The 576716-nt window shown below is 40.9% G+C and overlaps 6 protein-coding genes across 11 annotated transcripts; 2 read left to right on the forward strand and 4 right to left on the reverse strand.

Annotated features, from left to right (window-relative positions):
• Positions 1 to 23879: 23879 nt before the first annotated feature.
• On the reverse strand, positions 23880 to 273069 carry galt (galactose-1-phosphate uridylyltransferase). Its single transcript, XM_039759657.1, has 11 exons — positions 272909 to 273069; positions 263667 to 263836; positions 260668 to 260743; positions 252243 to 252291; positions 211399 to 211528; positions 209967 to 210023; positions 167971 to 168093; positions 106729 to 106861; positions 82124 to 82207; positions 46783 to 46937; positions 23880 to 24082 (listed from the first exon to the last, which is right to left on the reverse strand). The coding sequence occupies exons 1-11, from the start codon at positions 272946 to 272948 to the stop codon at positions 24014 to 24016; spliced, it is 1086 nt and encodes a 361-aa protein (XP_039615591.1). The 5' UTR covers positions 272949 to 273069; the 3' UTR covers positions 23880 to 24013.
• Positions 273070 to 295698: 22629 nt separating this feature from the next.
• Positions 295699 to 306663, forward strand: sigmar1 (sigma non-opioid intracellular receptor 1). The gene is made up of 4 exons (XM_039759658.1): positions 295699 to 295950; positions 297145 to 297345; positions 302368 to 302460; positions 304726 to 306663. Exons 1-4 carry the CDS (start codon positions 295806 to 295808, stop codon positions 304953 to 304955), a joined length of 669 nt encoding a protein of 222 aa, XP_039615592.1. The 5' UTR covers positions 295699 to 295805; the 3' UTR covers positions 304956 to 306663.
• Positions 306664 to 318176: 11513 nt separating this feature from the next.
• Positions 318177 to 377670, forward strand: katnal2 (katanin p60 subunit A-like 2). Of its 2 annotated transcripts, XM_039759659.1 has the most exons (16): positions 318177 to 318442; positions 319904 to 319974; positions 326552 to 326718; positions 333655 to 333694; positions 336209 to 336335; positions 338481 to 338579; positions 345634 to 345732; positions 346060 to 346137; positions 347951 to 348049; positions 352654 to 352717; positions 357894 to 358012; positions 364560 to 364651; positions 369900 to 370010; positions 372120 to 372282; positions 373875 to 373977; positions 376738 to 377670. In XM_039759659.1, exons 1-16 carry the CDS (start codon positions 318386 to 318388, stop codon positions 376872 to 376874), a joined length of 1626 nt encoding a protein of 541 aa, XP_039615593.1. In that variant the 5' UTR covers positions 318177 to 318385; the 3' UTR covers positions 376875 to 377670. The 2 variants fall into 2 exon arrangements, with proteins under 2 accessions (XP_039615593.1, XP_039615594.1); XM_039759660.1 differs by lacking the exon at positions 345634 to 345732.
• A 5328-nt stretch (positions 377671 to 382998) lies between these two features.
• hdhd2 (haloacid dehalogenase-like hydrolase domain containing 2) lies at positions 382999 to 402605 on the reverse strand. Its single transcript, XM_039759666.1, has 7 exons — positions 402464 to 402605; positions 398838 to 398965; positions 398223 to 398431; positions 394636 to 394720; positions 392659 to 392875; positions 388819 to 388882; positions 382999 to 383198 (listed from the first exon to the last, which is right to left on the reverse strand). Exons 2-7 carry the CDS (start codon positions 398936 to 398938, stop codon positions 383095 to 383097), a joined length of 780 nt encoding a protein of 259 aa, XP_039615600.1. The 5' UTR covers positions 398939 to 398965; positions 402464 to 402605; the 3' UTR covers positions 382999 to 383094.
• Positions 402606 to 418075: 15470 nt separating this feature from the next.
• Positions 418076 to 438240, reverse strand: ier3ip1 (immediate early response 3 interacting protein 1). The gene is made up of 3 exons (XM_039759667.1): positions 438086 to 438240; positions 432545 to 432646; positions 418076 to 420483 (listed from the first exon to the last, which is right to left on the reverse strand). The coding sequence occupies exons 1-3, from the start codon at positions 438174 to 438176 to the stop codon at positions 420428 to 420430; spliced, it is 249 nt and encodes an 82-aa protein (XP_039615601.1). The 5' UTR covers positions 438177 to 438240; the 3' UTR covers positions 418076 to 420427.
• Positions 438241 to 447737: 9497 nt separating this feature from the next.
• skor2 (SKI family transcriptional corepressor 2) lies at positions 447738 to 492275 on the reverse strand. Of its 5 annotated transcripts, none has more exons than XM_039759663.1 (9): positions 492216 to 492275; positions 472546 to 474340; positions 471349 to 471412; positions 470528 to 470605; positions 468698 to 468763; positions 468088 to 468186; positions 459622 to 459689; positions 451825 to 451887; positions 447738 to 448629 (listed from the first exon to the last, which is right to left on the reverse strand). In XM_039759663.1, exons 2-8 carry the CDS (start codon positions 474298 to 474300, stop codon positions 451828 to 451830), a joined length of 2190 nt encoding a protein of 729 aa, XP_039615597.1. In that variant the 5' UTR covers positions 474301 to 474340; positions 492216 to 492275; the 3' UTR covers positions 447738 to 448629; positions 451825 to 451827. The 5 variants fall into 5 exon arrangements, with proteins under 5 accessions (XP_039615597.1, XP_039615599.1, XP_039615598.1 ...); XM_039759665.1 differs by lacking the exon at positions 492216 to 492275 and adding an exon at positions 477084 to 477485 and having other exon boundaries at positions 470528 to 470569; XM_039759664.1 differs by lacking the exon at positions 492216 to 492275 and adding an exon at positions 477084 to 477485 and having other exon boundaries at positions 470528 to 470602.
• Positions 492276 to 576716: the final 84441 nt, after the last annotated feature.

The raw sequence follows: 576716 nt of genomic DNA on the forward strand, positions 1-576716 counted from the left end.
GCATCCACTGAACAGGATCATCTCCTGACAGAGGAGCAGCTTCAGCGACAGACTGCTGTCACCGTCCTGCTCCACTGACAGACTGAGGAGACCCCACACTATGTGACTCTTCAATTCCACCCTGGGGGGTAAACGTTAACATTATACAAAGTTATTGTCTGTTTTACCTGCATTTTTATCACTCTTTAATTTAATATTTTTTTTTTAGTATGCTGCTGCTGCTAATTTGGCATCATCTGCAAATGTAACCAGCTTGTTACACTTAATAATAATATATATTATGATATATATATATATATATATATATATATATATATATATATATATATATATTGCCATAAGAATGAGTCATAGACATCATAAAGGTTTGGGGCAGCCACCCATATATTGTTTTCTGGCTGCAAAAAGTTGATTTGAAATAAGCACGATGTACAAAGAACAAAGCAGTCCAAAATAGAACTGACTGGCCTTGAGAAAAAAAATTGCCGTTTAAGCAAGAGTTGGCGAAATGACATTACTGGTGTTGGAACCGGAAGTGACGTCTTCATGACCAGAACTGACGTCATTGTTGGCTCCACGGCCGGAAGTGATGTCATCAGTGGTGCCGGAATCAAGGCGGGATTTCCAGGGAATGGTCTGCAAGAGACTGAGAGAGACAGATAGCACACTCCGCTGCCCCCTTTCTGGCGTAGAATTACTATTATTTAGGCCCTTTCGCTGTTTCCCATGCGCACTATATATATACTGTATATATTGTCACACACGTGCGCATGGGAGGCAGCTAGAGGGCTTGACTAAGGACAATTCCGAATCTGACCGGAATGTGGCAGAGTGCACGGACTCTTTTTCTACCTTTCCTGCAGACCATTCATGGGAGACTCCACCTGGCCCTCTTGATGTCACTTCCGGGTCTGATTCTATAGAAGAAGGCCTTGCCGGCTCTGGCCCCTGTGATGTCACATCCAGGCTCAAGCCTATGGTTGAAGACCCTCAGGAGCCCAACCCCTTTGACCTCACTTCCTGTCTTCCCCTTTAAAAGCCTCCAACTTTTACCTATTTCCACAGTTCTGTTTTTGGAATTGGTTTTGTATACAGCAGTGCTATCTTTTAAACGTCAATTTGCAGCCGGGAAACCAAATATATGGGTGGCTGCCCCAAACCTTGCTATGGCTCTTTGTGGAGTTTGTGACAATATATATAAAAATGGTGATATGTGAGTCGCTGTCTTGTACCCAAAGGACGGTTGCTGAGTCTAAGAATTTTAGGAAAATCAGTTTTATTTGAAATAGGAACAGCAAGGTCATTTATTGCAGCAGGAGCTACCACTCTACTACACACAGACACAGCAAATCAGGTCAGGGCCAGGTCAGTGGCCAAGTTATAATGTTCCCCACATCACCCAGGCAGACACATTGCACCAGGAGGTGGGGCGGTGGGCCTACTGCTGCCTCTGAGGCGCTGCAAACCTGCGGTTGCCTCAGCAATGGAAAAGCAGCCCTCAACAGACATGTCAATCGTGTTTTGATGCGTCATCCCATTGGGGAGGGTCTCAAAAGAGTTCACAAATCTCACTATATATATACTGTATATAAATATATTGTGATGGACGGCTAGCAGTTCATCCCGGTCGACACATCCAGGATGCTAGATGGCGTCCTCCCTGCAGCCTAGAAGTGACACGGAATCCCGCAGGGCATCATGTAAAATAGAGTTTGGCTTCACAGCCCTGCTGGGTACCGTGGGTGCCACCAGGGGATGCTGCAGGGAGACACAGAAACTTTTATTTCTATTATAGCTCGGAGGTACTTCCAAGTCACGGGGATGGAAGAACTGAAGTACTTCCGGACTGAAGAAAAAGAAGAGTTTTCATCTGACCCAGAAGTGCTATGGAAGCACATGGACTGAACGACAAAAGCACTTCCGGGTCAAGGAATATAAAAAAGGACTGTTGGAAACCCAGCAGACTGAGCTGGAGTTGGGAGGGAGTGTGACAGAGATGCTGGGAGGAGAGGAGAATAATTGGATTGTGATTATTGATTTTTGTGTATTGTGGTGGAGTAGGTGCTTTGTGCACTTTAAAGAAGAAATTAAAATACTTCTGGGTGCTTTTAAACAGTGTCTGTATCTGTCTGTTGGGTGTCCAAGCGTCCATTAACTTACTATATACATATATATATATATATATATATATATATATATATATATATATATATATATATATATATATATATATACATACATGCACATAGCACTGACCCCTACTGGACACCAATCTTCATCATTCAACATCAGCCAATTCTGATAAGATTCCTCGCACCATAATCCTCTGCTTCCAGTGTTTTAGCCAATTCTGCTCCCATCCGCACACAATACCCTGAACTCCCACTTCTTTTAGTTTGATGCCTAACTTATCGTGGCACCTTGTCAAAAGTTTTCTGAAAGTCAGGATAAATGACATCATATGCACAACCCTGGTTGTATCCTTTTGCTGCTTCCTCATAGACAACATTATGAACAGTATATGAAGCCAATCACAACATATTGTAACGGCGCTGAGAAATTACATGAGTCACCCAAGTATGAGCTGGCATTACATCACCAGTGGCAGGGGTGCCTATAGAAATGTCGAGCCTGCAAAGTCACCTGCTTTTCCAACTAGTGTGGCTAAAGGTGAGCAGTACTTTAAAGGATAGTGAGCCACTGCAAAGAGCCATGTAAAGAGCAGAGAATCCATCCATTGCAGTGCTCAACACAGATGTTACAATATACAGTAGCCTAAAAGAACACATTAGTCACACATACTCAATATTTTAATATTTCTAAATAAGGGAGTCCTGTATACAGAATTTCAAAATAATGGGTACAGCATATAATACATTACACATGGGCTAATGGTGTTCTTTATTCACGGAAAAGGATGTATTTTTATGTTTTCAAAATGAGTTAATCCGTCACGATTTACATCTGTTTCTGAAACAAAATCAAAGGAAGGTTTTTATTCAATGTGATAAATGTGAAATCTTAGCAGCCCAAACAAACCAAATGCATATGAGGCATCTGGTGTAATTTTGTCTTGTAAGGTTATTGAGAGGTTACCTACAAGTACCTCTTGGCTTGTTTAGATAGGAGAATACAAAACTATGATGTACTGAAATTTTTTACTTCCTACAGAGCCATCTATGTGACCTAAAGCTGTCAGTTCAATTCCTCGCATCGACGTATTGTGCGTTCCTGAACACTGCCAATTCCACAAATGTTAAAAAATGGAAGCAATTTCACAGCACTTTTCAAAAGCTTTCTGATTGAATTGACTATAAAATATGCTAGAAATTACCGATAGACTTGCATAATATGTGGTCATTTGAACCATTTGACTTGGGAAGGGAAAGTGACAAACTTCTATCAGCCTGTTGTCATGTTTCAGTTGTGGAAATAACAAGTTGGACTTACTTCATTCAAATGTTAAACATTACTTTAAGTGTAAACCTGTGCCACTGTTGGGCAGATTTGACCACAATATGATCCATCATATACTTACCTACAAGCCTGTTATTAAATGACAACAGATTTTTGTTGATCCTCAATTCCGATATGTCTTCAATGCCATGTAGTTTGAAGATGTTCTAGTGGGGCTGGGGGAATTCATACGGTTGGCATTCCAAGATGTTGCTGAGAATTTCATTGGCGACTACTGAGCACCAAACTACATCCAGCTGGGTGACAACAGTCCTCATGCATACAAAACCACGAGGTGGAACATGTCAATAAAGATTCATTTTCTGCATTCACACTTGCACTTCTTAACTACTAAACTTGGTGTAGTTGATGATGAAAATGGGGAAAGGATTCATCAGGACATTGCAATGATGGAAAAGTGAACTCAGGCCAAGTGAAATTCCTTAATGCTGGCCGACTATTGTCAATAGCTAAAACATTTTTAGCTCAAATGAATGAACGCAATGTGTCAGCATCATTAAGTGATTAAACACACTAAAGTCAGCCATCCATCCATTTCCAAGAACTCACTTAATAGCAGTTCTTTTCACCTACTTTAAATGGATGTGATGGCACACCATTGTGTCCATCCTTCTATTATTTATTTAAACCAGCTAATCCAGGGCAAAGTCTGCAAGGCAGCTGGAGCCTACCACAACAAGCATTGGGGCACAAGAAAGGAAGAATCCCAGACAGGATGCCAGGCGATCACAGGGTGAACACACATGCGTCAACACACAAAGTGGCTAGTTTAGCATTGCCAATCCATCTACTCTAACCTTCATTGAGGTTAACAGAACTATTGGTGGAAACCCATGTGGACATGGGGAGAACGTGCAAACTTCACCTGGGACCTGAACTCCAGTGTCCTTGTTGGGAGGCAGCAGCAGCACCACTTGCCATGATCTAGGGAATTCCGAAAACACATGTACCAAAAACAACAACATTTATTTATATAGCACATTTTCATACAAACAGTAGCTCAAAGTGCTTTACATAATGAAGAATAGAAAAATAAAAGACAAATAAAATAAGTCAACATTAATTAACATAGAATAAGAGTAAGGTCTGATGGCCAGGGTGGACAAAAAACTCCAGACAGCTGGAGAAAAAAATAAAATCTGCATGGATTCCAGACCATGAGACCACCCAGTCCCCTCTGGGCATTCTACCTAACATAAATGAAACAGTCCTTTTTCGATTTAGGGTTCTCACGGAAGGACTTGATGATGATGATGGTCACAGAGACTTCTGGCTTTTAATCGATCCATCATTGTTGGTGCATCATGAAGCTTTGAGTAGGTGGAGGTGGCGCAGGCTGCCACCACAAAGAAACCGGAAAAAGAAACAGAAGAGAGAGTAGGAGGTCAGTACGGATTTTAGAGCCACCATGAATAGTTATTATGAATAATTGAACATACAGAGTATCAGTATTAAGTTAAAGTGAAGTTATAAAAAGGCCATGTTAAAGTAATGTGTTTTCAGCAGTGTTTTAAACTGCTCCACTGTATTTGCCTGGCGAATTCCTATTGGCAGGCTATTCCAGATTTTAGGTGCATAACAGCAGAAGGCCGCCTGACCACTTCTTTTAAGTTTAGCTTTTGGAATTGTAAGGAGACACTCATTTCAGGATCTAAGGTTACGATTTGGTGTCAGGTCATTAGGGTGTCAGACATTCCGATATATAAGATGGAGTGAGATTATTTAAGGATTTATAAACCATAAGCAGAATTTTAAAGTCAATCCTGAATGACACAGGTAACCAGTGTAGTGACATTAAAACTGGAGAAATGTGTTTGGATTTTCTTTTCCTAGTTAGGATTCTAGCAGCTGCATTCTGCACTCATTGCAAACGATTTGTGTCTTTTTTGGGTGGTCCTGAGAGGAGTGCATTACAGTAATCTAGTCGACTGAACACAAACGTGTGAACTAATTTCTCAGCATCTTTCAATGATATAAGAAGTCTAACTTTTGCTATGTGCTAAAACACTTCCAAAGTTGCCCACTAGAGGGGAGAAACACTGTCAATACCCCGACTAGAAACCCAAAGGGCAAATCTTGATAAAAATAAAAGATTTATTTTCACCAAAAGGCTGTGTAACTCCCAAAGATCCGAACAGCACAAGAAGATGCCCACATCAGTAAACAGTATGGAATCCAAAAATCGTAGTCGAAAAAAGAGCAGAGGTTCACATATTTCAATAAGCACGGTAGTAAAAACAGAATCCAAGAGGCACAGTCAAAAGCAGAGCACAGGGTCGAAATTCCAGAAAACACTAAGCAGAGCAATGGCACATAAATTAACCAAAAACATTCCCCGCTCCTAGTGCATTTAACAGACTATGGGAGGCCCTCCCTTAAAGGGCATTCCTGGCAGTGATGGGCTGGTGACCCTGTTGTGGAGAAATCTCACAAAAAACAAGCAGTCTTCAGAAAGGCACTCAGAATTTAAGACTTTATTGCACAGCATAGAAAACAGTTGCAGAGCACATAAAACTTGTCTCAATTCATGAAGTGAGCCCCGAGTGTCCAGACAGCCCTAAATATATTACAAATCTTATCTCCAAATGCCCCCCTTTCCAGACTAGTTTCCCAATGTCTACTGTATAGAGTTCACCATGATGTTGTCCCGACTCAGCACCTTCTCATAACAATATTTTTGCAGGCAGGACATATTTGTCATCTGGCGATAAGCATCATCTGATTACCCCTCCCTTCATTCTCACAGCCCAATCCTGAGCTGTTAAGATCAATGGCCTTTCAGTTGTTAATCAATTCTTAACAATTCAATACTTAACAATTAAATTGAGATCAGAAGGGCCCATGTATTTAAACTGGATTGCCTAATTTTAATTCAATAAATGATTACTTGGGGCGGCACGGTGGCGCAGTGGTAGCGCTGCTGCCTCACAGTTAGGAGACCCGGGTTCACTTCCCGGGTCCTCCCTGCGTGGAGTTTGCATGAGTGCTCCGGTTTCCTCCCACAGTTAGGTGCATTGGCGATCCTAAATTGTCCCTAGTGTGTGCTTGGTGTGTGTGTGCCCTGCGGTAGGTTGGAGCTCTTCTTGGGGATTTGTTTCCTGCCTCGCAACCTGTGCTGGCTGGGATTTGCTCCAGCAGACCCCCTTGACCCTGTAGTTAGGATATAGCAGGATGGATAATGGATGGATGGAAAACAAAACATGACCAGCTAACCTGAAAATAAAGAAAGGCGAAGATCTCGGTCATGTTGGTCTGTTCAGGTCTTAGAAAAAAAAATTAGCAGTCTATTGTGGCAGAATGAGAGCAGCAACAAGTCGTGATATTTAGTAATTGTTAGTGTTAATTAACATCAAGAATTGGCTTCTCATTAAGAAAATGGTTGGAGTAGCTGGAGTTTGACGTTCATCTGTCAGCTCATTTCATGTCTCATTTCTATTTGGCTGCCATTTAATGAAAAAAATGAATCAATTCAGGGGACTGAATCCTTAAAAACAGGAATATTAAAATGAAGGGAAAAGGAGTTAATTAGCAGCGAAAACTGATTAGAAAAAGGGTTAGAATGAAAACCTGCAGCCACTACGGCCCTTAAGGACCGGAGTTGGACATCCCTGGTTTAGACCTTAGAGGGTTAAACAAATGTGTCTCCTGCGTGGAGTTTGCATGTTCTCCCCATTTCTGCGTGGGTTTCCTCCCACAGTCCAAAGACATGCAGGTTAGGTGCTTTGGCGATTTTAAATTGTCCCGTGTGTGTGTTTGGTGTGTGCATGTGTGTGTGTAAAATAAATAGTGTCCTGATAGATAGATAGATAGATAGATAGATAGATAGATAGATAGATAGATAGATAGATAGATAGATAGATAGATAGATACCATTAGAACATTAGAACAATCTAGGCGAGAACAGGCCATTCAGCCCAACAAAGCTCGCCAGTCCTATCCACTTGCTTCCTCCAAGAAAACATCAAGTCGAGTTTTGAAAGTCCCTAACGTCTTACTGTCTACCACACTACTCGGTAGCTTATTCCAAGTGTCTATCGTTCTTTGTGTAAAGAAAAACTTCCTAATGTTTGTGCGAAATTTACCGTGTTCTTGATGAGCTCATTTTAAAGTCACAGTCTCGTTCCACTGTACTAATTCCCTTCATAATTTTAAACACTTCAATCATGTCACCTCTTAATCTTCTTTTGCTTAAACTGTAAAGGCTCAGCTCTTTTAATCTTTCCTCACAATTCAACCCCTGTAGACCTGGTATCAGCCTAGTCGCTCTTGTCTGGACCTTTTCTAGCACTGCTATGTCCTTTTTGTAGCATGGAGACCAAAACTGCACACAGTACTCAAGATGAGGCCTCACCAGTGTGTTATAAAGGTTTAGCATAACCTCCTGTGACTTGTACTCCACAGATCGAGCTATATAACCTAACATTCTGTTAGCCTTCTTAATGGCTTCTGAACACTGTTGGGAAGTTGATAGCTTTGAGTCCACTATGACTCCTAAATAGATAGATAGATAGATAGATAGATAGATAGATAGATAGATAGATAGATAGATAGATAGATAGATAGATAGATAGATAGATAGATAGATAGATAGATAGATAGATAGATAGATAGATAGATACTTTATTAATCCCAAGGGAAAATTCACATACTCTAGCAGCAGCATACTGATAAAAATCAATATTAAATTAAAGAGTGATAACAATGCAGGTATAACAGACAATAACTTTGTATAATGTTAACGTTTACCCCCCCGGGTGGAATTGAACAGTCGCATAGTGTGGGGTCTCCTCAGTCTGTCAGTGGAGCAGGACAATGACAGTAGTCTGTCGCTGAAGCTGCTCCTCTGTCAGGAGATGATCCTGTTCAGTGGATGCAGTGGATTCTCCATGACTGACAGCAGCCTGCTCAGTGTCCATCGCTCTGCCACGGATGTCAAACTGTCCAGCTCTGTGCCTACAATAGAGCCTGCCTTCCTCACCAGTTTGTCCAGGTGTGAGGCGTCCCTCTTCTTTATGCTGCCTCCCCAGCACACCACCGCGTAGAAGAGGGCGCTCGCCACAACCGTCTGATATGAAATTCTGCAGCATCTTATTGCAGATGTTGAAGAACGCCAGCCTTCTAAAGGAAATACAGTCAGCTCTGTCCTTTCTTACACAGAGCATCAGTATTGGCAGACCAGTCCAATTTATCATCCAGCTGCACTCCCAGTTATTTATAGGTCTGCACCCTCTGCACAGTCTCCTCTGATGATCACGGTGTCCATGAGGGGCCTGGGCCTCCTAAAATCCACCACCAGTTCCTTGGTTTTGCTGGTGTTCAGGTGTAGGTGGTTGGGGTCGCACCACTTAACAAAGTCCTTGATTAGGTTCCTATACTCCTCCTCCTGCCCTCTCCTGATGCAGCCCATAGCAGTGTTGTCAACAAACTTTTACACGTGGCAGGACTCTGAGTTGTATTGGATGTCCGATGAATGTTGGCTTAACAGGACCGTAGAAAGTACAGTCCCCTGTGGTGCTCCTGTGCTGCTGACCACGATGTCAGACCTGCAGTTCCCGAGACGCACATACTGAGGTCTGTCTGTAAGATAGTCCACGATCCATGCCACCAGGTGTGAGTCTACTCCCATCTCTGTCAGCTTGTCCCTAAGGAGCAGAGGTTGGATGGTGTTGAAGGCACTAGAGAAGTCCAGAAACATAATTCTTACAGCACCACTGCCTCTGTCCAAGTGGGAGAGGGATCGGTGTAGCATATAGATGATGGCATCCTCCGCTCCCACCTTCTCCTGGTATGCGAACTGCAGAGGGTCGAGGGCGTGGCGGACCTGTGGCCTCAGGTGGTGAAGCAGCAGCCGCTCCATGGTCTTCATCACATGTGACATCAGAGAGACAGGCCTGAAGTCATTCAGCTCACTAGGACGTGATATCTTTGGGACTGGGGTGATGCAAGATGTTTAAAGTTGTTTCAGGCCTAGACTTTTCATAGCTAAGAGCACAAAAACTAATATTGCAGCACATTGACCCTTGATCAAAATTCTCAACAACTCCGCCCCTTGTGGGACCGCCCACAAAGCACAAGGGACATAACTAAGGCCCTTCCCCTTTCCTAACATACGAAGGACGTTCAAAAAGTTTCTGCACTTTTGTATTTTCGTTGGAAACGGTGAAGGTGGGAGCAGTGTAATTGGGCATTAAAAAGTTGGTACGACGCTGGGAAAATTGCATTGCAAACTAAGGTGCATATGTAGAAAAGTGATGTCATTTGTTTTTGAAATTCTTGATATAGTAAAAAAAAAAAAACCTTTTGAACATCCCTCGTATAAACAGAAAAACTTACATAATAAATAAACTAAGCATAAATACAAATAACTGACATAAAATTAAACAAAATAGACCTAAAATATGAATTTATACCTCGGCCAGGGGGAAAATGCTGGCTGAAACAATACACCACCACTGCACCAACAAGTCACCCTATGCTAACTTCATTCAGTCAGTCAGTCATTTTCCAACCCGCTATATCCTAACACAGAGTCACGGGGGTCTGCTGGAGCCGATCCCAGCCAACACAGGGCAAAAGGCAGGAACAAACCCCAAGCAGGGCGCCATCCCACCGCAGGACACACACACCAAGCACACACCAGGGACAATTTAGGATCACCAATGCACCTAACCTGCATGTCTTTGGAGTGTGGGAGGAAACCCAGGCAGACACGGGGAGAACATGCAAACTCCACACAGGGAGGACCCGGCAAGCGAACCCAGGTCTCCTTACTCTGAGGCAGCAGCGATACCACCGTGCCACCATGCCACCATGCTAAATTCAATAAAAAGATAATTTTACATTTCTCCAAATGCCTAAGTTTGTGTTCAGCGTGAAGCTATCAATCAAAGTCACCAAAAACTTTTCAGGAAGCGAAACATTTGAAAAATTGCATTGTACAATGCTCCATAAGGTTACTTACTGTGTGATCCTGAGCAAGACTCTTGGAAATCCTAATATAAAAGGGGTTGTGATCCATTTTGGGTCACGCAGAGCCGTGATGCACAATAGTGCTTTATAGGAAAGGGTCGCATATGGTTTGCGTAGTGTCAGTTTGCGATTTCTCGCCACATGCAGTTCATACCATTGCTCCACTACAACCTGAATCAGCGATTCTCAAAGGGGAAACCCCCTCCCAGATGACTGCAGGTGTCAATTCTCCAAAGGGACATCCACCACCATGGATGACTACCGGTTGTGACTGACCAAAGGGGGATATCGGGGTTACCTGGGAGAATTCTGGGTGTCGAAAGTGGAAAAATGGCAAAACTGGGTCACAGGAAAGTTTAAGAACCACTGATTTAACTAATTGGAGCTCTAGAGCATGTCGAGGTAATATTTACTACAGAAAGGCACTACTGTATATAAAATAAAGACTGGTTGTCATTTTGGGACAACCCTTTTATTTTAAAGAGCAAAATGTGAGTGGTGGCTTCAATTATGACTATAATCTCAATACTGATTCAAATAAGATTTTAACAATATTTTACAGAAATAGCAGAGAGGTGCTGTTGTGATGTGGGTGGCTTGGAAGACATGTAAAATTCTGCCCCAAACACTGCAGACAATTACTAAATTGTGTACATTTATTACACGTTTTTTTTAAGTAGCATTCAGTATTTGGCATAGGCCACCCACGAGTTTCTCCCGACATTAAAGCTGTGAGCCTGCACTATAATAGCAGTGAAGATAAGGCCGGATTTTGAGAAGAAAAATTGAAATCTGTAGTGTGCACAATGAAAGAGAAACATTAGCCTAATTCCTTTTGCCATTCAAATGTGCACTAATAGGTGGAAGTGTCTCATGGCTCAATGGTAGGATAACTTCCCACATCTGAATCGACTAAACACAAGTTGCTCATTGTAGGGGGGGGGGCTCAGAACTGCAGAATGGATCTGTAGTCTCACCAACAAAAGGGCAGCAAGAATTTACGCAGCACAAAGTAAAAACTGCCACTATGGTCCTGCAAAAACATCCAAACAAAAATCCCATATCCAAACATAGCTCACAGGCCACTGGAATGTCTCATTAATGAAACGGATCTCGGCAAAAGAGAGAAAGGAACAAAGCCACACAGGGAAACACCACAAAACAGTTCGAAAAAAGGAGAAAAAGAAAAACTTATAATGGTCAAAAGGTCTACTTCACGATATGCAGTACTGAAACTGTGAAACTATGTCTGGATCTCAGGCTGTTTAGCTTAATTAGTTTTTATTGTATATAGCGCCATCTGTTCAAGTTCAGTTTTTTGACATGTGGACACACCCCAATGACATTCTTACTTGCATGTCTCACACAGACCTATGACAGTTGTATAATACTTACTTACCTATCCAGTAAAACTCCTGCATTGTTTTGATACTCCTGCTTACTTACCTATCCTGTAAACTCTTACAATGTTTAACAAAGAAGGACCGGGAATATTTACTTATATACTTATTTACCTACCCTGTCAATTCTCATTCTGATTGACATGGGAGGACTGGAAATACTTACTTACTTACACACTCTGGACCCCCTGCAGTATGCCTACCGGCCCAACAGGTCCACCTCAGATGCCGTCGCGGCCGCCCTACATTATTCCCTCTCCCATATGGAGAACAAAGACTCCTACTCCTACTCCAGCAGACCCCCGTGACCCTATTCGGATTCAGCGGGTTAGAAAATGGATGGATGGATGAAGACTCCTACATCAGGATGCTCTTTGTTGACTACAGCTCCGCCTTTAACACGATTATCCCCCATAAACTCACCCATAAACTGGCTACACTTGGCCTGCACCCCACCCTCTGTGACTGGCTCCTAGACCATCTGACTGACAGGCCCCAGTCAGTCAGAACTGGTAATAGGACTTCAAGTCAAGTCAAGTTGAGGAGCATGCACTGGTACAGTGTGTTGCCGCAACCACCACACAACGAAACAACTTGGGATCCCGGATTAAAACCCCCCAGGCAGACACGCAGTCCAGTCCCACCCTCTGGAAATGACAAACAGCCATACTTCAGACCAATGGGGGGACAGAATACCTTCACACCTGCTCTTCAAACCAGGTGTTAAGGTAAAGCTTGGCAGTTAGGCAGTTTGGCTTTCCTGTGGGGGCAGACTGAGAGACTTCAGCAGAAAAATATTAGCTAAACTTGTTTGAGGTACTTCACCCTAACGCTATCATACAATTCACTATCCTGACTTAGCCCTAGGGAGTAAACATGAATGTGTCTTACTAATGTAACACTAATATTACATAATCTTTGCCTAAATTACAAATAAAGACATAGAAAATATTTATCAACTTGTATGCAAAAATTTCACATCGCAACACATTGCAATGAGCAGGTCAAACCATTTTCACTTCTCATTGACAGATTTTTGGCATCAGGTTGTCATAGGGACTTCACATACAATACATCCATCCATCCATCCATTATCCAATCCGCTATATCCTAACTACAGGGTCACGGGGGTCTGCCGGAGCCAATCCCAGCCAACACAGGGCACAAGGCAGGAAACAAATCCCCAGGCAGGGCGCCAGCCCTCCGCAGGGCCAATACAATACAATACAATACGATACAATTTATTTTTGTATAGCCCAAAATCACACAAGGAGGGCCGCAATGAGCTTTAACGGGCCCTGCTTCTTGACAGCCCCCCAGCCTTGACTCTCTAAGAAGACAAGGAAAAACTCCCCAAAAAAACCCTTGTAGTGAAAACATGTAAGAAACCTTGGGAAAGGCGGTTCAAAAAGAGACCCCTGTCCATGTGCAGTGGGTGTCAAAAAGAAGGGGGTCGATACAGTACAATACACAGAGCAGAACATGCATCCAGTTTAGAGTGCCACCAAACAGTCCTAAACCTTGAAATACAAAAAACAAGTCACTGATTCTGTTAGTTTCCTCCATTTCAGTTGGACCCTCAGGTGGCATACAGGATGTGGATGTCTTATGAAAAAGGCTTAATCATACAAGTAATGAGGTCTACTAAGACATGAAGACGTGGAGTGCATGCCTACTTGAATTATCTCCATAGGAGTGTAGAGGGAGCTGAACAGTTATTCAATCACACTACCTACAGTATCCTTCCATTTATAATTGATGTCTGCTGAATGCAGTACAGGGGTCATAGAGGATCATTGGAAAGTAATCCAGGAACCAAACCCTCATAGTGCAGGAGTCACAGGGATTACTGAAGTATACATGGGGCCAATTTAAATTCATCAGTTAACCTGAAACATGACTTTAGGAGGAAAACTTGAGTAACAACACACAAACATAGAGACACGGGCAGTGATCAGGCCAGGATTTGAACATCGGACTCTAAAGCTGTTAGACAGAGTGTTACCCTCACTCACATCGCTGTTACTTAAAAACCTGGAGACTTCTCCAACTGTTGGATGCTTTTTCCAATGAAGTAAACATGTAAGTTTCGGCTTCAGGCTTCACGCTAAGCTGTTACGTTACTTTGTTTGGAACAGATCTGTTCTTTTTCTGCAGATGGTATGAAGACGCATTAAAAATGTTACACATGAAAAATGATTAACATATGCACGATGACATAAAATTAATGATACACTCTACAAAACACACTCTTTCCATATGGGTGGCAGCATTTACCGCGCTGCAGGGTGGAGTAAAACCGCACTAAGATTCCACATGTCTGCCAAAACGAACAGGCTGGCAAGAAACCTTTTGTGGGATTAAGGAAGGAATTAATTTTGGGATCCAAATGAGCTAAAAAACACTGCTATTCAGCAATCGGCTCATTTGTTCAGCCTCATGTAAGCGACATGTTTTAGTACAGGTTACTTTTATGTTTCGGTTTACAGCATCAGCCATGGAATCCCAGCCTGGGTTTCTGCCCTCATGCTAAATAACCACATTAGACGGTTTCTTTTTTTTTTTTTTAATTTGCCTTGCAAGTTTCATGGCTTACAGGAAACAGACTATGAGGAAAACTGTTCATGAGTTAGAAAAAAGGCTGCTTTATCTTATATTGTAGAGTACCATCATTTCAAAGCCCCATCCACCACCATTAGAAGGTCTTAGCTGCAGCAGCAACCAGCCCTGGATGGGAAGCCAGACTACTACATGGTGTATTCACGCACACTGGCACACACACACACACACATACTGTACATTTAGACTCATTCATTCTGAGTCAGTGTCACCCATGCATGTCTGATGATCTCCTCACAGGCTCTGTCAAGGTATGGTAATGACCCGCTGGACCACGAGAGGGCGCTGCTGTTAACACTATTTTCTCCTTCTCTTCCCACAGCACTGAGAATCCACCCAGTGAGGGCACGTAGCCACGCCCCTTCCTGTCCCACGAGAAGAAAGCCACTAGACTCCCGGAAGGAGTGCTCACTTGTGAAAGGAACGTGTTGCTAGATGGACCTCCCAGAGTGCAAGTCATTTACTTCTAATTACTAGTCTGTTTTAAATTCTCCCAAGTCTGATATTAGAACAAAGTACCACCAGGATGGGCATTGTTTTTATTTTTACCTTATCATTAAATGGGATGACCCGGTTAGTACCACCAAATTATTTTGAGATCATCTGCCATTCCTGTACCCGGCCACACCAGTCAGCCATGTGAGAAATGTGGAAACTCCACACAGTTCCTGGGCCATGATTTGCGCCTTCATCCTTAAAGTAACGATGCAGAATTGCTATCAGCTGTGTCACACTGGTCATAATTAGTTATGCATGGCATTGTGCAGGACTGCTCCCACCCATCCAATGTCTCTTTGTCCCATTTCCATCTGGCAATGTGCCATGGCTTTATACTGTTTTCTTCATGTGCAGAGCCCCCTTAGGCGAACATGCAATTCCAAACAAGGCAACGATGCTTAAACAAGGATACCATTCCATGCTGACTTAATGGATAGAAATAGCACACAGTTACAGCATCTCACAGTACGACTGAATGCTGTCCATTTGTCCCAATCCATCTTATGTCATACTGCTTGCCTGGCAGTTCTGTGTGAACCCCTGTGCTTAATCTGGCTATGTGTCAGCTGTGCATGTGAACAGAAAAAAATCAGATTTATAAAATATATTTTCACAGTAACACATTAAACTTATGCCTACAGCGCCACCAGGAGCGTTGAATGGATTAATGGTCCCTACTGGATGGGGCTTCTGCCTAACCCAGAAGTGCTTCTGATGGATAGTCACTCCCGACAGTGTTCAGATGCCATTTAGAAGGCTAACAGAATGCTAGGTTATATAGCGCCTTGATGTGTGGAGTAGAAGGCACAGGAGGTTCTGCTCAGGCTTTATAACACACCGGTGAGGCCTCATCTGGAGTCCGGTGTGCAGTTTTCATCTCCAGGCTACAAAAAGGACATAACAGCACTAGAAAAGGTCCAGAGAAGAGCGACTAGGCTGAGTCCAGGGCTACAGGGGATGAATTATGAGGAAAGATTAAAAGAGCTGAGCCTTTACAGTTAAAGAAAAAGAAGATTAAGAGGTGACATGAATGAAGTGTTTAAAATTATGAAGGGAATTAGTACAGTGGATTGAGATTGGGACTTTAAAATGAGTTCATCAAGAACACGGGGACACAACTTGTTAAGGGGAAATTTCACACAAACATTACAAATGTTTTCTTTACACAAAGAACGATAGACACTTGGAATAAACGACCAAGTAGTGTGATAGACAGTAAGATGTTAGGGACTTTCAGAACTCAACTAGATGACTTTTTGGAAGAAATAAGTAGACAGGACTGGCGAGCTTTGTTGGGCTGAATGGCCTGCTCTCGTCTAGTGTGTTCTAATGTTCTAAAAGGTCCTACATAAAGGAAGCAGCTCCGCTTCAGTACAGGTGAACTGGAGTCATGAGAGGAACTGAACAACATCTGCCTGAAGGAAGGAAGGAAGGGGTCTGCGCTTGCAATTTTAAATGACCTGTGCAGGTGCAGGTAGTGTATTTTACACGATAAATCATTTGTATGAACCCAAGCAAGTCTCCCCCCTTCCATCCTCACCATGTTCTACAGAGGCTTCATTGAGAGTGTTCTGACCCACTGCATCATGGTCTGGTATGGCAAATGCAACATATCCGACCAAAAGTGCCTTCAAAGGATAGTGAAGACAGCAGACAACATTATTGGGGTGCCTCTCCCTTCACTATTGGACATATTTTATAAACAACAGTGTCCGCAAGGCCTACACCATTGTGTAGGACCCCTTACACACCTCACATGGACTTTTCACACTTCTGCCATCCAAGAGAAGATACTGCAGCATCAGAGCCAGATCTGCCAGGTTGCAGGAGAGTTTCTACCCCCAAGCTGTCAGACTCCTTAACACCAGGCTACCCGATGGGATCTTCCACTCTGCCTCAATCACCTCTAAAAACAGAACCTTTATACATGCCAGCCACTTTCCTGCAAAGACGAGTGTGCATGTAGAAAAGAACTGAAAATCTCATACTGACCTTTGAGGATTTTGACATTCTTGAGATCCTTCTGCTGTGAAACATTCTGACCTGTCATTGTTTACACGTCTTAAACAACTATTATCATACACTGATAATTTCTGTATTATCTATATCTTTTATTTATTTATGATATTACATATCTATTGACTATATCTATGTATCTAGATTGCAAATACCATACATTGCATCAATGTTCATATTGCTTACTTCACATCAATTTTGCTGTTACTTCTTTGTCTTATCTTTGCACAATGTCTTCTCTTGTTTGTGTTTTAATTTTAAATTTTAATTTATTATTTGCACTTCATGTTGTTACACTGTGGACCCTGAGCTTCGCAATTTCATCTATCTGTATACTTGTACAGTATATGGTTGAGATGACAATAAAGCTTGCTTTGATTTGTGTTTGTGAGATTGGGTATGGTGTTTGGGGTGCTGAAATGCCCCCCTACTGGTCACAATATGCTTACTTAAATTAAGAGAGGAAATCAGAAAAACAGACGACTGCAATAAAATGGTACATGATAGGAAAGGGTAAGGGTGATCAGCATTCTCCAAAAGTGTTCAGGAAGTAAAATCTTAATTTTCCCATGTAATTAATTGCTGGTTAGCATTACAAGTTGTTTGTCTGGTTGGAATTGGAAGGAAGTCCAGCGGTTTCTCATTTTACTACACTGTAAATGTTGTGTGTTTCTGCATTTTAAGTAGCTCAGTATGACCAATTTCTTGAGCACAACGCAAATGAAATATGAAATGTTTTTCTACTCACTACAAGCACACTGTCTGCAATTATCTCAAGTGTGTGCTCCACAGCAGATCGCAAATTTATGAAATTCATTCCCAGTCGAGGAAATGTGGCGGGTTTGAGGTTTTCTGTTTAAATCAAATTCTGGCAAAGTGAAACTTCTTGTAAGAGCCAAATCCTTTTTATTTAATGTTAATAGCAAAGTTTCCTAGTCTGCCTGGCTTGAACTTGAATACAATAACAGAACATAGAAAACAGAACATTCATAATCGTAACTCTGTGTGATGGTAGAATAGCCCTTAAATTGAAGTTAGACAGCTAGGAAGAGACAGAAACGGTCAGATAGATAGGCATTAAGGGCACAGAGTCTTCTGACCGTTGCATAGAATGACATATACAGGGTGGACGTTTTTTACAAAATCACAAAATTGTGAATTTTTTCTTACAAAGAAGTTTATTGAAAGATTTGCGTTCATATTGAAATAGCATTTGACAATTTGCAGGGATGGAAATGCAGGTTTAAATGCAAAATACGCCTTACCGAATGATTACTGAGGCCAAGTTCAGAACAATGCTTCAGAGCAGATCGACTTGGATGGTGTAGCAGAGCTAGTCGTACGCTTTCCACATTTTCAGGGAGTGCGTGCGTTCTTGTAGCCCCGCGTCTTTTGTTCATTAGTCTACCTCGTGTACGAAGTGCTTTAACCCAACGTAGGATAGTGTTACGAGCGGGAACAGCTTTATTTCTGTGGATAATGAAATGGCAACAAAACTCACACTGAACTGCGGTAATAGATTGGTTGTTCTTGACAAAACAGTCGTACGCAAAAGCAGCGGCGTTCTATCGTCCACGGCTCCATGGCTTCAACTAAAAAGAAAATAAAAAAATGCTACGACTTCGCAAACCTAACGCCACCTACCGCACATCTGTTACTCCACCTAGTAGTGAGTTCTAGCCATTTCAAAGACGTCCGTCCTTTCTGCCTCACCCTGTAGAAACCCAAAGAAATGTAAACACCTAGATATTTAAGCAGAATATCATGAGTTTCCCTTTTTTTGCGTGTATTATTAACTTTATTCTATTTCTTGTGTGAACTGTTTGAATTGAATTTCACTAAAATCTTTAAAAATGAAGACACTTGAACTGTGGATTTTTTTTTTGTATACTAATGCCGGAATGACTGTCTAATAGCTGCATTTGAACGATTTTGAACCATTTGGAAGCGCTCGTCAAACGCACCTCTGCTTCTCATTTAGTTAAACTTTTAACTGTGTGTGATTATTTTCAGTAATAAACACTAGTGTCCCAGTGCCACTGGCAGCCATCACACTGCCTGACTCCACCGTGTTTTACAGATGATGTGCTATGCTTTGGATGATGAGCTGTTCCACGCCTTCTCCATACTTTTTTCTTGCCATCATTCTGGTAGAGGTTGATCTTGGTTTCATCTGTCCAAAGAATGTTTTTCCAGAACTGTGCTGGCTTTTTTAGATGTTCTTTAGCAAAGTCCAATCTAGCTTTTCTATTCTTGAGGCTTATGAGTGGTTTGTACCTTGCAGTGCACCCTCTGTATTTACTGTCATGCAGTCTTCTCTTTATGGTAGACTTGGATATCGATATGCTGACCAAGCCCTGGAGAGTGTTGTTCACTTGGTGGGCTGTTGTGAAGGGGTTTCTCTTCACCATGGAAATGATTCTGCGATCATCCACCACTGTTGTCTTCCGTGGACGTCCAGGGCGTCCTTTTTGCTGTTGCTGAGTTCACCAGTGCTTGCTTTCTTTCTCAGGATGTACCAAACTCGTAATATTGTAGCAATTTCTCGGATGGGTTTTTTCTGTTTTGCAGCTTAAGGATGGCTTCTTTCACCTGCATGGAGAGCTCCTTTGACCGCATGTTGTCTGTTCACAGCAAACTCTTCCACATGCAAGCACCACACCTCAAATCAACTGCAGGCCTTTTATCTGCTTAAGTGATAAGACATAACGACGGACTTGAACACACCTGCCCATGAAATAGCCTTTCAGTCAATTGTCCAATTACTTTTGAGCCCCTGAAATGAAGGGATTGTGTTCAAAAATGCTTTAATTGCCTCACATTTTTATGCAATCGTTTTGTTCACCCCACTGAATTAAAGCTGAAAGTCTGCACTTCAACTGCATCTGAGTTGTTTCATTTAAAATTCATTGTGGTGATGTACAGAACCAAAATGAGAAAAAAGTGGTCTCTGTCCAAATATTTATGGGCCTAACTGTATGTGAAGCAGAAAACACATCTTGATTGCAATTCAAGTGTTTGAAAATAGCATGGCTAATAATTCAAGCAAAAATTGACCACAATGCTATCACGGAGATGAAGCAGATTCAAAATGAATATCAGGAGTCCTATGGGGTCCATAGCATTTGATAAACACCGGAATAAAGAACAGTGAAAACTAACACATCTCTGATATTTGAATGGTGAATTCCACCGCAAAGTATAAAATGACAATCTGCACCAGATGGGGAATTTTTTGTTTCATTATTGTTGGACTCCGGACTGGGTGTGTGATGCCCGGGTTGGCTGCAGCTGGCATACACCCTTGAACCCTGGACATCGATAGTTATGATCCAAGAATGGCCTTGACAAAAAGTATACACACACACAGAACAAGAGATGGTGCAAATGGGCAAAATGCTTATATTACTCCAGCAAAAAAAATAAAGCGCAGAGCAGTCAATCAAATAAATATTCTTAAAGAAGCAGTGTCCATGGAGGCTAAAAGCTCATAAATAAATAAATAATTCATAACCTGTGAAGATCCTCATGTAAGAACAATCACAAGTCATAGTGTGTCCTTCTAAAACCGCCATGTCATCTGCTCACCCCGTAAATGTCTCAGCAACAAGAGGATAGTCCACCAGCAGGCATAGTCATCTTTCTAATCTCCCACATTTTCCTGCAACTGTCCATTGGCCTTCAGAAAGGAACGCCACAAGCCCTTCTGCTTTTTCTCTTCAATGGGATCCCACTTGGAATCTTTAATCACACCTGCTCCTTGGGCACCCAGGATGAGTGACATTGTCCAGTGAGCGCCGTCAGGTTTCTCTTCTTTGGGCCACTTTTTCAGCACTTGCCTCCAATGCTGACTCACTGGCTTTGCCAAAGTCCTGTTACTGCATTAATTTTCCTGCTTTCCCTCTTGATTTAATCTCCAGTCTTTTTTTTTCTTCTTCAATCTCCCTTTCTTGATCTCCCCCCTCTGTCCTACTCGGGCTCCTTTTATGGTTGGAAGTCTCAAGTATATTCTTTGCTGCTGTTCAAGATCTGTCTTGAGTCTGATGTTGTGAGACATGAAACCTTCATGGACTCCAGGAAACATCACTGATGATGTGTTCAGGTGTATCGTAATATGGATGTTTAAACAATATAGTAGTAAATCAGTGTAAGCTCCCTCACCCTGTTTTCTGACCCTAGAAATGTATAATAATAAACTGAAATGACCTATTTACTCACCTTGTCCAGGAAACTGCTGTTGTTCTTCTTGCACCTTCTAGATGCACAGCATTTTAAACGTCACTGATAGTGTCACACATGGGTGCATGGGGGGCAATCTAAGGACTTAATGTCAGGGGTTGATGAACTACACTAATGCCTTTTCTCCCTCTTCTGCAGACCACCAGAAGGGAAGCCCAGCTAGAGCTTCACCCATTTCCATTTCCAGACCTAGACCTAGCTCTCCTACTGACATCACCCATCTACACTGTGCACAATTATTAGGCAAGTGAGTATTTTGACCATATCATCATTTTTAATGCGTATATTCCAACTCCAAGCTGTATTAACTTGAATGCTTATTGGATTTAAGCACGTCAGGTGATGTGTATTTGTGTAATGAGGGAGGGTGTGGCCTAAGGAGATCAACACCCTATATCAAGGTGTGCAGAATTATTAGGCAGCTAGTTTTCCTCAGGCAAAATGGGCCAAAAAGAGATTGAACTGACTCTGAAAAGTCAAAAATTGTAAAAAGTCTTTCAGAGGGATGCAGCACTTTTGGAATTGCTAAGATATTGGTGTGTGATCACAGAACCATCAAACATTTTGTTGCAAATAGTCAACAGGGTCGCAAGAAACGTGTTGAGAACAAAAGACAAATTAGCTGCCAAAGATTTGAGAAGAATCAAACGTGAAGCTACCAGGAACCCATTATCCTCCAGTACTTTCATATTCCAGAGCTGCAACCTACCTGGAGTGCCCAGAAGTACAAGGTGTTCAGTGCTCAAAGACATGGCCAAGGTAAGGAGGGCTGAAACCCAACCACCACTGAACAAGAAACATAAGTTGAAACGTCAAAACTGGGCCAAGAAATATCTGAAGACAGATTTTTTCAAAGGTTTTATGGACCGATGAGATGAGAGTGACTCTTGATGGACCAGATGGATGGACCTGTGGATCAGTAATGGGCACAGAGCTCCACTCCAACGTGGAGGTGGGGTACTGGTATGAGCTGGTATTTTTAAAGATGAGCTAGTTGGACCTTTTGCATTGAAGATGAACTCAAAATCAACTCCCAAACCTACTGCCAGTTTTTGAAGACACTTTCTTCAAACAGTGATACAGGAAAAGACCATGATTTTTATGCAGGCCAATGCTCCATCACTTGCATCGAAGTTCTCCACTGTGTGGCCAGCCAGTAAAGGCCTTAAAGATGAAGGAATAATGACATGGCCCCTTCCTCATCTGACCTAAACCCTATCGAGAACTTGTGGGCACTTCTTAAACGCTAGATTTACGGGGGAGAAAAACAATACACCTCTCTGAAGAGTGTCTGGGAGGCTGTAGTCACTGCTCCACAAAAAGCTGATCGTCAACAGATCAAGAAACTGACAGACTCCATGAATGGAAAGGCTTATGACTGTTATTGGAAAGAAGGGTGGCTATATTGGTCATTGATTGATTGATTGATATTTTTTGAAATGTCAGAGATGTTTATTTGTAAATTTTGAGGTGTTTGTTTATTATTCTCACTATAACAGATGAAAATAAACAAGTGAGATGGGAAAATTTTCATTTTCCTTTAGTTGCATAATAAATCTGCACACTAATAGTTGCCTAATAATTATGCACATATGTATTCCCCTGATGATGTTCACACTCACATTTCCGTTGTGAAACATTCAGGTTTCAGGTTTATTAACATTTTGGATTGACTGATAGCACTGTGTTTGTTCCATATTAAAATTAATCCTCAAAAATACAACTTGCCTAATAATTGTGCACACAGTGTATTCATGCCCAGCACCTATAAGACCCAAGCACTCCACTCTCCAGCTTAGTTAGTGTTTTGATTCAGTCCTTGTGTTTACTCGAACCTAATCATTTGCTGTATTGTGATAATATACGGGGTGGACCCCCCAAAACCTTTCTATTTGTTCTTGTGTCTTTTACAGTAGATAGATAGAATATGGAAGGCTATATAATAGATAGATAGATAGATAGATAGATAGATAGATAGATAGATAGATAGATAGATAGATAGAAATGAAAGGCACTATATAATAGATAGATAGATAGATAGATAGATAGATAGATAGATAGATAGATAGATAGATAGATAGATAGATAGATAGATAGATCTGAAAGGCACTATATAATAGATAGATAGATAGATAGATAGATAGATAGATAGATATGGAAGGCACTATAGATAAAAAGATAGATAGATGTGAAAGGCCTAACTGCGAAGCAGCAGCGCTACCCACTGCACCACCGTGCAGCCCCTTGTGTATACCATCCAGCCATCCATCCATTTTCCAACCCAATAAATCCAAACACAGGGTCACGGGGGTCTGCTGGAGCCAATCCCAGCCAACACAGGGCACAAGGCAGGAACCCACCACAGGCCAGACACATACACACCCACACACCAAGCACACATTAGGGCCAATTTAGAATCGCCAATCCACCTAACCTTCATGTCTTTGGACTGTGGGAGGAAACTGGAGCGCCCGGAGGAAACCCACGCAGACATGGGGAGAACATGCAAACTCCATGCAGGGAGGACCCGGGAAGCGAACCCGGGTCCCCTGTGTATACTTGCAATACGTAAAAAAAAAAATTCATGGTGTGTACTTACTTTCTCACATGACTGTATAACTGTGTATGCTTGCACTTAATAACCATATAATGAAGAAGGAACAGAAAACGCCACTGCAGTTTTATTGGTAGTAGCAGTATTGCTCGTTTATATAGTGATCCCACAAAGGTAAGATCAATTTCCAGGAGTTACAATTCTTGCCTGGGTCCTACTTGAAGGATGCCTGTATTTCATTTCAAGTTTCTTTTTCCTGCTTTTTCATGGCATAGTGCTCCTCAGATAGATTCCGTAGTCTCTCCGCAGCCTTAAAAAAAAAGAAAAAATAGAGGGTGAAAACAACTAAAGACACTGGTTAAAGTCAGACAGAGCAACGAAATGCTTTGAAGAAAATCAGAAAAAATACTTCATGGTCTTTAGTTTTCAATGTTAAAAAAATGCATTAAATGAAATTTTTAAAATAAATGTTATATTGTCATATATCAAAAGCTATATTTGTAGTATAAATGAAAAGAAATGGTGCCTTCTGTGCGGCGTATGCCCGCGTCCATGTGGGTTTTCTGCAGGCACGCTGCACACCTCCTACAGGGTAAGTGAGGTGCGTTTATGGCCGTGTTTATGTGCATCCTGGCACGGCGTCATTTTGCCATGTACAGTTTTATTTTTGGAGTAACAATAAAATATTTACTCAAGGCCATCAGCGCTATTACCCAAACCAACCATAAGCTTAGAGACACGGGGACGGTGACATAGTTTATGACACAGCTCTACAACTTCATGATATTCCTTCAGGATTTCATCCTAGAGCTATATCTTTTTAAAGTAATGAAGAACAGGCCTCTGCAAAAACTTGAATTTAATAAAAATTGCTATTTTCAGCTTTCTGTAACCGCACGATATTAGTCATCCTCAAGTGCTGAAACTGCTGTAGGTGACACACTGGCATGAGTGCTGTTACCTCTTTATCTCCATTTTCAAGGTTAATTTGTGACTCTAAACTGGCCTAGTATGAGTGTGTGTTTGGTTTGTGTGTAAGTGTGTTCTGGGATGGACCAATGCTCCAAAATTGCGTCCCACCTTCCAGAATGGGCATTGGTTTCTCAGGATCCTATCTATACTAATAAAAGGCAAAGCCCTCACTGACTGACTGACTGACTGACTGACTGACTCACTCACTCACTCACTCACTCATCACTAATTCTCCAACTTCCCGTGTAGGTAGAAGGCTGAAATTTGGCAGGCTCATTCCTTACAGCTTACTTACAAAAGTTAGGCAGGTTTCATTTCGAAATTCTACGCGTAATGGTCATAACTGGAACCTATTTTCGTCCATATACTGTAATAGACTGCAGCTCGATGGCCGTGGGAGTCGGAGTTGCGTCTCGCATCATCACGCCTCCAACGTAATTGAGTGACTGCCCATATAAGGTAAATATTCGCGGATCAAGGACTGTGCTTAGCATCTTCATAAGTAAAAATATCTGAATCACAAACTGATATTAATTATATTTTGTCCATGAATACTTATTAAATAATTCCAAATAGTCTGTCCGCTTCCTTTCATAGCTTTTCTGATGGTTGTGCTGCTTCCAGGCATGTATTTTCGTATTAAAGCATTTAACCAATCACATTTCAGCCATCATTTGTTGCCAGGCAGAGAGGCCTTCACAATCCGTTGTGCAGGCACTCTAACACAGAATAAATGTCAATTAACCTGTTGCTTCAACCAATCAGATTTTGAGTTGGTATTCAGACCCATTGATTGGATAGAAGCCGATATGAGGAACTCTACGAGGCCACTGAACACACCGCAAGCGCTCCGAGTGCAAGATCCTCGCACGCACTACGGCCAACTCCATGGCAGGATTCTGGACAATATTATTCGCCAGACACAGACCACATTTCAAGACAACGAAAACCTGATGTTTGTCACGCTCCTCGAGCCCCAGAAGTTTCAGGAATACAAGACAAATTTCCCGCATGCAGCCTTCTCCAGTTTAACACAAGAGCCACGGAGCGGTTTTTGATCTGTCTCGGTTAAAAACAGAACTGACTGTAATGTATGCCATGGATGATTTTGCAGGAAAATCTCCCACAGATCTCCTTGACTTCCTTCATCAGAAAAATCTGAATGAGAACATGGGGCAGCTGTTCACATTGGTATATTTGGTGGTGACCATTCCCGTGTACACTGCTTCTGTCAAGCGGACATTTTCAGCCCTAAAGCGAATTAAAACTTATGCCAGAAATACGACAGGGTAGGTTCGACTTTCAGCATTAGCTTTGATGGCGATAGAAAGGGACTTTTTGATGGAACTGAAGCGCACAGATAATCCGTACGACAGAGTAATTGAACTGTTTTTGAGGAAAGAGAGGAGGATGGATTTTGTTTACAAATAATCCAAATTTTTAGTAAGTAAAATGTTGCGATTTTCCTAAATAATATTGCAAGTTTATGAGTTATTATTGATGTTTTTTATGTGTGTCGCGGCTGTGGCTGCAGTAGAAAGGAACTTGTTCACCCCTGGTTTGTCTATTCAATAAAGGCATTTATTGTGGCTACAGGAGTTATCTATCTGTGATGCAGCGGCTCTTTATTACTGTATTTCTGCATATTAAGATGTTTTTTATAACCATAAATTAGTTTTTGAGGGGTGGGTTGATTCAGACGGAGCACTACTGAAGGCCTAGGTGTGAGATGCACGGTCCGCCAATGGACCAGATGATACGTAAATTTGATGAATATTTCAACCCGAAAATAAACAAAACTGTAGAGAGGTTCACATTATACTTCTCCCAGTGCGTCTCTCTAAATCCTCCGTGCGAGAACATTATCATAAGGCTTAACAATCTTATCGTTACACCTTCTACGTGCACCGAACTGTCCTTATTACAAAGAACAGGTCATCCACCTGAAGTTAAGCAAGTTCTTGAATGGAAGACCAACCAGGAAAAGCTTTGGTTGCTGTTGGAAGAGATCTTGGTGAAGCAAGCAGGGAGTGCCTACCCTATGGTCTGAATGTGGACCCCAATGCCCCAGTGCAGTGATGGGGACACTGTGCTGTGAAAATAGTGTTGTCCTACGGATGAGATATAAAACCGAGGTCCTGACTCTCTGTGGTCATTAAAGATCCCTGGGCATCCTTCATAAAGAGTAGGGTGTATCCTGATGCCTTGACCAAATTGTCCACCACTGCCTGGTCATTCTGACTACCTGACTCTAATTGTCTATCTCTCTCTCTCACCCCTTCACCACCTAACTGTTGATGTGTTAAGTAAAGCACCCACACAAGCAGCGTATAAAGATAGATTGGACTTGCTCCGGAGCACAGAGTTGCTATATAAGAAAGGGCAAAACAGGCTCTTTTTCTTTAGGAGACCGCATTCCTTTAATGTGTGTACTGACATCCTTCACATCTTCTACAAGTCTGTGATGACCAGTGTGATTTTCTGTGCTGTGCTGGGCTGTTAACATCATTTGAAGAGAGGCCCACCAAATCAACAAGCTAATTAAAGTGCAGGCTCAGTTATTGGACGCACTCTGGACCACCTGGAAGAAGCAGCTAAGGAGAGAATTAAAAGAAAACTTGAGTGCCATTATGAACAATGCTGCACATCTTCTGTCTGACACAGCGACACAGAGGATTTTCAGCCAAAGAATTATTCAAAAGAAGTGTGTTTGTGGTAAGCATAATGCCGCAAAATGGCTGCTGTCACATCATCAAGGAGGATGCTGCACATTAGTGGTGATTGAATCGGCTGCCCACTCACTATGTAAAGTGCTTTGAGTAGTGAGAAAAGTGCTACAGTTGTGTTTGAAAGTTCGTGAACCCTTTAGAATTTTCTATATTTCTGCATAAATATGACCTAAAACATCATCAGATTTTCACTCAAGTCCTAAAAGAATATAAAGAGAAACCAGTTAAACAAATGAGACAAAAACTATTATACTTGGTCATTTATTTATTGAGGACAATGATTGAATATTACATATTTGTGAGTGGCAAAAGTATGTGAACCTCTAGGATTAGCAGTTAGTTTGAAGGTGAAATTCGAGCCGGGTGTTTTCAATCAATCAGGTGTGAGTGGGCACCCTGTGTTATTTAAAGAACAAGGATCTATCAAAGTCTGCTCTTCACAACACGTTTGTGGAAGTGTATCATGGCACAAACAAAGGAGATTTCTGAGGACCTCACAAAAAGAGTTGTTGATGCTCATCAGGCTGGCAAAGATTACAAAACCATCTCTAAAGAGTTTGGACTCCACCAATCCACAGTCAGACAGATTGTGTACAAATGGAGACAATTCAAGACCATTGTTACCCTCCCCAGGAGTGGTCGACCAACAAAGATCACTCCAAGAGCAAGGCGTGTAATAGTCAGTGAGGTCACAAAGGACCCCAGGGTAACTTCTAAGCAACTGAAGGCCTCTCTCACATTGGCTAATGTTCATGTTCATGAGTCCACCATCAGGAGAACACTGAACAACAATGGTGTGCATGGCAGAGTTGCAAGGAGAAAGCCACTGCTCTCCAAAAAAAACATTGCTGCTCGTCTGCAGTTTGCTAAAGATCACGTGGACAAACCAGAAGGCTATTGGAAGAATGTTTTGTGGACGGATGAGACCAAAATAGAACTTTTTGGTTTAAATGAAAAGCGTTATGTTTGGAGAAAGGAAAACACTGCATTCCAGCATAAGAACCTTATCCCATCTGTGAAACATGGTGGTGGTAGTATCATGGTTTGGGCCTGTTTTGCTGCATCTGGGCCAGGACAGCTTGCCTTCATTGATGGAACAATGAATTCTGAATTATATCAGAGAATTCTAAAGGAAAATGTCAGGACATCTGTCCATGAACTGAATCTCAAGAGAAGGTGGGTCATGCAGCAAGACAACGACCCTAAGCACACCAAAGAATGGTTAAAGAAGAATAAAGTTAATGTTTTGGACTGGCCAGTCCTGACCTTAATCCATCGAAATGTTGTGGAAGGACCTGAAGCAAGCAGTTAATGTGAGGAAACCCACCAACATCCCAGAGTTGAAGCTGTTTTGTACGGAGGAATGGGCTAAAATTCCTCCAAGCGGTGTGCAGGAATGATCAAAAGTTACTGGAAACATTTAGTTGCAGTTATTGGGGGGTCACACCAGATACTGAAAGCAAAGGTTCACATACTTTTGCCACTCACAAATATGTAATATTCAATCATTTTCCTTAATAAATAAATGACCAAGTATAATATTTTTGTCTCATTTGTTTAACTGGTTTCTCTTTATCTACTTTAAGGACTTGAGTGAAAATCTGATGATGTTTTAGGTCATATTTATGCAGAAATATAGAAAATTCTAAAGGGTTCACAAACTTTCAAGCACAACTGTAAATAAATGTAATGAATTATTATTATTATTATTATTAGTTTCCCAAGACCACAGTGGCCTCCATAATTCTTAAATGGAAGAAGTTTGGAACAATCGTTATTCTTCTTGAGGAGAAGAGAAGAGGAGAAGGGTGATTAAGAACCCTATGGTCACTCTGGCTAAGATCTGGAGAACCTGTGTGGAGATGGGACAAATTTCCAAACTTCCAAAAGGACAACCACCATAGCAACACTGCACTAATATGGGCTTTATGGCAGAGGGGTGAGAAAACACATGAAACACCACTCAGAGTTTGCAAAAAAGGCACTTAAGGGATTCTCAGGTTATGAGAAACAAGATGGTCTCATGAAACCAAGATCAAGCTGTTTGACCAAAATTCTAAGTGTCCAGTGTGAAGAAAACCGGGCACTGCCCATCACCTGTGCAATACCCTTCCATTGGCAGATCATGGGGGTGGCAACATCATGTATGTTTTTCAAAAGCAGGGACTGGTAGATTAGACAGGATTGAGGGGAAGCTGAACAGAGTAAAGTACAGAGATATTCTTAATAAAAATTAGCTTCAAAGCGCTCTGAACCTCACACTGGGTTGAAGATGCACCTTCCAACAGGACAAAGCAAAGACAACTCTGGAAATGCCCTTGAGTGGCCCAGTCAGAGCCCAATTTATTACCTCTAGGGAGACCTGGAAGTAGCTGTCCACCGACAGTCTCCATCCAACCTGACAGAACTTGAGAGGATCTGCAAAGACAATCCAAAAATCTCCAAATACTTGTTGTTTCAGACCCAAGAAAATCCCAGGCTGCAATGGCTGGGAAAGGGGCTTCAAAAAAGTGTGGAGTGAAGGTTCTGAATACTCCCTCACTCCCCACACCACTGCTATCCTTGTTCATAGCCTTGTCACTTCTCGTCTGGATTATTGCAATTGCCTTTTCTTTGGTCTTTCTCATGAATCTCTTTATAAGCTTCAACTGGTCCAGAATTCAGCTGCCCGCATCATTACTAGAAGCCCCTCTATTCACCATATCACTCCCGTTTTGCAGCAGCTTCATTGGCTTCCAGTTAAGTTCTGCATTCAATTCAAAATTCTCCTACTAACTTTTAAGGCTATCCACACCTTGCCCCTACATATCTGTCCAACCTCCTCCATGTTGCCATTCCCTCCTGTACCCTTAGATCCTCTTCCTCCATCCACTTGACTGTCCCCTTCGTCCATCTTACCACTATGGGGAGCACAGCATTCAGTTGCTCTGCTCGCCAGCTTTGGAATTCACTACCATCTGAGCTTAGAAATATTGAATCATTTTCACTTTTCAACTCTAAACTTAAAACTCATTTGTTTAAGACTGCTTTTTCTCTTGATTACAATTGCTCTGTCTGATTTTAACTTCTGTATTTTACTTTTGTTTATAGTCTGTGCTTTGTCTATTGTTTGGTGTCCTTGAGTGTTTAAAAACCCTACAAATAAATAAAATGTATTATTATTATGTTAATGGGGCATTTCAGTTTTTTATTTTTGATAAATTTGCAGAAATTTCTAAAATCTCGTTTTCGCTTTGTCATTCTGGGGTATTGAGTGTGGCATGATGAGAGAAAAAATAAATGTAAATGACTGTAGCAAAAGACTAAAACATGACAAGATGTGAGGGGCCTGAATACTTTCTAAAGACATGTATGCCTTTATTCATATTGTATGCCTTTATTCATATTGTATGCCTTATTCATATTTCTATGAGAAAGTGATTGTTTTTGTTTTATCTGTTTGTAAGGTGTAGCTGAGGTATGCTTAGAAGCTTTTTTGGCAAGACTTAAGCCATTGCAGGCAATACTCCAGGACTGCTGCTGTTACAAATTCTGACTCTGGACCTCCATTTGCATTTGAACGCAGTAATGGAGGCTCACAATGATATTAATGATCAAAGGATGAGGAAGCCAAATGAGCACCTGTGTAACCTCATTTCATTTATTTTATCCTTTGCTTTAAGTGTTTCACTGTGTCTGTCTGTTTTCTAGTGAGATTCCAATCCATCCATTATCCAACCCACTACATCCTAACTACTGGGCCACAGGGGTCTGCAGGGGCCAATCCCAGCCAACACAGGGCACAAGCAGGAAACAGCCCACTACAGGGCACACACACACCAAGCACACACATTAGGGACAATTTTGGATCGCCAATGTACCTAACCTGCATGTCACTGGACTGTTGGAGGAAACCCACGCAGACACGGGGAGAACGTGCAAACTCCACGCAGGTAGGACCCAGGAAGCGAACCCAGGTCTCCTTACTGCGTGGCAGCAGTGCTACCACTGTGCCACCATGCCACCCCTAGTGAGATTAAATAGTAGTTTAAGTAAAATAAGACAGTATTCCACTCTGCACTTTCTGAACTCAGTTTATGTACTCCAGCGACAGGAGGAGCTGAAGCTTATCCAAACCACAATGGGAAGAAGACACAAACTAGAAACACACCTCTTCATCTTAGGATATCCTCTTTCTTACATCATGCCAATTTTATTCAGTGATTTCTGGCACTCTTACTCATCCTAGGACAATTTACAATAGACACGCTGGACAAATTTAAGGGTCCAAGGGAGAAGATGGAGAGGATACTAGAGAATCTGCAAAAACCCCACACATACACGAGAAAGTGTGAACTTCACACAGATAATTCTCAGGATGCTGCTTAAAAATCGGGGTCTTGTGGCTCTGATATAGCAGCATTAACCACTGTGTCACACAAGTGAAATTAAAATTGTTAAATACCCTAAGATGCGTATCTTAGGAATATGAGAGGAAACCGGACTGGAGAACACTGTTGTATAGGAAACAGTTTAACTGTTTCAGCTGACAGATCTCTGGTGACAGTCATTAGCCTGGAAGTCAAGCTGAACAAGAGTGCACCGTATACTGAGGAAATGAGAAGACAAAGCAGACATTTAGAACATTTTGCTTGATAAGACTGTGCAGCTATTGATTCCTATGGGAAAGTAACCTTGAGCGTAATGATAATGATGTCTGTAACATTTTCTGTGTGTTTTGAGAAACTGTAAAAATGTTGAGGCACTCTGCTAATGGAGATTAAAAAAACAAGAAAGCTTGGGGTTTTGTGTATGCAAGAAGGAAGGAGAAGAGTGGCAGCTCTTTACGAGACATTTTTAAATAAAGAACTTTCTTTCAGTTGCTGCTTTTCTGACACGTTTGCAAAAATCTCAGTTCATTTGCTGCTGGGTAAAAAAAAAAAATGGCTGTTTCATGGAGTTCTCTCTCACTGGTATGAAATCTTTTTCTTTTCTTTTAATTTTTGATTCAGAATATTTCTATACATGCAAACCAAAGGAGTGGTTTAGTGACTTTGAGCAGGCGAGAAAGACAGAGAAGGATGCTGGTTCTACACAGTCTTTAAAGACTCCAGTTTTCGTTTCTCTAGATCACAGAAAGAATTTTTGGATGAACTATGATGTCAATTGTACCCCTCAATGTAAAACTCTGCCCTACTATTTGTACCAACATATCGCTGTAAGTCTGCATTAATTTAAACCCTTTTTACTGAAGAGGACAGACCTCAGTATCTATCAGGCTTAGAAACCAGTGTTTTGGGGACTACAGTCCTATGCTTTGCTGTCTCCTTATTTTTCCTTTTAATTTTGTTCCTTATCTAAACAAAGCTTCTGCTTTGGCATCCGAAAACCCTGAGCTCTTTGGTCTTTTGCCTTACAATATATCATTTGTAACGAAACAAATGGGCCATCTGGGAAGGTTTCAACTTTATCCTTGCCATTCGTAATTGGACTGAATGAAGACTTTGGGAACCCAACCAGGACGTATGATTCTTTGTATTGCTTTATATTTGCTGCTTTTGGTTTTGATGGAAATAAATACAATAACATTTTTAGGTGAAAGCTTAAAGCCAGTGTGTATGTTTGACTGCTACTAGGGTTGCCAAGAGGCTTAGATTGTCATTCTTTGCCTAATTATGGCCCTTAAGGGACGAGATGAAGCTTTGTGAAGTTCTCTATTGTTAGTATACCACCAGTAAGAAAGCAGTCTGTCTTAGGGGTCCCTAGGATTTGATAGAGCATGAACAGTGAGACAGGTAGGAGGTGATAGGTAACAGTTCTATAGTTGGTTTTGAAATTTCTTCCTACCACACATTTAGAAAAGAACCTAAGAAATTAGTTGATACTTTTTGTGTAAGGTGCATGTAATAAGTGATGTTATCCACCTTAGTGTCTGTGTGTGCGTCTGGTGTTATGTCTGCTGTATACCATTTGGTACGGGATTCATAAAAGCAGTGTTAATGTTCTTAATGCTGCACCTGTTGGAATGAAAAATGCAATGCATTTATAAAATACATTTCAACAGATGGTGCTCTGCAAATATTATTGGTGAACTAGCAAAATACCCCCGCTTCGCAGCGGAGAAGTAGTGTGTTAAAGAAGCAATGAAAAGAAAAGGAAACATTTTGAAAATAACGTAACCTGATTGTCAATGTAATTGTTTTGTCACTGTTGTGAGTGATGAGTGTTGTTGTCATATATATATATATATATATATATATATATATATATATATATATATATATATATATATATACACACACACATAAACATATATATATATATACATATCTATACATATACACATATATACATACATATATATCTACATATATACACACATATACATACATACACACACATATATACACACAAATACATATATATATATATATATATATATACATACATACACACACAGCTATTTCAGTATCAGTGCAATACGCTGTTTGTTAAAACGGTTGACTCCGCTCTTACGTGCAATAACAAATCAAATCATTCAGTTGTCTTTGCTCATATGTCATTTTAGAGCTGGACGCCTGGCATCTTTTTTGTTCTTCAAAGTCACCAAAGCGCCGTGCAAACTCAGTGCGCAATAACTGTAGTAAGCGGTAAGTGTCGGCAAGGCAGCTGAAGCGCTGCATTATGGGATCTGTAGTTTATTGTGTTACCAGCGCTTCATATACCCGGCTTTAATAACAATAATACAGTATATAAAATGATCTCGGGCGGATATAATTACACGCGGGCGGATGTGGCCCGCGCCCTTGAGTTTGACACATATGGACTAAATAGAACTTGAAAAGATATATTTTTCAAATGTGATCGCTAATTCAGATAGAGTTGACGCCAAGACTACAGCCTGCATGCCTCAATGAGTCATCCTCCCTCGCTCTTACTTTTTACCGCTCATCTAATGAATACACTGAGTATGGCTTTACCAAAACAATCATTGATGGCTAATAAAGTATCCATTATTCGAGTATGTAGAGCGGGATATATATACATACATACATATATATATATATATACACGCGTATCGCAGCGGAGAAGTAGTGTGTTAAAAAAGGTAGAAAAGAAAAGGGAACATTTTAAAAATAACGTAACATGACTGTCAATATACAGTATTTGTTTTGTGAGTGTTACTGAGTGTTGCTGTCATCAAGGATTTGATTATCATTATTTCTTTCAATCAGGTTCGTATTTGTAGGATGTGTTGTGTTCAAGTTACATTCCGTGTTTGTCAATCGTTGTAAAGATGACAGGTTTCATTCATCGATTTGTTTCTTACTGCATCAATAAACAGCTCGTCTTCTTCTTTATCTGAGACCTGACACACTGCATGCACGGGTTTTTTTTACACCGTCTTCCTTTAGCGGACATTGACTTTTTCCACCGTGTGCTTTGTTTCCACAGTAGCTGCATTTATGAATATGCTTATCAGACGCTTCATATTTTTTGCTGCCTTTTCAATTGTGTAATTCGGTTTTTGTTCAGCGCTCTTTGGAACTGTTGCTTTTTTCTGTGCACTCGCGCCAGTTCACGTGAGCCACTCGGTGTACTTGCATCGAAGGTTCCCAGCTGTGCTGGTGCCATCTCGTGCTATGTCCATAGCTTTATTTAATGTTACCTTAGTCCTGGCACTTAAAACTTTCTCTCGCAGTTTCTCTGAGTTTGTGTCAAACACCACCCTGACCATCTCATCTTCCTCTCCATAAGCACAGTCCTTCACCCGTGAATATTTACCCGTGGCAGTTTGCTATTGGATTGCCGCTGACGGACGGCCTTATATGGGCAGGCACTAAATTACAAACGCCAGCGGCAGCCTGTCTATGAACTTAATTTAAAGTGTAGGTTTACATCGTGCTTTGTTTCCGAAGTAGCAGAACTCATGAATATGGTTGTATATGTCACTCGCTCGCTTCTTATTGTTTCGCTGCCTTCTCAATTATATAATGCATGTTTTCTTGAGCGCTTTTTTGAGGTCTTCCTGGTTTTTTATGTACTGCGTGATTATGTGGGAGGCGTGATGATGTCACACGAAACTCCCCCACGGCGTTGAAGCTCATCTCCATTACAGTAAATGGAGAAAAACTGCTTCCAGTTATGACCATTACGCGTAGAATTTCGATATAAAACCTGCCCAACTTTTGTAAGGAAGCTGTAAGGAATGAACCTGCCAAATTTCAGCCTTCCACCCACACGGGAAGTTGGAGAATTAGTGATGAGTCAGTGAGTGAGTCAGTGAGTCAGTGAGTCAGTGAGTGAGTCAGTGAGTGAGTGAGTGAGTGAGGGCTTTGCCTTTTATTAGTATAGATACATCCAACAGAGAGGAACAGAAGTCAGCGTATTTGATTTCAACCCATCTTAAATGAATCAAGTGACATAATAAAACTCATGAGAAAAAATATTATGGATAGGAAAACTCTATAACAACCATCCTAAAGCTAGGATTCAGACTCATGGGAATTAGAGCTAAAAAATAGCAGCAACGTGCCACTCTGTAACACAGCGTGTCTGGGGTACGTGCATTTTAAATAAATTGATAATACACTTTCATTTTCAGATGGTAGTGTGGCAGAGTCGCTCAGAAGGCAGATGTGTGGGCAGATGATGCTGCAATCACTTGTGGATTCACTTGTTCCCTTATCAGCACTGGAGCCATGATTGCCGCATCTGCATCCCATAGGGTTTTAAAAGGAAACCGAAACACGAGAGAGGGAGAGAGAGAAATAAAGAGAAACGAGAGCCAGGAGTGAAAGTGCAGCATTGGATGAGGGTTGGTAGCCCAGAGGAGCGAGTGACCTGTGCTCCATGGGATGGATCATTCCTTGCTGAACTTCCAGAAGACCAGGTACAATGGTGGTGTCCTTCTTAGAGATCCCAAGGATGCTAAGAGTGCGTAGGGGAAGACGGGAGGACAGCTGGAGCAAAACGGTCTGGCAGTCAAGATTGGAGAGGGAAGGGAGGGCCGCAGCAGCTGGTGTCTCTGCCAACTGAGCAATCTTTTGGGTGAGGTGGGAAGACAAAGGATTGGAGGACATGTTGGGCTCAGAAAGAAGGGGGAAGAAAAGAGAGGTCTCGATTACTGTCTGGTTTTATTCCAATCTTATTATTGATTTATTTATTGGATTTCAACTCATGGTTTATCACAGATTTTACAGATTATTTATTAATTGATTGAAGATTCCTGCACTGCACTTTTGAACACTACTTTTTGTTTTAAGCAAAAGCACTACTGTAGACACTTTGCACCAAAACCTTGCTGACTGTGAGTGTCCTCATTTGCCTGGCTCATCCTTGAATACGTTAGTTCTGGGTTCAAGAGGCCCCTGGAAGCAATCAAGGAGAGTGGAGCTAAGGACTGTCACACCCTCACCAGGGGAGTTTAAAGCTTCTCTATACACTACCCATCCTGGGTATGATGTTAATCTGCATACATCCCAGCGTGTAGGCCCTCCAACCTGCAGGGAAAACCTTGGTGGCAATATTGGCACTCCAGCCACCATAAAAACTCTCATACTGTTCCACTCCATCTTAACTATTGTGGTGCTGAGGTGTCACCATTGCATGGCTGCACTCGGGTCCTCATCTGGAACCTGAGTTGGTTTGTCGTGTGGTGGGAGCAGCAATGCGCTCTATCAGCGTGTGCTCCAAACCTCTATACACTGACATTCACATTATTCGCTTAGAAGAAACTGCCCATCTTAAAAAATAACAATAACATAGAGAGAATTACATAAACTGCATATATAGTATATAACCCTAACTCTAAGCCTAACCCTATCTGCAAACTGCAGACAGTGACCAGTCCAGGATTCCAATCCTAAAGATGTGAGGCAGCACCACAATCTATTTTGTCACCATGCTCCCTAATGACACCATTTAACACAGGATACACTCACTGTTTGACATGGAACTAAAAATAGCGGGCAGTGCTTACCATTAAATCATTGTGCCACACATTGGGTAAATTTAAATTTGTAAAACAATTATGGCTTAGTACAAAGCAGAGAACATTTAATGAGACTGCTCAGGAGATAAGACAAGGGCAGAATGGAACAAAAGGTCAGATACTGGCAGATTGTTACCACAGATGGCTAAACCTAGATGTTAAACAAAAATCAAAATCAAAAAATCAAAAATCGAGATCAAAACCAGACACACAATAGGATTTTTTAGAAAAAGCTAAATACACGCATTAGTAGGATTTATCCACAAACTCGGAAAAGGAAATACCCTAAAGGGCGACAGTTTAAACTGTGTGATAGAAGCACAGACCAGACATCGTGAAAAGGTTTGGGGCAGCCACTCGTATAATATCTCTGGCTGCAAAAGGCTTTTTAAAATAACAGAGTTGTTCACAAGACTTCAAAACAGAAATGATTCCTTGGTGGTAAGATGGCGGCTTTAAAGGTCCGTATCGGAAGTGACATCATCGAAGGGGCCGGAACCGGAAGAGACATCTTCTGTACCGGAAGTGACCCCATCTAAGGGGCCGGAAGTGACATCCTCTAAGGGGCCGGAACAGGAGGTGACATCGTCTGACCTGGACATGATGTCATTAAAGGGCCCGGAACCGGAAGTGAGGTCTTTGGAGGCGGCGGAACTTGGCAGGATTCCACAGAAAAGGTCTGCAGGGAACTGAGAAAGACAGTCAGTGCACCCCAGTGCCCCCCAGTCGGATGTGGTATTACCATTACTTAAGCCCTTTAGCTGCCTCCTACTCGAACATGTGTGACAACTGTTTTAACCGGTACTAGAAGGCCACGATTTCTGACAACACGCCCCTTCCAACATGGAGGATATGTAAACTGAATACCGGCAATCACCAGGCTGAAACTGAAATCTACTTTCCTGGAACTGCAAGGCAGCAGTATTAATACTTTTACCCCTGCTACTCTGCCCCAGGGACACACTTACTTTATAGCCTGAAGCTGTGCCACCAAAAAGCCAATTTAAAGTTACTAATTAGGAATGGAGAAGGAAAAACAAGCTGGAGGACCTACAAAAACATACAGATTTGAAGAGACCCCTCACAGTAGGTCCCCAGATCAAGAATCAAAACCCAAGTCCTTGGAGCAGTGAGGTGGGAATACTTAAAGGTGTCATAAGAAAGAATAAACTTCTGCCTTGGTTAGAATTTGGGAAAAGAATTGATTTTTTTTTTATTTAGAATGTGTCGAAATCAATATTGGATGCCTTTTTTCTCCCGTATTCTCTTAACACAGTGCAGAAGTGAGCTAGCGAGCTCACAAAAGACTATGCGTGCTTATGTAAAGTGCATCCAGGCAATATAAATAATACTTGTTGACAGACTGCCTAATGTAATGCTCCAAATGCACAATAGGACATCCTAGGAATCAGGCTGTCGTCTTGGACTGCTAGCACATTGGCGCTTTCATGTAACGTTTTAAAGTTTTTTACTTAGCCATCTCTTTTCTTTTGTGGTAAACATGGCTGTTTAATGTGTATTCAATTTCTTGCACAGCATGTTGCACTTCCTTTTTGAACTTGGTGCCAGCTTTATGACAGACCAAAGTTACAAGCTCTGGTATTTAACCTGTCACTCACAATTTTGCCTACTGATTCTTATTTTCTGAAAAACCAGACAAAAGCCTCCAAAATACTCAGAAGTGCGATGTGGAATTCTAAGTGGATCAAGCTACTCATGGGGTCATGTTCTCTGCAGCACGCTTACCAGCCGTACCGTCTGAAAGGAAGTGTTCATTTAATGGTACTGCAGTTAAGGGTTTATCAGAATTGTGGGTTTCAAGAAGAGAACATGTGGGCCATATTTTCATAGTATCACACAAGCACACTTTTAAAGTCCATCCATCTTTTTTGAATCTGCTTGATCATGGCCACATTAGCTTCAAGGCAGGAACCCGCCATGAATGATGCAGCAGTCCATTACTGGGCACATTCATACACACATCCATAGAGGGTCAGTTTTGGGCTGCCATATACAACCCCAATTCCAATCCAAGTTGGGACGTTGTGTAAAACGTAAATAAAAACAGAATACCATGATTTGCAAATCCTTTTCAACCTATATTCAATTGAATACACTACGAAGACAAGATATCGAATGTTTAAACTGATAAACTTTATTGTTGTTTTGCAAATTTTTACTCATTCTGAATTTGGTGCCTACAACACGTTCCAAAAAAGCTGCGACAGGGGCATGTTTACCACTGTGTTATATCACCTTTCGTTTTAACAACACTCAATAAGCATTTGGGAACTGAGGACACTAATCGTTGAAGCTATGTAGGTGGAATTCTTTCCCATTCTTGCTTGATGTACAACTTCAGTTGCTCAACAGCCCGGGGTCTCCGTTGTCGTATTTTGCGCTTCATAATGTGCCACACATTTTTAATGGGAGACAAGTCTGGACTGCAGGCAGGCCAGTCTAGTACCCGCACTCTTTTACTACGAAGCCACGCTGTTGTAACACATGCAGAATGTGGCTTCGCATTGTCTTGCTGAAATAAGCAGGGACGTCCCTGAAAAAGACGTCGCTTGGATGGCAGCATATGTTGCTCCAAAACCTGTATGTACCTTTCAGCATTAACGGTGCCTTCACAGATGTGCAAGTTACCCATGCCATGGGCACTAACACACCCCCATACCATCACAGATGCTGGCTTTTGAACTTTGCGCTGATAACAATCCGGATGGTCCTTTTCCTCTTTGGCCTGGAGGACACGACGTCCATGATTTCCAAAAACAATTTGAAATGTAGCGGCACGGTGGCGCAGTGGTAGCGCTGCTGCCTCGCAGTTAGGAGGCCCGGGTTCGCTTCCTGGGTCCTCCCTGCGTGGAGTTTGCATGTTCTCCCGTGTCGCGTGGGTTTCCTCCGGGCGCTCCGGTTTCCTCCCACAATCCAAAGACATGCAAGTTAGGTGAATTGACGATTCTAAATTGGCCCTAGTGTGTGTCCTGCGGTGGGTTGGCACCCTGCCCGGGATTGGTTCCTGCCTTGTGCCCTGTGTTGGCTGGGATTGGCTCCAGCAGTCCCCCGTGACCCTGTATTCGGATTCAGCGGGTTAGAAAATGGATGGATGGATGGAAGGAATTTGAAATGTGGACTCGTCAGACCACAGCACACTTTTCCACTTTGCGTCAGTCCATCTCAGATGAGCTCGGGCTCAGAGAAGCCGGCGGCTTCTGGGTGTTGTTGATATATGGCTTTCGCTTTGCATGGTAGAGTTTTAACTTGCGCTTGTAGATGTAGTGCCGAACTGTGTTAACTGACAATGGTTTTTTGAAGTATTCCTGAGACCACGTGGTAACCCTAACCCTAACCCTTTACAGAATGATGTCGGTTTTTAATGCAGTGCCGCCTGAGGGTCATGAGAAAATACAATTGACCCTCAGGGATTAACAAAGTATATCAAAATGTAAAAAGATGGTACAGTCTTCCAAACGAATGCAACTGCAGGACAGCAGTTGTCAAACTCTCATACTGTGGGTACATAATTAGAGAGATTATGATATTTTCTTCTCCCACCTGGCAAATAGGGATTTCACTGTTCAGCCCCCAAATGTCTTTTTTATATAAGAATTGGTCCTAATTTAAAAAAAAAAAAGTTTGCTAACAGAGGTAAACTAGATTAAAGGTAAATGGGGCTTTTGCCATCTTTTGGGAGAAGTCAGCGGGAACCAAGTAATGCTGCCGAAAAAGTTGTTGAGAGTGTTAGCAATTAAAAGATCAGTGTTTCTAATTCAGGGAAGGTTTAAAGGCACTGTCAAAGAAGAATCAATGGCGGATTAGAGCAGCCAGTCAGAATAACAAGTGGATTAAGAGGATGTTGCTTCACTTTCCTATGGGTGTACAGTTCAGGGCAGAATATCCCTTCAGTTTATCAAGGCTCCACAACTAATGTCTTCCCATTTCCGTTCTGGATGTTTCTAATAAGATTATCCAAAATCAGACTAGACAAACAATCTAAGAATGTACTGCTGGTATCAGTTTTTCAAATGACAGATTCGTTCACATAGCATATTCCTGTTAGAGCGGACCACAAAATGCTCCATGATTGTATTTTATTTTGTATGTCTAGCATATGATTACTGATTATATTTATCACATCTAATGGCTCTATCTTGTATATTTTCATCTTTCCCAGTCCCTTGTGTTAAAACCTGAATGTCTGGCCAAGCAGCTCTTTTCTTAGCTATAGGAAACATCTTAACGTGAAAATGAAAGAAGCCGTGAAATTACAAATTATCCTTTAGAGATAGACCTGTTCTGTCACTTCATGTTATTGTGGTAAAAACCTCTGTTTGTAAATCCTCTGAAAGAAGCAGGCAGGTAATAATAACAATAATAATCATAAAAAAAAATTCTTTAAATTTATATAGCATTTTTCTCACTACTCAAAGTGGTTCAGTGAGTGGGGAGCCACTTCAATCACCACTAATGTGCAGCCTCCACCTGGATGATGTGATGGCAGCCATTTTTGTGCCAGAACATTCACCGCACATGAGCTGTTAGGTGGTGAAGTGGTAAGAGTGATAGCCAATTAGAGGCAGCGGATGATTAGGGGACCAGAATGACTGGGCCATGGTGGGCAAGTTAGCCAGGACATCAGGATACGCTCTAGTCTTTACAAAGGATGCTCAGGGATCTTTTATTATCCCAGAGAGTCAGGTCCTCGGTTTTATGTCTCATCTGAAGGACAGCACCATTTTTACAGCACAGTGTCCCCGTCACTTCACTGGGGACATTGGGATCCATATTCAGGCCACTGGGTAAGTGCAAACTGCTGGCCTCACCAACACCTCTTCCAGCAGCAACCCAAGCTTTTCCTAGATGGCCTCCAATTCAAGTATTGGCTGGGCCCAAAGTTGCTTAGCTTCAGGTGGATGACCTGAATGTTTTGACATTTTATTGTTACACACCCCTAAATTCAGGCAATTTTTCAATCCCCTTTTCACTGAGTTGTTTGGAGTTCCTTTGTCTTCATGGTGTAGGTCAGGCCCACAAAAGCATTTAGACTACAATCAACTGAAACCCCTGACAGGTAATCTCCACTGACCTAATTCTGTGAATTCTAAAACCAGCGGGCTACACCAGTTATGATTTAGAGGCATCAAGTCTAAACCTCTTTAACGTTACATTTTTTCTCCAAAAAAAAAAAAACATTGCATTTTTTGGTTTGAAAAATGGCTCTCTCTCTATTATAAGAAAAATTTCTGGGAGGGAGACTAGAGAGATGAGACGTGATCTTCTCAGAAGACAATTTGATGTCCCACGAGAGAAACTGACAATCTGACATCCCGTGAAAGACACTTTAACCCCACAGAGGGGACTGGGCAGTCTGGGCAGTCTAATGGTCTGGAATCCCTACAGTTTTAATTTTTTTCTCCAGTCGTCTGAAGTTTTTTTTTGTTTTTTCTGTCCACCCTGGCCATTGGACCTTACTCTTATTCTATGTTAATTAATGTTGACTTATTTTATTTTCTTATTGTGTCTTTTATTTTTCTATTCTTCATTATGTAAAGCACTTTGAGCTACTTTTTGTATGAAAATGTGCTATATAAATAAATGTTGTTGTGTTGTTGTAATGTCACGCGAGACAAGGCAGTGAGACAACATTTAAAACAAGTTCACGGACATCTAACCAAGCAGTAGTTGGAATGCTTTTGGTAGACGGACATCATGTGCTCCCAGCTCTTAAAACAATGACAAGCAACAAGCAGAACACGCAGCTTGCCAGCAGCAGCAAGCCAACAGATGATCCGATAACTTTTCATTAGCATGTGTTCAGCAAAACAACCCCCCGACCCTCACAGACGCGAAGTGGCAAAAGGACAGCAGCTGTACAGGCTTCGAAATGATCGACGTGCAGCATGACAAAAAGAACATGCAGCTCACCAGCAGCAGCAGCAGCAGAAAGACAGCAGATGATCTGACGGCATCTCCTTAGCATGCGTTCAGCTGTCCCCTCCTTCACAACACGTGCAGCGTTATACGTCCTGCGAGAAAGATTTAACCACGCAAGGGGGCGAAAATAAAGGACAAGTATTGTTTTAAAGTAAAAGTGAAAATAATGCATATGTAAAAATTCCCATGAAACTAATCTCTTTAAATTGTATATCCGGTAAACAAAACCCAGCAGTGGGCAAGCGAAGTGGGCATGGTGCGGAGCCCCCTAGTCTTATTAAATTTTATCTTTCTACTGTAAAACATGTAAAACACTAAATGTACAAAGTCAGAAGTGTAGAAAGTATAATAATAATAATACAGCAACAACAACAATAATAATAATAATAAGAAGAAGAAGAAGAAGAAGAACATAATAAGAGTGCCATTAACGTCATTTGTGGATTCACCAGAATCACTTTCGGCTTCACGATCCCTTTTGTGGAAGAAATTCAATTCTCAGGCCATCACAATATTTTCTTCTCCTGGTTGAAATAATTTGTCTCATTATTTCAAGAATGACTAAATTTATGTTGATGAGCTCAATGTACAGCGAGAAGCTCAGCAGCACAAACTCGGGAGCAGTGTTGAGTAACATGTTAAAAGTATTGTGTGCTACATAGTTCGATCATTGAGTGTTGACGTATGTCTTATTTGAGCTGTTTTTTGTTATGATTTCTGGTCTATTGGAATCTTCACTTATATTCTTCATTTTGCTATTTGGATTACATCTTGGATTTGTTTGCCCAGAATTGCATTTTTAGGCATATCCATCTGACTTATATTTTTGCGTTTTGCTATTTTGTTGTTCTTTTTTGATATATTTCTAATAAATGATTTATAAAGATCCTGGACTGGACTTGTCTTATCAAGCCAGAGGTTTACATTTACTCTCTCTTCAATTGCCATTAATTTCAAAAAATGAATATATGAATGAAACATAGGATTACCCATTAATTTATGGCAACAGACGGTTATATAGTAGGCTGTAATTCTTTGCCTGTACTTTGTTTTCATTATTTTAGGTCCACACATGTGGCCAAATAAAATTTGTATGTTTTTGTAAATGTCTGGAACATTTGAGGCAACTCAGGCCCTTTCTTCAGGTAGATGTAGAAGAAGGGGCCTGTGTTGCCTCGAAAGCTTGCATATTGTAATCTTTTTAGTTAGCCAATAAAATGTGTCATTTTGCTTGACTTCTCACTATATACATAACACGGTACAACACCCTAGTACTGGAACATTTGAGATATGTTTAAAACTTTTAAAGGCTAGCTCCCCATTTTATGCCTTTGCACACTGAAGCCTTCTTGTGGAGGTTGGGGGCTGGCTGCCTAGGGTAAGGCCAAATCTGGGAAGGCTACTCAAAGTCCTGTGTTTTAGGACTTTTCGGAAGCCTAACATCCTTTTACCATATTTTTGTCGTCTAATCACAACAGCACTCTGGTAAGCAATGCTGCCTCATGAATAGAGCGCCCTAGGTTTGGACTTGTCTGCAACTCTCCACTGGCAGTAGTATTGGCATGCGTCACCGTAGCCACTGTAGGTGATTCAAAATGCAGTGGCATGTCTGAAGTTCAGATAGCCGGAGTGGGCACTTGGCACTCCTCTTTTCATAGCAGAGTAGTCAATGGGTCAGCACCTATGTATCTACTCTACTAACTCTTCCCTGCAGCTCTGCTTGTGTAGTAGTGAAACAGGACAAACTTTAAAAACCAACAAATAAACAGGTATCGCTAGCTAAACAGAGGCATGGCACGCTTCAAAACGTGGCCAGAGGTTGAGCGATTCGAACAGAGGCTGGCATGTGAGTGAGGAAGGCCGCGCCCAGCTTCCCACTCTTGACGTCACTCTTCCTCCTCCCCTCAGCCCGCAACCTCAGTCTCGGATTAGCACAAATAAATCACTCCTGCAAGTGAACAATGATACTAGCGTGATGACAGAACTCGCAAAATCAACCAGAATATTCAAACAATTTAGAGAAAAAAAACCTGATCTAAATCCATTAAGTAGTTCTCTCGTTTGCTAGCCAAGCGGAGGCAAGGTATGCTCTGAGGCTGAAGCGTGAATGAGGAGGGCTCCTCCTGGCTCCCCACTCCTGATGCCACACTTTCCCCTCACCTCAGCTTGTAGTCTGTGTCTCAGATTAGCGCAAAAAAAAATCCTTCCTGCAAGCGAAAGATGATACTCAGTGCGATGACAGAAGTCGCAAAATCAACTGGAATGTTCAAGCAAATGATATAAAAAAACTCGATCTAAATCTGTTAAGCAGTTCTCTTGTGAAAAGCAGACAGACAGACGTTGGATTTTATATAGAGAGAGATATGGAGACACTTGTGAGCTCTGCTGATGAATGACAGCTAGTGACGCCATGTTTCTCAATCCACACTCTTTTCATGTGTCACTGCTAGACGGTGGAATAAGCTACTCATCTTAATTCCAAATTTGGACTCCCTCATTGTATTTAAGAGGCATTTAGAAAATCTTTTGTTTGGTGAACTCCTTTCCAATTGATATTAGACTTTAGGTTTTTGTAAATAATGAAGTGTAACTTGCTTGTATTTTATTTTGAGCTCTTCATTGTGATGATCAGTTTTGCAACCTCTCCTGTAGCCCTTATTTCCTAAACAGTCTCCCAAACTGATGTTTATTTGATTATGATGAGCTCTTTTGATCATCGCTTTAAATAAAAGGGTCTGCTAAGCAAATAAATGCTATAAAAGCTATACACCTGGTCATTTTCTATGTGGAGTGGACACTTTCCATCCCATGTAATTTTATTGACTCCATTTTCCTCAGAGACAGATTTTAGGATGAATTGGTTACTCTGAACAGGCCTTCTGTGGATGTGTATAGATGTGGACCTTCTGATCCACCAAGGCTGGTTTCTCTCTTATGACCCAAAACTGCTGGGACAGATTGGGCCCCCCATGACCCATTACTGTATTAAGTGGGCTTAAGAATGTTGACGTTACGTTATGTTTGAACATTGGGATTTTGGAGCAGTTCTCTTGTTTGGCATGTAGTAATTTTAGCATGTAAAATGTACTGAAATGTTTGTTTTGATGTATTGACATATGTATTGGAAAATATTTTATTATTGTTATTATTAGTACTTATTATGATTACTTATTCAGCTGATACTGTCTTACAACACTTAGAGATAATGTTGGGTTCACTTATTTTTATTTTTTTTTTTTCATTTGGAGCACAGATGGGTAAAGAGGCTTGCTTATGGTCACACACTGTCAATAGCAAAAGCTTTAGCATTTAGTTGCTGCTTTAAAGGCCACAGGAAAATATAAACTATAATAAAGACATATGAAGTACTCTTTATGAATGCTTCTTATTCCTTACCTGCTCTGGAGTGAGGTCTCGCTGTTCCTGTGCTAGCATCTCATATCCAACCATGAACTTTCTAATCGTAGCTGAACGCAGTAGTGGAGGATAATAGTGAGCATGAAGTTGCCAGTGGTTCATATCCTCTTTCAGGTGAATGCCTGTCGGAGCGCCTGTAAGAATAAAAAGCATTTCATATAAACATCAAAATGTTTTTGTTCGGTAAAAGAATAATAAATAAGGAAAACATAAGGAACAGCGGGCTCATATTGCAAGCCATATCCGCTTTGCTCCTCAAAAGAAGAATCCAGAGGAAGGTGAAGGCATGAATATGATATTATGGGAATTGCTTCCTTCCTAAGTACCCCAGTAGCAAACAGGCAATTCTACACCATATATAATAATAAATCATAGCAGCACAGCAGGGTCCTTCAAGGTTCTTTTCTTATTAACATTTTATACTTAATAATAAAAAAGTATACTTTTGTAGTTTAAGGCCACAACCCAAAAGATATTAAAAAAAAAAGCTCTGGAATGAAAGCAAACCATTTTTAAAAGGATGTAAATAATAAGACTTTGGTTTTGCTGTTGACCAAGACTACATTAAAAGCCTTAAAGGTTTAGCAGGATGAAAGACTGAAGATAAATTTAGAAAACCTGTACACTAGACAAATTTGATATAGACAAAATACAATAATAAAAAGAATTAACACATGCCACACTAAATAAATAAAGACAGACATTTACATTTTACACAGAAGATACATTCCTGAAATAGCTGCATAACACCAATTAAACATATGTCATATTTAGATAGATAGATAGATACATACATACATACATACATACCTACATACATACTATATAATTTTTAGTTAATATATAACAATTTATTACAATAGATAGATAGATAGATAGATAGATAGATAGATAGATAGATAGATAGATAGATAGATAGATACATACATACTATATAATTTTTAGTTAATATATAACAATTTATTACAATAGATAGATAGATAGATAGATAGATAGATAGATAGATAGATAGATAGATAGATAGATAGATAGATAGATAGATAGATATTTAAATACATACATACTCTATAATTTTTAGTTAATATATAACAATTTATTACAAGTATATACTGTATATGAACCCATAACTGAATGAATTATTAAAACACAACGAGAAGGATTGAGTGTAACTCAAAGGTTAACTAAATGTAACTTATAGCTGAAAGAAGTGGTCTCTGTCCTGTCTCAGAGATACTAACAACTATACTTTCCAAGGTCAGAATGACGTAAATGAGTAATGAACACCCTTTCAGAAAGTGGGGACAAACTGATGAGAATGCCCATATACTCCTACTATGAAGCAGTGCTAAGATCAATAGGACACTCCGCAAAAACACCCCTCTTAACGAAGCGGTGTTCAGAACAATGGAAAAAACTGACATGAGTCAGAAATTACCAGTGACGTTAGTTGATTGGAGAAGATAATAAAGTTCTGCATATTAGGAGTTAAATGACATGATTTATTAGATAAGGCGATGTAATCAGAAAAAAAGTCTAAAAACAGATACATTTAATTGATTGCTCACTCCATGGACTGCGACATTTGTGCATAACTCTATGCAAACAAAGAAAAATCTTAAATTCTCATCTGGGCTCAGTAAGGAAAGCTTTATCCAGACAAACAGACAGACAGACAGACAGACAGACAGACAGACAGACAGATAGACAGATAGATAGATAGATAGATAGATAGATAGATAGATAGATAGATAGATAGATAGAAATGTATTTGTCCCCAGAGCAAATTTGGCTTTTTACAGTAGCTCTTTAAATAAATACTTTACATATGTGGACCAAAAATAATGAGAACCAAGTACAGGCATTAGAAGAATTACTTTCTACTACATAACTACTGTATCTGTTGCCAAAAATAAATGGTAAATCTCATGTTTAATTCATTATTTTTTTTTCTTTGCGGCCTACCCTACTATAACCTTTCATTTGTGGGGGATAAGTGAAAGGTTTAGATTCGTCAAAAATTTAAATGTCTGGGTTTTCGACGGATCTCAACGTTTAAGGGTCCCCTGATACTGAAACCATTGATATCTCAACGATGGGTGTGTGTCTGTGTGTCACAACTTCTTGAGGATGGTCTACTGTAGAGCTAAAATGGCTTGAAAGAAAAATACCAAACTTGAAACTTAAGTCTGTTATGAGATGACTGATTAGTTTTTGAGCCAAACTGTGCAAGAGAAAGAAGCACTCAAATACCATAATTCTGCAATTAATTATAGCCACATCCTGATTAGACACTTAATGGTCCACTACTCTGCGGTGGGTTGGTGCCCTGCCTGGGATTGGTTCCTGCCTTGCACCCTGTGTTGGCTGGGATGGGCTCCAGCAGACCCCCATGACCCTGTGTTCGGATTCAGCGGGTTGGAAACTGGATGGATGGATGGTCCACTACTGTGCTCCCACCGTGGACAGTCTAATGAGCTGTCAGTACTCCAGCTGCCAGTTTACAAGCAGAAACTGAAAACAGATGAGCCACTAGGAAGAAGACAAGACCTCTTTGACTGCATAAACTGGGACACTTTATAGACTCCTTATTTGATTGTAACTTACTTACTTAAAAAGTCAGACCTAGACCCACACATATAAAATAACTATAGGCCTATTTCAAATTTACCATTTCTCTCTAAAATACTAGAAAAAGTAGTCGCCAGTCAGCTTCAGTCACACCTTACGCATTACAATTTATTTGAGAAATTCCAATCTGGCTTTCGCACTGGTCATAGTACAGAAACGGCACTAACACGGGTTGTAAATGACATTCTGATATCCTCTGATGAAGGAAACTCCACTGTAATTATGTTGTTGGACTTAAGTGCAGCATTTGACACCATTGACCATTCTATTTTACTGCACAGGCTAGAAAACAATGTTGGGCTTACAGGCCCCGTGCTCGCTTGGTTCAGTTCTTATTTATCAAATCGATTCCAGTATGTACAGAAATGTGCAGACAGTACTCCATCATTATACACAGAAGTTCAATATGGTGTCCCGCAGGGCTCAGTACTGGGACCTTTACTGTTTTCACTTTACATGCTTCCACTGGGATCTCTCATTAGGAAACATAATGTTAATTTTCACTCGTATGCAGATGACACCCAGTTATACCTTTCATTTAAATCAAATGAAGTTTCTCCGATGTTGTCTTTAATTAGTTGTGTTAGTGAATTAAAGGAATGGATGAATGAGAACTACTTGTCTTTAAATACAGATAAAACAGAGATGTTAATTGTTCGAGGGAATGACGCTGATCACAGCAATATTTTGTCGTCATTTAACTCAGTTGGAATCCCAATTAATTTTACTGAATCAGCCCGCAATCTAGGTGTTATCTTTGACTCTAGCATGTCATTTAAAGCACATATTACAAAGTCGTCAAAACATGTTTTTCCATCTTAAAAATGTTAGGAAATTAAGGCGCTTTCTAAATAAACAGGATTGTGAGAAATTAATTCATGCATTTATCTCTAGTAGGATTGACTACTGCAATGCGGTGTTCACTGGCTGTTCAAACTGTTCTCTATACAGCCTCCAGTTAATCCAAAATGCGCTGCAAGAATTATTACAAGAACAAGAAAATATGAACACATAACTCCAGTTCTTAAATCTTTACACTGGCTCCCAGTTAAGTTCAGGGCAGATTTCAAAATCCTCCTTTTAACATATAAAGCATTAAATGGCCAAGGTCCGGCTTACTTGTCTGAACTTATCATGACTTACAAACCTGAGCACATTAAGATCTCAAGATGCTGGTCTGCTTAGGATTCCAAGGATTAATAAAATAACAGTGGGAGGTTGAGCTTTTAGTTACAGGGCCCCTAAACTGTGGAATGGTCTTCCTGCTTCCATAAGAGATGCCCCCTCGGTCTCAGCCTTTAAATCTCGGCTGAAGACTCACTACTTCAGTTTAGCATATCCTGACTAGAGCTGCTGATTAACTGTACAGACTGCATCTCTGTTGTTAGTCATTAGCACTAAAACATAAGTAACATGATAATTATATTTGAATACTAACCCTCACCTATTCTGTTTCTTTTCTCGGTACCCAAATGTGGCAATTGGTGCCACGGCCCACCTGCCAAGTTGTTTGCCTGCCTATGGTAAAGTCATCCCTGATGGAGGATCACAGGAATCATGGGAAAGAGGGTCCTTTCATCGGAGCAACGTTTCAGCCGTGGCATGGCCAAATGGGGAGGCAGCTAGATGGATGAGGTCTCCAGGACTCTAAAAATATCCAAACCTAATTATGTCATATCATCTACTGTTAAACCGTACTTCTAAAATTTTTATTATTATGCTGTATTAAGGAATTGTTCTGTTCTGTATATTGTATTGTATTGACCCCCTTCCTTTTGACACCCACTGCACGCACAACCTACCTGGAAAGGGGTCTCTCTGAACTGCCTTTCCGAGGTTTCTTCCATTTTTCCCTACAGGGTTTTTATTGGGAGTTTTTCCTTGTCTTCTCAGAGAGTCAAGGCTGGGGGGCTGTCAAAAGGCAGGGCCTGTTAAAGCCCATTGCGGCACTTCCTGTGTGATTTTGGGCTATACAAAAATAAACTGTATTGTATTGTATTGTATTGTAAGTGGTCAAGAATATGACCATTTGGGTGAAGTTAAGGGGGAAATAAATTAGAGAGAACACAACAAGTGTTTGTAGGAGAAACCTGTTAAGTCACATGTCTGTCAGTTTCTGCCACAGGCCATCTCATAAAAGATCATAATCAATGCTTCAAACCCAGCCTTGGATTGCATGGGAGTAAAGCAGGTGCTGTTCATCACCTGTACAATAATGTTCCAATGTTGAAAAATGGAGGCGGCAGCAGTAGGGACTCAAGACACCAGTGAGGGCCAAGAGAAAGGTGCAGCAAAGCCAAGTACAGAGAATACCTTTAATGAACATCTGCTCTGCAGTTCTCTGGAACTCAGACTGGGCCAAAGGTTCATCTTCTAACAGGACAAAGCAAAGACAACACTAGAGTGGCTTAGGGGTGACTTAGGGAATGTTCTTGACTGGCCCAGCCTAGACTTGAACCCATTCTCTGGAAAAACCTGAAAATAGCTGTCCACTGATGGTCTTCATCCGCCCTGACAGAACCTGAGTGGATCTGCATAGAAGAATCCCCAAATCAAGCTGTAAAAAGTTTGTTGTGTCAAACACAAAAACATTCCAGGTTGGAAATGCTTCCAAAGGTGCTTCAACTAAGTATTGAGTAAAGAGGTATGAATACTTATCAACTGGATATTTCGTTTTTTTTTTTATTTTTAATAAATTTGCAAACATTTCTAAAATCCTGTTTTCAATTTGAGCGGCACGGTGACGCAGTGGGTAGTGCTGCTGCCTCGCAGTTAGGAGACCCAGGTTCACTTCCCAGGTCCTCCCTGCATGGAGTTTGCATGTTCTCCCCATGTCTGCGTGGGTTTCCTCCCACAGTCCAAAGACATGCAGGATAGGTGCATTGACGATCCTAAATTGTCCCTAGTGTGTGCTTGGTGTGTGGGTGTGTGTGCCCTGCGGTGGGCTGGCACCCTCCCCGGGGTTTGTTTCCTGCCTTGAGCCCTATGCTAGCTGGGATTGGCTCCAGCAGACCCCTGTGACCCTGTAGTTAGGATATAGCGGGTTGCTTGAAGAGGGAAAAAATGAATTGAAATGATTTTAGCAAAAGGCTAGAACATACTGCACCAAAATGTTACTTTATTTATATTATTTATTGGACTACCCGCTTGCTATCTGGGGTTTGCTGCCCTATTCTGTTTAAGTTGAGCCTTTGAAGATCAAAGGTATGTGGGATTTCCAGATGGTGCTCTACAGTAGGCAAATGGCTCCAGGGCTTCTAAATGACATCTGAGACCCCAGAAGTAATTCATAGGATGTACCCAGGAGTTCCTGACTGGGGCTTAAAAGTTCCTTCATAACAGATCTGGGCAGAGCTTGTAGAAACCTAATTTCCAAAAATAAGTTGAGACAGTATGTAAAATTCTAATAAAAAATAGACAGCTGTGATTTTTTAAATCTTCTTTTGACCTTTGTTAAATTAAAAACAGTAAAATTACAAGAGATTGAATATTTTCCCATAAGACCTTTACTGTTTTTTTTTTGTAAATGCATGTTCATTCTGATGCTTACAACACTTATTTGAAGCAACACTTTCCAGGAAAGTTGGGACGCGGCTTGTTTACCTCTGCGTTACGTCACCTTTCCTTTTATTAACACTTTGTCATCGTTTTGGGAACCGAAGGACACAATTATTTTTGAGTTCGGCAAGCAAACATTGCGCCTTGCCATTGTTTCATTGAAATAAGCAGGAGGATCCTTAGACAGGCATCATTTAGAGGGCAGCATTTGTCCTTCCAAAATGTGCATGTACCGTTTATTCTTCAACTTTAACTGGGCATTCACAGATGCAGAGTTACCCACGACATGGGCACTAGGAGATCATCCCTCCCCCACACTATACGACTCTTCAGTTCCACCTGGGTAAACGTTAACACTATACAAAGTTATTGTCTGTTATACCTGCATTTCTATCACTCTTTATTGTTTTTTATCAGTATGCTGCTGCTGAAGTATGTGAATTTCCCCTTGGGATTAATAAAGTATCTATCTATCTATCTATCTATCTATCTATCTATCTATCTATCTATCTATCTATCTATCTATCTATCTATCTATCTATCTATATACTGTAGTGCCTTTTCTATCTATCTATCTATATAGTGCCTTTTCTATCTATCTATCTATCTATCTATCTATCTATCTATCTATCTATCTATCTATCTATCTATCTATATAGTGCCTTTTCTATCTATCTATCTATCTATCTATCTATCTATCTATATAGTGCCTTTTCTATCTACCTATCTGTCTATCTATCTATCTGTCTATCTATCTATATAGTGCCTTTTCTATCTATCTATCTATCTATCTATCTATCTATCTATATAGTGCCTTTTCTATCTACCTATCTATCTATCTATCTATCTATCTATCTATCTATATAGTGCCTTTTCTATCTATCTATCTATCTATCTATCTATCTATATAGTGCCTTTTCTATCTACCTATCTGTCTATCTATCTATCTGTCTATCTATCTATATAGTGCCTTTTCTATCTATCTATCTATCTATCTATCTATCTATCTATCTATATAGTGCCTTTTCTATCTACCTATCTGTCTATCTATCTATCTATATATCTATCTATCTATCTATCTATCTATCTATCTATCTATCTATCTATCTCTTAATCATACCCCACCTACCTGAAAGACGCTGGCTTTTCAAATGTTCTTGGCTAAAAGTCCCAGTGGCCACCAGGCTTGCTTGGAGAACAAAACATCTGCCATTTTCATAACCAATTTGAAAGGCTGACTTGTCAGACCACAGCGTACGCTTTCAGTGTACTTCAGTCCATTTCAGATGAGTTTGAGCCCACAGGAGTTGTTGGTGCTTCTGGACGTTGTTCACATATGGTTTCCTGTTCTTACAGGATAAATTTGGTATTTTTCAAGTCAAAGATATTCGATAGATAGATAGATAGATAGATAGATAGATAGATAGATAGATAGATAGATAGATAGACAGAAAAGGCACTATATAGATAGATAGATAGATAGATAGATAGATAGATAGATAGATAGATAGATAGATAGATAGACAGAAAAGGCACTATATAGATAGATAGATAGATAGATAGATAGATAGATAGATAGATAGATAGATAGATAGATAGATAGATAGATAGATAGATAGATAGATAGATAGATAGATAGATAGATACTTTATTAATCCCAAGGGGAAATTCACATAATCCAGCAGCAGTATACTGATAAAAAACAATATTAAATTAAATAGTAATAAAAACGCTTGCAAAAGCAGATAATAACTTTGAGCAATGTAAGCATTTACTCCTCCAGGTGGAATTGAAGAGTCGCATAGTTTCGGGGAGGAAGGAACATGTTTCTTTCACAAACATGGTATATAGTGCTGTCCATAACATTTGGGACAAAGATCTATTTTTTCCTAAATGTCCCCCTCTGCTCCACAGTTTAAAATTACAAATCAAACCTGTGATTAAAGTGCTCACTGCAGACTTTCATTGAAGGGGATGTGCAAACATTTTGGTCACACCATACAGAAATGACAACACTGCTTCTAAACAAATCCCACAATTTTAGGGGACCATAATGTTTGGAACAATTGACGTCACAAGTGTTTGTGATTCCTGAGGTGGGTTTCATTGCTTCAGAAGACACTTGGGCTTGCTTTTTCCCTTTGTAGTTTGTAGCTGCCGTTGTTCAACCTGTGCCAGTGAAACTTAAAGAAACAATTATGAGGATGGAAAACAATAATAAAGCCATTCGAGACCTCGGTGAAACCATAGGATGACCTAAATCAACTGCCTGGAATATCATGAAGAAGAAAGAACACACTGGTGAGCTCAGTAATCACAAAGGGACTGGTAGGCCAAGGAAGACATCCACTGCTGATGACAGAAGAATCCTCACAGTGGTAAAGAAATGGCCCCAAATACCTGTGCATCATTTCAAAAACAGTCTACAGGAGGCAGAGGTGTGTGTGTCAGAGACGACTATAAACAGAAGACTTCATGAACGGCAACACAGAGGCTACACTGCAAGATGCAGACAACTAGTTTGAAACAAAAAGAGGATGGTCTGATTACAATTTGTGAGAAAGGACTACAAAGAGCCTGCAGGTCTTGTGGAGAGACGAGAAAGGCTGAACCTCATTAGAGTAATGGCAGGAGCAAAGTGTGGAGATGAAAAGGGACTGTCTGAGATTCAAAACAGACCACCTGATATGTTAAACTTGGTGGTGCCGGGGGTGTTAGGGCTTGTATGGTTGGCACAACTCTTGGCACACTTCTCTTCATTGATGATGGAACTGCTGACATCAGTGGCACAGTGAATACTGAGGTGTAGAGAAACATCTGATCGGCTCAAGTTCCAGTCAGTGCCTCCAAACCTCAGTGGACGGCACTTCATCCTACAACAAAATGATGATCCAAACATATAGCTGAGGAAATACAGGAGTTTATCAAAGCTAAAAATGAAAAATTCTTGGAATGGCCAAGCAAGTCACCTGATTTCAATCCAACTGAGCAGGCTTTCCATATGTTGAAGAGAAAACGTAAGGGAACAAGCCCCTGAAACAAGCAGGACCTGAAGATGGCTGCATTAGAGGCTTGGCGGAGCATCACCAGAGCAGACCCCCAGTACCCGGCGATGTCTGTGAATCACAGACTTCAAGCAGTCATTGCATGTGAGGGATATGCGACAAAGTCCTAAATGTGACAACAGCTTTAATAGACCTGCCATTACTTCATCCCAAACATTATGGTGCCTGAAAATGGAGGCACTATGTAGAAAAAGTGCTGTCATTTCTACATGCTGTGACCAGAATGTCTGCAAATCCCCTTAAATGAAAGTCTGCAGTATGCACTTTAATCACAATGTCTGAATTGTTTGATTTGAAATTTCAAACTATGCAGCAGAGGGGTAAATCAAGGAAAAATATGTCTTTGTATATGCATTCGCCACTCGAAATTCTGTTGTACAACTAAGCGCTTTCTATAAATTTAACTGGACTGGTGCTCTACAATGAAGGGTATGGGAAACAGAGGACAAGATTAAAAACTAAGAAATTCATCCATTTTTCAAGCTTTTTTTGTTTTAGGGAAGAAGTGTGGCATTTGGCAGAAAGTACAAATGGATTGTTATAATATGGGCCCCCTGCCTCTCATAGACGTCACGAAACACCACGTGGATGGGTAAAGCTTAGGGATGCATCAAGAGTGCCCCCTACTGTTTGGCAATGTACCCACATGTAGACATACAGTGGTGTGAAAAACTATTTGCCCCCTTCCTGATTTCTTATTCTTTTGCATGTTTGTCACACAAAATGTTTCTGATCATCAAACACATTTAACCATTAGTCAAATATAACACAAGTAAACACAAAATGCAGTTTTAAATGATGGTTTTATTATTTAGGAGAAAAAATCCAAACCTACATGGCCCTGTGTGAAAAAGTAATTGCCCCTTTGTTAAAAAATCACCTAACTGTGGTGTATCACACCTGAGTTCAATTTCCGTAGCCATCCCCAGGCCTGATTACTGCCACACCTGTTTCAATCAAGAAATCACTTAAATAGGAGCTGCCTGACACAGAGAAGTAGACCAAAAGCACCTCAAAAGCTAGACATCATGCCAAGATCCAAAGAAATTCAGGAACAAATGAGAACAGAAGTAATTGAGATCTATCAGTCTGGTAAAGGTTATAAAGCCATTTCTAAAGCTTTGGGACTCCAGCGAACCACAGTGAGAGCCATTATCCACAAATGGCAAAAACATGGAACAGTGGTGAACCTTCCCAGGAGTGGCCGGCCGACCAAAATTACCCCAAGAGCGCAGAGACGACTCATCCGAGAGGTCACAAAGACCCTAGGACAACGTCTAAAGAACTGCAGGCCTCACTTGCCTCAATTAAGGTCAGTGTTCACGACTCCACCATAAGAAAGAGACTGGGCAAAACGGCCTGCATGGCAGATTTCCAAGACGCAAACCACTGTTAAGCAAAAGAACATTAGGGCTCGTCTCAATTTTGCTAAGAAACATCTCAATGATTGCCAAGACTTTTGGGAAAATACCTTGTGGACTGATGAGACAAAAGTTGAACTTTTGGAAGGCAAATGTCCCGTTACATCTGGCGTAAAAGGAACACAGCATTTCAGAAAAAGAACATCATACCAACAGTAAAATATGGTGGTGGTAGTGTGATGGTCTGGGGTTGTTTTGCTGCTTCAGGACCTGGAAGGCTTGCTGTGATAGATGGAACCATGAATTCTACTGTCTACCAAAAATCCTGAAGGAGAATGTCCGCCATCTGTTCGTCAACTCAAGCTGAAGCGATCTTGGGTGCTGCAACAGGACAATGACCCAAAACACACCAGCAAATCCACCTCTGAATGGCTGAAGAAAAAAATGAAGACTTTGGAGTGGCCTAGTCAAAGTCCTGACCTGAATCCAATTGAGATGCTATGGCATGACCTTAAAAAGGCGGTTCATGCTAGAAAACCCTCAAATAAAGCTGAATTACAACAATTCTGCAAAGATGAGTGGGCCAAAATTCCTCCAGAGCGCTGTAAAAGACTCATTGCAAGTTATCGCAAACGCTTGATTGCAGTTATTGCTGCTAAGGGTGGCCCAACCAGTTATTAGGTTCAGGGGGCAATTACTTTTTCACACAGGGCCATGTAGGTTTGGATTTTTTTTTCTCCCTAAATAATAAAAACCATCATTTAAAAACTGCATTTTGTGTTTACTTGTGTTATATTTGACTAATGGTTAAATGTGTTTGATGATCAGAAACATTTTGTGTGACAAACATGCAAAAGAATAAGAAATCAGGAAGGGGGCAAATAGTTTTTCACATCACTGTAAGCATAATGGTTTCATGATATTATTTATGGGCTCCTGCTTGCTGTATGGAGTTTACTGTCCCATTCTTACTTTAGGTTTTGGAGAGCAGAAGTACATGGAGTTTCCTGAAGCAGCTTGAGGCAAATTGCTCCAAGGCTTCTAAATGACATCTGAGACCCCCAAAGTAATTCACAGAATGTTCCTGGCTGGGGCTTACATTTTTTTTTTATAACAGACTTGGGCTAAGCTTGTACAGTACAGTAAAAAGCTCAATACTGTGCTAAGGTTTAAGTAACATTTCAGTTGTATTTGTTTATAGCTCAATCCCACCTTTGAGATAAATACAGCCCCCATGACTTGTTTCTTTTCCTTGTGTATCATCAGCATCCATATACAATATATTTAGAACACAAAAAAATTACTAACAGCTGGAGACCATTTAGTCCATCAAGCTCATTTGATAAGCTAATTGCTAAGTTGTCTCAAAATCTCATCCAGACAGTTCTTAAAAGCCATTGCGGTGTTCACTGCAACTACATCACTCAAGCAGTTTGAAAAGATCACGCTAGCATTAATGGGTGGCTGAGATAATGTCATCAATCAAGCACGCTAATGCTCTGCATAGGAATGGTGCTGCACCATTACAGGTGAATGTGTTTATGTCACATTACTGTATACTAGAAAACTGTAGAACTAATCGTATGAAGACTTTAAATTCACTTCCATGTATCAGTTGTCCCTCTAGATATTTACGCTCAGTCAGTGCACCAAGGTGTTCTTCTTTTTTGCAACACACACATTGGAATCGAAACACAGAAGTAAATAAAAGCCCCTTGGTTGTCAGCAACAAGGTTCACATAGACCTTTACATCCTTTAGACACCTGAGGAAAGTCTCCAGTTTCACTGACATGTGATGTTTTGAAGCTGGTTGTCGCAATGTGTGGCCTAGCCATCCCCAATTTCTCCTTAGGATTTCCTCTTCCATGGGATGCTGCAGTGTCCTTTGCCACACATCAGCATTTCTGATGGTGTTGAATGAATGTAAAGAATCCTTCACAGGCACTGGTTCACAAACGTCAGGATCCTTCTCATGGTGGTCTTGGCGGTTCCCCATGTCTTGGTAGGGCTGTCAATCTACTTGGAGCTCCAGATGTTCTTTAGCTCATCAATACTGCTCTTGCCTCGTTGATCCTTGTTTTGACTGGGGTGGGATATGATTCATTAACCAGTCGGGAGGCCAACATAATTAAGGAACAGGGGGAGATATTGTATTCATAAAGTGGCTTCCCTAATATGCTAGATGGCAGCACACCCAGACCAGGATTAACACACGGATACCCACAGGGCATAATGGGAGTTGTAGTCCCATGGGGCAGCCTGGTTGGGTTCCGTGGGAGCCACCTGGGAGGAGCTGGTGGCACTGGCAATCCCTACTTTTCAAGACTTCCGATTGACCCAGAAGTACTTTCATCAGGCTATGCCCTGGCACCGGAAGGTAAAAGAAGCCGTTCTGCCACATCTTGGCAAGTCGGAGCTGGGAGTGGAGTCAAGACGACGGAGTTGAAGAGGGTGAGAAACATTTTATTGTGAAGAGTTTCGCACAACAAAATCCTCTGTTCTTTGGAAAACTTGTGTCTGTGTGATTGTGACGGGAGTTTGGGGAGCTGCAGCTGCTGTTCCCACATGCCTTCAGTTTTACCTATAAAAAGTAATCAAATGTAAATTTAATTTTTCCTTATTAACTTTTGCATGAAGAAAAAATACATTAGGTGTCCATGAGGGTTGTGATATATTCTGGATCAGTGGAGCTCTTTTATGTGCTTTTAAGGCACCTATTGTGGTAGCCCATGTCAGTATGTCACTCTGTCTGTCTGTCCATATGAAACAACAGTTTTGTTGAAATGTGGCCCACTTATTCTTTAAATAAATTTGCTAGTTTTATTGAGATATCTTGAGCAGGTCAGGCTGTACAAAGCTTTGATTTTTCAAAATATCCAAATGAAAAGCATAATTGAATTTCCAAAGTCATCCTTCTTAAAATGGAGAAAAGTTCTGTGTGATGTTAACTGTGAATTACTTTACCGTTTCAGTGTTTCCCTGAGAGCGGTTGTTTGTACTTGTATATTTTGTATATTTTGTACATTTTGTGTCTTTTCCTCTTTTACTTGTTTGACAGCCACTTGGATGCCCAATACCAGTGAGTCAGTTGGTGGGCAGAGCAGGGACACAAACAGCTCACACAACAACACCCTCTCCTGCTGCTTTAGGGAAATTACCTATTACAGTACAAAAAAGACACTTCTCTAAAAATTAAATGGAAAGGGAAAGCAATGATGTAAGCATAAGACTGAATTGACTGAAACATATTATCTGCAGATTATGTCCATATCCTCCTTGCCTCCTCCTTGAGGAAAAACAGATAACTCAGCCCATTCACAAGTCGCTATGCGTTACATGGAAGAAACAAGCTTTCTCCTTTGACTGGCAGGTGAGTCAGAAATTAGGCTTATTTATGAGTATTATTAGACAAAGAAGCTCAGTCTTACCTCAGACTCAAGTTAAAAATGGTCACTCTTTTATAAGTAATTAGCTTGGTTGGACTACACACCCAAAAAAGGGCATACAGGCTTTGTATCGATAGCACAGCTCAAATAATATAATGAATGATAAAAGTTTGGTGACTTAAGCGTCATCATGCCCTGAACATAAGGTTGGTTCATAAGGAGAGGTAAATTTCACCTTTGAGTCACACTTAATTGTACGTCAGACACTAAAGACCATAATTCAGTTTCTGAGAATTACATATTAAGAAACAATGCTGTCATGATCAAACAAAAAATTTTCACATTTCATCAAGCAGTTGAATGCTTTGATGACCTTCAATCTCAACTTAATGATACCTTATAAAAGTTAGCCTGGCATGGTCTTGTCAAAAATTTACTAATGTAAAAAGAAAAAAAGAATCTGTAAACGTAACTGCATGAACTACTGTACACTCCAGTCCCAGCTATGGACAAGTCCTATTTTAGTTGTGCCCCTTTTGCTCTCAAGTACACGTCAGTCTACTTAGTTTTCAGAAAATCTTTCATATTATCTTTTGTTGCTTTGTTTTTACATATGTAAGCGTAAGTTTAATATGTCACTGTGCTCTGTGCAAATATCTTTTTATTATTTCGCTTGTGCCCGTCCGTGCTCGATATAAACAACGGTTGTCACAACTATTATATCCCTCCACAACAATAGCGAGGAATCCATGCCTTTGTATTTTAAATATTCATACAAAAGATACAATATAAATATACACTTTGTATTGCAAATATTCCTACTGTTGTAAGTGACTATAATAACATCCCATACTAATCATGGGACTATTCTAATGTTGAGTCCTCTCACAAGTCACTGCTCATTAAAATAATCTCCTTCCTTACTGTACCGTGTGATGTTCTTCTCTCCCTCATCATCATTTCATTAACGCTCTTATTCTTTTGCGAATAAGCAAGATTTGCTAGTATCTTATAAATCTGCTTTTTTCTGCTCACATGCACAGCTGACACATAGCCAGATTAAGCGCAGGGGTTCACATAGAACTGCCAGGTAAGCAGTATAACAAAAGAAGGAATTGGGACAAATGGACAGCAAGTAGTAGTAGACTGTGAAATGCTGTAACTAACTGTGTGTTATTTCTATCTGTTAAGTCAGCCTTCTTTGGAATTGCATGCTCATCTAAAGGGGGCCCTGCATGTTAAAAAGAAGAGTATAAATCCTTGGAACATCACACGGCATGCCTTTGAAGCCAACAAATGGAGGGAAGACATCACCACCTGTTCCTGAGAATCCTTTCTGCATCTGCAATGACAACACCGACAGACTCCACTCCACAGGCCCCCGACTTCCAGACTGGGTCTTGTCACTGGCTACATTCGTCTTTGTACTATCTGAAGTGTAAGCCGACATTACACAAAGCTAAGTTATTTGTTCTGCATAATTTCTTACCGCTGTATCACTAGGGAAGGGTATCGTCTTTTATGTTATAAACTGTATCTATATAGATTCGGGTTAAGTAACATGCCACAATCACAAACAAACTCATTCCCAGGGAGTGAGCACCCCCTGCTGGACACAACATAATAAACCATTTTCAAACACGTTGGATTGCCGGAGCTTTTTAGCCTTCCTTCTCACTGATATGACAAGACCAAAGGAAAGGAAGCGCATCATCTCATGCAGGAGGAGGAGTGAGCAGGTGTTTATGGAAGTGCGAAACTGCCACACAAGCAGCAAGAAGCAAGGACCAGGTGGACTAGTGATCTAGAGAAGAAGATTTCCAAGGCATACATTAGGCCGGCAAAACACCAGCACATCAGGTTCATAACCCAATCAGTCCATGACATTCTACTATACTTAACAAACCTCTTCGACTAGGGCAAGAGGGATGCACAATCTTGCCCTCTTTGTCGTAGAAAAAGAACCCTGAAGCACATCCTCAGCAACTGCTCAAAAGCCCTGACAGAAGGGTGCTACTGAAGGTGGCGGCACAAGTATTAAAGGTGCTAACAGAAGCTACCTTTATGGCTATCAATAAGACCAAAAGCCTCCATCCCAGCAAGTTACTAGTCCCCTTCTTCAGGGCAGGAGACCATCTGTAGCCACATTGGAGAATGTCAGGAGGCCTACTTGTGACAAAGATGACCTGGAGAGGCTACTTGAGATCCTAGACACCATAGTGACAACAGCACTGAGGCCAGATAGGGTGCTACTGTCAGACGTGTCATGATAAAACTAACACCCTGGGAAGACCCAACAGAGGAAGCCAATGAGAGGAAAAGGAGCAAGTACGGGGAGCACAGTGTGAACCAATCAAAGATGGAGAATACGGTGTGACCCCATTTATTTATTCAGCACATTTTCATACAAATGGTGTAGCTCAAAGTGCTTTACAAAATGAAGAAATGAAACAAAAATAAGATTAAGCAATATTAAGTAACAAATAATAAAGCAAGGTCAGGTGACCAGGAGGATGTAAAAACAAACAAATAAAAAAACTCCAGATGGACCAGTGGAAAAAAAAAATCTGCAGGGGTCCCAAGGCCAACAGACCATTCAGGCCTCACTGGGCATTCTACCTAACATAAATGATCTACCATATATATTCACAGATAAATTCTCCCACGGATAAGTCGGGAGTTGATTTTATCGTATAATTTCTGGCATTTTATAATGTCAGTCGTATAAGTCGGTTGCGATATGCTAAAGCCCACCTGAGAGTAACCACAGAGCACACTGTTTTTTTTTTTTCTATGTGGGTGTGGCAATGAGCTGTATCAGCGTGTGCTCCTAACCTGTCTCTATTGTGCCTATGTGACCACACAGTGATACCCAAACTATTCTGAAGCAACGTTTGCACTGCACACCCTCGTGCACCTTTATCGTAAGAGCATCCCTTATCTACGATGGAGCGTTCGATCAGAAGAAAATATGAAGCTGGTTTTAAAGTAAAAGTCATTGAAGTGGCAAAAGAAATTGGTAACTGCGCTGCAGCAACAAAATTCGATGTGTCTGAGAAACTGATGTGAGATTGGAGGAGGCAAGAAGATGTAAAAAAAAAATAAAATAAGTGTCGCATTTTTGAACGGGCGTATAAGTTGGGGTCTGATTTTATGATCAATTTTTACTTATACATGAGCATAAAGGGAAAAAAGTCCTTATGGGTTTCAGGCTTCACATGAAAGAATTTGATGATGATGGTTATGTGGACATCTGGGTCAACTGCATGGTGCCTTTATCAGGCGGTGGTGGAGCAAATCGCCACCACAAAAAAAGCGGAAAAAGAGAATAGTCAGGATTAGTACAAATTGTGGAGCCTTGATGGAAAAGATAATTCAATGCACATACAGTTTAACAGGGATACACTAAATGTAGCTATGAGAAAGCCACGTTAAAATAGCAGTTTTTTAAAGTGCTCCACCGTATTAGCCTGGGAAATTTCTAGCGGTCAGCTATTCCAGATTTTAGGTGCATAAGAGCAGAAGGCCGCCTCACCACTTTATTTAAGTTTAGCTCTTGGAATTATAAGCAGACACTCATTTGAAGATCTAAGCTGACGACTTGGAGTGTAAGGTGACAGGCATTCCACAATATAGGACGGGAAGAGAATATTTAAGGCTTTTAAGCAGTATTTTAAGGTCAATTCTGAATGGCATGGGTAACCAATGTAGTGACATCAAAACTGGAGAGATGTGCACAGATTTTCTTTTCCTAGATAAGATTCTGGCAGCTACAGAGGAGTCCTTGGTCACTCACACTGCAAAACATAAACTTTGCTTGGCATCACAGTGGTAATAAGGAGAAGAGCCCTCAGAGCAGTCACAGAGGTTTGCAAAGAAAGCCTCCAGATGGCTCTGGATGAGGAGAAATGACCTGTAGACTAAGTCTGCTTGGACTCAAGTCAGTGCCTGATCAAGCTAAGCTGGAATGACTAGGCAAGGGTGATGTGGAAAGGCACGAAATACCTGATGACCCCGGGTAATGTCAATGATGATGGGCCGCAGCATTCGCTAGATGTATGTTAAAACAACGATGGAAATAAACTAACACAATTATGCGGTTCTTGTGTTCACTGTAAAAAAGTGTTTTATAAAATGAATAAGAAATAAACAGTCGATTGATTGACCCTTACAAAGACGGGACCACAACAGGGACTCCAACCAGAATCTAATAAATACATCACTGACTGACCTATAGGCAGAATTTTAAAACCTAGCTAAAAGCATGGAGAAATGTTATATAAAGAGAATGTCAGGAACTTCAGACGTGATTCATATACATCAATTCAAAGCTTCTTACAATTCAGGACAGGTAGATCTGACTCCAAAGTGAATAAGCTAGCCCAGGAATTGATTTTATTTATTTTTTTGTTACTTTAAGAGGCAAATGTTTCACCCAAAATATGGACTCCATTATGAATTCCACAGGAAGATTAAACAAAACTCAGCGAAATACCATCCGTTTCAAATTGGACACCAGCATTTTTCCTTATTTAATTACACAGTTGACAAAAACAATTTCATGTGGCACTAAGTCTGTGTTTTAGTGTGATGGGGAACTTGGGAGAGTGAATGATAGAAGTGATGTGATCTCTTATAATCACAGGCCCTGTGCTTGGGACTTTAATGGATATGGGAGGGGAGGTAGACTGATGAATGACAGGTTAGACATTTAAGTCAAGCAAAGCAAATATAAGTATTTCTTGTATTCTGCCTGAAAAATCAAGTGATCAGAAAACACGGAATGGTACAAAATGTGATCCACTTAAAAACTCTGAATAAAGGACCAATATGCAACACTAAGTAAAAAATACACTATCTTTTAATTCTCTGTTAATAGATTCTATTTTTTTCCTCCACATGATGTACATGTTAGGTCAACTGAAAATTCTTAAATGCCTTGCAGTGTCTGAGAGTGATGTTAGCTACTGCAATATGTTATTCACCGGCTGTTCAAATTGTTCTTTTTGCAGCTTTCAGATAATTAAAACTGTTGCTGCAACAGTCATTACAAGAACTAGAAAGTATAACCACATAACCCCAGTTCTCAAGTCCTTGCACTGGCTCCCAGCTAACTTTAGGGCTGATTTTAAAATCCCCTTACATATAAACCTTTAAATAGCCAAGGTGCTGCTTACCTTTTGAACTTATAATTACTTACAAACTAGAGCGAGTAATAAGATCTCAAGATACTGGCCAAGTTAAGATTCCAAGGATTAATAACAAAAATATCTATTGATCTGTTTGTTATATAGTGCCTTTCATATCATCTATCTTATCTAGCTATCTCTTATATATTTCCTTTCATATCTATCTCTCTAACTATCTGTTATATAGTGCCTTTCATATCTATCTATGTAGCTATCTGTTATATAGTGCATTTCATATGTTATCTAGCTGTCTGTTATATAGTGTCTTTTATATCTATCTATCTATTATATAGTGCCTTTCATATCTATCTGTCTATCTGTTATATAGTACCTTTCATATCTGTCTATGTACCTATCTATTATATAGAGTCTTTCATATCTATCTATCTATCTATCTATTATATATTGCCTTTCTAATCTATCTATCCATCTATCTAGTCTGCAACTGGCTAGGATAAAATCAAACAGGTTTGATTTTCTCATTATTCGAAGGGGGCGGGCTCTTTTGTGTCAGATTTGAGAACCAATGAGCATTCAGCAATGCACAGAATGTAGCGACTAGGAATAGGAACACGTGTGTTTTGAACCTAACAAGCAGAAGAGGAGCTTGTATGTCTGATATCTCATATTTTACATACCATAAGAAAATGGGGTAAAAAGGGTAGAGGTTACTGCTGAACATGCTGCAGCTCAAACAGGCAGCATGCTTTTGGATGTCAATAAAAGGAGCCAGTATGACTGTGCTGGGAAATTGGTGCACAGTTGGTAAATGTGGCATGCGACTTTCAGTCATGTAATTTGACATGGTGCAGCAACAAAATCAGCAACTACAATCGGCAAATCTGACATATCTCGTAACACCTCATAAATATTTTAACAATATGTTAAATTATTTAAAAAAAAGTGCTTTATTATTTTATTAATTTTTGCCAACAACAGCATGAAATGAGCGAGAGAGAGAGAGAGAGAGTGCAGAGCGAGTGGCCAATACCAGTAAAGAACAGAAGAGCATTAGCATAAAATGTGGAGTAAATGGTGGAGATTTGGTGTCATTCTAGCAGGTACAGTGCGGTCCAAGCGATCTTCCAGTACATTGAAAGAAATTGCCAACAATAAGACAAACATTACATTTGCTTATTTTGAGTTACCTGACATTAATAAATTCAGATTTCTGTGCAAACGTCTACTTGATTCAGATTCTTCATATTTACAATATTTACCAGACTTTTTTGGATTTTATCATCCTTACTTTGAGTCTGGCAAGGGATTTAAAAAGATTGCCAACTTGCTTCAAATCAATAAAAAAAAACTCTACAAGTGGCATAGATTACTAACAAGCAGTCACAAGAATCTTTGTGGAATTTGGGTATACAGTGGATTTAGAAAGTATTTGGAATGTTTCTGCACACTCTGATTTGCTGTAGACTTCATTTTAACTGGATACATCTGACATATTTTCCCATTAATCTACACTCAACAACCCAAAGGAATAACATGTTTCAGAGACATTTGTAGATTTGTTAAAATCAGAAGCTGAAATATTTTGCACCTTATGTTGCAGAATAAACTCTGCCGATAAAAGGCAATATGTGGAAATGGAAAATAAATGGATAAAAGCAATACTTACTGCTGTTTTAAGCTTAATCGGGGTATAGAAGTTGACACAAATTAAATGAATATTATACATTTCTCTGTTTCGCAAAATAAACATAACATTTGCAAACCCACTTAATTCAATTCAGAATCACGGCTGACTGGAGCCTATTCTGGCAGCACTGGGTGCAAAACATGAACCAACACCCGGACAGGGTGAGCTCACACGGCAGCAAATTTACAACGGCTTAGACAAATTAACACACGTGTTTTGGGATGTGAGTGGAAAACCGAAATACAAAAGCAAATCTAGTCCAGACACAAGGAAAACATGACAACTCCAACACTGAAAATGACAATGCAAAGGTCAATTGACCATCACTTTAACCAGTTCTGTAAAGTTAGTGCTTACTATTTGGCTGATGTCTTTATTAAATGTGGCTTACAATATTTGAGAGATACAATTGGTTTAATTTCTTTTTTTTTTCTTTTACAATTTGAACACAGGCAGGTGAAGTGACTTGCTCATGGTCACACAGTGTCACTAGCAAGATTTCAGCCCACAACCTAGGTGTTTGAAGTCCAAAGGCTTAATTAACCACTATGCTGAAAATCTGAAAAATAAATCCTGTAAAATAGCAGAAGAATTGTTTTAGTAAAAATTCCTTCTTCTTCTTCAGTTTTTTTTTTCTTGCCTGGCACCTCCTGACTCACTGGTATACGAAAACCCCCACATGAGGCATACCTTTCCACCCAGTCTTGATGTCTAGGTATGCAAGACATTAACCTTTTTGTGTGTCCCCCCCTACTTTTGGCCCAAAAGACATGAAAAACCCGAATATTTAGGATATTTTCTGAAGCATATATATTGGGCAGGAAATGACACCCTTATGACAAATGGTAGACCAACAGGTGTCTTCAGCAAAAATGATCAAAAGGACCTTAGGTTGTGCGTGCTACATCAAGTGACCCCAGGGGTTCACCCCCTACTAAAATATAAGGGGTCAAAGTTACATATTTTCACAAAACTTTGGAAAAATGTGGATCGGTAAAACAGGCACATGGAGTGTCATTTAATGCTTTTTTGACTTTGCTTATCACAAATATGGTAACATTTTTGATATCTGATTCCTTACTGGTCGTCCTAGCCCGTTATGAGACACTCCCGGAAGGTTACAAATGACACATCATACTATTGAGGGTTCTGTGGCATTTGCCAAGCCTGTTACTACCGTAGGTAGATCAACACACATACAGAGACACACACACACACACACACACACAGAGCGATCCTACAAGTCTCAGGTGAAAGCCTAATTGTCAGTCACCCAAACTTCTACAACGGACATTCAAAAAGTTTCCGCACTATTTTTTAAACTCTGTTTATTAAGAATTTCAAAAACAAATTACATCACTTTTCTGCAAAGTCACCTTCGTTTGCGATGCAATTTTCCCTGTGTCGTACCAAATTACTACTCCTCCCGGCTTCACCACTTCCAACGAAAATATAAAATTGTGGAAACGTTTTGAACATCCCTCGTACAGTGAACCGAAGTAATTTCCCCCATAGGATTCTGTGTAAATACAATTAATCCGTTCCAGACTGTATGAACTGTATGTAAATATATATATTTTTAAGCACAAAAATAGTTAATCATACCATAGAATGCACAGCATAATAGTAAACTAAATGTAAAAACATGAATAACACTGAGAAAACCTTGAACAACAGAGAAAACTAACACTGCAAGAGTTTGCGCTATAGCGCTACAAACCACTCGCTTAAAACACTTTTAATTGAGTTTTAAGCACAGGGAAAAAATGAACATCTGAAAAATCCGTAATTTAATAAACCACGAAGAAAAGTAACATTGCAACAATGCACGCTACGAACCGATCGCTGTAAACAGAAGTGAAGTGGAGGTTAAAATCCAATAGAAAAATGTCTTCATTAAATAGGAGGTTAAAACAATGCTCGAATCTGTCTCTTTATAAACAAGCCCGGTGCATTCTTTAAGTGCCTTCTCGGCCTTATGCGTCCAGCCCTCCCTCTCGTGTGTGTGTGTGTGTGTCGCGCACTCTCGCATGTGTGTGTCTCTCTCACACTCTTGCTCTCTCTCTCTCTCTGCACAGGGAGAGACTTAACACGTGCAGAAATCATCGGCACGCACAAACCGAAAGGGAAACTGGCTTGTTCGTATACCGAGTGTGTGGTCATGAACAGATGCAAAAGTTTGGCAAACTTTTTGGTCGTAAACCGATTTGTACGTGTTCTGAGACGTTCGTGAACCGAGGTTCCATTGTACTTTAATATACATTAATACACAAATATCCTAATTTAGACAATGGTACTGTCTACATACATCACACAGTATTCTATAGGAGTCACTACCTAGGAATTTACTATCACCAGCACTGACGAACATGTGCAACTCTTTTGGTTATGCACCACTTACCAACAAAACAATCTGCTCTCCTTTTACCACAGTTGTATTTCTTTTGAGGAGCAACCACTTAGCCTTGATAACCTTGTGAGCAAGTAAAGCAGCAAACTCCTCACGGAGGCATCTTAATTTTCAATTTATTATTTCAATCACTCCAGATACAAGAACAAAGTATAGAAAATGTAAAAGCTACATGGTGTTTATTAACAAATAACAACACCAAATAATACAAGATCTTCTTATATAATACTCTACCGTGGCTGTATCGTTTGTCTAACCAGGATTTAAAAAAACGTTTCACCTGAAATTTGGTACACATATACTACGTGAAGTCTACTATCTGCTTTTGGGGTTATGATTGACCTCCAAGGTTATTCCTCTTTTTATTTTTATTTTATTTTATTGTAGAATGAATTCTCGGCAGTGGGCAACAGGGCAGCCGTGCGGTGCATGCGTACGGGCACCTTTCTCATTCCCTACCACCTTCGCCGTCCCTTCCCCTACCTCTTCATATCTTAAATCATAATCTTGAGGCAGATTGAAGATTTAAGTGCCAACTTAAGTAAAAAATTAAAGAAAACGAACTAAGTAATTGCAACACAAATGCTGACTTAATCAGTTTTAACGTGAAAAGATGCTGACGAAAGAAGAGAGGAAGCGGGCTGCTAGGGTGGAGAAAAGAAGAGCTGCTCAGGAAGCGGCAAGCGCATCAACCTCTGAGCAAACGAATGCTAAACGTACAGATAAAGAGTAGCAAAACTAGGAAAGCTCAAGGGTATTCACTGCATGTCATCGTGCAGTGTGCTGTTACTGGTATACTATAATAGAAAATGAGACTGACAGTAAGAGTCTGGATATAGTCTTTAGAAAAAGATTATGGAAAATATCAAGGACTGGATGCTGTCCTGGGCTGGTTTTTGACCCAGAGATCGCTGTTATTCATAAGATGCTTTCGACTGCACACGTCTCGGTCTCCTCTTCTGACGTTGCCTTTGCCCTCTCCTTCTTGGTTCTTCGGACCAGCTATATTTATGCTAAAATTCCACATGGGGCTTCGTGACCTGTGATTTGGGGTTTCATGACATGTGATATTACACACCTTTGATTGGTTGGCTGTCAAAGTTTCTGATCTTTTTACACATCTCTGCTCTCAAGTGATAAAATAATCAAAACGGCTCGAGACAAACCGTTGACACAAATGTTTGATAGCGTACTGGTACAATTCAGGAAGAGAAGATGCTTTGATGTTATTTGCTCCTGTAAGTTTACTTCACATTATTTGTCTGAGCAAAACATCAAAACATCATACAAATATAAAATTATAAAAATCTATTATCGCAAAAAATGTAGATCTGCCACTCCAGGACAGTGTATGGTTTTAGACTACTTCAAGGTTACTGGTTATGAATATGATGTTATGTTTGATTTTTGATCCTTTACTGATCAGAGGGTGCAAAATGACAAAGTTCTATTACAACCGAGAATACTGAGACCTTAAACATTATAATTGAAGTACACATTTTAATATTTTGAATAGGTTTATTTATTGAGTACTTCTACCTAAGGAGGTAAATCATTAAATTTCTTATCGACACCCCCAAATTAGGGCAGCTTACACTAATTCAGACATTTTTTAGTAGAAGTAACAGTACCGTCAACCCTTAAGAATACAATGAAATTCCTACTTGCAGATCCAACCAACATGCAACAGTTCGCCTCTCTCTGGGGTTTATGATAAATAAGAATACTTGTTTACAACAAGAGTTTATTGAAAGGGTGACACCAGTAATGTAAAAAAGAAAGAAAATATTAAAATTGTGCCTCTGCGAGTGAAGATGAATATATTAAGAATTCACTTTGAAGATAAATGTAATGGTGCTGAAAACACTCACATTTTCAATAACTACTCAACACCTAATCTGAAGAAAACACTGCAGTTAATCACAAATACATAACACGTGCTGCAGTGCCACCTATTGGACATTGAAAGCATGGTCGCTCAAAAAGACAGATAAGAAACAGCAGAAACATTGGTTAATACTGTGTGTCAAGCTCCAGGTCTTGATAACGACACTCATTTTCTGGTGTACACACCAATTTAATTTAATCCAAATGATTATTTATTTCTGTAGTGAGGTTATTAATGTATTGCGTTTAGCAACAATTAACTCCACATTTCTTTCTCTTAAATGTGCTAAATCTGTCCATACAATAAACACAAAATCAAATTAAACTAGAGATTAGTTTGAATGTGGAAAGAAGACAGAATATCAGGAAATGCATTTTCACCAGTCGTTACTTGAAAAATAACTGTCGACCCATCCATCCATCTTCTAAACACTGGGTCTCAAAGAATCTACAATTGCGAGATATAATAAAAAGCATGTACAGTTATGTGAAAAAGTAAGTACTCGTCATGGAAATTGTTGATTATTTCAACATATTTGAACAGGCAAACGGTAGATGTTTATGCCAACATAGGTGTTGTGCTGTGGAGAAACAGACTAAAGGGGATTGGAAGGCAGAGGATGACTTGGTGAAGAATTATGCCAAGATGGAGGTGAAGGAGATGAAGCTCACTGAGAGGCCAAAGAAGACATGACTGGTGATGGTGTCAGATGATATGCAAAGAAGGCTCAGCACAATGGAGATAGCAGAAAAGAAACACTGGGTGTGGAACCGGCTGGCTTGGGTAAACCTGGAGTATCAGAACATTAGAACAATCTAGATGAGAACAGGCCATTCAGCGCAACAAAGCTCGCCAGTCCTCTCCACTTATTTCTTCCAAAAAAACATCAAGTCCAGTTCTGCAGGTCCCTAAAAGTCTTACTGTCTACCACACTACTTGGTCGCTTATTCCAAGTGTCTATTGTTCTTTGTGTAATGAAACACTTCCTAATGTTTGTGTGAAATTTACCCTTAACAAGTTTCCAACTGTGTCCCCATGTTCTTGATGAACTCATTCTAAAGTCACAGTCTCGATCCACTGTAATGATTCCCTTCATAATTTTGAACACTTCAATCATGTCACCTCTTAATCTTCTTTTGCTTAAACTGTAAAGGCTTTAAACCTTTCCTCTTAATTCAACCTCCCTCTAGACCTTTTCTAGTGCTGCTGTGTCCTTTTTGTAGTCTGGAGACCAAAACTACAGCATAACCTCCTATGACATGTACTCCACACACTGTGCTATATAACCCGACATTCTGTTAGTCTTCTTAATGGCTTCTGAACACTGTCGGGAAGTCGATAGCTTAGAGTCCACTATGACTTCTAAATCCTTCTCATAAGGTGGACTCTCAATTTTCTGACCGCCCATTGTGTATTCAAACCTAACTTCCTATGTGTAATTCTTTACATTTACTGACATTAAATTTCATCTGCCACAAAACTGCCCAAGTCTATCTGCTATCCAAGTCCTTCTGTGATGATATAACGGATTCCAAATTATCTGCTAATCCACCTATTTCGGTATCATCAGCAAACTTAACCAGCTTGGTACTTATATTCCTATCTAAATCATTTATATATGTTAAAAATACCAGCGGCCTTAGCATTGACCCCTGCTGGGCACCACTCTTAACATCACCCAATTCTGATGAGGTTCCTCGCACCCCATCCTCTGCTTCCTGTGTCTGAGTCAATTCTGCACCCATCTAAATACATCATTCTGAACTTCCACTTCTTTTTTTTGATGCGCAACCTCTCATGTGGCACCTCATCAAATGCTTTCTGAAAGTAAAGATAAATCATCTCATCTGCTCCACTTTGGTCATATCCTTTTTTTGCCTTCTCATAGTATTCCAGCATGTTAGTAAGAAACAACCTCCCTCATCTGAACCCACACTGACTGTTCCTAATAACTCCTGTCCTTGCCGTGTGTTGCTCAATCTTATCCTTAATAATTCCTTCCATTAATTTTCCTGTAATGCATGTTAAGCTTACTGGCCTATAGTTGCTAGGATCTGCCCTGTCACCCTTTTTATATAATGGGCTGATATTTGCCATTTTACAGTCCTTCGGAATCTCTCCAGTGCACAATAACTTCCTAAAAATATGGCAGTTAAGACCTTAGATGAAGTCCACATCCCATACATACTCACATACAGTGGATTCAGAATGTATTCAGATTCCTTCACTTTTTTCACATTTCAGTCCTGTGCTAAAATCATTTGGCTCGTTTTTTTCCTCACATTCAGCATTCTCAACACCACAGAATGACTAAGCATAAACTGGAAATTTTTAAAATGTATTAAAGTGATAAAACTGAAATATCACACTGACACGAGTATTCAGATCCTTCTCGTTGGCTCCCATTCTATTGTTCATCATTCAGAAATTTCTACCGTTTGTTTGGAGTCCACCTGTGGCCAATTGAAATGATTGGCTGTGCCAAGGAGTGGCACACAACTGTCTATAGAAGGTCCTACCAGGTGAGCACAAACCAAGCCATGAGGTCGAAGGAATTGCCAGCAGAGTCTAGAGACAGGATTGTGTCAAGGTGCAGAGTTGGGGAAGGCTATGAAATATTCCTGCAGCATTGAAAGTTGCCAAGAGCACAGTGGCCTCCACAATGCTTAAATGGTAGATTTTTGAAACTACCATGGCACTCTTCTTGGAGTTGGCTACCTGGCCAAACTGAGCAATTGTGGGAGAAGGACCTTGATAAGAGAGGTAAGAAAGAATTTGATGGTCACTCTGACTGCACTGTGCCTGAACAGAGATGAGAGAAACTTCCAGAATGAGACCCTCTACAACACTCCACTAATCTGGACTTTATATAACAGAGGCTAGAAGACACATGAAAGCACACTTGGATGTTTGCAAAGAAAGCACCTAAAGGACTCTCCAACTATGAGAAACAAAATTCTCTGGTCTGATGAAACCATGACTGAACTGTCTGGCCTCTGATCTAAGTGTTATATCTGGAGGAATCCAGGAGCCACTCCTCAATTACACGATCCAAACCAACAGCAAAGCATTGGGGTGGCAGCATCATTCTTTTCAACTGCAGGGATTGGGGGAACGGATAAGGTTGAGTGGAATCTAAATGGAGCTTAGCAAAAACAACCCCTTAATGAAAACCTGCTCCAGAGCACACTGGACCTCATACTGGGCTAAACGTTGACCTTCCAACAGGACAAAGGGGCCTAAGTATAAAGCAAAGACAACACAGGAGTGGCTGACAGTCAACTCTGTGAAAGTTCTTGAGTGACTCAATCAGAGTTCAGACTTGAACCTGATCAAGAGACGTGAAAACATCTGTTCTCTGATGGTGTCCAGCCAACCTGACAGAGCTTGAGAGTATCTGCTGGGAAGAACGGGACAAAATCCCCAAATCCAGGTGTGCAAAGCTTGTCGCGTCAGACCCAAGAAGACTGCAAGCTGGCATCGCTGCCATAGAGGCTTCAAACAAGTACTGAGTGAAGGGTCTGAATACCTGTGCCAATGGTAAGTTTCAGTGTTTCATGTTTTAATAAATTTGCAACAATTTCCAAAAGTCTTGTTTTTGCTTTGTCTTTCTGGTGTGTTGAGTGTTGTGTGATGAATGAAACATCCATCCATCCATCCATCCATTATCCATCCCGCTATATCCTAACTACAGGGTCACGGGGGGCTGCTGGAGCCAGTCCCAGCCAACACAGGGTGCAAGGCAGGAAACAAACCCCAGGCAGGGCGCCAGCTGAATGAAACAATAAATTTAAATAATTTTAGTACAGGGCTGCAACATAACAAAATATGAAGAAAGTGAATCCTCTGTACATACACATACAAGGAATGGTTTTATCATAATATCAAAATTGTAGACTTGGAGTTGTCATGGCTGGATTTTCACAATTTAAGCATCCCTGAGCACGAATGGATCACTTCTGAGGTGATGCCTGTTGTTTATTCTATTTTTTTGTTCACCTTGAAATGGTTTTGTATGTTTTAAGAATACATTCAGTTAAAGATCACCAGGTTTGCAATCAACAGGCAAAAGATTGTGCGGCCTGCAGGGGGAGCACAAGCTCCCCAAACCTGACCCAGACAGATGCAGATACACGTTCAGCCACACACGGCTTTTTTTCAGCTGTGGGAAACTCTTTCCTGTTGTTTCCCACCTGCAAAGCTCTATACACAAGCAGAATAAGCATCGTTATAAAGTAGAAAGCAGCACTCCTGTAACACCATGTCTTCTTTATCCATCTTTGTCTTTCCCCTGCTGCCTCCACTTCTCCTCCAGTAAGCTTTGTACCTCTTTGTCCTGACTCAGGCTCTTGGAGTAGTGGTGGGAAGCTCCTCTTAAGTAATCCACATGAGTACTTCTGCTGTCCTGAAGGCTTGAGCCAGAAACACTTCCTGGCAAGGCTGGAGCCCCACAAAGTAGGGCTCCCCAGTCCCCACATCACCCCCTTGTGGCAACCACGGAACAGGGCAGAGCCTAAGAACTTAAATACCTATGATGCCCTGTGGGAAACTGTGTAAATGCTCCAACCTAAGGGGGCTGTCTCTGGCTTTCCGGGGGAGGCAGTACCCTAAAGAAGCTGCCATCCCCCATCCTTAAAACTCATGGGTGTCTTGGTTGGGTAAGGCTGCTGGCCATCCCTTACAATTCGTACATGCCAATTCTTCACAGGGCGGCATGGTGGCACAGTGGGTAGCGCTGCTACCTCGCAGTAAGGAGACTCGGGTTCGCTTCCTGGGTCCTCCCTGCGTGGAGTTTGCATGTTCTCCCCGTGTCTGCGTGGGTTTCCTCCCACAGTTCAAAGACACGCAGGTTAGGTGCATTGGTGATTCTAAATTGTCCCTAGAGTGTGCTTGGTGATGTGTGTGTGTGTGTGTGTCCTGTGGTGAGCTGGTGCCCAGCCTGGTATTTGTGCTGGCTAGGATTGGCTCCAGCAGATCCTCGTGACCCTGTGTTAGGATATAGCGGGTTGGACAATGACTGACTAACTGACGGAGAGTTCTTCACATACCCCATATACACAACAGGTATTAAATTGATGTGGGTGAGTTTTATTTTATATCAACGTTAAGAAACAACAAAAACATCATTTTTCAAGATAATCTCCCTGCTTTTCAATGCACTTTGTCTATCTGTCAACAAGCTTTCGAATTCCTTCATTAAAAAATGTTTCGGCTGAGCAGCGAGCCACAAATGCACTGCTGTCTTCAGTTCTTTATCAGATGTGAATCTTTGTCCTCGTAGGGCTTCTTTCGAAACCCAAGTCTGTCGTGGATTATTGCATAGGCAGAGCCATGGCAGATTTACAGATGATTTGCCACATCATTTCCTGTCACTCGCCTATTCAACAGAATCATTTCACTTCAACGCTCAATGTTGTCATCACTCGTGGACGTGGACGGGTGTCCAGCTCCTTTCTTCATGGCTGACACTTGTGCGACCTTCTTTGAACTTCTCTATTCATTCATACACACTTCTGCGACAAAAACACTTTCTCCATACTGTGCACAAAGTCTTTTATAAACATCGGCACCAGGCACAACCTCAGACCACAAAAAAACAAATCACCGAAAGTTGCTCTTCTTTCGTGTAAATCACAAGTGGGGCGGCCATTGTTTCTCGCACCACAGTTAGAAATGATCTGCCGTAACACATTTACACCTGCACAGCAGTGACCTTGTACGGAAAGCGCTGACAAGATAGTGCTGCCAACCGACATTTTAATATAACCGGAGTGCGGATCATTTTTGAGTAACTCTCGTATACTAAGAAAGTATTATGAGAGGGTCAAAATTTTGTCTTTGAGTTTTACACAGATTTTCAGCTTTTACACTGTGTGCACAATTATTAGGCAAGTTGTATTTTTGAGGATTAATTTTAATATGGAACAAACACAGTGCTATCAGTCAATCCAAAATGTTAATAAACCTGAAACCTGAATGTTTCACAACGGAAATGTGAGTGTGAACATCATCAGGGGAATACATATGTGCGCACAATTATTAGGCAACTATTAGTGTGCAGATTTATTATGCAACTAAAGGAAAAATGAAAATTTTCCCATCTCACTTGTTTATTTTCATCTGTTATAGTGAGAATAATAAACAAACACCTCAAAATTTACAAATAAACATCTCTGACATTTCAAAAAATCAATCAATCAATCAATGACCAATATAGCCACCCTTCTTTCCAATAACAGTCATAAGCCTTTCCATTCATGGAGTCTGTCAGTTTCTTGATCTGTTGACGATCAGCTTTTTGTGGAGCAGTGACTACAGCCTCCCAGACACTCTTCAGAGAGGTGTATTGTTTTTCTCCCCCGTAAATCTAGCGTTTAAGAAGTGCCCACAAGTTCTCGATAGGGTTTAGGTCAGATGAGGAAGGGGCCATGTCATTATTCCTTCATCTTTAAGGCCTTTACTGGCTGGCCACGCAGTGGAGAACTTCGATGCAAGTGATGGAGCATTGGCCAGCATAAAAATCATGGTCTTTTCCTGTATCACTGTTTGAAGAAAGTGTCTTCGAAAAACTGGCAGTAGGTTTGGGAGTTGATTTTGAGTTCATCTTCAATGCAAAAGGTCCAACTAGCTCATCTTTAAAAATACCAGCTCATACCAGTACCCCACCTCCACGTTGGAGTGGAGCTCTGTGCCCATTACTGATCCACAGGTCCATCCATCTGGTCCATCAAGAGTCACTCTCATCTCATCGGTCCATAAAACCTTTGAAAAAATCTGTCTTCAGATATTTCTTGGCCCAGTTTTGACGTTTCAACTTATGTTTCTTGTTCAGTGGTGGTTGGGTTTCAGCCCTCCTTACCTTGGCCATGTCTTTGAGCACTGAACACCTTGTACTTCTGGGCACTCCAGGTAGGTTGCAGCTCTGGAATATGAAAGTACTGGAGGATAATGGGTTCCTGGTAGCTTCACGTTTGATTCTTCTCAAATCTTTGGCAGCTAATTTGCATCTTTTGTTCTCAACACGTTTCTTGCAACCCTGTTGACTATTTGCAACAAAATGTTTGATGGTTCTGTGATCACACACCAATATCTTAGCAATTCCAAAAGTGCTGCATCCCTCTGAAAGACTTTTTACAATTTTTGACTTTTCAGAGTCAGTTAAATCTCTTTTTTGGCCCATTTTGCCTGAGGAAAACTAGCTGCCTAATAATTCTGCACACCTTGATATAGGGTGTTGATCTCCTTAGGCCACACCCTCCCTCATTACACAAATACACATCACCTGACGTGCTTAAATCCAATAAGCATTCAAGTTAATACAGCTTGGAGTTGGAATATACGCATAAAAATGATGATATGGTCAAAATACTCACTTGCCTAATAATTGTGCGCACAGTGTAGTTGGACATCAGAGAACATGATTGGACCCATTAAGGAGTAATATCTGTGCGTCTGTGTGTATGTGTGTCAAGTTGTATATACTGTATGCAGACATGGCAACACAAAAATAAATCATTCAGTTCAAATTAAATTTGCTACAGTTATCAATGGTGTAAAAATACTGTACTGCCTTTAAGTAAAATTGCTTCAGTGCAATTTAATCTACAGAGATAATAATTGTATATTGTTTTCTATGTTTTTGCATCTCAACTGCAGAAAGAGAGTACAGGGTTGTCCTCGGGTTACGACACAGTTCTGTTCCTACAACAGTGATGTAACCTGAATTTTGGTGTAATTCAAAACACACCCTAGCCTAAGTCACTTATCTATCCTAACACATTTGCAAACTCATAATCTAGAACATAAAAACACAACTAAGCCACAGAAAAAGGAAAAGGACATAAATATATCACACTGTACATTGTACTGTAGTAACAGAAAAAATTACAAAAAATGAATGATCCTTCTGATCTCTTTACAATGTCTAATTTCACTTCTATCGTGATGGCTTTCCTCTTCTTTGAAGCACTACCATCTGAAGACTCTGACTTTCGTTTAGGATCCATGATAAGGACCACAAAGTCACCAGACAAAGCCACACAAACGGAACACTTGCGCCGTGCGCAACAAAACTAGTTTGCCCACGTAGTCTGTAAGTACGACGCTAACGGTGTAAGCCAAAACACTCATGTCTCAATTTTTTACATTTTTTTATGGGAGTGAGCGTTGGAAACTCGAAACGTTGTATGTCGAAACGTTGTAACCTGAGGACTCCCTGTACACATTTTTTATAACATATGTCACACACGTGTTGTTGGGAGAAAACTTTGTGGCTCACATAAATGTAATTACACTACCAACCAGGGGTTGGCACTATTGCCTAATGCTTCATCTCTTCCTCCCTCTGCAGAAGCAGTGACTGACAGTCACGACGCCAATGACGTCACTTCCAAGTCCCGATCACCTGAACCCGCCTCTTCCTGTGGTCTAAAGTGAAAACTGGCTTTGATGCAGGATTCGATAGAAGATCCGTGTCCGAAAAGACAATTTCTTGTTTTCTTTTTGAAATTCTAATCTGCCAGGCATATGGGGCCCATTATGGTGCCCTAACTCTTTATTTGTTTTCTGTGTTATATTTTACACATCAAAGGATAATTTTCTTTCCTTTCAATATAAGATACTAGCTGTTTAAGCCCATGCTGTAAAAAGCCTGGGCTTCTAGGAACTATTGAAATAGTCAGAAAAAAAAATTGAAATGCAGAGTTGGAGGCTTCGTTTTTGCCGATGTGCTCACCCATCTTGTCTATCAGTGGCTAAGTGAGTTTCTCTCTCGTTTGTCTTTCCTTGGCGGTTTCACTTTGGCGACGGAGTCGCTTTCTTTCAGCTTCATGCTGTAGCCTCGTACTTCTGTCTTCTTCCGACTGGTTAACTTGGGGCCGCCTTGCCGACTCTTTGAGCTTCCTGCTGTAGCCTCGCACTTCCGGGTTGGACAGACAGACAGACACACTTCCACATATAGACGTTTATATATAAGACTAGCTGTGTAAGCCCGTGCTGTAAAAAGCCCGGGGTCCTAGAAACTATTGAAATTGTCAGAAGAAAAATTGAAATGTAGAGATGTCAGGTAATTGTAAGGAACTACTCTGGGCATCTCTCTCCTAGGAGGATTTGTTTTGCCGACGCTTGTGTATTAGCAGCCGGAGGAAAGTAAAATGGATACCATTTCGCCACTTTGTCTTTCTTCAGAGGTTTCATTTTGCTGACATGCTGGCCTTGCTTGTGTTATTAGTGGCTAAGCGAGTTTTCTGTTTCTTTGGAGGTGGAGCCCTTACCCAAACTCCACCTCTCACTTCCGGGACAGACAGACACACGCACTTCCACCTGTAGATGTTTATATACAGTATAAGACTAGTTCTGGTATCTGTCGAAGACAGGTCATGGAATAATATAAAAATATTTGCTGTCTACTGCCCTAAGCGTCCTTCCAGCTCCTTTCTTCTGTATTCTCATGTGTGTTAATGTCACATGTGCGTGTTCCCATAAAGCCAGACCCTCATACTCTCTCATTATGTTTTATACCTTTCTCACCTCCAGACCGTTTTTTTACTTTCCATGTTAGAAGGCAACTCTCTCAAGCAGTCAATAGACAAAATGTACTCAATCACGTTGAGCGCTTTTGGAAGTCATTTTGGATAAAAGTGTCTGCTAAGCAAATAAATGTAAGTGTATTCAGAAAATACAGTAAATGTCACTGTCAAGCAATTTGAAGATGTGGTAAGCAGAGGCAAACTATTCATATTTACGGAAAAGAAAGGTGTGAAGGAGGGAATAAAAATAAGAGTAGAGAAGTTCTGATTTGATATACTTTGTTAATCCCCCTTTTCACACGAGCACAGGGTCAACCTTTGTATGGCACCCCGGAGCAATTTTCAGGTTAAGATCCTTGTTCAAGGGCCCGACAGAGTAGGATCCCTTCTGGCAGTAAGAGGAAGGCTTACTTGCTACCTGTTCTGAAGTTCTGAGAATCTAAAATATGATTTATAAATAAATAATCTCACTCTTTTTCACTGCAAGGCTATCACGACTACAATTCGTGCAAGTATCCAGCAGACGATTCACTTGTTCACAACGGGCATCATTTCAAGCAGGTCCTATCATTTCCACTCTCACAAGTACACTTTGAAAATAAAAAGTCTAATAATCAAAATGACTTTCTTTGATATTTGTTGCATAGTTTGTTTCTTACCGTGCCACCCCATTGAGTATGGAAATGCTATCTCAAACAGATTGTCATATTTTGTTAGCAGTCTTTTCATTATTGAGGCCAAACCTGAAAGAAAATAAGAAAAGCATGTCAGAAAGTCAGTGCTGGCTTTAATGTTCAATTACTGTATGAAAAGGTGCATTTTGGCTAATTTTTCCATGTGTATTATTACATCAAATTATTGATAATTGCCTTCCTTTGATGAGCAGACATACCCAAACTGGGGCACAACATTAGAGTGCTGTGTTTATAAAGAAAGTGGTCACAGTCACATCTGACAAATAATGGGAGAGCAAAAGAAAGCTGTTTCGAGGCATGGCGGGAGGGTACAGTACTTGGCGGCATTTAATTGTCTTAGAAGTAATCAAAGACATTAACAAAAGAGACTCCATTATTCCATGAGTATTTAATTCAAAATTTCACTTATTGGCTGCTTATAGTTCAAAACAGATTTGCTGTGGCCATTACACCAATCAGGAACTGAATGTGCTTCGTACACATTTTCAAAAATTATTTATAAAACTGGCAGTGCGTTGATGTGCTGTTGTCTCACAGCACAAAAGTTCTGGGTTCAAAACTTGGTGAGTGCGCAGCTGACTCCCTCTGCCATGTCTGTTTGAGTTTTCTTTCAGGTACTTGGTTTTATTTCCGACATCCTAAAGGTGTGCTAGGTTAACTAATCACCCAAATCTGTGCCCATGTGGGTGCCCTCCAATAGATTGGTGCCCAGTGCAGATCTGGTTAATGCCTGCCAGTATAGGATCCAGCTCCCGCAACTCCAAACTGCATTAAGCTGTTCTGAACAAGGATGGATGGATAAAAATCTATGAATGCATGTTTGTTCAGCTTACTCTTAACTTTATATAATGTGTTATAACTCCTTTGATGTGAACAGTGTGACAGATAGGGGGTGCTATCGCTTCCTTGAACCCTTGTCCAAGACGCCAGACACCAGATAAAAGTCCAATAGTTGACTTTATTTATCTTCCACAGTGCACAAAGCACCCTCTCCTCCACTATATTTATAAACCACAATACAATAACAATAAACCAATCCACCACTCCCAGATGCGTTGCCACCGTTCCACCCAACTCAGCTCGCCATCTGGGAGCTCCCACAGTCCTTTTATACACCCTGAACCTGAAGTGTTCCCAATCCCCAGTCCATGTGATTCTTTATCACTTCCGGGTCAGGAACAAGTCCTTTTCTTCACTCCGGAAGTACGTCACTTCTGCCATCGCTCTAAATACAAAGAGGACTGTCTGACTTATGTTAGGTAGATTGCCCAGAGGGGACTGGGCGGTCTCGTGGTCTGGAACCCCTACAGATTTTATTTTTTTTCTCCAGCATTTGGAGTTTTTTGTTTTTTCTGTCCACCCTGGCCATCGGACCTTACTTATTCTATGTTAATTAATGTTGACTTATGTTTATTTTTTATTGTGTCTTCTATTTTTCTATTCATTTTGTAAAGCACTTTGAGCTACATTTTTTTGTATAAATATGTGCTATATAAATAAATGTTGATTGATTGATTGATCGCTCTGCCTATGACGCACTTCCGGGTTATAGGGCACATATGACTCTTCGGTCCTCCCTGCAGCTCCCTTTTGCAGCCCCTGTGGTATCCAGCAGGGCTGTGTATAAATACTACATTGTCCATGATTCCCTGCTGGTCTTCGGGGCACCTCCATGCAGCAGGGGGGGCTCCATCTGGCGGCCTGGGGGTATTGGCCGGGATGACAAACCGGCCAAAGACCACAACAGATAATGCCTTTCATTCTTTTCCATGTCCTTAATATTACAGTGGGTGTGAATCCTCTTAAACAGAGTCCTAACACAACTAAACTTAGATAGATAGATAGATAGATAGATAGATAGATAGATAGATAGATAGATAGATAGATAGATAGATAGATAGATAGATAGATAGATAGATAGATACTTTATTAATCCCAAGGGGAAATTCACAAATGCCAGGGGTGTCCAAACTTTTCTCACAGAGAAATATATGAAGGGCTGGGCCACCCACTAGAGGTAAGGTAATGTACATTGCCTCATCTCCTGTGTATTAAGCTAGCAAAATCAATCAAATATATGTAAATTATGCTTCATAATTGAATATGCTTTAAGAAATAACAGCATCACAGCTCTCCATTAATTGGTTTTCATTTCATACCACTGAAATAAGTACGTACATCGGTTTTGGTTAGCGCAGGGAAGCCACCTACCAAATTTCGTGACGATGAAGTCAGCCTTCTACCTAAATGGGAAGTTGGAAAATTAGTGACATTGAAAAGTTCAATATGACGGCCGACAGTGGCGTCATACCATCGAAATAAGTACAGTAATCCCTCGCTATATCGCGCTTCGACTTTCGCGGCTTCACTCTATCGCGGATTTTAAATGTAAGCACATCTAAATATATATCACGGATTTTTCGCTGGTTCGCCACTTTCTGCGGACAATGGGTCTTTTAATTTAGGTTACATGCTTCCTCAGTTTGATTGCCCAGTTGATTTCATACAAGGGACGCTATTGGCGGATGGCTTAGAAGCTACCCAATCAGAGCATGTATTACATATTAACTAAAACTCCTCAATGCTAAAAGATATGCTTCCATGCACTGGTGAGGCTTGTTTTGTTTGCTTCTCTCCGTCCTCTCTCTGCCCTGCGGAGGGTGTGAGCAGAGGGGCTGTTTACACAGTGGCTCTTTGCCTAGAAGATAGGACGTTAGGGCTCCTCTACAAAATGCCGCTTTATCTAGATTGTGCTTCTGTATACTTAAAAGTACGTATTGAGGCTTTTTGATTGTTTGCTTTTCTTAGCGTATTGATTTTTGATTGTTTGCTCTCTCTGACATTATCTGCTCTTCACGGTGCTCCTTTGAAGATAAGATATGTTTGCATTCTTTTAATTGTGAGAAAGAACTGCCATCTCTGTCTTGTCATGAAGCACAGTTTAAACGTTTGACTAAAGGGTGTTATTTCATGTCTAGATAATGTTATTATTATTAGATAATGTTAACAGTGTGGGAGAGTTTATAAGGGCTTAAAATATATAAAAATAACCATACAAACATATGGTTTCTACTTCGCGGAAATTCATTTATCGCGGCAGAGTCTGGAACGGATTAACCGCGATAAACGAGGGTTGACTGTACGTACATCGGTTTCGGTTAGTGCAAGGAAGCCGCCTACCAAATTTCGTGAAGATGGGGCCATGGATAAGAAAGTTCAACATGGTGGACGTTGTCGACCATTATCGACCGTTATGACTGTTACGTGTAGAATTTCGAAATGAAACCTCCTTAACTTTTGTAAGTAAGCTGTAAGGAATAAGCCTGCCAAATTTCAGCCTTCTGCCTACTCGGGAAGTTGGAGAATTAGTGATGAGTCAGTGAGTGAGTGAATGAGTCAGTGAGGGCTTTGCCTTTTATTAGTATAGATAAAGTGCTCTCATCACATGCAATCGAGTAAAAATCAAAAGCACGAGCTTTATCTGACCCTTGATGTTTTAAGTTAGCTGACAAATCTTCAACTCGTCACACAACTGCGTTTCTGGACAAGCGAACGTTGTTGAATTCCTGTATTTTCTCCGGGCACATTATTCCTGCGACTTTAGTGAGGCACTGTTGTATGAAGTCACCATCTGAGAAAGGTTTCCCGTGACGGCCAGTGAGTTGCGCTACCTCGTAACTGGCTAATGTGGCATTTTCTTGTGTTTTATTAGCAAAGAAAAAATACTATTGTTAAGCTAGCAGACTAGCTGCCATTTGCTTAACTTTCTGTTCTCCCTCGGCACCAGTGTAGGACGTGTAGGTTGGATGTTTGGTTTGGTAGTGTCGACACACATTATACTCTTTCATCACTGCAATAGTTTCATTGCAAATCAAATAGACACACTTGCCCTTGACAGCTCTACACCCTGACCAGGATCCTGGAGGGGGCATGGGAGTTTGCCCAACCAGTCCACATGTGTTTTGTGGATTTGGAGAAGGCATTCGACCGTGTCCCTCGAAGCATCCTGTGGGGTGTGCTCCAAGAGTACGGGGTACAAGGCTCATTGTTACAAGCCATTCAGTCCCTGTACAGGAGGAGCAGGAGCTTGGTCTGCATTGCCAGTAATAAGTCAAACTCGTTTCCTGTTGAGGCTGAACTCCGCCAGCGCTGCCCTTTGTGATTCTTTATCACAGAATTTGTCACCGATTCTGTTCAAAAGTTTTATGGACAGAATTTCTTTATGCAGCCAAGGAGCGGAGAGGTTTTTGCGGATTTGCGAATGATGTGGTTCTGTTGGCTTCATCGGACAGTGACCTCCATCCCTCACTGGAGTGGTTCGCAGCCGAGTGTGAAGCGGCAGGGTTGAGAGTCAGCACCTCTAAATCTGAGGCCAAGTTTCTCAGCCGGAAAAGGGTGGAATGCTCTCTCCGGGTTGGGAACACATTACTGCCTCAAGTGTAGAAGTTCAAGTATCTCGGGGTCTTGTTCACAAGTGAGGGAAGAATGGAGCGGGAGGTTGACAAACGGATCGGTGCGGTATCCACAGTAATGCGGGCTCTGCAACGGTCCATCGTGGTGAAGAGAGAGCTGAGCCAAAAGGCGAGGCTGTCGATTTACCAGTCGATCTACGTTCCTACCCACACCTATGGCCACAGGCTTTGGGTAGTGACTGAAAGAGCAAGATCGCAGATACAAGCGGCCGAAATAAGTTTTCTCCCCAGGGTGGCTGGACTTTCCCTTAGAGATAGGGTGAGGAGTTCAGTTATCCAGGAGAGACTCGGAGTGGAGTTGCTGCTCCTCCGCAGCTGAGGTGGTTTGGGCATCTGGTCAGTATGCCCCCTGGACGCCTCCCTGGGGGGGTGTTCCGGGCATGTCCCACTGGGAAAAGGCCACAGGGCAGACCCAGGACACGCTGGAGGGATTATATCTCCCGGCTGGCCTGAGAACACCTCGGGGTCCTCCCAAAGGAGCTGGGGAGAGGGAGGTCTGGGCATCCCTGCTTAGGCTGCTGCCCCCGCGACCCAACCTCGGATAAGCGGTGGATAATGGATGGATGCATGGCCCTTGACTTCTAGGAAGAAATATTCATTTTCCCCACCGTGTCTGAAATTTTCTACACTCACTTGCTATTGTGCGTTCCTTTGGTTCTGCCATTTTTGATCACTTGTAGCAAAATTGTTCTTTGGTTGTGCTTGTTTGTGAAGACGCTGCCTTGATCAAAACAGTAGCTCTGCCTTGTGTTTAACCTAAGAAGTACAATACAGTTAAGAACAAGTTTCGTGTGTGTGCCATATTTCATTATATTTTTAGAATTTGCTGTGGGCCAATTAAAAAAGGACCACAGCCCGCAGTTGGCCCACGGGCTGGAGTTTGGACACCCCTGGCTTATGCGATGAGGGGCAGTTGCTAGAAGTGTGTCATATTTGGTCCACATGACATTCCTTGTGATAAACACTTGTAATCAAAGTGGGGTTGCAAAGAATGTTAGGCAGACAAAATATGACACCTTTCTAGCAATTTTCTAGTAATTCAGAAGGATTTACACCCACTGTAATACAAAGGAAACGAGAAAGAATGAAAGATAATATCTTTTCCATCTGTTCACATCAAATGGCTATCCCAAGAGATTTATCAAACAATGCCTACATAGGAGACACCCCAGATCTCCGCAAACTTGATCACAGGCTTATCTATTGCAGTGATATATCTGAATGTACAGCGCACATCCTCTCCAGATCAGGCATCAAAATAACACAGAAACCGGCAAACACTGGACGAAGGTCTCTTGAGCACGGCCATCAGCAGTGTATCTATTTGCGGAGAGAGTGTCAACTTCATCGAGAGATTTACTTACCTCGGCAGTGACATTCATGTCTCTGGTGACTCTTCCCATGAAGTCAGTAGACAGATTGGGAGAGCACGGGGGGTCATGAGGTCGCTGGAAAGGGGTGTGTGGCGCTCCCGATATCTCTACAAAAGGACGGAAGTCCAAGTCTTTAGAGTCCTGGTGCTTCTTGTCTTGCTATATGGTGGTGAGACATGGATGCTATCCAGTGACCTGAGACAAAGACTGGACTCCTTTGGTACTGTGTCTCTCCGGAAAATCCTTGGGTACTTTTGTTTGGACTTTGTGTCAAATGAGAGGTTGCTCATGGAGTCCTGAATGAGGCACATCACCTGCATTGTGAGGGCGCGTCAGTTACGGCACTTAGGCCATGTTGGCTTGTTTCCCCGAGGGTGATCCGGCTCATAAGATCCTCATTGTTGGGGACCCAGGTGGCAGGACCAGGCCAAGGGGTCGCCCACGTAACACCTGGCTGCAGCAGATTGAGGGTCATTTCCGGAGGGTGGGACTAGACCGCGTGTCTGCCTGGGGGGGTTGCCAACCGGGATCCCAAGCTGTTTCGTCATGCAGTGGGTGCAGCAACGAACTGTACCAGCGCATGCTCCCCAACTTGACTTGACTCGTGTCCATCTCTCACACGATTACAAGTGAACCACTGGGGCTAGACTCTTGATCAAAACCTTATAACATGATAATTTGCTGGTCAAGGAAAAAATTGGGTAGCGGCAACCTCCGCAAAGTTATTGGGATTTGTGCCTTAATTACGGCAAACTGCCAGAGAGGGTGACATGACAGAAAGAAAAAAGAACAGTGGCAACATCTGCTGAACATGTAGCACACTGCTAAGGCCACTCTTAGAAAGAAGAAGAAGAAGAACAGCAACTCCGTCAGCTGAATGTCAAGTACAGGATACAGAATTCACTTGCGATAAACATCGACAACACACTGAAGAACATACCATAAAGCCAGAGGTAAGCCTGAATATCGAGCCATGGCGCAGCTGGACAATACTATGGCTCACGACTAAAAGAGACAAATATATGTCGACAAATGAGGAGAGATTGTCAAATACTTACACACATTTAATGCGAGTTGTAAAAGGGCTTAGGCGTTTTTACTGAAATATATCTGACATTCCACAAATAAGAGTATAATATAAATCAAAAGTTGTTAGGAGCACTCATCCTCAAGGACTACTGTGATAGTCTGGGGTCTATCACATTACCAACTTGGCAGCTAATCTCACTCATTTTGGAGAGTCCCGTGTGACTGCAGCCGTTCCACTTCACAATGTTTAACAAACTTTTAAGTCGAACTCACATTTTATGCAAATAGATTCCATCTGGCTAGTCTACAAAACACGTCAGTCTTTCTTGGGTACACCAATATGTCTATTATCAAATCCTCAGAATCCAGCTCAGAGTCATGGGATGTCCAGAGCAAATGATTGCAACATCAGCGTGCTTATATAACATACACACCCCGATGTACTCATAAAGGTGAGTTTAAAGTTGCGCCCAGTAATTGAATATGCATATCTTTGAGATTTAAGGGAACCTGGACTGTCCAGAGAAAAAAAAAAACCCACACAGACATGGGGAAGAACAAGCAAACTCCATGCAGACAATGACCCGACACAGATTTCAAATCCAAGAGCCGGGACGAGTGAGGTACCAGTGCTAACTACTGCACCACCATATCAACTCTCATGCGACAATATTGTCCCGACTTGTAAACTGTTTGCTTTCACATACAAAATGTCTGACTTTAAAACACTACCTCCTGTTTCCACTGTAATAATAAAATGGCTTGGATTTAAAATGGACATTCGAAACCTTAAGGGAATGCTATAAATATTTTAACATGCCAATTATCACAATGAAATAAAGGTTTGCTTCCCAAAACAGTAATTTAATTCTAGTTCTATTTCATCATTATGGCTATTCGCTAAACCAAACACAAAGTATGATGGATTTGCATAAATCTATAACAAACAACGGATTGTTTAAACCAATATGAAGAACATCAATGGCTAAATAAATTGAATCCCTTTCTTGAATAAACAGCCCACAAGTTCAAACAAAACGAGTACACATTTCATTGTGTTTTCGATTTCAACGGTCGATCAATTTTTAATTCCGGCTTTCCATCTTTACCCTGATCACATATTAAAAACTGAGTAACACTGATGGTAGGAGAGCAGTAGAACTGTCACAATTTATGATGTGTGCCACATATCTCTTAAAAAATACATTTATAGCCGGCTGACAAAAAGAGTACAGGGGCATTCTGGTCTAGCGGATAAGGAGTTGAACTGTAAAGCGTAGGGTCAAAGGGTCAGTTCTCACAATTGAATGGCCAGCTCTGTGTCTCCGGGTGATTCACTTAATTTATCTGGTCTCTTACCGAACAAATATGGGCCTCTGAAAAGTGCCTTATAAATTTATTTAGAAAATACAATGTCTAATCATTTCAGTTTGCCCCAGGCGGATTCCAATCACGTTCTGGACACATCCCAAGAAGAATAAAAGTAATGTGGAAGAAAAATGAGACTTAGGGGTCACATAGTCCTTTAAGGGTAAAATGTTTCTTGTGCATAATGTGTTTTGCCTTCCACATTACAAACATAACATCTATCTTAGAAGTAGTATAAAGGGTTAATAAGAATAATCTAAGCAAGTCAGGAGATCTAATAATGGTCAAGAGAACAACAAAGAACAAGAAGGTTCTGGGAGATGGTTCAAGAAGTTGGCCGACTATCATGTACCCACATGTCACACACACAAAAACTCAAGAAGTATTGGAAAGTATTGTAAGGACCACGAATACAGTAAAACGAGAGGGTATGGAAGCTGGTTGTGCTCTCTGCTGGAAACATCTCATGTCTCTTGATCCAATCAGAGTGCATGCAAGCTAGTGAACCAATCAGAGTAAGCAATAATTCAGCACTGTTATGCAATTTCATTTATCTGTTAAGAATGACCCCCCTGACTCTGTTCTGTGACCATTTTGCTGACAACCCTCACCCAGGGCACTCTCCCCTAGTAGATGGCTGTTAGCAGGATTCTGAAGAGAAAATTAAAGACGCAATGGACAAGCTTCCTCCTGTCTGGCTTCTGTCTCGTGTGGCGGACAGCTGAGACCCATGCCCGGCCAGGACGCCCCTTTGACACTAGATCTGGGGGAGCAGCCATGGGATCCATGCTATGTCCTCCAGAACACTTGGTGGTAGACCCCTCCTGGGTTGCATTGGGGCCACTATCCTGAAACACTGGAGCTCATCCCTGTTCGCTGGGCTCCGTGGCCACTGGCAGGGGGAGCTGCAAGGCTTACAGAGCCCGTGTGGGTGGTAACGCAGCCACACCCGGAAGTGCAGCCAAATTTAGGTTAATTGCCACCTGAAGCACTTCCGGGTGGGCTATGAAGGGAGCCTGCGGCCACTACTCAGTGCGCCAGAGTTGGGAGGAGGAGGACGAAGCTGCCTGGGAGGAGTGGAGGAAAGAAGAGTGTGTTGGTGTTTTTGTTTGGTGTGTTTTGGGACTGTGTTGTGTCTGTGGGTACGGGGAAGATGTAGCCCACAAATGAAGGAAAATAAAAAGTTTATTTTCATTTTCATCTGTGCCTTCGGTGTCAACCTGTGTCGGGTCGGCGCCAACCCAGCGCTTCTGCCACACTCAAAAAGGTCCTAGTTGAGGAGAAGACTTCGTTCTTTAGTATATTTCTAACTTAATTTTTATTACAGCAAACGCACTACTATTTGTGAAAAATGCTCATGCTTTTTTGGAAAGAAGATCAACGTTATTAGGTCATCGGCCATACTGTCTGCTCAGGATCCATCTTTTCCAGTAGTGTGTTCTGCTGCCTTTGACCACTTTAGAGGCCATGTCATGGTGTTTGTTATCTGATTTGGTGCAATGCCTCCATCCTATTAATCACCCCTTGAATAGCATCACCTCTCGATTGCTCAACCCTAAGCTAACCGCCATCTATCCTCAGCTTGATTCACTACAAGTACCGTGTCGCAATGGTTTCCCTCCAGTGTACCCCCCCTCAGGCAATTTTATGAGTGAATGCCCAGTCGCCAGTTCCATATGGTGCATTCGGTACGCCGCATGGGTACGTACATGTGAATGACAATGATTAGATGTTCTTCTTGCAAAGACATTCTGGTGTGTGACCAGACCATAGTGTGTGTATCTATATATTTATGTATTTATTTACTTATTTAAAGAGCTTCTATTAAAAGACACATTTCCCCTCTTTCTTTGTTTCCTATTATATATATATATCCATTCATCCATTATTTAACCCGCTATATCCTAACTACAGGGTCAAGAGGGTCTGCTGGAGCCAATCTCAGCCAACACAGGGTGCAAGGTAGGAAACAAACCCTGGGCAGGGCACCAGCCCACCACAGGGCGTGTGCACACGCACACACACCAAGCACACATTAGGGACAATTTAAGATCGCCAATGCCCGGGAAGCGAACCAGGGTCTCCTAACTGCGAGGCAGCAGCGTTACCCACTGCGCCACCATGACGCCCATGAGATCAGAAAGAAATCAAATGCAGACACTTTCTTTTGCCTCCTCTTTCCCCCGTGAAACAAATACCCCAGTGCCCTCACAAGAGTCTTCCTCTTCAGCAAAGTCGCATAATGGGCTCAGATTTTCCAAGTAGTGTGCTGGCAATATTTTTTTTCTAATATGAAAGATGTTCATTGTGGGCTCATTAATCGATGGTGAAATGTATGGACATTTGTTTGTGGAAGTAAAACACTTTACGTTGATTATAAAACTGTAGTCCTTGTTTCAGAATAATATGATTAGTTACTCAAATGTATATTGCTGCGCTCATTCTGGAAGAAAGGGCTTGCAGTGTGGCATTGTGGGTAAAACGTTGGACTTCAAACCCTGAGACTGTGGGATTAAATCTGGTTACTGACACTACGTGACCACAACAAAGTCACTTCACCTGCCTGTGCTCCAAGTGAAGAAAACAAAAGAAATGGAACCAATCGTATCTTGTACGTCACCTCAGATAAAGGCACCAGGCCAATAATAGGTCAAAAAAACATGAAGTCTTGAAGACTAGCAGAATGAGATCTCACATCATGTCACACGCTTTTCAAACCAAATTCCCAGCTTTGACTCCTTTTACCTCAGTTGTGTCTCATGTCACCTTTTTGTTTAAAGCTATTTATTTTATTCTAGGAGAAACATCTGTGACCGAGTTGATTCTTGAATGAACCCTAAATGAGAAGCTCTTTGAAGCCTCATGAGCCATCAAAGATTAACCTTTGAGCAGTAACATTTCTCCTACGGGGGCAACACAATAAAGTGTGGAGAAAGTGAAAGGGTTTGAATACTTTCTGAATCCACTGTACATGTTAAATATTCTTAAACTAAAATGACGAGCAACTGTCAGTTTTAAGAAAAACGTAAAGGTTTCTGTATTTTAATGTACTTACAGTCTATTGCTTATCCTGAATTTGACTACAGTCTAACAGGTTAAGGAACTCCCTCAGGGTCAAACCGCAAGCCCGTGCTGAGCATTGATCCAGGATAACGGTGCTTTGCAGTCAATCATCTCAGCTTCCCTGCCCAACTGCCAACACAACGCACACACTTTTTTACTTTGCCGCCGCAGCAGCCTTTTCTGAATGCTCTCTCCAATAAATAGTTCAAGATCTGGAAAGACATATTTTTTTTATATGTCAAAAAGATGGCAATCAATAGCGCAAATGAACCCGATGCATGCTGAATGTGACACGATAAATTCATTTACAAGCAGATGGCACCCAAGTATGCAGGGTCAGGGATCTAATTTTGCATTTTAATCTCCAGTCCTTTTCCGAATGCAATCTCCAGTAGTATGAAAGCACAGGGACCTCTCAAAAAATCCAATCATTTTTCTTTGCCTTTCCTATCTCTATGCAAATAAAGGAGTAGGGTCTGCTGTTTCATCTTTAGTTTGTCCATAAATACTTTTATTTGAGGCATATTTGGGCTACAAATGTATTAATACATAAATATAACCTGTTTGAGTTTGTTCACTTGAGGCGTTTTACTTCATATAAAAAAAATAATAATAATAATTCATTTAAAGCCGAATCACTGATTCACCTTTGCGAGATCCATAAAAGAATTCAGACAAACGACATTCAATTTATATAACACCCTGATATACTGAATGTTTTGCAAATACGGATCAATTATACAATTATTTAGTGTGATATAGTATTTCTGCAGCTCTAAACGTTTGGACAGTTTTTAAATAAATAATCGCCACACTTGCGGCTTTAAGGAGGGGGCGTGAGAGTGTGGCAGAAGCGGTTCCTGGGTGCGATGCGGGTGTTTCTGCACTGGGGTGTGGGATCGCCCGTGTCTGTAATTGATGCCAGGAGCTGCTAATCACCACCCCTGTGGAAAAAGGAGACGTGCGAGTGCGAAAGGGGGAGAGAGAGCAGAGGTTAGAAGAGGAGGAGGAGAAGGATAAGGAGAAGGAAAAGATGAGGTGAAGAGTCACAGGTAGAAGACACTATCGTGAAAACTCCGAAGCTGGGATCAAGTGCAGGTGCTTTTTTATTGTGATCTGGCTCAGGAGTGCCACCTGCTGTCTGCACAGTCTATGGAGGTTTGCTTGATTGAGGTATGCTGTTCTCAGGTCCCTCCCAAGGTTTTGAAGGAAGACGACTTTAAGGTCTCTGTCAAGTTGGCCAGGTATGATGTCTGGGCCCTGTTGGACTCTGGCATGACCTCTGTGTGGTCCGCCAAGATTCCCTGCATGACCACAGAATGGGTGAATATTCGTTGAAGAAGAAGAAGAAGAAGCCACCATTACTCAGGGAGCCAGAGTCAGGAGGAGGTGGATAAAGCTTGCAGAGAGAGGAGTGGAGGTGGAGAAAGAAGGAAGAGGAATGGCTTTTGTGCAGGACTGTATTTGGTGCTTTAAGTACTGTGATGTTGGCTCGCCACTGACAAGGATTGTTAGAAAGAAAGTCGGCTTGGAGATTGAACCTGATTTGTCCATTAAAGATGGGGACAATGCCTCAATTGAGTTTCTGGGACAGCTGGAGTGTTCTTTGCAACAGATGCTGGCACCTTCAACCTCATTAGATGAGGCTTCTGCGGGGAGCTTGGGCGAAACATTGGCTGGGGAAGAGGGGGCTACTTCCCCGTCTATGACATACAGACAGAGTTTGCACACTTGCAATGAGCTGAACGGTTTTAGTGTGCAGCGCAGTTGGGAGGGTTGTCAATCGCCCATTGGGGGGTGCTGAGGTCCCACTATATATATATATATATATATATATATATATATATATATATATATATATATATATATATATTGTGAACACTGGCCCGGACACAGACAGACGGACATCGTAAGTTCACCCAACACACTTTTATTTACAATATTTACAATTATATTTTCAGTGCACTACCCAGTGCCTTCTGCACCGTTCCCCCAAAAGTCCAGGCCTCACAGTCCTTGTGCCGTTCTCCTGGCCGCCTCCAGTCCTCTCTCCAGCTCTGTCTACTACCGCCCGACATCCACCAATGACTGGAGGGAGGCGGCCCTTCTTATAGGAACCCAGATGGGCTACAGCTGCTTCCCGGCAATCAGTCTTAGCCACACCCCAGTGTGGCGGAAGTGCCGGCTGCGCACCCGGAAGCCGTCTTGGTGTTCCCCGTCGTCTTCCCCCCAGCACTTCCTGGTGTGGCGGAAGTGCTGGGCTCCAGGGTTCCTCAGGCACCTGGGCGCCGCCTGGCGGCGGCCACAGGCCCCTACAGGGTTGGGCTTCCAAGCCCTCTACCCGTGGCCCCCAACATAACCAGGACGGACGGCCCCTCGCGGTCTGGAGGAGGCACAAGCGTCCCGGCCGGGGACCACTATATATATATATATATATATATATATATATATATATATATATATATATATATATATATATACATACAGTACCTCGGTATACGTCTGCTTTGGAATAAGTCCAACTTGGTATACGTCCTGTTTGGACACACAAAATTTTGATTGGTATACGACCTTTGTTTGGAATACGACTCGCGTGCTAACCTTGTTTACCTCTCTCGAGACAAAGACACGACTGCCCACGAGCGTTAGTGCGCCAGTTGCTAGCATTCAGTGAACAACCCGCGCTATAACTCTCTTTGAACTTTCATGTGTGTGATATAGCGGGTCCACAGCTCCTGTCAAAGTCCAGCTTTAAAATAAATAATCACCGCGCTCGCAGCTTGGTGAGGGGGCATGGTGGTTATGTGGCTGAAGGTTGTCAGGACGATTAGCAATATGGGGGCGTCTCTCACCAAAGTGCACTTGTGAGGGACCGTCCGCATTAATGATTGTTCCGGGGGCTGCTTATCTTGATAAACAGAAGCGAGTCAGCTAGAAGGGGAGTAAAAAGAAAAAAGACGGAGGTTGAGTGAGTGAGAGAGAGGGCTGCTTATCTTGATAAACAGAAGCGAGTTGGCTTGAAGGGAGTAAAAGAAAGAACGAGAGGGTGAGTGAGAGAGAGAGAGAGAACAGAAGCACGAGTTGGCTTGAAGGGGAGTAAAAGAAAGAGAGCGGCGAGCACATGGAATAAGTGGCTGAAGCAGGCAGTGCGAAGGTCAGCTGCAAGTAGCGCGACTCCCCAGTTGGGAAGCAGGCACCGGGCTTCTTGTTTTTATTTTAAAGAATGCTTCCTGCTTTTAACTTCGTTGTTTTTAAGAAGACTTTTTCTATTGTTTTTAACCTCCACATTTCACTTCTGATTTTATGGATTATTTATTGGAACTTTGGAGACTGCACTTTAATTTGAACACCTTGTTTTGTTAATTGTTTTAATAAAAGCACTTTGCACTTTTTCACCATCGCCTTGCTTTGTTGTTACCGATGAGGTTAGCAGCGAGGCACATTACCGACGGTGTAGGATTCAAGGGCTCCCCGGCAGCAAATGGGAGCGTACAGCAAACCTGCATCGTCACAACGTGATTTTGTGTTTTTTTCATGTAAATTTGAATCGATTGTTGAAAAGTATGAAGGTGGCATGCGTATCCGGGACATGGCTGTTGCATACCGTTTGCCGAGAACGACGGTATCTACGATTGTGAAAAACAAAGATGTCATTAAAAAGTAAAGTGAGGTAAAATTTTCATTTATTTCACCTAATTGCTTTTGTATTTATGTATTTTAGTATTAAGTAGTGTTTAAATTATTTTATATAACCCCATCAATGTTTGATATGCCAATAGCAATAGGATTTTTTTTCATGGGAACGGATTAATCATTTTCCCATTATTTCTTATAGGAAAAATTTGTTTGGTATATGTCCTGTTTGGTATAAGTCAAAGGGTCTGGAACGGATTAAGGACGTATACCGAGGTTCCACTGTGTGTATATATATATATATATATATATATATATATATATATATATATATATATTCTACAGACAAAGAAATTTTTTGAAACGAGACAAGACTTTTTGCCATGGATTTTTCATATTACGCCCTCCTGTCAACCATTTTCAACCACTCACATGTTAATCTCACCTCTCATTCGTGTGAATGCTTTTGACAGACACAGTTTCTGCTCTCTCAGCTCATATAAATTTTACAATTTTCCTCACTTTAAGTTCCTAATTAAAGAAGACGTATTATGTCCAAATCTTATTGAAGAATTTCATCACAAATGATGAAGTCAAATGAATTAACGCCAAAAATGACAATCGGTTACATGGCAAATTAGTGAAATGCGTATCAATAGACTATGCTGAAACAGTTGGTGGTGATCATGCGGAAGATAATATCATCAACTTACAATATCACAAAGAATATCTACAACCGTTAACACCATCTGGTCCTCCTCTGCATGAATTACTGTAGAAAGAAGGATGTATCCAAGAAAGGTAATGTAGTATATCTTCCGCGGATAACATTAAACACCAAAGGAGATCTTGATATGCCATTTGTATTAAAATGTTAACAGTTTCCTGTTAGAATAGCTTTTGCAAAAATAATTGACAAATCTCAGAGCCAAACATTCAAAAAAGTCATTTTATTTTTATTTATTTATTTATAGAGATAAAGAAATGAAGTTTAATGACGGGTAGTCGAAAGTTGCGTTGTCACGATGAAAGTCTACACACAGAATCAAAATTCAATGCGATATTGACGAACATTTAATTAAAAAATGTGTTTTTTTACTGAAGTTTTACAGTAAAAGTGTATGTTTAAAAAGTATGTGCGTGTTCATTTCAAAGCCAAGCAGAACAAAATTGTATTACGCAACGAATAACTCTAACGCAACATGAAACATAATTTACTTTCAAATTATTACATTTTACACTTTTTATAATATGGTTAATTGTTCGCTGTAATGTAAAATAGTATGCATATGTAACAATTCCCGTGAAAATTAAAATCTGTTTAAATTGCACAACCGCATCCCCATACGCGAGTGACAGAACTGCAAAGAGGCTAGCGTGTAGTGCAGGCACGGGGGTTACTGAGCAAAGTGAGCAGGCTTAAATGGTTCATGTTGCACATTGTCTAGTTTTATGAAGAGTGATTGAAATCTTTGTGTTCAGTCGGTTTAATTCTTTCAAGATTCCTGAATACATTTGACTTCATTCCTGGCAATGATTGACGTCTTTCATTTTAGCTTTAGTGTTGTCAGAGAATTACTGGCTTTCCACTCCACCAAACCACCCCCCACTCCATTACCCCGTTTTATTTACTTTGATTTCTTGTTCATGTCTTTTGGCTTGCTGTTTGGTATACTTTCTATCTGATTTTTAATTTAAAAATCAATGACTTCTTTCTTTAAGCACAGTCATTACAGGGCTGAGTCTGAAATTTCACAAATGTGCTAAAACAAGTGTAAGAATAATAACCAAATACACAACAAGCAAGGACAAACACGTCATCTTTTCGAAAGTGCACTGCTTTGATCCTGCTTACTACAGTAAATGCAAATTATGCCAAGGTCATATTGACAGAATATTCAATTTGTTAAGTTTTGAAATGTGTGACTAGCTGAGATATTGATAAAGAGTCTATGTTTAACCATCTTCTCAGTTTTATTCAGTTTACCCCATGCTCTATTACTCAATATATTGTACTAAGATAAATTACCCAATATCATAATCAGCAAGAAATGGCCTCCTAGGCAGTTTTAAGCATATAGGAAGTCAGTCTAGTTGCATTTATTTAGAAAATGGTTAAAATATTCCTGCTGCTACTTGACAACATTTGTTCGACTTCATTGAATTATAATTTACAGTATCTGTTGTCAGTCCCCCTGGTGCAGAAACATCAAAAGTGTAACAATGGTACACTACGGGGTACAATGACAAAGCTGACATAGGTCACTCAAAAAGCAATGGCAAAAAGCAATCACAGTAAATATCCAATTATATCAAATTAAAAATTAAACTAATTTAGTCATGAATTTGTATCAGAAAGAATAAGCAACAACCACAGAATACAAGTGACTGAGCCGCAGAATGGTCACAGGTCAAACTGCATGGTGTAAAACGAAGACAGAAACATTTTATGACAGGAAGAGGAAAAGGATCAGGAGAAAAAACATCAGTAAGCAAGCAAAGTTCATAATTGAGATTTCAAAAATAAGAGTGTCAAAACCATTAGATGAGAGCCAAACACAAAGTCAAAATGGTGTGCCAAATCTTTGTTACAAAAGTACAAAAACAAATTAAAATAATTGAATGAATGATGTTATCCGCAGTCTTAGACAGAGACATCACGTTAACAATGACCTTTCATCTTGTCACCTCAATGAGGTCACAGGATATGCACATTTTGGGTTGTAACCATGGTTACCTGTGAACAAATGGCAAACATACTATAGGTAAGCAAAATGACAACAAAAACAATAAAAAAATAAAAAAATGTTATAAAAGGGTCAAAACAAAAATCAATGTAAAATCTAATCCATATATTAAAAAATCCAAATAGGTAAGGAAAAACCTAGACAAACTGTGTGGAAAAAACAAAATATATTAAACTAGCCATTAAGCCCATTACAATAACGGGCGCTAGAACAGTAGTGCATAAACATTAGTATGAACAGTCTATATTAAATGGCAAGGGACCTTGTATGCTGCTGTAATATGCGTCACTGTATTGTGTGCCTTTAATTTTCTCTCTCAGTAATACTGGTTTGTATTTCCGTAAAATGCCTGTAATTTTGTATGACAGTAATACAGTGGAACCTCAGCTCACGACCATAATTCGTTCCAAAACTCTGGTTGTAACCCGATTTGGTCGTGAACCGAAGTAATTTCCCCCATAGGATTGTATGTAAATACAATTATTCCATTCCAGACCGTATGAACTGTATGTAAATATATATTTCTTTACGTTTTTAAGCACAAATATAGTTAATTATACCATAGAAAGCACAGCGTAATAGTAAACTAAATGTAAAAACATTGAATAACACTAAGAAAACCTTGAACAACTGAGAAAACTAAGACTGGAAGAGTTTGCGCTATAGCCTTACGATCCGCTCTCTTAAATCACCTTTTTTAATGAGTTTTAAGCACAGGGGAAAAAATGAACAGTTGAAAAATTAATAAACAACCAAGAAACAGTAACACTGCAACAATGCACACGCACACCTGTGTGTGTGTGAGTGTCCCGCGTGCGCCTGTGTGTGTGCGTGTGTGTGTGTGTGTCTGTGTGTGCGTGTGTGTGTGCGTGCACGTGCCTGTGTGTGCGTGTCTGTCTCTCATGCCCCTATGTGTGTGTCTGCACAGCGAATGCACAGGAAGAGACTGAACACGTGCCGTGTAACCCCGCGCATGCGCATTTCACCAGAAGACACACACACACGGACACCTGGACGCACACAGGGCTTTTATTAAAGAGGATAAGAGGTGGTGAGTGTGGCAGATGTTGATACGGAAATGGCTTTTGTGTTGCTTTAGAAGATCAATCTGTTGGGAAACCCAGTGAGGTGCACATATTATTTTTTTTTCTATTTCTTTAATTGACATGTTGTCGTCTCCTTTTACGTAGCCCTTTTAAGCCATTACAAGCAAAATACCTGTGCTTCGCAGCAGAGAAGTAGTGTGTTAAAGAAGTTATCAAAAAGAAAAGGAAACATTTTAAAAATAACGTAACATGACTGTCAATGTAATTGTTTTGTGACTGTTATGAGTGTTGCTGTCATCAAGGATTTGATTATCATTATTTCTTTCAATCAGGTTCATATTTGGAGTATGTGTTGTTCAAGTTACATTCCGTGCCTGTCAACCGTTGTAAAGATAACAGGTTTCATTCATCAAAGTGATCACTATCCAAATCGGTACTCGTGAATCTAAGATGTTTAACAGGCATTCCCGGTATTAAGTTGTGGATTTGCCTGCGAATATTTAGCGGCAGCGTGTCTATGAACGTAATTTAAACTTAAGCTTTTACACCTTGATTTCCTATTGATATGTCTACAAAGTCTTGTTCAGCGTCAGAGGGTTGTTCCTGTCCTACTGCATCAATAAACAGCTCGTCTTCCTCTTTATCTGAGACATCACACACTGCATGCACGGGTTTACCTTTCCCAGTCCTGCAAAGTCAGTTCACGTGAGCCGCTCAGAGTACATGCATCGAAGGTTCTCAGCTGTGCTTGTGCTATCTCGTGTGATCTTGCGATGTTCACCGCTTTATTTAATGTTAGCTCAGGCCCGGCACTTAAAAGTTTCTCTCGTACTTTTGCTGTGTTTGTGCCAAACACTATTCTATCCCTAACCATCTCATCTTCATTTGCATAAGCACAGTCCTTCACCAGCAATTTTAACTCCGTTACAAAGTGAGAAAAAGTCTCGTTTATACCCTGTGTCTTCTCATTAAACTTGCATCTCGCGAATATCGTATTTGTCGTAGGCATGACAAACGCCAGCGGCAGCCTATGAACTTAGTTTAAGCTTAAGGTTTACACTGTGCTTTGTTTCCGCAGTAGCTGCACTTGTGAATATGCTTGTATGCGTCACTCGCTTCGTATTCCTTTGCTGCCTTCTCAATTGTGTAATGCATTTTTTGAACTGGTTTCATTCATCGAAGTGTTCACTACCCAAATCGGTACTCGTGAATCTAAGATGTTTAACAGGCATTCCCGGTATTAAGTTGTGGATTTGCCTGCAAATATTTAGCGGCAGCGCCTCTATGAACGTAATTTAAACTTAAGCTTTTACACCTTGCTTTCCTATTGATATGTCTACAAAGGCTTGTTCAGATTCAGAGGGTTGTTCCTTTCTTACTGCATCAATAAACAGCTCGTCTTCCTCTTTATCTGAGACATCACACACTGCATGCACGGGTTTACCTTTCCCAGTCCTGCAAAGTCAGTTCACGTGAGCCGCTCAGAGTACATGCATCGAAGGTTCTCAGCTGTGCTTGTGTTATCTCATGCGATCTTGCGATGTCCAGGGCTTTATTTAATGTTAGCTCAGACCCGGCACTTAAAAGTTTCTCTTGCACGTTTGCTGAGTTTGTGCCAAACACTATTCTATCCCTGACCATCTCATCTTTGTTTGCATAAGCACAATCCTTCACCAGCGAATATTTTGTGGCAGCGTGTCTATTGGATAGCTGCTGACGGACGGCCTTATATGGGCAGGCACTTAATTATGTGGGAGGCGTGACGATGAGGGACGCAACTCCGCCTCACACGGCGACCGAGCTGCAGGCTATGGCCGTATATACAGTATGTACGTAAGTAGGTTCCAGTTATGACCGTTACACGTAGAATTTCAAAATGAAACCTGCCTAACTTTTGTAAGTAAGCTGTAAGGAATGATCCTGCCAAATTTCAGCCTTCTACCTACACGGGAAGTTGGAGAATTAGTGAGTGAGTCAGTCAGTCAGTCAGTCAATCACTGAGGGCTTTGCCTTTTATTAGTATAGATTTAAGTTTTAGTTTTATTCACTCGGGCTGTAAAAAGAGTGCTAAAAGCGTTAGCCCTGAATGTCACTTGGGCAACAATGCAGATGCGCCTCGTGTAATACCCAAGGATTACTTGAGCTGTAAAAGTGCCAACAGCGTTAGTGCTGAGAGTTAATTGGGCAACAGTATAGGCATGTCTTGCAAAAGTGTCAGGCTCGAGCGTTACCTGGGAAATGGTATAGATGCATCTTGCATAAGGCCAGAGGACTACCTGGGCTGTAAAAGTGCCAACAGCATTAGTGGCGAGTGTTACTTAGGCAATGGTATAGGCGTGTGTTGTGTATGCATCAGGCCAGAGTGATTCTCCTAGTCTTATAATGGCGTCTAAGAAACGTCTCTCATCAGCAGTGATGACAAAGTGAATCTGTTGGGGGTCTTCCCAGACTGTCTTAAGACTGCTGTTGTTAAACCCCTGCTCAAGAAAAATAATCTCAACTGCTCTGCTTTTGAAAATTTTATACCTATTTCTAACCTGCCTTTCTTAAGTAAAATCCTAGAAAAGTCAGTCAATACGCAGCTAAATAATCACCTGAATAAACATACTGTTCTTGACAAGTTTCAGTCAGGTTTTAGAACAAATCACAGTACAGAAACTGAACTTGTTAAAGTAGTAAATAACTTGTGGGTACACGCAGACAGAGGCTGTTTATCTGCTCTCATCCTGATCTGAGTGCTGCATTTGATACCATTGATCACAATATTCTCATAATTTTGCCTTAGTCAATGGGTGGGCCTCTCTGGCAGTGTCTTAAATTGCTTTGAGTCTTCTTTGTTTGTTGTGATAATTATACTTCAAAGACGTGTGATATTCTATATGGTGTTCCTCAAGGCTCTATCCTGGGTCTGCCACCCTTTATGATCTCCATGCTTCCATGAGGTCAGATTATCTCGGGACATAACGTGAGCGATCACAGCTCTGCTGAAGACACACAACTGTATTTATCAATAGCGCCTGATGACCCTGACTCACTTGATTTACTGACCCCCAATGTCTTACTCTTGTTTCTAAATGGATGATTAGTAATTTTCTCAAACTAAATAAGGAGAAAACAGTAATCTTAGTGATTGGTAAAAATGGATATAATGAGGTTATTAGAAATAAATTCAATCCATTAGGTTTGAAAGTCAAGACAGAGGTAAAGAATTTAGAGGTAATTATTGACTCTGACCTGAATTTTAAATCGCATATTAATCAGATTACTAAGACAGCATTTTTTCACTTAAGAAATATAGGAAAAATTAGATCCCTTATAACTTTGCAAGATGTTGAAAAATTAATTCACGCTTTTGTTTTCAGTCGACTAGATTACTGTAATGCACTCCTCTCAGGACCACCCAATAAAGACATCAATTGGTTACAATGAGTGCAGAATGCAGCTGCCAGAATCTTAACTAGGAAAAGAAAATCTGAGCACATCACACCATTCTTAGTGTCGTTACACTGGTTACCTGTGCCATTTAGAATTGACTTTAAAATACTGCTAATGGTTTACAAAGCCTTAAATAATTTCGCTCCACCCTATATTTCAGAATGTCTTTCACCTTACACTCCAAATTGTAACCTTAGATTTTCAAATGAGTGTCTGCTTATAATTCCAAGAGCTAAAAACTTAAAAGAAGTGGTGAGGTGGCCTTCTTCTGTTATGCACCTAAAATCTGGAATAGCTTACCGAAAGAAATTCGCCAGGGCAATATCATTGAGCACATTAAAAAACTGCTAAAAACTCATTATTTTAATATGGCTTTCTCATTGCTTCATTTTAGCTTAACCCTGATATTCTGTTTATGCATTGAATTATCTTTTTTTTTCATGGCTCCATAATCAGTACTAACCCATTTTTTCTCTGTTGTTCTTTCCCAGTTTTCTATGGTGGCGATCTGCACCACCGCCACCTGATCAGGGCACCATACACTCCTTACATTAATGGATGGAAGGCCAGATGTTGGCATGACCATCATCATCAATTTCTTTCACGTGAAGCCTGAAAACCATGAGGACTGACTGAGATCATTTATGTCAGGTACAATGCCCAGTGGGGTGCTGGGTGGTCTTGTGGCCTCGGAACCCCTGCAGATTTTTTTTTTTTTCTTCAGCCATCTGGAGTATTTTTTTTAAGGCCATCGGACCTTACTTTTATACTATGTTAATTAGTACTAGATAGCCGACGCCCACCGTAGCATACGGCAGTGTAAGAATAGGAACGGAAAATGGTGCATTGCCATCGTGAACCGTTTGTGTCAAGAAATAACCCAATTATAGGAACAGACAGTGACATTGTACAAAAACCCGTCGACAGAGAAGATACTGTTGTTCATTTTATAACAAAGGCTTAGGAAACAACCGCTGCAGTATAACAAAAATAGCAAGGTGTATGGGAGGCCGCAGGCAGCGTGAGGAAGGGTTTAGAAGAGGACGAATAAGAATCGAGAAATGCCGTGTTAGGCTGCGTGTGGGCGGGACCGGTTTTGAAGAGGAAGGAATGCAGTAGTCCGAAAGAGGAATAGGAATCGAGAAAAGCGGCATGGGGTGTATAGGAGGCCGCAGACAGCGTGGGGAAAGGTTTGGAAGAGGACGAATAGGAATCGAGAAATGCTGTGTCGGCTGTGTGTGGGCTGGAACAGTTTTGAAGTGGAAGCAGGACGAACCAGAACAGAAATATATATAAGAGATTGCCTAATGTTATTTTTATATTTTTTCTTTCTTCGTCTTTGAGCTATATACATCATTATGAAACTGTGCTATACAAAGAAATATTGTTGCTGTTTTCTTGAGGCAGTGAAACTGAAAATGATTCTGAAAGTGACACTCGCAGTACTCGCACATGTGCAGTGTGCTGTTCATATTATTATTACTGTATTTACGCGTGTACCACGCACACATTTTTTCTTGAAAAATAGCATTAGAAAATCAGGTGCGCGTCATACACGAGGAAATGCAATTCTGTAATGTTTACTTCTTCTGCTTGGGCTCGCCCGCTTTCTGGCTCGCTTGCTCACTCACTCTCTCTCTCTCTCTCTCTCTCTCTCTCTCTCGCTTGCTCGCGCAGTCGCACTCTCTCTCTCGCTCGCACAGTCGCACTCTCTCTCTCGCTTGCTTACACACTCACGCTCTCTCTCTCTCTCTCTCGCTTGCTTGCTCATGCAGTCGCACTCTCTTTCTCGCACACTCGCACTCTCTCTCTCTCTCTCTCACTTGCTCGCGCACTCATGCTCTCTCTCTTTCTAAATGCTTCCTATACAATCACAACGCGTGTTGTACACGGGGCAAAATGATTTTCGCGATTTTCATTGTAAAAATTAGGGTGAGCGTCTTACACGAGAGCGCATGGTACACGAGTAAATACGGTATTATTGCTATTATTTGTATCATTATTATACTTTTTACACTTCTGACTTTGTACTTTTAGTGCTTTGCACCTTTTACAGTAGAAATATATAAAAATGTCATTTTTTCCAGCCAAAAGAAAGCAATGCCTTTTGTTAACAAAAAATGTAACACTAAAAAGGTTAATGGCTAATGAAGAAAAAAACAATCAAACATTTATACTTACTCTACAAACACTTTTATCTCAGGTGACCCATAAATAACCTATATAGAGGCTCATATAATTATCTATACATTGGAGCAGCTGAATCTGCCTGAAAATCTGTAAGAAAATAGTAACCAAGAAAACTGATGCCCTGCATTAAAACACTAAAAATATGGGTTGACTGTTAATAGTTTCCACTGCACATATTTTAGTATGAAATCATATTTCATTTGTAAAACTTACTTTCTTTCTCTTTTCCTGTGAGGTCAGTCAAACGCAACACATGCCTTCTGGGTAGCAGTAATGTTTGGAAAGGCCACGTTGCCCAGTAAGGAACAACAACGATCCAGTCTTCATTCTCCACTACCATTCGTACCTGATAAAGGAATAAAGAAAAATCTAAAGTTTGGAAATACATGCAGTGCTTATTCCACATTTTTACCAGAGGATTAGCCCACCACACAAGCAGCCCATGTAGGAAACAGATATTTGTTATAAAAAAAATACATGCAATCCTGTTACCCTGGGTCCATTCAATATTATAATACAGATGATTATCATCTAAATCTCTATTAAACACAACTGCTTACTTAGGATTACATAAGAAGCCAGAGATTTTCCATCTACCATTTTTTGCACGCCCCTAAACTGCATAATACTGTATTGGTTTTCTGTTTGTCCTGCAAAATGACTGAACTCACAGCCTGAGGAACTCAGAGGAACTCATTAACTCAGACGTCAATGTCAGCAAAACCAAGGAGCTGCTCATAGACATCTGGTGGCAGAAGGCAGAACACACGGCCGTCTACATCAGAGAGGATTCTACAGAAAGTTTTGGAATTGCCATCTCCCATGAAATGAAGTGGGGACAACACATTTTGGCCATCATAAAAAGGCCCACCACTGCCTCATATGGTCTGAGAACAGCTTAAATTTATCCATCTGTCCTCATGAACTTCTAGAGATGTGCAGTAGAGTCCATCCTCACTGGCCGCAACACATCTTGGAAAAGCACCTGCTGGGCTTGAGAACGTAAAGCACTGCAGAGGGTGGTGAAGGTGGTGCAGAATATTACAGATAATGCTGGAGTGATATTGGCACAAGTCTCTGACCACTCTTGAGAGGCCCAGCCAAAGCACAGACTTAAACCCCATAGAACATCAGTAAAGAGACCTGAAGAGGGCAGCTTACAGGCACTTCCCATTTAATCTCATGGAGTTTGAGAGGATCTGCCAGGAAGAATAGGATGTCACATACGAGTGCATGGGGGGCAGTTTACAGGCTCAAATAATGCTATTCATCAGCCAGACCAGGGGTTAGCACTCTCACCTGATCCTCTCTCCTCTTGTTCCTCTGCACTTCTGGCAAACCCTAATGACATCACTTCCGGTGCCCAGAATTCACCTTCCTGCCACTTCAGTTCCTGTTCCGGCCACCCTGACTCCACCATACTTATAGAGCAGACTCACCCTGTTAGATCAGTTCAGTTGTGAACTCTGATCTGTAAAGACGTGCTTTTTTTATTTTGCAGATTTTTTCAGTATATGGGGTGGCCATCCCCAAACCTTTTATCTTGTCTGTTGCTTTATTTTTTATACCTCAAAGATAAACTGCTTAAATCCAGTTGTGCAAAGCTGGTAGAGTCTTACCCAAGAAGACTTGAAGCTGGAATTGCCACCAAAGGGGCTTCTACAAAGTACTGAATTAAGGGTCTGAATACTTCTATGAAGGAGGGATTTCAGATTTTGATTTTTAATAAAATTGCAAACCTTTCCTAAAAACATGTACTCATTTTGTCATCATGGGTTATTGAGTGCAGACAAAAATGGCACATTTTTCCATTTAAAATTAAATTTATAAAACAATAAAATGTGCAGAAAGCGAAGGGGTCTGAATAGCCTCTGAATCTACCGTACATTACAAGTCTGTTAAATGTGGGAAGAAATCTATCCAGCCATGGGAATAAAAAAGCAGACTTGGCCATAAATCAAATCCAGTGACCACAGTGAGCTTGCCAGGAATCAAACCGAAGCCCCGAGAGCTGTGAGACCACAGTGCTTGAACAGTCATCTACTGCCTACTACTGTCACAATACTAAAATCTCAAACTTGGATACGATACTAAGAAAAGTATTGAAATTCATTACCATTTTGGATAATCAACATAGTAAGTAACTTAAGTCAATAAAAAATGCTATTTAACTAAATTGTAATTCTGCATATATTAAAGTCTTTACAGTGACAAAAATAATAGAAATTTTAGTCATTAAATGCACTCTTTTCTAAAAGTTAACAGTAAAGTTCTGTAAAGAATAAAAAGTTTAAATCCATCCATCCATTATCCAACCTGCTATATCCTAACTACAGGGTCACGTGAAGTCTGCTGGAGCCAATCCCAGTCAACACAGGGCACAAGGCAGGAAACAAACTTGCTGACATTGTGGTCAGCAACACAGGAGCGCCACAGAGGACTGTACTTTCTCCGGTCCTGTTCAATCTACAGTATATACATCAGACTTCCAATACGACCCAGAGTCCTGCCACGTGCAAAAGTTTGATGATGACACTGCTATTGTGGGCTGCATCAGGAGCGGGCAGGAGGAGGAGTACAGGAACTAATCAAAGACTTTGTTAAATGGTGCGACTCAAACCACTTACACCTGAACACCAGCAAGACCAAGGAGCTGGTGGTGGATTTTAGGAGGCCCAGGCCCCTCATGGACCCTGTGATCATCAGAGGTGACTGTACAGAGGGTGCAGACCTAGAAATACCTGGGAGAGCAGCTGGATGACAAATTGGACTGGACTGCCAATACTGATGCTCTATGTAAGAAAGGTCAGAGCAGACTATACTTTCTTAGAAGGCGGGCGTCCTTCAACATCTGCAATAAGATGCTGCAGATGTTATACCAGACAGTTGCGTAGAGTACCCTCTTCTACGTGGTGGTGTGCTGGGGAGGCAGCATAAAGATGAAAGATGCCTCACATCTGGACAAACTTGTTAAAAAGGCAGGCTGTATTGTAGGAGTAAAGTTGGACAGTTTAACATCTGTGGCAGAGCGACGGGCACTAAGCAAACTCCTGTCAATCATGAAGAATCCACTGCATCCACTGAACAGTGTCATCTCCAGACAGAGGAGTAGCTTCAGTGACAGACTGCTGTCACCGTCCTGCTCCACTGACAGACTGAGGAGATCGCTCCTCTCTCACACTATGTGACTCTTCAATTCCACCCGGGGGAGTAAATGCTAACATTACTCAAAGTTATTGTCTGCTTTTACATGCATTTTTATTACTATTTAATTTAATATTGTTTTTTTGTATCAGTATGCTGCTGCTGGATTATGTGAATTTCCTCTTGGGATTTATAAAGTATCTATCTATCTATCTATCTATCTATCTATCTATCTATCTATCTATCTATCAAACCCTGGGCAGGGTGCCAGCCCACCGCAGGACGCGCACACTCACCCATACACCAAGCACACACTAGGGGCAATTTAGAATTGCCAATGCACCTAACCTGCATGTCTTTGGACTGTGGGAGGAAACTGGAGCACCAGGAGAAAACCCACACAGACACGAGGAGAACATGCAAACTCCACACAGGGAGGATCCTGGAAGCCAACCCAGGTCTCCCACTGTGCCGCCCTCTTGTGAATTCACTTAAATTGAATTTCTTTTTTAAGATTTCTTCATTGTTCCTCTGAATTGCTTCATTTCTTTCCTTAAATAACAGCCAAACAGAAATTAAATGTGAAGTGAGAGAGCCAACAGAAGGCCAACTAAGTCAGGGCCTCAAACTCCAAGCAGTTGCCTAATTAAACGCCATTTCTTGTTGTTAATTAAACCCATTCTTTAATTACATGGCTTGTTGCTGCTCTCTCCAACCCGTTATATCCTAACTACAGGGTCACGGGTAGTCTGCTGGAGCCAATCCTAGCCAACACAGGGCGCAAGGCAGGAAACATACCCCAGGCAGGGCGCCAGCCCACCGCAGGGCAAAAGTTTAAATCCGGTGAATTTTTTTTTTACATCGATGAAGACATATATAGTTACTGAGGTTAGTGACAATCGCAGCACACAGGTGAATTTTTAAATGCTGTACTAACAGACGAGAAAGACGAGACATGGTGTAAGATTTGAATTCTCCAAGTTGATGATTAAGCTGACTCTTCCTGCTTCACATTCAAGGATTGAGGTCATAGCTTGCAGCGTAGGTTTAGTTGTGGCCAATAGTACTGCATCGCCGGAACACACCAGTCACCTTAACGATCCGACATTTCAAGTCCCTTTTCACGTCACCATCACTTGATATGACACTGCGAAGATATGTGAATTCATCAGCCTTGTTGATTACATGCTGTCTGATAGTTATTTGCACCTTGAATTTAAAGTTAACCAGTATGACCATTGATTTGTCTGAGCTATTGATTAAGCTGACTCTCCCTGCCTCACATTCAAGGTTCTCGGTCAGAGCTTGTAGTGCAGGTTTAAGGTTTCTTTATTTAGTCGTGTTTACACAAGAAAACATGAAATTTGCCTTCTCAGTTGCATCTAATAACAGACAGAATGAGATAAAACAGACAAATAGAAACAAGGAAGGTTAAGGTAAGGCAGTTAGATAATACATATTTACTCCAAAAAAAAAAAAGAGGTTACAGGATATATATCAAAAACCTTAATCATTATCTCCGATATTTCTTATTGAAGATTTAGATGTAGCCAATAGTACTATGTCATTGCCGAAATCAAGATCTGTGAGTCACAAGTCATTATATAGTAAACTACCTGTCCCCTGTGGCTCTGCCAATGTAGTAGTGAAATGGGACAAACTTTAAAAATCAATATAAAAAAAATATAAAAAATGTAATTCAGGTGAAGTGGAAGGTAGGCACACGCCAACATCAAAAGTTGGCACTGTATCTGGTCGTGCTCAGCTTTAATGGGAAAATGTGCCCCATATGGGAAGAAAAGCATGTGGCAATCAGCAGCTACCCTCTAAAACAGGGGTCGCCAACCCCGGTCCTGCAGGACCACTGTGACTGCAGGTTTTCATTCTAACCCTTTTCTCAATGAGTGACCTGTTTTTGCTGCTAATTAACTTCATTTGAATTAATTTTAATGTATTTGTTCTTGAAGACTCAGAACCCTTAATTGTTTCTTTTTCCTTAATTAGCAGCCAAACAATAATGAGATTTAAATGAGCCAAAACAACTGGTGTTCTTCATACAATATCTGAAAATAAAGAAAGGTGAAGCTCTCAGGAATGTTGGTCTGCGAAGGTCTTCAAAACATTTCAACGGTGCTCTTAAAAAAGAGAAAATCAGCAATTAGGGTTAGGGTACATCGGAAATGTCTGCTATTGCACAACAAGAGCAGCAACAAGCCATGAAATTAAAGAATGGGTTTAATTAACAACAAGAAATGGAGTTTAATTAGGCAACTGGTTGGAGTGAAAACTGGTTGGAGTTTGAGGCCCTGACTTAGTTGGTCTTCTTTTGGCTCCCTCACTTCACATTTAATTTCTGTTTGGGTGCCATTTAAGGAAAGAAATGAAGCAATTCATAGGAACAATGAAGAAATCTTTAAAAAGCAATTCAATTTAAGTGAATTCACAAGAGGACGGCACGGTGGCACAGTGGATAGCGCTGCTGCCTCACAGTAAAGACACCTGGGTTTGCTTCCCGGGTCCTCCCTGTGTGGAGTTTGTATGTTCTCCCCGTGTCTGTGTGGGTTTCCTCCAGGTACTCTGGTTTACTCCCACAGTCCAAAGACATGCAGGTTAGGTGCATTGGCGATTCTAGTGTGTGCTTGGTGTGTGGGCGTGTGTGTGCCCTGCGGTGGGCTGGCGCTCTGTTTCCTGCCTTGCGCCCTGTGTTGGCTGGGATTGGCTCCAGCAGACTACCCGTGACCCTGTAGCTAGGATATAGCAGGTTGGATAATGGATGGATGAATTCACAAGAAGTTAATTAGCAGCACAAACAGGACACTCACTAAAAAAAAAGGGTTAGAATGAAAACCTGCAGCCACGGTAGTCCTCCAGGACTGAAGTTTGAGACCAGTGCTCTAAAACACACGTAGCTCCGATCTCTCTCTCAAAAACGTCAAACGTTACTCCTTAATAATTTGTAGGTGATAATGTCTGCTGAACAAACAGGTATCGCTAGCTAAGCGGAGGCGAGGTGCACTCCAACACGTGACGAGAGGTAGAGTGACTCGAACAGAGGCTGGTGCGAGAGTGAGGAGGGCCACGCAGCCTGTCTCTCAGCTTTGTGCAAATAAATCTGTACCTCACGCAAACTATGATACTTAGTGCCATGAGAGAGGTCGCAAAATCAACCGGATTGTTCAAGCAAATTATAGAAAAACACCCGATCTACATCTGTTATGTAGGCAATAATGGCCTCTGCATTTTCCCAGTTCCACATGCCATATCGATTTATCCCTGATAATTTCTGACACGTTTGAAATTTTTCAAATGAAGCCAATAAAGTTGTACTCCACATCCATCGTATCCTTTGTAGGTGTCACACGGTGTCTACACAACACTAATATGTCAGTTCACATGGTTTATGTTATCTGAATTGGTCTCTGTGAAGGGACCTCCAACCAGAAAACTTTTTCCTTTTTAAAAGAGTCTGGCTGGCTTTCGACTGCTTATGGTCATTCTTTTTCTGGAAAATAAATTTCTACCCCAATCCTAATACCCAACAGTGTGATCAACTAATATGCTCACAAGGACGACCAAAACCATTCACAAAGATTCTATTTTCAGTTACTCCCGCGCATTTGCCTTCTGGCAGATGTCTTAGCGTCTACTTTGGAATAAAGCTTACGCCTCTGACACAACCTAAATCACAAAGACTAAAAGCTTTGTCAACCATATGTGTCCAAAATGCATTATGCACTATATTGTGTAATGGACATTTCACATTTCCTTTGGCTGAAAAGGCTTTCTTAAACCCATTTTTCAATAAGGGCCACATTTTTGTGACAATCTTGCAATTGTCCTTCTTGAAACTTGTTAAGCTCATCAGCCAGATTGTTTGGAGTTCACCTGCTGTTTTTCAGAGAACTGATTTTCTGAAGGCTCTTTCAGCAAGACCTTTTACTTTATCTCCCGCAGCGCTGTAAGATTAATTTCCGTATATCTGCCCAGACCGTACACATTGAGCCCTTAAGGTTCCCTGTAATCTTTTTTTCAGACACCATTCAAAATCCTATAAAGCTTCAGATGTAACTAAGATTAAATTACCATATTTGTCCATTTGCGTTGTGACTAAACAGGCATCTCTGCACTACTGAAGCTATTCTGTACTTGCCTATTAAGTCTTTTTTTTTATTATATTAGGGTTGTTCCAAAATCAATTCCTCCAGTTTAATTTTTGATTTAGAAGTCTAGACATACTATGACGCTAACACTGAAAGAAAGGCATGTTATATTTGAACTTGCTCTCAGAGTTCTACAAACTTATCCCAGATGGTAAAATTGGAACCAACATAACCTTAAATCGAATAAGTGAGTTAGAAACTACACAAATCTACTCAAGAGGCCAGCGAGGCGGTTCAGTCCAGGGACGGCTCAAGTGGGTGCAGGATTTTACTCTGACAAAGACTTATTTTGAATTGTAACTCCTCTTTTAATTAAGCATAGACATATTTACGAAATTAGAATGACAAAATAATAATGGATAGATAGATAGATAGATAGATAGATAGATAGATAGATAGATAGATAGATAGATAGATAGATAGATAGATAGATAGATAGATACAGTAGATACTTTATTAATCCCAAGGGGAAATTCACATAATCCAGCAGCAGTATACTGATACAAAGAAACAATATTAAATTAAATAGTAATAAAAATGAAAAGAATTAAAATAAAATTAATGTTCGCATTTACTCCCCCGGGTGGAATTGAAGAGTCGCATAGTGTAGGGTAGGAACGATCTCCTCAGTCTGTCAGTGGAACAGGACAGTGACATAAGTCTGTCACTGAAGCTACTCCTCTGCCTGGAGATGACACTGTTAAATGGATGCAGTGGATTCTTCATGATTGACAGGAGTTTGCTTAGTGCCCGTCGCTCTGCCACAGATGTTAAACTGTCCAACTTTAATCCTACAATAGAGCCTGCCTTCTTAACAAGTTTGTCCAGGCGTGAGGCGTCTTTCATCTTTATGCTGCCACCCCAGCACACCACCGCGTAGAAGAGGGCACTCGCCACAACCGTCTAGTAGAACATCTGCAGCATCTTACTGCAGATGTTGAAGGATGCCAACCTTCTCAGAAAGTATAGTCTGCTCTGACCTTTCTTACATAGAGCATCAGTATTGGCAGTCCAGTCCAATTTATCATCCAGCTGCACTCCCAGATATTTATAGGTCTGCACCCTATAAATCAAAAATTAAACTGGAGGAATTGATTTTGGAACAACCCTAATATAATAAAAAAAAAGACTTAATAGGCAAGTACAGAATAGCTTCACTAGTGCAGAGATGCCTGTTTAGTCACAACGCAAATGGACAAATATGGTAATTTAATCTTAGTTGTTAGATTTTGAAGTGACGTTGTTGTTTAGGCAGCTACCTTCTAGTGCTTTCACAGGTAGAAATAAAGAAAAATAAATAATAATAATAATAATAATAATAAATTGTATTCATATAGCTCCTTTCCCATGCTCAAGGCAAAATGTTATAGAAATACAGTTAGGCCCATAAATATTTGGACAGAGACCACTTTTTTCTCATTTTGGTTCTGTACATTACCACAATGAATTTTAAATGAAACAACTCCGATGCAGTTGAAGTGCAGACGTTCAGCTTTAATTCAGTGGGTTGAACAAAACGATTGCATAAAATGTGAGGCAACTAAAGCATTTTTAACACAATCCCTTCATTTCAGGGGCTCAAAAGTAATTGGACAATTGACTCAAAGGCTATTTCATGGGCAGGTGTGTTCAAGTCCGTCGTTATGTCTTATCAATTAAGCAGATAAAAGGCCTGGAGTTGATTTGAGGTGTGGTGCTTGCATGTGGAAGATTTTGCTGTGAACAGACAACATGCGGTCAAAGGAGCTCTCCATGCAGGTGAAAGAAGCCATCCTTAAGCTGCGAAACAGAAAAAAACCATCCGAGAAATTGCTACAATATTACAGTGGCAAAATCTACAGTTTGGTACATCCTGAGAAAGAAAGCAAGCACTGGTGAACTCAGCAACGCAAAAGACCTGGACGCCCACGGAAGACAACAGTGGTGGATGATCGCAGAATCATTTCCATGGTGAAGAGAAACCCCTTCACAACAGCCCACCAAGTGAACAACACTCTCCAGGGGTGGCGATCGATATCCAAGTCTACCATAAAGAGAAGACTGCATGAAAGTAAATACAGAGGGTGCACTGCAAGGTGCAAGCCACTCATAAGCCTCAAGAATAGAAAGGCTAGATTGGACTTTGCTAAAGAACATCTAAAAAAGCCAGCACAGTTCTGGAAAAACATTCTTTGGACAGATGAAACCAAGATCAACCTCTACCAGAATGATGGCAAGAAAAAAGTATGGAGAAGGCGTGGAACAGCTCATTATCCAAAGCATAGCACATCATCTGTAAAACACGGTGGAGTCAGGCAGTGTGATGGCTGCCAGTGGCACTGGGACACTAGTGTTTATTGATGATGTGACACAGGACAGAAGCAGCCGAATGAATTCTGAGGTGTTCAGAGACATACTGTCTGCTCAAATCCAGCTAAATGCAGTCAAATTGATTGGGCGGCGTTTCATGATACAGATGGACAATGACCCAAAACATACAGCCAAAGCAACCCAGGAGTTTATTAAAGCAAAGAAGTGGAAAATTCTTGAATGGCCAAGTCAGTCACCTGATCTTAACCCAATTGAGCAGGCATTTCACTTGTTGAAGACTAAACTTCAGACAGAAAGGCCCACAAACAAACAGCAACTGAAAGTAAAGCTGCTGCAGTAAAGGCCTGGCAGAGCCTTAAATGGGAGGAACCCAGCATCTGGTGATGTCCATGACTTCAAGACTTCAGGCTGGCATTGCCAGCAAAGGGTTTTCAACCAAGTATTAGAAATGAACATTTTATTTCCAGTTATTTAATTTGTCCAATTACTTTTGAGCCCCTGAAAGAAGAAGGGACTGTGTTAAAAAAATGCTTTAGTTGCCTCACATTTTTATGCAATCTTTTGTTCAACCCACTGAATTAAAGCTGAAAGTCTGCACTTCAACTGCATCTGAGTTGTTTCATTTAAAATTCATTGTGGTAATGTACAGAACCAAAATTAGAAAAAAGTTGTCTCTGTCCAAATATTTATGGACCTAACTGTAGCTGCTTCTCTTTAGCACTTGGTGCCTGTGTCCACACTTCTTCCGTTATCATTATTATTTTTGACAATTTTGAGTTAAACGTCTATGAAAAAAGAAATGAAATAAAAAGAACATATTTCACATTTGGATAAGAAAAGGACAAAGCAGGTTAACTGTATGAGGAATTTAATTAGAAACATTTTTTAAATAGTATCAGTTTACAAAGAACAGACATGGGTGCAAATGACAGGAGCAGCAACTTCACTGTCACCTTTGTTTTTAGGATCATTAGCAAACAGGTAATTTAAGAAAAAGACTTTTTAAAAGAAGTACAGTAATCCCTCGCTATATCGTGCTTCGACTTTCGCGGCTTCACTCTTTCGTGGATTTTATATGTAAGCATATTGCAGAAGACAGCCTGGCTACAGACAGAAACACATACCCAGAATGTCCAGAACACACAAGTTTATTTCTTTAAACTGTCCCGCACACAACACAGTGCTCCAATAAGCAAACTTTCTTTCCTTTCGCCGCCACTACTCCTCTCTTCCCAAGCTTCATCCTCCTCCTCCCGACTCTGGCTTCTGAATGGAGTGAGGTGTTCTCCTTTATAGTACACCTGGAAGTGCTCCAGGTGCCTCATGATTAACCTCCAGCAGCACTTCCGGGTGTGGCGGAAGCGCTGCATAGGAACCCCGCTCCTCTTCTGACAGCACTTCCGGGTGTGGCGGAACTGCTATATGTCCAGACTCTGGAGCTGTCCAGGTGCCCCCTGGAGATGACCACGGCCACCCAGCAGGTTGAGCTTCTGAGCTCCAAATCCGTGGCCCTGATGTAAACCCACGGGGCTGCCCTCTCATGTCCCAGGGGAGGTACTCCTGGTAATACGCCCATTCCCCCGGTCTTTTCTTATAAAGGGCATCCCATCTGGGCAGCATCCCCGGCCATCCATCACAATATATAAAAACTGTATATATCGTGGATTTTTCTCTGGTTCACAGATTTCTGTGGACAATGGGTCTTTTTATTTCTGGTACATGCTTCCTCAGTTGGTTTGCCCGGGTTGATTTCATACAAGGGACGCTATTGGTGGATGGCTAGGAAGCTACCCAATTAGAGCACGCGTTTAAGTTCCTGGGTGCTGATTGGCTCAGTGACGGAGAGCAGCAATCGATCCCACTCTGCGTTAGCCAGCATCTTGTCTTGCTCATTCAGCATCAACGTGTTTCGCTGTGTAAAGAGTTAACTTTTGTGCTCTTTTGTGTTTATCTTTGTGTGTAGTCAAGCTCTTCATTATGTCTCCAAAACGATCTGCTCCTGCTACTGTTTTTACTTCGTGGATTTTCACCTTTCGTGGGGGGTTCTGGAACGCAAACCCCGTGATCGAGGACGGATCACTGTAAAACCATTAAATCGTAAAAGAAGAAAAATGTAGTTAAACGTGTAATATTTCTTTAAACTATAAACTAACCCTGCTGTTCTGGACTGACAAAATAAAGGTTGAAAAGGAGCAAATTACTGGCATGCTTAATTAATATAAAAATTCAGTTAATATCAAGAATTGGTTGGAACAAAAACCTGCACCCACTTTGGCCCTTCATGGATTGAATTGGATAGTTAAAACAACTCAAAATTTTACAGTTAGAATAGTGCCTTAAATCTATATATATAATTCACTAAGGCAAGACGACCATGGAAAGCACGCCGGAAGGGGCGTGAATTCAGTAAGCCGCCGACAAGTTAGACACCTATGGCGCACGCAGGAAGGAGCCACGCCCACCAACTCCAAGACCATTGGATACGACGACAACTCGCACAGCCACGCCCACCAACTCAGACGCGACGACACAGAAAAAATAGCGTCATTTATATTCGTCTGTCGTAGAGGCAACATGCAGCTCCACCCCACGCTGACTGTTAATAGAGGCATGTTTCTCGCGGAGGTGAATCGCCATATGCAGTGTGTAAAACGGTTTGCGAGGGGTATCCCATGGGATCCTTAAAACATTCCTTTACAACTGAGGTTAAAACACAATAAAGTAAGCAGTCTTTAAAAAACGAGTTTTCGGTTACGACGCACGACCGCGTGCACCCTGGCAAACTGTTTTACACGCTACATACAGCAATTCGCATCCGCGACAAACATGCGTCTTCTTATATGCTCCTGCACTTTGTACACACCCCCCTCCCACCTCGCTGCTACCGTGGTCGGGTGTCTTGGTGGATTATATATAGAAAGGCAGCCAAAACCGCACAGAGCAATGAAAAGTCTATGTGAGTCACAGGTGCATCTGGACTGTACAAAGACGAAAACGACTCGAGTGACGAGTTGGAGGTGGGCACATGAGCAAGCAGTGCATACTGAACGAGAAATCAGCAGACTAGCATGACGGAGGGAGCGGAGTGGATGTCCTTCTCCTCTCCTCCCGTTCCACCCTCCACGCCACACGGACGATTGTGTGTTGGTTCGTTCCGCGCATTGCTTAAAACCCAATGAAGGAAGCAGTCTTTAAAAACCAATAAGCCCTGTGCCTCTGTTTCATTACTGTCTCACCTGCTTCACCAATGCAGGCCCCGCAACAGGGCAGCCAACCGGGTAACCAAAGTCTTTGGGTTCAGGGGGGAGTATGGTTACAAAGCTGAAACTTAAAGGAATTGACGGAAGGGCACCACCAGGTGTGAAGACTTTCGCTTCATTTGACTCAACACAGGAAACCTCACCCGCCCGGACACGGACAGGATTGACAGATTGATAGCTCTTTCTCGATTCTGTGTGTGGTGGTGCATGGCAGTTCTTAGTTGGTGGAGCGATTTGGCTGGTTATGTCCGAAAACGAACGAGACTCCCACCTGCCAAATAGTTACATGACCCAACAGCGGTCGGCGTCCAAATTCTTAAAGGGATAAGTGGCTTTCAGCCACGTGAGATTGAGCATTAACAGGTCTGTGATGCACTTGTATGTCCGGTACTGCACGCGCGCTACACTGAATGGATCAACGTGTGTCTACCTGACGCGGGGAGCTGTGCGTAAGCCGTTAAACCCCATTCGTGATGGAGACCTTGGCTTGCAATTGTTACCCACGAACGAGAAATTCCCAGTACGTGAGGGTCATACGCTCGCACTGATTACGTCCCTACCCTCTGTAAACCCCATGGTCGGGTGACTTGGTGGATTATATATAAAAAAGCAGCCGGAACCGCAAAGAACAATGAAAAATCAACGTGGAAACCGACTGAGGCAGTGTTTGGAAAATTAACAGCCAACGTGACTCACAGGTGCGTGTGGACTGTACACAGACGAAAGCGACTCAGGTAGGGAGTTGGGGGCGGGCACATAAGCGGGCAGTGCGTACTGAACGAGTGCCGTTCAACCCCGTCCTTCACTTTGGAAGGAGAAGGCGCGACGGCGCTCCTCCGGTTTTCAGTCACGGACAATTGTATGTTGGTTCGTAGCGTGCATTGTTGCAATGTTACTTTTCTAGGGCAGCAGTAGCTCAGTCGGTAGAGCGGGTTGTCCCGCAATCGGAGGGTCGCAGGTTCGATCCTGGCTCCCGGCATGAGAATGCAGCTGTTGTGTCCTTGGGCAAGACACTTAACCTACCTTGCCGCCTGGTGGTGGTCGGAAGGATTGGTGGCGCCAGTGTTCGGCAGCCTCTCCTCTGTCAGTGCGCCCCAGGGCAGCTGTGGCTACAAAGTAGCTTATCATCACCAGCGTGTGAATGACTGTTGTGTTGTGAAGCGCCTAGGGGGGTTCTTGAACTCTAGTAGGCGCTATATCAAATACAGGCCATTTCTTGGTGGTTTATTAAATTACAGATTTTTCAAATGTTTATTTTTTCCTCTGTGCTTAAAAATCATTTAAAAAGCGGCCTGATTATGCGGCGTGTTGGCTAGTAAGAAATATTTTTAGTCATTAGACAACCTAGGAAAACTTTTGCAAATACAATTCACATTAAACAAAAATAACTTTGTACTTAAGACCTCGATTTTTCATTTACCCTTTAAACACCTTTCAGTTACTCTGTCCCTGATGGGATGCGTCAGCAAAAAGTTATAATTGGATATCTGATCTGTGTTTAACGATTTAATCATCCAAAAACAAAAAAATAATGTCAACTTGTGGGATACTTAATTGCTCTACAAATGAAAAAGATGTAACTGTTGTAACTTTTATTTGAACCAAATCAGGTGACTTTGATTGCTTATGCTTCCTAACTGGATACATTGATATTCCTGAAGCTTACTTGACTTGGTGTTGTACTGAGATGGCTAAGTGTTCCTTTAATTGAATTGTTGCTGCGGAGCCGTACTTTGTAGGGCTTCCACCTTATGTGCAAGTGCTTCTGGACCACACTGTTGGCTCACCGGAAGTATGCCGGTCTCTCCTTCACTAACTTCCTCTCTCAATCCTCTACAGACTATTCACAGGAAATCCTGCTTGCTTCCGGTGCCTTTGAAGATGTCACTACAGATACTGGTGATACTGATGATGTCACTTCCAGTACCAATGATGATGTCACTTCCAGTCCCGATAGATAGATAGATAGATAGATAGATAGATAGATAGATAGATAGATAGATAGATAGATAGATAGATAGATAGATAGATAGATACTTTAATCCCAAAGGGAAATTCACATACTCCAGCAGTAGCATACTGATAAAAAAACAATATTAAATTAAAGAGTGATAAAAATGCAGGTATAACGGACAATAACTTTGTATAATGTTAACGTTTACCTTCCTGGGCGGAATTGAAGAGTTGCATAGTGTGGGGGAGGAACGATCTCCTCAGTCTGTCAATGGAGCAGGATGGTGACAGCAGCCTGTCGCTGAAGCTGCTCCTCTGTCTGGAGATGATCCTGTTCAGTGGATGCAGTGGATTCTCTATGATTGACAGGAGCCTGCTCAGCGCCCGTCCCCCTGCCACGGATGTTAAACGCAGGACTCTCACCTGTTCCAGGGTCAGGTTGAAGATGCGCTGTAGAAGACTTCCCAGCTCCAATGCACAGGCCTTCAGCAGTCATGGCGATACTCCATCTGGACCCACTGCTTTGCTGGCACGAAGTCTCCTCAGCTATCTGCTTACCTGGGCTGCTGTAATCGTGGGTGGGGATGTCTCTCCTATGCTGGTATCAGCAGAATGATGGGTGGAGGATGCAGTACTCCGAGGTGACAGTGGGTTAGGGTGGTCAAACCTGTTAAAGAAGTTGTTCATCTGGTTTGCCCTCTCCATGTCTCTCTCAATGGTGGCACCCTACTTCAAGCTGCAGCCAGTGATGATCTTCAACCCATTCCACACTTCCTTAATGCTGTTATTCTACAACTCCTGCTCCAGCTTTCTCCTGTACTGCTCTTTCGTCGCACTGAGCTGGACTCAGAGTTCCTTCTGCATGTGTTTGAGCTCATGCTGATCACCTCCTTTAAAATCCCTTTTCTTCTGGTTCAAAAGGCCCTTGATGTCACTTGTAATCCATGGCTTGTTGCTAGCATAGCAGCGAACTGTTCTTACCGGAACTACAATGTCCATACAGAAGTTCATGTAGTCCGTAGTGCAGTCAACAACCTCCTCAATGTTCTCACTATGTGACCCCTGCAGGATATCCCAGTCTGTAGTTCCAAAGCAGTCTCTCAGAGCCTGCTCTGCCTGACCACTTCCTGAATAACTCTTGGTTTGTAGTGAGGCTGAAGCAGAACCAGGTTATGATCGGCTTTCTCAAGCACAGGCAGCAGTGTGGCGCTGTATGCGTCTTTAACGTTTGCATACAGTAGGTTGATAGTCCTGTTTCCCGGGTGAGGCAATCCACATACTGGGAGAAGGCAGGTAATGTTTTGTCCAGCGTCATGTGGTTAAAGTCTCCAGTGATTAGCACAAGCGCCTTGGGGTGCTGCGTTTGTAGTTTAGCAACAGCAGAATGGATGATGTCACCCGCTATCTCCACGTCCACCTGAGGAGGGATGTAAATAATAACAACAATGACGTGTCCAAACTCTCTGGGCAAGTAATAGGTTTGCAGACTTATGGCCAACAGTTTGATGTCCCTGCAGCAAGTCGAAATTTTCACGTTTACATGTCCAGAGTTGCACCACCTTGTACTCACATAGAGAGCGAGTCCTCCTCCTTTCCACTTCCCGCAGATATTTGCGTATCTGTCCGGTTCTGGTCCCAATGATGTCACTTCCTGTCTCGGCTTTTAAAGCCACCATATTTTGATCCTAAAATCAGTTCTGTTTTGGACTCTGTTCTGTGAACAACTCAACCATTTACCCATTTTCAACCAGGGTATAATATACGGGTGGCTGCCCCAAACTTTTTTTGATGTCTCTGGCTCATTTTTATGACACTCTACATATAAAATCGATCATCACAAGTGAGCAGCTCAGAAAATAAAATACAAGGTAGTTACAGTTCCCAAGTTACAAAACCTACCAGCAAATACCAGTTAGTTAGACATTCACCAAACAAAAGTGTCTTCATATGTTTCTTAAAAAACAATGAGGGATTCAGCAGTTAAGATGGAGGTGGGCACCTCATTCTACCAGTCAGGAGCTACATATGAAAAGAATCTAGGCTGAGATTTGATACCCCGCAGAGAAGGCATCACCAGCTGCTGTTCAACATCAGACCGAGACATGGAGTTGAAGCAGAAACCTTGACAACCTTTACGAAGTATCTAGTCGAGATATTGGGACAGCTTAGCTATTAGCTGAACAAACAAGCCTGATCAACTAAATGATCTCTTCTTGTTTGTCAAATTTAATTTATTCTTAGGTTCTTATTTTTCGATGGAGTATTCTTTTAAAAATTGTCATAAAGAGAGAAGAAATAAAGATTTGACTAAACTGGTAAAACACAAACAGGTCATGTTATTACAGAGTTTGGGTAGAAAAGTACACACAAAAAAATAAAAAAAATAAATAAAAAACCAACATATTGACAATAAAGAAAGAAGCCCCAGGGGTTCCGGTATCATTGCTTTCCAATTTGAATCTGAAGGTTGTCAACAGACATTTTCACCATTTTTGGGGGCCATTACCTTTTTCAAGGAACTCATCAGGAGGAAAAATGGACCTTAGCAATCAGCAAAATGCAATATTCAATTCCTCTTTCACTGACATCTGGCCATTAGAAAGTAGTTGAAAAAATTATTGCACACAGAGAATTACTTTTCATTTTTCCCAAATGCCAACTATTACCCTCTTTTGCACAGCTAAATAAATGAGAATGAGGGAATTAACTGTCAGCCATGGAAACGAGCCAAGGAGCAGCAGCTACAAAATTCTAAGAAACCAAAGAACACTTTAGCATGTAATTAAAAGCATTAGCATAATATTTTATTTTTTCTGTTTTTTCTTAGCTGCACTGAACAACCCTTCGAGGCCACCTGGAAGACCTCTTTTTACGTGTGCATGCTAAACTTTTTCTGTGTATTTTCGGCATACATTTTAGAAATGCCAATTACCACAGACTGGTTTAATGCATTCAGAACTTCAAATACCAGACGAGCAGCTTAGGCTAACAGTACATTAAAGCTGAAAATAAAATTAGACATACTGTATATAAATGAAAGACTTATGTGTGTGTGTATGGAGCAGTCTGCACTGCTTACGCTCAACCACAGCCACTAGATGGCACATGCGTCCACATTAAAAAATTTTTGGGGGGTCGCTAGGAAAGACCTGTGCGCAGCAAATGGCACAGCCCAACAACGTCGTTTTAATGACGCAGATGAAGAGACACAATGTTGTAGCGAACCAAATGTGCATGTGCAAGTGAAACTCCTCAGCAATGAAGTGCAAGGCTTGAAGTTTTCACTAAAACATTGTCTATCTAGAGGTATTTTCTCATGACAAAGATTAATAGGACTCGTATGCCAGCGATACGGCTAAGATATGGTATCGCCAGTGTCTTCTTACGAAAAGCAGTGGAGCCGCAAGCACAGGTGGGTCCATGACCTCTGCACCGGGTAATTCTTAAGGGTTAGCTGAAGCCTCTACAAGTTCACGAAAATAATAAAAATGCTAGGTCAGGTTTTTTTTTACTCCCAAAGACCAAATACAGCTAGTATATTATCTCTGTAGTATATTAAAAATGTTTTCCGTCGTGTCCGCATTATTCTCTACCTTGACCACTGCCCTCCACACTGCTCGGTCAATCATTACTCCTACTGCGCACATCTTCTATACGTAACACCCCACGACACTCTCAGTGCTGCTAACTCGTCCTTCAACACAGTCGGTTATAATGGCAAGGCAGACAAGCAAATTATCTATTCAAGAACGTCAAAATTTTAGATGGCGATAGAAAAAGAGCGGCAAGAGCTGATAATGAATTGCTGCATATAATAAAATCAAGAACAAGGAGAATTGTCCAATAAACAGGGTAGAACCGCAAAAAAGCAACATTTATAGAATGTTAGAGGATAAAGAAATTCACAATATTGTTTTTGATGAGGTGTTAATGTTATTTAATTTTGTATTTACTTAAAATTATGTTTTACTTTTTTACTATGTCTTATTATTCATTGATATTTAAAATAGACAGCTGTAGTGAAATATTCAAGTAAATGATTTTCTATTTTCCTCCGGGTACTCCGGTTTCCTCCCACAGACCAAAGACATGCAGGTTAGGTGCATTGGCAATTCTGAATTGTCCCTAGTGTGTGCTTGGTGTGTGTGTGTGTGTGTGTGTGTGTGCGCGCACCCTGTGGTCGGCTGGTGCCCTTCCCGGGGTTTGTTTCCTGCCTTGTGCCCTGTGTTGGCTGGCACTAGCTCCAGCAGACCCCCGTGACCCTGTAGTTAGAATATAGCGGGTTGGATAATGGATGGATGCATATATATATATATACTCAGCAAAAAAAGAAACGTCCCTTTTTCAGGACTGTGTATTTCAACAATAATGTTTTAAAAATCCAAATAACTTTACAGATCTTCATTGTAAAGGGTTTAAACAATGTTTTCCATGCATGTTCAATTAACCATAATCAATTAATTAACATGCACCTGTGGAATGGTCGTTAAGACCTTAACAGCTTACAGAAAGTAGGCATTTAAGGTCACAGTCCTAAAAACGCAGGACACTAAAGAGACTTGTCTACCGACTGTGAAAAACACCCAAAGAAAGATGCCCAGGGTCCCTGCTCATCTGCGTGAACGTGCATTAGGCATGCTGCAGGGAGGCATGAGGACTGCTGATGTGGCTAGGACAATAAATTGCCATGTCCGCATTGTGAGATGCCTAAGACAGCGCTACAGGGAGACAGGAAGGACAGCTGATCATCCTCGCAGTGGAAGACCACGTGTAACAACACCTGCACAGGATCGGTACATCCGAATATCACACCTGCGTGACAGGTACAGGATGGCCACAACAACTACCCGAGTCACACCAGGAACACACAATCCCTCCATCAGTGCTCAGACTGTCCGCAATAGGCTGAGAGAGGCTGGACTGAGGGCTTGTAGGCCTGTTGTAAGGCAGGTCCTTACCAGACATCACTAGCAACAACGCCGCCTATGGGCACAAACCCACCTTCGCTGGACCAGACAGGAGTGGCAAAAAGTGCTCTTCACTGATGAGTCACGGTTTTGTCTCACCAGGGGTGATGGACGGATTCGTGTTTATCGTCGAAGGAATTGAGCACGTCTGGGACCTGTTGGATCGCAGGGTGAGGGTTAGGGCCATTCTCCCCAGAAATGTCCAGGAACTTGCAGGTGCCTTGGTGGAAGAGAGTGGGGTAACATCTCACAGCAAGAACTGACAAATCTGGTCCAGTCCATGAGGAGGAGATGCATTGCAGTACTTCAAGCAGCTGGTGGCCACACCAGATACTGACTGGTACTTTTGATTTTGAGCCTCCCTTCATTCAGGGACACATTGTGAAACATTTTTAGTTGATGTCTTATGGTGTTGACTCTTTTAGTGTTCATACAAATATTTACACATTAAGTTTACTGAAAGTAAAAACAGTTGAAAGTCAGAGGACGTTTCTTTTTTTGCTGAGTATATATATAACAGGAAACAAAGAAAGAGGGGAAATGTGCCTTCTTATAGAAGCGCTTTAAATAAGTAAATAGATACATAAATATATAGATACTGTACACACACTATGGTCTGGTCATACACCAGAATGACTAAAAAGCAAGAAAAATTTTTAAACAAAAAAAAAGAAAACTTCTGATCTGGCAGTCCCAGTGAGGCATTATACCAATGTAATGCTGTTGGTATAAAGGAGTACCCGTACCTGTAGTGTTTCTTCACAAAATTCTGCTTAATGATTCAATGGCTGAAAGTCCTCAATGTTCGTGTGTCACAAATCCTTGTGTGTGTGCGTGTGTGTGTGCCCTGTGGTGGGCAAGTGCCCTGCCCAGGGTTTGTTTCCTGCCTTGCGCCCTGTGTTGGCTGGGATTGGCTCCAGCTAACCCCTGTGACCCTGTAGTTAAGATATAGCGGGTTGGATAATGGATGGATGGATGATTTTCTATCAGTAATAACTAAGGACCAAACCGTCTTCCTCTCGTGCCCCTCATAGTCTTCTATACACCACCTAAGTACAATTGCTTTCTCTAATGGAGGGGCACCTTGATGTCCTGCGAGTGGCTTAGCCGTGAGATAGCGGTCACCCAGTGCCCATCCCTGGGGGACGGCAAGAAAAGCGAGCAGGGGGCAGACCCCCCCATAGTAATATACTGTATAAAATATAATATTATAAATAATACTATAAAATATGTACAAAATCAATAATATTAAATGACAGTTTGGTTAAAGTTTTTGAAATTTAAAAAGCACCTAATATGTTTTAACTGTGAACACCATTTTTACTTACACCTTGCAATCCTATTGACCTCAAGACAAGGTTGCTTGCATGTTTAATAATAGAAACTAACATTCTAGGCCATTTATGCTATTTTTTAAAATAATTTCTAAGTCCTTGACCACCATGTAAGGTAGCTATTATTGGATTCAGAAAGTATTTAGACCCCAACACTTTGTGTTGTGTTGCAGATTGAATTTAAAATGGATACATTTGACATTTTTGCTCATTAATTAACACTCAATTACCCACAATAACAAAGTGAAAATATGTGCTCAGGAAGGTTTGTAAATTCATTAAAAATCAAAAAGTGAAATCTTTCATTTATATGAGAGGGAGTCAAGCTAAAGTTAGAAAATTGAATTTATTAGAAAATGGAACGAACCTTAACAAAACTGATAATTTCAGTTCTCTGTGTAGTGTGCACCCTTCTCAATGCATTTGCGCCACCTGCCTGGCAGTGCCTGGATTCCAGCAGAATAAAAGGTTTTGTCTTGTCCTTGCAACCACTCGTGCACTGCTTCCTTCATGTCGTCATCTGTCTTGAATCGACGACCACCCAGATGTTTTTTAGCGTTCCAAACAGGTGGAAATCCCACAGAGGCAAATCCTTGGTGTTCTTAGCAGTGTGTCACTGTCTTGCAGCAAAAGGACTCCTCGAGACAGCAGTCCCCGCCGCTTGGATCAAATAGCAGGCTTCACATTGGTCTCTAGTGACTGTAGTACCCCTCGGCATGTCGTTTTCGACAATAACTTGGGGGCACGAGTGGTTGCGAGGACAAGACAAAACCTTTTATTCTGCTGGAATTCAGGCACTGCCAGGCAGGTGGCACAAGTTCATAGGAAACGGTGGAGACTACATCAAGAAATGACATTATCAGTTTTGTTATGGTTCATTGTAGTTTCTAATAAACTCCACTTTCTAACTTTAGCTTGACTCCCCCTCACATAAATAAGTATCTGGCCCCTTTGCTATAGACTCCAAACTGTGGTCAGGTGCATCCTGTTTTCTCCTTGAGATGTTTCTAGAACTCAAATGGAGTCTACTTGTGCCAAACTGAATTGATTGGATGCGATTTAGAAAGGCCCATGTGTACCTGGGTATAGAAGGTCCCACAATTCAAACAGCATGTCAGAACAAAAACAATGGCATGAAGTCCAAGAAACTCTCTTTAGACCTCTGTGATCAAATTGTGGTGAGGGACTAAAGCTTTGAAGGTTCCCAGGAGAACAGTTGTCTCAATAAACATGAAACGGAAGAAGTTTGGAATTAACAGCACTCTTCGTTCAGTTGGTCGTCCGACCAAAATGAGTAACTGGGCAAGAAGGGCCTTGGTCAGGTAGATAAGCAAAAACCCAATGGTCACTCTAACAAAATTCAGAAGTCCTCAACTGATAATTGAGAACTGGTGAGAAGGATGGATATCTCAACAGTGCTCTATCAATCAGGTGTTTATGGCAGAGTGAATAGATGGAAGCCAGTCCTGAGTAAAAGTCACATGACAGTTTAAAGGACTATGAGAGCAGGAGGAAGAAATTTGTCTGTTCTGATGAGACAAAATTTGAACTCTCTCAACAGAACTCCAAGCATTATGTCTGTCAAAGACCAGGTACTGCTCATCACCTGCCTAATACCACCCCTACAGTGGTGACAGCATCATGCTATGTGGGTACTTCTCAGTGGCAGGGACAGGGAGACGTCTAAGAATTGTGGGACGGATGAACACAGCCAAATACAGAGAGGAGTAGAAGAACATTTGCTTCAGAGTGCACACCATCATAGACTGGGATGACAGCACACTGCTACAACAAAAACAGTGTGGCTTTGGGACACATCTCTGAGAGTCCTTGAGTGGCCCAGTCAAAGGTCAGACTCTCTCAACAGAATTCCATGAATTATGTCTGTCAAAGACCAGGTACTGCTCATCACCTGCCTAATACCACCCCTACAGTGGTGACAGCATCATGCTATGTGGGTGCTTCTCAGTGGCAGGGACAGGGAAACGTTTCAGAATTTTGGGAAGGATGAACACGGCCAAATACAGATAGGAGTCTGAAGAACATCTTCTTCAGAGCACACGCCATCATAGACTGGGATGACAGCACACTGCTAAGACAACAACAGAGTGACTTCAGGGTAAGTCTCTGAGAGTCCTTGAGTGGCCCAGTCAAAGTCCAGAGTTAAACCCCATAGAACATCTACGGAGACACCTGAAAATGGCAGTTTACAGAGGCTTCTCATCCAATCTAATGCAGCTGAGAGGATTTGCCAAGAAGATTGGGATAAACTGCCCAAATCCAAGGGTGCAAAGATTGCAGAGACTTACCCAGAAGACTGCTGTGAAAGGAGCTTCTACAAGGTACTGAAATAAGAGTCCGAATACTTGAGAAAATTCAGTTTTTGAGTTTTGATAAATACGCACACCTTTTTGAAAACATGTTTTCAGTTTGTCGTTATGGGTTACTTAGTGTAGAGTGATGGGCAAAAATGGCAAATTTATCCATTTAAAATGAACCTAATAAAGTGTGCAGATGTGTCACGACAGAGCATGGTCTTCCAGGCTCACCATAGGTATACAGTACCACTCCACGATGGATGGGGGTGTTGTCACTAATTGTCACATTTTCCTTCACAGTGCTGAGAAAATGCACAGATTATCAGGGAGACTGAGCCAAAAAAGCCCCGCCCCTTCCAGTCCAAACAGTATAAAAGCGGATGTCTGTGGAAGGTGGCATCTCATTTTGAACAGGAGCAGCCAAGATACTGGAGCTCGATCAAAGTCATACACATTTTGCTTTAAGATGCCATAGGAAGACAAATACCAAAGTGATTACCAATCTTTTGTGTGGTAGTGCCAGCATTAAATATGTTGGCCCAGTTGCCACACAATCTTATTTTTGGACTCATTCCAAGTTTGTCACTTGGATCACAATAATATAATTCACGATATTCAGATTTGCATATGGAGACTATATGATAAAGAATCCACAAGAAGGTGCATTACAGATGTCACAGCTACATTCTAGCAACATTCAGTGCAAGGCAGGAAACAAACCTGATGGTAGATCTTCACTGAGCACTCACTCACTTTTGGGTCAATTTGGATCGCTGCTTAACTCATTCTGCATATCATATTTGGGAATGTGGAAGGAAGACCCAAGTATGTATAGCAAACTCATGCAGACATGTGGAGAACATGTAAACTCTACATGGACAATGTCCAAGAATGAGATTCAAAGCCAGAACACAGGATCTGTAAAGGTGACAATTTTATCCACTGCTCCACTGTGGTTACACATATCAAATTCTACACTTTCTAAACTAAAAAAAAAAAAACAAATTAACAATTAAAATACAAGGCAATTCATGAAATATAATAAATAGAACAAAGGGAACCATAGACAAAACATGCAGTCAACTCGTAACCCCCAGGGCTTTGATGGTAACTGCTGAAACTTCCTATCCATCGCAGTTCATACTTGACCACACTTCTTCAATAGTGTCATGATCAGGGCCTTTTCTACAGTAGATGCCATTTTAAGCAACTGTCATTAGGGTCACATCCCACATTTCTGGGGGTGTGGACTCTGGGGTCATGACCTTGAGTTCATCGGCAAGAGGGGATAAAAGGTGGCACCAAACTTAATCCAATCTGAGGATTCTGTATATCCTTTAAACTCTTATAGCAATTCTCTCTGCTATAGATTTTTGTGTCTTGCCTGGTTTTCAACTTCTTGTCTGAATTTTCACTGTGACTCTAGCCTTTTGTCTCGGTCGCTTAGTTTATATTTTATTTGTTTTGTTTTGCCATTTGCACGCATCACCCAGTTCAGCTGAAAAAAATGAGTTATGAGTTTCCTGCCGAGCCAAGACAAGCAGATGCCTCACAAACAGTGGCCAAGTTAAAAACCCATTGAAGAACATGTCATATTATCACAGTTTGACAAGTTTGCCAAGATTAGATGAGCATTCTTTTAATTTAACTGCTATTTGCTGGAAACCCTCTATGAAAAGCATTGCTAGTATAGAACTTTGCTGAAGACGTGGTTAGGGGTAGTGTAGGGGGTGAATGTGCTGGGATGGCAGCCATAAAAGAGATTGCATTTTAAAGCCTTTGGAGCAGGTGTGATGATTTTAGTATCTATACGGTCAACCCATAAATGCCAGAAGTGACTCTGCTCCGTTGGGCCCTTAATCTGCAATTGCTCCGTCCTGGGTATGACGTTAATCTGCATCCAGCCCTGCAAGATGGCTCTCCAATTTACAGGGAAAACTTGTGGGTTCGTGACAGGATTGGCACTGCAGCCACCATAAAAATCTCACAGTGTTCAGTGAGGTGCTGAGGTGTCACCCGTTGCACGGCTGAACGAGTTGTTCGTCGTGTGGTGGATGCGACAGCACGCTGTAATCAACCTGACTGATTGATGCGGTCAACAATCGAATAGCCTTTTCACAATCAACATGAAGTCTCTCTCTTAGAAAGAACAAGATTAGGTATTTGCTTTCTATGGCCTACCACTTGTCTCATTGTTTTCTCTAAGTAGACTCTTACTGGGGAGCCATATTGATACTGCGTACTAAATCAACGACCCCCCTCTGGAGCCCATGACCTCTCTCTGTCTCACTAAGTTATAATTTGAGAATTCCTTCATTTTGTACCAGGTATTTAAATGAGTAGCGCAAACACCTGTGCTTGCCATCTTGTCCCAATTATGCTATGATTGCCTACAGTATATGCTATGGTGGCAATTAACAGAACCAATCAAGACATCGTATTCATTGTAGATTTTTAGGGCTCAAATAGGCAGTACAATTACTTCAAGTGGTGTTTTTGATTTAAGCCGAGCGGAAATTTCAGTTACATTTTGAGCTTTATAAAACATCTGGAATGGCAATTAGGAATACCCAACTATACTTAATGTAATCATTATATACCACTTGACCCGGTTTTCCACATAAACCTGGATATTTCTAATCTTCCTGTCATGAATGAAGCGATGATGTTTTATTTTTTATTTGTAATTTTAATTTTTTAGTTTTTCATCTTCACGGGGTCTGCATATTGCTATGCATGTGGAGTCAAGACAGTCAGCTATTTAAGCCTCAATGAATTACTGCTCAGACTTTGTGTAAATAAAGAAATAGCTCAGTGAAAAGAATTCTTCCATTCTATAAAAGCTTCTGAATCAATCTCATTATTTGGTTTGATTCAAACACAAGAAAAAAACTCAACAGATAAGAGAGCACACTGGAGAGCATAGCCATCCGTCTGTTATCCATATTGATGAATCCAGTTTAGTATTACAGGGTAGCACCAGCAATAAGTAAGGTGACCCGACCTAAACGGGGTACCAGTCCAGCAGAATACAGCTAAGTGTTATGGATTAACATGTCTTTTATTGTTTTTGTTGTCTCTGAATTTTTATTTTTCACATTTTTTGTATTTATTCTCGGCTAATTTTGTGCTGCCTCTTTAAGTTTGCCTGTGTTCCTTGTTCTTTGTGGGTGGAGCCCCAGGAGGAGGGGCTACCCTGATGTCATCACTCTTGAGCCATCCCATTGGCTATTTATGTCAGCTATGAAGGCTTAGAAGTTAGAAATCATTGTGTTTGTGTGGAGTGTTTTGAAAGTACTGCCAATGTTAGAACAATATTAACAATTCTAAAAATTAGTAAAATAATCATTTGTGCTGGATTCACTAGTTTTTGGTTACTTTCTGTTCTTATTTTTGGTTTTGTTGTTTGGGACTTGTTCACTTAGTATTGCTTTTTAGGTAGCCCCTTTTTTGTTCTTATGGGCATTTGGCAATATTTCCTATTTTCTAAAATACATCCTTTATTTAAAATGATCCTTTCCTTGCTATTTTATGCACAAGATGCAGGTTTTACAGTTATCCTCCTTGTTCTGGGAATTTGTACTAAATTTTAGAAATTTTGTTAGTTTTATTAACTATTACGTCCGTTTTCCCAGGTTGATGCCTATGGGTAGATTTCTGGGGCAAGCTGGTCAGGACCCTAAATCTTTTCTGGGTTGACCAGTCAAGATCCTGGTCTGCTTTATAGTTATTTTTGGAGGCCATTTTCATTACATTTGTGATTCCTAATCATAATAACTAAGGATCAGTTTCTAAAAGCATAAAATTAAAGGAATAATCCACCCAAAAAGTATATTTTATCATACAGTATGTTACTTAACCCATATACTTAGTAGTGATGGCCAAGAAAAATGTTTAATCTCATGTTTCCGTGCAGAATGGAGAGAAAAATGTTGATTGTATAATACAAGCCAACAGTGACCAATGCTGTACAATGGCAGACAATGTGAAAAACATTGAAAAAAGAAAAATAAAATCTCAGGTTACTTGTATTGCATAACTGGATTTTCAATTATCCAGTTGTATTCAAAAAACATGCAAAACGCATGTTTGTGATAAAACAATTGTTAAATATATGCTTATAGAATTATCAGTACTCATCATAAACAGGAAACCTAAAGCCTCATGGGAGTCACTTTTTGAATTGAAGACAGGGCTCTTGACTAACAAATGAGGGGAGTCTTCAGTTCAACAAGCCAATCCCATGAGGCTTTGGCTCCCTGTTTATGGTGTGCGCTGATTATTCTAACAATAATTTAGCAACAAAATGTGTGCATTTTGCATGTTTGAGCATGCAACTGGATAACAGACATGTGGACTACAGTCATATGAAAAAGTTTGGGAACCCCTCCTAATTCTTTGGATTTCTGTTTATCATTGGCTGAGCTTTCAAAGTAGCAACTTCCTTGTAATAGATGACATGCCTTATGGAAACATTAGTATCTCAGCAGTGACATTAAATTTATTGGATTAACAGAAAATTTGCAATATGCATCATAACAAAATTAGACAGGTGCATAAATTTGGGCACCCCAACAGAGATATGACATCAATACTTAGTTGAGCCTCCTTTTGCAAATCTAACAGCCTCTAGATGCTGTCCTCCTATAGCCTTTGATGAGTGTCTGGATTATACTTCTCCCTCTGCATGAATGCCTTTGAAGATTTCAAACTTTGTTTCGGGTCATTGTCTTGTTGGAATATCCAACCCCTGCGTAACTTCAACTTTGTGGCTGATGCTTGAACAATACTGATGCTCTATGTAAGAAAGCTCAGAGCAGACTATACTTTCTGAGAAGGTTGGCATCCTTCAACATCTGCAGTAAGATGCTGCAGATGTTCTACCAGACGGTTGTGGCGAGTGCCCTCTTCTACGCGGTGGTGTGCTGGGGTGGCAGCATAAAGATGAAAGACGCCTCACGCCTGGACAAACTTGTTAAGAAGGCAGGTTCCATTGTAGGATTAAAGTTGGACAGTTTAACATCTGTGGCAGAGCGACGGGCACTAAGCAAACTCCTGTCAATCATGAAGAATCCACTGCATCCACTTAACAGGATCATCTCCAGGCAGAGGAGTAGCTTCAGTGACTGACTTTTGTCACCGTCCTGCTCCACTGACAGACTGAGGAGATCGTTCCTCCCCACACTATGCGACTCTTCAATTCCACCCGGGGGAGTAAATGCGAACATTAATTTTATTTTAATTCTTTTCATTTTTATTACTATTTAATTTAATATTGTTTCTTTGTATCAGTATACTGCTGCTGGATTATGTGAATTTCCCCTTGGGATTAATAAAGTATCTATCTATCTATCTATCTATCTATCTATCTATCTATCTATCTGAACATTATCCTGAAGAATTTGTTGATGTTGAGTTGAATTCATCCGACCCTTGACTTTAACAAGGGCCCCAGTCCCTCAACTAGCCACACAGCCCCACATGATGGAACCTCCACCACATTTGACAGGAGGTAGCAGGTGTTTATCTTGGAATGTGGTGTTCTTCTTCCACCATGCAAAGCACTTTTTGTTCTGACCAAATAACTCAATTTTTGTCTCATCAGTCCAAAGCACTTTGTTCCAAAATGAATCTGGCTTGTCTAAATGAGCATTTGCATACAACAAGCGACTCTGTTTGTGGCGTGAGTGCAGAAAGGGCTTCTTTCTCATCACCCTGCCATACAGATGTTCTTTGTGCAAATTGCGCTGAATTGTACAACGATGTACAGATACACCATCTGCAGCGAGATGTTCTTGTAGGTCTTTGGAGTTGATCTGTGGGTTGTCTGTAATCATTCTCACAACCCTACGCATATGCTGCTGCTGTGTTTTTCTTGGCCTGCCAGACCTGCTGGGTTGGTTTAACAGCAACTGTGCCTGTGGCCTTCCATTTTCTGATTCCATTCCTTACAGTTGAAACTGACAGTTTAAACTTCTGAGGTAGCTTTTTGTAGCCTTCCCCTAAACCAGGAGACTCAACAATCTTTGTTTTCAGATCTTTGGAGAGTTGCTTTGAGGATCCCATGCTGTCTGTCACTCTTCAGAGGAGAGTCAAAGGGAAGGAAGCACAACTTACAATTGACCACCTTAAATACCTTTTACCAGTCATGATTGGACACTCCTGTCTATGAAGGCTTATCGAGCTCATCCAACCAATTTGGTGTTGCAGGTAATCAGCATTGAGCAGTGACAGGCATTCAAACCAGCAAAATTTACAAGGGGACCCACATTTTTTCACAGATAGTTTTTCTCATTTGATTTAATTTCATACAACTAAATACTGCTTCACCAAAAATCTTTGTTCAGAAAACATACCAGTGCTCTGATGTTCCTAGGAAATGAAAGACATACCACTGTTATCTTTTTTGTTGAAAGGAGAGTCAATTATTATGCAGGCTGAGAGGGGTTCCCAAACTTTTTCATATGTGACGTGAGTGATGTGAGACTTTTTATTCATGGATGCTTTTCACATTTCTTGCTGTTGTACAGCATTGGTCACCATTGGTTTCTATTATATCATAATGCATGAAAACATGAGAATAAAATTTGTTTCCTCTCTTCATTTCAAACTAAGTAACATATAAAAATATAGATATAATTTTTGAGTGGAGTATTCTTTTAAACCAGCATGATATAATGTGCAAAATGTCTTCCTTTTGATATAATGCAAATATTACAGAATTTTTAAAGCTACACTCTTCTGTAAAATAAAGGAGACTCTTTAAATCCTGCTTTTCATAGCAGAAAATTACAAATCAGGTTAATGTGAATTATACAAAAAATAGGCAAAAACAGCACCCCATGGTCGTCTTCTTTTTTTTGCATTTTAATTGCATTGTAGAAAAGGGCATCAAAGAGGTATTTAATCAAAAATTAAGCTTTTAGGTAAATCTGCATAAAATGCTAAAGCAAATAATGTTGATTATTATGTCTGTCTGTTTGCCCACACAACGTGGCTCCCAGTTATAGAAGGATATTTTAGAGAAAATAAAATAAATAAATATGCAACAAAATCACTGTGAAAAGGTTACCATAAATAAATAATAACAAAATTATACGTGAGAACACATAATTAAATGTGACATAAAATATGCTGTTCGTTGCCTGTTTATTTAGTTATATATTTAATTATTTCTTCATTTATTTATTTCAATGACTCTGCATGGAACATGAAATATGCCTTTGAAATGAAAACTGTCAGTGCCCCCCATCAAAGCTGAGATGGTGGGCTGTAGTGAGCACTGATTTTTTGATTGGTAAATAATCAGTGAAGTGCACACTCAAAGCTGTGGCTGTGCGTGTTGTTAGAGAAAATCTTTTAGCAACCCTTTAGCAACTTGGACTCGTAGGCTACCAACTGTTTTTCCTAACTGTGTTAAACAAGAGGTGAAAGAAGGGTGAAGTGACATCTTTTATTGGCTAACTAAATAGATTACAATTGCAAGCTTTCGAGGCAGCTAAGGCCCCTTCATCAGGCGAGGTGAAACAAGGAAACTGAAAAATACTCTCGCTTCTATTATTGTAAAGCACTTTGGGCACAGCACTCCTATGTTGTTTTAAATGTGCTGTATAAATAAATTGACATTGACATTATATTGGGACAGCAAAGTGATTTTTTTCTTTCATCTTAACAAACTTTTGTTCAGATCTTAGCAAAATTAATAAACCTTAGATGAATTAACCCTGAAAGAAGAGAACAATGAACTAATAAAATGTAGAGATAAGATCACCATCACTAGAGAAAGTCCTGTAAGGTGTTTTTTGAAGTGCATTATCTGTAAGATTGGCCTCTGATGTAGTCAGCTGGTCAGTCAGTCTGTTAGTCCACATATCTGGTCATTAAACTCTTGTTTCTGTTCAGACCATTTTGTAGAGTGTTGAATTGAAGCACACGTTTGTATTCCCATTCTCTCCGCTCCTGTTGGGTCTTGAAATTGCCCAAAAGCACAGTGACCCTCAGGCCCTTTATGCTGTGGCCATTACTGTTAAAGTGTGCAGCCACCAGAAGATCAACACTGTTCTGATTGAAATGAAATCTATGTCAGTTCATTCGCTGGCACAGTGTCTCACCAGTTTCCCTATATACAGTCCAGTTTTGGGGCACCTTATGCACTTGATTAGGTAGACCACATTAGCAGATTTGCATGTGAACGAACCCTTTATTTTATGCTCCTGCTGGCAATGTGGTATAACCACCTGATCTGTCGTGTAGATATGTGGACAGGTGCCACACCAGTTCTGTAGGCAGGGAGATATGCCATTTGCTGCTGAGCCACACATAGAGTTTCAGACAGTCAGTTGTTTGAGGTTTGGTGGTTATGTTAAATAAGCACATTGTGTTCTAAGAGATGCACGGTAGCTGTGTTGAATTTTTGCTTTAAGGGATGCCATATGATTACCAGCACAACAAACGTGATTGGAGTAACTCATGCATATCTACTTTAAAGTATGCAGACACGTCTCTAAGAAGCAGCCTCTGACTTTGTGTCTCAGCACCATGAATACAGGGTGTCCATAAAGTCTGTGTGCAATTTAAAATAGTTGTAACTTTGTAAGTATATGTGATAGAAAGAATTTGTAAAAAGGATCAGAAAGCTTGATGTGTCTCGCATTTTTGCCTTTAGAAGGTTTATTTTTGCCGTATTTGGGGAACTGAAAATCCACATGAGTCTGTTGAACATGAAAGAGATTCTCCCAAAGTTAATGTGTGGTGTGCTTTGGGGATAAAATCATAGGGCCATTCTTTTTTGAAGGGCATGTTGTTAATGGTGATAGCAATTTAGAAATGCCGCAAAATTACTTTATTCTTCAACTTGAACAAGTAGGACTGGTAGAGAATACAGTGTTTCAATAAGATGGCACTCTTTGTCACTTTATATTTTGCATGTTAGACAGTTTCTAGGGCGGTACAGTGGCAAAGTGGTAGCCTCGCAGTAAGGAGACCTGGGTTCGCTTCCCGGGTCCTCCCTGCGTGGAGTTTGCATGTTCTTCCCGTGTCTGAGTAGGTTTCCTCCTACAGTCCAAAGACATGCAGGTTAGGTGCATTGGCGATCCTAAATTGTCCCTAGTGTGTGCTTGGTGTGTGGGTGTGTGTGTGTGTGTGTGCCCTGCGATTGTGTGGTACCCTGCCCGGGGTTTGTTTTCTGCCTTGGCCATGCACGGCTGTGCTTGGGTCCTAATCTTGGATCCTGAGGTGGCTCATCATGTGGTGGGTGCGGCAATGCGCTGTATCAGTGCATACTCCAAACATCAGTCTAATTTCTTTTCCTATTTTAGCATGTGTCACGAGAGTGCGCATGCAATACAGCTTGAAGGTTTGGGTGATGGTAATTCCTTGCCGAGACAGGAGGTGGCACTGTGTACCAACCCATCTGAAATCACCTCTGGTGATCATTCACCTGGACTTCCTCCCAGAGCACCTTAAATACAGATGAGCCGCTATCCTAACTAGTCAACCTTAGACAGAAGTTGGGACAACTTGATTTAGTGTTATAACACACATTTTCTTTATATTTTCTATTCAGAATGATACAGGGTTGGACATAAGGTGCCCCAAAAGTCTAACCTTGTCTTGTGGTTGCTTTTACACAAGTTATAATCTTTATAGGTTTATGTTTAGTTTTCGGGTTTATTGTTAATTTACCATTAATAAGATGTAATTTGTTTATCATAATGTATTTCTGGTCTTCCTTTGCTCTTATTCTCTGGAATAAAATTCATTTTTGTTGAATAGGTGATAAATTATTCAAAGCTAATTTGTGCTTTATAATTAGGCACTTCATCACTATGAATAGGCATTCGCTCTCATTCATTGGTCAAGAGTCCTGTCTTTAAATCAAAAGTTGTGAAGAAGCTTCCTGTTTACCAGAATTATTTATTCAATAATATTTTAGCAAAATATTCTCTGCGTTTTACAGGTTGTGAATAACTGGATGACATGATGCTTAGATTATGTGACACTAGTGACATGAGAATTTTTTCATGGACATTTTTGATATTGTGTGCTGATCTCTAGTGCTGGTCACCATTGGGTCCCATTCTAGTTTGTCATGTCCATTGGGGCAAAAGGTCCTCAGCCAGGATGCCCCTGTAATGGAAGGACTGGGGGAGAGGGCATGTACAGGGCAATACCTCCCCTCGAAACCCAACAGGGCAACCCACATGGCTCACAGTGAAACCACGGGTTCAACCTTGCTGGTGCCTGTGGCCACTGCCAGGGAGTGCCTGGACAGTTTCTGAGCCCTGGGTTGCAGCACTTCCGCCACACCCAGAAGAAGATCTGGGAGCATCTGCAGCACTTCTGGGTGCCCTATAAAAGGGGCCGCCTTAATCCATTCAAGGAGCCAGAGTCGGGAGGATGAAGATGAAGCTTGCTGGGAGAGATGTAGATGCGGCAGACTGAAAGAGAGAGAAGAAAGGACTGTAATTGTGTTTGTGTACTATGCTCTGTAGTGGGGAATGGAGGGAAAGTGTTGCCCCATTAAAAATAAAATGTGTGTACTGGACAATATTTGTGTCTGCCTGTCTGTGTCAGGGATAAGTTGGGCTGCACGCACCTCGGGTGCCACACCATGAATTGGAATTGAACAGAACTGAACCTTGAACCATGGAACTGTGAAACAGCTAACCACTGCACCATCATTCCACCCAACAGCTACAACAAATTAGTATAAATGCAACTTTGTATACCTTACAGATTATACATCCATCCATCCATTATCCAACCAGCTATATCCTAACTACAGGGTCACGGGGGTCTGCTGGAGCCAATCCCAGCCAACACAGGGCGCAAGGCAGGAAACAAACCCTGGGAAGGGCGGCACACACACACACCATACACACACTAGGGACAATTTAGAATCGCCAATGCACCTAACCTGCATGTCTTTGGACTGTGGGAGGAAACCGGAGTACCCCTTACAGATTATAATGTATGTAATAGTACTAGGTTGTTGTACCGTGTTAGCCATTATGAATGTAGAGAAAAGCCAAGCAAAATGACACCTTTTATTGGCTAACTAAAAAGATTACAATATGCAAGCTTTCGAGGCAACTCAGGCCCCTTCTTCAGGCAAGATGTAATCTTATGTAATGTATGTAATGTTAAAGTAAAGGCAAAGTGGTATATGGTAAGTTGAGAGCTACACTATAAAATTTGTTCATTGTTAGACTGACTTGTTCTTATCAGCATGGCATACTACTACATACATTGCTCTAGAAAGTATTCACAGCACATCACTTTTTCCACATTTTGTTATGTTACAGCCTTATTCCAAAATGGATTAAATTCATTTTATTCCTCAGAATTCTACACACAACACCCCATAATGACAACGTGAAAAAAGTTTACTTGAGGTTTTTGCAAATTTATTAAAAAATAAGAGGTGTCCTGAAGCCACTCCTTTGATATCTTGGCTGTGTGCTTAGGGTCGTTGTCCTGCTGAAAGATGAACCGTCGCCCCAGTCTGAGGTCAAGAGCGCTCTGGAGCAGCTTTTCATCCAGGATGTCTCTGTACATTGCTGCAGTCATCTTTCCCTTTATCCTGACTAGTCTACCAGTTCCTGCCGCTAAAAAACATCCCCACAGCATGATGCTGTCACCACCATGCTTCACTGTAGGGATGGTATTGGCCTGGTGATGAGCGGTGCCTGGTTTCCTCCAAATGTGACGCCCGGCATTCACACCAAGGAGTTCAATCTTTGTCTCATCAGACCAGAGAATTTTGTTTCTCATGGTCTGAGAGTCCTTCAGGTGCCTTTTGGCAAACTCCAGGCGGGCTGCCATGTGCCTTTTACTAAGGAGTAGCTTCCGTCTGGCCACTCTACTACACTCTACAGGCCTGATTGGTGGATTGCTGCAGAGATGGCTGTCCTTCTGGAAGGTTCGCCTCTCTCTATAGAGGACCTCTGGAGCTCTGACAGAGTGACCATCAGGTTCTTGGTCACCTCCCTGACTAAGGCCCTTCTCCCCCGATCGCTCAGTTTAGATGGCTGGCCAGCTCTAGGAAGAGTCCTGGTGGTTTCGAACTTCTTCCACTTACGGATGATGGAGGCCACTGTGCTCATTGGGACCTTCAAAGCAGCAGAAATTCTTCTATAACCTTCCCCAGATTTGTGCCTCGAGACAATCCTGTCTCGAAGGTCTACAGACAATTCCTTTGACTTCATGCTTGGTTTGTGCTCTGACATGAACTGTCAACTGTGGGACCTTCTATAGACAGGTGTGTGCCTTTCCAAATCATGTCCAGTCAACTGAATTTACCACAGGTGGACTCCAATAAAGCTGCAGAAACATCTCAAGGATGATCAGGGGAAACAGGATGGACCTGAGCTCAATTTGGAGCTTCATGGCAAAGGCTGTGAATACTTATGTACATGTGCTTTTTCAATTTTTTTGTTTTAATAAATTTGCAAAAAACTCAAGTAAACTTTTTTCACGTTGTCATTATGGGGCGTTGCGTGTAGAAATCTGAGGAAAAAAATGAATTTGATCCATTTTGGAATAAGGCTGTAACGTAACAAAATGTGGAAATATTGATGTACTGTGAATACTTTCCGGATGCACTGTATATGGTACTGTATATATTAAAAAAAAATCACTATACTATATAAAACATTCTAGAGATTAAGGGAACTTCAATTTTCTGATAAGGTTTATATCCTAAGATTCAATAGATAGAGACAATCCTCTGTGATTAAAGAAGTAAGAAATAATAGAGTGGCAACTCTACAGTAAACTGCATTTGTTGTGAGCGAGTGAGGCTCTGAGCGTGTTGTGGCAAACAATGGACTGCTGCTCCGTTCACAGTTGGCTAGAGAATTCCAGGACAGAAATCAAGCTCCCTGTGACCTTAAAGGGAATAAATAAGGTCATAGGAATGATCAAAGGGGGAACTATTTAGGGGGAACACAAAGGTGTGCAAAGTCACAGTGATCTGTCTCTGTTTTCACCTATGGAAAGAACAATATAACGCTTAAACACAACACCACCAAGGGGTGTCACACATCCAGTGACCTGAGAGTCTATGGGCCTTCGAAACAAACCCAGCAGAGAGAAGGTGAAATGGTGAGGATCTACACGTTCAAAGCACTTCCTCAGTGTTCCACATATCAGCATTTTCCATTACCTTCTACCTGAGATTAACAATGCTACGGAAGTAAAACACACCATCTAATTAAACATATCATATACAAATGAGAGCATGTATGTTAATACAAATTCTTTTGATTGAATTATTTAGTCTTTATGTACCAATATGAGACACATTTAATGCTTCTCTGCCATTCCCATGCTAAAAAGGTTCGATAAATCAAAAGGCTGTCTATTATTTAGTTGATTCTTTAAACAAAATCAATTACTTTATTTATAGATTTATTCCTGGCAATAAATTTGTGTCAAGCATACCCATTTGATGTTGTTGACATTTTGGCACAATTTTATTCATGACTTATGATTTTGAAACACCCAGAGGATATGTGACATAATAATAAAAGTAAATGAAGGTGATATCTTCAGACTGTTATACATTAATAATACAGATAGAAAAAGAAAACGGCTCCATGAGTAGAACCCCTGAGGTTTTCTATTTGTGATAAAACCTGATTGAAGACTAAAGCCATCTGTTTTGACACAGTGCAGCACTGGAGGAGACCATTTTACAAACAAGTCACGGTGACGAAACTGAACCCAAACTCATCACCTATTAGTCAAAAGAAGTGGTTAGTATTTGACTACTGAATTGAAAAACCCGTTGTCATATCTTTCCTTCACAATTATTTAAATGGCTTTTATCCTTGCCTGCTAGAATGAAATATACAAAATGTATTTTATTTTATACTTTACTATATTAACAGGTGTGAATAAACAATAATAAGCATTTTATTGAGGGATATGCATTGTTTTATAAGCTGGTAACAAGAACCTTGGTGGGGACATGGTAGTACAATATATTAATTAGAGTAGAACTTTAGATAATTAGAACCAATTTGATAAAAACAGGCCATTCGGGCCTACAAAGACTCACCAATCTGATCCACTTGCTATGCTGGACTGGTGCCCTATCTAGACTTCCAGGATGGGCTCTGGCCCATCATATCCCCTCATTTGGATTAAACGGGTTTGAGAACAAGATGAGATCACACACTGCCATGCATGTCTTTGACTAGTGGAAAGACAATCAACGCACATGAAGGAAATCTATATAAATACAGTGGAACCTTGGATTGCTAGCATAATTCGTTCTGGAAATGCGCTTGTAATCTAAGAGCACTCGTATATCAAAGCGAATTTTCCATTAAGAAATAATGAAAACTCAGATGATTCATTCCACAACCCAAAACTATTCATATATAAAAATATTAATACAAAATATAAAGTAAAAATATGTAAAACAAATTAACCTGCACTTTACCTTTGAAAAGAATCATGGCTGGTGTGAGGGAGATGAGAGAGGAGGAGGAGGGTTATTGTGTAGGACGACTTTCACTCTAACTAACAGAATCCCTGCTATCTGTTGGCTCACTGGAATCTTATTCTGTTATTGCGACTTTAACAAGGATCCTCTCCAATGACAGTTGCTTTTGCCTGAAGAGTCACTACACTTGGACACAAAATTAAAAAAATGCTTTACGCACTGTAAGGTTTCTAAACTCTTTTGGGATTTCCCCCCAATGGGACGACAGGCAGAAGAGCGTCCCGAAGCAACTGCAAGTCTCCCAGCACTGTAGCAGTTCACGGTAAAAGCGAATCCGAGTCGATCGCGGACATGCTATAAGCACCCGCCGTGGATGGGTGATACAAGGAACATTATATGCACAGGGCAGAGGATTACTTGGGCACTAACCTGGCCATGACCCTGCCTGACTGCTGTGTCTCTGTATAGGAGAGCTGCAGATCACACGCTACAATAACCATGCTATTCCTGTTTCAACCTGAATAAAGATGGTGTCGCTAAAGTACTGAGACTCAGCTTCTTGTTTTGGGGTGCAAGACAGGGACTCACACGTTACAACACACACACACGTGGTCACCATGCTATAGTAAACAGTATACGCTCGTACGGATGTTGACTATATGAGTGAGGCACGCCGACTGAGACCGAAAATAGGAGACGATTACCCACAATCCCACAGTGAGAGAGCTCAGTTGTGATCACATGATGCTCGGCAGGCAAAGCGTACACAGACTACTCGTATTGCAAGACCTTGCTCATTTATCAAGTTAAAATTTATTAAAAACACTTGCAAAACACTCGCAGACCAAGTTACTCGCAATCCAAGGTTTTACTGTATATGAAAAATCCAAATTCTACACAGAGGGCACCTCAGTGCTGGGTCAAGTCCCCGTGGTTGGTGTTCATAGCTGTATTTCGTGTTTGTACTGTTTGTGTATTATTTATTAGTATTCATGTTTTTTTTTTTGGTTTATAATGTACCTTTTAATGTACGTGTGTGTTGGGCAAGGGGTGTGGCCTAGGTAATGTCCCTTGTGTTTTGTGAGTGGCTCCCTAAGGGGCGGGGCCACCTGCCAATCATCACCAGGAATGCCCCACCACCCTATTTTATGTGGGGGCCTCCTATAGTGCCTGGCAGTTCATTGGGCGTGCTGGTAGTGGAGTGTTTGTTTGTGTTTCTATGCTTTTCTGGATTACATATCAGGACTGTGTCTATCGGTATTTTTAAACCACTGCTCTGTTGTTTGACCACTATTTTTGGATTCTGTTTTGGGGCTTTGTTTACTGTGTTTTTCCCTGCCTTTCAGCCAATTCTTTGTGCTCTTCAGAGGTTTGTGCTGCACAGGCGTCTGGGCAAATAAATCTTTTTATTTTATGAAGATGTCTCTTGGCCCTTTGGGTTTCTATTTGGGGTTTTTGATGGTGTAACCCCCCTCTAGTGGACACCTTTGGAAAGTGTTTTTGGTACTTATGCCTTCGGGACTCCCCAGACCATGACAGCTGTGAGCTGATGACACAAAGTACTGTGCTACCTTGTCCCCATTAAGCAAAAGTCATTAGGGATGAATTGGTAATTTGTTATACAGTCGTGTGAAAAAGTGAGTACGCCCCGTCTAATGCATTTTTCTTTTATAACAAATGTGGATGTTTCAAGATCTGATCTTCTTTTAAACATTGAGTTTAAATAAAGGTGACATTATGAAAATATGATATTGCAATAATGTGTGAAACATTCATGATTCATTTCCGGTGCCGCATCCGAGTGGCAGCCTTTCCAGCAGCTCCGTATACGACTTTATCTTTTTACCTTTTTATCTATATTTTTCTCTATCTCACTGATCACTTCTACCACTTTCTTTTATGTGGAATTGCTCCCTGGACACTTTTTACACATTTTTACTATTTTACTATTGTGAATTTCCCCTTGGGATTAATAAAGTATCTATCTATCTATCTGTCTATCTATCAATCTATCTATCTATCTATCTATCTGAAACAAAAAATGAATAGATATGTAATTTCTGTCTGTGCAATAAGTCCACCCTTGGCTCTAATAGCTGGTATTGTCCCCTTAAATCCCTTTAACCCAAAGACGTTTCCTTTGACATGAAAAGGAAGAAAGTTTCTCCCACTTCTTGATGCAGAGTTCTTTCAGCTATGTGGTGTTTGAGGGGCATCTTGTATGCACAGACTGCCTGAAAATTTCACAGAACTTTCCATTTCTTTCTTTTCAACCATTTCTTGGTCAATTTCTTGGTATGTTTATGGTCATTATCATGTCACAAGGTCCACTTTTGGTTGAGCTTCAATCTTTTGACAAATGGTCTCACATTATCGTCAAACACCCTCTGGTACAATGGAAAATTCCTAGCTGATTCTATGATGATGAGCTGTCCAGGTTCTGATAGAGAAAAGTAGCCCCAAATCAGAACCTTTCCGGTGGCATCAGGTTCTTCTGGGCAAATGAAGCCCTCAGAGAGCTTGTGTTTTGCCAAACATGTCTTCTGGTACTGTGTCTAGAAGTCCTGGTCTTTGCTGTCCAGAAAGAACATCAGAGTAAAACTAAAGATTGCCCATGTACACCTAGGCAATCTTTAGTCTTACCCTGATGTTCTTTCTGGACAGCAAAGTTTTCCTCCTGGCACAACTGCCTTGTGGATCTAATTTGCGTAGGTTCCTTCTAATGGTAAACCCATATGCTTTGACATCAACAGTGACAAGACCTACTTCTTTCAGTATCTTGCATTCCATTCTTGAACTGAAATTACTGGGAGGTGCTGCATTGGACAAGTTGGCAGTTATTTGAAGTCTTCTCCACTTATAGAAGATCTTCTTGAGACTGGAATGTTGATTTCCAATTGTCCTGGAGATCCTTCAATATCCCTTCCCATACTCATAGGCATTGTCACACACATGCAAGTAGGAGGACGTTGTATGGACCAAGTGAGGGTAATTCCACACAAGGCCAGTGGGTGGTGGGGAATGCTAAACTGTCTTCTGTTGTCTCTACAGACCAGATGTGGAAAAACCTGTCTGACTCATCCCTGAAGATGTGACTTTCCAGTGCCTAGAAGAATGTCACTTCCAGTTCTGCTGCCTAGGATGATGCCACTTCTGGTTGTGACGTCAGAAGAAGGTCACTTCCGGTTCTCATATGCCACTTCCAGTCTTGACATTTAAAGCCAAAGTTTTTACAACCTGATTTCAGTTCACATTTGGATTCCTTTTCAAGACACGTCTGTCTTATCCACAAACCCATTGCAGCCAGGGATAATATACAGGTGGCTGCCCCAAACCTTTTTAAGTGTGTCGAGTCTGATCTTTTCACAGCATCTACTGCATAACCTCCTTTCTGAAGCCCTCAGAGAGCACTTTCAATCTCAGCATAGCGGTTACACACACTTCAGCAACAAACAACAAACCAATCGAAATGTCTCAGGTTTACACAAGATCCTCTGATGTTCTGATCTGGTGCACCAGATTCTAATTTTAGGTATTTGAGGTTGGGGTGTACTAACTTTTTCCATGTGCAAGATATATATTTATGTTAATTTAAATTGTACAGTGGACTACAAAATGTAAATGAGGCATAATGTTTGTTATATTATACCACCTTCAACTAAAGATACTGTTTAAATTAAGATTGTACCTTGATAAGTCCACATATATTAAGAAAACAAAATATTTAATTGGGGGTGCTTGTTTTTTCCCATGACTATATTTCATAATAATCACATACTACTGCCATTTAGCTAACACAAACACCATTACCTGTTAACATATTATTATTATTTTCATTTAGATTTGTATTTTATTATTATTATTTCCTGTTCAAGGCTAGAAATTCTGTTCCAAATGTCTTGCTGTGAGAGCCATAATAATTTATAATGCCCACTGCCCCAATAGGAAACAATTCAGATTAAAAGCAACATATACAGCTGCTCATCTCTTACAGCAGCACCTGTCTGTGGCATTAATGGATTCGAGGGAATTAGAAATTATAAAGGTCACAAAATATGATGGCTGTAAGTGCTGACATGATTAGACTCAATCTTTCTAACAGCTAGAACACTAAGCTCATGGGTTACTGATCTCACATTTTAAGTTGTAAACAGCTCACCGCAGGATCTGAAAATGAAACATGCATGAGTCATTATATTTCTGTCTATGACAGCCCAACGGTTACAAGGACAACTAGTGAGACATGTCAGATAACATTTTCAGCTGAAACACGTTATTCTTTAGAGATGTCTATCTGAAAACACATTAACTGTTACCTATATGGAGTGTTAAGACATGAGCAGACACACATGGAAAGGATGTGCAGATATTAAAATGAAATCAGCCTTTGAACACGCAGAAGTTCAGTCAGAACATTGGCACAAGCCCAGCCTAATTCCCAGATGGGCACGTCTGTGATACTAATGCAAGCTATTAAAATGAATTCACCCCACACTGACATTTTTTTATTTTTTTGCTTTGACTGCATCTGTCGCTCAGATTTTTCAGGTGTTATACAAGTGGGTGATCAAAAAGTTTATAGCCTGACATAATACGGCAAAAAGCAAGTTCAATTCGTTTTCACATAAACCCCATAGACTTGTTAGAAAGTTCAGGAAGCTTTTTCTATGTCACTCAAAATAAATGTTTTATCTTGTTTTTATTTTCCTTCTGTAGCTGACTTGATATTTTCAATCTTGGGAACTGCATATCCCACGAAAGAAGCCCTCCAGACTGAAAAATAGGTGGTAGTCGACACAGGAACATGCCTGAAGAATGAGGTGGGTGAGCCATCCCAAAAACGGTCTAAATAAATTAATAATTAATTAATTTATCTTCACTTGTTTTCTGTGGTGGGCTGGCGCCTTGCCCGGGGATTTGTTCCTGCCTTGTGCCCTGTGTTGGCTGGGATTGGCTCCAGCAGACCCCCGTGACCTTGTGCTAGGATGTAGCGGGTTGGAAAATGACTGACTGACTGACTGGCTCCACTTGTTTTAGCCTTACTCTCAATAGACTAAACAGCTTCAGTGCACTTACTGTGTGCTTTCAGCAGCACTGTGGAGAAATAAAAATAGAGTCCACTGTACCAGGTATCAGTCGGTTACATCTTAATTCCATAACATGACCAGCTGAAATTACACTTGCCTTTCTTCTATTGTGCTAAATAGCTCACCTACTTCTCCCACGTGTAGCTTTCATCCCTCTCTTTTACTTATTTTTATGTCACTGTTCTGGATGCTCAACAAATCACCACCAACAGATGCCCACTGTGGGGCTTCTGCTGGTGAAGAGAGATTCACTGATCTTGACTTTGCTGACGATGCTGTGATCTTCGCGGAGTCAATGGAGGCTCTGATCGAGGCGCTCGAGAGACTGAGTGAGGAGTCTGAGTGTCTGGACTTGCGAGTGTCCTGATAAAAACCAAGAACAAGGCCTTTAATGACCTCTTGGGCACGGCCATCAGCAGTGTGTCTGTCTGCGGAGAGATTGTCGATCTCATCGAGAGGTTTACTTACCTCAGCAGTGACATTCATGACTCTGATGACTCTTCCTATGAAGTCAGTAGATAGAATGGGAGAGCATGGGGAGTCATGAGGTCCTGATATCTATAGAAAAGGACGAAGGTCCAAGTCTTTAGAGTCTTGGTGCTTCTTGTCTTGCTAACTGGTTGTGAGACATGGACACCATCCAGTGACCTGACACAAAGACTAAACTCCTTCAGTAACTGTGTCCCTTCGGAGAATCCTTGGGTACCGTTGGTTTGACTTTGTGCTGCTCATGGAGTCCCGAATGAGGCACATTACCTGAATTGTGAGGGAGCGTCAGTTACGGCATTACGGCCATGTGACACGATTCCCTGAGGGTGATCTGGCTCACAGGATCTTCATTGTTGAGGGCCCAAGCGGCTGAACCAGGCCAAGGGGATGACCACATAACACCTGGCTGAGGCAAATAGATGGTCATTTCCAGAGGGTGGGACTGGACCACGTGTCTGCCTGGGGGTTTGCCAACCAGGATCCCGAGCTGTTTCGTCGCGTGGTGGGTGCAGCATGCGCTGTACCAGTGCATGCTCCCCAACCTGACCTAACTTGACCTGACCTGTTCTAGAGTTGTGCCATAATGTTTTCTAACGATATTGCCATTAGAATAATAGTGTCGAGAACAGGCCATTCAGCCCAACAGTCTCATCCACCCAATTTATCTGTTCAAAATAACACAGAGATTTTTAGGTCCCATGTCCGCACTACTATGTTTTCGTTTAAAAACACAGATATTAGCCTCTGCTTTTACCTTTCATTCTTACTACTCTGGCATTTTAAACCTCTGAAAAGAGAGACTTTTAAAAAAATGCTCTCCATAGCTTTATATTTCTGAAAACCCTGCATTGTGGATGGGTGAAAATGCAGACTCGATTGGTGCTCTGATTACTTTTTATTTATTGTATTGCCCTCCCCTGATTGGATCTAACTCATTATAATGTCCCATTCTCTGATTGGTCACCCTTCACAGAAGAAAACCACATTGCAACATGGTGGACACAGAGGAATTGCTTTCCATGGCACTTATGTTACATACCTGTAGGCATCAAAATTGCTTTAAGTAGAGTCTGAATGCTGCTTTCATGTGCAAAAAGCAATAAATGCACCCGTTGCTACAGTTTTGCAATAAATCCCACAGCTGGCAGCTGGATCCTCTCTTCCATTTCCTGTTGTTTTATCTGCCAACGTGCATATGAACAGTATAGACCAGTGGTGGCGAACCTATGGCACGCGTGCCAGAGGGGGCACTCAGAGCACTCTCTGTGGGCACGTGCGCCGGCAACCAAGCACAGAGTTCGTTACTGGAAAGCCAGAGAGAGGCAGGGCCGGGCTGCTCCCCTCCCCCTCTCCACGCTCACCTGAGGACATTTCTCACATCCTTCATATGAGCATGAGGGTGCTGCGCGGACGGCAGCCTGTTGAGTCTGTAGCGAAGGTGATTCCCGTGGTGGGTTTGGAGAGGAGCTAGGTTGGAGGGGATGTGGTATAGCGGGTCTACAGCTCAAAACTGAAAAGGCTAGTTTGAATAGATAATCGCCGCACTCGCAGCTTAGAGGGGGCGTGGTAGTGTGGCCGGAGCGGTTCCCGCAAGCTTCGTGATGTGGGAGGTCCTCGCTTAAGTGTATAGGTGAGGAGTCGTCCGCATCTGTAATTGTTGCTGGGAGCAATTAATCTCCGTAATAGTTTAACAGAAGCGCGAGGCGGATGGAAAGGGGAAAAAAAAGAGAGAACGGGAACGGTGGTTAATGGGGAGACCTGCGTGAAACACTTGAGAAGCTGGAAGGGATGACAAAGGACAGCAAACTTAGTTCTGAAAATGAAATCTTTAAAGTGTGCAATTTTCCGCTAAATAATTTTAAGTCATTGAAAGCAATCGGGATTGCTTTCCTTTGTTTGGATCATCTTATGCTTGTGAGCTGCTGTTTTCAGCTTTGAATTATATCAAACCAGTAAACCACCGATTCTTTACAGAATTGCAAATCCAAGAATGGTAATCACTTTCTGTTCCCTCCGGTCTTTGGAGGGATGAAAAATGATGGAGGGGGTGCGTCCTGGGAAAGTTTTCATTTAATTAAATAAATATATTTGGTTAATTTTAGTACAATGTATTAAAACAAAAAGTGAAATGTAATTGTTATATCATTTAAGTCCAAAATGTATTTGAGTTACTGCACTTATAAGTAAAACAAATATCGGAGTGCAATGGTTTAAATGAAGTAAATCTGAAACAAAAAATTCATAAAATGGTAAATTAAAATAGTTAATCAAAAATTTCCTTATAAACAACATTTTTGGTAAAGATGGTTTCCTGTCCTTGAATTAGGTCTCCCTGATATGGAGTAATTAAAACATTCACTTTAACGTCACACGAACGCCGGACTCTTGAAAAGGCAACATAAAATTGTCCATGTCCTAATACAGGATCAGATAGGTAAATACCTACCGTACTTTGTTCATGGTTTGTCCTTGGGATTTGTTGATCGTCATGGCAAATGCAGCCTTAATGGGATATTGGTGTCATTTAAGTTTTAAAAGGTAATTGTGTCCCAACTTTAAGGTTAAGATTGTGTTGTGTTAATCTGACCAGGCTAATAGTGTTTAAATACTCTAATGGGAAATTAAGATGCTCAGTTTCGTGTTCAGAATCAACACTGTCAGTACTTAGAAAGACGTGGCTTTCTCCAGGAAGCAATCAAATCACTTGGTTATTTATCTGGTCAACGTCAGTAGGTTGTATATGCGGTGGTGTTCACATTCGGGAGGCAGTTGTATTATGCACGGCTTGTTTCTGGCCTACGTCATCCTTGCATATATACAAATATTACTAAACGAAGGTTGTATATGCAGTGGTGTTCAATCATAAACTAATTTATTTGGAATTCTAAACATCTACACATCCAAAGGGAGACACTAAAACAATCTAAAGCAGAAAGAGGCGCGGCACCACCTAACTTTCAATTTTATTACTGGGCGGCAAATATACAGGCCATAAGGATCTGGACATCAACATAAATCAATGAATGTACATAAGCCTGATCTGCAATAGCATTGAATTCTTGCAGTACTTCTTTATATTCCCTGTTTTGTGTCCCAGTAAATACAAATTATCATCAATACACTAATAATCCAATTGCCCTTCATTCATTTAGAATATGAAACTAATTTAGGAAGCACTTTAAGACAGAGAAGCTCGTATCTGTTGCACCTCTACATGACAACCACTTTTTTTCCACCCTCTCAAATATACGCAATATTTCATGTTTGGAAAATATGTTGGACTAAAACATCAAAATTGCTGAAACCTCACTACTAGCACATAGACTTATCTTGCTCAATGGGAAGAATTCCACCCCACCACTTTTAAGTCAGTGGGTAACTGATATCCTATACTATCTGAAGTTGGAAAAAATCTAAATCTCTCACTCAGAGTATCTGTTCAAAACGTTATAAAAATATGGGATGACCTAATTAATAACATTGAAGAATAATCTCTCTATTATAAAAGGAAATCTTGAGACAAGACTTTTGCCAAGAGATTTTTGTCAAGTCCCACCCTCCTCTCAACCATTTTCAAACACGCCTACGATCCACTTAACTCTCATTCGTGTGAATGCTTTTGTCAGACACAGTTCCTGCGCTCTCAGCTCATTTAAAGTCATTTATGAAAAGTCCTCAGTTTCTTCCTTTAAAGAAGCTTTTCTGGACAGTATTTTTAGACATACAATCTATTCGTTTCCTTCGATGTACTTCTTTTATGGACAATAATTATACATGTTCTAGATGAAATGTTAACGACTAAGCGAAGAAGAAAGGGCAGCGCATCGAAAATAGGCCCAAAAGTGTTGGAGAGAAAAGAATTCTAAAAAGAACAATAATAACCTAAGTGCAAATTCAGAAATTAAGGAAAGTAATAATCAGCCTGGACCAAGTGGAATTGAAAACTTAGCAGGTCCAAGCGGGGTCGGAAATAAAAATCAAAGTGTAGAAGACAAAGTACAACATCGTAAAGAGGTTCAAAAAACGTTGGCGCGATACACATGCAAAGCAGGTTAGAGATTATAAAAGTACTAAAATTTGAAAGTCTCAAAAAATTGATTTTAAAGATTGTATTAGCGCTAACAAATGGAAATTATTACTCTGAAATAATGGAACAACGAAAAGAGATCAAATATATGGACATAGGTGATATGACAGAAGTATGTAGATATTGTTCGGCTTTGAAGTTTAAGTTAGAGACTTGTAGATCGTCTAATTCGTGTTGCCATCTGGGAAAAGTAGTGTTTCTTCCCAATGTAGGGGCGTATCCCAGAGAATTAAAAGATTTGTTGTTTGGTGAAAGTGAAATCCACAAACACTACAGTTAAAATGTCCGAATCTACAATAATCTGCTCTTGTGCATAACATTCAATGCTGAAAACTTAGATTTACACAATTCAGGACCATACACTCAGAGAATCTGTGGTCCTGCGTCAATTAAAGCTACTACACGTTTAATTTCGAAGAAACCCCAATTTGGTCAGATTTATATTTATGATCACGGAGAAGCGATGCAACACAGAATTGAAAGAGTTAAACGATCAGACGTATTAGAAATTCTACAGCCAATAATGGATACAAATCTATACGTCCAAAAGTATCACACTTTACACGAAATTTATCTAAAAAACTCAGACAATTTCTGAAACTGGATTTCTATATGAATCTGAAAGATCACGGTCGCATTTATAATAAACCAGCATGTGACGTATTGTCAGCGATAATAGTTTTGAAAGACAGAAGTTTAAAAAGTATTTGTGTGTTAATTTCAAAGCCAAACAGAATGAAAATGTATAACTCAATAAATACATCTAACGCAACATGAAACATAATTTTATTTCAATTTATTACGTGTCATTATTTTTAACTATGGTTAATTACTCACTGTAATGTAAAATAGTTAGCTCTATTATGCATATGTAACGGTTCTAATGAAAATAACAATCTGCTTAAATTGTACATTCGCTTACCCATACACAAGCAGCAGAGACGCAAAGTGGGCGGCGCACATTGCCCGCCCAGGGGTTGGCAAGTGAAGCGAGCAGGGGGCAGAGACCCCTAGTCTTCTATATCAAGGAAAAGGATACTGTTCCTTACTTGCTGCTTTCAAAGATTTGCTTTGTTGGCTGACTCTCCTCTCTTTCTTTTGGGTGGGAGTTGAATTTTGGCTTTGTTAAATTTGATTTGATTGTATGGATTGTTATTTACTTTTAAGTAAAATTAATAATAAAAAAGAAATAGCATATAGGGACTGTGTGAGCAACAAAAAGATAGAATGTTCTAGGTGGTGATGAAAGAAAGTGGCAACTGCAAGACTTGCTAGTTGTCACGTTTACAAAAATTCTATAAATGGTGTGATAGACGGCCAGGGACCTGGCCCCACCGGGAGGCCTGGAGAAGCAGGGGACCGGGAGAGGGGCAATTCCTTCCCCAGGACGCAAGAGGGCAGCCAGCCTGTGTGGCAGCCACGGAACTAGAAGGCTCAACCCTGTGGGGATCCGTGGCCACTGCCAGGGGGCGCCCGAAGGACTAAGGAGCCTTGGGCAGCAGCACTTCTGCCACACCAGGAAGTGCTGTTGAACCAGGAAGCAGGTACACCCGGAGTGTTTCCGGGTGCCCATGCAGCACTTCCGCCACACCAGCAAGTGCTGCAGGGAGATCGTCAGGGAGCACCTGGCGCACATTCGGGTGCATTATAAAAGGGCCCGCTTCACTCTATTCAGAGAGTCGGAGTCAGGTGGAAGAGGACAGAGCTGCGAGGAGTGGAGTAGAGGTGGCAGAAGAAAGAAAGAAAAGGACTGTGAATCTTTGGGCACTGTGTTTGTGCTGTGTTGTGTGTAGGAAAAGAGAAATATACCGTGTGTGTTGTGGACATCTGGTGTTGTGTCTATCTGTCTCCGGGCTATCTTTTACAATGTATAAGAGAAGAACTTAAGAAATATTGAGAAGGACAAGAACGTAGCGGAATGAGAGCTTTTTTTAGGTGTGTAAGCTGGTGAACCAATCAGAAGAAAAGTCAGATGCTGTGTAGCATCTCATAGGCAATGTGGTGTGCTGGTTAAGGCTTTGGACTTCAAATCCCTGAGGTTGTGGGTTCAAATGTCACTATTGATACTGTGTGACGCTTGGGAAGTCACTTGACCTGCCTGTTCTCTAAATAGATAACCAAAAGAAATGTCACCAATTGTATCCTAAATGTTGTTAAGTCACCTTGGATTAAGGCATCAGTCAAATAAGTAAATGTAAAATGTAAACTCAGTTGCCTATAAATATGGGATTTCTTTGGGACCATCCCCTTAACAGACTGCTGTGACGGGAAGCTCCATCTTCATGAGGAGAAATTAAAGATGCATTAACAAGCTTCCTCTTGTCTGATATTTGAGTCAAAGGTGTTCAGTATGGATGTGTATTTGGTGTGTTTTATGTGTTACTGTCCTCTATGTCCAAAACCAGTCTCAGTGCATCCGAAACTAGTTCTCCAATTAGCTCACTACTTCTGAACTAAACATGAGGGTTCAGGGCTGACCACTGGCAATTCACCACAGCGCAAATCCTCGAAAACAAATCTTTCCACAGACATGCATATGACAAAAAGTACTTATGAAGCTACTTTCACCATAAGTGTTATAGTTTCCAAGGTAGAATGTTCTATTTATTTATCTGTTCAGATTTTAGAGAGAATGATCTCATCTGTATTCCTACTGTTCTTTTAAACTAGTATGTCTCTCTGGCCCAGAATTTTGCATTTTATAAATAATAGCAACAAGAGATTCCTCCATGAACTGAATGCCAAAACAACCCAAAAAAAATCTGCAAGGTCACAAAACATTTTATGTATAGAGAAAACTGTACACACACACACACACAAAAAAAAAACAGCTCGTAAAGGTCTTAAGCTAAAAACACAAAGTGTATTAGTATCGACAGTTTCAAGGGCTTTCACTCCATTGTGGTTGCTACTTTGTTTTATCCCAGCTAACTGGTTGATCATATAAAAACCTGATTTTCATTTTAACCTTTTGTTTAAATAAATAGCTCTATCTTTTTGTAAGTATTGATTGTCAGTGGCTGTTTTAGTTTTGTAAGAAATGAACATCACTTTGATAGAGGGTCCAGTCAGGACTGCAGGCTGTTTCCTAAGGTACAGAACAAGAAAAGAGCTGCATAAAGCCCAGGTTGAATGTGCACCAGCAAAAGCCACTATGTCCCATAGGTTCATCTGGCCTCTATGTCCCATATTTATAAAGGGTGCCCATCCTGTTCTCCCAGGATTCTACACTGCTGCCCACATAGTGGACTGACGGACTGACCATCTACAAATGGAAAAATCGCTTACCAAGGAGCAGTAAGGAAAGCCCCATGTTCTGTTTCATGGCCCAATCATGTGACAAAGAAACTAAAAGAACAGAGTAGGGGATGACAGATGACAGAACTGAAGTCCTCCTGTCTAAAAGGTAGCAGCTGGGAGGCCAGTTAATTTAAACTTGGTCTCCTCTTAGCCATTACATTTAGCCGCCAAGCTAGTGGTTGTGTGACCCTTTAATTAGAAACTGAGGATCTGAAGCACCCCATATTCATGCACGGTACCCATTGAAAGTGGTCTCTTCCACCAGGATTCTAGACATTTATTAATGTAGTAAGCCTGCTGACCATCAGTCAATGGAAAATCACTTACCAGGGAGCAGTAAGAAAAGCCCTGTGTTCTGTTTCATGGCCAATCATGTGACAAAGAAACGAAAGGGACAGAGTAGGGGATGACAGATGACAGAACTGTAGTCCCCCTGTCTGAAAGGTAGCAGCTGAGAGGCCAGTTAATTTAATCATGGTCTCCTCTTAGCCATTACATTTAGCTGGTGACCTGGTGGTTGCCTGATTCTCTAATTAGAAACTATAAGGACATCTGGGGTCCCAATGGTGGTTTGTGGAGTGTGTTCTAGAATAAAATCCTTAGGGATCTGTGTACAGTGTGTATGTGTGTGTACAGTATATACAGTACCTTTAGAAAAATACAGTGCTCCGGAAAGTATTCACAGCGCATCACTTTTTCCACATTTTGTTATGTTACAGCCTTATTCCAAAATGGATTGAATTCGTTTTTTTCCTCAGAATTCTACACACAGCACCCCATACTGACAATGTGAAAAAAGTTTACTTGAGGTTTTTGCAAATTTATTAAAAATAAAATAAACTGAGAAAGCACATGTACATAAGTATTCACAGCCTTTGCTCAAAACTTTGTCGATGCACCTTTGGCAGCAATTCCAGCCTCAAGTCTTTTTGAATATGATGCCACAAGCTTGGCACACCTATCCTTGGCCAGTTTCACCCATTTCTCTTTGCAGCACCTCTCAAGGTTGGATGGGAAGCGTCGGTGCACAGCCATTTTAAGATCTCTCCAGAGATGTTCAATCGGATTCATGTCTGGGCTCTGGCTGGGCCACTCAAGGACATTCACAGAGTTGTCCTGAAGCCACTCCTTTGATATCTTGGCTGTGTGCTTAGGGTCGTTGTCCTGCTGAAAGATGAACCGTCGCCCCAGTCTGAGGTCAAGAGCGCTCTGGAGCAGGTTTTCATCCAGGATGTCTCTGTACTTTGCTGCAGTCATCTTTCCCTTTATCCTAACTAGTCTCCCATTTCCTGCCGCTGAAAAACATCCCCACAGCATGATGCTGCCACCACCATGCTTCACTGTAGGGATGGTATTGGCCTGGTGATGAGCGGTGCCTGGTTTTCTCCAAATGTGACACCTGGCATTCACACCAAAGAGTTCAATTTTTGTCTCATCAGACCAGAGAATTTTGTTTCTCATGGTCTGAGAGTCCTTCAGGTGCCTTTTGGCAAACTCCAGGTGGGCTGCCATGTGCCTTTTACTAAGTAGTGGCTTCCGTCTGGCCACTCTACCATACAGGCCTGATTGGTGGATTGCTGCAGAGATGGCTGTCCTTCTGGAAGGTTCTCCTCTCTCCACAGAGGACCTCTGGAGCTCTGACAGAGTGACCATCGGGTTCTTGGTCACCTCCCTGACTAAGGCCCTTCTCCCCCGATCGCTCAGTTTAGATGGCCGGCCAGCTCTAGGAAGAGTCCTGGTGGTTTGAACTTCTTCCACTTACGGATGATGGAGGCCACTGTGCTCATTGGGACCTTCAAAGCAGCAGAAATTTTTCTGTAACCTTCCCCAGATTTGTGCCTCGAGACAATCCTGTCTCGGAGGTCTACAGACAATTCCTTTGACTTCATGCTTGGTTTGTGCTCTGACATGAACTGTCAACTGTGGGACCTTCTATAGACAGGTGTGTGCCTTTCCAAATCATGTCCAGTCAACTGAATTTACCACAGGTGGACTCCAATGAAGCTGCAGAAACATCTCAAGGATGATCAGGGGAAACAGGATGCACCTGAGATGAATCTGGAGCTTCTTGGCAAAGGCTGTGAATACTTATGTACATGTGCTTTCTCAGTTTTTTTTATTTTTAATAAATTTGCAAAAATCTCAAGTAAACTTTTTTCATGTTGTCTTTATGGGGTGTTGTGTGTAGAATTCTGAGGAAAAAAATGAATTGAATCCATTTTGGAATAAGGCTGTAACATAACAAAATGTGGAAAAAGTGATGCGCTGTGAATACTTTCTAGATGCACTGTATATGAAAAAGTATTCAGACCCCTGCACTTTTTGCTATGTCGCAGCCTTTTGCTGATATCATTTAAATTCATTTTTTCCCCATCAAACACAAATCAATACCCCAGAACGACAAGTAAAAATGTACACATTTTTTCAAAATAAACTGATACATCACATTGACACAAGTATCCAGACCCTTTACTCAGTACTCCATGAAGCTTCTTTGGCAGCAATTAGAAAACGACTCTCACTACGGCACAAAGTTCAGCAAAAGTGCAACCCCATAGAGGTTCATCCATGTTAGTTTGACCTTGGCGTGAAACAGACTAAGGGCAGGGTGCTGTGCTGTGTGTTTTTAAATTACGCATAAGCCTTCGCAAATGTGTTGTATTGCGTCAGCCTCTCTCTGTTACTGCGTAAAACTTTAAATTGCCTTTACTTTTTGATTTACTCTCATAAAATGAGTATCTTGCAGATGTGAAAGAGAATAGTGTTGTGTATAGAAAAAAAATCTATGTACATTTACAAGAAGAATGCAAAAACTACGCTCAAGCAATGCCCAAGAGAGAATTCAAACCTGGGACACTAGTGTGGTGTTGTAGCTTCAGTATCCACTGCACAAATGTATTACTGAAAACTTTCATCCAAAGTGACATGCAAATCACAAGTACAATCATGCATTTGTTCCACCAACTACTTGAAAACTTAAAAACCAAAGAGTTTATCTGTTTCCTTTGTGGAGTTTTCCCCCCCGGACACAGACAGACAGACGGACTCAGAATGTCCCCAAAATTTTATCATTTTATTTTCTTCTTCCTGCCACACAATGCAAACACAAATCTCCTCAATACCTCAGTCCTTATCTTTTTGTCTCTCTTTTCTTTTCTTTTCCACTCCTCTCCTGCAAGCTCTGTCCTCTTCCACCTGACTCTGGCTCCCAGAGTGGAGTGAGGCGACTCCTTTTATACCACACCCGGAAGTACTTTAGGTGTTCCTCAATGAAGTCTCGGCAGTACGTTTTAAATCCGGCTCCTCTTCTGGCTGCACTTCCGGTTGAGGCAGAAGTGTTGCAGACCATGGCTCCAGAATTATCCCAGCGGCCCCTGGTGGTGGCCACATAACCCAACAGGTTTGAGCGTTACAGCCCCATGCTCATGGCCACAATGTAACCCAGAGTGGCTGTCCTTTCATGTCCCGTGGAATGGCTTGCCCTTTTCTTGGTCCCCTGCTCTCCCAGGCTTCCCAACAGGGCACGATCCCCGCCCATCTATCGCACCTTGTAAGTGCCCAAAAGAATGGGCAGGCATCCTGGGCCAGGATCGTAGGTAATTTCCTGCCCAGAATGGAGGCAAAGATGGAGGGACGGATGATGCATTATCAGACTGCCTTACCTTAACCTATCTTGTCTCTATATGCTTTGTTTAATTTCTTTCTGTCTTGTTTTTAGATGCAACTGAGAAGGCAAACTTAACTTAATGCACTAGGATTAAAAGTTAAGATGGAAGTAAAAAATTTAGGGGTAACCGTTGACTGTAATCTGAATTTTAAATCGCATATTCATCAAACCACTAGGACAGCATTTTTTCACTTAAGAAACATAGCAAAAGTTAGACCTCTTATATCATTGAAAGATGCTGAGAAATTAATTCACGCATTTGTTTTCAGTCGACTAGATTACTGTAACGCACTCCTCTCAGGACTACCCAAAAAAGACATAAATCACTTGCAACGAGTGCAGAATGCAGCTGCTAGAATCCTAACTGGGAAAAGAAAATCCAAGCACATTTCTCCAGTTTTGATGTCACTACACTGGTTGCCTGTGTCATTCAGGATTGACTTTAAAATTCTGCTTATGGTTTATAAAGCCTTAAATAATCTCGCTCCATCTTATATATCGGAATGCCTGACACCTTATATTCCAAATCGTAACCTTAGATCTTCAAATAAGTGTCTCCTTATAATTCCAAAAGCTAAACTTAAAAGAAGTAGTGAGCCGGCCTTCTGCTGTTATGCACCTAAAATCTGGAATAGCCTGCCAATAGGAATTCACCAGGCTGATACAGTAAAGCAGTTTAAAACACTGCTGAAAACACATTACTTTAACATGGCCTTTTTATAACTTCACTTTAACATAATCCTGATACTCTGTATGTTCAATTCTTCATAATAACTATTCATGGTGGCTCCAAAATCCGTACTGACCCCTACACTCTCTTCTGTTTCTTTTTCCGGTTTCTTTGTGGTGGCGGCCTGCGCCACCTCCACCTACTCAAAGCATCATGATGCTCCAACATTGATGGACTGAAAGCCAGAAGTCTACGTGACCATCATCATCAGGTCCTTCCATGAAAACCCTAAATACAAAGAGGACTGTTTCATTTATGTTAGGTAGATTGCCCAGAGGGGACTGGGTGGTCTCTTGGTCTGGAACCCCTACAGATTTTATTTTTTTCTCCAGCCTTTGGAGTTTTTTTTTTTTTCTGTCCACCCTGGCCATCGGACCTTACTCTTATTCTATGTTAATTAATGTTGACTTATGTTTATCTTTTATTGTGTCTTCTATTTTCTATTCATTTTGTAAAGCACTTTGAGCTACATTTTTTTTGTATGAATATGTGCTATATAAATAAATGTTGATTGATTGATTGATTGAACTTCATGTTTTCTTGTGTAAACACGACTAAATAAAGCAACCTTGAACCTTGAGACTGGCTGGCTGGACAAGGAAACATCTTCATGCCTGGCTGGCACGACATATCGTGTGGACCAACAGAAGCCAGTAGAAGCCGAAAGCAGTTCCATCCCCTATATGACAGGTGGCAGTGGTCCTCTTAAGGCATCCCATTTTGAACACTCACAGGGATGCTTGCCTGTCAGAGTCCCTGGGTGCCAGTAGAGGGTGCCAGGAGAGGACCTCCCTGTTTTCCATATGACCTGGAAGTGCTTCCAAAATTCAGGAGAGGACCTCCCTGCTTTCCATATGACCTGGAAGTGCTTCCAAAATGACAACACTTGGAAGCATTCCCAGCTTCACAACAGAGAGTCAGAGTCGGGAAGCAACGGGCGAAACTCAACTGAAGGCAGAAGGCGGAAGGAAGAAGAAATTCACTTGTTTGGAGTGTTTTGGCTACCATTTGTATCTGATAGTGTTGGTGAAAAATAAAACATATTTTATTTGAACCTAGACTTGTGTGAGGTAGCATTGCATCTAAGGTTTGGGGCTCAGTGGCTCCCCCTTTGGTCACACCATATTTTAGTAACATGAGTGCTGGCACCCTGACAGACAGTCAATGGTAGAGCTGAAATGGCGGCCTTAGAGTCGGCAGTCCACCGACATAACCATTACGCCACATTGACGGTTAGCTACACGTTTCAATTAAAAAGAAGCAACTTGTAAAAATTAAAATTAAGATGGTAACATTTCAGAACTTAAAAAGGTAATACAACTTCACAAAATCTAATACAAGTCAACTATGGTCTGAGCATTCTGTCTGCATTCATTTATTTCTACAAACTTTGGAGCCAACATAAAGCAAAGCACTTGTGTTGCTGAGGAATGCACTTGTTTCAGATGTTCTTCAGTGAAGCACGATTCCTTTTACAGAGAACCTGCCTGTGGTATTTCCTCAAGTTACCATTTAAACAGCTTGCTATCCAAAGGCTTTTGTTCCAATGTGAATTCCATAGTAATCCGTGGGAACTTGGCCGCCAAAGCAAATTCTACATTTCTATCTGTATTTACTGAACAGCGGGAGACCACTGGCCTTGACAATACTGGATAAGAAATCATACAGAGTGTAAAAGATTTATACACCCGGAACCCCAAGTCGTAAGGCATAGCTTTTAGGCTCTGATATCAAAAAGATTTTACTTATCTGTTCCACAGTAGGCACAAAATCACAGTGTATCAAAGTATAAATGGAGCTTGTAAACAATTCTAGCAACAGGCTCTAAGGAAAAAAAATGCTTTGTTTGTTCTATTTCAGATATCCCAGAGATAACTGCACCTGCCATACTGCAGATAACTATGCAGAAAGCAGCAAGTAAAGACATTCAGCATGAAGGATATCATGATGCAATATTATGCCAGGGGTTGCCTTCTTGCTGGAAAACAAATCTTCTCCCAAGGCACAGCTTTCGTGTGTACTGCATCAGATCTTCCTCCAAGGTGTCCCCATATTTAGCTGCATGTATTTTATCCTGAGAAGCATGTCAGGGCTAACTGCAGAGAAAACAGCTACCCAGCATGATGCTGCCAACACCAAGCTTCCCGGCAGGGTTGGTGTGTTTTTGATAATGTGCAGTGTTCAGATATGGTGATTAGCCTGCTGGTCAAAAAGCTCAATTTTGGTCTCCTCAGATCATACAGCCTTCTTCCAGTTGACTTTACACTCTTCCAGATGCATTCTGGGAAACTCTACTGGAGAAATCTCGTGCCATTTTTCACTCTGCTTCTGTCCTATTAAGCTGTGACTGGTGAAGCACCCAGGCACCAGTTGTTGTCTGCACAGTCTGTTCAGAGCTTGTGATTCCTTTGGAGTTTCCATAGGTCTTGTGAAAGCCTTCCTCATTAGTCTTCTGCTTGCATGATCACTCAGTGCTTTTATGGGCAGCCTGCTCTTGGCAGATTTACAGTGGTGCCACACTTTTCATCCAGGCCTTCAATGACCTCTTGGGCATAGTCATCAGCAGTGTGTCTGTTTGCTTAGAGAGTGTCAACTGCGTTGAGTGGAGTAGTCTCTGGTGACTCTTCCTATAAAGTCAGTAGACGGATTGGGAGAGCAATGGTAGGGGGTCATGAGGTCGCCGGAATGGGGCGAGTGGCACACTGGTATCTCTGCAAAAGGACGAAGGTCTAAGTCTTTAGAGTCCTGGTGCTTCCTGTTTTGGTATATGGTTGTGAGACATGGACACTATCCAGTGACCTGAGATAAAGACTGGTCTCCTTCGGTGCTGTGTCTCTTTGGAGAACCCTTGGGTATGACTAGTTTGACTTTGTGATGAACAAGTGGTTGCTCACGGAGTCCTGAATGAGGCACATTACCTGCACTGTCAGGGAGCGACAGTTACAGCACTACGACCATGTGGAGCGTTTTCCCCGAGGGTGATCCGGCTCGCAGGGTCCTCATTGTTGAGGACCACAGTGGCTGGACCAGGCCAAGGGAATGCCCATGTTAAACCTGGCTGTGGCAGATAGAAGGTCATTTCCAGAGGGTGGGACTGGACTGTGTGTCTGCCTCGGGAGTTGTCAACCAGTATTCTGTGCTGTTTCATTGCGTGGTGGGTGTGGCAACTCGTTGTACCAGTGCATGCTGCCCTACCTGACTTGATTTCTTCCACAATCTTTAAAGAACATGGCACTTTCAGACTGAAATACTGCCTGTTATAATGGCAGTCACCAAAGCTATTGAAAGGATTTATGCATGGAATAGAAAAATGGAACCATTATAAAAACAGTTAAGCTGATGGTTAAGTAAGTAAGTACATACATATTTCACTACCATAGCAGTAGAAGTTGCAGGCATTTTAATTTGGTGAAGCTCATACAAACAGAACATCAATATAAACATACAACAAGGACAAAGGTAGTCATCATGACACTACAGTCCATGACCATCTGGTTTGGTAGAAATACAGCCTTGGCCAAAAGTTTTGAGATTGACACAAATATTAATTTTTACAAAGTTTGCTGCCTCAGTTTTTTATGATGGCCATTTGCATCTACTCCAGAAGGTTCTGAAGAGTGATCACATGAATTGCAATTAATTGCAAAGTCCTTCTTTGCCATGGCAATGAACGTCATCCCAAAAATTCCATTTCCACTGCATGTCAGCCCTGCTACCAAAGGATCTGCTGACATCATTTCAGTGATCCTCTCGTTAACACTGGTGAGTGTCGACGAGGATGAGGACAAGGCAGGAGATCACTCTGTCATGCTGATTGAATTCGAATAGAGAGGTTCAATTGTTGTGAAGAAGGCTTCAGGGCACCCAAGAGAGTCTAGCAAGCACCAGGACTGATTCATGGTTTGGGATCGGGGCACCACCAGGGCAGAGCTTGCTCAGGAATGGCAGCAGGCAGGTGGGAGTCCATCTGCACGCACAGTGAGGGAGGCGAGGACTTCTGGAGGATGGCCTGATGTCAAGAAGGGCAGCAAAGAAGTCAAGAAAAACATCAGGGACAGACTGATATTCTGCAAAAGGTACAGGGATTGGACTGCTGAGGACTGTTGGGGGAAAGTCATTGTCTCTGATGAATCCCCTTTCTGATTGTTTGGGGCATCCGGAAAAAAGACAAGGTGAGCGGTGCTACCATCAGTCGTCTGTCACACCAGCAGTAAAGCATCCTGAGACAGACCCTTCAAGTCACCTGGGGTTGCTTCTCAGCCAAGGCAGTGGGCTCACTCAAACTTTTGCGGAAGAACATAGCCATGAATGAAAAATGGGACCAAAACATCCTCTGAGAGAAACTTCTTCCAACCATCCAAGAACAGTTTGGTGACCAACAATGCCTTTTCCAGCATGATGGAGCACCGGGCCATAAGGCAAAAGTGACAACTAAGTAAGTGGCTTGGGGAACAAAACATCAAAATTTTGGGTCTATGGCCAAGAAACTCCCCAGACCTTAATTCCATTGAGAATCCTCAAGAGACGGGTGGCAGAGGCAGCCTTTGGGGGTGGCAACTAGGGCAATCACCCCAGGCCCCGCACCTGAGGGGTGCCCTGTGATAGGAGATTCTTTTTGTCACTGTCAGCTCATCATACAAATATGCGGGGCCTCTGCAAGACATTCAAATCCATTATAGACTGAAATACAGTACGTGGTGGATTTCTTCGGAAACCACTCATAAACGAGGACTTGTTACTTTAGAAGCCTTTCCCGGTATCTACACCAATAACCAAGAAAGCTCTTAGCACAACATTTTTGGTTTCAAAATACCGTAATAATTACGCCCTTCAGTTTCGGATTTACACTGGGTCAGCAAAGAAGGCGACACTAATACCATGCAGGTGTCTCCAAATGGCCTTATCTCGACTCTTCTTTCTTGTCGAAATATAGAGTGAGACATCATGTTTCTTGCTTTTGGGTGAAAAGAGTGGTCCTCAGAAAGGCGTCCGTGAGTCATCGCCTCCAAGAAATAGCTCCTATCGCACAACTTGTGCTTGTAGCACCTCAGTTTGGCTTCGGAATTCGGACCTTGCATAGTGAGACATGGATACGTAATATTATGATTAGTGCATGAGTGTCTTCCAATTTCTTTGCTTCTATTTTTCATTTATAAGTTGGTTAAAGGCCACTAAACCAATATAAGAACAATTACAATACGTAATGTAATCAAACGGCCAATGGTACCTACATAAGGCACCATGTTTTTTAACAATAATAAGGTGGACAGCATTAGAGGCGGACAAGCCTGTGAGCGTGGTGGTACGGTATATAGCCTACACTTATGGCTCTTGGCCCCACATATGACACTCGCCCAAGGCCCCGCGTACTCCTAAGGACGTCTCTGTGGGTGGACAAACAAAAGCCCACCAATTCTGACAAACTCCAAGCATTGATGATGCAAGAATGGGCTGCCATCAATCAGGATTTGGCCCAGAAGTTGATTGACAGCCTGCCAGGGCGAATTGCAAAGGTCTTGAACAAGAAAGAAGGGCCAACACTTCAAATATTGACTCTTTGCATAAACTTTATGTAATTGTCAGTCACATTATGAAATGTGTGTAATTGTACTTCAGTATACCATAGAAACATCTGACAAAAAGATCTAAAAACAGTGAGGCAGCAAACTTTGTGAAAACCAACACTTGGGTTATTCTCAAAACTTGTAGCCACGACTGTACACTTAAGATATACTCGTCAAATAATGGACAATGACTGTATGTTAAATTCACACATCTCAAAGCTTGTAGATGATTACAAAAATCAGGTACTTGGATCAGTGAGAGGCTGAAATGAGCTCATGGCTGAGTTTTTCAGAGACATGATAACTTTTAAAAGATGAAACGCTTTACAGCAGCTTATGTCTTGCTGTGACATTAAGCAGCCACTAAGCCATGTAATTTACCCAGCATAGCAGCTAATCATACAGCAGGAACAAGGTGACTGTAATTAACTCCCCAGCAGCTATTTTCAACTGAAGTTATCATATCAGGGCCACAAACCTCATTTAACCTAATTTCGGTAGTGCCACTAAGTTTATGGATTTCTCAGCAAACCACCTTTCAGTCAGACATACAGTATGCACTACTAGAACATCTACTGTCATTCTGAATAGATATCTGCAGTAGAAGAAAAGACAATTGGAAGTACAAACCTTTCTCTGAGATTCTTGGTTGGCATAATCCAGCAACATTGGTACGCCATTCTTTTTGTAATAGTCTCGCTGGCATCGATCGGCTAAACTTGGCTCATTGGGAAGGAAATTACTGGCCCAAACCTGCAAAATAAAAATGTGCAGGTTGACATTCAAAAATCTGTCAACCACCGGACCTGAGGATTGCCGGATTTTGGATGGTTATATATGCTGTATATATTTAACAGAAAATGACTACTTCTACAGTCCTTTAAAAGAAAGATAATTAAACTCTAAATGAAAAGCAAATGAAATTTTAATGTTCACCAAGTAAATAAAACAGTTCTACTGAATTTTAGTTAGCCCTAGCCTCAGGAACAAAACATTTTTGAAACCAATCCAATGTAATATCAGTGGTAACCCACCCCTTCTTGTTGGCACGGTCAGGACAGGACAGGAAACTGTGTCACACTCTTGGAGGCCCCAATAACGAGCAACAAACATCTATGGGTACCCACAGCATTAGAGCAGCACATTTCCGTGACGCGATCCTTCGAAGCTTTAAACCCTGATGGCAATTCTGCATCCTCAGTTGTTAAGAGTTCTTTTTGGCGTACATCTCCAAAACAAGGTAGTCTCGTCAGCATTGTACACTTGTTCAGGACTTAAATGTTCATCACTAACTAACTTTGCAAATTCATCCATGTATGCACTAGCCACGTCTTTGTCTGCTGAACATTTTTCCCCACACACAGCACGAAACTGTCGCGGCTTGAAACGATGCAGCCAACCTTCTGAATATTCACACTTATGTTTCAATCCCAGCTCTTCATGAACCGCTTTGGCTTGTTCCTTTAATAAATCACCAAAAATTTCCACACTTTCATTTACACGAAGATTAAACCAGGTTATGAGAACTTGGTCCAGTTCCAAACTTTTTCCTTCCGTCATGGACTTCCTTACAAACCATTTGCTTTTTTGATCCACTGTCAGAAAAGAACTTTAACAGTTTTTCTTTCTGTTTTTTAAAATCATACACTGCTGAAGAGCTAATGTCGTATGTTTCACAAATGGTTCACACAGACATGCCGCTATCAAGTTTTTTTTTAGCACGTACACTTTCTCTGTGATCGACAACGCATGATGTTTAAATTTTACGCCACCTCTTTTTGTTGCTGAATCCATAATGGAGGCTATACAGCAGCAAATAAATAATAAAATGAGAAGGAATGCCTGTTAGTAGGTTCAAGCAAGACCCAATAACTGATTATCGACTACAGCGCCATCAAAACATAAACGGCGCCTCCAGAAAACAGTGGCATGCCAATGCAGTAAATTTGAAAATGCGATCCGAAATCCATGCCGGAAATCTGAAGGAATCCGATTATCGATGGCCTGATTTTTCTCAACCTGTAATTGTTATAAAATGCATATATTGTGCCAAGACACTGTCTACAGGAAATAGACCACCTAATGGACTTTTTCATTCAAAGGATACCTACGAGTGTAAGTCAATACTCACCTGTACTTTGTGATAATTTCGATTGGGTTGGCTGTACAGCTTTTTATCTCCACACACACATGCAGACACATGGTGAGTCTGTGGTTATAAATTACAAAGACACTGTCTACAGCGGGGGTCACCAACCTCTTTGAAACTGAGTAATACGAAGGGCTACTTGTTTGATACAAACTTCTTGAATAACATAAACTTGCACGGTTCGCCTTTAATATTATTAATATATTAATATTTATTTAATATATTATTATTATTAATATATTGGAAATTTTCCTTAGCTTTTCTGCCATGTTTTTCTTTATTTTTAGGGGGTAAAAACTGTGTCTAGCTCTCCATCGTAGCTCTACCCGTTTGCTTGTCTAAGTGAAGAGTGAGATGGAGGTTTGTCTTGCGCACGATATTGAACTTTGACCACAGACTACCTCCCAATCTCCATCAATGCAAGTGCTATTGATTCAAAAAGAACAGCAAAACAATCAAATACAATGTTTAGATGGAGCTCGATGGTGTCTAGTGCTATTTTTAGAATGTGCCCTGCGGGCAACTCACGTGGTTCCCACAGGCCCCGTGTTGGCTAACTCTGGTCTACAGGAAATGGATCACCTAATGGACCTTTTTATTTAGAATATACCTACGAGTGTAAGTCAGTACTAGCTGTTTCCCCACGACTCCACCCATGTAGTAGTGAAACTGAACAAACTTTAAAAATCAATTAAAAAAATGTAATACGGCCTCTTGATATACAATATTTCTGGTTTTGCTATCAGGGACAAGAATGTAGCTGTGATTTCTTTGCCAAAAATGTTAAAAGAAGGCAAAGTACCTCTGGCAAAGCGGAAGGTAGGTATGCTGCAATGTCAAATGTTGGCACCGTATCTGATAGCGTTCAGCTCTGACGGAAGAATGTCCCCCCACATGGGGAGAAGAGCACGTGGTCCTGATATCTCTACCAATACAATCTAAAACACATGTAGCTGTCATCTCTCTCTCAAAAACATCAAATGTTACTCCTTAAAAATCTGTAGGTGATAATGTCTCCTGAACAAATAGGTATCGTTAGCTAAGTGGGGGCAAGGTACGCTCCAACACGTGGTGAGAGGTAGAGTAACTCGAACAGATGCTGATGTGTGAGTGAGGAGGGCCCTGCTCGGCTCCCTACTCCTAAGGTCCCGCCTCCCCCTTCCCTTGGCCCCCTGCGTGTCTCTCAGATTTGCGCAAATAAATCGGTGCCTCAACCAAACTGTAATACTTACCGTGATGAGAAAAGTTGCAAAATCAACTGGAATTTTCAAGCAAATTATAGACAAAAACCCGATCTCGTAAAAAGCGGACAGACATACAAACAGACGTTGGATTTTAAATATATAGAGTGTCGCAGTAGAGGGCACTAGTGCTCCCTTGAACCCTCAGGTACCACGCCAAACACCTGGTAAAAGTGCTACAATTATTCTTTTTATTATAATAATGCACACTAAGCACCCTCCACTACACACTATACATAAATCAATAAACAATAATACCAACAATCAATAATTACAATCCTCCACTCCCAGACACGTTGCCCTCCTACCACCCAGCTCAGCTTGCCGTCTGGGAGCTCCCACAATCCTTTTATAGTTCCTGACCCGGAAGTGTTTCTCATCCTTCAGTCCATAATTCCCTATCACTTCCGGGTCAGATAAAAGTCCTTTTTTTTTAACATCATCCCTTCCGCTCATGTGACTTGGAAATACTTCCGGGGCATATGTCAAAAAGAAGTCTTCGGCCATCACTGCAGCTCCCTCTTGCGGCCCCTGTGCTATCCCGCAGGGATGAGGATAAAAACTACAACGTCCATGACTCCCTGCTGGTCTTCGGGGCACCTCCATACTGCAGGGAGGGCTCCATCTAGCGGCTTGGGGGACATGGCTGGGATAAACTTCTGGGCACATTCCACAAGAGATAAATATATATATAGAGAGATAATACCACCTCATGGTGGTATTAAGAGTTTGTTAAGATTATGTTTTGATATCATTGTCTGACTTTTTACGCTAAATTAATTGACATATACTGTGATACCTCTAAAATTAAGATTCCCAATTAAAATCAAACTATTAAAGATTAAACTATTCAGATCACTAGTGGGATTATATCAAGGACTGGATCTAAACCCTCTTTTGCTTGCAGTAATGAAGAACAGGTTGACAGATGAGGTCAGACAGAAGTCTCTGTGGACTGTGATGTTCACGGACAACATTTTAATCTGCAGTGAGAGTAGACAGCAGATTGAGACAAACCTGGAGAGGTGGTGGTCCTCACTGGAGACGTGGGGAATGAGAGTCAGTAGGAGTAAGATGGAGTACATGTGTGCTAAAGAGAGGGAAGGTGGTGGCCGGGTGTGACTGCAAGGAGCAGAGGTGATGAAGGTAGACAAATTTAAATACTTGGGTTTAACAGTCTAAAGCAGGGGTCCTCAATCACAGTCCTGGAGGGCCGCAGTAGCTGCAGGTTTTTGCTCCAACCCAGTTGCTTAATAAGAAGCACTTATTGCTCAAGTAACACCTCTGCTGGGAGAATCGAGAAAGTTCAAACCCTGTGAAATTCGCAACTGAACTTTTTTCTAAAATAATCGGGGGCGACTTTAAAGCAGAATCTGAGATAGCAGCGGCTTACCGCGTACGCGGATCAAACACCGTCAGACCCCGACCAAGATCTTTTATAGTTCGTTTTGAACGATTATCATTTAAGTTAGAGGTGATGGCACTCCTCAGAAAAAAGGAAGATATTATATATGAAAATAGCCACATTCGTGTCTTCCCTGACTTCTCTCCAGCAACAGCTATTAAACGCAGCCTTCTATAATATTAAACAGCGGCTACGGCAAGCCAGTGTCAAATACGGCCTCCTGTATCCGGCAAAACTGAAAGTGGAATGGCAGGGTCATTTCTATGTTTTCGCTAGCAAGGAGGAAGCAGAAAATGAATTAAGAAAGCTGATCCCGGGACTATTCTGATACATAATTGTGAGTCATGGCGGTAAATGATAATGCTAGGATTAATAATCTACTGTCTGATCTATTTGTTTTAAAATACGGGTTTTTTATCAGCATATATTCTCATATTCTTATTATTACTTACTTATTACTTATTATTACTTAGTATTACTAGGGCGCTAAATGTTTATGTTTTATTGTGCTTAATTACGTTTTCCTCCTCTTTTTTTTTTTCTCTTTTTCTTTTCTAATTATTTCATGTGTACCCTAAATGAGACTGTTCAATATCATACCCTTGGTTTACTGTTATTGCTATTACTGCATTAAGACTTGTTATGCTTATTTTGGACACATCTTTAACACCATCACCTGGGTTTATTATCTGGGGGTATCATCTTAATGCACTAAAATTGCTGAAGATTATATATATATATATTAAGTGCAAAATTCTTTTTTTTTTTTTCTTTTCCTCTTTTAAAGACTATATTGGTAACAGATATCTCTATCTTTTAACCTTAAAGCGCCACTGCATGGGGGCTTGATGTGCTTTGGACGTGCTCTGTCTCTGGGTATGTCAGAGGACTGGGACTGCATGAAGTGGGTTTTAGCCTCACCTGGGGAGGCAAAAGGGAGGGTGGGGGTTAAGGGGGGAAGAGAAAGAGAGCAGGCTTGATCTATACCTAATCTATCATCTCAATCTTTATAATTATAACTATCAACGTAATAATAAGCTGCATGGCAACAACTCTTGGGGAATAGGAAATTAAGACCTAAACTATTTCACTTCCAGTTAAGACTATAAAATGACATCAAAAACTCAGAATCAGTGTCTCCATGATGGGACAGTTAACTTCGTAAGCTGGAATGTTAAAGGCCTGAATCACGAATTAAAGAGAAAGAAAGTACTTTCTCACCTAACAGGTCTAAATGCTAAAATAGTATTTTTACAGGAAACCCACTTACTAAGTAAGGATCAGTTCCGCTGCAAAAGACTGGACTGGCCAAATGTTCCATTCTAGTTTTACAAAGAAAACTAGAGGGTGGGAATTCTCATACATAGAACAGTACCATTTGTAGCATCAGATGTAGTATTGGATCCTGAAGGGAGATATGTGATGGTCATGGGAGACTTATCTAACTGTAAAATGATTTTGATAAATGTTTATGCACCTAATGTTGATGATAAGGAATTTATACAAAATTTATTTGCATCCATTCCCAATCTGAACACTCATAAACTTATAATGGCTGGGGACTTTAATTGTGTTCTAAATCCACTTTTAGATAAGACTTCCTCCACAGGGGAACGCAACTAACACCGCAAAGATAATTACAAAGTTTATAACTGATCACAACTTATCAGATCCCTGGAGGTTTTAAACCCAAATTCAAGAACATATTCTTTCTACTCACCAGTACATCATTGCTACTCAAGGATTGATTACTTCTTTATAGATAATAACTTCTTGCCTAAGATTAAATCTTGTAAATACGATGCTATTGTTATTTCAGACCATGCTCCGATGATCTTGGAGCTGAAATTACTAAGCCCCATACACTCACCCGCAGATGGCCTCAACCGCTTCTATTAGCTGACGAGAATTGTACTGAATTTATATCCAAACAAATTGAATTCTTTCTAGAGACAAATACATCCCCTGAGATCTCTGCAGGAATACTCTGGGAAACTCTTAAGGCCTTCTTAAGAGGACAGATTATCTCATATCTTTCCCACAGAAATAAATCCGCAAGAAAGTAGCAGAGATAAAAGCGAAATTACTAAAATAGATGAAGAACATGCCAGACTACCAAGCGAGACTCTACATAAGAGGAGGCAGGCTCTACATTCAGAATTAAACCTCTTGACAACTAAAGAAACTGAACATCTAATTTACAAATCCAGACATCATTATTATGAACATGGAGAAAGCTAATAAGCTTTTAGCGCAACAAATTCACAAGCAAGATGCATAGCGCAATCTCGGTAATCACTAACACGAACGGAGATAAAATCATCGAACACAAAAATATAATGTACACTTTTAGAGACTACTATAAATCCCTATATACTACTGAGTTTAAAGAAGACAATATACAATCTAATGCATTTCTGGATACATTACAGATACCACAAATTGACGCTTTTAGTGTGGAGGAACTCGATAAACCTCTGTCATTATCAGAATTACTGGATGCTATAAAGTCACTCCAAGGTGGAAAAGCAGCAGGCCCTGACGGCTACCCTGCAGAGTTTTACAAGAAATTCTCCGCTCAGCTAGCTCCCTCCTATTAGCAACATTTACAGAAGCCAGAGATAACCAATCTCTTCCACAAACCTTTCGCCAAGCACTAATCACTGTCTTTCCAAAACAAAATAAGGACTTATTACAATGTGCATCATACAGACCAATTTCACTTCTGAATAACGACGTTAAAATACTCTCTAAAATCATAGCTAGAAGGATGGAGAAAGTGCTCCCTCAGTAATATCACAAGACCAAACTGGATTTATTAGGGGCCGACACTTATCTTCAAATCTTGACGCCTGTTTAATGTAATATACTCACCAACTAAATCAAACACCCCAGAAATATTATTATCATTGGATGCAGAAAAAGCATTCGACATGATTGAATGGAAATACCTTTTACTATTTTGGAGAAGTTTGGGTTTGGCCCAACATTTGTGCATGGATTAAATTACTGTATACTAACCCAGAAGCTTCAGTTTGCATCAATAACATTTGCTCAGACTACTTTAAACTAGAGCGTGGCACAAGACAAGGATGCCCTTTGTCACCACTGCTGTTTGCAATTGCCATTGAACCACTGGCAATACATTGTCGAAATACTGATCAGATAAAGGGGATTAGCAGAGAAGGACTGGAACAGAAAATCTCATTATATGCAGATGACATGGTACTGTATATATCGGACCCAGAAAATTCTGTGCCTGCAGTCTTAGCAGCACTCACAGAATTTCAAAAGCTCTCTGGTCTCAGAATTAATCTGAATAAAAGTGTACTCTTTCCGTGAATTCTCAAGCATATAATATTAGATTAGACACCCTTCCTTTTATCATTGCAGAACAGTTTAAATACCTCGGGGTAAACATCACAAGTAAACATAAAGCTCTTATCAACAAAATTTCGCGTCTGCATGGAAAAAATTAAACAAGACTTGCATAGATGGTCAACCCTTCATCTCACACTAGCTGGAAGAATTAACACTGTTAAGATGAATATTCTTCCTAAGCTCCTTTTTTTATTTCAAAACATACCAATATACATTAATAAATCGTTCTTTAAGCAATTAGATTCAACAATAACCTCATTTATTTGGAATTCTAAACATCCACGCATCAAAAGAGCGACCCTACAAAGACAAAAGGCAGAAGGCGGCATGGCTCTACCTAACTTCCAGTTTTATTACTGGGGCAAATATACAGTCGATAAGAACCTGGACACAAATAGAAGAACATACACAGGCATGGACCGCAATAGAAGTAAAATCCTGCAGTACTTCTTTGTATTCCTTGCTCTGTGCTCCAATAAACACACGTTATCGGCAATACACTAATAACCCAATTGTGCTCCACTCACTTAGAATCTGGAACCAATGTAGAAAGCATTTTAAGACGGAGAAGCTTCTTTCTGTGGCACCTGTGCAAGAGAACCACCTCTTTCAACCTTCACAAACATATGCAGTTTTAATATCTGGAAAAATTTGGAATTAACTTGCTTAGAGATCTTTATATAGACAACGTCTTTGCATCCTATGAACAATTACATTCCAAATTTAACATTCCAGCTACAAATTTCTTTCACTATCTTCAAATCAGGAACTTTGTTAAACAGAACCTTCCAGATTTTCCTCATCTTGCACCCTCATCCACGCTGGAAAAATATTGCTCAATTTCAAGGAGTTAGACTCCATCTCTACAATATATAAAATCATTTTACAATCCCTTCCTTTCAAAGATCCAAGAGGACACTGGGAAAATGACCTCTCAATTAATATATCAGAAAAGGAGTGGAAAGTAGCAATGCAGAGAATTCACTCGAGCTCCATATGCGCAAAGCATACAATTATACAACTCAAAATTATATATCGAGCACATCTGTCTCGACTAAAACTCTCCAAAATGTTTCCAGGGCATGATCCAACCTGCGAACGTTGCAACCAAGCCCCAGCCTCACTGGTCACATGTTCTGGGCCTGCACCAAATTAACATTATTCTGGACAAAAATTTTTAATTACCTCTCAGACAGCCTTGGACTCACAATCCCTCCTAACCCATTAACAGCTGTGTTTGGGGTTCTTCCAGAGGGTCTTAAAGTGGAGAAAGACAAACAAATTGTGATTGCATTCACTACACTGTTGGCACGCAGACTTATTCTGATAAACTGGAAGAACCCAAACTCTCCTCTTTTAAGTCAGTGGGAAAATGATGTGTTATATTATTTGAAATTGGAAAAAATCAAATACTCAGTTAGAGGATCTGTACAGACTTTTTTCAAAACATGGCAGGATCTAATCAGTAATATTTTAAAATAAGTTTATAAAGCACAGAGAATTTATTAATTTAGGTATTTTTACAAGCCTTAAATTTTACACGTTTGGCTTGCTCTCTCTCTCAGGGTGGGGATCGATCTGTTCTTAACATAATTCTTTTTTTGTAAAAACTTGATTGCTATGTATTGATTGTAATAAAATTAATAAATAAAAAAAAAAAAAAAAAGTAACACCTCTGCTTCACTTAAGTTGTCTCGCTCGTTAAGATTTTGAACCCTTATGGCTTATTTTAGTCTTAAACAGCTGTAGTCTTGGTTTTTTATTGCTCCAAATTAGCAATAACATGCAAATGACAAGAGAGACCAGCATTTCTCCAATTTAAGCTTGTTACCTTTTACACATCTGTGTGTATTTATCATGCACTGTTGGGTTTAATTAAGTGAAGAGAAAAAAGGGAAGGACTGAGAATTATTCATCCATTTTAGCCTTTAAATCATTTGGATGATATCCTTAGAAAGGGGAAGAAAATCTTGGATATGAGAATGACCTGACATAGCAGAGTTAAAACACCAACAAGCCATAAAATTACAATACTGACAAGAATTACTTTCTAATTAAGCAACCAGTTTAGAACAAAAACCTGCAGCCTCTGCGGCCCTTCGAGAACTGGGATTGAGGACCCCTGGTCTAAAGCAACGAAGAGTGCGACAGAGAGATGAAGAAGAGAGTACAGCGTGGACTGGAGTGGAGAAGAGTGGCAGGAGTGATTTGTGATAGAAGAGTACCCGAAAGAGTTATAAGGAAGGGTCTATAAATTGGTAGTGAGACCAGCTCATTCATCCATCCATTGTCTTCCGCTTATCCGAGGTCGGGTCGCAGGGGCAGCAGCTTGAGCAGAGAGGCCCAGACTTCCCTCTCCCCGGCCACTTCTTCCAGCTCTTCCGGGAGAATCCCAAGGCGTTCCCAGGCCAGCCGGGAGACATAGTCCCTCCAGCGTGTCCTGGGTCTTCCCTGGGGCCTCCTCCTGGTTGGATGTGCCCGGAATACCTCACCAGGGAGGCGTCCAGGAGGCATCCTGATCAGATGCCCGTGCCACCTCATCTGACTCCTTTCGATGCGGAGGAGTAGCGGCTCTACTCTGAACAAACTCCCGGATGACTGAGCTTCTCGCCCTATCTTTAAGGGAAAGCCCAGACACCCTGCAGAGGAAACGCATTTCAGCCACTTGTATTCACAATCTCGTTCTTTTGGTCACTACCCATAGCTCATGACCATAGGTGAGGGTAGGAACGCAGATCAACTGGTAAATTGAGAGCTTTGCCTTATGGCTCAGCTATTTTTTCACAACGACAGATCGATGTAGAGCCCACATCACTGCGGATGCCGCACCGATCCACCTGTCGATCTCACGGTCCATTCTTCCCTCACTCGTGAACAAGACCCTGAGATACTTGAACTTGAATGTTGTCTGGGGCTTTATGCCCCTGGTAGAGCCACCCAAGGCAAACTGGTCCTAGGTGAGGGATGAGACAAAGAGTGGTTCAACAAACCTCCAATGATGAGCAAAAACTCTGGACAACGTTTTTCCTTGCCCGGACGTGGGTCACCGGGGCCCCCCTTTGGAGCCAGGCCTGGAGGTGGGGCTCGATGGCGAGCGCCTGGTGGCCGGGCCTGCACCCATGGGGCTCGGCCAGGCACAGCCTGAAGAGGTAACGTGGGTCCTCCTTCCCATGGGCTCACCACCTATGGGAGGGGCCAAGGAGGTTGGGTGCAGTATGAGTTGGGTGGTGACTGAAGGCGGGGACCTTGGCGGTCTGATCCTCGGCTACAGAAACTGGCTCTTGGGACGTGGAATGTCACCTCTCTGAAGGAAGGAGTGAGACCAGCTATGTTGTATAATTTGGAGGCGGTGGCACTAACAAAAAAGACAGGAGGCAGAGCTGGAAGTGGAGGAGTTGAAGATGCTATGACTTTCGCTCAAAGTAATGAGAGTAGACAGGATTAGGAATGAGGATATTAGAGGAACAACACGGGTACAACAGTTTAGTGACCAACTGAGAGAGGCCCGATTGAGATGGTTTAAGCACGTGCAGAGGAGAGATGAGGGGTACATCGGGAAAAATATGTTGAGGGTGGGACCACCAGGCAAGAGGAAAACAAGAAGGTCAAAGAGGAGGTTTATGGATGTGCTGAGGGAGGACATGAAGGTAGTTGGTGTGGCAGAAAATTATATAAAAGACAGGGAGAGATGGAGACGGCTGATCTGCTATGGCGACACCTAATGGGAGCAGCTGGAAGAAGAAGAAGAATCCTGTAAGCTACTGTATACTGTAATTATAACATACTATTTATGTTTCTACAATTGTTTGGCTTATCGCACACTATATACCAGTTGGTCTCAAATGTGCTTCTAGGAGATCTCCATGGCATTTTGATCTCTTTATCAATGTTCAATCCTTTTATTTCAGCATCTTTATTAAATTAGATGGTTAAGATCTTTTCTCTTGTGACATAGCCTGGAAAACATTAGTGTGCTCTTTATTTTAGAATAAAATGTCACCAAGGGGTGTTATGTTGTCATATTTTGTGACACAATGGAGTGTATTGCTCACTTTATTTTATTACAGCTACTGTTGATTTGATTTTGTTCAGCTTAATTCAATTGCTGAAGACTTATGTTCCCACTTTCTTGTTTTGGAGTATTTTTAAAACAGCCTGTGAGCAATAAGCACAGGTATTGTATTTGTGAGAGGTCATCATTAAATGTAAGTCTTCAAAAATGTGGACTATATTTGGATGAAATATTAAAATGATGTGTACAACATTGGCATACACAAAAAAGTTGTCATTACTGGGCATTTATCATATAAATAGTGTGAATCCTACCCTGACAGAGATATCTACAACACGAAGAAAATTAAAAGAATGTGTGCCTTGAACTTATGTCCCACGTCTGTCTGTGTTGGGTTTGGGCGGCGGTGCACCCTAAGGTGGTCCACAGTTGATTGTTCTTCATGTCTGGCTACAAACACATCAGTTAACATCCAATTATTACGGAGCTGAATGGAACAAAAAGAAGCAGCGTTCTGCTAAGTATTCAGAAATAACTGCAGCATCCGAACTAACTTAACAAAACCACTTCTCCAATCTAACATTTGTTGCGGCTTGAAGTATTCAACTGTAACTTCAACATCTTGTAAAATAACTCATGGAAGCACAGAAAAGCACAGAGGTTCATGCGCAGCCATTAAATCTATCATATATTAGCTGGGAAACTAAAGGAAAATTTTCTCACATTTCATACTTTCAGATACAATAACGATCAGTTAAAAAGATAAGATGTTCCTCACTAGGTGGTGAAAAGAAAGTGCGCTATTGTGGTTTGAGAATGGAAAGATTAGGAGTGGAATATTGTAGAACAGTACAGGAACAGTGCAGGAGATTAATTTTGCCACCCTGCCTGCAGGATGTTGACCTTCTGTATGAAGCCAGCTATTCTCAAAGTCATTTTGGCAGGCTCCCCTGGAAATCCCTAAAGCTGTACCACATGCTGGCTGATCTCAGGATTCTACAGTACAACTCCTACAGAATATTAAATCCACTTAAAGCAGTGTATGCAGCAGCATTGTATTCCACTTCCATTGCTATACTCTTTACCAAGAGTGTTACTGAGCTGAATACCATAAATGTAAATTATAATATATTATAAAAGGTGTTATATCGAACAATGTGAATTCAAACTATTGCAGTAGGATTTCAATCTTTAGTAATTTTAGTAAAGTAAAATAAGAGTGGTCAGAAAATTAGGCACAGTATCAATAAATTACCTCAGAATATTGTAGATAGATAGATAGATAGATAGATAGATAGATAGATAGATAGATAGATAGATAGATAGATAGATAGATAGATAGATAGATAGATAGATAGATAGATAGATAGATAGAGGACACTATAAGACAGACAGACAGATATGAAAGGAACAATATAACAGATAGATAGATAGATAGATAGATAGATAGATAGATAGATAGATAGATAGATAGATAGATAGATAGACAGACAGATAGATAGATAGATAGATAGATAGATAGATAGAGGGCACTATATAAGAAAGACAGACAGATATGAAAGGCACAATATAACAGACAGAGAGATAGATAGATAGATAGATAGATAGATAGATAGATAGATAGATAGATAGATAGATAGATAGATAGATAGATAGAGTCATATGAAAAAGTTTGGGACCCCCTCTAAGCCTACATAACAATTGACTCTCCTTTCAACCAAAAAGATAACAGTGGTATGTCTTTCATTTTCTAGGATCATCTCAGTACTGGGGTGTTTTCCGAACAAACATTTTTAGTGAAGCAGTATTTAGTTGTATGAAATTAAATCAACTGTGAAAAACTGGTTGTGCAAAAGTTTGGGTCCCCTTGTCATTTTGCTGATTTGAATGCCTGTCACTACTCAATGCTGATTACTTGCAACACCAAATTGGTTGGATTAGCTCGTTAATCCTTGAACCTCATAGACAGGTGTGTCCATTCATGAGAAAAGGTATTTAAGGTGGTCAGTTGAAGGTTGTGCTTTCCTTTGACTCTCCTCTGAAGAGTGACAGACAGCATGGGATTCTCAAAGCAACTCTCAAAAGATCTGAAAACAAAGATTGTTCAGTCTCATGGTTTAGGGGAAGGCACTGTCAGTTTCAACTGTAAGGAATGGAATCAGGAAATGGAAGGCCACAGGCACAGTTGCTGTTAAACCAACCCAGCAGGTCTGGCAGGCCAAGAAAAATACAGGAGCGGCATATGACAAGATTGTGAGAACGGTTACAGACAACCCACAGATCACCTCCAAAGACCTGCAAGAACATCTTGCTGCAGATGGTGTATCTGTACATCATTCTATAATTTAATGCAATTTGCACAAAGAACATCTGTATGGCAGGGTGATGAGAAAGAAGCACTTACAAACGCTCATTTAGACAAGCCAGGTTCAATTTGGAACAAAGTGCTTTGAACTGATGAGAAAAAAATTAAGTTATTTGGTCATAAAAAAAAGCGCTTTGCATGGTGGAAGAAGAACACCGCATTTCAAGAAATACACCTGCTACCTTCTGTCAAATTTGGTGGAGGTTCCATCATGCTGTGGGGCTGTGTGGCTAGCTCAGAGACTGGGGCCCTTGTTAAAGTCAAGGTGTCGGGTGAATTCAATTCAATATCAACACAATCTTCAGGATGATGTTCAAGCATCAGTCACAAAGTTGAAGTTACGCAGGGGTTGGATATTCCAACAAGACAATGACCCAAAACACAGTTCAAAATCTACAAAGGCATTCATGCAGAAGGAGAAGTACAATGTTCTGGAATGGCCGTCACAGTCTTCTGACTTGAATATCATTGAAAATCTATGGGATGATTTGAAGCAGACTGTCTATCAAATTTAACTGAACTGGAGAGATGTTGTATGGAAGAATGATCAACAATACCTCCATCCAGAATCCAGACACTCATCAAAGGCTATAGGAGGACAGCGTCTAGAGGCTGTTAGATTAGCAAAACGAGGCTCAACTAAGCATTGATGTCATATCTCTGTTGGGGTGCCTAAATTTATGCACCTGTCTAATTCTGTTATGATGCATATTGCATATTTTCTGTTAATCCAATAAATTTAATGTCACTGCTGAGATACTAATGTTTCTATAAGGCATGTTGTATATTAAAAGGAAGTTGCTACTTTGAAAGCTCAGCCAATGATAAACAAAAATCCAAAGAATTAAGAGGGGTTCCCAAACGTTTTCATATGACTGTAGATAGATAGATAGATAGATAGTGTGATATGGCGCTATATAGTGCCCGACCCGGCACAGACTACGCAGAGGCACATATTCACACTCAAGACTTTTTTTATTTTTTCCTCTTCAGCCGTGGGCACACGTCTTCCCCGTGTCCCACCGGCCCAACACAGTCCCAAGCACAAAAACCCACACAAAACCCACACTTTCCTGCTCCACCACTCCTCCCAGGCAACCTCGTCCTCTTTCTCCCGATTCTGGCCTCGAGTGGAGGTGGCTGGCCCTTTTTATACCCCACCTGGAAGAGTTCCAGGTGGTTGACCACCTGGTCCTAATTGCCCTTCCGGGTGGGGCTGAGAAATCAAGCAGCCAGGCTGCGGAGTCCATGCAGCTCCCCCTAGCGGCCACCCAAGCACCCAACCAGGCTGTGGAGGACTCCATCTCCCATGTAGCCCTTCGGGTGGTTGGGGAATCACCGTCTGCCATGGAGGCTGCCACCAAGCATCCCGGGGGAGGTACTGAACTGTCCATGGTGGCTCCCCTGGAATATACGCAGCAGGGGCGTCCCGGTCGGGCATGGGACCAGGCTGTCCGTCACGATAGATAGATAGATAGATAGATAGATAGATAGATATGAATCATTTGGAAATAACTGCATGTATGTACTGTATATACAGTATTTGCCTTAAAATATGGTCTGATTTTCACCAAAGTTACAATAATGGACAGTCTGGTCTAACTAATAATGTACAAATTATTGTATTGTTCTTGTACATTTTGAGTACATCATTCATATATTGTCAGTGTAGTTTCAAAAAATTATGCAAACCCTTTGGAAATAACTGCATTTATGTATAAATGTGTCATATATTATGATCTGATCTTCATCTAACTTACAATAATGAACAAATACAATCCATTTTAACTAATAACACACAAACTGCTGTGTTTTTATTATACATATTGAACACATCATTCAAACATTGCGTCTCTGTCTTTGAACCTCTAGGCTAACGACTTTAAAAAAAGCTAATTGGACTCAGGAGTTAGCAAACCTCGAGTCCAACCAATGAAGTGAGACTGGAGGTCTGGTTTAGAGCAACTTTGACTGATAAACAAAAGACTTACATTTCTGAGCTGGCCATTCACAAGATGCATCTGCTGATGTGAAACACACCTTGCAAAAAAGAGCTACAGTCAAGAGTAATTCATCTGCATGAAGCTGGAAGGGGTTTCACAGTAAGTTCAAAGAGTTTAGATATTTGTCAATCCACAGCTGGACAAATTGAATATAAATGGAGATGATTTAGTACTGTGGCTACTCTCCCTAATAGTGGGCATACAGCCAAGATGACTGGAAAGGCAGAGCACAGAATGCTCAGCGAGTTAAAAAAGAACCCTAGGGCAACTGCTAAAGGCTTAAAGGAATCAGATGAGCATCTCTCTTTGTGATTCTACTATACATAGAATACATACATAGGCAGTACCTGTTCTAAACATTATCAATAGTTCATTATTGCATGGCACTAAAAGTGTCAGTCATTAAACCGTTACTTAAAAAGTCAGACCTAGATCTACACATACTAAATAATTATAGGCCTATTTCAAATTTACCCTTTCTCTCAAAAATACTAGAAAAAGTAGTTGCCAAGCAGCTTCAGTCAAAACTTACGCATTACAATTTATTTGAGACATTCCAGTCTGGTTTCCACACTGGTCATAGTACAGAAACGGCACTAACACCGGTTGTAAACAACATTCTGATATCCTCTGATGAAGGAAACTCCACTGTAATTATGTTGTTAGACTTAAGTGCAGCATTTGACACCATTGACCGTTCTATTTTACTACACAGGCTAGAAAATGATGCTGGGCTTACAGGCACCGCGCTCTCTTGGTTTAGTTCTTATTTATCAAATCGATTCCAATATGTATAGAAATGTGCTGACAGTACTCCATCATTATATAAAGAAGTGATATATGGTGTCTCGCAGGGCTCAGTACAGGGACCTTTACTGTTTTCACTTTACATGCTTCCACTGGCATCTCTCATTAGGAAACATAATGTTCATTTTCACTCGTTTGCAGAGGACACCCAGTTATACCTTTCATTTAGATCAAATGAAGTTTCTCTGATGTTGTCTTTAATTAGTTGTGTTAGTGAATTAAAGGAGTGGATGGATGAGAACTACTTGTCTTTAAACACAAATAAAACAGAGATGTTAATTGTTGGAGGGAATGACGCTAATCATAATAATATTCTGTCATCATTTAACTTAGTTGGAATCACCATTAATTTTACTGAATCAGCCCGCAATCTTGGAGTTCTCTTTGACTCTAGCATGTCACTTAAAGCGCATATTACAAAGTTGTCCAAATCAGGTTTCTTCCATCTTAAAAATGTTAGGGAAAGAAGGCACTGTCTAAATAAACAGGATTCTGAGAAATTAATTCATGCATTTATTTCTAGTAGGATTGACTACTGCAATGCGGTGTTCACTGGATGTTCAAACTGTTCTTTATACAGCCTCCAGTTAATCCAAAATGCTGCTGCAAGAATTATTACAAGAACAAGAAAATATGAACACATAACCCCAGTTCTTAAATCCTTACACTGGCTCCCAGTTAAGTTTAGGGCAGATTTCAAAATCCTCCTTTTAACATACAAAGCATTAAATGGCCAAGGTCCGGCTTACTTGTCTGAACTTATCATGACTTACAAACCAGAGCACACATTAAGATCTCAAGATGCTGGTCTGCTTATGAGTCCAAGAATTAATAAAATTACAGTGGGAGGTCGAGCTTTTAGTTACAGGGCCCATAAACTGTGGAGTGGTCTGCCTGCTGCTATAAGAGATGCCCCTTCGGTCTCAGCTTTTAAATCCCGGCTGAAGATTCACTACTTCAGTTTAGCACACCCTGACTAGAGCTGCTGATTAACTGTATAGACTGCATCTCTGCTGTTAGTCATTAACACATAAGTAACATGATAGTTATAATTGGATACTAACCTTCACCTATTCTTTTTCTCTTCTTGATACTCAAATGTGGCACTTGGTGCCACAACCCACCTGCCAAGTTGCTTTGCCTGCCTAAGGTAAAGTTATACAAAAATAAAGTGTATTGTATTATATAAAGCTTTTAACAGGTATGGTGTCAATGGAAAGACACCAAGGAAAATGTTACTGCTCTTTAAAACAAAAAAAGACAGACAGACAGACACATAGATAGATAGATAGATAGATAGATAGATAGATAGATAGATAGATAGATAGATAGATAGATAGATAGATAGATAGATAGATAGATAGATAGATAGATAGATAGATAGATAGATAGATAGATAGATAGATCACTCAACGACTGAAGTTTTTTTTTCCAAAGACCTCCTTGACACTCCACAACACTCTTGGGAAAATGTTTTGTAGTCTGATAAAACTATTGCAGTTGAATTGTTCAGGAAGAATACTTTGTAATATGTATAGTGTAGGTGGCATGGTGGCACAGTGTTAGCACTGCTGCCTCGCAGTTAGGAGACCCGGGTTCGCTTCCCGGGTCCTCCCTGCGTGGAGTTCGCATGTTCTCCCCGTGTCTGTGTGGGTTTCCTCCGGGCGCTCCGGTTTCCTCCCACAATCCAAAGACATGCAGGTTAGGTGGATTGGCGATTCTAAATTGGCCCTAGTGTGTGCTTGGTGTATGGGTGTGTCCTGCGGTGGGTTGGCACCCTGTCCGGGATTGGTTCCTGCCTTGTGCCCTGTGTTGGCTGGGATTGGCTCCAGCAGACCCCCGTGACCCTGTGTTCGGATTCAGCGCGCTGGAAAATGAATGGATGGATGTATAGTGTTAGTAAGTAAAATTTATTTATAAAGCACCTTTCACGAGCATGTCATCACAAAGAGCTGTACAACAATAAAATACATAAAAGTGCCATCCATACTTAGCAAAACAAGAAAAATAAAAAGAAGCAATAAAATAACAAAACAGGAAGGTCAGGTTGGGCAGCATTCATTGGTATAGCACATTGCCACACCCACCACACGAGGAAATGGCTCGGGATCCTGGTTGGCAACCCCCCAAGGCAGAGATGCAGTCCAATCCCACCCTCCGGAAATGACCATCTATCTGCCAGCCACTCGGGTCCTCAACAATGAAGATCCTGCGAGGCGGACCACCCTCAGGGAATCGCGCCACATGGCCGTAGTGCCATAACTGGATGAAAACAAAAATAAACTAAATGTCCAAACAGAGAGCCTAAACAAAAATGTCTTAATTTGCTTACTAAAATATTCAAATGACTCAGCTGTGTGCAACACTAACAGAAGACCAGTCCAAAGCCTTGGTGCAATGGACTGAAAAGCAAAATCATCACATAGCTTAAGCTGGGTACGAGGGATGGCTAAGAAGCCCTCTTGCCCAGACCTAAGTGCCCTACAGTCTGTATGGCAGTGCAGGAGGCCAGTAATATACTTAGGGGGTCTTGTCCACAGACAGCCCCATAGGTAAGCACCAAAGTTTTAAAACAAAATTCTATAATAAACCGGATGCCATTGCAATTCGTACAAGATGCACCCTCCAACTAGATTGAGTTAAAAGCCTAGCAGCTCTATTTTGGACTAACTGTAGCCAAGAAAGGGAGCAATTATTCAGACCAGCATACAGGGCATTATAGTAGTCAAGACACGAGGAGATAAAAGCATGTATAAGTATTTCCAATTCTGGCCTTGAGACTACAGTCCCCAATTTATAAAGATTTCTTAAATGAGAGAAACAAGAGCAAAAAACAGACAAGTGTATGGATTTAATGAGGGCACTGCATATCAACATGATAATATCATTCCAATGGCCAAGTATGGTACATGGAACATCATGAATTGAAGCTGATTTGCTGCTTTGAGGCCTGGACGGCCTGTAATTATTGATGGACAAATGAATTCCAAAAAAGACAGGGAAAGGTAGAGATATGCTCTAGAGAGGAGAGAACTGAAGGTCTGAAAAACCACCAAGATAGAATACATGTTTGTGAATGAGAGGGAGGACAGTGGAATGGTGAGGATGCAGGGAGTAGAGTTGGCGAAGGTGGATGAGTTTAAATATTTGGGATCAACAGTAAAGAGTAATGGGGATTGTGGAAGAAAAGTGAAGAAGAGAGTGCAGGCAGGGTGGAATGGGTGGAGAAGAGTGCTAGGAGTGATTTGTGACAGACGGGTATCAGCAAGAGTGAAAAGGAAGGAATACAGGACGGTAGTGAGACCAGCTGTGTTATATGGGTTGGAGACGGTGGCACTGACCAGAAAGCAGGAGACAGAGCCAGATTTGCATTGGGTGTGATAAGCATGGACAGGATTAGAAATGAGGACATTAGAGAGTCAGCTCAAGTCGGACGGTTGGGAGACAAAGTCAGAGAGGCGAGATTGCGTTGGTTTGGACTTGTGCAGAGGAGAGATGCTGGGTATATTGGGAGAAGGATGCTAAGGATAGAGCTGCCAGGGAAGAGGAAAAGAAGAAGGGCTAAGAGAAGGTTTATGGATGTGGTGAGAGAGGACATGCAGGTGATGGGGGTAACAGAGCAAGAAGTAGAGGACAGGAAGATATGGAAAAAAATGATCCGCTGTGACAATCCCTAACAGGAGCAGCCGAAAGAAGAAGAAGAAATTGGAGTTACATGACAATCATGACAGTAACAGCTGACAGAAGAGATCATCAGTATGCTTGTACAAAAGTGCCACCTACTAAATAATTAAATACACTTTGGAGATTCAAAATGTAAGAAAGTAAAGGTGGGTTGAATGTATTGATTTGTTAGATCTGACTGACACCACCACGGGAAAAAGTGGAATGAGCATTTAAGTTGTGTAATGGAGTTCTGGGACTTTGAGGAGGCTGGTAGCACAAAATCTCATCTTTGTAGCGCATATAGAAGGACCAAAATGCACTCGGGAGTAAGAAAAAGAGCAAACAGGCTTATATAGGTTTAGTTTACTTATTTATGTGAGTTCAGTGATTTGACTTTCTGCAACAAATGCTTACGATGGGCTGGTACCCTGACTAGTGGTTCCAGGTTTGGCTCCAGCTGCTGGTAACAAAATGGACTGATGTTGGGATGTAAAATAAATGATGTAATTTTAAATTATCCATTAAAGTGGATGATCTGCAAACCGCTTATTTATAACTGTATCTGTGTCATTCCTTAAAACATCATTTTTTTTTAACTTTAACTTTTTTTAAATACACTTGAACATGCCATCTCTAACCAAGTCTCTTCCTTTACAGAACAGATTGATTCTAATATGTCAAGCAATACTCACTGTCCTTGGCACACTGCGTTGGGCTAGAGCTACCAACATGTCACCTGTCATCATCCTTACAGATTTCTCCTCTATTTTGGACACAGTAAACCATCAGATCTTTTGTTCCACCCTCTCTGACCTTGGTATCACTGGTATCAAGTGCTTTGAATTCTGCCTCTTAGGGAAATCCTAACATGTGTTCCTATGAGGAGAGATGTCAAGGTTGCTTCAGGTAAGCACGGATGTGCCCCAAGAATCGGTGCTGGGTCCTCTCCTTTCCCTATACACCACCTCACTACACCACATCATCAAGCCCCATGGTTTCTCATATCAGAGCTATGCCAATGTACCCATCATTTCCTCTTGAGGATCACTCAGTATCGGTATCACTCGGTGCATAGGTGATTAGAATCTTTTCATGTCTCATTGATATTGCCACCTGGACGAATGAGCACCATCTCCAACTCATCCTGGCAAAGATGGACCCTTCTTGTTACCACAGCTCATCCTCACCATCTCTGTTCAGCTTGACTCACTATCGCTAACACCCTGCCAATTCAGTATGCAACCTTGGGGTGGTGACTGATGATTAGCTGTCTTTCACTGACCAAGTTGCAACAGAATCTCGGTCTGAAAGATTCACTCTATACAACATCCTCAAGATCAGGCCATATGCTGCACATCTCCTGGTCCAAGCTTTGGTCTTGTCACGTCTGGACTACTGCAACTCTCTCCTGGAAGGAGTACCAGAATGTGTTACCAAGTCGCTGCCGATGATTCAAAATTCAGTGATGCATCTGGTGTTCAACCAGCTGAGGTGAGCATATGTCACTCCTCTCTTCACATCGCTACATTGGCCTCCTGTAGCAGCACATATTAAGTTCAAATCCTTGATGCCTGACAATGTAGTAGTCAGTGGGTCAGCATCTATATAAATGGAGACACTTGTGAGGTCCCGTGCTCCTTCTCGACCACTCAGATCTGCTGATGAACGGCACCTGATGATGCCAGTTCTCCCTATCAAAGACTCTTTCATATATAGCTCCTAGCTAGTGGAATGAGCTGCTCACCTACCATTTAAAATTCTGACTCCTTCAATTTGTTTAACAAGTGTTTGAAGATTCTCTTGTTCTGTGAATTTCTATCTAATTGATAATGGCATTGATAGGTTCTTGTAGCCAAAGAAGTGTAACTAGCTTGTAGCAGTACTACTTCAAATATACATCTCCCAGTGGCCCCAGCAGGATAACGCTATAGGAGCAGATTCAGAGGGCTCAATGACTGCTGGGTGATGATTGAGTAGGCGAGATCTTTAATAAGAACACTAAACGATGCCTGGAGGATTGTAATCATCCGTCTGTTTGTTATTACCCATCACACACAAAACAGGATTAGGACTCAACCCCATGGATTACAGTTTCTATCTGGATGTACAGTAAGCACTTGTCCATGTGAGTTCAGCACAATTGGATACGTCTTCATCTACGGAACGCTCCCAATTACACCAAATCTTTATGCCACAATTGGAACCTGGTAGGACAAAACTTAACACTGCTTTCAGAGGGCTGTTCGCATGAATTTCATTTCACACATTCATCATCACCTGCTTCTGCTTCACTGGACAGTGTTGGACATTGTTGTTAGTGTTTATTGTTCGCTATGCAGTGCTGTAATTTATTACCACTGTTAAGGGTCTGGGGATGGCTTTGGAGTACGCGTTTTTGTGCAATAATCCAAAATTATTTGATTAATATATTCATTACTAGCCGTCCCCTGCGGCTCCGCCCGTGTAGTAGTGAAACAAGACAGTGAGGAGGGCCCTGCCTGGCTCCCCACTCCTGACGTCACGCTTCCCCCGCCCCTCAACCCAGCTGCCTGTGTCTCGGATTAGTGTGAATATATAGCTCCTGAAAGTAAACTATGATTCTTAGCATGATGAGAAAAGTCACAAAATCAACCAGAATGTTCAAGCAACAGTGCATCCGGAAAGTATTCACAGCGCATCACTTTTTCCACATTTTGTTATGTTACAGCCTTATTCCAAAATGGATTAAATTCATTTTTTTCCTCAGAATTCTACACACAACACCCCATAATGTTAACGTGAAAAAAGTTTACTTGAGATTTTTGCAAATTTATTAAAAAATAAAAAAATTGAGAAAGCACATGTACATAAGTATTCACAGCCTTTGCCATGAAGCTCAACATTGAGCTCAGGTGCATCCTGTTTCCCCTGATCATCCTTGAGATGTTTCTGCAGCTTAATTGGAGTCCATCTGTGGTAAATTCAGTTGATTGGACATGATTTGGAAAGGCACACACCTGTCTATAGAAGGTCCCTCAGTTGACAGTTCATGTCAGAGCACAAACCAAGCATGAAGTCAAAGGAATTGTCTGTAGACCTCTGAGACAGGATTGTCTTGAGGCACAAATCTGGGGAAGGTTACAGAAAAATTTCTGCTGCTTTGAAGGTCCCAATGAGCACAGTGGCCTCCATCATCCATAAGTGGAAGAAGTTTGAAACCACCAGGACTCTTCCTAGAGCTGGCCGGCCATCTAAACTGAGCGATCGGGGGAGAAGGGCCTTAGTCAGGGAGGTGACCAAGAACCCGATGGTCACTCTGTCAGAGCTCCAGAGGTCCTCTGTGGAGAGAGGAGAACATTCCAGAAGAACAACCATCTCTGCAGCAATCCACCAATCAGGCCTGTATAGTAGAATGGCCAGACGGAAGCCACTCCTTAGTAAAAGGTACATGGCAGCCCGCCTGGAGTTTGACAAAAGGCACCTGAAGGACTCTCAGTCCATGAGAAACAAAATTCTCTGGTCTGATGAGACAAAGATTGAACTCTCTGGTGTGAATGCCAGGCGTCACATTTGGAGGAAACCAGGCACCGCTCATCACCAGGCCAATACCATCCCTACAGTGAAGCATGGTGGTGGCAGCATCAAGCTGTGGGGATGTTTTTCAGTGGCAGGAACTGGGAGACTAGTCAGGATAAAGGGAAAGATGACTGCAGCAATGTACAGAGACATCCTGGATGAAAACCTGCTCCAGAGCACTCTTGACCTCAGACTGGGGGGACGGTTCATCTTTCAGCAGGACAACGACCCTAAGCACACAGCCAAGATATCAAAGGAGTCGCTTCAGGAAAACTCTGTGAATGTCCTTGAGTGGCCCAGCCAGAGCAGAGCCAGACTTGAATCTGATTGAACATCTCTGGAGAGATCTTAAAATGGCTGTGCACTGACGCTTCCCATCTAACCTGATGGAGCTTGAGAGGTGCTGCAAAGAGGAATGGGCAAAACGTAGCCAAGGATACGTGTGCCAAGCTTGTGGCATCATATTCAAAAAGACTTGAGGCTGGAATTGCTGCCAAAGGTGCATCGCCAAAGTATTGAGCAAAGGCTGTGAATACTTATGTAAGTTTTTTTTATTAATAAATTTGCACAAACCTCAAGTAAACTTTTTTCACATTGTCATTATGGGGTGTTGTGTGTAGAATTCTGAGGAAAAAAATGAATTTAATCCATTTTGGAATAAGGCTGTAACATAACAAAATGTGGAGAAAGTGATGCGCTGTGAATACTTTCCGGATGCACTGTAAATCTGTTAAGCTGTTCTCTCATTCGGTAGCTAAGCGGAGGTAAGGTACGCTCCGAGGCTGGCACATGAGTGAGGAGGGCCCTGTCCCTCTCCCCTCAGCCTGCTGCGTGTCTCTCGGATTCACGCAAATAAATCTGTACTGCAAGCAAACAATGATACATAGAACATTGAGATAAGTCACAAAATCAACAAGAATGTTCAAGCAAATTATGGAAAAAAAAAACCCTCTAAATCCGTCAAGTAGTTCTCTCATGAAAAACAGACAGACAGACTTATGTGTGTACCCATGTCCTCTACAAGCTTGCATTTTGTTTTGACGTTGTCACTTGTGATGATCGATTTTGTAATGTTGTCCTGTAACACTTGTTCCCAAACCGTTTCTCAATTGTCAGCTTCTTCTGTAAGTTGCTTTGGATAAAATTGTCTGCTAAGAAAAACAAATGTGAATGTTATTATTATTATTTTTTAATTATGATGATACTTTCTTGTTGTGCATCCCAGAGGTCTAAACCTGAGCAATTATGTCAGCCATCCCTCCCATATGAAAAACACCGTCTCCTCTAAAAAATGTGCTGGTTATCCCTGGTTCTCTATGTCCCTGTTTCCCAAAACAAACCCTTTATAAAATCAGATATGTGGCACTGAAAGCCAAAATATGTAAAATTGCAGCTCACCATCAAAGTCAATTACTATCTTCCTTAAAATACTTCACATATGCATAAAGCATTCTCAGAGTGTTAGATATGCTACAAAGAAATATTAATTAAATGCTAGAGGTTTTTCAATATAAAAACAGATATCCATCTGTCTTCCTGTGGCTGCAGTGCCAAATTAAATTTGTTAATTCATTCCCTTTTCAGAGGTGAAACAGAACTTGGAAGAGTAAAACAAAAGATAACAGCTGACAATACAGTCTTGAGAACAATTTGATGAAAACTGATTATTTCAATAGCACGCCATCGCAATTTCTGTTTTCTACGTTGGCTTTGCATATCCTCTATTTTTAAAGCAGGATGCAGTGCAGAGTTTTTAGTTCTTAAGTGTTTTTTATGCTAGTCACTCCACAAGAACACCCTGCTTTTCTAGTGTTTGAGTGTATTCATGTTTTTGAGCCTGGTTATCTCATTGAATTGGGAGTGAAACCCTACACTGGCAAGAAAATTCGGTGCAAGGCAAGCGCCAATCTGGGTTGTGAAGCATATCATGAAAAACTTTAGGATGTGTCAGGAAACTAAGAGCCCGGATATACTTGATGTTCAGAACTATTCCACGCACACATCATGGCGGCTACGTGTTCCCAGAGCTCTTTTGATGTATCCTCTGAGCACGTTGTCAGAAAGTAACACAACGCGTGCGTGAGTTGCAATATCAGCAGAAATTTGGGTGGCAAGTGTGTTCAGGTTTTGGTGCGTGACATCAACATCGCTGTTTACTATCAACATGGCTGAACGCTTCAAGGAATAGCTGATAGAGCAGGATTAAAACATCGCCATCTTTATAATGTGACAACGTTTAATGAATGGTTCGATATGAAATTATCTGCGGTGATTTTCTTCATCATGCACATCTTTGGAAATGTGGCAAGAAAACCCACAGAGAAATGGAGAAAACATACAGACTTCACACAGGTAATAAGTGTGGAACTGAAATTCTGAATACTGCTGTCATTTTCACCATCTATAATTGTGATGATTGTGACTGCTGTGTTAGTATCTCAGCTTCAACAGTGAATAGCGGTGGCAAAACACCAACTGGACAGCGTTGTACGATGTACAGCATAGCTTAAATGGTGCCAGGTAACTAGAGTTTTCTGTAGCTGCAAGATGCCAAGATACCACAAGATGAAGATTTACAAGACAGTTGTCAGACCACTTGCCCTGTATGGTATGGTGAGTTGACCAGCGCCAATGAAACACAACTAAGCTCTCCACATTATGGAAATGCAAATGTACCACCTGGCCTGACCTGGCTCTACAACGTGATGAATGAAGATGTACAGAGAATCTTGGGAGTAGCGCTGATTACCAAGAAGACGGGCAAAGCATGTGCTCTGCAGTAATGACAAGGAAAAGACTACCCTCTGATTTAGCCTGAAAGAAATACGACCACAAGGACAGCCAAAGAAACACTGGCTCAAACAATTATAAGAAGATATGTGACAAATAAACACCCTCGACCACAGCAAGTGGAGAATGACATACTAAAAAGAAAATCATGTGCAGTGAGACAAATGCTAAGAAAGAAAGATAGTACAGAACATGACATGACTTCAGAATCTTGATGCATCTGAGACAGAGAGAGAGGTTGCGAACATGCGCCGATTACAGCGTGTTGCTGCACCAACCACACGATGAACCACCCAGATTGGGATCCGACTGCTGCGGGGATATCAGATTATCTGACAAGGAATCATAAGGGGTTGACTAAACACACGATTCCCTCACAATTTCTCATCATAGTTCTAAATCTTGTTATTGTGCCACAAACGTTAACATAAGGTCACCAGAATCTGGCAACTACCTAACGTGAAACTTACCAGAATAAGGTGAGAAGTGCAGAACGGAAAGTAGATAAGTAATATCGAACAGGCGTCCATCTTGTCACTGTTAATGTCTGATACACCTGTCCTCAATTTACACAACCCAAAACACTTCCTTCAAAAAGGATACAGCAGCACTAGAAGCTTCACAGAGACAAACCAACAAATGCATCCTGGGACTAAAGGCCATGTACTGGCCTGAAACACTCAAAAGAAGTACAGTGGATTAAGAGAGTGATGAGACCTCATCACTTTCTGCAGAATCTATTGCTCTGTAACTTTGTAACCCTGGATTTGGGCAGTTTATCCCATTCTTCCTGACAGATCCTCTCAAGGTTCATTAGACTTGATGAGAAGAATCAGTAAACTGCCATCCTCAGGTCTCTCCATTCATCTTCTGTGGGGTTTAAGAAAGACACTCCAATGTTGTCTCTGCCGTTTGCTTCCGGCCATTGTTGTGCTGAAAGGTGAACCATCTGAAGCTGCAAGCACTCTGAAGCAGACCTTTTTTTAGGACCACTCTGTATTTTTCCGCATATATCCTTCCCTCAGTTCTGTTCAGTTTACATGTCCCTGCTGTTGAGAAGCACTTTCATAGCATGATGCTGCCACCACCATGCTTCACGAGCTTGAATTTCTCTTTTGTCTCACCACACCAGAGTCCTTTAAATGCTCCTTGACAAACTCCAAGTAGGCTGTCGTATGTTTCCGCTTAAGAGTAGCTTCTGTCTAATCAATCTACAATAACTATGTGATTAATGGAGTGCTGCTGTGATGGTCATCCTCCCAACAGGATCTCCCATCTCAGCAGAGGACTTCCGAATCTCTGTTAGGCTGACCATTGGGTTTAGGCTTTCTGCACTTCTAACGGGTCCTTCTAACAGGATCTCCCATCTCAGCAGAGGACTTCTGAAGCTCAGTTAGGCTGACCATTGGGTCCTCGGTCACCTCTCTGACCGAGGCACTTCTTGCCTAGTTACTCAGTTTGGCTCTAAGTTCAGTCCTGGTGGTTACACTTTTACACACTATATATGCAAGCTTGCCCGTTCCCGGTTTCCCGGGAATTACAGCAGTTTCATTCCCGGGAATGCAGGAATTAAAAATGTCCAGGAATCGGGTGCCCAGGAAAGGATTCCCCAATTACGACCATAGGAAGCAAAACCCGTGAAATGGTGACTTTTGCACGTCACGCTCTACTTACAAACAATTTAAAACAAGTTCACAGACATCTAACCTAGCAGTTGTTGGATTGCTTTTGGCAGACACACTTCATGTGCTCCCAGCTCTTAAAACAATGACAAGTGACAAGCAGAACATGCAGCTCGCCAGCAGCAGCAAGCCAGCAGATGATCCGAGCGCATCTCCTTAGCGTGCGTTCATCCCACAGCCCCCCTTCACAACGCGAGCGGCAGAAACACAAAGTGGCAAAAAGACAGCTGCTGTACAGGCTTTTAAATGATCGACGCAAAGCGCAACAAGCAGAACACGCAGCTGGGTAGCAGCAGCAGAAAGACAGCAGCTGATCTGACGGCATCTCCTTAGCATGTTGTAGCGGGGCTACATAGTAGTAATAGTGTTTGTGTTCGTACCACGTGCGTCTTGTTTCCATCGTCCCGTTTACTGTTTGTGTATCTCAGTGAATGCGATGATGGAAGGAGATCACAGCCCCAAACCTGGAAAACACCGGTTTTCAATTAATCAATTACATTCGCCACAGGACTATAAAAACAATCAAGAGAAGAAGAAGAGCAGGAGAGAAGGAGATTTTCGATATACGACCACGAACCACCTGTACCTGCTATATTTCACATCGCGCTTTTCCATCCAGTTTGTTTTTCATTCCGCCGGACTCACTCCAACACCCTCATCATCGAGACCCCGGGTCGGATCATTTTCCACCACCGCCGAGGATACACGGTGAGGCTGTTCCATTTTTGTTTCCGGGAATTACAAACACTCCATATATCGGTTAACCAGTCATCTGCATTCAGGACAATTGTTACTCGGATTCACGACCATTCATTTCCGTATTTCATTCATTCTTTTTTGGTATTTGTGTTGTTTGTTATATGTTACAAGGGCAAGGGAGGGGCAGTTATATTCATCTAGAGATTTGTCACGGTGTTGCTTTGGTGGAGGGATATTTATAATTTATTTAGCTTTTCTGTTTCATTTAATACATTTTATCAGTTTAAGTTTACATATCTGTTTTGCTTTTGTGCTTATTTCCAACGTCGATTGTGGGGGGAAAGGTTTAATTTGTTAAAGGTACGGCTTGATTAGATTCAACCTCAGCAATTAATCCAGGCCACAGGTCTTGGAGGTGTAGCTGCCGGCCGGGTAAGGGGCAGCCGTTACAATGTGTTTCACAACGCGATCAGCGTTATACGTCCAGCGAGAAAGAGGTTTAACCACGCCTGAGGCCAGAAATAAAGGACAAGAATTGTTTTTACACAGGTTTTAAAGTAAAAGTGAAAATAAAGCATATGTAACAATTCACATGAAAATAACAATCTCTTTAAATTGTATATCTGGTAAACCAAACTCCGGGGAGGGCGAGCAAAGCCCCCTAGTAATTTTAAATGGATAAATGTGTCATTGCTGCCTACCAATCTACACTCAATAACAAAGTCTTTTCAGAAAGGTTTGCAAATTTATTAAAAGTTAAACACTGAAATCTCTTATTTATTCAAAATGTTCACTGGTAAAGTTTATTATATTCATAAGGAGCCAGGTCTTGTTGGGGAAACATCTGGCACAAGGCATGGACACAGTCACTCTAGGAAATTTAAAAATATCACTAATTGAAACATCTCACTCCATAGGGGAAACCATAAAATCCTAAGAAAGATGTCATAAACTCCAAAGAGACAGTGGACAGACTGGAGATTGAAACTGAGCCCCTGAAATGAGAAAGAAGCTGCACTAATAACAGAGGCACCTTAGCACTCTTTTGAAATAAAACCATCACTAAATATCGTTACTGAACTGTACAGTTTTCAAAATGTGCCGTGTGTTAGAAAAAACTGAAAGCAGATGCAAAATATTTCCTTGGACGTTGCTTAGAAAATCACTAGGAGTGTGACGCCAAGACTAAAATCTGTTCCTGAACATGCTAGAGTTTAGTAGAGATTTTTAAACTTTTTAAAGATTAAACACGGACATTGAGAACAGCAAGAAAGACATCTTTAAACATTAAACTATATTTTTGTATTAGGAAATGAAATCTTGCCACCCAGTGGAATTCACTAAAATTACAACATAAAAAAAGCTTTAAATTCCCACTAACTGAGCGTTTATAACAGCATGAATCTGTAAAGATCATTTAATTACCACTGTAATACGTCTGATCAGCGAGGACAATGAGACAACCTACAGGGAGAAGGTCAGACTCCTGCCAGATTGGTGTCAGGACAACAATCTCACCCTCAACGTTAGCAAAACTAAAGCAACAGAGCACAACCCCATCTACATCGGAGGTGAGGCTATGGAGCAGGTCAGCAGCTTTAGGTTCCTCAGAGTCACCCTCACTGATGACCTTAAATGTGCAAGTCACACTGTGGCAGTGGTCAAGAAAGTCTCTACTTTCTCAGGAGACTGTCCCCCACAACCCTGTGCAGATTCTACAGGTGTACTGTGGAGTCCATCCTGACAGGATGCATCACATCCTGGTACAGCAACTGCTCAGTTCAGGACTGCAGAGCTCTGCAGCAAGCATGTGGTGAATACAGCACAGCAGATCACGGGCACACAGCTCCCTGCGATCCATGACATCCACACTACACGCTGTCTCAAGAAAGTGAACCGTATCAGGCGGGACCCCAGCCAGCCACCCTGCACTGTCACTTTTCACCTTTGTCCCATCTGGGAATCGACTAAAGTCCATTCGGAGGCACACCTCCAGGTTCAGCAACAGTTTCTACCCAACTGCAATCAGACTCAGGAATAATTGGCCACTGTCTCTATTTACTCCTAAGATTCTGGTTTTATTTATTTACTTATTTCTATTCATTTATTTATTGTTTGTTTCTTTTTCTTTTTTTGTCTATGTTCACTGTCTGCGGGGGCACATGCAAGCAAGCATTTCATTTTACATAGTACTTGTACTTGTACACATGACAATAAAGAATTGAATTATTCCAATTTAAGAGTCATGGGGAACTGGAGCCATTCCTAGCCACATAGATTACAAAGTGGGGATTGACTCTGGACGAGATGTCAATCCACTGCAGGCTACACTCACCTACAATAATAATAATAATAATAATACATTTTATTTATATAGCGCCTTTCCCATGCTCAAAGCACTTACAGAATATAAGAAAGAACGGCAGGGGATATAGCATTGTACAAACCAAATAAATAAATAAAGAAGACTAACACAGTAAATTCAGAGAAAGCATTGATTGTCTAGCACACACATACAGGTTACATGAGCATCTTTAAAGAGAGATAAACTGAGAGAAGGGTAATAAAGTTAAGAAGAGGTAAAAGCCTTCCTGAACAGATGAATTTTGAGTTGTTTAGTCACCAGTTAAGCCAGCATACACAGTTGAAGAACATGGAAGAAAGTCGGATTACTTTGAGAAAACCCACAGAGTGACAGAGAGTAAATGTGGTAATACCACACACAAGGTGACTGAGACAAGACTGAAACCACAGTGCTTAACCACCGTGCCACCATGCTGCCCTATTTCAACCGTTGAAACTCATTACTGTGCATGGACTGTAATACAATGAATGTGATTTGGGAAATAACTTTTTAAATTAATTTATTGAGAAAAATGTTGCTTATTAGTATATAGAAAACAGCCATCACATAGCTAATGATAAATATGAATGACCAACAGACTAATTTGTGTGGAAGTGTACATCATACAAACTTTTAAAACAGGTGACAGTTTACAGTATTTTCTTTAGTAAATTCAACATACTATTATTTACACTCACTGAGCAAATTTTAAGGAAGACCTGTGCACCTGCTTCGCCATGCAATTATTTAATAAGCCATTCATATGGCAGCAGCAGAGTGCATACAATCCTGCCGATCCAGGTCAGGAGCTTCAGTTAATGTTCACATCAAACACCAGAATGGGGAACAAATGTGATTGCAACCATGGCATGATTATTGGCACCAGATGAACTGGTTTAAATATTTCTGTAACTGCCGGGGAATCCGGGGGATTCCACCCGGCGGTCTACTTCCTGAACCCGCCCCTTCCGGTCTGTTATTATACACCAGTAACGGTGCACGGCACAAATACACTTGACTTGAGCATTCCAAGTTTTCATCCTCTTTTTCTGTACGTTTATCATTCGTTTGCTCAGAGGTTGATGCGCTTGCTGCTTTCTGAGCAGCTCTTCTTTTCTCCACCCTAACGGCCCGCTTCTTCTCTTCTTTTGTCGGCATCTTTTCGTGTTAAAACTGATTAAGTTAGTTTTTGCGTTGCAATTACTTAGTATGTTTTCTTTCATTTTTCCCTTAAGCTGGCAGTTAAGTCTTCAATCTGCCTCAAGAATGATTAGCGAAGGTGGCAGGGAATAAGAATGGCACCCATACGCATGCGCCGCACGGCCACTGTGCACTGCTGAGAGTTGATTCTACAAACAAAATAAAAAGAGTAATAAAAATCATCACCCCGAAAGCGGATAGTAGACGTCACGTAGAATATGTGTACCAAATTTCAAGTCAATAGGTAAAACAGTTTGCGAGCTACAAGTGATTTAAAATACTGAACAGACAAATGGACGGTACGTACGGCACGGTAGCGTATTATATAAGATACATATACAGTACATCAGCCATGATGTAACCTTAGTCAGTTCTGTCTGGAGCTCATGTCTGTAAAGACCTTGACTTGCATTTGCCTTTTCTTCAGTATACGGAGTGGACCCCCAAACCTTTATCGTTGTTGCTGTGTTTATTTTACACAAGATTTAGTCTTTTGTTTCATTTATGTTAGGTAGAATGCCCAGAGGGGACTTGGCGGTCTCATGGTCTGGAATCCCTACAGATTTTATTTTTCTCCAGCCGCCTGGAGTTTTTGTTTTTTCTGTCCCCTGGCCATTGAACCTTACTCTTATTCGATGTTAATTAATGTTGATTTATTTTGTTTTATAATTGTGTCTTTCATTTTTCTATTCTTTAATATGTAAAGCACTTTGAGCTACTGTTTGTATGAAAATGTGCTATATAAATAAATGTTGTTGTTGTTTAAAAAAATGCATTGAACATTTTACATTATACTGCTTATATGTGTCATCTCATCTTACTCATTTGTACAAACATTATTCCATCCTCTATAATTCTTTAAGGAAAACAATATCTTACTTTATTTAAAATTAGAAAAGATTACATTTTCTCTGTGTGAGGAATGGCCCAAAGGTTTTAAAAATGTATCAATGATGTATTGAGATAAACAAAAGGGACTCTGTTACGCGCTTCAAGTTGCAGCCTCTCCCTAAGCTTTTTTGCTCGCATAGCTCTCCATAAGGGATGGGTGTCGATATTGAATCAATGGAGAAAGAGTTCCTGCCTTTATGTTTCTGAGTATGCATGTTGCAGAAGGTCTATAAACACCACACTGGCAATCAAGAAGGCACAGCCGAGACTCTAATTCCTGAAGATACTCAGAAAAAACAACCTGAAGGAGAAGCTGCTGGTGTCCTTTTATCGCTGCTCTATTGTGATTGTGTTGTCACACTGCATTTCTACGTGGTATGCCAGCAGCTCATTGGCAGACATGAGAGCCCTTCAGAGGATCATAAACTGTGCCCAGAAAATTCTTGGCTGCACCCTGCCCTCTTTGGAGGAACTCTTCAGCTCTTGCTGCCACAACGGGGCATCCAAGATAATAAAACATCCTTCTCACCCTGGACATCATTGCCTGTTTGAGTTGCTGCCCTCTGATAGGCGGTTCAGGTCCACCAAATCACAGAAAAACACATTTAAGAACAGTTTCTACCCCAAAGCTATATGAGAACTTCCATCCATCCATTATCCAACCTGTTATATCCTAACCACAGGGCCATGGGGGTCCGCTGGAGCCAATCTCAGCCAACAACAAGGCAGGAAACAAACCCCGGCCCACGGCAGGGTATACACACACACCCACACACCAAGCACACACTAGGGACAACTTAGGATCGCCAATACACCTAACCTGCATGTCTTTGGACTGTGCGAGGAAACCCACGCAGACATGGGGAGAACATGCAAACTCCACACAGGAAGGAACCCGGAAAGCGAACAACCCAGGTCTCCTAACTGCAAGGCAGCAGTGCTACCCACTACGCCACTGTGCCGCCCCATACCTACCCACTACGCCACTGTGCCGCCCCATACGAGAACTTAAAACTACTAAACACTTATAATGATTGACAATGACCAAAGTAACAACAGTCACTATTTCACTACAAGTACATGTTTACATTCTATGCAAGTTATATTATTTATTTATTTCTGTTATTGCACTCAATTCATATGTGCATTATACCCAAGTGGAATATTGAGTTATTCTATTGTCAGTTAGTCATTGTCCTACCTGTTATATCCTAACACAGGGTGACGGGGGTCTGCTGGAGCCAATCCGAGCCAACACTGGGCGCAAAGCAGGAACAAATCCCAGGAAGGGCGCCAGCCCACTGCAGGGTTCACACACACCAAGCACACACCAGGGACAATTTAGGATCGCCAATGCACCTAACCTGCATGTTTTTGGACTGTGGGAGGAAACCCACGCAGACACGGGGAGAACATGCAAACTCCACGCAGGGAGAACCCGGGAAGTGAACCACAGGTCTCCTTACTGCGAGGCAGCAGTGCTACCACGGTGCCGCCATGCCCTCCTTTATTCTATTGTATTGTATTATATTGTATTTTATTATAATTTAATTATATGTGAATGTAGCTTTAGGACTGCTGCAACTTCATTGTACTAAGTGCAATGACAATAAAAAGAATCTGAATCTAGAACATAGTTGAATGGTATTAGGATTGACTGAGTTTTTTTTTTGTTCGTTGGGTATCTCCAAGAGTGAAAGTGAAAGTCTACAGGACGGTAGTGACAGCAGCTATGTTATTATGGGTTGGAGACGGTGGCACTGACAAAAAAACAGGAGACAGTGCAGGAAGGTGGGAGAATTAAAGATGCTAAGATTTGCATTGGGTGTGACGAGGATGGACAGGATTAGAAATGAGGACATTGGAGGGTCAGCTCAAGTTGGGCGGTTGGGAGACAAAGTCAGAGAGGCGAGATTGCATTGGTTTGGACATGTGCAGAGGAGAGATGCTGGGTATATTGGGAGAAGGGTGCTAAGGATAGACCTGACAGGGAAGAGGAGAAGAAGAAGGCCTGAGAGAAGGTTTATGGATGTGGTGAGAGGGGACATGCAGGTGATGGGTGTGACAGAACAAGGTGACGAGGACAGGAAGATATGGAAGAAGATGAACCGCTGTGTCAACCCCTAATGGGAGCAGCCAAAAGAAGAAGAAGAAGAAGAGATTTTTGTTTGTTCTGAGTGTAGATTGCTGGTGTTATAATGGAAGGAACGTTTCTAAGAATAAACTGAATTTAACTGCTTTTAATTTTTTAAAGAACTTTCTTGTTTCTACATTTGGGTTCTGTTTACCTCTAATGGTGGCAAGCAAACTTTGACAGGCAGTGTGGCTTACGGAGCTTTTGAACACATGGCTGCCTATTCAGTTCCCACTTCTGACTCACCGTGTGATCCCAAGTATTTAACTTAAACTGCCCATGCTCCATGTTAAAAAAAAAAGATGTAAAGATATATCTGAAAAATACCATGGGATGTTGTTCAATGTAGAAAAGTAGCTCTGTAAAATAAAAGTAATTTGTTGGATGCAAAAGGTGGCACAGGATATGCCACTGACTGTGCAAACTACTAAGCTGCGGAGAGCTGCTCACGCCTTGGTTCATTCGTGCAGAGTCAGAGGATAGACTCAAATAAGGTGCAGTAATGACAAGGTCCAAAATCTACTCATCTATTTGTCATGAAACCAGCTCAAAGCACAGGCCAGGTCTTGGGGGACAGAATCTACCCCAGCAGTTGCAGGACTCATGAGAAGGACAATGTCACTCTGTGGTTCATTCTTTCTGGTTTTTGACAAAATGGCTTACTGAGTATACATGCAGTGACTAGAAACCCTTTGGCTTTAGCAGTCTTATCTAACTTCGGAGTGTGGTATAACAGCTTTATTAGTTATGGTTCTTTAAACACTTGCCCCGGTCACCTTAATCGATCAATTAACCAATTTTATTTAAAGTGCAAAAGCACCATGCAGCATGGTCTCAATACGCTGTACGAGTTAGAACAATATATGGGAGAAGACGTAAAGTAACAACATCAATGTTGAAGGAAAAAGAAAATGACATTAAAATATTAAAAGTTAAGGTATCTCAACAAGTAACTAATAATAAGATGTAGATGCCACACTGTTATTCCCCCAGCACGCTAGATAGCAGCAGTCCTGGATATCCCCACCCAGTGGGAAGCCAGCAGGGCATGCTGGGAAATGTAGTCTGGCAGGGCAGCCCTGCTGGGGTCATGGGATGCCGCAAGAAGGCATGTTCCAGGGAAACAAGCTCCCTATTCAAATAATGGACTTCCATATGACCCAGAAGTACTTCCATCGGGCAATCGAACTGGCACCAGAAGTATTCCCGGGTCTGTAATAAAAGGGACCACACTCCCTTATTCAGGGGAGTCGGAGCTGGTTGGTAGAGAGGCAACACTTGACTGGAGGAGGGCAGTGCAATGGTGAGAGAACATATTGTGGAGAGAAAAAGACCAGTGTTTTGGGTGTATTGGTAATACTTTTGGAGGTATTTAAGTAAAACCTTTGTTTATTTTTGATAAAGGACTGTGTTTTTATGATCATGTTGGGGTTTGATGCCCTGGGTTTATCACAAAAAACAGGAACAAGAAACAAATGCATAGACAGCAACCAAAGCATTAGGTGAATAAGATGTAGACCAACAACTGACCAACAAATTGCTGAAAACAAATGGGCTAAAATCCGAAACAGAGGGCTTTATTATCGCTGCCCAAGACCAGACTATCAAGACCAACTACTACTGGACCAAAATCCTCAAAGATGGCACAGACCCAGCATGCAGAATATGTGGTCAATTCTAGGAAGCCATTGACCATATCAAAGCAAGATGCCCTGAACTGGCCGAAACTGAATACCTTCATAGACACAATAAGGTTGACACATAACTGCACTGGAACATCTGTGAAGAATTCAACATCAACACAAAAGAAAAATGCTATGAGCATGAGCCCCAAGCAGTAACAGAAAACGATAACATCACAATCCTGTGGGACGTGCCAATGCAAACAGATTGTGAGATAAAGGCCAACAGACCAGGCATCGTTATTAAGAACAAAAAAGAAAAAAGCTGCCTACTCATCTATATGTCCATCCCGACTGAATCACAGACCTCAGTTAAAGTAACCAGAAAACAGGCAAAATATAAAGACCTCGAAAATGAGATTGAACAAATGTGGGGAATGAAAGCCACAAAAATACCAGTAGCGATAGCAGCCCTCGGACTTATAAAGAAAGGAATGGAGAAATATACCCAACAGATCACTGGTAACCTCAAAATACAAGAATTACAGAAGATCACACTGCTTGGAACACGTCACATCCTAAGAAAGGCGCTGACCATTACCCCATTACGTAGACTTCTACCTCATTCTAACCCTAGGCTGCAAGGAATGGACCAAGTTATTATATTGTATTATGGCATGACCTCAGATGGATTAATGCTAATAATAACAAAAATAATTAAAACAGTTAAAAAATTTTCAAATATAATAGACCTGACTGAATTCTAAGGCTCATGTAATGAAAGAGTAAAGGTAGGTTTTTGGTCTTGATTTAAAAATATCTATTACACATAATGGAATGCCATTTAAAGAGAACAAATGCTCTGTGACTGACTGATTTTTTTCTTACCTGAAGGAATGACCAAAAGACCAAGATTAAGAGAGCAAAGAGGACGTACCACAGTTTATGGTGCAATTAGCTCAGCTAAGTAAAGAGGTGCAAGTCCATGCAACGTCTTCCACGTTAAAAGAAGAACTTTACAGTCAGCTCTTGCTTGCACTGGTAACCAATGAAGAGAAGCTAGAATGGGTGTTATATGCTCAATTTGTTTTTTTGCTTTTGTCAAGATTCTAGCTGCAGCATTCTGAACAAGCTGAAGACCTCTAGTAACAACAACAACAACAACATTTATTTATATAGCACATTTTTATACAAAAAAGTAGCTCAAAGGGCTTTACATAATGAAGAAAAATAAAAAGACAAAATAAGAAATTAAAATAAGACACCATTAGTTAACATAGAAAAAGAGTAAGGTCCGATGGCCAGGGAGGACTGAAAAAACAAAAAAACTCCAGACGGCTGGAGAAAATAATAAAATCTGCAGGGGTTCCAGGCCACGAGACCGCCCAGTCCCCTCTACCTAACATAAATGAAATAGTCCTCTTTGTATTTAGGGTTCTCACGGACGCTCTTGATGATGATGGTCATGCAGACTTCTGGCTTTTAATCCATCACTGTTGGAACATCACGGTGCTTTGAGTAAAAAGACACCGGAAAAAGAAACTGAAGATAGAGTAGGGGATAGGAGCATAAATAGTACCATAAATAGCAAGACTCGAGAAAACAGCATTACGATAATCAAGTCTAGCTAAAACAAATGAATGTATTAAAGATTCAGCATCATGAAAAGATAGAATAGATTAGATTCTTGCAGTACTACTAAGATGAATAAATACTACCTTGGTAAAGGCCTTGATATGAGACAGAAATAGAACAGAAATTAATATTAACACTCCAGCTCTCACATTATCTTCTTCTTTCGGCTGCTCCCGATAGGGGTTGCCACAGCGGATTATCTTCTTCCATATCTTTCTGTCCTCTGCATCTTGCTATGTTACCTAACCTTCGCTTAGGTCGTCCTCTTTTCTCTTCCCTGTCAGCTCTATCCTTAGCATCCTTCTCCCAATATACCCAGCATCTCTCCTCTGCACATGTCCAAACCAACACAATTTCGCCTCTATGACTTTGTCTCCCAGGTCCTGTAGATCTTCCCTTTCACTTTTGCTGATACCCGTCTGTCACAAATCACTCCTGACACTCTTCTCCACCCACTCCACCCTGCCTGCTCTCTCTTCTTCCTCTCTCTTCCACGCTCCCTGTTGCTCTGTACTGTTTATCTCAAGTATTTAAACTCATCCACCTTCGCCAACTCTACTCCCTCATCCTCACCATTCCACTGACCTCTCTCTTTCACTCACATGTATTCTGTCTTGTTCCTACTGATCTTCATTCCTCTCCCCTCTAGAGCACATCTCCACCTCTCCAGGGTCTCCTCAACCTGCTCCCTACTCTCGCTACAGATCACAGTGTCATCAGCAAACATCACAGTCCACGGGGACTCCTGTCTAATCTCCTCTGTCAACCTGTCCATCACCATTGCAAATAAGAAAGGGCTCAGAGACGATCCCCGATGTAATCTCACCTCCAATTTGAATGCATCCGTCACTCCTACTGCAGACCTCACCACAGTCACACTTCCCTCGTACATATCCTGTACAACTCCTATGTACTTCTCTGCCACTCCCGACTTCCTCATACAATAGCACAGCTCCTCTCGAGGCACCCTGTCATATGCTTTCTCCAGGTCCACAAAGAAGAAATGCAACTCCTTCTGGCCTTCTGTACACTTCTCCTCTTCTCCAACATCCTCAGAGCAAACATTTCATCTGTGGTGCTCTTTCTTGGCATTAAACCATCCTGCTGCACACTAATCATCACCTTACTTCTTAACCGAGCCTCCACTACTCTTTCCCATATGTGCTGTGGCTCATCAGTTTTATTCCCCTGTAGTTACTGCACAGCCCCCTTATTCTTAAATATCAGCACCAGTACACTTCTTCTCCACTCCTCAGGCATCCTCTCACTTTACAAGATCCCATTAAACAATCTGGTTAAAAACTCCACTGCCATCTCTCCTAAATACCTCCATGCTTCCATAGGTATGTCATCTGGACCAATGGCCTTTCCATTTTTCATCCTCTTCATAGCTGTCCTTACTTCCTCCTTGCTAATCCGTTGCACTTCCTGATTCACTATCACATAATTGTCCGTATGTGGATGGCCTAACAACCAATAACTTTGTTTTATCAGCATTTAAGAGCAGAAAGTTCATACTTATCCATTTTCTTAATTTCTGACAGACATAATTCCTCTAAATTTAGGAGTTGAGAAAGGTTGTGATATGAGGCTGAAATGTGAGACGAGGGTTGAAGATCACACTGTAAAATTTTAGATGGTCGAGCGTTCGGAAATAGAACAGCAATTAATATATACAGTCCAGCTCTCACACAATTGTCCATATTCAGATGGCATAACAACCAATAACTTTGTTTTATTGGCATTTAAGAGCAGAAAGTTTATACTCATCCATTTTTTAATTTCTGACAGACATAATGCCTCTAAATTTAGGAGCTGAGAAAGGCCATATTGCTTTACAGGTATATAGTTACAAATGACGGTGGATGATTAAACACTTTGGAGCAGACCTCACCACTTTCTTAATTACCAAGATAGGATGGACACAAGTCATAGATGGTTATAGTTTGCAGGGCTGTAGGTGAAATTGTGGTGTTTGATGAATAAATGACCAGTTACCACTGTTGGTTCATGTTACAAAAGATTTTAGAAGGTATTCCTCACAGCTCCTTCCTCAGAGTACTTATACTTATTTGGTGGTCCTTTCCTGACTCAAAAATACCCTCTGCCACCAGGACCAGGAGCACATATGGCGCTTTTCCACTGCATAGTACGGCACGACACGGTTCAGTTCAGCTCACTTTTGGGGGGTTTTCCACTGGGAACAGTACCTGGTCCTTTTTTTAGTACCACCTCAGTCGAGGTTCCAAGCGCCGAACCGTTACCAAAACGCGGACGTGTAAACTCTGCTGGTCACTGATTGGCCGGAGAAAATCGTCATTACTGCATCACTGGCTATTCTTTTCTTTAAAGGTACACACACGCGGAAGTTTGTGTCCCGTCTCTCCATCGCTGGACGCAGTTTGTTGCATAAGTGGATGAATGTTTCTTCAGACATTCGAAAGTTCTCCAGCCACTGAGTGTTTGTAAAACCAGGAACAATTACATCCCACCACTGTGAAGCACGGTTAAATGTCCAAACAGATGGTCTGTTGCGGCGACTTTTTTGCAAAATGTCGAAGATCTGTAATATACAGAATCAGCATTTTAATGTTACACTGGCAGTTAAGTTCATTTTATGCTTTGCAACAGTGATAAAAGTTAGCTAGTGATGTGCTTTTTTTAGATGCTTACCCTTGCGCATCGTCGAGCTAAAGTGTTGTCGTTGTCTGCGTGTTGTTGTAAAAGTTCCACGGTGTCACGGCAGTAGAGGCGGCGCAACTATAACGACATGTGAATAATCCCGCCCACTCTAAAGCGGTACTAAACTGCAGTCGAAACGCAAACCGAGCTGAACTGAGCCGAACCAAGGTGAGCTGTACTGAACCGTGCTGTGCCGTACTATGCAGTGGAAAAGCGCCTATAGATCACTGGAGTAGTGTGAAAGGTACCAGAAAAAGGCACCATATCATGCATGCTGACCTAAAAGCAATTATAACAATACCAAAGCAAAAACAATAATAATAATAGTTTGATAATTCCAATATATTGTAAAATATTGCATACCTGGCAATGTGGATGAGGATTTGAACAGCCCATCATTGACCCTTTGTTCTCAAAAATCTGAAAAATAGCACATGGTGACATTAAAAACAGTAGATAAATCGTACTCTCTTATCATTTTCTACTCAGCTTCCTTCACTAGTTTTGTATTGAGATATTACATTATTTATCTATAACTCTAATGCTAGAGAAAGACAGAAAGCTATTTTTTAATGCAAGTAATTCATCACAGTCACTTTCCTGGGTAAACAATGTTTATTTAATCGCAGGTTCTGGAAGAGCAGAAATATGTGACCTAGAGATAGCCCCTCTTAAGAACATGGAACCAGCTGAAATTGAATTTTGGGTATAACACTGAAACCGTTAGTTGAGCAGAATTGAAAACTAAATACATTTCTGGTGAGCATTTGTATGCCATAATATAATCTAAACATTAACATCAGGAATCAGTGTAATTACTATGCTTAAAAATTTTTCTTATACAGTATATTACAATCAATTCTAATTATTCTGATATAGCACAGCAGACTTGTTTATCCATCCAAGTTTCAAAATAATCTGACCCAACATCTTAAAACGGCTTAATCCAATGTCCCCGCAGCATCAGGTGCAAGGCAGGGAAGGACATTGTAGAGTCCGCTCATTCACTGTGACTGCTGGGATAAGCAACACCAGAAGGAAAACTCTGATCTGGACGTTGGTTCTTACAGTCTGATTTTTTCCTTTTTCTGTTTTGTAATTTTGAATTATTATGTTTTTTCTATTTATTACTTGTTTATTACTGTGGATTCAGAAAGTATTCAAATCCTTTGTCTTTTTTTAACACTTTATTGTGCTGCAGGCTTACTTTTCAATAGACAAAATTCACCATTTATCCCAGCTGCCGTACCACCTGCACTTCAGAACGGATAATTCACCTGAAGCTAAGCATGTTTGGGACTGGCCAGTAACTGAACCAGGGAGACCATCTAGGAATGCTTGATATTTTCTGAAACACAAGCTTTTGAGGCCAGCTGGGGGAGCTTATCCAGTGGTCTGTAAATGGATCTCAATGCCCCAGTGCAGTGACGGGGACACTGTGCTGAGAAAATGGTGCCAACCTTTGGATGGGATATAAAACCGAGGTCCGGACTCTGTGTGGTCATAAAATATCCCTGGGTATCTTTTAGACAGAGTAATGTGTATGCCAATGTCCTGGTTAAATTACCCAAATGGACCTCATCTAATGTGGCCCCCTAATCATGCACGGTCTCCAACTGGCTATCACTGACCTACACTGCTTAATACTGTTCCTACCATGAAAAGTTTCAAACACTAAAATATATGACTTATATTACAGAAAACAAACCTACAGTATAGCCAATGGTAAAGGACTTAATCCTTTTCCTTAATCTGGTAAAGTCTAAAACTTAAATGTAAGTTCTAATGTATTTACCTGTACCCATGGGTATTTTTCTCCCAGTTCCCAGATTAATTCCATCCATTTTTCAATTACATTTTTAATTTCAGAGATTTGCATCAGTGGAAGTGTGATATCCGACCAAGGATGGAAGCACATCACTTTACTGGAAAAAAAAAATGCAACAAATGTGAGTTTCTCAAAAAAATATGTTACACTAAATACATTCCAGTTTATATCCAGAGAGGACCACCGAATCAACAAGCTAATTAAAATGGAAGGCACGGTTATGGGACGCACTCTGGAACCCCTGAAGGTGGTACCAAAGGCCAGAATTAAAACCAAACAACACTAACACTAAGATCTTTCAGCAGCAAACTTTTCAGCAGAAGTGTATCAAGAAAACGGGGGCTTCTTTACACCAACAGCAATTCGCCTGTATAGTGCAAAACTGTGTCTGAGGCTGTCAAGTCAGAAGTTGTCTTTCTTTTGGTGTGTGTTCAGATGATAGTGTGAGTGTATATATATATTTATTTTTATATCTATTTTTGTATTGAATTATTTAAAGAGTTTCTCTAAAAAGCTAAATTCACCCCTGGAGACAAATAAAGTTCTATTTATCTGTCTGTCTGTCTAATATCATTAAACCACATGTAAAAAATAACATAACATTCTCAGGCCTGGTTAATTCAATTCAGAGCATTGGTGGGGCTGGAGCCTATCTAACCACCATCATAAGCAACCTTGGATGTGGAGTTAGTCCACTGCAGAAACTGTCCGTCTGTCTGACTGTCTGATATAGTTCTATCTATCTATATTTCAAATATATAGTGCATTATCTATCTATCTATCTATCTATCTATCTATCTATCTATCTATCTATCTATCTATCCATCTGTTATTTAGATCCTTTCACATCTATATAATAGCATTAAACCACAAGTAAAACATAATAATAATAATATAAAGACAACATCCATGCATCCATTATCCAACCCGCTACATCCTAACTACAGGGTCATGGGGGTCTGCTGGAGCCAATCACAGCCAAAACAGGGCGCAAGGCAGGAAACAAACCCCGGGCAGGGTGCCAGCCCACCGTAGAGCACACACACACACACCAAGCACACACTTGGGACAATTTAAGATCACCAATGCACCTAACCTGCATGTCTTTGGACTGTGGGAGGAAACCGGAGCACCCGGAGGAAATCCAAGCAGACACAGGGAGAACATGCAAACTCCACGCAGGGAGGACCCGGGAAGCGAACCCAGGTCTCCTAACTGTGAGGCAGCAGCGCTACCCATTGCGCCACCGTGCCGCCTAAAGACAACATAACATATCATTCTCAAACCTGTCTGTCTATCTATCTATGTTATATAGTGCCTTTCATATCTATCTATCTATCTATCAAATATCACAGGTAAAACACAATAATAATAAGATAAAGTAACATGACGTAGCATTGTCAAACCTGGTTAATTCAATTCAGAGCTGTGTGGGGAGCTGGAGCCTATCCAACCACCACCAGAAGCAACCCTGGATGGGGAGTTAGTCCACTGCAGAGACTGTCTAATCTGTCTGTCCATCTGTTATTTAGTGCCTTTCATATTTATCTATCTATCTGTTATATAGTGCCTTTCATATCTATATAATATCATTAAACCACAAGTAAAGCATAATAATAATAATAATAATAATAATAATAATAATAATAATGATATAAAGACAACATAACATATCACTCTCAAACCTATCTATCTATCTATCTATCTGTGTTATACATTGTCTTTCAAATTTGTCTGTCTACCTATGTTATATAGCGCCTTTCATATCTATCTAAGATAGATAGATAGATAGATAGATAGATAGATAGATAGATAGATAGATAGTGCCTTTCATATATATCTCTCTATCAAATATTATTAAACCACAGGTAAAACATGATAATAATATAATGATAATGTAACATGACATAACATTGTCAAACCTGGTTAATTCAATTCAGAACTGCGGGGGGCCTGAGCCTCTCCAACCGCCATCAGAAGCAACCCTGGATGTGGAGTTAGTCCACTGCAGAAACTGTTTGTCTGTCTTATATAGTTCTATCTATCTATATATCAAATATATAGTGCATTATCTATCTATCTATCTGTTATACAGTGCCTTTCATATCTATACAGTATACTGTAATATCATTAAACCACAAGTAAAACATAATAATAATAATAATAATAATAATAATACTGTATAAAGACAACATAACATATCATTCTGAAACCTGTCTATCTATCTATCTATCTATCTATCTATATGTGTTATATAGTGCCTTTCAAATCTATCCATCTATCAAATATTATTAAACCACAGGAAAAATATAATAATAATATAAAGATAAAATGACATAGCATTGTCAAACTTGGTTAATTCAATTCAGACCTGTGGGGGGCCTGAGCCTATCCAACCGCCATCAGAAGCAACCCTGGATGGGGAGTCATTCCATTGCAGAGACCACTCGTACACATAGGGTCAGTATAAAATTGACAATTAAACTAAAATGAGAGGCAAAAACTCGGGCATGGGAGGAGTTTGGAGAGGCCATGGAGAACGACTTTCGGACGGCTTCGAGGAGATTCTGGTCCACCGTCCGGCGTCTCAGGAGGGGGAAGCAGTGCAGTGTCAACACCGTATATGGTGGGGATGGTGCGCTGCTGACCTCAACTCGGACGCGTGGGTGGGGTGGGAGGAGTACTTCAAGACCTCCTCAATCCCACTAACATGCCTTCCAATGAGGAAGCAGAGCCTGGGGACTCTGAGGTGGGCTCTCCCATCTCTGGGACTGAAGTCACCGAGGTGGTCAAAAAACTCCTTGGTGGCAGGGCCCCGGGGGTGGATGAGATACCGAGTTCCTTAAGGCTCTGGATGTTGTAGGACTGTCTTGGTTGACACGCCTCTGCAACATCGCATGGACATCAGGGACAGTGCCTCTGGATTGGCAGACCGGGGTGGTGGTCCCCCTCTTTAAAAAGGGGGACCGGAGGGTGTGTTCCAACTATAGAGGGATCACACTCCTCAGCCTCCCTGGAAAAGTCTATTCGGGGGTTCTGGAGGGGAGGGTCCGTCGGATAGTCGAACCTCGAATTCAGGAGGAACAGTGTGGTTTTCGTCCTGGTCGCGGAACAGTGGACCAGCTCTTCACCCTTAGCAGAGTTCTTGAGGGTGCATGGGAGTTTGCCCGACCGGTCTACATGTGTTTTGTGGACTTGGAAAAGGCATTCGACCGTGTCCCTCGGGAATCCTGTGGGGTGCTCCGGGAGTATGGGGTACCGGACCCCTGATAAGAGCTGTTCGGTCTCTGTACAACCGGTGTCAGAGCTTGGTCCGCATTGCCGGAAATAAGTCAAGCCCGTTTCCAGTGAGAGTTCGACTCCGCCAGGGCTGCCCTTTGTCACCATTCTGTTAATAAATTTTATGGACAGAATTTCTAGGCGCAGCCAGGGTGTTGAAGGGGTCGGTTTGGTGGACTCAGGATTGGGTCACTACTTTTGCAGATGATGTTGTCCTGTTTGCTTCATCAGGCCGTGATCTTCAGCTCTCTCTGGATCGGTTCGCAGCTGAGTGTGAAGCGGCTGGGATGAGAATCAGCACCTCCAAATCCGAGAGCATGGTCCTCAGCCGGAAAAGGGTGGAGTGCCCTCTCAGGGTTGGGGGAGAGATCCTGCCCCAAGTGGAGGAGTTCAAGTATCTGGGGTCTTGTTCACGAGTGAGGGAAGAATGGAGCGTGAGATCGACAGGCGGATCGGGCGGCATCCGCAGTGATGCGGCTCTGCATCGGTCTGTCGTGGTGAAAAAGGAGCTGAGCCGTAAGGCAAAGCTCTCAATTTACCAGTCGATCTACCTTCCTACCCTCACCTATGGTCATGAGCTATGGGTAGTGACCGAAAGAACGAGATCGCGAATACAAGCGGCTGAAATGAGTTTCCTCCGCAGGGTGTCTGGGCTTTCCCTTAAAGATAGGGTGAGAAGCTCAGTCATCCGGGAGGGGCTCAGAGTAGAGCCGCTGCTCCTCCGCATTGAGAGGAGTCAGATGAGGTGGCTCGGCATCTGATCAGGATGCCTCCTGGACGCCTCCCTGGTGAGGTGTTCCGGCACGTCCAACCGGGAGGAGGCCCCGGGGAAGACCCAGGACATGCTGGAGGGACTATGTCTCCCGGCTGGCCTGGGAACGCCTTGGGATTCTCCCGGAAGAGCTGGAAGAAGTGGCCGGGGAGAGGGAAGTCTGGGCCTCTCTGCTTAAGCTGCTGCCCCCGCGACCCGACCTCGGATAAGCGGAAGAGAATGGATGGATGGATGGACTAAAATGAACATCTTGTACAGCATCAAAGAAAAACAGGAGTACCCAAAATAAAGCCCACAAAGACTTGGGAGGAAGAGGCTAACAGCACTCTGACAACTATGTGTGATAGACACCCTGAATGCTAGGTTCATGAAGTAGAAGCATCAACTCCTGTGCCACTGCTCTACCCTGTACAATAAATTAAAAAAATAAACACATAAAATGAAGATATGCCTAAGCAAACAGAATTAATTCAGATGTTAACTGGGCAGCAAATTGGTTATTATTTTACATTGTTCTCCTTAAGTGCTAGGACAACAATATCTCATTTAATGTCAGCAAAACCAAGGAGCTGGAACTAGCCTTCAGGAAGCAGATCATACTCCCATCTGTATCAAAGGTGATGTTGTTGACAGGGTGAGCAGCTTTCAGTTGGAGTAATCACCACTGAAGAAATAATGTAGGTACTGGCTATCTGACCATCATTAAGAAGACTCACAAACACCTGAGGAAACACCTGCACGTCTCTGTCTTTGCTCACCAACGTCTAAATGGTTGTGTAACATCCTGGTATGGCACCTGCTCAGCCCAGGGATGCAAGATACTACAGACAGTAGTGAAGCCAGCTCTGCATATTGGTGGCGCACACACCTCCCTTCAGCTCAGAACATATAACACACACTGTCTTAGAAAGGCAAACAGTGTTACTGAAGATCTCAGCCATCCCACACCGTCACTTTTTTCCCTCCTCTGTTCAGGACCATTAGTCATTGCACCACAAAATTCAGAGACAATGTTTGCCCACAGGTCATAAGGCTGCTCTAACACCACTCAAACTGACCCTATGCATCACTGTTTCTTGCTTTTACTGTATATTGTATAAGTTGTATAAGTAGCTGTTGTAATATTGTCACTAGTCTGTGGGAGACAAGTAAGTCATGACCCAACTCAGGTAAGCAATTACAGAACAGTCTCTCTCACCTGTCCTTTCAATCCCAAACACTTGGACATTCCATCACTAACCAAGTCCCTTCCTTCCTTCTGCAGAACAATCTGCGTGATCCTAATCAATCAGGCTTCAAGAGGGTCATTTCACCAAGATGGCTCCACCCAGTGTTGTCAACACGTTACGGCTGGCTAGAGCTTTCAGCATGCCAACTATCCTCATCCTCCATAATCTCTCCTTTTCGTTTGACACAGTCCACCACTAGATCCTTCTTGCCACCCTTTCTGACCATGGTATCATTGGAACTGCCCTCAGGTGGTTGAGTCCTACCTTTTGGGCAGATCCTATTGAATGTCTTGACAAGGTAAGATGTCAAGTATGCAGCAGACAAGCAGAGGGGTGCCCCAAGGATTGGTGCTGGATCCTCTCCTCTGCTTTCTTGATGTACCTCCTCACTAGGCTGCATCATCCAGTCCCATGGTTTTTCATATCAGTGCTATGCCAATGATATGCAACTGTAGTTGTCATTCCATCTAAAGGACCCCACGGTATCAGCTAGAATCTCTGCATGTCTCATTGATTAGAACGTAAGGACATCCTACTCAGCCTTGCAAAGATGGACATTCTTGTTCTCCTGGCTCATCCATCTATTCAGCATCCCATTTTTGTTCAGCTCAGCTCACTATTGCTAACACCCACCAGTTATGATTCAGCCAAAGTTCCCCCTCTGGCTGGTGTGCAAATGTCTCATTTTTGTCTATTTTGCTTATCTTGTATGTTAACAGTGTGGATTTTTAGTTTTTATATGCTGATGTATCTTTTACTATGCTTCTTGTGTTTTGTGGGCACCTCCCTCAAGGCTGCCCATCACGACAAGATACTGCCTTCAGCACTATGAAGGCTGAGCAAAACCCATAATTCTTTATGGTACATTGAATGCGCCGGCATTGGTGAGTTTTGTTAGATTTGCGATTTTTCTTGTGCTTTTGTATTTGCTGGATTTTTTACCCCTTTAGCTCTGTTTTTTACGACCATTCCTTGAATTGAGTATTGAGACTTGTATGTCTCTGAAATTGTCTTTGCAAACAAGTAAAATCACCAAATAAAATTACAGCAGAGCAAAGAGATGAGATTACAGTGAGAAGTTCATTAAATTCAGACAGTAAGTTCACCACAGGTTTGGGAGGGTGATAAACTAACAACAGCAGCACAGGAGGGGAGGAAACCAGTTTAACAGCAATATATTCAAAAGATGTGACTTCAAAAAGGAGAGTTCCTTCATTGTTAAGGTACATCTATAAACCACAGCCAGGCCACCCCCTTTTCCCGTTAACCTGGGTTTAGATATGTGGCTATAGCCTGGGGGAGACAGCAAGTTTAAATGTAAATAGTCACCAGGTTGTTGCCAAGTTTCTGTAAGAAGAAACATGTCCACTTGCTTCTGGGAGATGAGGTCATTAATCAGAGGTCTTGTTAATGATGGAGCGAGCGTTCAAAAGGGCAAGCCAAAAGTTGGAACAGTCGTGAGAGTAGGGCGCAGACACTTCCTGAAGAGGACGAAGATGGCCCATGTTTATTCCATGAACAGCCCTAGTGTTATGCCAGCGAACACGGTGAGATGTCAATATAGTTGGAATCGACACGTCTGAGCCAAAGATCTGTGAGGGGCCTCATTTAGACCTGTGAATATAGATAGCGAGGACGCTGCGTAATTCCAAGCGACTGGCAAAAATTTTAAGTCAGGGAGACCAATCGTGGATGACAGTCAAGATTTTTAAGTTCATATGGAGAATATATGTGCTGTATTGCCATAAAAGTATAAATGACAACACACAGCACAACTCCAAACCAGAGACGGAACAGGCTAAGAATATCCAGACATCGGTGGACACCGCCATGAGCGAACAGAATGCTACATATCACCATGCTAACTCAAGCTACTCATGTTAGCCAACCCAAATCTCACTGCATAACCAGCTAGAAAAGGAAAAGCACAGCGGGCAGGCTGCACATCCACAGTTCAGACTGACGACTGTAAACGAAGCAAGAGTCGATTCATACTCACCGCGAAAGCAGTAACAGGAGAGAAGGAAGAGGGGCTCACGCAAGACTGAAGTAGGTGTGATCTAGGCAATTGGCAGTGACATTCGGACGTAAAATTCAAAAAGAGTAGTCAAATCAGACGATAAAGGTGGAAAAGTCCAACGGGGCAAAACAAATACAACGACAACGGTAACGACAGACTGCGGTAGCCAAAAGCGCACAGCGTACTCTCAACCAGAAGTGATGTGTATTATTATGTTATTATTTCACTTCACTCTTGAGTTCATAACACTACCAAGTCGTCAGATCTTGTGGGGGTCATCGATGACCAGCTGTCCTTCACTGACCATGTTGTAACTCTCTCTTAATCTTGCAGATTCACTCTATACAACATCTGCAAGATCACACCGTATCTAAGGGAGTACACGGCAGAACTACTGGTCCAGGATTTGGAATTGTCATGTCCGGATAACTCCAACTCTGCTGGCAGGAGTTCCGGCATGTGTTACCAAGCTGCTGCTGTTGATGATACAAAATGCAGCAGAACGTCTGGTGTTCAACCAGCCTAGGCAGGCACATGTCATTCCTCTTTTCAGGTTGCCACAATGGGTGCCGTGTTCAGTTCAGTTGCCTATCAATTGGCCAGCACTTGTTGTTATGGAGGCACTCTGGAGGTCTGGTCTGCTAATGAACAGTTTCTGGTGATGCCACCTCTGAGCCTCTCAATCCAGACTCTTTTCAAGCTGCCCACCTCTTCTGACTCCCCCAATCAAGAAGTATTTGAAGATTCTCTTGTTTGGCAAATGTCTGTGAATTGATAATGGATTTGTTAGGTTTTTGTAACTAATGTAAGTGCTTAGATTTTGTTCTGAGGTTTTCCCTTGTGATGACCAATTCTGTAACCTTGTCCTGTAACACTTTTCCTAAAGGTCTCCAGACTGATGCTTACTTGATAATTTTTAAGTCACTTTGGATAAAAGCGTCTGCTAAATAAATGTAAATACTTAATTGGATAACAAAAAGTAGGTGCAAATTAGAAAAATGCTGTAAAAATTTCAAGGAAGCTCTATTTTATATCAAGATTAATATGAAGAAAATTTGAGAATGGTATTTAATATTTTCCTGATATACATAGGCATATTTATTTTTACCATTTTATAAAAAATCCACTTTTTGCCTTGCAGCTTACTCTACACGACACACACTCACACATCACATAAGCTGTCTGCATGTTTTTTTTTGAGGTCAGGTTCTTTCTGTTAGCACTCAGAGGAGTTGTGAATGTGTAGCATGGCTTCTGGCATCAACAGGCTTAAACAAGGGACAGGTTCTCCTGGTCCCAGAGGACCACAATAACTGCGGGCTTTTGTTCCAGCCAATTTCTTAATTGAGTGTCAATCACTATTAATTGAATTCTGCATTAAATCAGACAACTCACTCTAGCTCACTGTCTTAGAAAGTAATGAAAATGTAACTTTTACATCTCTTTGAAAGACGCTTGCCACTGTCGGCACTTTTAATGCACACAAGAGTCTTAATTTTCTTACCTTTGTGTGTTTAACCTGTCAAAAACTTTTAATGCTGTGCTTCCCGTCTATGACAGGTTGAAATTCAAGTAATCAACTTAGACCTCCACATTAACGTTTGCAGTGCAGTGTGTCCGTCTAGTTGTTGTGTCTCTGTTGTATGCTATTTGGTACAGAATACATAAAATCAGTTCTAATGCTTGTGATGCATCATCTGTTGGATAGCAGAGACATGGCAACTGGACAAACACACAGACAGGTACACAGACACTTTTCCTTTTATTGAAGTTGATTCTTAGTAGCCTGAAAGCTATTAAGCATGAGTTGAAAATAATAATGTACAAAACAACTAATCATCTAAATTGGTATCATATTCACTTAATATGAGTTCACAGGTACAGGAATACTCCACCCAAAAGTTACCCATCCATTCATTTGCAAAATCCACTGATCCAGAGTAGGGCCACAGGGAAGCTGGAACCTGTCCCAGCACCAGTGATATAGTTTATATATGTTACTTAGTCCATGTATTTTGTAGTGATGGCTGAGAAAAATAATTTTTGAAAACTTTCATAACGAGCAGAGACAACAAAGCTTTTGATAGAATTGGTGTCTATGGTGACCAAAAATTGACAATAATAATAGCAAAAACGTCTATGAAAAAATCTCACGTTACTTGTATTGCATAATCTACAAATCAAGTCTTCCAATCATACACTCGCAACATTAAAACACAAGTATTTTTACTAAAATTATGTTTAACAAAAAAAAAATTCATAAAATAATCTTATGAACGACAATGAAACATGCCCGTCTGCAAACAAGCATTTGAACTGCAGGCTCCTCTCTGTTGTTATATTTATATTCATACTAGCTGTACCCAGTGGCTGCGTCCACAAAGTAATGAAACAGGAAAAACTTTAAAAATCAATAGACGTTGGCACTGTATCTGATCATGTTCAGCTCTGATGGGAGAGCGTTCCACGTGTGGGGAGAAAAGCACATGGCCGTGATATCTCTGACTATCAGCAGCTACCCTCTAAAACACATGGAGCTCTGATCTCTCTCTCAAAAACGTCAAACATTACTCCTTAACATTCAGTAGATGATAATGTCTGTTGAACAAACAGGTATCGCTAGCTAAGCGGAGGTGTGGTGCACTCCAACACGTGGCGAGACGTAGACCAACTCGAACAGAGGCTGGTGAGTGAATGGGGAAGGCCTCACCCCCCCTCGCCACTCAGACACTCATTGGATTTGCATAAATACATCGGAACGGCAAGCAAACTATGGTACGTAGTGAGATGAGAGAAGTCGCAAAATCAACCAGAAAGATCAAGCAAATTATAGAAAACAACCAGATCTAAATCCGTTAAGTAATTCTCTCATGAAAAGCAGACAGATATAAAGACAAAATGCACTTGGACCACAAAATTTTTAAAACCGTTTCTTAGCGAGAACCTATGGGCCAAGGGTAACCTACATTCCAAATTTCAAGTCCCAAGTCATCATGGTTCGGGAGATTTCGTGATATTTGGTATTTGGCTTTTATATATATATATATATTGTGGAGGACTGCCGGCTTCGTGTTCTGGCCCTCACCCCCAGCCGCCAGGGGGAGCTCTCCCGACAGCAGGATCGTGCCCCGAGTTCCAGCAGGGCCTTATGGACTATGTAGTATTTATACACAGCCCTGCTGGATACCTTGGGGGCCACTGGGAGTCGCTGTAGGGGGGCTCGTGGGCTCTTGTGTGGCCTATAACCTGGGAGTACGTCCACGGTCCACGTGACAGGAAGGAGCGGCGTGCTCCGGGTTGAAGAAAAGGACTGTTTACCCTGACCGGAAGGAATAAGGAACTGTGGACTGATTGGGCAGGAACACCTCCGGGTCAGGGTGTATAAAAGGACTAAGGGCCAGTCCAGACACTGAGCTGAGCTGGGAGGTAGGAGGGCGAAGTGTCTGGGCGAGGAGGAGACAGAATATTATTGTGTTGTTGATTTAATATACAAGTACTGTGGAGAGTGCTTTGTGCACGTTTTGTGAAATATTAAAGACGTCTTGGACTTTTATCCGGTGTCTGGAGTCGTACCTGAGGGTTGGAGAGGTGGAGAAGAGCTTGACTGTCACAATATATATATATATATATATATATATATATATATATATATATATATATATATCTATACTAATAAAAGGCAAAGCCCTCACTCACTCACTCACTCACTGACTCATCACTAATTCTCCAACTTCCGTGTGGGTGGAAGGCTGAAATTTGGCAGGTTCATTCCTTACAGCTTCCTTACAAAAGTTGGGCAGGTTTTATATCGAAATTCTACGCGTAATGGTCATAACTGGAAGCAGTTTTTCTCCATTTACTGTAATGGAGATGAGCTTCAACGCCGTGGGGCGGAGTTTCGTGTGACATCATCACGCCTCCACGTAATCACGCAGTACATAGAAAACCAGGAAGACCTAAAAAGCGCTGAAGAAAACATGCATTATATAATTGAGAAGGCAGCGAAACAATAAGAAGCGGCGAGTGACATATACAACCATATTCATGAGTTCTGCTACTTGGAAACAAAGCACGATGTAAACCTACACTTTAAATTAAGTTCATAGACAGGCTGCGCTGGCGTTTGTAATTTAGTGCCTGCCCATATAAGGCCGTCCGTCAGCGGCAATCCAATAGCAAACTCCACTAAATATTCACGGGTTAAGGACTGTGCTTATGCAGAGGAAGATGAGATGGTCAGGGTGGTGTTGTGTACAAACTCAGCGAAACTGCGAGAGAAAGTTTTAAGTGCCAGGACTAAGGTAACATTAAATACAGCCATGGACATAGCACGAGATGGCACCAGCACAGCTGGGAAACTTCGATGCATGTACACGGCGGCTCACGTGAACTGGCGAGTGCACAGATAAAAGCAACAGTTCCAAAGAGCTGAACAAAACCGAATTACACAATTGAAAAGGCAGCAAAAATATGAAGCGTCTGATACATACAAGCATATTCATAAATCCAAAACAAAGCACACGTTGGAAAAAGTCAATGTCCGCTAAAGGAAGACAGTGTAAAAAACCGTGCATGCAGTGTGTCAGGTCTCAGATAAAGAAGAAGGCGAGCTGTTTATTGATGCAGTAAGAAACGAATCGATGAATGAAACCTGTCATCTTTACAACGATTGACAAACACGGAATGTAACTTGAACACAACACATCCTACAAATACGAACCTGATTGAAAGAAATAATGATAATCAAATCCTTGATGACAGCAACACTCAGTAACACTCACAAAACAAATACTGTATATTGACAGTCATGTTACGTTATTTTTAAAATGTTCCCTTTTCTTTTCTAGCTTTTTAACACACTACTTCTCGCTGCGATACGCGGGTATATATATATATATGTATATATATATAACCCGATCTACATACTCGAATAATGGATACTTTATTCGCCATCAATGATTGTTTTGGTAAAGCCATACTCAGTGTATTCATTAGATGAGCGGTAAAAAGTAAGAGCGAGGGAGGATGACTTATTGAGGCATGCAGGCTGTAGTCTTGGCGTCAACTCTATCTGAATTGCGATCACATTTGAAAAAATATATCTTTTCAAGTTCTATTTAGTCCATATGTGTCAAACTCAAGGGCCGGGCCACATCCGCCCGCGTGTAATTATATCCGCCCGAGATCATTTTATATACTGTATTATTGTTATTAAAGCCGGGTATATGAAGCGCTGGTAACACAATAAACTACAGATCCCATAATGCAGCGCTTCAGCTGCCTTGCCAACACTTACCGAGTTAATCAAGTTATTGCGAAGCTAGCTCACACGATGCTGAAGAGAAAAGTTGATTCTGAAAATAGAGCCTTTAAAAACCGATGGGAGGCTGAGTATATGTTTACTGAACCCGTGTGTCTCATTTGTGGAGCTAATGTGGCTGTAATTACAGAATTTAATCTAAGACGGCACTATGAGACAAAACATCAGGTTAACCTGAATGCAATGCAGAAGATACAGAAAGCAGCATAATTAAATAAGAATCTGACACTTCAGCGGACGTTTTACCGTGCACAATCACAAAGTGATTTCAAGTGAAGCTGCTTTTATGGGAGACACAAATGCACCAGTGCACCTTGCCCACTTTCCCTGTTGCCAAGTAATGTTAAACCAAGTCGTCACTACGGTGTTCCCAAATCGCACTTTGCTGATAAACTGGCGCACTGAGTTTGCACGGCGCTTTGGTGACTTTGAAGAACAAAAAGTCCGTCTACATGCGGCTCGAACCTTGTGCATGTTTGGTAGCACATATCTGTGTGAGAAGCTCTTCTCAGTGATAAAGACTAACAAAACAGCACACAGGAGTCGCCTCACTGATGAGCACCTGCAATCCATCCTGAGAATCTCCACAACACAGAACCTCACACCAAACATAAACGAACCTGTGGCCAAAAAAAGATGCCAGGCGTCCAGCTCTAAAATGACATATGAGCAAAGACAACTGAATGATTTGATTTGTTATTGCTGAAAGGAACACATTTTATTTATATTTCTAGGTTTTGTTATGCAGCATGTTCATATTTGAATTTGTATAATTTTGACAGGATATATTTTTATGGAGAGCAAAATCTTTTGGGATATTTAAAATCTAAGTTTATTTTTTATATAAAATTACATAAGAGTAAAGAAATTTGAATGTTTGTTCTTTTAACGTTTACTTTATTTCTAACTTGTATAATTTAGACAGGATATATTTTTATGGAGAGCAAAATATTATAAGTTGTTTAAGGTTTGAGTTGATTTATTCACGAATAATATTCCTGTCTGTTTTTACCATTCCTACCAAAGATATTTCTGTCGACTAAATAAAAATTCCTTCTATTTAAAATTTAAATAGAACTTGAACAAATCGATAGTTCATAATATCCACGCAGACTTGCACGTAAGAGGGAGTTATCCGTTTTAACAAGCAGCGTATTGCACTGATCTGAAATAGCTGTGTGTGTATATATGTAGATATGTATGTATATGTATATATATGTTTATATATGTGTGTGTGTATGTATGTATATATATATGTATTTGTGTGTGTATGTATTTATGTGTGTGTGTATATGTATGTGTATATATGTATATATATATGTGTATATGTATAGATATGTATATATATATATATGTTTATGTATGTGTGTGTAAATATATATATATGACAACAACACTCATCACTCACAACAGTGACAAAACAATTACATTGACAATCATGTTACGTTATTTTCAAAATGTTTCCTTTTCTTTTCATTGCTTCTTTAACACACTACTTCTCGCCATGGCCTTGGTATTTTGCTAGTATATATATATATATATATATATATATATATATATATATATATATATATATATATATATATAGGATTGTCCCACGTGCATCTTGGGGAATGCTTAAAGGCTCTAGTGATAGTAATTCTTTGCCAATCCACAGGGTGGTGTTGTATCCTAGTGCCTCTTCTCTTCCTTCCTCTACAGATCAGATGATTGACAACCTCACTACCTCTGATGTCACTTCAGGTGTATGCCCCCTGGACCTGCCTCTTTCCACCTGGCTAGAATTTAACCAGAAGTGTTTCCATCCTGGATAGTCTGATCTAAGACTTGCATCTTTAGTGAGGGTTCTTTATTTTTCCCTGAAAAGCTTCCTTTTAATATATGGGGTCACGGTATCACTCCATCTCTTTGTCCTCTTTTACAATATCCACAACTGGAGGATCTTGGGATTATTTAGCAGCACTAACCTTCTACTTGTTGAAGCATCTCAGATACAGTTATATGAAAAGGTTTGGGAACCACTCTCAGCCTGCATAATAATTGACTCTCAACAAAAAAGATAACAGCGGTTTGTCTTTCATTTCCTAGGAACATCTCTCAGTCCTGGGGTGTTTTTATTGAACAAAGATTTTTAGTGAAGCCGTATTTAGTTGTATGAAATTAAATCAAATGTGAAAAACTGGCTGTGCACAAATGTGGGTCCCCTTGTCATTTTGCTGATTTGAATGCCTGTCACTGCTCAATGCTGATTACTTGCAACACCAAATTGGTTGGATTAGCTCATTAAGCCTTGAACGTCATAGACAGGTGTGTCCAATCATGAGTGGTCAAAGGTATTTAAGGTGGTCAGTTACAAGTTGTGCTTCCTTCCCTTTGACTCTCCTCTGAAGAGTGACAGACAGCATGGAATCCTCAAAGCAACTCTCAAAAGATCTGAAAACAAAGATTGTTCAGTCTCCTGGTTTAGGGGAAGGCTACAAAAAGCTCTCTCAGAGGTTTAAACTGTCAGTTTCAAATGTAAGGAATGGAATCAGGAAATGGAAGGCCACAGGCACAGTTGCTGTTAAACCAACTCAGGTCTGGCCCGGCCAAGAAAAATACATGAGCGGCATATGCGCAGGATTATGAGAATGGTTACAGACAACCCACGAATCTCCTCCAAAGACCTGCAAGAACATCTCGCTGCAGATGGTGTATCTATACATCGTTCTACAATGCAGTGCAATTTGAAGAAAGATAATCTGTATGGCAGAGTGATGAGAAAGAAGCCCTTTCTGCACTCACGCCACAAATAGAGTCGCTTGTTGTATGCAAATGCTTATTTAGACAAGCCAGATTAATTTTGGAACAAAGTGCTTTGGACTGATGAGACACAAATGGAGTTATTTGGTCAGAACAAAAAGCACTTTGCATGGTGGAAGAAGAATACCACATTCCAAGAAAAACACCGGCTACCTACTGTCAAATTTAGTGGAGGTTCCATCATGCTGTGGGGCTGTGTGGGTAGTTCTGGGTCTAGATGAATTCAACCCAATATCAACAAATTCTTCAGGATAATGTTCAAGCATCAGTCACAAAGTTGAAGTTATGCAGGGGTTGGATATTCCAACAAGACAATGACCCAAAACACAGTTCGAAATCTACAAAGGCATTCATGCAGAGGGAGAAGTACAATGTCCTGGAATGGCCGTCACAGTCCCCTATGGGATGAGTTGAAGCCGACTGTCTATGCTCGGCAGCCATCAAATTGAACTGAGCTGGAGAGATTTTGTATGGAAGAATGGTCAGAAATTCCTCCATCCAGAATCCAGACGCTCATCAAAGGCTATAGGAGGCGTCTAGAGGCTGTTAGATTTGCAAAAGGAGGCTCAACCAAGTATTGACGTCATATCTCTGTTGGGGTGCCTAAATTTATGCCCCTGTCTAATTTTGTTATGATGCATATTGCATATTTTCTGTTAAACCAATAAATTTAATGTCACTGCTGAAATACTGCTGTTTCCATAAGGCGTGTCGTATATTAAACAGAAGTTGCTACTTTGAAAGCTCAGCCAATGAGAAACAAAAATCCAAAGAATTAAGAGGAGTTCCCAAACTTTTTCATATGACTGTATGCATAAGTACGAGGCATATTCTCTTCCTGATGAATGTTTTCACTCCCTTTCTTTTAACATTTAGTTATCAGTTGTGCTCCATTCTCTCTCTCTGAGCCCTGCACTGTTGATGTCACGTTAAGCACAATGTTTGCCAATAAATAGGCTGTTCTTGGGCAGGACTCCCCACCAATGAAGTGAGGGGGTGAGGGGTGGAGTTTCAATTGAAATGTTTTTTCGCATTTAAGCATGTTGCGTTTTATTTCATGAAAGTGTTTTCAGGTAGTGGTTCATTTAACAATATATCTGGAATGCTGAGTGTATACAATTGGAACACTTGACATGTGGTTTATGTGAAAACAGTAACATTTGATTTTTTCAAGGACATTTTTCACAGCATTTGCTCTTGTCCAATGTTGGTCACCATAGGCACTATTCTATCAGAAACTTTGTTACCTCCGTTCTGCATGAAAAAATGAGAAAAAAAAATTCTGGCATCACTAAAAAGTACATGGGTTAAGTAACATATATAAAAAATATATAATTGGCAGTAGGATAAGCTCCAGCTTTCCCACAACCTTGCTCTGGATAAATAGGTATTAAAAATGGATAGATGAATAGATAATTTATAAAAAGTGCTAATCTGCTAAAATTTTTTGTAGCGAATATGCTGGGATTGCTGGTGACCTTGTTTGCTGAATGTTTTCCTAAAAATCCGCTGTGCTGCCTGCTTAGAAGAATATATTTTTCGGTAACACTTTACATTGTGTCCATAATTACACTGTAACTACTATGTCATTACCTGTATAAGTACAGTGTAACTATGAGTTATTACTCCGTACTTACTGTGTAATACAAAGTAACGCTATAGTTAATTACTCAGTTGTCATTGTTATTCTACAGTTTATATAATTACAATGTAACAATTTATCACTGATCCAAAAACAAGTGTACTTACTGGAAGATTGTGGGTTCGCTTCCCGGTTCCTCCCTGTGTGGATAGTGCTTTGAGTACTAAAAAAAGCGCTATATAAATGTAATGAATTATTATTATTATTATAGATACGATGTATCTGTAGTTTCAAAATGTAACAAAAACATCAGGGTATGTAACTACAGCTACAGTGGTGTGAAAAACTATTTGCCCCCTTCCTGATTTCTTATTCTTTTGCATGTTTGTCACACAAAATGTTTCTGATCATCAAACACATTTAACCATTAGTCAAATATAACACAAGTTAACACAAAATGCAGTTTTTAAATGATGTTTTTTATTATTTAGGGAGAAAAAAAATCCAAACCTACATGGCCCTGTGTGAAAAAGTAATTGCCCCCTTGTTAAAAAATAACCTAACTGTGGTGTGTCACACCTGAGTTCAATTTCCGTAGCCACCCCCAGGCCTGATTACTGCTACACCTGTTTCAATCAAGAAATCACTTAAATAGGAGCTGCCTGACACAGAGAAGTAGACCAAAAGCACCTCAAAAGCTAGACATCATGCCAAGATCCAAAGAAATTCAGGAACAAATGAGAACAGAAGTAATTGAGATCTATCAGTCTGGTAAAGGTTATAAAGCCATTTCTAAAGCTTTGGGACTCCAGCGAACCACAGTGAGAGCCATTATCCACAAATGGCAAAAACATGGAACAGTGGTGAACCTTCCCAGGAGTGGCCGGCCGACCAAAATTACCCCAAGAGCGCAGAGCGACTCATCCGAGAGGTCACAAAAGACCCCAGGACAACGTCTAAAGAACTGCAGGCCTCACTTGCCTCAATTAAGGCCAGTGTTCACGACTCCACCATAAGAAAGAGACTGGGCAAAACGGCCTGCATGGCAGATTTCCAAGACGCAAACCACTGTTAAGCAAAAAGAACATTAGGGCTCGTCTCAATTTTACTAAGAAACATCTCAATGATTGCCAAAACTTTGGGGAAAATACCTTGTGGACTGATGAGACAAAAGTTGAACTTTTTGGAAGGCAAATGTCCCGTTACATCTGGTGTAAAAGGAACACAGCATTTCAGAAAAGAACATCATACCAACAGTAAAATATGGTGGTGGTAGCGTGATGGTCTGGGGTTGTTTTGCTGCTTCAGGACCTGGAAGGCTTGCTGTGATAGATGGAACCATGAATTCTACTGTCTACCAAAAAATCCTGAAGGAGAATGTCCGGCCATCTGTTTGTCAACTCAAGCTGAAGTGATCTTGGGTGCTGCAACAGGACAATGACCCAAAACACACCAGCAAATGCACCTCTGAATGGCTGAAGAAAAACAAAATGAAGACTTTGGAGTGGCCTAGTCAAAGTCCTGACCTGAATCCAATTGAGATGCTATGGCAGGCATGACCTTAAAAAGGCGGTTCATGCTAGAAAACCCTCAAAGCTGAATTACAACAATTCTGCAAAGATGAGTGGGCCAAAATTCCTCCAGAGCGCTGTAAAAGACTCATTGCAAGTTATCGCAAACGCTTGATTGCAGTTATTGCTGCTAAGGGTGGCCCAACCAGTTATTAGGTTCAGGGGGCAATTACTTTTTCACACAGGGCCATGTAGGTTTGGATTTTTTCTCCTAAATAATAAAAACCATCATTTAAAAACTGCATTTTGTGTTTACTTGTGTTATATTTGACTAATGGTTAAATGTGTTTGATGATCGGAAACATTTTGTGTGACAAACATGCAAAAGTATAAGAAATCAGGAAGGGGGCAAATAGTTTTTCACCCCACTGTATATAACAGATGTTCCATGGTCTGGGCAATTTTAATGGAGAATTGGAGTCATAACTGCATAGGTTTTCGATGATATTTCAAGATCTGTTTTAAATGGTGAAAAGACCAAAATCTAGAGTGGCACCTCCTTGACATGTTTTGCTTAAACAAACATTTGTCACATTCTTGTAGTGGTGTTACACTATGGACACTTAATGTAAAGCGTTACCTATTTTTTCCCAGTGCCACATGATGATTTACAAGGCCAGTGTGACATCACTGAGCTGCAGCAGCCATACACACAACTTTCATGCGTACTGTAGATTTGCTGCACAATCTGCTTTATTCATGTTTGATGCTTTTAAAAACAAAAAACTAGCAGTGTTTTATTTTAAAGTGTTACGCTAGCTAACCACAATGACAATATTATGAGTATTATGCTATCAAACACTGGCTCAGTCTCTTGAGCAGCAACACATGGCTAATTATGCATGGAAAATCAGCCATATGCAGCTACCTGACAAAACACCTTTAAAGGAGCCCATCCCCTTGTCCTACTCACGTCAGAAAGAGTCCCTGTGAAATAATAAAAATAATTAAACATTTTATACTGTTTACAAGATGTTTCTGTCTTCTTGATGAAAAAACAATTATACACGTAGAAACAGAAAGTAAAAGGGTGGTGTGCCGAGATCCTGCCCCAAGTGGAGGAGTTCAAGTATCTCGGGGTCTTGTTCACGAGTGAGGGAAGAATGGAGCGTGAGATCGAAAGGTAGGTCGGTGCAGCGTCCGAAGTGATGCGGGCTCTGCATCGGTCTGTCGTGATGAAAAAGGAGCTGAGCCGTAAGGCAAGGCTCTCAATTTACCAGTCGATCTATGTTCCTACCCTCACCTATGGTCATGAGCTATGGGTAGTGACCGAAAGAACGAGATTGCGAATACAAGTGGCCAAAATGAGTTTCCTCCGCAGGGTGTCTGGGCTTTCCCTTAAAGATAGGGTGAGAAGCTCAGTCATCCGGGAGGGCTCAGAGTAGAGCCGCTGCTCCTCCGCATCGAAAGGAGTCAGATGAGGTGGCTCGGGCATCTGATCAGGATGCCTCCTGGACGCCTCCCTGCCGAGGTGTTCTGGGCATGTCCAACCAGGAGCAGGCCCCGGGGAAGACCCTGGACACGGTGAAGGGACTATGTCTCCCGGCTGGCCTGGGAAAGCCTTGGGATTCTCCCGGAAGAGCTAGAAGAAGTGGCCGGGGAGAGGGAAGTCTGGGCCTCTCTGCTCAAGCCGCTGCCCCCGTGACCCGACCTTGGATAAGCGGAAGCAGATGGATGGATGGATGGATGGATGGAAACAGAGGAAACAAGAAACACATTCCAATTGCACCTGAAGCTAGAACAACAGAGCAAGCCAGTCCCATGCCGCCACTTCGTGGCATGGTTAATGTGTGCCCCAAGATTGCAACTCTATGAGTGCAATGATATAAAAATATATTTTATATATATTTTTTTTTACTTTCTGCTAGTTTGTAGCCATTTGCTGTATTTAGTTTTGTGGCTATTGTTCTGTCTGTGTCTTTTGTTGCTTGAGACACAGTGGTGCAGTGGGTTAGCACTGCTGCCACACAGCTGAGTTCACATTTTGGCCACAATAATCGCTCCAGCATAGTTGGCAGGTGCTTCACTAGACATTAGGGACACTTACAAGGACATCACACCATTATAATCCATTCAACACTATTTCATTTTCTCTTTCCTCATTGACTTCAATGCAATTTGTAGAAGTTTGGTGAAGTTCCCGAACATCGCCTTGATTTCGCCGAACACAAGGCAAAAAGAACTCCGCAGGGTTCACTCATCACTATTTATCAGTATAAAACCATCATTTTGTGGATGGTGTATTCCTTTAAGTAGTAGCATTACACAAACTTTCAATCTTACACCAGACCACTTTGGAGTTGTGATTCATGCGTAATTCATGTCTTTAGGGATGTGGTAGGAGAATAAGAGGACCCAAATAGACACTGGTAAAGAATACAAACTCCACAGGTACAACAAGAAGACATCTGAACACAGGAAGCTGAATTAGTGAAGCAGCAGAGCGGCAATGTGCTTTATCAGCGCGTGCTCCTAACCTCTCTCTCTCTCTCTTTTCAAATTGAATCTGTTGAAATTCAATGAATGATCTAAAATGATGAAAACATAAGCAGTAAACTGCCAGAGGTTTAAATTTAAAGTGTAGGTTAGCAAAAACAGAAATAAAGGAAATAACAGAATATTACAAATGGGCCTTCTTCAAGGAACAACTAATAGGTGACAAATTACAGAAGTTCTGCAGCAATTAAATCTTTTAGGGCGGATGTCGACTTTTGTCGACAGCTGGGGTTGAGGAGTAGAGGGCGATAATCAGCTGTCAATAGCAACAAAACTCACCGTTACATTATGGGTAGACCTTCTTTGCTAGGAGGACTGTTAGGCTGGTCAGTGGCGTAGCGTGGGTGTCAGCCGCCCGGGGCGGAGGAAAATTTCACCGCCCCCTTATTTAGGTATTTCAATTTAAAAGACTAAAATATACAGTAATTCTTTGCCGCCCCCACTCCCCTACGCCACTGAGGCTCGTTGACTTGATGTTGAATGTTGGTGTGTACATGAGCAGCATAGAGTAAACAACGTCTAGAATGGCAAGAGAGCAAAGCTGAATGCGCAAAGGAAAATACTCTATTGATTTTTTTTTTTGTGTGTGTTATCGCTGAATCTGACTTTGATTTATCAAACTCTGATTTGAATGCAAGCGATCTGGAAATCGAAAACGAAACATAGGTAGCTGTTTTATTTCCAGAAAGTGCCTTTTACAGCTTATGAGTGATGAGACAAACAGGTATGTAATAATTATGTGAATTTACATCCTGAAGAGACTCCTGGAATAAACAATAGAGTGACATTTGTCATAAATAAGTATTTTATGGCGATTTATGTGTGAAACCATTGCGTTTTAGAAAACTGAGATTTTGGGAAAAATATGCAGCCCTGGGAGAAAAAAGAAAAATAAGTAGCCCTTAAATAGTTAAAGTAAATGAAGCCTTGCAAGTTGAAGCACACTATTTGCACAGGTGTCCCAACTTCTGTTGATTACTTAAAAACCCCTCTGTCTGTCTTAAAGGAGAGCTGGAACAGACCGTATTACTACACCCTCTGAAGTACTACTTGGACAATATTCCAGTAATAATGTCAAGAAAATGCCAATTAAATTAAATGAGGCAGAGCATTACTACCCTTTAGAGAAATTGCACAAAAAAAAAGTGTCAGTGAGTCCAGTGGTATCCTACACAATCTAAAGGCCAATGGAAACTGGAAGAAACTCTGATAGGAGGAGATCTGGCAGAGGCAAAGTTACAAGCCAATCAGAAGAGGAGTTTCTGGGGGTCACCAGCTTGCGTGATGACAGGCGCCTCACAGCACAACAACGTAACAGTGCAGGTCGACAAATGTCAGTTTGTACTGTGAAGAGGAGACTTTGTGCTGCAGGTTGGACAGGGTGAGTGGCAAGAAGAAAGCCATTCCTTAAAGGACAAAATGGGGCCTTGAAATACCAGCTGTGGACCACTGCAGACTGGAAGAAAGTGTTATGGAACGATGAATCAAAATTTGAAATCTTCAGTTCATCACACACTGTGTTTATACGCCATTGAGATGATGATGGTGATGGTTCCTCAGTGTGTGACAGCAACTGTCAGACATGGAGGAGGAAGTGTGATGGTTTGGTGTTCTTTGGCTGGAGTTGGTGACTTGCATTCTAAGTTAAAAGGGTTACAACAATCTGGCTTTTAAAATCAAAAATCTGAATAAACTTTTGTATGCTTAATGATTCCTTGACTTCTTTTTTTATTTGCCATCATTTATTTGTTCTATGCCTTGATTTCATGAAACATTAAGACATAAAACTGTGTGCATTTCCATAAAAACTGAAAAAGCTGAGGTCTTCTAAAACTTTTGATTGGTAGTGTATACACACATGCAGTTCTTAATTTTCACAAAATAAATCACACTAAATTTAAACTTGATGTGACACATACTGTTAATTAAGAAATTTGTTGACTTATTTAAAAGAAATAAATTTTTCAGACCCTACATTAAATTCACAATTCACATTAAAGCTCAAAAACTGAAAGGGATTTGTTAAAGCTTGCTGCCATCTTGAGGTCAACTTGTGCAACAACACTATAAAAACAAAATGCTTGTTTTTGAATGATGAACTTCTTCCAAAGTGTGCTGCACTGGACAGCGTTTTATCTCTTTTCTTTCCAGAATAAACTGCAGTGTTGGTGGAGATGAGACATCTATACATACGTATATACCCACATACAAACAGAAAAGAGGTAAACTCAGGCAGGAGACACAATAATGTTGCGTATCCCAGGATACTTTTTAGCATTGAGCACTATTACAAAAATACAATGTGCTCTATGAAAATAGGACCGAATGATATAAAATGCACAAAAATACAAGATCTTGTTGATTTCTGTGCCAGGGCAATATTGTACAGATACTGCTGTCTTCTTTCTTGGCAATTTTTTTTTCCTGTGGACCACCCATCACCCTTCCTATCTCAAAGCTCTACCATAAGACAGTCCTGAGCCATGATGTTATTTGCCCCATGGTTTAGCCTGGTGCTCTCCGGTAATCCTGAGGTTACCAAATTGTGTCGGCTTTTTGGAGATCTACAGCAAACCTGCAGTAATGTTTTGATGTAAATGACAGACCCACAAGAAAACAATGGTTTTAACACCTGCTTTTACACAAAGACAGCAGGTCTCTATTACTTTCTCACTTAGAAAAGTTAATCTGCACCACACACATCTGCCGGAGTACTGAAATTAATGTTTAGAAATAAGAAGCCAAGATGAAAGTATGCTTCCTCCATTGGCAGTCATAACTCCAGGTAACTCCTTCTAAACCCACACAATTAATCATCTTAATGGCTGACTTCTTCCCCCAATCCCTGTGGCCACATTTCAAGGAGTTATTTCCTTTCTCAGACCAGCTCTTTCTTTAGCTCACTATGGTGCTAAAAGGCCTCCAGGCTCTGAATAATTCTGCCTAATCGCTCATGTTATGTTTCATCTTCCCCTCGTCATGCTTGTTATATACATCAGTTAGTAATTATATAATAGAGAGATATGTGTGTTGGCTAAAAGCACACTATATATGTTGTGATAGATGGACAGCTGGCAGCTCAACCTGGCCGGCACACCCAGAACGCTAGTTGGCGACTTCCCTGCAGCTTAGCGGTGCTCTGGACAGTACGGGAGATGAAGTTTGGCTTCACAGCCCTGCTGGGTACCGTGGGTGCTGCCGGGTGATGCTGCAGGGAGACATGGCGATTTTTATTTCCCATATAGCCCAGAAGTATTCCTAAGTCATGGGGATGGAAGGACAGAAGTACTTCTGGGCTGAAGAAAATATAAGTCTCCATCTGACCCGGAAGTGCTGAGGAATCACACGGATGGAAGGACAAAAGCACTTCCGGGTCAAGGACTATATAAAGGACTAGTGGAGACCCAGCCGGAGAGCCAGAGTTGGTAGGGAGTGTGATAGAGCTCCTGGAAGGAGAGAATTGTTCTAATTATTGTATTGTTATTATAGTTATTGCCTGTTTGTTGTGGTGGAGGTGCTTTGGGGCATTAAAGAAAACAAGTCCAGTGTGGGAAAAGGTGAGCAATTGTGCCACCTAGCATCCACTATCACAATGTATAATCGCTAAAAGTATAATATAAGGAAACTAGATAGCCGACGCCCGCCATAGCATACAGCGGTGTAAGAATAGGAAAGGAAAAACGGTGCATTGCCTTCATCAACCGTTTGTGTCAAGAAATAACCCACTGATAGGAACAGGTAGTTGCCGGACCCCTCATTCCTGAGGACCTGAGTAGATGGACCAGGCCAAGAGGATGCCAACGTAACACCTTTCAGTGGCAGATAAGAGGGTCATTTCTGGAGGGTGGGACTGGACTGCGTGTCTGCCTTGGGGGGTTGCCAATCAGAATCCCAAGCTGTTTTGTCGTGTGGTTTGTGCGACAATGTGCTGTACCAGTGCACGCTCCCCAACCTGACCTGACCTGATGTTGATTTGTCACTTTAACTCCTTGAGGGCTGAATATTTTTTCCAAAAAACTCAGTTTTCTGAAAAGCACCCAAATGCTCTGGTTTCACACATAAATCAACATAAAACGTTTGTTGCTACGTGCTGTGGCTGCAGTTGGTGCCCGTTCGGGATCTCTGGCAGCAATGGCTGTGCAGGGGCGGCTCGATGGCCAGCAGGAATGCACGGCAGGCTGGCTAAGTCTATGTTTTCGCACAGCAGGTGGGCGACGGTGGCAGTCACAGAGTGACGCAATATGGTTTGTACCTCTTGTCATCATAAGTGGTGGTCCTCCTAGGAGAACGCTACAATAGGCGTATCCGCTACACGAACATGTTCAGCACCACAATTAGCTGGGGACTGATAGGCTGATGCTGGTACTTCACTTTCGTTTTCCATCTCCAGATCGCTTGCATCAAACTCAGAGTCCGAAAAGTCAGAGTCCAATTTAGCAATAATACGTAAAACGTTCATAGAGTACTTTGCTTTAGTCTTGCCAGATGTCGCTGTCATTTTAGAGGCCGTTTGTTCTTCACTACTCATGCATGTGCAGGGAATCGAGGTCAAATCAACAAAGCTACCGTAACTTTCTTTCAACCAAAGAGAGTCGAACTAAAACATGAGTGAATGTTGTCGCAGTTTACAGCCGATTACCGTCCTCTACCCTTGAATTTTGACAAAGGTCAACATCAGCCCTGAAAAAGTTAATTTACCAAAAAAAGCAACCAAAGATAGGCTCGATTTTTTTTTCTTTCTTCTGGAAAATAAAGTCAAACTGAAATCTCTCATTCATATCAGTATTTAGACCTTTCTTTCAGTACTTTATAAAAGCCCCTTTGACAGCATTTACAGCTTCAAGTCTTCTTGGGTTTGTCCTTACAAGCTTTGCGCACGAGGATTCGGGCAGTTGATTCCATTCTTCCTGGCATATTCCCTCAAGAGGTGTTAATTTTGTAGGGAAGCCCCTATAAAACTGCCATCTTCAGGTCTTTCAGGACTTTGACTTGGCCATTTCAAAACATTAACTTTATTCTTCTTTAACCATTCTTTGGTAGAATGACTTGTGTGCTTAGGGTCGTTGTCTTGCTGCATGTCCCACTTTTTCTTTTGAGATTCAGTTCATGGACAGATGTCCTGACATTTTCCTTTAGAATTCTCTGATAGATAATTCAGAATTCATTGTTCCATCAATGAAGGCAAGTCGTCCTGGCCTAGATGCAGCAAAACAGGCCCAAACCATGATACTACCACCAGCATGTTTCACAAATGGGATGAGGTTCTTATGCTGGAATGAAGTGTTTTCCTTTCTCCAAACATAACGCTTTTCATTTAAACCAAAAAGTTCTATTTTGGTCTCATCCTTCCACAAAACATTCTTCCAATAGCCTTCTGGTTTGTCCACGTGATCTTTAGCAAACTGCAGACAAGCAGCAATGTTTTTTTTGGAGAGCAGTGGCTTTCTCCTTGCAACCCTCCCTGCCATGCACACCATTGTTGTTCAGTGTTCTCCTGATGGTGGACTCATGAACATCAACATTAGCCAATGTGACAGAGGCCTTCAGTTGATTAGAAGTTACCCTGGGGTCCTTTGTGACCTCGTCGACTATTACACGCCTTGCTCTTGAAGTGATCTTTGTCGGTCGACCACTCCTGGGGAGGGTAACAATGGTCTTGAATTTCCTCCATTTGTACACAATCTGTCTGACTGTGGATTGGTGGAGTCCAAACTCTTTAGAGATGATTTTGAAACCTTTTCCAGCCTGATGAGCATCAACAACTCTTTTTGTGAGGTCCTCAGAAATCTCCTTTGTTCGTGCCATGATACACTTCGACAAACATGTGTTATGAAGAGCAGACTTTGATAGATCCCTGTTCTTTAAATAACACAGAGTGCCCACTCACACCTGATTGTCATCCCATTGATTGAAAACACCTTACTCGAATTTCACCTTCAAACTAACTGATCATCCGTGAGGTTCACATACTTTTGCCACTCACAAATATGTAATATTCAATCATTGTCCTCAATAAATAAATGACCAAGTATAATATTTTAATAAGCACACAAGTTGTTCTACCAAAGAATGGTTAAAGAAGAATACATTTTATGTTTTGGCCAGTCTTGACCTTAATCCAATCGAAATGTTGTGGAAGGACCTGAAGCGAGCAGTTAATGTGAGGAAACCCACCAACATCCCAGAGTTGAAGCTGTTCTGTACGGAGGAATGGGCTCAAATTCCTCCAAGCCGGTGTGCAGGAATGATTAAAAGTTACTGGAAACGTTTAGTTGCAGTTATTGCTGCAAAGGGGGGGTCACACCAGATACTAAAAGCAAAGGTTCACATAATTCTGCCACTCACAAATATGTAATCTTCGATCATTTTCCTTGATAAATAAATGACCAAGTATAATATTTTTGTCTCATTTGTTTAACTGGTTTCTCTTTATCTACTTTTAGGACTTGAGTGAAATCTGATGATGTTTTAGGTCATATTTATGCAGAAATATAGAAAATTCTAAAGGGTTCACAAACTTTCAAGCAAAACTGTATGCATGGCTCTACAAACAATGAGTGAATAAACATGCACTCAGTATTTGCGTTACACTAAAAACAACCTCATGACTGCATTATCTGTAGATTATAATAATTCAATATTTCATCAACACTTTCATTTATTTGTAAAGCTCCACAATGATCTGGTATCTTATCGCATATTCAGTTTCAAATCTTTCAGTTTGCGTCTCATCAGACTGGAAGATCTTTCTCCTCATGCTCTCAGAGTCCTTGAAATGCCTTTCACTGAACAGTGGCTTCCATCTACCATAAATGCCTGATTAATACAGAATTGCAGAGATGGTCTAACAGCTTCTCCAAATTCAGTAGAGGACTTCGGAAGCTGTGTTAGAGTAACCACTTGGTTCTCAGTCACGTCTTTTTCAAGGTCATTCAAACTGTGAAACTGTGAGCGTGCTCAAAAACCCGGCCTCGCCGTCAGCAAGTTTGAGCTCCCACGGCTTGTTCTCGGAGCACCTGTAGGCCTCCAGGCACCCCTTCGAGTATCCCGTCACTCAAACCGCCGCTGAAACATGTTAATCTGTGTAGGGGAGCTAAAACAGGTAAATGAAATCTTTATTTCTTTAACATTGTTTTTCCAAATTCCGTGATAAGCCAAGCAGCGGCCTCTTTATTTGCATCATTTACAGCCACAAAACTTGGCTTTTCACACCATTCAGTATGAATAATGGAACCTCATATATACAGGCCTTGTCACAGGTGTACTCCGGTCAAGTTCTAGACACATCTCAAGGAGAATTAAAGCGAACAAGATGAACCCGACCACGGTTTGGAGTGCCGCAGCAAAGGGTCTGAATACAGTTGTTGATTTTTAGTAAATTTGCAAACCTTTCCGACAAAATGTTTCACATTGTCATTATTTGTTATGGAGTACAGACTGATGGACACAAATGGCAAATGTATCAATTAAAATTTAAATCTACCACACAACAAAGTGTGCAGAAAGTGAAAGGCTTTGAAAATTTTCTGAATCCACCGTTTACTCTGTCTCTTTAAAGTGGGGTCCACTCCTTGTTCTTTGTGGGTGGTACTCTGGAAAGTAGGGCCACACTGATGTCACTGCTGCTGGGCCCTCCCACTTGCTTTATAAGTTGGTCCGAGAGAAGGTTCCAGCAATGGATCATTGAGTGTCGTAAGGAGTTTATTTTGAATAAAAAGTGAAGGGGTCAAAATACTTGTAATGTGCACTGAATTCCCGATATCTTTCAAGGACATCCTACCACATTTTCTTTCAAGGACTAGCTTCTGGGTATAACATCAAGAAGAAACAAACAATCCAATTCACATATGGCAATATCAACACATCAAAAGGACAACTCTCTGTTATAAGGAAACTAGACATTTACCACAGATTAGATACACCACCTTATACAAAGGTAAGCGTCAAAATAAAACAATCCATACATTTAAATTAACTTCTAGAACTTGCAGCATCAGGAACAAGAAAGAGAGCAATGGTCAATCACAGGGCCCACTCATACACCAATGCGCACTCACACTCATGCAGGGTCAGTTTGGAATCACCTTTTGATTCGACTTGAGAAGAAGTCATCACAGCCACAACAGAACACCTCAAGTGGGCTACTCACATCAGCGCCAGACTAGCAGCTGAAGGTCGTCCTAAGGAGCCAGCTAAAATTTCCAAGCAACATCTCAGGCCCAATTTGGTCATGTGGTCTTAGTCAGCTAGAATTAACTTTAACTTTAATTAACTTTACTTAAGAGGAAGAAGGCCAAGAAGGGCTGGTGGGTGAGTGTCAGAGTTGTGGATGAAGGGCTAATTTAAGTGGACTGTAGAGGTTTAGCAGGCCTGTCACTATACCAGGCCCTCAAGATCCTTGGGATTACACAGCTGCACAACAGGAAGGCCATCAAGAACATCATGGAAGCTGCAGAGAAGGCATCATGACGGCTTTGGATTAAGGGGGTTTGTATCTGTGGAGCACACAGACTACCTGGAAACAAGCTGGAGATTGCTCAGTTCCTGTTGGGTCACCAGGGCAAGAGTGTATGACATTCGAAAGACACCAAACACCTGATCACACCGGGTAACATCACTGATGATGTGTCCAGGCTTCACCAGAAGGTGTGTGGAAATGTATGTCTTTGAGGATGTGGGAGAAAAAATAGATTTCCTGAGGGAAATACAATTACAGGGAGTACGTGTAAACTCCATAGAGAGAACCACCAGACGCGCAGGGTTCAAACCAACAACGTAGGATCAAAGAGGCAGCAGCGCTAACCACTGTGCCATTCATCAACAAAATAAATATATTCAAATTACATTAATGTGGAAAAAAATTAATTCAGTATTCAGAAACCTCAAGCAGAGTGGCTTTTATCAGCTTGCTCATTACTGAAGACAATATGTGACCGTGCATTAAACAAGTAAGCAAATTACTCATCCTAGAAAAGTAATCTAAAAGTTAAAAAAAAGTACATTTATTATATAAGATGCAATAAGAATTTGCACATAATTTATTAAAACTCTCATTTATCCCAGAATTTAATTAAGTAAAGAATAACCCTTGAATAACACTTTGTTTTAAATAATGCAGTGGAACTTTCATAAGAGTACACAATAGCACAATAATTAAATACAAAAACTAATCAAGAGCATATTGTTAAGAGTTTTCAATAAATCCTAACTGTTTTTCAAAATCATTATTTTTTTGGTAAAATTTATGAGACAGTTAATTAGACAAATTTCATTTATGTGTTCTACCCAGGATACTAATCAGGGACATCTATTAGTCTTTATATATTATTTTTAGTCTAAGTTTTATTTCCTCATTATTTTGATGTGTTTGTCTTTCTTTTTTCTTTCTTTCTTTCTTTCTTTCTTTCTTTCTTTCTTACTTGAGAATCATTTAGTTAAAGCATAAGTTTTTATGCATTTTTCAAGTCATAAATATGGTATATATACTGCTCAAAATAATTAAAGGAGCACATTTTAATCCGAGTATAGCACCAAGTGAATGAAACTTGGGGGCTATTGATCTGGTCAGTTAAGTAGCAGAGGGGTTCATTAAAAAGTTTCAGCTGCTTTGGTGTTCATGCAATTAACAACAGGGGCACTAAAGGGGCAACAATGAGACGACCCCCAAAATAGGAATGAATGGTGTAACAGGTGAAGGCCACTGACATTTTTCCCTCCTCATCTGTTTTGTCACTCGTTTCACATTTGGCTACGCTCAGTGTCACTACTGGCAGCATGAGGCCATACCTGGACCCTACAGAGCTGGCACAGGTAGTCCAACTTCTCCAGGATGGCACATCAATACATGCCATTGCCAGAAGGTTTGCTGTATCTCCCAGCACAGTCTCCAGGGCATGGAGGAGATTCCAGGAGACAGGCAGTTCCTCTAGGAGAGCTGGACAGGGCCCATCGTAGAAGCTCCTTAACCCATCAGCAGGACTGACCAGTATCTGCTCCTTTGGGTGAGGAGGAACAGGATGGGCACAGCCAGAGCCTACAAAATGACCTCCAGCAGGCAGACCACTGGTGTGAACGTCTCTGACCAAACAATCAGAAATAGACTTCATGAGGGTGGCCTGAGGGCCTAAAGTCCTCTAGTGCGCCCTGTGCTCACTGCCCAGCACCGTGGAGCTCGATTGACATTTGTCATGGTATACCAGAATTGGCAGGTCCACCACTGACGCCCTGTGCTTTTCACAGATGGGAGCAGGTTCACCCTGAGCACATGTGACAGTCGTGAAAGGGTCTGGAGAAGCCGCAGAGAACGTTATGCTGCCTGTAACATCATTCAGCACAGATCAGTTTGGTGATGGTCTGGGGAGTCACATCTACGGAGGGACGCACAAACCTCTAAAGGCTAGACTACGGAACCTTGACTGCCGTTAGGTATCAGGATGAAATCCTTACACCCATTGTCAAACCCTATGCTGGTGCAGGGGTTCCTGGGTTCCTCCTGGTGCAATGCCCAGCCTTGTGTGGCGAGATTATGTAGACAGTTGCTGGAGGATGAAGGAATTGATACCATTGTCTGGCCCCCACGCTCGCCTGACCTCAATCCAATAGAACACTTCTGGGTGGGACATTATGTTTCGGTCCATCTGACGCCACCAGGTTGCACCTCAGGCTGTCCAGGAGGTTAGTGATACCCTGGTTCAGATTTGGGAGGAGATCCGCCAGGACACCATCTGTCATCTGATTAGGAGCATGCAGCTCAACTCCAACCCCGACGTTATAACGCATGTATACAAGCACATGGTTGCATACAAACTACTGAGTATGATTTGGAGTTGCTGCAATGAAATTTCAGCAAAATGGACGAGCCTGCTTGCCTGCCGCATCATTTTTTTTTTTAATTTTATTAATTTTATTGCAATCCATACAAATCAATGAATTTTTTACAAAAAGTAAAATTTAGTTAAGAACAAATCGATCCCCACCCCTGAGAGAGAGAGCAAGGCAAACGGCGTGGAATTTAAGGCTTGTAAACATACCTAAATTAATAAATTTGAAATGCCAAAGAGATGGATGCAGAAGACAGAGAAATACGGAAATAATTGCTTCTTCTGTGCTTTAAGAGCTTATTTTAAAATATTAGTGATTAGATCCTGCCATGTTTTGAAAAAAGTCTGTAAGGATCCTCTAACTGAGTATTTGATTTTTTCCAATTTCAAATAGTATAACACATCGGTTTCCCACTGACTTAAAAGAGGAGAGTTTGGGTTCTTCCAGTTTAGCAGAATAAGTCTGCGTGCCAAGAGTGTAGTGACTGCAATCACAGTTTGTTTGTCTTTCTCCACCTTAAACCCCTCTGGAAGAACCCCAAACACAGCTGTTAATGGGTTAGGAGGGATTGTGAGTCCAGGGCTGTCTGAAAGGTAATTAAACATTTTGGTCCAGAATAATGTTAATTTGGTGCAGGCCCAGAACATGAGACCCAGTGAGGCTTGGACTTGGTTGCAGCATTCGCAGGTTGGCTCATGCCCTGGAAAGAGTTTTAGTCGAGACAGATGTGCTTGATATATAATTTGGAGTTGAATAATTGTATGCTTTGCGCATATGGAGCTCGAGTGAATTTTCTGTATTGCTACTTTCCACTCCTTTTCTGGTATATTAATGAGAGATCTTTTTCCCAGTGTCCTCTTGGATCTTTGAAAGGGATGGACTGTAAAATGATTTTATCTATTGCAGAGATGGTGTCTGAGTCCTTGAGATTGAGCAATATTTTTTCCAGCATGGATGAGGGTGCAAGATGAGGAAAATCGGGAAGGTTCTGTTTAACAAAGTTCCTGATTTGGAGATAGTGAAAGAAATGTGTAGCTGAAATGTTAAATTTGGAATGTAATTGTTCATAGGATGCAAAGACATTGTCTATATAAAGATCTCTAAGCAAGTTAATTCCAAATTTTTTCCAGATATTAAAAACTGCATATGTTCGCGAAGGTTGAAAGAGGTGGTTCTCTTGCAGGGGTGCCACAGATAGAAGCTTCTCCATCTTTGCTTTCTACACTGGTTCCATATTCTAAGTGAGTGAAACACAATTGGGTTATCAGTATATTGCCGGTAACTTGTGTTTATTGGAGCACAGAGCAGGGAATATAAAGAAGTACTGCAGGATTTTACTTCTATTGCGGACCAAGCCTGTGTATGTTCTTCTATTTGTGTCCAGGTTTTTATCTCTTGTATATTTGCTGCCCAGTAATAAAACTGGAAGTTAGGTAGGGCCATGCCGCCTTCTGCCTTTTGTCTTTGTAGGGTTGCTCTTTGGATGCGTTGATTTTTTCACTTTGATTTTCGGGGTGTCTTTGAATTCAGCCCTCTGTAGGTTGATCATTTTCATTGCCATCCTTTCGTTCCTAACACATTACCTTATCAGTCCACATCAGTTGAAATATCCAGCTGGATTTTTTTCCCTTTGAGATCTGATGTGTTTTCAAAGTGTTCCTTTAATTTTTTGAGCAGTTTATATATATTTTCCACAAGAAATTGTGTTCTAAAGTTAAATGTTTTCTATAAATTAAATAAATACATAAGCAGTCCTCACCGTTTACATTGAAGCCTATGGGGAACGGGGCATTTACTACATAATAAAACATTAAGGTCCGAGTGTCCAGTCCTCCTGAGCAGTCTGATTGGTTAGTTTGACTTTGATGTGATTGGTCAGTTTGTCTTTGGTGAAAAGACGAAAGAGGAAGTGGACACGTGAGATGTATGAAGAGGAGTGAAGGCATATGAGGCACACAGAGAGAGTCGCCGTCAAAGAGTCTCAGAAGCAGGCTTTACAGGAAGACACTCAAGAGATGGAGCACCAGCCAAGAGAGGTGCAGACACACACGAATACGGAGGAAAGACACTGAAGGTACACGTAGGGCAAGGGATAGCAAATTGTTCTGTTACCTGTTTTTGAGAGGTACCATGGCTAGTAAAGCATAAAAACTATCAAATACATCCAGTTTTTCAAGCCAAGACAGTTATCAAGTATTGACTGTGTCTTGTGATTATATACACATTATAAAAGTAGCTTATGCATGTCATTGTTGAACAAAAAGACACCGATATTATGAAATTCAACCATTTTAAAAGTAGACCATCTTTGCGCGCCACCTCAAAGTCCATCTTCTTAACCGTGCGCCTAACCCGCCCTTCCCCAGGAAATGGTTTCCTCTCGAAACACTAAATCAAAGTGAACTATTTGTGCCACATGGTAGGCTTTGTTCTGATTTACTTCTGTATTTAACTCACACAAGCAAATAGAAAATATATCTGTACCTCGTGAAAAATAGTACCAGGAATATGCGATAAGATATCAGATCATTGTGGAGCTTTACAAATAAATGGCAGTGTTGATGAAATATTGAATTATTATAATCTACAGATAATGTAGTCATGAGATTGTTGTTAGTGTAATGCAAATGCTGAGTGCATGTTTATTCACTCATTGTTTGTAGAGCCATGCATATATAGCTAGTTTCTTATATCATTTATTCCTAGGTTAGTTAAGTGATTTTTTTGTTGCTTTCCATGTTCCATTTTGAAGTGCATCCGCATTATAACATGAAAAGTACCTACTGCAATCACCATGTTTGTCCGAAGGAAACAACTCAGCTCCTAGTGGGCTGGTTTTACAGAAATTTTGCATACTTATTCTTCAATTAAATTTATTGAGCCATTTCAACTTTCAATGACATATCTCAAATGCAGTGCACTGTACGGATTTTTGAAATCTCCAAGTGAAAAATCATTGGTGACTTTGCAGACTACCTCAAACATTCTGTGCGACCGACTTAAATGATGGACTCGTTTACGGTAAGAATGCGTCTGAATGTTGTGCCATGCATAAATTTGCTGACGTCACTTCAAGTAGCCGGAGAATTGAGTTTATGTGGCTGAGGTTACCACGAGCCTCCACTGACGCTGCTCATACAGGTAGCACACATGGGCATAAGCAGCTGGCATGCAGACACTTTTTAGCCAAGAGGTGTTGTATTTGGACAACCAGCCCAGACCAGTTTGCTCCCAAACACTGATCTCACCTCATTTAGGATGTAAAGCACTTGCAGACCACCGTCCTTCAGTTCTGCCTGTAAAGAGTTCCCGGCACTACGTTATAAAATTTTCTCGCAAACTCGGCAATGTGTTCATAGAATCACACGATGTGACTCAAACACCTATCACTGTTTCATTTTTCCTAAAAATTTACAATATATTTACAGAAGGGGAAATAAAGTATTGAACACGTCAACATTACTTTCAAACAAATATATTTCCAGTGAGGTTATTCACATGAAATTATCACCAGAAATTCGTATTAACTCAAGAAATCCAAACATATAAAGAATTCACAGCTTTAAAGGCTATAAATAAAAGGTATGTGCAAAGAATTCATAACTTTAAAGGCCATAAATAAAGGTACTATATGTGTAATAAAGTACAATGACAGAGGAAAAAAGTATTAAATGAGCTAATTTAATACTTAGTGGGGAAGCCTTTGTTTGTAATGACAGCTTCAAGACACTTCTTGTATGAAGAAACCAACTGTCTGCAGTGCTCAGGTGCGATTTTGACCCATTCTTTAAATCTTGAAGATTCCAGGGGGCCCTCTTGTGAATCCTGATCTTTAGGTTCCTTCCACAAATGTTCAATTGGATTTAAGTCAGGCGATTCTAAAAACTTGATTTTCTTTCTCTGAAACCAGTTGTGAGTTTCCTTTGCTGTATGTTTTGGATCGTTGTCCTGCTGTCTCATTTTCATCCTGCTGGTGGATGGCAGAAGATTCAATTCAAGAATCTCTCTGTACATGGCCCCACTCATCATTCCTTCAAATACATGAAGTCTGCCAGTACCATGAGATGAGAAAACAGGCCCACATCATGATGCTTCCACCACCAAACTTCGCTGCTGGTATAGTGTTTTACAAGTGATGTGCAGTACCATTTCTCCTCCAAACATGGTGTATAGTATGACAGCCAAAAAGTTCAAATTTGGTCTCATCTGACCAGACTACATTCTCCCAGTATTTCATTGGCTTGTCCAAATGTCGCATAGCAAACTTTAAATTTGCCTTAACATGTCTTTTCTTCAGTAATGGAATCTTACGGATTGAGGCCATGCCGGTGGAGTGCACCGCTGGTTGTTTTCACTGTAACAATTGTGTCTGCTGCTTGCAAGCCTTTCTGGAGCTCTCTTCCGAGCGATCCTTGGCTCTTGGGAAGCTCTTCTGACTCCTGGTCAGAAATCTTGCGAGAAGCTCCTGTGTATGTCCAGTTGATGGTAGAGTGATGTTTCTTCCACTTGTGGATAATGGTACAAGAAGGGGCACCAAAACTAACCATATCATCTTTTTCTCTTCCCTAGCTCAGAGAAGCCACCCACTGAGGGAAACTCACCCACGCCCACACTCTAAGTAAGCCACAGCCCTTCTGGTCGGGACAGTATAAATCTGAGGGTTCCTGGACAAATGACAGAACGTTGTCCCACGTGTATGAGCTTCAGGACGCAGACCCGCCTGAGAGAGTTGATTATTTCAAGAAGCCATTAAGGCTAAAAAGGCACTTACTACGCCCATTTTCTGTTTATGTAATATCATTTATTTGTGCATTTTGCTTTGTAGATTGTACTATTACTATTGCATTCTATTCCTGACGTGGCCATAAGAGATTGGCCATCTAGATCTGTGAAGAGGATTACTTGTGTTCCGTTTTGTGTATTGCATTTACCCCATTTGGATGCTCTTTGCACACCCAAGGTCTCTCTCTCTGAATTGCCTTTCCAAAGATTTCTTCCATTTTTGATTTGCGCCCTACCCCACCATAACCTATCATCTATGGGGAAGGAGTGAAAGCTTTAGATTTGTCAAAAATTTTAGTCTCTGGTTTTCGAGGGATCTTGATATTTTAGAGTCCCCTGATACCTAAAACACTGATATCTTGATGATGGGTTTGTGTCTATGTGTCTGTCTGTGTGCGTGTGTGTGTGTCACAGTTTCTTGAGGATGGTCTAGAGCTAATACGGCTGGACAGAAAAATACCAAACTCGAAACTTAAGCCTGTTATGAGATGACGATGTGCTGATTAGTTTTTGAGCCAAATTGTGCAAGAGAAATAGGCAAATTAGAGGAACCCTCAAATACCATAATTCTGCAATTCATTATGAATTCTTCTTGTCAATTGCTATCATAATGACCTATTTTATGATCACAAGGTTCAGCATCAGGGCGACAAATAATTACTGAAATGTTATAGAATAGCTTGGGTAACTTGGTTCCTAGGATGCAAAGCCTACTAACTCTCACGTTTCAATTTTTTCCCCACAAGGAAAAAAGGACTTGAGTAGATGGACCAGGCCAAGGGACATCCACGTAATGCCTGGCTGCAGAAGATAGATGGTAATTTCCGGAGGATGGGACTGGTCAGCGTATCTGCCTGGGGGATTGCTAACCAGGATCCTGAGCTGTTTAGTTGTGTGGTGGGTGCAGCAACACGCTGTACCAGTGCAGGCTCCCCAACCTGACCAGACCTGGTTCTTTTGGGCAGTTTTTCCTTGTCTTCTTCAGGAATCAAGGCTTGGGGGCTATCAAAAAAACAGGAAGTGTTAAAGCCCATTGTGGCACTCCTTGAGTGATTTTGAGCTGTACAAAAATAAATTGTTGTTGTTGTGCCACCATGCACATATTTTTGTTCAGTTTTTTGGACGATTATAATAAATGGGGTGGCCTGGTTGGCACCGCAAATTTTCATTTATCTTCCTGTTCCTTGTTTACCACCTCCACCTTCCACAATAGTTTTGAGGGTGGATTTGTGTAGATCTGATGAAGGGTGCTACCATGTATGGAGTTTACATGTATCTGGATACTGCAACTTTCCACCCACATCAACTTAGCCTGATATAGGTACATAGCCTGGAATGGACTGGTACCCCATCCCTTTTCCCATCATGAATCACCTCCAAACATCCTTGAACTGGTTAGGTGAGATGGAAAAGGAATGGACATCCATTAAGAGACTTAGAGGGTTGTATTACTTCTGAAAGACTTGAGCCTGTGACCCTCTCATTATTTAAGAACTCTTCCCCTGACAACCTGAAGTAACCTTTTTAAAACGTTAATTACTCAATGCCTTATGTAATACAACACCATTCAGTAGGTGCTTTACAGAGCAAATAGATTACAATATTGTAACAAATTCAAAAATTAATAGAATATTGTGACATTATGTTACTTGTGTGACAGAAAGTGTGCCTTCAAAATAAAATAAAGCCACAGCACTGTTGAAGAGGTGACACAAAGAAATTATTATCAGGAACAATTCCTTCCACAAAAATCACTCGACTCCTCCACCTCGACAGACACTTCCTTTAAGATTTCTCAAATCCTCTCAATGCACGCTTCACTGCTTGAACAGACTGTACACTAAGCATTGATTTTAGAGACAGTATGTCAAATTGTCAGACTGGAAATGCACTGTGTTTTGGTCATCTTTGACTGCAGTGCATAACAGCTTGTCATGCCTCTGTACCGGACCACTGGCGGCCTTCAGTTATTCTCATGTTGACATTCTAGTAATAATTCAGATCTGATAAAATCAGACTCATTTTGTGCCGATTGTCATGCCTGTGTAAAAACTCTGACAATCCAGAGAACAACGAAAAGGTCACTTGCCATAAGACCTTCACTGAGCATTTCATTTTTTTTTCCGTGCTTAAATCTAGAGGCAATCAAGTGTTAAAGCATGTGGTTCTGAAGTGTATCCTCCAGTGCTGTTTCAGACTGATTCTACCCAGTTGTTTGTGGCAGATAGGCTTCAGTTCTTACCAGCTACTTAGAAATACCCTAAGGATGGAAATTTCCAGTTCAGCTATTGATTCTCAGAGTGATGGAGATCAGGACATTGACTTGGCCAGTCAAGTGTGAATTCATACTTCTAATTTTAGTCAAGTCAAGTTGGGGAGCATACACTGGTACAGTGTGTTTCCGCACCCACTATACGACAAAACAACTCAGGATCCCGGTTGGCAACCCCCCAGGCAGACACGCAGTCCAGTCCCACCCTCTGGAAATGACCCTCTATCTGCCGCAGCCAGGTGTTACGAGGGCGACCCCTTGGCCTGGTCCAGCCACTCAGGTCCCCAACAATGAGGATCTTACGAGCCGGATCACCCTTAGGGAAATGCACCACGTTGCCGTACTGCCGTAACTGACGCTTCCTCACAAAGCAGGTTATGTGCCTCATTCAGGACTCCATGACCATCCGCTCATTCGACACAAAGTCAAACCAATGTTTCCCAAGGATATTCCAGAGAGACACAGTATCAAAGGAGTCCAGTCTTCAGGTCACTGGATAACGTTCATGTCTCACAACCATATAGCAAGACAGGAAGCACCAGGACTCTAAAGAAATGGACCTTCGTCCTTTTGCTGAGATATCAGGAGCGCCACACACCCCTTTCCAGCGACCTCATGACCCCCCATGCTCTCCAAATCCGTCTATTGACTTCATAGGAAGAGTCACCAGAGACATGAATGTCACTGCCGAGGTAAGTAAACCTCTCGACGAGGTCGACACTCTCTCCGCAGACAGACACATTGCTAATGGCTGTGCTCAAGAGGTCATTAAAGGCATGGCTCTTGGTTTTTATCAGGACACTTGCAAGCCCAGACACTCCGACTCCTCACTCAGCCCCTTGAGCGCTCGGATCAGAGCCTGATGGAGGCTCTAATTTTAGGCCATTGCAAAAATATTTTGTTTTTTGGCTCAATGCCCTAATGAATCCCTGCGTTGAGAATTTAGAACTGAATCTGACTTTTTCATCTTTCACTCTATCCTTTTTTACTGCGGGTGCAAAGTAGCAGCCTCGAGCCTCAAGAACGGTTCTTGAGGCTGATCCTCCAATTAGCCGTGAACCACCCAGTCTCACTGTGGTGGTGAACCAGTCGAGGGTCGGGGAGGTTGCATGGATATGCTTGCTATTATGAGAACCATATAACTTTCTTTTATGCCATCTACATTATGGAGACATATTTTTGGACCTATTTTATTAGTTAAAGTATGTATTTTAAGGCTGCGGTGGGTTGGCACCCTGCCCAGGATTGGTTCCTGCCTTGTGCCCTGTGTTGGATGGGATTGGCTCCAGCAGACCCCGGTGACCCTGTATTCGGATTCAGCGGGTTAGGAAATGGATGGATGGATGGATGTATTTTAAGGAAATTGTATTATATTTTAGTAATGGTCACTGAACAATAAGCCTACAGAATTTTATTTGTTTAATAAGAAATGAACAGTTAACACCTGCCGTCTATAGTTTAATTATAAAAATACACTTTTGGGCGGCGGTTGAATTTTGTTCTGTTAAGTTTCAGTTGATTGTATGGAATGTTATTTTCTTCAAATACAATCAGTAAAAAAATAAAAAAAGATATACACTTTAAAATATGGCATAAGGCTTGTCTCTGGTTATGCAGGAGCTTAGTGTAAAAAGTTTTTTAAAAGAATGAAGGAAATAAAATCTGAAATGACGAACAAGTAACATGAAATCAATATTAGCCTTAAAAAACCTAACCGAAGCATTTCTAAATAATAAGTAGTCATATTTTGCAGAATGGAAACAGATTACTTAAAAAATAAAAACATATTGCAAAACTACTTTATTGTGACCCAAGCACCAAGGGTGACTGTAAGGTCTCTGATAATTCCAAGCCCTACTACTTACCATACACCTGTCGCTGCTCTCACTTGAAACAAGGGATGATCACTGACTCCTACAATTGAAAAGATACTTGTTAAACATTTAGGGGCAATAATTAGACTAGAACAGACAAATAGTGTCCCAATTTGGGTTTGTAATTTTAAAAATCAACCTAATATCTTAATATTACACATGGCTAATGTTGATTATCTAAGAATGTTTCACTATACTACCATCTCTCTACAACTCCATTTCCAAAAACTGCAGGACATTTTGTAAAATGGTAATAAAAACAAAAAGAATTGATTTGTAAATTTTCTTTGACTTGCATTCAATCACAAACAGTATAAAAAGACACAGTATTTCATGTTTAACCTAATGAACTGAAATGTTTTTACTTTCTCACACAAGAAGTATAGGGAAAGTACTGTAATTGTCCAAAGATTTGATGTTAAGGTTTTCATGAATCTCGATGTTTTAGACCTGAAAAATACCAATTTTGGAAATATGCTGTGTGTCTGTCTGTGTATGTGTGAGTAAACATGAAAACTTGAGTATGCTTTCACTTAGGTCAACCAAATGTTGCATACAAGTATTAGGTACAAAACATAGCCTTCTATCAACTTTTGGGCTATTTCCATTAACTGGAAGTGCTACTTTACCTTTTATTCATGCAGCGGCAGAGTCTGATTTATTCAACTTTACTTTAATAATAATGATTCAGTATATTATTAATTTGATTTGATTTGTTGTTGATGGTTCTCTAATGTATATACAGTAATATAAAAATATAATCATCTTGCAGTTTACTCCTCAAATATCCATCCCCATATCCGCATACAAGAAAGTCTAGGGGAGACCACTCCCGATTTTTCTGAAGATACAGTCATATGAAAATGTTTGGGAACCCCTCTTAATTCTTTGGATTTTTGTTTATCATAGGCTGAGCTTTCAAAGTAACAACTTCCTTTTAATATCTGACATGTCTTATGGAAACAGTAGTATTTCAGCAGTGACATTAAGTTTATTGGATTAACAGAAAATATGCAATATGCATCATAACAAAATTACACAGGTGTATAAATGTGGGCACCCCAACAGAGATATGACATCAATACTTAGTTGAGCCTCCTTTTGCAAATCTAACAGCCTCTGGATGCCTCCTATAGCCTTTGATGAGTGTCTAGATTCTGGATGGAGGTATTTTAGACTCCATTTCAGTTAAATTTGATGGCTGCCGAGCATGGAAAGCCTGCTTCAAACCATCCCATAGATTTTTGATGATATTCAAGTTAGGGAACTGCGACGGCCATTCCAGAACATTGTACTTCTTCCTCTGCATGAATGCCTTTGAAGATTTCGAACTCTGTTTTGGGTCATTGTCTTGCTGGAATATCCAACCCCTGCGCAACTTCAACTTTGTGACTGATGCTTGAACATTATCCTGAAGAATTTGTTGATATTGGGTTGAATTCATAGACCCTTGACTTTAACAAGGGCCCCAGTCCCAGAACTAGCCACACAGCCCCACAGCATGATGGAACCTCCACCAAATTTGACAGGAGGTAGCCGGTGTTTTTCTTGGAATGAGGTGTTCTTCTTCCACCATGCAAAGCGCTTTTTGTTCTGACCAAATAACTCAATTTTTATCTCATCAGTCCAAAGCACTTTGTTCCAAAATGAATCTGGCTTGTCTAAATGATTATTGGCATACAACAAGCGACTCTGTTTGTGGCGTGAGTGCAGAAAGGGCTTCTTTCTCATCACCCTGCCATACAGATGTTCTTTGTGCAAATTGCGCTGAATTGTAGAACCATATACAGATAAACCATCTGCAGCGAGATGTTCTTGCAGGTCTTTGGAGGTGATCTGTGGGTTGTCTGTAACTATTCTCACAATCCTGCCTCTGCATATGCCGCTGCTGTATTTTTCTGTATTTTTTTGCTGTATGCTGGGTTGGTTTAACAGCAACTGTGCCTGTGGCCTTCCATTTCCTGATTCCATTCCTTACAGTTGAAACTGACAGTTTAAACCTCTGAGATGGCTTTTTGTAGCCTTCCCCTAAACCATGAGACTGAACAATCTTTGTTTTCAGATCTTTTGAGAGTTGCTTTGAGGATCCCATACTGTCCGTCACTCTTCAGAGGAGAGTCAAATGGAAGGAAGCACAACTTGCAATGGACCACCTTAAATACCTTTTACCACTCATGATTGGACACACCTGTCTATGAAGGCTTAACGAGCCAATCCAACCAATTTGGTGTTGCAAGTAATCAGCATTGAGCAGTGACAGGCATTCATATCAGCAAAATTACAAGGGAACCCACATTTTTGCACAGCCAGTTTTTCACATTTTATTTAATTTCATACAACTAAATACTGCTTCACTAAAAATCTTTGTTCGGAAAACACCCCAGTGCTCAGATGTTCCTAGGAAATGAAAGACATACCACTGTTATCTTTTTTGTTGAAAGGAGAGTCAATTATTATGCAGGCTGAGAGGGGTTCACAAACTTTTTTATATGACTGTATATTTATGGAGCATGATTTGATCTGAGTGTATAATTTTTAAAAACAATAAACCAGGTAAAATATCAAATAATGTGTTGCTGTAGAGTTCTCGATCAAGTATAGGGTGAACAGAATTAAAAACTTACTCCTATTTATTTCTATTAGTTACTGACTATTACTGACACCACTTTAATGGAGCTGGGGTTGTAGCCAGGAGGACTACAGTGGCTGTCATTTTTTGCTCCAACTCAATTGCTCTATAAGAAGTCAACACTTGCTGATAATAAAATATTTTTTCATTTTATTGCTTGTTAGCTTTTTACTTCTGTCACATCACGTTATTCTTACTTTGTATATCTTTCTTCTTAAATGATAACATTCAAATAATTTGTGGCCCAGAACAGATTAGTAATTTTCAGCACTTCACTTTTTTCATTTTCATTTCTTTTTTAAACATTTCATTAAAAAGATATTTTCCTGATGATCACACACATGTGGAAATAGGGCCAGTTTAGAGAGTGAGTTGCTGGTTGCTTGCCGATTAGCATCTCATTGTTAATTAGCAGCCAGCTAAGAAAATGAGGCGTAATTATAAACAGTAAATGCAGAGGTTTAAGACTACAAGAAACATGTATGGGTTTGCAGCCTAAATACGCTAGGTTAATCAAAAATGAAACACAAAAATATTGCTTGAACAATAACTTCAGCAGCAATGATTGACTTCTAACTAATAAGCTCAGCAGGAACAAAAAGCCAGAAGCCACTGCAGCCTTTCAGGACTGAAGATGAGCGTCTCTGAGCTAAATTGCACCTCTAAGATATCTTCTTCATAAAAACAGAGGGAAACATTTCTTCTTCTTTCGACTGCTCCCGTTAGGAGTTGCCACAGTGGATCATCTTTTGTTGCTCTGTCACACCCATCACCTGCATGTCCTCTCTCACCACATCTATAAACCTTCGCTTAGGCCTTCCTCTTTTTCTCTTGCCTGGCAGCTCTATCCTTAGCACCTTTCTCCCAATATACCCAGCATCTTTCCTCTGCATATGTCCAAACCAACACAATCTCGCCTCTCTGACTTTGTCTCCCAACCAATCAACTTGAGCTGACCCTCTAATGTCCTTGTTACTAATCCTGTCCATCCTCGTCACACCCAATGCAAATCTTAGCATCTTTAACTCTGCCACCTCCAGCTCCGTCTCCTGCTTTCTGGTCAGTGTCACCGTCTCCATCCCATATAACATAGCTGGTCTCACTACCGTCCTGTAGACCTTCCCTGTCACTCTTGCTGATACCCGTCTGTCACAAATCACTCCTGGCACTCTTCTCTACCCACTCTCCCCCACCTACACTCTCTTTTTCACTTCTCTTCCACAATCCTTGTTACTCTGTATTGTTGATCCCAAGAATATAAACTCATCCACCTTAGAAAGAGTACAACTCAACAGAGGGAAACATTTAAATATCAGAAAATATTAGCGTTTGGGATACTGCAACCAACTTAATAAGTACATAAAAAAGTGTTTCTACACTATAATAAATTGATAGAATTTTCAGTCCTCTTTTTGTCATGTTGTATGACAAGCCATATTAACATTTACCAGTGCCTTAAAACTGTAATTCACCTTTCAAGATATCTGAAATGTGTCTCCAGATATTTCAAAATAACTTTCTTTACATATGAAAATATCTGCAATATATTCTGAAATATCTCAAATGTATTTGAGATATCTATACTAATAAAAGGCAAAGCCCTCTCTGACTGACTGACTGACTGACTCATCACTAATTCTCCAACTTCCCGTGTAGGTGGAAGGCTGAAATTTGGCAGGCTCATTCCTTACAGCTTACTTACAAAAGTTAAGCAGGTTTCATTTCGAAATTCTACGCATAACGGTCATAACTGAATCCTACTTACGTACATATATACGTCTATAGCCTGCAGCTCGGTCGCCGTGTGAGGCGGAGTTGCGTCCCCCATCACCACACCTCCCACGTAGTTGGCTGCCTGCCTATATTGTGTGCCCCATACCCACGCCTCTCACGTAATTGAGTGCCTGCCCATATAAGGCCGTCCATCAGCAGCAATCCAATAGACACGCTGCCGCTAAATATTCGCAGGCAAATCAAAAAGTTAATACCGGGAATGCCTGTTAAACATCTTAGATTCACGAGTAGCGATTTGGGTGGTGAGATGTCTATCGAGGTGATCACTGTAATATTTATATGTCATTGAAATGTATTATTATCAGGCATGGTTTAGGCACCTATGTCATCAGGAAGGCACCAGAAAAAGGGACCTCAAGGTTACTATTATGTTAGTTAATTTAGAGCATGGATGCCGTGAATTTAAAAGCTGTAATAAATAAAGTTCCCCTGCATACTTTAAAAGAAAGTCTCGGCATCATTTGATTTTTCACAATTTGTGAAAACAAGACATGGTGTCAGAATAGAGGACGATCATGAATTTTGTTGGAGTTCCCTCGCCACGAATTGACTGGGATTCTATTAACCTGCCGGGAGAATGGAAAAAGTTCTGACAGCACGTGGAGCTGATGTTTTCTGGCCCGCTAAAAGGCAAAGACGAGAGTGAGAAATGCAGCTACCTGCTCCTGTGGATTGGGGAAAAAGGAAGAGACATTTTTAACACATGGACTCTCACCCAGGAGGAAGCCAAGGTACTGAAAACTTATTATGACCGTTTTTGAGGCGTTTGTCATGCCTAAGACGAATACGATATTCGCAAGATACAAGTTTAATGAGAAGACGCAGGGTATAAACGAGACTTTTGATCACTTTGTAACGGAGTTAAAATTGCTGGTGAAGGACTGTGCTTATGCAAACGAAGATGAAATGGTCAGGGATAGAATAGTGTTTGTAACTCAGCGAAAGTGTGACAGAAACTTTTAAGTGCCGGGTCTGAGCTAACATTAAATAAAGCCGTGGACATCACAAGATCGCACAAGATAGCACAAGCACAGCTGAGAACCTTCGTTGCATGTACTCCGAGCGGCTCACGTGAACTGACTGTGAACGCAGTACGTAGAGAACAAGCAAGAGCTCCAAAGAGCGCTGAACAAAAAGCGCATTACACAATTGAGAAGGCAGCAAAAGAATATGAAGCGAGTGACACATTCAAGCATATTTATAAGTGCAGCTACTGCGGAAACAAAGCACACAGTGGAAAAAGTCAATGTCCCGCTAAAGGAAGACAGTGTAAAAAATGTGGTAAATTGAACCACTTCGCTAAAGTTTGCAGGACTGGGAAAGGTAAACCCATGCATGCAGTGTGTGATGTCTCAGATAAAGAGGAAGACGAGCTGCTTATTGATGCAGTAAGAAAGGAACAACCCTCTGAATCTGAACAAGCCTTTGTAGACATATCAATAGGAAAACAAGGTGTAAAGCTTAAGTTTAAATTAAGTTCATAGACACGCTGCCGCTAAATATTTGCACGCAAATTCACAACTTAATACCGGGAATGCCTGTTAAACATCTTAGATTCACGAGTACCAATTTGGGTAGTGATCACTTCGATGAATGAAACCTGTTATCTTTACAACGGTTGACAGACACGGAATGTAACTTGAACACAACACATCCTCCAAATACGAACCTGATTGAAAGAAATAATGATAATCAAATCCTTGATGACAGCAACACTCATAACAGTCACAAAACAATTACATTGACAATCATGTTACGTTATTTTTAAAATGTTTCCTTTTCTTTTTCATAACTTTTTTAACACACAACTTCTCCGCTGTGAAGCGCAGGTATTTTGCTAGTCTCAAAATAATTGGTACTACTTCACATTAACTGTCCATAATTACACTGTAACTACTATGTAATTACCTGTATAAGTACAGTGTAACTATGAGTTATTACTCCGTACTTACTGTGTAATACAAAGTAACGCTATAGTTAATTACTCAGTTGTCATTGTTATTCCACAGTTTATATAATTACAATGTAACAAATTTATCACTGACTCAAAAACAAGTGTACTTACATAGTTACATTGTATCTGTACTTTCAAAATTGTAATAAAAACATCAGGGTATGTAACTACAACTATGTAACAGATGTTCCATGGTCTGGGCAATTATAAGAATTGCAGTGATAACTGCATAGGTTTTTGATGATATTTCAAGATCTTTTTTAAATGGTAAAAACACCTTTGCAAAATGGTTAATGCTTTTGCCTCACGGATCCATTATCCTGAGATGGATTTCTGTCTGGAGATATGTGTGTAAAATGTGTACGTTCTACCCATGTCTCCCTATGTCTTCTTCATGGGTGTTACTGCCACATCCCAGGGACATGTAGGTTGGGTTACGTGGCCATATGTGTGAGAACACGAGTGCTGGTATGTTTGTCAGTGGACCCTGCAATGGGATGGCTCCCCATCCTGGGCTGTTTCCTGTTAAATACCATTTGGTAAAGGATTCGTAAAAGCAGAGCTAATATTTGTGATGCAACATCTGTTGGATAGCAGAGACATACTAACCAGATGGACACACAGCCACTTGCCCTTTTATTAAGGTGGATTTCATCCATCCATCCATTATCCAACCCGATATATCCTAACTGCAGGGTCACGGGGGTCTGCTGGAGCCAAACCCAGCCAACACAGGGGGCAAGGCAGGAAACAAACCCCGGGCAGAGCGCACACACACACACCCACACACCAAGCACACACTAGGGACAATTTAGAATCGCCAATGCGCCTAACCTGCATGTCTTTGGACTGCAGGAGGAAACCGGAGCACCCGGAGGAAACCCACGCAGACACGGGGAGAACATGCAAACTCCATGCAGGGAGGACCCGGGAAGCGAACCCAAGTCTCCTAACTGCGAGGCAACACCGCTACCCACTGCACCACCGTGCCGCCCTAGGTGGATTTCAGTTATCTTGAAATAAAATTCAAAGAGACCCATTTTAACATTTCATTAAATTGAGATATCCAAAAATATACTTTAGATATCTGAAATGCATTTGAAGAAATCAAATTTCTTTTTCCGGTTTCTTTGTGGTGGCGGCCTGCGCCACCACCACCTACTCAAAGCATCATGATGCTCCAACAATGATGGACTGAAAGCCAGAAGTCTACGTGACCATCATCATCAGGTCCTTCCATGAAAATATGATGATTTATGTTAGGTAGAATGCCCAGAGGGGACTGGGCGGTCTCTTGGTCTGGAACCCCTACAGATTTTATTTTTTCTCCAGCTTTTGGAGTTTTTTTTGTTTTTTCTGTCCACCCTGGCCATCGGACCTTACTCTTATTCTATGTTAATTAATGTTGGCTTATGTTTATTTATTTTTATTGTGTCTTCTATTTTTCTATTCATTTTGTAAAGCACTTTGAGCTACATTTTTTTTGTATGAATATGTGCTATATAAATAAATGTTGATTGATTGATTGAAATACATTTCCAGATATCTTAAAATAGCTTCTTGCTCATTTTCAGATATCTTCAGGGCATTTCAAAATATCTTAAAATGGGCAGGACACCCCAATGAAAACACAGGCAGCTTTACATTAATTCACTTCACGATACCTTGAGATATCTCATAATGAACTATGAATCAGGATATCTTGAAATCCATGTAAGATATCCTAAAATGGACACATTGTCATATACTACCTGTAACTCATTTTAAGAGATCTTGAGTGATGTCCAGATATCTTAAAATGCATTTTGATATATCTGAAAATGTTAATTCAGCTTGCCAAATTTAATATTGTTAAAATTCACTCAGTGCAACTCGCTCATTGAAATATAACATTGCAACCACATCAGTCTCCAGCTGTAACTATTTAAGAAAGAATCCTGTCACTAAGCAGTAATCCTTAAGTTACGGCAATGATCAGTCAACAGCAATATAAAGAGAAAATGGAAGTCCACCACAAGCATACATCTGAATATACTGACCTGGCTCTGGTGAATCTGGTTGGAGTGCTGGAAAATCATTATCAAAGACAAATGTGCTATCATACTCTGGGTTCACCTAAAAAAATAACAAAATAAATGATGTCACACTCTCAAGTAGGGAATGTATTCGCAAAGACATGGTATTAGAAAACAGATCCACGTCTATTAATCCATCTCTGATCAAACCTGTTCAGTCACCATTTCAGTTCCAAAGGGAACACAGCATATTTAGAAAGCATGGTGTGAAAGGCAGGACCCAACCCGTTAGGGGCATGACATACACTTACACTCAATTTTAACTGGTCAATTTAGAGATGCCAGTTAATATGACGTCCATGTTTTGGAGATGTGGGAGAAAACCAAAGTACTTTGAGAAAGAAAAAAAAAAACACCACGTAGATACAAGGAGAAAATGCACACATCACATCGATATTCACAAGGCATGGGATTTGAAACAAGCTGTGAGGCAGCAATGGGAACCACTGCACCATTATGCCACTCACTGCTTTAAATCTTCTTCTTCTTTCAGCTGCTCCCGTTAGGGGTCGCCACAGTGGATCCTGGATTCTTCCATATCTTTCTGTCCTTTTAATCTTGTTCTGTTAACCACTCACTGCTTTAAATATAGAGTTTTAATAATTGAGCACAAATTTCTAAAATCCTGTTTTCGCTTTGTCATTCTGGGGTATTCAAAATGTATATGATTTTAGCACTAGGCTGTAACATAGCAAAATTAGAGAAAAGTGAAGGGGTCTCCATATTTTCTGAATTCATTCAGCTTATCCTTAACTCTTCCACCACACATTTCTTTTAGTAGAAGGCTCATTGAGTGTTGACATGCTTTTCTTACAGATAGCAAAGCGTCTTGCATACTGTCTGTTGGGGTAAAGGTGAGCAACAGCGCCACCAAGTGTCCACTTTACTATATATATCTATATAAAAGTCAATGTGTGTATGTATGTATGTATGTTAAAGCATTATTTCCGAATGGCTGGAGCAATTTACATTAAACTTGGTACACATGTTTCTCAATAGTCGACTAAAAATACTGTAGGGCGAAATCAACCCTAACCCACCCCCTTCTGGGTAGGGTGGGGGGTGATCTTGCGCTCATGTATGTATGTTATCATCCAGTTGACACTCCGAACGACCACCAGAGGGCATAATGGAGGTGACTGCCAGCATTCTTTATGTTTGAGCACCACCACCGCACCCCTGTTGCTTTTGAAATTAAATAGAGTTCTACACGTGCGAGTGTGTGTGTCTGTCTGGCCCAGAAGTGAGACGTAGAGTCGGTGTGACGGCTCCAGCTTCAAGGATACAAAAGCGAGGCCAGCACACCAGCAAAACGAAACCTCCTAAGAAAGACAGTCGCTTAGCTGCTAATGCACAAACGATGCGAGCACTTCGGCAACACGAATCCTCATATCAGAGAGATGCCCAGAGTAGTTCTGACGATTTCAATACTTTCCAGGATCGGCTTACACAGTTAGTATATAGCAGGCGACTGCCAGCATTCTTTATGTTTAAGTGCCCCTGCTGCTTTTCAAATTAAATAGAGACCTGAATAATAACATACATACAAGACCACAAAACAAGGACATTCGTGAGTCTTTATTGTTTGTTAATTTATTTTTAAAATTGTGATTTTTTAATTATGTTTTTTTAAACAATTAAAAAAAAAAAAACAACACTTTATTTTCATTCCGGGCAACGCTGGGTATTTCAGCTAGTCTATATATATATATATATATATATATATATATATATATAAAAGTCAATGTGTGTATGTATGTATGTATGTATGTTAAAGCATTATTTCCGAATGGCTGGAGCAATTTTCATGAAACTTGGTACACATGTTTCTCAATGGTCGACTAAAAATACTGTAGGGTGAAATCAACCCTAACCCACCCCCTTCTGGGTAGGGTAAGGGGTGATCTTACAGTCTTGTATGCATGTTATCATCCAGTTGACACTCCGAACGACCACCAGAGGGCAAACTGGAAGCAACTGCCAGCATTCTTTATGTTTGAGCGCCACCACTGCGGCCCTGTTGCTTTTGAAATTAAATAGAGTTCTACACGTGCGAGTGTGTGTGTCTGTCCGGCCCAGAAGTGAGACGTAGAGTCGTGGTGACGGCTCCAGCTCTGAGGATACGTAAGTGAGGGCAGCACACCGACAAAAGGAAACCTCCGAAGAAAGACAGTCACTTAGCTGCTAATGCACAAACGATGCGAGCACTTTGGCGACACGAATCCTCATATCAGAGAGATGCCCAGAGTAGTTCTGAGGATTTCAATACTTTCCAGGATCCCGTGCTGTTTTAGTATATAGCAGGTGACTGCCAGCATTCTTTATGTTTAAGCACCCCTGTTGCTTTTCAAATTTAATACAGTTGGCCAGTTCCGAGTGTCAACTGGATGATAACATGCATACAAGACAGCAAAACATGCACATTAGTGAGTCTTTATTGTTTGTTAATTTATTTTTAAAGTTGTGTTTTTTTTTATTATGTTTTTCTCGAACAATTAAAAAAAAAAAACACTTTATTTTTCTCCTGGGCAATGCTGGGTATTTCAGCTAGTCTATTATATAATGCCTTTCATAGCTAGCTATCTATCTATCTATCTATCTATTATATAACGCCTTTCATATCAATCTATCTCTCTTTTGTCTGTCTTTTGTCACAAAATTCAGATGTGCTTGGACAATGAAAACAGAGACCCAGTGTTTCAGTTTTAGAGATTGTACTCTGGTTTTCTCCCACAGTCCAAAGCCACGCAGGGTGGGTTGACTGGTAATGCTAAATTGGCCCCCCACTATGTGTGTGTGTTCCCCCTGCAATGAGCTGGTGTTCTGTCCAGTTCTTGAGCTGTGCCTGATGCATACTGAAATAGGCTGCAGCTTCCCCGTGATCCTGCTCTGGATAAATGGATTTGGAAAATGAATGTATGGATAGATAGATGGACTGTTAGAAGCCAAAGAGTATTACCTACCTCCCCATTAACTCTAGTAGCTCCTGGACATAGTGGGTTGAGTGGATCATGCCTGGGTATATTTTCTTCAGGCGGTTTCTCTACCTGGCCCTTCCATGGTCGCTTCATTCTGTGAGCTGAAACCAGAACCCATGTATCCCTCAGAGGATTGTAACGAATATGCTGATGCTCTGAGAAAGAGGGGAAAAAAGCAAAATCATAAAAAGAAAAATCTTGTAGGGAAAAAAAAGTCAAAAAGAATGCCTGAACTCTCTATTTTTAAATTACAAACGACGGCACGTATCTGGACATGGCGGGTTAGCACAGTTGACGCACAACTGGGTTAGACATATGTGAACAAAGACTATGACCAGGTGGAGACTAGAACAGCATCATCTGGAACTGTGAGAAGCAAATTAAACCCCTGCACCACTATGTCAATGAACTGTGTATCAGTGGTTCTGAATGCATTTGTGTAAAGGAGCTGCTTGTCCTTTTCAACTGTGTCAGCATTCACAATACCTGGTAATATGGATTTCCTTTTTACTGTATGCTATCACTACTCTAGATAAAGCTCAGGTTGGGGAGCATGCACTAGTACAGCGTGTTGCTGCACCTACCACACAACGGAAACAGCTTGGGATCCTGGTTGGCAACCCCCCAGGCAGGCACGCAGTCCAGTCCCATCCTCCGGAAATGACTCTCTATCTGCCGCAGCCAGGTGTTATGTGGGAGTCTCCTTGGCCTGGTCTCTTAAGAGACACAGTACAGAAGGAATCCAGTCTTCGTCTCAGGTCACTGGATAGCGTCCATGCCTCGCAACCATACAGCAATATATGGTCTAGATAAAGTTACGAAAAATAATGGATGGGTTTATTCCTTTGGAATATATAGGGAACACCAGAATACATCCAAGAGAGCCCATACAAATTTTGGGAGAACATGCAAAATCACAAAAAAGTAGTGCCCAGGTAGATTTAAACCCTGATTTCCCAAACTGGGAGGTAGCAGGATTAACCACTACACACTGTGCCACCCCCTTGGACTAGTCTACCTAATTTAAATAAGAATAGCTAGTGCAAAGCAGTGGGACGGAATTTCTCTTTGGTGTTTTTGGGGACTTTCATCTGACAGAGAGGTGCATTGCTGACCTCTAATGTAAGGGACTGTGAAGCAGAAATTATAGAACTGAATCAATTTACCTCCCAATAACGTATTCACGAAGAATTTAGTTAAAGCCCCACTGACCCTCGATACCCCAGTTGCTCATGGTCACGCATGGACTCATGGACAAGTCATCCTGCTTCAGCCATTGCATCATGAGACTATCATTTGCTTACAAACTATCTACTATTAAATTAAGGGTCCCATCCACTTTTAAACTTTCTCAAAAACATTAGCCACAAGGCAAGAACACAACGTAAATGAGGTGTTCACGTCACTCCCGCGCAGCTAGTCATTTCCCAAATTACACTCTGTGGCTGTGAAAAGACAGGCATAGAACAAGGCATTGAATTTTTGTTTGATCTTTAATAAATCACCTGAAAAGTCCAACAGGCTACTTTTGGAACCTTCACACCAATTTAAACAACACAAGCATTTGTGGCATGAGTTTAGGAACATATGGGCTCAGCCCTGGTCCCCAAAACCAACAACCCACCCAGAGCCCCATAATCACATTTTCAAACCAATTTCTTGTTGTAATTAAGTAATCCAGATTCTTGATTTTTTGTGTTACTCCAGAAGTTACAAACTGGTTATGCTCAATGGTTACTAGACAAGGATGCATTCATGCTGTTTAATATTGTGTTCTTTGTTAATGTTCAGATCATTTAAGTTTATCTATATATATATCTATATATATATATAGATATATATCTATATCTATATATATATATATATAGATATATATCTATATCTATATATATATATATCTATATATATCTATATACAGTGGTGTGAAAAACTATTTGCCCCCTTCCTGATTTCTTATTCTTTTGCATGTTTGTCACACAAAATGTTTCTGATCATCAAACACATTTAACCAGTAGTTAAATATAACACAAGTAAACACAAAATGCAGTTTTTAAATGATGGTTTTATTATTTAGGAGAAAAAAATCCAAACCTACATGGCCCTGTGTGAAAAAGTAATTGCCCCCTTGTTCAAAAATAACCTAACTGTGGTGTATCACACCTGAGTTCAATTTCCGTAGCCACCCCAGGCCTGATTACTGCCACATCTGTTTCAATCAAGAAATCACTTAAATAGGAGCTGCCTGACACAGAGAAGTAGACCAAAAGCACTTCAAAAGCTAGACATCATGCCAAGATCCAAAGAAATTCAGGAACAAATGAGAACAGAAGTAATTGAGATCTATCCGTCTGGTAAAGGTTATAAAGCCATTTCTAAAGCTTTGGGACTCCAGCGAACCACAGTGAGAGCCATTATCCACAAATGGCAAAAACATGGAACAGTGGTGAACCTTCCCAGGAGTGGCTGGCCGACCGACCAAAATTACCCCAAGAGCGCAGAGATGACTCATCCGAGAGGTCACAAAAGACCCCAGGACAACGTCTAAAGAACTGCAGGCCTCACTTGCCTCAATTAAGGTCAGTGTTCACGACTCCACCATAAGAAAGAGACTGGGCAAAAACGGCCTGCATGGCAGATTTCCAAGACGCAAACCACTGTTAAGCAAAAAGAACGTTAGGGCTCGTCTCAATTTTGCTAAGAAACATCTCAATGATTGCCAAGACTTTTAAGAAAATACCTTGTGGACTGATGAGACAAAAGTTGAACTTTTTGGAAGGCAAATGTCCCGTTACATTTGGCGTAAAAGGAACACAGCATTTCAGAAAAAGAACATCATACCAACAGTAAAATATGGTGGTGGTAGTGTGATGGTCTGGGGTTGTTTTGCTGCTTCAGGACCTGGAAGGCTTGCTGTGATAGATGGAACCATGAATTCTACTGTCTACCAAAAATCCTGAAGGAGAATGTCCGCCATCTGTTCGTCAACTCAAGCTGAAGCGATCTTGGTGCTGCAACAGGACAATGACCCAAAACACACCAGCAAATCCACCTCTGAATGGCTGAAGAAAAACAAAATGAAGACTTTGGAGTGGCCTAGTCAAAGTCCTGACCTGAATCCAATTGAGATGCTATGGCATGACCTTAAAAAGGCCGTTCATGCTAGAAAACCCTCAAATAAAGCTGAATTACAACAATTCTGCAAAGATGAGTGGGCCAAAATTCCTCCAGAGCGCTGTAAAAGACTCATTGCAAGGTATCGCAAACGCTTGATTGCAGTTATTAGGTTCAGGGGGCAATTACTTTTTTTACACAGGGCCATGTAGGTTTGGATTTTTTTTCTCCCTAAATAATAAAAACCATCATTTAAAAACTGCATTTTGTGTTTACTTGTGTTATATTTGACTAATGGTTAAATGTGTTTGATGATCAGAAACATTTTGTGTGACAAACATGCAAAAGAATAAGAAATCAGGAAGGGGGCAAATAGTTTTTCACACCACTGCATATATATCTATATATATCTATATATACTGCTCAAAAGAATTAAAGGAACACTTTTTAATCAGAGTATAGCATAAAGTCAATGAAACTTATGGGATGTTAATCTGGTCAGTTAAGTAGCAGGGGGTTGTTAATCAGTTTCAGCTGCTGTGGTGTTCATGAAATTAACAACAGATGCACTAGAGGGGCAACAATGAGATGACCCCCAAAACAGGAATGGTTTAACAGGTGGAGGCCAGTGACATTTTTCCCTCCTCATCTTTTCTGACTGTTTCTTCACTAGTTTTGCATTTGGCTACAGTCAGTGTCACTACTGGTAGCATGAGGTGATACCTGGACCCTACAGAGGTTGCACAGGTAGTCCAACTTCTCCAGGATGGCACATCAATACGTGTCATTGCCAGAAGGTTTGCTGTGTCTCTCTGCACAGTCTCAAGGGCATGGAGGAGATTCTAGGAGACAAGCAGTTACTCTAGGAGAGCTGGAGAGGGCCATAGAAGGTCCATAACCCATCAGCAGGACCAGTATCTGCTCCTTTGGGCAAGGAGGAACAGGATGAGCACTGCCAGAGCCCTACAAAATGACCTCCAGCAGGCCACTGGTGTGAATGTCTCTGACCAAACAACCAGAAAGACTTCATGAGGGTGAACCAAGGGCCCCATGTCCTCTAATGGGCCCTGAGCTCACTGCCCAGCAGCATGCAGCTCGATTGGCATTCGCCATAGAATACCAGAATTGGCAGATGCACCACTGGTGCCCTGTGCTTTTTACAGATGAGAACAGGTACACCCTTAGTACGTGACAGAAGTGAAAGGGTCTGGAGAAGCCATGGAGAACATTATGCTGCCTGTAACATCATTCAGCATGAGCAGTTTGGTGGTGGGTTAATGATTGTCTGGGGAGGCATATCCATGGAGGGTCACACAGACCGCTACAGGCTTGACAAAGGCACCTTGGCTGCCATTAGGTATCAGGATGAAATCCTTGGACCCATTGTCAGACCCTATGCTGGTACAGTGGCTCCTGGTGCACGACAATTCCTGGCCTCATGTGGTGAGAGTATGCAGGCAGTTCCTGGAGGATGAAGGAATTGATACCATTGACTGGCCACCACACTTTCCTGACCTAAATCCAATAGAACACCTCTGGGACATTATGTTTTGGTCCATCCAATGCCACCAGGTTGCACCTCAGACTGTCCAGGAGCTCAGTGATGCCCTGGTCCAGATCTGGGAGGAGATCCCCCACAACACCATCTGTCATCTCATTAGAAGCATGCACCGATGTTGTCAGGCATGTATACAAGAACACAGGGGCCATACAAAGTGCTGCGTACAATTTGAGTTGCTGCAATTCAATTTTGGCAAAATGGACTAGCCTGCCACATAATTTTTTAATTCTGATTTTTGGGGCGTCTTTGAATTCAGGGCTCTGTAGGTTGATCATTTTCATTTCCATCAGACGATGTGGCATCCTTTCGCTCCTAACACATTACCCAGTCTATATCAGTATAGATATCCAGGAGGATTTCTTTTTCCCATTGAGATCTGATGTGTTTTCAAAGTGTTCCTTTAATTTTTTGATCAGTTATATATATATATATATATATATATATATATATATATATATATATATATACACTAGGGGGCTGTGACCCCTACTTGTTTCGCTCGCCCACCCCACAACCTCCACCCCCGGGGGTGCACTTCATGCTAGCCATTTTGCGTCTCTGAAACACTTGCGTTGTGAAGGGGGAGGCTGAACACATGCTAAGGAGATGCGGATGGATCAGATGTTGGCTGTCAGCTGCTGCTATCGAGCTGTGTGATCTGCATGTCGCACTGCGCATCGATCATTTAAAAGCCTGTACAGCAGCTGTCTTTTTGTCTCACTTCCTTGTTTCGTGGGACGTTAAAGTGTCTCCAAGAAATTGTTTGTAAGTAGGGTGAAACGTGCATCTCTCCGAGATGATCACATCTCAACACAAATTTTTTTATATAAATAGATATCTCTCTCTCTCTCTCTCTCTCTCTCTCTCTCTCTCTCTCTCTCTCTCTCTATATATATATATATATATATATATATAAGTCAATGTGTGTATGTATGTTCCAGCATCACTTCCGAACAGCTGGAGCAATTTTCATGAAATTTAGTACACATGTTTCTCATTGGTCAACTAAAAATACTGTAAGATGAAATCAACCCTAACCCACTCCCTTCTGGGTAGGGTGGGGGTAATCTTGCTCTCATGTATGCATGTTATCATCCAGTTGACACTGCGAGCAACCACCAAAAGGGCATAATGGAGGTGATTGACAGCATTCTTTATGTTTGAGCACCACCACCGCACCCCTGTTGCTTCTGATATTAAATAGAGTTCTACACGTGCAAGTGTGTGTGTGTCTGTCCGGTCCAGAAGTGAGACGTAGAGTCAGGGTGAGGGCTCCAGCTCCGAGGATATGCAAGCGAGGCCAGCACACCGGCAAAAGGAAACTTCCGAAGAAAGACAGTCGCTTAGCTGCTAATGCACAAATGATGCGAGCACATCTGCGGCACGAATCCTCATAGCAGAGAGATGCCCAGAGTAGTTCTGATGATATCAATACTTTCTAGGACACAGTTAGTATATAGCAGGTGACTGCCATCATTCTTTATGTTTGTGCAGCATCACTGCGTCCCTGTTGCTTTTCAAATGAAATAAGAGTTGGTTGGTTCCGAGAGTCAATTGGATGATAACATACATACAAGACCATAAGACAAGGACATTACTGAGTCTTTTATTGTTTGTTAATTTATTTTTATGTTTAAAGTTGTGGTTTTTTTTTTTTACTATGTTTTTCTCAAACAATTAAAAAAACAAAAACACTTCATTTTCCTCCCGGGCAATGCTGGGTATTTCAGCTAGTTATCTTATACATTAAGCTCAATGTGTCTGTGTGTTCTTTATAGAATTCCACACCCTTGATCTAATCTTAGCAAAATTTCGTACACACATCCCATTTTTAAAGCAAGAGACCACAGATTACTTTGGAACCCCAAATTTTGACAAGAGGGTACCTTTTAAAACACAGCGTTTTAAGGACAGTGCCTCCTGGTGGCTCACCAGGGTCACTGAAGTCTGGACAAACACTGGAAGAGAACGAAGACAGACTAGAAAACAAAAGGACCAGATTTTAAATGTACTTAATAATAATAATTATAAATACATTTGATTTATATAGCTCCTTTCCCATGATCAATGTGCTTCACAGAGTCTCAGCAACAACAGCAGGGTATATGTAACATTGGATACAGATTTTTTTTCTGTATAGAACACTAAACCAGATAAATACAGGATATACAAAGCATTAAATAGGATAAAAGACTGCAAACCAGAGTAAAAGAGTACATTCAATACTAAAAGAATTTGTGATATAACACACACTCAAATTATCCTGAGCATCAGGACACAGAGGTAAACTGAAAGAAGGGGCCGAATGTCAGGTTAAGTTAGACGCCTTTCTGAACAGATGAGTTTTAAGATGTTTCTTAAAAGAATGAATGGAGTAAGCTGATCTAATTAACTTAGGGAGGTTGTTACAAGGGATGTGCCAGAATCAGAGGATCTTAGTGGGTGAACAGGAGCCTAGTGATGGAGAAGGTCACTGATGTAGTCTGGTACAAGGCCATTTAAAACTAAGTAGGCTATTAATGGAATTTTATAGCCAGTGAAGGTGAAGCAGGAAGGTTGTTATGTGCACACTGTTGCTGGTTCATGTTGATTCAAAACTCTCTTGCAGCAGAGTTGAGCTGATTCAAAACTCTGTTGCAGGAGAGTTTTGAATCAACTGGAGCGGTGAAATAAACTTAGAAGGGGCACCTGCCACTATGGAGTTAGTTACCAGGGCAATGCCAGATGCTGCTGCCCATTACCGACCATTAGTATTCAGTGTGATTTGCACTTTTCTCTGTTCTACTTATAATTGTCATTATTGGGATAAAAAGTGAGAACAATTCCACAATAAAAAAATTATAAAGAAGAGATATTCATTTAAAGCTATGGCCAAAAAATATGTTAATCTCTAATGAATGTAAATCTCACACTAGTACACTTATCTAAATAAAAAAAATAAGAGGAGCAAAACAGAGATATAATGAGATCAATTAGGGGTAACAATGAATTACGGATTGTGAAGTTGGTTGGGAGGAAAACCTGCAGACACAGGTGGGCCCCAGGACTGAACATAAAAGACCCTGGTTTAGAAAACACCACTAATTTTTTGGGAGGATTTGTATCCCTAAGAAGAGTTTGCACAGTGGTTAGTGTTGCTGCATCAGATCCAGCAACCTCAGTTCAACATCCCCATTACGGAGGAATAGGTAGGACAAAATCAAATAAATGAATTTACAAATAAGTAAAAGGCACCATGAAATGTGACAATAAATAGAAAATAGTGACGAAAGGCGAGTATAAATAGTTGAAGGGGTCACAAAATATAGTTTTTGTTGCTTATTTCGTTATGGTAATTATTTAATTAGTTCTTCATTTATTGTTTTTAGTGAAGGATACCCTGAAATTAAAACTGTCACGAATGTTGATCAAGAATATGATGTTTTAGATATCTCATTCTTCACTAGTGGTCTGAGACACTCCCAGATGACTTAAAATGACAATTTCTAACTATAAGCATGTGGGTTATCGTATTATGCACTTTTAAAGTTCACCAATTACGAATATTATGTTTGTTTCTATAATAGTCGAGAATAGACTTTAAACATTTAGAGTGCATCACGCATTTTAATATTTTAAATCTGACGCAACTATTCTCGCTGATTATGTACTTTTACCTGCTGAAGTAAATCATTACATTTCTTATGAACACCCAGAATTTGACGACTTACGCTAATTCGCTAGTTTTTTCTTTGCGAATACAGCGCTTCACTCTCTGTTATGTTGTTTCACCGTAAAGAAAGGAAGTGCAACACACATAGCCAAACTGGCTCTCGTCATAATTTGTTTGTATATTTATGTGGCAACCCATAACGGGAGCAGCCGAAAGAGGATTTAAAATATTCCATTAAAGGGACCCGCGCTCTCAATTGCACTGAAGCCCGACCTTAGAAATCAAGGAAATGAAACTACCTGGCCCCGCCCACCCATGCAAATAAAGAACCAATTGGCCAATCAGAGGAGCGACATTCACGGCTGTTTGTCGCTTTACGGTACGACAAAGGTGTATTTGGGTGGTACTTTTGCTCTCTTGAAAGAGATGAATTAAGTAACACTGGGTTAGATTTTCTACGATTTGGTAGAATTTTGGCTGTGAAGTGCCTCGATAAGCTGGCAACACTTGCTATAATTCGAAAGTTGTCGAACCCATCCACCGTTAAAATGGTTGACTATGCCGACTGCGGTGGTATTTGTATCACTCTATAGTATTTAAACCTTCATTTATTTGCGAACCCTTATGCACGGCATCGAAACCGCCTGCCGTTATCTCTATTCGTGGGGCACATTTCACCAAGTACCATTAACAGTAAGTACGTGATAGTTTGCGTCTATTCATTTGTGTTAACGAGTTAGTTAGAAGAAGCAGGCTACTTGAAATGATCACTGAAAATAAGCAGGCACAGCGACACATTCTCTGACGCGAACAAGCCGGAAGAGGCAATGCGTGTGCCGGAAAAGACTCGTGCGCTTTTAACGAAGCCCCCGTTATTGGCTACGGATTAATTACTGGATTTACCGGCGTGATCAAACACTGGCGTTTTTCCGCTGCCTTCCATGTCTTCCGAAAGAGGAAACTTTGAAATCCATAAACGCCGCCCTTTGCTGTCACATGAGCTACTGACACTTGTCCAGTTTATTTACCGAAGGGGAGGGGACTGTAGACGGTAAGGCGCTGGATTTAAAGAGACCGGTGAGTCACAACTGGCCGCAAGGAGGGCGGAGATATTTATGTAAATCATAGCAGGGATTCTGAAATAATTCACAATCTCAGATCACAAGAGGTCATTTTTTCCATAAATAATGTCATTGTGTTGCTCTGTATCGCAATGCCCGTGCAGCATGGATTGCCGGTTTCATCACATCCAGGAAGTTCGTTAGATCGATGGTTCTGAACTTAGTCACAGGGGTCGACGGTGGGCAGGGGCGCAACAAGCTGGGTTGAAACTAGCACATTTTATTTATATAGCGCCTTTTTATGCTTAAAGCGCTTCACAGAAATTTGTGATAAACAACCGAACATGTATAACATTGGATAGATACCTGTAGACAGACAGAACTTTATTTGTCCCCAGGGGAAAATTAGGCTTTTTACAGAAGGCCTTTAAATAAATACTGGGTGGCGCAGGGAAACGGGAAATTTTGGAAATAGGTGTTGGCGACCCTGGGGCTTCGGCCGGTGTTTCCGACCAATGCGACCTATTTAGACCCCCTTGCCGTTGTTTATAACGGATCAGTGGAGTGGTGCGCAACGAGCGTTCACTCCTGAAAGCCTTTTTTAAGAAGGGTTATACAGTAGTGCGACTGCTGCGCAACGGGAATTTCGGCGTCATTACCAGTTAGGACGTTATGATCGTGTCCCGTCTGCTCATGCGATTACAACATGGCCGCGTAATTTTGAAGAAACGGGTTCAAGCCTTTAAAAAGAAGTCCCCAGGTGGCGCCACTTCGCATACTGCATGACAATCAATGGCAGTTATTTGTTTGGAAGGCACGTCATTTCATGCAACGGTGACATTATATGGCCTCCGAGATCCCCAGATCTCACTGTTTGTGATTTTCTTTTATAGGGACCTCTTAAAAGCCAAGTGTACCGCACACGTCCTGCAGCCCTTGCTGAACTAAAAAGGATTGAAGAGGAAATCGATGGCATTCCCCTTGACATGTTACGCCGAGCAATGAAGAATTTCCACAACAGGCTGCCAGAATGTGTACGGAGAAATGAATAACACCTTCATGATGTTTTCTTCAAAATATAAAATGAATATTGATTACCATAGTTAATTACATATCCTGTACAATACATTTCATCATTAAATGCAGAGGTGGGTAAAGTAGTCAAAAATTGTACTTAAGTAAGAGTAGCGTTACTTCAAAATAATATTACTCAAGTAGAAGTAAAAAGTAGTCATCCAAAAAATGAAGTAAGAGTAAAAAAGTCTTTGGTGAAAAGACTACTCGAGTACTGAGTAACTGTTTGATCAAAATAAATGATTTATTTTTTAGAAATGTAATAAGACAGACAAGAATATAAAATAATGTGCAAATTCTATTTCCAAATAAAATAAAAAATGAGTAAAAATAAATAACATCTTTACAAAATAAAGATGCACAAATAACATCCATCCATCCCGCTATATCCTAACTATAGGGTCACAGGAGCCAATCCCAGCCAACAAAGGGTGCAAGGCAGGAAACAAACCCTGGGCAGGGAACCAGCCCACCGCAGGGTGCACACACACATACACACATACACACACTAGGGACAATTTAGGATTGCCAATGCACCTAACCTGCATGTCTTTGGACTGTGAGAGGAAACCGGAGCACCTGGAGGAAACATGGGGAGAACATGCAAACTCCATGCAGGGAGGACCGGGGAAGCGAACTCGGGTCCCCTGACTGGGAGGCAGCAGCACTACCCACTGCGCCACCATGCCGCCACACAAATATAACACAAAGTTCCAAATCGCACAACAACGCTTTTGAAGCCATTACCTACAGTAGGTAACATGTATGTTTGAACAGTGCAAACTACTTACAGTGATAAGATCTCCTGCGCGCTGACAGTATAATACTGCATATTCACCTGCCCTCCAAATAGCACAGCTGATAGAAAATAACATTAGAACAAGGCAGCTTGTGCACGAACAAGAAGTCTCACTTTACCGTGACTGTTTGTGTCTGTGCATGTTTGGTTAAAATGTGCTTGTTCTTCACTCAATGAAGTGATGGTTAAGCTTCAGAAGGAGTTGGCTCTCAAGGTTCCTGCAGTGAAGCTGTGACCATTTAGGAGTGATCAGGAGCCCTGTATGACTAAAAAGTCTGTGTGTGGTCATATGACTGCATGGCTACGTCTGATTGGTGAAACGGAGTCATGTGATTATTATTGCGACGTCTGATTGGTGAAACAGTCATGCAGTAGATCCACTGGCGACTTCTCTCTGACTAAAATATAGCGTATATAATGTGTAAATGGAAAAAAGTAACAAGTCGAGTGTTGCCCAATGTAGCGGAGTAAGAGTACCGTTTTGTTCTTCAGAAATGTACTCAAGTAAAAAGTCTGGTGCAGTAAAACTACTCGTAGAAGTGCAATTTTTTAAAAACGTTACTCAAGTAAATGTAACACGTTACTACCCACCTCTGATTAAATGTATTTTGTAATGTGTTTATTCGTGCATTGAACATCAATTGAAAATTTCCCATTTCCCTGCGCCACCCTGTATATGCATAAATAGATAAGTAAATAAATACCGTAAATACAGTATACACACGTACACTTTGGTCTGAACACACACTGGAATGACTATAAATAAAGCAAGAAAATGAAAAAGAAAGAAAAGTTCTGAGTTGGCTGTCACAGTGAGGTATTATGAAGACATAGCACATTTTGGCAAACTTTGGCTGAATAATTTGTTGGCTGAAAGTTCTCACTGTTGGTGTGACGCACAGAGGATTTGCAGCATTGTTCATAATGGCACTCAGTTCTGTTTTAATTCCCTACTTCACTACTCCCTCCAGGGGGTCCAGAGTACCTCCTAAACTGAGCCTGTCCTTTTAATTAGTTTGTTGATTTGGTGGGCCTGTCTTGAAGTGATGCTACCAGCCGAGCACATCACAGTGTAGAAAAACCACACTGGCCATCACAGAGTTGTAGACAATGTGAAGGATGTCACTTTCCACATTAAAGGAATGCAGTCTTCTAAGGAAAAAGAGCCTGCTCTGCTCTTTCTTCTATAGTTCCTCTGTGTTCTGAGACCAATACAACCTGTCGTTAATGTGGACCACCTCTACATCCTCTAATAGTGACTGGACATACTGTAGAGGCTGTTTGGTGCGGTGAACGTCAATAAGCCGTCCTTTGGTTTTGCTGATGGTAAGTTGTAGACATTTCTCTTTGCACCAAGAAACAAAGTTCTCCACAGAGTCCTATCCTCTGTCTCATCCTCATCATCAATACACCCTATAAGTGCCGAATCAAAGTGACCTGCTGTTATATTTATAGTCTGAGTTGTACAGAGTAAAGGGAAAAGGAGACAGACCTGTTACTTGCGGTGCTCCAGTGTTGCACACACAGTTCTTGAGTCTCACAAATTGCGATCTACTTGACAGATAGTCCATTATCCAGGACACCAGAAGGGAAAGGTACAGTATGTCAGGTGTCCACTTCTGTACTGATGCAGATTTAGTGCACATCCTTTGTGTGATATGTGATGAAACTGAAACCAACACAAAGGTAGGTGCCACAATCGGGACAGCAGAAACATGTTTCTTTGCACTCATTTCTTAGAATATTTTTTCTGTTGCTTGTGCATGAGAGGGTAGCATATTTAGAGCCTGATCTACAGGATCGACACACTTCTTGTGTTATTGCAGAGCAAGACTTAACTTTCGCATTTCCCCGACACAAACAATGACAGCTGTCGCATTATGAACAGAGTTTAGGGGGCTAACATCCTGCTTGTCCTTGCAGTCAGTTGCAATTATTTTGCCTTTTTGCTACTGTTGCATTGCACTGTAGCTTCAGGCACCCAAATTCACCAGGCATATCACAGTCGTATAGTGCCTTATCATGGATCAGTTTCACTTTCCTTGTCAACATCTGCTGACCAATTCGCATCGTCATCACTATGGCTTAATTTGAGCAATGGCTCAGTTTCAGTTCATTTGAAAGCTGCCTTTAAGGCTTTTGTTTTGCCATTTTGCTTTTTAGTTGGAAGCTCCGCCCTATCATGAATATTACAGCCCCGGCCGGGACGCCCAGGAGAACGAGAGGAGGGCTTGTGCCTCCTCCAGACCGCGAGGGGGCGTCCGTCCTGGTTAGATTGGGGGCCCAACCCTGTAGGGACCCGAGGTCGCCGCCAGGCAGCGCCCCGATGCCGGTTTATCCCGTGTGGTACCTGGCCGGGGATGGAGCCCGGCCGGGACGCCCAGGAAGACCAGAGGAGGGCTTGTGCCTCCTCCAGACCGCAAGGGGGCGATCGCCCTGGTTGTATAGGGGGCCACGGGTAGAGGGCTTGGAAGCCCAACCCTGTAGGGGCCCGTGGCCATCGCCAGGTGGCGCCCTGGAGCCTGAGGAACCCTGGAGCCCAGCACTTCCGCCACACCAGGAAGTGCTGGGGGGAAGACTTATTGTGGCGCCCGGAGAGCTGCCGGGAGGACAGCCAGCACTTCCGCCACGCTGGGGCGTGGCCAAGGAGGGAATGCCGGAAACACCTGGTGCTCATCCGGGAGCACTATATAAGGGGCCGCCTCCCTACAGTCTAGGTGGAAGTTGGGTGGAAGAGGACGGAGCTAGCGGGAGGACTGGAGGCGGCCAGAAGAGAGAGAGGCATTGTAAGGCCTGGAGAAGAAAGAGAGGCGTTGTAAGGCCTGGACTTGGGGAATCGGTGCAAAAAGGCACTGGGGAGTTGAGCGCGGGATTTGTACATAGTGTAAATAAACGAGTGTGTGGTGAAAACAACGATGTCTGTCTGCCTGTGTCCGGGTTCAAGTTCACACCTTAGAGTAGCAAAATGCATAGAAATGTAGTTTTTTGCAACTTAATGTTATTTTGTCCACTAGATGGCAGCAGAATACTGTCCTGAGCATTATTCAGACTTAAAAATGTAAAGCGGATCATTGCAAGTCACCCTGAGTCTGACTCAGTGGCGTAGATCGAGTTCGTGCCTCTCAGGGTGGGCGGAGCTTCAATTTGCTGCCCTCCAACATATCTGCATATGTTAGCCTATTTAAATAGAAACTTTTAATGATGTATAGAGAAAAATTAAGATAAATTTTGCATAGATTTATTCATACTGTATATAGAGAAACAACAATAGTTTTTCACATATAATTATTTATAAGCATCAATTAGACAAGAATATAGTATAGACACTCTGATAAGCCGTGTTCAAATTATTAGTTTAATATAATTATGCTGTGAAAACCAGAACCAGTATAGTGTACAAGTGATAGGTGGGGATGTTTTCTGCACAGAGCAAGAACGCATTCGGATTGATAACAAAACAAAATTATAAATTGTAAATTAGTTATCTTCCTTGACATTATTATCGGTGTAATGTTTATTTTTATTTTTGTTATTGCCTCATAAATTTTGACTGCTGTGTCTGATGCCATCACAAAAGGACAATCTGAAAAATATTTTTGAAGCATTTGTGGATAAAAATCAGATAATTTTAGTTTTTTTTCATTTATGAGTGATATTTATCCGAAACCTGATGCTTACACACAAATTGTACTGAGCCTTTTGGCCAATAATGCCGACCCCAAAAATGTGGTGCCCGGGGCGGACTGCCCTCTCCCATTGCCTCAAGCTACGCCATTGGTCTGAATCGTGGTTAACCTTAATTATGCAGAATTCTGAGCCAAAGTCACGCTAAGAGTTAACACCAAGGAGGTTAAGTTCTCAACCCATTATTCAATTTTGAAGAGTGTACATTCCTTAAAAAGATGTTTTAATGTGATTAATGTGCAGGTAGACCAGCACTGGCTGTAGGTTGCAAATGTAATAAAATTAAAAGATATACTGTTGTGGTAGAAATCTAACATCTTATTAAAGAAAGAAACATCCACTAATAGGACAAATCAGTTATCAGGCAGGATAAAAGCTGTTCATGGTATCTGTAGCTGCGTTTTCCCAAAATTACCAAAGTTCTGCAGCTTCAACTCAAAAAATGGGATTCAACAAAAGCCTGACGCACAGAAATGATTCCACCGACAAAATATCTTCGTTTTTAAAAGTTTAGTTAAGTTTTAAAGTAAAACAATTCACACAAAAAAAGGAAAATTAAAATATCAAAAAAAGGAAAAATTAATGTTAAGTAAAGTTAAATTCTAAGCTTAATCTTGTTACATCTCAAATCGTTACTATTTACTTAACATTTCTGAACCATTTCAAAACGGTCAGAAAACTGTATGCTTATCCCATTTCTAAGCTTAAAATGGGTCTTTCAAGTCCCTCTTTACTGGGACCTGTTCTAAACAAACTGAGCATATTATCACACTGTTACTCAGTTATAGTAAGAAGGTTCTATCTCTTACTAACTTATAGAATGAAAAGACTATACCATAAGTTATGACTATGAAAGACATTTATATTCTATTCAAATTAAGCAAACATCAGTATGAGTCTAACTCAAAACTTTAACTTTCTAAGATTGGCTCTTACAGTATCTTTTAATTACTCCTCGGCAAATTGCCTTAGAGGGAGCGTTCTTCAAAAGTAGTCTATGACAGCAGGGTCAGAGAAACGAAGAATAGAGCAGGGGTGGCGAACTCCAGGCCTAGAGGGCCGCAGTGGCTGCAGGTTTTCATTCTTACCCTCTTCTTAATTAGTGACCAGTTTTTGCTGCTGATTACTTCCTTTAATTCACTTGACTCAGGCCCCATAGCTGTTTCTTTTCCTTTAATTAGCAGCCAAACAATAATGAGACACAAAACAAGCCACCACATGACCAGCTCCCCTGTGCCCATCACACAATATCTGAAATTAAAGAGAGGTGATGGTCTTGGTAAGGTTGATCTCTCAGGTCACCAAAACATTTTGACATTGGTGCTCTTAGAAAGAACAGAAAAACAACAGTTTTCGAAATGTGTGCTCTGGCAGAATGAGAGCAGCAACAAGCCATGGAATTAAATAACGGGGTTTCATTAATAGCAAGAATTGGTTTCTCATTAAGAAAGTGATTGGAGTGAAATTGGTTGGAGTTTGAAGCCCCAGTTTAGCTGGTCATCTGTTAGCTCGTTTCACATCTCATTTCTGCTTGGCTGTCATTTAATGATTAAAGTGAAGGGGAAAAAGTTAAGTAGCAGTGAAAACTGGTCACTTATTAGGAGAAGGGTTGGAATGAAAACCTGAATGAAGGCCTGGAGTTCGCCACCCCGGAATAGAGAGTCATTTTATAAACTATTGAATTTACATACAGTGTCAATCAATGTGTACATTTACTCTGATTGGTTTGTTGGGTTTACACCCAAATGATTTATATAAAATAAAAGTCTATTATATTCTGGTTCTTATACCTTTGAGTCGAGCCACCACCCCTCAAATTTCTGTACATATAGCAACTGTCCTTCCTGGTTATGTTACAGGACATCTGCTGATTTCTTCATCATTTTTGAGTACATTTTGTGGTTCTCTTAACCTTTATCTGGTTTCCTGGTGTGCCTGCAAAGATTTCTGACATTTATTATCCCTTTATGCTATTTCTTTAAGATGAAATCTGTTACCCTAAAATTATTCTTCCACACTGTACAGTTTTTATGACACTTAGGCTGCCCCATTGCAATGCCATGTAGCCTACTATCAATTCAGAAATTATTCAGAACCCTTCACAATCCCTATATGTTGTGTTGTACATTTAATTTTGAATGGATAAATTTGACATTTTTGCCTTTCGAGCTACACTCAGTAGCCCATAATGAGAAGTGAAAACATGTTTTCAGAAAGGTTTGTAGATTTCTTAAAAACCTAAAACTGAAATCTCACACTCATGTAAGTATTCCGACCCTTAATACAGTACTTTGTAGAAGCCCCTTTGACAGCTTCAAGTCTTCTTGGCTAATTCTCTACCAGCTTTCCACACCTGGATTTGAGAAGTTTATCTCATTCTTCCTGAAACATCCCCTCAAGCTCGGTTAGATTGGATGGGATGCATCTATTAGCTGCCATCTTTAGGTCTCTCCATAGATGTTTTGTGGGGTTCACGTCTGAGCTTTGGCTGGGCCACTCAAGGACACTCAGACATGTGTCCCGATGCCACTACAGCGTTGTATTGGCTGCATGCTTGAGGTCGTGTTGAAAGGTAAACTGTTACCACAGTCTGAGGTCATGTGCACTCTGGAGTACTTTTTATTTTAAAGGACCTCTCAGCATTTAGCTGTATTCATTCTTCCTTCAATTTTATCCAGTCACCCTGTCCCTATAACTGATGCTGTTCCCACCATGCTCCACTGTAGGAATGGTATTAGGCAGGTGATGGGCAGTGCCTGGTGTTTAGTTGACATATTCCTTGGAGTGCTCCCCACAGAGTTCAGTTTTTTCTTCATCCGATCAGAGAATCTTGTTCCTCATGACATTTGGCAAACTTCAAGCGGGCTGCCATATGACTTTTACATAAGAGTGACTACCATGATCTAGCTACTCTACAATAAACACCTGACTGATAGAGTGCTGCCGAGCTGGTTGCCCTTCTGACAGGTTCTCCTATCTCAGAAGGGATTTCTGAAGCTCATTTAGAGTGACCATTGGTTTCTTGGCTACTTCACTAACCAAGTCCTTTCTTGCTTACTTACTGAGATTGGACAAACAGCCAACTCTAGGAAGAGTCCACAGTTTATTGAGGCCACTGTGTTCTTGAGAAGGCTCACAGCTTTAGAAATGGTTTTATCCCCTTACTATGAATTATGCCTCACCACAATTTGATTGCAGAGGTCTACAGAGAGTTTATTGGACTACATGGCTTTGTTTTTTGTCCTGACCTGCAATGTGAATTGTAGGACCTTAAATGCACAGGTGTGTGCCTTTGTAAATTATGTCCAGTCAATTAAATTTGCCACGGGTCAGGTTCTAAACACATCTCAAAGCAGGGACGTGAAGTCTCTGCCTCACCTGTCATCATGAAAAGTTAAAAAAACTAATAATGATAACATAAAATGAGGGTGGCCACTGGTCTGTGCTATAAATTTGTTTTCTGTATTATTCCAATAATTTTGATCATTTTTATAGTCAAAATCTCTGAATTTGCACATTTCCTGTTCCAATGCAGGGGAGAAACGCGAGGTGCAGCAGCCTCACCTCACCTCGGACTGCGCTCTCCCTCACACACGGGGTTGATGCCTGCAATTGGCACTGCCTGTTGCTGTTTCTCTGTATGTCGCCAATATAATGTTTACAGACACATTTATTATACACCCTGACTTTCTAATATTTTTAATGAATGTGCGTGACATATTTAGTCTTGCTGATTGGACATAAAACCGCAGTGAAAAGGCACAAGGTGAGTGAGGCAGGCAGTACCGTGCCGCCCTGAAGGGGCCGCATGTGAGCCCAACAGGTGCTCGTTGCTGCTGCTCTTCTAACGCAGAGGCGCTAATAAGTTAGCAATATCATAAAGTCATGTGCACTGCAGCAGTCCACTTATTTTTACATTTTTGTTCCGACTGACTGCCAAAACGGAAGATTAAGATTTTTAAAACTGAAGGAAAATAAGTGACAGGGATTTTCATGGAGAAGGATAGGCACATGGACTTCATTTACAAATAAAGGTAAGACCATAAACGGTTTTCAATTTAAAAAAAAAAATGGGGTTAGACTAAGAAAAAAAAAATCCAATATTTAAAAACTAAATTTTGAAGTTAAATGAAATATGTTTGTTCTTCTTGTTATCTTTTTGTTGAACAGTCTGTACTAAAATTGATCAAAGTATTATAATTAAAAGCTTTTAAAAACAACTAAATATTTCAACTAAAGTCAAAATCCGTTTTTTTCTTTATTTTTTATACACCACTCTGTACTTTCATGTTTTTTTCTTTATTTTTTATACACCACTCTGTACTTTCATGTTTTTTTTTTTATTTTTTATGCACCACTCTATACTTTCATTTGTTTTGAATGAGTATGAATTGAGGAATTGCTACGGCAAATGTAGAACACACGGAGGGTGAGGAGCAAATGCGCTCTCTCTGCTCTGTCTCGTTGCCATAAATGTAACGTTCTTTCTTAGCCACATATGTGCCTTACCTATCTGTGTGTAAAGAATGAAATGAGATTATGAAACATAAGCAGCAGTCAATGCGCATGCTGCCAACTAGTGAATAAGCTACTCTCTAGGGTTCATATATTTGTAAATCTGACTCTGAAGGAGTCCGTGCCTCACCAGCCATGAACCTCACTGCACGTCATTGTCTCAAAGATAACTAAAGCAAACTGGATGCACATAACTACAATTTGGAGTACAACGGCTAAGGATCTGATACTTACAGAAATGAGAGATTTCAGTTTTTAATTTTTAATAAATTCGCTAAAAAATGTATGAAAGCATGTTTTCAGGGTGGCACGGTGGCGCAGTGGTAGCGCTGCTGCCTCACAGTAAGGAGACCTGGGTTCGTTTCCTGAGTGGAGTTTGCATGTTCTCTGCATGGGTTTCCTCCCACAGTCCAAAGACATGCAGGTTAGCTGCATTGGCAATTCTAAATTGTCCCTAGTGTGTGCTTGGTGTGTGTGTGTCGGTGGGCTGGCGCCCTGCCCGGGGATTTATTCCTGCCTTGCACTCTGTGTTGGCTGGGATTGGCTCCAGCAGAGCCCCATGACCCTGTGTTGGGATATAGCAGGTTGGGAAATGACTGACTCACTGAGCATGTTTTCACTTTGTCATTATGGGTAATTGAGTGTAGATTGATGGTTAAAAATAGCAAATAAAGTATGTGAAAAGTGAAGGAGTACTTTCTTCATCCACTGGCTACTGAGGCATGTAAAAAGTTAAACAGAGTTCTTAAATGACACTGTCAGCACAGAAGAATGCCATGTGTCAGTAACACTCTGAGCCAGCTTTAGCATCCTCTGAAATGCTTTGCGGTCACTGGGACATATGGCACTAAAACAATAAAGCTAAATAAAACAGCTAAAGAAATGTGAAAAATGTTATCTGCTACATACCAAAGGACTCTCTAGAGGGCAGTAAAATGCTGGCTGAAAGCCACAGTTACAAATCGGTGTTCCTTTTTTTTGCAGTGTATATTCAAAAAGGTCAAACAAATGTAAAATAAATTATTCTGGGAATTAGACACGTTCTTTCTTTGAGACTTGCCTAATTAAGCATTATGAATTTTTACCTATTACTGTCCATGCTGTAACAAAAAATGCTGTGCTTTTCTATCGTGTGGCGCCTAACTGAATACCAGTCAGAGGCTTCTCAACTTGTTGGTTGCCAGCACACTTGTACTCAAGGGCACAAAACATTTCTTTGTATCATCTGTCCTTGACCACTCCACAATAAAACAACTGCCTTGGTGGTGTTCCTGGTCTCAGTCCAACTATAAGGGTCCCTTGGTAATGTATTGTCACAAAGGGACCCTGCTATTCTACATCATAAAAACCTGTTGCTGTTAATCCAATATGCTGTTTTCCTCCTATATTCCAGAAAGGCTAACCTCAGAGTTAAATCTAAGTTGCTAGCCTGTGTTCTATTTAAATATTTTTTGAGCAAGTGGTATGCAGATGGATGACAAATTGGTCTGGACTGCCAATACTGATGCTCTATGTAAGAAAGGTCAGAGCAGACTATACTTTCTGAGAAGGTTGGCATCCTTCAACATCTGCAGTAAGATGCTGCAGATGTTCTACCAGACGGTTGTGGCGAGTACCCTCTTCTACGTGGTCGTGTGCTGGGGTGGCAGCATAAAGATGAAAGACGCCTGGACAAACTTGTTAAGAAGGCAGGCTCTATTGTAGGATTAAAGTTGGACAGTTTAACATCTGTGGCAGAGCGACGGGCACTAAGCAAACTCCTGTCAATCATGAATACGGTAATCCACTGCATCCACTGAACAGGATCATCTCCAGGCAGAGGAGTAGCTTCAGTGACAGACTTTTGTCACCGTCCTGCTCCACTGACAGACTGAGGAGATCGTTCCTCCTCCACACTATGCGACTCTTCAATTCCACCCGGGAGAGTAAATGCGAACATTAATTTTATTTAAATTCTTTTCATGTTTATTACTATTTAATTTAATATTGTTTCTTTGTATCAGTATACTGCTGCTGGATTATGTGAATTTCCCCTTGGGATTAATAAAGTATCTATCTATCTATACATACATATTTTAATAGAATACAAAAATCCACAGTATTTCTAACACCATATAAATCTTCACAATGTTCCTGACTTTGGCTCTTGTATCCCATAAACTGTGTAATCAGGACGCTGTCAGACTGATTGAATTGTATGTAATTAAACACAAGGTGGTTGCACATATGAGACAACTGAGAGTACAGCATATTTAGCCATTATAAAAAAATGAATAGCCTCTTCTGTGTACTAAGGAAACTAGAGTGATTAAGGCAAAAAGACTAATCCATCTTAATAAAAGGATAAGTGTCTGTCTGGTTTCTATGGCTTTGTCATTCCGATAGGTGGTGCATCACAAACATTACCACTACTTTTACAGTATGAATCCCATACCAAATGACACATACCAATCACATATGCATTGCATTTGTCAATCCAACAGATTATGCATCAAAAACATTTGTTGTAATGCATTTTATTACTGCAAATGTTTGTGATGTGCCATGTGTTGGAATGACAAATACCATGCATTTTATTACTACATGAATTACAAAATACATTGCAATAGATGGTGCAATGCAAATCTTAGCACTGAGGTCTACAGTCAGGTTAGGGAGCATACACTGGTATAGCGCATTGTGGCACCCACCATAGAACGAAACAGCTCAGGATCCAGGTTGGCAACCTCCCAGACAGACACACGGTCCAGTCCCACCCTCTGGAAATGACCATCTATCTGCTGCAGTCAGAGGTTATGTTGGTGTCCCCTTGGCCTGGCCCAGCCACTCGGGTCCTCAACAATGAAGATCCTGTGAGCCGGATCAAACCTCAAGGAACCACGTCACATGGGTGTAGTGCCGTAACTGTAATGTAATGGTAATGTGTCTCATTCGGGACTCCGTGAGCAGCTGCTCATTTGACACAAAGTCAAACCAGTGGTAGCCAAGGATTCTCTGAAGAGACACAGTACCAAAGGAGTCCAGTGTTCGTCGAGTCACTGCATAGTGTCCATGTCTCACAACCATATAGCAAAACAGGAAGCACCAGGACTCTAAAGATACCAAATGTGCCACACACCCTTTTCCAGTGACCTCATGACCCCACAGGCTCTCACAATTTGTCTACTGACTTAGATTTCAGCCAATCTTTGACGGGCTACAAAGCTAGTAATCAATGATGTGTCAATATATTGAGAACCCTGCAGTGTTGCCCTAAGAACAAGATCACTCAAAAAGCTGAAAGGAAATAATATTGACATTAAACCATCCCAACATCTACTTTAGGCTTATGGGGTGCTTTTGCCTATCCTAGCGGCACCAGTTGGAATGAAAGAATCAGCTTTTGGCATGGTTCCAGTCCAGCACACAGTATATTTACTTGCATTCCCACAGTCAAGTCATAGCAGGGCAACTTATGGTCACCAATTAACTTCACCTGCTCATATTTTGGATGAATTCATGTCCACATCAGCTTAGCCTATTCAAGTTCAATATCTTCTTACTTGCCTTGTGCTTTATCTGTGAAACTGTTGTCTCAGCATTGACCTTGACAACATCATCCTCTCGCCACTCGATACTGTTAAGTACCTTAGATGATGCTCTCTCTCTTTCAGTCAACAGATTTCTTCATTGCCCCAGTCCCGTTGCTCTTTCATATTCACAAGATTCTTTCGCCAGTCAACTGATTCTCCAGGCTCTTGTTCTGTCTTTTGCCTAAAGTTCTGGCAACTGTCTTCTGTCTGAACTTTCCAACACTCTTCCTCACTTCACTCACACTCCTATGCAGCTCTGATTCACTTCAAAGCTCCCTATATTGATCTGATTGTTAATATCCCCCATCTGAATAAAGTGCTACAAGAAACGTGTGCTCTGCTTCAGCCTGTCTGCTGATAGGCCCTATTCTCACCAGACAGGCTAAACATGGGAGATGTTCGGTTCTGGCTCCCAATCTGTGGAAATGACCTCATCATGACCATCCAGAGATCTCCAGAGCTACTGATTTTAGGTGCCTCTTGAAGACACACCTCTTTATAAAATATCTTGGTGCTGCTCTACTGGATATCCGCAGCTGTGATGAGACAATCAAACGTCAAGTGTATTCTGCAAGAGTAGGTCAATAATTATCTGCACTTTTTTTTATTGTTTGTGGGTTGGCTTTCCCTGCACCCATATAGCAACCTGGTGAGTCTGTGGTCACAGTGATAACGTTTCAACTTCTTCATATGCACCAAAGAAAAGCAGTGAGCAGGTATCCCCTTTTTATGGGCTGAAGGTGTACAAGGGGCCCAAATCCTCATTGGTTCGTCAGAGTCATGGTTTGGACTTGCTCAATGTGGTCATCTGTAGTGGATGTGGATGGGTGTTCCACCACTGCTTTGTGCTCATATCTCTTGGTTAACCATTTTTGAACTTCTCAATCCATTTATAAATACACTGCCATGGTAAAATAGAGTCTCCCATTTTGCACAGAAAGCCTTTAATGGATTTTGGCCCCTAGTACACCTTCAGCTCACAAACAGTGGATCACTGCTCACTGCTCTTTTTATTTTGGGTGCAAACGGAGAGCGGGGTGGTCATGGTTGCTCCTATAAAACAGCAAGAGAAACTGACAGATGAAGATCAAATATTTACCACTGTGACAACAGACACACCATGTTTTCACATGTGCTTGGGTAAAGTTGTACAGCCCATGCAAACAAAATGATCACAGAAGTGTCGATAATCAATGACCTACCCTTGTATAATGTCATTTGTAAGTTGCCTCATGTTGTACGCTGAAGCATTGTGAGTCTCTTATGGGGGACTGTTTTCCAGATGTGCAGTACAGAAGGAGTGGAACACTTGTTCATGCAGTTCCTGTTTCCATCTGAATAAAATCACCACATCATCGCAGGGTGTTGTCAAATGACCAGCAGACTTCAAGAAGAGCAGACCAGATTCATGAAAGCTCTGTTTACTGACTTCATAACTCATTGTTGAGGAAGGCTGCACACTACAGCGTTCTCACGGTCTAGTGCTTTCTTGCCATTCAGCTCTGACTATTAAGCAAGATCTCCTGGCTGAAGCCCCAGATCTCTTTCTTCTTGTGTCTTCTTCCAGTTTACACTTGGTAAATAGAGAACAATAACGACAATCATGCTACTCTGCCACCTCCAGCTGTGTCTCCTGTTCTCTGGTCAGTGCCATTGTCTCCAACCCATGTAAGATAGCTGGTCTCACTACCATCCCGTAGATCTTCCCTTTCACTCTTGCTGATAAACGTCTGTCACAAATCATTCCTGATACTCTTCTCCACCCACTCCACCCTGCTTGCACTCTCTTTTTCACTTCTCCTCCACAATCCCCGTTACTCTGAATTGTTGATCCCAAGTATTTAAACTCCTCCACCTTCACCAACTCTACCTCCTGCATTCTCACCAAATGTTAAGATTTGCATTGGGTGTAACGAGGATGGACAGGATTAGAAATGAGTACATTAGAGGGTCAGCTCAGGTTGGACGGTAGGGAGAAAAAGTCAGACTGGCAAGATTGTGTTGGTTTGGGCATGTGCAGAGGAGAGATGCTGGGTATATTGGGAGAAGGATGTTAAGGATAGAGCTGTCAGGAAATAGGAGAAGAGGAAGGCCTAAGAGAAGGTTTGTGGCTGTGGTGAGAGAATACATGCAGGTGATGGGTGTAACAGAACAAGATGACCAGGACAGAAAGATATGGAAAAAGATGATCCACTGTGGCAACCCCTAATGGCAGCAGCTGAAAGAAGGAGAAGATGTTGAATGCCATGGAGAATCTTAATTAGCAGTATTTGTACAAAAACAGGCAAAGGTTGTAAGGAGTAAGCTTACATATTGTATGTACAGTATGTATCCATTCATTCACTTTAGACATTTACTTTTTCCATCATTTAATTACAGGGGTCTATAGCCTGTCTTAGCAAGTTCGGTCCCACAGTAGGAACCAGCCACAACTTGGGTACCTGTTACATTGCATACACGTAATACTAGACTGATTTAGAGTGGCCAGTCAGCCTAATATGTAGATCTTTGGCCATATCTGGTGAAAACTCCATAAAGATACCTAGTGTTTTTTGGGATGCAGAAGTACATTGAATGACTGAGAGAAAATCTATGTGGTCAAAGAGTGAACATAAAAAGCTACTCATACTATGACAGGTTCAGGATTTGAACCCAGGGTGACAGACAACCAGTCAGCAGCCATACCACATGCGCTTCAGAGCATGTCATCCACTTGAAGCTAAAAATGTCTGGGCCTGGCCAATACTTGGATGGGAGACCATTTAGGAAAAAGCTTGGGCTGCTGCTGGAAGAAGGGCGCTTACCCTGAGGTCTGAACATGGATCAAAATGTCCCAGTACGGTAACAAGGACACTGTGCTGTAAATATGGTGCCTTCAGATGAGACATAAAACGGAGGTCCTGACTCTCTGTGATCATAAAAGATCCCTGGGCATCTTTCGTAAAGAGTAGGGTGTGTATCCTGATGTCCTGGCTAAATTGCCCACCACAGCCTGATCATTCTGGCTTCCTAATCATCTCCCATCTCTAATTGGCTATTTCTCTCACCACCTAAAGACTAATGTGTGGTGAGTGTATTGGCACAAAAATGGCTGCCGTCGCATCATTCAAGTCGATGCTGCACATTAGTGGTGGTTGAAGTGGCTCGCCACAGGCAACGTTTTACTTAATTGTATTCATTAAGGGATATACAGTCATGTGAAAAAGTAAGTACACCCCATTGTTAACTTTTTCAACATATCTGAACAAGCAAGCAGTAGATCTTCAGACATGCAAACAGTGCCTACAGATAAAAGTTTTATACTTGAACAAATGACTCTTAAAATGGACATGGTGTGTTCATTCTCATAATCTAAATCAGGGGTGCCCAATGAGTCGATCACGATCGACCGGTAGATCGCAAAGGTAGTGTAGGTAGATCGCGTTGCCTTCAAAAAAAAAATTTTTAAACGTTAGTCTATCATATATCCTCCCTAAGGCATTTGCCATTTGATTGACATACAGGCCAGTCTGAGATCTCTTTTCTTCCAACACACTGGTCATCCTGCACGCACGATCAAACACGTGAGCTACTGCAACACTCCGGCTGTGATCTAGTTAGCCTTCCAATTTATATCGACTAAGGAAGGGATTTTAAAAAAAATTATTTGGGGAGGGTATGGGCTTGGATGTGGAATTGGAAGAGGATTTTTTTTCTCACAATGTCACAATCGAAGTGCATTTGTCTGATGTCTGAGGTTCGATCCCTGATGAGGGGTGCAGTGGAGTGTGTACGCCTGATGAGCCCAAAATAGGGCGAAACACGTGTCGTGTACTATTTGCATTATTTGACAGTTAACTATGTAACATTCTATGATCTGCTTCTCGCAACTGAGAGGGCACCCATGGCCGATGTCTGCCGACTTGCAGACCAACTGCACACGTTACCTGGTAGGTAACCACCCATACAATCAGATTATGATTCAGACTTCGAATGATTGATATAGATATATATATATATATATATATATATATATATATATATATATATATATATATATATATATATATATATATACACTCAGCAAAAAGAAACGTTCTCTGACTTTCAACTGTTTTTACTTTCAGTAAACTTAATGTGTAAATATTTGTATGAACACTAAAAGAGTCAACACCATAAGACATAAACTAAAAATGTTTCACAATGTGTCCCTGAATGAAGGGAGGCTCAAATTCAAAAGTACCAGTCAGTATGTGGTGTGGCCACCAGCTGCTTGAAGTACTGCAGTGCATCTCCTCCTCATGGACTGGACCAGATTTGTCAGTTCTTGCTGTGAGATGTTACCCCACTCTTCCACCAAGGCACCTGCAAGTTCCTGGACATTTCTGGGGGGGAATAACCCCAGACCTCACCCTGCGATCCAACAGGTCCCAGACGTGCTCAATGGGATTGAGATCCGGACTCTTCCACTGCGAGGATGATCAGCTGTCCTTCCTGTCTCCCTGTAGCGCTGTCTTAGGCGTCTCACAGTGCGGACATGGTAATTTATTGCCCTAGCCACATCAGCAGTCCTCATGCCTCCCTGCAGCATGCCTAATGCACGTTCACGCAGATGAGCAGGGACCCTGGGCATCTTTCACAGTCGGTAGACAAGTCTCTTTAGTGTCCTGCGTTTTTAGAACTGTGACCTTAAATGCCTACTTTCTGTAAGCTGTTAAGGTCTTAACGACCATTCCACAGGTGCATGTTAATTAATTGATTATGGTTAATTGAACATGCATGGAAAACATTGTTTAAACCCTTTACAATGAAGATCTGTAAAGTTATTTGGATTTTTAAAACATTATTGTTGAAATACACAGTCCTGAAAAGGGACGTTTTTTTTGCTGAGTGTATATATATATATATATATATATATATTGTCAGGGATGCCGGGGCAATGACGGAAGTGGACGGCCGGGACGCCGTGAGGGACCGGATGTGGGTCTGCACCCACACTGGATCACGTGGGGGCCGCCTTCCTGGTTGCTTTGGGGGCCACGGGTTAAGGGCATGGAAGCCCCACCCTGCAGGACCTGCAGTAGATGCTCCTCCCAGGTGCGGAATAGATGACAGCGTCATCCAGGTAAGCGGCACTATAGGACTGGTGGGGGCACTCTGTCTACCAGGCGTTGGAAGGTCGCGGGGCCCGTGGTCACCGCCAGGAGGCACCCCAATGCCTTGGGGTCACCGCCAGGAGCACCTGCACCCCTTGTCCCACGATGCCTTGGGGAGGCGGCTTTAGCCAGTGTTAGGAGGACAGCGCGACCCCTCAGCACTTCCGCCACACCAGGAAGTGCTTGGGGGGAAGATTAGGAAGGACACCGGAGAACAGCCGACACTTCCGCCACGCTGGGGCGTGGCCAACGAGGGAATGCCGGGAGCCACCTGGAGCTCGTCTGGGAGAGGATAAAAGGGGCCGTCTCCCTTCATTCAGGGCTAGAGTCGGGTGGAAGAGGACGAGGCAAGAGAGGAGAGTGGAGGCGGCCTGGACTGTGTTTGGGTTTTGTGAACTAACTGAACTGGGTCTGAGTGACCATTTAATTGTAAATAATTGTGTAAATAAACGCGGGTGGTGGTATTTAACAACATTTAAGCGCCTGTCTGTGTCCAGGTCGGCTTCACTATATATATATATATATATATATATATACATATTTTATGCCAACGATTAGAACCACCTTAAGGACTCTGCAGGTGGGCCTGACTGTCTTATTTAAAACTCAGATAGCAAGAGTCTAAAATGGGCTGGGCCGAGTTCCCTGGCTCCAGTGTTTTCTCTCGCATATCTTGATTTTGACATGTGTGGTGTCATCATGCCAAGTTCAAAAGAGCTCCCAAGACCCTCAGAAAGAAGGTTGTGGATCCATAAGAGTCTGCCAGGGGATTTAACAAGCTGGCCAAATGATTCGGGATTTAACAAGCTGGCCAAATGATTCCAAATCAATCATTCCACAGTAAATCATCTACAAGTGGCACAGATTACAAACAACTGCTTATTTGTCCAAACTTGCTGGCCCAGAAAATTCAACTCCAAGACAGTAATATTTAATACTAAAAAAAGTCTCCAAGGCCCCCAGAATTTCATCGTGGGATCTGCAGTTTGTGTCAAAGTGCATGCATCTACAACCAGAAAGAGATTGCACAGATTTGACCTGCATATGAGTTGTGCCCAGAAAAAGAACATTAGAACAAATCTACAGTTTGCCATTGAACATCAACAAGTAGACACAGGCCAAGCATTCTAGAACAATGTCCTCTGGACAGAAAACCCAAAGAAAAACATGTCTGGCACAAACTGAAGACAGCATTCCAGGAGAAGACCCTCATCCAACTGTGCAGCAAGGTGGTGGAAACGCTGTCTCAGCATCTTGTGGCCATTGACTCAACTTCAACTGGCTCTTAAGGTGGAACTCAGCTTGGGAAGATCCACAATTTTTCTCCTAAGGTTTTGACTCATTAGAACATTAGAATGATCTAGACGAGAACAGGCCATTCAGTCTAATAACGCTTGCCAGTCCTATCCACTTATTCCTTCCAAAAAGTCGTCTAGTTGAGTTTTGAAAGTCCCTAACATCTTACTGTCCACCACACTACTTGGTAGCTTATTCCAAGTGTCTATCGTTCTTTGTGTAAAGAAAAACTTCCTAATGTTTGTGTGAAATTTACCCTCAATAAGTTTCCTACTGTGTCCCCGTGTTCTTGATGAACTCATTTTAAAATACAAGTCTCGATCCACTGCACTAATTCCCTTCATAATTTTAAACACTTCAGTCATGTCACCTCTTAATCTTCGTTTGCGTAAACTGTAAAGGCTCAGCTCTTTTAATCTTTCCTTATAATTCAACCCCTGTAGTCCTGGAATCAGCCTAGTCGCTCTTCTCTGGACATTTCTCTGGTGCTGTTATGTCCTTTTTATAGCCTGGAGACCAAATCTGCACACAGTACTCCAGATGAGGCCTCACCAGTGTGTTATAAAGGTTGAGCAAAACCTCCTGTGACTTGTACTCCACACATCAAAGCGCTATATAACCTGACATTCTGTTAGCCTTCTTAATGGCTTCTGAACACTGTTGGGAAGTTGAACACTTAGAGTCCACTATGACTCCTAAATCCTTCTCATAAGGTGTACTCTCGATTTTCCGACCACCCATTGTGTATTCAAACCTAGTTCCTAGATCCCAGTTCTTTGATTTCTGTCATTGTCTTAACCACAAGTAGGGTTAGGTTAGCTCTTTCTTCTTATATATTTTATTAGGTGTTTTAGTTATTTAATCTATATTTAACTTGTTTTAAATTTGCTGTGAGCTGCTGGAACATCTAAATTTCCCTTCAGGGATTAATAAAGTGTTATCTTAATTATGCCAATTAGAAAGTAGGAGCTTCCAAAAATAATTACATCAATTCCTGGAGTCATCCATGCTGTTTGAAGAGAGTCGACTTAGTGTATCGGGGTGCCCATCTCCAATCCTGGAGGGCCACAGTGGCCACAGGTTTTCATTCTAACCATTCTCTTAATTAGTGACCAGTTTTTTGCTGCTGATTAACTTCATTTAATTAATTTGCTATTTAAGACTCAGCCCCTTTATATCAGGGCTGAGCAACGTCGGTGGTCCTGGATGGCCATAGTGGCTGTACGTTTTTGTTCAAACCCAATTGCTTAATGAGAAGTCATTTATTGCTGACAAAGCACTTATTGCTCAAGTGACAGTACTCTGCTTCATTTTAGTTATCTCACTTGTTAAGATTTCCCACCCTTAAATGCTTATTTTGCATTCACTGCTTTGTATCACACCTTGTTAGCAATAAGCGGCAAATGACAAAGAAACCAGCAGTTCTCTATCTAGCTTGTATCCATTTACACCTCTTTGTGTCTTCATCATTCACTATTTGGTTTAATAAAATACTCAGAAGGTAACTAAAGGGAAAGCGAGGAACTGAAAGTTACTCATCTGTTTTAGGCTTCAAATCATTTGGTTGATATCATTATAAAATAAAAAAAAATCTCAGATTTAAGAATGACATGACATGACAGAATTAAAACACTAACAAGTCGTAATGTTGACTAAGACGTGTTATTGGCACAGATTGTTTTCTAATTAAGCAACTGGGTAATCAGTGCTGTCTTAATGTATGGGCACAATGGGTATTGGCCGGGGGTCTCAGGAGCGCAGGTGCCTATGTATGTTTCTGTTTTGCTATCAAAACAGGGGCCCCTGTGCACTACTTTGCCGGGGGCCTGTGATACTGTGGGTTATAACAAAAACTTGCAGCCACTGCAGCCCTCCAGGACCGACATTGTGAACTTTTGACCCACCAAAAATCTGGCATAGTAATTAAAACCTGAAATAAATCTTTTCATCATTGTTTTAAAGAAAAACTCTTATAGAAATAAAGAAGATACATTAATTGACTTAGCAAAAAAAATTTGTAACGTGATGTGTGTGAAATTGCAGAATTTTAAATTTGACAGTTTTGAGCCAAGATGTGTGTAATTTTATGGCCTCAACTGCTGTACATGCTGTGGACATTGACGATTTACTAAAACCTCTGCCATGTACAACATAAATAACAGTAAATCCCAAAACGGCGCTAGTCATTCATTGTCGCAAGTAATAAGATAAAACCACTAAAATAAAACTATTTTCACATCACGTTTTGATTTTAAAAGTGATAAACCACAAAACGGTTCAGCTTAACTCTAAGGCTATTGACAGTATCGCATGTTGCAAAAAAAAAAAAAACAATTCAGCAAAACTTTTTTAATCACTGAAATAATCAAACGCTATAAACACATGTGGCTTTCACCTTGCATTCAGCGTCCGCTTTCAACTCCTGGTAAAGTCATACTTGTCCTATAATGTCGCTCTTGGGCGGGATATTCCTCAATGGCGACTCGGTTCGGTGCTATTGGATAGAAAATAAACAAGGTCCCGTTCTATTGGTGGATACTCGCGTCACTCTGAAAACAGGCGGTGTTTGCAACCTACATGCAGTTAATGTGTACTACTGATTAAAATAGACGTCTTAGTCGCGTGAGTCTGTCGGACCTCAGTTGTATCGCGTTTTTTTCTGCAATGTATTTTCCGACAATTTTATTGAAGCTTGTCGTGGTACTGGGTGCTCTCGCGCTGCTGTTGCAGTGCTTACGGTACTGTCTGGAAAGTAAGCAGTACGTCTTCAATAAAGATGATATCGCAAAGCTGGCCAAGCAATACGCAGGTACCGGGGTTTACTAGTCTGTAGCTTTCTTTGGAAACGTTTGCCCGGCACGAGTATATCGTTAATGGTTTAAAGTATGCGAAAAGCGGTTTTACTTATGCTGTCTTAGAGAGCGCATAAACAGCGATAGTGTCTTTATTTTGACAGAAATCAAACTTGCTGCTTTGCTTTAAGTTTCCGATCGCGGAGAGTTTACAAGTTACATAGAAAGACGCCGCTAATTTCGAGCAATCCGGTAATGATGGTGCCTGTTGCTTTTAACTGTTTTCATGTGAGTTTAGGGGCTTTCATTTCAACATGCTTACCGCAATGCATTTTACAGAGAAAACCGTTACGGCTAAAAAAAAGCCCTTGATTCTGCGAAAAAGGATAATTAAATATAAAGATATATTTCAGTACAACCAAAGGACCAGTTCATATATGCGTTATAAGTACTCTTCTAGTATAGGTATGTGTCCACTTCGAACAACGATCGTTCTTCATTTTTAAGATAAGGTGAATTGTTTCAGCACAGCATTGACTGCAGTTTTTCTACATCACTATCATTAAATAGAAAAGCCGGCTTCGAATATTTAATTTGGTGAAAGCGTGGAGAATTGGTTAAATGCTCATAGTAATGGATAGTCGTTTGTATTTGTTCGATGGTTAAAGATTTAAAACCTCCTGTTTGTGTCATTTAGTGACACTTGAAATTTAAAACCGCTTTCCAGAAAGAGGAAGAAAAATGATTGCAAAATGACTAGCATCTTCACCGTCGAAATGGTAAATACTGTTAAATGAGAATCAATATGTTAATTTTGTTAAGTGTTATGTGCACTTGAGATCACTTTAAACGATCGATAAGGTCAGAATGCAACTTTGATGCTTCAAAGCTAAACACTAAACTACTAAACCTTTGGGCAACCTTTTCATTTATGAAAACCTTCAAGTTTATGTTTACATATTTGGCTGATATCCTTTATCCAAGGCGATTTACAACATTTGATGTACACATGGTTACAGTTCTTCTTTTTGTCTTTCGTAGCACAAGCAGGTGCTCATGGTCACACAGTATCTGCAAGATTTGAACCCACAACCTCAAGGACTGATATCTAAATGCACAGTATTGTGATGTTACATTAAGGCAAAGTGTTAAATTACTGAACCTTTAAATTTCATGTGTGTTATTTTTACATTCTGTTTTTGTGCTTGTAGGATTAGACCATGAGCTGGCTTTTTCCAAAGTGGTGCTGGAGCTGCGAAAGAAGTATCCCGGTCACATACTGCCAGATGAAGACCTGAAATGGGTTTTTGTCAACGCAGGTGGTTGGATGGGTTCCATGTGTTTGCTCCATGCGTCCCTGACTGAATATGTTTTGCTGTTTGGAACTGCTGTGGATACCAGTGGCCATTCAGGTAGAATAATATGTTGCTGAAGTAGTCATTTATCTTCTTTTTCCAAGCATACACTCACTGAGTAAATTAGTTAAACACGTGTTCCAAATAATCGGCCAATTATGTGGCAGGTCAAGAGCTTCAATTAATGTTCACATCAAACTCTAGAATGGAGAAAAAAATGTGAGCTTAGTGACATTCACTGTGGTATGAGTGTCGGTGCCAGACTGGCTGGTTTGAGTATTTCTTTAACTCCTTCTGTATCTCGGGTGATTTTCATGCACAACAGTTTCTAGAGTTTGCTTAGTATGGTGTGATAAATAACAAACATCCAGTCAGTGGCAGTTACTCCTTGATAATAAGAGGTAAGAGAGGAGAATGGCCAGGCTAATTCAAGCTGACTGGCGACAATAACTTGGATAACCACTCAGTACAAATGTGGTGAGTAGAAAAGCATCTTGCAATGCACAACATGTTGACCCTTGAGATGCATGAGCTACGACAGCAGAAGAACATGTCTACTTCAACTCCTGTCAGTCAAGAACAGAAAGCTGCGGTTTCAGTGTGCACAGGCTCACCAAAGCTGAAAGGCTGACGACTGGAAAAACGTAGCCTGGGGCCTCATGTATAAACGGTGCGTACGCACAGAAATTTTGCGTAAGAACTTTTCCACGTTCAAATCGCGATGTATAAAACCTACACTTGGCGTAAAGCCACGCACTTTTCCTCGGTACCTCATACCTTGTCGTACGCAAGATCTCCACTTGGTTTTGCAGACTGGCGGCACCCAGCGTCAAAGCAATGCTACTGTTCCTGTGTGGTTACACCTTATTTTCCAGACGCGGCTTTATAAATACACTGAAACTAACTGCATATTGTTTATTAGTGTAACGCATCTGATTGTAATTAACTTGTAACAATATAATGGTCCGAGGAATAGCCATAGTATTCCAAATACCATAACTGCTTTAGCGTTGTTACTCTCACTGCTTCTTCTTCTTCTTTCAGCTCTTCCCGTTAGGAGTTGCCACAGCGGATCATCTTTTTCCATATTACTCTCACTGCACCACTCAGAGTATTTATATCACTGTATCTGAGTGTGAATCACAGCAGCTGCTGATCGGAAAGAGAATTATCGGTATACAGTATCAAGCACACGCTGCCTCAGCCATGGCAAAACGTTTTAAAGCCTTTCCTGTATGGACCTCGCGGTTCAGAAACAGTTTCATCCCAAGAACTTTAAATGCACTCAATCAAATGCTCCTTGTAGAACTGTTTGTACTTATAAGTACAATCACCTCACTGTAAACTTGCGCTACAGTTATAATATCTCACAACCTGAGCCACTTTATAAAAGCGCGTATTTACATATGATGACGATATAATTTTTAAGGTGAAATGCAGCAAAATATGTTTATTATATTATACAGATAAAACTTTAACTTCATTTAAATAATCTATATTCTTCACTGAGACTGGCGTGAAGGATAGAATAATTAAACATGTACTACGAAGATATTTCAATGTTCCATAAACGTTTTGAAGAATCGGCGCTCTAAGCTTACAGATGGCTTAACTTCTATTACAGAGCTGATTGTGTGGTGATTGGGTATTTGGGGAAAGAAAAGCAAGGGCGGCAACGGCAATATAAATTGAATATAAAACAGAAAGAGAAAATAACAACACAGCTAAAAATGCAGCAACAAATTTCGGCAAAAGTTAAATACTTGTGTCATGAGCACGAGGCGGCTATGCAGTGTCTGCAACGGATGTGGCCATCCACCGTGCATAAGCTACCTTACTGACATTGGCGGGCGAAGGAGCCACCGATTCTTCCTCTGCCCAGTGCCACCACAAGCCTAGAGCCGCCCCCGAGTACTGCTGCAATAAATAATTTCATTGAAGGTCGCACACAATCACTGCGCCGTGAAATGTTTAATAACGTGCTTTAACTCCTATCATCATAAAAATGATATCATGTATACATCTCAGTATTTTAGTTATTCAGAGAGCTGTAATATCACGAATGTAATGGATTTTGTGTCCAGTTGGAGGAAGAGGGCTGGTTTAAGAAGCAAGTAGTGATTCACACACATAGGCACATAGAAGATCAAATACAAAACAAAGCATTTAACGTGCTACTTTAATTACGATGTGATTTGAGAAACTGGTTAAACGATTTTAAGATGAAGTTCATGATGTTCTACTTTAATGACAAAAACTACGTTATTAAAGTAGAAATGTCGAGATTGAAGTTGACATTTCGTGCTTTTTCCCCACTGTGTGCCTTTTTTTCTCTGTACCCTAATAAGCTTTCATATGACACTCGGACAGTGGGCTACAACTCGCCTTTTCACGGTGACTTTGATATGTGACTTCTTTTTTATTTCCGGCACTGTGCGATTTTGTGAACGTGAGCTTTCAATTTTCTCCAACACACTAAGTCACCCGATCAACTTCCTTTTGATTATACCACAGTTTATTTGAACAAATAGTATGTTTTTCCTTTGCCTCCACTTGGTATTCGCTGAAATTCTTATATTTTCCCCCGTGCTTTTCCCATTGTCTTTTCACAGAAGGCTGAGCTTAAGGGTGATTTATATTTATTTGCATATTCAAAGAGGCGTAATTCTGGGAGGAGTTGGGGCGTTACATAAAGCGCGTGCACAAGCGTTACTTTTCACGCTGATCGGGATTTATGTAGCGGAAGAACGTGGAAGTTGGAGTACGCACAGATTCCTGCATCTGGATTTTTCTGTGCTAAAGCACATTTCGGTTTTTGTGCTTAAGCCATGTTATAGTGCGAGTTCTACGCACGGCGTTATACATGAGGCCACTTGTCTGGTGAATCTCGATGATAGGGTCAGAATTTGGTACCAGCAGCATGAATCCATGCACCCAACCTGACTTGTGTCAACAGCCCAGGTTGGTGATGGTGGTGTAATGCTGTGGAGAAAGTTTTTTCTTGGTAGGCTTTGCAGACATTAATGCCAATCGGTCATGGCTTGAATGCTATGGCCTCTCTGAGTATTGTTGAAGATCATGTGTATCTCTTCATAGCCACAATTTAGATAGATAGATACTTCGTTAATCTCCAAGGGAAAATTCACAAGAATTACCCATCTATGGCTATTTCCAGCATGATAAAGCATCATTTCACGAACCAAAAGTCTTTTCAAATTGGTTTCATGAACATTACAATGAGTTCACTGTCCTTTAGTGACCTTCCCAGTCAACAGGTCTGAATCCTTGGCGGAGTGTTAGAATAGGAGTTTAGCAGCATGAATGGGTAGCTAACAAAACTGTAGAAATTGAATAATGTAATCATGTCAACATAGATCAGAATCTCAAAGGAGTATCTTGTGGAATCCATGCCATGACAAATGGTGGTTGTTAAGAGAGCAAAATGAGGACCTATTTAGTATTAGTATAGTGCTCCTAAGAATTTGCTCAGCAAACATATTTTATAAAGCATTATTTAGACTTTCTTTGAATTGTAATATGTTACATATAATCTTGTATGTTATTGTAATTTTTTCCCTTTTGTCCCCGAATAAGTTAAAGTTAAAATGTTTATACAGTTTCTTTTATGATAAATGTAAATAAGGAAATTTTCCAAAAACTAAAATGGGGTCTAGACCCTCCAGGACACCAAATTGCATTAAGGATATTTGAGAATGTTCTGGTACGGTGTTTAATGATGTTTTTTGCCATATGTTTAAGGGTAGCATGGTGATGCAGTGGTTGTGCTGCAGCCTTGTAGTATGGAGACCACGGTTCACGTCCCAGGTCCTTCTTGTGTGGAGTTTGTGTACTATCACCATGTCTGTGCTGTTTTCCTCTCACAGTCCAGTAGTAGTCACTTCAGACAGAATTTTGTACATTTGGTTTTAACACATGATGTACAATTTGCATCTTCCTCTTATCCTGATGTGTTAAAAATCCGGTTAATGGTTTCTGATGTGCAACTGATTATCCTGTTAACAGAATTTTGATTTTCAGGTGAGAGAAAAATTATATACAACTGCATATCAACTAATTTCATGTTTTCAAATGGAACTGCACTGCTTGGTGATATAATATGGAAAGCTGAGGTCCTGAAATGTAGCCCTGTGGTATTCCACAAGTCCTCTCAAAGTTTTCTGACAAGTGCTTATGCAAGGCATGGTCTAAAAATACTAACGACTGTCAGATCTGTGTTAGTGATCTTCAGTAGTATTTTAACCATAGCAGTCTTAAAAGCTTTCAGAAAAACTATCTGTAGCTATAGGAGAATAAAAGAATAGCCAAAGCTTCAAATATCACATACTCAAAAACATTTCTTGTAAAATGAAGTCTGAATGTGATCAGTATCCCATAAAAATAACTGTTCCAATACCAATTTTTTTTTATTTGCACATTGATATTGATAACAGAATTTTAAAATGGTGTTGTGGCATTTATTTGAAATACATTCTGCCTAATTGTATTCATTTTGTCCTAAAAGTAAGTTGACGACTTTTTGCAGCTCAGTAAAATTAAGAATTGTTCAGTTTTGCCCTGTTTTGTGCACTTTTTTTAGACCAAGTGGTTTTATCTCCCTTCTGAACAACATCATATCCTCCACCCTGGTGAGGTCATTCACTTGGACTAGAGTGGAGAGTGGGTGCCAGTAGGAGAATTCTGTTTTATATTAATTGAAAGTATCTTTATTATGCTGTAATATATCAGTTTATAAATCTTTTAAAAATGAAGCTCCCTTTTTGTTTGCTTATTAGGCTTTGAGGCTGCATCCAAGATAAATTAAAATCGGTTATGAGCAAAGTGATATTATATCCTAATTTTGAACTCTTTAATTTAAATACTAAGAAATAAAAATAGAAAAAAGTTTACTTGCTTGGATATAAATAAGACATGAGTTAAATTGTAAACAAGCTACTGTTTTAAAGAATTCGGTTTGTAGTCTGTAGTAAAGCTTCATTTATTTTTGTGTTTTTATGTATTTTCTGTGTGTTTTAAGCACAAAGTGTGTTCAATAATCATGTATATAAATTCTTTGTATAGGTCGATATTGGGCTGAAATCTCAGACACCATTATTTCTGGTACATTTCGCCAGTGGAAAGAGGGAACAACAAAAAGTGATGTTTATTATCCAGGTGAGTTTGTATATGATGCACATATTTTGCTAATGCATTTGCATAACATAGTAAGAGAGAAAATAAAATTGCAGAGTAATGTGGAGCGTTTTGGTTGTTTTTTGTAGATGTATATCTGTAACGAATAATATATTTTGAATAATGCCCAAAAGCTTATAACAGGAAGGTCTATAAACTACAAGGTTGCCAGTTCAATCCACACCGTCTACTTGGAGTGTGAACATTTCCAAATTTTAGAAACCGGAAACAATTGTTCTTCTGCTAGTTTAATAAATCCATCAAAATGCAATATAGTAGTATATTCTTTAAGCAGACAAACATTTGTCTTGTTTTGTGGGGAATGTACTGTAAATACAGTATCAAAAGGGATGGTACATGTAACTAAGCTTTATTTCACAAGTTCTTTTTGGAAACTATCTGAGCAAATTTGAATTTAGAAATTAGTTTCTATCTATTTTGAAGGTTTGCTTTGTACTTAAATGTGAACAGATCCTTTTAATTATAATTGCTACCCTAAATTAAAGCTCTCCTAAGCATTTACAAAAAGACCAATTAATTTTTAGAAATTATATGGTTTCATTTTTTTGATAATTATGCAATGGCTTAAAATGGGGTTCCCAAGTTCAGTCCTGGGTTACCACTGTGGCTGTGTATTTTCATTCCAACCAGTTTCACAAAAAAGATCCAGTCTTCCTACTTAACGGGCAGTGTACAGTATATTTACATGTAAATACATTTAAGAAATGTACGTTTTTTTTGCCCTATCTTTACATGTTGGCTTTCTTTTACCATATTCTTTTTAATTTACGTATTATATTTAGAATATCTGCTAATGTGACAGGAAGGCTTTGCATTATGTAGTGTGACAGTGAGTCTCTGATCCACCTCTTGAACCCTCAGGTATCACGCTGGACTCAAGGTGAAGATATAATTACTCTTCTTTTATTGTCTTTTACGTGCACCAAGCACCCTCTACTACACACTATTCATATCATACATAAACTATTAAACACAATTATCACTCCTCCTCGCCCAGACACTTCGCCCCTCTACCTCCCAGCTCAGCTTAGTCTCGGGGCTTTCCCACAGTCCTTTTATACACCCTGACCCGGAGGTGTTCCTGCCCAATCAGTCCACAGTTCCTTATTCCTTCCGGGTCAGAGTAAAAAGTCCTTTTCTTCAACCTGGGAGCATGTTGTTTTTTCCTGTCACGTGACCGTGATGTTCTCCTGGGTTATAGGGCACATAAGAGCCCACGAGCCCCCTTACAGCGACTCCCGGTGGCCCCCAAGGTATCCAGCAGGGCTGTGTATAAACACTGCATAGTCCATGAGGCCCTACTGGAATTCGGGGCCCGTCCACGCTGTCGGGAGAGCTCCTCCTGGTGGCCTGGGGGTGAGGACCAGAACTTGAAGCTGGCCATCCACCACAATAGGTAATAGATGTTTAAATGTTGCGAGTTAGGATTTGAAATGTGAAGCATGTGTTCTTATGTGTGCTATTAGGATGCCTTTCTCTTTCCTGTTCCTTGCACTCTCTTTTTGTCTGTCACTCCATCCTGGAAGTAGCAGCACAGCAAACACAAAAGGGACTATAGAGAGGCTTGTGGTATGCTGGTGATTGTGCCTGATTCTGTTTGGTTTTTTTTAGCCCTTCTGCCAACCTTTTTCAATATGTGAGAAGGAGAATAAAGTAAATAGGAGCTGGGCTGAATTGTATTAAATCCAATCAGACCTATTTATTTACACACCGCACGGCGGTGTAAGTAAAATAGATGAAAATATTTTTTGAATTGTCTATCGGTTTTTCAGGCAGAATGGATCTAAATTGGAAGTAGCAATGCTTTGAATTTATTTTTTCTGGTTCTCTTCCATTTGTATACATGACTTAATCTACAGAGTTAGAATTAATTCATTTATAAATGCTAACGAGAAAATGCATTAACTTGCCTGGTGTTTCACATCATATGATTTTAAGAATTAGTAATTCTGTAGTCTTTGTGATATTAAATTTGAGTATAGTCATGCAGGTTTCCCCAGTGGTTAATCATATAAAAGCAATTGTTATGTTAATAAACACATTTTAATTACAAGTATACCGTTTTTTTAAAGAAAATTTTAAATAAATATCCAAAAAAATGTAAGGAGCTTTTTTATTTTTACTTGTGATATTTAAAGATCTCCTTTCTGTGAAGAAGGGAATTAATTTCCTACCAACAGACATTTTTATCTGTAACCATGTTTGTTTTTTTTCTCCCCTATGCAGGTGACACTATCGTTCATAAACCAGGTGAAGCTACATCTGTACAATGGACAGCAGGAACCTGGATGGTTGAATATGGCAGGGGATTCATCCCTTCAACTTTGGGTTTTGCACTAGCTGATACAATCTTTAGCACACAGGACTTTGTTACCTTATTTTATACACTTCAAGTTTATATGAAAGGAATGTTACTAGAAGCACATACATATCTTACTGAGGTTGGTGTTTTTTGATCTTACTAGAAGAAATGGAATGGGTAATATTTCTTGACTTCAGCATTTCCCACTTTTTAAATAATTTTTGTTAATACTTGCTAATTGTGATAAACCTAGATACTTATGTAGACAAGCCTGAATATTTTTTGTAACCTTGTTTTTAAGATTCCTAATTCTTTATTTAAGGAACATGTATTACCATTATAGCAATAATTTCAAAATGGTTTGTTTCTTCATTTTTATTAAACATCAGGCCTCAGTTATAACTTTACTGCATTATCATAGCCCAAATATATTTTTGTGGTAATGTTTTTGACAATTCAGTTAATTTTACTAGGGTGGTAGAAGAATTGAAAACTTAAATCTGTTGAGAATTAATGTACCCTACTGTAAGCAGGCATACCTCATTACAGTCTTAATCAAGACCAGCTTAGAAGCACTATTCCCCTAACCAAGAAGGCTAGTTTATTGTTAATGCATGAATGTATAATTAAAAATTGCACCACAAATATTTGGCACAGCTAGACATATTCAGAGTACATGTTTTAAGGAAACTCTGGCTACCAATAGAGTGCCCAGTATAACAATGATTAGGAGATTGGACAATATAAGAAATATTTCTGGCATTTATATTTCATTCTGTTAAAGTGTATCTCTTTGTCTACAATGGTTGAAGTTACCCTTATTTAATTTGATTTAATCTATGATTACAGCTGATCTGTCAATCTGTTACACACTTATTTATAATATGTCACTAATACAGTTACATTTATCTCTTTATTTAGCTAGCTGGTAACCAAAGCCCCTTTAAAGCCACATATGCACATTACCTCAAAATAACCACTGGCAGGTAAGCAACGAGCACAGAATCACTCAGACACCCATTGATGGAGGCTGAACCAGCCACCTTGTGAAATGTAGTCAACTCAAAAATTACTGGCATTCTCTATGAAAGTAAGCAAAATGAATTTATAAAATATCACATGCAGTAAGTCCTATTTTGGACTCTCTAAAATGTGACAAAATGTGAGCACACTGTCAGAGGGATCTACTTCTGCATGCAGAACATTTCAAGGTTCTTGCACATCTGGGTTGTTTTGTAATTCAGACTATAGATTTTCAATGGCTTTAATTTCAGAGATTAAATGGCCATTGCAAATTGATGTCCGTTGTTGTTTTTTTTTGTTCCCGCAATCATTACAGTGTTGATTTTCATTTATGTTTGGGCTCATTGTCTTGCTAATAGATCTATGTGCAGTAAAGCCTAAACCTTTGGTGCCTACCCAGGTACTTAATGGAATTTCATCATTGTTAACAGGAGCCCCTAGACCACTAGCAGTAAAACAACCCCAAAGCATCTGTGATCTATGAGAATATTTTACTATCAATACCAGGTGTTTTTCCTTGGTTTCAGTCATCTTTTGTTGCCAAAATATGCCAAAGGTGTATTACCAAAATGTTACATTTTATTTCCATGTGACCAGAAAACAATCCAATGCAGTTGTTGTTCCAGTGACATCTGTGAAAGTTCAGTCTATCCTTCTTCACCAGGATTGTCCAAAATAACATCAAGTCGAGATATGAAGGTCCCTAAACTCCTGCTCTCCACTATAAGTGAGAAAGAGGGGTTGGATGCATGTACTATTACAGCACATTGCAGCACCCACCACACGACGAACCACCCGGATAGAGAACCGAGTGCAGCCATGCAGCGGGTGACACCTTAGCACCACACTGGAACAGTGTGAGGCTTTTATGGTGGCCCAAGTGCCAGTCCTGCCATCAACCCCCAAGTTTCCCCTGCAAACCCATCACACTACTTGGTAATTTATTACATGTGTCTGTGGTTTTTTTTTGCATGGGAAGTAAAAAACAAAAACTATATGACATTTGTATGAAATTTCCATTTAACAAGTTTCCAACCCTGCCTCTGTATTTTTTGTTACAGAATTAATTTTAAAGTAACTGGAATCCACTGTACGAATTAATATCATTTTAAACACTTTAATCATGTCACCTCTTAACCTCTGCTAAAACTCAATCTCTCCACATAGCTCATATCTCTGTCTCCATAATTATCATAGTCGCTTGTCTCTGGACTTTCTCTAGTGCTGCTCTGTCTTTTTTTTTGTAATTTGGAGACCAAAACTGAAGACTGTATTCCAGGTGAGGCCTTACTGTTGTGTAATACAACTTCTAAAACTTAGCCATAACCTCCCATGAATTGTGCTCCACGGATTGTGATGCATAACCTAACCTCCTATTGGCCTTCTTGATTGCTTCTGTACACTCTGGTTGTAGATAGTATTGAGTCTACTGTGACTCCTTGGTCTTTCTGATAAGGTGTACTTTCAAGTTTCAGACTTTCCATTGTGTATTTAAATTTAACATTATTGCTTCCTACATGCAAGTAATACTTTACATTTACTTACATTAAATTTCATCTACCACAAATCTGCCTAACCCTGTTTGCTGTCCAAGTCCCACTGTAATAATTTTCTGCATGGTCTGCCTTTCCACCTAGTTTGGTGCCATCTGCAGATTTAACCAGTTTGATTATATTCTTGTCAAGATTGTTATTAAAAAGAACAGGTCAAGATGTTTGTAGGTTGACAACCATCTGGCTCTTTTCAGGTCATAACAACTTTGCTTTCGCCTTTGGTGATGGTCAACAAATGTATTTTACATACATGCAGCATTATATTTATTCCTAAGGGAAACAGAAAGGCAGCAATACATTTTCTACGGACTGAGACCAATGAGAAACCATTGGTTATTAATACCACCATGTACAGTTAGTGTCTGTTATTTTAAAACACTATGAATGGCAATAAATTTGACCCCTATATATTGAAAGAAAATACTATTACTGAAAAACATTTTAATGAGAATTATCTTTTATTAGAGCTGGGTAAGTAGTTTCACCAAATATTTCAGCAGAACATTTGAATCATTATATGTACTGTTTTATACAATTATTTTAGTACATTTTCATGAAGGGTGCCATTAATTCTCGAGTTGACTTATTTCTTTCACAAATGAAAAGTAAGCCACAGGATGCACAGCACAAAATAAGGGCAGGAGTTAAACATTCACATATTATTTAAAGCACTTTCTTCCACCACAGAGCGTACTATTTTTATTGGCACAGAGGGTTTCAAGTTTTAGGTTTGTCTCAACGGTTGTCATGCAGATATAAGCATATAATGCTGCTTTTATGTTCTGAATATTACACATCTTTTTAAGTGTTACGACATATTGAAACAACTTATTTAATCATTGTAACCATCTTTAACTAAACATTAATGATATGTTGGTTGGAAGTCTGTCTTCATATTGTGTTTTTTTAAATTGAAAAATGCTGTTCCCTAAAGTCAAATTGACAAAACTTAAATTTTAAACATTTTCAATATGCTAAATCTTATGAGCTTTACTATAGGACAGATGTGCTGCAATGTAATTTGATACTGAGCATAATTGGTCTGTCATTTTTCACTTTTGCTGACGATTAGGACTGCACACATCGGATTGGCTTCACAGCAGCATTTTCACTCAATGAATTTCTAGACTGTTGAAGTATAGGCACATATAAGGGAAAGAAAAATACCACAGGTGCTGTTTTTTGTATTCTATTTCTGTGTTCCTTTGAATTATTTGTAAATGTGTTGAAATCACTTCAGTTTTTTTTTTTTTTTAAATGGTCCAGTGCCTTCTGGCATCAAGCTTTTTGAGGATCCTGCTAAAAAAACTGTTTTTAGGTCATTTTTGGACCATATTTTGTGCAGGAAATTGTGCTCTTCTAATAAAGAGCAAAAATGATTAGAAGAGCTTGAAGTTGCAAATGCCATACAACCTAATGCCAGGGGTTTACTCCCAAATATAACGAGGGGTCAAATGTACTCCTTTTTATAAAACTTTGAAAAAATGTGAATCAGTAAAATATCCCTGTGGAGTGTCGTCGTATGCTATTTTTAAGCTTGCATATCACAAATATGGTAGTATTATTGATATTACCAGTGGTCCTAGTCCTTGGAGAGCCACACCCAGAAGGTTAAAAATCACAAATTTCAGACGTAAAGCATGTGGGGTACAAACCTTTATCAGAGGATGAAAAATGTCAAATTTATATTACAATCAAGAGTATTTTGACTTTAAACATTAAGACTCAAGCACATTTGTTTTTATATTTAAAACATTTAACAAAACTGTTCTTTGTGTACTTCTACCTCATAAACTAAATCATTACATTACTTATGAAAGCTTAGAATTAAAGCAGCTTACACTAATTCTGACTTTTCTCTTTTTAAATACAGTGTTTTTGTTGAACAATTTAAGCATATTGTGATAAAACATATGTTCACAAATTTGGTGTGTTTAAAGAGAGTTTTTTAAGATCCCCATAACCATCCATAAACTCCGTCAAAAAGGCTGTCTTGCATTTCACACCTGTGATCTGTGGTCAATAAACCCAGTAGGGGAAAAATAATAGTACAGCCTTTGTTTTAACTAAAGGATATTGGAGCACATGTTACAAATATGCTTTGAGACACCTAAAGAAGAAAAAGCATATTTTGTTAAAGAAAGGACCTCTTAGTGATGGGAATGAAACAAAAGAAAGTTCAAATGAGAATGTCCAGGGGCCTTATGTATAAACGATTAGTACGCACAAAAATGTTGTGTATGCCCGTTTCAGAGCTCACATTGCGATGTATAAAAACTAAACTTGCCGTAAAGCTTTGCACATGTTCATGCCAGCTAAATCCTTGGTGTACGCAAGTTCTCTGCTCGGTTTTGAAAACTGGCGGCACCCAGCGTCTAAGCAATGCTTTTGTTCCAGTGTGGTTTCCCTTTCTTTTTTAGATGCACATCCCTGACTGCTTTATCAAATACACTGAAATTAACCCCATATTGTTTTAGTTTAGTTTAAGGCATCCGATTGCAATTAACCCGTAACAATATAATGGTCCACGGAATGGCCAAATTGTTCCAAATACCATAGCTGCTTTAGCGTTGTTACTCTCATGTATTTATCTCGCTGTATCTGAGTGTGGAGTCAAAGCTCCTCAAGCAGCTGATCAGAAAGAGAATTATCGGGATACAGCATCAAGCACACGCTGCCTCAGCCATGCGCTATTTGAACTGCTCCCATACGGCAAACGCTTTAAAGCCTTTCCTGTAGGGACCGCGCAGTTCAGAAACGGTTTCATCCCAAGAGCGCTAAACACACTCAAATCAGTCCAAGTGCTCCTTGTAGAAGTGTTTGTACTTATAAGTACAATTACCTCACTGTAAACTTGCGATAGTTTTAATATTGCACAACCTGAGCCACTTTATAAAGCACGTATTTACATATGATGATGATATCATTTTTAAGATGAAATGCAGCAAAATGTTTTTACATTATACAGATAAAAGTTTGACATCATTTAAATAATCTATATTGTTAATAATTAAACGTCTGAGGACACGGTGTTGCAGCGCTAGCGACGGTCTCGCACCCCGTTCAGGAATTGTTCCTGCCTTGCGCTGTATTCTTGCTGAGGCTGATGCGGCACTGGAAGGATAGATGGATAGAATAATTAAACATGTAATACAAATATATTCCAATGTTCCTTAAAAGTTTTGAAGAATCTGCATTCTAAGCTTACAGATGGCTTGACATCTACTACAGAACTGATTGTGTGGCGATTGGGTACATGGAGAAAGAAAAGGAAGGACAGGAATTGGGGTTAGTATATTTGAAAGAGACAGTACTGCTGCAATAAATTATTTCATCGAAGGTCGCGCATGGCGCAGCAAGCATCTTGCGTGAGACAGGAACAATCTCTGGACTGGGTGCCAGCTCGTCACTATCACGGCGCGATTGTGTTCCCATGTTTAATAACATGCTTTAATTCTTATCATCATGAAAATGATATCAAGTATACATCTCAGTATTTAATTTGTTCAGAGAGAGGTAATATCATGAATGTAATGGATTCTGTGTCCTATCAGAGGAAAAGAAAGCATTTTTAAGAAGCGCATAGTGATTCACATACACAGAAGAACACATACAATACAAAGCATTTTAACGTGCTAATTTAGTTATGATGGTATTTGAGAAACTAGTAAATGAAACAATTTTAAGATGAAGTTTATGTTCTACTTTAATGACAAAATTACGTGATTAAAGTTGACATTTCAAGCTTTTTTTGCCACTGTGTGCCTATTTTTTGTCTTTTCTCTGTACCCTAATAAGCTTCTATATGACTCTCAGATGGTGGGCTACGACTCACCTTTTCATGGTGACTTTGATATCTGACAACTTCTTTTTTTATTTCGGGCACTGTATGACTTTGTGAACTTGAACTTTCGAGTTTTTCCAACACTCTGTCACTTGATCAACTTCCTTTTGTTGTTTATACCACTGTTTAGACCAACAAATAGTATGTTTTTCCTTGCCTCCACTTGGCATTTACTCAAATTCTTCTATTTTCCCCCCGCGCTTTTGTCATTGCTTTTTCACAGAACGCTGAGCTTAAGGGCTATTTATATTGATTTGCATATTCAAAGAGGCGTAATTCTGGGAGGAGCTGGGGAGTGGTGGCAGGCGCGTGCACGTGCGTTACTTTTCACGCTGATCGGGATTTATGTAGCGGAAGAATGTGGAAGTTGCTGTATGCATAGACTCATGCAATTGGATTTTTTTTGTGCGTACACACATTTCCGCTTCTACCCGTACGCCATATTTTAGTGTGAGTTCTACGCATGGTGTTATGCATGAGGCCCCAGGTCTTTAGACAGGTAGTAATAATCTTTTCTTTATGCGGTACACAAGGGAATAGGGTCATATGTAATTGGTAGGTTTTTTTCTGACATTCTTGTGAGTTGAATATAAGTTGGGAAAAATAATTAAAAAAAAATCATGATGTAGTGAACATATAGGTCCACAGTCTTATGGTAACATTCAGACATTCCTGTAGGATTTTAATTAGTCTTCTTTTGTTCTTATACATTTTATTATTTATATCTTAATATGACATTTCATGCTTAGAATACAGTTACGTTCTCTTTACACAAAAAACTACCATCTAAATTACCCTTATTATATACAGATAAAAACATAACTAGTATGATGGTGCTGCAGTCAGAATAAGGCCATTCCATTTTAATTCATCAAATGGCCTTCATCATTTTTGATTAAACATGACATATATATTATAACTACCTTTCAGATATCGGAAGTACATGTTGTTAACTAAAAAATAAAATTCATCTTGAGATAGAGGCTCCTTGCTTCACTGCAAACAGCATAAAAATGTAATTTAGGGAATGTGTGTGCGTGCATGGGCCCAGCGTGGACCTGATTAAATGGATTTGAGAATGTTACGTTACTTAATCAGGTCTGCACTGGATTTTATTGTAACCCTTGAAGTTTCAACTTTAAAGTCTTAAGACCCCATACATAATAAAATGAGTTCAGAAGACCAATGAATGGTCTTTTTTCTTGGGATTGTTTAGATTTGATTAATATTGCAGTAGCAGATCTTTGATGTTTAAATAAATTTTTATTTAGCTTTTTTTTAATTTTTCCTAAATTACATGGGAAATGTTGAGTCTAAATATAATTTCCTCCAGGGAGACCCCGTATTGGTTAAAGGAAGAAAATGGGTGGACTTTCAAGTGAAAGCTTTAGATCTGTTAAAATAATTATGTTTACTGTAGATATATTTTTAGTTGGTTTTGTTAAAGTCTCTTCTGATTATTCTGGAATTTTATAAATCTTTCATGACATGAAAAGTTGGGTAGAATTACAGGTTAAAACATTAAAAAAAAAAAGCATTTTGAAACGTTAATTTTAGAGTTTGAAATAAATGCATGCTAGGTAGTTAATCTGTGGTATTTGTTTTAATCTTTAAAATGCACTTTTGGCATTATAAAAAATATAATATTTGGAATTTTGTGACCCGTAGAAAGTTATACTGCATGCCTCTCTACAGATATAGCATGAAAATACCTTTGAATTAAAGTTCTGAATGTTCATATTGGGGTCTAAAAGAGCAGGAAAACACTGACAAAAATAACCAGGTGACCACTGGATTCTTGTATTTTTTATTGTCTGTTTTGCCTTCTGTTTTCACTTATTAGATGAGAGTAAAGCAAGTACGGGAGATTTAAGTTGAATATTTTAGTTTGATAGCTTCAAGAGTTTAATATCCCATCCATTGGTTTCCTGAAGCCATTTACTCCGTGACAGATTCATGGGTAGCCTAAGTGTATCCTTGGGTGCCTGGTGAGAATCTGCCCTGGATGGGATGATGCTAGACCATCAGAAGGCACACATACCATTACAGAAACTGTGCCCAGCTACCAGTTGACCTGATGTTCACCTTGCAATCTCAGAATTATCTACATAAAACGGTTTACCCTAATCCGCCTCAGTTAACAACAGGTACAAAGCAGAAACAATTGTGGTGGTGATTATTGTGTACCCTAAACTGGCATTACGGGTATCCTCCCATCTCCTTATTTCCCCTTATTTCATTTAAATATTAAGCCTGGGTGACAATGTTAATTAGATTCTGCTTTATCATCACTGATGCAATTTATCCATTTTTTTAAAGTTAGAGCTTTAGTATTAGTTACTATAAAACAATATTTAAATGTTTGAAAATTTAGAATGCCAACCAATATGTGTTAATTGTAACTTTTCATATAGGACTATACAATATATGATTTGTTTTCTGGCTCTGCTTTCCTTTGTGAATGTGAACAACATGCGTTTAATCGTTTTACAAGTGCAATAGGTTTGAAGTGCCTAATAAATACTAAGACACATTGAAGTTTAGCTGAGCAAGGATGTTGTTTTGGCCAACATATATTGTGTTCAGCAGTGATCTGAAGGCGTGCTTATATTCTGTAACAAATTAAAACAAAAATGATGTTCCTTCCTGATGAGTTTTCTTCGTTTTAGGCTAAATATAATCTTTTGGCTAAGCTACAATCCACACCTCCATAAATCCATTTATACCATTAGGAGTTCAGACGTGAATGTATAGTTTTACATCAGAGACTCCGTTTTTGATATTGAATAAGCTAATCACTGCTGAAATGTGCACTCTTAAAAAAAATAATAATTTAAATGTTAAGTAGATGTTTTATTTATTATTCAGTAAGTGGGCTTTTCTATGATGGGTACATTTACAGCTGTAATGGGACCTAAAAAAGAGGCCGTTTGAATGTGGGTTGCCATTTCATATATTATTTAAATGTGTCCTTTTATGCTATGAACATCATATTCAAATAAGTCCTGTAACAGTTTTCACTAATCTAGTGAATTTGGGGTTTTTCCTCCTTCAATTTTGAAAATTTCAGTTCAAAGCCTAATTCAGACTTGTCTTCATATATCAAATGTAAATCTTAATAAAATTATTTTTATTCATTAATAAATTAATAATAGCAAAGGTCTCTTATTTCATGTTACCTTTTATTGTAAACTTTTTTTGAAAAGTTTGCTTTTAAAGCTTACTGTGTGCAGCAGTTTATTGACTTAACGTTTGGGGCAAAGTGCAAACAAAGTAAAGCACGATGGACAATAGGAGAATAAACTCTGGGCCATAGCTACTAACCCAGACAATTGGTATTGGTACCCCGCCACGAGGAAAAAAAAGGAACCCACAACTGTTTGTGAAATTGAAACTGACAAAAGTAATTGGCACCCATTATTGTTTATTCTGTATTTAACAAAAATCAGCTTTGATTTAGAATTTTGATTCCACAGAATATTTCATATAATAAAAATGATGGGACACTACACCTAATATTTTGTTGCACAGCCTTTAGAGTTTGCAGTCCCTACACACAAGCGATTCCTGGAGCTCTCCATGTGACTTGTGCACCCGTCCTCAGGTCGTCAAACTGCTCCAGCACTGTCACATTTGAAGGGGATCTTCGGCAGACTGCATATTTCAGTGCTTTCCATAGATGATTGATGGGATTCAAATCGGGGCTCCCAGAAGGCCACTGTTTTTTGTTTGGAGCCATTCTTGCGTGCTTTTAGCTGTGTTTTGGCTGGTTATCCTCTTAGAGGATCCATGACTTGCAACTGAGACAGAGCTATCTGCCACTGTAGTACATTTTGCTCCAGAATGTCTTGATATTCTTGAGATTCCGTTGTCCTCTGCACAGACTCGAGGCACCCCCATGGTGTTGGAGAAAGCAAAGCAGCCCTGAAACATAACTAAGCTTCCTCCCAAGTTTCACAGTTGGCCTGGTGTTCTTTTCTTTGAAAGCTTATTTTTTTCATCTGTGGACATTGAGCTGATGTGACTTACTTAAAAGCTCCAGTTTGGTCTCATCTGTCCAAAGGACATTCTCCCAGAAGCGTTGTGGATTGTCAACATGCATTTTAGCAAATCCCAGTCTGGCTTTTTTTTATGTTTTTCTTTCAACAGTGGAGTTGTCCTTCCATTGAGTCCCGCAGTCATTCAAAAAGCAACAAACAGATAGTGTCATCAGACACTGGTGGACCTTGACCTTGGATTTCAACTTGTATCTCTTTGGAAGCTGTCCTTGGCATTTTTTTCTACCATTCTCATTATTTGTTTGCCCGTTCTGGAGTTGATTTTCCTCTTGCAGCCACGTCTGAGGAGGTTGGCTACAGTCCCGTGGACCTTAAACTTCTTAACATTTGCAACTATTGTCACAGGAACATCAAGCTGCTTGGAGATGATGGTCTTCTAGCCTTTGCCTTTAACCTGCTTGTCTTATTTTCTTTCTGATCTCATCAGACAGCTCTCCTTTCTCTGGTCTATGTAAAGTACTGGACATACAATGACACCAAACAGCAGAGTGACGACTTGTCTCCATTTAAATCCGCTGAACGACTTGACTATGATTGGAGACACGTGTGACATGAATTCAAGAAAAGTGCAAGTTTGAAAAAAAAAAAATCACCCACACCCAGTTATTTTAAGACTTTTTCTAAAGGTTTCAACAAATGTTACCAGGCCATTTTAGAATATCTTTGTATAAAAGCAACACTTGATCTCTTGTCACACTTGCTTTGCTTTACTTGATAATATGTCGGTATATCTGGGACAACTGCTTTTGATTTCATGTCATCATTTTTCAGAAGGCAGACTGGACTTTTCCAATAAGCTATAAGGGCACCAACGTCTGTACCAATACTGGACAACACAACTTTTCCAAAAGCTTTTGTTTCCGAAAAATATTTGGCAAGTATGATAGACCAATTGAGCAGAAAAAAATTTTTGAATTCACTGTATTCCATGGGGGGCGGCACAGTGGGTAGCGCTGCTAGCCTCAATGTTAGGAGACACGGGTTCGCCTCCCGGGTCCTCCCTGCATGGAGTTTGCATGTTCTCCCCGTGTCTGTGTGGGTGTCCTCCAGGTGCTCCAGTTTCCTCCCACAGTCCAAAGACATGCAGGTTAGGTGCATTTGCAATCCTAAATTGTCCCTAGTGTGTGTGCCCTGCGGTGGGCTGGCGCCCTGCCCAGGTTTTGTTTCCTGCCTTGCGCCCTGTTTTGGCTGGGATTGGCTCCAGCAGACCCCGGTGACCCAGTAGTTAGGATATAGCGGGTTGGATAATGGATGGATGGATGTATTCCATGGGAATTTGTAGAAGCATTAAATTAACTCAATAAATTTAGTGTGTTTAATCACTTAATGATGCTGACATATATAGTGCAATTAAGTTATACCTGTTGTGCTGCTGATTTTCATTTGCCCTCTGCATCATTCTTGTCTCGGGGTCCAACAATAGCCAGCTAACACTGATGGATTCCTCTTGCTGCTTTTTCCTCATAGCAATGTGCCAGTGAAATCTTTCAACATGTTTGTCACTTACAGCACAAATATTAGCAGGGAAGAAGTCCAGATGTAAAAGCAGAAAATGAATCTTTAGCCACATGTTGCACTTCGTGATTTTGTATGCTGGCATCGTGTTGCCAACCAGCTAGATAAAATTTTTACAAGAAAATTTTCAACAAGCTCCTTGAATGCCTTTGATACGATTTCCTCCGGCCCTATAAGTAGTTCTTCAAACTGCTTGGCACTAATGATATGTTTATGGGCCAACAAACATGGCTTCATTAGTCTTGGCCAGGGTTGGTGCCATCATAAAGGTGAATCACCTGGGGTGCAGATCATAAGGGGGTGGCAACCACACAGGTCAGTTACGGAACAGTCGGTTGGCACACTTATAAGCTTGGCCTAGGGCACAAAATAACGTAAGACTGGCACTGATCTTGGTATCAGTTATTTGTGGAAACATCTGTCTCAAATGACAAAATCCTTTCCCTTTCTTGTTTTTCATTTTCATTAAAGTTTTAATCAGACTAAGTTGTATAATGAAGAGAAGGCAAATCAACAACAACATTTATATAGCACATTTTCATACAAAAAGTAGCTCAAAGTGCTTTACATAATGAAGAAAAGAAAAATAAAAGACAGTAAAAAAATAAAATAAGTCAACATTAATTAACATAGAATAAGAGTAAGGTCCGATGGCCAGGGTGGACAGAAAAAAAAAACTCCAGACGGTTGGAGAAAAAAATAAAATCTGTAGGGATTCCAGACCATTAGACTGCCCAGTCCCTTCTGGGCAAAGTAAGCAGACTGTTTGGGAACAAATGTTACAGGACAAGGTGACAAAATTAATCATCACAAATGAAGAGGTGAGGACAATACAAGCAAGTTACAATTCATAGGCAACAAAACCTAACAAATATCAGACAGCAATTCATTATACAAGAGAGTATTCCAACGCTTCTTATTAGAATTTAGAATGAAGGTGGGCAGCTCATTCCATCATCCAGCAAGTACACGTGAAAAGAAATCTGAACTGGGATTTAATGTCACGAAGAGGTGGCATCACCAGCACCAGCAGACCTGAGTGGGCGAGAATGAGCATAGCACCTCGGAATTGTCTCCGTAGATTTACAAGTGCTGCCCTATTAACTAATCTGTAGGGAAGCATCAAGGATCTGAACTTTATAGTCCAGCTACAGGGAGCCAGTGTAGTGATTTTATCGACCCGATGTTTAATTTTTTTTTTTTTTAATAATTAAGTACGCTATAAATAACCATCATGAACGTTATTAAGCAGTAATCTTTCGACAATAACAGTAAAGTAGTAATACTGAAGTATGCGAATAAAGTATCGCGCCGTTGCTGTGACAAATTAAAAGGCTGCATCGCGACACCCTATAGGTGATTTTAGAAAGCCATGACTTGATTGGCTCAACCACGTGTCAGTCAACGTCGGGGCGTAACTGAGCGAACGAGTCTACGCAAGGGACGTAGCGTCCGCGATTTTTGTGAATTACTTAAGCGGGCTTCTTTCTCACAAGTGCATCTAAGCTGGAAAAGAAATGTTTTATTCCGTGTACTACGTTTAACTAGCGGGCAGGAACGGTGTTAATATTCGTTCGTGTAGTGGCGCAAGATGACAATGGAGCTTTCCTATCAGACTATTAAAACAGCCAACCAGGCGAGAGAAGCGGTAAGTAATGGCAAATTAGTCTAAAAAGTAGCATTAAGACAGTAGCGATTATGTTACATGTCAGAGGAGTGAGCGGGACGAACGTTCAACATCTTGTGGGTCCGGTTGTTTTAAAACGATTTTTTTTCGGGGTTGTTGGAAATTAAGTACCTGGGATAAGAATGAAAAGTGTCACGCTGCCGTGGAATAGTGCAGTCTACCACAGATAAAGTTTAAAATTCATTTTGGGAGAGAGTGACAGAGATCTCCAGCTATAGCTTATTTTATGCATGTGCATTTACACACCTGTCTTTATATATCGTTTTTTTCTAAACCGGCTGCTTCCCTTGTAGAAAGTAAGAGTCTAACGTTTCCTAGGCGACCACATTTGACGGTCACGTGATGTCCCCGAGGCGCATAGACTGTGAATGTCAACGCCCTCTGCTGGCCAAGCTAAGTTTTGTACAACAGACGTTTTTGCATAATCTGTATGTGTACAGTCGTGGCCAAACGTTTTGGAACTGACACAGATATTAATTTTCACAAAGTTTGCTGCCTGCATATACTCCAGAATGTTCTGAAGATTGATCAGATGAGTTGCAATTAACTGCAAAGCCATGAAAATGAACTTCATCCCAAAAAACCACTGCATGTCAGCCCTGCCACCAAAGGACCTGCTGACGTCATTGCAGTGATCCTCTCGTTAACACAGGTGAGAGTGTCGATGAGGACAAGGCTGGAGATCACTGTGTCATGCTGATTGAGTTCGAATAGAGGGGTTCAGTTGTGGTGAAGAAGGCCTCAGGGCGCCCAAGAAAGTCTATCAAGCGCCAGGACCTTCTCCTAAAGTTGATTCAGCTGTGGGCACCACCAGGGCAGAGCTTGCTCAGGAATGGCAGAAGGCAGGTGTGAGTGAGGTGAAGACTTTTGGAGGATAGCCTGGTGGGTGTCAAGAAGGTCAACAAAGAAGCCAAGAAAAACATTAGGGACAGACTGATATTCTGCAAAAAGTATTGGACTGCTGAGGACTTTGGTAAAGTCATTTTTTCTGATTTTCTCTTTCTGATTGTTTGGGGAATCCGGAAAAAGAAAAGGTGAGCGCTACCATCAGTCGTGTGCCACGCCAACAGTACAGCATCCTGAGACCATTCACGTCACGTAGGGTTGCTTCTCAGCCAAGGCAGTGGGCTCACTCAGTGTTTAAAATTTATGAATTGGAATTAGGCCAGTGGATCGAGAGAGAGATCCACAGGCACATGGAATAAGTGACTAAGTAGTGTGGTAGACAGTAGAACTTCTGGGACTTTCAAAACTCCATATTATTTTAAAAGAATTAAGTGAATAGTACTGGTGAGCTTTGTTGGGCTGAATGGCCTGTGCTTGTGTAAGATTGTTCTGATGTTCTAGTTTTTACATTAACTGTTATAGCCTTTACTCTTGAAAATGACTTAAATTTGTTTATTGATTTTTCTCATTTTAAAGGATGAAATGAAAGCTGAAGCTAGAAGGAAGAATCTTTTAATTCTGGTTCTTCATTACTTGTCTGAGGAAGGGTATGTATAATTTGTGTGATTTTTTTCAAGTCCTTTCAGCATTAGAAGTAAGGGTTGCAAAGTATTCCTAATGTTATTTTCATTGATTCTTCTTGCAAACTTAATTTGTCTCCATTATTTATCTGCTTGTCTTAGAAGTGACTGGCCGTCAATCCAAAGCTCATTCCTGGTTTCTGCTGGATACGGCTCAGGGCATCGTGATACTCTCCTATAGGGTTAAGTAGGTTCTGAGGATGAATTAATGAAACAAATTAGCTGCCTTTTTATATTCTCATTTAGTAATTTTATTTATTTATTTACCCTTGTTTATCTGTTGTGATAAACAGGTCCTATACCAGCACCATCAGACACAAGACAGCAACTGCCCTTTGAAGGAATGGCTGTTGTGATGTTCAGGTTCACAAAACCCAATTTCAAAAACTGTCCTGAAGATCCTTGTTATGCCTTGTGCAATGAAAAGCTGGTTGAAATGCAGATACCCTGGGGGGCTCATATATACTCAGCAAAAAAAGAAACGTCCCTTTTTCAGGACTGTGTATTTCAACAATAATGTTTTAAAAATCCAAATAACTTTACAGATCTTCATTGTAAAGGGTTTAAACAATGTTTTCCATGCATGTTCAATTAACCATAATCAATTAATTAACATGCACCTGTGGAATGGTCGTTAAGACCTTAACAGCTTACAGAAAGTAGGCATTTAAGGTCACAGTTCTAAAAACGCAGGACACTAAAGAGACTTGTCTACCGACTGTGAAAGATGCCCAGGGTCCCTGCTCATCTGCGTGAACGTGCATTAGGCATGCTGCAGGGAGGCATGAGGACTGCTGATGTGGCTAGGGCAATAAATTGCCATGTCCGCACTGTGAGACGCCTAAGACAGCGCTACAGGGAGCGAGGAAGGACAGCTGATCATCCTCGCAGTGGAAGACCACGTGTAACAACACCTGCACAGGATCGGTACATCCGAATATCACACCTGCGTTGCAGGTACGGGATGGCCACAACAACTGCCCGAGTCCCACCAGGAACACACAATCCCTCCATCAGTGCTCAGACTGTCCGCAATAGGCTGAGAGAGGCTGGACTGAGGGCTTGTAGGCCTGTTGTAAGGCAGGTCCTTACCAGACATCACCAGAAACAACGCCGCCTATGGGCACAAACCCACCTTCGCTGGACCAGACAGGAGTGGCAAAAAGTGCTCTTCACTGATGAGTCACGGTTTTGTCTCACCAGGGGTGATGGACGGATTCGTGTTTATCGTCGAAGGAATTGAGCACGTCTGGGACCTGTTGGATCGCAGGGTGAGGGTTAGGGCCATTCCCCCCAGAAATGTCCAGAAACTTGCAGGTGTCTTGGTGGAAGAGTGGGGTAACATCTCACATCTGACAAATCTGGTCCAGTCCATGAGGAGGAGATGCACTGCAGTACTTCAAGCAGCTGGTGGCCACACCAGATACTGACTGGTACTTTGGATTTTGAGCCTCCCTTCATTCAGGGACACATTGTGAAACATTTTTAGTTTATGTCTTATGGTGTTGACTCTTTTAGTGTTCATACAAATATTTACACATTAAGTTTACTGAAAGTAAAAACAGTTGAAAGTCAGAGGACGTTTCTTTTTTTGCTGAGTATATAAACGGTGCGTACGCACAAAAATGTAAGCCTCTTTCCCTGCTGAAATCGCAATGTATTAAACCTAAACTTGGCGTAAAGCCACTCACATTTCCATGGTACCTCACACCCTGGCGTACACAAGTTCTCCGCTCGGTTTTGCAAACTGGCGGCACCCAGCGTCAAAGCAATGCTACTGCTACAATGTTTGGTTACCCTTTCTTTTTCAGATCCACATCCCTGACGCGGCTTTATAAATACACTGAAATTAACCGCGTATTGTTTATTAGTTTAATGCATCTGATTGAATTAGCCAGTAACAATATAATGGTCCATGGAGTAGCTAAACTATTCTAAATACAATAGCTGCTTTAGCGTTGTTACTCTCACTGCACCTTCTTCTTCTTCTTCTTTCAGCTGCTCCTGTTAGGGGTTGCCACAGCAGATCATCTTTTTCCATATTCCTCTCACTGCACCACTCAGAATATTTCTATCACTGTATCTGAGTGGGGAATCACAGCAGCAGCTGATGAGAAAGAGAATTATCACTGTACAGCATCAAGCACACGCTGCCTCAGCCATGCTGTCTATTGAACTGCTCTCTTCAAAGCCTTTCCTGTACGGACCTCGCGGTTCAGAAACAGTTTCATCTCAAGAACTCTAAACGCACTCAATCAGTCCATCAAATGCTCCTTGTAGAACGCTTTGTACTTATAAGTTCAATCACCTCACTGTAAACTTGTACTACAGTTATTGTGAATTTCCCCTTGGGATTAATAAAGTATCTATCTATCTATCTATCTATCTATCTATCTATCTATCTATCTATCTATCTATCTATCTATCTATCTAATATTGCACAACCTGAGCCACTTTATAAAACGTGTATTTACATATGATGACAATATCATTTTTAAGATGAAATGCAGCAAAATATGTTTATTATATTATACAGATAAAACTTTAACTTCATTTAAATGATCTATATTGTTAATAATTAAACATGTGAGGACACGGTGCCGCAGCACTAGCTAGTAGCTGGTGCCCCATTCACAAGATTGTTCCTGCCTCACGCCGTATTCTTGCTTGTGCTGGCGCATCACTGGAAGGATAGATGGAGAGAATAATTAAACATGTACTACAAAGATATTTCAATGTTCCTTAAAGTTTTGAAGAATCAGCGTTCTAAGCTTACAGATGGCTTAACGTCTATTACAGAGCTGATTGTGTGACGATTGGGTATTTGGAGAAAGAAAAGGAAGGACAGGAATTGGAGGTTAGTATGTTTGAAAGAGACAGTACTGCTGCAATAAATTATTTCATCAAAGGTCGCGCACGGCGCAGCAGCATCTTGTGTGAGACATGAACAATCACTGCGCCACCGTGTTCCCATGTTTAAAAACATTATTTAACTCCTATCATTATGAAAATGATATCACGTATATATCTCAGTATTTTAATTATTCAGAGAGCTGTAATATCACAAATGTACTGGATTCTGTGTCCTGTCGGAAGAAGAGAAAGCCAGGAGGTACATAGTGATTCACACACATAGAGCACATAGAAGATCAAATACAAAACAAAGCATTTAACGTGCTACTTTAATTACGATGGAATTTGAGAAACTAGTAAATTAAACGATTTTAAGATGAAGTTTATGATGTGCTACTTTAATGACAAAATAAACTATGTGATTAAAGTGGAAATTTCGAGATTAAAGTTGACATTTTGTGCTTTTTTGCCACTGGGTGCCTATTTTTTTTTTCCTCTGTACCCTAATAGGTACACACACTATGCGACTCTTCAATTCCACCGGGGGAGTAAACGCTAAAATTATTCAAAGTTATTGTCTGTTTTTTACATGTATTTTTATTACTCTTTAATTGTTTTTTTTTGTATCCGTATACTGCTGCTGGATTATGCGAATTTCCCCTTGGGATTAATAAAGTATCTATCTATCTATCTATCTATCTATCTATCTATCTATCTATCTATCTATCTATCTATCTATCTATCTATCTATCTATCTATCTATCTATCTATCTATCTATCTATCTATCTATCTATCTAATAAGCTTTAATATGACACTCAGACGGTGGGCTACGACTTGCCTTTTCACGATGACTTTGATATCTGACAACTTCTTTTTTTATTTCGGGCACTGTGTGACTTTGTGAACTTGAGCTTTCGAGTTTCTCTGACACACTCACTCGATCAACTTCCTTTTGTTGATTATACCACTGTTTAAACCAACAAATAGTACGTTTTTTCCTTGCCTCCATTTGGTATTCGCTGAAATTCTTCTATTTTCCCCCATGTTGTTTCCATTGTCTTTTCACAGAAGGCTGAGCTTAAGGGCTATTTATATTGATTTGCATATTCAAAGAGGCGTAATTCTGGGAGGAGCTGGAGCGAGACAGCAGGCGTGTACACGTCCGTTACTTTTCACGCTGACTGGGATTTATGTAGCGAAAGAACGTGGAAGTTTGCATACGCACAGATTTATGCATTTGGAGTTTTCTGTGTGTACGCACATTCCCGCTTTTGTGCTTACGCCATGTTATAGTGTGAGTTGTATGCACGGCGTTATGCATGAGGCCCCAGGAGAGGAAGCACTGAATGAAGTAAAACTTGAAACCAGAGTTCTGTTCTATCGATCATCACTACTAAAACTATAATCAATGAATTGTAAGGAAACAAAACCAAACAATCTAGAACCTAAAGCACTTGGAAAATACACACACACACATACAAAAGATGTTTTTGTTTTCTTTGAGATATCCACAAACTTAGAGAATGATGTGTTTGATGCACTGCATTTTATACTGTCACATCAATGACATTAATTACATTGTTTCTAGAGATGCACTCTGACTGTAAATGGCAGCGCCCATAAAAAACAAAGTGACAGCAAAAACAGTACAATTATTTTTATTAATAACTGGAAACAATAAAAATAAGTGTAAAATCTGATGCAGCAGTACAGAAAAATGACAACTGTAAACAAAAAGAAGCACACAGAATTTTTTAAAGTACACTGAATAATAGAAATATTCGCCTACTGAAAACTTAAGAAGTGTAGAGGACAAGGAGTCATCGCTTATAGATCTTGAATTTAAGAGTGTAACCATGAAGCCCAGCCCCAAAATGACAAAACAATCATCCTTAATAATGATCGATTACAAAAGACTCCAAAACAAAGCAAGTTCAAAAAATGTTACAATTGCTTGCTTAAGAGGCAAACCAAAATAGAACAAAGCCAAGTCTGTAATCCCCCCAAAAAATGCAAATCGGAGACAAAAGTTTCAAAAACCAGAAAAATCTAAAGAAGAACACTTGCAAAACTAGGAAACCCTAAAATGAGCTGAACAAGAACATTAGGAAAACTTGTGTTGTAACTCGGGATTTACAGTATATACATTAGCCTGGGGATGGTTATTTAGCTGTAGCCCTGGGGGGCCCGTCCCTTCAAGCACAACATGAAGAAGACAAGGAAAATAATCTACAGTGGAGTCAGAAAATACTCAGACTTCTTCACTTTCTGCACACTTTATTGTCTTTTACATTTAATTTTAAATGGATAAAGTTGTTTTTTTGTCAACCAGTTTGTACTTAGTTTTCCATAATGACAAAGTGAAAACATTTTTTCATAATGTTTTGCAAATTTAATAAAAATTAACAACTCTCATTGATACTGTGTAAGTATTCAGACCTAATTCAGTACTTTGTAGAAGCCTCTTTGGCAGCAATTCCAGCTTTCAGTCTTCTTGGGTAAGTCTCTACAGGCTTTGCACACTTGGATTTGGGCAGTTTATCCCATTCTTCCTGTCTGATCCCCTCAAACCCCATTAGATTAGATGGGAGTTGCCATCTTCAGGGCTCTTCCAACATGTTAAGCACTCAAAGACACTCAGACACTTGTCTCAAAGCCACTTCCACATTGTCTTGGCTGTATTCTTTCGGTCATTATCGTGCTAAAAAGGTGAATCATTGCATGCAGTCTGGAGCAGGGTTTCTTCAAGGGCCACTGCATTCACCCTTCCCTCAATTCTGATGAGACTCCCTGTCTGTGCCACTGTGAACCACACCCATGGCATGACGATGTTACCACCATGCTTCACTGCAGGGAATGTAGTTGACAGATGGTGAGCAATTTTTGGTCTTTGCCAACACAGTGTTTGCAGTTCTGCCCACACAGTAACATTTCTGTCTGACCAGACTAGAGAATCTTTCCTCATGCTCTTAGATTCCTTTAAATGCCATTTGGCAAACTCCAAGCAGGCTGTCATACACACTTGTTCAGTGGATTGCTGCTGAGATGGTCATTCTTCTCCTGACAGGTTCTCCAATCTCAGCAGAAGACTTCTGAAGAGTGTTAGAGTGATCATTAGGTTCCTGCCTAGTTTTTCAGTTTGACTAGATTGACACTAGGAATAATGGTGGTTCCAAACTTGTTCCATTTCACAATAATTGAGGTCACTGTGAAGGCTCAAAGCTTTAGTTTTGTCCCATTTGCACTGATCTTTGTCTCACCACAATTTGCTCTATATGGAGGTCTGCACAGAGTTCGTCAGACTTCATGGCTTGGTTTTTGTTCTTCAGTCAGTGTGATTTGTGGGGCCTTATATACACAGGGACACATGTCCAATCACTCAGTTTGCCACGGGTGAATTCCAGTCAAGTTCTCGACACATCTCAAGGAGAATTAAAGCAGGTTTTCACTTTGTCATTGTGGGTTACTCTGTGTAGACTGAGGGGCAAAAATGGCAAGTTTATCAAATTAAAATGAAATCTATAACACACTAAAGCGTGCATAAAATAAAAGGGTGTCAATCCACTGTATACTTTTCATTATACTGTATAGTACAGTTTTATTAACAATGCTTAAATATTATTTTAAAAAATATTAAGTGCAAATTGTCTTTTTTTTATTTTCCTTTTATGTATGGATGTTTTCTTCAGATATTTAGATGCTGCAAATGCATTAGAACAAGAGACGAATCTGGACCTACGTCGGTATGAAGTGTGCGACAACATTGACTTGGAGACCGTCCTTATGGAATATGAGAGCTACTATTACGTAAAGTTCCAGAAATACCCAAAGCTCACAAAAAAGTGTGCAGAGACAGGTACAGTAGGTTTACTCTTTTAAATAAATCATTTTACATTGCATTATGCTATTCTTTATAATTTAGCCACAAATTTAGGGATAGAATAATATATATTTTTTTAAACTTTATTAATCCCGAAGGAAATTACTTGGTTTTCGCATACCCCTTGGGGTCAGAGCACAGGGTCAGCCATTGTACAGCACCCCTGGAGCAATTGAAAGTTAAGGGCCTTGCTCAAGGGCCCAGCAGAGTAGGATCTCTCTTGGCAGCAACAGGGATTTGAACCGGCAGCCTTCGGGATTCCAGCGCCGATTCTTACCCTCAGAGCCGCCACTCTGCCCTTTCAATTTCCATCCATCCATCCATCCATTCTCTTCCGCTTATCCGAGGTCGGGTCGCGGGGCAGCAGCTTAAGCAGAGAGGCCCAGACTTCCCTCTCCCGGCCACTTCTTCCAGCTCTTCGGGAGAATCCCAAAGGCGTTCCCAGGCCAGCCGGGAGACATAGTCCCTCCAGCGTGTCCTGGGTCTTCCCCGGGGCCTCCTCCCGGTTGGGCGTGCCGGAACACCTCACCAGGGAGGCGTCCAGGAGGCATCCTGATCAGATGCCCGAGCCACCTCATCTGACTCCTCTCGATGCGGAGGAGCAGCGGCTCTACTCTGAGCTCCTCCCGGATGACTGAGCTTCTCATCCTATCTTTAAGGGAAAGCCCAGACACCCTGTGGAGGAAACTCATTTCAGCCGCTTGTATTCGCGATCTCGTTCTTTCGGTCACTACCCATAGCTCATGACCATAGGTGAGGGTAGGAAGGTAGATCGACTGGTAAATTGAGAGCTTTGCCTTACGGCTCAGCTCCTTTTCACCACGACAGACCGATGCAGAGCCCGCATCACTGCGGATGCCGCACCGATCTGCCTGTCGATCTCACGCTCCATTCTTCCCTCACTCGTGAACAAGACCCCGAGATACTTGAACTCCTCCACTTGGGGCAGGATCTCTCCCCAACCCTGAGAGGGCACTCCACCCTTTTCGGCTGAGGACCATGCTCTCGGATTTGGAGGTGCTGATTCTCATCCCAGCCGCTTCACACTCAGCTGCGAACCGATCCAGAGAGCTGAAGATCACGGCCTGATGAAGCAAACAGGACAACATCATCTGCAAAAGCAGTGACCCAATCCTGAGTCCACCAAACGGACCCCTTCAACACCCTGGCTGCGCCTAGAAATTCTGTCCATAAAAGTTATGAACAGAATGGTGACAAAGGGCAGCCCTGGCGAGTCCAACTCTCACTGGAAGCGGGCTCGACTTACTGCGGCAATGCGGACCAAGCTCTGACACGGTTGTACAGAGACCGAACAGCTCTTATCAGGGGTCCGGTACCCCATACTCCCGAGCACCCCCACAGGATTCCCGAGGGACACGGTCAATGCCTTTTCCAAGTCCACAAAACACATGTAGACCGGTCGGGCAAACTCCCATGCACCCTCAGGACTCTGCTAAGGGTGAAGAGCTGGTCCACTGTTCGCGACCAGGGCGAAAACCACACTGTTCCTCCTGAATCCGAGGTTGACTATCCGGCGGACCCTCCTCTCCAGAACCCCGAATAGACTTTTCCAGGGAGGCTGAGGGTGTGATCCCTCTATAGTTGGAACACACCCTCCGGTCCCCTTTTAAAGAGGGGACCACCACCCCGGTCTGCCAATCCAGAGGCACTGTCCCGATGTCCATGCGATGTTGCAGAGGCGTGTCAACCAAGACAGTCCTACAACATCCAGAGCCTTAAGGAACTCGGTATCTCATCCACCCGGGGCCCTGCCACCAAGGAGTTTTTGACCACCTCGGTGACTTCAGTCCCAGAGATGGGAGAGCCCACCTCAGAGTCCCCAGGCTCTGCTTCCTCGTGGAAGGCATGTTAGTGGGATTGAGGAGGTCTTGAAGTACTCCTCCCACCGACCCTAGCGTCAGTGAGGTCAGCAGCGCACCATCCCACCATATACGGTGTTGACACTGCACTGCTTCCCCTCCTGAGGCGCGGACGGTGGACCAGAATCTCCTCGAAGCCGTCCGAAAGTCGTTCTCCATGGCCTCTCCAAACTCCTCCCATGCCCGAGTTTTGCCTCAGCAACAACGAAGCAGCGTTCGCTTGGCCTGCGGTACCTATCAGCTGCCTCCAGAGACCCACAGGACAAAAAGTCCTATAGGACTCCTTCTTCAGCTTGGCGGCATCCCTCACGCGGTGTCCACCAGCGGGTTGGGGATTGCCGCCACGACAGGCACCGACCACCTTGCGGCCACAGCTCCGGTCAGCCGCCTCAACAATAGAGGCACGGAACATGGCCCATTGGACTCAATGTCCCCACCTCCCTCGGGGCGTGGTTGAAGTTCTGCGGAGGTGGGAGTTGAAGCTACTTCTGACAGGGGACTCTGCCAGCCGTTCCCAGCAGACCCTCACAACACGTTTGGGCCTACCAGGTCTGACCGGCATCTTCCCCCACCATCGAAGCCAACTCACCACCAGGTGGTGATCAGTTGACAGCTCCGCCCCTCTCTTCACCCGAGTGTCCAAGACATATGGCGCAAGTCCGGCGACACGACCACAAAGTCGATCATCGACCTGAGGCCTAGGGTGTCCTGGTGCCAAGTGCACATATGAACACCCTTATGCTTGAACATGGTGTTCGTTATGGACAATCCGTGGCGAGCACAGAAGTCCAATAACAAAACACCGCTCGGGTTCAGATCGGGGGGGCCATTCCTCCCAATCACGCCCTTCCAGGTCTCACTGTCATTGCCCACGTGAGCATTGAAGTCTCCCAGCAAAACGAGGGAATCCCAGAAGGTATGCCCTCTAGCAACCCCTCAGAGACTCCAAAAGGGTGGATACTCCAAACTGCTGTTGGCGCATACGCACAAACAACAGTCAGGACCCTTCCCCACCCGAAGGCGGGGAGGCCACCCTCTCGTCCACGGGGTAAACCCCAATGCACAGGCTCAGTGGGGGCAATAAGTATGCCCACACCTGCTCGGCGCCTCTCACCGGGGGCAACTCCAGAGTGGTAGAGAGTCCAGCCCCTCTCAAGGAGATTGGTTTCAGAGTCCAAGCTGTGCGTCGAGGTGAGTCCGACTATATCTAGCCGGAACCTCTCGACCTCGCGCACTAGCTCAGGCTCCTTCCCCTTCAGAGAGGTGACATTCCACGTCCCAAGAGCCAGTTTCTGTAGCCAGGATCAGACCGCCAAGGTCCCGCCCGCCACCACCCAACTCACACTGCACCCAACCTCCTTGGCCCCTCCCATAGGTGGTGAGCCCATGGGGAGGAGGACCCACGTTACCTCTTCGGGCTGTGCCCGGCCGAGCCCCATGGGTGCAGGCCCGGCCACCAGGCGCTCGCCATCGAGCCCCACCTCCAGGCCTGGCTCCAGAGGGGGCCCCGGTGACCAGCGTCGGGCAAGGGAAAGCGTTGTCCAAGTTTTATTTTCATTGGAGGTTTATTGAACCGCTCTTTGTCTCATCCCTCACCTAGGACCAGTTTGCCTTGGGTGGCCCTACCAGGGGCATAAAGCCCCGGACAACATAGCTCCTAGGATCATTGGGACACGCAAACCCCTCCACCACGATAAGGTGACGGTTCAAGGAGGAGCCTTTCAATTTCCATCTAATCTAATGGAGCTTGAGGGGTTCTGCCACGAAGAATGAGGTAAATTGCCCAAATCCCATTTCTTATTCCAAAATAGTTAGTCTTTTTAGTTGAGACTTTTAATGCATGTGGGAATATAATGCATATGGCACAGTTTTATCGACTTATTTTGGAGAAATTAGATGGTTAGGACTGGGCAGAGTATTCTGTTCTTGTCAAAAATGTTCTAACTTTCTAATGGGGAAAGCGTATGTTCTACAAGCTTTGCACACCCGGATTTGGGCAATTTATCTCATTCTTCATGGCAGATCCCCTCAAGCTCCATTAGATTAGATGGAAAGTGCCATCTTCAGTGCTCTCTCAACATGTTAAGGACTCAAAAGACATTCTGAGACCTGGCCCAAAGCCACCCCAGCATTGTATGCTTTGGGACATTGTCATGCTAAAAGGTGAACCATTGCATGCACTCTAGAGCAGGGTTTCTTCAAAGGCCACTCTATATTTGGCTGCATTCACCCTTCCCTCAATTCTGATGAGACTCCCTGCTTATGCCACCATGAACCACACCCATGGCATGATGCTGTTAGCACTATGCTTCACTGCACGGGATGCATTTGACACATGGTGAGGAATTCTTGGTCTTTGCCAACACAGTGTTAGCAGTGTATTTGGCTGCATTCCTCCTTCCCTCAATTCTGACCAGTCTCCCGCATTATTCCTCTGAGAAGCACCCCCATAGCATGATGCTGTGTAGAACACATACAGTGGTGTGAAAAACTATTTGCCCCCTTCCTGATTTCTTATTCTTTTGCATGTTTGTCACACAAAATGTTTCTGATCATCAAACACATTTAACCATTAGTCAAATATAACACAAGTAAACACAAAATGCAGTTTTTAAATGATGGTTTTATTATTTAGGGAGAAAAAAAAATCCAAACCTACATGGCCCTGTGTGAAAAAGTAATTGCCCCTTGTTAAAAATAACCTAACTGTGGTGTATCACACCTGAGTTCAATTTCCGTAGCCACCCCAGGCCTGATTACTGCCACACCTGTTTCAATCAAGAAATCACTTAAACAGGAGCTGCCTGACACAGAGAAGTAGACCAAAAGCACCTCAAAAGCTAGACATCATGCCAAGATCCAAAGAAATTCAGGAACAAATGAGAACAAAAGTAATTGAGATCTATCAGTCTGGTAAAGGTTATAAAGCCATTTCTAAAGCTTTGGGACTCCAGCGAACCACAGTGAGAGCCATTATCCACAAATGGCAAAAACATGGAACAGTGGTGAACCTTCCCAGGAGTGGCCGGCCGACCAAAATTACCCCAAGGCGCAGAGCGACTCATCCGAGAGGTCACAAAAGACCCCAGGACAACGTCTAAAGAACTGCAGGCCTCACTTGCCTCAATTAAGGTCAGTGTTCACGACTCCACCATAAGAAAGAGACTGGGCAAAACGGCCTGCATGGCAGATTTCAAGACGCAAACCACTGTTAAGCAAAAAGAACATTAGGGCTCGTCTCAATTTTGCTAAGAAACATCTCAATGATTGCCAAGACTTTTGGGAAAATACCTTGTGGACTGATGAGACAAAAGTTGAACTTTTTGGAAGGCAAATGTCCCGTTACATCTGGCGTAAAAGGAACACAGCATTTCAGAAAAGAACATCATACCAACAGTAAAATATGTTGGTGGTAGTGTAATGGTCTGGGGTTGTTTTGCTGCTTCAGGACCTGGAAGGCTTGCTGTGATAGATGGAACCATGAATTCCACTGTCTACCAAAAAATCCTGAAGGAGAATGTCCGGCCATCTGTTCGTCAACTCAAGCTGAAGCGATCTTGGGTGCTGCAACAGGACAATGACCCAAAACACACCAGCAAATCCACCTCTGAATGGCTGAAGAAAAACAAAATGAAGACTTTGGAGTGGCATAGTCAAAGTCCTGACCTGAATCAATTGAGATGCTATGGCATGACCTTAAAAAGGCGGTTCATGCTAGAAAACCCTCAAATAAAGCTGAATTACAACAATTCTGCAAAGATGAGTGGGCCAAAATTCCTCCAGAGCGCAGTAAAAGACTCATTGCAAGTTATTGCAAACGCTTGATTGCAGTTATTGCTGCTAAGGGTGGCACAACCAGTTATTAGGTTCAGGGGCAATTACTTTTTCACACAGGGCCATGTAGGTTTGGATTTTTTTTCTCCCTAAATAATAAAAACCATCATTTAAAAACTGCATTTTGTGTTTACTTGTGTTATATTTGACTAATGGTTAAATGTGTTTGATGATCAGAAACATTTTGTGTGACAAACATGCAAAAGAATAAGACATCAGGAAGGGGCAAATAGTTTTTCACACCACTGTACATTGAACATGCCCTCCACTGGACCTGCATCCTGGTTTGGTTACTTTTGTGTACCTGATTATGCTGGGATAAGCTCTAACTCCCAAACAACTCTTTAATAAGAAATGGGTATAAAAAAGTTACTTTATGTATCATTCTTGCATTTCCATACTGTACATTCTCATTGATAATTTGGAAATATGGAAGGGTTTTTAACAGTAGTTAGTCAGTCATTGTCTAGCTCAATTAGTTCTGAATATGGTTACAAGGGGTGCTGAGGCCTATCTCAGTTAGCATAGGGCGCAAGGCAGGAACAAACCCTGGACAGGGTGCCAGTCCATCACAGGGCAATCACACACACACACACACACACACACACACACACACACTAGGGCAAATTTAGCATTGCCAATGCACCTAGAGGTTAGGAGCACACACTGATACAGTGCATTGCCGCACCCACCACACAACAAACCAACTCAGGATCCAGATTAGGACCCGAGTGCAGCCATGCAACGAGTGATACCTCAGCACCACACCATTTCAGATGGAGTGGGACAGTGTGAGGTTTTTTATGGTGGCTGGAGTGCTCCTAACCTGCATGTATTTGGACAGTGAGAGGAAACCGGACCATCCAGTGGAAACCCACACAGATATGGGAATAACATGTAGACTCCACTCGGAGGACCCAACATGTGCCCCCTGGTCTCCTTACTACAAGGCAGCAGCGCTATCACTGAATCACCCATCCACCCTGTGTTTTTAATATTATATTGTAATTCTTTGTTTTATTTCTAATTTTTCTGGTATCATAATTATCTTTTGAATATTTTCCTTTGGCCAGAGTGTAAAGGGTCCTGCCTTCCTTAGATCCTGAAGCTGCAAAAGTGTGACAGTATAAAATAACAAGACCAGGTTTAAACAGTTTTATTCATTTAACTTTGAAAAATCACCTTTTCTTTATTGTAGGAGGAAATAAACACCCAAGGAGTGGAGGAAAATGTAAAAGGTAAAGTATGATAACTTGCATCGAGGAGAGGAGAGGTTAGGAGCAGGCACTGATACAGCACATTGCCGCACCCACCACATGATGAACCAACTCAGGATCACCTATTGGGACCGAGTGTAGCCATGACACCTCAGCACCACACAAGTTCAGATGGAATGGAACCAGTGTGAGATTTTTTTATGGTGGCTGGAGTGCCAATTTCCCTGTCTACTTGCAGGGCCTAATGCAGATTAACGTTGTATCCAGGACGGAGCAATTGAAGGTTAAGGGCCTTGCTCAAGGGCCCAATGGGGTAGAGTCACTGTTGGCATTTACGGGATTTGAACCGACAACCTTCTGATTGCCAGTGCAGATCCTCAGCCCCCAATGCACAACAAAGCTCTCTGAATGAACTGCAGTCTCGGATGCAAATGGTTCTGTGGTGGAATGGAACCAGTGTGAGATTTTTTTATGGTGGCCGGAATGCCAATTCTGCCACCAAACCCAGGGTTTTCCCTGCAGGTTGGAGGGTTCAGATTAATGTCATACACAGAACGGAGAAATTGCAGGTTAAGGGTCTTGCTTAACGAAGTAGAGTCATTTCTGGCGTTTACGGGATTCGAACCGGCAACCTTCCGATTACCAGTGCAAATCCCTAGTCTTGTGGCGCTTTTCCACTGCATAGTACGGCACGACACGGTTCAGTTCAGCTCACTTTTGGGGGGTTTTCCACTGGGAACAGTACCTGGTACCTGGTCCTTTTTTTAGTACCACCACAGCCGAGGTTCCAAGCGCGCCGAACCGTTACCAAAACGTGACGTGTAAACTCTGCTGGTCACTGATTGGCCGCAGAAAATCGTCATTACTGCGTCACTGGCTATTCTTTTCTTTAAAGGTACACACACGCGGAAGTTTGTGTCCCGTCTCTCCATCGCTGGACGCAGTTTGTTGCATAAGTGGATGAATGTTTCTTCAGACATTCGAAAGTTCTCCAGCTACTGAGTGTTTGTAAAACCGGGAACAATCACATCCCACCACTCTGAAGAACGGTTAAATGTCCAAACAGATGGTCTGTTGCGGCGACTTTTTTGCAAAATGTGGAAGATCTGTAATATACAGAATCAGCATTTTAATGTTACACTGGCAGTTAAGTTCATTTTATGTTTTGCAACAGTGATAAAAGTTAGCTAGTGATGTGCTTTTTAGATGCTTACCCTTGCGCGCGTCGTCGAGCTAAAGTGTTGTCGTTGCCTGCGTGTTGTTGTAAAAGTTCCGCGGTGTCGCGGCAGTAGAGCGGCGCAACTATAACGACACGTGAATAATCCGCCCACTCTAAAGCGGTACTAAACTGCAGTCGAAACGCAAACCGAGCCGAACCAAGGTGAGCTGTACTGAACCGTGCTGTGCAGTGGAAAAGCGCCTTTAGAGCCACCACTCTGCCCCATCTTTAAATTATGGGTCATCTGCATTTGTGTGGCGCAGATTCAAAGTAATTTTTAATTCTTTTTTCTTAATTCTTTGCATTTATATAGCGCTTTTCTCACTACTCAAAGCGCTCAGCAATTGCAGGTTAAAGGCCTTGCTCAAAGGCCCAACAGAGCAGAGTCCCTTTTGGCATTTACGGGATTCGAACCGGCAACCTTCCGATTGCCAGTGCAGATCCCTAGCCTCAGAGCCACCACTCCACCTAAAGTAGCACACACAGTGGGGAAGGGGCACATGTGGTTTGCAGAGTGTTTTGCACAGTTTGGACAGTTTGAACAATTTCACATTTCTCCAATATGACTGAACGTGATGATTTTCCAAACAGGACAGGGGCTGACTTTTGGCAGCGATTATCCAAGGGGGACCAGGTGGGAAATGATGGTCAGCAGAGACTCTGGGTCTCAAAGAAAGAAAAAAAGGCACAATTGGGTTGCCAGAAAAAAAATGTTTATGAGCCACTATCTTAGTGTTCCAGTGAGTACCAGCACCTCTTCAAGATTCTCCCTCCACCCTTCATCCTTCAGTTATTTGATAGAATGTCACTGTATCACCATAAATCGAGTACACTCAGTAATTCTTTTTCCAGTCCAAACACTGAATTTATCATAGTCTCATCAATCGTAGTCAGTCCATATTACATAAACACTGATATTTGATTGGTACTACTGGCTTATTATTGTCTATGCTTATGATACCATTGCTTATTGAGCTTTCAGGCTGGTAGATCTAATAAAGCTGACACATTGGCATATACATTTTTTTTGCTTTTAGGATTTTAATAGTTTACCTTTGCAGTTAACATTAACCTTTGCTCTGCATTTTGGAAATTGCAGCAAGTTGTGGCTACAATACATTAGCAGAGGCACAATTTGTTTAGTGGTGGGCTGGGCACCCTGCCCGGGGATTTGTTCCTGCCTTGCACCCTGTGCCGGCTGGGATTGACTCCAGCAGACCCTGTAGTTAGGACATAGCGGGTTAGATAATGACTGACTGACAATTTGCTTAAAACAGGAGCGGTATATGCATTTTAACACATTTTATTTTTCTCAGGACACCCAGTTCTTCAGCCCACAACCTTCCTAGAATTAGTCAATCCAGTACGGCACAGCGACCTTCCTCTAAAGCACTGGGTAAAAAAACAGAACCAAAAGCAATGGCGAAAGACAGTTCAAAGATAGTGAGTACCACTGTTTATTAAATTTTCTTTTAATAATAATTCTTTACGTTTATATAGCACTTTTCTTCCTACTCTGAGTGCTTTTCATAGTGAATGGGGAGCCACTTCAACCACCACTAATGTGTAGCATCCTTCTGGAAACTCTGGTGGAGGTCCGCAGCGGTCCTGACGTGCAAATCGGTCGTCCAACCTGGGTATAGGGGCGAAAGACTAATCGAACCATCTAGTAGCTGGTTCCCTCCGAAGTTTCCCTCAGGATAGCTGGCACTTCGTTGACGCCAGTTTTATCTGGTAAAGCGAATGATAAGAGGCCTTGGGGCCGAAACGATCTCAACCTATTCTCAAACTTTAAATGGGTAAGAAGCCCGGCTCGCTGGCGTGGAGCCGCGGCGTGGAATGCCGAGTGCCTAGTGGGCCACTTTTGGTAAGCAGAACTGGCGCTGCGGGATGAACGAACGCCGGGTTAAGGCGCCCGATGCCGACGCTTATCAGATCCCAGAAAAGGTGTTGGTTGATAAGGACAGCAGGGGCGGTGGCCATGGAAGTCGGAACCCGCTAAGGAGTGTGTAACAACTCACCTGCCAAATCAACCAGCCCTGAAAATGGATGGCGCTGGAGCGTCGGGCCCATACACGGCCGTCGCTGGCACTGGTGGCCGCGAGGGCTAAGCCGCGACGAGTAGGAGGGCCACCGCGTGTGCGCGCCGAAGCCTAGGGCGAGGGCCCGGGTGGAGCCGCCGCGGGTGCAGATCTTGGTGGTAGTAGCAAATATTCAAACGAGCGCTTTGAAGGCCGAAGTGGAGCAGGGTTCCATGTGAACAGCAGTTGAACATGGGTCAGTCGGTCCTAAGGGATGGGCGAGCGCAGCCATTATTGCGACAGAACGCCCACCACACATTAGTTATTAGGTGGCAAAGGGGTGAGAAAGAGAGAGCCAATTAGAGATCGGGAATGATTAAGGGTCCAGAATGACCAGGCCTTGGAGGGCAATTTAGCCTGGGCATCGGGATACACCCTACTCTTTGCAAAGGATGCCCAGGGATCTTTTATGACCACAGAGAGTCTTACGTGGTTGGTTTCATGTCTAATCCAAAGGACGGCACCATATTTACAGCATGGTGTCCCTGTCACTGCACTCGGGCATTGGGATCCCCATTCAAACCACAGGGCAAGCGCCCCCTACTGGCCTCACTAACACTTCTTTAAGCGTGTTTTTAAGTCTTTAAGTGTTTCCTGTTTGGTCTCCCATCTAGGTACTGTGTGGGTCCAAACATGCTTAGCTTCAGGTGGGTGACCTGATCTGAAGTGCATGTGATATGCCTGCTGAATCTTTTTCAGTGAAGTTTATTACACTACGGGTTGTAACGATTTTGTAGTGTGTGTATTTTTCCTTGAAACCTGGATGATTGGTTTGTGTGTGTTTTAAGTACTGTAAAGAAAGACAGACACGACACCAGATGTCCACAACACACACGGTTTATTTTTCTTTTCTTCTTCACAGCACAGCACAAACACAGTGCCCACAGACTCACAGTCCTTTTCCACTCCTTTCTCTGTATTGCCGCCTCTACTCCACTCCTCGCAAGCTCCGTCCCCTTCCACCTGACTCCGGCCCCCTGAATGGAGTAAAGCGGTCCCTTTTAATAATGCTCCCGATGACCTCCCTGCAGCACTTCCCAGTGTGGCGGAAGTGCTGCATGGGCACCCAGAAGCACTCCGGGACTACTGGCTTCCTGGTTTGGCAGCACTTCCTGGTGTGGCGGAATTGCTGCAGTCCAAGGCTCCTTAGTCCTTTCGGGCGACCCCGGTGGTGGCCACAGATCCCCACAGGGTTGAGCCTTCCAGCTCCGTGGCTCCCACACAATCCAGGATGGCTGCCTTCTTGCATTCCCAGGAAGAAATTGCCCCTCTCTCACGGTCCCCTGCTTCTCCAGGCCTCACAGTGGAGCAAGGTTCCCCGGCCATCTATCACAGTATATATGGCCACCATTCCTTGGGTCTTCTGATTTTTTTTTTTCATTTGATTACTAGTTAACTATCAAGTATTCATGCCCATTCTTCATTTTAAAATTGCTACCAATATTATATTTGGCTATGTTTTGGACAATGAAAAAATGTTTTAAATGTAATTTTTTTTTTGTTTTAGGACAGTGGTCTCTCAAAACCTCCTGAAACTGGAGATTTCGGTTTAAATGTGTCTCCTATCAACAAAAATGGAGGGGGGAATGGCACACATATGAAAAAGGTAATTTTTTTTTTATATATCCTTGATAATCTACAGTGGATTCAGAAAACGTTCAGACCTCTTCAGTTTCTGCCCACTTTATTGTGTTGCAGATTGAATTTCAAATTTCAGTCTAATGTCGCATGCACTCTGGAGCAGATTTTCTTCAAGGACCTCTCTATACTAGGCTGTATGCATCCTTCTCTCAATTCTGTCCACACTTTGTGTTTCTGCCGCTGCGAAGTACCCCCATAGCATGATGCTTCCACCACCATGCTTCACTGTAGGGATGGTATTAGGCAGGTGATGAGTAGTGCTTGATGTTTGCCAGACATAGTGTTTTGAGTTTTGCCCAATGTGTCATCAATCCTGAAAATCTTCTTCGTCATCTTCTCAGGGTCCTTTTAAATGCTGTTTGGCAAACTCCAAGTGGGCTATTATATACCTTTTATTTCAGAGTGACTTCCATCTAGCCACTCTATCATAAATGCCAAATTAATGGAGTGCTTCTGAGATGGTTGTCCTTCAGGCAGGTTCTCCCATCTTGCTGCTGAGAGGCATCCACTCAGCATGATGCTGCCACCACCATGATTCCCCCAAGAGATGGAATTAGGCAGTTGATGAACAGTGTCTGAACTTTGCTAGACATAGCGTTTGGAGCTCTGCTCCAACCAAAGCCTTTCTACCCTGACTACTGAGTCTGGCCGGACAGCCAACTCTAGGCAGAGTCCTAGTGGTTCTAAACGTCTTCAGTTTCACAATCATTGAAGCCACTGTGCTCCTCGAAACACTCAACGCTTTATAAATTGTGTTATCCCCTTGATGATGGAAGTCTACAGAGAGTTCTTCATGCCTTGGTTTTTGTCCTGACATGCAGTGTGAATTGTGAACTTTCTACACAAAGGTGCAGGTTTGCCTTTCTAAATGATACCCGCTTCAGTTTTCCATAGGAGGACTCCAATAGAGTTCCAGAAACATATTAACAAGAATTAAAGCAAACAGGGTGCACTTGAAGATAATTTGGTGTACCACACCAAAGGGTTTGAATACATATATGAATGAGAGATTTCAGTTTTTGATTTTTAGTCAATTTGGAAACCTTCCTGAAAACATGTTTTCATTTTATCATTATGGGTTATTGAGTGTAGTCTGATAGGCAACAATGTCAAATTTATCCATTTAAAATTAAATCTACTTCACAGTAAAATATGCAGAAAGTGAAGGGGTCTGGATACTATCTGAATCCACCATACAGTATGCCAACCACATCGCTGATTTTACAGTCATGTTGATACTTGGAAAAAATTCTGGACACTCAAGGAATTTACACTTTTTATTCTGCTCATTGGGTTACTTTAGTAAATAAGTGGTACAATATTTAGTGCTGCTGACTTACAGCTCCAGAGCTTTGGGTTCTAATCCCAGGCAGCGTACTTTCTGTGTGGAGTTTTCACATTCACACTGTGTCTGCCAGAGATTTCCTCTAATACTTCAGCTTTCATTCCATATCGCATAGAGTTACAGTTGTGCTTAAAAGTTTGTGAACCCTTTAGAATTTTCTATATTTCTGCATAAATATGACCTAAAACATCATCAGATTTTCATTCAAGTCCTAAAAGTAGATAAAGAGAAACCAGTTAAACAAATGAGACTAAAATGTTATATTTGGTCATTTATTTATTGAGGAAAATGATTGAATACAACTATGTTGCGCGTGTTAAAGTTGTCTGTGAAGGGCTCCCTGTTTAAACGCGGCTGCCAGTCGTGAACTGGGCCCTTCGTCACAAAGCATTATGATTTTTTATAAGGGAAACAAAATAACAAAAGAAAACCCTTGGATATTGATTCGATAGGAACGGCCTACTCGGAATCACTGTCCGAATAGTAATTATGTGGTGGTGTGGGAGCATTTCTGCTTCTGACCGTTCACAGTCCGTCTCGTTTTCATGACACTATCGTTTCCTCTCACGATCTCTTCTCAACCTTTCTCTAATCTCGCAGGTTGCTTTGTGGCAATCCAAAGAGTAAGGCAATATATACGGAGCAATGGTTATAAAAGGGGGACACATAGGTATCCAGGCTCTTTAAAGCATAAATAGGGATCACTTCACTGACATGTGAGCAAGCCGCAACACTCTCCGGCTACAACATAACAATAATAATTTCCGGAACGTGCTGTTACGTTGTTGTCATTCATTTTACCCACCGTCTTTCTTTCATTCATATGTTACGTAGGCACGTACCTTTTATCTTCGGCAATCTCATTCTCTAACCAGGCCTCAGGAGCTAACCAGCGTAACACTGTCCACCACCCCTTTCGTTATTCCGGCACATTGTTGACATCCGTGAGTAACAACAACATACTAAACTGGAAGGTGGTCTACGTATGCGTGGAATTCGCGGACAAACAAAGATCAGGATCTAAATGAAGATCTCTTTAGTTAATTTAAAGCACAACAATTTGTTTAGTTTGAATGTCTGTGTTTTGAGGTGTGACTGGCGTACTACAGTCTTCAGTAGTATAAGCCTGGAGGAGATTCTTAATGCTATGTTTTAGCTGTCTCTCTACTGCCATCTAGTGCTTCTTCTTCTAATTCGCAGACAAACAAAGATCAAGATCCAAATGAAGATTATATATAGAGATTACATATTTGTGAGTGGCAAAAGTATGTGAACCTTTGCCCCATCTGGTGTGACCCCCCTTCAATAACTGCAACTAAACGTTTCCGGTAACTTTTGATCATTCCTGCACACCGGCTTGGAGGAATTTGAGCCCATTCCTCCGTACAGAACAGCTTCAACTCTGGGATGTTGGTGGGATTCCTCACATGAACTGCTCACTTCAGGTCCTTCCACAACATTTCGATTGGATTAAGGTCAGGACTTTGACTTGGCCATTCCAAAACATTAACTTTATTCTTCTTTAACCATTCTTTGGTAGAACGACTTGTGTGCTTAGGGTCGTTGTCTTGCTGCATGATCCACCTTCTCTTGAGATTCAGTTCATGGACAGATGTCCTGACATTTTCCTTTAGAGTTCTCTGATATAATTCAGAATTCATTGTTCCATCAATAAAGGCAAGCCGTCCTGGCCCAGATGCAGCAAAACAGGCCCAAACCATGATACTACCACCACGTTTCACAGATGGGATAAGGTTCTTATGCTGGAATGCAGTGTTTTCCTTTCTCCAAACATAACGCTTTTCATTTAAACCAAAAAGTTCTATTTTGGTCTCATCCTTCCACAAAACATTCTTCCAATAGCCTTCTGGTTTGTCCACGTGATCTTTAGCAAACTGTAGACGAGCAGCAATGTTTTTTTTGGAGAGCAGTGGCTTTCTCCTTGCAACCCTGCCATGCACACCATTGTTGTTCAATGTTCTCCTGATGGTGGACTCATGAACATGAACATTAGCCAATGTGAGAGAGGCCTTCAGTTGCTTAGAAGTTACCCTGGGGTCCTTTGTGACCTCGCCGACTATTACACGCCTTGCTCTTGGAGTGATCTTTGTCGGTCGGCCACTCCTGGGGAGGGTAACAATGGTCTTGAATTTCCTCCATTTGTACACAATCTGTCTGACTGTGGATTGGTGGAGTCCAAACTCTTTAGAGATGGTTTTGTAACCTTTTCCAGCCTGGTGAGCATCAACAACTCTTTTTGTGAGGTCCTCAGAAATCTCCTTTGTTCGTGCCATGATACACTTCCACAAACGTGTTGTGAAGCGCAGACTTTGATAGATCCCTGTTCTTTAAATAACACGGAGTGCCCACTCACACCTGATTGTCATCCCATTGATTGAAAACACCTGACTTGAATTTCACCTTCAAACTAACTGATCATCCGTGAGGTTCACATACTTTTGCCACTCACAAATATGTAATATTCGATCATTTTCCTTAATAAATAAATGACCAAGTATAATATTTTTGTTTCATTTGTTTAACTGGTTTCTCTTTATCTACTATTAGGACTTGAGTGAAAATCTTGTTTTAGGTCATGTTTATGCAGAAATATAGAAAATTCTAAAGGGTTCACAAACTTTCAAGCACAACTGTATGTATTAGATTAACTGTCAAATCTGAACTGGCCCAGTGTGTGTGTGTGTGTGTGCGCGCGTGCCCCATTAAGACTGGTTCCTACTTCCCTCCAAGTATTACTAGGACAGACATATCCCCTGTGACCCTGACCTGGACTGTACAGATAAATTGTCTATTTAATCAAATAGGCCTTTTGAATGTCTACTGGAAATCAATGTTTCACATCTTGTTTAATGTAGTACTAGGGTGTTGTACCGTGTTAGCCATTATGAATGTAGAGAAAAGCCAAGCAAAATGACACCTTTTATTGGTTAACTAAAAAGATTACAATATGCAGGCTTTCAAGGCAACTCAGGCCCCTTCTTCAGGCGAGATGTAATACAGAAACTGAAGTTCCCTGTGTTTATATCCACACACTAGGACAAGAAACAACATTGGGAAATCATGGCTTGAATAGAGACAAGAGTTTTATAGCCAGGTATGAGGACTGACACAGATAACCTGTCGACAGACCCATATTGTTTTGAAAAATTCATCACAAATATCAAAGGACTTTGTTGGACAGTTATCTTATCCAAAGATCTTGACCATATATTGTTCTTCTCTCTCTTGTTAAATTAATCTTAGCCTGAATGAACATATTAATTTTTTACATTTAAGATATTTCACTTAAAGATTTACCAATGTTATTTCTTGTCCTAGTGTGTGGATATAAACACAGGGAACTTCAGTTTCTGTATTACATCTCGCCTGAAGAAAGGGCCTGAGTTGCCTTGAAAGCTTGCATATTGTAATCTTTTTAGTTAGCCAATAAAAGGTGTCATTTTGCTTGGCTTTTGTCTGCATTCCTGTTTAATGTAAATAGAATGGCAAAATTACAACACATACTGGTCATTTAGGAGCTAGAGTGGGTACTTTAGGCTAGCTAGGTGTTTGCTCGCTATCTAAAATGTCCTATATCCCACATTCCAACCTCTCATACAAAACCTTGACCTCTTTTACTTCTAGCAGTTGAACCCTTGTCAATATTCCATTTTATGTTTACATTTACATTATTTGCTTAACAGACACTTTTATCCAAAGCAACTTAAAAAAGAGGTCAACATAATTGAGCAAACAACAGTCTAGAAGTCTGTTTAGGACTAAGTGTTACAGAACAGGGTTACACACTTGATCGTCCTAAGTGAAGAGCTCAGAATAAATACAAGTTAATCACAGCTCCAAGGTTACAAAGCCTAACAGCTAAATTCAGTTAGATGGAAATTCATCAAACAAAAGTGTCTTCAGATTCTTCACCACATGCACTCCTTGAATAAGAACCGGACAGAGAGGCTCTCCAGTTCCTTGATCTTGCTGATATTAAGTTGCACCAATAAACAAAGATCTCCCCCTGATTCTCCTCCTCTGTCTCATCCCCCTTATTAATACACCCCATAAGTGCAGAATCGCCTGAGAATTGCCACAAGTGTTATACTTCTAGTCGGAGGTGTACAGTGTTAAGAGAAAAGCAAACAGGACTGTTCGTAATAGGTCTCCAGTGTTGTGCACAGTCTTCAAGCTTCACAAACTGTGCTCTGCCTGACTGATAGGACAACGTAGTCTCATCCACATGTATATCCTTGAGTTTACCTCTTAATAGGGTACAGAGAGAAGAGAAAAGGAAACATGACTGTTCCTTGTTGTGTGTCTTTTCACCAATGATTACCTTTCCTAAGGATCAGAGACACGTACACGGGGCCCACATTCCCATTAAGGTGAATTATGCATTCTCCTATGGCACAGATCACAAGGGGAGGAAAATCCCAGCCACATGGGTAAGCTACCAAACAGTCGGTTGGAGCAGTAATAAGCTTGGCTTATGGCATAAAATAACCAAACATCGGCACTGTAAATACATGTTATGTTACCAGTGCCCCATCAAGAATTAATTTTTTGTTTTGTAGTCAGTGTTGCTGGGATAAGCTCCAGCCTCTTACAATCGTGACGAAAATTGCTGGATGGGAGGATCAATCAATATCTCAAGAGAAGCTGCTCGAAACATTTTTCCATACATTGCCTTAAGCTTACATTGTCACCTCTGAGGTGTGGAGTCAGATGTTTGGATGAAGATGGACAACTCATTCCACCAACTAGGAGCTACACATGAAAAGATTAGATGTCACACAGAGGTGGCATCACTAAACGCCATTCATCAGCAGACCTGAGTGGGCTAGAGGGAGCATTTTCTATCACTATAAAAGTACAGCTTATGACTCTTATTATTATCATATATTTGGTTAAAACCTTTATTCATGGTGAATTCCAAAGTCTGGATGCTATACAGATGTTTCTAGGTATTTTTACAGTTGGAGCACAGGCAGGTTAAATGACTTGCTCAGGGTCATACAATGGAATAGAAGCAGGAAGTGATTTGTTCACTTGTTGGGAATTCAGCAGCAGTGTGCACAGAGCAAATAAGAACAGAATAACAGGATAAGACATGAGACAAAAAAATAAATTAATAAAATGAGCAAAGAAAAGTGTCTGAAAAACCTGTTCATTTGATTTGTCAAAGCAAGATAGCCATTATTCGACAATTTGAATGGCTTCACGGTGACTCAATGTCCTGTCCCTTGCAAGAAAAGTCTAGCTGAGTAAGAACAAGTCAGTTGCTGTTTGCAAAAGATCAACATTCAGACCAAAATGAAAAGACAAGCAAACAAAACGTTCTGTAGTAGATATTTTCTGGAGACCCTACTCATATCAGGGTTATTGGTCCCTAACTATAGAAACCCCAAATAAAATAAAGAAATCATTCATCCTTTAGTTCTTTTTTGATTTTAAACAAATAATGAGCAAGCTTGCTGTTCTAACCGCCTGAATTTATGTGACGGTTTCTTTGTGGGATTAAGCTCATGCTTGCAACATAGTAGTAACAGCTGCAATGCACTTTAATGATACCATTGACAATTAATGCCACAAATGCGTCATCTCTGCCTATTTAATTAAAAGTAATGTTTTCTAAAGTCTAACTCTTGATGGGCTTCTTTTCATCTAGGGACAGATCATTGACTTTCGCCAACTGATTCAAGATGCAATCAAAGGAGCTTCCAATGAAATATCCATAAATAGCCTGAATTATAACCAGGATCCCTCTGTAAGTTAAGAGCATATCTGTTTTTAACTTCATGAAGAGTTTATTGATAAAAATGTTGACACATAACCAGAACTACTGAATTTGGGTTTAGCAAGCACAGTTCTCTGCATAGCGTTTTTATTTTACAAAAATATTATTATACATTGTGTGGAAAGTTGCTGTTGGAGTGCAGTTTTTTTGTGGGGTGTTGGTCAAATGGCCGTGATTTAAAAAGTGTTACTTATGCTTAGGCTAGTGTATTAAAGAGCTGTCTGTGTATATTTTATAACATGCAGTCCTTACAATAAATACTATATCAACAACTTTTTCCTATCTGAATTTATATAGGAACGCCTTGTTAAACCACTAAGTGCCTTTATTGGAATGAACAGTGAAATGAGGGAGCTGGCCGCAGTAATAAGCAGGGTAAGAAGAAGAATAATTTCACATTTATACCGTCTTCGGCTTAGTTCATCTAATAGTAACAATGTACAATCTACTCTGTGCTGTTTCTTCCTTGTGGTTAGATTCATATTAGGTGATTGCTATTTATCTCCTTACATATAAAACCTTAGAAGTGAAAGAGGCCTACTTTTTTACATGACTGTCAAGCTATCTCTGAATAACTGGCAGAAATGCTAAAAAATCTTTTTGTCACTTGTTACTTTTCAAGTAACATGGAGGGTAAAAGAATTCTCTTTAAGATTCTGAGCTACTTTTCAAGGACTTAGACACCATTTCTGCAATATATAACATTATTTTACAGTCCCTCTCTTTCAAAGATCCAAGAGGACACTGGGCAAAAGATTTCTTAATCAATATATCAGATAAGGAGTGGAAAATAGCAATGCAGAGAATTCACTCGAGCTCCATATGCTCAAAGCATACAATTATTCAACTCAAAATTATATATCAAGCACATCTGTCTCGCCTAAAACTCTCCAAAATGTTTCCAGGGCAGGATCCAACCTGCGAACGCTGCAACCAAGTCCCAGCCTCACTGGGTCACACGTTTTGGGCCTGCACCAAATTAACATCATTCTGGACCAAAATTTTTAATTACCTCTCAGACAGCCTTGGTGTCACAATACCTCCTAACCCATTATAATATTTTAGAATTAGAAGCACCGAGGAAGAAGGTATTTCCACATTTCTCTTTTCTTCTCCATTCATCTCTATTGGCCTATCAAACTCATTAGTTTAGGTATGTTTACAAGCCTTAAGTTTCACCCTGTTGGCCATACTCTCTCTCTCTCAGGGGTCGACTTGTTCTCAATCCTATTTTTTATAAAAATTGATCGATTTGTATGGAATTACAATAAAATTAATAAAAAAAAAAAAGATTCTGAGCTACTACGTGGGATACAAACTCACAAGTGAAAATGTTATTGAAGAGCTTCACAACAGTTATAAGTGAGAAGGGCTTTCCAAATAATTATAAGTAAGTCATGGTTTTAGCAGGTATGGCCACCCACAGCTGTCATCTACTATATAATAAAACACTGAGGTCTGTGTGAGTGCATGTCCTGTCCCTCTGAGCAGTTTGATTGGTTAGTTTGACTTTGGTGTGATTGGTCAGTGTGGATTTTGTGATCGACAGAGGACGTGCACGTGTGAGACACACAAAGATAAGTAAAGCTGTAGCAGCCACACTGAGAGTCGCTTTCAGAGATACAAAGTGTAAAAGTGGACAGAAGTTGAGTAAGGCGCTTCAAAGTGACAGAGCCTGAGAAGCGCAAGCTTTACGCGAACACACTTAAGAGAGGGGAGAGAGGGGTTTCATCACACGAGGATACAAAGGAAAGGCGCTGAAGGTACACGTAGGGTAAGAGATAACAAATAATACATTTATTCAATTATCTGTCTTTGATAGGCAACATCACTAGAGTTACATATAAAATACCATTAGAATGTCATTATTGAGTTTAGGGACACGTTCACATGTTGTCAACTTCACCGTGATAGTAAAAGGCAACATTTATGTTTGGCAAACCTGATTCAATAAATACTAACAGATGACCCAAATTATCTTTTTAATTGTGTTGTGTTCACTGAGGATGTACAATACTTAGGTAAGATTACCTTACACATCATATTACTTCTGAACCATTTGATTGTAGGATAACCTAGCTACCACTGAGGGGAGACAAAGATTAGTTTCAGAAGTCTGCCTGCCTGTGCACAAGCATGAATGTATAAATTTAATATATTCCCATTTTCATTTTACTTTATTTTAAAGGATATATATTTGCACAATCCTAATGTAAGATGGGATGATATTATTGGACTTGATGCAGCCAAGCGACTGGTCAAAGAAGCCGTAGTATACCCCATAAAGGTAAGAAGAAAGGCAAATTCCATGACTTTGGGTATCACTTGTTTATGAAACAGTTAGTTGTAAATTTTGAAAGTCTAGAAGAAAAAGTACAGAAGTTTGTGGATTTAATGTTAAATTCAGTGTGTATGAATCATGGGTATTGAGTTGCAAACCTATAAAGTAAATGTGGGCAATTTTCAAAAATATTAAGGATTAATCAATAGAAATTAAACTAACAAAACATAGGTTCCAGAGTGCAGTAGTGTCCCTAGAGTAAGGGGCATTATGCTGAAAGTCTATGATGTGCTAGTGGTATTGTACCCATGGTATTGTGGTAAGTGTAGTCGCCACACCAGAAAAAAGACATAGCAGCTCTAGAAGCTTTCCAGGAACGGCCAAGTAGATAGATAGATAGATACTTTATTAATCCAAAGGGGAAATTCACATACTCCAGCAGCAGCATACTGATAAAGAACAATATTAAATTAAAGAGTGATAACAATGAAGGTACAACAGACAATAACTTTGTATAATGTTAATGTTTACCCCCCACCACACCCAAAGGTGGAATTGAAGAGTCACATAGTGTGGGGGAGGAATGATCTCCTCAGTCTGTCGCTGAAGCTGCTCCTCTGTCTGGAGATGATCCTGTTTAGTGGATGCAGTGGATTCTCCATGATTGAGTCTGCTCAGCGCCCGTCGCTCTATCACGGATGTCAAACTGTCCAGCTCCATGCCTACAATAGAGCCTGCCTTCCTCACCAGTTTGTCCAGGTGTGAGGCGTCCCTCTTCTTTATGCTGCCTCCCCAGCACACCACCGCGTAGAAGAGGGCGCTTACCACAACCATCTGATAGAACATCTGAAGCATCTTATTACAGATGTTGAAAGATGCCAGCCTTCTAAGGAAGTATAGTCGGCTCTGTCCTCTCTTACACAGAGCATCAGTATTGGCAGTCCAGTCCAATTTATCATCCAGCTGCACTCCCAGGTATTTATAGGTCTGCACCCTCTGCACAGTCACCTCTGATGATCACAGGGTCCATGAGGGGCCTGGGCCTCCTAAAATCCACCACCAGCTCCTTGGTTTTGCTGGTGTTCAGGTGTAGGTGGTTTGAGTCGCACCATTTAACAAAGTCCTTGATTAGGTTCCTATACTCCTCCTCCTGCCCACTCCTGATGCAGCCCATGATAGCAGTGTCGTCAGCGAACCTTTGCACGTGGCAGGACTCCAAGTTGTATTGGAAGTCTGATGTATGTTGGCTGAACAGGACCGGAGAAAGTACAGTGTCCTGCGGCGCACCTGTGCTGCTGACCACAATGTCAGACCTGCAGTTCCCGAGACGCACATACTGAGGTCTGTCTGTAAGATAGTCCACAATCCATGCTACCAGGTATGAATCTACTCCCATCTCTGTCAGCTTGTCCCTAAGGAGCAGAGGTTGGATGGTGTTGTAAGTACTGTAAGTGCATCCCTGACATGTCCTACTCTGAGATAATATGGTATTTAACCCTTGATCAAATAAGTGTTTGTGGGAACTTAATTCAGGTCTCAAATCACTTTTAAAACCTAAATCACCTTGACAAAGTTGAGAAGGCAGAGTTCCTTTAGTTATGTGAGTCACAAACTTGACACTGGCATGCCAGATGGAATCAGGGACGTACTCCTTCACAGAGAAATGTTATGATAGATAGATAGATATGAAAGGCACTATATAATAGATAGATAGATAGATATTTTATTACTCCCAAGGGGAAATTCACATACTCCACCAGCAGCATACTGATAAAGAACAATATTACATTAAAGAGTGATAACAATGAAGGTATAACAGACAGACAATAACTTTGTATAATATTAACGTTTAACACCATACCCCCCATCCTCTCGGTGGAGCTGAAGAGTCGCATAGTGTGGGGGACCTCAGTCTGTCAGTGGAGCAGGACGGTGACAGCAGTCTGATTAGTGTTTGTAATTAATTTGATTGGATGTCTTGAAGTATTTTGAACAAAGTATGTATCTGTTAGGGGGGTTCTTTATCTTAAGAGTTCAAACCTGGCTTTTATTTTTTACTAAATTCATCTGAAAAAAGCTGAATAATCTTGCCGTTATGACACAGTGCAATTTTGTTTGGTCATTTGCATTAATGGATGGTATTGTAATCTACTCAGAATACTCCAGCAATGTGCGACATGTGATGTCATTGTAGCAACCGCATAAAGGTTGGCATGTGCATTTCAAAACTATCCGAGATTGGATAAACTTAGTGTTAACGCACAATTCTTTTCATTGTTATTTTCTCCCAGTTTAATAACTTTCCTCTTTGGTCCTAAAAACAATGATTTTTGATTAGCATTTTGAACTTTGGCGGTAGATCCGTTTGGCTTTTTTTGGTAACAAACTTGGCATGTATTAGTGACTTCATCCTATTCATTGAAAATTCTTAGTGTCTCTTCTCTTCTGAGTCGGTACAAGAATCTGGAAAGGTCTGCTGAATGCACAGAGTTGTGTAGTTGAAGAAGAAACTTCAACCAACACAAACATGTCTATGTGAGATATTGGGCCAACTTTGCTGTTTGCAAACCCAACGTTCTTAATGGAGTGAATGGTCTCCTTAGGTTTGTGATATTTCTTATTTTCAAGTTTTGATTAGTCTGAAAATTTTCAAAGCCTGCATTACATCTCCATTAGGTCTTCTTTGATTTCTGTCATGCACTTTTGATGAGTTTGCTTCCCTTTTTTCTGCAGTGTTTCTGTGTACCATTGCAACCAGAATGCCACACAATATTTCAGATTGTGGTTTAGTGGTAAATTGTGTGGTTTGATCAAAGGGTTTCCAAATTTCTATATCTACGCTGGAAGTGTGGCCTAATGGCTAAGGATGGGCATTCAGCCCCAGTTAGTTTGCTTCATTGGGTGATCCTGAGCAAATCAAATATTCTTACAAGTGACCCAATTGTAGGAATATGGAAACAATGGTATGTCGTATCTAAGGTGTTTGAACAAAAGTTTCAGATAGACAGATTATAATGTCCTGTGCCTGTAGCTAGTTGGGAAAACCATCAGTTCTGGGATATCTGTAGACGTAACTGAGATGTACCAGGATGAGGGAGCAAATAAGTAGGACTTTTTCCTCAAAATTGAAGCAGAATTTATTAAGCAGGTAATGAAAGTGTTCAAAAAATGCAAAGAGTGCATCAATAAATCTTTCTATTATAAAAAAAAAAATCTTGCGACGAGATGTGATCTTTGAAAGAGAGATCTTTTGAAGAGAGCCAGAGAGACACTTTCACATCCCGCAATAAACGTTCGAATCGCCGCACGAGTTACAGATCACGCGGCAACCGCAGCAGCAAGCCAGAAGCTGATCGAGCAAAGAGGAGGTAAAAAAAACAACTGCTATTTATTATATATTATTTATGTGTTCAGCCCTCCTCTTCACAACGGCACGTTGGCGAGTGACGACCCCTAGTATATCCATAAATAAATCTTCTTTAAAACAGTGGCATAAAAAAAAGCAGTATCTTCGGGTGCTCAATAAACAATTATATACATAAATAATTTAAACTCTCCAATAATCCTTCATGGTGTATTCCTCAACAGGGCAACCTTAAGCACCCACATGACGTGGCCTGTCGCATCACAGTTTGCCAGTTCAGCCAGTACCTACAGACCCAAACTGCTACCTCAGCGCCCACTAGGACGCCTTGCCCTCCCCATGAATGTTGCCATGCTGTCCTTGCAGCCTCTTTCTGTCTTTAAATTTGCTACGAACTGTAACCTCCACACAGCCATTGGCCCCAACTTCCCATACTCCACTCTTGAAATACAGTACTAGTCACACCAGCCGTCTAAAGAAACAATCACATATTCGTTTCTCCTTTTGTCTGATTTTTAAAATATTTTTTTTTCCTCCTTGAACACTGACCCGTCTTCGCTTTGCGCTCACCTCCCAGCTGGTGTCTGCCAATTGGTGCAGCGCCACAGTTTAAAATGGTAATTGTTTTTTTTTAAGTTAAGCTGGCTGCACCCGAGTGTAAATGGGCCTTTCAGTGCGGAGCTCCCACCTTCTCCCCTTATCTGGGTGTGTTTGTTTGGTGTTTTTTTTTTTAGCAGAGAGCCTGCCTCCCTGTCTGTGCTCAGTGCCCCCAGGATGGCCACCAACATCCCATGTCTTTGGAAAAGACAAGCAGGATGTAAAATGGATGGGTGTATTGTTATTTGAAAAGTTAGGAACATCATTAAAAAATATGTATTATTTCATCGTTTCCACCATTTTGAGGTGATGTATAGCAGTAGAGTGTTTTACCGTGTTAGCCCTAGATTGATACAGGAGAAAGTAGGGTGAAATGACATCTTTTATTGGCTAACTAAACAGATTACAAATGTAAGCTTTCAAGGCAGCTAAGGCCCCTCCATCACCCTTCATGAGGTGATGTATAGTAATTGAAAGGATTTGGTTCACAGTATTACGAGGGTAAATAGTTAGAAAATTATGTAAACTCTCAAACTAATCTAAATTAGCCATATTATATCAATGTGATTCTTACTAAATGAACATAAGCAGGGTTATGGTAAATACTTTTTGAGTAATGACTATGTTTTGTTACTTTTTTTTATCTTAGTATCCCCAGCTATTTACAGGAATTCTTTCTCCATGGAAAGGCCTTTTGCTCTATGGACCCCCAGGTGAGTGACTTTAATAATGGAACAATCATCCCAGCCTTTACTTTAGCATCTGTATGCACAATTAGGTGCAAATATCATGAAAACTCAAGACATCTTTTTCAGTATTTTAAAATACTACATCATGCATCATGTATATGAGTGAGAGAAATGTTTGTGAAGTCTTTAAACTTTCCAAACACCCTGCAAGAATGGATTCTATAATGTGACCTGAAGTTCACAGACGTCATTGTAATAAGTAAAAATAATCTAAAAATTTATCGTTATCTTTATTAAATGTATTTTTGAAATGTTTACCCGTGTCTCCTTGTTTGCATGGGTTTATCTCCGGGCATTCTGGTTTTCCACATCCCCAAAGATCTTATAGATTAGGTTCGTTGAGCATTTCATATCGGTCCTTACTGTATGTGTGTGAGTGGGTGTTTCCTGTAATGGACTTGTATCCCGACCAGGGCCATTTGCAGCCTTGAATTTAGTGCCGCCAGGATAGGCTGCAGCCTCCCTAATTTGGTTTAAGCAAGTCTGAGAATGTTAGGTTTGTCATTTCCTTATATATATATATATATATATATATATATATATATATATATATATATATATACACAGTGGAACCTTGGTTTGCGAGTAACTTGGTTTACTAGTGTTTGCAAGACGAGCTAAAATTTTTTATAAATTTTGACTTGATAAACGAGTGAGGTCTTGCAATACGAGTACTATTGATACGCTTTGTCTGCTGAGTGTCATGTGATCACAACTGAGCTGATGGTTCTCTCTCACGTGTGTGTGTGTGTGTCTCTCTCTCGGTGCGCGTCTCTGTTCGCGTGTGTGTGTGTGTGTGTGTGTCTCTCTCTCTCTCTCTCTCTCTCTCTCGTGGGCAATCGTCTGCTATGCTCCGTCTGAGTCGGCGTGCCTCACTCATATAGTCAACATCCGTACGAGCTTGTACTGTTTACTACAGCATTGTGTGTGTATGTGCTGTGACATGCGAGTCCCCGTCTTGCGCCCCAAAACATGAAGCTGAGTCTCAGTACTTTAACAACACCAGCTTTATTCAGCTTGAAACAGCAACAACACGGTTATTTATTGTAGCGGGATCTGCCACTCTCCTATACACAGACACAGCAGTCAGGCAGGGGCGTTGCCAGGTAGTACTGTGCCCTGCGCATTTATAATGTTCCTTGTATCACCCATCGACGGCAGGCACTTATAGCATGTCCACGATCTTTTTGGATTTGCTTTTACAGCAAACTGCTATAGCGCTGGGAGACTGCGATTGCTTTGGGACGCTCTTCCCGTGTCGTCCCGTTGGTTAGAATCCCACAAGAGTTTAGAAACTCACACCAGCCATGATTCTTTTCAAAGATAAAGTGCAGGTTTAATTTGTTTTATGTATTTTTACTTTATATTTTGTATTCATCATTTTTATATGAATAGTTTTGAGTTGTGGAACGAATCATCTGAGTTTCCATTACTTCTTATGGGGAAATTCACTTTGATATACGAGTGCTTTGGACTGCAAGCATGTTTCCGGAACGAATTATGCTCGTAAACCAAGGTTCCACTGCGTGTGTGTGTATATATATATATATATATATATATATATATATATATATATATATATATATATATATATATATACTGCTCAAAAGAATGAAAGGAACACTTTTAATCAGAGTATAGCATAAAGTCAATGAAACTTATGGGATATTAATCTGGTCAGTTAAGTAGCAGAGGGGTTGTTAATCAGTTTCAGCTGCTGTGGTGTTAATGAAATTAACAACAGATGCACTAGAGGGGCAACAATGAGATGACCCCAAAACAGGAATGGTTTAACAGGTGGAGGCCACTGACATTTTTCCCTCCTCATCTTTTCTGACTGTTTCTTCACTAGTTTTGCATTTGGCTACAGTCAGTGTCACTACTGGTAGCATGAGGCGATACCTGGACCCTACAGAGGTTGCACAGGTAGTCCAACTTCTCCAGGATGGCACATCAATACGTGTCATTGCCAGAAGGTTTGCTGTGTCTCCTGCACAGTCTCAAGGGCATGGAGGAGATTCTAGGAGACAAGCAGTTACTCTAGGAGAGCTGGAGAGGGCCATAGAAGGTCCATAACCCATCAGCAGGACCAGTATCTGCTCCTTTGGGCAAGGAGGAACAGGATGAGCACTGCCAGAGCCCTACAAAATGACCTCCAGCAGGCCACTGGTGTGAATGTCTCTGACCAAACAACCAGAAAGACTTCATGAGGGTGACCCAAGGGCCCCATGTCCTCTAATGGGCCCTGAGCTCACTGCCCAGCAGCATGCAGCTCGATTGGCATTCGCCATAGAATACCAGAATTGGCAGATGCACCACTGGTGCCCTGTGCTTTTTACAGATGAGAGCAGGTTCACCCTGAGCACGTGACAGAAGTGAAAGGGTCTGGAGAAGCCATGAAGAACATTATGCTGCCTGTAACACCATTCAGCATGAGCAGTTTGGTGGTGGGTTACTGATTGTCTGGGGAGGCATATCCATGGAGGGTCACACAGACCGCTACAGGCTTGACAAAGGCACCTTGGCTGCCATTAGGTATCAGGATGAAATCCTTGGACCCATTGTCAGACCCTATGCTGGTACAGTGGCTCCTGGTGCACGACAATTCCTGGCCTCATGTGGTGAGAGTATGCAGGCAGTTCCTGGAGGATGAAGGAAGTGATACCATTGACTGGCCACCACACTTTCCTGACCTAAATCCAATAGAACACCTCTGGGACATTATGTTTTGGTCCATCCAATGCCACCAGGTTGCACCTCAGACTGTCCAGGAGCTCAGTGATGCCCTGGTCCAGATCTGGGAGGAGATCCCCCACAACACCATCTGTCATCTCATTAGAAGCATGCACCGATGTTTTCAGGCATGTATACAAGAACACAGGGGCCATACAAAGTGCTGCGTACAATTTTGAGTTGCTGCAATTAAATTTTGGCAAAATGGACTAGCCTGCCACATCATTTTTTCACTCTGATTTTTAGGGCGTCTTTGAATTCAGGGCTCTGTAGGTTGATCATTTTCATTTCCATCAAACGATGTGGCATCCTTTCGTTCCTAACACATTACCCAGTCTATATCAGTATAGATATCCAGGAGGATTTCTTTTTCCCATTGAGATCTGATGTGTTTTCAAAGCGTTCCTTTAATTTTTTTGAGCAGTTTATATTTGACACGTATTTGTGGACATTCTTTTTATTTCATAAAAACCTGAGGCTCCTTATATGGTAAAGTTACAGTAGAAGGCAGTGAAGTGAAGTACTTTGTCCAGGAGTGAGCATCATTTACAGTACAGTACATGTTACATGGGAGAATCACCAGTTTCATTCTTGCATCTGCTGTGCTGTGCATCACATTTTTCTAATATAGTATATTGAGTATTTTGGTCCACATTTCCACTTTCATTTTTTAAAAAAGATGTCCATCTTTTTTTCTGTATTAACTAATTCATTTTCCATTACTGTCACAAAGTATATACCGTATATACTCTCGTATAAGTCGGGTCTTGAAACCTGAAAAATCGATCATAAAATCAGACTCCAATCTTATACCCCCGTTCAAAAATAGGACACTTAATTTTTTTCTATTTTTTTACATATTTCTGCTTTCTCCAATCTTGTACTAGTTTCTAAGACACATCGAATTTTTCTGCAGCAGCACAGTTACCAATTTATTTTGCCACTTCAACGACTTTTCATTTAAAACCAGCTTCATATTTTCTTCTGATCAAACGTTCCATTGTAGATAAGGGATGCTGTTACGATAAAGGTGTATGAGGGTGGCAGATACAAAAATCACAAATCAGTGCAAACATCACTTTGGGTATTACCATGTGGTCACGTAAGCACAATACATAGAAAAAAAAAAGGCCGTGTGCTCCGTGGTTACTCTCTCAGGTGCGCGTTAGTATATCATAATCCCTTATATCAATACAGGGTGGTCCAGATGTAATTATGCAGATCCAGATCGTCTGGATGACTTTGATTTATGCGGGGACGATTCCAGTTCGGCGCAAAGACGATTTTTCAGGTCATCAGTTCGCACACTTCTCAATGGTGCGGGACTTTTTGGGTGATTTTCTATGTAATAAACTTAATAAGTTATAGCGTAATGAAAATTGCATAATTAGATCTGGACCACCCTATAGTGTGAGTTGTCCGCATTCGACTTATACAACCGACATTAAAATTAAAATACCAGAAATTATATGGTAAAATCAAGCCCCGACTTATCCGCGGGAGAACTTAAACGCTAGTATATATGGTATTGGACTGTTGAAATGTGTGATATCTAATAGACTCACTTATCTTACGGTATTGTTAAGATTCTGAAAATCTATATTAGGTTCAAATTTAACCTGGTGATTGTCTTTGTGGACTCTGTATGTTCTCATCATCTTGGCCTGGTCTTTCATCCGGGTACTGAAACATTCCATAATGTGCAGGTTAGTCTAACAGATAATTGTGTGATTGCCAAGCGATTTATTCATAATTGGTCCCTGCTGCTCCAGCTACTTATAATCCTGAGATTTAAAGAATGGAATTGTAAAATGTCTGGATGGTAATATCTGTCTTCATGAATGGAGATGTGTTTAACTACCATGCTAGATTAGAAATCTGTGTCTCAGCCCACATGGTCAGCGACCACAAGGCCAACCGAAGCACAGGTGTATAGAGCGAATCAAGGACGATATGAAGCACGTCGATGATTCCCCCGAGGATGCTCTCAACTGTGCCAAGTGGAAACGTATGTGCTGGACATCAGGCCCTGCACCGCCGCGGGATAGAAATCCCATGGCTGTTCTTTATTCATATTTTCTGTATTTCTCCTTTTGTACTGAACAGAACTGCAAAAGAAACTTTAAATGAGTAGGTGTGTAATGGACTCTAATTTTCTATTGTTCTTCTAAGTCATTAATAGTAAGTAACATGAAAAGAACATAAATACACAAATACAACATTTAACACACACACCTGAATATTGTCATATCTTGATTGAAAATACTATGTTAGCATTAGTCAGTAATTCTAATTTATAGTTACACTACAGATTTGACTGTAGCAATTTGTAGTATTGCAAATTCAATTATTTTGATTTAGATATATGTAAAAAGGCATTTTCTTAATATTTAATTGCTTTTCTTAGGCACTGGGAAAACGCTTCTTGCCAAGGCTGTTGCCACTGAATGCAATACGACGTTTTTCAACATCTCGGCATCCAGCATTGTCAGCAAATGGAGAGGGGACTCAGAAAAGCTGGTTCGAGTAAGACTGTCGTTCATGATTTTCAAAAACAACAAGGAAGAAGAAAGCTTTCAAAGGGTGTTTAGTGTGAAGGAATCTGCCCTCCTTTTATTTGACCTCTCGTCCCCATATTATTATTTTTTTCTATCCTTTATCCTGTTTTAAGGTTAATTTTACTTCTTTGTAAATGTTTATTTTGGTGATGGGGTCAAAGATTTACTGTCTAGTTAAGTTCAGATTCTACATTGAGATCAGTTGACTTTTAGCACAGTGTCTTAAAATTACAATTTTCATCGAAACATTATGCAGTTTTTTTGTATTGTATAGAGCTCCTGGGTAAACAGTATAATGATAACTTCCTAAATAATGGATCTGTGTTCTTCGAACAAGATACATTGTGCTTGTCGTGTTACAGGCTCCAGCTCTGTTGCTTTTGGTACAGTTTGGTTTAGTACTTATCCCCATATCCTTCAAAAACATGTCAACCGTTATCTAATTATAATTGATGTAGAAACTGTTTAATTTAGTAAAGGGACCAGACAAAAATTAGATTTACAACATTTTTGAGAATTTACATATTGTGACCTCCAGGGGGCGCACAACTCCCCAAACCCCCAGCACGACCGACACTAGGCACAAGTGCAGCAACACACACGTTTATTTATAGTGGGAAAATACTCTTCCTTCACTCCTCACAACAGTGCAGTATGCAAGCACCAAATGCTCAAATAAACACAGTCCTTCTTCCTCTTCTTCTCTTTCTTTCTCTCTCAATTCTCCTTCCGCCTCTGGCTCCTTTTATAGGACACCCGGAAGTGCTCCAGATGTCCGGTGATGATCTTCCGATGGCACTTCCAGGTGTGGCGGCAGTCCTGCTCAGCTGTTCCCCTTGTACCCCCAGTAGGTGGCCATGGGTCCTGGCAGTATTGACCTTCCATGCTCCAGTCTCAGGGCACCATAGTAGGGAATCCATTCCCGGGAGCCCGGGATTACTGGACATTTGAAACTGCTGTAATTCCCGGGAACGGCCAAGCTCGCATATATAGCGTGTAAAAGTGTAAAAATTGATCAAGAAATAACAGAATTATAGTTGAAAATAATTAAGTGGCACAGTTTTTTTTTTTGGCCCACGGTTTAGTGTGTTGCCGATTAATTCAGTCAACAACAGACCAGCAGCAGTCGTGAGTCTCCAGGCTCCCACTAAGACTGAGCACAGTGGACTAGGAGGAGTCTGCACTCTGCAGCTCACGAATGCCGAGACAGGGCAGACTTCATTGACGTCTGTCAGACAACAGCTTTGAACAGCAACTTGAAATTGCAATGCGTCAGTCTGTTGCATCCGCATTATCTGTGCCAAGAAACTTGCCATCACAGAATGATGACAAGAAACTGGATGCATCAGTAAAAAGCTGAAATGGCGGCGTTTCAGAGCAACGGCAAGCGTCGGCGTTGTTTAGAACAAGTTTGTCAGTATCTGATGACTGTGCCGCCTACTTCAGTGGAGGCAGAGTGTGCTTTCTCAGCGGCTGGCGTACTCTTCACGAAGGTGTGCTCTCGCCTGGACGACCGCAAGCTGAACACGTTGTGCTTTCTACGCTCTTATTACAGCAACTAACTAGATCAGGGGTGCCCAATATATCGATCGCGATCGACCAGTAGATCGGAAAGGTAGTGCAGGTAGATCCGTTGCATTCAAAAAAAATTTTTTTTAAATATTAGTCTATCATATACTGTATCCTCCCTATGGCATTTGCCACTTGATTGACATTTAGGGCGGCCAGTCTGAGATCTCTTTCCTTCTAACACACTGGTCATCCCACATCCACCCATACAATCAGATTGTGATCCAGACTACGAATGCCATGAATGTAATTACCCTGATCTACATGCTGTGAAATAAACGAACCACATGCCGTGGCGCAACATAAAGAGGCTTCGACGCTGATGTCCACGATCCACGAAATACGTGTACTTACAGTATATGAGCATGAATTGCTTGTAGATAATAAGGTTAGTCTTTTATTGGTGTCAACATATTGCAGTAGTTTTATTAAAAAATAAGTGTTGGTCGTTCTAAAACCCATTCACATGTGAGATGCCTGTGCACTGTGTCATTCCCGGGAATGACATGCGGGATTCACGGGAATGGATTCCCTACACCATAGTAAGCCATGGGGGCTGCTCTCTGACCTCCCATAGGAGGTATTGCCCCGTGCAAGCACCTTTCTCCAGTCATTCCCTTTGTCAGAGTCCCGACTGTCCATCACTAAATATATATCTATACTAATAAAAGGCAAAGCCCTCACTGACTCACTCACTCACTGACTGACTCACTCACTCATTCATCACTAATTCTCCAACTTCCCGTGTAGGTAGAAGGCTGAAATTTGGGAGGCTCATTCCTTAGAGCTTACTTACAAAAGTTGGGCAGGTTTCATTTCGAAATTCTACGCGTAATGGTCATAACTGGAACCTATTTTATCCATATACTGTAATGGACGTTAGTTCGATGGCTGTGGGGGCGGAGCTGCGTGTGACATCATCACGCCTCCCACGTAATCACGTGAACTGACTGTGACCGCAGTACGTAGAAAAGAAGGAAGAGCTCCCAAAGAGCGCTGAAGAAAAACGCTGAATACTTTATTCGCGAGATACAAGTTTAATGAGAAGACACGAGGTATAAACGAGACTTTGGATCACTTTGTAACGGAGTAAAAATTGCTGTAGCGAGAAACTTTTAAGTGCCGGATCTTAGCTAACATTAAATAAAGCCGTGGACATCCAACATCACACAAGAGAGCAGCTCACGTGAACTGACTGAACGCAGTACGAGTGATCACTTCCATGCATCAAACCTGTTCAAAAAACGCATTACACAATTAACAAGGTAGGAAAAGAATATGCTCCGAGTTGAGCTCCACAGCTAACGCGATCTTGCGGAAGCTACTTCGTCACGCTGCCACCAAATACTCACAGAAAAATCCACAAGTTAATACACACGCTGTCTCTAGAGTTTCTCCACACTCAATGTATTCCTCGCGTCCCCTTTATACCCTCTGATCTCCCATTTCAATTCAGATGCCTCCAATTTCCAGTAAGGCTGTGCTGCGCGATGACAAGTAATAAGGCTCAGGGACAGACTCTACGAAAGGATGCCATTGATTTCAGGCAAGATTGCTTTTCTCCTGGACAACTACACGTTGCATTCTCAAGAGTGAGCTCGCGCAGCTTCATCATATTACAACCGGAGTGCAGCCAGAAACTTTTAAGTGCCGGGTCTTAGCTAACATTAAATAAAGCCGTGGACATCGCAACATCACACAAGAGAGCAGCTCACGTGAACTGACTGAACGCAGTACGAGTGATCACTTCCATGCATCAAACCTCTTCAAAAAACGCATTACACAATTGACAAGGTGATCGCTTTATATGTTGTTCGTTCATAAAACAGCGGAGAAGCTGTGTAAAGGCTGTTTCACAAAAAACCAGCGGAGCGTCTTATATGAGCAGGCAGTCAGCTAAAGAAGGGAATCAATAAATATCTATATAATCGTAATAAACGAGCAAAAAATAACGTACAAGCCACGGATTAAATAAAGGAAATGGGTACCTGAACAGTAAAGTAAGTCTCGAATAGCTACACAATAACTATAAGAATCGTAATAAACGAACAATAAAACAGTACAGAACCACGAAGCAAGGAGAAACAATGGCCTTATATGGCGTTCGTTTATAAAGCAGCGGAGAAGCTGTGTGAAGGCAGCTACACAAAAAAACAGCAGAGCGCCACACTCTGAATGTATTCCTCGCATCACCGTTATACCCTCTGATCTCCCATTTCAATTGAAATGCCTCAAATTTCCAGTAAGGCTCAGGGACACACCCTACAAAAGGTTGCCATTGATTTGAGGCAACATTGCTTTCCTCCTGGACAAAACTACACGTTGCATTCTCAAAAGTAATCTCAGTGCACAGCTTGGTCATATAACAACCGGACTGCTGAACTGACAACGTGGTATACAACGACATCCTTAACAGATAGTTATTGGTATATTTTCCCTCAGTTTAAATTGGTTTTCTTTTCTTCTTAATAAAAATTTAAAAGCAGTTCTTCGTCGCTGTGAAGTGCGGGGATTTTGCTATATACAGTATATATGTAGATATATATGTATGTATGATATATATATATATATATGTATATACTCTATATAGATATGTATATATATGTGTATATATATATATATCCACTCACCTAAAGGATTATTAGGAACACCTGTTCAATTTCTCATTAATGCAATTATCTAACCAACCAATCACATGGCAGTTGCTTCAATGCATTTAGGGGTGTGGTCCTGGTCAAGACAATCTCCTGAACTCCACACTGAATGTCAGAATGGCAAAGAAAGGTGATTTAAGCAATTTTGAGCGTGGCATGGTTGTTGGTGCCAGACGGGCCGGTCTGAGTATTTCACAATCTGCTCAGTTACTGGATTTTCACGCACAACCATTTCTAGGGTTTACAAAGAATGGTGTGAAAAGGGAAAAACATCCAGTATGCGGCAGTCCTGTGGGCGAAAATGCCTTGTTGATGCTAGAGGTCAGAGGAGAATGGGCCGACTGATTCAAGCTGATAGAAGAGCAACTTTGACTGAAATAACCACTCGTTACAACCGAGGTATGCAGCAAAGCATTTGTGAAGCCACAACACGCACAACCTTGAGGCGGATGGGCTACAACAGCAGAAGACCCCACCGGGTACCACTCATCTCCACTACAAATAGGAAAAAGACGCTACAATTTGCACGAGCTCACCAAAATTGGACAGTTGAAGACTGGAAAAATGTTGCCTGGTCTGATGAGTCTCGATTTCTGTTGAGACATTCAAATGGTAGTGTCAGAATTTGGCGTAAACAGAATGAGAACATGGATCCATCATGCCTTGTTACCACTGTGCAGGCTCGTGGTGGTGGTGTAATGGTGTGGGGGATGTTTTCTTGGCACACTTTAGGCCCCTTAGTGCCAATTAGGCATCGTTTAAATGCCACAGGCTACCTGAGCATGGTTTCTGACCATGTCCATCCCTTCATGACCACCATGTACCCATCTTCTGATGGCTACTTCCAGCAGGATAATGCACCATGTCACAAAGCTCAAATCATTTCAAATTGGTTTCTTGAACATGACAATGAGTTCACTGTACTAAAATGGCCCCACAGTCACCAGATCTCAACCCAATAGAGCATCTTTGGGATGTGGTGGAACAGGAGCTTGTGCCCTGGATGTGCATCCCACAAATCTCCATCAACTGCAAGATGCTATCCTATCAATATGGGCCAACATTTCTAAAGAATGCTTTCAGCACCTTGTTGAATCAATGCCACGTAGAATTAAGGCAGTTCTGAAGGCGAAAGGGGGTCAAACACCGTATTAGTATGGTGGTCCTAATAATCCTTTAGGTGAGTGTATATATATATATATATATATATATATATATATATATATGTGGATATATGTGTATATATGTAGATATGTATATATATGTATATATGTATATATATGTATATATATATATATATATATATATATATATATATATATATATATATATATACACACACACAGACACATATATACATATATATATACAGATCTACATATATATACACATATATATGTGTATGTATGTATGTATATATATATGTATATATGCATATGTGTGTGTGTATGTATGTGTGTATATATGTTGATATGTTTATATATATGTATATATATGTAGATGTGTATATGTATATATATATATATATATATATATATATGATATTTGTATGTGTAGATATGTGTATATGTAGATATGTTTATATGTGTGTGTGTGTGTTTATATATATATATATATATATATATATATATATATATATGACAACAACACTCATATCAATGACAAAACAATTACATTGACAATCATGTTACGTTATTTTTAAAATGTTATATATACATGTATACATCCAGAGGCACACAAAAAGACAGGTCTATTTTTCAGAAGTTACCATTCTGCATAGGTTTCAGTATTTAGGGTGGATATCCCTGAAACCGTTTGTTCTACATTTTGGTATCTTTGTTATGCTGTTGACACCCTGGAGCTCCACACAGCGCAAAAAACGCATTATCTTAAGGTTAACAAATGTAATTTTAAGACATGAAACTCAATTTTGATTTTCCACAGACACCCCACTGTTGTAAAGAGCTGTTGTTTCAGTATTTGCATCCTCTCTGTTGGCTTGAGCACATCTCTGACCTCCAAACAAGACGTTTTCACTAACAGAATTCATACCCATTGGATTTTTTTAAAAATGATTTTTACTCTTTGTAAATACTGGAGACAACTGTGCATGGAAATCTCAGAAAGGCAGCTATTCCTGAGTGTTCTGGGATTGTAAATTCCAGGATGTGATGTAGGAATTAAATGAATTGAACCCAATTCTTTTTCCAAGTGTTTGATAAATGATGTTTTTCTTTTTTAAGTCAGACATTGTATGCAGTGAATATCCTCATACCCGTCTCTTTTGTCTAGGTTCTGTTTGAGCTGGCAAGGTATCACGCTCCTTCTACAATCTTTTTGGACGAGTTGGAGTCGGTAATGAGCCAGAGGGGTACCGGTCCAGGGTAAGTCACTATACCTGAGGGTTTGAACAAGTGTCTTCTGTAGCGGCTACTATCTGTACAATTAAGCAGAGGTTTGCACCTTTGCCTCATAAACATATTGTGTCTTCGGCAGGGGCGGAGTGGGACTGTCTTTTAGCCCCAGAGTGACATGATACAGAGCAGCACACCCATACTCCCTGGTAATTATTACTAGGCCACCTTGGTAACTACCAACAAAAGAAAACAGACACACAACTCGTAATTCAGCTGTCTCTTTCTGTTTTCAGTGCACTCATGTAGATGTAGGAACGACACGTTGCCATGGTCTTAGGTATTGTCTTGTAGTGTATAGGTAGCTTCAGCTTTGTATCCTCAATAGCTACGGCCACACTTTCCAATCCACATCCACAACATGCTCTGTCTTGGGGATTGTCAGAGATGTTGGCAGAAAAACAGAGCAAGATCTTTGGACTGGGGAGGTACAAAGTAATGAAAACTTGTAGCTGCCTTTCCTACACTCCTTCCATCTGCTTGAGTATCTCTTTCTTTATCCTCCTCAGGTGTTGTTGTTGCCTCTGTCATGTACCCAGAACCCTCTCAGGTGAACTGACTTCCTCCCTTCCCACAGCGCCAGCCTCATCTTAAATAACAAAGAAATTAAATAATTGATAGGACTACTACTATGCAGTGTGTACTACTAGATGTACCATGGCTATTATAAGTTTGCAATACATAATACATGATGCCTACTGTACATACAGTATCTGTAATATATTATTGCATATCCTTCCATAGATAATTTCTTGATATCCTGCAGTCATAATAATGTGTCACACTGGTCAAATAATTTTTTTAATATTGAAACAATACCTGCAAACCTCCATCCTATCATCACATGACAGCACCACAATGGTGCACATACCTGTTGCTGTCCTGTTTTTACGACCTGCAGCCCCTCCTCATTAGCAGCACTGGGCTGACTCTGTGTGGCTGCTAGTTGGAGCAGAACTATGAAGCGGACCGGAAGCGACGTCATCCATGGCGCCAGACCCAGAAGTGACATCTTCTGGTTTGGGGTTGGCGGAAGTGACAATATCAATAGTGCCGGTATCGGAAGTGATGTCATCAGTGGCGCCGGAACCTAACAGGGTTTCCCGTGGATGGTCTGTAGAGGATTGAGAAAGTTAGTGCAGCTCACCACCCCTGGTCTGTCATGATACTACTATTATTCAGGGCCTTTATCTGACTCCCAATCGCACGTGTAGGTCAAGGCCTCCCCTCAGCCCAGACCCATTGGGTCATGCGGCTGTGACCGAGAGGTTGTGAATTCGAGGAAGGGTGTTGGCATGGAGCGAACCCTTACAATGAATAAGCGAGAACTTTTATGGTTGAAGTTCAAGAAACCACCTGGTGACCCGTGCATTCGACTTCTCATGTAGTGCCATCTGCTGTAGGGGTGCATGATCTGTAACAAGAGTGAATTCACAGCCCAAAGGGGTAGTACCTCAACTGCGTAATCTCCCATTTAATACCTGCCGTTGTCCTTTCTTTACGGCCTGCAGCCCCCCGCCTCATTTGTGTCACTGGGCTGACTCTGTGTGGCTGCTAGTTGGAGCAGAACTATGAAACCAGAAGCGGACTGGAAGTGACCTCATCCATGGCGCTGGACCCAGAAGTGACGTCTTCTGGTTTGGGGTTGGCGGAAGTGGCATCATCAATAGCACCGGTACCGGAAGTGATGTCATCAGTGGTGCCGGAACCTAACAGGATTTCCCGTGGATGGTCTGTAGAGGATTGAGAAAGTTAGTGCAGCTCACCACCCCTGGTCTGTCATGATACTACTATTATTCAGGACCTTTTTCTGACTCCTAATCGCACGTGTAGGTCAAGGCCCCCTCATCCCAGACGCATTGGGTCGGGCGGCTCTGACCAAGAGGTCGTGAATTCGAGGACGGGCATTGGCATGGAGAGAACCCTTATGATGAATAAGTGAGAACTTATATGGTTGAAGTTGTGGCTGCTAGTTGGAGCAGAACTATGAAACCAGAAGCGGACTGGAAGTGACGTCATCCATGGCGCTGGACCCAGAAGTGACGTCTTCTGGAAGGGTGTTGGCATGGAGCGAACCCTTACGATGAATAAGTGAGAACTTATATGGTTGAAGTTCAATAAACCACCTGGTGACCCGTACATTTGACTCGTCATGCAGGGCCATCTGCTGTAGGGGTGCATGATCCATAACAAGAGTGAATTCATGGCCCAAGGGGTAGTACCTCAACTGCGTAATCTCCCATTTAATACCTGCCGTTGTCCTTTCTTTACGACCTGCAGCCCCCCGCCTATTCGTAGCACTGGGCTGACTCTGTGTGGCTGCTAGTTGGAGCAGAACTAAGAAACACGGCCAGCGTTTCATTCACCCTGGGCATTTACAACAAGTAGCACTTCAGTTGCTTAATACTTACGCTCCCTTTCTTGATAGGCTTTATGTAGCTTAAAGCTACTTCTGAAAGCTAGGTAGCGGCACTAACTTACAACTCCTTTTTTGGCCATTAGGTTTTTCACTGAGCTAACATTAACAGTGTTGTCAGCACTGCACATTGATGTCAGACAGACGCAGTGTGTTAATAACAGAAGAATCTCAGTGTGTTTAGGCAGTATGACAGACTGTGGGGCCAATCACACTTGCTACTGTAGTTTGCTAGCTACTTTGTGGTCACCTAGTGCTATTGAAGTCGTGAACCAATACTGTGCTGTAAAATGAACACATGGCAAATTTTCTCACCTGTTCTAAAAAAGCTGATATTTTCATACATTACACTGCATCCTCCTCCATCCATGCTTTCTCAGCATCACTTTTTTATTTTTACCTTTGGCGTCCATTATAAAATGGTTAAATGCAGTGAGCACCTTAAGAAAGTGGATGGAAGGATAGAGAGTTTCAATTTCACACGCGTTGGGTTGTGCCATTTGGGAAGTGGGTTGCCTCGTTTTCCCCTAGAATGGATACCTGCACTCAATGCCGGGTTATAACTTAGCTCCAAAAGATACCTGATGACAAAATGGCAAGTCTGGTGGACCAGGATATATTTTGTCATATTTTATACTGTGGAATTACTCCCTGGTGTGGCAGAAGCACAAGGTAGGGCTCCGGCAGTTCACACAGCTCCCCCTGGCAGCATCCACGGGAACCCAGCAGGGCTGTGCCGACAAATAGTAATTCCCATACAGCCCTGTGGGGATCGGAGGTGCAACTGCGACCCGGGGGGTTGGTTCTGCCAAGTAGCAGTTCGGGAGAGAAAACGCCTTTCACAAGCCATTTCCCTTGCTTTAAGGAGGTGTCCCAGCTGAATAAAAATGCCAGCCATCCCTCACAATACATTTTGCTAATGTGAAACGTTCAACGTTACATCACAAATTGGAGAATTCAGGTAGATTTGTTTTCTCTAAATTATTCGTAGAGCATTCAAGTGGAATTTCCAACTCTGAAACTCATTTGTGCTGTCTGTTCAATAGTACATGAACACAGCATAAACACGTTTGACAATTTTACATTTACACTTAGTGGTGATACTTTCGAGTGAAACACAAGTGTGTCTAGCATTTTCTCCCTTTACAATTATTAACACTCTGCTATCTTTACTTTGTTTTCAGTTTTGTCAGTTTAGTCATTTCATTTTAGTGTTGTTATTAAAACAAAATACAACGAGCATTTGGAAAAAAGGGCATATGTGCAGGGAAGGAGCCTTAAACACTCACCTAAAGGATTATTAGGACCACCATACTAATACGGTGTTTGACCCCCTTTCGCCTTCAGAACTGCCTTAATTCTTCGTGGCATTGATTCAACAAGGTGCTGAAAGCATTCTTTAGAAATGTTGGCCCATATTGATAGGATAGCATCTTGCAGTTGATGGAGATTTGTGGGATGCACATCCAGGGCACAAAGCTCCCGTTCCACCACATCCCAAAGATGCTCTATTGGGTTGAGATCTGGTGACTGTGGGGGCCATTTTAGTACAGTGAACTCATTGTCATGTTCAAGAAACCAATTTGAAATGATTTGAGCTTTGTGACATGGTGCATTATCCTGCTGGAAGTAGCCATCAGAGGATGGGTACATGGTGATCATGAAGTGATGGACATGGTCAGAAACAATGCTCAGGTAGTCCGTGGCATTTAAATGATGCCCAATTGGCACTAAGGGGCCTAAAGTGTGCCAAGAAAACATCCCCCACACCATTACACCACCACCACCAGCCTGCACAGTGGTAAGAAGGCATGATGGATCCATGTTCTCATTCTGTTTACTCCAAATTCTGACTCTACCATTTGAATGTCTCAACAGAAATTGAGACTCATCAGACCAGGCAACATTTTTCCAGTCTTCAACTGTCCAATTTTGGTGAGCTTGTGCAAATTGTAGCCTCTTTTTCCTATTTGTAGTGGAGATGAGTGGTACCCGGTGGGGTCTTCTGCTGTTGTAGCCCATCCGCCTCAAGGTTGTGCGTGTTGTGACTTCACAAATGCTTTGCTGCATACCTCGGTTGTAACGAGTGGTTATTTCAGTCAAAGTTGCTCTTCTATCAGCTTGAATCAGTCGGCCCATTCTCCTCTGACCTCTAGCATCAACAAGGCATTTTCTCCCACAGGACTGCCGCATACTGGATGTTTTTCCCTTTTCACACCATTCTTTGTAAACCCTAGAAATGGTTGTGCGTGAAAATCCCAGTAACTGAGCAGATTGTGAAATACTCAGACTGGGCACCAACAACCATGCCACGCTCAAAATTGCTTAAATCACCTTTCTTTGCCATTCTGACATTCAGTTTGGAGTTCAGGAGATTGTCTTGACCAGGACCACACCCCTAAATGCATTGAAGCAACTGCCATGTGATTGGTTGATTAGATAATTGCATTAATGAGAAATTGAACAGGTGTTCCTAATAATCCTTTAGGTGAGTGTATTTCCATCCATTATCCAACCTGCTATATCCTAACTACAGGGTCATGGGGGTCTGCTGGAGCCAATCCCAGCTAACACAGGGCACAAGGCAGGAAACAAACCCCGGGCAGTACCCAGAGGAAACCCACACAGACACGGGGAGAACACACAAACTCCACACAGGGAGGACCCGAGAAGCGAACCCGGGTCTCCTAACTGCGAGGCAGCAGCGCTACCCACTGCACCGCCTTTTAAAGTTCCAGTAATCTTCTATTCTGTATCATGCATGAAATGTAATACATTTTTGCACATTCTTTATTTTTTCAGAGGGGAGCATGAGGGAAGCCTTCGAATGAAGACAGAGCTGCTCATACAGATGGATGGACTGGCACGTTCCGATGATCTCGTCTTTGTCTTAGCTGCTTCCAATCTGCCATGGTGAGAAAATTAGGTATCTACTGACAAAGCTATTCTGTTAAAAAAAATTCATATTAGAAAGATCGAGATGAACACTTAAATGCTTAACAGAGCAAATGTGCCTGTTGCCTCAATAACTTATCTTGCCACCCATCCACTTTGTCAGCTGTGGAAGCTGATATGTGACATCCTTGAAAATTGTGTTATTTATAATGTGTGTGTGGTCAGTGGAATTGTGAGGATGGAAGGAGTAGAGTTGGCGAAGGTGGATGAGTTTAAATACTTGGGATCAACAGTACAGAGTAATGGGGATTGTGGAAGAGAGGTGAAAAAGAGAGTGCAGGCAGGGTGGAGTGGGTGGAGAAGAGTGTCAGGAGTAATTTGTGACAGGTGGGTATCAGGAAGAGTGACAGGGAAGGTCTACAGGACGGTAGTGAGACCAGCTATGTTATAAGGGTTGGAGACGGTGGCACTGACCAGAAAGCTGGAGACAGAGCTGGAGGTGGCAGAGTTAAAGATGCTAAGATTTGCATTGAGTGTGATGAGGATGGACAAGATTAGAAATGAGGACATTAGAGGGTCAGTTTAGGTTGGACGGTTGGAAGACAGAGAGGCGAGCTTATGTTGGTTTGGACATGTGCAGAGGAGAAATGCTGGGTATATTGGGAGAAGGACGCTAAGAATAGAGCTGCCAGGGAAGGACTAAGAGAAGGTTTATGGATGTGGTGAGAGAGGACATGCAGGTGACGGGTGTAACAGAACAAGATGCAGAGGAAAGGAAGATATGGAAGCGGAAAAACACCCCCACAGCATGATGCTGCCACCGCCATGCTTCACTGTGGGGACTGTATTGGACAAGTGATGAGCAGTGCCTGGTTGTCTCCACACACTTGACACATGACAGCCCGCATGGAGTTTGCTAAAAGACACCTGAAGGACTCTGAGATGGTGAGAAATAAGATTCTCTGGTCTGATGAGACCAAGATAGAACTTTTTGGCCTTAATTCTAAGCGGTATGTGTGGAGACAACCAGGCACTGCTCATCACTTGTCCAATACAGTCCCCACAGTGAAGTATGGGGGTGGCAGCATCATGCTGTGGGGGTGTTTTTTCGCTGCAGGGACAGGACGACTGGTGGCAATGGAGGGAAAGATGAATGCAGCCAAGTACAGGGATATCCTGGACAAAAACCTTCTCCAGAGTGCTAAGCACCTCAGACTGGGCAGAAGGTTTACCGTCTAACAAGACAATGACCCTAAGCACACATCTAAAATAACGAAGGAGTGGCTTCACAACAACTCTGTGACTGTTCTTGAATGGCCCAGCCAGAGCCCTGACTTAAACCCAATTGATCATCTCTGGAGAGACCTACAAATGGCTGTCCACCAACGTTTACCATCCAACCTGACAGAACTGGAGAGGATCTGCAAGGAGGAATGGCAGAGGATCCCTAAATCCAGGTGTGAAAAACTTGTTGCATCTTTCCCAAGAAGACTCCTGGCTGTATTAGCTCAAAAGGGGGCTTCTACTAAATACTGAGCAAAGGGTCTGAATACTTAGGACCAGGTGATATTTCAGTTTTTCTTTTTTAATAAATCTGCAACAATTTCAAAAATTCTTTTTTATGTCTGTCAATATGGGGTGCTGTGTGTACATTAATGAGGAAAAAAATTAATTGAAATGATTTTAGCAAATGGCTGCAATATAACAAAGAGTGAAAAATTGAAGGGGGTCTGAATACTTTCCGTACCCACTGTATTACTATCCATGCACAGTATATAATAAAAGGCTAATGTTTGTGTGTGTGTGTATGTGTGTGTGTCCGGTCTCTCTCAGCTTTTCCGTGGTTGCTCAGTCAAACATGAACAAGACAGGAAGTGCCAATTATGGAAGGTTGGCACACTGAAGGTCGGAAAATGTCAGTTGTTTTTGTGCATTCTGACCCAAATGAACCTCTGACAACAAATATTCCCTTTGAAATGTTAAAGCAAAATTGGGCTTGGTCTACTTAACCAAAGACAACTGGCTGCCCTCCCACTCCAAGGGCAACGATGGTGGTCTTATTCAACTTTTCTTTGTTTTTCCCACATCCATGCTGACATTGATCACAAATGCATTTGGGTTTTGTAGGGAACTTGATCATGCAATGCTCCGGAGACTGGAAAAAAGGATCTTGGTGAACCTCCCTAGCAAAGAAGCAAGAGAAGCTATGATCAAACACTGGCTGCCACCAGTAAGCAACTCTGGGGGTGTGGAGCTGCACACGGACCTGCGATATTCTCTGCTCGGTCAGGTGAGGCTTGTCTTGCCGTAAGGAGCGTTCAGAATGTGGTAACACCAACAAATTTTAATAATAACCATATTTAAATGAACCTTGCACTGCTTGATACGTGGGCATAGATTCTTAAATCAGAGCGGCACGGTGGCGCAGTGGTAGCGCTGCTGCCTTGCAGTTAGGAGACCTGGGTTCTCTTCCCGGGTTCTACCTGCGTGGAGTTTGCATGTTCTCTCCGTGTCTGTGTGGGTTTCTTCCGGGTACTCCGGTTTCCTCCCACAGTACAAAGACAAGCAGGTTAGGTGTATTGGCGATTCTAAGTTGTCCCTAGTTTGTGCTTGGTTGTGTGTGTGTGTTGTGGTGCCCTGCCCAGGGTTTGTTTCCTGCCTTGCACCCTGTTTTAGCTGGAATTGGCTCCAGCAGACCCCCGTGACCCTGTAGTTAGGATATAGTGGGTTGGATAACGGATGGATGGATGGATTCTTAAATTATCCACACTTACTTTAACTATACATTACATGGGCTTTTGTAGTAAAATGTGCTCATTCTTTAGTTGCAGAAAATTAAATTAATAAAAATTGTGCAGCTTAGCGGAATAGTTCATAGTGCTGCTGCCTCATGGATAGCCAGTGTCTGGCTTTGTCGGCAAGGAGTTTGCCTGTTCACCTTGTGCGTGTTGTTTTTCATCTCACATCCCCAAAGCTGTGTGTGTTGTTTGATCTGGGATTCCCAGTTAGCCCCAGTTGAACTGAGTGTGAGTGTGCACCCAAACTATAGTGCCTTAAACCACCCCTAGGAGAGAACATACTGTACACACACTGTGAGTGCTGCAGGAGATGGACTGGCATTCCAGACGGTGACTCCTTTCCCAACTGAGAGGCCAGTATGATGGGAGGACCAGGAGAGACTCCAGCATCCGGTAACTATGTCCTCCACGATAAGCTAGAGGGCAGCATCCCTGGGAATTGGTTCCCCTTCTGATGCCAACAGTGCATCATGGGAATTGAAGTTCCAGAACACAGCTCTGTTTAGTTCTGCGGGTGCCACCAGGAGGTGCTGCAGGGAGATACGGTCCCTACTTTGGGGGACTCCTGTCTGACCCAGAAGTGCTAGCCCTGGAAGTACTGCCGGGCCAAAGATAAAAGGAGCCACGTCATCTTAACCAAAAGGCAGAGTCGAGAGGAGGCAGATGAGACTTGACAGGACGAGTGTGAAGAAAGAGGATTGTTTTCTGGGCTGTTTAGAAGAAAGAGGATTGTTTTCTGGGCTGTTTACTTTGGTTGTTCTTATCATGATCTGTGAAGATAATGTTTTAATAATAAAAAGGGTCTCTATTTGAACCCGTGGCTTTAGTGGGTATAATTGCATCTGGGGTTTGGGGTCAGTGGCCCCCTGTACTGCTTACAATTGTCAAAGCCCATTTCATTCAATTCAATGTAGCAGGGAGCTGGAATTTATGAGCACAACCTAAGAGAGGGAACCGGTCCATCATAGGGCCTCACACAGGACCAATTTCAAGCAAGCAGTGAACCTTTGGGGACTTTGGGGAAAACTGGTAACTGTTGAATTGAACAATGCTTCTGATAATTTGTTCTATATTTCAATTTCAGGAGACTGAAGGCTATTCAGGCTCTGATATTAGGTTGGTCTGTAAAGAAGCTGCAATGAGACCAGTCCGAAAAATCTTTGATGCTCTAGAGAGTGATCAGGGAGGTAGGTGTTCATTTCTATTTACCGTTACGTGAAAAAGAAAGGACACCCTCTTACAGTTAGTTCTATGGTTTTATGTATCAGAATATAATAAAAAAAAATCAGGAGTGGTCTCCCCTAGGCTTTTTTATATACTCAGATATGGGGATGGATATTTGAGGAGTAAACTACAAGACAATGATTATATTTTTATATTATGTGCATTAAAGTGCCATCAACAAGTCAAGTCAAGTTGGGGAGCTTGCACTGGTACAGCGCGTTGCCGCAGCCACTACACGAAAAAACAACTCAGTATCCCGGTTTGCAAGCCCCCAGTCAGACACGCGGTCCAATCCCACCCTCCGGAAATGACCTTCTATCTGCTGCAGCCAGGTGTTACAGGGGCGACCCCTTGGCCTGGTCCAGCCACTGGGGTCCCCAACAATGAGGATCTTATGAGCGGCTTACCCTCGGGGAATTGCACCACATAGCTGTAGTGCCGTAACTGACACTCCCTCAAAATGCAAGTAATGTGCCTCATTTGGGACTCCATGAGCAACACAAAGTCAAACCAATGGTACCCAAGGATTTTCCAGAGAGACACCGTACCAAAGGAGTCCAGTCTTCTTCTTAGGTTACTCTCGCAGTCATATAGCAAGACAAGAAGCACCAGGACTCTAAAGACTTGGACCTTCACCCTTTTGCATAGAGCGCCACACACCCCTTTCCAGTGACCTTATGACCTTCCCATGCTCTCCCAATCCGTCTACTGACATCATAGGAAGAGTCACCAGAGACATGAATGTCACTGCCAAGGTAAACCTCTCGATGAGGTCGACACTCTCTCTGCAAACAGACACACTGCTGATGGCCGTGCCCAAACGGTCAATTAAAACTAAGAAAAAAAAAACATCAACAACAAATCAAATCAAATTAATAATATATTGAACAATTATTATAAAAGTAAAGTTGGATAAATCGGCCTCTGCAGCTGCATGAATAAAAGGTAAAGTACCACTTCCAGTTAGCGGAAATAGGCCAAAAGTTGATAGAAATCTATGTTTTCTACTGAGTACTTATATACAAGTTATCGTGTTTACATACACTGACATAATTCCAAAAATGGTATTTTCGGACTCAGGGAGGTCTAAAACTTCCGAGATTCATCAAAATCTCGAAATGGAATTTTTGGAGGATTCCAATACTTTCCCTATAGTTCATATATGAGAAAGTCAGGGAGGTCTAAAACGTTGCGATTCATTAAAATCTCGATATCGAATTTTTGGACGATTACAATTACTTCGTATACAAGAAAGTAAAAAACATCTGGTCCTCACCAGGTTCTAAAAGTTTTTAAATTTTACCTCGGGTATAAAATGGAGAAATGGAGAAGCCATTGTGTGTCCACCCCATGACTCAATCGCTTGTAGAAGCACCTTTAGCAGCAATAACTTGAAGTAATCATCTTCTGTCTAACTTTATCAGTCTCTCTTCATGGCTGTGGAGGAATTTTGACCCACTCTTCTTTACAACGTCGCTTCAGTTCATTGATGTGTGCAGACATTTGTTTCCACACAGCTCTCTTCAGGTCCCGCCATAGCATTTCAATCGGGTGGAGGTCTGGACTTTGACTGGGCCATTACAGCACCTTGATTGATTCTTTTCATTTTCAGCCATTCTAGTGTACATTTGCTGGTGTGCTTGGGATCATTGTCCTGTTGAAGGATCCAAGTTCGGCCAAGCTTTAGCTGTCGGACAGATGGCCTCACATTTGACTCTAGAGTACTTTGGTATACAGAGGAGTTCATGGTCAAGTCAGTGACCAGGCCCTGTGACTACAAAACAAGCCCAAATCATCAGCCCTTCCACACCATGCTTGACAGTTGGCATGAGGTGTTTGTGCTAATACGCTGTGTTTGGTTTTTGACAAATGTGGTGTTGTGCGTTACGGCCAAACATCTCCACTTTGGTCTCGTCTGTTCAAAGGACACTGTCCCAAACATCTTGTGATTTGTTTAGATGCAGTTTTGCAAATCCAAACCGTGCTGCCATTTTCTTTTTAGAGAGAAGAGGCTCCAAAACAAGCCCTACTTGTTCAGTCTTTTTCAATTTGTATTGTCATAAACTTTATCATTTAACAAGCTGACCGAAGCCTGTAGAGTCCGAGATGGAGCTCTTGGATTTTTTTTGTAATTTCTCTGAGCATTGTACAGTCTGACCTTGGGGTGAATTTGCTGGGACGTCCACTCCTGGGAAGATTGACAACTGTCTTGAATGTTTTCCATTAGTGAATAATCTTTTTCACTGTAGAATGATGAACTTCAAATTGTTTGCAAATGGCCTCCACAATTCCCTGATTGATGGGCAGCAACAGTCGCTTCTCCGAGATCATTCCTGATGTCTTTCCTCCTTGGCATTGTGTTGACACACAACTGAGTGCTCCCGACCAGCAAATTAATCGAGTGCATTTGATTAGCAGCACCAGGCCGCTACTCACTCTCTTCATTTCTGCAGACGCAGTTAAGGATGAACTTCACTTTTCACACACTGCTTCTACATTTTGGCTTAGTTTTTGTTAAATAAATACTGACACGGTGTAATATGTCATGCATTGTTGTATTTACCTCATTTTAAGACCTGCTAAGGACCTGATGATTTTCTATTATGTCCTGATATGTAAAACCTTAGCACTGAAAAAGGGTGTACTTTCTTTTTCTGACTGGAGATCTCTGTTACATTTGCAAATCTAATAAAAATGAGTTTCTGTGTTTTCTGTTTCTGCAGGCAAAACACTGCCAGGTATCAAACTCGACACGGTGACGACCCGCGATTTCCTGGATGTGATTGCGCACACAAAACCATCTGCTAAAAGTTTAACTGACAAGTACACCGCGTGGCAGGAGGAATATGAATCTGTTTAGCCTTCTGTTCACGCAATATGAACTTCTGGAGGAAAGGACACGTCACATTCACCTCCGAGAAGAACCGGAAACTGCACCTGTCTGGCTGCACTTTATTTTCCAGATATGGACTGATTTTCAGGCCAGTTTTTCATTTTAGATAACCAATTATGTTCTAGACAAGTTCAGAAGGATCACGTCTTTTAGAAAGTTTTCGTGCCCTAAGCACAGACAAATCATGCCTGCTGCCCACTACTTAAACCCATGTACGAGAGTAAGTCAAAAACATCAAAAATGACGCGGTGGCCACAACAGACAGACGTTGACGCATTACAATACGTTCGCGATGGCCGCGGTTCACAAGCTGTATGGCCCACCCAAACAAAATTAACACAGAATCACGGATAATTATTGACATAACCTTATACATTAAAGGAAGGTTAAACGTAATGCAGTACTTTTTGTGCGAGTATTGAAATGTGTAACCTTGATGTCATTCCGTAGCAACTTGTTAATTATAAGGGGGCTGTTACCCTCGAGAATGGTGGGACGTGCTGTAACACTGGGCTGTTACGCTTGACAATGGTGGGATGTGGTGTAACATGGGGCTGTTACGCTTGACAATGGTGGGACGTGGTGTAACATGGGGCTTTTGTGCTCAAGAATGGTGGGATGTGGTGTAACATGTGGCTGTTAGGCCCGAAAACGGTGAGACGTGGTGTAACATGGGGTTGTTACACTTGGAAATGGTGGGACGTGAAGTAACATGGGCCTGTTATGCTTGACAATGGTGGGACGTGGTGTAACATGGGGCAGTTACACTCAAGAATGGTGGGACGTGGAGTAACATGGGCCCGTTATGCTTGACAATGGTGGGACATGGTGGGCAGAAGTGTGCAGAGAGGCTCCATACCCTCGCTTCAGTCTTTGCACAAACGGTTGTTATTGTGTTCTGCCTAACAGTATGTGGTGCGTTGTTTCTAAACCAAAGATAAAACTAATTTTGTGCTACACCATGAGGGTGACACAGGCTTTTATTTCCTAAGAGCAAACTGTATTTTTTTAAAGAAGTCGCATTTGTGCTTATCACAAAATTGAAATGTTTGCCTCAAGGGAGGATCTACTATGAAACAAATGAAGCTTAAAACTTAAGGGCCCCCAGAAGCAACTTTAGGCCACATTACTTAAACATTTGGGTGTCTACTTAAAAAAAAAAAACAATAATGGGTAATTCAGTGCAGCAATTTCAACCAAAATCTGAGATTTGGTAATTTAATTTTTCAAACTTTGTGGTGATCTGTCATGGAACAACTCCATTAAAGAAGATAACGGCGATTACCCCAACCTCATTGCTGGTTGCAAAGGGGCCCCCATAACAGTTCAAGCTATTTATTTCTGAAAAAAAACAAAAAAATCTTTTACGCCTTCAGTTGCTAATGTTAGGTTTGAATACACAATGGGAGGTCTGAAAATCAAAAGTACACCTCATGAGAAGAGCTTAGGAGTCGTAGTGGACTCGTCACTATCAACTGCCAGACAGCATTAAGAAGCCATTAAGAAGGCTAACAGAATCTCGGGTTATATAGCGCCTTGATGTGTGGAGTACAAGATTTTTTTTATATAATAGAGAGATCAGTCCGGCTGTTTTTTTTTTCCTAAGAAAATGATGATAATAATATATTAAAAAAAAAAAAAAAATGGTGCCATGTTAGCCAATATAAAAACAATACTTTTTTGAAGTCATTCAAATTATTATTTATACTTCTACAATCAAAATCTGAAACCCACCAACAATATTAAGGACATGAGGGAAGCTTAAAGGTGGTTAGAGAGGAATACAGCAGATAAGGTGAAAGGCAACCCAAACAGAATCTTGCAGTATTTTAGGAGTAAAAGAACAGTCAAGGAGGAGATGAAGTGCGTCGGGAATAGTAAAAGGGAATTATAAATGCATACCGTGAAATAGCGGTGCTCCAAACTTGAATTTTTCTGAGGACTTCACATATGAGGAAGTGGATATCCTCCCAGGTCAGGTCCGCTCTTCTCTAGTTGACAAAATGCGTCTCCTTCCTGGGCGGTGTGATGGCTGAGTGGTCTAATGGTGTTTATCCTTGTGTATTATTGTTTCTACAGATGAACATTGAACCTTCAGGTGTTGTTCCCAAGGATGAACCACACTTGTGGAGGTCCACAATTTTTTTTTTTTCCTGAGGATTTGGCTAATTTCTTTTGATTTTTCCATTAGGTCAGGCAAAGAGACAGTAAGTTTGATGGTAGGCCTTAACCTCCATCCACATGTTGACTCCAATGAGGAAATCGGAAAGCCTAATACCTAATTGTCTAAAGGCTTCACATCATTTTCTGGAATTTCCCAAGCTGTTTAAAGACACAGTTAGCAATGTGTGACCCACTACAATTGTGATATACTGTAGTCAATAAAAAGTGAAATAATCGGAGGTAGTTGGAAACGACTTTTACCCTGCACAAGGTAGACGTCTTAAACGATATGCCAAATTTATAGTTTGTTAGTATAAAATCGGTGGATGGCTTATAAAGTGAGTTTTGAAGAATTCTCCTCAAGTGTATGGAAACTTCTGACTTCAACTGTAAATTCAAGAAAAGAATATCTTAAATAAAACTATGAAGCAAAAAATGTGCAATGCACAAACCCACATGAATACACCGTGACGGCGATAACTAATTAAACAAAGTTAAGCACAGACGTGTGTGTGTGTGTGTGTGTATGATTATTTACAAAAAGTCCCTGCCAGTACTCCACAAGACAATACACACTAAATCAGGGGTGTCCAACTCCAGTCCTGGAGGGCCGCAGTGGCTGCAGGTTTTCATTCTCACCCATTTTCCTAATCATTGACCAGTTTTCACTACCAATTAACTCCTTTTCCTTCATTTTAATAGCCCTGTTTCTAAGGATTTAGTCCCCTGAATTGATTCGTTTCTTCGTTAAATGGCAGCCAAACAGAAATGAGACGTGAAACGAGCCAACAGATGACCAGCTAAACTGGGATTTCAAACTCCAACCAGTGTTAATTAAATGTGTTATTTAATTCCACAGCTTGTTGCTGCTCTTAGTCTGCCACTGCAGTCATTTCCAAAACCGTTGAAGTTTTGGTGACCTGAGAGATCAACCTTAATGAGACCTTCACCTTTCCTTATTTTCACATATTGTGAGATGGGCACAGGTGAGCTGGTCACGTGGTAGCTCATTATGTGTCTCATTTTTATTTGGCTGCTAATTAAGGAAAAAAAGACAACTAAGAGGCCTGAGTCAAGTTAATTCAAATTAAGGCAAAAAGAAGTTCATTAGCAGCTAAAACGGGTCACTAATGAAGAAGATGGTTAGGATGAAAACCTGCAGCTACTGCAGCCCTCCAGGACTTGAGTTCGACACCCGTGCACTAAATGCTAAACAATCAGAAAACACAACCCACTTTCACAAATGTCACAAATGGGAGGATCAAAATATGAAGAGTCTTCTGAAATTGATGTAAAGTTTGTCCTACCGTGATGTTGATGATTCTTAATAGATGGTCCACACTCCATGGGCGATGTCTACCAACCCTAACAAAACCACACAGACAAGCCAGGCGCAGAACACAGCGGGCAAATCCAGGAAAAAAATAAGCGGGAATTGTAACGGGTTTGCTGCAGTTGTGAAAGTGGAATAGTAAAAAACACAAAAGACAATTCTTCTGCTTCTTGTGGCCTCCATTTTCAACCCCACACCTCATCTTCCATCTCCCAGCAGCCCGAGGGTCTGCCTAGTGTTGCAGTAATTCTGAGGCTGCTGGGAAGTGAAGTTCTTTTCAGGCAGCACTGCTACAACTTCAAATCAAGGGTGTATGAGAACATGAGGGCAACCATTATGAAGGATATCAGGGCGGCTAAAAGGCAGTCGGAGAGGAATACAGCAGATAACAAAGAGACGACCCAAAGAGATTCTTTCAGTATTTTAGTAGACAAAGAACAGTCAAGGAGGAGTTGAAGTGTATCAGAAATAGTAAAGGGGAATTAAAAAATACAGACTGTGAAAGAGCAGATACTCTAGACTTGTATTTTTCTGAGCTCTTCACGTGTGAGGAAGCAGATAACCATTCACTGGTAAAAGGGGCAACTAAGGAGGTACTGAGTGAAATTGTAGAGAGAGAAGAGCAGCTGTGATTAAACAGGCTGAAATCAAAGAAACCACCAGGACCAGATAATATTTACCCTCGAGTTCTTAAGGAGATTTGTGAGTGCAAATATAAACCCTTGATGCACATTTTTTTTAGGAAGACACTGCACACTGGGGCAATTCTGAAAGGACTGGAAAATGGTAAATATTATCCCGTTATAAAAACGATGACCAGGCAGATCCATGCAACTATAGGCCAGTAAGCTTAACATGCATCACAGGAAAATTAATGGGAGGAATTATGGTAAAATTTTTAATGAATTAAAACGAGCGAGGTCTTGCAATACGAGTAGTACATTTACGCTTTGTCTACTGAGCGTCACGTGATCACAACTGAGCTGATGGTCCTAATCTCTTTCTCGCTGCGGGATTGTGGGTAATCGTCTCCCATTCTCGGTCTCAGTCGGCGTGCCTCACTCATATAGTCAACATCCGTATGAGCGTATATGGTTTACTATGGCATTGTGACCACGTGTGTGTGACGTGCGAGTCCCTGTCTTGCACCCAAAAACACAAAGCTGAGTCTCAGTACTTTAGCAACACCAGCTTTATTCAGCTTGAAACTGGAACAGCACGGATATTTATTGTAGCGTGTGATCTGCCACTAACTATACACAGACACAGCAATCAGGCAGGGTCATGACAAGGTTAGTGCCCAAGTAATCCTGTGCCCACATTTATAATGTTCCTTGTATCACCCATCAACGGCAGGTGCTTACAGCATGTCCGCGATCGACTCAGATTCGCTTTTACTGCAAACTGCTACAGCGCTGGTAGCTCGTGTCGTCCCGTTGGGTGGAATCCCAAAAGAGTTTAGAAACTCACTCACACCAGCCATGATTCTTTTCAAAGGTAAAGCGCAAGTTAATTTGTTTTATTTATTTTTACTTTATATTTTGTATTAATCATTTTTATATGAATAGTTTTGGGTCGTGTAACGAATCGTCTGAGTTTCTATTATTTCTTAAGGGGAAATTCGCTTGGATTACAAGCACATTTCTGGAAAAAATTATGCTCGCAATCCAAGGTTCCACTTGTATTAAGGAAAAGACTGAGCAACACCTGGCAAGTAGAGGAGTTTTATTGAACAGTCAGCACGGGTTCAGATGAGGGAGGTCATGTTTTACCAACATCCTGGAATTCTATGAGGAAGCAACAAAAACGTATTATTTATCTTGAGTTTCATAAAGCATTTGATAACGTGCCACATGAGAGGTCAGGCATCAAACTAAAAGAAGTGGAAGTTCAGGGTGTGGCGTGTAGATGCATAAGAGTTGGCTCAGAAACAGGAGGGTGATGGTGTGAGGAACCTTAGCAGAACTGCGTTATGTATGTGAGTGGTGTTCAGCGGGGGCCACTGCTATTTTTAATATTTATAAATGACCTGGATAGAAATAGAAGTAGCAAGCTGGTTAAGTTTGCAGATGATACCAAGAAAGGTGGATTGGCTGATAATCTAGAATGTGTTGAATCATCCTGGAGGGACTTGGATAGCAAACTTGTAGAATCGGTGCACAGTCAGAAGTGATTTGTGATAGATGAACACCTGCATGAGTGAGAGGGAAGGTCTATAAAATATTAGTGAGACCACCTATGCTGTATGGTTTGGAGGCGGTGGCCCCAACGAAAAGACGAGAGGCAGAGCTGGAAGTGGCGGAGTGGAAGATGCTACGATTTTCGTTCAGAGTACCGAAGGTAGGCAGGATTAGGAATGACAACACGGGTACGACAGTTTGGCCAGATTGAGACTGGAGGTAGAGGAGAGACGAGGGGTCCATCAGGAAAAGAATGTTCAGGATGGAACCGCCAGGCAAGAAGAAAAGAGGAAGGACAATGTGTAAGAGACAGGGATGGATGGATGGAGACAGTGATCCCCAGTGGCGACCCCTAAATGGGAGCACCCGAAAGAAGAAGGAGAAGAGAATCAGTGCACACTCCGTCACGGAACAGTAGGTTTTAAACATAACTTAAAATCATTAATTTATTCATTTCTATTGGCATTGCCATTATCACATTCCAACATCAGCACAATTTTGATGACAATGGTTAGCTAAAATTTTTCAGTATGTGATCCACTGCTTGTGGAAAGTTCTCACAGGTTACGTAAGGTCCTGGGTTTATTTTTCCTTCGTCTCCTTGTCTGTATTTTCCTGTTAAGAAAACAAATAATAAATATATATATATATATATATATATATATATATATATATAGCAGTTTTCTAATAAATAACAGGGACTCTGGTGTTAGCATCTAAATGTAATACAACATTACCAAACCTGCATAATTCACCTTCAAGGCTGTGTCAGCCTGGAGCCTATCCCAGCACCATCGGGTGCAAAGCAGGAGCCAAATCTACTGTACACAGACTGCCAGGCCAGCTCAGGGTCCACTCACACAAAGTCCATTTGTGACCACTGGGACTCTACATAGGCACCATTTGTGGGAATGCAGGAGGAAAACCAGAAGGTATGCAGGTGCAGGGAGAAGGTGCAAAGTCAACACACACTGTGATCAGGATGCTGGATCCACGAGTTACGCACTGTAGCAGCGTGTCGCCAACCTTTAAATGCACAGTGCCTATGAAAAGTATTCACCCCCTCGAAGTGTTCAGATTTTATTATTATTCAACTCTGAAACTCAGTGGATTTAATTTGATGATCTCGTAACTAAAGGCTGAAATCGAGTCTGTACGTATAAAACATTCATATTTTATAATATACTAATGTGACCGCACAATAATCCAAAACAGATTTGCAGGAGAAATAGAAATTCAGTGCCCTTCAGTGTTTGGGATGAAGAACCCTTTTTCTTTGATTTGCCCCTCTGCTCCACAGTTTAAAATTACAAATCAAACAATTCAGACGTCGTGATTAAAAGTGCACATTGCAGACTTTCATTTAAGGGGATTTGCAGACATTTCGGTCACACAACACGTTTTCTACACGGTGCCCCCCATTTCAGGGCACATGGCAATGGCAGGTCAATTACAGCTGTTGTCATATTTAATCCTTTGTCGCGTATCCCTCACATGCAATGACTGCCTGAAGTCTGTGATTCACAGACATCACCGGGGGCTTAGGGTCTTCTCTGATCTGCCAAGCTTCTAATACAGCCATCTTCAGCTCTTGCTTGTTTTCTCTTCAGCATATGGAAGACCTGCTCAGTTGGATTTCAACTGGGTGACTGGCTTGCCCGTTCAAGAATGATCAATTGTTTAGCTTTTACAAATTCCTGAGGTACCTCAGCCGTATGTTTGGCTCCTTCTCTTGTTGTAGGAAGAGCAACAACAACATTTATTTATATAGCACGTTTTCATACAAGTAAAAAAAAAAAAAGAAGTGCCGTCCAGTGAGTTTAGAGGCATTGACTGCAACTTGAGCAGATCAGATGTTTCTCTACACCTCAGTATTCATTGTGTGACAACCGTCAGCAATTCCATCGTCAATGGAGAGAAGTGTGCCAGGACCTGTGGCAGCCATACATGTCCAAGCCATAAAACCCCCAGCACCACCATGTTTAACAGATGAGGTGGTCTGCTTTGGATCTCGGGCAGTTCCTTTCAATCTCCACACTTTGCTCCTGCTATCTCTCTGATGAGGTTCATCTTTGTCTCGTCTATCCACAAGAACTTATCCCAGAATTCTCTAGGCTCTTTGAAGTAATTTTACACAAACTGTAATCTGGCCGTCCTGTTTTTGTGACTAGCTAGTGGTTTGCATCTTGCAGTGTGGAGTCTGTATTTCTGTTCATGAAGTCTTCTGTTAATAGTCGTCTCTGACACACACACACACAGGCCTCCTGAAGGCTGTTTCTGGTCTGCCGGACAGGCGTTGGGGGCTTTTTCTTTACTATAGAGAGGATTCTTCTGTCATCAGCATGCCTACCAGTCCCTTTGTGATTACTTTGCTCACCAGTGTGTTCTTTCTTCTTCATGATATTCCTGACAGTTGATTTTGGTCATCCTAAGGTGTTACTGATGTCTCCAATGGTTTTATTCTTGGTTTTTCTGCCTCATAATGGCTACATCAACTTTCATTGGCACAGCTCTTGTCCTCATGTTGAACAATGGCAACCTCAGACTCCAAAGGATAGAAGCACACTGAGGTATCTTAAGAAGTAATGAAACCCAACTGAGTGATCACAAGTACCTGTGGCGCCAATTGTCCCAAACATGATGGGGGTTGGCTCATGTAAAGAAAGTGTTGTGTGACCAAAATATATGGAAATCCCCTTAAAGGAAAGACTGAATTGTTTGATTTGTAACTTTAAACTGTGGAGCAGAGGAGGAAATCAAGGAAAGAGGTGTCTTTGTCCCAAATATTATGGAGGACACTGTGACAATTGTAGTGGTGTAGACTACAGCTAGTTCATGACATTGTGCTTACAAATATTCAAAATACAGGGTGGCACAGGGAAATGGGAAATTTTCAATTGACATTCAATGCACAAATAAACACATTACAAAATACATTTAACGATGAACTGTATTGTACAGGATATGTAATTAATGACAGCTCATTCAATATTCATTTAATGTTTCCAAGAAAACATCATGAAGGTGTTGTCCATTTCTCCGTAAACATTCTGACAGCCTGTTGTGGAAATTCTACATTGCTCAACGTAACATGTCAAGGGGAATGCCAGTGACTTCTTCTTCGATCCTTCTTTTTAGTTCAGCAATGATTGCAGGACGTGTGCGGTACACTTGGCTTTTCAGATATCCCCACAGAAGAAAAAAAAAAAAATCACAAAAGGTGAGATCTGGTGATCTTGGAGGCCATGGAATGTCACTGCCTTCCAAATAATCTTCGAATAGCTGCCATCTATTGTTGGGCAGTATGCAAAGTGGCTCCTCTCCTATTGAAACCACGTTTTCGATATTCAGATGTGCAAAGTTTTGCAACCTATGCACAAAAAATGTTTCAAGCATAACAACATACCAGTCGGATATAACTGTGGTTGCAATGCCCTCATCATTTTCAAAAAAGTAAGGGCCTATGACACCATGCGATGACACAGCATACCATACTGTAACCTTGGTGCTGTGTAATGGACGCTGGTGAAGCTCAAAAGGATTTTCCTGTGCCCAGTAATGGAAAATCTGTTTCTTAACATATCCGTTAAAATGAAAATGGGCTTCGTCCGACATCCACAAGTTGTAAAGGAAATTGGCGTCCTTGTTTACTTTGGCCAACAATTGTTCACAAAACCTTTGACGCAACACGTGATCATTGGTTTTGGGTTCCTGCACAGTCTGCAATTTGTAGAGCTGGAACTTTAGCTCATGCAGTATTCTTTGCACGCTTCATCACCCAACTGTAACGATGATGCACGTTGTTGAACACAGCGGTGAGGGCTCCTCACGATGGCAGCTCAAACAGCCTCAATATTCTCTGGTGTGTGGACCATTCGAACACCACCTGGGGACTTCTTTTTTTCAGGCTGAACCAGTTTATTTGAAATTACACACCCATGTTGTAATCGCATCAGCAGACGGGACACGATAATAACATCCTAACTGGTGATGATGCCAAAATTCCTTTTGCGCAGCAGTCACACTATCACCATTCTTATAAAAGGCTTTCACGGCGAACGCTCGTTGCACACCACTCCACTGCTCCATTATAGCTAATAGCAAGGGCTTCTAAATGAGGTCACATTGGTCCCAAACAACCCTGGGGTGTCGGCAACACCTACCGTATGTACTTGTGGATAAGTTCCCACGCGGATAAGTCAGGACTTGATTTTACAGTATAATTTCTGGTACTTTATAATGACGGTCATATAAGTCGAATGTGGTAAACTCACACTATTGGTCCAAGAGATTATGATCTGCTAACACCCACCTCAGAGAGTAACCACGGGCTCTTTTTCCACATTTTGTTATGTCACAGCTTTATTCCAAAATGGATTAAATTCTTTTTTTTTCCCTCAGAATTCTACACACAACACCCCATAATGACAACGTGAAAAAAAGTTTACTTGAGGTTTGTGCAAATTTATTAAAAATAAAAAAACTGAGAAAGCACATGTGCATAAGTATTCACAGCCTTTGCCATGAAGCTCCAAATTGAGCTCAGGTCCATCCTGTTTCCCCTGATCATCCTTGAGATGTTTCTGCAGCTTATTTGGAGTCCACCTGTGGTAAATTCAGTTGATTGGAGATGATTTGGAAAGGCACACACCTGTCTATAGAAGGTCCCACAGTTGACAGTTCATGTCAGAGCACAAATAAAGCATGAAGTCAAAGGAATTGTCTGTAGACCTCCGAGAGGATTGTCTCGAGGCACAAATCTGGGGAAGGTTACAGAAAAATTTCTGCTGCTTTGAAGGTCCCAATGAGCACAGTGGCCTCCATCATCCGTAAGTGGAAGAAGTTCGAAACCACCAGGACTCTTCCTAGAGCTGGCCAGCCATCTAAACTGAGCGATCGGGGGAGAAGGGCCTTAGTCAGGGAGGTGACCAAGAACCCGATGGTCACTCTGTTAGAGCTCCAGAGGTCCTCTGTGGAGAGAGGAGAAACCTTCCAGAAGGACAACCATCTCTGTAGCAATCCACCAATCAGGCCTGTATGGTAGAGTGGCCAGACGGAAGCCACTCCTTAGTAAAAGGCGCATGGCAGCCCGCCTGGAGTTTGCCAAAAGGCACCTGAAGGACTCTCAGACCATGAGAAACAAAATTCTCTGGTCTGATAAGACAAAGATTGAACTCTTTGGTGTGAATGCCAGGCGTCACGTTTGGAGGAAACCAGGCACCGCTCATCACCAGGCCAATACCATGCCTACAGTGAAGCATGGTGGTGACAGCATCATGCTGTGGGGATGTTTTTCAGCGGCAGGAACTGGGAGACTAGTCAGGATAAAGGGAAAGATGACTGCAGCAATGTACAGAGACATCCTGGATGAAAACCTGCTCCAGAGCGCTCTTGACCTCAGACTGGGGTGACGGTTCATCTTTCAGCAGGACAACGACCCTAAGCACACAGCCAAGATATCAAAGGAGTGGCTTCAGGACAACTCTGTGAATGTCCTTGAGTGGCCCAGCCAGAGCCCAGACTTGAATCCGATTGAACATCTCTGGAGAGATCTTAAAATGGCTGTGCACCGACGCTTCCCATCCAACCTGATGGAGCTTGAGAGGTGCTGCAAAGAGGAATGGGCGAAACTGGCCAAGGATAGGTGTGCCAAGCTTGTGGCATCATATTCAAAAAGACTTGAGGGTGTAATTGCTGCCAAAGTGGAATCAACAAAGTATTGAGCAAAGGCTGTGAATACTTATGCACATGTGATTTCTCAGTTTTTTTATTTTTAATAAATTAGCAAAAACCTCAAGTAAACTTTTTCACGTTGTCATTATGGGGTGTTGTGTGTAGAATTCTGAGGAAAAAAATGAATTTAATCCATTTTGGAATAAGGCTGTAACATAACAAAATGTGGAAAAAGTGATTCGCTGTGAATACTTTCCGGATGGGCTGTAGATGTTAAAAAAAAAAAGTGTCAAGTGTCGCATTTTTGAACAGGCGTATAAGTCGGGTCTGATTTTATGATTGATTTTTCAGGTTTCAAGACCTGACTTATACGCGAGTATATACGGTAGTTCCAAAATTTCCCATTTCTCTGTGCTACCCTGTATTTATATTTCAAATAATTTATTCCTTTCACTGAAGGGGTCTCTGGTTATATTGTATAAAAATCCCCTCTCTTCACTTTGTAACCATTCAGCAGTCAGACATTTGTGCCACTCTCTCAGACTTTGGCTACAGTACTTACCAGTCTTTACTAGAATTCCCTGCATTCCAGCTGCCTGTGCTCCACCAACATCATCTCTTGCATCCTAAATATTAAAAAAAAAATCAGTCAATGCATTCATTGGATTGGGAAACATCCTCTTGCCTAATGTTTAGCATTAAAGAAAACATATCAGTTACAAAAGCTGTTAGAATCAGCCTATGCATTCCCCAGATAGTGTCCATTTACACTTACTGTACATTTGTGGTGTTACATTCTTTGTTAAAATAAAGGTATAGAATATATGGCTTACAATATTCAGGGACAAAAAGAATAAATGACAACTGAGACTTCTTACATCATGATGGGCTTTGCATATTTCACCACTATATGGCCTGGACACTCCCTGTGTTGATGTGCATGCCATATTCTTCCAGGAATACTCTTCCCCAAAAAAGTTACTTACCCCATGTAGTTTGTAGTGATGGCTAAGAAAACATTTAAATGCTACATTTTCATGCATTGAAAATGGTGAGAAAGAAGTTTATGGCATTATACTGTATAAGACCAGTAACAGCACACTGCACGTTACACTTGACTTGAGCATTCCTAGTTTTCATCCTCTTTCTCTGTTCGTTTAGTATTCGTTTGCTCAGAGGTTGATGCGCTTGCTGCTTCCTGAACAGCTCTTCTTTTCTCCACCCTAGCGGCCCACTTCTTCTCTTCTTCCATTACGTCTTTTCGTGTTAAAACTGATTAAGTTAGTGTTTGTGTTGCAATTACTTTGTACGTTTTCTTTAATTTTTGACTCTTCAATCTGCCTCAAGAATGATTTATGATATGAAGAGGTAGGGGAAGTGACGGCGAAGGTGGTAGGGATGAGAACGGTGCCCGTACGCATGTGCCACATGGTCGCCCTGCTGGCCACTGTCGAGAGTTGATTCTACAATAAAATAAAAAAATTTAAAAGAGGAATAACCTTGGAGGTCAATCATTACCCCGTAAGTGGATAGTAGACATCACATAGCATATGTGAACCAAATTTCATGTCAATAGTTCAAACGGTTTGCGAGCTACAGGTGATTTAAAATCCTGGACAGACAAACTAACAGCCACGGTAGAAGTATTATACAGGGTGGCACACGAAAAAACCAAACCATCTGAGACTCCAACGTCGACGTACATTTCTTAGCCCGTACATGAAACGAAAGATGTACAATACAAAAATGTGTACTTACTGGTTAGAGGAGGTGCTGGAAATGATTTCCTTGTGTCAATGCACTTCTCTGCATGTAGCAACATATTGTCATAGACACAACACAGCTCAGCCTCTTCAGTTTTTCCAATTTCACTCCAAATATTGTCCTTCAGTACCTTTAATTTCTTTGGATTATTGACATACAATTTTCCCTTCAGATTTTCCCACAGGTAAAAGTCGCAAGTGGATAGATCCGGTGATCTCGATGGCCACAAACCTTTGCTGACAGTTCGTTCCTCTGTGTGGACGTTGTGAATTCGAGAAAGTGACTCACGAGAAGTGTGACATGTCAGTCCATCCATGTCACGATAGCACCCGCCTGTATAATAGCTTGAGCCAGCCGGTCGGAGACAGTTCAGTTTTTCGTGTGCCACCCTTTATAAGAAGACAATAGCGACCAGTGCTGTACAATACCAAGCAAAGTAAAAAAAAAATAAAAAATACACATGGAAAAAATGTAAAAAAAAAAACTCACATCACTCATGTTGCATAATCCGCACGTTCGTTATATAGTCGTATGTTCAAAATGTGAAATGTGAAAAGCAAGCTTTTTTGTACAGTAATGTTAAATATTTACTTCTAGAATTATCAGCAGACTTCATAAACAGGAAACCTCAAGCCCAGAAGGACTTTATGAGTTGAAGATCCACCTCCCCTCAAGAGTCCTGTCTTCAATTCAAAAAGTCACATTACACGACTTCTAGTTGGAGGATGTGTCAGACGTGAGGAACGGCAGCTGCTCATCTCGTTGCAGGCGCATGTCAATTTACGAGACTAAAATTGCTGGGCTTGTCAAACTACTGGATTAGGTGTCAACTTTCCAGCGCAGTTCCACATTTCCAAAGCATTGTGAGTTTGCCCCTTTTTCTGACCACCTGTCATGTTTTACCTGAATAAGCTGGTTTTGTACAAAGGGATCGCACCAACAGTTGCCACCTTCTCACCAAGCTTCTTGCTGGTGGTCTTGTAGCCAATTCCAGCCTTGTGAAGGTCTTGTCCCTGACATCCTTTGACAGCTCTTTGGTGTTGCCTATGGTGGTGGTGAGGTTGGATTGGAAGAAATTGATTCTGTGGACCGGTGTGCTTCATACACATCACAAGGTTAGATCAGAAGTATCTGTGATTGATCAACGGATTGTAATCTGTGGGCCACATGGGCACACAGCCAATCAGTGGGAGCCAGAATTCTGGCTGGGTTGTTGGAGATCAAATTCTTATTTTTCTCAATGACATGCAAATCAATGTATAACTTTTATGTAATGTGTTTTTTCTGGATTTTTGGTTGATACTCTGTCTCTCTCCATTAAAATGAAACTACCATAAAATTAGAGACTGTTCATTTCTTTGTAAGTGAGGAAATTTACAAATTCAGCAGGGGGTCAAATAATTTTTCCTCCACTGTATACCCAGCATCCAACACTGTAGCAGATAACATTTTCTGTTGTAGAATATTTAATTTCCCAGGAGGCTAGATGCTTTACATTTACTCAACATATTAATAAATAATAATACATTTTATGTATACGGCACCTTTCCCATGCTCATGCTCAAAGTAAAGATGGGAAGATGGTGTCTTTCTTTAATAGTCTTAAATAAACAATATTCAAATATTATTATTATGCACTTGTTTCTACCATGAGAATGTGTCAGGAATATTGGCTTCTGTGTTTGTGTATGCTCTTAAATGATCTTTGTACAGTGTGGTTAATTAATGTCATAATGTCCTACTGTACATCTATCTAATGCTTTTAGTTTAATATGAAATGTTTAAATGCTTTTGTGAACAATTCTGGGATCGGTGTATGGGGCATAACTTTGTACTAAACGAAGAGCAAATATTTGTGCAATGCACAGATGTATTTCAAATGCAGTACTATGTGTTGCTTACCTTTTCGCTTTACAAGTAATGTAAATGTGAACAGCTCACGTAGCTCAAGATACCATCAGCTAAGTAAAAACTAGTAATATTTAGTAATAAAGTAAATATGTGCTGATTTGAACCCACTCGCACAGTGATTCCCAACCACTGTGGTGTCACGACCCAGTTTTTCACATGCCAGTGTGTTTGCAAGCCACTAGGGGAGGGCACTCTGTGAATTTAGCACAATCTTCAAAGCGGGAGAGACCCGCTCGATCACCAGAACATCAAAGCATGAATCAGGCCCGATCATCAATGTTTTTCCTCATTGGTAAATCATGCATGATCGTCAAAATGGGGTTTGGGGAGCTCCTGTAGGTACAGCTGCCACTGTCAATCGAGCAAAATCGTCAATGATTTCCCTCCTCTGTGAATTGTGAACGGGGTTGGAGCAGCTCCTCCAAGATTAGCTGCGCTCCACCTATGATGCTACCGCTGTGAATCGAGCACAATCACAGGAGCAGTGAGTGGGTGCGGGCTTTTGTCCGGGTTCGGGAGCAGCAACACCTGTAAAGGCACCAAAGGCAACCACAGCCCACAGGCTGGGAACCTGTGCCCTAGCATAATTATATTACTGATGTCAACTTGCTGTAATTATTAAGTATTTTTGATGCCTTGTCTCCAAAGCCAAGGAAGGTATCTTTGTTCATCAACACTAACATGCAAAAAAAAGTTTTACTTAACATATATGAGGCCCAATACATACATCACCAATCATAATGGCTTCCTCTGGAGCACATCCAATGCCTCGGAGAGCCTCAAGAAAGAACGTTTTTTCTGGCTTTCCGACGACTGTGGCTGTGCAGTCAGTAGCATATTCCAGACCAGTAACAAAAGGCCCAGGTCCCAGGGCTAAACCGTCTTTCCTCTTATAGTATCTAGCTTTGTGGATTGCAATCAGTGGAGCACCATCAAGAATTAACCTAAAATGAGAAGAAATTGATGTGTAAGACTGTTTCATCTCCAAACACAAGATATTTATACTGATATGCTTTGAATTGAAGTGCTGGCAGAAAAACGAGGCCTGTTTTACAGAAAAGCATAGCCTGCCGTTTCTCAGCATGTGTTTTAACATTATGTTTTACTAGCCATGGTACCTATCAAAGACAGGTACTGGAATAAATTTTAAAATATTTGGTATCTTCTAGCCTTTCGTGTTCCTTCAGCTCCTTTCTTTGGTATTCTCATGAACCTTTCTTGACCGGCGCCCCATCTTTCGAGCACATTCCCATAACGCCTGAATCTCAGACTCAAACAGTCTTTTCTGTACACCTTGCTCGCCTACTGTACAATTTTAAACTTTCCGTCATGGAAGGCGACTCTCAGTATGCCTCCAACACCTTTACTCCACCTTGCGTGTCTCACACTTATGCATCTTCTTTTGAGCGTGTCACCAAAGTCAAACTGACCAATCAGTTTGCTTGGAGGAACTGGACACACACACTGACCTTATCTCTCTATTATAAAAAAAAATCTTGGAAGGAGACAAGACGTGATTTTCTCACAGAGACAGTTACACGTCCCACGAGACGAGACCGTGTACCAAGAGATTTAATCACACCCGCGGCCAGAAATAAAAGACAAAGAGTAGATGACAAAGTAGAACATCATCAAGAATTCAAAAACGTTGGCGTGATATGCATGCAAAGCAGGTTAGAGATAATGGAAGTACGAAAATTCGAAAGTCTCAAAAAAAGGATAGTAAAGATTGCATTAGCAGAAACATACAGAAATTATTGCTCTGTGAAATAATGGAACATCGAAAAGAGATCAAAATATATTGTTCAGATTTAAACTAAGTCGGAGACTTGTAAATCGGCTAATTTGTGTTGCCATCAGGGAAAAAAAAGTTATGTTTTTTTCCCAATGAAGAGGCGTATCTGCGAGAATTAAAAGATTTGTTGTTTGGCGAAAGTGAAATCTCGCGAGGGAAAATTTCAAGTCCCGCGAGACAAGAGCTTATGCAAAGAGATTTGTAAAAGTCCTGCCACATAACTACGCACACGGTTCAATCATTTCTCATTTGTGTGAATGCCATTGTCAGACACATTTCTTGTAGAGGGAAAGAAACGATACTCACTCACGGGCAGTTATACACTGCGTTGTCACGATGTAATTCCAAACACGGAATCAAAATTCAATGCGATATTGATGAAAAGGTAAAAGTGAAAAGAGAGTGAATATATGAACAGAGGTGATATGACAGAAGTATGGAGATATTGTTTGGCTTTAAACTTTAAGTCAGAGACTTGTATATTGTCTAATTCGTGTTGCCTCCCAATGAAAAGGCATATCCGCGAGAATTAAAAGTTTTGTTGTTTGGTGAAAGTGAAATCCACATACGCGAGTGGCAGAGATGTGAAGTTGCTGGTGCGTAGTGCAGGCAGTGGGGTTGGCGAGCGAAGCGAGCAGTGGGCAAAGCCCCCTTGTTTTTTTAATAGAAGGTGTTGCTAACCTGGGATAATCATCTGAAATATTTGCTTGCAAGGGTTTTGTCGTGTACACCGCATTCAGTTAGCCCATAAATTTCAATCAGTGCTAGGTTAAAGTATTATCTGATCTTCTATGATAAGAGTTTATTCTGGAAAAAATATCAATATAATATAAGATACATTGGAAAGAAGACATATGGTAAAAAAAATATTTATTGCATTGTGCCAATATGATTCATTATAAAACTTACCGGAATGCTCTGTTCATTGTTTGATAGTTGAAATGCTCAGGGGCTAATCCAATTACAACTGCATTGGGATCACTGATATCAATGCCTGGACAAAAAAGTGTAGATATGAAATATTTTTTACATAGAAATACACTGGAATAGGCGATTCTAATCTTGAAAAAAAAAACATCAAAAGCCTGAGAAGTTCACTTTCAAAAAAACAAAAGACAGATTCTTCTATAACTGAGTTCATTACCACATTAAATGTTTTCAAAGTTGTGTCTACACTACGTAAATTGTTTTTGACACAAATATTAGTTTTTCTTCACATAATTACATTGTGTTTATTTTACCTTTCTAAAGACTCCTTAAGAAATATGAAAAATTTTCAATTCATACCGAATAACAATGTGTTTATTAGGTCAATAAAATGTATAATGCAAATTGACATCTACATATAGGCATGTAATGTTGCAAAGTCTTAAAAATATTTTTGCAAATATGCATTTGTACAAACTAAGTTGGAAAGCACATGCACCTAATATTACCAGAGGTGTGACCAAAAAAAATAAAAATAAAAAAACATGAGAATGCAAGGATTTGCTTTAAAAACAGATGTCTGTATTTCGTTGGATTTTAAGATGACATGGAAAATCATTTTCACCAGCGTCAAATACGACTAGTCATGAATACCATAATATTTCATTTAATTTGTGGTTTATGGTCGCCGAGTACTGCAAGGAAAAAAAAAAAAGAATTCAGTTAATTACAGTTCTTCAAAATATAATTGATCCTATTTGAGCGATGGCCTACCCCAGCACACCAATGCCATCCACCACATCAAATTCAGATTTGCCGAGAGGCCCCAGCTTCTAAATGCAAGTCAGGCATGAACCACGAAAATGGTGCCATTCCAACACAGGGCGTACTCACACATCTCTTTGGAAAAGTGGGAGACAGTGCAAAATCTGAACAGCAGGGCCTAAAGCTGAGAGACAAAAGAGTTAGCCATTTGGCCCTCACACTAGTGTTTTGCCAGATTAATATACTAAAAAAGCTATTGGAGTACCTAACGGTTAGCTGTCAGGTTCCAGAAATCCAGAACAGGCTTGCTCTTTCTAGGGTTTTCTCACATATGGATACATTGATTAATCAAATTCTTTCAACTGGCACAATTCGACTCAGTGGCCCTAAAATGATTGCGACATTGTCTTCTACCATCTTGTCGGCAACGCTCTAACATATATGGTGCAGGCTGCATGCACCGATTAAATAGTCTCACTCTGTGTCTGTGCTGTCCTAAGGGCAAACTAGAGAACTATAAAATTATACATGCGAGTTATACAGTTGATAAGTTTAAGTTTAAACCAATTATGGGGCAATGTACAGGAAAGTGTTTCCTACCAACAAGGAACAAGGCATACGCATGTCCAATAGTTGAGTTTTTGTTTTATTTGCTGGATGTCACAAACACAACAGGACTCTTGCTCACATTTGCTTATACGTTAAAAAAAAACAACACAGCTGCTTGGGGTTTCTTTTGTTCTGGACGTGCCCCGTCTCTTAGCTCGTCAGAGGACTGCGACTTTGTGAAGTGTGGTCTGGCTTCACCTGTGGAGGCAAAACTTTTTGGGAGGAGAAAAAGAGAGCACTGCTACAGTGGGTACGGAAAGTATTCAGACCCCCTTCAATTTTTCACTCTTTGTTATATTGCAGCCATTTGCTAAAATCATTTCAATTAATTTTTTTCCTCATTAATGTACACACAGCACCCCATATTGACAGACAAAAAAAAGGAATTTTTGAAATTGTTGCAGATTTATTAAAAAAGAAAAATATCACAAGATATCACATGGTCCTAAGTATTCAGACCCTTTGCTCAGTATTTAGTAGAAGCCCCCTTTTGAGCTAATACAGCTATGAGTCTTCTTAGGAAAGAGGCAACAAGTTTTTCACACCTGGATTTGGGGATCCTCGGCCATTCCTCCTTGCAGATCCTCTCCAGTTCTGTCAGGTTGGATGGTAAACGTTGGTGGACAGCCATTTGTAGGTCTCTCCAGAGATGCTCAATTGGGCTTAAATCAGGGCTCTGGCTGGGCCATTCAAGAACAGTCACAGAGTTGTTGTGAAGCCACTCCTTCATTATTTTAGCTGTGTGCTTAGGATCATTGTCTTGTTGGAAGGTAAACCTTCGTCCCAGTCTGAGGTCCTTAGCACTCTGGAGAAGGTTTTTGCCCAGGATATCCCTGTACTTGTGCCACCTCCACCAACTCAAAGCTTCATGATGCTCCAACAATGATGGATGGATTAAAAGGCAGAAGTCTACGTGACCATCATCATCATCAAGCCCTTCCGTGAGAACCCTAAATCCAAAGAGGACTGTTTCATTTATGTGAGGTAGAATGCCCAGAGGGGACTGGTCAGGTGGTCTCATGGTCTGGAATCCCTACAGATTTTATTTTTTCTCCAGCCGTCTGGAGTTTTTGTTTTTCTGTCCCCCCTGGCCATTGAACCTTACTCTTATTCGATGTTAATTAATGTTGATTTATTTTGTTTTCTTATTGTGTCTTTTATTTTTCTATTCTTTATTATGTAAAGCACTTTGAGCTACTGTTTGTATGAAAATGTGCTATAAAAATAAATGTTGTTGTTGTAAATGCCTCTTTGGATGGTGGAAAATATGTTGTCAAAATTATAGCTTAAGTTGTTAGCAAAATTTGATTAATAAAAACGTTCTATATTTTGACTGCAACTGTCATGCAATGTAATTAGTGCCACCCTCTTGAAAACTACCACTTTATGGAGCCATGCAATCCTGTATTAATACCTGTGTGCACATTAAAATGTTTTTTTGTACAATGTACAATTCTCATGACAGTGGAGTAGGTCATTCTTAGCCAGTCTACTGCAGTAATTGCAGTGGAAAATGTGGTTAATATCCACACATGCAAGGGTAAAAAATACCATCGAATACAGTGAAACCGGTATAATTTTGAAAAATACCATGATATAGAATTTTGGTCACACCGCCCAGCACTACCTTTCACCCAAATAACTGTAAGTGCCAACATAACAATAGGCTCCATGGCCATAACACCTGGCAATAATATGTTAACAATGGGCTACCTTAACCTAAGACTACAAAATGACAACATAAAAAAATGTAAACATGGCATATATGAAACAGTAAAAATGTAGCCTAAAGAGAAAAACCAGACAATGGACAGACATTATATATTACACATCACCAGTTCAAGAAATAGTTGGTACACAATAAAGAGGAGACGGTATGCATTCAGTAGTCTCCATGCTCCCCATAACGTGGTCTATTTCCTGCATGTGCAAGTTCTTGTAGCCACACATTTCCATCGATATCTGCTGTTGATGTCCAAGTTTTGGGAGAGAGCGTCAAAATCCAAGAAACGCCAATTAAAAAAACAAAAATTAACTGCCTTCCAGGGCACAACTCTCTTCTGTGACAGAAAACCGAGTCTGGCAACAATCCTACCGACATTTCTGTAGCGCACATAACAGATAAAAGTTCCACAAATACACTCAAAGTTACGACACAAATATCTCGAAATTGGGATTGGAGTAAAAAGGAATACCTTGAAAATCCTCTAGTGCACTGTCTTCGACCAGAAGCAGGGGTCTGAGCTGTTTCTGTTCCACCAAACTCCTTGCTGCACTTAAAGATGTAAAGATTTCATCTTCACGGATATCAAACTCCATCTTTTTCAGTCTTTCAAACAATGTTCTTTTACATTCTTTTGTAGTGTTTGTCACAAATCTCACATTAAGAGAGGAGCTTCTCAACCTAGCATGGCAGAATGAAAATCAGTCACATATCCATATGTCAGTCAGTCATTTTCCAACCTGCTATATCCTAACACAGGGTTATGGGGGTCTGCTGGGGCCAATCCCGACCAACACAGGGCGTAAGGCAGGAACAGATCCCAGGCTGGATGCAGGTTAACGTCATACCCAGGACGGAGTCATTGTAGGTTAAGGGCCTTGCTCCAGGGCCTAATGGAGTGGAATCACTTCTGGCATTTACAGGATTCGAACCGGCAACCTTCCGATTGCTGGCGCAGATCCCTAGCCCTATAACCTATTGGTAAATCTTGGCCTGTCATTTTAGGAAAGCAATTCTGTGTCAGGAATGAGGCGCAACGGTAAACAACGGTGTTGTCAGCACCAAAGAATTGTAGCTATTTTCTTACCGTTGAAGAGCCTCCTGTGCCCCATTGATTGCCGTGTCTTCCACATGCAGAGTGCCACTGAGATCCACCAGCACGGCCTTCAAAGCACGACGGCCAGCCATACAGTACCGACTTCAGGGCGTGTGATCCTGCAATAACAGTCTACTTTAACATGGCCTTTTTATAACTTCAATTTAACTTAATCCTGATACTCTGTATGTTCAATTCTTCATAATAACTATTCATGGTGGCTCTAAAATCGGTACTGACCCCTACTCTCTCTTCTGTTTCTTTTTCCGGTTTCTTTGTGGTGGTGGCCTGCGCCACCTCCACCTACTCAAAGCTTCATGATGCTCCAACAATGATGGATGGATTAAAAGGCAGAAGTCTACGTAACCATCATCATCAAGTCCTTCTGTGAAAACCTTAAATCCAGAGAGCACTGTTTCATTTATGTTAGGTAGGATGCCCAGAAGGGACTGGTCATGGGGTCTCAAGGTCTGGAATCCCTACAGATTTTATTTTTTTCTCCAGCCGTCTGTGGAGTTTTTTTTTGTTTTTTCTGTCCCCCCTGGCCATCAGACCTTACTTATTCGATGTTAATTAATGTTGACTTATTTTATTTTCTTATTGTGTCTTTTATTTTTCTATTCTTTATTATGTAAAGCACTTTGAACTAATGTTTGTATGAAAATGTGCTATATAAATAAATGTTGTTGTTGTAACAGGATAACTAACTAAAAGTCAAGCAAAATGACCCCTTTTACTGGCAAACTAAAAAGATTACAATATGCAAGCTTTCAACGCAACTCAGGCAATCATTTTTGCCTGAAGACGGGGCCTGAGTTGCCTCGAAAGCTTGCATATTGTAATCTTTTCAGTTAGCCAATAAAAGGGGTCATATTGCTTGACTTTCACTACATTCATAATGGCTAACACGGTACAACACCCTAGTACTACAGAATTGACTTTAAAATTGTGTTGCTAGTTTTTAAATCATTACATGGGTCTACTCCTGCCTGTTTATCTGAATTGTGTGTTTTATTTCAGCCATCCACAGAGCTTAGATCTTAGTTGTCTCTTATGGTCCCTCGCACTAAGTGTAAAACTAAGGGGGTACAGCTGTTGCACCTCGTCTGTGGAACTCTTTAGCTCATTACATTAAGGACGCACCTTCAATTAACCTGTTTAAAATGAGACTGAAGACGCGGTTCTGTTCTCTAGCTTTCAGTGACCTTCACTGATACTAATGGTTTCCCTACTCTAAGACATTTTCTTTAACTCACTGCTGGCTGTTTTTCATTTGATTGTACTTTATTTCTATTTATTTTATTTATGTTCACTGTATGCTTTAATATAAAGCACTTTGGCTACAGCATTACTGATGTTGTTTTAAATGTGCTCTATAAATAAACTGACGTGTTATATTCTAAAGAAAAAATCAAGGAATGAGAACTGTATAATGTGCAAGTGAGGTCACATCTGGAATACTGTGTACTGCTTTGGAATTGAGCCCCTATAGTAATAAAGACTATGTAATGTAGGTATTTAAATGTTTCTATTTAGATTGCAATTCACAAACCCAAGGATAACCAGTGAAAGTAATGGGGAAATGCGCTTAACCACACAGTGGATCATGGAGCAAACCACAGAGTCATTTGCAGAAATGGAAACCTTAGAAACTTTTAAGAGGTATCGAAATGGGAAATCATAAAACATCAGTTATTAACCCATCAGGCTGGATGCACTGAAAAGTGTTTTCTCTCTTTTGTCAAACATCGTATCTTTCTGTGCCTTCATTTATAAATACAGCCTAAAAAAATGGTTGAGCAAAAAAAAAAGGTAAAAGAGCCAGAAATAACGTCCTCCGTCTGGCTTTAGCTTTTGTGTAATGCTGCCTGGACGGGCTCTTGTAGTCCTGATATGGATGAAGCAAATCATGGAATTGTATTTCTGTGTGTTCACATCCATTTTCCGAGTACATTTTGCATTAAGAAAAGTTTTTTGTTTGAATGAAAGCAAAAACTTGCCCAAACGATGGTTTTTATCAGATCTCACCTTGAGTATCTCAGTGTTCAAGGATTTTAAACTGATTTGTAATAACTAATGCTCTAAAAACTGGATTTTTAGACACAGTCTATTGGATAAAGTTAGCATCAAAAGCCACAGATACATTTCCGTCCATTTCTCAAACCTCTTTTCTAGTATTTAATCATGGCAAAGCAAAAAAAAAAAAACCACAAGTAGGTTAAACAAGATGCCAGTCCTTTCAAGGGCATATCGATATAAACTCTCACACTGAGCCAATTTACAGTTAACCATTTAGCAGGTCTTTGGTGTGTGTGTGGGCCTAAAAGTGCCTGTACATTGTGGGAATCCCAGGTGGGCTCGCGTTCCTGCCTCCTCTAGTACTCCTGATTGCAACTTGCATGAAAAAAAATCCACTACACACGCATACATATATACTGTATGTTACCGGCAATGTATGAAACGCAGGCAATGTATAGAATGCCGAGGCAGTATATAGAATATCCAAATTATTTTAATATGATATATACTTTCCCTTGGCATTGTATGTAACACCTAGCCATTATATAGAATGACAAATGCTATTTAGGCAAAGTATTAAAAGAGAGTCATGAAAAGGCTTTTATTGAAAAGACATGAAAAAGAAAGTAATACAAAATGAAGTATAGGACTTTCTTATTGAGGAAAACAAGACGTAATAAAATATTAACCTACTTGTTGCAACAAGGAAGGAAAAAATTTTATTTTAAATTGCACTTGATTGTCTTTCGCACAAAAAAGTCAAACTTGAAAAGAGAGTCACGAAAAGGCCATAATTAAAAATTACATAAATGAAAAAAGAAAATGTCAAATAAAATACAGAACTTTATTACTGAAAGAATAAAAGAAAAAAAATGTACCTACTTGTTGCAACAAGGAAGGTCTGAATGGAATTTTACATTGCACTTCATTTCTTTTTTGCATTAGCGGGAGTATCTTATACTTTGCCGGTATGTCTTTTGGCATTGCATAGAATGCCCAGGAAATGTGTGAAATATTAATCGTTTCATACTTTGACGTCCAATTTTCGGCATTCTATATATTGCCTTTCATGCATTGCCAGTAACATATATACACACACACAGAGAAATTTTAGAAAAACGCTATAAAAGTAACTCAAGCAAAATCGTGATGGTGCATGAAGTTTCCCTAAGGGCACACACTGAATGTTGATACACAAACAACAACCGGGACACGCGCATGCCATGTATTAAAAGAGCGACCACGTCAAGTAAGTAATACCAGGACAATAACAAATTACACAACTACGTCTCCGAGGGTTATTAATAATATTTTGCATTCATTCGAAAATTCACAAAAGTACATTAACCAACGTTTTCGACGAAAGCATTTACCAACGAAATCTTTTTGTGTTTTGTTTGTGCAGCTCTCTCAGCAATGCGTATCTATAATAAGGAAATTTGATGCGATTCAACCGGTTGTATGTTCGCTTTAGAAATCAATTCCTGCGCCCTGCTTGCCTGGCATTGAAACCTGCAGCACTAGCGCGAAGTTTTGACGATTAGCGAGGATCGATGGTGAGATGACATGTACCGTGCAAAAATAATGTTCCGCTTTACCTGTAGTCTGCTCCCCAAACGGTGTAATTAAGTTTTCGCTACTTGCAGAACTCAGTGAATGCTCTAGGAATGAATTCTGTCATTTGATAAATGTGATTCGCGAAGCTACTTTGTTTCTGTCGCACGGATAATGACGTCATTCTTGCGCCTGACTTCAAGTGGATGAAGAAGTGATTGACAAAAGAATGATATATCTGAGTGGCTGAATTCCGAAATAATTGACAGATGACCACGCCTATTGGATACGCCCGTTTAACTCTAGCCTGCCGCAATACCCCATAGACGTAGAATTACTACACGCCGCATCACCAGCAGCATCGTACGTCAACGTCGCCGACATATTGCGAGTGGCACTGCTGTGGAGTGAAGTAATGGATAAAGCTGCCTCACGCATGTGCTGCCTGGGATATTACAAACCGCTGTACGCTCCAAACCACATCCCTTGGGATTACATTTCATTGGTAAGGCTGAGCAATTGTTTTGCTTATATTTGGCCATTAGAAAATCCCGTTTTATAATCTTAACTTTAGCTACGCCAGGCTAAGCTAGCAAAGCTATGTTTTTATGTGCTCAAGTGAGCCTCCAAACAACGTTTTGGCTAAATGTATTTAGTCATTAATTTTGTAGATTGTTGTTAGCTGTTAACATTTCTCAACCTTTGAAGGTTTCCCAAAGAAATCCACCTCAGGAAACAGTGGGAGGTGGCCCTTAGACGGGCTTTTGAGAAAGCTGTCCTGTGATGTGTGTCATGCTAGATTGGTAACATATGCCGTACCAGCATCATATGATCAATGCTACCACTTGCTCACATTAAAAAACATAGGATTTTTGATGATTCCTTCTGAGGGTCCAGTCAAGGTGGTCAAAGTAGCTGAGCGTGTTATCCGACAGTCGACATTAGGGCAAGCTGTCAGTGTATCGTTGATCAATCAGTTTGTTTGGCCTGAGGTTGGTTCAGATGATGTGTTTTTTCTCAAGGAGCACATGGAGGAAACACAGTTTTACGCTCATCTCTTTAGTTGTGTCTGTCTTCCACAAACTAAGGCTGCACCATATTGCCAGACTGAATACTCTCAAATTACAGGATCTGAGTGAGGAAGAGGGAGTGTAAGTCTGTAGGAGATCAGTGAGGTAGGGGGGAGCAAGACTGTGGAGGGCTTTAAATGTTAAGAAGGGTATTTAGTATTGTATTCAGTAGTGAACAGGGAGCCAGTGAAGTTAAGAGAGAACAGGTGTGATATGTTCAGTGGATTTAAAACAGCAGCTTATTATCCTGGCAGCAGAATTCTGAAGAAGTTGTAAGCGATGGATACGTTTTTATGGGATGCCAGATAGAATAGTATTACAATAATCTATACGTGAGGTGACTCGGGCATTAACCGATACTTCAGTACTGTGTTGCGTAAGAACAGGAAGAAGTCTAAAAATGTTTCGGAGATTGAAGAAGGCAGTCCGAAAAATCTTATATGGGAGGAATTATTTAATAATAATATTAATTATTATTATTATTTAATAATTGCCATTATTTGTGTATAAATGGATATAAATAATTGCATTTAAACGATTCGGCAAAATCTGTTGTATGTAAACGATACCGTTTTAAACGTTATTGTTTCTTCATCAGAAAACCCGGTTTTCACATCTACCTGTATTAGTTTAAATGGCACTTTTGCCACTCACAATATGGCGGATGCGCAGACGTATCGTGTCGACTGGGCAACACAGTGAATGCGGCATCTATCTATATATGTCTATGCAATACCCTTTCTGGCATCAGATGTTTCTACGCAACACGACACACGTGACCGTGCAACCACTGGGTAAGCAGTTCGAATTTGACACGTTTGAACAAAATAATGGAACCAAAGAAATAATAATAATTTGAAACAGAAGTTTAAGATAGCAACTTCATGCCCTCGGGGTGTTAGGACCTGGGAGACGTGACATGGTTGAGGGCAAGCTAAAAGAAACAAAGTACAGAGATATACTTACTGGAAACCTACTCCAGGTCCTCAGACTGGGCTTAAGGCAAAAAGAAAATGCAACACAGGAGTGGTTTAGGGACACCTCTGTGAATGTTCTACTGTAGACAAGCAAAAGCCCTGTCTTGAACCCAAACAAACATCCCCGGAGAGACATGAAAAAAAGCTCTACGCTGAGAGCCTCCAGACCTGGAGAAGAACTGCATAGAATAATGGCTGAAAATCCCCAAATCCAGGTGTGTGAAAGACCCAAAAAGAGCCCAGGCTGGATTGGCTGACAAATAGGCTTTAACTACTGTAAGTGCTGAATAAAAGGTCTGAATACTTGTGTCAGTGGGTAATTTCAGTTTTTTAATAAATTTGCAGCAATTTCTAACTTATTGCTTTCACTTTGTCATTCTGGAGTATTGAGATGTTGCTTGGTGAGGAAAAAAAATTCAATGTACACTGCAGCATAACAAAATGTGTAAATAAAAAACATGAATGTGAGCCCGAAAGTCCGAATGCTTTCCGATTCCACTGCATACGTATTGTCATACATGCACACCTGAAGGAATCACCTTCAGGGCTTAAGCAAGGTAAGCAATTCCACCCCCAGACAAGGAGGAGGCACCGTAGCTAACTATTTTCTCTCTTCCATCTGCAGTACCAAGAAGAGCCTCGGCAACTGACACTGCCCTTGGAGCCAGGAAAAGGCTCCGCCCCTTCTGGTTGGAGCAAAAAAAGAGGTGTGCCCAGTATAGCATGTCTCATATGGAGCCTGAACTTCAACGTGGAAGGAGCTCCTGATCTCCCTGAAACAGACATGCTTCATTTCTTGTATGTTTTGAAAAGTTGAGGTAGCTGTTTTGCTTATTTTTGAAGACCAGTGGTTCCCAACCCCATACCTCAGAATATGTTTGATTTATGTATTAATATCACATTGGAAGATGGAGGAGTCAAATTTTCATTTCTGAACCACAAATTGAACCACCTACAGTACTGCAGATGAACAAATTTAACTCATAAAAATAAGATTTTAACTCAGTGAATCAAATTTAAATATAAATTGCGCAACTCACCTCAATCAATCTCAATAATCTTGTCAATATGTCCCCCATGAAGCTATGACACTTGATTGAAAATCTGGGGCCTGGGGTATCCTGCAAGGCATCAAATGCCGTGAGGAAATGACACACGATTAAATATCAAGGGGTTTGGGGGATTGAAGCAATGGGTGCCAACGCATCACTAAGCAAAGAGACCCGCACTCAACAGGCTTTGTTCTCCAATAACACCTGCACTGCAGTTTAACACCAAATGCGCCTGCTGCACAGTTAAAATTGCTGAGCTACTGCCAGGACCACCAGCAGGAGAGCTGGGCTGAGTGTAAGCAGCAGGTATTGCATCCAATTCAGTCCTCCTTTGCTCCCCAATGGCAAAAATGTCAGTCAAATCAATACTAGACCTTGCCCTTCCCTGTGAATCATTGCTAGGTTCAAATTCTGTTCTCTTAAGAAAAGGTTATTTGCCATTTTGAATGCTCTTCCCACTGCAAGAAACCCATGATATGGCACATTTCTGCAGCTCATTCGCAGGTGACAATTGTGCCCACAATGTTGGATTCTTTTCATAGCACAGAACAGGAGCACAAACTAATAAATGACCTACAAATGAAGCCACACTGCACAACACCGATAGCACTGCGATAAAGTCGGACAACGCACCTCACTCAGTTTTGGTAAATAACGACACAGCCTTTCTCTTTGTCGCACCCCCTGAAATGCCATCTTGCACAGCAGGTTGAGATACCCTGCTGTAGGCTGGATTGGAAAAAATTTCTGTCGCTAGTAAATCACAATACGTTTCTGTTTCGTTCATAAAATGGAGTTGCCCAGCTGGCTCCCCAACGTTTATTGGGGGCTCCTCAAGTCTTCCTGGCCGTAGCAATATATAGTGCCCTCCATAATGTTTGGGGCAAAAACATATTTTTCCTTGATTACATTTCTGCTCCACAGTTTAAACTTTCAAGTCAAATACTTCAGACATGATTATGATGCTCATTGCTGACTTTCACTTAAGGGGATTTGCATACATTTTGGTCGCACCATTTCCAGGCACCATAACATTTGTGACACAGCAATGGCAGGTCTATTAAAACCTTTGTCATATGTAGTCCTTTGTCGCGTATCCCTCACATGCCATGACTGTTTGAAGTCTGAAATTCACAGACATGACCAGGAGCTGAGCCTCTAATGCAGCCATCTTCAGCTCCTGCTTGTTTCAGGGGGCTTATCCCCTTAAGTTTTCTCTTCAGCATATGGAAGGCCTGCTCAGTTGATTTTAAATAAGGTGACTGGCTTGGCCATTCAAGAAGTTTCCATTTTGTAGGTTTAATAAACTACTGTGTTGCCTCAGCAGTTTGTTTTGCTCTTTCTCTTGTTGTAGGATGAAGCGCCGTCCAGTGAGTTTGGAGGCATTTAACTGGAACTTGAGCAGATCAGATGTTTCTACACCTCAGAATTCACTGTATGACAGCCGTCAGCAGTTCCATCATCAATGAAGAGAAGTGTGTCAGAACCTGTGGCAGCCATACATGCCTAAGCCATAACACCCAATAGCACCACCATGTGTGACAGATGAGGTGGTCTGCTTTTGATCTCGGGTAGTTCCTTTTCATCTCCACACTTTGCTCCTGACATCACTCTGATGAGGTCCATCTTTGTCTCCTCTGTCCACAAGACCTTTCCCCTGAATTCTGCAGGTTCTTTGATGTCCTTTTTCTCAAACTGTAAATCTGGCCATCCTGTTTTTGTGGCTCACTAGTGGTCTGCATCATGCAGTGTGGCCTCAATATTTCTGTTCATGAAGTCTTCTGCTGATATTCATCTCTGATATATCCACATCAGCCCCCTGAAGACTATTTTTGATCCGCCGCATAGGCGTTTGGGGCTTTTTCTTTACTGCAGTGAGGATTCTTCTGTCATCGGCAGTGGCTGTCTTTCTTGGCCTAGCAGTTTCTTTGTGATTTCTGAGCTCACCGGTAGGTTCTTTCTTCTTCATGAAATTCCAGACAGTTGATTTCAGTCATCCTACGGGTTTACTGATGTCTCTAATGGTTGTATTCTCATTTTTCAACCTCTTAATGGCTTCTTTGATTTTCTTTGGCACAGCTTTTGTCCTTATGTTAAACAATGGCAACTACAGACTCCAAAGGGTAGAAGCAAGCCGAGGAAACCCACCTGAGGAATCACAAACACCTGTGACACCAATTGTCCCAAATATGATGGTGCCCTGAAATAGGGGGTCATGTTCAAGAAGTGTCATGTGACCAAAATGTATGTAAATCCCCTTACATGAAAGTCCATAATGTGCACTTTAATCACAATGTCTGAATTGTTTGATTTGCAATTTGAAACTGTGGAGCACTGGGGGGAATCAAGGAAAAAGCTGTCTTTGTCCCAAACATTATGGAGGGCACTGTAGCCATTGTAGTGTAGAGTACAGCTAGTTCATGACATTATGGTGTCCAGAAATGTGGGAACCATGCAGAGAAAGTGTTCTGTGCTCAAAATATCTGCAAATCCCCTTCAATGAAGGTCCACAAAGTGCACTTTAATCATGATGTCTGAATTGTTTGATTTGTAATTTTAAACTTTGAAGCAGAGAAGGAAATCAAGGAAAAATGGGTCTTTTTCCTAAATGTCATGGGGGGCAATATATACAGAGAGCAGTAAAAATAAAATTTTAATGAATCCATCTCTACTATTAACCATTAACTACTTGTGCTGGTGTATTTTGTACATCAATCTCAGTTATTTTTGTCTAACGTCCTTTTAGTTGAACCTACCGGCACCATCTGTCATCTATCCTCAGCTTGATTCAGTACAAGTAGAATAGATAGATAGATAGATAGATAGATAGATAGATAGATAGATAGATAGATAGATATTAAAGGCACTATATAATAGATAGATAGATAGATAGATAGATAGATAGATAGATAGATAGATAGATAGATACTTTATTAATCCCAAGAGGAAATTCACATACTCCAGCAGCAACATACTGATAAAAAACAATATTAAATTAAATACTGTAAAAATGCATTTATAACAGACAATAACTTTGTATAATGTTAACGTTTAACCCATCCCCGGGTGGGATTGAAGAGTTGCATAGTGTGGGGTCTCCTCAGTCCATCAGTGGAGCAGGACGATGACAGCAGTTTGTCGCTGAAGCTGCTCCTCTGTCTGGAGATGATCCTGTTCAGTGGATGCAGTGGATTCTCCATGAATGACAGGAGTCTGCTTAGCGCCCGTCACTCTGCCACAGATGTCAAACTGTCCAGCTCCATGCCTACAATAAAGCCTGCCTTCCTCATCAGTTTGTCCAGGCGTGAGGCATCCCTCTTCTTTATGCTGCCTCCCCAGCACACCACCGCGTAGAAGAGGGCGCACATCACAACTGCCTGTTAGAACATCTGCCGCATCTTATTGCAGATGTTGAAGGACGCCAGCCTTCTAAGGAAGTATAGTCGGCTCTGTCCTCTCTTACACACAGCATCAGCATTGGCAGTCCAGTCCAATTTATCATCTAGCTGCACTCCCAGGTATTTTTAGGTCTGCACTCTCTGCACACAGTCACCTCTGATGATCACGGGGTCCATGAGGGGCCTGGGCCTCCTAAAATCCACCACCAGCTCCTTGGTTTTGCTGGTGTTCGGTTGTAGGTGGTTTGAGTCGCACCATTTAACAAAGTCCTTGATTAGGTTCTTATAATGCTCCTCCTGCTCATTCCAGATGCAGCCCACGATAGAAGTGTCATCAACGAACTTTTGCACGTGACAGGACTCTGAGTTGTATTGGAAGTCCAATGTATATAGGCTGAAAAGGACTGGAGAAAGTACAGTCCCCTGCTGTGCTCCTGTGCTGCTGACCACAATGTCAGACCTGCAGTTCCTGGGATGTACATACTGAGGTCATAATGGCTTACCTCCAGTTAGCCCCCAGCTTGTTTTATGAGAGGATGCACAGTCGCCAGTCCCTTATGGTGCATCTGGTACACCGCGTGGGTACGTATGTGTGTATGACAACCATGAGATGTTCTTCTTGCAAATACTTTGTCTGCAAAGAACATTCAACATCTGAAGTGAAATGTGACCCATGTGCAAATCCGGCAGGGGCTGAAAGTGTGACCGATGACAAATGAGCACTGCAGAATTGGATCAGGTTTATTTTCAGATTGTCTTAGACTGTGTCCTACTATTCAGTATTATGGTATGTGGAAGATCAGCCCCCCGACACAGAGAGACAGACAGACACCAGATGTCCTAAAGCACACACGTTTATTACCCTTCTGGTAATACACACTACCACACAGTGCCCAAAACCAAATCCTCAATCCCTTCTTTCTCTTCTTCTCTTTCTTTTGCCCTCACTCCTCTCAAGCTCTCTCCACTTCCTCCCAACTCCGGCCCCTCTACTGGAGTGAGGCGTCCCCCTTTTATAATACCCCGGATGTGCTCCAGGTACTCCATGACGATCTGGTGTGGCGGAAGTGCTGCCCTTGCACCCGGAAGCACTCCCGGCATACTTTGTTCCTGTTCCGGCAGCACTTCCTGTTGTGGCGGAAGTGCTGCAATCCAAGGATCTGTAGCCATTTTCTGGGCGCGACCTGGCAGTGGCCATGAACTCCAACAGGGTTGAGCTTCCAAGCTCTGCTCCCGTGGCCCCCAGGTGAACCAGGGCGGCTGCCCTCTCATGGCCCGGGGGAGGTATTGTCTCTCTCCCGGTCCTTCCAGGCGTCCCAGCTGGGTAGGATCCCCAGCAATCCGCCACAGATATTGAATTAAATTAAAAACATGTACAATGTATTGCAATATTTTATATTACAACCTTACAGCGTGCATATAAATAGTCATTTTAACACTGGTACATAAAGTACACGGCGCAAGTACTTATGAGATGAGAAACGGTGCGAGTAGTAAAGCGTTACACGAAGAGAGGCCACACAATAAGAACAACCCAGACGCGCTATCAGAGTGAACTGCAGAGTGAGTTTTATCCTGAGCGCAGCTCTTCTCATCTAGAGAACCAGACAGGAAGCTCGTTTTTAAGTACATAAAATAGACATTATTCTGAAAAACCAAATTACATGATGGCCGATGAGTAACTGGAATAGATTTACCGCTACTCAGAGAGATGAATTTAAAAAGAAATCATCTGAATGCTTACCCTTGCTGCACAAAAATGATTCATTCAAAAGGTTTTTCTCCTGTGTTAGATAATCATTTAAGAGGGTTATTCAGTCAAATTCAAATCACTTATATAAAAAAAACAGAAATGATTCTAACCACAGATGGATTTATGTCATTTACAGTTTTTACGACATTTTAAAAAGGGAATGACTGTTATTAAAAAATAAAAAAAAATGCAAAGCAGGGTTTAAAGCCAGTAGAAAACCACTTTAGGATATTGCTAACAGTTACTTTACAGAAGCTTAAAGTCATCCTCATAAATAATTCTGAAGCTGATGTTTAGATATAATTCTGCTTAAAATGATGAAAATTTTACATGTAGAAGACAGTATTTATTTTTAAATAGAAGTTTGAAGTTGGAAGAATGGAGAAGGGCTTTGGAGGGAAGATGGAGGGTTTCAGATAAATAGGACGAAGAGATAGAGTGTCGGAGGTTTAATAATGATCAGAATTCAGAAGTTAGACTGCAGGGCGAGCTACTGAAAAGAGTCAAGTCAAGTTGGGAAGCATGCACTGGTACCGCGCGTTGGCGCACCCAATACTTGACAAAACATTCAGGATCCTGGTTTGCAACCCCCAAGGCAGACCTGCCCTCCGGAACTGACCCTCTATCTGCCTCAGCCAGGTGTTACGTGGGCAACCCCTTGGCCTGGTCCAGCCACTCGGGTCCCCAGCAATGACGATATTACGAGCCGGATCACCCTCAGGACATCACATCACATGGCCATAGTGCCATAACTGACGCTCCCTCACAATGCAGGTAATGTGCCTCATTCGGGACTCCATGAGCAACACAAAGTCAAGCCAACGGTACCCAAGGATTTTCCGGAGAGACTAAAGGAGTCCAGTCTTTGTCTCAGCTCACTGGATAGGGTCCATGTCTTGCAAACAGGGAGCACCTGGACTCTAAAAACTTGGACCTTCATCCTTTTGCATAGATATCGGGAGCACCACACACCCCCCATGCTCTCTCAATTCGTCTACTGACTTCATAGGAAGAGTCACCAGAGACATGAATGTCACTGCCAAGGTAAGTAAACCTCTCGACAAGGTCGACACTCTCTCCGCAAACAGACACACTGCTGATGGCCGTGTGGAAGAGGTCATTAAAGGCCTGGAGTGAAAAGAGTGGAGAAGTTTAAATATTGAGGATCAGTGAAGAATTGGATGCAAGGATAACCCATTGAGTGCAGTGTGGATGGAACAACAAGAAGATATCAGGAGTGTTGTGTGATGGAAGAAGTAAGGCGAAGGTGTAAGGTCAGAATTTCAAGACCTTGAGCAGTGACGTATGGAGCTGAGACACGGACAGTCTAGGGACAGCAGGAGAAGAAGTTAGATGTGGCAGAAATGAGAACATTGAGTTAAATGTGTGGAGTTATAAAAAGGACTGAATAAGAAATGAGGGGTGCATTAAAAGTGAGAGAGACATCTAAGAAAGTGCAGCGTAGACGTGATGAGGCGAGACAAGGAATACGTGGACAAAAGAGTCGACGTGAAGGTGGATGGACAAAGTAAAAGAAGATCTGAAGGAAAAGGGTCTGACACGAGACAATGTGCAGGACTGAGCTTTTTTGGAGAAGGCTGATCAAGCACATCAACCCCACACAGAAGTGGGAAAAGATGAAGAGGTGGAAGAAGAATACGTTGTTTTGTAGTATGATGTCAGTTAAACAAAATCTTTTATGTGTGTTCAGAAAGAACATGATAGACAAGCATGTTAAAGACAACGGCTAGAAGACCATCTTTAAGCAGCTTGACGTTCCTGTGACAACAAATGCAAACATTATTAAAACATTTAAAGTCCATGGGACTGTAGCCAACCTTACAACCTTCTTTATTGTGGTCTTCGAGATCGCATTGATCTTATGTAGAATATTTTGACTTTCAATTGATCATTGTCATTGGGACGTGATTATCCATCCATCTTCCAACCCGTTGAATCCGAACACAGGGTCACGGGGGTCTGCTGGAGCAAATATGTTCATGTAATTATTATGATGTATATTTTTCTTTATTGGTGCTACATTGCCTTTGAAAATTCAATGAATTACATATCTACTCTCTATATATAAAATCCTAAGCCTAAACGTGCAACGATTTTGTCACATTTTTATGTCACGTTTTTGTCACGCTTTAAATCTGGCTTAATTTAAAACTTACATATATATGTTTGTTATGATTCTTTTCATAATTTGTCAGACTTTAATGTGATGTTGTTAGATTTTCAGATTCTTATTCCATTTTTTTAAGTTTTAAACTAAAAAATATCAAGAACACACGTCCAGCGAGATGAGACTTTGTGCCAAGAGATTTAACACGGCTAGGACCAGAAATAAAAGACAAAGAGTAGTACAGTTGCTGTACAGGCTTTTAAATATTCAAAGCTCCGCGCAAGATGCAGCAGCAAGCCAGCAGCTGATCGAGCAAAGAGGAGATAAAACAAAAACTGTATTTGTTTTCAATTGTATCATTGTTTAAGAGGGGATTTCAGAGGAGCGACCACATCTCCTTGGAGTGCGTTCAGCCCCCTTCCTCACAATGCAAGCGGCAGAGACACGAAGTGGCTGGCACGTATCACATGCCGGGGGGGTTGGCGAGCGAAGCGAGCAGGGGGCAAACCCCCAAGTTTAAATTATATTTTTCAATTGTTATATTTAATTTTACTGATTATTTCAAACACCAGTAACAGCAGACTGCACGATAATGCGCAGTGAATACACTTGACTTACAGTTATCATCCTCTTTCTCTGTACGTTTAGCATTCGGTCGCTCAGAGGCTGATACGCTTGTTGTTTTGTGAGCAGCTCTTCTTTTCTCCACCCTAGCAGCCCACTTCTTCTCTTCTTCCACTGGCATCTTTTCGCGTTAAAACTGATTAAGTCAGTGTTTGTGTTGCAATTACTTAGTACAGTGGTACCTCGGTATACGTCCTTAATCCGTTCCAGATCCTTTGACTTATACCAAACAAATTTTTCCCACAAGAAATAAAGGGAAAATGATTAATCTGTTCCCATGAAAAAAAATCCTATTGTTATTGGCATATTATACATTGATGGGGTTGTATAAAATAATTTAAACACTGCTTAATACTAAAATACATAAATACAAAAGCAATTAGATGAAATAAATGAAAATTTAACCTCACTTTACTTTTAATAACGTCTTTTGTTTTTCACAATCGTAGATACAGTCGTTCTCGGCATACGGTATACAGCAGCGAAGTCCCGGATACGCATGCCACCTTCATACTTTTCAACAATCAATTCAAATTTGCGCAAAAAAAAAACACAAAATCACGTGAAAATTTACAGAGTTATAGCACGTACTGACGCTTGTGGGCAGTCGTGGCTTTGTCTCGAGAGAGGTAAACAAGGGTAGCGCACGGGATGTTCACTGAATGCTAGCAACTGGCGTACTGATGCTCGTGGGCAGTCGTGGCTGTCTAAACAAGGGTAGTGCACAATGTTTTAGCACGCGAGTCGTATTCCAAACAAAGGTCGTATACCAAGCAAACTATTTCACGTCCAAACAGGAGATATACCAAGTTGGACTTATTCCACAGCGGACGTATACCAAGGTACCACTGTACGTTTTCTTTAATTTGTCACTTAAGCTGGCACTTAAGTCTTCAATCTACCTCAAGAATGATTTAAGATAGGAAGAGGTAGGGGAAGAGACGGTGAAGGTGGTAGGGATGAGAACGGCACCCATACACATGCACCGCATGGCCGCCCTGCTGTCCACTGCCGAGAGTTAATACTACAATAAAATAAAAATATAAATAAAAATTATCACCCCGAAAGTGGATAGTATATGTCACATAGCATATGTGTACCAAATTTCATGTCAAAAGGTCAAATGGTTTAAAAGCTACAGGTGATTTAAAATCCTGGACAGACAAACGGACAGCCACGGTAGCGTATTATATAAGGAGATATTATATTGTGTTGTGATAAACTTCTAACTGACATATTTTATATACAGTAACAAATGTTTGACTACTTAAAAATAATCAGCCACACAGGATAACCCTTTCAGGTCAGGCTCAAAACGCTTCATTATTCAGTCAATTCAGAAAGTATTCAGACCCCTTCACTTTCTGCAGACATGATTGTGTTGTAGATTTAATTTTAAATGCCCTCGTTTGCCATTTTTGCCCATCAATCTACACTCCATCACACATGCATGTTTTCAGAAAGGTTTGCAAACCTATTAAAAACCAAAACCTGAAATCTCCCACTCATAGACATGTCGTGACCCTTCACTGTCACCAAGACGAATCCAAACCTAGGTCATTCAAACGTTGCTTGGGCCACTACGTCTATAATAGTAACTTCCAGAAGCAGCTTTTATCTCCAAAACAGCATATTATAACATTTAAATAGTGAGGGGCAACTCCCCAGTGAATTGTGGGTCAAAAAGGAATAACGTGACCTGTGAAGAGATAAATCCACGTTATGTTGGACTTAGATTAGTGCAAACTAATCTTAGATTAATGTGAGCTTAGCTTCATATCCCTGACAAGCATATGGTGGTGATTTGCAAAATTTGCGTATTTTACATATCAAGGATAAAGTGAGAGTTAATAAAAAAATACACTGAGTAAACACAACGGCAGAATTCTGCATTATGTCTCCCTCTTTATCAAGCAACACTCAATACCCCATAATGGCAAAAGTGAAAACAAGCTTTTAGGAACTGTTGCAAATTTATTAAATATAAAAAAACTGAAATATCCCACTGACACAAGTATTCAGACCCCTTTACCCAACACTTTGTTAAAAGCCCCTTTGGCAGCCATTCCAACCTGGGGTCTCCTTGGGTTTGACACGACAAGCTTCACACACCTGGATTTGGAGGAATTTTCTGCCATTCTTCTCTGCAGATCCTTTCAAGCTCCGTCAGGTTGGATGGAGACCACCGGTGAATGGCAATTATCGGGTCTCTCCTGTGATGATCCAAATGGGTTCTGGCTGGGCCAATCAAGAACATTCACAGAGTTGTCTCAAAGCCTACTCCTGTTTTGTTTTTGCTTTGTGCGTAATGTTTTCTGTCCTGTAGGTGGGTGAACCTTTGGCCCCAGACTGAGGTCCGGAGCACTCTGCAGCAGGTTTTCATTAAGGATGTCTCTATACTTTGCTCAATTCAGGTTTCATTCAAACCGGTCTAGTCTTCCAATCCCCAACCCCACATCACAAATGTGCGAACAATTTTCATCTCCGTTGGAATGGACTGGCAGAGATGAGTGGTTTCTGGTCTCCTCCAGATGTGACATTTAGATTCAAGGCCTGACAGTTCAATCTTGCTTCTCAGAGCCGAAGAGTCCTTCAGTCACTTATTCACCAAATTCAAGCAGGTTTTCATGAGTCATCTAGCCATTCCACCATAGGATCCTGATTAGTGGAGCATTGGAGTGATGGTTGTCTCTCTGGAAGTTTCCTCCATACTTCACACAGATTTTTTAGAGCTCAGCTCAAGTAGCTATTGGGATTGTGGCCACCATTGGAAGCTCCAGCTCCACAAACACCCAACACAACAGACACAGGCACAAGTCCTGTAACACAGAAGGCTTTATTTCAGTGGGAAACGCTTTTCTTTTGTTTCCCACCAGCAATGCACAGTACACAAGCACTACTTTTTTCAACATTTTACTGAATTTATTAAAATCAAATAACATTCCATACGAGCAATTCAAAACAAAACTAGGCTTGAATCAAATCAGCCCCCACCCATGAGAAAAAAAGCTAGGCCAACAGAGTAAAAATTTAATAGTAGGAAAAATAAATACAGTAGAATAAAAAAGGGGAGAGAATCCACTTCCTCAATTTAAATGCTTATTCTAAAATGTTATTGATCTGATCCTGCCAGGTTTTAGAAAAGTTTTGTACAGATCGTCTAAGTGAGAATTAGATTTTTTCCAATTTCAAATAATATATAACCTCAGTTACCCACTGACTGAACTGAGGTGGGCTGGGATTCTTCCAGTTGAGTAAGATAAGTCCACCAAACACAGCGGTTAGTGGAATAGGAGGGATTGAAACACTCAGGCTGTCTGAAAAGCATTTAAAGATTTTGGTCCAAAATGATGTTAATTTGGTGCACACCCAAAACATGCGGCCCAGTGAGGCTAGAGCTCGATTGCAACGTTAGCAGGTTGGATCTTGCCCTGGAAACATTTTGGACAATTTTAAACAAGATATATGCGCTAGATATATCATTTTAAGTTGAATAATAGTATGCTTTGAGCATATGGAGCACTACTAATAGAAGCACACTGGCAATGCCTTTACTTCTCTCTTTCTTTTACTCTCTCTGCCTCCACTCCACTTCTAGCAAGCTTTATCCTCCACCTTCCGAGTCCCAGAATGAAGGCAGGGGACTCCTTTTAAGTCATCCCCCGTAAGTACTACCAGTGTCCCAAAGACTTGGCTCGGGAACACTTCTGGGTAAGACTGGAGCCCCAGTGAGTATGGCTCCCCTGTTACCACAGCACCCCGTGGTGGCGTCCAAAAATGGCAGAGTTCCAGAATTCCAATTCCCGTGAAGCCCTGTGGACAATCGTGGTGCTGCTCGCCACCCAGGTGGACTGCCATTAACCACTCCGGAGACGGTAATACCTGGCGCACATTCTCTACCCAAGTCTTTCCACCATGGCGGCGTCCCGGCCGTCCACATAGGATCTATCTCCATCACCTCTCTTACCATGGCTCGTCTCCCTGAATTGCTCCGTTTGGCTTGGCATCCAGCTCTAGATAGAGTTGTGATGCAAATTTGGCTCTACACTAGTAAAATTAGGAAATGACTCCTCTTTCTTCACCAGGATTTAGGAGAGCTTGTGTGCTGACCTAACTTGCCCAGACCACCCAGATGTTGTTGTTCAGGCAGAGTTTGACAAATACATTCTGGGAAAGGCAGAATGTTTTGGAAATTGGAGACAACAAGAAACTCGTAAAAAGATACCAATCTAACAGAGACAGAACAATGCCCACAGCAAACCTTGTACATCACATAACCAATCCATTTACAGTACATGGATAAGCCAAGTGCTGTCAGTTGAAATGAAAGCATTGGTAACATTATGGGAAAAATGCTGCTTTGCAATAGCGATGATTCTGGTACATCACAACCAACCCTTTCTGAAAGTTTGCACCAAATTTTAAACAATCCTTACAATGTGTGAGATAATATATAGATTTATACTTTTCCCCCAACACTCCACGTTAAGGCAAGCTGTGGTTGAGCACACATACACTCATGTGGAAAAAGTAAGTCTGCCCCATGGAAACGGTTGACTTTTTCAACATTTTTGAACAAGTAAATAGCAGATCTTCACTTAGACTGTGCGAACAGGTAACAGAGATTGACCTAAATAAAAACACAAGGAAAATCTGCCTTTTCAATCATTTATTCAACAAAAATATCAATAGATATAATGGGCTACAGGGGCCTCAGAAGCTGGCATTGCCCCCTTCAGCAGATGTTTTTACATACAATGGGGGAAATAAGTGTTTGATCCCCTGATGAAGTTGTCTCTAATTTTTATGGTAGTTTCATTTTAATAAAGAGAAACAGAATATCAACCAAAAATCCAGAAAAAAAAACACATTAAAAGTTATAAATTGATTTGCATATCACTGAGAGAAAAGAATTCGATCCTCTATAACCCAGCCAGAATTTGAAGATTAGGCTGTAACTGCAGCAGAGAGAAACTGACGAAATACAACACGTTAGCTATGACCCTGTATTCGGATTCAGCGGGTTAGAAAATGGATGGATGGATAGCTATGGCTTATGGGTAGTTTGAATATGCATAGCATAGCACTCTGCTGTTAGTCTACTTGAAGCTAAGGTCAAACAAACATGGACGTTCTGCTGCATGATTTTGCCATCGTTGAACCACACACACCGTAGTGAGATTTCTTTCGACAGGGGAAGTGAATACTACAGAAATTCACGGAATAATGTTGGCTCATGCAGATCACTGAGCTGTTTGGGTGCCCATATTGAACAGACTTTACGGTACCCCAAGTCATCATGCACTATGGTATGTACAGATCCATTGCTAACATCCAGATGGGCAGCAACTGCGGACAATGTAATCTGTCTGTCTTTTTTACCATATTGATGTGGGCTTGTGTTCACGACGAAGATGGTCAACCAGATTGGGCTTTGTCCGGTACACTTGTTCTTCCCATTTTAAACCTTTCTACCTAATCATATAATTTTTTTGCCAAGTCATTGCTGTTTTCACTTCTCTACTGAGCCAACATCCTTTAGTGAATTTCATCTGGTTTCACTCCCTCTGCTCAAAGAAATCTCACTGCGAGGTGATCAACAATGGTGCAATCCCAGAGCAAAGCATCCATGTTCATTTGATCTTGGCTTCAACTACACGAAGAGCAGAATGCTGCACTGTGCGTATTCAAGCTACCCATAAGCCACTGTGATCTGCGTTGTACCGCGTCAACTTCTACCTATTGCGAATACTGAATCATTTTCAAATTTCCTTTACTTTTTAATTTACCCTCACATAAGAGACAGTTAAAAAAGGGATGCAAGCAAAAAAAGCGATAAGAAGACATTTCTTTTTGGAGACTAACTTGAAAGTGAACCACGGTGACAGAAACGTACTGTTTAAGTCGTTATTTTTCTGCAGGATGCTGTATGCAGGAGAAGTCTAATGGTAGCGCTAGGGGAAGAAAGTTACAAACAGTATAATACTGCATTACTTTTGGTCAATATTTTATTGATACATTAACATATATCAGAATTTCATTGCACTTTAAGGTTTATTTTTATTCTTCTTTGTACTTCCATAACAAAATTCATTACAGTACATCTTAACGTCACTAAGATGGTGCACCGATTTTTTTTATTTTCTGTTGAGGGAAGAGAAACAGCCAGAGAACAATTTTTTCTTTAATAAAAAAAGAGACGGAAAGCACTAATATTATTGTTACTGTTGATACAAAAAGCTCGGTGTTTAATTTCACATTTCCCATTCACCTCAGGGGGAAAAAAGGAGCTTTACTTAAAAAAAAACGAAAACCAAGTGGTCAGTCAACCACCAAAAGTGACCTTTAGAAGTGTAAATGGACAGACACATATTTACCCATAGGAATATAAATTTTAAGTTCTGATTTAGTTGAATAAAAAAAGGAAATACTCAACCGAATTATATTATAAAGACAAACCTTAATTAACAACCTTAAATACTGCAAAATATAACAACATTGCATTGTAACCCAAGTATCATGTGAATATTGAACAATATGTCTTTAGCAATTCTCAGGTCTATCTGAAACCGTTTGCATGTTAATATTCCTGATCACTTGCTTGAAAAGATATTTAAAACATGTGTTTAATTTAAAATAAGTATCTAAGCCACCTCTTGCTTAAATGAACACACTGGCAAAACACAAAATGCTTACTTAGTGCCTTATCTGATAACATTTGATAGCATTTATTTCTTTTAGCTCACCACAGCAGCACTTTCCCCAATTCCAGTTAAGGATGTATGATAAACCAAATTTTATTTTCTTAGCAGTAAAAAATAAAATATACAGCTGACTATGTGTTTGGTAACAATGATTCCTTAAACATATTAAAACAAAAGTGTGTTTGGGATTTCAGAAAAATATTTTGGGTCTACCTTTACTTATCACCATATAGAGAGCAGGAATTTTCAAAAATGTTGTAATAGTCCATGTTACAAAAATCTTAGCATCTTCTCTTCTTTCTTCAACCAAACAGCAACAGCAATACAATGGTCACCGAGTTCACTGCTATTAAAGGCACTGTAAAGAAAAGGAAGTCGAGAATAAAGTTCAAGTGAATAATTTGAGTGGAAGTTAATGTATAGGGTGGTCCAGATCTAATTATGCCATTTTCATTGCTATAACTTAAGTTTATTACATAGAGAATTCATAAAAAAAAAAATTTTGTTACTGATAGATAGCAGCACCTGCCCTGCATTACAAAATGGCGGGGAGACAGTTGTCAGTCTAACAGCGGAGGTGCAATGTGTTCTCCTTTTCATAATTGCATAATTAGATCTGGACCACCCTGTATATAAACTTAACAAATTAACAACAGAAACAAATTCTCAAATGTAATGAACTTTATTTATAACTGAAAACCAAGTCTAGAATAAATTTCAAATGAATAATCCAAGTGAAAGTAAATTTATATAGAAATCATATTAACAACAGGCACAAATTCTCAAATGTATTAACCAGTCAACCTGTAATGAGAGTGAGGAGAGTTTTCTTTCTTGCTACACAAAGGACAATTGTTTAGTCAAAGTATTTATTTAATTAAAATCAGCAATGTATTACATCTATGCCCAGGTCTATTCTGAAATTCGGTTTGAATAATCAGTAATTCAATTTATATTGTGCATAGCTAATTTTGAACTGAAAAGAGAAAACTTGGTCCTAGGGCTGCACCTATCGACTGTTCTGTTTGTCGATTAGTCTAGCGATTATTTTTTCGATTAGTCGACTAATCTAATTAATAACTTGCTGGTCGAAATAATAATTTTGAATTACTCAATTTAAAGTCTAACAAATACCAAAAATCAAACATGAACAGCTTTTGTCATTAGAATATCAACACTGTATTGTTTCATAAAGGGGAAAAAAGGAATGCAAACTCGAAACCTTTCCCAATCGAAATAATTTCAGATCATGAATAAACATTTTATGGCAAAAGTAGTGCAGTTTGAATCAGATATTACAGACCAGACCTGCAAAGCGGTACAACAGAAGTACAAAAAAAAACACGACATCAAGTAACATTGGAGTTTGTTTGAATCAGATTTCAGTAACACACAAACATATCATCTGTTTAGTGGTCTAACATTCGTGCAAAGATCAGTTTAAGTAACACTTGAACACAACTTGGCAATTCAAGTAACACTTCAAATTGTATACCAAAAACCTGGGCAATCTGAATAAGATTAATACACAAACCACACTGCTTTGCAATGTCCTTAAAAAGAAACATATAAATCATAGTATATTAGTGATGTATTTTACAGTTTCTGTGCAAGTCTCTGTCACTGGAGTCATATAGAATATATATGTGTATGACCTATATTGATAGTAGCTAGCTAACTAATTTAAAGTGAGATAAAGTGACAGATCATAAACCCTTCACATCTTTTTTTTTTTTTTTTAAACTAATTATAAGCTTCATGTGGGGGGGGAAAAGAAGTCTTACTACTACATTACTACTTACGAGGTGTGGCAGAAAAGTAATGAGACTGGCAACACTGCAAGCGATCTGGCAACGCTGCGCTGTTGTCCTTGATAGAGCACGTGTATCAGTACCCTCCCATAGCTCAGTGCGAGTTTCAACTCCTTCCGTTAACTACGTGATTTTTGTGACTGCTATTAGCGAAGTTGTGTTTTTGGTTGTGTGTCACGCAAAATGGAACAGCGGAACTTGGAGCAACATTGTGCCATTAAATTTTGTGTTAAGCTTGGAGAATCGGCAAGTGTGACGTTTGAAAAGTTAAAACAGGCCTATGGGGAACATTCTTTATCCCGAGCTCAAGGTTTTCAGGGAGGCCTTCAACTTCGAAAACCAATGAAAACATTGAACGTGTGAACACTTTTGTGAGATCAGACCGTCGTTTAACATTAGGAATGTTGAGTGAACAATTAAATTTGAACAGATTCACCGTTCATCAAATTTTGACTGAACATTTGCACATGCGAAAGGTCTGTGCCAAAATGGTGCCGAAAAACCTCACACAATTGAGCAGAAGGACAATCGAAAAAACACATTCCTGTGGTTCCCCAGCCCCCTTATTAACCTGACCTCCGTCCGTGTGACTTTTTCCTTTTTCCTAAACTGAAAAATGTCCTCAAAGGACGTCATTTCGGGACTTTAGAAAACATCCAAAAGAGTGTAACGGACATGCTGAAGACCATACCGGTTGAAGACTTCCAGCGCTGCTACAAACAGTGGGAACAACGTCTCCATCGGTGTGTAGCTGTCCAAGGGAACTACTTTGAAGGGGATAACATTGATGTTTGAAAAAAATAAAAACTTTGGTAAATAAAAAATCAGTCTCATTACTTTTCTGCCACACCTCGTAGTACTACTGCATTGTTGCTGGGATGACGGGTCCATTATGAAGTCCAGAACTCAAGAAGATAAATGACTGTATAATACAGCGATTTACCAATCAGAAATAAAAGTAATTAGAACTTCTTCATAGAAAACTCCAGAATGATTCCGTCTTAGATGCTCCTGTATATCTGTTGTGCTACTGTAATATGCCATTTCACATGTACAGAGTGTACAGAACACAGTATTATTTGGCTTTTGCTTAAAGTACTCCCATACTCTAAAAGCCAGCGGTCTTTTATACAAAGGACCCACAGATGAACTACATGCTGTCATGTTGATCTCTTGAAAGATGGTAAAAACGTGACGCATCATTGTATGCCATACCAACAGACGTATTTAAATAACTATGACAATTACGTTGATATGCCATAACAGCACAACTTGGCACCATTGAATATCTTTTGTTATGCACTGGGATCTGACAAGCAGATCTGAAAGGTGCTGGCTATGCACTAATACCACTGCAAAATGTTAGAGAAGGACACCCCCTCCCATAGCCTTCAAATGTTGCTCAAACACCACCATGCCATTATGCCTTTCTGCTTGTCTTCAAGCAATGACTGTTTTCAGCAGTGTTGTCTATATGTCTGCTGCCCTACAATTCTCTTTTCACAGACTCCTATGTTGATTGATCAGTATGTATGTTGTAGGTATAATGCACCGGGTCCCCTGTCTCCTCACGGACTGTCTATACAGTCAAAGCTAGCAGACAGTGTCAACAAATCTAATAAAAAAACAGTGTTGGGCTGATCCCTAGTTTATAAATTTAAGACAATGGGGCAGTCTGGGGAACTGGTGCCATTCAGTTTAAAATGTGGTACTCAAATGAATGGCTGCAGGTTATTTAAAAAAAGGTCATTCATGACTAATACAATTTATTTTTCATATAGCCCAAAATCATACAATAACTGCCGCAATGGGCTTTAACAGGCCCTGCCTCTTAACAGCCCCCCCAGCCTTGACTCTCTAAGAAGAGAAGAAAAAACTCCCAAAAAAAACCCTTGTAGGGGAAAAAAATGGAAGAAACCTCAGGAAAGGCAGTTCAGAGAGAGAGACCCCTTTCCAGGTAGGTTGGGCATGCAGTGGGTGTAATAGGCATCAACTAGTCGATTCCCTGGGATTCTGGTCATGCTCCTACACTAGTAAGTGTAAACTGTCATTTACTGTACTTTTATTTGAAGTGCTAGTAGTGTAGACAGTGTGCTAGTGACGGCCAACCAGTTCTCACTGGAGCACAAGCTAAGATGGCAGCACAAGGAAAACTCTGTCTAATATCATCAGGGCTTTGTTCAAATTCCCTCTAACTTGCCTAATATTCATGTTGATTGTGTTTTTTACAGTAAGACATCACTAATGATAGTATTTGCTCATTAAGGCTGACTAGTCCGGCCACATGAGCTTGAGGTACAAGTACAAGAGAACATTTCTGAGCAAGCGATGGAGTGTCAGAAAGGGCACACACTGTGACCCCACACTGAATAAAAGCAGGTTGACAAAACTCAGTGGAGTAATGCCACGTTCCAATTAAACTACCAAGTTCTTAATAGGAATTTTCAACTGGAACGCCCCCTTACATCAGATTTCCAACTTGGAAACTCGTGGCCAGACTGTTAAGTCTAAGTTTCTCTGACTTCAGATCATGACGTCAATCCAAAATGGCAATGAACACCAAGAGCTTTAGTGAGAGCTATAGCGTTATACTGTTGGTTAGCACTTCTGTCCATTTGTGTCTCAATAAATCAGTCGTCCACACTGTACTGTCCAACTTCTATCTGTGGACATGCGGCTACAGTATTTAAGTATGAGAAATACAGTACAATGCATTATCATCAACTGCAATTTATTTCGACAGAGCAAGAACAATAAAGGTTTTCCCTCAACTGAGATGGGACATCATTTCCCAGCTCCGACATCCAACTTCTGAGGTAAATGGAACACAGTGCTGGGTTAAGTTAGGAAGATTTGTTTGCATCAGGAAAGTACCAAAACATAAAGGCATTGTTACACAAATCCAATAAAATAAACAGACACAGCAACTGACAACAAGTGTTATATATACTCACATGCACGCTCAAAATTAGTACAAAGAAGAAGAATTACTCGTAATAGTACAAAAAGCAACATTTTAAAATTTAGCGACATCCCTACAAGTAACAGAATTCAAAATGCTTACAGCTCTAGGAATGAAAAAGCTCACTCTTTACCTTTGGAAACGTAAATCTGCAGTCTGATGCCAGTAACTGAAATTTATTAAAAAAAAAAAAAAATTATGCCGTCTGTCTGACAGAACTGAGTGGTCCTTCTTTCTAACCTGTTTGTAATGCAGCTCAGTGACAAAGGTCTGCTATGAAACAATAATTTTGCTGCCATTTTTATTTTGTAATGTTGTTAAAATAGTTTATACTTTTAATACCGAGGTTGTAAAAAACATATCAAAAGAAAATGTAACAGATTCAAAAAATGACTTTTATATAAAAAAAAAAAATACCATGGTTTTGCCCACTTTAAAATAGTTGAGCTTCCTAAGAAAGAAATCTGTGTCTGCCTCTTCCTACGAGTTTGTTCTGTTACCAATGATTGTTCGCAGATATCTGTAGTGCTCGATTACACCATTGAACAAACACATCGACAACCACTCCATGGCTTACCTCCTTATCTCATAAAACACAACAACAGAGTCATCTGCAAATTTCAGGATAAGAATAAACTACTGCTGATTGCTAAGCAGCAGCCAGCTAGTATGGAATTATAGTAAGTCAATAAGAAATTAACAAGTTACAGTAACTTCAGTTACATGTTTTGGCAGGGCCAGATTAACTGCTAAGAATTCAATATACTGTAAAATTGACTGCCCAAAACAGTGAAGTGCACCAATTTGCAAAATGATAATTTATATTGGTATAATAATTCATTCCATACAGCAAAGCTGATAAAAAAAATAAATAAAATCAGACATCCATATTGTACATTTATGGTGCAATATGGCATAGATATGCAAGACACCAAACAATAATGATCATTACTGTAAATATGGCCAAAGTCACAAAATAAAGGCAATGAATTTGGAATTGAAATACAGCAAGCGCAACTTCTGGAAAACTTTCTGAATCATATAAAAACAGTGTGACTAGGAAGCTTCAGAATGACCCCAGCTATCAGTGCAGTGGCCATCTGCACTTAATGGATGAGCATTAACATGCATCATGCAGTAATTCATTGACGTTTATTTGATGCAAATATTCAACTGATCGGCTTAGCATTTCATTAAATAACAAGGTATTTGCTAGTCAAAACTCCATATTTCCTGATGAAAGAAGTCTGTGTCATCTTATACAGATGCTTGCTGAACAATTACACTGAACACTTTATACAATATATTCAAATAAACACAACCTTTAAATATTATGATTAGGTTGATGATTACGTTTTTTAGTGTTTTGTTTCCAAATATCTCCAGACTAGTCTTCCAATTAAAGGTTCTCTCAAAACAAATGAGTCAAAGAATAAATTAGAAAATATACATAAAAAAAGAAGAAATCAGAAAATATATGTACACCATGCAATCTTCATTGTTCTACACTTAGCCAGCAGCCACACCACGTGCACTTCACAACAGGTCATCCACCTGAAGCTACAGTAAGCACGTTTGGGCCCGGCCAGTACTTGGATGGGAGACCAACCAGGAAAAGCCTGGGTTGCTGCTGGAAAAGGAGTTGGTGAGACCAGCAGGTTGCACTTACCATGTGAACTGAATGTGGAACCAAAGGCCCAGTGCAGTGACAGGGACACTGTGCTGTAAAAATGGTGCCGTCCATCAGATGAGATGTAAAACCGAGGTCCTGACTCTCTATGCTCATAGAAGATCCCTGGGCATCCCCCATAAAAAGTAGTGTGTATCCCGCTCTCCTGGCTAAATTACCCTACATGGCCTAGTCATTCTGGCCCCCTAATAATCAACTGTCTCTAATTGGCTAACTATCATCACCCCTTAAACACCTAACAGCTAATGTAAGGTTAGCAAACGGGTGCAAAATGGCTGCCGTTGCATCATCCAGATAGATGCTGTACATTAGTGGTGGTTGAAGTGGCTCCATACCCTCTACGTGAAAGTGCTTTGAGTAGTGAGAAAAGCACTATATAAATTATGAAATAATTTCACTTGTAACTTGTTCTACTGATTTTCAATCTTCAAAGATACAGACATGTTGGTATATCGTTACCACACTTATTTTAACTTCACCTATTTGTTGTCTGGTACAAATCTTGTAATCTATATTTAACCCACTTCCTATTGTCCAAATGACTTGAAATTCTGCACACTTACTCAAATCCAATGACAATACATGAATCAATAATCACTTTCACCAATTTAACAATTAAATACTGTTAAGAAATGAAATTTTTATATAAAGAATAATTCAAGATTTCACCAATAGATGGTGCTAGTAACGGATAGAAATATTAAAGGAAGTGTTAAAATATTGATTACAAAATAATACTAAAACAAACTCAAGATTAAAAAGTTGAAATAAATATATATATATATATATATATATATATATATATATATATATACACACACTATTTAAAAACCACGCTTATATTAAGTTAAAGTGTACTAAAAAGTAAAAAACAAGTCTCTTAGACATCACTCGTAAAATAAAGGCGTGGCAGCTTTTCAATCAACATTCAAATAATACTTCTTAAAATTTTAGCAAATGCACCCACCTTTTATTTGGCGAGTGATGCATAAGTGACTGGTTTTTTACTTTTTAACTTAATATAAGTGTGGTTTTTAAAAAGTATATATATATATATATATATATATATATATATATATGGCCGGCCATGTACCCGCCAATACCCCAAGCCGCCAGGTGGAGCCCTCCTTGCAGCATGGAGGTCCCCAGAAGACCAGCAGGGCATTATGGACCATGTAGTTTTGTGCACCGCCCTGCTGGATGCCATGGGGGCCACGAGAGGGAGCTGCAGGGAGGACCGAAGAATTCTTCATGCCCTATGACCCGGAAGTTCGTCATAGGAAGAGCGACGGCTTCCGGGTGAGAAACATTATTTACCCTGACCCGGAAGGAATAAGGACTTGTGGACTGTTGGGAAGGAACACCTCGGGTCAGGGAACATAAAAGGACTGTGGGAGCTCCCAGGCGATGAGCTGAGTTGGGAGGCAGGGTGGCTAAGCGTCTGGGAGTGGAGGATTGTTTATTATTGTGGTTTATTGTTATTGTGAATTGTGGAGAGGAGCGTGCTTTGTGCACTTATTATTATAATAAATATCATCTTTGGACTTTTACCTGGTGTCTGACGTATAGTCTGAGGGTACAAGGGTGCGAGAAGCATCTTATTCTGTTACAGTTGGCGTAGCTCGGCAGGATTCTCTGGCCGTCAGTTTGGCAGAGGACCTGGAAAAATTTTACTGTGGACAGAATACCCGGAAGACAGCGTCACAACACACACAGGAAAATCGCCAGAAACCTCACCTTTTTTCAAGTCTGTAATGGGAAAAAAGAAGACAAAACAGGGCAACAGCACCAGCGGAAGTTCCATGTTCGTCATGGCCGACACTCGGGATGGCGACAGGCGACCACGGATCGGGAGAGGACTCCGGACGAAGAAACCTACAACGAGGTATGTGCTGCAAATGTAGATAATCTATTTAAAATTTCTCATTTTGTACCATGCACATACCTCGGAAAAGATCATCCGGAAGTTCTGCGGGATGCAGGAGAATCTCCCGAAGATAGTGTGGCGCTTTTGTGCGGGCAGACGGACAACGAAAAGGACTTCCGCATTACGGGTGCCGGCGAGGGACACGGGAAGTACCACGAAGGATTCCAGAAAGGTGGCGTTCCGTGTCCAGCTGTTTATGACTTCGCCCAAGAAAAGACGGACTTGATTTTTCCGAAGGAGAAAGGGGTGGTGAGCGAAGCACTGCTCAACCCAAAAGAAGGTAAGGAGGGCCGGGAAATGGCTGGTCGATCTGCCGACAAATTAATAAAGGCAGGTCGCAGTCAACCAAAGATGGCGGCCCGGTCCTCGTCTGTAGAGAACTCCAATTCCCAGAAACCCGTGCGGAACCCGTCAGAACACGTGCCGACAGCGGGCGAGTTCATTGGCTCCGGCGGACGGTATGGCAAACCAGGAAGTAAGCCAAACCCGCCGAATTAACTAATTATTTTGGCGTGCGGGAACTCGAAAAATTAATCGAGCCCGTCGCGGAGTATTTTGCAGACTTTAGAGGCGATTAAGAAGATCGTTGGAGATCTGGGGCGGCGGCGGCGCCTTTAAGAAGAATGCGTGAGTACCTGCGGCGATTAGACCGAGAGCCTCCCGTGTTATGTGATTTGGCGGTACAGACAGGTAATGTCGGTACCGTATATAATGTAATAGGGGCGCAGTGTGATCCGGGCCGCTTTTAATCCATAGCGGGTGCCAAATGGATGTGTGCCCTACAAGAGAGGCGAAAGCGTTTACGGGCGGCGGAAGGACCGATCGAGCCAGAGCAGCTGGTTGGTGCTGTCTCTTGGAGCGATTCGATCCTAAAGACCCGACCCATGTTGTTTATAAATCAAAGGCGTGCAGACAGTAAAAGGGCTCTCTTTCACTAATAGAGACCCAAACTGTGGACAAGCCCCAGAGTAAACTGGAGATCCTTAGAATAAAGAGGGGTCTCCTGACAAGGTGGGAAAAGGGCGGAGAGCAGCGAGGCGGCCAGAAAACCCTCCTTGGCGGGGGAAAGGGTGGAGCTGACCGAGTTCCCGAGATGTTTCAGGTCTCAGGAAAAGAGCCAACCAGGAGGACTTCGTCGGTGCTACAATTGCCAGCGACCGGGTCACGAGTGGCGCCAATGTCCCCGGGAGACAGGAGGTACACGTTCCCCAAGGTTTGCTCGAGGACAGGGACAACGCAGTCAGAGCCCGGATGCGCGTCCTCTTGGAGGAAGACTTCCCTCTCGGGGCAGGCGCTCCGAATCTTTATAATTGTCGCTGGGGAGTACTGTAAGATATGGCCGGCCATGTACCCCGCCAATACCCCAAGCCGCCAGGTGGAGCCCTCCTTGCAGCATGGAGGTCCCCAGAAGACCAGCAGGGCATTATGGACCATGTAGTTTTGTGCACCGCCCTGCTGGATGCCATGGGGGCCACGAGGGAGCTGCAGGGAGGACCAAGAATTCTTCATGCCCTATGACCCGGAAGTTCGTCATAGGAAGAGCGACGGCTTCGGGGTGAGAAACATTATTTACCCTGACCCGGAAGAAATAAGGACTTGTGGACTGTTGGGAAGGAACACCTCCGGGTCAGGGAACATAAAAGGACTGTGGGAGCTCCCAGACGATGAGCTGAGTTGGGAGGCAGGGTGGCTAAGCGTCTGGGAGTGGAGGATTGTTTATTATTGTGGTTTATTGTTATTGTGAATTGTGGAGAGGGCGTGCTTTGTGCACTTATTATTATAATAAATATCATCTTTGGACTTTTACCTGGTGGCTGACGTATAGTCTGAGGGTACAAGGGTGCGAGAAGCATCTTATTCTGTTACATATATATATATATATATATATATATATATATATATATATATATATATATATATATATATATATATATATATAGTAAGATATGGCCGGCTATGTATCCCGGCCAATACCTCCAGGCCGCCAGATGGAGCCCTCCTTGCAGCGTAGAGGTGCCCTACTGGATACCATGGGGGCCGCCAGGAGTCGCTGCAGGGAGGCCCAGGGACTATTTTCCCTACACTCCGGAAGTACATCCCACTCACATGGACAGAAGACATGACGTGCTTCCGGGATGAAGAAAAAGAAAAGTTTTACCTGACCCGGAAGTGATAGAAAGTCACATGGACTGAGGGACAAACACTTCCGGGTCAAGGAATATAAAAAGACTATGGGAACTCCCAGGCAATGAGCTGAGTTGGGAGGCAGGGTGGCTAAGCGTCTGGGAGTGGAGGATTGTGATTGAGTATTGTTTATTATTGGTTTATTGAAGAATAGTGGAGTGGTGGTGCTTTGTGCACATTATTGATATAATAAATATCATTATTTGACTTTTACCTTGTGTCTGACGTGGTGTCTGAGGGTACAAGGGTGCGAGAAAACCCTAATCTGTTACTATATATATATATTTATTTATTACTGTATCATCAGATACCTGTAATGCTAAATAAAAGACTGTACCACCCAACCTCTGTTCTGGTCAAGTTAATATGCTACTTAGCAGTGCTCACCAAAGATCATCTAACTGCCTTATGCATCTGACACAGGTGTGCTGGTGCACTTACGTTTCTGAACAATACAAACAGCTGATGGAAAACATCTACTCTATACATATGAAATCCTAAGCCTAAAATTGCAACGTTTTTATGCCACACTTTAAATCGGTCTTATTTTAAAACCTACATATACCTGTATATGGTTGGTATCATTCTTTTCAGAATTTATCAAACTTTAATCTGATGATGTTAGATTTTCAGATTCTTATTCCATTTTTAAACTCTAAACTAAAATATCAAGAAAGTTGTGGTTTTTAATATCAAGAAAGTCGTGGATTTTATTTTTGATCGAGTAAACTCTTTCACAGGAACAAACTATAGGAATTACCTATTCATAACACCAATGTTTGTATTAATGTGATTAAATTAGCTGAAGGTCAAGGCACCGGAGGGGTAGTATAAAAATAAAGAACAAAAGTGTTGCACTCAAAAATTACTTTACACATTTAAGTATAGAATGTTAATTTCATATCTTTCATTGATGAAATCAATTAATTGAGAATTATGAATTCCATCATTACTTAATGATGGAATTAATTGTCATTTATCATGAGTGCATTACAGAGTGCAAGAAATATCTGAAGGACAAAGTTTGGCAACACAAACAGTTTCAGTTGCACACGACATTATGATATGCACTAAAGAAAGCATCTATTCAAACTTACATTAACACATACAATTGATGAAGATAAATAAATATCATGATGGACGAGAAGAATACGGAAGACTAAAATGTGAGACAATAAAAATGCATATAAAATAGGATGGGGAAAAAAAAAAATCACGTAAAAGGTGCAGACCATCCTTTTACAGAAAGGAAGATACTATTGACATTATGGTGTCCCGACATTATTATACTGTAGATTGAATCCAAATGATGTGAAGCCTAAAATGGATGAGTAATTTAGAAAGCAGGAAACTGTGAGGTCATTTCAAAATATTAATGCTTTTCATGTAAATGCACCTATTTTACAAAAATGTAATTTATAATAATTTAATATCACTGCCACAGGCATACAGAAGAGTATGTATGCTAAAGACGTATAATATATGAATATAATTGGATAGAAGAGACAAGTAACTATTGACAAATTAAAACACACAAAGCTTTGCATTTTCTATATTCATACATCTGATTTTGTTTTAAATGGTGTTACACTTTAAGCTGAAAATATTCAATATTTGTGTAATACAGTATTATATGAAACACTGAAAAATATAAATATAATTCTGGTTAAGGGTTATGTGTGGTGCTTGCTTGCAAAGAAATTTATACCAATGTGCTAATACTTAGTTACTTGCTTTTTTCCAATTTCAGTTGCAAATATTTCTATATACTTAAAATAAGATTGCAGTATTCTTGAAGTGCTTGTTTTGTTAAGGAATAATTGACAGTATAAGGGTCTACTTTACCTCTCATGACTGTTCGAACAGAGCGAATGAGATTCAAAAGTTGTGATTTAATTCCTGGTTCATCACCAAATCCTCCAATTCCATGATCTGCTCCCCAACCAACTGAAACAAACAGTTAAAAAAAGGTCAACGCTTATTTATTCTGTCATCTGAAGCTTTGAAAAATTCCAAACTGAACCCTTCAAGCACTAAAAATGCTCAATACCAGCCCTAAGTAGATTGCTCTAACTGTAATGTACTTTATAGTAACAAAGGCCATTGCACGGTGCAAAGTGAACACCACAGGAGTGTCGCTACATGTTTATACAGTGCCCTCCATAATGTTTGGTACAAAGACACAGTTTTCCATAAATTATCCCTCTGCTTCACATTTTACAAATACAAATCAAACAATTCAGATGTGATTAAAGTGGACATTGCAGACTTTCATTTAAGGTGATTTACACACATTTCAGTCACAGCATTTAGAAACGATAACACTTTTTCTATATGGTCTCCACCATTTCAGGGCACCATAATGTTTGGTACAAAGCAATGGCAGGTCTAGTAAAGCCATCATATTTAGTCCTTTATCACATATCCCTCACATGCAAGGACTGCTTAAAGTCAGTGATTGTAGACACCACCAGGTGCTGAGGATCTTCTCTGGTGATGCTTGGCCAAGACTCTAATGCAGACATCTTCAGCTCCTGCTTGTTTCAGGGGGCTTATGTTTTCTGTTCAGCATATGGAAGATATCTCAATTAGATTTAAATCGGGTGAATGGTTTGGCCATTCAATAATTTTCCATTTTCTAGCTTTGAAAAAGCTCCTGTTTTGACTTAGAAGTATGTATGGATCATTATCTTGTTGTAAGATGATGTGCTATCCAATGAGTTTGGAGGCATGCATTGGAACTTGAGCAGATCAGATGTTTCTCTACACCTCATTCATTGTGCCACTGCCATCATCAAGAAGAGAAGTGTGCCAGGACTTGTGGCAGCCATATATGACCAAACCAGAACACCCCCAGCACCATGTTTAATAGACGAGGTGGTCTGTTTTGAACCTTGGGCAGTTCCTTTTCATCTCTACACTTTGTACTTGCCACCACTTTGATGAGGTTTATCTTTGTCTCATTTGTCCACAAGACCTTTTTCCCTGAATTATATATATATATATATATATATATATATATATATATATATATATATATATATATACTGTATATAGGGGTATAGGTCATAAAGTTTTATTTATTATGAACATGCTCTTCTTAAGTTTGCATATGCTGGGTTTATGTCCAAATGTCTGTTAATGGGGTTTTTGTTTGATAGCCAAGATTCAGCCAGCTCTCTGGCACGTTTAGTACTGGCCTTAAATCTTACTTGTATATTGTCCCAGTTAAATGTATGTCCTGTTGATTTTGTATGCATACAGATCAGGAATAAAAACGACTTTATGATACGTGATTCATTTTCTCCCTTTGTGGATCTACAGCTGAAAATATGCAAACTGTATCACAGACCTTCGCTTCATTATATATATATATATATATATATATATATATATATATATATATATATATATATATATATATATATATATATAGTGGAAAGCGTACCCCAGACAAGGACAAACCAACACCAGAATGTCCAAAACAAACTTTTTAATTTATATTTTTCGCACCACAATGCCTTCAATCACCAACTCTCTCCACTGTCGTCTTCTTCTTTCTCTCTTTTGACCTCCTCTCTCCTCCTCACAAGCTTTGTCTCTGTCCTCCCAACTCTGGCTCCTCTACTGGAAGGAGGCGTCCTCTTTTATCATGACCCGGATGAGCCCCAGGTGCTCCCCTTGACGTCACTTCCTGGTGTGGCGGAAGTGTCAGGAAAGCACCTGGAAGCACTCCGGGTGTCCTCGGAATTACTTCCGGCAGCACTTCCTGGTGTAGCGGAAGTGCTGCCCTTCAGGCTTCTCTAATTGTCCGGGCGCCCCCTGGCGGTGGCTACGTTCTCTCAAAATAAGTATTCCAGCTCCGTCCCTGTGGCCCCCAAATAGCCCCGGGCGGCTGCCCTCTCGTGGCCAAGGAGAAGTATTGTCCAACTCGGGGACTATCCAGGCGTCCTGGCCAGGCAGTGACCCCGGTCATCTGTGACATATATATATATATATATATATATATATATATATATATACACACATACACACACAGTATATAAAATATATATATATGTATGTATGTTCCAGCGTCATTTCCAAACGGCTGGAGCGATTTTCATGAAACTTGGTACACGTTTCTTATTGGTCGACTAAAAATACTGTACGATAAAATCAACCCTAATCGACCCCTTTCTGGGTAGAGTGGGGGGTGATCTTGCGGTCTTGTATGTATGTTATCATCCAGTTGACACTCGGAACAACCACCAGAGGGCGAACTTTATGTTTAAGCGCCACCGTGCCCCTGTTGCTTTGAAATTAAATAGAGCTGGCCAGTTCTGAGTATCAACTGGATGGTAACATACATACATACACGACCACAAGACAAGCACATTAGTGAGTCTTCATTGTTTGTTAATTTATTTTTAAAGTTTTTTTTTTTTAAATATTTTTCTTTATTTTATTATTATTATTATTTTTTTTTTTAAACTTTGTTTACCTCCCAGGCAACGCTGGGTATTTCAGCTAGTTAATCTGTAGTTGTGGGTATTTGCCATGTTTTCCATTTAAGTTGACAATACATCCATTTCTAGCCAAGCAGAACCATTTTAACATTGTGTGGATGTGTCGTGAACAAGCTCTGAAAGGAAAATTGCAAGTCAGAATCTCCATTACATAGAAGTTCACCAAAAGGAGTGCCTATGTGACACCTCTTTCAGTTAAATACTGCATACAAACAATGAATTAATGCTCTTTATAGCACCTTTCTTTGCTGAAAACCATTCAGCATCACTTCACATATGCAGATATAAAGAGCACAACTGTTGACACCTCAAATGCATACCTTTGGAACAAAGGCTCATTCAGGATCACCGAATGTGACAGATATGAAATAAATAGGGAACCTTGCAGTTGTAAAATGTTGAATAATAATGTAGAGAAATAAGGATTTGAGACACTGTTAACATATACTGGATACAAAAATATGAGTTGTAAAATGCAAATTCAGGACTTACTGTGCTGGTGAAAACAAAATAAACAACTGCATGCATCATACAGACTGTTTTCTGACAAGAAAATGCAGATATGTGCAAATATACAATTTGAAAACACTACAAATTATGTAAATCAGGAGTGAGCAGAGCAACGTCAGTCCTGAAGGGACACAGTCGCTGCAGGATTTTTTTTCCCCAACCCAGTTGCTAAATTAGAATATAATTCTTGCCAGTAACAGATCTTATTTAATTTCATGGTTTATTAGTGTTGTATGTCTGTCTTGTCATTTCATTCATATACTGTAGATTTAAGGATACCATCCAAAGGATGTGAAGCCTAAAATAGATGAGTAATGTTTGGTCCTTCATTTTTTTCTCTCTTCAGTTTCCTTCTAAGTATCTTATTACGCTAGCCAGTGGACGATGAATACACACAAGTGTAAATGGAGACAAGTCAAATGGAAAACTGCTTATTCCTGCATCATTTAAATCTTATTGCTGAAAAGAAGCAACTAAAAACTGTCAATGCAGCTGTTTAAGACTAAAATAAGCAATTAAGGGTATGAAACCATAACAAGCAAGACAACTAAAATGAGGCCAAAAAATGTCACTTGAGCAGTAAGTGCTTCATCGGCAATAACTAAAATCTCCTTAAGCAACTGGGTTGGAACAAAAACCTGCAGCCAATGTGACCCTAAAAAGGCTTAATGTTGCTCACCCTGATGTAAATCATAAAACAATATACTGTATGTATAATATACAGTATGTTTGTACACATATTATGATCTGTGATTGGCACAGTAATGAAGTAGGAGCTTTCTCTTTCCTTCTATAAAAAGTCAAACAGCAAAAGACAACACGCAATGTCTACTGACTGGCAGGCACAGATGCCATCAAGGCATTCAAACTGCTGAGCACAATACATACAATGGAAACTTAAATATAAATAGAGGTGACATAACACAAAAATGTTTATTTGAGGTGACTGTTTCTTGTAGGCACAGCTATTCGTGACATTGTTCAAATATGAAAAACAAAACCTATTTCTTTTGCTAATATCTCATACTATTATCGGGACAAACTTTTGCATCTTGTACAGAAAAGGTTTATATACACATCTATATGGTATTGATCTTTATTCTTTTAGGTGTTTTGATAACATATTGAGAAATATTAAATATTGCACTTTAGGTTACAGCAATTGCAGTATTAATTTAAGTCCATATTGCCCAGCCATACACACCACCAGCATTACGACAACTAAAGTCCACTTAAAGTTTACAACAGCGTCTATCTTTGAAAGCATGACAGTTCTAAAGGAGTTAACCTTGAAGTGGCACAGATCTGGGGTCCTGTGCCAATTTGGCTAAAATGTCTCTCTAAATTGTGTTGTGTGAGAGGACACCTGCCTGTAGTAAGACTATAAATAGAAAAATGGACCTGCGTGATGCATCACTTGTATATCAGACTGGCACCCCGTTCAGTCTCGAATTATTACTATTGAATATATGGCTGACAATTTGGTATTCAAGACAACAGTAATCTGTTTAAATAGCAATGGCGCAAAGTCAGTTAATGAACTGGCTCAGGGTCACACCATCAATTGTAGTTTGAACTATGCACTGGCCACCTTTTCGTTCAAAGTCCAGAGCCACAGTCACCACACCACATTGCCCGTCTTTGACATCATGCTCGGAAGACTTGGATTAAAGGAATTTCAAAGATCGAATAATAAAAAGGTTCATTATGCTTTCTGGCTATATGGGACTTTCGCCAGTTAACGCGTCTGTTGTGTCTGTAGGCAGACTAACTTCACCTGAGATCTTAAACATCTAAGAGTTTCGGTCGCAAAAAAATGGAAAGCATAAGGGCACAAGTCACTGTAAGCCTTGTAAAGCCCTGTTATTTGTATCGGTCTTGTCGAATTGTACGAATAAATAATGAGAAGCAAATTGCTCAAGCTCTTTTCAAACACGTCCACTACTGTACTGCAAATTTCAGCACTAAGCAAGATAAGACTGATACAACGTTAGTAAACATTATGCCGGAAGAGATCGCGCCTTTTAATCAGATATACGAGTAATATTTTAAATCTAACACATCGCTTCTACGGAGTTACCTACTGAATGAGCGTCAGCTGTAATCAAAGCAAATCTACACCGGAACAATGAAACCAGGGCGTCGCCTTTTGGCATTTCATCCCACGAACTACATTTTTTACCTGTCACCTCTTTGCGTTAAATAGTAGCTAAACTGATTGTAACCTTTCCCGGAATTAAGACAAGAAACCAAGAATGAAATCAAAATAAAGCAATCAATTTACTTTGAAGTAAGTTTCCAGACAAGACAGGTTCCACGTGAGCCTACTTGAAACAAAGAAAACTTCAAAGTTAAGGTGGGTTCTTACTTTTGCTGAGAAATCTCTCTTCATGAAGTACTGCTACTGCATTAACACATAAAATTGCTGCCTGAATCAAAGAATATAAAGTGAACGCCATGCTGGCACTGTCTGTTAGCTTCTCCAGAGGCTGATGACGCTGTCACAGGCGTAATGACGTCACTAAAACAGAAAGCCAGCAGGGTCAAACTTTGCTTCGTTCCCGTCAATTGAAAACGCGATGTGGGTGCGACCAGATAGATAGATACTTTATTGATCTCAAAGGTAATTGCAGAGTTACAGCAGCATATATAAAAGACACAAAATAGTCTGAATTAGCTTAATTCGGGGTGTTCATAAGAAATGTACTAATTTACTTCATGAGGTAAATAATAAATAAGAAATGTGTAGTATTCTTTAGGGTGAAGTAGAGACACACTCAGAATGACGTCAAAAATGCTGTTTCTAACCTCTTTCAACTAACTCTCCGTACAGCGTTCAAAAAAAAAACACACACATTTCCTTCAAGACGTCAAAAGTCCCAAATGACGGAGACCATAGTAATCAATATCTGAACATAAAATAATCGACAAAAGCATAATTGAACAATCATATACAATAAAGGGTTACATCATATATTTAAAATGTTAAAGTGTATGCCTCAATTTAAACATTTCAAGTTTTCTCGATTATAATAGAAACGTAATTTTTCATCCCCTGAATGCAGTCTATAGAGAGCTAGATCCTCAGTAAAAGAATCAATAATAACATCGTATTCCTAATCACTGACCTTGAAATAGTCTAAAATGACACCCCACATGCAGATCTGTTTTAACAGCATCATTACCCACAGGGAAAGCAGTGCGCTGGGGCCCCTGTTTTGATAGCAAAACAGAAACATACATAGAAATAAAAAAAACATCGTGTGTCCCTATGTTCCTGGGGTCCCTGGGCCAGTGCCCATTATGCCCATATGTTAAGATGGCCCTGCACACATGCTAATGTTTGAAATCTGGCATTTTTAACCTTCTGGGAGTGTCTCTTAGGAGGTTAGGACCAACGGTAAAAAATAAAAAAAAAATACACAGACACACACACAATCACACAATATGCTATTATAACAGGTTATTCACTTAATTAAAAATAAATACATGTAAATAGAATAATAAAATAATAGCAATAGAACTCTTTTGCATGTAAATTGTGTATGTATCAAAACATACAAAACTTGTATCAAGCAATTAAATAACAAAATACAACCACTTTGCATGTAAATAACTTATTTAATATACTCAGCAGACTTTATATAGAAAAAGGAAGTAACAACAAATAAATAATATCAGAAATGCATCGCTGGCAAATGGAGGGACTTATAATCTATCTCTATACAGTATAAATATATATATATATATATATATATATATATATATATATATATATATATATATATATATATATATATAATACCGTGATGACTTGGGACTTGAAATTTGGAATATTGATTACCCTTGGCCCATAGGTGCTCGCTAAGAAACGGTTTTAAAAATTTCTTGGTCCAAGCGCATTCTGTCTGTATGTCTGTCCGCTTTTCACGAGAGAATTACCTAACGGATTTAGATCTGGTTGTTTTCTACACTTTGCTTAAACTTTCCGGTTGATTTTGTGACTTCTCTCATCGCGCTACGTACCACAGTTCGCTTGCGGTACCGATGTATTTATGCAAATCCAAGAGAGTGGCTGTGGGCCGAGAACAGGGGCGGGACCTTCCTCATTCACTCACTAGCCTCTGTCCGAGTTAGTCTACGACTCGCCACGTGTTGGAGTGCACCTCGCCTCCGCTTAGCTAACGATACCTGTTTGTTCAACAGACATTATCAGCTAGAAATTGTTAAAGAGTAATGTTTGACGTTTTTGAGAGAGAGAGAGATCAGAGCTCCATGTGTTTTAGAGGGTAACTGCTGATAGTCAGAGATATCACGGCCTTGTGCTTTTCTCCCGTCAGAGCTGAACACGATCAGATATAGTGCCAACATCTGTTGATTTTTAAAGTTTGTTCTGTTTCATTACTATGTGGGTGCAGCCACGGAGTACAGCTAGTTGCAAATAAAAGTACTGTATTTTTAAAATTGGACACGCCTTGACTTTCTGGCAGCAAACTCATTTATAACATCATCACATGATACACTCTTTGTGGCCACAGTGTCTCTGCTGCAGTGCCAGTGCTCTTGCCTCCAGTACATCCTCTAATCAGTCTCCCTCTCACACCTAATACCTACCGAGCCGATAAACAAGCCTAACAGGTGGTTGCTATGACAATGGGATCTCGCCTGGGCTCATGCACTTACTGGACTCTGGACTGCAGGTCTGCTGTCACTCACCCTGCAGTGTTGTGCTTGAAGAAGAGGAGGAGGAGGAGACTGGGACCCATTGGTGTGTCCGTCTGTCAGAGTGCGCATCATTTGGGAATACCAGGGGGTGAGTCCCAACTCCTGGTCCTGGCAGTGGCAAACTGCCGAAGTTGAAGTGGTTCTGCCTCAGTATCACTCACACGGCGTACAGGAAGCAAGGAGGCCACATGTCACATGAGATGCCTGGCATGCTTAAGTACTAGTGTATGTAACAACTTGTAGTATAAGTAGGGTGTTGAACCATTTTAGCCATTATGGATGCAATGTGAAGTCAAGCAAACCACCTTTTATTGGCTAACTGAACAGATTATGATATTCAAGCTTTCAAAGGCAACTCAGGCCAATCAACCTGATTGAAGGAGTCTAAGCTGCTTCGAAAGATTGCATATTGTAATCTGTTCAAGTTAGCCAATACAAGGTGGCATTTTGCTTGACTTCTCCTTGAATTTACCATGTATAGTATTGTTATTGTCCCTTTATATCCCACATGGCAAAGTGGTGGCTCTGAGGCTAGGGATCTGCACTGGCAATCGGAAGGTTGCCGGTTCAAATCCCGTAAATGCCAAAAGGGACTCTGCTCTGTTGGACCCTTGAGCCAAGCCCTTAACCTGCAATTGCTGAGCGCTTTGAGTAGTGAGAAAAGCGCTATATAAATGCAAATAATTATTATTATATTTGTCTCAGACTACTTTGGTACTCTATCGCTTCAGAGAATCCCTGGGTACCGCTGGTTTGACTTTGTGTCAAATGAGCTGTTGCTCACGAAGTCCCGAATGAGGCACATTACCTGCATTATGACGAAGCATCAGTTACGGCACTACATCATTGTGGCACGATTACCTGAGGGTGTTACAGCTCACAGGATCCTCATTGTTGAGGAGTGGCTAGACCAGGCCAAGGGGATGCCCACGTGACACCTGGCTGTGGCAGATAGAGGTTCATTTCTGGAGGGTGGGAGTGGACCGCGTGTCTGCCTGGGGGGTGCCAAGCAGGATCCCGAGCTGTTTCGTCATGTGGTGGGTGCAGCAATGCGCTATACCAGCGCATGCTCCTCAATCTGACCTGATATGACAGTCATAGGAGTTGAGTGCCTAAACATTTCCCTGCATATCGTACTGTATGAATAATTTGTATTTGACAAATAAAATTGATTTGCTTTGATTTAAATAAGAAGGATAAGTGATAGATATATTGTCGGATATAAAAGAAAGTATATAATAGGTATACAGATAGATATGAAAAATACTACTTAAACAGATCAACTGAGAGACAAATAGGTTGGGAGCATGTGCTGATTACAGTCCACTGCAGCACCCACCACATGACAAACCACCTGGATTGTGACCTGAGTGCAGCCATGCAATGGGTGACACCTCAGCACCAGACTAGTTTAAATGGAGTGGAACAGCGTGAGGTTTGTTTTACAGTGGCTGGAGTGCCAATCCTGCCACTAACCCCCAAGTTTTCCCTGCAAGTTAGATGCAGATTAACGTCATACCCCGCATGGAGCAATTTGCAGGTTAAGGGCCTTGCCAACGGAGTGGAATCACTTCTGGCATTTATGGGATTTAAATAGGCAACCTTCTGATTGCCGACGCAGTATCCCTCGTCTCAGAACCACCACGCCAAAAGACAGATTAGACAGGCACTATATATAATACACAAGTAATCTAGCATTCAAAAATTTGGAACCACCATTTTTACTTTCTCGTATACAAAGTATAGGGAAAGTGTTGTAATCGTCCAAAAATTCAACCACAAGATTTTGATGAATCTCGATGTTTTAGACCTCCCTGAGTCCAATTTACTGTCAAACAGGGAAAGTATTATAATCATCCAAAAATTTAATTTTGAGATTTTGATGAATCTCGATGGTTTAGACCTCCCTGAGTCCAAATATACCATTTTTTGAATTATTTGTGTGTGTCTGTGTGTGTGTGTGTGTATGTGTATGTATATACGATAACTCGAGTACGCTTTCACTTAGGTCAACCAAATTTTGCATACAAGTATTACAAGTATTAGGTACAAAACATAGATTTCTATCAACTTTTGAGCTATTTCCACTAACTGGAAGTGGAACTTTTTTATTCATGCAGCTGCAGAGTCCTCTTTATTCAACTTTACTTTTAGAATAATTGTTCAATATATTATTAATTTGATTTGATTTGTTGTTTATGGTTCTTTAATGGGTGGCACAGTGGGTAGCATTGCTGCCTCGCAGTTAGGAGACCTGAGTTCACTTCCCAGGTCCTGCGTGGAGTTTGCATGTTCTCCCTGTGTCTGCGTGGGTTTCCTCCTACAGTCCAAAGACACGCAGGGTAGGTGCATTGGCGATCCTAAATTGTCCCTAGTGTGTGCTTAGTGTGTGGGGTGTGTATGTGCCCTGCCCATGGATTTGTTCCTTGCCTTGCACCCTGTATTGGCTGGGATTGACTCCAGCAGACCCCTGTGTTAGGATATAGCGGGTTGGTGACTGACTGGTTCTTTAATGCACATAATGTAAAAATATAGCCATTGTCTTGTGGTTTATTCCTCAAATATCCATCCCCATATCTGAGCATACGAAAGTCTAGGGGAGACCACTCACGATTTTTTGATAAATATTCTGTTTTTTATGCCTTTTATAGACATTCATATTTTTTATTAAGGTACAATTAAACTGATGTCAAAATACTGCCAAGACATCCCTAGTGTTTCAAATGCCCATTACTGCTTCAAATGACTGATTTATAATTTATTACTCGCATATGACTGCAAAGCCTCCTTTTCAGCAGCTTTTCCTTCCATGTCCTAATGACCAACTGTTTTTAGTCAACCTGAATTAATCATGTTTAAATACTAGCTGGTTATTAGAGAAGCCTTTATGGTTGTGTTATTTTGTTCAGTAAAACAAGTAAATAGTCTTACCTTGGGTCGCAAGGTACTGGCATTCCTAAAGTTCAGGTCTGGGTTCAGAAATGGCCAAAATGATGCAGCTCTCTCAACAAATATGTCGGTCTATTGTTTTGTAAAATGAAGGTTATTCCATACAAAAGTTTGCCAAAAAACTGACGATTGATACAAAGGTGTCTATTACTGTTGTGAGAGAAGATGGCAGACTGAGCCTAATCAGGACAGACAAAAGGGAAATGTCCAGATGGACAACAGCATACGAGGAGAAGGACATCAGAGTGTATAGTGTGAGAAACAAGGCTGGCTTACAGGTTGGTTTCTTCCTTAAATGCATGCCAGATGCCAAGAGTCATCTGCAGCAGTGAAGAGATGACCCCAAGATGCTGGCCTTAGGGGCATGTGGTGTTATGGGTCCACAGCTCGCTGAGCAAAGACCATTTTTTAAATAAATAATCACCGCACTCGTGGCTTAGTGAGGGGGCGTTAGGCCATAGCAAACCACGGGGTCATCTGCGGTGTGGGCATTTCTCACCGAGTGCAGAGGTGAGGAACTGACCACATCCGTGATTGTTTCCCGTGGCTAATGTGCTGCAGCTGCTATGGCCCCTTGCTGTATAAAAGAAGCACAAGTCGGTTGGGAGGGGGATCAAGGAAGAAAGAACGAGAGAGAGAAGGAGAAGGAGACAGAGGTTATAGGGAAGCCTGTTGGTGCAAGAGAGAGAGAGAGCCACGAAGAGCGTTTGGGTGTGCGAGCGAATGAGCGCACGCGGGCAGCTGCGAGGGCCTGGGTGTTAGGCCTACACCCAGGGGTTGGAGTTGTTGTTGCTCCTGCTGAGCGACCAGGTAACAGAAGTGACTAGGGAAAGGCGACTGGCCGCGGAAGGCCGGATAGGCAGTGGGAGTCAGAAGGCTTAGTCGGGGAATTATCCAACGTGAGCGTCCTGGCCGTTGGATTGGACCAAGTCTCGAGGCTGGGATGAGTGCCAGACCGAAGCCAGAGATCGGGAAGTCTCCAGTCTCGTGCGGATGTGAGTTGAAGAGGGCAGCTGCAGAGAGCGTCTCGCCTGCTGCAAAGCCTAGTTGGGAGAAGCAGGTGAGACGCCAGCATAGGAGAAGCACTGAGCTTGTTGTTTTTAAAGATTGCTTCCAGTTGGACGTTTTAACCTCTGATTTTAAAGGATTGTTTTTTTGTAGTATTTTTTTAACCTCCACGTTTTCTTTTATGGATTATTTATTGAACTTTGGAACTGCACAGCACTATTTATTTGAACACTGTTTTTGTTGGATATTTTTAATAAAAGCACTTTTGCACATTTGATCCATCCCCCTTGCTCAATTGTTATTGCCTCAGCTGTCTAGCTCAACTCGGTGACATTATCGGGTGTAGAGTTCAAGGGCTTCCAAAACAGTGATGGGAGCGTGGAGCCGAACCCACATCGTCACAGGGCAGAGTTTCAAAGAAAATACAAATACACAATACCCTCTATATAATGTTTGGGACAAATACAAATTTTTCCTTGATTTACCTCCCTCTACTGCACAATTTAAAATCGCAAATCAAATAATTAATTTGTGATTAAAGTGCACATTGTGGATTTTAATTTACAGGAATCTGCATACATGTAGAAATTACAAAACCACATTTTATACATGGTTACCGAGGGGTAAATCGAGGAAAAATGTGTCTTTATCGCAAACATTATGGAAGGCGCTGTATCTGAAACTGGAAAGTATGAATGGAAAAGTTAAAATGTGCAAACATTTGGGATCACCAAGAAATACAGAAGTTCAATGGTGGAGTTCCAAGTGATTCTAAACTTTTGCCTATTTTAACCTTTTATTTTTACTGTGCAAAAATTGGTTCAACAGTGTGCAAGATTGCGTTGGTGTGGACATGTGCAGAGGAGAGATGCTGAGTATATTGGGAGAAGGATGCTAAGGATAGAGCTGCAAGGGGAAGGCCTAAGAGAAGGCTTATGGATGTGGTGAGAGAAGACATGGAAGTGCTTGGTGTCACAGATCAAGATGTAGAGGACAGGAAAAGATGGAAAAAGATGATCCGGTTTTGTAAACCCTAATGGGAGCAGCTGAAAGAAGAAGAAGAAGAAGAAGAAGAAGAAGAAGAAATGTGTATTTTGCAAAGCAGCCAAACACAAACACACAGTCACCTTTGCATATTAGTCAGACATTTTCTAACTTGTTTATTCATGAACAGGGTCACAGGGGGAATTGGAGCCTATCCCAGCTAGCACAGGGCAGGAGGATACCCAGGAGTGGGCACCAGTCAATCGCAGGGTGAACACACACACACAGCGTCAATTTAGTGTCGCCAGTCCACATAACCTGTACAAGGTCTGGCTATTAAATAATGACACTGACACAATAACTCACTTTTATTTATATAACAATTCTCCCCATTTGCAATTACACACACCGATGCAATCTTGGTTTCCACTGGTCGAAGGTGTGGAGCAGATCACTTTCTGTCAGCTATTTCAAGACATCTGAAGTTTTCTTCTCTACTTCTTTACTGCATCCATTGACTCAAAATGTGTCTCTTTAAGCATCAATTTCAATTTAGGACAAGCACACATGCACAAGACATGCAGTCTTCCCCGTAAGCCCCAGTAAGAGTTTGAAAAGACTCCGTTGCTGTTTTGTTCAATTTTACAAAAAAATTTAAATTGACACGTTGCTTAACTTTTACACTTAGCATGACAAGGGGAAATACAAACGGTGACTGACAATCAACTAAACGGCAGAGTGTTGTTGTTTGTCGTTCAGGTTTCGACAGGTTTAAACCTGCATGGCAAGCGCTCATAATAAGTTCTCACTGCTTTGTTTCATAGAGATAGAAGCACAGTCTCATTATTTAATAGACAGACCTCATATGTCTTTGGACTGTGGGAGAAAACCAGAGCAAACCCATGCAGAAATGGGGGGAACATGCATACTCCACGCAGGAGTCCTTGGTCTCCTTACTGCAAGATAGTAGTGCTTCCACTGTGCCACTGCACCACCGTGCCACCCTCTTTATATATTAAATTAAACAAATCATTATAAGTTGCTTTACAGTCCACATACAAATGCTTACCAGCTTTTGTTTTACATTATACAGCGCCACTTCAGTAACTGATAATAAACAGTCAAACATCTGCAGTTTTAATAGAGATTTTCTATTTATACCCACACGTACACCAGCCCTGCTAATAAGCCTCCTTCTTTGTTGGTTCAGCTTCTTCAGAGGAGAGCACATGTGCTACATGCCATACTGGCCCCTATGTGTGCTGAGGCCGTCCCCAACTTTAACATTTCAGTGTTCTGGCGACCTCTGCTGGACAATGACGGTGCTGAATGTGTGTGTCTTACTTTTGTACACGTTGGCAGCATTCTCATTTAGTTATGGCGGTCAGTTTGGCAGCTGCGTGTGATCTTTCCAGGGCAGCAACAGTCTTCCATTTAATCTGAATTAATGTTCCGTCTTTAGTTGTTACCAAAGCATTCGCTTTAAGTATTCATTTTATAACTCCCATCATACTGGCATCCCAACCGGCGTGCCAGTCCCAGCATGGCGTCTCTCACAGTGGTTACTCATGGAAAAATCTATGTATGTTAACTCTGTTTCTCAGAGACCAGTAGCCTAGTCTCTCAAACTGGAATAAGGCAGGTCTGAAACTGGGTTTCTATAAATAATAACCATGTGTGTCCTGCGGTGGGTTGGCACCCTGCCCGGGATTGGTTCCTGCCTTGTGCCCTGTGTTGGCTGGGATTGGCTCCAGCGGACCCCCGTGACCCTGTTCGGATTCAGCGGGTTAGGAAATGGATGGATGGATGGATGGAATAACCATGTCAGGTGGAATGGTGGCGCAGTGGGTAGCGCTGCTGCCTCGCAGTTAGGAGACCCGGGTTCGCTTCCCGGGTCCTCCCTGCGTGGAGTTTGCATGTCTCCATGTCTTTCCGTCCAAAGACATGAAGATTAAGTGGATTGGAGATTCCAAATTGGCCCGTGTGTGTGTGCCCTGCCTGGAGTTTGTTTCCTGCCTTGTGTCCTGTGTTGGCAGACGCCATTGACCCTGTAGTTAGGATATAATGGGTTGGATAATGGATGGAAGGATAACCACGTCATTAAGGTGCATGTAAATAAACAAGTTGTCCCTCGGCTAGGAGCATAAACTGTTAGATTTCCTTTCAGGCAGAACAATGGCATACACTTTTCTGACTGTATTTCCTGACCTGTGTCCTATAAGTATAAAACGAGAACTCAAAAGAAATGTAAGAAGATACCTGTATGCAAGCCTTATACAAAAAAAACATCTTGTCCAAGAACTTTCTTCTGTACATAATATCAATTTTTCTCTTTATTTTTGTCTCAACTTTTTTTACTTTGAATTATTTCAAATTTTAAAACAAAGATACTTGGGCTGGGGTATTTTGCATACGCGTCACACTGCCTGCCTGAATCTTTCTATGAAGCAAGCCGAAGCCGCAGAATTCCGGAAATCTTGGACAGACGCAGCTACACTCATCATCCCCATAGAATTAACAAACATTCTTCTCGACCGAATCGTACTTTACAGTTTATTAATCCACATGAAATGGAAAAGAAACTACAAGAACATTTCAAAATACATTTGTTGTTCACCATAACGCCATTTTTATATATTTGTTAAAAGTCTCCTTAGAGACAGTTCCCTTGGTTTCAGCAGCAAGTAGTAATCCTGAAAAGGGCCCGCGATGCAGCTTCTTTCCATGCATTTCCTATGGAATCATGGATTTAAATTTAAATCCTCTGTGTTACTGTAGTTGTAAGGTCTTTGATCAAAAATGTTCTTCCCTTTACAGCTATTTGCCTGAAAAACAAAACCAAAAACGAAAAAAAAAGGCCCCATTGGTAGGCCTAAATTTATATTTTTTTTTAAATATATCTACAGTTTTCCCACAATATACAACTGGTTACGGAACCCAACAAGTTTTTGCTTTTAAGAGAGGAAAAAAAAAAATAAATATATACATTTTGGAAGAAGAGGGAGTCACCAAGCTATTTTAATATCCAAAAAAAGTGTTCGTCTTCATGTGCAACGTTTCTAGGTTGCTGTATCACATAGAGGTCCATGAATTGTCGTGAGGTCACTTGTGTTCAGGGTCTAGCGAGGTAAACCCCAGGTTACTGTATGACGTGGTTTCTTCCAGAAAAACACTGCAAAGTTCATCAGTCTGGCAGATGATGATGTTTGTTTGTTTTTTTTTTACAAGAGATGGGTCCCAAGCTTCCTGTGGAAAAGAAATGGTATGAGATGGGTACATTTCTCAGGGCATATTGACACAAAATAAATTAGCACATGCCAGCCATCTCTTTTAAGTTAATTTAAACATAACAACTACTAGCATTGCAGGCATTACTTAAATTAAACCAAATGCAAGTTTGCTGATGGAAAGACCATGTCAACCTTTGTAAAGAAAAGGTCACTATAGAGAAATAGAAGTTGTCACGCATGTGCATCTCCTTAGAATTCCAAGAACAAAACTTAAAAGAAGTGGTGAGGCGGGCAGGCGGCCTTCTGCTGCTATGCACCTAAAATCTGGAATAGCCTGCCAATAGGAATTCGCCAGGCTGATACAGTAGAGCGCATAAAACACTGCTGAAAACACATTACTTTAACATGGCCTTCTCCTAACTTCACTTTAACTTGATCCTGATACTCTGTATGTTCAATTCATCATAATAACTATTCATGGTGGCTCTAAAATCTGTACTGACCCCTACTCTCTCTTCCGTTTCTTTTTCCGGTTTCTTTATGGTGGCGGCCTGCGCCACCTACACCTACTCAAAGCATCATGATGCTCCAACAATGATGGACTAAAAGGCAGAAGTCTACGTGACCATCATCATCAAGTCCTTCCGTGAGAACCCTAAATCCAAAGAGGACTGTTTCATTTATGTTAGGTAGATTGCCCAGAGGGGACTGGGCAGTCCAATGGTCTGGAATCCCTACAGATTTTATTTTTTTCTCCAGCCGTCTGGAGTTTTTTTTTGTTTTTTTTCTGTCCACCCTGGCCATTGGACCTTACTCTTATTCTGTGTTAATTAATGTTGACTTATTTTATTTTCTTGCTGTGTCTTTTATTTTTCTATTCTTCATTATGTAAAGCACTTTGAGCTACTTTTTGTATGAAAATGTGCTATAGAAATAAATGTTGTTGTTGTTGTATCAGAGGATTCCCTCATGGATTCTGTCGAAGTACATAATAACATGAGGGGACACTACCACTAACTTTGTCTTTTCTTGTTTCCCTTGTAGTGCCAAGAAACCACCTAATGAGGACATCTAGCCCCACCATAAATGCCATAAATCCCTGGTGTCCCAGAAGGAGATGTCACTTTTGGCCCAAGCCTGCTTTGTCAAGCCAGACCACCTTTTGAATCAATAATAACCCAGACCAGGGGAGAAGCACAAAGATGCGCCTTTTTCATTCTACCGTTTTATTATTTCTCTCTCATCCTAAATTGAATAAAGGGGACAACCTGGTTGGTGTACCTAAAATTCACAAATTTTGATTCTGTCATTACCGCACCAGACTACAAAGTGTAGTTGCAGTATGACGGTATATGTAGCGATTGGAACTGTTGCCTCTTGGATGCGGTGTCCATAATTTTTTTAAAGTCTGGTGTGAACTCCGCACATTCTCCTTGCAACGGGATTACTGCCCTGCATACCTGTAGGTGGCAGCTTCTCTTTGGCTTGGGTGGTATTGACAAAATGCACAGTAATTAATTAAAAATGTCAACACGTTACGCAAGATACCAGTATGACGTGTTTGCTTTGATCCGTCAAAGTGCTTGTTAGAGACATCCTAGTCACATGGATTAACTCTTTGAGGGCTGAATATTTTTTCCAAAAATCATTCTATGGCTTCACATAGAACTCAAAATAAAATGTCTGTTGCTGCATGCATGCTGTGGCTGCCAGTTTGCCAAGAATGTGTGGCAGGCAAGCCTGCCAGGCTGTGTTCACATGGCTGCACGGGGCAGCAGCAGTGGTCACAGTCATAGTGGATTGCAATCTGGTTTCTACCTCTTATCATTGTTAAGTGGCATTCCTCCCAGGTTAAAAGTGCCATAGGCTGTGTCAGCTACATGAACTTGTTCAGCACCACGATTAGCTAAGGACCAATCTGCAAAACTTCATATTCTTTTTTGATCACTTGTATCAAAATTAGTGTCCGACAAGTCTTAGTCCAATTCAGAGAGAACAGGCAAAACATCATCCACAGAGTATTTTGCTTTACGCGTTCACTTTGATCTCTCGCCAGATGTCAGTGCCATTTTTGCCATTGTCTGCCCCTTGCTACCCACGGGAGTGCAGGAAATCTCGTTCAAAACCAATGAAGCTAACTTTCCTTCTGCCAAAGAGAGTTTAACTAAAATGTAACGGTTGGTTTTGTCACAGTTTACAGCTGATTACCGATTATCGTCAACTCCTCCTTTTGACAAAAGTCAACATCAGCCCTGAAAGAGTTAAACAGTAGGTAGTCACCTTTCTGACTTCAACAGATGAAAGTGAAGCTTCTTTCGCCTTCACTAACTAACACAAGACAGATATGAGATTTTCCTATCCTCTGTCTCTATCTCTGGATCAAACCGCCAGCTTTAAACATGCATGCTGTTCTGTCACGAGTTAGTAAAATGGTAGGCCATGAGGATAATAAAGTAAAGGACCAGAAGATGAATCGATAGCTGTAACACATCAGAGTCAGAAGTAGAAAGAAAAAAAAAAAAAACATCAAACCAAAAGGCTAGTGACAGTCACAGTCAAGAGAGGAAGTGATAAACTCATAAATCAGAAACGACAGTCTGTTTAGTCGCAGCGAAACTTTCAGAACTACATATCATCCACAATCCTGGATGCAGAAAGACATGTGATACCAGCTTATAAACAATCGCATAAGTGACATCACACTACGAAATGTCTAGAGTCACGCCAACTGATGGGTCGTTGCAACAAAGCAAGAGTGAGAGAAAAACAAAACGGTGTGGCCGAGAGTTTTCAAAACAAAACAAATATCAAAGTGATCACGCCATTGGATTTGCTGAAGCCCAAAGATAATTAAGACCAGAAAAAATCAGCAAAGAGTGGCATATCATAACACAAATAATATCCATACAACAACGGGCACAAGGCAGAGACCACCTCTGGAGGAATCACCAGGTCTGGAAGTAACGTAAAACTCTCAGTATTTATTCAGAATTATCTTATTTGAAAACATCCGCTTCTTAGGGTTGACTGTGTATAGGATTAGCACAGAACTGAAGGCAGACAGCAGAAAAATGACAAACATTTTTAAAAGGATAAGCTAATCTAGTTGGATGAGAGCTTTCAAAATTCTTCTTCTTGACTTATCATGAATAAATACAATTCAGATCAAATTCCTTTCACGTTTATAAATTATTACTTTGATAGTATTTACCTTTTAACTCTTGTTCAGATGAGTGCCAAGCTTCTCTTTCCTAATCAAGTTTGCATAGGGAATCTGCAACGAGACAAACATAAGCACAATGAGAAATTCTTCCCACATTCTTCCCCTGTCTGAGTGGGATCTTAAATATTACATCAACGTACATATTACATCAACTGTCGTTTCTAAATTGCCCCCCTTATGAGTTAAGTGTGGGTATGTGTATAAATGTGTCCTTTGGTAGAATGCTACCCCATTCAGAATAGTGTGCCATGTTGCTGACATTAGCTCTGGGCCCCTGCCAACTGAAATGGCTTCAAGGGGTTCAAAAAACAATAGATGGAGAAATAGAAACTTTAAGTGTAATTTAAATAATCTTTACATTTTGCAACTGTTTTCTATCACATGACCTCAATATGCTTCAGTCAATTCCATTTTCATTGAGGTTAGGGTATGAAACCAGTCCTAAATGGGGGTCAGTCTGTCCCAGGGCAAAATCACACACCCCAAAAATCCATGAAACTGAGCCACAGCAGAACCTCTAAGTAACCTAACCTGTGCATTTATAAGGATGTGAGAGAAAACAAAGTATCTATCTATAATATAGTGCCTTTCATATCTATCTATCTATTTATAACTGTTTACTTAGCAGACACTTATCTGCATCACAGCTCAGAAACAAAATAAATGAAGACAAATGCCATTTAAACCACTCAAACATGCACACACTAAACCACAGGTACTGTTTTAAAATGCTATTGCACATTACAGAGTTAGGGAAAGTAAATATCACAGAAAAAACAAAGTGTTCAAAAATTCAATTGTCAATTGTGACCACAAGTCCATGAAATTACCGCAAATGATAACATGATAAGTACTGCAGTAGGAATAAACTCACAGTCGGATAACTACAAAAGTCCTCATTAGGGGTTTCAGGATTTCAGGCCTCTGGGGTTGAATATAACCTTTAGAGATGGGTCTATTAAAAAATCTGGAGTGTAAGAACATGCAAATTTAATATCCGTGACCATGAATTGGATTAAGTGGGTCTGAAAAGGCATGGATGGCATAATGGCAGTATGTGTGTGTTTGTGTGTATATATATATATATATATATATATATATATATATATATATATATATCTGTGGTGGACTGGCGCTCTGCCTGGGGTTTGTTTCCTGCCTTGCGCCTCGTGTTGGCTGGGATTGGCTGCAGCAGACCCCCTGTGGCCCTGTAGTCAGGATATAGTGGGTTGGATAATGGATGGATGGATGGATTGATGGATATATATATATATATATATATATATATATATATATATATATATATATATATATATATACACACTGTATAAATTGTGAGTGCCACCGAGGACAAATGGCCATCTTGGCTGGATGACGGCATGACTTCGGAATAGAATGAAAGGTGCCAGGGGATGGACAAGCAGAAGCTGGAGGCCGGAAGCAGTTCCATCCCCATTATGTTAGGTGGCAGTAGTCTGATTGAGGCCTCCCAGCTTGGACACCCACAGGAGTTCATCGGAACTGGAGTATAGATAGATAGATAGATAGATAGATAGATAGATAGATAGATAGATAGATAGAAATGAAAGGTACTATATGATAGATAGATAGATAGATAGATAGATAGATAGATAGATAGATAGATAGATAGATAGATAGATAGATAGATAGATAGACATACAACATCTTGTCTTTAGAAATGATGAACTTGTATGATAGGCAGGTTCCTAATGCACAGAAGAAAAGTACTCCAAATTATCTGCAATGTCTAAACAAAGCTAATAAGACTTGACTAACAATCTATTGGAGAAGCTCGTTTAAACCCTGCCGTACTAAAGCCTGTGTCATATTAATAGAATCCAACCTGCCCTCATCCCCTCTGTCTGGCAAACAATACCTCGGCATCAAAGCCTAGACCAGCAAATTCAAAAGTGTTTTTTATACCAAACTGGAGTGTCTCAAGAAAAGCTAAATGGCCTTAAAGGTATTTTGTAAACCTGAAGGTGTGTTTACTAACCATTAGGATCTACACTGTTAAATGTCATGCTTCTACAGTACAAATGGTACACTCTTGTACTGCTATGTTGCATTTTTTTACTACATGGGCATTCTATACTTGAAATTTCAAATATGCATTTTTAGTAAAAATAATACAATGGAATTTCTATTCTCTTCTAGTGTGATGTCTATACTGTTATCTTGAGTTTGAATTTGAAATAGAAACCAGATAAGGTCATATTCTAATAGAACATTCATATACTGCCTGTACCAGCTTTTGATGCAGGTGGTGGCCTACATAAGGACATACAATACATTGCAGCAAGTCACCTTACAATGTTCGTCAGTTCTCAACTCAAAGGCATCCACTTGTCTTAATATAGAACAGGAACAAGGGCACAAAACAAAAGTTCCAAAATAGAGTGCCCTCAATAATTAGAACTTCTACTTCTTCTTCTTCATCATTTTTTCCCACTTCTATGTGGGGTTAATGTACTTGATCAACCTTCTATATACAGCTCAGTCCTGCACCTCCTCCCCAGCCAGACCCTTTTCCTTCAGATCTTCTTTTACTTTATCCATCCATCAGCCTTCTTTCTATAACCCTTTCCCAAATGTTCATTGTGTGTGACATCAGACATTTAGAACAAAAATTGAAATCAAACACTATATGTTATTGACAATATCCATCCATCCATTTTCTAACCCGCTGAATCCAAATATAGGGTCACGGGGGTCTGCTGGAGCCAATCCCAGCCAACACAGGGCACAAGGCAGGAACCAATCCTGGGCAGGGTGCTAACCCACCACAGGACACACACAAACACACCCACACACCAAGCACACACTAGGGCCAATTTAGAATCGCCAATCCACCTAACCTGCATGTCTTTGGACTGTGGGAGGAAACCGGAGCGCCGGAGGAAACCCACGCAGACACGGGGAGAACATGCAAACTCCACGCAGGGAGGACCCGGGAAGCGAACCCGGGTTTCCTAACTGCGAGGCAGCAGCGCTACCACTGCGCCACCGTGCCGCCCGTTATTGACAATATTAATTAATAAATTGTATTTGTTGTTTTTAATTGAATATCTGACAATGACAAAGAATGAATGAACTCTTTAAAGTAGAGATTCTTCAAGAACTACTTTGTAACAAATTTAGAATATTTTTGTAATCAACGTGGACTAGTGCTCATATGCTGCAGTGTTGACAAGCTTGTTTAGTCCAAGCCCTGTCAAACTATCTTGCTTTTTGAGTTACCTCTGTCCTCCTCTTGCTAGATCTCTCCTCTGTCTTCAACACAAATCCACCTTGCCAACCTCTCCGACTCTGGCACCACTGGGACTGCCCTCAGGTGGTTTGATGACTACCTCTTGGGGAGATCCTACTGTGTGTCAGGAAGTGGAGAGATGTCAAGAGCACACCAGGCAAACACAGAGGTGCCCCAAGGATCGGTGCTGGGCCCACTCCTATTGTCTCTATACACCTCTTCACTAGGCACTATCATAAAGTCCTTTGGTTTTCCTAATTAGGGTAATTTTAATTATATGCAGCTGTACCTGTCATTCTCTCCAGGGTACTATATGGTATCATCTAGAATCTCTGCATGTCTCACTGGTATTGCAACCTGGAGGGAAGGAATGCCATCTCCAGCTCAACCAGGCAGTTATCTCATATTCTTGTTATCCCAGCTCATCCGTCTATTTAGCACCCCATCTCTGTTCCGCTTAGCTAACCAAGCTGAGTGGTGACAAAGGATCAGCTGTCCTTCAAGAAGCGTGTTACTACAGTTTTGCAGACTCATGCTATAGAATATCTGCAAGTTCATACTGGATCTGACAGAATATGTAACACAACTGCTGGCCCAGGCTTTGGTCTTTCATGTCTGGAATACTGTGGAATGCTGGCAGGTGTTACCAAGCCACAGCAGATGATTCAAAATGAAGCAGCAAATCTGGTATTCAACCAGCCAATTCACTTCACTTTTCAGATCATTACTTTTGGCTGCCTGTAGCAGCATGTATTAAATTTAAAACCCTTGATGCTTGTGTGCATAGTAGACAACAGGCCAGCACCTATATTATATATATATATATATATATATATATATATATATATATATATATATATATATATATATATATATATATATACACACACTAGCTGCTCCGCCCATGTAGTAGTGACACAGGGCAAACTTTAAAAAAAATTTAAAAAAATGTAATTCTGGCGAAGCAGAAGGTTGGTATGCTACAATGTCAAACCTTGGCACTGTATATGATCGTGTTCAGCTCTGAAAGCAGAGCATCCCCCGTGTGGGGAGGAAAGTACATAGCCGTGATATCTCTAGCAATCAGCAGCTACCCTCTACAACACACGTAGCTCTGATCTCTCTCTCAAAAACGTCAAACGTTACCCCTTAACAATCTGTAGATGATAATGTCTGCTGAACAAATTGGTTTCGATAGCTAGGCAGAGGCAAGGTACGCTCCAACACGTGGCAAGAGGTTGACCGACTCGAACGGAGGCTGATGCTTGAGTGAGGATGGCTCTGCCCTGCAGCCGCTCTCTCTCGGATTGGTGCCAATAAATCGTCAATCAGCAGCTATCCTCTAAAACACACGTAGCTCTGATCTCTCTCTCTCAAAAACGTCAAACGTTACCCCTTAACAATCTGTAGATGATAATGTCTGCTGAACAAATTGGTTTCGATAGCTAGGCAGAGGCAAGGTACGCTCCAACACGTGGCAAGAGGTTGACCGACTCGAACGGAGGCTGATGCTTGAGTGAGGATGGCTCTGCCCTGCAGCCTCTCTCTCTCGGATTGGCGCCAATAAATCGGTACCACAAGCGAACTATGATACTTAGTGCAATGAGACAAATTACAAAATTAACCGGAATGTTCAAGCAAATTATAGAAAAAGCCTGGTCTAAATCCGTTAATTGGTTCTCTCATGAAAAGCGGACAGACAGATAGACAATGAATTTTATTAATTTATATATATATATATATCTTAAGACACTTGTGTGGTTCTATGCTCCTTCTTGTCCACTCAGCGCCTGATGATGCCACCTCTGCGTCGTATCAAATCTCAATCCAGACTCTTTTCCTGCGTAGCTCCTAGCTGGTGGAAGGAACTGTCCACCTCCATTCCTACTTCTGACTCTCTCAGTGTGTTTAAATAGACTTTGAAATTAAATTAGGCATGTATGAAAATTTTGAAAAAGACAAAGGAGGAAAAACATCCTGGACATGTTAAGCCTTAATGCTGTCAACACATTGGTGTCTCAATTTTACTTTATAAGTTTTTCTTATTATACTGTGGGATTCTTCAAAGATTGCCAAAATTTCAGCTATGTTGGAACTTCATCAGGTTCTTTGCCTGCCATTAACATTAACACGTTTTGGACAGAGTGCCAATAAATCCGTTCAAAGTGGACAACTTGGAGACAATTCTGAAACACAGCATTTATTAGTCATTGTAGATGCTCATCCATATACATAAAGATATATTTAACAGATGTTGAAAAGTGAAATTTTATATTTGTAATTTAACAAGTATTTTAAGTGCTTTGTTATTAAGGTTTCTTTTGTGATAGGTAATGATGAGTACATAGTGGAAATTTTCAAGAAGGTACCTGTAATTTGGAGCTTGAACGTGTTTTTTAATTTTTGTTGTCACTGAACAATTCTGACTGGGGGTTTCAAAATGGGTCTGTTAATATAACCTGTCCTGCATGCACCTCAGAAGATCACCCTTTATGTTCTACCCAGGTATGATATACCACCTCGGGCTGAGAGGGGGCGCTGCCGCTAACTGTCATGTCTTTTTCATCTCCCACCAGCCAATGAGAGCAACTGCCTCCACCTCTTTGGGTCCCTGGGCTATAAAAACACGACCACCCAAAAGGAGGTGTCACTTCCCTCCAGGCCGACCAGAGCTAAGAAGCTCCAAAACCTTCAGACGGCAGACGAGGAAGCCATTATAGCACCAGCCATGTCATTTTGGTGGCCGTACTATTTGTTTGGTTTTCTTTTTTGCCATTGAACCTTTTTGTTCGGCCGGGTTGGCAACCCAAAGTATATTTTTGTTTGAGCATGTTATTCCCTCATACTTTAATTCTTTCGTATGGGCTTCTTATCTTTAAACAACAACAAAAAAAATAAATCTTCAAATGAAACCCACACAAGCGTGACCAGAAGTAAGTGTGCAGCACATCAATTATGCTTTTCTTGTCTTCTAACTTGAAAAGCCGGATCACTCTTCATGTATTGGCAAGTACACTCTTAAAAATAAAGGTGCCAGAGTGGTCCTTCAGAGCGATGCCATAGGGGAAGCATTTCCAGCTCCCAAAAGACCCACTCACATGAAGGTTCCAGAAAGAACCTTGAATTATTTAAACTTGCAACAAGCTCCATATAGTAAATAACTCTGACTAGATGGTCACAGATTTGTGAAATACCAATGGGTGAAATACGCTGCAAACAGTCACCCAGGCTAAGTCCATGTTTTCTTAATCTGTTAGCATCCTGCTGGGTTTGCCTACCATACATTCAAGATTTTGAATTTTTTCTACATATGAGGAGGTTTTTCAAAGCATAAAGAACCAGCTTCATATGCAAAGAACCCGTCTCAGAATGAAATGGCTCATTGTCAAGTAATGGCTCCATGAAGAACGACACAACCCAGGAAATAACCATAAAGTGCCATTGAAGAAGTAGTGTCTTTAAGAGTGTACACCGGAGGTGGTGCTGGTGGTGGCTGTGAAGGCTGAGGATCTGTGCTGGTATCTGGAAGGTTGTCGGTTCAAATCCTGTTACTAGTAGAAGCGATCCTGCTTCACTGGGCCCAAAATTGCTCGAAGGGCGCTGTACAATGGATGACCCTATAGTACGCTCTGACCTCCAAAGGCCATATGAACAGACAATTTCCCCTCAGGGATTATTTAAGTATATATATATATAAAAAAAAGACATATGGTGTTCCTTAAATGGTGATAACAGTTCGTTGCTTACTTATCATATCAACCCAAGACTGGAAACAGGTGCCATTACAGGGCACATCGACAGCTTAACAGATATTTAACTAATAGCGCAGGAGTATGTTAACTTATATTAAAAGTCAGTCAGTCAGTCATTCCGGTTAGTCCTGATCAGGGTCATGGGGGTCTGCTGGAGCCCATTCTAGCTAGCATAGGGTGCAAAGCAGGAACAAACCCTGGAGAGGGTGCCAGTCCACCGCAGGGCAAACATACACACACCCACCACACACAAACACGGGCCCATTCACCTAACCTGCGTGTCTTTAAACTGTGGGAGGAAACCCACATAGACACGGGGAGAACATGGAAACTCCACACAGGGAGAAACTGAGACTCGAACCCTGGTCTCCTTACTGCGAGGCAGTGGCACTACCACCCTTATATGAAAGTGACTCATAATAAAATCCAAATCTGACTCATGAGCATAACCAACTGTGAGTTTATAGTTTTCCCCTCGTAACTGAGCAGATAATGAAAGGCACTATATGACATATAATGGAAGGTGTTATGCATTTTTAGATATGAAATATTTTCCCTTACACTGCCTTTGTCATTTCTCAGTCCCTTTGAATAAAAAAGATTGATAATTATATAAATGTCCTGCTGAAATTTTTTTCACTAACTTAGATTTGCTCTTATTTTTATAGCATACTGTAGTAATTGATAAGGAATTTGATTCACAACACTACATCACTTGTAATACATAAGTATAATAAAGATGATGCCATGCTTGATATTTACCATTTGCAGTTGCTGTACCATTTCTTCTCTGTATGCCAGCTCCCTCTTCATTTGGTCTTGGAAGTTATCTGTTAGAACAAAAAGATTCATGAGTGATGTGATAGAGAAAAAAAAAATGCTTCTCAAAGCTCAATTCGTAAACTGCCATCCATAAATCTGTTTTATGTTCAATACAGCATAACATGCCAGCCCTGTCTTACTGTCAGCCATCAAATGAATTCAAAGGCTGAGGTCGCAGCATGTTGTTGAAGCCTGCTTGTGAGATGTTTCTTCAGCCAAAGTATTGGCGCTTTGTAAAGGCCATGAAATATGAAGGAGCTAAATGATTTGGCATTTACTTTGCATGCATAAACCATATTTGGCCACAAGTACATGGACACCCCCTTCCAAATTATTGAATTAAGGTGTTTCAATGTTAACACGTCAATAAAATGCGCACATAGCCATGCAATCTCCATGGACAGGTATTGTCAGCGAAATAAGTATATGTAATATGTATGTTAGAACATAGATGGAAGTCTTTAATTTGCCAGGTTATAACGCTAAGTATTTGCATATTTTATGTGAATAGTTCTGGAATATTTATGTATCTTTTGAATTTTGTGCTATGGAGTATTATAGTATTGCTTTACTAATATGGCTCTATGAAAAACGTGGCTAAAAAGCCTCACACACACTGGAAGAACATTCTCATGCATAATTTTTAATGTAGTTTTTATTTCCACTAGATGTCGCTGTTGCTGCATTTATGCACATTGCACTTTAAAAGGCGACGTGGATCTGCGTGACTCCGCCAAAGAAGGCGAAGCAACCCAAGGAAGCATACATACCAAAACACTACATTGTTTTACTTACTGTGTAATTGTCTGTTTTTACATCTTATTTATTTAAAGCAAAAGAAAAAAGAAAAACTTTACATTTTTAGTGGCCCCAGCAGTAGTGACAAACATACCAGCGCATAAACACCGGAAAATGCCGAATGGCGAACTCAGCGACGTTTTCTTTCACAGTCTTCATTGTTATGGGTGGTTTTATGTTCCTTCATTTCAGCTTACACAAGTGGTGCAGTTTGCTCATGCTTTTCTTTTAACTTTTAATTTGTGTTAGTGCATATTTCATTCATGCTTATTTTATTAGTCAAATCCTTGTGTTTGATGTATTAATATATAATATAATTAATAGGTATTATGTGGTGTTTAATGTTTGATATTGATTTGTAAAAATTGGTATTTATTTTAGTTTTGCATCTGTTATTATTATTACTATTTGATGATGTTAATAAAATATTTATATTATTATTGCTATGATTAAACATAACCTTTTATTTTCTTTTGATTTATTAAATAACCTGTTATTATTATTATTATTATTAGTTACTAACATATTGATATTATTATTGCTATGATGAAACATAACATTTTCTTTTCTTTTGCTGTATTAAATAACACTATAGGTTCATTAAAGTAAAATGAGGTACTGCATGTTTGGTCCTGAGAGGCTGCACAGGCTGTAACGCATCTAACAAATTTCTTTCTGTTAACGGAATGTCATTTCATTAAAGAGCCGGTTACTACGCTCGAGCTGAGGCATCGCAAATTTTTCCAATACATCTCCTATACAACACTTGTATTGGAGCTAACATTTAATCCTTAATCTTCTTCAACTTTGTCCTCCCCTGTGTCTTTTACGTTAAAACACAGGTCTGCTTAGCTACTTTGTCTTGCACCTTTGTGTTAGTTCGGTTTTGGTGGAGTAAAGTGAAACCATTCAGATCGTCAGGAAGCACAAAACAAAAGAAAAATGCATGAAATTAATAATATAGATCTATCCTTTCATATATGTCAAAGTTTTATCCAGTGTTTTTCACATCTATTTTATAATGCATTTCAAATGTGGGCGGCACGGTGGCGCAGTGGTAGCGCTGCTGCCTCGCAGTTAGGAGAAACAGGTTCGCTTCCCGGGTCCTCCCTGCGTGGAGTTTGCATGTTCTCCCCGTGTCTGCGTGGGTTTCCTCCGGGCGCTCCGGTTTCCGTCCAAAGACATGCAGGTTAGGTGGATTGGTGATTCTAAATTGGTGTTTGTGTGTGTCCTGCGGTGGGTTGGCACCCTGCCCAGGATTGATTCCTGTGTTGGTTGGGATTGGCTCCAGCAGACCCCCGTGACCCTGTGTTTGGATTCAGCAGGTTGGATGATGTATCTTTTATATTGGATGTATCTTTTATATAGTGCTTTTAAATAATTCTGTCTGTCTTTCTACCATTGTATAGTGCCTTTCACATCTATCTATCTATCTGTCTATTATATAGTGCCATTCATATCTATCTATCTATCTAGTGCCCTTTCTGTCTATTATATAGTGCCATTCATATCTATCTATCTATCTATAATATGGTGCCTTTTATACACTGAAAAAAGTATAACATTGATGTTCATACAACGTAAATTGTCTCTTTCAAGCAATTTAAGATTAGTCATTTAGTGTTGTAGCTTGAAATATTTGGTTTCAGATCTCAATCAAAGTAAAAAAAAAAATAGTTTGTACCAAAGTAAATTATGGTGGAGGGAATAAACGTAAAAATCCTACTTCAGTTAATCTAATATTTTAGGTTGTGCGTGTGCTGTGTTTGAGGGGCCGTTTGTATATTTTTCTGGTTGAACTTTCCAGCGTGATGGCTTTCCAACTGCCAAAAAAGAAAAACACTCTCCCGAGTGGAGTGGACTTGGCTATACCTGTCTGGTTATTTTCAGCAGCAGACTTTTATAATAGAGGATTTCTGGTTTCTCAACTGTTAATTTTAAAATAAGAACTTGTAATAAAAAATACTTTCAAGAAAGCTGTAGAAATGTTTAATAAGTTGTTGTTGTATATTTAAGATTTACACTGCAAAATGCTTGTGTATTCACACTAGATTTTTAAATAAATATAAAAAGTACAGCATTGGAATGTGTTATGTTCATAATATTTCTAATAGCATAAAAAGAGGTTACGACCAATAAACCATTTGAAATTGTAACAACTTAAAAAATAGATTTACTTCAGTATAAAACAAGTGAATTGCACCCAATCACTCTAAATGATTTGCCTAAACTTAAAAATTGTGGGATCAATAAACTAAAAAGAATTATATTGATTCAAATTGAAAATATTAAGTGTGAATAATTACCTTAATTATTTTAAGTTGAATGGAGGTTATACTTTTTCAGTCTATTACATAGTGACTTTAATTAAACAACTCCATTTGAACTTTATATTCACTTATAAAATATAACAATATGCACAGTTGATTACCACCATGTAAATCAGGGTCTCCAGCTCCAGTCCTGGAACTCTACCATGGCTGCAGGTTTTCATTCTAACTGTTCTTTTCATTAGTGATCGTTTTTTCTGCTACCTTCTTTTCCCTTCATTTTAATTACCATGCTTTTTTTAAGATTCAGCCCTTTGAACTGCTTCAGTTTTATTTTAGCTTAAATTTTATCCAAACAGAAATGAGATGTGAAGTAACCCAAGGTCGGGGCCTCAAACTCCAATTTCACTCTAACCAGTTTGTCAATGAGAAGGTGATTCTTGTCGTTAATTAAGTCCATTATTTAGTTCCATGGTTCTCTGTGGCACAGCAGGCATTTCCACAGCTGCTGATTTTTTTTTTCTTTTTATTAAGAGCACCATTAAAATGTTTTGTGGACTTGAGCAGATTAACATCCCTGGGACCTTCACCTTTCTTTATTTTCAGATATTGTATGAGGGACACTGGTTGCTGGCCACGTGTTATCTCATTTTGTATCTCATTATTGTTTGGCTGCTAATAATATAAAAAATAATTAAGGAGTCTGAGTGTTAAATGGCAAGTCAATTAAAATGAAGGCAAAATAAGATAATAGCAGCAAAAACTGATTGCTGATTAAGGAAAGAGTTAGAATGAAAACCTGTACTCTCGCTGAAGCCATACGTTTGAGAATGACGTCCGGTCCCGCGAGACTATTAAACCTGCAGCCACAATAGCACTCCTGGACTGGAGTTGGAGACCCCTGATGTAAATGAAAGTTTAATGAGGGGGTCAAAAATTTACTATCAGGTTAATTTAAGATTCTGATTTTATGATGTGGTGGCTCTGCACCAGTATCTGGAAGGTTGCCGGTTCAAATCCTCGTTACTGCCAAAGGGGATCCTACTCTGCTGGGCTCCTTGAGCAAGGCCCTTAACCAGGGGTGATGTGCAATGGCTGACTCTGAGCTCTGAGCCCAAGGGGTATGAGAAAACTGACAAATTCATATGCAAGAAATTGTATAAGACGAAATAAAGAACAAAAAAAAAAAATGTTGAGAAAAGTTGATTTTAGCATGTTACCCATATGTGTGCCTGTGTAAAACTGGTACTGATTTTTCACAGATTCAAATTACAATTTTTGTGGGGAAAATCATGCTGTTTTATATTGAGTTGGGCTTCTGGATGTCTACATCATAGCAAAGATACAAGCTATCCTCCCTGAAGGCTGATTCAATGAAATTCAAAATGTCGAGAAAGGTTGATATTAGTGTTAATGTGTTATTTGTGGAAGATAAAAATAGATTTTCAAATCTTAAAATTGCAACATTCTCACCAACTATGGATAAACCTCGCATGTGACATCTTTCAAGTTTTCGACAAATTGATAAAATGATGATGCCCCTATTATTAACAATCTCTAGATTTCATTTTTCCTGAGTGTCACATACAGAATATTATTTTTTTTTTTCACAAATCAACAACACCTGCCATTTTAATCATGCAGTTGCACTATTTAAATCATGTGATTGTAATCGGACGTTTTCATTGGTAGGTGGTCTTTCCTCATTGGTAGGTTTTTGTCTTGCACTTTGTAAAATACTGTGCACATATTAGTTTCTTCCATTGTGCTATGACTGGAATGAAGACATTTTTGGCCATCATCACTACCTTATAACATGAGAAAAGACCAATTAACTCCAAAAACGAAAATAAAACTTAATTCTGAAAAATGGCAGTTACTAGGTTTTTCCATTGAACGTGAGCATTCATCAGAATCCAGAGCTCCTGGATGACTACATCCTAATAGATACAATAAAGCTGACAATGTGTGGTGTCCAAGATATCTGCCCTAAATGCTAAAGACCTGTGTACAAAAATAAATTTTGGAAAAATGAACCAATCTTCTTCAAACAAGTTGCAGTATCGTTGTCCTGTTAACAGGCTCCGGGCCTATTGTTTCTTGGAAAAGTTTGGTTCGGTTCGTATTCCTATGTATCTTTCAAAACCAGCTTGACCAAAGTTCAGCGATACCTGCCACAGGGATTGTCTAATTTAACCAGGATTTTTTTGCAGTCTGCTCCATTCAGTCATAGGACCAGGCATTTTGATGTGCATGAGTACTTTTTGAGATGAAGTGTAATTTACATGGAATTCCTGTACGGACCGTCCCATACTGATGTTTTAATAATGCACTGCCTAATCACCACACTAGACTCGGGTAAACCCTCAGCCTGACCGCGGCCTGTGTGGAGTTTGTGTATTCCCTCCATGTCTGTGCGGACTTTTTCCGATATCATCTCCCATCCCGACCATGTGCCTGTGACCTTAACTAGTGATATTCAACGTTCAATGTTTTAATTTATTACCATTTACACAAGAAAACATGAAATTTCCCTTCACAGTTGTGTCCAATAACAGACAAGACGGGTTAAAAGTTAACACAGAGATCCTAAAATATTCACATCATTTGAAAATAGATTGTTTGCTAATCACTTCTAGCAGTTGGATTGTGCGTTTTTATAAAACATAATTACATTAGAGCATTTGAACAATCAAGACGAGAACAGGCCATTCAGCCTAACAAAGCACACCAATCCTATCCACTTAATTCCTCCAAAATAACATCAAGTTGAGTCTTGAAGGTCCCTAAAGTTCTACTGTCTACCCAGTGCCGGTGGTAGGTTATTTTACACCCTAAAATGAACCCTAGAACTGACTGTTTGGTAGCTAACCTGTGCGGCTGGGTTTATCCTCCCATTATGATCTGCACCCCAGGCGAATGAATAATTCACCTTAATGGTGGTGCAGGCCTACTGTCTACCACGCTACTTGGTCACTTATTCCAAATGTCTATCGTTCTCTGTATAAAGAAAAACCTCTAATGTTTGTGCTAAATTTACCCTTAACAAGTTTCCAACTGTGTCCCCGTGTTCTTGATGAACTCATTACAAAGTCACCGTCTCGATCCACTGGACTAATTCCGTTCATGAATTTAAATACTTCCATCAGGTCTCCTCTTAATCTTCTTTGTCTTAAACTGTAAAGGCTCAGCTCTTTTAATATTTCCTCATAACTTATCCCCTGTAGCCCCCAATCAGCCTTGTCGCTCTTCTCTGGACTTTTTCTAGTGCTGTTATGTCCTTTTTGTAGCCTGGAGACCAAAACTGCACCCAGTACTCCAGATGAGGCCTCACCAGTGTGTTATAAAGCTTCAGCATAACCTCCTTGGACTTGTACTCCACACATCAGTGTGCTATATAACCTAATATTCGGTTAGTCTTCATAATGGCTTCTGAATTTGTCTGGCAGTTGATTGTGTCGAGTCCACTATGACTCCTAAGTCTTTCTTTTAAGGAGTACTTTCGATTTTCAGACCGCCCATTGTGTTTTCACACCTCACATTGTTACTTCCTACATGTATTTAGTGACATTAAATTTCATCGGCCACAAATCCTCCCAAGCCTGTCTCATGTCCAAGACCCTCTGTGATGATTCAACGGATTCAAGATTACCTGCCAATCCACCTAGCTTGGTATCATCTGCAATCTTACCCAGCTTGTTACTTATATTCCGATCCAAATCATTTTATATATTGAAAATAGAAGTGGCCCTGCTGGACACCACTCTTAATGTCAGCCAATTTTGATAAGGTACCTCCCATCACCACCCTCTGCTTCCTGAAGGTTTCGCATGATACATGCAGAAAACTCTACACTTCTGGTTTTTTTTTATTATTTTGGATATCCTTTATGAACAAAATGTATGGCACTAGGGTGAAGGAAATTATGTGGGTCTTTAAAACGTCTTACCTCTCTGATTTACTGAAGTTAAGTTCGGCGTGTAATGAGTCTCTGTCATCAGTTGAGATGATTTCCATTTGTTTTAACACTGCCCCATGGCACGCACTTACCAAATTATCTACGTCAGTCAGTTTGGTAAACTGCTGGAGCTTTTTAAAGATTTTGGCTTGTCAGGCTGCTAAACCAGTCAATGATGCTGAAAGTGAAGACAGAGTGGACCACACTCCGATGAAAGGACAACATGAGGTCATCGTCCCCTTTTTAATAGTTGGAAATTACAGAGGAGCATCAGTGCTGATTGCATTTAGAGTGGTTTTTTTTTTGTATTTATATTCCAATTAGGGTGGCACGGTGGCATCTGCCTTGCAGTGAGGAGACCATGGTTCATATACCTCTGCCATGTTCTCTGTGTGTCTATGTGGGGGTTCTCCAGGTGTTCTGGTGTCCTCAACAGTCTGAAGACATGCAGGTTACTTGGTCTGGTGACGTTAAATTGGCCCTAGTGTGTGTTTGGTGTGTGTGTGTGTGTGTGTGTTTGCACCATGATGGACTGGTGCCCTGTACAGAGTTGTTGGGACAGGCTCTGGTACACCCAGATACCCTGGTCTGGATGTCATGGATGACATGATTTTCCAATTGAGTTTTGTCCCTAGGATATCTCCTAAGTATTTATATTCAGTCATTATTTCTACCTTCTCCCCCAGAACAATGATGGGAAAAGCTGCATATTTCTTTGTCTTAAAGTTAAATATTATCTCTTTGGTCTCTTTGACATTCAGACTAAGACAGTTCTTTTCGCACAGTCCGATTGATTTACAAAATGGCTTTCATCTTCTCCAGATATGCATCCCATCATCATGGCGTCATCAAATGTGACTTAGTGTGCCCCCTTAGTGGACTGGTGTCCAGCGCCTGCTTAGTTTCAGCTTTAAGACCACTGCCTCACCATCTCTACATGGCTCTATATTGCATTAAACCTCATTAAGAAAATGGCTGGCTTTCGGTAAATTGACAAAATAATGTCGCCCCTATAATTAACAATCTCTAGATTTCACTTTTCCTGAGCTTCACGTACACAATATTATTTTTTTATAAGAGTCAACAACACCTGCCATTTAAATCACGTGATCATAATCCGATGTTTTCATTGGTAGGTGGTCTTTCCTCATTAGTCAGTGGCATTGCTAGGTTTTTGTCTTGCACTGTGTAAAATACTGTGCACATATTAGCTTCTTCCCTTCCATCGTGCTATGACTGAAATGAAGACATATTTGGCCATCACCACTACCTTATAACGTGAGGAAAGACAGAGTAACTCCAAAAACCAAAATAAAACTCAATTTTGAAAGAAATGGTGAATGACGAATGATTCAAACTCCAATAAAAAGGATAACTTACTGAAAACTGGAAATGTGGCCGAGCCCTTAAGTACATGAAATTCCTGTTCCAGCCTCCTTCGTAAGTCTATCTGCTCTAACAACACTTTCTGGAGCTGTTCTGAAAAAAAAAGAAAAATGTAACGTATATAAATGTGCTGTAAGAAATAAATAAAACAAATTGTAGACAAGAACAAACTGATCACCTGAAACCTCGACTGGTGACAGAATAATAAACAACACTGACTGCAAGTCTATGAATAAAAAATCAGCGCAATATATTATAGATTCAAGGTAATAAAGTGCCAGATCATCGAGTGAATGACAATAACACGTGTGACATTAACGTATTTGTCTCAATTATATATTACACGAGGACTTCACATATTATCATAATGTTTTATTAGGGTGCATAAATGTTTTGTCATTTATACTTTTACAAGACCCAGCTTGGGAGAGCCGTTATGTACAAGTAGGAAGTCTATGCAGATAACGTGGAGAGCTGCACAAAAATCTTACAAAATGTTATATTTCAATTATTAAACAGTTAAGAAGACGGTGTTTATTCACCCCTGGATATTGCCCACTGTCCGCCACATGTATGTTTGTTGAAATATAAATGCAAGTTTTACCTTTTTCCATGTTCTCCACGTCTTTTTTTAGTGAGACTGGTGGATGTTCTTCTTGGCCTGAGTCACCTGAAAATAAAATGATGTCATTACGAGTTGGCATAACTAATGTAATTGGGAATTTTTAGAAAGATTTGCAAGCTTAGGAGGCGGCAGTAGCATTTTAATGGGACATTGTGCAGCCTGAGTAGCAATTGGCAGTGTGGCATCGTGGTTCAGAACCTGAAGGTGTAGGCTCAAATCCCACTGCTGACACCAAGTCACTTCACCTTTCGGTGCTCCAATGGTAAAAATAAAAAAGAAAGCCACCCGATTGTATGTCAAATGTTGTAAGTCACCTCAGATAAAGCCAAATAAATAAAAGTAAAACAATGTGCTACAACTTGTTATGATCAAACAGGTATATGCCGTAGCTTTGAGAATGAACGCTACCGCACTGCATTTTAAATTATATTTTCCAATGCAAATGACCTTTTAATTTTATGCTTAAAAAAGTGAAGGTAAAAACAATGCAGTATTGTCATTTTCACCCAGTTAATGTAAGTTTATCAATTCATTCAAAAGAAATCATCTAGAACGCGCACTTAAAACGTTCATTCATCCAAAGCACAGGACGCGTATGAAATAACATGATGTTATGTCAATTTTCGATGAATATTTTCTCCATAACATTTCAGGTGGGAATAAAGAAAACGTTACTTTCCCACGCAAAGTCATTTTCAATTAAAGATAAAAATACTAGAACTTAATTTACAGTGACTCCATACACAAATCAATACAAAATAATATATTAAGCATGGCTTTGTAACGCCTCCCACATGTTTGTTTAATTTGTGATGTTTTGTGTCGGTACCGATACAACTACGGCTTTAGTTTCAGGTAATTCTTCAAATTCATAGTTTGCACTCTCTCTCTCATTGCTATTCCTGATTTGTTTATACGGACCACAAAATAACAAGAAGCCCCCAGTATTGATGTACACTGCTAATTCGAAGCCTTTGTCATCCCCCCCAGAACACTCTACCCCACCCCACTCCTTCCTCCTGCTTAAGCCTCTAACATTTTCTTCATTTCAAACCCCAGCGTTCCTGCTCTCTTCCTCTCTCTGTCTCATTTGACAGGCAAATTTGCAGACATTGCCTGAGGATAACAACCTCGTTTGACAGTCAATTAACCGTGAATAGTCAAAGCCAAAGCAGTTTGCATTACATAAATGGAAAATTAGATTCTTTTCTCCCAAGAAACAGAACTCTCCTTAAGACATTGCAATAGACACTTTGGAATCAAAACTTCTAATCACGTCCTCCCTTAGCCCTTGGAGACATTTAGCAATCAGGGAAAGGTGGTTTCATTTAATTTGTTTCATGTAATTTTTAAAATGTATTATACATTATGTGAAGAGATCATTATCGTGTAGATAATATAAATGTTGGCATAGATGTCATAAAACACTTTTAATGTCTTTCTGACACATATTAAAAGCAATAAGCTGTGATCTTTTTAATGGAAGGTTTCTTAGAGGAAAATGCAATTATTTCCATTTTATATCATTCAAACTCTGATTACCATTATTGTGTTAGCTGATATTCTTTTTGAACCATTATGTGTCCCAATAGAATTTTGATGTAATAGAACAGATTTGGTCATGTTCTACATTTGTTTATTTATTTTCATTTGGATGCATTTCCTTTTAATACCCTTGGACAATGTTTTTTTTTTTTTTTCTATGTATGGTATCAGCAAATATGCTGTTACATCTTTATTTGAATTTCAATTTAATGTTCTCATTTAATATAAGGGTTTAAATTACATGACAGAGTTCAAAAATGATACCTGATGTATCTCTCCAGAATTCAGGTCCAGATGTCTCAGTGTCTGTAATGAAGAAAGTATTCTGCTCTTTAGATTCTTCTAGGAGAAAAGAAAACTATCAATGCATCATTTTTATTATACTTAAGTATTTAAACTAATACTAAAATGGAATTGTAATAATAACAATAAAACACCGCAACCCTCCCCAGGAAAAGCATTTTAAGATGATGAGATAATAATAATAATGATAGTTCATCATCCATCCATTTTTAAATCTGCTTATACTGGGCAGCATCATGAGGAAGCTGTAGCCGACCCCAGGGAACAGCGGGCTCAAGGCAGGAACAATCCCTACACTGGGTGCCAGTCCATCACAGGGTCAAATATAATATAATATAATATAATATAATATAATATAATATAATATAATATAATATAATATAATATAATATAATATATGTCATTTCTACATTTTTTAAAAGCAGTCACATATTTATGAAATTTCTAAATGCAAACCACAAAAGATATATACCCTAAAGTATATACACAACACATACAACTACCCTGTGTCTTCAAGTACTTCAAGACAGAAATATTTATAATGATTAAGAATAGTAATCATCATCATTATTATCATCTTATAACATGATTCTGCTTTCTCAGACTGAAAGGCAGCACCCATTTTCGGATATTTTCAGACATGCAACCAAATCTTTTATGATCTGAAGATGAAATATGATCAAAGGCCACCCTCTCCACATATCAGATGTACTGCATTATGATCGTAGAGAAAATAATGTCAAATAATCATTATAAAGTCAATAAAAGAATATTGTTGTTACCTGAATAGTTGCTATTCTCTTTGGTTGTGAAAACTGCTTGAGTATTCGCTCTGATTTTATGACTCTGATGGAAAAAATAAATAAAAATATAAATAAAATAAAATCAATAAAAACAAATTATCTTCAGACAAGGACAAAGGTTAACAAAGGTACTATTCTTTTCTGTGAGTTATTTTCCTCTAATTACTTTCATATCTATCTATCTATCTATCTATCTATCTATCTATCTATCTATCTATCTATGTGTGTGTAAATATTTTACCTCTCTCCATTATTATTATTATTATTATTATTATTATTATTATTATTATTGTTGTTGTTGCTCTATGTACTTCATAAAGCTATCTATTTATCTGTCTCTCTATTATATAGTGCCTTTCATATCTATGCATAGAAATGTGTAAATATTTCCTTTCTCTATTATTATTATTGTATTATTATTATTGTTCTATTAGTTTCATATATCATCTATCTATCTCTAAAAGTGCAAATATTTCCTCTATTATTATTATTATTATTATTATTATTATTATTATTATTATGTTATTAATTTCATATAGTACCTATCTATCTATCAGCATAGAAAAGCATAAATATTTCTTATCTCTTTCCATTATTATTGTTATTTTGATTATTTTTATTAATTTCATATAGCATCTCTCTATCTATCTATCTATTCATACTAATTATACTGATTATACTGATACTTCCACAATTAATATATCTTATACTGTAAATGAGCTACTGCACAGAAGGCCTGCATGAATCTAAAATATATATATGTAATTATACAGGAACAGTATGTATGTAATTACATAAATAGTTAAATTGATAAATATATAAAGCATTTTCTATCTAGCTAGTTATCTTCAGATGTTAAACATCTAAAGTGACATTACATCGTAAAGCAGCAATTCATGTTATCAAGACAACTGTAAATACAATTACAGTCTTTATTCATGGAAACAATAGTTGAAAATGAAGAAAGCTAATCGGGAGTAATACCAAAGAATAACCAAATCAAATCAAACTGTTAAACAATACGCAGTTCAGCTTATTAGGGGAAATCAAAGCATGCTGAATATTTCATTTCTGCAGGGAGCCCCCTCTTATCAGTCCTATTATGCATATATATCAACTGAGCCTAAAGCAGCATTTAAATAATAATTAGCTAAATGGCCTAAAGGGAATATTTACATCTTTGTAGCTCGGCTCCTCCACTGAGGCGTGACTAGGACTTTGCGAGTCTTTTAAGCTAGCCGGTGAATTCTCTCTGTTGACAGTTTTGTCTTCATTGCTTTCATCGGTAGCACCAGGAAAGTGAACCCTTTCTTTGCTCCTCTGGTCTCTGCTTTCTGGAGGAAGTCTAACCTGGGTACACTGGCCACTGCCGAAGTCGTCCTCCTCTTCTTGCTGCTTGTTGGTCTCTACGTCCACCTCCTGCTCCTCGTCACTATCTGCACTGTCACTCTGGTAACTACAGCTGGTACCAGGGGACAGGTGTCTATCTGGCCCAAATTCCTCAAGGTTACCATGAAGTTTGGCAATGCTTTCTGCATCTTTAACCACCGGTCTAAAAGCAGAGTGATAACTTGGCTTTCTTGTCTGGAAGGAGGACATGTCCAGGAGCTTCAATCGTCCATCTGAAGATGTCCTGACTTCGGTGTTTGCTGGAGGACAGTCACTTTCAAACAGGTTTCCCCTGGGATTGCCCATATTGGCTGCATCACTTTGGTCAGAGAGGTCTAGGAACGCCTGCCTCAAAGTGGCATTTTCTGTAAGAGATGTGAGTGCGTTGGGTTGAGGCTGGAGGTAAGTAGGGACAGGAATACCACCGGGAGTCCGAGGTGGCCAAAACATACAAAAGGGTGGGTAGAAAGCATCCTTTCTCCCAGGCCAAAGAAGTCCCGATAGTCCACTTGGCTTCTGTCCATTACCACTTTCCCCGTCATCTTTTTTCTGACATAAACTAAAAGCAGGAAATGTGTAAGGGTTCGGGAATAAGGATGTTGCAGGAAATTTCTGTAACATTCCAAAGCTTTTGCTTGGAACTGGTATGACTGGGTAATTACGGGGATTTTTCCGAGGAGATAAACTAGTTCCATTGACGTCTTCATCCTCTTCAAATCTGGCCCTTTTCTGAGCCAAATCGGGGGCTATCATATGTGGTAGTACACTACCCACAGCCTTAACCTGGCTCAAAGAAGAACAATGCCCCTGGGGCAGGGCCCGCTTCCGACTACCTCCATTAAACATGGCCTTCACATCCTCCCAAGCAAAAGCCAAATCTTCAGGTGGAGTTTTATCTGTTAATTTGAGGTGACGCCTCCAAGAATTGAAATTAGCAGCATCGGGCTGAGTATATTTAGCTTCTGGGGTGCGATGAGAGTGGAAGATGAATTTATTTGGAGAAAAGTACATATTGCAGTAGGAGCACTTGATGCACTTTGCCCGAGAGCTGTTGTATCGAGCTGGAATAAAGCTTCCTCTACATCCCCAAGCACATTCATGGCTCACATCAAAAGCAAAATTATCAGGGAGCTTTGGAGGTGAGTTCTCCCCTAAGAATGACTTGCAAAGTCTCTCGGCTTCTCTTTTTGTGATCATGCCACATCTCCTCGAGGAGATGGGCATGGCTCCCGCTCTCCGCAGAATTTCCAGCTGTACCGGCGTGCACTGAACACAAGTGATGCCCAAAGCCACCCTCCTGTTATGGATCTCATTGTAGCTGTAGTTCTTCAGGAGAGTGTTGGAGATCTGCGCTAGGCACAATCTCTCTTGGCTGTCAATGACTAACGATACAATTGGAACTCCGTACAGTATAACCTGACCCACTTGGTTGGGCTTCATAGAGGAATGGTTTGTTCTTGGTGGAGTTATAGGTTCTTGTGGATAGGTGTTTGCTGCTGTCATTACAATATCGTTTGGTCCAGGGAGTGGGGCCTTTTCCATCTCAGTAAATTGATAGAAATGATGTCTTTGGTTTTCTTTCCTGTAAAAGCAACATATAATTGTATTAAAATGATGAATAATAAACGTACAATGAAATGAACAGGTATATTAAAGCACTGTTAAAACCAATCCGGCTCCCATAGTTCTGTAATAACTGTAATAAGAAACATTAGTAGACTCCAATTCAATTCTATTTGTGTATTAACATTTTATCTAGAATCCCATTTCATTCTGTGTAAAATGACAAGCTCAGACATTCTTAATCCAAGTGCCACAAAGTCTTAATCTGTTAACAAGGCAAACGATCGAGGCACTGAAAACTCGGTGCCAGCAATAGCCAGACGAGACATTTTTACCAGTAATATTTTCTTTCTTCGTTCAAGTATGAAATCGACAGATTTGAAATGATTTACATGGCATATTCGCAAAGACAAAATGAGAGGTGCATGCAGACTTCCAAGTTTTAAAGTTGATTCAGTTTTTACATTACAAGCACCCCATTGTTGTGAGACACATCGAGAAATACAAAGATAAAAGTTAAACCTCGGAAAACGACACGAGGTAAGTGACGTTTGCTTCTACTGAAGCGCTTTTTATCACTGCTGGATTAATTGTTGAAGTTAAAGGCGACTTGTTAACACGTTCAAAATAAACTCACTCTCTCACTCTCTCTCTCACACACACACACCTTTTCACGGAACTGTAGAATCCGCACGGAACCATTTATCAGATCTAATTATTACAGCTACACGCGTACATAGATTTTTAATTATAAGTGTCGAATTTATTCTGTTAAGTTTACTTCTGCTTTGCAAGAGACGATGTATAATTTGGAATGCCAACTAACTATTACAGAGCGAACGCCTTTTGAAATTTTTCCTTATTTAATACTCATGCGTAGGAAACCTTTTTGATACTTTTACATGTTAACATTCAAATAAAGATAAACAGCAGATAAAGTAGAATGTGATAAAAATAAAAGAAAGTCGCATGATAAAAAAAAAAAAACAACATATCAAACGATGGGATTTTCCTGTCTGGTCTTTTCGTAAATGGCCACTTTTTTTTACAAAATATTCATTCATGTTAGAAAAAATAAAGCATATAAATTTCGTTTACATATTGCTTCCGAGAGCTGGGACGTATTTATAACAATCAGAGGGAAAAATAACTAAAACGTAAGAAATCTAAACATATTACGGGATTACATACGGTTTTCTTGTTAAGCAAAAGTTTTACGGCACGCTGATCTTTAAAACAATAATTACAAAAAATCTAACGTTAAAGCTAAAATTGACTCGTAATATTTACCAATAAAATGGAAAATCTTGGATAGATAGATAGATAGATAGATAGATAGATAGATAGATAGATAGATAGATAGATATGTAAAGCACTATATAATAGATAGCTGTATTAAGTAGGAATTATGTTATGCTCTATGTAGCAATTAATTTGAACTTAAATAATCAAATTAAAACAATTGAGAAAAGACATTTTTCACAAAAATGCAACAACGTATTTCCTGAGAAGACTGACTAGATAGATAGATAGATAGATAGATAGATAGATAGATAGATAGATAGATAGATATGTAAAGCACTGTTAGATAGATTACATAACAAATTGATTTTTATAGAGTAAAACAACCATGGTACTGTAATATTGGCACGTGTAGTATTTACTAACTAAATAATTGTGTAAATTTCTGCTTAGAATGTAACTTTACTATATAAGAGATATAAAAGCACTATATGATAGATAGATAGATAGATAGATAGATAGATAGATAGATAGATAGATAGATATGAAAGGCACTACATGATAGATAGATAGATAGATAGATAGATAGATAGATAGATAGATAGATAGATAAACTAAAACATATCATTTGCCGATATTTTATTTCTATGCATGTAACAAGAAATAAAATATGCGTTATTCGTGATGTAGCAAATGAAAGTTACTAATCAGCTAATTTCAAACATTTTAAATGCCTGCTTTCAAATCTTTTAATTGCAGTGAAAATAAATATTAAAGTGACCTTTAAGTGATATTTAATGTTTAACAAATGGATTTTGCAGACTCTTCTTAAGAAATGCAATGAAGGGTATACTTTCTGTAAATTCTGCAATGCGTTGTAAGTAAAAAATAAAGTCAATTTTGCAATAATATATACCATATAAGGCTTTGTTCATTTAAAACAATTATCTGGGATATAAAAATATAAAGCATTGTTAAAATGTATTTAAATTTAAATACGCCGAGTTTGAAGGCTGCGTAAATATTTTAGAGCACTTTTTGGAGAAACGAAGACACTTGATCTAGAACCTCAGTTATAACTACTGTATATGTATTACTTAATTTACGAAACATACTCGCTACATTTAAAGAAAGATATACACGCTGTAGTAAAAATAAAAAAACATTTAGTTTAAATAGCATTTAATAATCAAACCTTCAAAACAAATGCTCATTTGATCAAAACAAAAAAAAAGAAATGTAAGTTACTGCTATAGAAGCCAAGCCAACATTATTATTTCACATTTTGATACACGTTAACAAAACACCACCATTGATACACACTACATCAAATAAAATAAAATAAAAAGCACACTTATGCACTGTCGCCCATGATCTGATGTTTCAACTTGGTCATCTGCCGTTGGGTACTTATGACTTGTCCGATAAAAACACAGGATGCCCCCAGACGATGTTTGTCGGATTCCACTTAAACGATCTCAATTCCAGCAATCTGATACAAATAAGTGCAGTGACCGTACCTCCAGCGGGAACTGTGATGGGTATCCTTTAAGAAAGCCGCCCGCTGCACATGTCCGAATCGCGGCGAGAGCCCTGACTTGCCTCTGCTTGACGCGATGTTTTGGCAGCCGCACCTGTCCAGTTAACCCTCTAGTCTGTGCAGCAGCTGCAGACTGTTGAGGAATCTGAGTGGTCCGCTCGGCCGGCTGCGCGTCGCTGATTGGTTCGCAGCAGAGCGGTTTCTTTGCTCAGGCAGTGACGTCTATCGGTACTTCAGCCTCTCGCGTTTCGTCTTCGGCACTAGAGGGACACACCAGGTGGTGCTGGGCGGATTCAGGACACAAGTCGGACCACGTTTGCCATGCAACATAGAAGGGTTACAACGAGCATTCGAGGCATGGTTTTCGTAACGTAGAAAAAGGAAGGACGTTGTTCTTTTAGCATGAAGTCCCCGTCTTTTGCAGGTTGATTTCGATTTGTTACGCTTTTGTTTTGCTTTTATACTATTGTTGTGACAGATCGGCACTTTTGAATATTACCCAAGTGAACCGTCGTATTCGCTATCCATTTAAGTAAACGATGGAACGACCTGCGGCCTTGCTCATCACATCTCTTTCTTAAACTTACTTCAATTACTGTATTAGGCAGCTTCGCAAAGTAAAGTGCCTGTTTTCTGCACACCCCGTGTTATTAATAAGCCCGCTGGATACATAAAATAAACTTTCGGTTTCATATAGCCTGGTTAATTGTGTTTTAAAGTAGTTTTTGTTAATGTCTACAGATTGCAATATCCTAAAAATAATTAAAATCGTTAAGCGTCAAATAACTTCAATTGAGTCATTAACATAAACAGCTGGAAGCAGAGAAAGCGCTCTAGAGTGAAGTGAATATGTGCGGGTGATGGCCGTCAGTTTGTCTGCAGATAAAAATAACAAGCCAAAATGGTTTTAAGTGTAGAAAAGATAAAAAAAAAAAATACTAAGCAAAGGAACTGCTTTGAAATGAGCTGCCACTACTGGCTAATTTAAGAGTGTGTATTTTTGCGAAGGAGAAATGGAATGGACATAACCAAACTTGCACCCTTTTGTATATTGCTCACCCCCCTTTAAGTCCAGCCTCATTTTCAAAGTATTCAAGGACAACCTAAACGCACACATTTGTTATTACGGTAACCTGTCATTCATTTTTGAGTATTATCTCCCATTATATATATATATATATATATATATATATATATATATATATATATATATATATATATATATATATATATATATATATATTAGTGACGGGGTAGCTTTTTTTTATCAGTCACTTACACAGTGACTTGGCCACATTATTCTAAACTATTAATGTATGGTTCAAATATACAATTTAATTTAGCGGTCGCATTGTAACAACACATTAGAAGGCTCACTTATAAGAACACTATTTTGTGCGTAGAGCGATTCCCGATAATTTAGATCGAAATATATACCATTTGTGAAAAATGCATCATTTGTGACTTGGGGTTCAAGCAAAGCGAAGACACGGGTATGCCCGAAAGGCACAGCAGATGCGAAAGAAAACCGGGCTGTGACAAAGCGGAGCGGAGAAAGACATCACTTAGTAAACGAAATGCATATGTATAATTAAAAGTGAACCATACAATTACTTTTGTTTGGCTTGCTGTCATGATACAATTGTGGGTGTCACTGGGAGGCAGGTTACAGTGCGGCGATGTGGATCGCGATGATTAAGCTGCCTAGCCATGACACCTTCTTCTGTAATTATATCAAAACCTTTGTATTTTTTGTATGGATTTTTTTTTATTCTTTACGATATTTTCATAGCGGCATGATTTAATTATGATGACTCCCGAATCCGAAATTTGTACCACCAAGTCATCATTTATACAGTCCTACACGCCGTATACAGCGTCAGAGCCCTCGGATTTCCAAGCGCTGTGTATGGAGTGTGTATGCTCTCCCTGTGTGTTCGTGTAATTTTCTTAAGATGTTGTTAGGCTTAGGACTGTACCTGAATATGCCCACGCAGTGACAGCCGTTCTGTTCGATCCATCTTTTTGATTTGCGACCCATCCTTTTATCTGGGTGGATTCCGTCTCTCTACTACACTAAGTTACGACACTAGCGCATGTTCCTGAATGGAATGATAACAAAAGGGTTTGTATCTTTGGGTTCAATGGGATGTGCCAAATGAAACTATGCATAAAAGTTCTCAATATGCTCATATATTGCCCTAATGCATATAGGCATTATTATCACGTGACTGGAGCCTTTTATACAACTCGACGTACAGTATTTGATGGCTGGTTGCATTTCTTTCTTTTTTGTTTTATTGTTTTCCAGTTGAAACACAGTCAGGTGAGGTGACCTGTTCATGGTCACACACTGTCAGTAGCGGCACAACTCCAGGGGCTGAAGTCCAAAGCCTTAACCACTACGCCACACCGCGTGTTACCATTTGGGCTGCATGACGTCCCGTTAAGCGCTGCTGCCTCCCGAGTTCAAATCCTGACCACACCAGTGCCTTCGCGGAGCTGGCAAGTTTTTCCGAAAATTCCTGGTATCGTTAATTGTCCACCTAAAATTTGAGCCTTGAGTCTGGCAGCCATGTGTGAAGTCTGGTGCTGCCTTGCGTACACTTTTGACGAAATTCTGTGTAATAATAATACAACTGATCATTTTAATGAGAATGTGCCCATGTGCTCTTCTTTAATATTTCATTTTAAAGTGCGCATATCGTGTGAGCAAAACCTTTCACAGATTCGTCATAATAATGGAAATCGTTAAAAAAATGTATTTTTTTAATTGTTAACTATACCATGTAAGAGTTCCGATTCTTGCGGCAAATACAGTAATTCCTAATAACATACAAGGATCCGATCAAGCAAAGTGCCAGTTAATTTCATAATCCAATCAAGAAATCAGTTAATCATCCGTGTTTTCATTGGTTCAATTTAACGGATTCTGTATTACAATTATGATTATTTTTATACATTGCACGAATTTCTGAATGACTTGATCGTTTTTATAATTTGACTCTATTTAAAGGCTGCTATAGTGTGTTTTATTTCTCACATTAGAATATTTGTAAGCGACAACAATTCCAAAACCTTCACCAATAATAATAATAATAATAATAATAATAATAATAATAATGAATCTAAGACCGCAGACAAACACGGACACATGCAGTGCCTAAAACAAACCTAAACCTGCCGTGTTTTTCTCAAACCAGTTTTGGTTGTCAGTGTTGCATAATGAAGAGGTGATGAACGCCAATGGAAAACGCCTTTCTAATTTGCTCCTTTCTGGAAATTTCTGCAGAATTTGTATTCGACAGTGCGCATATTCCATGCTGCCACGTTTTGTAGATTTAAAAGTGTAACGCAAACCATATGTAATACGCCCTGATAATAAAACATTTGAACCCATGTAATAATAAAATAAAACAAAATAAAGGATATTAATTTGGGATGCGACAGATGTCATCATTTGTCCGAGAGTGAGACTCTTCCCGTTTTTTTTTTTTTGTTAAGAGCGATAAACACTCCGTTACAGAGAACAAGACAAAACAACGGCGAAATGAAGAGAAAATGTTGGCTCTTTTGAAAGCCAAAGGGTACTGCCGGCAGAGCAAAGAGGGTCCCATCTGGAAAGTCCCCCGGCTCATTTAGAGCATATCACTTATGCTTTTGTCTATGCTTTTTTGCTAAGCATCCCGTCACAGTACCATTTTGGTTTAAGTTTCACTTGCTGAAAAGATACACAAATGCACACCCATTGTGCGCGTAGATAAATGGAAATAAACACTGCACATGCGGTGTACTTATTTTTCATTTGTTGTAAACATCGCCGGCTGAGCCATGGGGCTTTCTAGGGATTTTACTTCGCTCCTTATTGCAAAGCAAATTATTCAGTCACAAGCACACACACACACACACTTACGTGGAATATATCGTTTCAATATAAGGAACATGCAAATAATTGAGTACAGATTGTCAAAAAATAAATAAATAATAATTACACCAAATCGCAAAAATAGTTCATGCTGCTTGTGATATTAGAGTCTATGTGCGAATAACTCGGAATAATTTGGAATGCACGTGTTAGCAAACATTAAAATGCAGTAAGATCCTTTATTTGGGCCGAAAAAAAATACAGACGCACGAATGAATGAAGCCCATTCTAATGCAAAAGCTGAATGAGACTAAACTGTGGTGCGTTTAGCTAAAAGCAGACAACAAAAAATCAAATATGCTTCAGGCCATTCATTTGAATTTTTAAATATCACAACGCCCTCTCTCCCAAACGCCCCCCCCCCACCCCATTCACTCAGACAAAATGATTCATTATGTCGATGTGTGCACGCTGTCGTAATTCAGCACTCGCGTGTCACGGATTTTTGTAGGCTTTTTTTAACGTTTCAGTAAGGTAATAGTAATTAAAAGTACGTGTTGGTGTAAATGAATGTAAAGCCAATAGCATCTAACAACAAACGTAACTAATCGATGCAATTTAACTTATTGACATATCAGTCAATTGTCATGTATAAAAGTTTAAAATATCAACCACAAGTAGAATCAAGAAAATGCGAATTAAAACACGTCACGGTAATACTGAAGTCAAGTCTTTGTGTCAGCTGCTATAAAGAAAAATACATAATGCCAGATTATCTGTAATGTTTTAGCATTCACACACGTTTATCGTCACAAATTAACCACACTGTTAAAAAGTCCGCACGACAGAATAGGCTCATTCTTCCTATGCCGGACCTAAAGGAGACCTTGGACATCAATGTGGGGGGAAAAAAACCTTTGCGGATACACCCGAGCGAACCTGGCGATGCACACGAGAACTGGACGTTAACCAACGGAGGGTAAAATACTCGGGCAGAGCGGAATTAGGCGGCCAGTTTGCCCTAATCATGGAGAGTTTTAGTTCTCTTTTTGCTTGGGCTTGTTTTCTCTGAGAAATGTTTAAACTGTTAGCAAAGCCAATATTAACTTAGTTTACAGACCTCGTCTTAAATTAACTTCACAATACATTTTCGTTTAACACGATCTTAAATGCTATAAATCTTAAAATTATCTATCTATCTATCTATCTATCTATCTATCTATCTATCTATCTATCTATCTATCTATCTATCTATCCATTATCCAATCCGCTATATCTATTACATAGTGCCTCTTTCTTTCTTTCTTTCTTTCTTTCTACTGATCTACTGACAGATCAAGAAATCCCTAACTTATCGTGTCTTATTGTATGCAGCAAGATTCCTTTTAAATTCAGGAACCATTTATTCCGTTTATTTTCCGAACCTGTTACAGATCTTAAATAAAAGGTAATTTTTGGAACCCTTCAGGACGCTTTATTTGGGAACCAAACACTGTCCCTTTATGGAATCGTACTGAAGAGTATACATAATCTATCTATTTTATAATGTCTATCTATCTATCTATCTATCTATCTATCTATCTATCTATCTATATATATATATATATATATATATATATATATATATATATATATATATATATATATCTATATATATATATATATATATAGTGTGTGTATATATATATATATAGAGTATATAGTGCATTTCACATAGATAGATAGATAGATAGATGTAAAAGGCACAATATTAGACAGACAGACAGCGTGTTTGTGTGTGTATTGTATGCCGAAATGGGAGGCACGGTGGCGCGGTGGTTTGCCCGTGTGGAGTTTGCTGTTCGTCCCATGTGTTCTTGGGCATTCCTCCCACCACTCCAGTACCTCACATATTCTTACAAACGTGCGGTTACGGTTCATTGACAATTCCAAATTACTCTGTGTATGGACTTTTGAATAGGCCCTGTAATATTTCTTACTTTATGTACGACACGGCCGAGATGAGGTACACCTTTATACTGTTATTTGGATTAAGCGGTTTTGAGAATATTTGTCAATAAGTGATCTAATTATAGATAAGGTATATTAGAATTAAACTACAATTAATATGAAGTTATGTTCGTGAGTTTATTTTTGTGTATACCTGCACTGTTAATCACAACACAATGCCGGCAGTTGTTCAGATTTTAGTGAAGACGTCATGCATGAACACAGTACAACCCTAAAGTACCACTTGGTGACAGACTTTTCACACCACATAATGACTCGTCATGCACGTTGACCAACTAAAACGTATAAATGAACTTCCTGTCAAATAATCGTTTACAGATGAACTGGACACTGTCAGAGGTACAATTGACCTTTCAACAATCAACGTTTTTCTGCCAGAAGAAAAGTAACATTGTCTGTAAACTAGTTTTTATTTCTTTAAAAAATTGATGAAATTACTTTAGACAAAAAAAAACCTAACGATTAGTTAAAACTTTAAAGCCCCTCAATATTGTGCCCGGGTGATTAACGCATCTGCTTCACGGTCCCCATCATCTCTCCTGTGCCTTTTCGGGGTTTTTCTCCACGTGTCAATTCGAACACACCCGCCCGCACATCACGCATGTTCTATTAGTTAGCGGTAATTCTGTCCAGTGCACTCGAGGGGTCCTGCCATGGACTAGCGCCGCATTCATAGCTGTTCCGCACCGTGCGGTGCACCGGAGTCCAAAGGTATATACCCCGGCCCGGCGACCCTGCACGGGATTAAGCGGGTTATACGATGTTATCTTTGTCATTTATCTTTCCTACACTACAAGTCAAATGTGGATGAAGCACATTCTGATGATTTTTATAACTAACATGAAATAATTTTGTTTTATTTTCAAAGGTAAAATGTTTGCAATGTAGCTTTTTATATATTTTAACATCGTATCCAATTACATATTCAGTATCTTCATGTTATAACAACAGAAAAAACAATAATGAAGCCGCTTTCTTTTATTATTTCCGTCTATTTTCGTAATCTATTCAGGAACACAGAGCAAATTTCGGGATCAAGGCAGGCCTATTGTAGGACACACTTACCCTGCCTGGAGCTATTTACGGACAATAATCGGACAACTGGAATAATACGTACACACCAGGAAATCATGCAAATACCACGCAGATGCCATGAATGTGTAAGGCAGCAACCCTAACCGACTCTCTCACGTATGAACTCTTCGTGAGTTCCGTTAGCCGGGATCATTCCTGTAGATGACGTCAGTCCTCGTATTGGCTCGGTTTAAGTATGGTGGAGGTGTAATTTCGAATATTTTGCTACATTGTGTAACGCCTAAGTTGAGGGTCTTTGGGTCTGTCCGTTTTTATTATCATTTTATACCGATAATATAATATTTCTACACCCTTAAAAATAAAAAGGGATAAAGTAGTTCTTCAGAGCGACCATTGGGCAACCGTTTCTGGTACCGAAAAGAACCATCCACACGAAAGTTTCAGAACGAGCTTTTATAAAAACAACAATAAAAAGAAACGCCAATAGGTTCGCAATTTTAAGAAGACTCTTACTGCTACAGTAACACTGGCTAAGTTCGGGAAGTCTTGATCGGCCACTTACCCTGCTGTTTACCCTGCTATATATTATGTTTTATCTAGAAATCTTTTCAAAGCCAAAACTAACAACTTTAATATTTAAATGAATAAGTAAATAAACAAACAAATAAATAAATATAAAAGCTTGCAGTGGTTCTTTTTCAAGCAATGATTCTGCCATTAAAGAACCGTTATTTTAAAGATTGCAACCAAAGGCAACATCTGTGGTATATTTAAACAGACTCGTTCGCTTTCCATTTAAGATACAAACTTTACCTTTGTTGCATTTTAAAAGTGAAAATGTGCCTGAATTTTAAACCATTGCAGTGTAAATGGTTTTATCTATATAATAAGTAATAGTCATAAATAAACGTGTATATGTAGTACGTCTTTCAGTCATTTTTTCAGTCATGCAATGAAAACAATTAAGAAAGGCTTCTGCTATCTATCAGTTCATGATGCCCACCTATTGTTTTATTGTTGCTGCGCTCCGAGTAATTGAGATATAAGCTACTAGGCTGATGTTGAATAATGCGCACCTAATATAATTAACACACAAGTTTACACAAACCTTGTGGGTCTCTGTAGGTAACAAATTTGGTAATTTACTGCGTCAGGATCACACACGTGAAATTAACGGCGGTCTTAAAGCGTTTTGCGATGCATACAGAAACAATTAACTCCAGTCATTCCTTTCAGAACAATAAAGAAAATCGATTTTTATCGGGACACGTAACATTCTCAAATTCGCTTAATCCACTTCAGCATGCTGGGCAAGCAAAAGAGCAATGGGCATGACGTTGCACGCACACACATATTTGTCATAGCCACTGAATCAAACCTGTATTTGACAACGATGGGAGAAATGTGGTAAAACCTGAGGAAAACGTACACGCGTGCATTGTGGGTAGGTACTAATTCGCCATAGATAACAGACGGGCACGGTATCCGTGGGGCAGCAGAGCCACTGGTCGAGGCACAGTTTTATTGTCTAACGGGATGATGACACTCTTAAAAATGAATGTTCCAAAAGGGCATTTACTGGGTTTTGGAACAACTGTTTGGGCTTTGAAAAGCAATATGTGGTCAAAACTTGAAATGATTAATTTATATAGTAGGCAGGATACTGACAAGAACACCTGAACTTTCCCCGTGTTATTGTATGCAGCAAAGCGCATTTAAAATCATGAACCCATCAACTGTCTCATGGCTATTTACAGAGCCTTTTTGTGATCTAAACATTGTATGCAGCATCGCTCTGAAGAACCACTACTGGCACCTTTATTTTTAAATGTCCACATCGTAATGTCCAGGCCCGGCGCGAGGACTAAAACCACCATCTTACATAAAACCCCCTAACCCGCGCTGTCCAATATTCTGTAACTGTTACTTTATGGATTAGCGGGACCTCAAATATTTCAGACCCGCCGTTTTGGTTTGGAGCCGGGACAGTTTAGGGGCGAACTGTAATAACCTAAATATTTATAAATTAGTAGGTGGGTTGGGTCAGTTTGTATGCCAAGTCTGTGTATTGATATATCATGTCAATTAGTCTTTACTTAATAAAAAGTTGATCACACAAAAATATTTATATTCATAAATTAGTAAAGTTTATTAGAACCTTCTCACGCAGAACTGAAGAAGAAGAAAATATTTATTAGAAATCCCTTTACTTAATGATGTTTTGCTAGTACCTTTCTATAAAAGGTTTCTTATCTTTTTATGAAAGGCATTACACGGACAGGATGCCCTAATTCACGAGTGCACCTGAAAGCTTTACCAACAAGTGGTTCAGGAGCTTGGCGTTCCCATCAGGCTAATTTAGCAAACTCGAGGAAATGACGAGAAGCAATTAGCAGACCCTCTGCGAGGTCGAGCTGCTCGTCTCACCTCCGACTGCTCATGTATTGTGAATGAGACGAGACGCACACTTTCACTGGAAGAGCGCACACTAAATACAAATGGCTCTTCACTCGTGTTCTAAGGTGACGGTACTTAGTAGGCATCGTCCAGGCTGCATCTAAGTGCGCGATTCCAATCAATTGACTTAAGCATATTGTTACAAACTGAAGCAAAATATGAACAACCTTTCTTCGTTTATTTTACAACAAACGTTTATTGAATGATTGATTGATTGATTGACTGATTGATGGAGGTGGTATACTGTATATCTGAATTAAAGCAGTAAAGTGTGCATGCGATTTTCCGCACCGTAATTACTCTATTACCTCCAAATTAAATAAAGTTATACAGAATATCTTTATATTAGCATCATTTTCATGTCTTTATCTGCAGGCATATTCATAAGAGTTATTTAATTCCAGAAAACCGAATAACCCTCTTCCAGTAGCGTAGGGCGCTGGGTTGAAACCAGTCCATGGATGGCATACTAAAGCCGACATACTCACGCTTATTTGTGTTGGATGCGCATACAGATTAATTTCAACCTAACCTCCCCTGGATGAGGGAAGTGAACTGGAGAAATATGAGAAGTAAGGGGGCACAAATAGGTAAACGGCAAACACAGAAGCAAATCGTCGCCTTACTTCAAAGCTAGGCTCCAGGAGCTGTGACGCAGTAGCGCCACCTACTGGGGATGCAGTCGCTGTCCTGCAGTCAATGTGCGGCGGGCCGTCGCCGGTATTCCCAGCTATAGGTGGTGGTGCCGAGCATAGCCCGGCTTTATGCGACCCTCCGTTGGAATCAGAGGGTCCTGAAATAGACGAAGGTTTGAGTTAATAAAAAAGAAGCCAAACGCTCAAGTTTTGTCCAAAGAGACTAAAAAATTACCTAACAAAAAGTTAATTAAAGATCACACGCATTTCCAACAGGCTGTTTCAAGTAATTTTGATTGTGCGTATTAAAAAGATCAACATTTGAAGTTAAGTGTTGAATCATTTTATAAAAAAAAGTTCTGAAAATGAGAACACTCCAATAATTTAAGCTTATTGTTTTACAAAGAAGATAATAAAAATGAAATTTTAAATATCAAAATATAATGCATGGTTATTAACATTTGTGAGGTATTTAAGTAGGTCGGCAGGTTAGAAGGGACCTTAAAGATTAAATAAAAAAAGCACGTTTAAATCATGTCAGTGTGTGGAGAACATTAAAAGGATGAAGGTGAAACATCTTGGCTCATTAGAAAACAACACATTGTTAAAAAGTTACCGACAACCAAGTTTACAATGCACATTTTTCATGCCTAGTTTATTTAAATAAATTACAAATTATCTCTGGGGGGAAAAAGAATAAAATTTGATTAATAAATTAATTTCCAAATGTTCAAACGGTGCTAAGCTGTTTTTTCATATGCACGTGTGACGTTGCTCACAGAAGATGGCAACAAATGTGTCTTTTCATTTGCTGCAGTACACCTGTGGTGTAGTACTTAAGGCTTTAGACTTCAAAGCCAGTGTTTGAAATGGGGTCAAATGTTATGTTATTATGATTCTGTGGAATTAACGTAATGAGGAATCGTTTGAAAAACTTACAAGTTAGGCGCCAGCAGCGTTTAATAGGACATTGTGCAGCCCAAATAGTGATAGGCAGTGTAGCATTGTGGTTAAGGCTTTGGTTTTCACACCTTGAGACAGGGGGTATCCCACTACTGACACCACATGACCACAAACCAGTCACTTCACCTGCCTGGGTTCCAACTAGAAAAACAAAAGAAATACAACAGTCATCCATGTGATAAGTTTGGTCCATGCATATAATCTAAGGCATATGAGCATTACAAGAATTGCCAGTACTCTTTATTTAATAAAAAGTTGATCACACACACAAAAAATGTATGGTATACCATAGTCTAATTATTTATTTCCATTGCTTTAGCAGATGCAGGTTAATCAACTTCTCCCAGGCAAACAGTAAACCAAAAAGTAGCAGTTATACTGGACACCGTGGGTGAGTGGGCTTGATATGGGATTGGGGGACTGGCTTAGCTTGGCTATGTAACCCCCTGGAGCCAGACCTGCCCTAAATATTAATATACACTCTTACAAATAAAGGTGGTTATGCAGAAAGATGCTATAATCAAATCATTTTGGATCCCAAAAACCACCCTGTTAAAGATTTATTTATTTTTAAATGTGTAATAGGTTTTATAAATGACCAAGAATAGATGATGACAGATTTGTGAAATACCACTCTGCTCCTTCATAATAGATAGATAGATAGATAGATAGATAGATAGATAGATAGATAGATAGATAGATAGATAGATAGATAGATAGATAGATAGATTCCCAGAGGGAATACATTTTAAAATTGTTTAAAAGTGGTTCATCTCCTTTAGAACGGCCTAATTTTGATGTGTTTATGAACCTATTAATTTGTCATTGTATATAAATGTATGTAGTAGTACTATTGTCTGTGAATATACATAACAGCTATCCATTATCTTGTAACAGACAGTTTATATGAAATTCACACTTACCACTTATTCATTTTAATTAATTCATTCAAGGCACATTTGTCGAAGGAAATATTTGTGTTGAAAATACTTTGTTACAGGAAAGGCAAAAAAGTAAACCCATATATAGCTAAAGACTCTAAAGACTCCATTGTTGAGTACATTTCATTCAGTTTGGTTTTGTAACTTGCTTTCATTGTGTTATGAGCTCTTCACTTGTCCTTTAACACTTGTTCCTAAACAAATTTTAATTTCCGCTCGAGGAAAATCTATCTATCTATCTATCTATCTATCTATCTATCTATCTATCTATCTATCTATCTATCTATCTATCTAGTGCCTTTCCTTTCATATCTATCTATCTATCTATCTATCTATCTATCTATCTATCTATCTATCTATCATTTAGTGTTTTTCATATCAATCTATTATATAGTGTCTATCTATCTATCATTTAGTGTTTTTCATATCTATCTATTATGTAGTGCCATTCATATCTATTATATAGTGCCTTTCCTATCTATCTATCTATCTATCTATCTATCTATCTATCTATCTATCTATCTATCTATCTATCTATCTATCTATCTATCTATTATCAAGATGCAGAGGACAGAAAGATATGGAAGAATATGATCCGCTGTGGTAACCCCTAACGGGAGCAGCTGAAATAATAAGAAGAAAAAGATTAAGTGAATAGTTCGATGATAATTAAATTGTTTTTAACTATTTTCTAACAACAGTCCATGTTTCAACGTGTTCTGATAATGTAATATTAAAACGTTTAAAAGTGTGAGAAAGTGTGAATTTAGAAAATGTTTATTTCTCAATTTTTTGGAACTTTGGTTTTTATTCCTGCAATTCTGCTAGCATCTTAGGTATGGCATTAATTACGTAAACTGAATGATACCAACCCTTAAGCGGGTGTTGTACTGCTGTGATCGTGGCACGGAGGTGTGTTTTACGCATAATGGAGAGGTTGCTGATCGCTTCTCATGAAACTTGGACTCCTTTTTCAGATACTTTGCAGTAAATATAAGAGAAGCACACTAATCTGGAGTTAACGTACCAATACAATCCTAATTCTTTTACTTTCTCCGAGGTAAAGAACAGCAGAGCTGTTGTGCGTTATTAAAAGGCACAATTTGAGATCAGTTTGTCATTATTAGCATATCAGCACTTTAACAAAAGAAAACCTCAAAAAATACAAAGCAGCTGTCTTATAGCGTAGCAATTATTAAACACAGAAGGTGCAAACTTTGATGAGTCCTTACGGACTGTGCATGCATGAATGAAGGAATATTATAAATGTACAGTACATGCCAAGTAATTCTTTCTTAAAAAAAATCTTTGCAATGACTTTTGTATTTTGAAATATTTTCAGTGCACACTTTAAAAAATAAAGGTATTGGGTTCTTCAGAGTGATGCCATATGGGAATCCTTTAAAATTCCCGGTAGACCATTCCACGTGAAGGCTCCAGAAAGAACCATTTATTTATTTAGATCTGTAACAGGCTCCATGCAGAAAATTACCATGAATAGGCCACATATTTGTGAAATACCAGTGGGCAATGATTTTAAAATGATTCTCGGTGCAAGCTTTTTTAACCAGTGTCCTGCTAGGTAGCCCACATTAAAGATTTCGTTTCTTTTCTACATTTTAGGAAGTTTTTCGAAGCACAAAGAACCAACTTTATATGCAAGGAAGCCTGACCAGAATGAAAAGATTCTTTGTCAAGCAATAGTTCTACACGAGAAACCACACCACCCAGTAAAGAGCCATAAGTGCATCATGCAGGAAAATCACAATCACCAGAAAACAAATGTGTATTTATTTTTAATCAAGATATAGTAATCTGTTATGCAAAAATTAAAACAAAGCTTCAGTATTGCATCTTAACACAAATTGATTCCATATAAAATCAAAATAAATGAACAGAATGAGCAGACTTCTTTTTCCATCTATCGTAACAAAAAGTCTTGTAAACACTAAATACCTATATTCACCTTTAAAAAAAAAATAATGAAAAAACAAAAACATTATTAAATTACTGGGACACTGTTCTCAAAATGTTTAATAAAAATAGCAGTTCATTCAATTTACGTGGCCTTCTAACGTATGACCTCTGTCTTCGTACACATCATTAATCGAGTTCTCGTTTGGAAAACGATCCTGTACAGCAATCTTACATTTCACAATTCAAGTGTTTTCTTTTCACCTTCCTTGCTTTCCTTTCACGTCCTGTCCGAAGCTTGAAAGGCCGCGGACGGTCTTTGGTCTGCATGAGAAGTAAAGTTTGCAATCACGGAGTGCGACTCGGAGTGCGACTCGCTCTCGCCTGTCCTGAGACGCCAATCACAAACAGTCGCACGACTGCATCTTTCGCTCTCTCCCGGGAATCAAACCGAACACAATAAAACTGAGCACACTGCCCGTTCGCTTCCAGCAACTCTAATGTAGCGTGTGACAAATGCACAAATTCCCTGCTTTGAGTTGTTCTCAGACAAAAAAAGGTGGCCATATCATCATTAAACGGTTTCTTTCTTTGGAAAGAAAAAAAAAAGAGTAAATGGATCCCTATCTCAATAAACCAACCAAAAATTAAATTAAATTGCACAAACCCCCGCAAGCAATGCAAATTTCTAGGTTCGTTTTCATGTGAGCATTGAACACTGGGCACCAAAAGCCAATTTCCATTCTATAATGGGCCCTATTCATCAGACTGAAGGTGATTTAAATCGCCTTCCCCGCACCGGCAGTGTAATGTCTGTCGCGGTGCCCCGTAACGCAGCTGTGTGCTGCGCACTCTGTTGTTCCTTAATGATGTCAACACAACACACAGACGTGTTCGTTTGCAGCACAAACCCTTCCGATCGGCGAACAGTGAATGAGTGTGTGTAAGCGCTTCGAGTAAAATAAATAATAATAATAATAATAATAATAATAATAATAATAATAATAATAATAATAATAATAATGAAAATTTAACTAACACCTTCGCCGGGATTAGGCTGTGCGTTATACATATCCGGAACTCGAAAAACTGCATCAGCCTGATTGACACCGATTACATCGTCCAAGGTGGCTGGGCTCAGGTGATCGGTCCAAAGCTCTCTTCTAAGAAGTTAATACGCTTAACAAATTAAAAAGTCTCAAGATCAACTCACCATCCACATCCCCACCCCACCCCCGCAGCAACTTTTCCCGGAAATCCACTTTAACATCGAACAAAGTGAAGCTGCTCACCTGTTACGGCGTGCGCATCCTCGTAATCAACACTGCGGACTTGGCCGGACGCCACAGCGCCTTCCACCACACCAGCGACTCACAAAAAAAAGGCTGGCGACTGCCGCTCGCGCAAGGAAAAAAAAAAAGGAACGGTGACACCGCCGCTTAATCGTGTCCCGTCCTGCTTTCAACTTTTCCAAGTCTTTCGTCTCCACTCCCGCAGAAGACAACTAACGCACCTCTTTAACAATGCAGCAGTGACCCGGGATCACTCGTTCAGTCATTCGATTTGTTCATTTTCATACCGTCTTAGTTCAATGCAGGGTAGTGGGAGAGGATCAAACATCTGGTATGAAAAAAAATGATCCAGTGCGTTTTTGCCACTGCTCTTGATGCCTATTGAAGCGCGCGAATTTCCGTGCATATGTAAACAACAGCAGCGACAGATGGTCATATTTTTCATAATTTATGTAACTTTTGCGTTGAGTTAATCGATTAAAAAATATTAATAACTATACACTAAAGTGAAAATGCGTTACAGGTACCTGACAAATATTGTCACAATTACACTCTAACGGTGTTTTTCAAGTTCCTGCCCTATGCTGAATGAGTCCAGGGTTGGCATCATCCCCCGACTTTAGAAAACAGAATGAAGCCAAGAGGCGCTTCAACTCGTGCGGACGAACAAAACAAGAAACGGAATTGGAAAATGGGTCGATATAATAAAACCACATCTATGGCTTAAAACCACACATAATAATAATAATAATAATAATAATAATAATAATAATAATAATAATAATAATAATAATAATAATAGGACTTGAGCCTTGTCCAGGGAATTTTCTTTGTTTGCCAGAATAGGCTCCAGTTTATCTGCGGCTCTGTACAGTTTGAAAATGGATAGATGGATGGGATGATAATTATTTAATATTGTTCTGACTCCTTTATCCAAGTTGACTTAGAATACTTGTGATACAACTGGTTGCATTTCTTTTGTTTTTCCATTTGGAGCAGTGGCAGATGAAGTGACTTGCTCATGGTCAAACAGTGCCAGAAGGAGATCTGAACCGACAACCTCAGGGTTTGAAGTCCAAAGCCTCAACCACTATGCCACATTATTATTATTATTATTATTATTATTATTATTATTATTATTATTATGTTGCTAGCAGTCAGTGTGGTTGAAGAGGAAATATAAAAGTAGCGGTACTTTTTTTTTGGTTGAAGTAATTAAACAATTGGAGGTCCGATTGTGCGCTGATGTACAGATAGGATAAGAAGACAGGTAATGGGAGGATTAGGAGGAGTCTCTCTTGGAAATACGATGGGTCACTGAAATTGCGGGTTGTTGTTCGAAATTCGGGTTGCTTTTTGGGACAGTAGTCTGTACGCATACAATAAGTGCCGGGCAGAACGGAGAAGTGACAGTTTGGAGTAGCGGTCGGAACCGGCCCACTTCAAGCACTGTTTTCAGTAAATCTAGCAGTAAGTTTGCATGTGTTTAGTACATGCAAAATCTTTTTTACTATTGTTTTAGAAACCACAATTTTGATAAACAATAAAATAAAACAATATTGTGAATCATCTTAAAATAATAAAGAAACGCTCAGTCAGATCTTAATTTAATAGCTCTTAGGGTATAATCGTCACTAATTAATTTTTGGAATAATTTTATTTATTTCCTTTATTTCTAGAGAATGACTCTTTTTTTCTAGCAACAAATACAACTCTCTGATGTCTCATATAACGCATTGAGAAACGGCCAAATGCTGTGTGTGAGGAACACCTTGTTTGGGGGGTTAAAGAAGGCGCGCACCTGCTCCGTCATGAATTATGCATGTTGTGTGGCGAGCTTAAAATTAAAGTGGAGCTGATCATTTGATCGGAGTGTCGATTCTTCCAAGACCCTTACCTTTCTGCTGTTGGTGGATGCCAGCTGCTTTTGGTTACCTTAGCAGAACGCTCAGATTAGCAATACGAGTGACGTTTAGTTAACCCATTTAATTAACAGGCATCGGTAAGTATCTTTCATGGTACCTTAAAATCATGAAGTTCGGCTCCTGGTTTGTTTTAAAAAAACTCGATTTTATTCAGTTCGTTTTTGTATAGCGCTCTTCAATGCAGACGCACGACATTGTTCTTAGGAAAAATGTATGTGTACATTTTTACAAATTACTAAATGCAGAATAAGTATATATAAAGACACAGTTATGTTTAGAGATAAACAGATAAATAGATAGATAGATAGATAGATAGATAGATAGATAGATAGATAGATACGATGGCTCCAGCAGACCCCGTGACCCTGTAGTTAGGATATAGCGGGTTGGGTAATGGATGGATGGTGTATATAAGCTAAAAGCCTAAGGGGTGTATATAAGCTAAAAATATATAATATACATACAGTAGAAGCGGATGCGAGTCAGTGGATGACCCTCCTAGCTCCACTGAGGTACATAATACCACTCCAGCCTAAAAGGGGCCTCTGGTGCTAATCATGTCCTCTTCCATTCACTCAAAAGTGCAGAGAAGAGGACAAGTGAGGGCTACTGACTCCGCCCCTTCTGATCTATCAACTATAAATCACGGTGTTGCCAGAAGGAGGTGTCACAGTGTGAGCAAAGCACACTGCAGGACGGTGCTCTTATATGGTGACTACTAGAAAGAACATAGCAGCAAAGCCTAATGACTCTTTATTTTGCTGCTTTTAATTTCTATTTCGCACAAGGGAATGGCTGTTTTGCTTTAGGTTTGCCTTTGATTAAACAGGGATGACCTAGTTAGTGCCTCAACACTTATTGCTTGGACTTGTCCTGTCATTTCTTACTCAAGCAAGAAAGAGAATATACAGTATGTCTATCTATCTATCTATCTATCTATCTATCTATCTATCTATCTATGGAACAATGTCTGTCTGTCTGTCCACTTTTCACGAGAGAACTTACTGGATTTAGATTGGGTTTTTTGTATAATTTTCTCGAACATTCAGGTTGATTTTGCAACTTCTCTCATCACGTAAAGTATCATAGTTCGCTTGCAGGAGCGATTTATTGGAGCTAATCTGAGACAGAGGCTGTAGGCTGAGGGTAGGGGAAAGCGTACCTTGCCTCCATTTAGCTAGCTATGCCTGTTTGATATTGATTTTTAAAGTTTGTCCTCTTTCACTACTACGTGGGCGGAGTGGCAGGGGACAGCTAGTATTTTCTTATATAATATGCTACCGTGGCTGTCCGATTGTCTGTCCAGGATTTTAAATCACCTGTAGCTCACAAACCGTTTGAACTATTGACCTGAAATTTGGTACATATATACTAAGTGACATCTACTATCTACTTTCTGGATGATGATTGACCTCCAAGGTTATTCCTCTTTTTATTTTTATTTAATTTTATTGTAGAATCAACTCTCAGCAGTAGCCAGTAGGGCCACCGTGTGGTGCATGTGTATGGGCGCCATTCTCATCCCTACCGCCTTTGCTATGACTTCCCCTACCTCTTCATATTTTAAGCATTCAATCTGCCTCAATAATGATTTAAGTGCCAGCTTAAGTGAAAAATTAAGGAAAACAAACTAAGTAATTGCAACACAAACACTGACTTTATGCAGTTTTAACTCTTAAAGATGCCAACGAAAGAAGAGAAGTGGCGGGCTGCTAGGGTAGAGAAAAGAAGAGTTGCTTAGGAAGCAGCAAGCACATCAACCTCTGAGCAAACAAATTCTAAACGTACAGAGAAAGAGGATGAAATCCACTGGTATCCACTGTACATTATCATGAAGTGCACTGTTACTTGTGTATATATATATATATATATATATATATATATATATAGTATATATATATATATATATATATATATATATTGTCAGGATGCCAGGGGCAACAACCCGGCCGGGACGCCATGAGGGACCGGAAGAGGGCCAAAGCCCACCCTGGATCACGTGGGGGCCACCTTCCTGGTTGCTCTGGGGGCCACGGGTACAGGGCATGGAAGCTCCAACCTGTAGGGGCCCGTGGTCACCGCCAGGAGGTGCCCCAATGCCTTGGAGACCTGTTACCCCAGCACTTCCGCCACACCAGGAAGTGCTGGGGGGAAGATTTAGGACGGCACCCAGAGAGCTGCCGGGAGGACAGCTGGCACTTCTGCCATGCTGGTGCGTGGCCAAGGGAAGAATGCCGGGAACACCTGGGGGTCATCCGGGAACTGGATAAAAGGGGCCGTCTCCATTCATTCAGGGCTAGAGTCGGGTGGAAGAAGGACAAGGCAGAGAGGAGAGTGGAGGCGGCCCGAAGAAAGGCATTGAGTGGCTAGGACTGTATTGGGGTTTGTGCACTTTGAACTGGGTCTGTGTGACTGTATTATTGTAAATATTTGTAAAATCAACGTGTGGTGGTTTGAAAACAACATGTCCGCCTGTCTGTATCTGGGTTGGCTCCACAATATATATATATATATATATATATATATATATATATATATATATATCTATACTAATAAAAGGCAAATCCCTCACTGACTGACTGACTGACTGACTCACTGACTCATCACTAATTCTCCAACTTCCTGTGTAGGCAGAAGGCTGAAATTTGGCAGGCTCATTCCTTACAGCTTCCTTACAAAGTTGGGCAGGTTTCATTTCGAAATTCTATGCATAATGGTCATAACTAGAAGCTATTTTTCTCCATTTACTGTAATGGAGTTGAGCTCGAAAGCCATGGGGGCGGAGTTTCGTGTGACATCATCACGCCTCTCACATAATCACGCATTACGTAGAAAACCAGGAAGAGCTACAAAAAGCGCTGAAGAAAACATGCATTATATAATTAAGAAGGCAGCGAAACAATTAGAAAGCGAGTGACATATAAAACCATATTCAGCGGCTCACGTGAACTGACACAGTGCGCAGACATAAAGCAACAGTTCCAAAGAGTGCTGAACAAAAACTGAATTACACTGCTACACTCAAATAGACAAACCACATGCCATGGCGCAATAGTAGAGTCTTCGTCTCTAGTGCCGGAGTCCGAGGTTCGATTCCCGAGAGGGGATGCACTAAGTATGTACGTGCGCTTCCCGATTCATTTTAGCCTCGCATCCCCTTGGTTTGAGACGTATGAAAAAATATGCGGTTAACGCAGAAAGACAGATCACCAATTGAAGCTTTATGAATAATGGATACTTTATTCGCGATCAATGATTGTTTTGGTAAAGCCATACTCAGTGTATTCATTAGATGAACGGTAAAAAAGTAAGAGCGAGGGGAGGGTAACTTATTGAGGCACACAGGCAAAACCACAATAGCACGCGGGCTCGATGTACTGTAGTGCGCGTCAACTCGATCTGAATTGTGCGATCACATTCGAAAAAATATTTCTTTTCAAGTTCTATTTAGTCCATATGTGTCAAACTCAAGGCCCACGGGCCACATCCGGCCCGGCGTGTAATTATATCCGCCCGGAGATCATTTTATATACTGTATTATTGTTATTAATGGCCCGGGATATGAAGCGCTGGTAACACAATAAACTACAGATCCCATAATGCAGCGCTTCAGCTGCCTTGCCGAACACTTACCGCGTTAATCAAGTCTAGCTTATGATGCTGCAAGTTATTGCGAAGCTAGCCCACATGATGCCAAGAGAAAAGGTGATTCTGAACATAGAGCCTTTAAAAACCGATGGGAGGCTGAGTATATGTTTACTGACATTGCCGGTAAACCCGTGTGTCTCATTTGTGGAGCTAATGTGGCTGTAATTACAGAATTTAATCTAAGACGGCACTATGAGACAAAACATCAAGATAACCTGAAAGACCTGAATGCAATGCACAAGATACAGAAAGCAGAAGAGTTAAAGAAGAATCTGACACTTCAGCAGACGTTTTTACCGTGCAAAATCACAAAGTGATTTCAAGTGAAGCTACTTTTATGGGAGACACAAATGCACCAGTGCAACTTGCCCCACTTTCCCTGTTGCCAAGTAATGTTGAACCAAATCGGCACAACGGTGTTCCCAAATACGCACTTTGCTGATAAACTGAGCGCACTGCGCACTGAGTTTGCACGGCGCTTTGGTGACTTTGAAGAACAAAAAAAGAATTTTCAGTTGTTTGCAACCCATTTGCGTCGATGTGGAAACTGCACCTGTGCAGATTCAGATGGAGGTGATTGAGCTGCAGTGTAATGGCACACTGAAGGCAAAGTACGATACTGCACGGCCCGCACAGTTTATTCACTCCATTCCGCAGAAATGCTCCAGCTCCGTCTACATGCGGCTCGAACCTTGTGCATGTTTGGTAGCACATATCTGTGTGAGAAGCTCTTCTCAGTCATGAAGACTAACAAAACAGCACACAGGAGTCGCCTCACTGATGAGCACCTGCAGTCCATCCTGAGAATCTCCACAACACAGAACCTCACACCAAACAGAAACGAACTTGTTGCCAAAAAAAGATGCCAGGCGTCCAAATCTGATAAAATGACATAAGAGCAAAGACAACTGAATGATTTGATTTGTTATTGCTGAAAAGAACACATTTTATTTATATTTCCAGGTTTTGTTATGCACCATGTTCATATTTGAATTTGTATAATTTTGACAGGATATATTTTTATGGAGAGCAAAATCTTTTGGGATATTTAAAATTTAAGTTTATTTTTTACATAAAATTACTTAAGAGTAAAGAAATTTGAATGTTTGTTCTTTATTTCTAACTTGTATAATTTAGACAGGATATATTTTTATGGAGAACAAAATATTATTTAGTTATTTAAGGTTTGAGTTGATTTATTCCGGAATAATATTCTGCCGACTAAATAAAAATTCCTTCTATTTAAAATTTAAATAGAACTTGAACAGAAACAATAGTTCATAATATCCACGCAGACTTGCACGTAAGAGCGGGAGTCATCCATTTTAACAAGCGTATTGCACTGATACGAAATAGCCTGCCCATTTAATTATTTAGGAATGGATAAATAAATTAAGATTTTGTACAAATAATGTTTTTCATTTTTCTTCCTTCATGGATTCTGGCACCCCAGCAACAGTTGCTCGCACCCCAAAGACTGTATATATGTGTATATATGTATATATATATATATATATATATGTATATATATATATATATATATGTATATATATATATGTCTGTGTGTGTGTATATATGTAGATATGTATGTTTATATATGTTTATATATATATATATATATATATATATATATATATATATAGGTGTGTGTGTATATATATGTGTATATGTGTATATGTATATATGTATGGATATGTATATATATATATGTTTATTTGTGTGTGTGTGTGTATATATATATATATATATATATGTATATATATATATATATATATATATGACAGCAACACTCATCACTCACAACAATGACAAAACAATTACATTGACAATCATGTTATGTTATTTTCAAAATGTTTCCTTTTCTTTTTCATTACTTCTTTAACACACTACTTCTCCGCTACGAAGCGCGGGTATTTTGCTAGTATATATATTGGATATTAAAAAACTGCTACTGCTGTCAATAATAGGGTTGTGCATTTAAAAAAAGGTGCCAAAGTAGTTCTTCAGAGCAGGGCTGTAGGGGAACAGGTTTTTGTTACATTAAAGATTTCACATTGTTCACATTTTAGTCCATGGTTTGTTCCTGCCTTTTGCTCAGTGCTTGCTGGGATAGGCTGCAGTTTCCCCACATTCTTACTCAGGATAAAAGAGTTGGGAAAATTGATGGATGGATTGATGGATGGCTGAGGAACCTTTTCAAAGCCTAAACAACCAATTTCACATATGCAAAGAACTTTTGCCAGGTTGAAATGGTTCTTTGCCAAGCAAAGGTTCTACAAGGAACCACACAACTTAGTGAAGTACCATCAAGGAGCCACTATTTTTAAGAGTGTAGGTGGCAATCAGCTAGTCCCACATGCTGGTTTATATTTAAAGTCATTAACATGTGAATAGCGGGCGGCACGGTGGCCTCCCTGCGTGGAGTTTGCATGTTCTCCCCTTGTCTGTGTGGGTTTCCTCCTACAGTCCAAAGACATGAAAGTTAGGTGGATTGGCGATTCTACATTGTCCCTAATGTGTGCTTGGTGTGTGTGTGTGTGTGCGCGCGCGCCCTGCGGTGGGTTTGTTTCCTGCTATGTGCCCTGTGTTGGCTGGGATTAGCTCCAGCAGACCCTGTAGCAGGTTGGATAATGGATGATTGGAATATGTGAATAGAGCAGGTCCAGCTTGTAGTGTCCATGAATGGAACGTGCTGATAGACGTTTGTTTCCTTGTTTGAAGTCACCAGCATTCAGAATGAATCATCATAAAGATATTGGTAGCATAGTGAATCACTAAACACACAGGGGAAAAATGCAGTTTGAAACTGATTAACGTAAATGGAAATTAACAATACCTGTCCATTTATAAATTGTATATTTAAAATAAACCTCTGAGGGAGTCCGTTGTCAATTGTAAAGGAGAATGACAAAGTCAAACGCAGTCAGCGTCCTGGAGGCCTCGGCCAACTGCCCCAAAGGGTCATTCTTATAGTGGTGTCCATGCTGGGTCGTCCATTGTAATGACAGAATCCTTTCATCAATTAATTTGAAGGCTCCCAGTATCTCAGATGACTTTTCCATTGACAGGAGGACAGCTTGACAGTACAGCAGTGGCACCAAGTGCCATATCAGGATACCAAGAAGAGAAACAGAACAGAGGAGGATTAGTAAAGGTTCATAATTATTGAATTACTTGTATTTTTACACAAATGACTGACAAACAAATGCATTATGTACAGCTAAGCTAATCAGCATCTCTAATCAGGTATGTTGGACTAAAGTCATGAGTGTTCAGCCTGATTTAATGGCTTAGAGTGAAAGCAGATCATTCCATGGCGTTGGGGCCCTGTAAGTAAAGGATTTGTGTGATGTGGCTGACTCTTCATCGTAGAAATTTTTTATAAACCAAATGACAAAACAACAATAATGATATGAAGAACAACATAATACACCCACGTACCAGCAGCAAGACCAGAAATCGCAAAGTGGGTGAGCCAGCTAGTAACTGAGTGGGCAAGCTATAAGGTGTTTTAAAATTCTAAAAGTTATCGTGGACTGGAGGTGACTTTGGGGGGTTGGGATTTACCCTTAATGTTTAGCATGGCTGGTTTCTTTGCCAATTGATTTAAAGTTTGAAATGGAGTGGCTCAAATGATAGGCAGCTGGCGATTAATATAAATCAAACAGAAGCAAGGGGAGGCTGACTTCTGGATAGCCACCTCAGGCAGGGCCTTCTTAACAGCATCATAGACCCCTGGACAAAGAAGTGCACAGGGGCTCCTGTTTTGATAGCAAACCAGAAACATACATAGGCATCAGAAACATTGTGATCCCCCTATGCTCCTGGTGCCCATTGTGCCCATACATGAAGACAGCCATGCCCTCAGCCCCCCTTTGTAGCTTCACCCATGCCATGTACAGGAACATCCATGCAAGTCACAAAATATGAAAATTTTCCTGAAACCATAGATCTCAAATGGCCATCTCTGGACAGAAGGCCGGATCGTCCACAGACACAATCATGCATTTCCCTACACTCACTCAAGTTGAGAGAGTTTCGCAGTCACCAGTCAATTTTCTTTTTAGTATTAAACTAGCTGTCCTCCGCGGTTCCACCCACTGAGGGCTTGTACCTTCTCCAGACCGCGAGGGGGCATCCGCCCTGGTTATGTTGGGGGCCACGGGGAAAGGGCTTGGAAGCCCAGCCCTGTAGGGACCCATGGCCACCGCCAGGCGGCGCCCCGGTGCCTGAACAACCCTGGAGCCCAGCACTTCCGCCACACCAGGAAGTGCTGGGGAAGAAGACAGGGACACCCGGAGGGCTTCCGGGTGTGCAGCCGGCACTTCCGCCACACTGGGGCGTGTCTGCGGAGGAGTGCCGGGAAGCAGCTGGAGCCCATCCGGGTTCCTATATAAAGGAGAAAGGCAAAAGGACTGCAAGGCCTGGACATTGGGGGAACAGTGCAAGAGGCACTGGGGAGTGCACGTAGAACATTGTATATAGTTGTGGAAAATAAAAGTGTGTTGGGTGAAGTAAAGATGTCCGTCTGTCTGTGTTCAGACAAGTCCACACCACATAGTAATGAAACAGGACAAACGTTAAAAATCAGTTAAAAAAAATGTAATTCTGGCCAAGCGGAAGGTAGATAGGGTCCAACATGAAACGTTGCCACTGTATCTGATCATGTTCAGCACTTGGCCGTAATATCTCTGGCAATGAGCAGGCACCCTATAAAACACACGTAGCTCTGATATCTCTCTCTCAAAAACGTCAAACGTCAAACTCCTTAACAATCTCTAGATGATAATGTTCTCTGAACAGACAGGTATCGCTAGCTAAGCAGAGGCAAGATACACTCCAACACGTGGTAAGAGGTAGAGCGACTTGAATGGAGGCTGGTGCCCCTCCCCTCAGCCCGCAGCTTCTCTCTCGGATTCGTGCAAATAAATTGGCACCGCAAGCGAACTATGATACTTAGCACGATGAGAGAAGTCGCAAAATCAACTGGAATGATCAAGCAAATTATACAGAAAAAGGTAGTTGTGTACTAAACGGACAGCTAATACCCTTTTCTATTATCCATCCATCCATTATCCAACCCGCTATATCCTAACTACAGGGTCACAGGGGTCTGCTGGAGCCAATCCCAGCCAACACAGGAAACAAACCCCGGGCAGAGCGCCAGCCCACCGCAGGGCACACACACCAAGCACACACTAGGGACAATTTAGAATCACCAATGCACCTAACCTGCATGTCTTTGGACTGTGGGAGGAAACCCACGCAGACACGAGGAGAACATGCAAACTCCACGCAGGGAGGACCTGGGAAGCGAACCCGGGTCTCCTAACTGCAAAGCAGCAGTGCTACCCACTGAGCCACTGTGCCACCCCCCTTTTCTATTATCATGATGCAAATCAGATTTTCGTTTTTAACATTAGGCACCCAAAGGGAAAATCAATATCAGGGACCTATAGGCAACTATGCTCTACACCCACTAACTTTAAGGTTAGCATTTGTGGTTGGGGTAGGCCAGCCTAATAATTTAAACTCCAAAAATGTAGCAACTGGGGCGACGCTCCAACAGAGCCCAACACTATAATGGGTAGGAACTGCCGTCCGTTTAGTACACAAGTAATGAAAAGAAACATGATCGTAGTTCTCTCGTGAAAAGCGGACAGGCATACAGACAAATGTTGAATTTTATACATCTACTAGCTGAAATACCCAGCGTTGTCCAGGAGGAAAATAAAGTGTTTTTTTTTTTATTGTTTGAGAAAAATATAATAAAAACCCCCCACAACTTTAATAATAAAAATAAATGAACAAACAATGAAGACTCACTAATGCGCTTGTCTTCTAGTCTTGTATGTATGTTATCATCCAGTTGACGCTCAGAACCGGCCAACTCTACTTAATTTCAAAGCAATAGGGATGCGGTGGTTGGGCTCAAACATAAAGAATGCTGGCAGTCGCCTGGTATATACTAACTGTGTAAGCCGATTCTAGAAAGTATTAAAATCATCAGAACTACTCTGGGCATCTCCCTGCTATGAGGATTCGTGTTGCCGAAGTGCTCGCATCGTTTGTGCATTAGCGGCTAAGCGACTGTCTTTCTTAGGAGGTTTCCTTTTATTTTTTCCTTGCGTATCCTCAGAGCTGGAGCCATCACCCCGACTCTACGTCTTGCTTTTGGACCGGACAGACACACACACTCGCACGCGTAGAACTCTATTTAATTTCAAAAGACACAGGGGTGCGGTGGTGGTGGGGCTCAAACATAAAGAATGCTGGCAGTCACCTCCAGTTCGCCCTCTGGTGGTCATTCCATGTGCCAACTGGATGATAACATGCATACAAGACCGTAAGATCACCCCCACCCTACCCAGAAGGGGGTGGATTAGGACTGATTTCACCCTACAGTATTTTTAGACAACCAATGAGAAACATGTGTACCAAGTTTCAAGAAAATCAGTCCAACCATTTGGAAGTAATGCTGGAACATGCATACGTACACACATACATTGACTTTTATAAATATACTGTAGATATAGCAGGGGTCTGCAACACCAGTCCTGGAGAGCTACTGTGGCTGCAAGTTTTCATTCTAACTCTTTTCTTAATTAGTGACAAGTTTTTTTACTTCTAATGAACTATTTCCCTTTATTTTAATTAACTTTTCTTGAGAGTCTGACAGCTGAATTGACTCTTTTTTCCTTAAGCGGTACCTAAACATAAATTTGAATTCAAGTGAGCCAACAGATGACCAACTAAATTGGGGCCTCAAACTCCAACCAGCTTCACTTCATTCAGTTTCTTAATCTGAAGCCAATTCTCGTTGCTAATTAAACCCGTTATTTAGTTCCATGGCGCTCATTCTGCCATGGCAGACATTTCCAAAACTGTTGATTTTCTTTTGTAAGAGTTCTGTCAAAATGTTTTGTGGACCTGAGAAGATCAACTTTACTGAGGCCTTCACCTTTCTTTATTGTCAGTTATTGCGTGAAGGACGCAGGTTGTTGTTTATGTGTTGGTTCATTTTGTGTCTTAATATTGTTTGGTTTGCTAATTAGGACAAAAAGAAATTATTAAGGGGCCTGAGTCTTAAGTTGTGCATCAATTAAAATTAAGGCAAAGAGTTCATTAGTAGCAAAATCTGGTCACTAATTAAGAAAAGGGTTAGAATGAAAACCTGCAGCCACAGTAGCTCTCCTGGGGCCTCATGTATGAACGGTGCGTACGCACAGAAATGTTGCGTAAGAGCGTTTCCATGTTCAAATCGCGATGTATAAAACCTACACTTGGCGTAAAGCCACGCACTTTTCCACGGTACCTCATACCTTGTCGTACGCAAGTTCTCCACTCGGTTTTGCAGACTGGTGGCACCCAGCATCAAAGCAGTGCTACTGTTCCTGTGTGGTTACCCTTTATTTCTTAGAACCAAATTTCTGATGTGGCTTTATAAATACAATGAAACTAAACGCATATTGTTTATTAGTGTAATGCATCTGATTGTAATTAACCTGTAACAATATAATGGCCCAGGGAATAACCATAGTATTCCAAATACCATAACTGCTTTAGCGTTGTTACTCTCACTGCACCTTCTTCTTCTTCTTTCAGCTCCTCCCGTTAGGAGTTGCCACAGCGGACCATCTTTTTCCATATTACTCTCACTGCACCACTCGGAGTATTTCTATCACTGTATCTGAGTGTGAATCACAGCAGCAGCTGATCAGAAAGAGAATTATCGGTATACAGCATCAAGCACATGCTGCCAAAGCCACAGCGAAACGTTTCAAAGCCTTTCCTGTACGGACCTCGCAGTTCAGAAACAGTTTCATCCCAAGAACTATAAATGCACTCAATCAATTGCTCCTTGTAGAACTGTTTGTACTTATAAGTTCAATCACCTCACTGTAAACTTGTGATACAGTTATAATATTACACAACCTGAGCCACTTTATAAAGCACGTATTTACATATGATGACGGTATCATCTTTAAGATGAAATACAACAAAATATGTTGTTATTATACAGATAAAACTTTAACTTCATTTAAATAAATCTGTATTGTTAATAATTTAACATGTGAGTACACGATGTCGCAGCGCTAGCAAGTTCATGTTTTGTTCCTGCCTTGCGCTGCTTATTTACTGAGGCTGGCGCGACACTGGCTGATCACATTTACATCTCAGTATTTTAGCATTTAATGTGTTACGTTAGTTACGATGGGATTTGAGAAACTAGTAAATTAAATGAATTTAAGATGAAGTTTATGATGTCCTACTTTAATGACAAAATAAACTACGTGATTAAAGTGGAAATTTCGAGATTAAAGTTGACATCTCGTGCTTTTTCCCCACTGTGTGCCTATTTTTTTTTTGTCTGTACCCTAATAAGCTCAGACGGTGGGTTACAACTCGCCTTTTCATGCCGACTTTGATATGTGACAACTTCTTTTTAATTTTGGCACTGTGTGACTTTGTGAACTTGAGCTTTCAAGTTTCTCCAACACGCTATGTCACTCGGCCAACTTCCTTTTGTTGATTATACCACGGTTTATTTGAACAAATAGTATGTTTTTCCTTCGCCTTCACTTTGTATTCGCTGAAATTCTTATATTTTCCCCTGTGCTTTTCCTATTGTCTTTTCACAGAAGGCTGAGCTTAAGGGCGATTTATATTGATTTGCATATTCATAGAGGCGTAATTCTGGGAGGAGTTGGGGGCGGGACAGAAGGCGCGTGCACGAGTGTTACTTTTCACGCTGACCGGGATTTATGGAGCGGAAGAACGTGGAAGTTGGAGTACGCACACATTCCTGCATCTGGATTTTTCTGTGTGTAAGCACATTTCGGCTTTGTGCTTACGTCATGTTATAGTGCGAGTTCTACGCATGGCGTTATACATGAGGCCCCAGGACTGGAGTTGCAAACCCCTGCTATGTAGATTACAATCAACTTCAGTTTTTTTTCCTCTAATGCCAGGGTGTCCAGCTCTGATCCTGGTAGGCCATAATGGCTATAGGTTTTCATTCTAACCATTTTCTTAATTAGAGACCAGTTTGTGTTGTTAATTAACTTTCAATTTAGGATTGCCAGACGTCCCTTTTATATAGGACATGTCCCATATTTGATCATTTTGTCCCCTGTCCTGTACTGACCTTTCAGGGACACCCAAATGTTAAGTTCATTTTCAAATTTCGTAATAAAAATATATTTTTACTACCTTCTTATGGTACTTAGTTGTAATTTATAAGTAATTATACTTTCTTTTCTCAGATGAAAATAACCCAAATGTAATGAGGAAATGAGTGTTAGATAGATAGATAGATAGATAGATAGATAGATAGATAGATAGATAGATCTTAATTTTAGCATTATAGATAGATAGATAGATAGATAGATAGATAGATAGATAGATAGATAGATAGATATGAAAGGCACTATATGATAGATAGATAGATAGATAGATAGATAGATAATTCACATACTCCAGCAGCAGCATACTGATAAAGAAGAATACTAAATTAAAGAGTAATAAAAATGCAGCTCTACCAGACAATAACTTTGTATAGTTTGCTGCCTGTTTGCAGCTCGTTCAGTTGCTCTGGTTGGCTGAAGACAGCGACACTCTTACCGTTTTGCTCTCCAGCCACACTGCTGTGCAGTTCTAGATCAGCATTGCAACATACGGGGTCGACAAAGTGTGCTGTTATTACTTGTCACTGCCCACTTTTTTTCTAACTGCCTGTATTAAATAATAATAATATTTCTCTGTTGTCTGTATTAAATAAATATTTTCAAATGATTTCTCTTTTACAGAATTTTTTTTAGCTTATACTAAATAATTTTCAAATGATTTCACTTTTTGTTTTCCTCATAACCCATTAAAATCCTTTCTGTATGTTTTTAACTTATGTCTCTACTTTTATATAATATATTGGTCTGGGTGTGTAGGGGGCATATATAAATGTATATATATAGTAATATAGAGATTTTAAGAGTGTCCCGTATTACTATTTTTCTAATCTGGCAACCGTATTTTAATTAGAAAATCAATTCAATTAAATTGATATTTAAGACTCAAACCCTTTAAATAACGGGTGAGTAATGTAGGAGGGCCGCAATGGTCTGCAGGTTTTTTTTCCCGAACCCATCATTTAACGAGAAGCCATTTGTTGCAGATGAAACACTTAATTGCTCAAGCGCCATTTTTCTGTTTCTGCTTGTTAAAATTTCAAAACCCGTAACTGGTTATTTCTGTCTTCACTGCTTTTAATGGCTCTTTATTAGCAATAAGAAGCAAATGACAAAGGAACCAGCAGTTCTCCATCTAGCGTGTATCCATTTATACCTGTGTGTATTCATTGTGCACAATTTGATTTAATAAAACTGAAGGTAAAGTGAAGAACTGAGAATTACTCATAAATTTTCATCTTCAAATCATTTGGGTGATATCATTAGAAAGGAAAATAAATCTATAAGTGAAGAATGACCTGACAAGACAGGGTTTAAACACTAGCAAGACGTGATATTATGTAAGATCTTTTATTGGCAAGGATTGTTTTCTAATTAAGCATATGTCAAGTCAAGTCAAGTTGGGGAGCATGCACTGGTACAGCGCGTTTCCGCACCCACTACACGACGAAACAACTCGGGATCCCGGTTTGCAAACCCCCAGGCAGACACAAGGTCCAGTCCCACCCTCCAGAAATGACCGGTCTATCTGCCGCAGCCAGGTGTTATGTGGGTGACCCCTTGGCTTGGTCCAGCCACTCGGGTCTCCAACAATAAGGATCTTATAAGCCAGGTCACCCTTGGGGAAACGCACCACATGGCCGTAGTGCCGTAACTGTCTCGACGAGGTTGACACTGTCTATGCAGACAGACACACTGCTGATGGCCATGCTCAAGAGGTCATTAAAAGCCTGGCTCTTGGTTTTTATCAGGACACTTGCAAGCCCAGACACTCGGAGTCCTCACTCAGTCTCTCGAGCTCCCCAATCAGAGCCTCCATTGACTCCGCGAAGATCACAGCATCATCAGCAAAGTCTTCACCAACAGATGCCCCACAGCCACTGGACCCCACGACCTTGCCCAGCACCCAGTCCATACAAGCATTGAACAGAGTAGGAGCAGAACAGACCCCTGATGAACCCCAAAATCAACTGGGAAAAACACAGAGGGTCCTGCCTCCACTCTGCAGAACACTCACAGTACCAGTGTACAGGCCGGCCATGATATCCAGCAACCTCGAAGGGATCCCGCGAACCCTCAGGATGTCCCACAGGGCAGCTCGATCAACTGAGTCAAACACTTTACGAAAATGGACAAAGGCTGCAAAGAAACTCTGCCGATATTCGCGTTTGTGCTCCATGAGAACCCTCAGTGCCAGGGTGTGGTCAATGGTAGAGTTCTTAGGCCTAAAACCAGACTGCTCCAGTTGCTGGTTGGTGAGCAAGTGATCACGGATCCTATTGAAGACAACCCTAGCAAGGACCTTACCCGGCACTGAGAGCAGAGTTACCCATCTGTAGTTGCTGCAATCCAGGCGATCACCCTTCCCTTTCCAGATAGGGACAACAAGTCCCTTTTTCCAGTAAGTTGGGATGATGCCAGTCTCCCAAATGGAAGCAAAGATTGCTTTCAATCCCAGGAGGACAACCTTATCACCAGCCTGGAGAAGTTCACCCCGGATACTACAGATCCCTGCAGCATTCCCCCTTAGCTGGGTCACCACCTGTGCAATCTCAGTGAGACTTGGGGGTTCACAGCTAATTGGAGGATCAGCCTCAAGAACCAAGGACCCAGAGATATCCAACGTCCTAGCCGGAGGATCAGCTTTGAACAACTGCTCAAAGTAGCCAGCCCAGTGGGTCACAACTGCAGTGTCATCCATAAGGACCATTCCATCAGCTGCCCTGACTGCGACTCTCCGAGGAACAGATTCAGATGTGCGTAATGCTTTGTTTCCTCTGTAAGCAGGACGTGGGTCACTAGACCACAGATGGTGTGTCACCTGCTCACAGATTCCTCTAACAAACGCCTCTTTATCTACCCTCAGAGCCCTTGCAGCCGTCCTTCTCAGGTCCCCGTGTTGGGACAAAAACCTGCAGGCACTGCGGCCCACCAGGACTGGTGTTGACCACCCCTCGTTCTAATGTGTGGTTGAAACGGGCTCAGAAAAATGTATCAATGGAAGATAAGCGACCTAAATTTCTTTGCATTAAATATCATAAAACTAAAAACTAACAACAGAAAGAATCACCAAATTGTGTGGTGTCGGATTTTCTTTTGGACTTCTGCACATTAGAAAGCTCACTCAGGTAACTTTTCAGGCGTCAGAAAGTGGCTGGATTCAGTGACTCGGCAGTGAAACAAAACAAGTTGTTATGTCTGTCAGCAAGTTCCTTCTGACTAGGGCTTTCACGTTAGCCCTTTGTGCTCGAGGCTTTCCTGATACAATCCAAAGGCATTCAGTTCATGGAGGGACTTCAACTGCATGCGGAGAGCGAGGCTGAAGGGCTGACATCTTATATGCTTTCCCAAATTTTCTGACCTGGGATAAAGTAAGCTGTGTGATATATGGCCGGCAGTTTATCCTGGCCAATACCCCCATGCCGCTAGATGGAGTCCTCCCTGCAACATGGAGGGGCCCCGAATTCACAGCCCTGCTGGATACCGTGGGGGCCGCCAGGGGAGAAGCTGCATGGAGAAACGAGTATTTTCATTATAGCCCAGAAGTACTCCCTAATCACGGGGATGGAAAGAATGAAGTACTTCCGGGCTGAAGAAAAGAAGAAGATTCCATCTGACCTGGAAGTGCTATGAAATCACATGGACTGAGGGACAGAAGCACTTCCGGATCAACGATACAAAAGGACTGTGGGAAACCCAGCAGGGAGGGCCGAGTTGGGAGGAAGTGTGACGGAGCTGCTGGGTGGAGAGGAGGATTTATTGGATTATTATTGTGATTATTGTATTGATTTTTGAGTATGGTGGTGGTGGAGGTGCACATTATTGAAATAATAAATGCATTATCTGCGGTGGGTTGGCACCCTGCCCAGGATTGGTTCCTGCCTTGTGCCCTGTGTTGGCTGGGATTGGCTCCAGCAGACCCCCGTGACCCTGTATTCGGATTCAGCGGGTTAGAAAATGGATGGATGGATAAATGCATTATTGGGACTTTTTACCTGGTGTTTTGGCGTGTTGTCTGCGGGTTCAGCGGTCACAGCTGCTAAAATTAAATATAAAAGTGGAAAGACGCTCTGCATTTAGCCATTAACTTCTCTTTGTCTTGAATTTACAAACTCTGTTAAACGATGTGAGTGTTCGTGAAAGTAGAGCGGATTGCTCGTCACCTCAGTGCCATCACCCAGAGAATCAATTTAGAGGGCTTTTCAATCTTTAATAATAACGTGGTGTTGATAGTAAAACACACTGCACTATTTAACTCCCTGATTAAAAATAATTCTCAAAGGAAAAAAAAAGAATAACTAATTAAGCAAGCAAATACACATAACATTGAGGCCTTTACTAGGGCTGTGAAAATATTATTAATGAATGTTAATATTAATAATCTAAATAAAAAAAAAACTTTTTCTGTTATGTTAGTGTGATGTTATATTTATTATTGCTACTGGTTTATGACATGGATGTGTCCTGTAGGGATAGAATTGAATAGAATTTTTTATAATGCATCTTAATTATTATTACATTACGTTACATTTACAAATTTGGCTGACGCCTTTATCCAAGCCAACGTACAACACTGATAATACAAATGGTGACATTTCTTTTGGTTTTCTAATTGGAGCACAGGCCAGTCATGTGACTTGCTCATGGTCACGCTATGGTGTCAGTAGTGGGATTTGAACCTACAACTTCAGGGTTTGATATCTAAAGTCTTAACCACCACAACATGAAAAGGACAAGTGTCTGTGTATCTCTGTGTATCTCTGTGTCCGTCCAGTCGTGAGGGTTAGGAGAAAAAAAGAAAAACATGCACAACATGCAGAAAAAGGGTGCAAGAATCAAAAATGATAATAAAAATACTAAATAAGGTGTCCAAATATAAGAAATTTGGTCTAAGCTGTTTATTGACATTATACACCAGCAGACAAGTAGTGCAGAAGCGACGTTCTTGCTTCCACTTAGGCCACATGAAAGAGAGTTTATAGCTGTAATGGGAATGACTGATGGACAAGGTGGGAAATGGACGAATGAGTCATTTCAACAAATGGCACATCACAAACATTAACACTGTTTTTATGAATCCCATGCCAAATCACATATAACAGAGATGTAGTCATTGCATTTGTCATTCCAACAGATGGTGCATCACAAGCATTAATACCGCTTTTATGAATCCTATACCAAATGGCATATAACAGACACATATGCTCTGCATTTGTCCCTCCTACAGATGGCAAACATTTGTAGTAATGCATTTTATTACTATAAATGTGATGAGCCATCTGTTGGGAATGAGAAATGCAGTGCATTACAAAACACATTCCAATAGATAGTGCACTGCAAACATTAGAGCTGAGGTCTACGTTGATTATTTAGATTTCAACCTGTCTTACGCGGGTAGCATAACTAGTATCATTCACCTTAGTTAAAAGTTAAATGCCCGTGTGTCTATTTATCTGTGTGCCTGTCTCTGTCACTCAAACAGATGGCACAGCACAAACATTAACACTGTTTTTATGAATCCGATACCAAGTGGCATATAACTGAGACATATGCATTCCATATATCATTCCAGCAGATGGTGCATCACAAACATTAACACCGCTTTGCCAATCCCATACCAAGTGGCATAAAACTGTAGCATATGCATCGCATGTGCAATTTCAACAAATGGCACATCACAAACATTGGCACTGCTTTTATGAATTCCATACCAAATAGCATATAACAGAGACATATGCATTGCATTTGTCATTCCAACAGATGGCACATCAGAAATATTTGCAGTAATGCATCTTATAATTGCAAATATTTGTGATGCGCCATCTGTTGTAATGACAAATGCAGTGCCTTTTATTACTTCATGCATTGCAAAGTTACTGTAACAGTGAGGTCTAAAGTGATTACTTAGATTTCAACTAATCTTTGACAGGAAGCAAATCTAGCGTATTATTTCAAAACAGCTGAAATGGTCCTAGTAGCCTTTCATAGCATCTCTATTCCTGTGCTCTTCTGATAGGCCCTAGCCTACTAAATTGTGAGTTAATTTAAATACAAAATAATTTAATATATAAAAATGAAAAAATGGATAGACGTCATCTATAAATTTACATTGGAAGATTGGAAAGTTGCTAATGTGACTCCAGTCTTCAATAAGAGATACAAAATGGATCCTGGCAATTTCCAACCAGTATGACTTACGTCTGTACCATGGAAAATTATGAAAAGTATAATTAAAATAAAATTATAAAAGTACTTATATGAAAATAACATGCCAGATGACTTGCATTTGAAGAAGAAGCCAACTGAGGACCTATAAGGTGTTTGTTTCTCACACTACACACTCTTCTCTTATGCCCTTGTCCATCTGGGCCTTCCCCCTCTTTTTCTATCCTGGTCAGATTCAGTTCGTTGTCTTCATTCAGGACAGCAATGGATACCTTTGTATGAAGTCTTAATTTTTTTGTGTCAGTTTATCACATGAAATAACTTTCATCATGCAAAAAAACAATAGACTGACATGTTACTTAGGAATGGCAGATTTCATCTGTGCTAATACAATTAAAGAGGTTTCTCTAATAGCCAATTAACATGGAAACATGATGAATTAAGGAAAAACTAAGGGAGTTGAACATTATGACACTGAAGGACTGGCTACTGAAAATGGGGCTTTGCAGTTGTATGAAAATATTAAATTAAATGAAATTAAAAATTAGTCATTTCAAGTGGGAATAGTCATTGGCAACACTAGTAATGTCCTAGCTATATTTTAAAATCAGTTTAGTGGTATCTTGATAAATTTTAAATCTATCAAAAGCATGAAAATTTCCAAGTGTGTCCTGAAAACTTCTCCTGTCCAAATAGGGTTTTTCTTGAACCCCTCCATCACTACTACTACTGCTTAAAGCATGACAAATAAACACCAAGTTATGTCTACATGGTCATTAGCAACTAATAAATGATCTGATAATAAAAACAATATTATAAGCAGAGAAAGAGCAAAACATGAGAAGCACAATTAAGCAATTTCATCTTCTTCTTCTCTCAGTTGCTCATGTTAGGGGTCACCACAGCAGATCATCTTCTTCAATATCTTTCTGTCCACTGTATCTTGTTCTGTTACACCCTTCCTCTTCTCTTCTTCCCTGGCAGCTCTATCCTTAGCACCCTTCTCCCAGTATATCCAGCATCTCTCCTGTGCACATGTCCAAACCAGAGCAATCTCGCCTCTCTGACTTTGTTTCCTAACTGAGCTGACCCTCTGATGTCCTCATTTCTAATCCTGTCCATCCTCGTCACACCCAGTGCAAATCTTAGCATTTTTAACTCTGCCACCTCCAGCTCTGTCTCCTGCTTTATGGTCAGTGCCACCGTCTCCAGCCCTTATACCATAGCTGGTCTCACTACCGTCCTGTGGACCTTCCCTTTCACTCGTGCTGATATCCGTCGCAAATCCCTCCTGACAATCTTCTCCACCCACTCCAACCTGCCTGCACTCTCTTCTTCACCTCTCTTCCACAATCCCCATTAATCTGTACTGTTCATCCCAAGTATTTAAAGTCATCCACCTTTGCCAACTCTACTCCCTGCATCCTCACCATTCCTCTGACCTCCCTCTTATTCATACACATGTATTCTGTCCTGGTGTTCCTACTGACCTTCATTCCTCTTCTCTCTAGAGCAGATCTCCACCTCTCCAGGGTCTCCTCAACCTGCTCCCTACTCTCGCTACAGATCACAATGTTATCAGCAAACATCATAGTCCACGGGGACTCCTGGCTAATCTCGTCTGTCTACCTGTCCATCACCATTGCAAATAAGAAAGGCCTCACAGCCGATCCCTGATGTAATCCCACCTCCGTCGCTCCTACTGCAGACCTCACCACTGTCACACTTCCCTCGTACATATCCTGTACAACTCTTACGTACTTCTCTGCCACTCCCGACTTCCTCATACAATACCACAGCTCCTCTCAGTCACCCAGTCATATGCTTTCTCCAGGTCTACAAAGATGCAATGCAACTCCTTCTGGCCTTCTCTAAACTTCTCCTTCAACATCCACAGAGCAAACATCACATCTGTGGTGCTCTTTCTTGGCATGAAACCATCCTGCTGCTCACTAATCATTGCCTCCATTCTTAACCGAGCCTCCAGGACTCTTTCCCATAACTTCATGCTCATCAATGGCTCATCAATTTTATCCCCGTGTAGTTACTATAGTCCTGCACATCTCCCTTATTCTTAAATTATTAAGCAATTTAATCACCTGAAAAGAAGTTTCAAGAAGAAGGAGGACCCCATCAAACCCGAGTCCGAACTATTTCTACTTTATGAGCCCTTCATAAAACTGCTAGGCTGTCTCTCTCTCTCTCTCTCTCAGACTCTCAGAAGAGGCTGTCCTAGTGAGCCATCTTTAATATCATTAATGTTTCCACCCAATTAATTAACAAAATGTTTGTTAAAATTTCTAAATGGTTCATTCTTGTATTAGATTTACTGAGATTCCATCCACCCATTCAATCGTTTTCTCAGTCTGTTACAGAGGAGGTGCGGATCTATTACGACCCGAACTACATTCCATCTCCTCAAAGTATTCAGATCCTAAATAAACTTACATAGGGTTACTCCTAACTGTGTTGGCAACATATGACTGGTAACTGTGCTGTTTGCCTATTAGTAATGGGGTGGACCACCGGGTCCTTTAACCGGCTGGGATACCTCGATAATGGAAGGACCTGGGGAGAGGGCTTATTCGGACATTATCCATCCATCCATTATCCAACCTGCTATATCCTAACTACAGGGTCATGGGGGTCTGCTGGAGCCAATCCCAGCCAACACAGGGCACAAGGCAGGAAAAAAACCCCGGGTAGGGTGCCAGCCCACCGCAGGGCGCACACCCACACACCAAGCACACATTAGAGATGATTTAGGTTCGCCAGTGCACCTAACCTGCATGTCTTAGGACTGTGGGAGGAAACCCACGCAGACACGGGGAGAACATGCAAACTCCACGCAGGGAGGACCCAGGAAGTGAACCCGGGTCTCCTAACTGCGAGGCAGCAGCGCTACCCACTGCGCCACCATGTCTGGACATTATTTCCCCCAGAATGCTAGAGGACAGCGCCCTTGACTTGCAGTGGGGTCCATGGTTTTGGAAGGTAGAAGCTCAACCCTGCTGGGGCCTGCGGCCACCACTAGGGGGCACCTGAATGTTTGCCAATCCCTCTTTGGCAGCACTTCCGCCACATCAGTTGGAACTCGTTGGACACCTGGAGTGTTTCCGAGTGTTTCCTATTAAGGGAGTCAGAGTTGGGAGGACATGGATGACGCTGGCAGGGAGAGGAGTGGAGGTTGAGAACGAGAAGAGAAGAAAAGGGCTGGACTTTGCTGCTATGAGGAGCAAGGGAAAGCGCTACCCCATGGAAGTAAAAGTATGTTGTGTGCTGCACTCGTGTCTCTGCCTGTCTGTATCCGGGTTGGGGTGGCTGGAACGCCCCTGGTATTCCACAGTACAGTATATACTTGATACTTGCTCAACTTGCACTATTTGATATCTGTATTATTTTGTATAGTTTTTCTATCTATCTGAGTTAGCTATTGAAGTTTGTTTGTTCAAGAAAGGTTGTATTTGTGTAGTGGTTTGGACAATGTCAGGTCAATGTTGGGTTGAAATGGTGCTGTCTTGAGTTGGTTATGGCTTGTATCCCATGTTTGCCACCTAACCAACATTATTTCTGGTACATTTCACATGCTAGCAATAAAGTGATTCTGATTTATCATTTTTAGGGCTGCAGAAAAAACAAACTCGGCATCTTAGGGTACAACCAACGCAAGCCTGAGTGTGAAGACCACACTCATTCATAGCCGGTCCATTTAAAGTCACCAATTAACCTAGAATAGTATCTGTCAATAGAAGGTCACTTGTCCCCGTTAAACATCTGGTTTGTATATTACATCGCAGTCAGGGATTTAACTTTCGGAGACCTCCAGCGTGAAAAAAATGTGCCGCTGTTAAAGCAGATTGAAATTTATCTTCAGCGAAGGCAAAGTACGCCCTCCAGCATTTTTACTAGTCTCATTATGTTAAGGTCATAAGGCAGCACCTACTTTGGCCTAACCATAGTTACAACCCTGCAGAATAATAATGTCCCCAGACACGGAGGAAGAAATGAAAGTATGTTACTTTAGCTATAATTCTATTGATAAAAGAGCACTGGTGGGTTCCGTTTTTTTTTTTTTTTCAGCTGATATTTTGTAAGTAAATCGTGTCAATTAAATCTTCCATCTTCTGAGCTTCCCTTTTCTACTTATTGTGAAGAAGTGACACCTTTATTGACATCGGGGCCAAATTTGGGTTGACAATCAATTAAATTTCTTGTGTCTTTGGGATGTGGGAATAAAAGCCACGCGTAAACTTGGAAAACATGCAAACTCTGACAGGGTGAGGAAATTACAGTATGTGCACAGAGCTGAGAGAAGTCAGTGCTGATCCCTGCCCCTGAAATGCATGCTGTGACCAGTGGTCAGGAAGCAGGAGAGACAACGTGAAAATCTGGGGTACCACTCCAGTAACCTCATTTACTTCTGAACTCAAAGACAAAAAAAAAAGGTGAAAACGGCAACAGAAACAGTCCTGACAATAAAACAACCCAAGCTTCAAAGAACTGAAAAATAATCAAAGTAAATCTTCTTATATAATACGCTACCGTGGCTGTCGGTGTGTCTGTCCAGGATTTTAATCGCAAACCATTTGACCTGAAATTTGGTACACATATGCTACATGACATCTACTGTCCGCTTTAGGGGTGATGATTGACCTCCAAGGTTATTCCATCCATCCATCCATTATCCAACCCAGTATATCCTAACTACAGGGTCACGGGGGTCGGCTGGAGCCAATCCCAGCCAACATAGGGCGCAAGGCAGGAAACAGGAAGGGTGCCAGCCCACTGCAGGGCACACATACACACACTAGGGGCACCTAACCTGCATGTCTTTGGACTGTGGGAGGAAACCCACGCAGACACGGGGAGAACATGCAAACTCCATGCAGTGAGGACCCGAGAAGCAAACCCGGGCCTCCTAACTGTGAGGCAGCAGCACTAGCCACTGCGCCACCGTGCCAACCTGGTTATTCCTCATTTTTATTTTTATTTTATTTTATTGTAGAATCAACTCTTGGCAGTGGCCCTACCACCTTCGCCGTCTCTTCCCCTACCTCTTCATATCTTAAATCATTCTTGAGGTAGATTGAAGACTTAGCTGCCAGCTTAAGTGAAAGATTAAAGAAAACGTACTAAGTAACACAATCAGTTTTAACGTGAAAAGATGCAGACGGAAGAACAGAAGCAGCGGGACGCTAGGGTGGAGAAAAGAAGAGCTTCTCAGGAAGCAGAAAGCGCATCAACCTCTAAGCAAACGAATGCTAAACGTACAGAGAAAGAGTCTAAAAACTAGGAATGCTCAAGTTAAGTGTATTCACTGGATGTTATCATGCAGTGCGCCGTTACTGGTCTACTACTACTATAATGCACATAATTGTTCTTCTGAGCGCCTGTCTCTCCTTCGTGGTCCTCTCAAGATGACACCACCATCCCAAGAGTTCTGCTTTTTTGGACAGAAAGGGGCGGGACTTTTTTGGGATTTTACTGCACTCACTGGGTGTGTTTTCTGGGCTGTGGAAAAAGGAGAGGAGACAATTAAGGACAGCGCCCCCTCTCACCCGAGAGTGGAACTGCTTACCCAGTCCGAGCTGGTCAGGGAGCCCACTAGCACATATGCGTGACACAGCACACTTTTTCAAATTCTGTTGTATTCATCCGAGTAGGCAACAAAAGGATACGATCAAAGTGGAGCAGATGATATTACTTATCTTGACTTTCAGAAAGCATCTGATAAGGTGTCACGTGATAGGTTGGGCATCAAATTAAAAGAAGTGGGAGTTCAGGGTGATGTTTTTAGATGGGTGCAGAATTGGCTCAGACACCGGAAGCAGAGGGTGATGGTGCGAGGAACCTCATCAGAAATAGGTGATGTTAAGAGTGGTGACCAGCAGGGGTCAGTGCTAGGGCCGCTGCTATTTTTAATATATATAAATGATTTAGATAGGAATATAAGTAACAAGCTGGTTAAGTTTGCAAATGATAGATAGGTGGATTAGCAGATAATTTTTAATCAATGATATCATTACAGAAGGACTTGGCCAGAATATAGGCTTGGGTAGATTTGTGGTAGATGAAATTTAATGTCAGTAAATGTAAAGGATTACACATGGAAAGTAAAAATGTTAGGTATGAATACACAATGGGCGGTCGGAAAATCGAGAGTCCACCTTATGAGAAAGATTTAGGAGTCGTAGTGGACTCTAAACTATTGGCTTCCAGACATTAAGAATGTCAGGTCATATAGCGCCTTGATGTGTGGAGTCCAAGTCACAGGAGGTTCTGCTCAACCTTTATAACGCACTGGTGAGACCTCATCTGGAGTACTGGGTGCAGTTTTGGTCTCCAGGCTACAAAAAGGACATAACAGCACTAGAAAAGTTCTAGAGAAGAGCGACAAGACACTACAGAGTCCAAGGCTACAGGGGATGAATTATGAGGAAAGATTAAAAGAGCTGAGCCTTTACAGTTTAAACAAAAAAAGATTAGGAGGTGACATGACTGAAGTGTTTAAAATTATAAAGGGAATTCATCCAGTGGATCGAGACTGTGACTTTAAAATGAGTTCAACAAGAACACGGGGACACAGTTGGAAACTTGTTAAGGGTAAATTTCGCACAAACATTAGGAAGTTTTTCTTTACACAAAGAACGATAGACACTTGGAATAAGCGACCAAGTAGTGTGGTAGACAGTAAGACGTTAGCGACTTTCAAAACTCGACTTGATGTTTTTTTGGAAGAAATAAGTGGATAGGACTGGCGAGCTTTTTTGGGCTGAATGGCCTGTTCTCGTCTAGAGGGTTCTAATGTTCTAATGAGTAAGTTAGAGGAGTGCAGTGGAATGGTTGGGGAGTCAACTTGGCCTCTGTGTTTAATTTAAAGGCACCTAGTTGGAGGTTGAATCCTGCTTTGTTAAATTTTGCCTCTTTTTGTTCCTGCTTTCTTGATTTAACTTTCTGTTGTTTTGGTTGACTTGATTGTATGGAATGTTATTTTGTTCAAATAAAATACCGTATATACTCAAGTATAAGTAGAGTATAAAATCGATCATAAAATCAGACCCGGACTAATACGCCCATTCAAAAATACGACACTTATTTTTTTTGTTTATTTTGCATCTTCTTGCTTCCTCCAATCCCATACCTGTTTTACAGACACATCGAACATTGTTACAGTTACCAATTTCTTTCACCACCTCAACGACTTTTAAGTTAAAACCAGCTTCATTTTTTCTTCTGATCGAACACTCCATCGTAGATAAGGGATGCTCTTAAAGTAAAGGGGTATGTGGGTGTGAGATACAAAAAATACAAAACAGTGCAAATGTCACTTCGGAAAAGTTTGAGTATTATCGTGTGGTCATGTGGGCACAATACATACAAAAAAAAAGGCTGTGTACTCCGTGGTTACTCTCTCAGGTGGACGTCAGCATATCATAATCTCTTGGACCAATAGCGTGAGCTTTTCACATTCGACCTACTGTATACGACCGACATTATAAAATACCAGAACTTATACGGTAAAATCAACTCCCGACTTATTCGTGGGAGAACTTTTTTTTATTTTTTATTTATTTTTATTAATTTTATTACAATCCATACAAAGCAATCAAGTTTTTACAAAGAGAAAAATTAAGTTAAGAACAGATCGATCCCCACCCCTGAGAGAGAGAGAGCAAGCCAAATGGCGTAAAATTTAAGGCTTGTAAACATACCTAAATTAATAAATTCTCTGTGCTTTATGAACTTATTTTAAAATATTACTGATTAGATCCAGCCATGTTTTGAAAAAAGTCTGTACAGATCCTCTAACTGAGTATTTGATTTTTTCCAATTTTAAATAATATAACACATCGGTTTCCCACTGACTTAAAAGAGGAGAGTTTGGGTTCTTCCAGTTTATCAGAATAAGTCTGCGTGCCAACAGTGTAGTGAATGTGTTACCAACCTCAGGCCTAGGGGAACCTGGGCCAGGTACAAGCCACTGTTGCTACAGGGTGTAGCCATAGTGATATGGTGTAAAGCATAAAAGAAACAGACAGCAGTCCCAAGTCTCAGACCATACTTCTCTGTTTTTTTTTATTCTCCTTTTTCCAGAAATACAGTGGTGTGAAAAACTATTTGCCCCCTTCCTGATTTCTTATTCTTTTGCATGTTTGTCACACAAAATGTTTCTGATCATCAAACACATTTAACCAGTAGTCAAATATAACAGAAGTAAACACAAAATGCAGTTTTTAAATGATGGTTTTTATTATTTAGGGAGAAAAAAAAATCCAAACCTACATGGCCCTGTGTGAAAAAGTAATTGCCCCCTGAACCACTGTATATATATACTTCAATTTCTGCATAGATCAACATGGCAATCAGTGAAAACAATGGTGCAAGTCAATTTCCTCTGCATAACACATAGTGTAAACACATTTACTTTGAGTCCTTGATTAGAAACCAACTTTCCAAGGAAGCAGACAGTTCTGTATTCCCACATTGTATGTAGATGAGTTACTAAATCAAAGCAGTCTGACTATTCAAAGCAGGTGACTCTTTAGCAAGACAGGTAAATATTTATGTCCTGTAGATAGCCATCGGCAATAACCTGTAGCAGAATTTTCCAGACATTCTGCCTTTTCTTTAAAACACTGGTTCATAGCCCATTACTCTAAGCAACACACCAGAATGTTATTTTCTTTATAATACTGAGATCTAGCCCATTACAAATGCAATCACAATTTGTTTGTCTTTCTCCACTTTAAGCCCCTCTGGAAGAACCCCAAACACAGCTGTTAATGGGTTAGGAGGGATTGTGAGTCCAAGGCTATCTGAAAGGTAATTAAAAATGTTTGTCCAGCATAATGTTAATTTGGTGCAGGTCCAGAACATGTGACCCAGTGAGGCTGGGACTTGGTTGCAACGTTCGCAAGTTGGATCATGCCCTGAAAACATTTTGGAGAGTTTTAGTCGAGATTCGTGGGAGAACTTAAATGCGAGTATATACGGTAATAAAAAAAAAAGCAAAAAACAAGTGCATGATGGCTCAACAAAAACAATGGCTGCTTTAGGGATTGAGTTCTCTGAGCAGGTCAGGTTGGGAGTTCCACCTTTAAACAGGCTAAGGTTCAAATTCCATGCCTCCTTCTTGGGATTTCTGCTCTTATAAGACTAATACCATAAGGGATGGGGCCTTCTCTGGGCGACGTGGGCGGCTCATATGCCCTCATTGGGTATCTTCTAGGAGCAGTGGAGGGAACAGCCTGTTAAAGCCCATTGTGGCACGTCTTGTGTGATTTTGGGCTATGCAAAAAAATATATTGTATTGTTTGTGCTAATGATGCAACTTTAACTACTATGGATTGTTAATGCTGGTGGGTGAGTGCATACGTGAGTACTCTTTGTATATTGTTTACCACAAGGTGACAAGTAGCCACCCTTCAGGGCTGACACTGACACACATATTGGTTGACCGATGTGTAATATGGTGTTGTACCACCTGCAGCAAGCAATCAAGAGGGTGCAGACCTTTAAATATCTGGGAGTGCAGCTGGATGACAAATTGGACTGGACTGCCAATACTGATGCTCTATGTAAGAAAGGTCAGAGCAGACTATACTTTCTGAGAAGGTTGGCATCCTTCAACATCTGCAGTAAGATGCTGCAGATGTTCTACCAGACGGTTGTGGCGAGTGCCCTCTTCTACGCGGTGGTGTGCTGGGGTGGCAGCATAAAGATGAAAGACGCCTCACGCCTGGACAGACTTGTTAAGAAGGCAGGCTCCATTGTAGGATTAAAGTTGGACAGTTTAACATCTGTGGCAGAGCGACGGGCACTAAGCAAACTCCTGTCAATCATGAAGAATCCACTGCATTCACTTAACAGGATCATCTCCAGACAGAGGAGTAGCTTCAGTGACAGACTTTTGTCACCGTCCTGCTCCACTGACAGACTGAGGAGATCGTTCCTCCTCCACACTATGCGACTCTTCAATTTCACCCGGGGGAGTAAATGCGAACATTAATTTTAATTTAATTTTTTTTCATTTTTATTACTATTTAATTTAATATTGTTTCTTTGTATCAGTATACTGCTGCTGGATTATGTGAATTTCCCCTTGGGATTAATAAAGTATCTATCTATCTATCTATCTATCTATCTATCTATCTATCTATCAAAACTCGAAAGTGACATTCGGTGATATTTGAGGAAATCGTCGCGTTTCTTCATCGATTACACAAAAGGTTCCTTTCCTCACACACTGTGCAGTCAGAGGGTGATCCCAGTAGCGGCAGTGATGTTTTCTTTGCCTACGTTGCCATATCAGGAGGATTTTTAACACAAGGAGGTCAAGGTTCAGGTCTAATAAAGCCAACTGAGTCATATTACGTGAATCCAATGAAGGATGAAGTTCAAAACCCACAGGTTAAAACCACTTTGGACTGCCTGATAACTGCCCCCCACAGGTAAACACACAAAACTACAATATGGGCCTGCAGGTTGGCGTTTAACAGAGGCAAATGAACAAAAATGTAGCAACATACTGAAGTCAATTATGCACCACTACAAAACACAACTTAAATGTCTTGGTCGCTCAGAACGCATGAATTTAACAAAGATTTCAATGCCCGTGTGGACAGGGCCTAAAGATATTTTTGCTAAGTAATTTTAGGAGAAACATCAGTGATAAAGCGGATTCTTAAATGAAATATAACTGGGAATCTTTTTTAAGTCTGATGAGCAATCGATGGTCAACCTTTGAGCGATACATTTTTTTTATGGGTCCACATGCTGGAGACTAGATGAAGAAAAGAGTTGAAAACTCAGTTGAAGACAGGGCTTCTCTAAATAAGCTGAGCCGTTGAGTTAAATGATAAAACAGAACAGTATATAAATTGACTACAAAAAATGTTTTCATCTTTCGATGAAGACACTTGCTGAATTATTTGGATGGCCTTTTATTCAAACTCACGTCCCATGTATCCATTTCTTTCTTTTTTTTTTTCATGCTTTAATTGTCTTTGTTATGCTTTGTGCAGCCCGGACATTTAGAATTAAAAAGCTGCTTTGTTTCATGTCAAAGGCAGGAAGAAAAAAAAAAAAGTCTAATTGGTTTACGTCTGCAGGAAAAGTTGGTTTCACTGATGCAGTCACTGTGGATTTGGAGTACGGTTCATTGTGCTCCCCTATCTTGTACCTCCTTAATTAATAAGTTGGGCCTGAGCCAGTTCCTTATGTCTTTATTATTAGATAAGTTTCCACTGGGTTTACACAGACAGTCTTACTTTAGGAAGCCTATTGATCTGATGCCACGCACACGTGACCAGAGTGCTTCTCCTGGGGAAGGCGCTCATTTTTTAAGTGCACGCAGTAACTCTCACCACTGGCTAGTAAACAGGTTTTAATGGGGCTATTAGTGCAAAAGGACAGGAAACTTTCAAAAACAGCCCTTTTAATTATTAATGAAAATGTTTAATCTGCTGCTTAATCACCATGGTTTGCACATCTCTTTGGTTTGCAGAGGAAACTGAGAGCCCCTTTTTTATTTTGGTACAAACAATTGACAAGGCATTAATAAACGCTTTTAAAGCCATGATTAATGCTGAACACACTGCTGGATTTAGTGCGGTCGGGCCTTTTATAGAAGACTTTTCTTAGGACCGTAGGTGGGCAGTCCATCCAGCAGTAGCTCAGACTTTCTGATTGTTACAAATTACACTTTAGTATCTATTCATTTATTTCTGAAGAGGATGACCATGAGATGGAGGTTCTAGGGTACAAGGTGATGACCAATCCTGGACTGGACGCCAGTCCATTAGCAGACATACAGTTAGGTACATCAATATTTGGACAGAGACAATTTTTTTCTAATTTTGGTTCTGTACATTACCACAATGAATTTTAAATGAAACAACTCAGATGCAGTTGAAGTGCAGACTTTCAGCTTTAATTCAGTGGGTTGAACAAAACGATTGCATAAAAATGTGAGGCAACTGAAGCATTTTTTAACACAATCCCTTCATTTCAGGGGCTCAAAAGTAATTGGACAAATTAAATAACTGGAAATAAAATGTTCATTTCTAATACTTGGTTGAAAACCCTTTGCTGGCAATGACAGCCTGAAGTCTTGAACTCATGGACATCACCAGATGCTGGGTTTCCTCCTTTTTAATGCTCTGCCAGGCCTTTACTTTCAGTTGCTGTTTGTTTGTGGGCCTTTCTGTCTGAAGTTTAGTCTTCAACAAGTGAAATGCATGCTCAATTGGGTTAAGATCAGGTGACTGACTTGGCCATTCAAGAATTTTCCACTTCTTTGCTTTAATAAACTCCTGGGTTGCTTTGGCTGTATGTTTTGGGTCATTGTCCATCTGTATCATGAAACGCCCAATCAATTTGACTGCATTTAGCTGGATTTGAGCAGACAGTATGTCTCTGAACACCTCAGAATTCATTCGGCTGCTTCTGTCCTGTGTCACATCATCAATAAACACTAGTGTCCCAGTGCCACTGGCAGCCATGCACACCCAAGCCATCAGACTGTCTGACTCCACCATGTTTTACAGATGATGTGGTGTGCTTTGGATAATGAGCTGTTCCACGCCTTCTCCATACTTTTTTCTTGCCATCATTCTGGTAGAGGTTGATCTTGGTTTCATCTGTCCAAAGAATGTTTTTCCAGAACTGTGCTGGCTTTTTTAGATGTTCTTTAGCAAAGTCCAATCTAGCCTTTCTATTCTTGAGGCTTATGAGTGGCTTGCACCTTGCAGTGCACCCTCTGTATTTACTTTCATGCAGTCTTCTCTTTATGGTAGACTTGGATATCCATACGCCAACCCCCTGGAGAGTGTTGTTCACTTGGTTGGCTGTTGTGAAGGGGTTTCTCTTCACCATGGAAATGATTCTGCGATCATCCACCACTGTTGTCTTCCGTGGACGTCCAGGTCTTTTTGCGTTGCTGAGTTCACCAGTGCTTGCTTTCTTTCTCAGGATGTACCAAACTGTAGATTTTGCCACTCGTAATATTGTAGCAATTTCTCGGATGGGTTTTTTCTGTTTTCGCAGCTTAAGGATGGCTTCTTTCACCTGCATGGAGAGCTCCTTTGACCGCATGTTGTCTGTTCACAGCAAAATCTTCCACATGCAAGCACCACACCTCAAATCAACTCCAGGCCTTTTATCTGCTTAATTGATAAGACATAACGACGGACTTGAACACACCTGCCCATGAAATAGCCTTTGAGTCAATTGTCCAATTACTTTTGAGCCCCTGAAATGAAGGGATTGTGTTAAAAATGCTTTAGTTGCCTCACATTTTTATGAAATCGTTTTGTTCAACCCACTGAATTAAAGCTGAAAGTCTGCACTTCAACTGCATCTGAGTTGTTTCATTTAAAATCCATTGTGGTAATGTACAGAACCAAAATGAGAAAAACATTGTCTCTGTCCAAATATTTATTGACCTAACTGTACTAATGCACACACTTCATGAGAACAGGTGCCAGTGAGAGGAAAGAAACTGGAATCGGGAGGTGACTAAAGTGTTGTGAGTGTCATAGTTGGGTTTGTGTGATTTTTATTTTGTAAATTCTAATGAAATGACTGCTATTTTCAGGTCCTTCTATCGCTGTAAATTTGAGAGCATTGTTAGCAGAGAATTTCACATTTCTTGGGTGTGGTTTCATGGGTCATGACCTCAGTGTGACTTTCTTTATCCGATCTGTGAATATAAACTCTTAAAGCTTTGCTTTTGAGCTTCTCGCAAGTTTCATTTGGTTTGACCTCTTTGCCTGTTTTCTCGACTTCTATTCTTGTCTGTCATTGGTTTATTTTTATTTGTTTCAGTTTCATCATTTTTTTAATTACGCTTCTTCCAGTTAGCTCAGTGAAAAAAATCAGCTGTGCGTTCCTTGGCATTTATGTAAGGTTACAAACGACCCCTAAAGCAGACCTGAACCTTCACTGGCCAATTAAGAAGAGGATCACCTCAAGCCAGCTAGTTGCCCAATTGCTCCCTGCAGGTTTTGGCCTAGACAGGCCTAAAATAGCCAACAGCCATACCACCTACACTTGAAAAATTATATAAAGTATGAAAAATTATAGTCAGTCAGTCAGTCATTATCCAACCCGCAATATCCTAACACAGGGTCAAGGGGGTCAGCTGGAGCCAATCCCAGCCAACACAGTGCACAAGGCAGGAAACAAACCCCAGGCAGGGCGCCAGCCCACTGCAAGGCGCGCACACACACAGAAGCACACACTAGGGACAATTTAAAATCACCAATGCAATTAACCTGCATGTCTTTGGACTGTGGGAGGAAACCGGAGCACCCGGAGGAAACCCACACAGACACGGGGAGAACATGCAAACTCCACGCAGGTGAACCTGGGTCTCCTCACTGGAGACATTTAAATTTGATGTACTTACTCTATGTAATGAGATAAAGGGCAACAAGACAATGGTTGACTTTACAGTATTGTTATATGACAAGATCTACAATCTGGGAGAATGAATAGTTGTTAAAGAAGAACTTGACTTGTTCATACCATGACATTACTAGGAATGCCAACACAGTGAATTTAGGCCATGAGCTCGTATCATTATCTCATCTGTGGATACAAGCTCTTAAAAAAAGTGAAGCATTCTTTGCTTAGGTGCTTCTTGCAAGCTTTGTTTGCTTTGATCTCTTTGCCCGCATTCTGAACTTCTGCTCTTGCCTGTCGTTGGCATTTTGTAGCTAGGTTTATTTTTATTTGTTTTGGTTTCATGTTTTTTTTTAAGTCACGCTTCTTTCAGTTAGCTCAGTAAACATATCACCTGTCCATTCCTTGGCATTTACGTAAGGTGACAAAAGACCCATAAAGAAGACTTGAACCTTCACTGGCCAGTTCAGAAGAGGATCACCTGAAGCCAGCTAGTAGCCCAATTGCTCCCTGCAGGTTTTGGCCTAAACAGGCCTAATATAGCCAGCAGCCTTACCACCTACACTTCAGAAATCATATAAGATATGGAAAATTAAAATTCTTATTAAAATATAGAGAAAATTGTTAATGACACTTTTATTGGCTAACTAAAAAGATTACAATATGCAAGCTTTCGAGGCAACTCTGGCCCCTTCTTCAGGCATTACATCTTGCCTGAAGAAGGGGCCTGAGTTGCCTCGAAAGCTTGCATATTGTAATCTTTTTAGTTAGCCAATAAAAGGTGTCATTTTGCTTGGCTTTTCTCTACATTCATAATGGCTAACACGGTACAACAACCTAGTACTACAGACTTATTAAAATGTAAAATACATTTAAATTAGATGTACTTACTGTACGTAATGAGCAAGAAGGCAACAAGACGTTGGTTGACTTTATTGTCATATGACAAGATCGACAATTTTGGGACTATGAATAGTTAAAGAAGAACTTGACTTGTTCACGCCATGACATTCACTAGGAATGCCAACATGGTGAATTTAGGCTGTGGGCTCCTTTCATTATCTGATCTGTGGATACAAGCTCTTAAAAAAGTGAAGCATTCTTTGCTTAGGTACTTCTTGCAACCTCTTTGCCTGTTTACTCAACTTCTGTTCTTGTCTGTCATTAGGACTTGGTAGCTAGGTTAATTTTTATTTGTTTTAGTTTCCTTTGTTGTTTTTTTTGAGGCGCTTCTCCTGGTTAGCTCAGTAAAAAAATCACCCATCTATCTCCTTGGATTAAAAGCGTTGTAAACATGAAGAAAGGGTCTCTGAGGCTACAAAAGACCTTCATTGGCCAGTCCAGAAAAGGATCATCTCAAGTCAGCTAGTTGGCCAAATGCTCCCTGCAGGTTTTGGCCTAGATGGGCCTAAAATAGCTAGCAGCCATATCACCTGCAGTTTAGAAATTATTTAAAATTTGAAAAATTATAATTCTTAATAAAGAATAAAAAAAGAATGCATTTAAATTAGATGTATTTATGTAATGAGCAAAAAGGCAGCAAGATGGGACTTATTGTCATTTGATGACAAGATCTATAATCTGGGAGAATGGCTAGTTGTTAAGGAAGGATCAGAATTAGGATACGCACAACTCTTTTTGAAAGATGCCCAGGGATCTTTTTATGACTTCAGAGAGCCAAGACCTTGATTTTACATCTCATCTGAAAGATGGCACCATTTTTACAGTATAGTGTCCCCTTCACTGCACTGGGGGATTGGGATCCACACACAGACCACAGGGTAAGTGTCCCCTGCTGGCCTCACCAACACCTCTTCAAGCAGCAGCCCAGGCTTTTTTCAGGTTGGTCACTCATTCAGATACTGGCTGGACCTGAACATGCTTAGCTTCAGGTGGATCACCTGTTCTGATGTGCAGGTGGTATGGCTACTAAGTGCTAACTATGCCAACACGGGGAATGCAGGATTAACAGGACTGATTGGTAAGATGACATGACTATTGTTAATATCAAACTGTGGATAACACCATCAACTACTGGTCTTGTGCTCCACTGGTGGTGCATCTCCCTCCAGTATATGTATAAAGAAGGTGGAATCATTGTGAAGTGCATTAACAATTATTCATGCAATAGCTATGTAAAATATCAGGTCTGTGTATCAAATCAGATGCTGTGAAAAATGTGCCAGATTATTAAGTGCCAAAACAAAGGCTGCCTGCAATTCCTGGATAACACAGCTGCCTTTCTCATATTCTCATGAAACATCAGCTCATGACCTCTTTCTTGCTTGCCATCGGAAAAATGGGCTGCTGTTATCTGTGTCAAGCATAACATGGCCCCACACAACAGTAGAAGAAATCGCCTTAAGCACGTATAATTGGTGTCCATTGGGTTGGTATCAGTGGCCTGGGGAAGCAGTGACACATCTTTATAAACAGGGGGTCTGCGGGCTAATTAAATGGAGATTATAAAATGAACGGTGAGGTTTTGTCTCCAGCACATGTATGCGTCATAAATGTTAGTATATCCTTAGTATTATTATTTCACAGGGTGAGGAGTCTGTTCTAACTGTGTCTCCATGGTATGCCAGTTTTCCTCCCACATGCCCAGCTATGGAGGTATCGAGACCTCTTCACTTTCTGTAACTTTTCTTGCATTGTACATTTCATTTTAAATGGTCACTTTTGCTATTTTTGTTTATCAACCTTCACCCAAAACCCATAATGACAAATTAAAAACATGTTTTCAGAAGGATTTGCAAATTTATTAAAAAACAAAAACGGAAATCACTCACTCATTTAAGCTGTGCTGTCCCGTGCCAAACTGTTGCCCTAAGTGGAATCATATTGAGGATCACCCAACCCCAGCTCCTAAACTGAATCCACTACATTAGTATTTCTTAGAACAGGTTTAATTTGAACAATAAATATATAAATAAAAAATAAATACACAAAGAAGCACACATCACAATCTTAAGGCTACCCACGGAAAAAGGTTACTGCTCAAAGGTTGATATTTGATGGCTCATAAGAGCTAAAAGAGATTCTCATTTACCGTATATACTTGCAGATAAATTCTTCCGTGGATAAGCTGGGACTTGATTTTACCGTATAATTTCTGGTATTTTATAATGTCGGCCGTATACAGTGCATTCGGAAAGTATTCACAGCGCATCACTTTTCCCACATTTTGTTATGTTCCAGCCTTATTCAAAAATGGATTAAATTCATTTTTTTCCTCAGAATTCTACAAACAACACCCCATAATGACAACGTGAAAAAAGTTTACTTGAGGTTTTTGCAAAGGGATGTGCTGTGAATACTTTCTGGATGCACTGTAAGTCGAATGCGGAAAATTCACGCTATTGGTCCAAGAGATTATGATATGCTCACGCCCACCTGAGAGAGAAACCACGGCGCACTCTGCCTTTTTTTTTCTATGTGAATGCGGCAATGTGCTGTATCAGCTTGTGCTCCTAACCTCTCTTTCTCTATTGTGCCTACGTGACCACACGGTGATACCCAAACTATTCCGAAGCAACGTTTGCACTGATTTGTGTTTTTTGTATCTCACACCCTCATACACCTTTATCATAAGAGGATCCCTTATCTACGATGGAGCGTTCGATTAGAAGAAAATATGAAGCTGGTTTTAAATTTAACGTCTATGAAGTAGTGAAAGAAATTGGTAACTGTGCTGCTGCAACAAAATTTGATGCATCTGAGAAACTGATGTGAGATTGGAGGAGGCAATAAGATGAAAAAAAAAATGCAAGTGTCACATTTTGAACGGGCGTATAAGTCGGATCTGATTTTATGATCGATTTTCAAGACCTGACTTATACGTGAGTATATACTGTATGTTTGATTTAAAAATCAACTTACTCACAGCGGTTTCTCCTAACATTCCTTAAGAGAAATAGCTTTAGACAAAAAGGATACATGAGATACAACTGAGATAAAAGGAATTAAAATTGAGATTTTGGAATGAAAAGCATGTGTTGTTTTGTCAGATCTCTTTCTAGTCTTGTTTTAATGTCTTTCAAGACTTGATATATTTGACTTATTATTGGACTGATGCATTTATCTGAGGTGAGTTACAACATCTGACATGTGATTGGTTACATTTCTTATGTTTTAACAAACTGGAGTGCAGGCAGGTGAAGTGACTTGCTTAGAGTCTGTTCAATCTATATACATCAGATTTCCAATATGACTCGGAGTCCTGCCACGTACAAAAGTTCGCTGATGACACTGCTATTGTGGGCTGCATCAGGAGTGGGCAGGAGGAGGAGTATAGGAAACTAATCAAAGACTTTGTTAAATGGTGCGACTCAAACCACTTACACCTTAACACTAGCAAGACCAAGGAGCTGGTGGTGGATTTTAGGAGGCCCAGGCCCCTCATGGACCCTGTGATCATCAGAGGTGACTGTGCAGAGGGTGCAGACCTATAAATATCTGGGAGTGCAGCTGGATGATAAATTGGACTGAACTGCCAATACTGATGCTCTATGTAAGAAAGCTCAGAGCAAACTATACTTTCTGAGAAGGTTGGCATCCTTCAACATCTGCAGTAAGATGCTGCAGATGTTCTACCAGACAGTTGTGGCGAGTGCCCCTTCTACACGGTGGTGTGCTGGGGTGGCAGCATAAAGATGAAAGACGCCTCACGCCTGGACAAACTTGTTAAGAAGGCAGGCTCTATTGTAGGAGTAAAGTTGGACAGTTTAACATCTGTGGCAGAGCGACGGGCCCTAAGCAAACTCCTGTCAATCATGAAGAATCCACTGCATCCACTTAACAGGATCATCTCCAGGCAGAGGAGTAGCTTCAGTCACAGACTTTTGTCACCGTCCTGTTCCACTGACAGACTGAGGAGATCGTTCCTCCCCCACACTATGCGACTCTTCAATTCCACCCGGGAGTAAATGCTAACATTAATTTTATTTTAATTCTTTTCATTTTTATTACTATTTAATTTAATATTGTTTCTTTGTATCAGTATAATGCTGCTGGATTATGTGAATTTCCCCTTGGGATTAATAAAGTATCTATCTATCTATCTATCTATCTATCTAGAGTTACATGGTGTCAGCAGTGGGATTCAAACACATAACCTCAGGGCTTGAAGCCCAATGTCATATTACCTGTCTTATACAGAATGATTATGATCAAACTGGAGCAGAGCAATATAACTTAGAGAAACTAAAAAGCAAGGACCACAGTTTTGTAATTGGCGTAAAGTCGGCTGTAAATACATTTCATCACATTTTACTGAGCACACAATGCAGATATATTCATATTACAAAACAACATCAAGACACTACTTGGAAAATCTGAGCCCATTGTATGACTTTGCTGAGATCTCTGCTGAAACTCAAGAGAAGACCCTTGGGAGGACGCCGGGGATTTTTTTTTCCTCAGGAAAAACAATCTAAGAAGCATGAGACAAAGCAACATGTCTGTATTTAATTTCTTTCTGATCTCATTGTTGTCTTAGAGAAACTAAGAAAGATATTAAGGTGATCTCTTTTTTGATTTTTCATTCCTATGGGTAACTTTAACATCAAATACAGATGCTTTTTTTAAATAATCCAAACTTGAAAATGTATGCTTAGGGGTTTCTTCCTCTTAGATCTGAGTGCTGCATTTGACACCAATGATCACAATATTCTTAGAAATCGCCTTAGTCAATGGGTGGGCCTCTCTGGCAGTGTCTTAAATTGGTTTGAATCCTACCTGGCAGGGAGAAAATTCTTTGTTAGTTGTGGTAATTACAACTCGAAGACACATGATATCTGATATGGTGTTCCACAAGGCTCTATCCTGGGTCCGCTGCTCTTCTCAATCTACATGCTTCCGTTAGGTCAGATTATCTCAGGTTACAACGTGAGCTACCACAGCTATGCTGATGACACACAGCTGTACTTATCAATAGCACCTGATGACTCCGACTCTCTCGATTCACTAACACAATGTCTTACTGGCATATCTGAATGGATGAATAGTAATTTTCTCAAACTAAATAAAGAGAAAACTGAAATCTTAGTAATTGGCAATAATGGATTCAATGAGTTTATCAGAAATAAACTTGATGCACTAGGATTAAAAGTTAAGACGGAAGTAAAAAACTTAGGGGTAACTGATGACTGTAATCTGAATTTTAAATCGCATATTCATCAGACCACTAGGACAGCATTTTTTCACTTAAGAAACATAGCTAAAGTTAGACTTCTTATATCATTGAAAGATGCTGAGAAATTAATTCACGCTTTTGTTTTCAGTTGACTAGATTACTGTAATGCACTCCTCTCAGGACTACCCAAAAAAGACATCAATCACTTGCAACGAGTGCAGAATGCAGCTGCTAGAATCCTAACTGGGAAAAGAAAATCCGAGCACATTTCTCCAGTTTTGATGTCACTACACTGGTTGCCTGTGTCATTCAGGATTGACTTTAAAATACTGCTTATGGTTTATAAAGCCTTAAATAATCTCGCTCCATCTTATATATCAGAATGTCTGACGCGTTATATTCCAAATCATAACCTCAGATCTTCAAATGAGTGTCTCCTTATAATTCCAAAAGCTAAACTTAAAAGAAGTAGTGAGCCGGCCTTCTGCTGTTATGCACCTAAAATCTGGAATAGCCTGCCAATAGGAATTTGCCAGGCTGATACAGTGGAGCACTTTAAAACACTGCTGACAACACATTACTTTAACATGGCCTTCTTATAACTTCACTTTAACTTAATCCTGATACTCTGTATGTTCAATTCATCATAATAACTATTCATGGTGGCTCTAAAATCCGTACTGACCCCAACTCTCTCTTCTGTTTCTTTTTCCGTTTTTTGTGGTGGCGGCCTGCGCCACCTCCACCTACTAAAAGCATCATGATGCTCCAACATTGATGGACTGAAAGCCAGAAGTCTACGTGACCATCATCATCAGGTCCTTCCATGAAAACCCTAAATACAAAGAGGACTGTTTGATTTATGTTAGGTAGATTTCCCAGAGGGGACTGGGCGGTCTCGTGGTCTGGAACCCCTACAGATTTTATTTTTTCTCCAGCTTTGGAGTTTTTTTGTTTTTCTGTCCACCCTGGCCATCGGACCTTACTTATTCTATGTTAATTAATGTTGACTTATGTTTATTTTTTATTGTGTCTTCTATTTTTCTATTAATTTTGTAAAGCACTTTGAGCTACATTTTTTGTATGAATATGTGCTATATAAATAAATGTTGATTGATTGATTCAGTCTCTTTGTTGCATATCACAACAGCACACATCTACATTTTCTGAAGGTAAAGTCAACTATGAGGTCATCTCGCAACAGGTCTGAGCTGATGGCAATGATAGCCAAGCTGCTTATATGTTGTTATACCATAGTTTGGTAGAAATCAATATCTTAATTAAATAAAGAAACTTATCCTCTAACAAGACAAGTCTGATAAAACCTGTTTTGAGTCAATAATCAGGAGGAGAAAGGCTTGTCCATCTGCGTCATCTGGAGCACCAAGCTGAGGAGGGTGCGCTCTTTACAGCAGTCTGTTACAGCATGATGAGAATGGTCAAATATTAAAGGTATAGGTCTACTTCATAAGCGACTGAATTTACATAACAGTGTCAATCAATGCATACATTTCATACTCTGATTGGTTAAAAGACATGAGGTGTTTAGCACAGAACACAACTAGCCTAAATAAAAGTCTTCTCCATTATGTCCTTGTTCTTCAGTATCCCTTAGTTTAGATGTTACCCTTGACATCTCCGTGTATGTGACAACTGTCCAGTTTTATTGTTTAGAGGATATCTGCGGACCTCTTTATCATACATTTGGTGTAATACATCAACCTGCTCCTGGTACATTCTTGTCTTTCTTATTCACTTGACCTTTCCAGATATACTTAAACAGGTTTCTGACATTTTTTTTTCACCTTTTATGCAATTTCTTTAAGATGAATGCTACAGTATATTTTGATATGAGAGCAAATCAAAACATTTTATCCTAAATGACAATGTGACCCCTACATCTAATTTCTCTTTCACAACGGAAGACCTCAAGTGTGTCATGATGAGGTTAAGTTTGTCAAAACTGGTAACTGGAAGGGCTGCTGCAATCCGGAGGGCAACCCATAGATTGGGCTGCAACCAGGACCATCTTAACAGCATCATAGGCCCCTGGGCAAAGCAGTGCACTGGGACCCCTAAATACACAACCACTCCCAGGAATAAAAATGTAAATGGTCGATAAAATGAAACACATATTTATCACATTGGTACTTCCAGCAAACTCAGTCAGTGTTTAAACAATAAAAACCATGCTGCACAGCAAAGATTAATCAACACAAACATTTGAACAATATAACATGAGCCTTGAAATATACAAATATTTCAACATATAAATGATACTCAGTTGGTAAACCATAAAGACGGAGATGGCCCAATATGAAATTACTATGAATTATTTAATATTAATCAAGTGTTCAACACAAACATTAGCAAAATTTCTTTGCAGAGAATTGAGTTGAAGTGACGTTAATATATGCACTTTTACATTATGTAGCGCATGAGATCCGTACACATACAGGCACGTGAGGTTGTAGAGGTGACTGTGATAATAAATCAGAGGTGAATGCCAATGTCCACTTGTAACCCAATAACAAATACTTATAGTCTAGTATAGTATAGTATTTATTTATTGACAGCAAGTCACAACATACATAGATTAGCGTGGGGCCCCCAGGCAACTGCCCAGTGTGCCCATGCGTTAAGACGACCCTGGGTGCAACGATATTTAAGGGCAATGACATACCAATTGGTTTGCTTCTTTTATAAAAGGCCTAATTAATAATAATAATAATAATCTGCTTCTTCTTCTTCTTTTGGCTGCTCCCGTTAGGGGTTGCCACAGTGGATCATCTTCTTCTATATCTTTCTGTCCTCTGTATTTTGTTCTGTCACACCCATCACCTGCATGTCTTCTCTCACCACATCCATAAACCTTCCCTTAGGCCTTCCTCTTTTCCTTTGTAAGATTAGCGCTATATAGCGCCTGACCCGACACAGATTAGACACGGAAGCCGCGTGTAAAATTAAATACACTTTTATTTTCTTATTATTTTATTTTATGTTCTCGTACCCACAGACACAACACAGTCCCAAGCACACAATAAACACAAACAGTTGCTCTTCTTTGGCAACACCTCTCCTTCCCAGCAACCGTGTCCTCCTCCACCCGACTCTGGCGCTGAGTGGTGGTCGCTGGGTCCTTTTATAGTTCACCCTGATTTCCGGCTGCACTTCCGGGTGTGATGAATCGGTTGCTCACACGGGCTCAGGAGTCCCAAGTACAGCGCCCCCTGGCGGTACCTGCGGGACCCAAAAGGGCTGCACCCAACTCCAATTCCCAGGATGCCCCGCGGGAACCTAAGGCACTGTTCCACCTCAGGGAGGCGGCCAACTAGCGTTCAGGGGGAGGTATTGTAATGTCCATGGCTGCTCCCCCTGAATATAATGTGCAGGGGCGTCCCGGCTGGGTAAGGACGCCAAGCGCATGTCACACCTTTTTCCTGGAAGCTCTATCCTTAACATTCTAATAATAATAATAATAATAATAATAATGGTCTAGGGTATCAATGTGCTGTTACTCTTTGTTACTTGATGTAGCCATCAGTATCACTTGTGACTATTGATACAACAACAAAAGCAATAATTTTAATTCTACCTCTACCACCATTACTAGTACTACTGCTAATAAAGTAATAATATAAAACGTAAGTTACTTCTACTAGTAATATATAAAGATAAAAATCCCTATTACTACTGCTTAATAAACTTATTTAATAATGTAATTAAATACAGGGTCCAAATAAAGCTGAATATTTAGATATTTAAAAGTGAACATGTGAATGTATCACCTACACTTGAATTTATCGAAAACTTCATTTTGTCTTTCCAGTGACAGCAGATAAAATAAGCCGTAATCGTCAGCTGAAAAGTAAGGCGCCTATGGCCAGGTTTATACTTCACGCGATGTGACGTGTGTGCCCGAAACATCCATTAAATTCCAAGGACACCTTGCCACAATATCTCTGAAAAGGATGTTTAATGATTACAGTGATCCCTCGCTATATCGCGCTTCGACTTTCACGTCTTCACTCCATCGCGGATTTTAAATGTAAGCATATCTAAATATATATCACGGATTTTTTGCTGGTTCGCGGATTTCTGCGGACAATGGGTCTTTTAATTTATGCTACACGCTTCCTCAGTTTGTTTGCCTAGTTGATTTCATACAAGGGACGCTATTGGCGGATAGCTTAGAAGCTACCCAATCAGAGCATGTATTACGTATTAAATAAAACTCTTCAATGATATACGATATGCTTCCCAGGCGGTGCTTGATTGTTTGCTTTTCTCTGTCTCTCTCACTCTCTCTGACATTCTCTGCACCTGACGGAGGGAGAGGAGCTGTTTGCACAGAGGTTGTTTGCCTAGAGGATACGGACGCTCCTCTAAAAAATGCTGCTTTATCGCAGTGCTTCAGGATACTTAAAAGCCCAAAAGCACGTATTGACTTTTTGATTGTTTGCTTTTCTCTCGCTCTCTCTCTCTGACATTCTCTGTTCCTGACGCGCACTCCTTTGAAGAGAAGATATGTTTGCATTCTTTTAATTGTGAGAAATAACTGTCATCTCTGTCTTGTCATGGAGCACAGTTTAAACGTTTGACTAAAGGGTGTTATTTCATGTCTAGAGGGCTCTTATTTATTTATTATTTTAATTTTTTTCATTTTTATTACTATTTAATTTAATATTGTTTCTTTGTATCAGTATACTGCTGCTGGATTATGTGAATTTCCCCTTGGGATTAATAAAGTATCTATGTATCTATCTCTAATAATGTTAACAGTGTGGGAGAGTTTATAAGGGCTTAAAATATATAAAAATAACCATACAAACATATGGTTTCTACTTCACGGATTTTCATCTATTGCGGGGGGTTCTGGAACACAACCCCCGTGATCGAGGAGGGATTACTGTATATCCATCAATTCGGAGATGCTCCCATTCCAGCAGCATCAGTGCAAGACAGAAACAAAATTTCTAGACGGGGGCATCAGCTCATCACAAGGTGAACACAAACACACACACACACACTGCCATAATTGTAGCTTCATCAAATCCCCAAGCCTTTATGTCTTTGGATGGAAAACTGAACCCACTGCGAAAACCCACCAGGAAAACATGCAAACTCCAGGCAGGGATCACAAGGGACGTGACTCCCTGCGAGACAGAAGCCGCTCTGCCCCCGTGTCACCCCATATGTGTAGCTATTGGCAGTATTCATTATTTAAACAAAGTTAATGATTTATCTGTAAAATGTAACATACATATTTTTAATGCATTTCATCATGAAAGTGACATCAAGTATAAATCTAATAATTCTAAATGTGCAGAGTGTTGGAATATTATAAATGTAGTTTGTTCTGTGTGGCGATGCTGCTTGCCGCTGCTGTAAGCTCAGGAGGAAGCCCCAGAAGCACGTAGCGATTTAACAGCTGGGTCAGTTTTAAAATGACATTTACGACGGTCTGCTTTAATGATAAAGTAAGCTACAAAGTTAAAGCCGAAAATTTCTACTTTAATCACAAAATAGATATTTTTATTATGTCCTTATTTTTTTTTCTCTGTGGCTCAAATATGCCGCCGTACATTCTGATGGTATTGTAAAGGTGCAAAAAAAAAAAAAAGACGGCACAGAAGATGGTGTGTGAGACTTTTAAAATGTATCCTGTCATTACGATGGGGAATATGCGACACTTGAATATGAAAGCACCACGAATGCATTGCTTCACCACATCAAACCATTCATCAAACATCGAAGTGTGCACCTCGACCCTGGAGGATCCTAAAAGCAGCTGGAGTAGCAAGAAATTCAGGCTGAAATTCAGGGTTTGAATGTGGAGAGTTATGACGATATTCCAGAAGATGACATGACTGTATTTGGATAAATGTATATTGTTGTACATTAACAAATATAAGATATCCCTCGAAAATAAGCCATAGTGCATCTTTTGGAGCAAAAATTAATATAAGACCCTGTCTTATTTTCGGGGAAACATGGTAGCAATAAGACATTAACTAAATCAGTAATGCTAGCTGCCAATAAAATTAGCCAACAGTTTACGTGTATCTAAGCTAGTTGTTCTTTTTGTATGTGAATGTTGCTTGCCTGGCACTTTTCAAAAATTCAGCCAGTAACTAATTAGTACGTATGAGAGCCTGAGTGTGTTGGTGACATTTACAAACGTGTCCTCAATGCAACAACACTCTGCCTTTCTTTGGTACAAAGCCATCTGGCGACTAACTTGCAGAAAATCAGAAAAGATTCCAGCTGCAGACCTCCAAAGCTGCTAAACCCAGTAGCTCCACTGGACAGCCAATTGGATTGCAGGTTTTTGTCACCTGGTTTACTTGACTTGCATCAGATAACTCCGCCCCCAACCCTTGTAACGGTCATCTGGAATATGTGTGTGTCACTGGGAGTTTGTACCTTTTCCCCTTCCTGTTATTAGTGGGATGACTAATTTGTAAGGCCGGCTAATTGTACAGGGGGAGGGGAGCACCTGACTTGGAGGGCCAACAGGCTGTACGGGGAGGAGCTATCGGTATGCAAATGGGTGGCGGGAAAAAGGAAAAAAAAAAAGAAAAAAGCCAAGAGAGAGGTGAACGGCATCATAGAAAAAGGCAAGAGAGAAAGGATTGACACCTCATGGATAACGTCAGGTGAACCCGGGTTCATTTCCGGATGAATTATTTTTACTTTACGGGTGAAAGGTACTCAGGGGAGGACCTGACGGGCCATCACAAGGAACATGTAAATCTGTATGTTTCCCGGAATAGGAGGTATGGTTGGCGCCTAATTCCCCATCACAGACGGAGCTCAACAATTCCGTACACATAAGATTTAAAGGACTATAAATACATTTTGTTTTGTTTCTTTTGCTCAGATTTCTGTATTAGTAGTGTATGTTTTTAAGTGTTTTGTGCCGTGATTTGTGTTGGGGGGAAGCACTGCAGCGCGATATTTTGTATATAGGGATTTTGTTAAAGTAAGTGTGTGTATTGTCTTCCAATAATCATTTTTTACTTAACCCTGCTTTCACTGGTGTGTCTCTATACTTGAAGTGGTGTAGTAGGAAAGTACAGTAGTGTTGGTCACTCGCACCCCGGATTATTTATTTTCTTTTTCCTTTGCTGCCACTCTAGGAGGTCAGCACATATTTTAATCGTGCTAGTTCTAAGAGCGGTACACCCTAATCTTAACCATCATGTTACCAGGTGTTATCACTGATGTATAATATAAAGTGACAACCTGCTCAATGAAGTGGAGCTCTGGAGATTCACAGCTAGAGTCTATTGGAAAATCTAGAGAGCCGAGTGAAGAAGCACATTGCCATAATGAAGCAGTAATGCACAGAAATGTATGTGAATATAAAGTGGATAATTAAAGATGTTTCTGTACTAAAATACTAGTGCACAAAGTGATACGCTGTAGTATTAGCCTTGTGGTAAGATCATTTAAATTCATTTTTACCCCACTTCAAGCAACACCCAATATGCCAGAAAGACAAAGTGAAACCAGGATATTATTACTTTTTTCAAATTTATTAAAAACAAAAAACTGAAATATTGCATTGACAAGAGTATTCAGACCTTTTACTCAGTACTTTGTTGATGTCCCTTTGGCAGTGATTACTCCTTGCAGTCTTCTTGGTTCTGATGCCACAAGTGTTACTCAAACCTGGATTTGAGGATTTTCTGTCATTGTTGTCTGCAGATCCGCTCAAGGTCGGTCAGGTTGAATGGAGATCATTGGCAGACTGCTGTTTTCAGAAGATGATTGACTGAGTGTGGGCTGTGGCTGGGCAACTCAAGGACATTCCAATAGTTGTAACCTTAAGGCATACCTCTGATGTCCTTGCTTTATGCGTCGGGTCATTGTCCTGTTGGAAGGTGAACCTTTGGCCCAATCTGAGGTACAGAGCACTCTGCAGCAGGGTTTCATGAACCTCCTTAGCATTACATTTTTTCTCAAAATAACATAGCTTATTTAGCAGACACCATCTCTGCAATATATAAAATTAGTTTACAGTCCCTCCCTTTCAAAGATCCAAGAGGACACTGGGAAAAAGATCTCTTAATCAATATATCAGAAAAGGAGTGGAAAGTAGCAATGCAGAGAATTGACTCGAGCTCCGTATGCGCAAAGCATACATTATTCAACTCAAAATTATATATCGAGCACATCTGTCTCGCCTGCAACTCTCCAAAATGTTTCCAGGGCAAGAGCCAACCTGCGAACGTTGCGATCAAGTTCCAGCCTCACTAGGACGCATGTTTTGGGCCTGCACCAAATTAACATCATTCTGGACCAAAGTTTTTAATTACCTTTCAGACAGCCTTGGTCTCACAATCACTCCTAACCCATTAACAGATGTGTTTGGGGTTCTTCGAGATGGGCTTAAAGTGGAGACGGACAAACAAACTGTGTTTGCATTCACTACACTTTTGGCACGCAGACTTATTTCGCTAAACTGGAAGAATCCTAACTCTCCTCTTTTAAGTTAGTGGGAAACCAATGTTTTATATTATTTGAAATTAGAAAAAAATCAGATACTCAGCTAAAGGATCTGTACGGATTTTTTTCAAAACATGGCAGGATCTAATCAGTAATATTTTAGAATAAGCTCTTAAAGCACAGAGGAAGCAATTATTTCTGCATTTCTTTTTCTTCTCCATTCATCTCTATTGGCTTATCACTTATCAATTTAGGTATGTTTACAAGCCTTAAGTTTTACTGAACATGCTCTTTCTCTCAGGTGTGGGGGTCGACTTGTTCTCAATCCTACTTTTTATAAAAATTGATTGATTTGTATGGAATGATTATGATAAAATTAATTTAAAAAAATAGCTTGAAAAATGACATTTTATTAAATCTCATCCTTCTACTGTAAAATGTACAAAGCACTAAAAGTACAAAGTCTGAAGTGTAAAAAGTATAATAATGATACAAATAATAATAATAGTAATAAATAACAACAACAATAATAATAATGATTCTAATACCATTTATACTGTGTCACACACATACACATGGGAAGCAGTATAAGGGCGTAGGTGGGAGTAAAACGCAGAGTCTGGGTTTGATTCATTGCACTAATGCCTTTTCTTCCTCTTCCACAGACCTCCAGAAGGAAAGTCCACCCAAAACCCCTCCTACTTCCGGCAGCATTTCACACCCCTACTGACTTCACTTCCGCCTGAAGACCCGCCTCTTCCTCCCCTTTGACTATAAAACCTGAGCATTCCTCTTCTTTAGCAGTCTTTGTTAGGACTCTGTCTTGAATGATAACTCATTTTCGAAGTGTTTTGTTTGAGAAACCTACAGTATAAGGGGTGGAATCCCCAAATCTTCATCTTGTTTTATTACAGCTGTTGAAATATGTCTTTTATGTGGTGTATCTTTGAACAGGAAAACTCCTGAGGTGTACGGTCTTTTACCCGACACAGTTCAGCATAACGGTTTGTCTCAGCAACAACTCTTTCCATCACGTCATCATCAAGAAATAACTTCAAGTAAGCAAGTGGATCTTGGCTGTCAACCTTCACTTTTATTCCTGCCTGACCCACAAATTCAAAACGAAGTGGTGCTGGTTTATTTGAAGCGGGGTTAACAGAAACCCAAATGCGAGCATCACTTTCGGATTCATCCGAATCACTTTCGTTTTTGCTGCCCATTTCAATTTCACTGCCTGAAGACAGATTCACTTCATCATCACTGCTAATGAGAGGCTCCTCCACATCACTGTTTGTATCGCTGTCAAGAGCGTACAATACCTGAACTGCTGAAAAAACTGTCTCTTATGAGATGCCATTATGAAGCTAGGAGAAGATGCGTCTACACCATTGCCCGAGTAATGCTTGAGGCTCACGCTGTTAGCATTTTTAGAGCCGGAGTAATTCTCGGGTCTAATGCTTACACGAGACACATCTATACAGTTTGCCGAGTGACACTGCTCAAGCTACACTCGGGTATAACGCTAGGGAGGTTAAGGATATTGCCTCAATAGATATATATTTCCTCAACTCTGATTAGACTTCCTGTCCCTGCCACTGAAAAACAAAGTAATGAATGGTGAGCAGTTTTGTCCAGAAATTATATTATTTTTGGTTTGATCACAATAGAGAATCTTGTTTTTCATAGCCTCAAAGTCCTTTAGGTGCCTTTTTGCAAACTCCAAATGGGCTTCCAAATGTCTTGAATCAAGTACAACGCCCAGATCAGTGAAGTGTTGTAGTGATGGTTATCTTTCTGGAAGTTTCTCCCATCTTCAAACAGGTTCTCTGAAGCTCAGCCAGAATGACCATCGGTTTCCTGGTCATCTCTCTTACCACGACTCTTCTCTCATGTTTGTTCAGTCAACTGTAAGATGAGTCCTAGAGGTTCCAAACTTCTTCCATTTCAGAATTATTGAAGTCACTGTGCTCCTGGGAACACTCAAAGCTTTAGAAATGGTTTTGCACTCTTGGTGTGATCTTTGCCTCAAACCCAGTTAGATCGTGGTGAGTCACTTGGACACCATGGCTTAGCTTTTGTCCTGACATGCAGTGTAAATTATGGGACTTTACAAAAGTACACATATACCTGTGTATATATAAACAATGACCAATCAATTCAATTCACTATAGGTGGCATCCAATCAAGTTTCAGACCCATCTCAAGAAGAATTAAAGCCAAACTGGATGCACCCAACCACAAGTTGCAGTGTCACGCCGAAGTATCTTAATAGTTCAAACTTCTTCCCATTTAAAAATTATGGAGGCCACTGTGCAATGGGAACCTTCAATGATACAAGATTTTTTGGTAGCCTTCCCCAGATCTATGCAGGCAATTCCTTCAACCTCACCGACTGATTTTTGCTCACTTTTTGGACCCTCTGTAGACAGCTGTGTGACTTTCCTAATTAGTCCAATTGACCGAATGGACCACAAGTGGACTCCAAAGAAGGAGTAGAAACATCTCAATCATGTTCAGTAGAATGGGATTCAACCAAGCCACATTTCAAGTGTCACAATGAAGCATCTGAATACTTATGTCCATGTGATATTTCAGTTTTTATTTTTAATAAATTTTCTAGATAATCTTCTAATATCCTGTTTTCACTTTGTCATTCTATGTTATGGAGTGTTGCTGAAACTGGCGGAAAACTAGACAGTAAATGATTTTAGCACAAGGCTGAAGTATAACAAAATGTGAAAAAACTGAAGACTTTCTGAATCCTCTGTATGAAATACATGATGATTCAGAATAGTTCAAGAATTTAAGTCTTTAGGGGTTAATGTACTTTAATAATACAATAGGAAGGTGAGGTAAGCAGTTTGGGTGAAGCATTCAGATAATTATAATTTTCATTAATCATATCATAGTGTATCACATATAACATAAAACAAATCACCAGCCATGTTCTTAATGCACCATTGACTTCAGTTATATTAATCTGAAAAGATGATCTTGATTAGAAAGAATGGTAAATTAAGTCGTACCAGTTTCTGTGAAAGGGCAGCCCGTCTGACTGCTTGTGAGACAGAAATGTCTTCTCACTTAGCAATAATGAAATGTAGGTCTCTAAGGAAAATGCTTCTGTCACATCATGAAGCCAACAAGCAGTGCCACCCAGACTGGTATTTGTGGTGTAATCCTGTAATCCATAGCCTAATCTCTTGTAACACACAAACCAAAAACAGGTGGTTAGAGATTATGCTGCTCACACAGGGCAATATATTTATTACCATGAAAATATGAACTGCAAATGCAATAGGAACGACAAAAATACAGTTACATGTCCCACAGAAAACATTGCCATGTGTTGTGTGACAATGTGTGTGTTTCTGTCCCTCAGAATGAATGTATTTCTCCAGTGCCTTCAGTACCATCCAGATATCCCTGTTAAGTGGTAACCTCAGAGATATGCAGGTGGATGAGCCTGTGGTGTCCTGGATTATGGACGCTCTGTCAGGCAGACTTCAGTTTGTGTGACTCAGTGACTGTGTGAGCAACACTGGAGCACCACCAGGACCAGGCCTGTCTACTTTTCTCTTTACTCTGCACACCTCAGACTACAAATATAACAGCAGGTCATGTCACTTGCAGACATTCTCTGATGATTCTACACTTGGGGGGTGTATTGATAAGGGGGATGAGACAGAGGAGAGGAGTCAGGTGAAGAATTTTGTTTCTTGGAGCAAAGAGAATTGTCTGGATCTTATCGTCAGCAAAACCAAAGAGCTGGTTATTGACTTTTACCACAGCAAATGTCCAATTTCTATTCAAGGAGTGGATGTGGTCCATTTCTACAAGTTCTTGTCGGTCCACATCACAGGTTGGACTGATCTTGTAACATAGAGGAAGTGCAGAAGAAAAGGCAGTGCAGGCTCTTCTTCCTTAAGTGACTGTGTTGTGGGAAGTCACATCCTTTTACATTTTCTATAACTCTGTGATGGCCAGTGTGATTTTTATGCTGTGGTGTGCTGGGCTGGTAACATCCCTTCAAGAGAGGCCCAACGAATCAACAATCTAATTAAAAGGGCAAGCTAAGTTATGGGATGCACTTTGGACAGTAGAAGAGGACAGAATGAAGACACAACTGAGTGCCATTATGAACAATTCTGCACATCCTCCCTCTGACACACCAACTCTGAGGACTTTCAGATAACCAATTATTCAGCAAAAGTGTGTCAGGAAACACTATGGGGGCTCCATTATACCAACCTCAATAAACCTGAATAGTTCCTCTCGCTGTGACTGGCACAGCCAAGTCAGAGCTTTTCATTCATTTTAAATTTTTCTTCCTCTTTAGGCATTCTGGTATGTGTTCAGGCCATAGATAGATAGATAGATTTATACACACACTATCTATCTATCTATCTATCTATCTATCTATCTATCTATCTATCTATCTATCTATCTATCTATCTATCTATCATCACAAGAATAGACAGTAGACATCAAAAAGTTTGGGACAGCCACTCGTATATTGTGCCCTGGCTGCAAAATGGGTTTGTTTTTGAGTTGTGTTCAGCTTCAAATCCATAACAGAACTGATTTAAGAATGTAAAAATGGTGACTTTAAAGGCCGAGACAGGAAGTGACGTCATCAGGACCAGTACCGGAAGTGACATTATAATGACTGGAAGTGCCATCCATAGACATAAAGATTAGAGGCCGCATGACCAGCAGCACCGTATGTCAACATCGCTGCTATATTGCAAGTGGCACTGCTGTGGAGTGAAGTAGTGGATAAAGCTGCCTCACACATTGTACAAACCGCCGTACGCTCCAAACCAGATCCCGGGGGTTTACATTTCATAGATAAGGTTGAACAATTCTTTTGGTTATATTTGGCCATTAGAAAATCCCATTTTATAATCTTAACTTTAGCTACACCAGGCTAACTTAGCAAAGCTATGCATTCATGTGCTCAAGTGCACCTCCTAACAATGTTTTGGCTAAACGTATTTAGTCACTAACTATGTAGATTGTTGTTAGCTGTTAACATTTCTCAAACTTTGAAGGATTCCCAAAGAAATCCACCTCAGGAAGCAGTGGGAGGTCAGGTAGCCCTTAGACGGGCTTTTGAGAAAGCTGTCCTGTGATGTGTGCCATCTATTTTGGTAACAGATGCTGTTCCTGCATCATATGATCAAAGCTACCACTTGCTCATATTAAAAAACAAAGGAGGTTTGTTGATTCCTTCTTAAAGTACAGTCAAGGTGGTCAAAGTAGCTGAGCGTGTTATCTGACAGTCGACATTAGGGCAAACTGTCAGTGTATCTTTGATCATTCAGTTTATTCGGGCTGAGATTGGTTCAGATGATGTGTATTTTCTCAAGGAGCACATTGAAGAAACACAGTTTGCAATTGACAACCATCATTTCATGCTCATGTCTTTAGTTGTGTCTGTCTTCCACACAAACTAAGGGTGCACCATATTGCCAGACTGAATACTCTCAAATTACAGGATCTGAGTGAGCGAGAGGGAGTGTAAGTCTGTAGGAGATCAGTGAGGTAGGGGGGAGCAAGACTGTGGAGGGCTTTAAATGTTAAGTGCGGTATTTAGTATTGTATTCAGTAGTGAACAGGGAGTCAGTGAAGATGAGAGAGAACAGGTGTGATATGTTCAGTGGATTTAGAAAAGCAGGTTATTATCCTGGCAGCAGAATTTTGAAGAAGATGTAAGCCATGGATACATTTTTGTGGAATGTCAGATAGAATAGCATTACAATAATCTATACGTGAGGTGACTCGGGCATTAACCGATACTTCAGTACTGTGCTGGGTAAGAACAGGACGAAGTCTAGAAATATTTCTGAGATGGAAGAAGGCAGTCTGAGAGATGTTTCTTATATGGGAGGAATTATTTAATATTAATAATAATAATAATAATTATTATTATTTAATACTTTCCATTATTTGTGCATAAATGGATATAAATAATTGCATTTAAATTATTCGCCAAAATCTGTTGCATGTAAATGACATTGTTTTAAACGTTATTGTTTTTTCATCAGAAAACCCGGTTTCAATGTCAACCTGTATTAGTTTAAATGGCACTTTTGCCACTCGCAATATGGTGGATGCGCCAACGTATTGTGTCACCTGGGCAACACAATGAATGTGGAGTCTATCTACAATATTTATGTCTATGGTGCCATCATCATCTGCACCAGAACTGGAAGTGATGTCATCTGGACCGGAAGTGACGTCATTATAAGCGCAGAAACAGGAACTGTCGTCATCAGTGGCGCCGGAAGCGGAAAGGAATTATCCCATGAATGGTCTACAGAGGATTGAGAGAGAAAGTCAATGCACCTCTCCACCCTCTGGTCTGGCGTGGAACTACCCTTATTCAGGCCCTTTAGCTGCCTACCAATCACACGTGTGTGACATATCTGTCTTTCTGTCTATCTATCTATTTATCTATCTATTCATACTTCACACCTATAAAGTTGAAATATGCATATCAATAACTCGGTCAATTGAATGAATTATCAATTTCCAAACCAGCAGGACAAGATCAAATTTATTTTGTACATAAAAGCTGATACATTCAGAGCAGCAAAAGTCAACAGGATCCACCAGAATAAGAAAATAATGGAAAATCAAAGTTAAAGGTATTTGAAAAAAATGATTTATTGAGTAATTTTTAATTGCTTTATGTTGATGTTGTTTTACTCTTTACCTCATCTGACTATGACCCTCAGCTCACACTCGAGCAATAACTGCCAGTTTGAAGTGGCTGGGATGTGGATCAACACCTCTAAGTCTGAGATCTTGGTTCTCCCTTGAAAAACAGTGGACTGCTTGCTCCAGGAAAAGGGGGAACAAGTGCCCTTAGTAGAGGTGTTCAAGTATCTTGGGATTTTGTTTGTGAATGATGACAATACGGGACATGAGATCGACAAGAGGATTGCAGTGGCGGCAGCTGTTCTGAAGTTGCTGTGCTGTTCCATGTTGGTGAAACAGGAGTTAAGTCTAAAGACAAAATTCTCAGTTTCCTCATCTATACTCGTGAGCTGTGACTGAAACCATGTGATTGCAAGTAGAAGCAGCAGGAATGAGGTTTCTTCTCAGAGTGGCTGGTCTGACACTCCATGATAGGGCAGGGAACTCAACAATTTTGGATAGACTCACAGTAAAGTCTCTGCTCCACTGGATCAAATTGAGCCAGATGAGGTGGTATGAGCATGGTGGAAGGATTCCTCTTGGGCAGCTTCCATTACAGTTGTTCTGGGTTTATTCCACTGAATGGAGACCCTACGGTAGACCCAGAAGATGACTAAGGGATTATATCTCTGGGCTGGCCTGGGAATGCCTGGGAATTCCCAAGAAAGAGCTGGAATCTTTAGCTAGAGAGATGGAGTGCTGGTGAAGAGAAATTCAGACAAGCAAATACAGAGGAAAGTACACGTAGGGCAAGAGATAACAAATATTTTAAAGATATTTTGTCACACATGTGCGATTGGGAGGCAGCTAAAGGTCCTGAATAATAGTAGTACAATGCCAGACCAGGGGTTGGCGAGCTGCACTGACTTTCTCTCTCAATCCTCTGCAGACCATCCATGGGATATCCTGCTAGGTCCTGGCACTATCAATGACATCACTTCTGGTAATGGTGCTATTGATAACGTCACTCCCGGTACCGGCACCATTGATGATGTCACTTACTGTTCTGGTGCTATTGATTGTGTCCCTTCTGGTCCCGATGACATCCCATCCGGACTGGTGCTGTTGACATTACTTCCTGTCCCAGCCTTTAAAACCTCCATATTCTCAAACTCAAATCAGTTCTGTTTTGAACTCAAACCTGTGAACATCTCAACAAAATTACCTATTTGCAGCCAGGGTATAATATACGGGTAGCTGCCCCCAAACCTTTTTCAATGTCTTTGGGCTGTTATTGTGACGATTTATTTACCTGTCTTTGTGGCTTATATGTATATATATATATTAATGTTTTGCGTTTAAATTAAATTTCCATCTATCCATAACTTACTTCTTATTTCTTCATTCTCAGATCTACCAAGTGCCTGAGCCGACATTGTTTGTCATTGTTGTTTTTAGTGGGATTAACTAAACGCGTTACTCAAAATGTGTTTGTTTTCATGTTGCTCCATCGTGCCCATGTAAAGTGAAGGGAGACAAGCCCAGTCTAATGCTGTGATGCTTAACCATCAAACGCCTTTCATCTAATCCCTAGCAAGCGATATGCTAAAAACATAGCAAGCAGAAATAGGAATAAACCAACAACATATTTTTTGGTTAATATAGTCAAATATACTCGGCTGTTTGACTGAATGAATTAAGATATAAAGGTGAGAAGTTAATGCATTTATTTCTGATCTTCACATAAGACCCCCAGTCTCATACTGCCTTTACCCTTTAAGGTGCTTCTGGGGCTAGAAAAGGGAACGTCTCACAAATAATTCTGTGAAGAATTTCTTCCAGTAATTGGAACAATTTAGTTTATACATTATTAAAATTTGGCTGCAATAAGTGTTCTATTTGCCTGTCTAAATTTGATATATGAGCCGGGTGCTGCTGTAACCCCAATGATTAATGCTGTGATAGATACTACTACTACTATGGGTAAAAATAGGCTGAAACAAAATGTGTACAAAAGTGTAATAACTCATGAAGTTTTATTTGTGTGGATGACGGTGTGGCATGATATATAGTGCAGCTGCCTCACGGACCTAGCAGCCCAGAATCAGATCCTGTGTCCAATACTTGTCCTTGTTGTACGGGCCTATGGGGGGGGTGTCTCGTAACTCCAAATACCAATCATGGAGTCCAAAACAACAAAACAAACAATGGCTTTAATACCAAAGTGTCAATAGCTGATAATGTAAGGACCATAAAGTACAACCAAAACAGAAAATAATAAACACCAATAGTAACCCCTGACGGACTCTGTTAACACGTTTCCCCTGCTCACCTTTCCACTACTTGGGTCTCCTTCTTCCCTCTGTCAAGCTGAACTCTTGTTACCAGCTGCCTCTCAACTCTAAACTCTGCGAGCCTCGGAGGAAGTAAAGCCTTTTTATATTGTACCCCAACCACCTTCCGGGTACCCTGCTGTAAGCACTTCTGGGGTCCTGGCTGACATCGACCTCTGGTATTGTATGGGTAGGACTCCCCCTAGCAGCACTAGAGATTCCTTCATGTTAACCCCTTTGTAGAAATGTACTGGAGTGTGTCAGATTGGTTGTTCTTCCCAGTACATCGCCCCCTAGCAGTAATAGGGTTTATATTATGATCTCTGGATTCTTGAATGACCTCTTGCCTTGAATATAACACCTTTTGCAGGTCAAGAAAGGTATCACCTCCCAGATTAACTACACAATATCTACAGACATGGACAAATTTCCACAAAAAAAGAAGAACCCCCAGTATTCTCTGAAACAAGTTGAAACTGACAAAAGCAGTTAGCACCTATCATTGTACAACTTTATCTTTCTACCTTTTTCTCTATTTCACTGATCACTCCTACCACTTTCTTTTATGTGGACTCGTTCCCTGGACACTTTTTACTACTTTTATACTACTTGGATATGGATTTTTATTTGCTGAGACTCGTCTATTCAGGTAGTCAACTTCAAGCTCTGAGAACAAAGGCCCATGCCGGTGTGGTTCCCTATTTACCTGACGAGGTAAGAAGGCGGTATCGGGGCAGCAGAGCCATTGCTAAGCTAAAGGCTAAACGGCTAGCGAGGAAGTGGTGATTCAAACCTTTGGTGTCTTTTGTGATCCTGGGAAATGTGAACTCACTACCAAATAAGATCAACAAACTGGCTGCGCTGGTGAAAAATGTCAGGACCTACAGAGAATGCAGTTTGATGTGTTTTAGTGAAACGTGGCTAACAACTAACATCCCAGATGCTAACGTGGAGCTAACCGGGTTTAGCACAGTTAGAGCGGACAGAGACGCAAATATCTGCGGAAAAAGGAAAGGAGGAGGACTCGCTCTCTATGTGAATACAAGGTGCTGCAACCCTGGACATGTAAATGTCAAAATCTCCACTTGCTGGAGGGACATTAAACTGTTGGCTGTAAGTCTGCATTCCTATTACTTGCCCAGAGAGTTTGGACACGTCATTGTTATTGTTTACATCCCTCTTCGGGCGGACATGGAAATAATGGATGACATCATCCATTCTTCTGTTGCTAAACTACAAACACAGCACCCCGATTTTAACCATGTGACACTGGACAAAACATTACCTGCCTTCTCCCAGTATGTGGATTATAACACCCGGGGAAATAGGACTATCGACCTACTGTATGCAAACGTTAAAGACGCATACAGTGCCACCCCGCTGCCTGCGCTTGGGAAAGCAGATTATAACCTGGTTCTGCTTTAGTCTCAATACAAACCACGAGTGAAGGCGCTACCTACAACCACACACTTATTCAGGAAGTGGTCCCCTGAGACAGAGCAGGCTCTGAGAAACTGCTTTGGAACTACGGACTGGGATATCCTGCAGGGGTCACATAGTGAGAACATTGAAGAGGATGTTGACTGCACAACTGATTACATCAACATCTGTATGGACATTGTAGTTCCAGTAAGAAAAGTATGCTGCTTTGCTAACAACAAGCCATGGATTACAAGTGAAATCAAGGGCCTTTTGAACCAGAAGAAAAGGGCTTTTAAAGGTGGTGATAAGCATGAGCTGAAGCGCGTGCAGAAGGAACTCCGAGTCCAGCTCAGGGTGGTGAAGGAGCAGTACAGGAGAAAGCTGGAGCAGAAGTTGCAGAAAAACAGCATGAAGGAAGTGTGGGATGGGATGAAGATCATCACTGGCTGCAGCTCGAAGCGGGGTGCCACCATTGAGAGAGACGTGGAGAAAGCAAACCAGAGTAACAAGTTCTTTAACAGGTTTGACCACCCTAACCCATTCTCACCACTGTACCCTCCAACCATCCTTCTGCTGATACCAGCATAGGAGAGACATCCCCACCCACAATTACAGCAGCCCAGGTAAGCAAAGAGTTGATGAGACTTCGCGCCAGCAAAGCAGTGGGTCCAGATGGAGTATCGCCACGACTGCTGAAGGCCTGTGCGTTGGAGCTGGGGAGTCCTCTACAGCGCATTTTCAATCTGAGCCTGGAACAGGGGAGAGTCCCGAGGCTTTGGAAAACATCTTGCATCACCCCAGTCCTAAAGGTATCACGTCCAAGTGAGCTGAATGACTTCCGGCCTGTTGCTCTGACGTCACATGTGATGACCATGAAGTGGCTGCTGCTTCACCACCTGAGGCCATAGGTCCGCCACGCCCTTGACCCTCTGTAGTTCGCATACCAGGAGAAGGTGGGAGCGGAGGATGCCATCATCTATATGCTACACTGATCCCTTTCCCACTTGGACAGAGGTAGTGGTGCTGTAAGAATTATGTTTCTGGACTTCTCTAGCGCCTTCAACATTATCCAACCTCTGCTCCTTAGGGACAAGCTGACAGAGATGGAAGTAGATTCACAACTGGTGGCATGGATCGTGGACTAACTTACAGACAGACCTCAGTATGTGCGTCTCGGGAACTGCAGGTCTGACATTGTGGTCAGCAACACAGGAGCACCGCAGGACACTGTACTTTCTCCAGTCCTGTTCAGCCAACATACATCGGACTTCCAATACAACTCAAAGTCCTGCCACGTTCAAAAGTTTGCTGATGATTTTTCTATTGTGGGCTGCATCAGCAGTGGGCAGGAGGAGGAGTATAGGAACCTAATCAAGGACTCTGTTAAATGGTGCGACTCAAACCAACTACACCTGAACACCAGCAAAATCAAGGAGCTGATGGTGGATTTTAGGGGACCCAGGCCCCTTGTGGACCCCGTGATCATCAGAGGTGACTGTGTGCAGTGGGTACAGACCTATAAATACCTGGGAGTTAAGCTGGATGATAAATTGGACTGGACTGCCAATACTGATGCTCTGTGTAAGAGAGGACAGAGCCGACTATACTTCCTTAGAAGGCTGGCGTCCTTCAACATCTGCAATAAGATGCTGCAGATGTTCTATCAGACGGTTGTGGTGAGCTCCCTCTTCTACGCGGTGGTGTGCTGGGGAGGCAGCATAAAGAAGAGGGACACCTCACGCCTGTACAAACTGTTCAGGAAGGCAGGCTCTATTGTAGGCACAGAGCTGGACAGTTTGACATCCGTGGCAGAGCGACGGGCGCTGAGCAGGCTCCTGTCAATCATGGAGAGTCCACTGCATCCACTGAACAGGATCATCTCCAGATAGAAGAGCAGCAACAGACTGCTGTCATCATCCTGCTCCACTGACAGACTGAGGAGACCCCACACTATGCAACTCTTCAATTCCACCCGGGGGGGTAAACGTTAACATTATACAAATTATTGTCTGTTATACCTGCATTTTTATCACTCATTAATTTAATATATAGATTTTTTTTATCATCAGTATGCTGCTGCTGAAGTATGTGAATTTCCCCTTGTGATTAATAAAGCATCTATCTATCTGTCTATCTGTCTATCTATCTATCTATCTATCTATATTATTAATAATATTAATAAGCTGCCACAGTACCCGTCAAGGATAGGTAATCAAATAATTTAAAAATATTTGCTATCTCTTCCTCTACGTGCGCCTTTCCTATATTTTCATTTGTGTTTGATACTCTCTTCAAAAATGCAGGTCCACCACTTACACAGGTACTTGAGAGTCTTTCTTATCGATGTGCAGGTCTGTTTGCCACAGGCAGGTGGACTCCAGTGGAGTTCTTACAAACATCTGAAGGAAAATTATAGCAAAATGGATGAATCTGAGCACAATTTGGAGTGTCACTACAAAGACCCTGAATAATTGTAGATGTCACCAGTAGGGAGCATTTCAGCACCCCAAACCCCAGAGACAACAAAACAGACATAAGTGTCAGGTGCAAATAGTAGTAGTAGTAGTAGTAGCTTATTTATATAGCTGTTCTGTATATTAAATACAGAACAAATACAAACAGTTGAAACATAAACAAAACCAATAAAAAAAATACACACTTAATGCAAATATACCTTTAAAGGTCAGGTCAGGTTGGGGTGCGTTGCACTGGTACAGCATGTTGCCGCACCCACCACATGACGAAACATCTCGGGATCCTGGTTGGCAACCCCCTAGGCAGAGACGTGGTCCAGTCCCCCCCCTCCAGAAATGACCATCTATCTTCCACAGCCAGGTGTTACATGGGCATCCCCATGGCCTGGTCCAGCCACTTGGGTCCTCAACAATGAGGATCCTTTGAGCCAGCTCACCCTCAGGGAATCACTCCTCATGGTCATAGTACCGCATCTCTCACAATGCAGGTAATGTACCTCATTTTGGACTCCATGAGCAACCACTCATTCGACACAAAGTCAAACTAGCTTTACCCAAGGATTCTCCAAAGAGACACAGTAAAGAAGGGGTCCAGTCTTTCCAGTGACCTCATGACCCCCATGCTCTCCCAATCCATCTACTGACTTCATAGGAAGAGTCACCAGAGACATGAATGTCACTGACAAAGTAAGTAAACCTCTTGACGAGATCGACACTTTCTCAGCAGACAGACACTCTGCTGATGGCTGTGCCCAAGAGGTCATTAAGGGCCTCTCACAGGCTTCTCCAAAAGTTTCACAAGCACAATTACAAAAAGTCTCTTCTCCTCCACACCTTCTAGGTGAGCTTTGCCCATCCTCCACATGTGACATCATCTCATTTCGATAAGGATATGTTGGACCTGGGAGTACTTCCGTGCTAGGGCTTAGCCTGATGGAAGCATTTCTCGGTCAATCGGAAGTCCCATAAAGTAGGGAGGGTAACTACTTGCAGCACCATCTGATGGCACCCAGGGATACTCCACTGGACTATCATTCCCAGCATTCCCTGTGGGTATTTGAATAAGTACTGAAGCCCAGGGATACTGCCATCTAGTGGGTTGGGGTAGCATAGAGCTTTAAAATGGTGTCTCCTCCAATTTCTCTTTTATATTGCCCTCCTGGCTGGTCAAGGCAATAGGGGCCAATCCTGGCCGGGACACCAACCCATGCATGCTGAATGAAAGATAATCATTTTGATTTTTAATAAACTTGCAAACCTTTCTGAACAAGTGGTTTCACTTTGGCATTACGGGTTATTGAGTGTAGATCGATAGGCAAAAATGGCAAATTTGCCAATTTAATCCACAACACAATTTACCTGTATGTCATGTCATTTTCTAACCCGCTTAATCCAGACCAGTGTCAAGAGGCAGCTGAAGGCTATCCCAGGTAGCATAGGGCACAAGGCAGGAAGAAACCCTGGACAAGATGCAAGATCACACACACACCCCAAAAACACACAGGCCAATTTAGGATCACCAGTTCACCTAACTGTGGACTGTGGGAAGAAACCGGAGGACCCAGTGAAGACCCACACAAACACAGAGAGAACATGGAAAACCAGTACCCAGGACTTGAACCGTGGTCTCCTTACTGCAAGGAGGCAGCAGTACCATGGATGGAAGGAATCGTTAGGTAGAGGGGTCCTTTCATCAGATTGGCTGGCCCAGCACTGTTTCAGCTGTGGAATGACCCATAGGGGGAGGCAGCTTGATGGCTGAGATTTCCAGGACTCTGAACAAATTCAAATCATATTATGTGATATCATCTACTGTTAAATTCTGCTCTGTACTTTTAATATTTTTATTTCACTATTACAGTTAGGTCCATAAATATTTGGACAGAGACAACTTTTTTCTAATTTTGATTCTGTACATTACCACACTGAATTTTAAATGAAACAACTCAGATGCAGTTGAAGTTCAGACTTTCAGCTTTAATTCAGTGGCTTGAACAAAATGATTGCATAAAAATGTGAGACAACTAAAGCAGTTTTTTAACACATTTCAGGGGCTCAAAAGTAATTGGACAAATTAAATAACTGGAAATAAAATGTTCATTTCTAATACTTGGTTGAAAACCCTTTGCTGGCAATGACAGCCTGAAGTCTTGAACTCCTGGACATCATCAGATGCTGGTTTCCTCCTTTTTAATGCTCTGCCAGGCCTTTACTTTCAGTTGCTGTTTGTTTGTGGGCCTTTCTGTCCGAAGTTTAGTCTTCAACAAGTGAAAAGCCTGCTCAGTTAGGTTAAGATCAGGTGACCGACTTGGCCATTCAAGAATTTTCCACTTCTTTGCTTTAATAAACTCCTGGGTTGCTTTGGCTGTATGTTTTGGGTCATTGTCCACCTGTATCATGAAACGCCGCCCAGTCATTTAGCTGGATTTGAGCAGACAGGATGTCTCTGAACACCTCAGAATTCATTCGGCTGCTTCTGTCCTGTGTCACCTCATCAATAAACACTAGTGTCCCAGTGCCACTGGCAGCCATGCACGCCCAAGCCATCAGACTGCCTGACTCCACCGTGTTTTACAGATGATGTGCTATGCTTTGGATAATGAGCTGTTCCACGCCTTCTCCATACTTTTTTCCTGGCATCATTCTGGTAGAGGTTGATCTTGGTTTCATCTGTCCAAAGAATGTTTTTCCAGAACTGTGCTGGCTTTTTTAGATGTTCTTTAGCAAAGTCCAATCTAGCCTTTCTATTCTTGAGGCTTATGAGTGGCTGGCACCTTGCAGTGCACCCTCTGTATGGACTTTCATGCAGTCTTCTCTTTATGGTAGACTTGGATATCGATACGCCGACCCCCTGGAGAGTGTTGTTCACTTGGTGGGCTGTTGTGAAGGGGTTTCTCTTCACCATGGAAATCATTCTGCGATCATCCACCACTGTTGTCTTCCGTGGACGTCCAGGTCTTTTTGCGTTGCTGAGTTCACCAGTGCTTGCTTTCTTTCTCACGATGTACCAAACTGTAGATTTTGCCACTCGTAATATTGTAGAAATTTCCCGGATGTTTTTTTTTTTCTGTTTTCGCAGCATAAGGATGGCTTCTTTCACCTGCATGGAGAGCTCCTTTGACCGCAAGTTGTCTGTTCACAGCAAAATCTTCCACATGCGAGCACCACACCTCAGATCAACTCCAGGCCTTTTATCTGCTTAATTGATAAGACATAACGACAGACTTGAACACACCTGCCCATGAAATAGCCTTTGAGTCAATCGTCCAATTACTTTTGAGCCCCTGAAATGAAGGGATTGTGTTCAAAAAATGCTTTTGTTGCCTCACATTTTTATGCAATCGTTTTGTTCAAGCCACTGAATTAAAGCTGAAAGTCTGCACTTCAACTGCATCGGAGTTGTTTCATTTAAAATTCATTGTGGTAATGTACAGAACCAAAATGAGAAAAAAGTGGTCTCTGTCCAAATATTTATGGACCTAACTGTATATTGTATTGAAGATTACTTGTGTCCTGTTCTGTGTATTGTATTGTATTGACCCCCTTCTTTTTGACATCCACTGCATGCCCAACCTGCCTAGAAAGGGACCTCTCTCTGCATGGCCTTTCCCAAGGTTTCTTCCATTTTTTTCCCCACTAGGGTTTTATTTTTGGGAGTTTTTTCCTTGTCTTCTTAGAGAGTCCACGCTGGGGGGCTGTCAAAGCCCATCATGGCACTTCTTGTGTGATTTTGGGCTATACAAAAACTAAATTGTGTTGTATTGCATTGTACCACCACCATGCGCCACCATGCCACACAACGCAATATATGTTTTGCTTTATATTTGTAATCGATTAAGACCACTTTACACTGATCTGCTTTTACTTTGACAATAAAGAGTCTTTTTCCATTGATCAGTGTCAAAAAAGCCAGATTACATCCACTGTGATTCAACATTGAATAACAAGAAAAAGGGAAATTTTCATGGAGAGTGAATACTTTTCTGTAAGCACTGTAAATGGATACACACAATATATTGGAAAGACGGGTCAAATCATAAAGGTATGGTGGCCATTTACGTACACTCTTAAAAATCCTGGTTCTTTAACTGCACTATATGTTTCTTTATTGGGTCGTGTGGTTCCTCGTAGAACTATTGCTTGACCAAGCACCATTTCATTCTGGGAAGAGTTCTTTGCATATGAAATTGATTCTTTCTGCTTTGAAAATATTCTTATATGTAGAAAAAAAAAAAACTTTTTTAATGTATTGCAGGCTACCCAGCAGGACACTAACAGATTAAGAAGACCTGAACTTATACTGTCAAGAGCCATTGGTATTTCACAATTCTGTTATCAACTAGGGTGGCGCAGTGGTAGCGCTGCTGCCTCGCAGTTAGGAGACCCGGGTTCGCTTCTCGGGTCCTCCCTGCGTGGAGTTTGTATGTTCTCCCCGTGTCTGCGTGGGTTTCCTCCGGGCACTCCAGTTTCCTCCCACAATCCAAAGACATGCAGGTTAGGTGGATTGGCGATTCTAAATTGGCCCTAGTGTGTGCTTGGTGTGTGGGTGTGTTTGTGTGTCCTGCAGTAGGTTGGCACCCTGCCCAGGATTGGTTCCTGCCTTGTGCCCTGTGTTGGCTGGGATTGGCTCCGGCAGACCCCCGTGACCCTGTATTCGGATTCAGCGGGTTAGAAAATGGATGGATGGATGTTATCAACTATTCAAGATTTTTGAAGCCTAAATAAAAGTTCTTTCTAGAGCCTTCACACAGATGGGTCTTTTGGGAAACAAAACTGCTTTTCCCATGGCATCGCTCTGAAGAGCCCCTCTGGCCCCTTTATTTTTAAGAGTGTAACTCAGAATTTAACCATGAGTGCCTTCAGATAGGTAATAAGCCACAAGTTAGTGAGGATACTCAAATTTGACTAGCGGGTGTGAGTGCGCCTGTCATCATTTCTGGGTTTACATCCTGTTAACTAGAACAGCCTCTGGATTCCTGAAACTCTCCGACAGACAGACAAAGAAGATTTGGGGAATTGGAGGAATGGACGTTTGCCTTTTGTGTTTTCTTGAACAATAGACTGTGCTCACTCTCAATGTCAGAGAGGCCTCCATGAACTCCTATGTTTGTATTAGGCATTACAGACACAGCCGGACACCCCATCCCCACTCATTTAAGGCAGATTAAAAGAGATTAGAGGTTTCACTTTGGAATTTACATGTTTCACTGACCCAGATTGTTATTTTTTTCCTAGTCCCAGGGAGTTTGCTAAACACCGATCAAAGGTAATCATCCCAATGGCAGGCATTAAATGACAGACACACTTCAATTATCACTTTCTCAAACTTTAAGTCAATTGTCGTCTCTTTACAGATTAGCGATCCGTGTTGTCCCTTTTGTGGCTTATGTTTTCCCAGATATTCCAGATGTCCTTCTGGCAAACATGTTGATATCTGGCCAAGTAAACATGAGCAATGTTGTCTACCTTATTTTTATTTTTTTAGCGTGTTTCTATTCCCAGTTTTCAGTCACATTTGAAGGCTGATAAGGAAAGCAGGCCGTCGGCGGGCACAGGCTTTGTTTTGATTCAGTAATCCTTTCTGAGGAGAAAGTGTGTCACTTGCACTCGGGAGGTAAGATGCATTAAAGATTAAGACTTACTGCCATCGTTGTACTTTTGTGTCAAATCCGGGTCAATATTTTCATAATCTGTGTCGCTATTGTTATATGTCAGACTCATCAAACTACTTAAGGTCATTGTCTCATTCCTACCGTGCTGAAAAAAAATAAAGACCAGAAACCTCCCAGATGGGGATATCAGGGGGGTCTGCTTGTGTGTCTTCATGACGGGCTGAACTGCTGAGGCTTCGTTTTGTATTATTAAGTGTCAACTGCTCTGCAATCGATAGAATGGGAAGAGGTGTACCGACATATTGTTTTCCCATTAATCATATTTATCCCACTAACTCCTTTTGTTTTGTCTCATTCACCCCGTATTAAATCAACATTATTAAGTAAGGCTGATAGAAATAAATGATGTCAGTTCCCAATTATGAGCCTGATTGATAGAGTGCTGCCGTCTTTATTAATAGCTACAGTATACACATTCTTAACTCCTGGCAAAGTATCTGAAGCATTCATTGTTTTACTTTTAAATTTTTTTATTAATATTAAAGGAAATCACAAAGCACAAATGCTTTCATTATTTCTTCTTTTTCTATGATCTTCACCAAGTGTCATGGACTCAATTGTGGGGAATAAACAAGCAGTCTTGTAGTTCAATTTGCAGCACCGTAGGACGCGGCTGTGAAATTCTGAGAGAAATCTGTCAATCGCACACAGGTTGAGGTTGTTTAATAATCAAGTTATTATAAGTTCATTTCTGGAATCCCAAAGCAGATTTAAAATACCTCTTCAATTTGGGTTTTGCATTCTCTAAGACCGTGATTCATACAAACCCATTCATCTATTTGTTGAACCCACTTAGCCTGTCATCCATCCATCCATTATCCTAACTACAGGGTCACGGGGGTCCACTGGAGCCAATCCCAGCCAACACAGGGTGCAAGGCAGGAAACAAACCCCGGGCAGGGTGCCAGCCCACCGCAGGGCACACACACACCAAGCACACACTAGCGACAATTTAGAATCGCCAATGCACCTCACCTGCATGTCTTTGGACTGTGGGAGGAAACCCACGCAGACACGGGGAGAACATGCAAACTCCACGCAGGGAGGACCCGGGAAGCGAACCCGGGTCTCCTAACTGCGAGGCAGCAGCGCTACCACTAAGCCACAATGCCGCCAAGAATAATATTAAAAAAAATATATATATATTTATAAATCTTACATTCATTTTAAGTTTTATATAAGGATAGACATGAGTTCAATATTTTGGGGTAATCCCTAATTACATAAAAGAAACGTAAAATAAGAATGGTGCAAAAAATTGACTTGCGCTGTTCATAATCAACGTAGGCTGTTAAGCTTGACAGGTCCCAACTCTGACTGTCTCACACTCCTGGGTCAAAAAACGCAGACTTCTACAATTTATTACAATTTATATAGCCTCCAGCTCAGAAGGGGTGGGGCTTGAGAGATTTTGGGGGCGTGGTCAGTCATTTTCTGGCTGTGGTCCATCAGAGCTGCAGATTGAAAGACAAGATTGTTAGTAACAGCGCCCACTCTTGTCCTGAGGTGGTACTGCTTACCCCATTAGAGCCTATGAAGGAGTGTCCTTGTGCACTTTCCCATAACACAATAAATATTTATATTAGCTGTACTACCTATCTATGAATGGTTGAAATCTTAAGTGATCAACACAGATCTCAGCGTTAATGTTTACAGTGCACCATGCAATGCATAGGTCTCCGTTATTTGACATTTGGTATGGGATTTGTACAGTATTAATGTTTGTGATGCGCCATTTGTTGGAATGACAAATGAAATCCATTTTATCACTAAAAATGTTTGTAATGTGTCATATTTTGGAATGATAGAGATAACTGGATGGATGCATAGATGCATAGACACATGTGTACTTATCCTTTTATTAAGGTGGATATACACTGTAAAATATAGCACAGCACAAGATAAAGGTTTTGGGGGAGCAATGGTCTGTATATTGTTCTGATTGACTAGTTTCAAAATACTGATCCTAGTTCAATACTGGACAGGTCTGTAGAGTGGACTGATTGATTTTATAGCAAGGTTAAGGAAGGGAGGGTCTGAATGGCAGGTGGACAAGTGAGGCCATCAGAGGAGCCAGGGGTGAAGTCATCAGAAGTGAGGTCAGGAACAAGCGGAAGTGGGATGTTTAGTTGTTTTTTTTTTCTTCTGTTGGTCTGCGGGGAGAGAATGAAAGGCATTAGTGCTCAGTGCTAACCTCCGGTCTGGTGTATCAACACCCTGATTTGAACCCTTCGACTGCCTCTCGAGCACACGTGTGTGACAACCTGTACATAAACCTACTCTCTATATATAAAATTCTAAGCCTAAAACGATTTTGTGGAACGATTTTATGTCACCTTTTTTGTCACGCTTTAAATGGGGCTTATTTTAAAACCTACATATACCGTATATGTTTGATATCATTCTTTTCAGAATTTATCAAACTTTAATGTGATGTTGTTAGATTTTCAGATTCTTATTCCATTTTTAAAATATCAAGAACTCACATCCCGTGAGACAAGACTTTGTGCCAAGAGATTTAACCACGCCCAGGACCGGAAATAAAAGACAAAGCGTAGGACAGCTGCTGTACAGGCTTCTAAATGTTCAAAGTGCTGCGCCAGATGCAGATCATGTGGCATGACAGCAGCAGCAGCTGATTGAGCAAAGAGGAAATAAAAATAAAAAAAAACTGTGTTTCCCATTGTAACAGCGTTTAAGAGGGGGTTTCGGATTAGCGACCGCATCTCCTTGGGGTGCATTCAGCCCTCCCTCTTCACAACATGAGCGGCAGAGACACAAAGTGGCTGGCGTGTAGCACAGGCTGGTGGTTTGGAGAACAAAGAAAGCAGGGGGTGAACCCCCTAGTATAGTATATATAATGTCCCTCTGGGTGTTACTCCATGGACCTCCTTCTGTATGTTGAAGGTGAAATCTAAACTTGCCAGGCCAATGCTGTGAAATATTTAAAAAAAACTGTTAACAACCCATTATTTTAATTTAGCTTTTATGTAGTGTAACACACTTGCACTTGGGGAACAACTTATGGGCTGAGATAATGGCAAGATTACCTTGGGACACACAAAGGCGTTAAGCAATAACGGTATCTCTTCTTCCAAGTGTGGCGGAAGTGCTGCCATCCAGGGCTCCACAATACTCTGAGTGCCCCCAATGGGTTGAGTTTCCCAGCTCCGATCCCGTGGCCCCCATGCCCTCTCGTGGCCCAGGGGAGATATGGTCTCTCTCACGGTCCTTCCAGGCGTCCACCACAATATATATATACATACAAGTTTGTATAATACTAGCTGTGCTACCTTCCCAGATGGGATGAAATGTAAATAATCAATGTAGACCTCAGCATTAAGGAGCCATCCACAGGAATGAATTTTGTAATGCATGTAGCAATAACACTGGTATACAGGGATTTTAGTGCCAACGATGTCTGAATGGTTTTATATTATGTTTATGGTGCTGATTAAGAATATGACATGGTTTTGCAGGATTGGCTCTAGTTTCTGAGATATTTAATAGTTAATTAATTAATTAAAGCAACACGTTTGAAAAGCATTCAGAATTGCAAGAATATTTTTTATTTTAGTTACAACTAGTAAGTAAACAGTCTAACGTGTTTCTTTTTTTCATATGAAGAGTCACCAGAGATATGAATGTTGTAACTTGTGTAATGCAGCACGGTGGTGCAGTGGGTAGCGCTGTTGCCTCGCAGTAAGGAGACCTGGGTTCGCTTCCTGGGTCCTCCGTGCGTGGAGTTTGCATGTCCTCCCCGTGTCTGCGTGGGTTTCCTCCCACAGTCCAATGACATGCAGGTCAGGTACATTGGCGATTCTAAATTGTCCTTAGTGTGTGCTGTGCACATGTGTGCCCTACGGTGCACTGCCTTGCAGACCCCTGTGACCCTCTAGTTAGGATATAGCGGGTTGGATGATGGATGGATATTCTTACCTGATTGCTTTCCCCTTCCATTTATTTCCAGAGAAATGACATTTTGTCTACTTTATCAGTTAACTTAACTGAAGCAGCAGGAGAAGGCGCCAGTGTTTGAGCTGTTTGTGCCCGCACCCTACCTACTACATACTGACCTTGTTTTCTTATTCAAGACATTCTTTCAGGGCCAGTGCATGACATCCATACACCATGCAGCTGATGGTCTCTTGGTGGTACCGGGTATTCAAAGCCTGATCCTGAGTTATTGTGATGAGGCTCTTAGTTTCCCCCATGAAACCTAAACATTGCACCCATGTTCTTTTCAACATATGTCCTATCTAGGTTGTTAGGAGTTAGGAGATCCGGGTTCGCTTCCCGGGTCCTCCCTGCGTGGAGTTTGCATGTTCTCCCCGTGTCTGCGTGGGTTTCCTCCCACAGTCCAAAGACATGCAGGTTAGGTGGATTGGCGATTCTAAATTGGCCCTAGTGTGTGCTTGGTGTGTTTGTGTGTGTCCTGCGGTGGGTTGGCACCCTGCCCAGGATTGGTTCCTGCCTTGTGCCCTGTGTTGGCTGGGATTGGCTCCGGCAGACCCCCGTGACCCTGTATTCGGATTCAGTGGGTTAGAAAATGGATGGATATATATATATTGTGGACTGGGACCCGGACACAGGCAGACGGACATCTTATGTTCACCCAACACACTTTTATTTACAATATTTACAGGCTTTTTTGCGCACTCACACACCCCAGTGCCTCCAGCACCGATTCCCCCAATGTCCAGGCCACACTCTTCTAGTGCCTTTCTCTTGGCCGGCTCCTGTCCTCTCTCCAGCTCTGTCCTCTTCCACCCGACATCCACTATCGACTGAAGGGAGGCAGCCCCTTATATGGGAACCCGGATGGGCTCCAGCTGCTTCCCGGCAATCAGTCCTAGCCACACCCCAGTTTGGCGGAAGTGCCGCCTGGCCCCCAATACAACCAGGGCGATCGCCCCCTCGCGGTCTGGAGGAGGCACAAGCCCTCCTCTGGTCCTCCTGGGCATCCCGGCTGGGGCATAAGGGATATTCCGGCACCAGGGCACCGCCTGGCGGTGGCCACGGGTCCCTACAGGGCTGGGCTTCCAAGCCCTGTACCCGAGGTCCCCAACATAACCAGGACGGATGCCCCCCTCGCGGTCTGGAGGAGGCACAAGCCCTCCTCTGGTCCTCCTGCCCCGGCCGGGACCACATATATATATATATATATATATATATATATATATATATATATATATTAATATAGTGAAAGGCACTATATAGCGCCTGACCCGACACAGATTGGAAACACGAGGCATGTGTAAAATTTATTATTCTTCAGCTGGAGGGTATGTCTTCTTCGTACTCCCCCCAGCTACAACATAGTCCCAAACACCAGTACAGCACAAGCACAAACACTCTTCTCTTCCCTGGCACCACCACTCCTCCCTCGCAACCTTGTCCTCCTCCACCCGACTCTGGCCGATGAGTGGTGTTTGCTGTTTCCCTTTTATAGGTCACCTGGAAGTGCTTCAGGTGTTTGATCACCAAGATCCGGCAGCATTAACAGGTATGATGAAGCTGTTGCCCACACGGGCTCAGGAGTCCAAAACACAGCACCCCCTGGCGGTACCTGTGGGACCCAACAGGGCTGCCCCCAACTCCAATTCCCAGGGGGCCCTGTGAGAAACCGAGGCACTACACCAGCCCAGGGGGGCGGCCATCTAGCATCCAGGGGGAGGTATTGTACTGTCCAGGGCTGCTCCCCTAAAATACAGTGTGCAGGGGTGTCCCAGCTGGGCATGGACGCCAGGCGCATCTCACTATATATATATATTGTCGCAGTAGGAGACAGAAGCACTCCCTTGAACCCTCAGGTACCACGCCAAACACCAGGTAAAAGTCCAACAATAATTAATTTTATTAAAATAATTACATGCACTAAGCACCCTCCACTCCACACTACTCATAAACAATCACAATAATCTAATAATAAATCAATAAACCAATCCTCCACTCCCAGACACGTTGCCCTCCTACCACCCAGCTCAGCTCCTTGTCTGGGAGTTCCCATGATCCTTTTATACTCCCTGACCCGGAGGTGTTCCTGCCCAACAGTCAACAAGTCCTTATTCCTTCCGGGTCAGGGTAAATAGTCCTTATCTTCACCCCGGAAGTACATCATCCCTTCCACTCATGTGACTTAGAAGTACTTCTGGGGCAGAGGGCAAAAAGAAGTCTTTGGCCCTCCCTGCAGCTCCCTCTTGCAGCCCCTGTGGTCTCCCGCAGGGCTGAGGATAAAAACTACAACGTTCATAAGGCCCTGCTGTTCTTCGGGGCACCTCCATACTGCAGGGAGGGCTCCATCTGGCGGCTTGGGGGACATGGCCGGGATAAACTGCCGGGCACAGTCCACAATATATATATATATATATATAAAAATGTTACAAACTCACACAAGAGCCATAGCAAGGTTTGGGGCAGCCACCCATATATTGTTTTCCTGGCTGCTAAATTGCAAAATAAATGAAAGCACTGATGGTCACAAACCAGAGTCCAAAACAGAACTGAGGGAAAAGGTTGAGGTTTTAAAGGTCAGTATAGGAAGTGACGTCAAAGGGGCCGGAACCGGAAGGGGTTTGAACCACAGGCTCGTGCCCAGACATGACATCAAACGGGCCGGAACCAAAAAGGTCTTCATCCATAGGTTCGGACCTGTAAGTGACGTCAACAGGGTCAGGCCGAATTTCCCGTGAATGGTCTGCAGGAAAGCGAGAAAAAGAACCAGTGCACACTCTTCCACGTCCCGGTCTGATTTGGAATTGCCCTCACTCAAGCCCTATAGTTGTATAGGCTTGTCTATATAGGCCTCAGGGCTTATCCACTTGTAATTCCACTCCAAGCCAAGGATTGCTGCTGTCTTGTAATGCTTTTCCTTTCCTTCCCTTTGGAGAAACCAACATCTTGACGGGATATGATGTCACTTCCAGTTCCGGGATCCTGGGAATGCCCCTTCTGCCTCACCCACTTCATAAATGGTAGTGTTACCAGTCTGTAAAGACATTTCATGCCCGACACATTAATTCGTGATTATTGTTTTACCTTACATTATATGGATTTTGCCCATGGGTACCCAAACACTCTATGTGTGTCTCTCCGCTTTATTTACAGTATTAAGAAGTACATTTATTAGAAAGATGTACCTTATACATATTGAAGGAATAATCCACCTAAAAATGATATTTGTTTAAATATCACTTACCCTATGTGTTTGTATTATAGTGACTGAGAAAAAAATGTAATCACGTTTTCAAGGTAGAATGAAGAAGTTTATGATGTAAGTACAAGCCAACAGTAACCACTGCTGCTTAAATTAATCTGAATGGAGTATTCCTTTAAAGTTCTGAAAATATTTTCATTTTTATTTTTTCACTATATGTACAGTATGTCAAAATACAGTAACTTGAGTAAGTCATTTTTTTTCTCCTCATATGTTTTACTTTTAATCAAATACATTTTTGGATGAGTATTTAGATTTCACTTGAGCAATGCTTTATTTAAAGTAGCAGTAAGTAACCTGGGTGGCACAGTGGCACAGTGATAGCCCTGCTGCCTCGCAGTAAGGATACCAATGTTCACTTCTCTGCATGGAGTTTGCATGTTGTCCCTGTGTCTATCCAGTTTTCCTACTTTCAAAGTAGCAACTTCCTTTTAATATAAGACATGCCGTATGGAAACAGTAGTATTTCAGCAGTGACATTAAGTTTATTGGATTAACAGAAAATATGCAATATGCTCTCAACTGAAACCCTCCACCTGTGTCCTTGATCCAATACCAACCAGGTTTTTCAAAGAAATATCAGGCGTGCTAATTGACAATATTCTGGACATAGTTAATTCGTCATTAGATACGGGGGTCTTCCCAAACTGTCTTAAGACTGCTGTAGTTAAACACCTGCTCAAGAAAAATAATCTTGACCCCTCTGCCTTTGAAAATTTTAGACCCATTTCTAACCTGCCCTTCTTAAGTAAAATTCTAGAGAAGGCAGTCATTATGGAGTTAAATGACCACCTCAATAAACCTGCTATTCTTGATACATTTCAGTCAGGCTTCAGAACAAATCACAGCACAGAAACTGCACTTCGTTAAAGTAGTAAATGACTTGCGGGTAAATGCAGACAGAGGCCATTTATCTGTTCTCATCCTCTTAGATCTGAGTGCTGCATTTGACACCATTGATCATAATATTCTTAGAAATCGCCTTAGTCAATGGGTGGGCCTCTCTGGCAGTGTCTTAAATTGGTTTGAATCCTACCTGGCAGGTAGAAAATTCTTTGTGAGTTGTGGTAATCACAACTCAAAGACACATGATATCCGATATGGTGTTCCACAAGGCTCTATCCTGGGTCCGCTGCTCTTCTCAATCTACATGCTTCCGTTAGGTCAGATTATCTCAGGTTACAATTTGAGCTACTACAGCTATGCTGATGACACACAGCTGTACTTATCTATAGTACCTGATGACTCCGACTCTTTCGATACACTAACACAATGTCTTACTGGTATTTCTGAATGGATGAATAGTAATTTTCTCAAACTAAATAAAGAGAAAACTGAAATTTTAGTAATTGGCAATAATGGATTCAATGAGGTTATCAGAAATAAACTTGATGCACTAGGATTAAAAGTTAAGACGGAAGTAAAAATTTAGGGGTAACCGTTGACTGTAATCTGAATTTTAAATCGCATATTCATCAGACCACTAGGACAGTATTTTTTCACTTAAGAAACATAGCTAAAGTTAGACCTCTTATATCATTGAAAGATGCTGAGAAATTAATTCACGCTTTTTTTTCAGTAGACTAGATTACTGTAACGCACTCCTCTCAGGACTACCCAAAAAAGACATAAATCATTTGCAACGAGTGCAGAATGCAGCTGCTAGAATCCTAACTAGGAAAAGAAAATCCGAACACATTTCTCCAGTTTTGATGTCACTACACTGGTTACCTGTGTCATTCAGGATTGACTTTAAAATACTGCTTATGGTTTATAAAGCCTTAAATAATCTCGCTCCATCTTATATATCGGAATGCCTGACACGTTATATTCCAAATCGTAACCTTAGATCTTCAAATGAGTGTCTCCTTATAATTCCAAAAGCTAAACTTAAAAGAAGTGGTGAGGCGGCCTTCTGCTGTTATGCACCTAAAATCTGGAATAGCCTGCCAATAGGAATTCGCCAGGCTAATACAGTAGAGCACTTTAAAACACTGCTGAAAACACATTACTTTAACATGGCCTTTTTATAACTTCACTTTAACTTAATACTGATACTCTGTATGTTCAATTCTTCATAATAACTATTCACAGTGGCTCCAAAATCCATACTGACCCCTACTCTCTCTTCTGTTTCTTTTCCGGTTTCTTTGTGGTGGCGGCCTGCGCCACCACCACCTACTCAAAGCATCATGATGCACCAACATTGATGGACTGAAAGCCAGAAGTCTACGTGACCATCATCATCAGGTCCTTCCATGAAAACCCTAAATACAAAGAGGACTGTTTGATTTATGTTAGGTAGATTGCCCAGAGGGGACTGGGCGGTCTCGTGGTCTGGAACCCTACAGATTTTATTTTTTCTCCAGCCTTTGGAGTTTTTTTGTTTTTCTGTCCTCACTGGCCATCGGACCTTACTTATTCTATGTTAATTAATGTTGACTTATGTTTATTTTTTATTGTGTCTTCTATTTTTCTATTCATTTTGTAAAGCACTTTGAGCTACATTTTTTTGTATGAATATGTGCTATATAAATAAATGTTGATTGATTGATTGATAACAAAATTAGACATGTGCATAAATTTAGGCACCCCAACAGAGATATGACATCAATACTTAGTTGAGCCTCCGTATGCAAATCTAACAGCCTCTAGACGCTGTCCTACTACTGTATATCCTCTGATGAGTGTCTGGATTCTGGATGGATGGTATTTCTGTCCATTCTTCCATACACAATTTCTCCAGTTTGCTTCAATTTGATGGCTGCTGAGCATGGACAACCTGCTTCAAATCATCCCATAGATTTTCGATGATATTCAAGTCAGTGGACTGTGACAGCCATTCCAGAACATTGTACTTCTCCCTCTGCATGAATACCTTTGTAGATTTCGAACTGTGTTTAGGTCATCTCTTGTTGGAATATCCAACCCCTGCGTAACTTCAACTTTGTGACTGATGCTTGAACATTATCCTGAAGAATTTGTTGATGTTGGGTTGAATTCATCCGACCCTTGAGTTTAACAAGGGTCCCAGTCCCTGAACTAGCCACACAGCCCCACAGCATGACCAGTTTGGTGTTGTAAGTAATCAGCATTGAGCAGTGACAGGCATTCAAATCAGCAAAATGACAAGGGAACCCACATTTGTGCACCAGTTTTTCACCTTTGATTTAATTTCAAACAACTAAATACTGCTTCACTAAAAAAAAACACACCAGTACTCAGATGGTCCTAGAAAATGAAAGACATACCACTGTTATCTTTTTTAGTTGAAAGGAATGTCAATTATTATGCAGGCTGAGAGGGGTTCCCAAACTTTTTCATATGACTCTATCTATCTATCTAGTGCTATATACTGTATATCTGTCTATCATATAGTGCCTTATCTATCTATCTATCTATCTATCTATCTATCTATCTATCTATCTATCTATCTATCTATCTATCTATCTATCTATCTATCATATAGTGCCATTCATATCTATCTATCTATCTATCTATCTATCTATCTATCTATCTATCTATCTATCTATCTATCTATCTATCTATCTATCTATCTATCTATCTATCTACAGCATCTACTTTTAGTTTAATAAAAACATCTCCCCATTCTACACTAGAAACCTTATCCATCGGCACATTTGCACGATGTTTACTGAATTTTACCATATGCTTTGGGCAGCGACAACTTGCTTCTTTTTGTCCAACAAGATCACATTGTGTACCTTAAAGCTGTTTATTTTCAATAATTGACAGATGTTTTTCCATGAATGTTTTGTACATTATGTGATTAAGCAGCCAGATTAGTTAAAAAATGGAAGCACTCCCCTTAGCCGTAACAAAGGATAACACTGACAATTCCCTTTTATTACTGTAAGCGTCCTGATGCATTTGTAACACAAATAAATATGTATGTGCTGCTACTTTTTATTGGGTTTAAAAATATTTGCTTTTATTATACTGTGGCATATGGATTTATTTTCATTACCTGACATTTCATATTTATTTATGTATTCATGTTGTGATAACTGCAATCCTACTACATATATAAATAAATAAAGACAGTGAAATTTTGAAAAAATTAAATATGAAAGTTAGATGGCTGCATGCTGATGAAATGTTTAGAACTCCGGGGACTTGGGTTTGATTCTACTCTCTGCACATCCTTTCTATTTCTGTACATTTTTGTGGGTATTCCAGTTGCCCCACAACCAGGAGATGTGTAAGTAAAGTTAAAGCTGCCATCTTTGCCACATGTAATCAGTTCTGTTTTGGAGTCTGGTGAACATCTCTGTTATAAAAAAGCCTTTTGCAGCCAGGGATATTATACGGTGTCTGCCCCAAACCTTTTTATGATGTCTGGATTCATTTATTATTACTACAGTGATCCCTCGCTATATCACACTTCGACTTTCACGGCTTCACTCTATCACGATTTTTTTCTCATACACGCTTATGTCACTACTTATGCACTTTCTGAGAACTTTTATCTAAGCCCTACGATGGCTCCTAAATGTGCTGCTTTTTCTAAGCCTTCTGACAATAAAACTAAGCGCTGGAGGAAGATGCTTACTATCCAGGAGAAGGTGAAACTCTTGGATATGATTAAAGATGGCAATACCCTACAAAAGCCTCCTCACGCATACGAAAAGACAGCGCCAGCAACTGCCTATCAAGATGTTCTTCAGCCGCGCACCCAGACACCCACTGCCTACTCCTAGTACTTCTTCACTGAAAACAACAACGCACCTGCTGAAGATACTGCACCACCTCTGAAGACTCTCCTACTGAGGTCGTGCCTTCATAGGTTAGTGGTTGCGTGTAATTAAATGTACAGTACAATAACCTACTATATAAAAGCGTTCGGGATTGTCCTTCCGTCCCGTGAGTGCAAAGCGTAGCGGTATTCCGCTTATTACAGACTTACTACTTGCGGCTTGAGGTACGAAGCGACGCGATGTGAGCAGAGTTCTGGTGCTCTCATCGTTCCCTTGCTTTTGTGCGCGATGCGCTGGAAAAATAGACAAAATTATGTCTCTGGAAATAATTAATGTTGATGGAGTACAAATGCCTCACCGCGTAGTAAATATCAGGGGAGATGGAGCTTGCTTATTCTCATCTATAGCTTATTTAGTGCATGAAACTCCGTCTTTAGCGGTACAGATTCGGGCTGACATTGTACGACTTTGGACAGGCACGTGAAGGGATAAAAAAAAACGTAGGTTTTCGGGAGATGTTATGAATGGGCACTTTGATGTTCTCATTCCCTACACTTACATGCCTGATGTACACATGGAGCAAAAATTGAGGATAAAAGTCGGTCGCCTTAAAAGGCGAGTGCGCCTAGTAATATGATATTTGTAACGTCTAATATGTCTTATTTTCTCTTATTTTGTCTAATATATTGGGTAATACGAGTTTAATGGTGACTAAAGGGTGTTATTTCATGTCTAGAGGGCTCTAATAATGTTAAAAAACGTATTTAGAAGGTAGTAAACAGGTTTTCCATACTCTAACTGCGAAAATATTCGATTTATAAATAAAGAATACTACTTCGCAAAAATTCATTTATCACGGTAGAGTCTGGAACAGATTAACCGTGATAAACAAGGGTTCACTGTATATATATATATATATATATATATATATATATATATACTACTAGCTGTGTAAGCCCCTGCTATAAAAATACCAGAGTCCTAGAAACTATTGAAATTGTCAGAAGAAAAAATTGATATGTAGAGATGTCGGGTAATTGAAAAGAAACTACTCTGGGCATCTCTCACCTAGGAGGATTTGTGTTCCCGCCATGCTCACATCGCTTGTGCATTAGCGGCGGGAGGATAAGTAAAAGGGATACCACTTTGCTGATGTTAGGGGCTAAGCGACTTTATCTTTCTTCAGATGTTTCGTTTTGTTGATGTGCTCACCTCACTTGTGTTATTAGCGGCTAAGAGAGTTTTCTGTTTCCTCGGAGGCGGAGCCCTTACCCAGACTCCATCTCTCACTTATGGGCCAAACAGAAACACACACTTCCACACATAGAGGTTTATATGTAAAATAAATATTTAAAAAGAAAGAATAGAAAACCTCTGACTTGGGAGTCCCAATCACAATGAGATGCTATACAGGCATAATGTTCCTGGTATAAAGGAGCCCCACAGCATTTCTTGACACACTTCTGCTGAAAAATTAGTTGGCTGAAAGTCCTCAGTGTTGGTGTATCAGAGAAGGGATGTTGTTCAAAATGGGCCGCAGTTTTATTTTAATTCTCTCTTTCTCTATGACCTCCAGTGGGTCCAGACTGTGCTCCATAACTGAGCCTGCTCTTTTAATTAGCCTGTTGATTTGGTGGTCCTCTCTTGTAGTGATGTTACCAGCACAGCACACCACAGCACAAAAACTGCACTGACCATCACAGAGTTATAGAAGATGTGAAGGATGTCACTTCCCACATTAAAGGAATGCAGCCTGCTCTGCCCTTTCTTCTATAGTCCTCCTGTATTATGAGACCAGTCCAGCCTGTCATTATTGTGGACCCCAAAGTACTTGTAAGACTGCATCACCTCTACATCCACACCCTTAATAGTGACTGGACATAGAGGCTCTTTGATAAAGTGGAGATGAATAAATATATATCATAAAATTCATAAGACAAAAAACATTATAAGTGATCATTGAGATGGACAAAACTCTCCATTTGGAGTGAGAGGTAATCATGACTCAGCTGGCCAAATAAAAAAGGTTCAATATTCTCTTTCCTTCAAGCTTGCTGTATTATACTGAAGAAGATACATATGTACATTAAATTTACACCTGAACCAAACCTGGTTCAAGAGACAGAAGGGGAAATTAACCATCATGACTGATCAATACCCCAAAGCAGAAGTATGTCAGGGTGAGAAATGTCAAACAAGCGACCATGGAAACCATTTTCAAAATAGCAAAGCAGGAAAAATCTCTGGACAGGCTACTAGCCCACTTATGTGTATTTTCATATGCATTTCTGTTTCTGCATATTCCTTTAATGCTGCATTAGTAACAATCCGGTGTAACAATTCGGACAATTTAATATCACCCACAGATGTTTTTTAAGCACAGCATAAGCTACAAATTAAAAGATCAGAGTCGTTCAATCCTCTTAGTTTAGTGTTTAAAAAGGTGTTGTATCCAGTAAAGCAGAAATGAAATGAACAAACTGCCTGAGGTGCCGTTGACTGCTTGGGAGAAAGTGCATCATCAATCTGTCTTCATGACAGCAAGTCTGCGTCTAAATCCTCCTCAGCTCTGCTGGACCCGAGAGAAGACGTCCTGTACCACTACTTTGTTTTCCATCTTTCTCTGGAGTAGTGCTGCTCACACCGACAATGTATTTAAAATAGTGAATGGCATATGGAGGCACCATTACACTTAATTACTAATGTAGTTAAGATTTCAATTTTTTAAATGGGTACTTATATATAAATAATGATACAATGATTTTTGAGCACACAGAATTCAGATAAGATAATGTCAAATATTCTTTTTTGCTCAATAACTACTCATAAGTAGCATTAATGTTGTCCTTAGTTTTAGGAGAATGTGAATCATAAAAGTAACCAAAATGACAAAACCAGTGCAGAGTGAGTGGCTAGCTGATGGTGGTGGTGGAGGTGGAGGAGGGGTGTGTGGGTAATGGTTTCTGGAAAGGAATGGCCTGGGGTCTCGCTCACCAGGGCCAAATGAGGAAAATAATTTGTCTCAGTATGAGTGGCCTGCTTTCATTTTGTGTTACGACCCCTGGATGAATCTCATTGATGGAACTGGACGAGGAACTGGTCTGTTTCTTGAAGTCTACAGTGTGGAATGCAGGCATAGACAGTTGGAACTACTGGACCACCTGAGTCCAGCTACATTTAGCCTAATAATAGTGATAAGGCAACAATCTGAATGAAAGTGAATATGAATTGTGAAACTATGCCATGGAGTGACCAGTTATATCTATGACACTGGGCCAGAAAGAATGGTTTTTAATATATATAATTTTTTTCCTCCCTATATTTTCATTTCACTATTAGCCTTGTAGCTGTGCCAACCAGAGGCCTACATTTCCCATCAGGCACCATAATGTTTGGGACACAGCAGTGGCTGTCATATTTTAGTTCTTTGTCGCATATGCCTGGCATGCAATAACTGCTTGAAGTCTGCAATTCACAGACTTTGCCACGTGCTGAGGATCTTCTCTGGTGATGCTCTGCCAAGCCTCTAATGCAGCCATCTTTAGCTCCAGCTTGTTTCAGGGATCTTGGCCCCTTATGATTTCTCTTCAGCATATGGAAGGCCTGATCGATTGAATTGAAATCAAGTGACTGTCTTGGCCATTCAAGAATTTTCCAATTTCTAGTTTTGAAAAACTCCTGTATTGTCTCAGCAGTGTGTTTGGCTCATTATCTTGTTTTAGGATGAAGTCCCGTCCAATACGTTTGGAGGCATTCACTGGAACTTGAGCAGATCAGATGTTTCTACACACTTCAGTATTCATTGTGTGCAACTGACATCAGCAGTTCCATCATCAATTACGAGAAGTGTGCCAGGACCTGTGCCAGCCATATTTGTCCAAGCCTGAACACCCCCTGCACCACCATGTTTAACAGATGAGGTGGTCTGCTTTGGATCTTGGCAGTTTCTTCTCATCTCCACACTTTGCTCTTGCCATCACTCTGATGGAGGTTCATCTTTGTCTCATCTGTCCACAAGACCTTGTCTCAGAATTCTGCAGGCTCTTTGAAGTCCTTTTTCACAAACTGTAATCTGCCCATCCTGTTTTTGTGGTTTGCATCT

Source organism: Polypterus senegalus, chromosome 7 (genome assembly GCF_016835505.1).
Source record: "Polypterus senegalus isolate Bchr_013 chromosome 7, ASM1683550v1, whole genome shotgun sequence".
NCBI classification, from domain to species: Eukaryota; Metazoa; Chordata; class Cladistia; order Polypteriformes; family Polypteridae; genus Polypterus; species Polypterus senegalus.

What these genes read in the sequence shown, in the direction of transcription:
- galt (XM_039759657.1), bottom strand. Translation starts at nt 272,948, where the DNA reads ATGGAAGGCAGCGGAAAAACGCCAGTGTTTGATCACGCCG. An exon ending in ATCCTCATCCACATTGCCAG is followed by an intron (nt 168,094 to 209,966) that starts GTATGCAATATT and finishes TTTATTTTGCAG; the next exon opens with GTTTGGGCCAGTAATTTCCT. An exon ending in CACAGGAAAAGAGAAAGAAA is followed by an intron (nt 82,208 to 106,728) that starts GTAAGTTTTACA and finishes ATTTTCTTTCAG; the next exon opens with GTTTGGCCTCAATAATGAAA.
- sigmar1 (XM_039759658.1), top strand. Translation starts at nt 295,806, where the DNA reads ATGTATTTTCCGACAATTTTATTGAAGCTTGTCGTGGTACTGGGTGCT. An exon ending in GGATACCAGTGGCCATTCAG is followed by an intron (nt 297,346 to 302,367) that starts GTAGAATAATAT and finishes TTCTTTGTATAG; the next exon opens with GTCGATATTGGGCTGAAATC. An exon ending in AAGTGATGTTTATTATCCAG is followed by an intron (nt 302,461 to 304,725) that starts GTGAGTTTGTAT and finishes TCCCCTATGCAG; the next exon opens with GTGACACTATCGTTCATAAA.
- katnal2 (XM_039759659.1), top strand. Translation starts at nt 318,386, where the DNA reads ATGACAATGGAGCTTTCCTATCAGACTATTAAAACAGCCAACCAGGCG. An exon ending in CATTACTTGTCTGAGGAAGG is followed by an intron (nt 319,975 to 326,551) that starts GTATGTATAATT and finishes TGTTTTCTTCAG; the next exon opens with ATATTTAGATGCTGCAAATG. An exon ending in TTTGCTCTATGGACCCCCAG is followed by an intron (nt 352,718 to 357,893) that starts GTGAGTGACTTT and finishes TGCTTTTCTTAG; the next exon opens with GCACTGGGAAAACGCTTCTT.
- hdhd2 (XM_039759666.1), bottom strand. Translation starts at nt 398,938, where the DNA reads ATGGCTGGCCGTCGTGCTTTGAAGGCCGTGCTGGTGGATCTCAGTGGC. An exon ending in AAGCCATTATGATTGGTGAT is followed by an intron (nt 388,883 to 392,658) that starts GTATGTATTGGG and finishes TTTAATATTTAG; the next exon opens with GATGCAAGAGATGATGTTGG. An exon ending in GGGAATTCTAGTAAAGACTG is followed by an intron (nt 383,199 to 388,818) that starts GTAAGTACTGTA and finishes TTTTCTTAACAG; the next exon opens with GAAAATACAGACAAGGAGAC.
- ier3ip1 (XM_039759667.1), bottom strand. Translation starts at nt 438,176, where the DNA reads ATGGCGTTCACTTTATATTCTTTGATTCAGGCAGCAATTTTATGTGTT. An exon ending in AGAGAGATTTCTCAGCAAAA is followed by an intron (nt 432,647 to 438,085) that starts GTAAGAACCCAC and finishes TGTTTGTTTCAG; the next exon opens with TTGGTTGGGGAGCAGATCAT. An exon ending in TGTTCGAACAGTCATGAGAG is followed by an intron (nt 420,484 to 432,544) that starts GTAAAGTAGACC and finishes TTTTCTTTACAG; the next exon opens with TGCCTTTAATAGCAGTGAAC.
- skor2 (XM_039759663.1), bottom strand. Translation starts at nt 474,300, where the DNA reads ATGGAAAAGGCCCCACTCCCTGGACCAAACGATATTGTAATGACAGCA. An exon ending in AGAGAATAGCAACTATTCAG is followed by an intron (nt 470,606 to 471,348) that starts GTAACAACAATA and finishes CTTTTCTCCTAG; the next exon opens with AAGAATCTAAAGAGCAGAAT. An exon ending in ATTCTGGAGAGATACATCAG is followed by an intron (nt 468,764 to 470,527) that starts GTATCATTTTTG and finishes TTTTATTTTCAG; the next exon opens with GTGACTCAGGCCAAGAAGAA.